Source organism: Manis javanica, chromosome 1, assembly GCF_040802235.1.
Source record: "Manis javanica isolate MJ-LG chromosome 1, MJ_LKY, whole genome shotgun sequence".
Taxonomy (NCBI): domain Eukaryota; kingdom Metazoa; phylum Chordata; class Mammalia; order Pholidota; family Manidae; genus Manis; species Manis javanica.
This window is the reverse complement of record NC_133156.1, coordinates 95555007-96075607: the sequence shown is the minus strand read 5'-3', so window position 1 is coordinate 96075607 and position 520601 is coordinate 95555007. Positions and strand designations below refer to the sequence as shown.

General features: G+C 40.0%; 2 protein-coding genes and 2 long non-coding RNA genes across 13 annotated transcripts; 2 read left to right on the top strand and 2 right to left on the bottom strand.

The window, feature by feature from the left end:
* Positions 1-57256: 57256 nt before the first annotated feature.
* ZNF366 (zinc finger protein 366) lies at positions 57257-370900 on the bottom strand. Of its 7 annotated transcripts, none has more exons than XM_037026116.2 (8): positions 370404-370900; positions 346930-347085; positions 340660-340925; positions 326613-326667; positions 77011-78356; positions 73712-73903; positions 64345-64519; positions 57257-61366 (listed from the first exon to the last, which is right to left on the bottom strand). In XM_037026116.2, the coding sequence occupies exons 4-8, from the start codon at positions 326665-326667 to the stop codon at positions 60834-60836; spliced, it is 2301 nt and encodes a 766-aa protein (XP_036882011.2). In that variant the 5' UTR covers positions 340660-340925; positions 346930-347085; positions 370404-370900; the 3' UTR covers positions 57257-60833. The 7 variants fall into 7 exon arrangements, with proteins under 7 accessions (XP_036882011.2, XP_036882012.2, XP_036882014.2 ...); XM_037026117.2 differs by having other exon boundaries at positions 370650-370900; XM_037026119.2 differs by lacking the exon at positions 346930-347085.
* Positions 162709-179449, top strand: LOC108392729 (uncharacterized). Its single transcript, XR_001852096.3, has 3 exons — positions 162709-163263; positions 171256-171322; positions 171984-179449. It is a non-coding gene; the product is annotated as an uncharacterized lncRNA (long non-coding RNA).
* Positions 370901-370922: 22 nt separating the features above from the next.
* Positions 370923-459391, top strand: TNPO1 (transportin 1). 4 transcript variants are annotated; one of them, XM_037026107.2, is made up of 26 exons: positions 370961-371064; positions 398609-398656; positions 401032-401145; positions 403803-403878; positions 407624-407773; positions 410659-410765; positions 412620-412753; positions 416625-416706; positions 419593-419715; positions 420919-421037; positions 432484-432544; positions 433079-433247; positions 436184-436336; positions 437035-437260; positions 439316-439487; positions 440165-440251; positions 441388-441495; positions 441632-441790; positions 441871-441958; positions 444304-444402; positions 444606-444701; positions 447486-447561; positions 448423-448522; positions 450647-450721; positions 451520-451662; positions 453803-459391. In XM_037026107.2, the coding sequence occupies exons 1-25, from the start codon at positions 371050-371052 to the stop codon at positions 451625-451627; spliced, it is 2745 nt and encodes a 914-aa protein (XP_036882002.1). In that variant the 5' UTR covers positions 370961-371049; the 3' UTR covers positions 451628-451662; positions 453803-459391. The 4 variants fall into 4 exon arrangements, with proteins under 4 accessions (XP_017505420.1, XP_036882002.1, XP_017505422.1 ...); XM_017649931.3 differs by lacking the exon at positions 398609-398656 and having other exon boundaries at positions 370923-371064; XM_017649933.3 differs by lacking the exons at positions 370961-371064; positions 398609-398656 and adding an exon at positions 400450-400894.
* A 40782-nt stretch (positions 459392-500173) lies between these two features.
* LOC118973862 (uncharacterized) lies at positions 500174-502339 on the bottom strand. Its single transcript, XR_005063384.2, has 3 exons — positions 502201-502339; positions 501231-501492; positions 500174-500491 (listed from the first exon to the last, which is right to left on the bottom strand). It is a non-coding gene; the product is annotated as an uncharacterized lncRNA (long non-coding RNA).
* Positions 502340-520601: the final 18262 nt, after the last annotated feature.

Sequence of the window (520601 nt, the reverse complement as noted above, 5' to 3'; positions counted from 1 at the left end):
ACTGATCTGGAGCCTCAGAAGCCACTGCCTTCATAACAATAATTTGCATATCAAATATATCAAAGTCCTAGAAAGTCTAGAGAATCCCATTTGAGTTGGAGTTTCTTACATCACCTCAGCAGCACTTCAGACCAAGGGCTGTGATGTACAGCTGTGCGAACTTTGCCCCAACTAAGGACATTGGCAGGGGGTTGAGCGGAGGCTAAAACCCAGGGCTACTGACACCTATTCCTAAATCACCCCAATCCACAGTGTGGACAAGAGGGAACCATGAAAATTCGCCCCGCCCCCTTCTGCTTGACGTTAAAAACCCAGAGCACATCATTCCCTCTCTTAAAACCACCACTGCACTGAGAATCAACTCCACATCCACATGTAGCAAGTCTGACCCCAGTGACCTCTCCAACCTCAGAGATCTTACTTGCCAACTTGCCTCTTTCCTACCTCACAGGCCTTCTCACTGTCTTCGAGGCTGCCAGCACGGCCTGCTTCCGGGCCTCTGGCTTGCCCCCTCGCTTCATTACGTGCCTGGTCAATGCCATCTCTGCAGAGAGGCCTTCCCTGACCACCTGGTCTAAACGCCACCTCCCCTTCTCTCTGTCCCTTATCCTACCTTTTTATTTAAAAAGCACTCATTATTTGAATTTTATATTGTTCATTATCTGTCTCCTCTCCAGAGCAGAGGTTGACAAACTACAGCCTGAGGGCCAAGTCACACCAGCTGCCTACTTTTATAAAGGAAGTTGTGTTTTATAAAGGAAGTTTATAACTTGTATAAAGAAGTTATATAAAAGATGCAGCCACTTTCACTCACTTACATATTGTCTTCAGCTGCTTTCATGGTGCAGTGATAGAGCTGAGTGGTTGCAAAAGAAACTGCATGGTCTGCAAAGCCAAAAATATTTATTATCTGGCCCTTTAAGAAAAAGTTTGCCAGCAGCTGCTCTAGAATGTAAACTCCGTGAGGACAGGCTGTGGGTCCGCAAGTAGGTACTTGATAAATATTTATTAATGATTAAACGCATGAATGAATGAGTATCCAAATGAATCTAGAAAGTGCTTTTCTTTGTTCAACAGGTATTGAGCACTGACTTATGCCAGGCATTGGACTCTGCGCAGACGATGCCACAATGGTGAGAGACCAACAGATTCGAAGGCACTGCGAAGAAGGTCCTGTTACAGGCAAGAGCCAGGTGTTAAGGGCATAAGGAAAGATCCCGACCAAGGCATCCAGAGTTGCTGATTTCCAAGGACATGTTCTCTGAGCGAAGAGAAGTGGGAAGGGTGCTGCAGGCTGAGAGGAAATACGTACTGGTTCCGAGACAGGCAACCACAGCTATGCAGAGGAGCAACAGTTTGCCTGGCATATGACAATTGTTTGAAGGCAGTTTGAACAATTTCTTCATGGGTTTTAATAATCATTCATCCTTCTGATTCATGGCTGTCATTGAAAATCTGGAGGAAAACAATGATTCTTCCCAAGAAGACTATCCCTTTACTGCTGTTATCTTTGGGCCAACCCAAAACACACCAAATATGTTTTTTGAAGGGATGTCTGAGATACATTAGATTTCTCAGCCTTGACATTTTGGACCAGTTAACTCTTTGTTGTGGGGCTGTCCATGCACTGTAGGATGTTTAGTAGCATCCCTGGTCCCTACCAACTAGATGCCAGCAGCATTACCCCAGTGTGACAACCAAAAATGTCCCCAGACATCACTAAATATCCCCTGTGAAGCAATATTACCCCCTGTTGATAACCATTGCATTAGACAGGGCTGGTAAAATACACTGGACTTGAAGATGAAATATGTTAATACCCTGGAGATGCTGGACAGTGGGAGCTTTGAAAGCCTGAGGCACTTGGGCCTCTGAGATAAAAATTGCCTGTTTCTTTTCATCTCAAGATGGTCACCCAACATGATTACAAGTAACCACAGCATTTGAAGAATAAGCCTCAGCTACTTCTTCACTTGGTTAACCAAGTGCCATTTCTTCTAGGTACTCATGGGGTCTGTGTTATACTCAAAAAGATCAAACTAAATATGTGCTAGGACAATGGAATCCTACTCAGCAATAACAGAATACAAGCTATTGACAAGTGCAGCATGGATAAATCTCAAAGGCATGATGCTGAGGGAAAAAAGAAAGTCTCAAAAGGTCACATACTGCCTGATTTCATTTATCTGACTTTCTGGAAAAGGCAAAACTATAGTGAGGACAAGTGGTATAGAGGGCATGTCAAAGTGTGGGCAAAGGGTCTGTTTGTTTCTATGCAGAAGATCAAGGCCTAGCTTGGATACCCAGAAAATGAACTAAGATATGATATGAGGAGGAACTTCTGGCATCAGCACTCTCTGGAGGACTTGTGCCAGGGGGATGATCATCAAAAGCCTCCACAGGGATCTGGGCGATGCTGTGGTTGTGGCTGCATCCAGCCCACCGTCTCCTGGACTTGCCATAGGAATGAGGAGGGAGATGTCTAGGCTTGCATGTGCATACAGTGAGACAACGAATTTGACCGGATCTGTACTGTTGGAACTCAACCAGGAGTTGGGAGGGGTGCAAGTTGGAGCACTCCAAAATCTTATGACTATAGACTATCTACGGTTAAAAGAACATATGGGATGTGAACAGATCCCAGAAATGGGCTGCTTTAATTTGTCTGATTTCTCTCAGACTGTTCAAGTACAGTTGGACAATATCCATCATATCATAGACAAATTTTCACAAATGCCTAGGGTGCCTAAATGGTTTTCTTGGCTTTACTGGAGATGGATGGTAATTATAGATTTGCTTTGTTTATGTCACCGTATTCCTATTATGTTAATATGTGTGTGCAAATTAGTTAGTAGTTTAAAACCTATACATACTTAAGGTACTCTACAAGAAGATATGTCAAAGAAATAATCAATCCTCCCATGTTTTCTTCCATATGCTACCTCTATAGCTTTTCTTCTTCCTTCCTAATTACAACCCTTAAATAGAATTCGTGCCTCATATCAAATTTACCGAGTATCATAATTCCTCCAGGTGGTAAAGATACCTCGAGACAAGTGCTGGGCATAGAAGCCACAGGGCATAAATCTGCAAAGAAGTAAAAAGCTAACCTTTTCAAACAATATGGCTTCTCTCTCACTTACCAATTTTACATTTCCCTGTATGGCCCCGGAAGATGACTGGTTAGCCAGAGACGGGTAAGATTCCTCAAGGGAGGAACAACCTAAGACAGGCACAGTCGCAGGGGGGCCATCAGGTGAGAAATCGGGGAACAACAGTGGTGAAGCTTAGAATCTCAGCCCCCCCCCCCCATTTTGAGAGAAAGCTTCTGCATCCGTGGATGTTTTATTGCCCTTGTCTAGCTCGGATTAGCACATAGTCTACAGGCACACACCTGATCATCTACAACTGCTCTCTTACAACACTAAACTGTTTTCTAACTTTATCTTGCATCTACCTACCACTTCAGCATTTTATTAAAAATAATAATAATAATAATAATAAAGGGAGAAATGTGGGATCCACATATAAATCAAGTATAAAAATCAAACGAATATTCATATTTGACCTGATTGTTTATAGTTCATAATGCGTGATCAAAACCGAAAGTTTCTGTGATGAATGCTCTTGTACTATTCACCATGTAAGAACTTACTCACTATGTAAGAATTCGTTCACCATGTAAGAACTTGTTCGTTATGCTTCAGAAGATTGGAGACTGACGAGAATTAGGCTTGAGATGGATTAATGATTGTGCATTGAGCATTGACCCCCCTATACAGAATTTTATTGTTGTTAACAACCATTTGATCAATAAATATGAGAGATGCCCTCTCAAAAAAAAAAAAAAACTGTAGTGAGGACAGATCAGTGGTTGCAAGGGTTGGGGTAGGGGAGAGTGTGCTAGAAATGGACAGCATGAGATGGGACAGTTAGGGATCCTGATTGTGGTGGTGGTTATAGGAACTTATTCATGCACTTGGACTCATAAAACTGCGTGCCAAAAAAAACTCAAGTTATCATGTGTTAATTTTTTTTACATCCCAAAAACATAGTTACTGAAGAATATGATGGCTTTTAATACTTGCATGTCTTCTTCTAACCACAACAAAGAATTTGAAGTCATATTTTAGAAAAGGTACTGGGCAACAAGGCCTTGACCACTTGCAACAGGAGCGCTTGAGGGAAGAGGAGAAAGTAGGTGTTCTGGGACCCTATGAAGAGCATCAGCTTCCTTGCTTCAATTCCTCTTTCACTTTCCACAGAACAAGGTGATCTTCACTTCCCAATCCAGGGTTGCCAAATTTCAACCCAGAACTGGTAAAGCCCCCGAAGGCAGAAGAGAGAAATGTTTTCAGAACTTGATATATATTGGATACCAGCATACCTTGAAGTGTACATAAGGTCATAACATTATATAGATGTGACACTCTTGTGTAGGTGGAAAAGGCTCATCGGAGTGATAAAAGAGAGCCTTCAAGAGTGTTGGGCTGGTTTTCCAAGGCTCCGGGCAAGAGAAAGAACAGACAGCATAATGAAATGAAAAAGAATTGATTCTAAAAGGGATCAATATCCTGTGTTATTATTAGTATGAATAATTTATGTGTGTATGAAATAATCAGTATTTTCGGGAGATTTTTTAATCACCTGAACTATCTAGTTCGTCTATGTTGACAGTGATGGGGTTCAGGGGGCAAGGGAGGCGGCAGTGGTGACCTTTATCTAGAATCCTACCCCACAAGCATCCAGTTCACTGTAAGACATTCGCATTCCTGCCTTTCTTGGTGAAACTGCAGGCTGTGGTTTACAAGTACATGAAAGGGCTGTTCACAGGAAAATGTTGCTCATTTGCTTATGCAATGGTAATAGCAAACCACAGGATTATCACATCAGAAAAGAATGTGCTCGACTTTTCAGAGAATGAAATGCTTGGCAACAGTGAGAAAACAGTGTCATCTGCCTGATCATCCTGAAAGAGCTGCACAAAGTACAGACGATGTCACAATAGCAAATATCACACTTCTCTCTGTGCTCCATCAGCCAACATTTTGGCAACAAGACTTCAGAAGGACAATTGAAGTATCTCTAAATTGTTTCAGAGATAGTCTATATACTAAACATCCTCAGGAGCTGTGGATTCTTTTCCCCTTGGCTAAATATAAACTGTGAAAATGAGGTAAAAATTACAGCCCCCCTGTATCTGCAGGGTGAGGGTAGAGAGGTGGCAGAGGTAAGAAATGTGTTGCAGAAGAACTAGCTCATGACTTCAGATCATGGAAGTAGAGCTCTGAACTTTTCACTGGCATTTTACATCTTTTCTCTTACTTGATCCATCACAACTACCCTCTCTCCCCCAAGAAGTAAGGAAAGATGAATTCATGCCCCTTTAACAGAAGCAAGAACCAAGGCATATGTACGTTAAGAATTTGCCAGAGGTCACATGGGGGTTAGAGAAAAAGCAAGGTGTAAAACCTGAGTTTCCTGATTCTAGACCCCATGGCTGCATTCAGTGTCATCTGGCTTCACCAAACATAAACCGAAAGCTAGATGAAGATGGATACCCTCCCTACTATCCTCAGGCCTGAAGGTAGTGATGCATTCACAGCTGAGGATGTGTTTGACCCTTTTAAGACTTATCTCAAGCATCAAGCCTCCAGGGAGGATTTGTTGACTCATTTCTACTCACAAAGAATTGATTAATCCCTTGACTGATCCCCATCATACCTTAAATACAGGGCTCTTGTGTCTGTAACTCTTTCACATGCCTTAGGGCCTGGGTCATGCTGTTCTTGGATTACAAGATCCTAACACAGTGCCTCTCATGGTAGGCACTCTATACTTGTGTACTGAATGAAAAGCATGGCATGAACTTAATTCCTTAGAGAATGCAAATCAAGGGCTAACCAGGCATGGAAAAACCTTGGGAAAGTCATTTACCTCTCAAAGCCTCAGTTTCCTAAAATAGGGATAAGAAAACAATAACCTTAAATGTAAAATGCTTGGCAAGGTGTCTATCTCACAGTAAGTGCTCAGTGGATAGAAGCTCTTTGCAGTAGTCAGCCTCCAAGAGGGCCCCCAACAATCACATCACCTATGCATGCCCTTGTGTGGTTCCCTCTCACTGAATAGGGTGGGCCAATAGGACACTGAAGAAATAACTGAATATGACTTATGAGACTAGGTCATAAAAATTACTGAGGCTTCCACTTGACTCTCTCTTGGACCACTTTCTCTAGGGGGATCTAGACACCATATCATGAAGACAGTTCAAGCGGCCCTGTGGAGAAGTGCTTGTGGTGAGGAACTGGGCTTCCTACCAATGGCCAACATCAAGTCACCAGCCATGAGAGTAAGCCAGCTTGGAAACTGATCCTCCAGTCCCTGGCAAGCCTTCAGATGATGCAGCTCTGGCCAGCACCTTAACGGCAACCTCACGAGAGAACCTAGCCAGAAATGTCAAGCCACTCCTGCTTCCTGACCTACAGAATTTGTGTGAGAAAATGCTTATTGTTGTTTCAAGCTGCTAAGTTTTGGGGTACTTTGTTACAGGGAAATAAGAAAACAATACACTATTATTGTAAATGGTTGTGTGAGTATCAATAAAGAGATACCTCCCTTATAAAAACAAAAGCAAAACTGAAGGAACAAAATAGCAGTGGACTCACAGACACCAAGAATGGAGTAGTGGTTACCAAAGGGAGGGATGCGGGAGGGTGGGTGGGGAGGGAGGAGGGGATTAAGGGGCACTATAATTCACAATCACAATATAGGTAGGTCACGGGGAAGGCAGTACAGCACCAAGAAGACAATGTCTCTATAGCATCTTACTATGCTGATGCACAGTGACTGCAATAGAGGGGGTGAGGACTTGATAATATGGGTGAATGTTGAAACCACTGTGTTGTTTATATGAAACCATCATACGATTGTATATCAATGATACTTCAATAAATTTTTTTTTAATTTTAAAAAATTAAAGAGATACCTCCCACGTGGTCAATTCTGGCTCTTGACCGATCTCAGTTCACAAAAGGTATAGGACGGCAGGGCTTGTTTGAACCAAATTAGGATTTCTCCTTCCCCCAAACTGGGGAGGCAACTAAGGTACGCATTCTCAGCAACTGACCTGGAGAAAGGGAGAGAGTCCTCTTGGTGCTCTTTGCCACATTAGACAACTTCAGAAAATATCACTGGACACTGATCACATAGTCTAATATTATTAAACTGTGTCAGGCATGTAGGTCATCTCTCCACATACTGGAACACTTCTGACCCCAAAGGCTGGTGTTGGATTCCCCCCTCTGTTGCCTACCCCCAGAGGTTTGCATTCCACCCTGACCAGCCCCTTGCTTGGGTTACCTTCCCAAGCCTTCCATACCACAAAAGTTTGATGAAAATGGTGACATTTTAAAAGTAGCCAATATTTGAATGAGTATTGAGAAAACCCTTGTTATATCAAAGCTCGGATGATGGGCATGGAAGAGTTTGGTTCTGAGCTCCCACACAATTGTGTTACTGCCACTCTAAACCCCCAGGTCCCCTGCCTTCCCCAGTGACCCCTGGGGTCTCCCTAGAGTATCTATTTGCCAGTGCTACTGGAAAGCTTGATTTCTCAACAAATGTTTTCATTCTTTACCACCATCCCCAGTACTCCTGCAGTTCCTGCTCTGCTCAGTTCCTCTCAGAACTAGAGTGTTTATACCCCAGCCCCGACCCTGAGCAAATATAATTCTTCAGATAACCTTGAATTGTCTGACCTCTGAACCACCATAGACTTTGAAGGCCCCTGAGGCAGCCTCTCTCTTTATATAGGATTTACTAGTGCCCTGGGTAGGAAGACACTACTCTTTGTTATGCTCAGAAGCATTCCTTAGCTGTGAAAAATGCATGTCCAAGATGGGGAATATGAGCTCTGGCCCCTCTTCACTTCTGCCTACTTGTACTCTCTTGCTGATGAGAGGTTGACACAGACACAGTCTTCTCTCTTTGTTGAAAATCCCAAAGTTCCTACTGTTTTCCAGGGAGCTTAAATACCTATTGTCATTAGTACACTGTAGCCAGGCTGCCCTGGATCCCAGAATTCCTGGAGATGCGAATATGTAGGTGGGAGCACCATGACTCCCCGGGACCAGAACTAGAACCAGCGGAACTGCGCACAAAGTTTGCCTTGACCATTCTGTTGGATAAACACTCTCACAATTCCCACCTAAAACTCTATTAACTCCTACGTCCATTCAACCAGCTCTGACAAGATCGAGAGGAGGGCATAATAACTCTACCTTCCAAAGCACTTTAAGCTGTTGGTTTAAGGATCACACAGCATCTGGCCTTCGTCCACGTCGTGACCTGATAGCCAGGACCTGTCTTCCCATCCACACAGTTCCTTGAACATGTGAGCTTTTTAAGAATCTATGGATGTTGTGTTGTCTGAAATATCTAATGGTCTAGGCTTTAAGCACTGGAGAGTGTGTGAGTTGACTTTAGTACTCAGCAGAGAAACCACTAGATAAAAAGTTCTTGGGGTCACTAAATGGAATTTGAAATTTTAACAACTCACCTCTGCTTCAGTGCTGACTGTTACTAAGACAGTACACAAATTCTCTGTCCCTACACTTAAGGTAAAATTATTCAGTGTTGGCTCCCAGCATGGCATATTACATACACATTGAGCGTAGCCAATTAAGGTTTTAGAAATACTTCATTGGGTGGGGGGAATCGCCAGTTTAATATTTGCACAGAGGACTTCTTCCCTGGTTGTAAGTTTATTTTATGACTTCAGCTATGTCAAGAAAGAGAGGCTCCAAGGTCAGCCTGGGGCAAAAGGAAAAAGCAGGTCAAACCTAGCACCATTTTTATCCACTGGGTTTCCACTGTGTTATTACTGACCTTCTGGGTTTAGGGGTAAACTCTCTCCTCTTCTGTCTTCTCACCAGTAAAACTGACAAACTAACTCAACTCCAAATTTAATACCTAATCTCTAGAGGCAGAAAGACATGTTTCACACCAACGTTATTTATGCTATTGACATGCCTGAATTACATAAATGACTTCAATAGCTGCAAAACACAGGGAGGAAAGTAAAATTTACCAGTTTTCACTCTTCCTAAGACAAATCCACAAGTAGCTTAGCCAAACTGCCTGCCACTTCTTACAAGCAATTTTATGGTAATTCTACTATGGAAAAGAAAAAGGAGAAATAGTAGGTAAAGTCCTAGGAACTTCTCCTTTAGCTCACTCATCTATCTTTTCTCACACTTGGAGTGACAGGAACAGAGAGTGAGGATGGAAATGGTATGACTGATACACATACAAAATCTCACCAGTGGTTAAGACTTTCAGGGGAAATTTAGACCACAGCCTCAGCTTCCCAGTGCTCACTACTCTTTGGGGTAGTTCTGTTTTTAAAAATCAAAAAAATGCAATATTTGGAAGCCTCAAAATTGATATATTACAAGAGATAAACACTTCTCCCCATCAAAGGTGCTGCTTTATAGCAGAACTCAGTTCCCAGAGGACTGACAATAAAATTGTGTGATTATCGCTAGACACCAATAGGAGTGTGCACAAAGCTTGCCTTGACCAGCTCCATTCTGCTGGATATACACTATTTCTCACAAGTGACAAGGACAAAAAGGACTTGAAAATGGGTCCCTCCTTGAGATGATGAGGCCAGCTGCGACACATTCCCTCAGATTACAGGCTCCCGCCACAGCGATGAATGCCTGAAGCACCTTGAGTCCTTTCCTCTCCTAGCCCTTCTGACACCTGTCTCCAGACTGATCCTTTTAATCTACACAGCTGCCTTGGTCACGTCATGCTTGCCGTTAGTGACTCCCCAAGGCCTCCAAAAATGTCAGTTATGCCCCAGGCTGGCCTTTATATTGCGCAAGAATCTGGCTGTGTCTGACCTATAATCTCCCTCTTCCCAACAGGAATCTGCCACTCCAGTCATTCTTAACATTGCTTTTTGTTGGCCTCCACACCTTTACCTCTGATGGTCTCCATTCCTTCACTTGGAATAACCTTTTTGTGTTTCAGTCACTGTCCTGGGTTGTGGGGATAAAATGGGGAACAAAATGAATATGGCCCATCCCTCATGAAGTTCACATTCTGATCTTACTACCAGGCCTAATTTTTCTATTTCAGAGAACCTGAACAGCATCTCCTGACCACACACTTTTTTGATAGTAAAAAAAGCTCGGAGCCTTGGAGTCAGGCAGAATGGGAGGAATCCTAGCTTTGCCACTTACTAGCTGTGTGTCAGTAGACAAGCCAATTAACTGCTCTGAGCCTCAGTCATCTTCAATGTTCTATTGCTGTTATAATTAAAGTACCTGATAGGTTGTGGGTGAGGATTAACTGAAATAATGTATGTAAGGTCTTAGTAGAGAACTTTGAAGTAGTAAGCACTTAATACATGGAAATAGGCCCTCAATAAATAAATGGGTAATATAAAACTTCTGTGATACTTTTCCCTCCCTAAATTTAAACTTCTTGAAGGCACCTTGACTACACTTCCTAAGGTCACAGTAGAAGCTCAAAAAATGTGTGTTAATTTAACTCATTAGTTATATGAGATTCACAATGAACCTTTACCTAATTAGCCTTATATTTTATCAGTGACAGTACTTATGCCAGTTTTGTTTCAAAACTATGGACGTTTGCAGCCAGTGTATCACCAATGTCTTATGATAGCTTGGTTTTCTGTATTCCAAAGCTAAAGCCCCATAATATAACAATAATTCTTATCTGAGACTTTGAATTCTCACAGATATACAAATCATGTTATTGTTGAAAACCAAAGATATTTAAACTCCAGTTGTTTTAATACTTTTATTTGTGTGCATACACACAAGAAATCATACTGATTATGCTTATGAATGGATGGAGGCATTGGCACAGAGACTTTTAAGAGAAGGTTAAAATATTTTCCTTACTATTTTTTAGTACAGATGTGCCAATGATCCTGGAATTCCTATTGTTTCAAATAAAATAATGAGGTCATTGTGGAAGATTTGATTCAGGACAGCTGAGTCACTCTTCTGTATCCTGTCCTAGCAAACTGCTCCCTGATCTTCACCCCATTATAAAAATTGGCTATAACACCCCTCAACTAATGGAAAGTGAACCCACACAACACCCTGTGTCAAAGTTAGCTGTTTTCTATATTCTACTTTTTTGATGTTGACTTAGAAGTTTTAAGTATAGATTTTAACCAGAAAAGAGTTGACAGATTAATCTTGACAAACTGTTCAGTAAAATAAAATCAATGATGTCAACAAGAACATTAAGGCAAGTTTGCTAGTATTGATTCACACTGATGATGTGAGAGGAGTTCATCATGTGGGCTCTCATAAAAAAAAAAATCTATGGCTCTTGTTAAAGATGGAGAGGCAGACTTTATTCAGAACCTTCCTAGTAGGTATGGGGACCACTTGGACACAACTTTGCAATGGGGAGAGAGACTTGGTTCATCTGCAATTACAACATGAGCAAGTGGGAATTTATAGCCAAGGAACCGAGCAGGAGAGAGGTTGGGAGGATGGTGGTCAAAGAATGGAAAATTACTTAGAGAAAACATCAGGGGTAAGGAGTTTTTTGGCTAAATCAAGCTAAGAGGATTCTTACTAAAGAGAGGCTAGGGTGATCAGATGTCCCCTAGGAGATGATGGAGGGTGGAGAACCTGACCGAGTACTGAGGGTGAGCAGAAATCAAGGGTGGGAGGTTCTAGTTGAATTGACTCAGCAGGTACTTGCTAAAACTGGGTTTTACTGGGAAGTGCAATGGGCCCAGGAAAAGGCTCGGAAGCCTGGCTGAAGTTTGGCCAAGTAAAGAACCTTTGTCAGCTCCTATAACCTGAGGGGCTTTGGTGGGATCCTGAGCTAAGCATTCACAGTGCAGCCTCCAATGGTCCATCCCCACAGGGAGCTGTCAGTCAACTGGGAGAGGGAAATACTAAACAAGTAATTACAGAGTACTTGAAGTATTAAAAGAACATGAAGCAGAAACTGTAAAGGAAAATAAGGAGGGTAAGTCAGTCAGGAGAGGCACTTAGAGGAGACTGAAGAAAGAGAAGGTGCTAGTCAAGGGAACCACCTGCAGGGATGAGCTCCCAGGCAGAGGAGAGCAGCTCAGATCACTGACACAGGATGGGCCGTGAGTGGTCTGGGCAGCGTGGGAAAGCCAGTGTGGCTGGAGCATAGGGAAGACCCCCGCACCAAGGGAGGGGGAGATGGCCGGGAACATGCAAAGTGGAGGGTTTGTGAACCAGATTGGTATTGGACCTGGCTTGCCTTTTAAACAATTGTTCTTCATAATGCGAAGAGAACTGGTACTGAGAGATGATAGGACTTCGGTAAGGCCAGTGGCAGTGGGGCTCTCGAGAAGAAAGGCCGTGCAGATCTGAAAATGCATGAAGATAACTCATAGTAAATGCTTTCTTAAACTAACACAAATTGAGTATTTTGATGTTGATGTTTCTCCAAAATACAGACATTATGGAAAAAATAATTTCCACATAAATGCATAGTTTTAACATGTAATTTTCATTCAATCTTCATGTCTGGGCAGAAGGAATACCTACACCAGCTGTAAGCATGAGTTTGGAGACTATGACTGATTCTCCTGCCAAGCAAACTCCTGTTCTCTGTGATTAGCAGAGGCTGAGTCATGTGGGCAACAGGCCTGTTTATATACCGCTCCCTTAAAATAGGCTGGATGGCAGAATGAGGAGAGCAGGAGGAAATCACCTCCCAACTTGTTCTTTCTAATTTCCTCCTAAGGGAATTGAGTGCAGGAGGGATCTATTATCAAAGATGTATGAGGTTGTCCTGGGAGGATGTAATGAACCAGCTATAAACAAATTTAGTTCATAGAAATTCCATTAATGGAAAGATTTGAGAGAAATGGCTTCATTTGGTGACATAAAGCAAGTAAAAACCCCACCATAGTAAATGTCATGTGACACTGAAATTGCATGGCAGCAAATATAGCAAGTTAGAAGTAAGTAACTTGGTAAAAGCACTCTGCAGAAGCTACAGTCTATGGGGCAGAATGGGGGCCTATACTCTTGAGTAATGAATTTATCAGATAAAACAGCGTTTTTTGATTTGAACCAAATAAGGGAAAGGAAAATTCAGTACCTCTGCTTCACCTCAGCCTTTAACCCGTCTCCTTTCTCAAGGCACCCAAATATGCACCTTGTGAAGGTGCCTGAGATGTTTGAAATGGGGAGAAGTCAGAAGATTTGAAGGTAGACTGTTGCTTGAGGGCTAAAGAAAAGCTGGGGTCAGCTGAGCATTCACTTTCTACAGGGTAAAGCAATCAAATAATTTAATTTTTTTTCTTTAGAATGAATGACATTTCATGAATGGGGAACAAAAGAAAATGCTTATTATAATGAAATTTATTTTGCAAGAATTTAAACATATCAATAAAGCTCTAATCCAGGATATAGAAGATGCTTCCCCCAAATTCAAAATTGCAATGAATTTCTGAAGAAATACTGTTAAAATTTCAAACAATTCAGAACCAAAGAAAGAAAAAAATGAAAATTCCATTCCTCACTTCTCTCACCTCCTCTTCTCCCCAAAACAGCCACTGTTATACATGTGGTCAATAACCTTTCAGATTTTTTCTAACCACATGCAAATTTATATGTAAGAGATAACATAGTACTAACCCGTAGCACTTAGCGAAGGTTTTAAAAAATTCTACTAGATCTTACTAGACATCTTCTTCTGCAAATTGCTTTTATTCTCTAGAACCCTGTACTTAAAGAGCCACCTCATCCTTTTTAATGAATGCATCATTATTTTATCAGTGTTCTATTGGTGAATATTAGGAAAGTTACTTTCAAATAACAAGTTTTCTATGTAATGTAGGATTCTTTCTTTGTAGGGGCAAAATATACCTATGCTTTGGTAGGATTTTTATCCAGATGCTTTTAAACCAACTATGGATATAAATGGAGAATTATTTGAAATTACAGAAAATTGAGGCCCTAAGACATTAAGGAGTCTGTCCAAGGCTGCTGGGCGCGGAGCCTTCTGTGGCTTCTCAGCCTGAGGTCTTCCCTTTTAAGCCAGTGAATGCCGCTGTCCCCTGGGGACTGGAAGGGCTCTGAGAGGGGGAAGAAGCTTTTAGTGGAGAAAATAATGCAAGGAAAGGAGGCAGGGAAGTGACGCAGCAGGCGCGGGAAGAAGGAAGGACAAAGGGAGTTGGTGGCCTTGCCGGACCCCCAAAGAGAAGAGGGAGGTGACGAGGGACTAGTCTTTGGAATGCAGGAGATCCTGGAGTCATTTTTTCAAAGGATATTTTGTTGCCAAAATAAAATTTAAGGGAGAAGCCAGAAAATATTCACATAGGAAGGACATTGTGAAACGTTGATTAAGTCCTGGCAGATGACTCAAAGAACACTGCCATGACTCAGATGGGAATAAAAAGGCATGATGCAAGTTGTCGGAGGAGAGTGATTTTTCATGTAGTTATTTGGAGGTTAGGCATGCCAAGGACAGAGGTTACAGAAATGATGTATGCTGCCTCCAGGCAAAATTGTAAAGAAGGTCCAGCACTGTCTAGGCCCCCACTTGCCCCTCCTCAACTTTCTTCTGACTGGGAGGGCATCGTCCACTCTCTAATGCCCTGAGCCACAGTGAGAGCTCCAGAATTTCTATAGTGAAGGGGCTTGGGGACAACAATTTCTGTAGAAGAAGGGGCTAGAGGCTGAATCTTGAAGTTGCATCTGTAGAGCAAGCATACCATTTTTTCTTAGAGAATGTTTTAAAGCAAGCCAAAAGCTAAGGTTCCAAAAGATGTTTTTATTCATACTCTGCTTAATATTAAGAGAAAGTTAATCACTCACCTCAAACACTATCTCCCTTACTTCATATGGGGTGTCTTGGGGGAATGGAGAAAGTGAAATCTTCCAAGGCCCACTTTTCCTTTGGCCTACATTCCTCTGTAATGTTAGCATGGTCCTTCTCATTGAACTGCTCTGAGGACAGGTTAGGACACACTTGGGGTGCAGTGTTACTTGATGGAGTGGTTCTTCTGGAGGAGACATTATTCTTCTCAGGCTGCTGATGTTTATCTCCCTCTGCCTGCTCCTGGGGGCAGGCCAAGTAGGAGACGAGGGATTTAGCTGGTGCTTTAAGGTTGGGGAAAAAGTACACTGTCATTGGTGAAACAAACAAAATACTGGATAGATTCTTGAATATGAAGAGATACAGAAATGAAGGTGTTTACTTCATTGTGAGTGAAATGTACTGTTTTAAATACATTGGGCCCTTTTTCCTGTGACCAAGCATGAGGACATAGGAGCTCTGGAGAAGTGTTCTGCATGAGCTGAAAATAAGGCCTGGCTTCAGGGAGTTTTATTTATTAGGGGATATTAAGATAGAAGTTTCAGCCTGGTCATTGATGTGCCAGTGCATTTCATTTCCTACTCCCTTTCCTAAGGGGTGGTGTACAGTCAGAGATGTCTGCAGGAAACAGAAATCACTCTAGATATTTTTATCAGAATGAGGTTTATTTCAAGGAATATGGTGCCTAGAAAATGTTGGAAGGCCTGGAGGAGTAAATTTCAGGCCAGGCCTACAGAGATGACTTGCAGAATAGGACCGCTGAATGGGTCCCCGGGGGGAGCTTCTACTCTGGCCACCATCCAGAGATGAGGAGTCAAGAGGCCAACACTGGGTCTCTAGAACCATTGATGTCAAGATCATACCACTGGAGCTGTGATCCAGAGATAAGAAAACCTCTGCCCTGACTGGTGCAACTGCTTCTTAACGTCCATGAGGATAATGGTTGGACACTGGATAATGGAAGCAGGAAAGTGCCACCTCCATCTCCATGGCTTTACACACAGTGGGAAGGTCCCTTGTCCCATACCCCTGTTTTATTCTATCTTCCAATTCTCGTTAAAGTACCATCAACTGGCAGAACCTATTTTGCATCCAAAACCTGACTGCGAGAGAATCTGAAAATGATTGTTTATAATATTGCAATGCAGGAAAGCACATGACAGAAGAGATTGGAATTGATGCTAAGGACCAAGTGACCAAATCTGTTATAGAAGGGAGGACTTGCAAGGGGGTAGCAGTGGAGTGATACCCTCTCCCAGTAAGTCAAGAGAGAAGAGCTTCAGGTACAATACTCAGAAAGTTGGAAATGTGTCCCCTGCAGTCTAAGAGAGGGGAGGGGGATGCATTCTGACCCCTGACGGGGGAATCCAAAATGAAATTCTGTGATCACAGGGCCAATGCGATTTAGGTGCTGTACCATGACTGGCCTGTTCTTCCAGAGTCTGGGGTTCGAGAGGAAGAAAGTCAATGTCTTTTCAGTGAACATAATGGCCCACACTTGAGAGAGAGCTGGTGTGGAGTTGACTTATATCTGTGCAGTGGGTTGTCTGAAGGGGAGAAGGAACTTCAGTGGGAAGAAGCTGGAGGTCAGCTCTGGAATTATTAGGGGTTATGAAAAGAGCCATAAGCAGGCAGCAGGAAGGGAGTGTAGCAACTACCTTGAGAAGATCTTCCAAGATTTGGGATTCCTAAACATTCCACTTAAGAGAAGGAATAGGGTTTACACTCTGCCAGGCCTGCGGAGAGTTTGAAGGCTCACACCAGCTCCAGACAAATACAAATGTTCCTGCTTCCTTAAATCTCCTGCCCCCAGAGATCAGAAACTAGGCATAAGAAAGGAAGGAGGAGGAGGTGAAAGTGAGTGCTGTGAAGTGAGTTATGTCCACCACAAATTCATATTTTGAAGCTTGAACTCCCAGTGTAGCTGAATTTGAGATAGGGACTTTAAGGAAATGACTAAGGTTAAATGAGGTCATAAGGGTGGAGCCCTGATCCGGTAGGATCAGTGCCCTTAAAAGAAGAGACTTGAGAGACATCTCTTTTCTCCCCATGAGGACAGTGAGAGGCGACTGTCTGTGGGACAGGAAGGCTGTGCTCACCAGGAACTGAACTGGCTAGTACCTTGATCCTGGACTTCTCAGCCTCCAGAACTCTGAGAAATTAATTTATGTTGTTTAAACCACCTTGTCTATAGTATTTTGTTATGGCAGCCTGAGCTAATAATGGGAGGAGCCAGCCACACCCCATTCCTGTCTGACTATAACCACGAAGCCGGAAGGAGGGTAGACTCTCAACTTTACAACAAGCTTAGAGGTTCAGTGATGATACAAAGCTGGATATTTTGCTTGCTGAATTGACATCATAACTTGTTTCCTTTCATTCCCAGAGAGTGAGCTGAAATGTCATGGAATTATTCCAGGTTCCTTTCAGGGACTAGAGAAGAACTAGCCCAAAAAGTGAATTTAAAGAGACAGTAGGGACAGAAGAGAAAGCTGCCTGGTGGGTACGTCCTAAGGATTGTTCTTGTTCAGCATATTGATTATAAATTAACCTCTGAAATCAACACATCATGTTTCATATTCAAGATAACCCACATATCCTTTAAGGGATGGAATGACTACAGATCCCTTAGAAATGACTGTACCTGGCCAGTTAGAACTGGATCAACTCACCATGGAAACAAAGACAATGACATCTGGAGAGCAAGCTGAGGTTGTGACATCTACCCAAGTCCAGCACAGTCAGTGGAACTCTTGGCCTAACAGCCTGAAATGTTTCTATTTCTCTGGTACACCCTCACCCACATCTTCCATGGTGGGTGAGAAGCATCTGCCTCTTTAAGTAGAGAGATGCTCCTTAGTATTGTTTAGCTGTCAATGTTCTGATTCCATCCTCATCTTTTGGGTGAATTGGCTCCCCATGTAACAACTTGAGAGAAAGAGAGAGTTAGAGACAGACAGACAGACATGATGGGGCTGGGGGAGGAAACTAAGACCATTTCATCTTTACTGTTACATTTCTCATTGTAAATAAATAGAATGGACATGTTGGTAATTCTGATTAGACTTGGACTTCCCATGCCTGGGGAGGAGAAGGGATTCACCACTTTGCTAATACAGGTCCTCTAGTCTTCTGGATGACTTGATACTTCATGGTAAGTTCATGGATTGACATTCTAGTTTGTGTATATCAATCCCTGTGAGTTTGGTTAATGTAGTCTGACCTTGAAAATGGAGTCCCTTCTCAGTTCCTGCCAAATATCGATTAAACAAGCAAGCAATGGACCGATAAGATTTCTAGTTTTAAGAGTGATACCTGAGTCCTGTTGTGAGTCTCTTGGCAACCACTAGCTGTACTTCTGGAGACATGCATTATCAGATACCTTTCTATTTCCAAAAGGACCAATGGCTTATATAAATATAGGGAGAATTCCAGTTTGTGAGCCCTCAAGGAATCCATATAGATCATGGCAATTAAGTTGAGGTTATTTAATGAATTAGAATCTAATTTCCTGTATTGTTCATGGCTATTTTGTTGCTGAAAATGTTTGCCAAGCAAAGAATCATACAACTTCTTACTTTAATATATTCAAGCGTATTTGGTATATGACAGGTAAACTGGTGTGCAGTACAGAGCCCAGTTATAATCCATATGGGAATAACAATTGTGGAAATCTTCTGACAGGGGAATGTAATTTCATTTCAGTTACTGAAAACCAAAACAGGGAGATTCTGTCCATTAGCCTCCACTACTAGTCTGTTTTCTTCAGCCATTCTGAACTTTTTCCCAAGCAGGATAATTCTCACTACTAAAATAGCACTGTTCTAAAGCAGAACACATGGTATTTGAATGGGGTGAGAACACATGGTAAATGTTCTTGACCTTCTACTAACATGAAACCAGAATAGGTTAATGCCCTCTTTGTAGGAAGATGCCTACTGATAGGTAACAGGAGACCCAGATTTTGATTAACAAATCTGACCTTAATAAAGACAAACTCTTTTTACCACTTGTCTTTAAATCTTTTAATTGACTGAACAAAGTGAAACTATTTTTTTAGGTTTGAGAGTCAGCATTTCAAATGTGTCTGTTTATTCAGGGTTAGATTTTGAAAACATTGACTAATGTCGAAATTTGGTATACATGTTAAAGGAAATCAGCATCTGGTTTGAGGTCTATTTGTAGTTTACGTTGCTTAGGTGTCAAGCAAAGGTAAATGGCACCAAGGAAAATGCAATATGGGGTCCTTTCCTATGTGACTTTAAAGTTTTCCCAGAACTGAATAAAGGCATCACCAAGGACACTGTGTTTGTTTAAAAGCCAGTAAAGCTAAAGATAAAAACTTAGCAAAGTTTCAACTTTGTAAATTGCAAAGAACAATTCTCTTATTACATACCTTAGAATTTACCCATTGTAAGTGTTCAATTATTTTTAGCCAGTTGGCAGTTGTGCAACCATCACCACACCCAGTTTTAGAACTTTCCATTGCCCCAGAAAGTTCCCGTATTCCCATGTGCAGTGAAGCTCCCCTCTATCCTCAGCCTCAGGCCCTAATCTAATTTCTGTCTCTATAGATTTCATATAACTGGAATATAATTTGTACTCTTTTGTACATCTGGCTTCTGTCAGTTGGCATAATGTTTGGCTATTATGAATAATACTTTGATGAGCATTCTGTACAAGTCTTTGTGTTGATGTTTGATTTTATTTCTCTTGGGTAGATACTCAGACTACAACTGCTAGGTTATATGGTAAGTTTGTGTTTGACTTTTTAAGAAACTACGAAACCATTTTCCAAAGTGGCTGTACCATTTTCTATCACCATCAGCAATATATGAAGATTGCCATTTCTCCATTTGCTTAGCAATACTTGTTATTGTCTGTTTTGATTTTAGCCATTCTAGCAAGTGTGAAAAGGTAACTCGTTTTAGTTTGCATTTTCCTAATGAGTAATGACATGAACACTTTTTCATATGCTTATTAAATGTTTTATATTATCTTTAGTGAAATATCTATGTAAGTCTTTTGCTCATTTTTGAATTGGGTTGTCTTATTGAGTTTTGAAAGTTCTTTATATATTCTTAATACAAATCTTTTATTAGATACATGAACTTGAAAATATTTACTCCCAGTCTTTGACTTGTTTTTTGTTTTCTTAGTGGGGTCTTTTGAAGCACAGAGTTTTTAATTTTGATGAAGTCCAATTTATGAGCATTTTTATTATGGATCATGATTTAGTGTGACCTCCTTTTTTTATTTTGGTTCTATCATAAACTGGCTCATGGGAACATATATTCTCTTCTGTCCCTTTTGCTAAATCCCTAAAGTGTCCAAGAGTATTCTACTGAAAGCAAAACAGCAATAAGGAAGAGCTTTCACATGGGCACAGCCTCTAACAGATTATTTTGAGAACAGAGAAAAAGGCTCTTGCATTGAATAAAGGGGAGAAATAACCTAAAACAGAACATGAGAGTTAGTGTTAGAGAAATGTTGTAGTAAACCTAGTACCAAATTAATGTGGACAAGAGGTGAGAAGTGGTTACAAAAATTAATGCTACTGGTTCTTTCCAGGGATTATGAAAGAAAAAAAGCAGAGGCCTTCTGGGGGACCTTGGCTCTAGGTGGGACATGGCAGGGGCACTACTGATGTTTTCCTTTCTATGGTTCTCTGATCTCTCTTCTGGAGATATGGGAGTGTAAAACAGAGGAGGGAAAACAGAGCACTCAACCAGGAATATATATAATATGTATAAACAGAAAATAATGATGTGGAAAACTTGTAGTCAGAAAACTGAGGCTTATCTCCCAGCTCTGCCCCCAACTAGTTATTCCACTTCAGGGGTTTATAGGGATCCAGTGTGTGTTTGTGTGTGTGTGTGTGTGTGTGTGTATGTGTGACCCAGAAAAGTTCTGGGGCAAAGCACATCTAGGTGTGGTAAGAATGTACTAGCATTAGGTCCCAGAAGCCTGGAGATTAAACCAATCATTCAAGGCAAAATTCAAAATTCTACATTCCTACTGTAAACCTGAACAGACACTAAGAATCCCAGTATCATCAGTAATCTGATTTAGGGAGTAGAATAGAGGAAAGGCTTTCTGGGAGAAAGAAACCATAGCTTTTACCTTAAGCTGTAAGAGATATAGGAGATTTTTAGACTAACTGAAAGATAACTGATACTGGAGAACCAATTGGAGAGGAAGAGATTAGTTGAAATCTAAGCACTGTCATTAACAAAGAAAAAGCAGGAAGAATTTTTCTCATCAGTCCAATGAAGGGATTGGCATAGATAACTTCTGAGACCATTTCTTGCTTATGATTCTGCCATAAGAAAAAGGTTTTCATAGAAAACTGTACTTGCCAGAAGAGATTTTAAGGTAGTTGATAAGATAGAGTTGCCCCAAAATTCCCTTAATAGGGATGATATTTTGAAAAAAGTAAGAAATCAGAAATAAAGAATTCCTACCTTAAGACACATGCCAGTACTTAAAAATTAACATGTGGGAAACACTGAGGACAAACCTAATTCTGTAGATGAAATTTCCTATATACAGGAAATCAGAAAATGTTGACATTTGGGAATGTGATGCTGAGGACAGGTAACTCTAAGGTCACAATGTCAGACACAGCACTTGCATTGGGAAAAGCCTGGAGATTGGTGAATACGTTGTGAGACTCAGAAAAGACTGAGAGATCATTTAAAGGGTCTGTATGTACACCTTGGCTTGAAGGACGACTATGACCCACATATGTCACAATCAATAGATGGTCACTGAAAAGAATATATCCCGAGACTGACAATTTCCCTAATTCTCTAGATCTGCAAATCTGGGTGCTAGTACCCAGCAGCTAGGACCCACCAGGCAGATTTATTTGTGGTATATACAGTGGCTATGAATGAATTTTAAAATAAATGCTTCAATACTTGAATATGATGTTCTATAAAAATATTACTACTGAATAGGAGTCATTGCACCTATGCCGAACATTTCCCATTCTTCCCTCCGTATCTTTTTCCACCCTTGTCTGCTTTCCTCTTAGCCCTGAAGGCTGCCCTATTTGGATTGCAAACGGGGCCTTTTGCCCTTTAGATCCTTGCCATGACCCTGCAAATACCATACCTTAGTGCTTAGTGTTAGGAATAAAACCTGATTAAACTGATCAACCTCAGGAGAATGGAGGTTTTGGGGTGGGGTGTGTGTGTGTGTGTGTGTGTGTGTGTGTGTCTATGTGCATGTGTGCACATACATGTGTTTAATTACAATAGCAACGTGCTAATTTTGAAAAATGTCTGAGTCTATCAAACTGTAGAGAGGAAAAATTTGAGGCACCTTTTCCTTTCAAATCAGAGGTTCCTAAAGGGCCATCAGAACAACTTACATCATTTCATTCATAATTATCTAAGCTCTCTTTCTGCTCAGCTTTCAACATGTGAGGCTCCCAGAACTTGGTCACATGCTCACAGCTGAAAAAAGTAAGAAAAAAGTAAGAAAACAGCTGAAACACCAGGAAAGGGGATTCTGACTTTGAACAACAGTATCTCCCAGAGGTTCACAGCCTCTCACTCTGCCTGTGCACCTCTTCCTTTCAATGAGTAACTATTTAATTATGAAAATCTTAATAGCCATAATCTTAGAGGCATTTCAGAAGCTTCAGGTGGAAATTCTTTTCCCTTCTGAAGACTGTTAGGCTATTTTTGAATAAAATAAACATTTTTTCATGACATTATTATAAAAACTTTAAGAAAAATAAGTAGAGTAAAATGTAGTGGTGCCCCATTCCTGCTTGTTTCCCCCAAATCACCACAGTCCCACACTCAGAGGCAACCGTAGCCTAAATTTATTTCTAAAAGAACTGACAAAGCAGAACACAATTTCTTCAGATGTCTTTATGATATTAAAAAGAGGCTGGAAAAGTGAATTAGCCTAGATCGTGCCCATTTTTAGACAGGCAGAAAGGGATAACATTGGCACAAAATTGATTTAAGGGGAGAGAGCAGCTTACAAAGTGAGAAGGAAAAGAAGGAGACAAGGTGGAAAACAGATTCTGAGAGAAAAGTGTAACCCATAGAGAGGAGTTCAATTTGCTGTGGGGAAATTAAGAAGAGATTCAGTTTTACCAAGTTTTAAGAATTGAAACTTCCAGAGAGAAGTAGAGATAGAGTGTGGTTCATACGCCATGGGAAATGGCTCCCTCAAGGGAATGAGAAGGGCTTCAGCAGGGTGTCGACAAGACAGCCTATGGCTGCCAGTGAAATGAAGATCAGAGTTGGGGACATTTGATTATAGATGCTCAGTTTGAAGCCCTCAGGCACAACCCATTTAGCCTAGAGGCAAAGGAATGGTGGGATGGACTAAAAAATGTGGGTAGTAAGAAAACATAAAGTGGACAAGAAAAAACATGTTGTGAGAAGAGGGACACCAATGGACACTGTTGTTTTTTAATAGTTGAAGATGATTATTGTAACTAGAGGGTATGGCTAAGAAAATAGAGGCCAACAAGGTTTACCAATCTGGGCACATGTGAAAACTTTCTGTTTTTTTTTTTTTGTTTATGGCTACGATTGTATGCAGAGTCCATTACGGATTTGTATCCAGCCTTCTTAGAATTTCTCTTTTTTTTCTTTCAAAAATAGCTACTGTGTTTTTGATCACTGTGTTGGGATCCAAACCCTAAAGGCATTTTGCATGAGAAAACTTTCAAAAATAAGATCCTGCACAGGCTTTCACAGGACTCTTTATGGACTTGAGCCCATTTAGGAAAGAGAGAAAAATCTTCTGTAAGAGGAAGTGGGAAGAAAAATGAGGAACTAGGCTGTAAGAAAGAGGTAGGCTAGGGATGTTTGTGTTCAGTAACGTTGTGTTATCAGTTTCTGAGCATGGTGTGAAAAAAGGTAATAGACGATGATTGACTAGGAAGTGGTAAAGTAGAGAGAAATGAATGAATTCTCCAAAATAAGGCTAAGCTATTTTAGTTCTTATTGTTGTTAGGTAGTTTTTTTTTTTAAGCCTAGGAATTGTGAAGATAGGAGATTTTATATCTAGGAAAACATAACACTTGTTTTGTTATTTATTTTTTTAAACTTCCTTTGCAACACGTTTCCCACTAGACTATGTTGATCATTAGGGTGAAATCTGGCTTTGAAAAGCCAGCCACTAGTATTGTCCCTAATTATCTCCCAGATGGATGCCCTACTGTGGTATCTGCAGACTAGAAGAGAGGACTTTACAGGAAGTATTTCTGCAGGTGGCCCGAAAGCCAGTAAGCAGCAGAGGGTATATCATAGACAGTGGCAGGTAATATAGTGGCAAAACTAGCTGCTTCCACCGCCAGTCCTGAGTAGCTGTTCAAACACAGAGTATCAGAGTGGTAAAACTTAACTGACCTACTACTCTTTGCAAATCACACACTTACTAACTGCATGGTAAAACAAAAGGCCTAGTTGGCATTTCAGTCTGTTAAACATCAAGAGCCCTTGTTTTGACTAGCATTCCTTTGACTGTAAGGAACAGTGGGGTCAGAGGCTAATGCAGGTAAAGACCCACATGCTGATGTCCAGGGGACTCTGATCCCCAGGCCTTGGGGAGGGTGAGAACCAAGACACCGGCTACATTCTCTCCTCTCCTGTCCTTCCCTCCTCTGCCCTCTTTTCCCCCTCTCCCCTCCCCTCTCCTCTCTTTTTCTTGGCAGCTGTCTTCTTTCCTCTACCTTCTCAGCTGGTCCACAGAGGCTTTATCCTTCCTTCCCCTTTGCATGTGCTGTGTCTTACCCTGGACTGTTCTCCCTTTTTCTTTGCCTGGCTGGACGCGGTCTGCTCCTTCGGAGTTGTCTCACATGCAGCCTTTCCCAGGGAGCTGCCCTTGTTCCCCAGAGGCTGGTCCAAGCGGCCCACCTATAAGCCTCCATTCGCCGGAGCTACTCTCCTATGGCATTTTAGGTCTTTTTGCTCTGTGTGGTGATTGCCTGGTGACTTGTGCCTTTCTCCTGCTGCACTGAGAGCCCCTTGAAGGCAGGCATCATTCCTCATTCCCCCAGAGCTTTACGCAGAGCCTGGGAACATCTGTGAATGGCATGCACAGGGGTTATGTAATGGTCCTCTGGCCAGGAGCTCAATGAGCACTTCCTGAAGGGATGAGTGAGTGAAGAGATGAATCTACTGCTCACACTTCTGGATTACGCACAGCACCTGGCCTTCCCATCTTTGTCTTCATCACTGCATATGTGTCCGATTGACCTGCATCTGGGGTTGCAAGTCCAGCATTTTATAGTGCAAATCAGTACAGGACCAGCACTAATTAAAACTGTACTGAAGACAATAGAGAAGGACCCTGGTTCACCTGTTGTCTGGGATTCCCTCACTGAGAATTCCAGGGGCACAGAAACAGCACAGCTACAGGGAAACGTGTGGCTTTGTCCGTTTCTGGGAGGCAAGGTCTGCTTTGGAATCGAATGGCTGAACTGGTTGGTACTCTTCTTGAAAATTTCCATTCCCAAAGGGAGAACTTCATAGTGTGCAAAAAAATAATGTCTTGGGATTTATGTTTCTGTGATCTGAAGAATATTCCCAGAGGCACCTTTGTGTTCATCCTCTCACCAAGCTCATCAGCTCTTGCCTAGGTTCTTTAGAGTGCTCAGATTGGTTTTAGGGGTTCTGGTTTGATTCATCATGATTTGTGAACAACACAAACTACCCCTGCTTACAATGCAAAAATGGCCTATTTTATAGTCACTGGTTCCTCCAGGAGTTCATCACTGCCCACTGCAATCTAGGCTCATGCCCATCTGCACAAGGAAGGTAGAAAGTGGGGTTCAAAGTGTTTCACAATCTAGTTCAGGTAGCCCTCTGAAGCCTCTTTTCCATAAACCCCGGAATCTACCTGCTGAGTTACAGGTGTCATGTTCCCAGTGGGGTCCATTGTGAATTCTTGGGATATCAACATCAAGAAAAATCATTCTCTGTATCTGATAGATAAACTCCTTTCCCTATGAGAAAGTAGGATTGCCCTTCCAAAGCTCATGGGGTAGTTTTTGGATTATACGATTTTGCTGCCACAGCCATGGATATTAGAATGTCCTTAAATATAAGACACCCATTTTCAGGTGCTAAACTCTGTACCTACTCAGGGGCTCATTTCTCTCTTGGTTAGTTTCAGTGCTCTTGTCCACAGTTATGTTTCTTCCTCAAGCATCCTTTATTTAGACGAAATAAGTACAAAAAAATCTCTTTGGTAGTTTGAGGGACATTCCTTACACGTGAGCACATGTTCTGTGATGAGGTTCTGTGATGGGAAGGCTAGAGAATCAGGTGAGTCTCCATTAAAAATGGCCACTTAAATGGTGAAATTTTATTACAGGTAATTGCAAGGAATTTTGCTTTTATTATAGAAAGCCATGTGATGTCTACTAAATGTTTAGTTTCATTAATTGCTGCTCCAGCTTTTGGTTTCTGGGAGAAGCTGAAAAGAGGTAGCTTAAAAGTAAATTAATTCCTTTTGCAGTATAAATAACCCAACTGGTAGTATGTTGGCCGATGGCCATGTCCACTTACAAAGATGCAAGCCAAGATTTGTACTTTCCTGGGTTAAGATTTTTCCAGAACCACATTTAGTGACAACTGCATCCTCCCCTTGCTAAGGCTCAAGCTACAGAAAGAGAATGGCAAAGGAAGAAGTTTGTCTGTCAGCAGTATCACTAAATATTCCATTCCAGAAAGCCAACTGGCACTTGATCAGCCATTCAGAGCTGCAAGGCTGCAGGACACCTGGATGAGGCGCTTCCTTCCTTACCTTAGCAGTACAGGGGCCGCATACTCAGACAATAGTAAATGTGAGGGTACCAGTCAGCCTCCCAATTTCCCTTTGCAAATCACACCTCAGGCATCAGGTGGTGCCAAGAATAATTTCTCTAGGCAAAAATATCTGCCCCACTTTTCAGTCTCTGATTGCCTAAAATAACCACCATTAAAGACTTTCACCTTTGTATTGAAGAACTGAGTGCACAAGGCAGATGTTTAGGAATGTATCATTGGGTTACTGTGGCAAATCACTTAACATTTTTGAGCCCCAGTTTCTCATCTCTAAAATCTGATAAATAACACCATCTTTCAGGTTGTCATGGGGATTAAATGAGACATTAGTTACTTTCAAACTTCGGTGCATCTGAGAATTATCTTTGATATTAAAAATGTAGATTTTCAGGCTTCCTTCAGGAGATAATGTACATTAATTTATTTATAAATGTAAAGAATACAAGTGTAATTGCTCTTATCATCCTGGGCATTCCTGGAAGACTTAACATTTTGAGTGGTAATCAGCCTGTTACACACCAGGAAAAGCAGTGGGGTTAAAGACAGTGTCATTTGTCAAATATCTAATACAGTCTCAGTTCATTACACACATTATATTATTTAATTATATGAGGTAGGTATTGGTATTCCCATTTTATAGATGAGGAAATCGAAGCTGAAAGAAGTGACGATTCTTCTTCATCACCAAATGACAGGGCCTGTGAACTTGCATACTTACTTCTAAAGCCCAAGCTCTTCCTACTACTCTAGAATTAATTCATCGGTAGATATGGATCCTTTCTAAGTGATCATAAGGAGAGACCAGGTTTTTTGAAGAGGAAAGATATTATAAATAAGAGGTTCTCAAAGTGTGGTTCTGCATCAGTAGCTTTAGCATCACCCTGGAAACCTATTGGAAATGCAAACTCTCGGGCTCCACATCAGACTTCCGGATCAGAAAGTCTGCAAGTGGGGCCCAGAGGTCTGAGCTTTAACAAGACCTGCTTGTGATGCTGATGCACGCTCGCATCTGACAGCCTCTGATACAGGCCTGAGGCAGAGTGTGAGCATGTGCCTGTGTGTGTCTACTTTGTGGGGAGGCCCCTGCAGGGGTGGAGGGAGGGGTGGCATGAGGCAGGAGGGGCATGAGAAGAAGGAGGAGGAGGAGAATTGCAGGTAAAGCAGGCGACCTCGAAGCGCTCACCTTCACTCCCCACCCTCCTCTGTTGGTCTCCGTCTCCCTGCGAGGGCCCAGGCAGGATGAGGCTGTAGTCCACACACTCCATGCCAAGGAATGAAATGGTGTCAGGAGAATCTTCTGTAAATTGAAGGATCTGCCAAACATCTGAGCTAATCATTCATTTTACTTAGATGACTGGAGATTTAGGACAAGTTCAACAAGAAAAGTTTCAACCAACTATCAGAATGATCTCAGAATGAATGGAAACAGAGAAGACGCATCAAAAAATGTTCTCCACTTCTTTTTGATTTTACTTTACCTCCTGTATTGCGCTATCCAAAAACTCACTCTCCTGGCCATCCTTGGAAATATCTCGCTCTCTCTCCAATTAAAAAATTTCCCCTCAAAAATTTCACTGAGATGTAAAAAAGAGTGAGTGGAAATCAATAACCAACTGGCAGGAAGCTTAAAAGAATCTGAAAAGAAATGTCCTTAAGAATGGAATGACTAAAATGCAGTGTTTGAACTAACTGTTCCAGGTCCCGAGTGTGGATGAACCATGGGTATACAAGACACTTTAGGTTACTAATGCGGCCAAATGGATCTTTTCATTTAATTTCTTAACATTTTAAAGATGTGGCCTTTGAACAAGCACATATATTCACATGATTCAAAATTTCAAAGATTCAAAAGGGCACACAATGAAGTCTCTTGCCTACCCAGCTTCTTCATGCACCCAGCAACTCCTGCCTTAGGACACCAGTATCATCAGTTTATCATAAGTCTTTCAAGGGATAATTTACTCATTTAAATTCTTTTTCATGAATTTCAGGATAATATAGTCTTCTGCATCTTTATAAAACATAATAATTTACCTTTCAAAGAACTAAAAATATGAGATCTTACATAAAAATATCAACCAGAATTATCAGTGTGCCTTCGAAAGGCATAATCTCAGAATAAAAGAGTGTTTCGCTGGAACTCACTCTTCTATGGGACAGTGCTTAAGCTTCATTATATCTGGTTCTGCCTCCAGTAGTGGTTTCTTGCTGTTCAAGGGAGGCAAGAGGATGAGCTCATGTCCGTGCTGAACACACTGGACTGAGCGGCCTCTGCAGAGGGGGCTGCCATGCGCTGGCATCAGGTCCTGACCTTCGCAGGTCCAGAAATGCCCTGTATTTCATCAGGAGTTGTTCCAGCTCAGAGGGATTTACAATGTATAAGAGAAGACTTTTTTATAAGAGGCACTTATACATATAACCTCAGTAGGCTTTATATGCGTAAGAGAAAACTCATAAATGCCCACTTTATATAAGACTCAAAAGAATCAAATGGACTCCTGTGGGCTGCTGAGTCCCGTCGCTCCTCTATGTCAGTCTACCTCAGAAACCCAATCACCGTCTCAAGGGCACTTGGTGAGGAAGTAGAGTCAGAACCTGAGGCATTGGGTGGTTGGCTTTTGTCATTAGGCTATTCACAACCTTTGGTTATTATCATGACCTATTGTCATTACCTAGGCTTATCATGTGCCAACAGTTCACTCCTGTCATCACATTGGATTCGTCCACAGTGCTGTGAGGTAAGTCGTATCCATATGCTACAGACAAAGAAACTAAGGCTAAGAATGGTTAAACAACTTGCCAAGGTCACACCAAACTCCAAGCCAGCCCTCTCCAGTCTCTTTCTGATCTTTGGGCAAACGCTGCAGCGAACATCCCCTCTTCTCACAGGCTGAAAAAACTGGGGTCACAACTCTCTTTGTTCCATCCCCGTCCTAATGGCACACCTTAGTTCCCCAGCCACCATTCAGACATTCCTCCTGCATCGTTGGCTCCTTGGGTGCTAGGGATGCAGGTATGAAGGGGTTCCCCCCTGGTGCCCTTGTTAGGAGTGAGAAAAGAGCTACCAATTAATATTTACAATGCAGGAGGCTTTCATAGATGCAGGTGTATCAGACCTGACTGGAGAGTATCAGGAAATGATTATAAAGGCTAACATTTATTGAGCACTTACCACTTGCCAGGAACTGCTCTCATCTTTTTTTTATACTTAATCATCTCAAGAACCCCCTGAGGAAGGGATTATTACTATGCCATCTTACTGATGAGAAAACAGCCTTGGAGAGGTTAGGTAACTGGCCCCAATGGCACACAGTTAGTGTGAGCCACCCATTACCATTATGTGTTTTTCTTAGTTGAGTTCAGAAGACAACATATCCAAGTTTTGTGGCACCGTGCCATGACTCTTAAAAGCTGTGTTGTTAGAGGCTTAGAACCTCCCCCCACCTGTTCTGAGAGAAATCTTCTGCATCCGTGGATGTTTTATTGCCCTTGTCTAGCTTGGATTAACACATAATCTACAGGCACACACCTGATCATCTACATTTGCTCTCTTATAACACTAAACTATGTTTTTTACCTTTATCTTGTATCTACCTACCACTTCAGCACTTTATTAAAAATAATAATAATAAAGTGAGAAATGTGGTATCCACATATAAATCAAGTATAAAAATCAAATGAATATTCATATTTGAACTGTTTATAGTTCATAATGCATGATCAAAACCAAAAGCTTCTGTGATGACTGCCCTTGTAATGTTCACCATGTAACTTATTCACTATGTAAGAATTTGTACTCCATGTAAGAACTTGTTCATTATGCTTCAGAAGATGGGAGACTGACTAAAATTAGGGTTGGGGTGGATTAATGATTGTGCATTGAGCATTAACCCCCCTATACAGAATTTTATTGTGGTTAACAACCATTTGATCAATAAATATGAGAGATCCCCTCACAAAAAAAAAAAATGTACACACTTCCAATTGTAAAATAAATAAGTAACCGGGATGTAATGTATAGCATAAGGAATATAGTCAAAATATTGTAACAACTTGGTATGGTGATAGCTGGTACCTAGAATTATCATGTATATAAATGTTGAATCACTGTGTTGTATACCTGAAACTAATGTAATACTGTGAGTCAACTACCCTTCAATAAAAAATACTTATCTAAAAAAAAAAAAGCTGTGTTGTTACAGCTAATGTTTGATGATGTGGTAGCTATGGTAGTGTCTCTGGAGAAAGAATAAAGTACAAAGGTACCACAGCAACTGCTTTAATTTTTTACCACGTGGTCAGAGAGATTTGTGGGGAGAAAAGTTGACTTGGTATAAACTAAGGTCATTTTCAAAACTGAAAACTCATTCCATTTAGGATGTCATGCTGTTGTGTCTTTTTGGGTGTGTATTCTCTTTTGTTTATGTGGTTATTTTTTCCTGTTCACAGTATTTGTCAAGTGTTTCTTTATCAAGAGAAACAATTCCTAAGTCCAAATATTCCTGTTTCATAGCTCAGGAACACAGGTCAGTGACAAGCTTCCATGGAACTGGATTAACTTTTCACACCCTGTGCTGCCACCCAGCCTTTCCACTGGAAAAAGCCCATTTTTCATTTAGCCAAAGACTGTATCCCCTGGTCAGCCAGCTTGCTCTCTGTGTAACTGTGTTCACAAGGGAAACTAGTGCCGATGATTCAACATAACCCATTCCTGCCACTAGAAAAATAAGCCAGACGAAGACTTCCTGGCTCTAATTTCCTGGTGTCATTTGCCCACAGAGCAGTGTCATCTCAGTGACCCTGAAAGAATCCCCCCAAGAGAGCAGATTCCCAGGAGTGCTTAAGCGTGCAAGAGGAACAAGCATTCCATTTGCCGATGGGTGGGGCCTGTGGGGAAAGGGCACTCAGGAGGCACTTCAGCAATGGCTTGGTCTGAAACGGAGGGTGGACTGGGAAGGGAAGACGGAAACGGCCTTTGCCGGGGGAGGCTGTGGGACCGGTTCTCAGAGAGCGACTGAGGGTAGAAGTTGGGAAGGAAGAGGGGAGACGAGCAACCTCTTGGGCAGCTGCTGCCCTCTCATTTCCCTTCTCAGGGAACTGGCCCCAGTCCTGTTGGGGGGTGGGGGCCCACTGCCATGGTGTCCGAGTTACAAAGCCCTATTATTTCTCAGGCAGAGCTGATGGGTCTGGGGGACCGCTGACCTAAATGGAGCCCATCAGATTTGTCTCTGAGGAACTTGCATGTCTGCCCTGAGAAGCACAAATAACAGGAGTCCACGCTGTTGAGGGAGGGGAGTGGCCTGGAATGGCTGCTAATGTTAATGACTGGATCTGCCTTGGCTCCAGCCCTCCTTCAGGCTGGTTGGTCAGCTTTTCCTGGGATTTCCTTATTTATTTACTTACTTACTTACTTACTTACTTACTTATGTTTAAGTTAGCTAGCATTGATTTCTGTAATTGGGGATCAGAAGAGCCTTATCTAAGACTGTCAGAAATCTGGCAAGCACCTCTTCAAGCTTCAGTGCTATCTTCCTAATTCTGACTAAAGGAAACCAGTTTCTTCTAAGGAAGACTGACAGGTTGATTAGCTGGAAATTAAGGCTCCATTGAAGTCTGACACTCCTTGAGAGTGGAAACCAAGAAAAGTGGACTCTCTATTTCTCTCTCTCTCTCTACCCACAAAATGGTCTAAATGACATCTCAGAGAACAAGATTAAGGTCCAGCTGCAATTGACTCGCGTCACGGTGGCTGAGAAGTCTGCTGCCTGATGACAACTAAGATTTCCAGAACATATTTCTGGCAGCTAAGCCAGACTTATTCTATCAGGATATTTAGAGCCCAGGAATATGCATTTTAAAGAAACTCTTTCATTAAGTTTTATTATTTTTAGATAGATTTTATGTATACATATATGTTCTATTGGGATATTTTAGTTCTTCTGAAACTTTTACTCATAATTGGCTTATCATATTAGTTTCCTAGGGCTATCTAAACAAATTGCCACAAATTAGGTGACTTAAAATGACAGAAATGTATTCTCTCACTGTTCTCAAGACTAGAAGACCAAAACCCATGTGTCGGCAGGCTCATGCTCCCAACGAGGACTCTTGGGAAGAATCCTTCCCGCCTCTCCTGGATTTGGTCAGTGGCCAGCCGTCCTTGGCACTCCTTGGCTTGCAGCCGTGCCACTCTGATCTCGGCCTCCATCATCATGTGGCCTTCTCACAGGGTGTCTGTATCCCTATTTTCCTCTCCTTATAAGGACACCATTCACTGGATTAGGAACCACTATAACCAGGTGTGACTGATCCTAACTCGATTACTTCTATGAAGAGCCTATTTCCAAATATGGTCTCATTCATAGGTACTGGGGGCTGGGACTTAAACATACCATCATGGGGGACACAATTCAACCCACAACCCTTCCTGTTGGACACTTAACATTATTTCTAATTTTTTTCCAAATAATAATGCTGCAGTAAACATTCTTTTATATAAATCTTTGATGTCACCTTCTCTGCTTATTTATCTATGATAGATTACTAGAAATGAGTGATGGAGAATCAATCAGAGTCGAATCAGGAAGACTTAAAACACTCCTAAGTGTTTGTAACAATTTGGAATTTATGCAAAAATATTAATTACGTGGGTTCTAGAAAGTGGCTGTGGAGCCACTCAGGGGAGGTGAGGCCACCCAGAGTTTAGGGTGAAGCTACCACCGACCCTGTGAGCACCCCTGATGGAATCTAGACCCATGACAGGCCTGTTGGGCAGCAGCTGGACCCCTGGCAGTGGCTTTCAAAGGTGCCCCCCAACACAGAGGAAGAGAAGGAGACCTGCCTTCTCCTTTCTTCCCATCCCCTAGATTCTTACTAGTACCTCCCACAGCCAGGTGACTAGAGAACCTGAAATACATGTCCCGCAGGAATCACCCACTTGCCATTCACAGCAAACCAGGGGCCAGCAGAGGAAGCAGCGGGAGGGCAGACGGAGCGAGCCTGGCACAGGTGTGGGGAATTGTAAGGGTTTCCTACGTGGCTAAATGCTTTCCAGAAACTATCTACCAATGTACACTCTCACAGTGAGGAATGAGGGCTTGTGTCCTGACACTTTCACTAGTACTGAGTATTTAAATTTCATAAATGACATTTTCCCCTAATTTCAAAGGCAATACATATTCATTACAAAAAATTTGGTATCTAGAAAAGCAAATAGAAAAATATTAAAATCCCAACTTTACCAGTCAGTGACAACCACTGTTAACTAGTGCCTCAGACACATCAGCAAGTGCTCAACAAATATTCTAGGAACTAAATGGGATTATGCATTAATTGCCCTATTACATGAAAAGTGAGAGTGCCATTCACAGGAATGTCCATTTTCTGAACATTTGCTCTGAATTCCTGAACTTACATCACTGTTAAAATATACAGCATGGTGCACCCCAAAACTCCAGCCAGGAACCCCACAGATTCTGCCTTCTTGATGCCTGACTTAGTTTTTCATCTTCCTAGAAGGCAAGCACTCAGAAGACCTTTTCTTCTCAGCTTCACAACCCCAAGTCCAGCCCAGTGTGAGGCACATGGTAAGAGTTCCATATAAATGTGTATGTGTGTATTTAATGTTGAGAGAATGACTACATGGGTATTCTCTTGGAAACTGACCACATCAGCAGAATCAGCATTATATAAATTCAAAAGTAAGGTAGGGAATAATTTTCTCACAGAAAAACATAATGAAATTACTGCCTCTGGCCATGTTCTCAGAAATGGAAGAGCCTCATCTCTGGCTCTGAAATATGCCACAGGTGCTAAAGCTAAATCTTTCTCTGGTTAGACAGCTTCCCTAGGTCTGTGTCTAAATGGATTTCAAATAAAGCAATCCCTGAACACACCCAGGATTCAGACCAAAAGACAATATCGCCTGAAGTAAATAAAAGCCTCTAGGACCTGCAGAAAGAGAGGAAGCAGTGGGCCTACATTCATTTACAGACAATGGAAGCAGAGGCAGCAGCTTGTCCCTGGCCTGAGTCCTTGGCTCACAAAATCAGAGGCTCAGGAAAATCAAAGGCAGAGACTGCTTTCAAGTTCCCACCACTGGACTCTGCTTTGTATTTAACTTCCCCAGTTACTAAAATGATGACAGAAAGGCCCTGTGGGATATGAAGCATTTTGCAACTTTGTTGAGTCCTTGAAATCATTTTGAGACACTTGTTTTCCAAGAGGCATGGTCCACCCGTGGCGCTTGGTATCATGTCGGAGTTCCACGGTTGTGAAGGCAAGCAGAGGAAGGATGCTTGCTAGTGTTAGGTCTAACCCAGGTGTTTCATAGGGGAACCAGGGGGACAAAGCTGGGCAACAGAAACTAGAAGAAAGGCACTGTGGTTGTAGAAGTGTAGCTGCCTCAAAGCAGGAGTAGAAGAGCAAGAGCCGTTTGAACCTCAGAAACCCTAGGCTCCTCTGGTCTGGGGATTTCATGGGATCAGGTTCACCTTCCTTAAATGGTCTAGGGCTAGCAGTGGCTCAGAAGTATTTTTTCCTTCCTTCCACTTTTAAGCTAAACTGTCGAGTGGGAAACACCAGAGATCAATTTCTGGGCCTCAGCCCCGACACATAGTTGGGGAGTTCTGGAACATTTCTAAGCCAGTTTCTCCTGTTTCATGCCCTCTTGTCACTCCAGCATCTCTGTAGTTGGCTGAGACTTCCAGAAGTAGCACCCTTACCCTTGCACTGCCTCATTCAAACATCACCGCATCCCACTGCCACAAAGATTTTTAAGAATCAAGAGAATGTAAGAGAATTCCTTTTGATAAAGATAAAATTAGATGAGGCAAGTCATTCTTCCCACAAATATTCACTGGGTACTTTTCCTGTGTTAGGTTGTGTTATTGGGGCTGGCAGTGCACTCAGGGGCATATGCTCTGCTGGAGAGAGACAGGCAGTAACAAAAACCTAGTATATTAGGTGGCAATAAGTACTGCGGGTAAACTAGAGCCAGGTAAGGGGAAACAGACGAGGTGGAAGTGGAATAAGGCCGTGGTATTTTAAATAGGGTGACCAGGCAAGGCCTCTGTGATACAGGACATTTGAGCAGAAACCAAAAGAAAGTAGAACAAGCCATTGGGTGTCTGAGGAAAGAACATCCTAGGCAGAGAAAATAGCAAGTACAAAGGGGAGGAGTCCAGAATGAATGCAGCTTGTTCAAGGAGAAGCAGGGACAGGGTGTCTGGGACACGTGAACACAGTGGGTTCTGCAAAAGTTCTGCCTGGAGATGGATGGCGTGGCTTGGAAGAGGTGGTAGTGGTAGAGGTGGTTGAGACATTGTCAGGTTTGTGATATGTTTTGAAGTTAGAGCTTTTAAGATTTGCAAATGGATATGAGAATAGAGGACTAATAAGTTGGTGGAAGCAAATTTTTGGGGTGTTTGTTTGAGATGTCTTTTAGGCAGTCAAGTGGAAATGTAGAACAAACAGTTGATTATAGAGGTCTGGCATTCAGAAGACACATTAATTTGGGTATTGCAGGCATATAAGTGGTATTTACAACCATGAAATACCAGATGAAAGCATCCAGATATGGAAAGTAGATACCGAGGAGGCCCCAGGACTGAGCTTGGGGCACAACATCAGGAGGTCAGGGAGACGGGAAGCCTTCAGCAGGGGAAATTGAAGGAGCTGCCAGTGAGGAGTGGAGAGAGGAGAGAGGTATCTGGGCACAAAATGAGGAAGGGTTTCAGGGGGCAGTTATCATGGGCTCTGGGCAATGCTGAGGAGAGAGTAGGAGGAGGCCAGAGGACGGGGCTGTGGGGAGGGGAGAGGGGACAGGACTGTGATGGCATTGGTGGGGTGTGGGGAGGAGACTCAGGAGAAGAGACAGGGAGGGATGGGGAAGCAGCAGGAAAAGATTTGCTACAAATGGGAACAGAAGGTGGGACAGAAGCTGAAAAGGCCAAAAGACACACATTTCTTTCTTCAGGGTGGGAAGTAAGAGTATGACTTGTTCTTTTATGTAGTGTTCATTAATTCATTTATTACACAAGGAAGACATGCTTATTGTAGATACGTTAGGAAATATGGAGAAGAAAATAGGAAGAATAAATTCACCGAAGAAGCCTCTCATCATACCAAGAAAATCTCTCATCTTTGTTAAAATTTTGGTGTGTAATTTTCTGGACTTTTTCCCATGCTAGCAAGCTCTTTAGTAATCTACTTTTTAAACTTAACAATATACTCTGAATATATTTTTATGTCAATGTACATTTATATCATCTTTACTGTCTTTATAGCACTTAATTTATTTGAATATACCTATATTTGCTTAGCCAATCTTTTATTATTAAATATTTAAATTACTTTCTTCCTTTAACTATTAAAAATAGATTTTTCCCTACATCTTTGTGTGCCTGTCCAATGATTTCCTTAAAACTGCTGTATCTATTCACATTTTAAAAAGATATGCAATATATGGAAGGCAATTCTAATGTTCTGCATTTATTTTCCAAGAGTATAAACAGTAGTGTGATATCATGCTCTCCATGGCCACTGAAGAACTGAAAATTAAAAGGCTCCAAGTTGTTTAATGCATAACTTAAGGTGAAACAAAAGGTCACAAAGTTTTAACAGTAGAAACCTTGAGAAAAGGAGAAACTGTGATGTATTGGCTTAAGGTTTTAAAAGTAAATATTTATACAAATAAAGATAAAAAAGTGTTTAAATCAGATATTTTGAAGACTCTGAGAAAATGAAACTTAGAGTTTGAGTAAATTTTTGTTTAAAATTGTCAGATATATTCTTACTCTGTATCTTGTCATTGTAGGATTTTGTCCTGGCTGCTTCATTTGCAAGAAGCTTTCCTATGAGATGCTAACTACCATCGTTAATGGTCATATAACCTTGTCCTGAGATTATGATGCTTGTTTTTTTTAATAGGAAATTCTGTTGACTCACATTTTCGTTAAAGAGAATTGAACTTGAGTTATTTAGCAACCTCTAACTTTTAACCCATTCATTATGACTTCACATAATTGATCTGGTTTTAATAAACCCACCCAGTGCAAAACTTGTTCTAATTCTCCTGGAAATAAGAAATTTTTCCACTTTTGTATCCATTAAGATGGATTCTTGACTTTTTTCCTGGTATTACAAAAGCTAACATGTTTTTTAAATGACATACCACTGACCAGAGAAGCATGATGTAGAAAAGTTTCACATGCTGGTTCTGCTAATTATTGATTATGAGATCTGCAACATGGAGAGAGTACATACTTCTGAGGGGTTCATCTGCATTTACTGTTTAAAAATATGTGGATGCCTGTGGGTTTCCCTGTCAGTAACTTCATAGGTACTCAATAAAGATTTATTGATTTATAACATATGTGAGTTGTACCAGACCACTTCTACTTCAAGAAATGACAACTGTCTTTGTTTTTCTAAAACAAATCTGGCCCCAACATCCCACCTGGGAGGATCAGTGTCTGATATCTATCGTTTTTTGTTTCCCCTTACCTTTGGGTTGCTCCTGGCCAGTGGCTCCTTATGGGTCTCCAAAGATATGTGTGTGTGTGTGTGTGTGTGCATGTGCACGTAAGGGATAGGAAGGACATCTGGTTATCAGTTCACACTGGTCACCCTCCACATCAGTGACTTTTGCTTCATCCTGTTTTTGTGGACTGGCCCCCCGTTTGTTGGTGAGACCATGCTAGACAGGTTTCAGCAGATCTCTGCCTTCACTAGACGTCTAGACAGAGAGACCCAGCTCTGCGCTGAAGGCTGGCAGAATCATTCAGCATCTGGCCTTTACAGGCATTACAAAGGGCCTGCAGGTCAGACTCTGCCCCAGAGAATGCACAGCCTGGCCTCTCTCCCAGGATCCTGGGACCAAGGACCCCAGAAAGGAACACACTGTTATCTTGGAAATACAAAAGCCTTTCTCCACACAGGGTGATCTCCAGGCTCTTGTTTCTTTTGGTTGTTTTCCTGGTGTCTGAAGATTTCCTTGTGCGTGTGTGTGTGTGTGTGTGTGTGTGTAAAACATCACGGAAGCATAAAAAAACAATGTTAGCTCCCCCTTTGAAAGTAAGAATTAAAGGTCTGATTGCCTCGCCTTAATGTGTGAGAAGGAGTAAAAACCCCTTTTTTTTTCTTTTTCAAAAACCTTTCTAAAAGTCTAGAAGAAAAAAAACAAACAAAAAAGCAATAATTAATATTACAGTAATTCATCTTTTTACATACTAATTTATTCCAGACTCAAAATCAGGTCACATCTGGATTCCAAAACTGAAATAAATGCGAGCCAAAAGAAAATACCAGGAGGGTGGTGGGGAGGGGAGCATTTATGTTAATAGGGACGGCATTCATCAGAGGAAGAGGCAGAGGCCTATTGCATGTCTAAATAGTCAAAGATCTAAACTCCTAGATTCTAAAAATTGGAAGGAATCATTGAGACTCCAACTTCCCTTCCAATTTATAAACCTGTTTCAGGATATCCCTTGCAAATAATGACCTTGCCTCAGGCTACACGTAAGGTAGAAAAGTGCCTACTTTTTTTGGAGGTAGTTCATTCCTTTGCTGGAGAGTTCGAACAATTTTTAAAGTTCTTCCTTATCTTAAAATCAAAAACATTCTACATTTTCTCCTTTAGCCTTAGTTTTGCTTTTCAGGAGTAATGTGGACCAGGGTAAGCACGGTTTTCAGATGTTTGAAGCCAGTTACTACACTCAGCCTCCCGGCTCCCTGAGTTCCCGGGGTTTCCACAGCTGGAATTGCTCACCCCTCACTGCAGGCCAGTCAGGGACCCAGATGAAAAGACCCTTGGATTCAAACTCTGTGTTTCCACAACAAGCAGTATGGCAGTTGTTCTCTTTCAAGTGTATACCTCAGCTCCAATGACTCCTAATAAGAGCAGCGCTAACTAACACTTAACATGTGCCAGAGTCGCTGTTCTGAGTGCTTTGCATATAGGTATATGTATACATATTGTGTGTCTGTGCACATGTGTGATTTAACCTTTACCACCACCCTATTAGGTAGGTACTATTTTTATCCCCATTTTACAGATGGAGAAATTGAGATCACACAGCCAATTACTGGCAAAGCTGGGATATAAACCCAGGCATGCTGGCTCTTGGTCCACATGCTTAATCACTAAGCCATTGGTTCTGGAACTTGAGCATGCACTAGAATCATGGAGGGTCTGTTCAGACACAGACTGCTGGGTGCCCCTGATTAACTTGGCAGGCCGGGGTTGGGCCTGGGAATTCGCATTGCTGACTAGTTCCTCAATGATGCTGGTGATGCCAGTCTGAGAACCAGGAGCTGGTGTTAACGGAGCCCTTCTCTTCATCCCTATTTTTTTTTTTTGAGAGGGCATCTCTCATATTTATTGATCAAATGGCTGTTAACAACAATAAAATTCTGTATAGGGGGGTCAATGCTCGATGCACAATCATTAATCCATCTCAAGCCTAATTCTCGTCAGTCTCCAATCTTCTGAAGCATAACGAACAAGTTCTTACATGGTGAACGAATTCTTACATAGTGAATAAGTTCTTACATGGTGAACAGTACAAGGGCATTCATCACAGAAACTTTCAGTTTTGATCACGCATTATGAACTATAAACAATCAGGTCAAATATGAATATTCGTTTGATTTTTATACTTGATTTATATGTGGATCCCACATTTCTCCCTTTATTATTATTATTATTTTTATTCTTAATAAAATGCTGAAGTGGTAGGTAGATGCAAGATAAAGTTAGAAAACAGTTTAGTGTTGTAAGAGAGCAATTGTAGATGATCAGGTGTGTGCCTGTAGACTATGTGCTAATCCGAGCTAGACAAGGGCAATAAAACATCCACGGATACAGAAGCTTTCTCTCAAAACAGGGGTGGGGGCTGAGATTCTAAGCTTCACCACTGTTGTTCCCCGATTTCTCACCTGATGGCCCCCCTGCGACTGTGCCTGTCTTAGGTTGTTCCTCCCTTGAGGAATCTTACCCGTCTCTGGCTAACCAGTCATCTTCCGGGGCCATACAGGGAAATGTAAAGTTGGTAAGTGAGAGAGAAGCCATATTGTTTGAAAAGGTTAGCTTTTTACTTCTTTGCAGATTTATGCCCTGTGGCTTCTATGCCCAGCACCTGGAGGAATTATGATGCTCGGTAAATTCGATATGATCATCCCTATTTTTGAGTGGTTTGTTTTTTGCCTGCTTGGTATCCCAAAACCTCAGGAACTGGACAGCTCCCATGAAGTACCAGAATAGGACTGGGTCCTCACTCTCTGCTCTCAGATACTCCTTATACTACTTGTCTTCCTGGACTTCTGCTTGCTGCCATCTGCAAGATGCTCCTGGTCTTAATCCACCTTCCTGGGGTTCCAAATGCTAGAAACCTCCCAGTCATAGCCACTCTATGGTGGGTCATTCTGTGTGAGTTATACCCTGTCCTGTCCCATTACTGACTGAGCCAGGGCTGTGACAGCTGCCATCCCTGAAGCCTTCTCTGACCTAGAACAATTAACCTAGGTCCCATGTTCTCAGATGACATGGTCTTCAAACCTGTCATTGTTCAGACGACCCTCCTCTGAACGTTCTCTAGGCCATCAATACCCAGGTTAGTATATGGACCTCAGAACTAGACACACTGCTTGCTGCATATGGGACCTGACCTCAGTTCATCAGAACCCCTAGTTCCCAAAACTTTCAAATATTTTTCAAACAAACTGTCCTCAGACCCATCTTTCCTCCATTTTATACCTATGTAAAGTTTTTTTTAACCTTGACATAGTACCTTATAGTTAATCATATTAACTTTCATCTGGTTTGTTTTTATACCATTCCATCCAGTGAAATTTTTTTCTTTTTGAAATAAGTCTCTTTATTATTTTCTCTTATGAGGAAAGTAATACTTTTCATTGCCAAAAAATGTCATCAGTCTAAATAAACAAAAAGAAGAACATTAAAAATTTCATCTTGCCACCCACCCAGAGTTAATCATCATAATCCTGTGGTACGTGTCTTTCCAGAACATTAGTAAACACCTTTCCAAATTATCTACAGATTTCTATACATGATGACCCATAGAGATCATTTTTAGGCTCATTCATGTAACCAATATATTTTCTACTCTTCATAACTCTGTCAGCTACAAAGTAGCTTCTGTTTTCTTATATAAGTTGTTGATAAAATACTGTATAGGAAGGGAAAGAACAGAATTCCATAGCATAGCCCAAGATCCCGCCCTCCGGAAGACCATTGATTCATCATTCAACATTCACTGGGTATACATTTCCAAACAGTTAGAAATCCAAATATTGGTATTCTTCCTTGGTCCAGTTTTTCCTCTTAGTCTGATAGACAGTGTGAGTGATGTCACCTGTGTCAGTGGTGACAATCACTATGACGTGATTTGGGATTTTTGTAATTCCCAAATAACATGGTTTCACGTTAAGTTGACTTTTTGTAGATTCCAAAACCCAACAATGCACTGCCCTACATCCTTTCAGAAACAAAGTAATCTATCCATTTCCAAATTTCAGGCATCTTTCCTTTCTTTTTGAGTTTCCAAAAATTACTCGCAGTAATTCTACAATTATTTGGTTAGTTCTCTCAGCACCTTGGGATAAAATTCATTCGAGTCTGAAGAATGAAGTCTTTTACAGAGGCTTCCCGTTCTCTCACTGTCTCGGTTCCTATCTTGAACTTCAATTACCTCTTAACCAGGTTTATTCCACACTCCCAGGTCTGAAGACCTTTCATTTTCCTGGAGAAGACGGAAGCACCATGAGAGCTGCGAGGTTCTGTTTCCCCGCTGTCACCGTCCCCTTGGGACCTCAAGACTCGGCACGTGGCCCTGGCCATTTGTGCTTTGCTCATATCCAACAAAAGACCATTTTGATGCCTCTAGATTTCTCCATAAGCTTTGATTATTTTTACTTCTGTGGCTTCAGCCTTCCAGCTATAATTTTCACTCACACACCCCAGCCTTTCTTTTCCCCTTAGTGATGTGCTGTTCTCTGATCTTGTGTGTGATCTTTCACAAAAAGACTTCACTGAAGTGGCCCATTATCTATCTACTCTTTTGCTTCCTTGCTTTCCTCGCTTTTCCTTCACACCAAGATCAGTTTTTAAAATCACATTTTCAGATTTAATCTTTCTGTAGAGCCTTAAGCCACTCACCCCTTTATGGGCTCTAGTTACGCCAACATACCTATCTGTTCTTTGAGCTTCTGCAATCTCAGAGCTTCGCTGTGCCCTCTGTCTGCCTCTGGGCTGCGACGAGGATGATATGGGGGGCTCAACAAAGAGTACGTGGATGTCATGTTCAATATGGTCCTTGGGTTAGTAGCAGCAGAAACAGACTATGGCTGATTTAAACAAAAATGAATTTGTTGGGAGGGTTATCAGGAAGGTCCCAGACTGCTGAGGAGATTCGGATTCAGAACCAGGCCCTAGGACAGATGGGACCAGGGTGGCCTCGGGAGCTGGCTCGGCAGGAATTATTCTCTCCTCGTGTCAGTCTACTGAAGATTGGAAGTCCCAGGAGAAAGACTGCACTGGACCAGCCCAGGAGTGTCTGACACTCATCCCTGGGCTAGGCAAGGCGGGAAACCCTGAGTGACATGCCCAGTGGGACTGCATGCAATGGCAGGGAGGTAGTCACTCTACAGGGAATTGGGGTGCAGTTACCTACAGTGGGCTGAGTAGAATGCTCAAGAACAGCAAACGTTCACCGGCTACTGTCTCCCAAGTCTCACCTCACTTCCACTTTGCCAACACATTCTACCTTTTTTCTCATAAGTAAACAGTGGTTGGTGTTGACTTTATTGATCCATCTGCTTCTGAACAAAAAATGTTGTTAGCAAGGGGCATTAAGAATTGATGAGATGCTCTGCTTTTAGCAGGGTGGCACTTCCCACAGGTATCTGAATGGTGGGCATTTCAGGAATACCAGTAATCTCTGTGCTAATTTTAATAATACCTCTAAGATTCTATTTATCTGGTGGCCTCAAATCTTTTAGAAAGGAGTATCAACAAGCAAATGCATTTACCTCATATTAAAATATTGAATTACCATAACAGTCATGTTTTGGGCTCATTATATAGACATCGGGAATCATAAACATTGTTCCTGCATCTTTCCCATTATTTCCTCCTGAAAATTATTAATTGTCCCTCAATAACATTAATAACCCCTCTTATAAAAGTGCTGGCCATGGACCTCCTGATTCTGTTTCATCTTTCTTTCATACCCTGCATAATATTTTATGTTATAGCTTTTCTTAGACATCCCATCATTTCAGGAATGTCCTTCATCCCAATGCTATATTATAAGTATTTCTTCAAGGCATCATAATCAGCCCTCAGCTTTTATCAGGAAGTCATGCCAGCCACGCAGCTACTGTTGCTCCTCACGACCATCTTCCCTTAAAGGCAGAAACTTCACTAAGATTCAGCCTTCAGCTGAGGTTTTTTTAACCTCATTAGGAATTTATGAGATCGACAAGAAGAAATTCAAAAAAATTAGTACAATGCCTATAACTCTTTAAATTCCTATCTAGAATCAGAGATGTAGTTTCTTCCAGTTTTACCATTTGCCCCCATGTGGTAGTTGACTACAGGCAGGCTCTCCTTTCCAAACATCCTCCAAACAGACAACCCAGCTCTAAACTGACCAGGACACCTTAGCTACGATCGTCTACTTTTCCCTTACTATACATAAGTTGCACAAAACACATCTCCCACTCAGAAGATCGTGGAGCATACACATGTTGGGTATAGATGTTGGAGGAGCAAGAGCAATTCTTAGAGTCACAGATGCAAAAACAAAGTCTTAGGAGGTGGTGACGATGGTCGGAAGGATGGGACTAAGGGAGTAACACAGTAATAGAAAAAAATTCCTTGAGAAGTTTTCCTTTAAATGAGTTTTCATATCATCCTGGAGATTTCCCCTGCCTAGCATATGAGAATGACAGTAGAACTGGGAGATTATTTTTTAAACTTCTGACTTCCAAGACTGTATTTAAAATGGTCCTAAATGTCGTAGGCAGGTGTCATCAACCCCAGAAAGGCTTGCACATTATTGGAGAAGTTGGTGGTTTCTTGAGAAATCTCAGCTGCCAATGAGAGCCCCATTAGGATTTTACCCCGGAATCTGTCATCAGGATTCCCTTTTAGTTTCAAAGATATACTAGCCTAGAAATCTGAAACTTGCCCGTGAGTCAGTTTCCATTTCTTTCAACTACCTCTAGTGAAGTCATGAACTCTCATTATGCCCAAGCAAGCTCTGGCCCTTCCTAGGCAAAGTGGTTTCCTGGGGCACTTAGATGTGGAGGAAGCTGAGGGTAAGACGTCATCTGTCTCAGCGAATGCGAAGAGTCAAATGGGGGAATAATGAGCATCTATTCTCCATGTCCAGGGTAGGTAGACATAATAAGAATTCAGACTGCAGCCACAGCCAGAAGGGCCAGTGACCTGGGTAGCCAAATTTCCTCCTTAGGAGATCTTTAGAACAGAAGAGACACTCTTGTTCTAATGTGGCTGAGTTGCCGCTCTAGCCCTCCCCTGTGCCCTCACTGCCTGGGCCGGGTACGCATGGCCAGTCATCTCAGCCAGACAATCCTGCACCAGTCAGCCTGACATGGAGGAAACCCTCCCAGCCGGCGTGCCACCTCACGGAAGACTGGGTGCCAGAGCAACTCCCCAGGTCAGCTGCTCCTGAACTCCTGACCTGTGGGCTAACAGTGCTTAATGTTGTTTTAAGCTCCTAAATTTGGGGTGATTCATTACACAGCAATAAATAACCACCACAACCTGTGGGACACAAGGGCAAGAGCTCGGTTTGGGCAGAGGTGGCAGCTGAGCTGTGATGGCCTCCGTGGACCCTGTGGGAGCTTCTGAAGCTGGCAGAACCCTTTAGACTCATATGTATTCTTCTTCTAAACTATAGCAATTTTCTTTTTCATCCTATTGGAAATCATTCCATGTCAGCACATACATAACTTCCTTCTTCTTTTCCACAACTATGCAGTATCCCACTGTGGGGGTAGGTGTGGTAGTTTATTTAGGTGATCCACTATTGGCGGGCATTTAAACTATGTTGCTATTTCAGAACATGCTTCAAGGTACATATGTGTGCAATGCTCTTCAGGCACAGGCGCAGGTAAAAGCACAGAACGAGCCCCAGGATTGGAACTGCTGATGCCCAGGCTTCTCACTCGCAGTCTAGCACTGCTCTCTAGGAGTTTCCTGGCCTTTTATGCTTCATCTGCCTACTCCTGGTTCTCACCTAAGTGCGGGAGCCTCTCTGCTGCAAACTGCCCGGACACCCCAGTGCACTCACCTTACATGAGCTCAGAGAAAATACCTGAAAACCTTGTGGGTGACTTACTAAATATACTAAAAAGAGAACTATCTCAACAAGTCCGCCACTGCATCCTGCACAGACTTTCAGGTAAATACAAAGTCCTCAGCACTGATTGTGATAAGACACCATGAGAGCCAAAACCAATAAAAGACTTGGCCTTTACTCTCCAGAAGCTGAAAGTCTACTCTACCCACTAGCTGGGACCCAGAACAGCTGGCTCCCATCAGCTGGCCTCCCCTGACACCGAGGCAGCTCCAGGCACCAGGGGAGAAGCTGCCCTGAGGGCCCTGAGGATGTAAATGCACTTTTTGGTGGTTTCTCCCTCCTTCCCACCTCTGTCCTCCTTGCCTCCTGCCCTGTTACCCTCCCTCCCTCCCTCCCTCCATCTCTCTCTTTCTCACACGCACACATTTTTAGGTTTAGAGAAAAATTACACCATTACAAACAGAAGGCATTGACTGAATGACTTGGGTTTCTCATTATCTTCACATAGTTCTTTAATGCAGAGTGGGTGTTGCCATTTGTTTTGATAAAATGCACACATGTATTTCTGTACATCTAGTATTTCAGTGGCTTTCAAACTATTTTGACCATGACGAACAGAAAGAAAAACATTTACATTGCAACCATTCAACTGCCCATTCATCTATATACACCTTTAAAAAAGTACCACCAAAAGTGCTCAGCCTTATTATGGACAATACTCTTGCATATTTTCTATTCTGGTCTATTCCATTTTGTAAAAAAGGTGGTCTCAACCCACTTGATTTCATGACCCATTAATGTAGCTTGAAAATACCACTGTCTATGCCACATCACAGGCCTGGGGTAAAATTCAGTATTCGCCTTGTGGAATAAAAACTTTAAAAGCCTGTGCTGGCTGCTTACTAAATTGTTCTTCCTTTAAAAGTTAGAAGTTATCCTCACTAAATGTACCGGAAACAATATAAATCTGAGACTTTCTCAGTAGTCGGCATTAATGTGCTGTAATTTGGGCCGTCGCTGGGACTCTCAGGAAGGGCACCTGGCTCTGTCAGTCTGCCTGATCGTCTGTCACAGTTGGGGAGGTAGTTTCCCTCCAGATGCCCTTAGATGCAGCTCACATGGAAAGAATGCAAATGCTCATCAGCCCTGGCCAAGAATCTGTCTCCGTGTAGCTGATTGCGTTACATGGCAGAGAGCGGAACGTGTCTCTGTGACTTGGGAGAGTGATTTGTTGTATGGGGAAATCGGGAATGGAGAGAAATGAGAAGGCAAAGAAAGGGGTGCAGGTATGGGAGAATTCTCCCTAACTTTATGCCACCACCCACAAAGCAGTACTAATGATGCCACATTTGTGGGCAGGGCTGTTCAGGAGGATGGGGGAGAGAAACCAGCATGGTTTGTAAGTCACCTGTGAGCTAGCAGGTACATCCCCTCGTGGTCACTGTAGTAAGTGTAATAGGAGCTAATGTGTATTGAGTAATTTTTTTTGCTTTAGCATTTATAAGCATTATCCCATTTAAGTCTCACAATTCTATAGGGCAGAGGCTATGTGATTCCCAATTTTGAAGATGAGAAGACCGAAGCTTAGAGAGAGAGAATCATTTCCTCTAGGCTAGGTTGCCAGTGTAAGTGAAGCCAGGACTAGAGCCCAGTCTTCCTGAGCCCAGAGCCTGTGCCTGTCCCCACTGCCCTGCACCATCTCTGTTCAGCAAATGGGAAACTAACCCAGAAAAATTAAGTAGTCTGTTCAAGGCTACACAGCTAACAGGTGGCAGAGCTGTGATTCATGAGAAGTCTGTCGTGACACCATGTTCTTTCATTAGAACCACTCAGCATTGCTGTATCTCAAGACCACAGTGATTTGGGATAATTTAAGGGAAATTGTGGTTCTTCCAGGAACACAGCTTGAATACAGTGGGGCAGAAGGATCCCAGAGCTGCTACTGAGACACAGCTACTCTACTGCTGATCGTCTACAAGCTTGCTGGGGGTGGAGGAGGAGGGCTGGATCTCAGAGAAATCATCCCGTGTCTTCAGACAAATAACAATAGTAATGCAAGCTTGTGAATGTTTCTGAGCCCCCTAAGGATCAGACCTAGAGGTGTGAGGACTTCAAAAAATGTTTGGTTCAATATAAAGACTTGACTCTTAAAATTCCTTCTTGGAATTTAAGGCCAAGAGAAATGTTTTAATTCATTGTTTAAATAAATAGAAACAAACTGCTGGAGAGCAGGAACCATGTTGCACAGCTCTCATAGTACTTAGCACCCAAGTCCTTCTCCACTGTTACCTTGTAAAGCCCCAGAAAAGGAATTTCTAGTGCTGGGGAAGACATTAAAAATTCGGGGGAAAGAGGTGGTGTATAGATTGGCCTCCTCTACCAATACCACTAAAGGTATGTAAGTAATCATTTTAATAGTTGTTTCTATTATACATAGTTAATTTACTTGAGTAGAATTCTAGAATCATTTCCTCACAGAACCTTATTCTGCTTATAATTTGGGAACTTTCCATATAATTGATGCATTTTTGTTGGGGTACTCAAATCAATGGCTTTTATATAATGGCCTCACAAGGTCATTTAGGACAGTGACTGTCTTCAGTGCTCATTCTGGCATCTCCAGAGCCTCCTAGTACAGCCCCTGTCACATAGCAGGTGCTCAGGAAACATTCACTGAATGAGTAAATGAAGTCACCGATTCCCCCCACCCACCCCTGTTTTACTTCAAATGAGAGCATAATGGTTAGTAATTACTACAGGCAAATTTTTAACTTTAAGAGTAATTATCAAGGTTTGGATGAATGAATATTATTCCATAGTTTTAGAGGCTAAGTATAAGCTTTGATCATGAAATGACTCATATTAGTACTAAATTAATGACATTAGTTCTTACTCTCTAAACAAACATACTTCTCATAGAGGTTCTTTTGGTTTTTTAGTGTTTTGGGGTTTTTACAGTTTAAAATTTGCACGCTTAGACAAGGAGCTAGACAGTTCCCAGCAATTTGAATCCTGGTTGGGTGCTTCCGTATGCATGCATATCACCACCGCCCCACCCACAACCAAATGAAGATGCCACTCTTCCCTACTATTCACAGAAGTGTCCCAGTTTTCCTGGGACTAAACCCAATCTTTTTGGTCCAAGTTTTATAAATAGGGCCAAGCAAGGGTACAGCCAGCTTGCTATGGCTATTAAGTCACCTGGCAATTCAGGGTCAAGGGAAAATAGGATAAGGGGCCAAAAATAAAATGGACTGGTAAAACAGAATAAAACAACTGGAATAAAGACTTCTTTTCAAAACTTAAGTGGAGTCCTTGTCCTTTGAAGGATAGGAGGTACAAAACAATGGCAGGACAACAGGAATAAAATTTACATAAATCCCTGGGGCTTTCAGTTTCTATTTACAAGGAAAAAGCTCCAGTCCATCTTTCATTTCCTATTTTTATATTCATGAACATAAATAAGGAGATTATAAAATGCAGTGTGAATCTCAGCATTAAGAGCTGAACAGATAAAGAATTTTAATATTTTAACTTGAAAATTATGATCACGATGAGATACCACTTCATACCCATTAGGATGACTGTTATCCAAAAAAATATAAAAAACTGAAAGTGTTGGATAGGATGTGGAGAAACTGGAACCTTTGTTTATTGCTGGCAGGAATGTAAAATGGTGTAGCCACTGTGGAAAACAGTTTGGCAGTTCCTCAAAAAGTTAAACATGGAATGACCATATGACCCAGCAGTTCCACTTTTAAATATATATCCAAAATAATTTAAGGTATGAACTCAGATATTTCTACACTGATGTTTATAGCAGCATTGTTCACAACAGCCCAAAGGTGGAAACATTGCAAGACAGATGAATGGATAAACAAAATGTGATATATATAATGGAATATTATTCAGTCTAAAAAAGGAATTAAATTTTGATACATGCTACAACATGGATAAATCCTGAAAATGTTATGCTAAGTAAATTAAGACAGCCACAAAGGGAAAATATTGGATGATTCCACTTGTATGAAGTTATCTAGAGGAGTCAAATTCATAGAGTCAGAAAGTAGACTTGCACCCTCCCCTGTAACAGGTCTTCCATAGCAGAGTCAGGGGAGATGGGGTCTGCTGATGTTTTCTGGCTGCTCAACTGGCCTAGAATAGCTTTCTTACACCAGGAACTGGGGTAGGTGGGAGCTGCCACTTGGCTTCCAAATCCGCTGGAATAGCTCTCCTACAACCCAGGGCTGTGGGAAGGAGGAGCTGCACTCATCAGCTGCCTCCACTCAGCTCTGATTGGGATGGGGAACCTGGCACCACTGCCTGGCTATCTGTAAGTCCGAGGAGAGGAAATCCCAGGGCAAAATACCTCTAAAAACCGAAATCAGTCAAAGGGAGAAGTAAAGTTTAAAACCCGTTTGTTGCTTACAAACCACAGTCCAGCACCGGCTCTCTCCCCCTGCTCCAGAAGAAGCAAGCAAGCAAGCCAGCCTCTCCCCCTTAACCTCTCAGGTTCAGACACACCCTCGGTTGCCCAGGTAATACCCACTGACATGGAGATGAACTTCTCTCCACCCCTGAGGATATGCAAATGCGCTAAAGCCAGGGGAGATGATCTGGAAATATTACAATTTTACCCACACCATCCATACAGGATGGGCCTTCTGCATGGAGCTGGGGACACAGGAGGTGTCAGTTGGCTGTCAAGCCCACTGGAATAATCTTCCATAACATGGATCTGGGTAGCTGGGATGGGTGCAACCATGCCCTCCACTGTTCCTACTGAGTTTCTATAGATTTTGTTGAATAAATATTTCTTAAATGGTTGTAAGCACTTAGGTCAACAACAGAGATTTTAAGTCATTGTCTTAGATAATTTTTACCAGTTTAATAGATGTCTCTCTGTGGATGAGGTTTCACTGTGATCCTCACACCAGCATTCTGGAAGCGCCCTCCTTCCCTGTAAAGTTTTAAATAACCATAACAGAAAGATGCATATTTTTGAACCACAGCATTTTGTAAAGGTCCCCTTGAAGGATCTTCCTGGTAGGTTCTTGTATCAATCTTACAGCCTCCTTACAGCATCCCAAGGAGAAGCAGAGATAGTGGCCACATACCATCTCACATCTGTCCCCAAATTTGCTGGAGATGGTGTGGTGGTGACCAAGCCCTTTGCTCAGATAGGTGAATATGAATAAGATGAAGCATTTGATTAGAGAAACCTGAGATCAAAAGTAAAGTGTCCCTGCAGGAAGGTAAGAAGATTAACAGCATGCAGGTGGCAGAGCTTTTGGAAAGACAAGCTCTTTGAAATCCACAAAATCACCTGTGTCTTCAGATAGGGGCTTAGTGTGCCTTCTGAGAGCATTAGACCTTGTGGGCCGTGCTGGCTTCACAGAGAGGCATCATTATCCTCATGAATGTTTATTGAATGTCTCCTGGGAGGCTGGCCATTGTAATGATCTGTTTCTAAGTCTCTGCATAACCTTGCTTTGGTTTTTGCTTTTTCTTCCTGTAAAGACTTCGTTATTGCTGGGGATTTAATATTTCTTTTAGTTTCAGTTGGTTTTTAAGGAGTGAGAAGAGGCAGTTGACTCAATGTTCTATATATACAGTCTTTCAAACACAGATGAAGATTTTAAATATTATTCTGACTCGGATAACCTGCCATTCTAAGTGCAGTGTTTTCTTTGCTAGATTTGTGACAGCTTGGAAGGGAAGCTGTCCTTCAACAATGGTAAATGACACAGCTATCATCTCTGCAAGTCCAGAATGATTAATAGATTTTACCTTATTTACTTCTTCATCTGACACTGGTTGGAGACCAGTTTCATTCTTACTCCTTTCTGGAAGAAGAAACGAAATTATTTTCCAGCACGCTTAATAGGATGAATCGCTAAAATGGAAGAAATGTCCTTGTAATTCGTTTAGATGTCTCTTAATGTCTCTTCCCATTTTCCTTCCAAAGACCGTTTGTTTATTAAGGTCAGCCCTGGGAAGAGACTCCCAGTGCAGATTTCAGACATCAGTTTAAAATGACTTTTCAGGTGTGATGCCAGAAACTTTAACAGCCCCCTTCACACTGACTCTGTGATCTCTGGTACGTCCTTCCCAGGCCCCTCCCTCTTCTAAATAGCAAGGATTTCTGGCTGGAATTATTGTTTGGGTCAAGTTCAGAGAGCGTTCTTGTGTTTCTTTCATGGGATACAGCTGAGGGGTGAGGGGGGCAGGTCAGCGGGGCGCGTCTTAGAGGGGAAGGGCGCCTGCGATCTTTGATTCAAAGACTGTGGCTCCCTCACTTTCTCTTACAAAGAAATAGTATTCATCCCATGCTTCCCACTGCAAATCACTCTGGCGCGGCGTGACACTGCAGCAGATACACCAGGACTTTTCCCACACCGCACTACAAACGCAGCCACCCTCTCTGGGGAGCCTAAGATACATTTTGGGGCTTCCACTTCCCCTCCATTTGTTTGAAGGATCAAGAGAACACAGTTCCATTTTCAACAAAAATTAAAAAGGAAAATCATGAAAAGAGCCAACCTTCCTCTTTTTTTTCTCTCTTTTAATATATTGTTGCATCCAGGGAAGAGGAAACAGTGAGCGCCACTGATACTGGGTCCCCTGGGACCCTGTAACGCTCACTCCCCGGCCATCCAATGAGCATATCTTCCTCCACTTGCAGAGCAAGTGTGCAGTGGGGCTGGAAGTCACTCTTGGCTCAGCAAAGCTTTGCAAAAAAATGAGACACAACAGTGCTTCAGGGATCCAGGCTATATTCACACCTGGGTTTTCACAGCGAAGACAGTTTTTAGCTTTAAGTCTTCAGAGATTTGGAGAAAGGAGATTTGAAAAACTATTAGCCATGTTCCTGTCAGCCTGCTAAGAACTGCGTGTCCCTTAAGGGCAGGGAAAACTCCTTCCACAGGTTTTTGTTTTGTACTTCTTTTTAAGGTACTATGTGTGGAGCCACGGGTCAAGTCACTTTAGATTTGAAATATGACATCTCATTTATTCTGCATTGTTGCAAATCATGTGTGCACTGGATAAAATTCTCCAGATAACTGGACTGTCATCCTATGAAAATGAATAGTTTAAAATGAAAATGTATTTAGGGTATGTTTAGTTAATAAATATGGTAGAGATGATTAACTGTTCTTTGACAGCAAGTTCATTATCATTTACATGAATTATTTTACTGGCTGGAGCAGAGATATCCTCAGGGCCTATGGAGATGAGAAGGACTCTGTAGCCTCCCTTACAGTCTGGGAATTCTATTCTTTTCCCATTGATTTTCTGATTTCTAACTGTGCTCTTGTCCTTACTTCTGCCATTTCTTCCCAGGATCGGTGTCTGAGCAGCTTAACGGTCTTCAGTCTCAGCTCCTTCATCGCCAATAGTAACCCGAAACCAAACCGACAGAAACCAGATGGGCTTATTCTACATACATGACTTGGTAAATATGTTCTCTTGCCAACAGAGTAGAGAGCATGGGCTTTACAATAGCTACAAAAATCTAATTCACCCCTTCTGTCTTTATATGAAGAGATAAACTCTATATCAAGTGGCATTTCTTTTTGTACTTCGAAAAATGCACATTTCTCTTATTATTACCATTTGCCTTCAGTAAAACAAGCCAATCTGACCTCTAAAACAGATTTCTTCTCCATTTATTACCTCTTGTTTGCCACCTCTGTAATCCCAGCCAGTATCATCTCTCACAGACTGTGCTAACTGCCCCCTGCTGGTCTCCCAGTGCCATCCTGGATTCCTTCCGATCCACCCTCTACACTATAGCCAGAATGAGTTTCAGAGCATGTAAATCTCATGACTTCATCCCATGTGCAGCGGCCTTCCATATCAGCTTCACTCTGTGCCACCTGCCCTCTCCCGTGGTGTCCTGTCGTCATTGTCTCTCCTCGGCCATGCTTGCTCATACACAGACCTTTGCAAGTGCTGTCTGCTCTGCCTGAAATGCTCTTCCCCTGGACTAGCTCCTTCTGTCCTTCAGTTCTCAGGTTACATGTCACTTCTTTAGAGAGGCATTCCTGACTGCTCTAATTAAAGTAGGTATGCACTATAATTCTCTAAGGTAAAGACATATGAGAGTGAACACCAAGTATGAAAATCTTTCTACCATATGTTAACACCCTCAGGTAGCATCCACCATGGAAGAGACATTAACTAATCAGGCAGATAATGAGCTGCAATTGACTTCAGCCTTGTCAATAACCACTCTCCAATGCGGGAACAAAAACACATGAATGAAGTAGCTACAGAGGTAGAGATGGAGGCTCAACAACCTGAAGTGCATTTACCAAGGCTGATGGAACTACCACCACTGAATATTCAGTATGCTAGCAACAGAGAATGATGCTGAGCTTCCACTATGGCACATCGCTCAAGAAGACCAATCAATCACGTGGTGCAAAGTTGACTATATTGAGTCTCTTCCATCTGGAAGAGCCAGTTGTTTCTTGCCACAGGAGTAGATGTAGCCCCTCTTCTCATAAGGGCACTAATACCATCATGGGATTATTTGCCCTTCCTGCCTGCTGGACCTCAGCAGCACTGCTGTGCAAGGGGTGGGGTTATGGACCGCTGTTATACTGGCACAGAATCACGTATAAAATCATATTAAACCATAGAGTTAACATTACAGTAAATGAGGTATAGATATGGGTCCCTGATGACAAGATCTGCTGGTCATATCACACACATACCACCCAGAAGCAGCCTGCTCCCTAGAGTGTTTCTTGGAAGAAATATTCCACAGGGTGGGGTGTCATCCTCCAGTATACACATCAGATTAAAGACTTTTATATGGCGTTGGTCCCCAACAAGAAAAATGCATGGGTCCAGGAACCAAGGTTAGAAGCAGGAGTGGCCCCACTTGTCATCACTCACTGACACACTGGAGGCTTTATACTTCTCATCCCAAAATATAACTTTGGGCTCTGTGGGGTTAGAAGTTCTCATTCTCACAAGGCACAGCTTTCCCTGGGGGTACAAAGAGTGAGCACCCCTGCACTGCCCGCCGCAGCCTCCATTCGGGCACTTCCTCCTCTTTGTCTCCTGCAGTCAGCAGACGAGGGCAGCAGCCACCAACTCGGCCGAGGCGACTGACCCGGCCCCAGGAGGGAGCAGGCTGTTGCTCCACAGTGGGTCAGAGAGGGCCCACATGGGACCTGGTGACACCCTTGGGTTTTTTCTGGTACATCCTTCCCACTTGCGACTAAATGAACAGGCAGAACAACCCCATTCTGAGAAGGGCGTGTGTCTTCATCCACTTGGGTTGCTCTAACAAAATGTCATTGACTGAGTAGCTTAAGTAACAAACATTTATTTCTCAGAGTTCTGGAGGTTGGGAAGTCCATGCTCAAGGTGCTGGCACCTTCCGTGTCTGCTGAGGGCCTGCTTCCTGGTTTCAGATGGCTGCCTTCTTGCCGTGTCCATGCACGGTGGAGAGAGAGTGAGCTCTGGTCAGCCCCTCTTCTCATAAGGGCACTAATCCCGTCATGGTGTCCCTCCCCATGACCTCATTTAAGCCTAGTCATCCCCCAAATACCTCACCTCTAAATACCAACACACATCCTACCATCCAAACACCACAGAGAAGGGCTTCAATACAGAATCTGGGGAGGACAACACAGACGTTCAGGCCACCACAACACAGCGTCCGAGGCCCGGACCCCATGGGAAGGATCTGGTCATGTTACTTGAAAAGCCTCTGAGAAGGGCAGGGGTGGTGTGTGATGGTGAGAGGGATCCAGACAGGCAGTGGAGAGAAATGAGTACCTGTTGTGTCTCCAAGCCTAATTGCAGCAGTGGGGACTGAAGTTCATCCTGCTCGTCTTCCTCCTCTAAGTTTTCCTTCTGGAAGAGAGGCCTGCTGGGACCCTGAAGGAACTGCCCCTTGAGCGAAGGTGAAGTGAACTGGAGTGATGCAAGGGGTGGCCCGTGGTGAGTGCAGAGATGAGTCCCCCAGCCTTTCTTCTGGAAAGGGGTTGTGCCCAGCTGTGGGGGTGCAGTCAGCAGGCAGCCTCCAGACACCGGCTCCTTCAGGGTCACACCTTCTTGGCATCATGCCTTCTCAGGGCAGCTCACTCCTGCAAAGGTGTGGACATCTCTGCCCAGTGTGGCAAAGCTCTGCTGGGCAGTCCTTGCCGCAGAGCTGCCTGCCATGCTGGGGGAGGCTTGGTCAGGTCTGCACCACACCTTCTCTTCCCTTCACTCAATATTCTTTCCTCCCCTTCCTCTCCCTGGCAATAGTCCCTAATAAACATCTTGCACTCAGCTTTGTCTCAGCATCTACTTCCAAAGAAATCAAGTTGGTATGGGCTATACACTTTGGAGGCAAAGAAGGAACTTGCTAACTAGGTAATTTGGAGCCAGTTATTTCACTTTCCTGAACTTCCATTTCCTCATGAGTAAAATGGAGACAACATTTGCCTCTCAGGGTGCGTTAGGCTTAAATGAAATTGAGTGAGTAAATCACCTGGCATGGTGCATGGCATACAACAGTGTGTTTAAAAGGGAAGCACCCTCAAAAATGGGCACTTTCCCATGCCATCATAGCTTTATAAGTTCTCTGTTGCGAAGGGAGAGCTGAGTGTTCAGTTTTGTGGCCAGTTTGTTGATGATAATAATAGCTAATTCTTACATAGCATAAACTGTGAACCAGGCACAATCTAAGCATCTTGCATAAATTAATTCATTTAAACCACCCAACAAACTGGTAAGAAAGATACTGTTTCTAATTCCATTTTACAGGTGGGGAAACTGAGGCACAGAGATGTTCACAAACTAGTCTTAGGTCCCAAAGGTTGGAAGTAGGAAATCTGGGCTTTGAACCCAAGAATCTGGCACCAGAATCGGTGCTCTTGCCCACTAGAGTACACCACCTCTTACTTAGTCTTTATCCTATAAAGAACTTGATACAGAATAAGGTAATCCTACTGCTAACCTCCCACTTCACCATGATACCCCTCCAGAACTAATTTTTCTAAATAGGAAAGAAGAAGAGAAACAAAGAAGATGTCACCTGTCCGCAGATGTGCTGAGACTCATGAATCCATCTGAAGCCTTGAGGGAGGGGAAGTCCAACAACATCCTTGTCTTTCTGGGACTGAGGCCCCGACCAAAGGGAACTGCCCTGGCAGAGGGCGTGAGGGCGAGGGAGACATTAACAATGATTTCTTTGCAGAACTTCAGGTATTTGCAAATAATTAACTCAGCTTTTTCATCATGTCTTTATTTGCTTAAATTAACAAAATATAGGTTACGTACTATTTTCAGGTAAACTGCTTTTTCACTAAAGCCAAAAAGCTGTCTTCACAACTTGGGTTGCTACACATGTGGAGTTTTAGTTTTTAAATAGCACACCAGAATTCTGTACAAAACCAACATTTGGTATAATGTTGTCCAAATATGTGAAGGATTTTAAATGTTAGCTCTGTTACATTTTGTTCCAGCAAAGCAAAGATCATGACTCAAAACATGATGTTAATATTTTATTAAATGCCTTCAGGGCTTAATAAATACAGTACGCACACTGGGCTTTCTCATGCAACTACTCATATACAAATATGCCAGTTACCCTTGCGGGGCTAGGGAAGGTCAGCCTCAGTCTAATGGCCAGTGGGGAGTTGAATTGTTAAAAAGAGAGGATGAAAGGAGAATGGGAAGGCAGCCAGAGGAGTAATCATAGGTCTGAATAAAAGGGATAGAAGAAAACTATGCCACTTGGCTGGTCGGTTGGCTGTTTCGAAGTGCCAGCGGTCAAAAGCCTGGAAAGCATTTGGTGGTGACCTATTTTGCGAGTGCCACAGTGAGATGAGTGTCATGCTGCCCTGGCTTCTGGCGCACTGGTGACCTTGGATGGTCTCCTTCCTTAATTCTGAGGACAGCCCCATGGGCTCTCCTCCAGGCTTGCATTCTGGTTAGTCAGCTCACTCAGTAAGGTTGGCCAACCCTTCTCTTAGCTCTGCACTGATGCACAGGGTGTCCCTATAGTGTATCTCCCAAACTGGGATGCTTTTGAGAGGTAAGGTGGCGCTATTAGTAATTACCCTGGGAAAACAGGCATAACCAGGGTTGTGCGGGGCAAACCAGGATGTCGGTCATGCAACAATATACATAACCAAGATTTTAGCCGTGGGTCTTAGAAGGTCAGTGGATATTAACCATCAGGTTAGATCTAATTAAGTTTCTCTTACCCAGTCAAGAACTAAAAACAGGTTTTAGAATACATCCCATAACAGTTTTTTGTTACTTTTCCTAGACCTTTTTTCCTCCCTCCACATGAAATTTTACTTGGAAGGCTAACATATAAAACAGAGAAAACTGTGCTGCTATGAGTAAAGTGGGCCAGAGGGCTGAGTTTCTCTTCTCCCTTAGCAGCTCTGAAGGGGCCTGTGGGGGACTTCTTGCTACTCAGTACAAGACTTGGAAACCACCATTCTAGACCATACTCTCTCCATCTCAACATTAACTTGTTCCTCAAACATTCCTACACTATTCACTGGGGTTGGAAAGACTAGAGCTTGCTCTTCTAGATTTCCTAGCTCCTACTCCAGCTAGGCATCCCCAGAGCAAACTGGAAACCTGCAGCCCTTCAGTAGGTCCTCAACACATGGCCGCAGAAAGAATGAATGTGCAGCGGGACCCTCAGAGCTGGAGGCTAACAGACTGCTCTGCTAGCCTACAGGGTGATTTCATCAGAGGCACTGCTGAGCCATCTTATTAATGAACGGAAGGCAAGCTGCCCCTTTGAGGACCTGGGACAGGTTCTTGGCCCACAGCTATGCTGATGACCACAGACACGCGCTCGTCCCTTCGCCATCCCTTTTGCAGGTGCTCTGACTTCAGGACACGGGGGACAGCAGGAAACCCAAGCAGCCGTTCTTGGCCCACAGCTATGCTGATGACCACAGACATGCACTCGTCCCTTCGCCATCCCTTTTGCAGGTGCTCTGACTTCAGGACACGGGGGACAGCAGGAAACCCAAGCAGCCTTGGCACTTTGTGGTGGTGGTGAGGTTCAAGGAAATCACGTTAGGCAGGGTGGCAGGAGAAACGCTGCAGGGATCAACAAAGCACGCGGGTGAATGAGAACGAGATGAGGCTCCTGGGGGAGCACTGCAGCCAAGAGAAAAAGTCAGCATCCAGCAGTCAGGGTTGGCCAGCTCTTCTAAACAAGTGCACTGTGAACTTCAGGAGAAGAAGCAAAATAATAAACAGTACCTAGCTCTACAAATAAGAGTAGAAACTACCAAACAAGAGGCAGTGTTTACATAAACACAGACACAGTACCAGAGGGTCACTGCTTACAGTCAGCCACACGTGTGCCACATTCTGTCCCTGCTGTCTGACGTGGCGCCCACACTAAGCAAAGCCTACCTGCTGGGCTCAGCCCTCATTCTAGTCAGTGTCACTCATCAGAATCATGATTCAAGCATCTAGGAAGACATCAGAGTCACTGTAGTCTAGCCATGTGTTTTTAAACATATTAGGTGACCATAAACATCACAGGCATTGTCTTCTAGTACAAAAAGTGTGTGTTTATACAGAGTGTGTGTGTGTGTGTGTATATATATGTGTGTGTGTGTCCCCTCATGAGGCTCTTATAGAGCAGGTTAAGAAAGCCTACATCAGCAGTATGATTTTGGGGTCTTCTGTTCTCCATCCTAATCAGTCTGAAACCCCTGGGGAGTCCTGGCACCCACTCTTTTAGCTTTGCCAGCTTTTCTCAGCCCTGGCCACACATACGGACCATCTGGGGCAGCTGGAAAACACCAGTGCTTGTACCCTACTCTAGACCAGTTAAGTCAGAGTCTCAGGGAGTGAGGACCCAACACTGGTATTTTTAAAAATGTTCCCCCAGATGATTCTAATGTGTAGGCAGCACTGAGAACAGCCCAGAATCTCCCTCACTAGTGATTAGCTGGTGGCTATTCTAAGACTCCAATTAAGTCCAAGCTTTGATTTCAGGGAGAACTCTCCCCACTCTCCCAGCTCCAGCACCGAAGAGAACCCACTGCTCACAGGGTGACAACTCTTCCTGCATGAGGCCCCAGAGCAAGGTCTCCAGAAGGGAGCCTGCTCAGGACACAAGAGCTTAGCCTGAAGACACTGAGCACCGGCCGGCCACCTGGAAACACGCTCCAAGGGCTGCCTCTCGTGAAGGTCACTGAAGCAGAACAGGAATCTAAGTATTGCTGTGTTTTCAAAATTATCCATATTCTCTTGAAATTTTATCTTATATCTGCAGCAACTGCTCGAGAACATCCGCTTCAAATAACTCACCCTCCTTTGTTAATTCTGGTGTTTCTGATTACTTAATAAAGGTGATTTTTATATATACAACTCATATTTTCATTTATCTGGAAAAATACTATACTTTCACACATTCCACTAAATAGTTGTTACTAAGGTAACATGTCAAGCACCATACTTTTGCAACTAGAAAAAGATTTACCATGTATTACATATTAGTCAAAGGGGAATAGAATTTCTAAAAGCACCTCAGCATCAGCTTACAATTAGCTGTCTCGAAGAATATGTACAGATTATTCTGGAGGTACATAAAATAACACTGAAGGAGACACTGCACATGTGTTAAAAACCAAGGGCCCAAGAAATAACCTGAGAAGTATTTACATTTCTGAAGACAGTCCCTGCTCATTAAGTCTGAGCCATTTGTACAGATCTGAGCCATTTGTTCGTCAGTCTGCAGTAAATGACAGCTCAGGCAGAAAGCTGTATTTCAACTGCCTAGCTCTCATTTTCCAAATGCAATTTTAAAACCATCCACTTAGATACCTAAAAGCACTGCTTGTTTTTCCATTTTCCTCTCCAGTAATTCTTTCAAACTCTCATCTCTGTGCTTGAAGTACAAGTCCTCAGAGCAGGGGGTGGGCCGCCGGGTGCTCTGCAGAGCCCTGAGGCCAAGACACTGGTCTCTGCAGGCAAACTCTCTCTGCAGGCCGCCCTCTGGCCCACGGCTGTCCTTGCTCTGTTCCTGGCGGCCCCCTTTCGGCAGGTCCTCCTCTTCGCCACAGGCTGCCCCCGGGACCCTGGGGGCCCTCTTGGGCTGGCTGGAGAGATCCTGGGGTGCGCACAGTGGCCTGCCCTGGGGGCCCTGGCCCGGGCTGTCCCGCTCCATCTCATAGCAGTTGTCCTCGTCCTCCTCTTCGTGGCAGGAGCTGCCCCTGGCGCTCTCCCCGTCCGACTGGAAGGCCGGCGCCTTCGCCCCGCGCTTCTGGGAAAGGTCAAAGGGCTCCTCCTGTTCCAGACTCCGCAGGGCCCCGGCCGTCTGCACCAGGGCAGTTCTACCTCTTCCAAACCCTGCGAGAGCAAAGCAGCGTTCAGGCTCCAGGAAAAACCGTGAGAAAGGGCCTCTGGGTGGTACCCAGCGCTGTTTTGTGTCGTTTGATTTAACATTTTCAAAACAGGTAATTCCCATCAAGGCTGTGGTGTGACCGACCTCTTCACAGGCCGCGTTTACGTGGGCATAACCCCTCAAGGTGAATTTGGCAACACGCACCAAAAGCTTAAAATAAGCATAGCTCTGACTTAGCTATTACACTACGGAAAGTGCAACTATGAAAACAGCCAGGCAGATGCACAAAAATGTATGTGTACGAATGCTCATCACCACTTCTTTTTTCAATAGTAAAAGTGTGAAAACAATTTAGTGGTTTGTAAAGAAATAATAGTACAGGTATATAATAAATTGTGTATAGAAGATATAGAGCTACTAATGATTATACTAATGATTCCCTGTGTATTTTAAGTAAAAAACATATATATTTATTATATCTATTCATAGCATAGACCCAGTTTTTCTATCATCTCTTTCATCTGTCTAGAAGGATGTATGTCAGAACTCAAAAATGAAGTGATTTTGACATTTTTCTTTTCACTTCTATTATATTCCTTATTTCATTATTTTCAGCGAGCATATATTTTACCATAAAGTAAAACAATTTTAGAAAGTATTTTCACCTTGAAAAACCAAAAATATTCCATTTGGATCCAAGTAGGCCACCCATAACCAGGCCCTCTAAGCATAGCTAGAGTAGGGAGCACACATAGGGGATATCCCAGGAGCCCCAGAGCTCCTGTGTCCAAACCCAAGTGTCCCTGCTCCCAGGCACAGCGATCCAGAGGTCTCCTTTGGGTTTCATCTGAGGTCTCTGCAGGGATGGATGTCCAGCCATTAACAGACACATGGTAGAGCTCCACCTGGCTTGATTTTGAAGGCCTCTGCCCATATGAGCCAATAGCTAGGCCCCGAGGAACAGGTGGGGACCACTAAGGGAGAGAATAGGAGAGAGAGGCCTGGGGGCGCTGCAGGAGAGCCAGGCCTCTGGGGTGGAGGCACACAAAGGAAGCTGATGTCCAACTTTGCCCACTTGATGATCCTGCCAGGCAATGACGGTGTCTATAGCCTTAATCTTATCGGGGCAGGAACGGTCTTTTTAATCTGGGTCATGATTTTTGAGCCATTTCAAAAACTAGAGTGAAAATATGCTAACACCTTTTGCAGATGAAAACATTTGAACTGTTGCAAGTCTGTTAAAAACCTCCAAAGCCCTCTCTGATATATTGTGATGCTCTTTATTTTTCCAAAAGAATGATAGAATAACTAGGTGCCTTTTAGGGTTTGAGCATCCATCCATACAGGGTGGGTTGTGGTGACCAGATTAGGCTCTCTGATGGAGGACTGTCTGATCACTGCCTTGTATGTTTCTAGCCCCAGTGACTGAGCAAACATCACCTATTCTGGAAATATCCACGCCTAGCTTGGGAAGTGGCTCAGACAACTGAGAATGCAAAGAATAACCCAGGAGAAAAGGAGTCTCAGGGGAAAAAAAATTGCTTCTTTTTATAACCAGAGTTTTTTCAGGGCATTTGTGCAAACTCCAGACCTGTTTTACGATGACCACCATTCCTCGTCACCTAGGAGTTACTGCAAACTCAATGGATGTTGTGAAAAATCTGAAAGTGACAATCATTCTGTTTCATGCTGTGTGTGTATGTGTATATCTTATTTGTGAATATGTGTGCCTATTTGTCCACCTCTTTTGTAAAGGGGTGGGAGGAGCAGAAACATAAATCACCCTGTGTTATTGCCTAGTGCAGGGAGCCTGGCTTGATTCAGAAATTCTTGAGTCGGCACTCCAGGTCAGCCTTCATACTTGCTGTATGACCTTGAGCAGATAACAGAACACCTCTAGGCACTGGTCTTCTCTTATATACATTGAGATAACAAGTCTACTTTGTGGAAGTATGGTGATGAGCAGCAATGTCTCTGAAGTGCTTAGCCTGAAGTGCTTAGCCCTGCGCTCAGATCATACTGATGTCAGACGTCAGCAGCCAGTCGGCATGGTTTTGTCAGGTTACATATATGCATGTCTTCTCTGCCCACCCACACACCTCCCACGGAGCAAAGATGGTCTCATCCCCCTGGAACGCTGCAGCACGTGGCAAGCTGCCCTGGAAGAGGTGCATTACTGCCTGGTTATCAAAGGACCGCTCCATCAGAAGCAACCTGCTGATTTCAGTAGATCTGGAAAATAAACTCTCCTACTAAGGGCCCTGGAACTGAGAAGGTGAGAGAGGTAAGAACTGTTCATCAGTTCACTTAGGACAGTGGGGAAGATAGAAACCCCTGCTCTGCCTATGGTCCCATCAGCCCTACAAAGCAGGAAAATGGTTCACAGATGTACCTGGTGGTGAGCAGGTAAACGAGACCAAGCTTGCTCCAGACACACTTCTGTTGACAGCAGAGCTTTGCAGACTTGTTTTTTACAAAGGAAAGAAAAATTTCATGCCTGTCCCTGACAGTGCAACACTTTGCATACAGTAAGGGCTTTAGGTTCAGGAAGGTCTGTGTCTAGATCCTGGCTCTGCCACTTTTCGGTTGAGCAACTTTGGGCAAATTAATATCTCAAAGTTTCAGTTCCCCCATCTGTAAAACAGGGATAATAGAAGTTCTGCCAGCCTGGAGTTGCTGTAAAGATTAAAGGAGGCGAGGCACCTGTTGCTGTGTCCAGAGCAAAGAACCACTAATGGGACTGACCGGCATCATTATGATGTTTGCATTTACTCTCTATAGTTCACTTGTACTTACTACCTTCAATATTAGCACTATATTTGTTATAATAACATTGTAAACCTGCTCCTGCTACTTTTCTGTGGTCTTAAACATAACACTCCCTTTTTCAACATTAAGAGCAACTCCTCCAAAGTGAAGACCCCTAAAACAAGTTGTGCTCCCTGGTCTCAGCAGCTTAGGAGCGCCCTGGAGGAGCAATTACCTTGAGAATGGAGGCCCCGCTCCATGACCCCGTGCTTGACTTTCATGTGGCGAGTCAGGTTCCCCTTCAGGGTGAATTTGCTGGGGCAGTAGAGGCACCTGAAGGGCTTGCTGTCGGAGTGTAGGTGCATGTGGCCCATTAGGTTGTGCATCCGGTTGAATTCCTTCCCACACAGCTGTTGGGAACAGTGACCAGGAGAACACAGGTTATTCATGGACAGGAGGCCCAGCCCAGGTGAACCCCCATCCAGGCCTGTGTGAGCACGGACATGCTGCTACTTTGAATCTTGGCATTTTAAGTTGCTGCCAAGGAAAATGACCCATAGAAGTCAGGAAGGGGCTGGACTCTGACCCAGAGCGGGGTGAGTAGGGATGGATTCATGAGATGTTGTTCTTGTTCTACAGGGATCTTAAAACTCAAAGCAAATATTGCAAAGCCATTAGAGTTTCTTTTGAATGCAACCTTCTGAAAAGGAGGAAAGCTGATCTGAAAAGTAATTGCTCAAAGTGTGCTTTCCTTTAATAATTAGGATATGATGACTTACTTCAACTTTATGGAACATTCCAAATATGGAAAGCACTGTCCTCAGTCTGCCATGGAATATCTCATGTAATTCCCACATCAGCCTTATGAGATGACCCCACTGAGGAATGATGGCCCCTGGCCCAGGCACAGAGACAGGGGGTGCTGGGGCTGGGCTCATGGACTCAGGCCATCGGACACCAGAGGACATGCAGTCCACCCCCATACCATCCAGTGTCCCTACCCCAACATAACATTTCTGTTAGGCGATATCAGGCAATGCTTTTATAATTTTTTTAAATGAAATAGTCACCACGATAAGTGTGGTTACCAATTGTCACCATGCAAAGAAACTACAATGATTATTGACTATCTTCCTTATGTTGTACTTTTCATCCCTGTGACTTACTTATAATGGGAAGTTTGTTCCTCCTTACTCTCTTTACCGACTTTGCTATGCCCTCGACCTGCCTCCCCTATGGCAACCCCTAGTTTGTTCTCTGTGTTTCTGAGTCTATTTCTGATGTTCTAATTTGCTAATTATTGAAATGGATTTCAAAGTTAGAAAGAACAAAGGCCCATCTAAAGGAAGGAGTGCGTCTTTCCTCTAGGTAGAGAATGCTGGAAATATCTCATGTGTACAAAAAGTAAACATGTTCCATTTACTTCTTGGTCATTTCTGCTTCCATCAAAGAGCAAATGTGTGATGGACCACGACAGTGGCTCTCCACTTTAGTTTGGAGGAGCAGAATTGCCATTTCCATGGGAATGTATGCAGACTCCGGAAGTGTGAAACAGAAGCAGCTGCCCTGGGCAGCTTTCCTTTCTTTGCTTGTCCCCAGGCCTTTGAGCGCAGGGTTTGGGATGCCAGCCTCTCCTTGGTAGTGCTGGGGGGAATGCAAAGAAGGGCTTGTGTTTGTGCTTGGGCCAGAGTGCTAATGGAGGAACGTTTTTCACTCCCCAACTACAGGGGCCCCTGGTGTGAGGACAGGGATAAGGAGTGAGAGATGCCATGGAGAGAGGACTTGGGGTTTAGGATCCCAAGGCTAGTTTTCCTTTCTCACTGAGAAATAGTGTCAGGGCCAGTGTTGGGGATTCTGGACTGAATTTTTATTAATGAAGGCAATGTTTTCTTCAGATGGCTATGGAGTTGAGTTGAGCTGGCCTTGGAAGAATGGGTAGACTTAACAAGTAGTGATCTTAAGACGTCAGCCTAAAAGAATGCTGGGTGGTACGAGGAAGCCTGTCTTGGATGACAAGTTTGTCACAGATAGTCATGCATGGATAATGAATGGGTCGTTCTGTATATTCAAATGATTCATACCTGGCGGTTTTAAGTACTTTTTTCCCCTTTTCCCTTCTTTACTAGCAAAAATGAATTCAGCATACTGGTGTCCACGCTCAGTATTCAGAGCACCCACACACCACACTTATTGGGAAAGCTGAGCCGAGAAGGGAAAGACTGAGAGAGTTAGTCTAATGTCAGTGTCCTCAGGAGAAGTCCTACATGTAGGATGGTACCTTTTTTTAAAAAATTCTCAATAGAGGCAACTTATTAAGAGGCATCAGCCTGTGGCTCAGTTTTGTACATGTCTGGAAGTTCTGGTAGGATTCTATTTATTAGCTTAGTTTATCCAGTTATCCATTCTGGATAAGGGGAAAAATGTTTTGAATCTAGAGATTCTACATTAGGTATTTTCAGTCATGGATCATTTCAGGAAAAGCATATTCATTTAGTCTGTGGATGGCTCCTGGTTATTTGGAGTGATACTGTAGCAGAAGATGTGGAAACAGTAAAAGCCATGGTGGCTAAACACAAGACGTGTAGCGGAGATGGGACCTGATGGCTGGAAGATCAATCAGGTTACTGCACTAGTCCAAGCCTGGATGGGCCTCAGGGTCCTATAACCCAGAGAGGATTAAAGGAAGAAATTATGCCTCTGTGGTTGGCTCTGAAGATGTGGCAGATTCCACATCTTAGTTATTATATTGTTGAGGTATTAGAACCTGGACTGGTCTGAAAGGTTTTCTAAAGGAGATGGAATTTTAGCCTAATCTTGAAGAATGAGTAGAGTGCCCTCTGTTTTGTCTTGACACAGAATAAAGTCTCTTCATTAAATATTTTCAGACACTTCATTCAATCTGAAACTATGAGCAGGTAGTTGTCATGGCTGTGAAAATGATCAGCTGCATGTCGCTGCCACAGCTGCAACACTGGGGTCAGAGCAGATCCTACAATTCACCTGCCCCAAGGTCCCACCTCCCCTCTGCCCACCTCCACCACGACACACACAGGTGTGCACACATCACAACGGCTCCTGCTGAGTATTTCCCAGATTCCTCCTCAGCCTTAGACAAGCCACCCTTTATGATCCTTCATCATACCTCAGTGTGTGGTTTTCTGACTCAGTTCATTCACTACTGAACATGCCAGGACATTTAGTGGTATATGGGGACATTAGGTTATTCAAATGATAGTGTCCCCTAAAGTCAAGGCCTAGGACCTTAGGGAAGGTCCACTGTGGTTAGCTGTATTACCTGATGTGTGACTGGTACAGGAGACTGATTTTTGTGCTTTTGGTAAAATTTAATTTTTATACACCAGAGTTTTACACACCAAAATTTAATTTTTATACACCAGAGTTATCATACACTAGGTCTATGGTAGCCTATTGGGCCAGCCAGTGCAGAGCTTTCCCAGGGCCAGTAGAGGTGTATCAACTCTGAAAGATGTGTGGGGCCTAAATGTAGCCCAGATCATCTTCAGAAATGCAAGGGCTACTTTCCTTTTCTTTGTGGCCAACTTCAGCATCAAGCACAGTATCAGTACTACACACATAGTAACACTGTAGTTATCTAAGTGTTTGGTAGGGGGATAAACAAACAAGTCAGGAAAATATCACTACCCCATGCAAAAATTCTAAAAAAAGCAGCCATCACCAACTCTCTCCCTTTCCACAGCTGCAGTGTGTATAACCCTATACGTACTAGTTTGTAAACCAAAATTCTCAGTGTTGAAGGATAGAGACAACTACTCAGGACCTGAGGTGTTTGGACACTGCTGACATCTCGGTGGTGGGCACCCTTGGCTTCTGCCTCTCAGCCTCTGGCCCTTCCGTGAAGCCCTCTGGTCCTTATCCAGAACACCTGGCCTCTTCATCTTTCTCAGAAGACTGTCCTCACATGACAGCACATAAGTTTATGGAGATATTCTGTGTCTGTGACATTCAGAGAGAGGCCTCTGGGTCACCATTAGGAAAGAGAAGCCTGAGAAAGAGCCTTGGGGCAATTAAAGATGGTGCCCTTGGGTGGGGTTTGAGATGTGAGCTCCAAGCCAACTAGTTGCAGTGCCTGCGGGGAGTCAAACTGGGGAGAAGAGGAAGGGTGGGAGGGAGCACCTAGTTTCTTCCGGGAAAAGCAGCCGCCTATGCCAAGGTCCCTTTAATCACAAGACAAGGCTAGGAGCCTATCCAAGTCAAGACCTGCAGAATCACCCCCTGCCAAGACCTGCAGAGATGAACACAGGGCAGGTGTGGGCGGAGAAAGCCGCTGGAGTGGTGAGGACTCCGATTGCATCTTGCAGGCGGTCATCTCAACCACTCTGCCACTCCTGAGCTTTCAGTTGCTCTAATGAGAGGTATTAGTGTATGTCTGACATTAAATCCCAGCTTTTCTATTGATACTCACTTTTATACCTCCTTTTTAAGAGGGAGATGGACCTTAACACTTACTAGAAAACAGGAACAAATGTTTTGAGCTTTCCTTTAACAGTGGGTTACATGGCAGAGCAGAAAGGTGACAGGGAGACCCCAGAGGAATAGAAACTTGGCTCCTTCCTCTCTTCTGTAAAATGTCAGTGATGATCATAGTTCCCTATGAAGGTAGTTGTAGGGATCAAATGAGATATTTCAAGGGTTTGGCAAACAGTAAGAGCTCAATAAATATTAGCTCTTATTACTATCATTATCATCTCCATAGTAGACTCCTTAACATTCCAGAAACAGAAAGATCTGAAGATGAGGGTGGTGTCATATTAAACCAAAGTATTTGGAGGGAATATTAAAGGAAATTCCAAGTGAGGAACCTTTGAGTAAATACCTACCAGGTTACTTGAGGCAAATAGAAATGGAAGCAGTTGGGCCTGACCCAGCACTGGGAAATGTGGATGGAAAAACATGATTCATCCTGGACTGCAGGCTTTGAGAGGCCCATTATCTGGCTCCCTGATCCTCAGCCAGCCCTTTGAACTGCTGGAAGATACCCTGTTTGCCCATCTTCATAGGAGTTCTAAATTCTGGCCTCCTGGTGCCCCTTCCCTCCGTGGTCCAGGGCCTGGAGGCACCTCAGGCAACTTCCTGTGAAGCCCAGTGATGATGCTGACAGCCAGAGCCGCTGAGAAGTCAGATGCCTGCAGAGACAGGGTAACGGCAGCGGGCAGCCACTGGGCTTGAGCCAGAGGGCCATAAAGCCAAGAAGAGGCATGCTACTTCATGCCAACCAGCCTGATCTGAGCCTGAGGACCGAGATGCACCAGGAAGCCTGTGTTTTCCTATTCTGAGAGGAAAGGTCAAAGGCTGCAGGCTGCAGCCAAGGAGAATGGCCCTGTTAAACTGCCCTTCCCTTGCATTCTCCTCTCTCTGCTCTTCTAATAAGAAGGGTGTTCCTTTCCTCAAAGGGAGAGAGAGGGAGGGAGGGAGAGAGAGACTGTAAACTGTCCAAAAGGACCGTGAGAAAACAGGAAGCTTTGAAAAGTACAAGAGAAAGCAAGATGAAATCTATTTGCAGGCGGGCCCCTGGGGACATGTGAGGCATTGTTAAGCAGGCAGTTCATACAGCTATATCCTTCCTTCTGCTAAGGAGGGCTTTGCTGCCAAAAGGCTGCTATCTGGTCACTGCCTTAACCCACTCAGTGCCAACCTGAGAGCCCTGATCCCAAGCACTGGGCCCCTAAAAGCTCCCCTGGTTTCTCCCATATGGGGCATTCAAGAGCTGGAGGGGAAAATGGAGCCAGTTTGGCAGTGGTGGTGGAACCCTTTGCAAGGAGACCTTGTCCTCTTCTATCAGCTCTGCCCTGGGCCTTCAGACCTCTGCTTCAGATCAGTCTGCAGACGACCTGGTGATTCATACCTTAGGCAGCTCCCGGCTTCACCCATCTCAAAGGAGAATTTGTCCCGGAAATTCTGGATGGCTGCTTTTCCTGGACAGGTTTCCCCAAGACAGCAGCTGGTTCTTTTCTATTATGGAGTGTGGCTGCTACAAGGATAGCATCCAAATCAACCCCTGTGTGCTTACGCAGAATCTGGGAAGCATATTTCTGAAACATGGCTTAAGTCTACAGGCACAGGTCTCTGGAGAAACTCCAGCTGGCTCCAAGAAGCAAGCAGTCCAGAGGTTGAGCCAATAGCAAAAGAACCCAGAAGGGCAATAATTTTTTAATAATAATAATAAGAAAAAAAAAAAAGAAACAGCATGGAAACCTTTCCTCTCCTCCAATTTTCCATCCTATTGTTAATGCTTAAGCCCACAGTGCACATTGCTGCTTACTGGGGACAGCTGTTTCCACTGAGCATGGGGCCTGAGAGAACCAGTTCATGTTGCAATAGGGGGAGGTATTTATGCCAGGAAGGATTTTGAGTGAAGAGAATCCCAAGAAATTAGAGTCTGTTGTTTAAAGTATGTCTTTTTTGTAAGTTTTTGGGTAAGGAAGACTGAGCTAGCTCTTGGGGATAGCTGGAACAAGGCCTGCTTCTTTTTTCCAGCCATGGCAATCATGTGAAAGGGATCACTCTTCCCTGTTGCCAACATAAAGCTTGGGTCTAGTTGTCTGGGCCTGTTCTCCAACATCACCGTGCAGCCAGCCAGCCACTCTTCTCTGATGGCTATGAATTAGACAGCAATGAGAAAATGGCCTTCCATTCCTCTCCCAACTCCCAGACCCCTGGCAACCTCTACCCAGGGCCAGTTCCAAGATTCCAGCAACAGAGATGGGAAGCGAAATTCCCAGGACACCATGTCAAGGTGTCCCTCCCACAGTGGGATCTGGAGCTAGTTTACAAACACACAGAGCCCCATTATGTAATCTGTAAATTCAGACATGCTCTGAAACTTTTGAAATGAAGAAGGGTGAGGGCCCAAACAGGACATCAAGCAGGGTGGCACTTTGCAGGGAGACAGGGACAAAGAGAAGAAGAACCTGGTAGTACACCTCTGGCACTTCCAGGAGACAGAGGGCTCTTCATCAAGGTGATGGACACCCTTACTTGTTTCAGGAATGTCTAAGAATGGAGAAGGGTCACCTATGTTTGACAAAATTACCTTTTAACATCCAATTCTTTTTGTTCTAATTATAGAAACACTCTCCTAGGCAGCCTCCTGACCTACAGTGTGGTCTACTGAGAGAAACTGCCCACCAGCAAGAAGTGGCCTTTGCAGATGACCAGTTGAATTCTTGTACCAGGCCCACTTCCCGTGGAGTATGAACTGTGCATCGGTTCAGAGCTGGCATTTCATGCTACAAGTCTCTCTCTTATGGGGTCCAGTGGTATAAGCAGTCATCCAGAAGCCTAACCCACCCTCAGGGAGAGGTCAAATCAAATTTCTGAATTGTAAAGTTGACTATCAGACACCCTTTGAACCATGTGTGGCACACTATCATTGTGAGGGGAGGGGCCAGTTGTTCATGAAGTGAAGCCTGAGGCACCCCGGAGGGCTGGCTCACCGCACTGCTGGGCCCACACTGCACTGCAGTCTCCCGGGCACTGGGAGCAGGGAGAACCCTGCATTCCTCAGATACCACCTGATCTAAGAAATCCTCCACACTCCTCTGAGGCCCTTGAAGGAGAGAGCAGAAGTGCCTCTGTGCCCCCAAATCACACACAGCCTGCAACCCCTTTTCCCAGATTGGCTCTGCCCCTGACATACCTCTCTGTTTCAAGCATTTTCTTCCTTGGTGATCTGCTACTGCTAGACCTGAATTGACAAGACAGAGGTGGGTTGAGTTGAATTGGTTGGGTTGGACAGGTGTGGATTTTTAGGGACTGCAAACTATGCAATTGCTCCCTTCAGACTAAACTGTCTGTGCTCCGCCACTTGTTGCTAAGTTAGACCATAGAGTTCAGGCTTGAAACCTGAGTATACTTGGCACAAGGAATGAAGAGTGGGAGAGACCTCCTGTCTGTACCTCCATTGCAAGAGACAGTACACTCCTGGCAGGCTGCTCTGCTCAAAGCAAATAGCCCAAGGGGCTCAGGGAATCAGGAAGGAAACCAAGTAAGTGCGTAGAGAGAGAGGGAGGAGGTAGCCTGCGGAGTCCCTAGGCCCACCCAGCCAGGGCAGGCCTCACGGTGGGCTGCTATGCAGCCAGCCACACAAGGCCCCAAGCTCAGAAGTGTCCTGAGCTTGGCATCATGCTCTGCTTTTACTCTGTTGAAATTAATAATGTTTAAATAAGGGGCCCCACATTTTCATTTTGTAGCAGGCCCTGTGATTAACATAGCCTGATCTGCATTCAGCTTCCTTCCCCTTCAGCTTCAATGACTCAAGATGGACATAAATTGACTTTGAAACCACTGGAAACTTGAAGGAAAGGAGGGGAAACACAAGCGGGTGGCAGGAAAGGGGCTGGAGGGAGAAGCCTCCTCCCCACCTCCGGAGAATGCCCACACAGGTCTAGGGAAGCTCTGGCTCTTGACCCCTTTCACCCCGTCCAGGACTGGCCAGCACAGGAAAGAAGTCAGCTTCACAGGGGTTCCTTCAAGTGGTGGGACATGCCGCAGAGGGATGAAAGCAGGAGACCCCTGGGAGCCAGAGAATCTAATCTGGAGCCTATCAGACATGTGGTAACAGAGAAGGAAAACTTGCATTTCAAACAGAAAGGTCCTCAGGGTGTCTGAGCACACTGATTCCCCTCCTCCCAGCCAGCCCTCTCCACGTGACCCGTGACTTTGACGTGTTGGAGATGATACTTGCTGGTACATTCCTTGAATTAAACTACCCAATCTTGAGCAAAATTTCTTTTCATCTGAGAAGTGGGGAAGGGAAACAATGTGGGGAGGGTGTAGGGAAGAGGGGCAACAGTGTGGGAAGCGTGAGCATTTCTCAGTAATACCAGTCAGTGCCTGGGCTTGACAAATCTCCAACTCACATATGATCTCAGCTGATAAAATAAATACCCAACCAAGTTGCTCCAACACAGAGATTTTAACGAACATACTTGACCCCCATGCTCCACGGTACAGGCATGAACAGGAAACACTTCAGGTGACTGTGCTCACAATTACTCCTCGGCCCAGACAAGCATTTCGGAGGCTGGGAAGGCTGGCTTTGGAATCTCTTTCACACTCCAGGGGAGATCTGCCTTCAAATTACACTGCTCAGCCCAAGGGTCAGGAGGACAGGAGAGGAAAAGGGAGGGAGGCGGAATTGGAAGCTTCTCTGATGCCTTTCTGTGCTCTACTCATTGGCTTGAAGAGGAAGAGGACTACACTCGGTTGCTCCTTTCTAGAATAGGAGCTCTGCATATCACTGACATCGTTTAACAACCTCATTCCCCAAATGGGCCTTCCACCCTCAGCTCTCCCCTTACTGGCTGCCTCCACCCACTGTGCACTGATCCCACCATGGGACAAACAGGTCAGATTCCTCAGGGACCAGCGGAGGGCTGGTGTGAGCACAGGTGTGGTGGAAAGAAGGAGAGGGCGGAAGATGGGTCTGGGGTTGGCCATGGACCTACTCTGAGCCTCTCTGATGAAACAGAGTAGAAAGTTCCCTGTGGACTCTTCTGCCAGCATTTGCACAACCCTCTGAGACCTCCCCTCCCTCGTTCCTACCAGGGCCCACTGCCCACCTTGCATCTGAAAGGCTTCACGTCAGAGTGGACGATCATGTGTGCCTTGAGGGTCTGTTTCTGCACAAAACTCTTATAGCAGAGGTGACACTGGTAGGCACGGATATTGGTGTGGATCAGCACGTGTCTCTTCATGTTGGCCAACAGAGTGAACTCCCGCCCGCAAATCCCACATTTGTGCTCCTTCACGCCCTGGAGAAAGGCAAGGTTCAAAAAAATCACAGTTAACAGGTAACATGCTTTCATGAGGATCACATGGATCCACAAAGAGTTTGGTGGCAGATGTTGAACTCCAAATGTTAAATTTGTTCAATTGCTATTTTCTTGAAAAGTATTGATTATATAATCTCTTCTTTTTTCTGAAACCATTAACTAGCCTGACTATTAAAGGAAAAGAAAGCTATTGCTGTCGTTGTTCCTGCTGCTGCTGTGGTTAAGTCTACAGTTACAGTTCTGGGGATTAATCGGATTTTGGGAAGAGCACTGTGGAATGATATGCAAAATGAGTCTATAATCTGGCTTTCACAATAATGAAAAAATAAAACCTCCTAGACTGATAAGATCATTTCCTGTATGACAACCAATATTCTCCTGAGTTCTCATTAATAGACTTGAAAGTCCCAGAAGAACGACTCATATCCACACTTCAATAAATTACAATTTGATAATCATCTCCTGAGATGGTCCCCTGGGTTCTCACAGGTCACAGTGACCCCTGTGTGATGTGGCTAGGGAGCCTCCTCTAAGTCCTACAGAGGAATTTGGCAGAGGATAGCTTTCTGAATTAGAGAACAGGACAGAAGGTCCTTGCTGTCTGTGAAAAAGTATATACATTGATGTCCTCAATCGAAGGCATTTCCAGAGACTCATAGCATGAGCAGAATATTAGCTAATCCTGACTAATGAGTGCTTCCCTGAAAAGGCCTTTGCATCTTGACGCAGAATGACTTTTGGGGAGGAATACTTAGAGAACCATGGCATTAAAACTAAGGTTTTTACACAATTAGAACAAGTTGCTTAGCTAACAACTGTGTCCTATAAAACCTACATTGCCTGGTATCTGTAGTGCCCTAAGGAGGGAGGATTCCAAGTTTAGCTCTGAGTCTCTCTGCCTATATTTCTATTTCTTTAATTTGGTACATGGTAAGAAAGTACCATTCCATTGTGGTGAGCCCATAGCACTAAAGGGTGAGTTCAGTTCTCTGCCCAGGCATTTACCAGCTGTGTAATCTTAGCCAAGTCTTGCCACCTTTCCTGGTGAAGGTTTCCTCATCTTGACATGAAGCAGTGGATCATGAGAATCCAGGGACTCTTTCCAGCTGGAATACTCTCTAGTTGATTGCAGATAAGTGTGGATTTAAGAAGAGATTTAAATTTTAATGCCCTCCTCAGAAGGGGAATTTATTAAATACGTTGCATATTTAAAGTGAGTTTAAAATTATGAAATTAATGAAAATATTTTCTTGGTAGGTTTTTAAAGTTACTTCAACATTTTTTCTTCTCCAGATTGTCTCCATATTTGGCTAATCCAGCTGTCCTGAGACCAAGGATAAGTATCTACGTATCACTGTTTTCAGAATTCTCTAAAGAGAATTCTAGATCCAAAGTAAAATTCACAAGACTCAAGTGAATGGGAGCTAGTCACCATTTGGGAACAAAGGAAGCTGCTGTGTCTCCAGTAGTATCATTGAAAACACAGAAGAGAGGCTGTGGGGTTGTTAGGGTGACCAAGGGAAGGGGCAGAGAAGGGGAAGTCCAGAGCTCAGGTGCTGGAATCAGAGATGCTGGGTCACTTCCCCATGCTTCAGTGTCTTCATCTGAAAATCTGGAGTAATGATGCCTGAAGGTAACTCTTAGTTTGCTGAAGATTCTCAAAGTGAGAAGGAAAGCACCTGGTACATAGCAAGTGTTCAGTCAATACAATTACCTCTCATTGTTTGCTGACACCTTTAACTAAAATGCATTTGGTTCCCTAATTCAGATTAAATATTTCAGGTACCAAGCTACTCTTCCCATTTTGCCTTCAAAATTCTTAACAGAATTTTTGTGTTCTAAAATGCATCTTCAATTCCTTTCTAGACACTTAGAAGATAGAAGCCCCTCAAATCAGCCAAGGTTCCCCTTTGTGGACAAATCTCAGTTTAGGCTCTTTGTTGATGGTTCCTGCACTTGGCAGGAGCCTCCTCCTCTCTGAATGGTATCTACAGGTGCCTTTGTATGCAGAGCCTACAAGGCAGCCACACACTTCCTCCCTGCCGTGGAGCCAGAAAGTGCCCTGTGTTTTGTCCTAACCATAATGGATCCCATTATGATAGAGCAGGAATGTTATCTTGGCTGGGCAAAGTCCTCCACTGACCTTTCAGAATTAAAGAATGTTTTAGAAACTTGGGCTTGCTGGGAGACTCTCTGGCCAAGAAAACCACTTGAGGTCAAGGGTGTGAGGGTAGAGGTCGGAGGGGCAAACTTGGAGCTCGAAGCAGACCCAAGTCAACTTATATGGGTAAGGTTTCAGGGATGCCACTGGGGCCTTGTTTTAGTTCATCCTGAACTACTCCAGGGCTTTGGCTGCAAACTAGGCGAAACTGAGACCCTTGGACCTATATTTCTCCTTGAACCCCTGAGCCCAGGGAAGATAAAACCAAACCAAACAGAGAAAAATGCTTTCTCATTCCTTCTTCAGTACAAACCACAGGGCCCTGCGCCCAGAGAGGTAAGGGCTCTGCTGGGGAAGCCCAGGCCCTGCTGCGTCTAGGCCAGCCTCTGCTCCCCCAGAGCCACCCATGAAGCTGACCTCACAGGTAAGGAACAGTACAACCCCAAAGGGAGCCACTGCTTCAGCGGCAGAAGACCAAGAGCATTCTCTAGAAGGCACTGATCAGTATATCCCAGGCATAGAGCTGATCTTGGGTAAATAGAGCCTGATGCCGAATTCATGCTAGTGCCCTGAAGTTTCCAGACACAGAATCTAGGGACTCTAGGAGGCTAGCCAGCCACAGTACAGGGACCATTGTTTCCTTCAACCTTCTTCACCCTCCCCTCCAAACTACATTACTTATTTCTAGGCCCACCTCAGACTCTAGAAGGCTAAATGGGAAAGGTCTTGATTGCTAATCTCACTCTCCCCCACTTCAAGGTGAGGAAGGATGTGGGGGCTCAGGTAGGGGAGTCCTCTTGCCAGGGTTACATGGCTGCTCCTGTCAAAGGAAGAGAGCAGCGCAGGTGTCTCGGCCCCCGGCCCCTGGGGCCTGCTCCTTTCCCCAAAGGCCCGGTGGTGCTGCTGGCCAGGACCCCCGCAGTACCTTGTGGGTGAGGGAGTGCTGCTTGAGGTGGTGGGGCTGCACGAACTCCATGCCACACTCGGAGCAGATGTAGGGCCGGATGTCCTTGTGCTTCATCATGTGGTTCTGCAGCTGGCTCGGGTACTGGAAGGTCTTGTCGCACTCGGAGCAGTTGTACTGGATGGGGCCCCGGTGCGTGGTGAGGTGCCTCTTCAGCTGGGCCAGCGTGGGGAAGTCGAGGCCACACTCCACACAGATGTTTTCCCGCCCGCTGGCGTGCTTGGCCTCATGGGCCTTGAGCTCGCTGGGGTAGGCAAAACCCCGGCCACACACGTGGCAGTTATGCGGCTTCACCTCACTGTGCTGCATCATGTGGCGCTTCAGGTGGCTGGTCTGCGTGAAGGCCTTGTGGCACACCTGGCATTTGTGGGGCCGCGTGCCCTGGTGGGTCAGCATGTGGGTGTGCAGATGGCTGAGCTGCTTGAAGAGCTTCCCGCAGCGGGTGCACGCATGCGGCTTGATGCCGCTGTGGCCCAGGATGTGGGTCACCAGGTTGTACTTGGAGGTGTAGGACTTCTCACAGGTGGGGCACTGCCAGCGCTTCTGTGCCCCACCCACATCCACGTAGTAGCTGTCGTCGATCTGCACGTTCACATCCACGCGCTCCACCTTCTGCTGCGTCTCCTCGCTCTCCTGTGGCTCCGCCTTGCGCGGCAGCAGCGGCTCAGCCGGGGGCTTGGGCAGGAAGGTGTGCCGGCCGAAGGGGAAGGGGGATGCCGAGGGCATGAAGAAGGGGAACATGAGGCCTGGGGACACTTTGGGGTAGTAGGGGTAGGGCGTGGTCAGGAATGGGGGTGGCGTCGGCTGGGGCCACATGACACTGGGCTTCACGGGCTCTTGCTTGACGGGCCTGCCCCCCAAGTGTTCCAGGGAGCGGTAGAACTGGAAGCCCACGTTGCACAGGTCGATCATCTGTGAGTCATACTTGGGCCGTGGGGGCTGCGGGAACAGCAGGGGGAGGTTCGGCGGGCGGTGGTTTTTGCTCTCCTCAGAGTGGAGGGCAAGAGGGGCTTCTTCTGCAGCGTGGTTATAGGGCATCTTGGTGGGCATGCTCTTCCGTTTCCGAGACCCTCCTCCTTCAAAGACCCCCGGGAATCCGCCTAGGTGTCCTGGAGGAGGTTCATACCGAAATTGGGAAAAAGGCCCCTGGAGAGCTTCTGGGAAGGGGTGTCTTTGGGGAGCTTTCCCTCGGGAAACCACTGGTTGCAGGCACTGGGGAAAGGAGGGGGTCCTCTTCACACCCAGATTGAAAAGCACATCCTCATTTTTGATCATCTTCATTTCCTTCTGCATCTTTGGGAATCTTCCTTTAAAGAGAAAGAAACTTATTGTTTTTTTTTTTTTAAATACTCCCCAAGAGTCTTAGCTAGATGTCAGTACAAATTTATGAAGAGCAGTGCTTATTAAATACTGACCCTCATTTATCCCAGGACTGTTCAAACTATCACTGTTTTTTCCCCTTGCAAACCCAGTTACTAACGTGGAAAGCACTGGCCTCCTCAGGGTGGGACCCTAGCCGGGAGCGGACTGGATTGGGAGGAAACCTGAGAACTCACTGGCCCACGGTCCCCACTGGAGATGAGGGTGTCAAGGCCCAGAGAGAGGAAATGACTGCTCAAGTCCCAGAGCTGCTCAGGGCAGGAGTCAGAACTAGGACGTGTTCTGCTGCAGCTTTGCAGCTGGAGAAGGAACTGCATCTGCTACTGCTGCCTGTAGTGTGTCATTCGGTGTCCTTTCTTCTCTAGGAAAACTGACTCCCCTGCCTCTCCCTGGCTTGTGGCTTTGCTGCTGGAGGAAGGGGATATCCAAGGTCACACAGGAAAACAGACTTCACTGCTTAACTCAGAGCTCAAATTTCCTGAGAATCCACACCAAGCAAAGTGTGTGGCAGGGGCTTATTAAATGGACGAGATCGATGTGATTAGGACAAGGACATAACCTCGTGTTACAGTTCTCTTGGCAGTTTATGCATTCTAATCTTGCACCTGAGGCAACCTCAGGTGAAAACTCCAAAACTGTGAGTTTCAAAAACCACACCTCGCATCTTCCCCTTTACGCAGGTGTCTGGGTAAACGTGGCCTTTGGTGGCTCCTGTGGTGGCTGACACTTCCCTGGCGAGTGAGTTTCTGAGTCCTGGTGACTATGTCAGGTCTGTGGGGTGGGGTCTAAACCAGGGTCTGTGCTCCTTTCAGGTCTCCTTGCCATTTTTCTGCCCTCCTCCCATGGATACTGGCAGAAGAACCAGTGGCTGACTCCACACTGCCAGCAAGGGCCCTTCCTGCTCAAGTCCTCTGAGCTCGAATGGGAGTGGTCCTCTTTGCTCAGCAGAGGCTTTCACAGAGCCAGTAGCCCTGCCCTGGTGTAAGGTCTGGCCTTGGGCCACTGGAGACAGGTCTAGGATAGAGTCCTCGACTAACTCCCGACCCAGGCCCCTGGGAATGGCTACATCCTGAGCAGTGTGGGGTGAGGGTCCCTGGAGTGACAAGGCCAACAGCTTCTAGGGATTTCCTGTAGTCCTTGGTGGGGGAGAAGCAGTTTTTACAAATACCTGGGTGTTCACAAATCACAGTTGTGTCTTTGTGAGAAGTTTGAGAAGTGTAGCACTAAAACAAAAATGGGTCTTTTTGTACTGGATTAGCAATTACACATGGAGATGATCCACCTGAGGAAAAAAAGGATATGTGTCCTTGTAATATGACTATTTGGGCTTCATTTAATATTGTTAAGTGGAATCATCAGAGACCTAAAAAATACTGTCCATTAATCTTTGCTTTGTGTTTTTCTGTGGTGGGAAGACAGCCCTGGCTTATCTTCTTTCCACAGGTTTGGGGCTTAGTAATTAAGAGTGAGAGCTTGTGTGTCCAGCAGAAGGGAGGCTCAGCCCTGTGTCTGCTCCTTCTTCTGCATCTTCCTAAAATTCTAACCAAAATGCTAGGCCTTATACCACAGCTGCCTCGATGATTAGGCACTTGTAGGAGGTGATAAGAGCCGCAAGAGAATGAAAGGGCTGGCTTTAAAAGTCTGGGAGCGGTGGGGGAGGCTATCAGAACAAGGCAAGAGCTGCTGCAGCTATTGAGGGGACCTGGACAGGCCGGAGCTGGCAGAGGCTCCCCGATGGCTTCTCATTTGACTAGATCTCTCTTGGCTGCCGTTCAGCAGGCCCTGATTCTGAGGGCACACACAGTTAGAGAGGGTGTGGCCCTGGTCCAAGAATTTGTTGCAGCTATAAAAACAATTGGCATTCTGACAAAGCGAATGGATCCTACTGAAATAGAGGAGAAAAAATGGCAGCTTCTTTCTCTGGAATTTCATTTGCCACCATTTGTTTTATAACCCCTTTGGAGACGCAATTCTATCCGCAAAAAGGCTGCTCAGACTGGAGAGAGCTCTTCCAGGCTGCAAGTGACTATGGTAAACCACAGCAAAACGCATTCAAGGGCAAACTGGTTCTGTCTGTTTTCTTCTGACTGGGTTTGCAGGGGTACTGATTCCTATTTCACATTGGAGAACTTGATTAGAGATAATGAAAAAGACATTTCAGAACGTGGGTCAGAACTTACTGAGTTTTTGTGTTATTTTCTTTGAAAATGGATGGCTAATGATGTCAGGAATCTTTATTTATACCATGGGTCGTGTCTTTACTGGAAGGCTACTTATTCAGAAATGAATATTATTGTCATTCTGAACCTGACAGGTTTATACACATTATTACTGCTTTTGGTTAAAATTTTGTTTTTGGTTCCAGCATAGTCTGCTAATTGACTCATTTTAATATATTAGGAGTTACATTTCTAATATAACACTAACTTCAAAAGCATATTTATTTTCAGTGTTTGCATTTTCATTTTGTTAGCATTGACCTAACAGAGCAAAGATAATGTTGCTATATTGTTGAAAAGAGATGATGTGTCTTCTTAACATAAATGGCAGAATTATGCCCCCCAATGCAGAAAATTTACATATGTATGTTTAATTTCCTTCCTATTTTAATATGATAAAATTTTTCCCCCAGTTTCTGATTTGTGCATATACACACACCACCCTGAAAATAGTAATCTGCCTGCTCTAGAATAAAATAATTAACTCAGGAGGTTTAAAAAAGTATTTGGATCCATCCATAGACATTTTTCCTGATCTTTAAAACAGCAGGTCCTTTCCATATGAAGATCGCAAGGAACATTGCCAGTCCCTGCAGTCCTTGTCTTCTGAGCATAGGGTGCTAAGGAGGAGCCCTAGGGGGTAAAAGAAAAATACTCAAAATATAAATCCATGTTGGGGGTGCTGTGTGATAAAGGGAAGAGCAGGGAAGGGATGTCTTCCTCAGGAGAAAATTTAACTTGAAATCAGTCAACTTAAAACTCTCAGTGGCCTCTGCAAAAGTATTAATAGACTCCTAGAAAACCTCAATGTGTGCCACCCACGTGCTCCCTTCTATTTCTAAAAATAGAGCCACAGGCATCCATGACAAATGTGGGATTCCTATGTGGGAGCCAAGAGAGGCTTGGGGCCGCAATCGTCTGCTGTGCGAAGGCAGGGCAGCGGGTGGGACAGCCACAGGCCCACCCCGGACAGTAATCTGGGGCTTCTCCCAGAAAACCAGCAGGTTGTAAGACAGTTCCCCAGCAGGACATATAAAACAACATGCAAAAAGAAAGACCTGGAATTGTAAAAGTAGAAGCTTTGGAATAGTTTCGAGCCTTGGTTTGGAGCATCGATTGGAAGCCTGAGATTCTGGTTTGAATTCTGGTTTTGTGTTAGCAGCTGTGGAGAATTAAGCAAATTAATTTGGGGGCTTGATTTTCTCACTCATGAAATGGGGATATCCCCATAGGGTTGTTGGAGAATTAAAATAGAGCATGTATGTGAAAGTGTATTAAACACTAGACACACAGTGCTCTTGAGCAAGAGTAAGAGTGAGAAAGAGTGGACAGGAAAGGACAGCTCAGGTGTGATCAGTGCACTGATGCTCACTGACACGGTCTGTTTTCCAAGCTGAAGCTCTTGGTCACCGCTGACTGGCTGACTGGCGTCTGGGCTTCTGCTTTGCAACTCAAAACCAAGACTTGCCCCCTGCGTTGGGAGTGTCACAGCAGTGAATGTGAGCTGCACTGAAAGAAGCCAGGGGGTAAGATAAGGGTGGATTCATTCATTCAGTATGGAGATCAACCTTCTAGGTTAAGAAAACTCCCCCATCCCTTTCTCCACAGCTCTCCTTCCTATGCTGGAGATAACTTTGAGCTTACATTAATAAAAGATAGCTCTGGGGAGTGAGGACACATGGAATTGGGTGGTCTCATGAGCTCATTCAGCCAGTCTACGGGAAGCTGAAGAATTGCCCCTCATCTAATATCAGAGGCCACCTTCTTAGACACAGGAGGACCTGTGTGTGGAACCCAAAGTTCCAGACCTGGGACCATGCTGGGTCAACACTGGCAAATGGACTCTTGCAATTCCTGCTATACTGTGATGGCAGGAACTGGGTCTGTTTTACTCATGGCTGTTTCCAGACCTCAGCAAGTTGCCTGACGCAAAGTAGATGCTCAATGAACTGCTGTTGGATGAGAGAAGAAATGGAAGGTTCTTCTTTAAAGTCTCCATGTGGAATTTTTAAATACGTAATTTTATCTTATGTTATTTAGACTGCAGGTGACTTTTTGAGACATCCCTAATCAGATCATGAACACTCACAAACTCTCAGGTAGTTATTGTGCCAGAACTCAATGCACACATTGTGTGAGTGCTGTTACCTGCCATCCTCAGTTTCCCAGGGTGCTGCTCCCTGAACTGACCCTTAGATTTGGGGGATGCCCTAAATCCTGGCTTCACTAATGCTAGGGAGCCATCTCCCAAAGGAGGTGTTTGGGAATTTAGTAGTAGCTCATTTTTTGTACTAATGTGGGGTGCCAGGTAGGGGGCTTAGAATCATCATACATTTTCATGGCTATGCTTGCAGAATGTTCACGGTTCCTGGCTCTCTCCCATGTACAGTCAATCACCAAAGCAAATGGTTTGTGGAGGAAAACACTGGATTGATCTTTTAGAGGAAGCTGGGGCTCAGGGTGTCTTCTTTAACAGGTATTATCCATACAAATTAGTTATGAGGAAATGGGGGATGAGCAGATTTTAAAAGCAAAAATAAAATCTCCTCTTTGAACCATATGGACTAATTAGAAAGGCAAGGCCTAACCAAGATGAAACTACATACAGTTTGGGAAAAAATGATATTCTAATAATGCCCTTTAATTGGGAATTTACCTACTGTACCAAAATATAAATATTCCCCAGATAAAATTACTGGTATTTTGTGGTTCTCATTTGATTCGAAGGTCATTCCGGTAAATGCTATTAAAAGAGTCACAGTGAGTCAGCATGCTAGGGGCAGATCTATTTATTTCAACTCCATAGCACTGATTTCTGTTCATCCCGAAATTCATGAAAGAATATTCTCTCATATTCTCTTCATTTCCAGTGTTGTTTACATTTTACTATTGGAGACACTGGCTTCCCTTTTCATTTGAGAAAGTGGCACTTTATGAATGTGCTCTACCCTGGAGCTCTGCTCTCAACAGAGATGGGAGCAGGGAAGAGGGGAGGAGAAGTTTAAGAACAAGGAGCAGTGCAGAGAGAAGTGAAGGGTGGGGAGTTGTGGGAAGGTTACAGGAAAGCAGGATGGGGATATCTGGACTGATGACTAACCTCTCTGGGTGCATACAAAGGGATCTTGTTACAAAGCCTCCTCCAAAGCTGGATTTTATTGGATCACCTGCTTCTTTGTGAATTTGTGGTGACACAAGGAGACTCTGAATCTTAGAATTAAATGTTTTAATGACTCAACATAATTGTCTTAACATTTATGTTGTTGTACTGCTGAATTTCATCTGCAGGTATTGGCAAGTAATAACTGATTCTTGCATTCCTGCGATTGGCAGGAATAGAAGGGTCTCTGTATGCATCTGACAGATAGAGCCACATATTCAAAGGAAATGAATGGTCTGCCCAGGTTAGTGGTACAGCCACGAAGAGGTAACCAGACGCCTGGGAGCCAGATTCCAGGGTACTTTTGGATGCCCTTGTGGCCCCTATTTTATTTATAAGCCCAAATTCCTCCTATTTTGTTATAAAAAGTAATCTGTCATCCCATGGCATGGGCTGAATTCCCTAGGTGGTCAGAAAATATTAATTGGTGATGGGACCTATTCACATGTGAAATAGTCAATTGAACTCACATAATTTATCTTTTTTTTAAGTTCTTAATGACACCCAGATATAATATAGTTAAAGTCAGGTTTAGTTTTCTATTGTTTAAATTGTTCATAGTGAGCATGCACAAATACCATCAAATATATATTTTTTAAGGAGCCCTTATTAAAACAACAACCAGTTCAGCTACTAACTTGCATAAGTTAAACGGATGTGAGTTTCATCTTGGCAAGTGCTTAATGCCTAAGTCTAGTTTCTGGAAAGCAGGAGTGAATTAATAGAATTACTTGAGCACAGGAACAGCTGCCAGGGTGTTGGGATTATCTCTGTCCTTGTGACCCATTTAAAGGAGGGAAATGAACTGGAGATATGACATAGCAATTCTCTTTCCCAACCCTCAGAATTAATGTTTCTCTTGTGGACGGAGCTCCAACTGGAATGTTCGAATTCTTCCCCTACTTAATTTTGGGGAAATGTCTTAGAATATTTGCCAGTTTTTTTGTTAGTTTTATGTTATACATCAGCTAAACTTGATACACCCACAGCTAGCTAAACAAAAATATGAAAGTTTCATCTTGCCCATCTCTGGGAATGGCAGTGTATTTGATCTGGTGGCTCTTAGAATTGGTAGTTAATGCCACAAAATATGACCCTCTGGCAAGCAAAAGTGGTAAGAATCAACACATAATAGATGAGTTCAGCCATCTGTAGAAGGCACGTATTTTAAAGTGTAACTCAAGGGGGTATGTGTTTGGGGGGAGAGTGAAGAACTGTTTTGTATCTTGATGATGATGGTGGTTACACAACTCTGTATTTGTGAAAACACATACCTCAAAGAGTGAATTCTACTGTATGTAAATTAAGAATAAGTTTTACTTCTACTACTTTAGTCTGACATCATCAAACTAAAATGCTTCTGTACATCAAAGGGAACCATCGACAAAATGAAAAGGCAAACTATGGGAGACTATATTCATGAATGATTTGTCAGATAAGGGGCTAACATCCAAAATATATAAAGAACTCATATGACTCAACAATAAAAATACAAATAACCTAGAGTGGTCACTATCCAAAAAGACAAGCAAACAGTGTTGGTGAGGATATACAGAAAAGGGAACCCTACTGGTGGGAATGTATGTTGGTGCACCACCATGGAAAGCAGCATGGAATTCCTTCAAAAAACTAAAAATAGAAATACCATATGTCCCAGTAATTCTACTTCTAGAAATTAACCCAAAGAAAACAAATATGATTTGAAAAGATAAATGCATTCCTGTGTTTATTGCCACATTATTTACAATAGCCAAGATATGGAAGCAACCAAAGTATCTATAAATAAATGAATGGATAAAGAAGAATTGGTACATATATAAAATGACATATTATTTGACCGTAAAAAAGAAAGAAATCTTGGTATTTGGGACAACATGGGTGGACCTACAGGGTATTATGCTAAATGAAATAAGCCAGGCAGAAAAAGACAAATACCATATGATTCACTTATAAGTGGAATCTAAAAACAAAACAAAACAAAATGAACAAAACAGCAGTAGAATTACAGACACTGAGAAATGACTGGTGGTTACCATGGGGGAGGGTTTGGGGTGGGTGGGTGAAATAGGTGAAGTGGATAAAGAGGCACAAAATCTCAATCATAATGTAAATTAGTCACAGGGATTTTTTTTTAAGTTTAAAAATATAAAAAATATATATTTTAAAAATACTAGTTTGCACATCATTACAAAAGGGTTGTTGAGGATATTTGGGAACTATCCAACAACAGTCAAGGCAACCAGAGTCCATACTCTAACCAATCCATATCTTTGAATGCATCCAATAATATGCATATGGTACATAAGGAGGGGAACTGGGTTATTAGAATTCAATGATTTTCATTCCTGCTTTATCCATAGGGGAGACTTTAAATATGGCAGATACCAGCTTTTTTTTTTTGTACATATCCTATTCAGGAACTATACTGTGGGACAGGGAAGATGCATTAAGTTATCCTTCAAGATTTTCTAATCTTTGGCCCTGATTGCCTGCTCAGTAAACAATCTTCTATAATTGTTCCAACATTCTTTGCAATGTAAAGTAGTCTACTTTCCGTGTAAAGATCATTTTGGTCATTAGAAAATATATTCCTACCCCTTGTAAATCAATAGAATGGAATTGACATTCAGGTCCATACATCACTCTTGTGAATGAATCTTTTCCCCTAAGGCTAATTAGCTGAGTGGTCTTACAAAATGGGCCTCATGAATCTCCAAACCTGCAGAACAAATGCTGAATCATGGCAACCCCAGCAGGCACTGCTATCCCATGAAGTCTACCTGAGCAGCCAGCTGCCTTCTTTGATACCTTTCATTGGCTATAGTAACCAGACTGTCTCAAGATTCTACAGGGCAGGAGATGAAGAGAACCTCAACTACTGGAGGCTTTATGGAGACTTAGAGGTGAAATTTTCCTTTCTACCAGAGCTGGAAGGAAATTCCTCATTTCTCTAAAGTCTGCTATATTTGTTTAATGTTTCAATCATTGACTGGGTCACCTTTCTGTGGGGGTGGGTATCTTCTATTCTGAACACAATCTAGTTAGAAAGTCAGAAACTTGCCTGGTGCTTTATATATTGTTGGGAATCAATAATTATTTGGGAATTTATTTGACAAATACCATGTTCTAGCTTGCCCTTACTCCCTGATCCCAAGCAGAATTTTGGTGTTCCCTGAAAGGGTAACTGGTTGGCATGGCCTTTCCCAGTCAATTCCAAGCTAACTTCACATCAATAAGCTACCAAGAACATCTCCAGTGAGGAAGATGTTTTAGCTAAAGCATAGCAAGGACCAGGGTTGTGTTCTTCATAAAGCATGGACAACATCAAACTAAAAAAGCTTCAGAAGCATTTGTTTTCATGTTTTGTTTCATGCTCCCTTACTTCCTGCTGGCTTGGGATCCTTGGTCAGTGTGTGCCATGTCCCTTTGACTTGAAAAGAATACTGTTTTGTCAGATAATATGAATGCGTGTGGGTGGACTCTGGAAATAGCTGAAGGGACAGTGATCTAGTGCCACTCAGCCTCTCAGGGAGTGTGTCACCATACAGCAGAACATGCCTATCGTCCTGCCCACAATATCCCAAGAGGGCAGGCCACCACCATTTCTCTCACTCCACAATTGCAAGTTGCCCCATGATCCTCCAGACGAATGCCCATTCGTTTTGTAGAAATGCCCACCCTAATGGACAGATGTAACTGTGACCTCACCCTTTCTTTTTATTTTTGTGGGAATAGAATTCCTGCTCTATTTCTGCTTTCTGATAAGTGATCACTCTTTATCCTGGGTACTGTCTTTCCTTTTACACTCTTCAGTTCAAGAACTTCTCAATGACTTGTTTCATGTTGATTTTTCTGTTGATTCTGCTCACTAAAATTATTCTTGAAAAAATATATACTTATAAAATATGTATACTTATCTCCTCTTGTACCCACAGTCAATCTCTGGAAGGAAACTCAAGAATCTACTTAATATCTGTTGCCTCTGGGAGGAAGACTGTGTAGCTGGGGGAAGAAGGCTTGGATGTCCAGAAACAATTACCAGCTTCAGAAAGGACCATTCCCTGGCAGGACCTATAGGAAGGTGCCTCAGCAGTTGTGCAGTGCCCTGGTGGAAAGAATACTTTTAATTATATACTCTTTCTACTTACACTTTCATACACTGTGACTGACTTAGCTATCCATATGCTTACATTATAAAGGTGAAAATTCATACTGGCTTCAAACAGCAAACATTCAGACAAAATTAGACTTGGGAGCTCCCTCTTCCCCAGCCATCACCCCAGCCTTCACTGTCAGTGCACTCTTAGAACAGAGGAAGACTTTGGTGGCTTAAAAGGTGGGCTGAGCTTTGGTTAGCTACATTTGGAAAGCCAGGTATGCATAAGTCAAAAAAATTGCATTCAACCTTGAAAGCTCAGATAAGAGAGGAATCTGATGTGAAGATTCAATGTAATTATAGAACCACACACTGCAAATATGACTAATTCAGTTTCTCTGTTCAACTGAGTTTTTCCTTGGCTCCTTCCCCAATGCTGAGGAGAAAATATGGGATGCTAAGAATGAGACCTGTGGATTTGGGGCAATGTCTGGTCCTCCCCCAGGGCCCTAAGGTAGTTAAGTTACCTAAAAGCTCCTTTCAGGCTAAAATAAAAGTCCCACCCTATTTATTGCCACTGCAGAATCATAAAATGTCAAAGCACAAAGCATATTCCAGCTCTCAGACAGAGTAAGCCCCTCCTTCCTGTGAGCTCCCATAGTCCGTACGCACACCCTTGATGCAGCTTTGTCCCCAAGTATTGGAGCAATCTGCCTCCCATGACACTGACCTCCATGAGGTCAGGACCAGCACCTCAGATACTCTGCATTTTCACTGCCTTATATAATCACTGGTACCTAAGTGATAAATTTTTGAAATAGCAATAATTTTCTAGTCTTCAAGTGATTTTATTCTCTCCTTTAACACCAACTAGTAGATAAAACTGCAAAAACATTCTGTAGAATTATTTTCTTGTATGCTGCCCTTTCTACTCCTTTTCTAACAAACAGGCAGAATGCTTTTTTGTTTAGGATTAGTCATCAAAAGAAACATAATTTGTTCTCATATCTGGTTTATCTTGCTTCTTAAGTACAAACGTATTCTAGAGTCTGTATTCTAATGGCCTGTTATGTGCTGTGTTTAGAGAACAGCTCTGAAAAGCAACGCTTACGTGCCCAAGGAGGAGCACACTGATACTAGAATGTGCTAACTTTGAACCTAACTCATCCTTTTTCTACAGAGCAGGTGCTTATTACATTAAAAGATAATACTTCAGGATTTGTTACTGGCCCAATATGTCTGATCCTTGGATTTTTATTTATCAATTTCTCTTTGTAGTAAGTTCCTCCCAGTCACCCCAAATGTTACCTTTATGTAGAGAAAGAAAAATGAACAGCCAAGAAATCAACCCACCGACCCCTCCCACCCTGACCATTGGCTGCTGGGGGACTGTTACAACGGCCTTGCACACTGTTCCTTGGAGACGACTGTTAGCTTTTCTCTTCTTTCTATTCCCAGATCTAGGACTCTAGTTCGCCACTTCACCTCTAGATCACTTTCAACAGCTTCCATCCACTTTTCTAGACCTTTTTTCTACTTCTTTCCAAATCCATGGAATACCAATTTTCCAAATCTTCTAAAAGAGTCATTGCTTTTTCTAAGACAACTCTGTTCAGGCACCTACCACAATAATGTGTAGAGCTTGCTAACCGCTGACCCAATATCCATTTCCCCTTCTTCCTTAAGAAACAGAATGCTGTTTCGGCTTGTGCTGACAGTGTGCCCAGCAAAACCATTAGCCTTTACAGCCATCCTTTCGTTAGGGGTTGCCTGTGCCACAGTTCTGGCCAGTGAGATGTAAGCAGAAGGCTGACAGGGATTCCCTAGAAAGCTTTTGCATCCCTAATGCAGCGGCCACCCACTTTATCCCTTCTGATCTTCTGTCTCCTTGGAGTGTGGGTATGAGGCTGGAGGTAGAAAAGCCATGTTGGAACTGCCAAGTATGGTAGCAGGGAGAGGGCAGGTGTCACCCAGAACTCTTCTACCTGCGAGGTGCTGGTCTTCTTGTTAATTGAGAAAAAGAATCCTTGACTTGGTTATGAAAAATATATTCAGAGCTCTGTGGCTTGTAGCTAAACATAATCCCCACCTGATACACAGAGCAAATCAAGTGTAAGCTTGTCTCCCTGACTTTCCAAGTCCTTTATGAGAGGTCCAACTCCATTCCCCCTCTCTCTGAAGTCCTCTCAACCCCAGTCAGACCAGGCTTTCATTTTCACATGAGGCAAACTAGTTCCTACCACTTTGCTTTTGTTAGACTGGTTGGCCATCCAGGAATTGTCTTTCCATTGATTCATCCCATTTTTTCCAGGCTGATCCTAAGTTCAGCTTTTTTACTGGAAGCCTTTCCTCCTGCTCTTATGCCCAACTTTCTCTCGCTTCTGTTAAATCTGACCGCACCGCCCTCCTGCGTCTGGGTTGGATACAGTATACTCCCTGTTTGGCACTCTGGTGGTTTCATGGTTAGGTTTCATTTTTCCCAACCTGCGCGTGAGCTCCCTTCAGCCTGCGATTCTGCTCTTCTGTCTCCCACTGCACCTCCCACGGCACTGACCACCATGAAGATGTTCAGTGCAAGTTGTTAGCTGGCTGGGATGCTCATCTATGCACTGCTGTATCTGCTTTTTAAACAGATTTGTCTGTGGCTTTAAGAGCACATGTCAATTTAGGTTGTATTTCCTTTTGGTAAGTTAACATTACTATTGATTGACAGTTCAGACTCCGTATGAATTAATTTGCCGCTGGAGAAAGTTGTAGCAGCGAACAGTATCACTGTGGGTTATTTGTTGCTGTGAGCATTATACTGAAGTCCCACTCTGTTGATGGAGCATTTGTTGGGATTGGAGATCAACCTCCAACCCCTTACATCTGGGGTTATGGCTTCAAGAGGATTTGAAATTAGGGCTCTTTGGTGTCCATTTCTCCCTGTCTCAGAAGTGCCACAAAGGCCAGTTACAAGGCTTGGCTTGGGCGAGAGGCCACAAATCTGCTCTCAGGCCCCTGCACTGAACTGAGACCGCAGGTCTTTTCAGAGGGCTGGGTTGCTCTTCTCCAGGCAAAGGAAGAAATGAGAGAGAAGAGGGGAAAAACACCACTGTTGATTAAACCTCTGGGGAGTTAATTACTCTTCTACGAAATGGCAATAATCACAGGAGTTGTATCTTGGACAGTTCTGTGTCCTTCCTTAGATACTTCAACTGTGAAAATCAAAAAGGATGTTGGTACAGAGAGGGAGAGGCCACATTCAGAAATGAGAGTTATTGCAACATATCAATTTTCTACACTTATTTTTCTTCAGTGAGATATCTCCACATTCATGTCCTCTGTGTCTCAAACATACACACATACACATGCATACATCCTAGAAGCGATGTAAAGCTATCTTTTATCCAAGTTGCTATATTCTTTCTGTGTGTGGTAGTAACAAACTAGGGGTGCAGCCAAAAACAGTATAGAAGTTCCTTGAGAAATTAAAAGTAGAACTACCTTATCATCCAGCAATCCCACTTGTGGGTATATATCCAAAGTAAATGAAACTGTTATCTCAAAGAGCTATGTTACTGCCATGTTCACTGTAGCGTTGTTTACAATAACCAAGATATAGAAACAACCTAAGCGTCCATCAGTGGACAAATAGATCAAGAAAATGTAGTATATTGATATATATACAATAAAATATTATTCAGCTTTTAAAAAGAAGGAATCCTGCCATTTCTGACAACATGGGTGGACTTTGAGGGCATTATGCTAAGTAAAATAAGCCAGATAGAGAAAGAGAAATACTGACTGCATGCTATCACTTAAAAAACAGTAGAATCTTTAAAAAAAAAGTTGACTTCATAGAAACAGAGAGTAGAAAACTGGTTGTCCTAGTTTGGGGGATAGGAGAAGTAGGGAGAAGTTGGTAAAAGGGTAAAAACTTTTAGTTTTAAGATGAATGAAGTCTGAAGATCTAATGTAAAACATGGTGACTATAGTTGATAACACTGTATTGTATAATTAAAATTTGCTAAGAGAGTAGAATTTAAATGCTCTTACCAAAAAAAAAAAAAAAGAAAGAAAAGAAGGGTAAATATGTGGGGTGATGGATGTTAATTAACTAGCTGGGTGGAAATCCTTTCACAGTATAATCAGGGTATCAAATCATCGTGATGTATACTTTAAATATCTTATAAGTTTATTTGTCAGTTATAGCTCAATAAAGCAGGAAAAAAAATAAAGGATTGTCTTCAAAGATATAGTTCTTTTAATATTTTAAATATCAGCCTAAGTCTGTCTTACTAAATAACCATCCCTAGTCTAGGAATTACAATGACTTTGTTTTTTGGTGTTTTAATCTCAGTTTTAAAAAAGTGTAATTAGCAAAACAAACATACAATAATTGTTTATTTTGCATTTTCCATGAGCTAGCCCTTAGGGCAAAGGCCCACAGGACCCATTTATAAATGCCTGTAAGTTGCTTTGGGCCCTCTAAGGAGGCACAGTCCTGCTTGGAGAGGACCCCTGGGAAAGTTTTAAGGGAAAGGACAGAGTCTGAGTTTACGAGGGGCAACCCCAGGCTGCCTGCATAGATTGATCTCTGATGTATTTATTACTCACTGCAAACAAGGTACGTGGGAGTGAGGACAGAAAGGGCTCTACTGCAAAGCGGCATAAGATGCAATGACTTTGCTCAGGAAACTTGCCACTTAGTTGAGGAAATGAGCTAGAGATCATACGATGACAGGTTCTCTGAGTTGGAGGGGACCTAAAATGTCTGAAACTATAAGCCACATTATAAGTCTCTCAACCATTTAGAGTCATGGTTTCCACCTTTATGAAAACAGGCTGATAATGCCTACCTTAGTAGTGTATTAAAAGAGAATGTATCTTACAGAGAGCCTGCAACATAATAAGTGTAGTTCAATCTCCTTTTAGTATTGTCATTATTACAAGTCAGCAGATTGTGATCAATATATGATGCTGATGATCGATATCACTCCAGAGTGAGTAGTCAATTAATAGTAGGTGAAAGGGAAGGAGGGAGGGGGCGTTCTGGAAGTAAACCGCTGCAGGTAAGGCATGCTCTGTGAGGCAGCTTCCAGTTACAGTGGCTGATCTGGGCTGTCCAAATAGGATCTCCCATGGTTCATCAGCATGTAGAAATGGCTCAGGGAACACAGTGGCACCAACTGTCCTGAATGAGGAGCAGGTTTCTGACCACGGTCCTGTCACTAGGCCTGAGTGCTAACAGAGCTGACAAGCAAAGAAGCAAAGTATGACGCCAAGAAATGATGCCCTGACCCCACTCTCTAAAGTTCATAATCTAAAGTTACAAATCTTCCCATCTCCAGTTCTCTCCTTCACAGCCCCCAGCTTTGTTTTCCTGGTGGCATGATCAGAAGGTATCTTGGCTATTCATTTATTCCCCATCTTGTCCCACTTGACTGTAAGCTCCATGAGACTAGTTACCTTGCCTATTCTATTCACTGTGGAGCCAACCTAGAAATGTGCCCTGCACATAGTAGGTCAGCACATTAAAATCACTTGGGAAGTTTTAAACATGAAACACCCCCATGCATAAAAATTTGCAATGCCTAGGCCCCACCCCAGACCTCAATTACTTCAGGATCTCAGGGGGTGTATTTTAAGAGTATTGGTGTATGTCAGGAGCTCTGTAGGTGATTCTCGTGGCCACCCAAGGTTAAGAGCTGTGTTATGGAGGCATTTGGTAAAGCCCTGTTGAATATGAATGAGAGAGCCTATACAAGAGGGAAGCAGGAGTGTGCGTGGGTGGTGGAGGAAGGATTCTGATGGAAGGACCCTGTGAAGTGCAGTCATCCCGCCCTTTGTACCACACGTGCAGGCTGCCAGGAAATGGGAAGGGGTGAGGAGAAGTTTCTTTCTTATGGCAAGGCTGAGGTGGTGCAGGGTATGGTCCCCATTTTGGGGTCCAGGGAATCCACAAATGGAAATACACTGGGCAGGTCATGCTGTATGAAGCATGAAGGAAAGGTAGAGTATAGCTTTAATATCCTGGAAGCCAAGCTCATGGTATTGCAACAGCTAATCTTAAGAAAACAAAATTGTGGCAGGAAAGGAGGACTATTTTAAGTGCTATTGATATCTACAGGGGGACCACCACGGCACCATCTGCCTGCACATGAGTCTGAGACTGGAGAACCTCCCCCATGCCGTTTCCTCCTCCAGGCCTCTACCCTACCCCACGGCCCTGCCACCACCTGGTAAGAAGCTGCCTGTGATTTGATCTCCCATAGGGATGGCTCTTCTGGGCTCCTGTAACCTGCAAAGCTTGACAATGAGGAAGAGGGCACGGTAACGTTTTCTCCCTGCATGACTGATACTTCTGAAAGGTTGAGCTGTGGGATTTTTTTTTTTCACTTCTCTCTTGGAAATCACCTCCATATGCTAATTAGACTGTAGGATAAGACTTCTTCTTTACATTGGGAAAGCATTCCCCACCATAGGAGTCCAGTGGGCTGCTATTTTTTCAGCTTCCTTAATGGCTTTCAATGCCATTAGTCAAGGTTGATTTTCTTAACAATTTTTTTAAAATTTTCTAACAAGTAATCTAAATGTAAAATCTTCCCTTGCACTTTGATTGACGGTTCACACCTTTTGGAATATCTAGCTCATATTTTTAGAAAGAAGCAGGTGGTACTCTTGACATTTAATTCAAACAAAATGCCTTATTCAATTCCTCCTCTCCCACATAGCATACACAGACTGTTGGAAAATATTCAACAACATTGATCCAAATGTTTACATTAAGTATGAAGGAAAGGTAGAGTACAGAGTATACTTTTAATATCCTGGAAGCTAAGCTAATGGCATTGAAATAGCTAATCTTAAGAAAACAAAATTGTGGTGGGAAAGGGTGACTGTTTTAGGTGCTATTGATATCTACAGGGGGGACCTTTGAAACTGGGGTTGAACAAACAGGTTTTTGTTCCTAGGTCAGCATGTACTTTCCCCAAAGGGCTTTGCTGTAAATCAGAGGTATTAGCAGTAATAATGATAGCTATCCTTAACTGAGGACTCATCATTTGCAAGGCTTTTACATGGACTACCTTGGCCAGACACCACTATTATTATCCCTGTTTTAGAGATAAGGAATTTGAGGCACAATGGGTACAAATGGTTTTTCTAAGGTTACATCACCTGGAAGTAGCTGCTTTTAGCCAAGGGCTGGCAAACTTTTACTGTAAAGGGTAGAGAGTATTTTTAGCTTTACTAGGCCTACAGTCTCTGTTGAACTACTCAACCCTGGTATTGTAACAAAAGCAGCCATAGTCACCATGTAAACAAATAGGAGTGGCTGTGTTCCAATAAAACTTTATTTACAAAAACAGGTAGTGGGCTGTTTTTGGCCTTGGAGCTATAGTTTACTAACTATTGCTCTTAGCCATGACACTAAGATATCTCTTGAGGTCTGTTGCTGAACTCTTATTTCAATAATCCTCTTTCAAAATCTTTTACATTTATATGAACTATTGCAAACACTCATCCAGCCTATTTATAAAATGGCCTTCGTGGCAAATAATTGAGGTTTTTTTTAATGATATTCCTCAATGCCCACAACACTCTAAATGTTTTGATGTGAAAGGGCTTTTGGATGAGGGAAATTTAAACCACACAAGGACCCTTTAGAGGAAAGCCTCCAAGTGCAGCTTAGCTTCAGGAGTTCGAAAGCTGGCACTGCAGAAGAGGAGTTTGGTTTAGGAGCATCTGCTCTGTGCCAGGCCCTGTGCAGGGGCTGTTCATGCTCTCACATTTCCTCAGGGTGTCTTTACATACCTCTCCTTCCATGCAAGTTTCAAGGTGGCACTCAAAAGCACTCAATACCAATAAGATAAAAGAATTGAAGAAAATGGAGCATTATATGATTTAAGCCCCACATCAGTTCTGCAAGACAGGTACCATTATTCCATGCTATAGATGAGAAATAGAAGCTTAGAAAGAAAGCCTCTACTTGTCTGCAATCAAAGAACAAATAAGTGGCTGAGCCAACATTTCATCCCAGATATGCCCAATTTCTTTGCCTGTACATCTTCTGTTAGGCCATGCTCCCCCTTTATAGTGGACTGTACACCTTGCTTTGCTTCATAACTCAAATACTGAGTTTTGAAATTCAATAAAATTTGAAATTCTATATACTTCTACTCAGTAAAACAGAGAATGGGAAACCTTGGTGTATCTTAGTTGTTTTACATAGTTGCTATAATAATGAAATAAGGTAGACAATGAGAAAGATCCTTGCAGAGGGTGAAATGCTCTGCAGATGTACAGTGGTAGCATCTGTCAGGAAACTGGTCATGGTCGCAGTGAGGCAGGCCCTTTTACCTCCTTTCCACAATGCTGGCCACTGAAAGGATTTCCCTGTAACCAGGGAACCCTGGCCACTGAATCATTCAGATTGCCCAAGTCTTTGGGAGGAATTAGCCCCCAAAAATCCCCTGAAATCAGCTCAAAGCTCAGGAACTTGGAAAAGGTTACAAAATAGTCATCCAATTCCTAGTCACATAAATGACTCTTACAAACACACATAAGTGTCACTGCCATCCCTTCCCACACCACCTCCCTCCCAAGAGACTCTCCTTCTTCTTCTATTCCTCCAGTTTCAGACTGGATTTCTTCTCCTTGGGATGAGTCTAAGCCTAACCTTTTCTCCCAGACCTAACCCTTGCCCAGTTATTTCAACAACGCAGTAGCGAACATTGTACCAGCTTCATTAAAAGCTTCAGAAGCTATGATTTCATGAGTGGAGACTAAAACTGAAGTGTGAAGGACATTGTCCAAATCAATGTAAAAGTGTGTAGAAATTGCTGTAACTAAACTGAGTAAGAACTATGTGACAAATTGGTGAGGTGGTGAGGAAAAGCCAATTAGGACACTGACAGGCCTGTTCTAAGTGAATGCTACAAGACTGAATCCAGAGGATTCTGGGTAAAGAATATTTCCTCGGAAAGGTTAGCAAGTTAGCAAAAGAAAGCTTTTAAGTGCTTTCCTGTAGCCTATTTTCTATTCCTTGGAGTTTTTTGACTTGGATTTAGTTGACCTCAATCTATCTATCTTTCTCTCCCTCCCCATTACCAGCAACAGGCTGATTCTGTTAGATTATTAACCTCCTCTGACTTTCTTATAAAAAGGGTACATTTGATAACACATTTAATGGGGCATTTGGGAAATGGCCTCTTCAAGTGTCTTCTTCATTTGTGCTGATTGAAGAAATGCTGGGGCTACCTTAAGATGGGGTTAATTCAAGTAAATGAACCATGGAGTGAATATACAAAAAACACCTTTCTACTAAGGGTCTCATCTGGTAAGAGGTAACTCATTTGGATCCATTTACTAATAACCAAATATGAACAAATTCAATCTAGAATTTAGGGAATTACCTATAATTTCTAAAACTTTTGAGTTTTGAGAGTAAATGGCTATTCTGTAGGGATTCGTGGGAAATTCAATGTGAGTGGAAGGTGTCCCTGCCTGAGAACATCTTTGGGAGAACCATGCAAGCCACATTTTAAGAGTGTCACTTGTTACATCTTATCTTAGAAGAAACAAGTCCTGGGCCAATTCACATCTTGTGAACTTCATGCAAAAAAGAATGTGTGGGATATTCAAGGAAGGAAGGAGCACCATATGTGGACACCCTAAAACTGACAGGTGCCTCAGCTTTCTGAGTGCTGTTTAGGCTGCTGGCAAATGACAAGCATAATATAGAGCCCAGACAGTATTGTGACTAGGAGAAGAGCAAGAAGAGAAGTCCTGAAAGTAGTTGAGATAGGCTGACTATTAATCAAAATGGGTCAAAAGACAAAATGAGGTAGCAACAGAATTGGATTAAGGTGGGCCACTCCAAACAATTTATTTTTAATGACCTTTAAAGAATATAAATTCATTATCATTGCAAAATTTAATACTGGTATGTTTAGAGAGGAAAATGAAAATAATCAATAATGCCACCACCAAAAGTAACTAATAATATTTTGTTTGTTTGTTCAGGTCTTTTACATATGAATATGTTTTCTTTCACAGCACCATGTATTATACATCCCTATGCAATGTACAAATAACACTGTAAGAGACAACTTTATGCATAAATCTTGGTTTCTATATATGAATCTCTATCATCTCCTTAGATTAGATTCTTTAGAAATAAAATTATTGAGTCAAAAAATACTAATTTCCAGTCTTAATAAATACTGCTAAATTGATTTCCAGAAGGGTCCCCCTCATTTATAAACTAATCATCTCTTTAAATGTATCTTTTTACCTTTTATGGATCCTTTCAATCACCTGAAATTAAATAAACTCCTTCACTTGGCCCAACATTTCTGTAACAGGAATAAAAAACAACTCCAGGTTTATGTAGAGGATTATTTTGTGATTTTTGTGGTAACTTACACTGAGATAATTCTCAAGTTTTTCAAAAACTTGCATACCCATGATTACATTTATCCCCTACAAAAACCCCATGAGATGAAGAGAATTAATTGTAGAACGTTTCAAGCATGAGAGAGGATTTCAGTCATCATCTTGTTCAGATTTTATTAATGTGTCCATCTGACAGAGGCACAGGGAGGATATGAGTCTTCAAGTTCTAGAACCCTTTAAAGTGTCTAGAATCTCAGTCATATATTACCATCCCACTGGATGACCTTGACTCTACACTGGTCCCTGTAAGAGTTTGTGTCATTCCTAATTTCCTCCTCCCCTTGCACTGTTTTATCAGTCCACTGCGAAGTACACCAATTAGTCTGTCCCTTTAACTGTAGTTCTGGACTCAGGCTCACCAGCAGACACAGAGCAATCTTGAAATGAGCACTTTATCTGTGATGTGTATGATGATGCCCTAGAAAAGAACCCCAAGAACATGTGGGTGGCAGTGAGCCAATGGAGTTGGGAGACTCAGGTCTGAACTTGGGTTGAAATTGATAAACCAAGGTGGTCAAGAGAAACATTAAGAACAGGTCTAGGGGCTCCAGGCTTAACATGCTTTTCTACCAGACTGTTCTGACCAGGAGGATTGCTGAAGGCCGGAGTACACTGAGACAGGACAGATTGTTTCCGCTGAATGAGTCTCAGGTGACCCAGGTAGCATAGGTACATTCTATCAACAGACAGGAGGAATCTCCCGGGAAAATTGTCAAGGCTCCTTCCTCCCCAAAGATGTGGACATTCTTTGCAGATTATCATGTGGATAATGAACTATGGGATTATAATATATTGCCTAGAAGTTAAAACAGCCCTCTGCTGATGCCTGAGGGTCCCCAATGGTCCACCATAGCCTCTGGTCAGCTGTTGCCTTGTTTTCCTCTAGGTGTCAAATTTATTTTATTTAGAAACACCTCAGTAGCATTTCTGTTCATTTGTGCGTGTGTATTTTAAATTCAGAGAAACCACTTCTTAAAATGCTTGACATTTAAGAAAATCTGGTGCTGTACTGCCACCACTGAAGCCAAGTATCACAAGTGTAGAAAGTAGCATGGTGCAGCATGCTGAGTGTGCCAGATTTTCCTTAAAATTAACATTTGTGCCATATGTTGGTACCCGAAACCCAATACTCCTTTGGCTGATGAAAATGCAAAAGGAAAACATTCTCAGGCTGAGTCCTGTTCTCTTTCTATGTAGATACTGTTTTATGTAGATATTAGCAATGATCTTCCTCTGAGGGTGAAAATGAGTGCCTGCTCTGTAATTCTTGATGAGAGGTCAAGTACCCAAAGCTGTGGAAGCTGGAAGATCCTGGCAAGATTGCTGGAAGCTACCTGACCTGCAAGCTGGCCCTGTGTTCTCAGTGTAACTTAGCTCTTCACCGGGCCTTGGGCAGGGACTTGGAGGTAGACTCCAGCCTCCTCATGCCCCATCATGATGTTTGTGAAGGTCAGGTGGACAGGTGGTGGGAGAAATCTCTCACCAAATTTAGAGAGAGCATTACGGCAGCAATTTAAGAAAATGTCCAGCTACCCAGTGGCCTACACTCATACATCCCTGCTGTGGGTCCCAGGTGCTGGCCTTCTGGCCTTTGAGGTCACATTCCCTCTGAGTTTCTTCCTCTGCTCCCGCCTATCCACATCACATGGAGCTTCCATGATACAAGGAAGCAGCACCAGTCGGCATGGCTTGGGGACGAGCATGTGCACTCTTCAGGGTTTGCAGGGTGCTTTATCAATAGGATTTGTCACTGTGTTCCCTGGGCCTCTGAGCTCTCTGTGATATGGCACAGCCTTTTGCTTATAAACATTGATCCTAAACATGTATACAGGGTAGGATAAGAGCAGAAAGTCACATTACCATAAAACCACCAGAGACTTAATCTCTGGTGGGAATTTATCCGGTGTCATGCCACTGCAGTATTACATAAGAATCATGTGTTCTCACTGCTCAAGCAGGCTCTTTCATCCACGCCGTGAAGCATACACGGTATTTAAGGGGAATGGTTGAAAATCCTTCCTGTGGTAGAACCAAAGAATGTCTGGAAATCTACCTTTCAAAAGAACTTTTTATTATAGAAAACTTCAAACTATGAAAGTAGAGAGAATAACATAATGAAGCCCCATGTCTCACACCAGGTTTCAATTATGAACAATCTTGTCTTATCTCCCACTCTCCTACTTCCCAATTAGGATGATTTTGAAGTAGATCCACAACACATATTACTTTATAAATATTTCTGGTGTAGCTCTTAAACATAAGAATATTTTTCTTAAAACGTAGCCACAATGCTGTATGTCATATAAAAAAAATCAAGCTTCCTTAATCTTTATATATCCAGCCAGTATTCACATTTTCCTAGCAACTCCAACTTTTTTACCTTGGAATAAAAGCCATTTTTGGAATTTTATCAGTTTACTATTGAACTAGCCAATTTTCCACCTTTCAGATGTCATAGAAGAGCTCAGAAGGTTGAAAGGAAAGCTCTCTTTAGTAGTTACGATAATAAAGGTGAAGAGAAGGAAAAACTCCTTGGATTTCCTTAACCTGGAGTCAGTGATTGTTAAGACACATTATCCAACTGCCCACCACACTTCCTTTTTGTAAACGGGGTACAGAAGACTAAACTGACTTCCCTGAATTCACACAGCTAATCAGTGACAAAGTATTCAAATTTTAAAATTTAAGAAGCCCTATTTAAGGTATTGCTTGTCTTTTAAAATTACTATAGACGGACCTGTCTTTCCAGTGCTTTATCCATGAATTTCAGATCTGTGCAGCTGCTTTGATGGCTTTGAGCTGTGCTGTCCAATTCAGCATGCATCAGTGATGCGGGATTCCACCAGTTCGTTGTACAACCCGGTCATGGAGCTAGAGAGGTCTGGGGGAAGTCATCTCTCTCACTCCTCTCTATCTGGTAAGGCTGGACACTATCTAAACCATCTCCAGTAAATCTTATCTTTAAAGCTTCATAGAAAAATTGCTTTTCTAACTTCCCCTGTAGTTTGGTCTGATACCAGTAGTGAGTTCTACAAGTAGATGACTCTTGCATACACTTGTACATGTACTTTAAATGAAGCACTAGGAATTATTCTTGAACTCTTCCTCACCATCAACGCTCACAACCAATCTAAAACCAAGTACTACTTTCCAGATACCTCTCCAATCTGCACACTTACCTCACCTGATGTCCGCGGCCAGTTCCCTGGTCCAGGCTGCCACAGCCTCCTCAGAGCTGCTGCGTTTGTGTCATGTCACGCTTACTCCACTTCGCTAGCCTATTTTCCATGAGGCAGCTGGAGAGAGCTTCTCAACAAACTCATAGGACCATGTCTTTTCCCAGCTTAGAGGCTCCAGTAGCTTCCCACTGATTTCAGGATAAAGTTCAAAATCTGAACATGGCCTACAAGCCCAGCAAAACATGACTGCCATCCTTTCCCCCAGCACCCTGTTCCTGGGCGCCCCGCACTTCACTCACCTTGGCCTCACCCACTCCATAGCCCCACCTTCCGAACCTCCTTACATTGCCATTTTCATCGTCTAGGACACTGTTCCCCTCTCTCTGCCTCTTTGTCTGGTTGACACATATTCAGATTCCAGCTCAAGGGTCCCTTCCTGATAAGGGCAGATATACCAATGTTGACAGTCAGCATACGTCAGAGTGATCATTTTACACTTATTTGTGTGATTATTCACTTAATGTCTCACTCCCTTTGCAGACTTGCTGCTCCATGAAGGCAGTGAGCTGCCCTTTCACATTCACTGCTGTATCCTGGCACAGGGTCTGGCCTGTAAGAAGCCCTCAGTTAATAGGAAGGACAAAGGAAGAAAGGTGAGGCAGTTGCACCAACAAGAATCCTGCCTCTTCTTGCTCTGATACCCTTAAGTGAAGATGGAATGCCCCTCCTCGCCATTCCTCCACAGTCCACTACATGCCCCTGGGGAGACCACCCGGGTGCCCCAGTGTGTGGATTAGTGGCCTCTGTTTTCATTGTCTATCCAGAATCCAGCCATTGCTCACCACCTCCACTGCCCCAGCCCAACCCTGGTCTGTGCCACAGCAATCTTCCTCCAGGAACTTAGGCTTTTAGTCCAAAATAGATGGAAAATTGCTTCCTAATAGCCTCCAAACTTCTAACTTCCACCATTAGCTCCCTTTGGCCTCTCAGTGCAACAGTCAAACTGATTCTATTAAAATGAAAGACAGATCTTGTAATTCCCATGTCTGAAACACTCCAGTGACCTCCTATTTTAAAGTAGGAGCCGAAGTCCACCCAGTGGCCTACAAGGCTCCCCATGATACAGTTACCACTCTGACCTCACACCCTACAACACCCTCCCTCGCTTACTCCACTTAACCCCACTGGCCTTTGGTTGTTCTCACATACACCAGGCATTCTCTCACCTCAGGGCCTTTGCACCTGCTGCCCTTTCTACCTGCAGGGCTCTTTCTCCAGATACCTATATGGCTCTTTTGTTGCTTCAAGTTTTTGCTCAGTATCACCTTTTTGAGAAGGCAGACTCTAACCCTGGCCTCCCAGCACTCCTTATTCTGTCTCCTTCCCTGCTTTATTTTTCTCCATAGCATCTAACACATAACTTGCTTACTGTATTCAATTTCCACTTCCCTTTACTAGAATGCAAACTCTACGAGCACACAGGTGCTTGTCTTTTGTTCCTGATACACCACCAGTGCTGAAAACAGAGTCTTCCAGGAAGTTGTTGCCCAATAAATGTTTGTTGAATGAAAAACTGAGGCTTGACTCTTGTCCCTGAAAAATAAGCAGGCTTAAAACCAGCCATCCAACATGAACATGCACAATTGGCCTATGTTGTCGGTGGGGCCAACTGTGCTCCACTGCAAACCTAGCTCAGGAGTCTTGGAGGCTTCCTAAGCCCAGATCAGCTGCCCAGTCTCCCAGCTCAGTTCTGGTAACTGTCTGTGAGGCCCAAGGAAACAGTCTAGTTCCAGAAAGCATCTAAATGGCTTCTCGCAGCATCCTCCTCACTGCCCCCTCCCTTTACTCCACCACACACAAATACACCACACAACCCTCTCTCTTTCCAAGGACACACTCAGGCTATTTCTAAAACTGAGATTCTGATCCAAAACAGTAGCCAACACACAGTGCATCTCTATGTGCACAGGAAAAGACAGGAGACCTCTGAACAATTTCCTGGCCTATATTTTTCCGTTCCAGTAAATGAGGCCTTCTTTAGATCAGGAATCTCTCCCTGAACCAAGCCAATGCCTAATGGCACATGCCATTTGTTACTGCCTGTGCTTGTTTCTTTGTATTTTTTATTTTCTATTTTGAGTGATCAAAATAGATCACTCAAACAAAACTGTTTAACCTGCTGGTTTCTGAGCCATAAAGCATGAGCTCAAGTGCTGTTCAGCCTAATGGAGTATAAAGTTCGCAAAACTCTTCGAAGGCAGAGAGTGTAATTCATGTATTCCATATTATTAAATATGAAATTAGCATTATATGTGCCTTAACTAGTAGTCAACAGTTGGTAGAGCTGGTTGTCAAGACTTTTATGCAGAAGGGAATGTCCCCATGCCCATGCCACCATGCCCCCAACCTGAAAGGAACCCTCGTCCCCCTGGGACCCACTTTCAGGTGATAAGCATATGGATGTTAATGGATGGGGTTAAGTTCCTCGGGGTGGTGAAGACCCTAGGATAAGTTAGTGTATCTTCCTACCCTATCAGTTTTATGGAGTAGTGAAAAAATTAAACATTTTAAATAAAAATATATATAGATATGTATGGAGCAGAATGCAAAAAAATGAGACAGGTTAAAGTCTGAAATACCACCTGTGGCAGACCACCTAGGATTTCTTTCCCAGATTTTTCTCTCCCACTAGGCATACTTGGATTAGGAAAGTCTGAGAATAGACATAACTTAGCATTTCCTCTGGGCTCCCAGGAAATGAAATATTGGGGTTGATTTTCTAAGGGCTGGTAGAGTCTGTCTTATTATTTCATTGTTCCTTTGAGCAAGAAATTTTTTTCTGGAGACTGTCCTGAAAGTAATGGAGGAAATCTGGGGCACCCTTCCCCCTGGACCTTGAACATCCATAAGGCAGCAGCTTTACCAAACTAAGGGCAGAGAGGCCCTTTCTCATTATTCAGCAAATAAAAGCAATAAGCAAGGAAACCTATCACACTTAAGACTATGATTAAAAGCAAAAATCTGGTATGTGTTCAAAGGTGAAACTTCTGTTACATAATGATTTCACACTGTATGTGTTGAAGATCTTTAAAGAAAACAGAAATGGGTAAAATAAAATAAAATCTGAGCCCCAGTAACTTTGATTTGGCTCTAACCTGTCTACACCCAGACGCACATTCTTACCATCTTAAGCCCCAAGAACACTTTGGCCCAGTAGAGCATTGGGAGAGAAGGTACAGCACATGTATATAGCATACTTGTAGAATATACCCACTACTGGAGAGCAATTAGTACAAGAGAAGAAGACAGAAAACCTGGCATTGAATCCCAGTCCTGCCACCATGCTGTTCCTATGCATCCACTTTCTCAGCTGTAGTAACATCTTATTCATGAACTATTTTTCTCTCTCTCCTTCTCATATATAGCTGGATTACATTCCCCTATTCCTTTTACACATAGGAATGGCTGTAAGACTTACTTTGGCCAACAAAATGTGAGCACAAGTGACGTGTGTCACTTCCTTGTGGAATCTTTGAGAGGTGGTTCATGACAGCACATGGTTTTCATTCCCTCTGCCGTAGCAGCCTGAAATGTGCCCAGTAATAGCTGTCAGCCTGGGACCTACAGTTAAGATGACCTAGGTGAAAGCTACAGTTCATCCACGTAATGGATATGTAATGGAAATGAGATTTAAATCCTTGCCTTCTTTCTTTCTTTTTTTTAAAAGTTTTTAAGTCACAGAAATTTGGAGACTTGTTTGTTATTAAAGCATAACCTAGTCTATCCTGACCAATACACCATTTCATGGATATGGTGAAAGATTAAAATGAGACACCTCATAGGTAATATGCATGCAAGCACCAACTAAATGTTAGTTCTTTCCTTCCTCACCAAATCTCTGTGCTTTATGATCCTTCCCAGTCCTTCCTTATCAGCCCTGAACTATGCTACTCTTCAGAGAGTTATTTTCAGTTAAAGAAGAAGGAATATGAACTTTGTGTTAAGACTTCCTAAAGCATTCCCTAATGCCCTTAAGAGAGAGAGAGAGAGAGAGAGAGGGAACGTGAGTGGGGCACAGCTGGGAATTCCCCTGATGGGACAAGAACATTCTCTCTGAAATTTACAAAAGAGAAAAGAGCTAAGGCTCCCAGGGAAACAGACCAGAAAGCAAAAGCAATGAACTCTGACAATGTCCAGCACGGAGCATTCTCCGCTGACTGGTGTCATGGAGCTCTCATGAGGCTGGGATCAGTCACAGGCACCCTGTGGGCATCCGGTCTAACTCTCCTTTAACAGGTTATCTGTCCAGGAGAGCAGTGGAGCCCATGATTTATTTAGTACCAGCTTTCCTGACATTTCAGCGAGAATGACGAAGGCGGTCAGACCTCAAGCTTCTAGCTCTTTCCTCACTGGACCCTGAGGAGGCCTCTCCCTCCCTCCAGCCTTTCCACACCGTAGTTCCCTGGTTCTGAGGGGAAGCCAGCAGGGCCACTGATGTTGCTCTGACCAAATCACTTGGAGTTAGTCACTTAACTCACTCTGGCCAGCAAACTAATACTTTTTAGGGTGTTTAAATTCACTTTGGAGGAAAAAGTTCCTACCTAGAATTACTCTAGGAATCCATGTCTTTGAGCCTTACTCAAAGGGTAAATCATAATTGACCAACTTAGAAGGCATTTATTAGGGCTGTGAGGCTCCCAATTGTTGAAAATTCTGTAAGAGGGGAAGGAAAGAGGACTGGAATACAGATGAGACAGAACTGTATAAGGCTTCCACCTTTGAAGTCACTTCCAGCAATGAGAGGCATACAGGACAGCTCTTTTTCAGGCTTACTTCCAGAGAAGAGACATGCAAAAAAAAAATGGGAAAGTGACAGAGAACAGTTATTTAAAAGATTTGAACCAAGCTTGTATGGAGGAACAGGTACTGTGCCGGGCATGGCGGGATAAGTTAGTCATGGCCCTGACCTTCTCAAAGGTAGCAGACACTATTGCTGTTTTATGAGGGTTCATTGCAGAATTTTAATATCTCTGCTCATCCCCAACCACTAGATGCCCATAGTGCATTCTGATAAACAAAGTCATTCAGATAGTCAAAAGGCACCCCACTATTTCCAAAAGCCTCCAACGGGGACTGGTCTGACCCCAGCTGAGAACTACTAAACTTGAGTATGATAGTTGCTGAAGGTGGTACAACAGAGAGCTCTCAAAAAAGCATAAGAGACCCCAGCGAAGGTCGGAGGAGCCAAAGAGAAGCCCACCCTGAGATCCCCTTCCTCTTGCTGAGATGTCACTTACTGTCTACATATTTCCCCGACGTATGGACTTGGATTTCCAAAGGAGGCAGGACCCAGTCTGAGGTGCTATGGAGTTTTCAGTAGACACTGGATTAAATTAGATTACTCAGAGAATGAGTAGAATCACTTGAAGAAAGAGGAAGAAGCTATAAAATGTGGGGATTGTGTTAGAAAGAACCCCTAGACATCCTTGATAGTCAATTTGTTGGCCCTGATAGATGCTAATAGAGCTGACCCACGGCCATGGAGAGGGCTTAGATGGGTAAAGGTGCATCATGTCAGAATTGTACAACCACCTCGGGGGTCTGGCACATACTATTGGCAGCTCAAAGCCCTCTTCCTCATTTTTAGGTTGCATGTGATTACTTGGAGGAAGAAGGAGGCTGATAAGAGAAAGGGAAACTAACATCGACTAAGCATCCAGCATGGCTAGGCAATATACTGAGTGCCAAAGAGTGTCATAGCACAGTGAAGCTGGGTGCTCTGTAAGAAGGAGCATAACTCGGGAGCGGACAGCCCAGGGTTTGAATTTTAGATCTTCCTCTTACCGTAACAAGTTAATTTCTGAGAAGATAGTCTCATAGGATAGGATGAACGCTGAGAAGCTAGACAAATGATAAAGTGCATCAGTAATTCTCGTTCCAAGTTCCTGGTTGTTCAATCTGGGACCCCTTCAACTGGAGCTTTTTTTGTTGTTATTAAGGTATCATTGATATACTATCTTTTGAAGGTTTCACAGGAACAACATTGTGGTCACTACATTCACCCATATTATCAAGTCCCCCCTCACACCCCACTGCAGTCAGTGTCCATCAGCGTAGTAAGATTGGAACCCTTCAGCTGGACCTTTTGAGGGAAAATCCCAGCAGTTGCTGTGGCCCTGAAAAGGAGCCTCAGAGAGCCCAGCTCTACTGTGCACTGGCCAAACTCCTGAGATTAGGAGAGGGGAGCTGTTCTTGGTCAAACACGGACAGGAACACACAGGAGAGTATGCAGAGGCAAGCAACCTGCTGGTGAAGAGCAGAGCCATCTGTGGGACAGCAGCCAGGAGCTGGCATGTGACAAGGAGGTGCACTGGGGTCTGGGGCCTTGATAGCCTATGTTTAAATACTGCAAAGAGCTGACCCTGAGTATTAGATTTGTTTTGTGTGATCCCGGGGAGGAAAAGGGCCAATGGATGGAAGTCATAGGGAAGCATTCATCTCCACTCAGTAACCATTAATTTCCTGGAAAATTGTGGGAGGCTCCACCTGGATCTTGTGCACTTCAGCGCCCCTAGCACCAGCTCAGAGCCTCACCACATGGCACAGCTGAGGGGCAGTAGCCACTAGGATCACTATTGGTTGGTCCTGGGAAAAGCAGCCAGTTCTGAGAAGCTGATCACCTCTTCACTGGCTCATCTGCCTGAGAATTTGTTTACAGAAACACCTATGTCAGCCAGTATTGAAACTCAGGGCAGCCCATCTTTTAAAGTCTAAAAATAGGCTCTTTTCTCCTACCTCAACACCTCACTTTGCAAACACTAAAAACAAACAAACAAACAAACAAACAAACAAAGCCTGTTTGTATTAGGCTCAAAGCTTTTTTATGTAATAAGCCTAAATAATTACCCATTGGATGATCTGGAAGTGAAATTTTAAGCTAGATAAACATTGAGCCAGCTATGAAAGTTCATTCTAACTTCCTTTGACCCTCTTAGAACTGTGTCCTCAGCATTTTGGTTTGTGGCAAGAAAGCATGCTCCTCTCCTCCTCTCGGGACAGTCTACTAGTCTTGTTTCCTCTTACAGGTTTTGATGAGGAATAAAGCCTGTACTTCACTTCAGTTTCAAGCCCAAACTCTTTCCACCAGATCCCTCAAAAGCATGCCTTGATGTCTCTAACACATAAAGCTGATAGACTTGTAAAGTCTTCCAGACCAGAAGATAAAGAATCATCATCTTGCTTGAGCTCACTGAAGCCCATACTCCCAAATGTAGCATTTGCATAAAAACAGCTGTCCTAACGCCTGCCTGTTACTAAGGAAATGGAGATGAGGAATTGCCTACCTAGAACTGTACTCTCTTCCTATCTTCATTTATTCACTATTCATTCCAAAAATGTCTATCAATTCTCAACTCTGTGGGAAGAACAGCGGCAAGTGGTGCCCAACAACAGTATTTGCTTAGCACTTCCTATGTCACAAGAATGTGTTAAACGCATCATGTGCATTAGCTCATGTGACTGTCCAGCATCCTATGGAGTAGGTCCTACTCTTTTCTTCATTTTGCCAGTGAAGAAACTAGGACATGAAAAGGTTAAGCAAAGTGACTGACATCACACAGATAATAAAGGAAGAAACTAAGGATTTTTTGTAAATAGTTGTGGAGTGAAGGAAGAAATTAAATAATAATGATGAATACTTCCAGACACTCTGGACTTCTATCAAATATACATACTTTAGCGGGCAGTTTAAGAGTGGGAAAGCTCGCTGCCACCAGAAGACCTGGATCATTGAAAGTGCCTTCCTGCTGTGTATTAGGGAACCCCAGCTTGAGTCTGCTGTGGGGATTCCACGCTTCTTGGCATGAGCACTCCCTTTGTAAAGTTAAAAATCTAACCCATTTTCCAAAATCTCAATAAGTTAGAAAAAATACAAAATAACCAAAAGTTATTTTGAATTCACTAACATCTTTAATTAATTACCATAATATAGTCTGATTTGAAAAGCTGCTGTATATATACTTTAAAAACATTATTTAGTCAGGACGCAAACATTAAGCATTTGACATCTAACTAGAGACTCCTTGACTTCTTGCAATAACTTCACAGACCCCTGGAGAGCCACAGAGCTGTATAACTTCAGCCAAATGGTTTCCCTTCTAGGGGCCTCAGTTTCTTCATCTCTGAAGTGGGGATATAAGAGTTTTTACAAAGGATCTCAGAGAGAATTAACATGAGACTAGCAGGAAAGTGGAGGGCTCTTGTTCTAGAGTACAAAAATGATTTAAAGTCCAGTCCTTGAAAAATATAGTCCCAACATAGCTAGGGAGACAGACATGCATGAAAGAATTAGCAAGCAGAACAACCCACTAAACTGTGCCTTCTGGAATCTAGTTCTAGAATGTGATACTGTGTAAGGCAGTGGGTGTATGCAGAAGGCATTCACTGTAACCTTACACACACAGGGAAAATTCAGTTCTCTTAAAAGCTATCAAATATGTTGTTGGGGACGGGCTGCCATCTATGGCTGAGACACTTGAAGTTTCAGGGATGCACAGGTCATCTAGGCTTAGTTGCAGGGATGTGCATACATCCCTTGCTGTTCTGCACTGAGATGGGAGTTGGGAAACGTGGGCATGGACACATGATGGTGATGGAAGATTTTTGGTTTGGTTTGGTTTGAAGCTACCCCTTCTTTGTAGTGAATGGCTACAAGGGAGAGGAAGTTATACACTGGCCCTAATATTAATGTTTAATAATATTTTGATCCAAATGTAATTTAAGGCACATTCATCATGCAAATTGAAACTTGCTGTTTAACTTAACTGACTCAACTCTCTGCATAATGTCACAACCTTGAAAGTTTACAGCCTGCTCTCATCACATACTCATGACATAACTGACTCCAGGGGATGGAATCTTGGAAGAAGTTTCCCTCATTGATACTGGCTTGGGAGCAGCAGGAATTACTCCCGTCTCTCCCTTTGGATTCTTGGGTTGAAGAAATAAGCCATTCTATCACGCCAGGAACCCCAGTCTGTGTTAATGAGTACACAGATTGGTAACTTAGAAGCCTCTTCTCCTCCCACTCCCAGGATCGCTGCAGGTCCCCTGAGCAGGGGGCGTTCAGATTAATAATTAAAAGGACTAACACATACTGAATATTACTGTGAGGCAGGCACTGTGCTATGCAATTACATAAATTATCACTCCTAATTCTCACAATAAACCTTAAGAGGGTGAGGCTGTTTTATAAATGTCATGCAGATGAAAAAATTAGAACTACCCAAGGTCACACTGCTGGCAAGAGGGTTGGGACTTGATCTCAAGAAGCTGCCACCTGGACGGGGTTGTAAGCATGCCTCTGTCTTGCCATTCCCCCAGCCCCTCGCCTTTCTGGGCTTCCTTCTCACTCTGGTTGATGTGCCAAGAGGATGGAGACCCAATAAATCGAGAGGCAACTGAGTGAGAAAGAACAAAGCCTTTGGTTGTGGCTTTGTATGTGGCAGTTGGTGGCAAGCTGGCGGGGAAAGGACAAGAGGAATGTGGACAGATGTGAGATGATCATCCTTAAGGAAATTCTCAGAGCATGGGACTTAAAATCAGCAACATCCATAGAGACCAGTCCATCCAACCCCATCATTTTATAGATGAGGAAAGAGAGGCCCAGAGAGCTGTCCACCATCACAGAGCTGGCTGTGGGTTGAAGGAATAAGCCATTCTATCACGCCAAGAACCCCAGTCTGTGTTAATGAGTACACAGTTAATCGAGATCCTCTCTCTCCATCTTCTCTCCTTTGCTCCTCTCTTTCATTGATTACTGATTATTAATTATTGATTGAGTATAAGAGGATATACAGCCAAAACTCTTCCATTACACCCCTGTCCCTGACCCCAGTCATCCCACTCTTCTGCCCAAAGGCAAATTCTACTAGCAGGACTATATACACTTCTAGAGATATCCTATGCATATAAAAACCATGCTGGTTTCTTTTTTACACAAAAACTGATAGCATTCTATACACTGGCAGAATCTTGGAGATTGCTCCATTATCAGAACATATAGAGCTGCCCCATTTTTTCTTTCAACTTTTTAACAGCTTTATGGAGGTATAATTTACATAATATAAAATTCATGCATTTTTAACTGTCAGTGTGAGGAATTTTAGAAAATTTATACAGTTGTGCAATCATTACTGAAGTCCAATTCTGGAATAATTGCATCACCCCTTAAAAGCTCCATCATGCTCATTTGCAGTCACTCCCAGCTTCTCCTTCCAGCCCCAGGCAACCACAGATCTACTTTCTGTCTCTACAGTTTTGTGCTTTACAGAATTTCATATAAATGGAATCATTCAATATTTATGTGTATCTGGCTTCTTAAATAACATTGTGTCTAGTTGCTTTCATTTAGCATGATGCTTTTGAGATTCATCCACATTGGTGCACATAATAGTAGCTCCTTTTTATTACTGAGGAGTATTCCATCAAGTAGATATACACCTTTTGTTTATCTACTCAACAGTTGATAGACCTTTGAATGGGTTCCAGTTTGGGGCTATTATGAATATTGCTTCTGGGAACATGTGTGTACAAGTCTTATGTGGACATTCAATTTCATTGGCGGGGTGGGGAAAGTTATCCAGAAGTAGAATTGCTGGGTTACCTGATAAATGTGTATTTAACTCTTTAAGAAACTACCAAACTGTTTTCCAAAGTGGCAATACCCTCTTACATATCCACCAGCAATGTATTAGAGTTCTAGTTTCTCCACATCCTTGCCAACATTTGGTTATTTCAGTCTTCACAGCTTTAGGTAATTTACTGGATGTGTAGTGGTATCTCATCATGGCTTTAGTTTGGGTTTTCCTAATATATTGATATTGGGTATCTTGTATATATGCTTATTTGCCATCTATTTATCTTCTTTGGTTAAGTATCTATTCAAAAATTTTTCCCAGTTTTTAATTGTGTTGTTTGTCTCATTACTGAGTTAGGAGTTCTTCATATATTCTGGAAACAAGTCCTTTATCAGATCTCTTTTGCAAATATTTTCTCCTAGTTTATGGCTTGTCTTTTCTTTTTTATAATGATGTCCCTTTTTTTCAAAGAGTAAAAGTTTTTAGTTTGATGAAGTTCAGTTTATCAGTTTTTTTCATTTATTGTTGGTGCATCTTGTCATAACTGAGAAATCATTGACTAACCGAAGATTACAAAATTTTCTATTTCCTTTTAGAAAGTTTATAATTCTAACTCCTACATTTAGATCTATGATCTACTCCAGGTTAATTTATGGGTATGATGTGAAGTAATAGCCTAAGTTCATGTTTTCTTTTGCATATAGATGTTCAATTGTTTCAGTGCTGTTTGTTCAAAGACTTTCCTTCCCTTGTTGCATTACCTTTGCACCTTTGTTAAAATCAGTTGAGCATATACCTAGGGTCCATTCCTGGATTCTATTCTGTTCCTTTGTTTTTTAGGGCTGCATAATATTCCAATGTATAGATGTACTGTACTTAACTAATTACCTATGGACATTATGCTATTTCTAATCTTTTTCTGTTTCAAATAATGTTGTGGCAAATACACTGCATTGTAAGTATGCTTTTTTGCATCTTCTAGCTGTAAAATAAATTCCAAGAGGAGTCAATTTTACATTTTGATAGACATTCACAAATTGCTCTCTGTAGTGAGGTTTTATAATTCACTATTACCCAGCAATGTATAGCAATACTATCCAAATCCCCAAGAACAAATATGCTAACAAATGTTTCATCTTTCGTTTCATCAAATAGATAAAAATGGTATCTCAGAGTTTTAATATGCATTTTCTTATTATGAATTAGGATAAGGATCTTTGTTTTTTTACACACTCAAGAGACAACTATATTTCATTTTGCGTGCAATGTCTTCATGTCATTTGCCCATTTTCTGGTCATTTTTAGTTATTCGTGATACAAATTACACATGTTGCTCCTGGTTTATCATTTGTCTTTTGACAATGCTTATTGAATTTTGTCCCTATAGAAGCTTTTTATTTAATGTTATAAAATGTATTGTAAGTGCTAAAGCTTCTGGGTAAAACTAGAAAGATTTCCTCACTATGAGATTCAAAAAAGTAAATCTCCCATATTTTTCTAGTATTTTTAAAAAATTTTTAACACTTTAAATCTTTGATCTATCTGTAATTTACTTAAGGAAACAAAGTGGGGATATAAGTTTATCCCAAATAGCTACCTGGTGGTCCCAACATCACTCATTACTTACCCAGCTTTCCCCTCTGATATACAGTGCTATTTTTGTCATATACTAAATTTCCAGATGCCTTTGGACTTATTGATGTGCAATAAACACATTCAACCCTCTATCCCCTGACTTCAGTTCAGCCTTCTCTCTTGCATTACTTACATTCTCAAAACCACACACAGGAAGTGAATGAAGCACTTTATGAATTGCTTGCAACAACGCCAGAGTCTTCTTTCACCTTCTACCCCACTGCCACTAGCTAACAAAATTCAAACTTTTTAACACCTGTAGGAAAAATATAATTAGGATAGCAAATCTGTTTGAAAGTACAGGGGACTGAGAAACAGATATTATATTCTTGAGTCAAATAAACAATTTGGCACTAATCCACAATTTCCTTCTAGAAGAGCCCATGATTTGGGGCAGGCTGTGTGTGTACACACATGTGTGTAAAGCACATGTGTCATGTACAGAGGAGATAGCACTTGGTTAAGTAAACCAATTTTACCTCCCCAAAAAATCCTTACTGGTTGAAGAACAAATAAATTGGGCACTTCATGTCCTAATCCTTCAGGGGAGCGATTTGCTCAAGGTTCAGTATCCTTTCCAACTTTGCATATTAAGTGTGATGCAGGAATTCCTCTCCTAGGAGGCTCCGACAGAGCACAAAGGAGCCAGTGAAAGCCATGGTAAAGAGTGGGATGTCTGAGCACGTAGCAATTGTGAAGACATGCCCAGTGGAATCATCTTCTTCAAAATGATGTAGCATTGGGCCGTACCACCTTTTCCAAAAACTGGGCTCTCTGCTCTTTCTCCAATGTCCCCTTTTGGACTTGGGGCCCAGGCTGCAGCCTCCAGGACATAAGAATCTTCCGTCCCTGGGACCTTGTAGAGCCAGAGACAGGTGACTGTGCTGAGATGTCGCTGGACTAGCAGGGGGGCCGTGGAGGATGTTGGGCAGATACTGACTTGCTTGCTGTATTACTGGATGTCACGCCCAGCTTTCTACTGAGTGTTGAGAAAGATGATGCTGGAGATAGTCCCTCCTTGCCCAGCTCTAAAATCCTGGTATCCTGATGGGAGGGGGGGACTCTGCTTATAGCTGGGAGTAACCTGGTAGAACTCTTTGCATGTTCCTTACCCTAAGAGTTCAAGTGCCAGTAGTTCAGGAACCCCATCTTGATGGTTTAAGTATAGTGCTCCTTAGCACCTTAAAAGTGTTCAGTGTATGCCCTGTTTTAGGATAATCTTGGAAGACCTCTCTTTGTATTTTTTTTAACTGAAAAAGTCTTCCATGGGTGGGGGTAAAGGAGGGTGTTTCCATCATGCTGTGAGAAAGAAAACTGCCTTAATTAGGCAAACAACAAGCAAAAAAGTGAGGGGTGTATTGGGGGTATTCCATAAAACAGGGTTAAAGACATGAAGTTCTTCAACTCCCTGCACTTCCATAGAAGAAGGCCAAAGGGCCTCCATTAAGGGGGAGCAGCCATCTCCATGCAGGCAGAGGCCTGGGTGAAGCAAACCAGAGGCTCTTCCGGTTCTCTCCCATGCTCTTTTCCTGCCCTGCTTCCTCCCCACCCCTGCAACAATAGCCCCCTCTTGATTTCTGTTCCCAGAGAGAACAGTGAGTCCCCTGCAAAGGAAACTCTTAAGGCTTCTCTCCACAGAGTTTTTTAACTGGGAAGAGTGGGGAGTGAGTGCGTCGGCATCTGCTCCTTGGCAGTTAATGCTAGAGACCCAGGCAGATGCAAGGCAGGTGGGGTTCCTTTGCTCCCATCCTTCAGGGTACCAAGGACCAAGCTGGTAGAGGACAGCTTCTTCCCAGAAGGGCACTGAGGTGCTCCTTTGCACACAGTTGCCTTCAAATATTTTTTCAAGCTGCTGAAAAAGCTGAACACCTTTTTGGGGTGATGTTCCCAAAATACTTGTCCCTGTCCCAGCTGGGCCTCCTCACCCAGAGCCAACAGCTTGTGGAATAAGCAGAGGGGCTCAAGGTCCCTTAGTATGGAGGTAACTTGCTGCAGGAGGCCATGAAAGTCATGCCCAGTGTTGCTCAGAGCTGAATAGACTTGAGACTTGTCCAGGAACACCACCGTCCAAGAGGGAGTTATGTTGTCTTGGACAAGGCCAAAGCTAACAGATGGCTTTGTAATACCTTGGAACAGGGACTGGCATTCCGAAATCACTCTATCCACAGCAGGTCCACAGGTCACAACCCTAAGGCAGTGCTGCTCAAACGTGAATGTGGACCTGAATCACAAGGAGATCGTGGTACACGCTGATTCTGATCCAGGAGCTCTGGGATGGAGCCTGAAATTCTGCTTTTCTAACTCCAGGTGGTGCCCTGCTGTGGGTCCTTGGACCACATTTGAGGAGCACTGCCTTCACGGTTACTTAAGGTAAAAAAGTTATTAGCTACGATGACACTTCCTCCTTAATAAGAAACCTGCAAACAAGCGATTTAGTGAGCAAACCACTTACATGCTCTAGTTTACCTGCTAAACAAGGTGGTTGCCTTTCTTCATCTCTAAAATGGGTGTGTGTGGGAGGGGGGAATATATCCCTGCTTGTTAGAATGGGAGGTTAAGTGAAATAACTACGGAAAGTTCTCAGGGGGCCCCACACCTAGTAACGACGCCCCGTGGGTGTTGCCCGCGGTAGTGACAGTGCTCTGTGGATATCTCATTGTCCCATTTCATAGCAGTGGGCATCATAGGAGGAGGGCCAAGTGGGGCCCCAACATGTCATGGGAAAGTAGGGGAATGGGTCAGAATGGTCTTTATGTCCTGGCAGTTGGCTTTAACGAGACCGACTTTGTTACTGTGAACAGAGAGAGCGTTTTCAGTTTTTACTATGAATAACAGAAACCTTGGACCCCAATGATGTTTTTACATTTATATTTACTTTAAATTTGCCAAATACATACAAAACGGCTTCAATCCAGTATTTGTTCATTTGGCTGTCTCCATCACCTAATTATATAAAGGAAAGGGTATTGTGCTCCATGAGGATATCACATTTCCCTCCCTGAATTCACCCCTTCATGTTTGTGTAAACTCAGCCCAAGTGGCATCCCTTTAACTTGGATTTACAGCCCTGACTATAAAAAAACCACAGAGCGCTGAGCATTTCCTACGAGGCTGAATCCTGGCTCACAGATCTCATAGTCAAGGAAAAACAAATGACCTCTCTCTCCTGCTCCAAAAACAATTTGCTCACCCATCATCTGTTGTGAAAACAAATGGAAAATAAAATGTAACCACAAGTCTTTTCTGTGTATCTGATAAATATTTATCTCTCATGAGCAAGTGAGTGGAGGACCTTGCCAAATGACATGTTAATATATATGTTGTATCCCCACTTCCATAATGGTGGAACAAGCCATAATTCCAATTTAGGTGAGGAATAAATATGTCAAGGTGGCAGTTTGGCATTGTCCAGACCTCAAAAAAGCTTGACTAACTTTTACTTATTAACTGCTGTACTTGGCTTTATATAAAGATAGTGTATTTCATTCTATAGTCCACTTATTTATTAAGTCATCTATTCAACAAATATTTATTGTGCATTTATTATATGCCATGTGCTATTTTAGGCACTGGGCTAACATCAGTGAGCAAGCCAAGCCCCTGTCCCCTTACATTCTAGTGAGCTTAAATATTATGCATAACTTCTGACAAAGACATGTTCTTATTGTATCTAAATATCATTGTTTCATCTAAATGTGTTTGGTATTTCAATGGTCAGAAGGCCAGCCATAGTTAGGCCAGCTGTTTCTGATCATGCACATCCAAATATTTGTTGTCTCTCTGTTCTTATCAAATGGACACCTGTGTCCCTTGCTGCTCTAGTTAATTAGCTGTATAAATGTAAGAGAAAAAAATTGAGTGATTTAAGTAGAAATGAAATCAGGGTAATCAGAACAACTTTTTCTGTGTTACAGATTAACCTGATTTGTGAGTGTTGGTTTTTCAACACCATTATCAGTCTTTTGCCATTAATTTGGGGACAAGAATCTAACTGCTAAAATAGGCTCAGCACAGACCACATTTTAAAAAGGTATAGAAATAAAAAAACAAATTTTTTTAATTTAATGAGATTGAATCTACTAATATTTTTTAAAGTGAATAGAAAAATTTACTATCTTTGTTTTCCTTGATTAAAGAAAGATTGCATGTTCACTGGAAAAAAATATATAAAATGCATATATCAAAAGTGCTTTTCCTACAGAATTACAATATTTTTAGATCTAAGTAATTGCTCTTTTTTATGATTTGTGGTTATAGAACACTGACCATTCTTATCAGGTGGCTTGACACGTTAGCACAGTCCTTATTCCATAATACTAATAGCTTCTAGAATAATAGTTGATATGTTCAAAACTAATTTTTAGAGAAAACATCCAATGCTGAATAGGAATTCCACTTAAAAGCATGGTTCTTAAAACATACATTTTGATTTTATGTCAATGCTCTCCTGAAGAAGAAAGAGCAGGACACTGACCATCCATTTCAGAGAATCACAGGGTGTCAGTACCAGAATCTCAGAGATCGTCTGGGGCAGTAGGCCAAGGAAAAGAGTATAAACAAGTCCCCTGGTGAATTTCAAAGCTCACATACACAGACCACCCTGAGAATCACTGATTTGGTCCATCCCCCATCATTTTACAGATGAGAAAATTGAGATCCAAGTTAAGTAAAGAAACTTGTTAAGTTGCACATTTAGGGAGGGAGAGATTGGACCAGAACAGGACAGAAGTGTTCTGAGTCCCACTCTGGTCTTTTTTCTACAGCACTAAACTTCATTAGAAGACACCTTGTGTACTTTAGTGTAAAACAACCCAGCCTCAGTTTGCTCTTCAAAGGCTAAGTTGCCTAAGCAGAGCCTCTTATCGTAACAAAGGAACCTCAAAGGTTTGGATTATTGGTGGTACATTTTTGGTTGTGGTGGTGATTGTGTTTTGCTTTTGCAAAGTGGAAAGGAAAGTTTGACTAAGACCTAAGTTAAAGTATAGTTATTACTTGATAAACTAACCAACATATAAATTTTTAAGTTTAGAGTGAGAGAAACATAGCAGTTGGATCAACCCCACCGAACACACACTCACACACTCACTACCGTGGTAATGGTGTTCAGTTTTTTGGTGTGAAGGGAGGTGGCTTGCTACTAAAATGTTTGAGGAGAGTTAAGCCCCATCGGTGGAGGAGAACATGTCACTCCAAGTCCTTTTCTGTCTCTGGCTGAGTCATGGAACTGCCACGATAGTCTCCAAAAAAGTGTCTGCAGCCCTCCACGGCCAGGGAAAAGGTCACCGACAACACAGAGCTCCAGAGCTTGGGGAAGTGGGTAAAAGGGAGAATGAAACTTCTACATAGGATTGCAGTCTTTTCAAATACTCATCTAAATTGAAAACTTACATACTTTCCCCTGCACTGAGCTCTCCTGAAAACAGCTAGCCTTTTAATGAGGCTAAATCTGGTGTTTCTGCCATTAGTAGAGATGAACATCAAAACATTAAACTTTACCTTCCTTTTTTTTTTGTAAGGATTTGGTGTTCTGGATATCATTACTCAATATGTGCCCGACTCTAAACCTATGAGGAATCATTTTGTTCTGATAAACCCTTGGTACAGTATTGATCAAGAACAATGATGTAAATCATAGGAAATGTATTCTGTTCTACATTCAAAATATACAGTACCTTTAAGTATTCATATGTGACTCTTAAAAAATTACAACTGACATTGACTCCTACTACTTGCAACACATTGTGTTGTGTTACATAAATAATCTTATTTAATCCTCACAACAGCTCTATTATGTTGACGCAATTTTACATTTGGGGAAACTGAGGCTTAGAGAGGTTAACTACCTGGCCCAAGGTACACACTCAGTAGATGACAAAGCTGGAATTCAAACCCAAATTTGTATAACAACAAAGCCTGCACCTTTGATGCTCTGCTTACTCTAATTTAATTCACATCCCAGCACGCAGATCATATCCTAACATAATTTAACATTTATATGACAAATATGTAATCTAATTATATATATTATATACAGTGTTGGTACAAATTAATTAATGAAATCTCCATGTGTAAAATTCTGGATCCTTCCAAGCTGGAGTTCCCCTAATGATATCACAAAAGAGTGTCTGATGACCCCAAAGAAGAATCGCACACTGGAAGTTTCCACAAATGCCAACTCATTACTTGGAATTGAGTGGAGATAGATTGGTAGCAACTAGATTAAACTAGTCAATGGCTTTTCTCTTTAGGTAACTGAAAAAATTTTCCCCCAGTACCCAACAAATATTCTCATAGCAATGACTTAACAACTTATACAGAAATATTGACTATATATTTTCCTTATAAAGAAAAGAACACACTCCGAGCTCCTTAATCTCAGGACACAGAGAAGCACGCTAGAAGTGGGGCTGTTTTCTGTACCATTGGCGTACCCACCTTTTGCCCTACTTGTCTTTAGTCATTGTGACTCTGCTGTCATATTTTTCATATTGTATTGCATCTGATGCTTTTATTCAGTAAGCCAAACTAAAGAGTGTTCTATGATGTTGTGTTAATTGGGGTACAAAGATTAAAGACATTATCAAGGAAAAATGAAACTGAAAGAAGGTCAAAATCTCAGCCCTGAGTTTTTTTTACTGGGGTCACAATTGCTGATAAAAGATACAAATGCCAACTCAGTCAGTCCTGGCTACCTTTAGACATGAAGATCTATGAATTAGAGTAGTTAGGGTGGATGGTAGGGGAACTGGAAACCACTTCCAATTGTTATTAGAACAATTCTGCATCCTCAAGCAGGCAGACGCTAATCCCATCTCTTGGACATTACTCATTTTATAGTGCTCCACAGGAGCACTATAAATTTTCTCATCTGAACAATGGAGGAGAAAAAAGAAGTCTGGCTAATGGAACAAAATCTACATAACAGTCCAGTTCTGTCATATTTTCTCACTCTTGTTAAGATGACGGCTCGGTTTTGAATAAAGATTAATTACTTGATTGTGGTTAATGAACAGTCTGGTCAAATTAATTTATAAATGAGAGACTAGCTATTTTTATCATACTCTTCATATCCCAGTTGACTTTGATCAGGAAATTTCATAGAAATGAGTATTAAAAAACTCTGTATGGTCTTTATCTTTCACCCACTCAACACCTCTCTGAATTAAGTGATTAATACTAGTAAGTATACACAGTCTTTCCGAGTGATCTTGCTGGCCTATTTTTGACAGTGTGATTTTGCTCCCTCGTGGCTTACCATGATGAGTTTTTGGTAACATTATCCTCTCTGACAAATTTAACTGAAGCAAGTTAGACTTTTAGAAACTAGTTGTCTATATAAGCTTGACTAGTTTGCTATGTTCTATTGGTGCTTGGAAAACCTTGGGTGAATGAATATTTCGCAATTGCCTCTATGGCTTAGTCCTTCACTCCTGCTGACACCAGTGATCAATCTTAATCCTCCTATGCTAGTCACAAGTTGTTTTCCACAACTAAAGCTATATGCCTCCAAATCTTTGCCTCCTTGTGTGTGGCAGACGATATCTTCCACTGAAAGTGAATAATAAAGGTACACTCAACCCACATGTGGAACCTGAATACATAAGCACCCCACACACACAGTACAATTCAAAGTGACATGCCCTTCTTTTTCTCCTCCTACCTTAGTGATTGCAGAATAACAATCATTAATTAACATTCCTCTTGGGGTGCTGAGTGGAAAGAAAAGAACAAGAGAAGGGCACCTCAATCTAGACAACAGGTAGCAAAAGCCCCAGAGCAAACCACAGTCCTTAGCAGACACCCTCATAAGACTCCCAGCACAGAGACTGAGGAAGAGTGAATTCTCCAGGGAGACACATCCCACACTCCAGGGGCTCCTGGGTAGCCTGACCACGTTATCTGTGCCAAACTTTAGATTCAACACAATGTCCTCCTTAGTCCCAGTGCAATTCTATTTCCAGTTCTGCCAGCCTCAGCTCTGCAAAGCATCAGTATTCTCTTTTAAAAAAAAAAAGAAAGAAAAGAAACTATAAGCTTAAATTCTGGGCCATCCATCTGTCATACCCTTTGATTAAGGATCACACCCAGGAAGGTAGTTTCTACTGAAGATGCCCACAGCTGTATCCATCCCAGGAACACTGAAATGGAAGGAGAAACAATTGCATGGGTGACTTACCAGCTCCTGAGTGTGAACGGCTGCAGCAGCCCCAGGACTTTACCTGATCCCTTGCTCTCTCTGTCTGTCTCTCTCTCTCTCTCCCTTTCTCTTGTATACAGATTGCAGGGAACTTAAAGAATTCGCAGGGACAGTGTTTCGAATGACTTAAGAAAGAGAACAGGAACAATACTTCGTTCTCTTTTTCTCAGATGAGTACCTTCGGGAAGAAGGAAGGAAGGGAGGGGAGAGGGAGGAAGTCAACAACCCTTTGCTTTCCTGAAAAAAAATAAGGAAACAGAAGATAGACATCTCATTTTCTCTTAAACAAAATGTTGGAAGGGGCAAAAAAAAAAAAAAAAAAACTTTGAAAAAAGGAATTCCTCAAATATGCTCTCTGCCCTGGGAGCTTTAAAGAGATGAAAAGCCTTACTGGCCTGGCCTGTCCAAACAAATGGTGTTCCAGAAAGACGGGCTCTCCTGAGCTTGCAGCCTCTGGTATCTGGTTTGCAGAACTGACACAGCCAAAAGGGAACAAATCATGTCATGTTTGAGCAAAGGAAAGTTCGGTCTGTTGTGCTCACTGAAGCAAACCTGCAGCCTGTGAGGCCAGCAAGCTGCCGGTCCACCAGGACCTTTGGCTCTTTCTCGGCTCTTTGAAACACCAGCATTGCTGCAATTTGTCAGCCCAGCTCTAGATCCTTAGAGTTTTTCCAGGATCAAATGGCAGATTTATGCACTGGACACGGAGCTGTATACAGTGGACCAAGTCAAACTGCCATCTTTGCTAATGGATGAAAAAGAAAGAAAAGCAACCTGCCGCACCGCTGTTGGACAGTTATCTCAAAACTGTTGCCCAGATTGTCCTGCCCTCAACATCTTTAATGCTTCTTGAATTTAGTCACGCACACCTAGAAATACTGGAAGGCAACTTCTGATTTTTTTTCAAGACACTGTGAAGCAGCATAGGTCTTAGATAAGTCAGCCACAGTTTTTGAAAAGGGAAGGGAAGGCTGAATACAAGGAGAAGGAAAATGGAGGGAATAGTCTTTCGCAAGTTAGGGGTGCTTAGGAGTTCATGGGGCAGGCACGAGCTCTGTTTAGCATTAGTTACACTTAGAAATAAACTTGGCTTAAAATTATTTAATTTCTGTGTGTCTTGTGCTGTTCATTCATCTGGTTAAGACCATTTTCACCACGAACAGGAACCAGCAGTTATGTGGACCTTTGTGGCAGCAAAAGAAAAACCAGCTTTAAGGTACTTCCTTATTTCACTCAATTGTGAAACAACAGGGTGGAGAGTAACACCTGATCATAAGGAGCTATTAAAGTGAATTCAGGGAAAGAACGATTCAGAATCGGTCTCTTTGTGAGACTTTTATTGGGTCCTGTGGTCTATAACACTATCCACTATGTCACCAGTTTTCTTGCCCCATGAATTACCTACCATCTATCTACCTATCGACATAGCTCGTATCAGAGAGAGAGAAAGATATTGCTATCCCGTAGGTTTCTAAGAGACAGGACAGAGTCTTAGCCTTTGCCTCCCCGTGGGACCAACCCCGGCACAACACAGGCTTCCCGGCATGGCTGACCCACACCCCCCACACACGCGGGTGCAGCAACTGACGCCCCCAGGGGTGTGCTCGGTTTGCCCAGGGACACACAGGCAGTGGCAAGAACCAAACGCTCCTCTGTCTGCTGGTTCAGCCCTGGTGCTCTTTGCCCTCTGCTGGCCTTCCTCTATATCCTGCCTGTGTAGGAATGGGAAGGAAAATGGAATGAAAACCTGGGGAAGCAAGAGAAGAGCGTGAGAGGGTGGAGGCGGGAAGGAGCAGGAACTGCGTCGTGTACAGGAGGAGCAGTGCCGGCAAACCTTTGGGTTCTCGGGACGTGAAGAAGCATTGGGCGGAGGCCCGCGATGGAGGGGGGAGCAGGTGGGTGAGGGAGGCTGAGGGGCGCACAGGGAAGGACGGGCCAGGGGGCGGGGGCCGCCGGCCGGGCAGTGAGGGCATGTGAGGGACAGAGCAGCTCAGGCTCCAGCGTCCTCGCAGGACCCAGCGGTCTCTGGTCACCTGGAGGCGCAGTGACAGCAGCCCGCAGCAGCCCTTGCCGTGCTTTTATTCCTGCTGCAGCCTCAGCACAAGGCCAGGGCCGCGCCCCAGGAGCCCAGTCGGGATCCAGAGGATTTCCCTTTTAAGTCTGCAGAATGTGGGGACTGTCACGTTGAGGCGCGTTGTTTTCTCCTGGCCAGCTGACCCGCCCACACACCGCCTGCACGGGGCCGTGGGCCACCCGAGCTGCGCAGCTTTGATGCAGCGGGGCGGCATCCAGGCGGGATCTGGTGGCGTCACCTCCGGAAAAACGGAAGGCCATTCCTAATGTTCCCAAATGCTGTCAAGGGTGCAGGCCTTGGATATGTCAGCCACCGTGTTGCAAAAGGGATCCTCAGCCCTGCCTGTGCCAAGCTGCCCCACCGAGCCCCACGTTCTGAGTCCACAGCACAGGCTTCTCGCTGTCTCCCTGCCTCCCTGCTCTGCCCCAGTGGGGAAATCATCCTGCGGTCCAGTAAAATCATCCCCTGGGGGTCCAGAAGCTGCCCTTCCTAAGTCCCTCCCCCTAGGCTTCCCAAGAGATTTCCAATCAGGTCACTCAAGCTGCTGCATGGTTCAGATTCTGACTGAAGTGAGGGGAATGGATGTGCACTGCAGACAACTGAGGAAACGCGTGTGTAGAAACGGAATGCGGCCATGCCTCTGACCCCTCAGGTGTGCCCCACATGCACTGATATTTCAGAGATCACTGGAGTAGAGAGAGGGCTACAAGACCCTGGGATGGATCAGGCGACAAGGAGAAAAACCAAGATATAAAGTTTGGTGAGACTAAAGCCACGACCCACGACTTAGAACCAACACCACAGAAATACGAGCTCCACTTAAACGGCTTCCCACCTCTGAGGCATCCCGGTTGGTACTTCTCCCAGCTTCTGGACATCCGGGACTCCAGGGCCATCAGCTCACCCCTGGACTAACTGGACCCCTGATCATAGAAGGTGGGGAACTGAAGGGTGGATTGAAATATAACATGTTGAGAACAATGCACAGAAGAATAAATATACAAACATCAATGAACTTTCACAAAATGCACACATCTGCGTAACAGAAACAGAACGCCCCTCTGGCCCTCCAGCCACTGCCTCTCCTCGGGGCTCACAGGATCCTGATTCCTCACACCTGATGTAGATGTGTGTTACCTAGTTTTGAATTTACATAACAAACGCCATCCCATGGTACTTTTTGTGCTGGGCTTCTCTGCCTCAGGATTATGTTCCTGAGACCTGCCCTCACTGCTGTCATGGGAGAGAAAGGCCCTCACTGTTACTGCTGACAGTGTCTGTGGTGCATGCACTCTCGTTCAGTGAGTACCACGGTTTATGTACCCACTTTCCTGGAGATGGATATTTGGGTTGTTTCTAGTTTGGGATGGTTCTGAATGGGCTGCCAGACACAAATATTCCTGTCCTGCTAGATTTCTTTTTAAAACTCTGAGGTAGGACTCACTTCTCTTCAGAAAGATTGCCTACGCCAGCGGTTCACAGCCTTTCCATTTGGTTTCTTATGGCACCTGCTTCCTCTCACATGGGATGCATGGCACAGACTTTTAAAAATTCAAGTGGGTGTGTTTTGAGGACATGGTGATGCCCTCAGAGGTCCTGGCAGAGTCCCTGAGGAGCTTCAGAAGGAGTTGGGCGCCAGGATTCTCACTTCCTGCTGCAGCCTGGAGGTGCTACTCGAGTTGTGCTCCCTCGACTCTCCATCTGCTTCCCAGAGCCTGTGGAAAGTGGGCCTGTCCTCCCTCCTCCGGCCTTCTCACAGACATGTGAGATTTCATTACATTAATGTGCAAAAAGAGATGGCGAGATCCTGGCCTGAAATTGCTTTCAAACTTTGTCTCTGATTTATTCTCTTTATCTTGCCAAGACTCAATATCCTCCAAGTCCCAGCTCTCAAAATGTGAGAACATTCATTTATTTCTCCCTTTGTAGTTTTTTGCTTTTTGTTTTTAGCATGCGAAGTTGATATGAAGGACTCACTTAAACAAGTTATTGAAGAGTTTGTTTTATGCTTCCAGTTTCTTCATTTGATAAGTGGGGATAATAATATACACCTATTTTTCCTCATTGTTAGAAGTAAAGAAGAATAGACTCCCTCTTTCATATATTTACCATATTCCAGGCACTGTGCTAAACACGCTACATGTTGTAACAATTATTTTATTGCCACAATGGCTCCATGAAATAGGAACTGTTATTGTCCTTTCCCTCCTCCCCTTTTTTTTAATAAATGAGGAAACTGAGCCATGGAAAAGTTATACTACTTCCCCAATACAACGCAATTAGTAAGGTTTCAAATCCAGACAATTCTGGCTCAGAACCCTAATTTTTAAACACCAAGCTAGCTTGACCTGCCCTCTAAAAAAATCGCTGCCTGCCACATAGTAAAAAACTTAATAAATGGTCCCTCGAATTGTAGAACAACATGTTTTATAACATAAAAGGTAAATGTGTTGCACAGAAGCTCATTCTATAACCTTTTACTGAGCATGTCTTAGGGACTGGAAGGCCCTGTGTTGGGTGTGGTTAACGTGCCTCTGGATTTTACTGCCTAGTCAAGGAGAGAGACACATTAAACAAATTATATTTGAATATATAAACAATTCCAATTGTGGCCAGTGTTCTGAAGAGGAAATCTGGTAGTTAGGAGAATTTACAGTGAAGTACCAATTTAGTCAGGAGAATTTTGCCAGGTACCTGACAAAAGATCTGGGAAGGTCTTCCTGAGAAAATGACACGGGAACACAGACCTGAAGAATGAGAAAGCATGCGCCAGGCCGATGTGAGGACGCAGCAGCTTATGCAAGGGGCAGCATAATAGGTCTGAGTTCAAATTCCAAACTTGATGCTAGGGTTGATCTCCCTAAAGATTTTACACAGGAGATGCACATGATCAGATTTGCATTACGGAAAGCCTATTTTGGTCATTGTGCAAAGAATGGACCATGGAGGGGTAAGAGTGGAAGCCGATGAACAGTGATGAAGTCACGTTTAATTTAGCCCTAATTAACCCCAGTAAGTAAGGGCTGCCTGGAGACACAGGCTGGTGTATCAGTGTCCAGAGAGGTCGTGGGACAATCAGGTTTGGGAGCTATGCTGATATGTTGGGTAAGAGTCTGTTGGAGAATGAGTATATGCAGTGCCTGACACACACTTTTATGAAAGATTAATACTTTTGGATGGCAACACCTTCTACCATGTCTCCACCCCCATTCCCAATTTCCAGAGCATGAAATCTGCCTTTGCTCCACCCCAGCCTCCTGGTCTGCTGGCCTAGCTGTCACTGCCTTGAAGTATACCTGCGTGCCTACATTTCTCAACATTCACCCAGCAGAGTTCCCTTTCCTCTAACACACACTCAGGGCTGTTACTGAAAAGCCAGTGGCATCTTCCAAGCTGGCCCAGCAGCTGTGAGTTTGAGAGATGGAGTAGAACTCAGTGCTCGAACTATTAGTGTTGGGGAACATGTACTCTTAAGCCTTCCATGTTAGAACCCAGGTTGACACTTTCCAAGGCAAGTCTGTTACATGTGGTAGGTTAGTAGTGTTATGATTTAGGTACAGCATATTATGGGGCATAAGGACTGGCTTGTGGACTTAATCACCAAGAAACATGTGATTTCTACAAGAAAATATCTTTTGAGCTTCTGAAGTAAATAAGCCTTAAGTTGAGGAATGGCAGGTGTATTAAAAAGCAACTGTGGGCTTATCATCAGGCCAGAGGTGAGCAAACATTCTCCTCCAGTGTTTACTTCCATAATTCAAGTGAGTCGTCTTTTCAGCCCTCCTCCTCAGTGGTTGTGAGTGCCTTCTGTCCTCCTTTGGGCTCTCTCCAAGCATCCTAAGATCATATGTGTCTCTGGCACACAAAGGACAAGAGATCACTTTCTTTATTTTTACACATGAAATTAAATATGATTAGATTCCCCCTCACTGATAAAGTTGGCCAGCAGTTCACTGCCATTATTTTTCATGGCTTTCACACCCTTTTCTTAGGTTGTACCAGACCCAGGACATTCACAGTTGTAGGAATATAGCACTGAACCTCGATCCACGTTGACTGATTCATGGCCCCCTCAGAGGCGGCTGGTTCTGCTTGTGGCTCTATGGCTCTACACCCTCAGTGCCAACTTCTTTCACAGGAACAACCATCAAATCTTCCAAAACCATGACAACTATTGCTTAGATCTCTACAGTTGCCATTGCCATCTCTACAGCCCTACAGAAGTGAGACCCAAGTTCATTGCTACTCTAAGAGGCCTCAAAACCTGTCTCATTTCCTAATCTTCTGGGATCCAGCTCATACCAGGGGTCAGGCTTTTCCCTTCTTCAAACCTGTTGCCATACCTTTTAGCCTCCTTGGACCTGGACAAGTGGTAAACTCAAGTATTAAATGAACCAAGCAGGTAACACAAATCAGTGCCCCATGTGGTAGGCAGCGTGGCAAATTGAAGAGTCCATGTTCCACCTAAAGTGGTTTGGACCATATGAGAACATAAGCCTAGTATGACAAGATCATCTTATTTTTACTAAATAAAAAACCATAATTTTTATGTGGAATCTCATGATGTAAAAATTTTATAACTGAAAACACTATTTTTAAAAGATATTAGGGATTTATTCATTTTGAGGAGTGTGATAATGTATGGTGGTTTTGCTTTTGAAATATATAGTGAACTTTTAACAGATGCAATATGATTCATTTTAATTCTACAAGAAAAAGTAAGTTTTACATGCATAGGGAAACTAATTCAATGGTTTTAAAATATGTCCACAAATTCTTTGATATTCCTGTCTTTGAAAGATGGAACTTAATTCCCCTTCTCTTGGGCTCTAATCACTTAGACTTTGTGATTTGTTCTTAAAAATAGATTTAAGGCAGATGTGATGGGGAGTGACTTTGAATACCAGGTCATAAAAGGCATTGAAGTTTCCGTCTCATTCACTTTCTCTCAGATTGCTTGTTCTGGGAGAAATGAGCTGCCATGTCATAAGGACACTTAGGTAGCCTGTGGAAAGGGCCACATGAAGAGGAACTGAGACCTCCTGTAGCAGCCCTGTGAGCACACCATCTTGGAAAGGGATCTTCCAGCCCAATCAAGCCTTCAGATGACTGCAGCCCCTGACACATTCTGATGGCAACCTTATGAGAAATCCTGAGCCAAACCCAGAGCTAAACTGTTCCTGACCTTCTGACCATAGAAATAGCAAGAAAATAAATGTTTTTCAAGCCACTAGGATTTGGGCATTTCAAGCCAAGGATAATTAATACAGAAGCACCAGGGAGGCTGCTAGTTTATGACTTCTGATCTTAACTTTTCAAATCAAAAATCCCAGGTAGGAGTATTTGCTGGTGATAATCACAGTTTGATTCAAACTCAGTAAGGCTGTTAGCTGCTACACCCAGCTCCATCCCACCACCAAACAAAGGGATCAACTTCAAAGGATTCATCTACATATCCTGTCCTACACGTACTAGTACCCAAGAGGAGAATATACCAGTGACCTTTGGTATAGACTCAATGGACTCTTAAGAGTTTAGCTCACCATTTATACCATTGATTTGTTTCTTTAACTCTCTCCCACGTTTGTCAGTGAGTGGAGATGACACTGTCTGAGGCAAGTTCTCTTTGCAGGTGTCTTTCCTTGATCGATTTTAAATTGCCAAGGGTTGGAAGATTAGCAGCTAATTTGCTTCATGTAGTGGCAAAATCCCCACTTAGTGTTGTGAGTGCTTGATGAGTACCAGGTGATGCTTTGAAAGCTAGATATTGGAAAGATTGTATTTTCTTTAGAAGAGAAAAAATTAACAGAATCCTTTCATCAAAAAACAGTATTACTTAGAAACAAATCCAGACAACAGAATGTAAGATTCATGGGAGCACAGACTTTGTTGGTTCATCACTGTGTGTCCAGGGTCTGGAAGTCACCTGGCACATGGAAGTTGCTCAATAAACATCTGTTGAAGGAATGAATGAGTGAAAGAATGAGACTAAAGAGAAGAAACTCTGTGGGAAGAGGAGGATGGAGACCATCCATTAAGCATTCTCCTCCTGCCCTTCCCACATTCCCTCTCAAATGTCATCATCGCTGAGGCACCTTTGAGGAGGCTAAGACTCCTTGAGAAACACAGTTTCAAATACAAGGACCAGAAAGAACCCCTTGGGACTAGACATGAGCAGACCTGCCCCCATCCTTCCACTCACTGGCCACAAGACCTGGTGGTAAGGGGCAAGTTACCAGAGGTGGTAAGGCTTCACTGCTCTTCTTCAGTCCTGATTGTTTCTGTGAAATGAGATGGAAACTTCCAGCCTTAATTCCAGAGGTGTCATGAGTCTGCCCGGGCTTTCCCTTCTTTTCATATTCACCCCAAAGGAGGTATATCATCACTTGTGAGGCGCTTTGAAGCTGACAAACCGGAGACCTCAGAGTGATGTGACCACAGGCGCACAGCTTGGCAGATGACCTGATATGACTGATGTTCCAAGCAGCTGTCAGTGAACAGAAGGCGGCCTGCACAAAGGAGCCAGTCAACAATAATGAGGGAGGTGAGAAGGGGGGGAAAAAAGAGAAGAAGAAGAAAGAAAGAGAAAACATGCAGGGCAGGGCTTGGGGTCGCCTGCGTTTCCTCTGGGCTCCCCTCCTCCCTGTCCTCCTCCACCCAGTCCTCAAAGAACCTCCTTTGCCTCTTCCAAAAGAAAAGTTAAAAGCTTTCTTTTGGAAAAAGAGTAGTTTGCTTAGACTGCTGCTGTTTACCTTTGGTAGAATAGCCATTGGTGGTGAGTTCAAACACAGGAAAAGGCCTCTGGTTACAGGAAGAGCTGCAGACAGGCCTGGAAGGCTCGCCACGAGGCTGCGCGGGGTTGCGCCCTTCCCGCCAGCGCCAGTGCGCAGCCCAGGGACCTGACACGGGGCCCTTGCCTCCTGCTATTTCTTGGGCTGTGCCTACTCCTCCTTTCCCTCGGGGATACTGATCCTAGGGCATAAAGACAGTGCAGGGTGGCAGGTGGGAGGGCAGGGCATGGGGAAACAGAAAGGAAGAGAAGCGTACATCACAAACACACCGTAACTTATCTCCATCTAGAATGGAAAACACGGTTACAAGTAGCACAGAACTCTGGGCTTCCTTTTTGGTGGGAGGAGGTGTTTATTTGTTTTCAATCATTCAAATCATCCTCCATGAACGAGGTCACATTTGCCAAAACAAGGTCACAACTCTGCCCAGAAAACTGATTTCTCTACAGCTATTTCCAGAACTCTGCAATTTATTTGCGAAAGGGCAGAGAAACAATCTAGCCTCTTCCATTTCAAAGCACTTGCTCATGAAACCCACCCATGCTGAAAAGGGTTAAACTAAATTAAATTGTGAGAGAAGGAAAAAAATCACAGTGAGGAAACAAATGCTGTCACATAATCAAAATCTTCTGATCATCCCTATTTTCCTCAATTCTCTCTCCACTAATTCCACTTCAAAAGCTCCCCTGGCTCTGAGAAGCCCAGGACCTCCTGGTCAGGCCATTCTCGGGTGTACCATGAGGACCTCACACTTTTTCCTTTCCCTGGTTTTGGAGGTATTGGTGTCAAGACTCTGTCTTCCAGAGAGCCCACAGCATCCCACCTCCTCCAGAGCCCTTGGTCAACCAAGGCGGAAGCAAAGGGCTGCTACTGTCCTCTCTAGCCGCCCACCTCCACACTACCTGGCATTCACTGTCAATGGGCTGCTCATGTACATGATGTGCCATGTAGTGAAAGCAGCAATTTCTCCTCCACTGAGAAATTCCCCTAGTGTACCAAGTTCACTAAACTTTGGCTGCAGTATTTTACTTGGTATGGAATGAGACTGTAACAAGATCCTTTGGTTCTTTTGAGACTTTTTTCTCCTTAACTTTGGTTATTAAACAGTTTGCCCCCAATACTCCCAGGTATGCATGCACACATGCACGTGCATGTTTAAACCTATGCTGCATGAGGTTTGCTCTCATTTCTAAATCTGTAAATTTAAGTCACTTTCCAAATTTGGAAATTTTTTCAGATATTCTTTGCTGCCCCATTTTCCTCTTTTCACTTTCACTGACTTCTATAGCATATATATAAGACCTTTTGATATTGTACACAGGTCTCTGAGGATATGTTCACTTTTTTTCAATCTCCCTTTTCTTTATTCATGTTGGATCACTTCTTGAACTATTTTGAAGTTCACTGAATTTTTTTTCTGTTCTATTTTACAGTTAAGCCCAATCAGTAAATTTTAAAAGATACTTTTAATTTTTAGCTCTAGGATTTTCATTTTGTTTTGTTTTGTTTTTTTAAATAGTTTTTAGAGTGATTTTCTTATCTACTACCACACTCATGGTGAAATATCCATATGAAGAATGGTGGGATACTTTTATCAGTCCTATTTTATTAGAGAAATCAAGGAATTGAGAGGTTAAACAGATTTATCAAGATTAGAGAGGTAATAATAAATAGATCCAGGATGTATAAAATATAGTATGAAAGACAGTGAGGGATAATGGAGAAAAGGTAAAAACAAGAGGAGATTAAGAAGTATGGGATGAAGGGGGAGTTTCCAGTTTCAAATAGGATATTTAGAGAAAGCCTGAATGAGAAGGTGCAGGTAAAGGAAACATCTGAAAGAGGCGAGGGGAGGGGAAGAGGCTTTCATTCAGTGGAAAGAGCACTTAGTAGGGTATCAATTCATGTGTGTATGTTATATATATGGATCACTGGATTTCCATTATCTTTTCATTAGTTGGTGAGGCACAAGTTTATCATACTTGATCCCAAAAGCTGGAGGTATTCATGACTTAAAATTGTCTTAGAGACTATTTAATGTCATGCCAGACTGGGTTCTTTGAAAGGAGTTGGTGAGTGCTACATAGCAATTTTGGTTCTGTAGGATATATTACATGTTTGGCGTATGTAAAGGACTTTATAGAAACTAATAAATTGATAAACGTAAAGCAGGAATAGGAGACGATAAAAAATTCCCTTTCCTACTTCAAGCTCTACTACAAAGCCATAGTAATCAAGACAATTTGGTACTGGCACAAGAACAGAGCCACAGACCAGTGGAACAGATTAGACTCCAGATATTAACCCAAACATATATGGTCAATTAATATTTGATAAAGGAGCCATGCACATACAATGGGGAAATGACAGTCTCTTCAACAGATTGTGCTGGCAAACCTGGACAGCGACATATAGGAGAATGAAACTGTCTAACCCCATACACAAAAGTAAATTCAAAATGGATCAAAGACCTGAATGTAAGTCACGAAACCATAAAACTCTTAGAAAAAAATATAGACAAAAACCTCTTAGACATAAACATGAGTGACCTCTTCTTGAACATATCTCCCCGGGCAAGGAAAACAACAGCAAAAATGAACAAGTGGGACTATATTAAGCTGAAAAGCTTCTGTACAGCAAAAGACACCAACAATAGAACAAAAAGGTACCCTACAGTATGGGAGAATATATTTGTAAATGACAGATCCAATAAAGGCTTGACGTCCAAAATATACAAAGAGCTCACCCACCTCAACAAACAAAAAACAAATAATCCAATTAAAAAATGGGCAGAGGAACTGAACAGACAGTTCTCCAAAAAAGAAATACAGATGGCCAACAGACACATGAAAAGATGCTCCACATCGCTAATTATCAGAGAAATGCAAATTAAAACCACAATGAGGTATCACCTCACACCAGTAAGGATGGCTACCATCCAAAAGACAAACAACAACAAATGTTGGCGAGGTTGTGGAGAAAGGGGAACCCTCCTACACTGCTGGTGGGAATGTAAATTAGTTCAACCATTGTGGAAAGCAGTATGGAGCTTCCTCAGAATGCTCAAAATAGACTTACCATTTGACCCAGGAATTCCACTCCTAGGAATTTACCCTAAGAATGCAGCACTCAAGTTTGGAAAAGACAGATGCACCCCTATGTTTATCGCAGCACTATTTACAACAGCCAAGAATTGGAAGCAACCTAAGTGTCCATCAGGAGATGAATGGATAAAGAAGATGTGGTACATATACACAATGGAATATTATTCAGCCATAAGAAGAAAACAAATCCTACCATTTGCAACAACATGGATGGAGCTAGAGGGTATTATGCTCAGTGAAATAAGACAAGTGGAGAAAGAGAAATACCAAATGATTTCACTCATCTGTGGAGTATAAGAACCAAGGAAAAACTGAAGGAACAAAACAGCAGCAGAATCACAGAACTCAAGAATGGACTAACAGGTACCAAAGGGAAAGGGACTGGGGAGGATGGGTGGGTAGGGAGGGATAAGGGGGGGAAAGAAGAAAGGGAGTATTATGATTAGTAAGCATAATGGGGGGGGAGAAAGGGGAGGACTGTACAGCACAGAGAAGACAAGTAGTGATTCTACAGCATCTTACTACGCTGATGGACAGTGACTGTGAAGGGGTATGTGGGGGGGACTTGGTGAAGGGGGGAGCCTAGTAAACAATGTTCTTCATGTAATTGTAGATTAATGATAAAAAAAAGAAAGAAAGAAAAGGGGGATTACTCCCTGACAGGATAAAACTAACTGAAAATCACTGATTAATTCATGCTTTAAATATCCCTAATTTTGATCATTTAAAGGGTGTCAGATGATGAGCTATGGAAGTACATTTTTTTGATAATATTCCTTACTCTTAAAAAAAAATTGAAAAAGGCAGTTCCTGTGTGGTGATCTCCAATAGGTTCTTCACAATGGTATAAAGGGCATATCAAAGTGTGGGCATACACACTTTGTTTATACAGAGGATCAAAGCCTAATTTGGCTACTCAGAAAACGAATTAAGATACAATATGAAGAAGAACTTCCAACATCAACATTCTCTGGAAGAGTCATTCCAGAAGATGATCATCAAAAAACTTCAACAAAGATCCTGGTGCTGTTGCAGTTGTAGCTGCATCCATCCCACCAGTTCCTGGACTTGCCATTGGAATGAAGAAGGAGATATCTAAGCTGGTCTGTGCATACAGTAAAACAACAAATTTGACTGGATCTATACTGTTGGAACTCAACCAAGAATTAGGAGAAGCACAAGTTGCAGCGCTCCAAAATCTTGCGACTATAGACTATCTACTGTTAAAAGAACATATGGGATGTGAACAGTTCCCAGAAATGGGTTGTTTTAATTTGTCTGATTTTTCTCAAAATATTCAAATTCAGTTAGACAATATCCATCATACACTGACAAGTTTTCACAAATGCCTAGGGTGCCTAAATGGTTTTCTTTGTTTCACTGGAGATGGCTGGTAATTGTAGGTCTGCTTTGGTTATGTAGCTGTATTCCTATTATGTTAATGTGTACATGCAATTTAATAAGTAATTTAAAACCTATACATGTTTATGTTACACTACAAGAAGAAATGTCAAAGAAATAATCAATCTTCCCATGTTTTCTTCCGTCTGCTACTTCTATAGCTTCTCTTCTTCCTTCATAATTACAACCTCTAAGTAGAATTCGTGTCTCATATCAAAATTACCAAGTATCATAATTCTTCCAAGTGGTAAAGATACATCAAGACAAATGCTGGGCATAGAAGCCACAGGGCATAAATCTGCAAAAAAGTAAAAAGCTAACCTTTTCAAACAATATTCTCTCTCACTTGCCAACTTTACATTTCCCTGTATGGCCCGGAAGATGACTGGTTAGCCAGAGACGGGTAAGATTCCTCAAGGGAGGAACAACCTAAGACAGGCGCAGTCTCAGGGGGGCCATCGGGTGAGAAATTGGGGATCAACAGAGGTGAGGCTTAGAACCTAACCCCCCTGTTTTGAGAGAAATCTTCTGCATCCGTGGATGTTTTGTTGCCCTTGTCTAGCTTGGATTAATACTTAGTCTATAGGCACACACCTGATCATCTACATTTGCCCTCTTACAGCACTAAACTATGTCTTCTACCTTTATCTTGCATCTACTTACCACTTCAGCATTTTATTAAAAATAATAATAATAATAAGGGAGAAATGTGGGATTCACATATAAATCAAGTATAAAAATCAAACAAATAATCATAATTGACCTGATTGTTTATGGTTCATAATGCGTGATCAAAACCGAAAGTTTCTGTGATGACTGCCCTTGCACTGTTCACCATATAAGAACTTATTCACTATGTAAGAACTTGTTCACCATGTAAAAACTTGTTCATTATGTTTCAGAAGATTGGAGACTGTTGAGAATTAGGCATGGGGTTGATTAATGATTGTGCATAGAGTCCCCTATACAGAATTTTATTGTTGTTAACAACCATATGATCAATAAATATGAGAGATGCCCTCTCAAAAAAAAAAATTCCCTTTCCTCTAGCAAAGATGAATTGTAACTTGTACCCCTGATGATTGATAACTACAACATTTGGATCAGTTCTCTCACTGAAGAAATGTAAAGGACTGGATGAAATATAAGAAACATCTTAAAAGCATCAAAAGGTTAACAAGGTTTGACTTGTTTAAAAGCCAAAATCTAGAGAAGGAGAACCCAGAGGACAAGACTAATCTTCAAACCTGATTTTTCCCTAAGAGCATTTGCCAATCCTAAAGAAACTGAGCTGCACTTCTGACAAATTCCTGGGCCCAGCAAGCAAAAGGAAAGACCTGCAACATACCTAAGCTGGGGATCTAATAAATCATCTCCACTTTAAACTGGGATCCCAAAGAGTTGGGACTTCAGGTAAGGTGAACCATGAGTAAACCAATCCCTGCAAAGACTTTCCTTCTGGCTTTAAGCCCTCTGGGTGGTCCAGAGAACCTCAAGACTTGGACTTGGTTGAGATGGATCCAGGCTGGTAGCACCTCAGTGTCTGATAGAGGCAAATGAAAATCTTCCTTGGAAGAAGACATTATCATGCTAACCCTTAAATTGTTCTTATAACTCATTTTCAAAACACAATGTCCAACACAGTCAAAAATCACCAGTCATACAGGAAAACACAACACACTGAGCAAGAACCAGCAGAAACAGCAGGCAGCTCAAATGGACCCTGAGGCACTGGAGATAATGTCTGTTGGAATTATTAGCTACAGACTATAAAACCACCTTGCTATGTTTGAAGAAGGGAGAGACTCTTGTTTGAACAACAGACTCAAAGGTAATATTTTAAGAGAATATTCTGAGAATATTAATGGAAGACATCAATCCATAGATTCCAGAAGCCTAAGATTCTACACCGTGTATCTACACAGCACCTCAGACATCTCATAGTAAAACCATAAGAAGCCAAAGAAAGTGAACAAACATATTGCTATTTATTAAAAGCAGCCATAGAGGAAAGTACATACTACCTTCAAAAACGTAAAGTTGACAGTTGACTTCCAAAAATCAATAACGGAAGTCAGAAGACAGTAAAATGATATTGTCAACATGATGAAAGAAAACAATTGCCTGCTTGGAATTCTATTCCTGTACAGAATTCTAGTCTATATATAGTAAGTATATATATATAGGTATATATATACTGGTATATATATCAGTAATAAAGATGAATAAAGACTTTTTTAAATGAGAATGTTAGGGAAATTCTAAAAGGTATATTCCAGGATGAAATAAAATGATCCACATGAAAAGTCTAATATGCAGGAAGAAATGTAGGGAAAAAAAAAAACAAAAGTAGAATTTAAAACCTACACAGAATTTAAAATTTTGACAATAACAAATGAGTTGGGATGTGGGCAAATGGGGTTAAAGTGTTCTTATGCTTCTTGAGTTGTACAGGCTAATAATAAAGATTGGTATACTTAATTAGATTTGGATTAGTTAACAATGCAAGGTTAAAAATAAAGCAGTAAATAGAAAAAAAATTTTTATAAGCTAACCACTGAAAGAAGAGATAATTAGTGTAATTTTTCCAAAATATAAAGGAGGGGGAAATAATGATAAACAAATCTTAGTCAATCCAAAAGAAGTCAGAAAACAAGAGAAGGAGATCATAGAAGAGGTAGGTTATAGAGAAATCATGAAATAAGTTCAAGCTCTAGTATATCAGTAATTGCAATTAAAAAATAGAAATACACCAGCCTTACTAGTGCCCAAGTGTGCATCAGTGGGCTGTAGGGAATACTGAAGTGCCCAGGGCCAGGGAGGAGGCCTGGATTCGGGTCTGCTTTAGTCAGCAGCTTACAATGGAATTCTGAGCAGTTCTCTGGATTTCAGCTCACCCAGGAAATGACGACATTAGGTTGGATAATGAGTGAGTTTCATTCAGCCATATACGTAAAGACTGCTCTCATTGACCTCTTTTCTTAGGTCTCAGGTCTTAAAATAGCCTCACGTCGCTAAGAGCTTGTCACATTCCTAGAAGGAAGGGACGCCCTCTGCTGAGATAAAATTGAATTTTCTTAAGCCCCTGTCAGCTCCCGGGGCAAGATATCAGATGACATATGAAAATGGCACATGGTAGAGGTAGAGAGGCCATAATTAAAGGTAGTATATAAACGCTCCTTTACATGACTGTTCATACTCGTCAGACTCTTCAACAATGATTTACTTGATTCAGTAAATTAAAAAATGCAACTCATTGGTCTCTAAAGAAGGCTGGGCAAAACTTACAAAGCTATTCATCCTCCCTCATGAAAAATTTAGATTTATCAATATTTGCTATACCTAATCACACTGGTGCCCACATTTTGTTCATATGTAAGATTCTCACAGGTCACAAACACAGTAGCTATGCTAAGGGAAAACAGAATTCCACACCATGAAATGGATAACCCTTCTACCATCATTCCTTCACGGGCTTTTGGTGTATTGCAACATAATACAGCTTGAATGTGGCCAACTAATAATTTGGATAATTGGCTTTAAAAGATTCCAGCCAAAATAATTACAAGTTGAATGGAATATTAATAGTGTAAGTTTAAGCAAAGAATAAGAAAAACTGCAAAGCTGACATTTTTCTTACTCCTTCAACCATTTCACAAAGTAAAAACAATGGTAATCTCTCAGATCTGCAAAAAAGCCAGCCAAAAAATACTAAACATTTTCAAGAAGACTTTTTGGAATACTGACATATACTCTATGCATATTAATGAAAACTCAAGTAATATTAGTTATCAGCTCATGATAGAACGGGGCCATAGTAATTAGCAGGAAACCTTAAAGTATGGTTTATTATGTTTTTTTCCATCTTTTTAGAATTTCTTTTTTGTATGTTTTATAGGGAATTTCAAGGTGGCTGATACATACTATTAGTAAACAGACAGATATTTTGGAGATACATGCTCATACTGGGAGGTGGAGGGGGGTGGCATTGCACAAAGAAATCTGGAGATCTCAGGCCTAGTTAAAAACCAGATCCTGGGGCTGACCTTGAGAGTGACATGAATCTTAGCGCTTCCCAGGAGCTGAGCAGCCTCAAGTCTTTGGACCTGAAGAGTTGAGCACTGTGGTGTAGTGGCTCTGAAGGCAGGGACTCCTGCTCCAGTCTGTGCCTCTCTAGGCAAGGGGAACATTTCTAGCCGTCACTAGGGGATCAGGCCATTTTTCGGTGCAGTTCCCTGGGTCTGTCCCAACGTCCTGCTTAGCTCAGGGAACATGGTCCATCATGATGCATGGAGCTCACTTGCCCCCATTTTCAAAGGAACTTTGACAGAAGTTACTTTCCCCATGCCACATGGCTTCAACTTTCCAAACATTTGTTACTGTTGATTTTAAAAAGAGATTTTTTCCTTTTTGTGTAATATAATGACTTATAATAAGAAAAATGTCTTCATCCACTGTTTTGGGCACAGAGCTCCTAAAACCCTTGGAATTTCCTAAGTGAGGAAAGGGAAAAGGTGCCCTCTGTTATGTTAACAGAGTGACTTCTGGCTGGCAACTAAGGCTAGGGCTTGGCTGCCAGTGGACCCAAGTCTGTGATCAGAGGGCTGGAACTTTCAGTCCTCGCATCCCCCCTGCACCACCTCCTGGGAGGGGAGAGGTGCTGGAGATTGTATCAGCCACCAGGAGTCAGTGCTTTCATCAGTTATGCCTGCCTCCATAACCCCCAGAAGGCTGGGAGATTTGGGGAGGGAGAGCCCAGGGAGAGGGCCTGGGAGCTCTGAGCCCTTTCCCGGTTCCTTGCGCTGAGCGCCTCTTCCACCTGACTGTCTGGAGTTAAATCCCTGTATCAGAAACCAGTAATCTCATGAGTAAACTGGTCTCCTGAGTTCTGTGAAATTAATGAAGCCTGGGGACGGGGAGTGCGGACCTCTGATCTATAGCAGTTTGGTCAGAGGTATAGATGACAACCTGCACTTGTGACTAACGTATGAAATGATCGGGGGCTGGTTGGTGGTGCGGGACTGAGCCCTTAACCTGTAGGGTCTGGGATCTGACACTAACGTAGGTAACTAGTGTCAGAATTAAGTTGAGTTGTAGGACAACCCTCTGGTGTCCTGAGGATTATTTGGCAGTGTGTCAAACCCCCTCAACCATCACCACTGTTAGAACTGGGCCCTGAGCCCTTCAGTATGACATGTAATTTGTGATGTTTTATAGGCCTTTATGTCACATTCCTGTGGCCTTGCAGCAGGGTAGGGAGAGCTTTCATGTGATCACTGTGCTGACTCGGCTCAGGTCTTGGGACATTTCATTTGAGAGGTTAACAGACAGGTTAGCTGAGCTTTGCATGCGCCACAGCAAGGCCTCTTACTAAAGCCAGGTCTCTTGATTAGGATATAGCACTCTCTCCTTTTCACCAAGGTGAGCTATGGGATTTTATTTGCTTTGCTTGTGTATTTTTGTAAAGTCATTTATTTATAAAGCCTGGAGATATAAATATTGTAACTTTCTCTTTTGTGTTTCAAGCTAAATCAGCTCAGCTGGGATAGCGGAATGTGTAGTGATCCTTGGACCAGTGCCCTTCCCTGAACTGTCAGAACATCAGGGGAGATTCATCCAAAATAGCCACTGCTCCAGTTATGGTCCAGGTTCTTCTCTGGCCAGCAGCTGTCTCAGTCCAGATTAGTCAGAGCCATTCGGTGTCTAATTACTTAGCCAGGGAGTGGCCCAACATGGGACATGTAACCCAAGTCTGACCAATTAGAAATGAGAGCAAGTGGGGAGGGGGAAGAGTGGGACTTCTGGGAAAGATTTCCTCAATCCTAGTAAGGCCGATAAAACAGGCAACCTCTCTTTTGTTTCCTCTGTACATTGTAAAGGTCTGCATGTGACCTTAGGGATTTCCACAGATACATAGTGACCCTGAGCTGAGCCAGATGACAGTAGAGTGGAAAAGTGAGACCATTAATATCCTATTAATGCCAATGAGCCAGTATATTAACAACTCTGGTGCTTCCCAGCCTCTGACTGTTTTCTCTGTGAGATAACATGTTTCTTTATTATTGACACCACTTTGAGTGGAGATTTCTGTTTACCTGTTCACTAAAGCATTCTAGTGAGAACACCTGCTTCCAAATGCTCCAGCAGCGAGAACGGTCATTTAGACCAGTGTTGTACAACAGGAATACATTGTGCAAGCCGCACATCTGGACCACATTATGTCAGCTAACATTTTTTAGTAGCCACATTAAGATAAAATTAATTTGGGTAATGTATTTTCGTGTGTGTGTCATATGCAAAATAGTATCATTTTGACATATATGCCAACATGAAAACTAAGATATTTTGCTATGTTTTTTTAATATGCAGTCTTTAAAATCCAGTGTGCATTTTGCACTTCTGGCACATATCTTTGTTCAGGCTAGCCACATTTCAAGGGTTCAAAAGCCTTGTGTGGCTAGTGACTGGCTATCAAAAGGGTTGGTCAACAGCCTGTGTTGGGGTTGCCCCTCACTGCTGCATTCAGGGTTGAAAATGGACCATGTGAGGCCCCCTGCTTGGGCTCCCAAAGTAAGCATTTTCCTCGAGGCCTGATGCCTGGAGAGCTGGGGATGTGTTCAGGCTTCAGCCATGTGCTAAGCTTTACTAGCTCTGCTCATAGGGACATCCAGGCCTGGTACTCAGCCCAGGTCACAGGCCAGACCCTCCTTGTGCCCAGCGGGTCATCCTAAGAGGGCCTTCCATGTCTTTTCCTGCTGATTTGTTCCAGTCAAGACCACACTGAACTTCAAAATAGAGATCTTATCTCTCTCTTCCCAGAAGGTGTCTTCCCTCTGTCCCTCCCTTTAAGAAGAATTTTTAAATTGTTTATTGATGAAGATGGCGGTGTGAGTAGAGCAGCAGAAATCTCCTCCCAAAACCACATTTATTTATGAAAATATAACAAAGACAACTCTTCCTAGAATAGAGACCAGAGGACACAGGACAACATGCAGACCACATCCACACCTGCGAGAACCCAGAACCTCACGAAGGGGGTAAGAGACAAGCCCTAGCTTGGCAGGACCTGAGGGCCCCTCCCCCCAGCTCCCGGCAGGAGGAGAGGAGTCAGCAGGGAGGGAGAGGGAGCCCAGGACTGCTAACCACCCAGCCCCAGCCATCCGCACCACAGCACAGACACAGTGCATGCGTGGGGTGCTGGAAACTAGGGAAACAGGACAGTAAGACCTGTGGGTGAGTCCCTGAGGCTGGTGCCCAGGGACAAAGAGAAGCGAGCAGTTTCTTTTTTTTTAAAATTATTTATTTATTTATTTATTTATTTATTTATTTATTTATTTATTTATTTATTTATTTATTTATTTTTGCGAGTGCTTTTTGGAAGTCTTAAAGGGACAGGGACCCCAAAACCGGACAGAAGAGTTCCGGGACACTTAATCCAGCAGCAAGGAATCTGGGGATCTCTGGGCACTCTAACCCCCTGGGCAGCAGGGAGCACGGAGGCCCCTCACGGAGATAAATAGACTCCTGGCCACTCCCCCTCCAATGCGGCTCCACCATATTGGGGCAGCAGCCCGAGGCAAGCCACACCCACAACAACAGCAGAGATAAACTCCATAACAGCCGGACAGGAATCAGAAGCCCTGTCTGCGCACAGCTCCCCAGCACAAGCCACTAGAGCTCGCTGTTCTCCCAGGAGAGGAAGGCCACAAACCAACAAGAAGGAAAGTTCTTCCAGCCATCACTCGTGCCAGCTCTGCAAACTATCTCTATCACCACGAAAAGGCAAAATTACAGGCAGACAAAGATCACAGAGTCAACACCTGAGGAGACAGATCTAACCAGTCTTCCTGAAAAAGAATTCAAAATAAAAATCATAAACATGCTGAGGGAGATGCAGAGAAATATACAAGAGCTAAGGGATGAAGTCCGGAGGGAGATTACAGACACCCAGAAAGAGATTATAGAAGTGAAACAAACTCTGGAAGGATTTATGAGCAAAATGGATAAGATGCAAGAGGCCATTGATGGAATAGAAACAAGAGAACACGAACGCATAGAAGCTGACATAGAGAGAGATAAAAGGATCTCCAGGAATGAAACAATATTAAGACAACTGTGTGACCAATCCAAAAGGAACAATATCCATATTATAGGGGTACCAGAAGAAGAAGAGAGAGAAAAAGGGATAGAAAGTGTCTTTGAAGAAATAATTGCTGCAAACTTCCCCAAACTGGGGGAGGAAATAATCGAACAGACCACGGAAATACACAGAACTCCCAACAGAAAGGACCCAAGGAGGACAACACCAAGACACATAATAATTAAAATGGCAAAGATCAAGGACAAGGAAAGAGTTTTAAAGGCAGCTAGAGAGAAAAAGGTCACCTATAAAGGAAAACCCATCAGGCTATCATCAGACTTCTTGAAAGAAACCTTACAGGCCAGAAGAGAATGGCATGATATATTTAATGCAATGAAACAGAAGGGCCTTGAACCAAGGATACTGTATCCAGCATGATTATCATTTAAATATGATGGAGAGATTAAACAATTTCCAGACAAGCAAAAGTTGAGGGAACATGTCTCCCACAAACCACCTCTACAGGGTATTTTAGAGGGACTGTTCTAGACGGAAGCACTCCTAAAACTAAACAGATATCACCAGAGAAAATAAAATCACAGCAAAGAAAGCAGACCAATCAAATACTAACTAAAGGCAAAAAAAATAAAATCAACTAGCCACTAAAAGCAGTTAAAGGAAACACAAAAGAGCACAGAATAAAATAACCAACATATAAAGAATGGAGGAGGAATAAGAAGGGAGAGCAGAAAAGAATCTCCAGACAGTGTATATAACAGCTCAACAAGCGAGCTAAGTTAGGCAGTAAGATACTAAAGAGGCTAACCTTGAACCTCTGGTAACCACGAAGCTAAAGCCTGCAATGGCAATAAGTACATATCTTTCAATAGTCACCCTAAATGTAAATGGACTGAATGCACCAATCAAAAGACACAGAGTATTAGAATGGATAAAAAAGTAAGACCCATCTATATGCTGCTTATAAGAAACTCACCTCAAACCCAAAGACAGGTACAGACTAAAAGTCAAGGGATGGAAAACATATTTCAGGCAAACAACAGAGGGAAGAAAGCAGGGGTTGCAGTACTAATATCAGACAAAATAGACTTCAAAACAAAGAAAGTAACAAGAGATAAAGAAGGACATTACATAATGATAAAGGGCTCAGTCCAACAAGAGGACATAACCATTCTAAATATATATGCACCCAACACAGGAGCACCAGCATATGTGAAACAAATACTAACAGAACTAAAGGGGGAAATAGACTGCAATGCATTCATTTTAGGAGACTTCAACACGCCACTCACCCCAAAGGATAGATCCACTGGGCAGAAAATAAGTAAGGACATGGAGGCACTGAACAACACAGTAGAAAAGATGGACCTAATAGACATCTATAGAACTCTACATCCAAAAGCAACAGGATATACATTCTTCTCAAGCGCACATGGAACATTCTCCAGAATAGACCACATACTAGCTCACAAAAAGAGCCTCAGTAAATTCCAAAATATTGAAATTCTACCAACCAACTTTTCAGACCACAAAGGTATAAAACTAGAAATAAATTCTACAAAGAAAACAAAAAGGCTCACAAACACATAGAAGCTTAACAACATGCTCCTAAATAATCAATAGATCAACAAACAAATTAAAATAGAGATCAAGGAATATATGGAAACAAATGACAACAACAACACAAAGCCCCAACTTCTGTGGGACGCAGCGAAAGCAGTCTTAAGAGGAAAGTATATAGCAATCCAGGCACACTTGAAGAAGGAAGAACAATCCCAAATGAATAGTCTAACATCACAATTATTGAAACTGGAAAAAGAAGAACATATGAGGCCTAAAGTCAGCAGAAGGAGGGACATAATAAAGATCTGAGAAGAAATAAACAAAATTGAGAAGAATAAAACAATAGCAAAAATCAATGAAACCAAGAGCTGGTTCTTTGAGAAAATAAACAAAATAGATAAGCCTCTAGCCAAAGTTATTAAGAGAAAAAGAGAATCAACACAAATCAACAGAACCATAAATGAGAATGGAAAAATGATGACAGACTCCACAGAAATACAAAGAAGTATTAAAGACTACTATGGAAACCTATATGCCAACAAGCTGGAAAACCTAGAAGAAATGGATGACTTCCTAGAAAAATTCAACCTTCCAAGGATGACCAAGGAAGAAACACAAAAGTTAAACAAACCAATTACGAGCAAAGAAATTGCAACGGTAATCAAAAAACTACCCAAGAACAAAACCCCGGGGCTGGATGGATTTACCTTGGAATTTTATCAGACACACAGAGAAGACATAATACCCATTCTCCTTAAAGTTTTTCAAAAAAATAGAAGAGGAGGGGATACTCCCAAACTCACTCTATGAAGCTAACATCACCCTAATACCAAAACCAGGCAAAGACCCCACCAAAAAAGAAAATTACAGACCAATATCCGTGATGAATGTAGATGCAAAAATACTCAATAAAATATTAGCAAACCAAATTAAAAAATATATCAAAAGGATCATACACCATGACCAAGTGGGATTCATCTCAGGGATGCAGGGATGGTACAACATTTGAAAATCCATCAACATCATCCACCACATCAACAAAAAGAAAGACAAAAAACACATGATCATCTCCATAGATGCTGAAAAAGCATTTGACAAAATTCAACATCCATTCATGATAAAAACTCTCAGCAAAATGGGAATAGAGGGCAAGTACCTCAACATAATAAAGGCCATATATGATAAACCCACAGCCAACATTATACTGAACAGCGAGAAGCTGAAAGCTTTTCCTCTGAGATCGGGAACAAGACAGAGATGCCCACTCCTCCCACTGTTATTTAACATAGGACTGGAGGTCCTAGCCATGGCAATCAGACAAAACAAAGAAATAGAAGGAATCCAGATTGGTAAAGAAGAAGTCAAACAGTCACTATTTGCAGATGACATGATATTGTACATAAAAAACCCTAAAGACTCCACTCCAAAACTACTAGAACTGATATCGGAATACAGCAAAGTTGCAGGACAAAATTAACACACAGAAATCTGTGGCTTTCCTATACACTAACAATGAACCAATAGAAAAAAAATCAGGAAAACAATTCCATTCACATTTGCATCAAAAAGAATAAAATACCTAGGAATAAGCCTAACCAAGGAAGTGAAAGACCTATACCCTGAAAACTACAAGTCACTCTTAAGAGAAGTTAAAGGGGACACTAGCAAATGGAAACTCATCCCATGCTCGTGGTTAGGAAGAATTAATATCATGAAAATGGCCATCCTGCCCAAAGCAATATACAGATTTGATGCAATCCCTATCAAATTACCAGCAACATTCTTCAATGAACTGGAACAAATAGTTCAAAAATTCATATGGAAACACCAAAGACCCCGAATAGCCAAAGCAATCCTGAGAAAGAAGAATAAAGTAGGGGGGATCTCACTCCCCAACTTCAAGCTCTACTACAAAGCCATAGTAATCAAGACAATTTGGTACTGGCACAAGAACAGAGCCACAGACCAGTGGAACAGATTAGAGACTCCAGACATTAACCCAAACATATATGGTCAATTAATATTTGATAAAGGAGCCATGCACATACAATGGGGAAATGACAGTCTCTTCAACAGATGGTGCTGGCAAAACTGGACAGCGACATATAGGAGAATGAAACTGTCTAACCCCATACACAAAAGTAAATTCAAAATGGATCAAAGACCTGAATGTAAGTCATGAAACCATAAAACTCTTAGAAAAAAACATAGGCAAAAACCTCTTAGACATAAACATGAGTGACCTCTTCTTGAACATATCTCCTCGGGCAAGGAAAACAACTGCAAAAATGAACAAGTGGGACTATATTAAGCTGAAAAGCTTCTGTACAGCAAAAGACACCATCAATAGAACAAAAAGGTACCCTACAGTATGGGAGAATATATTTGTAAATGACAGATCCGATAAAAGCTTGATGTCCAAAATATATAAAGAGCTCACCCACCTAAACAAACAAAAAACAAATAATCCAATTAAAAAATGGGCAGAGGAACTGAACAGACAGTTCTCCAAAAAAGAAATACAGATGGCCAACAGACACATGAAAAGATGCTCCACATCGCTAATTATCAGAGAAATGCAAATTAAAACCACAATGAGGTATCACCTCACACCAGTAAGGATGGCTACCATCCAAAAGACAAACAACAACAAATGTTGGCGAGGTTGTGGAGAAAGGGGAACCCTCCTACACTGCTGGTGGGAATGTAAATTAGTTCAACCATTGTGGAAAGCAGTATGGAGCTTCCTCAGAATGCTCAAAATAGACTTACCATTTGACCCAGGAATTCCACTCCTAGGAATTTACCCTAAGAATGCAGCACTCAAGTTTGGAAAAGACAGATGCACCCCTATGTTAATCGCAGCACCATTTACAATAGCCAAGAATTGGAAGTAACCTAAGTGTCCATCAGGAGATGAATGGATAAAGAAGATGTGGTATATATACACAACGGAATATTATTCAGCCATAAGAAGAAAACAAATCCTACCATTTGCAACAACATGGATGGAGCTAGAGGGTATTATACTCAGTGAAATAAGCCAAGCAGAGAAAGAGAAATACCAGATGATTTCACTCATCTGTGGAGTATAAGAACCAAGGAAAAACTGAAGGAACAAAACAGCAGCAGAATCACAGAACCCAAGAACGGACTAACAGGTTTGTTTGTGTTTATACAGAGGATCAAAGCCTAATTTGGCTACTCAGAAAAAGAATTAAGATACGATATGAAGAAGAACTTCCAACATCAACATTCTCTGGAAGAGTCATTCCAGAAGATGATCATCAAAAAACTTCAACAAAGATCCTGGTGCTGTTGCAGTTGTAGCTGCATCCATTCCACCGGTTCCTGGACTTGCCATTGGAATGAAGAAGGAGATATCTAAGCTGGACTGTGCATACAGTAAAACAACAAATTTGACTGGATCTATACTGTCGGAACTCAACCAAGAATTAGGAGAAGTGCTAGTTGCAGCGCTCCAAAATCTTGCGAGTATAGACTATCTACTGTTAAAAGATCATATGGGATGTGGACAGTTCCCAGGAATGGGTTGTTTTAATTTGTCTGATTTTTCTCAAAATATTCAAATTCAGTTAGACAATATCCATCATATCACTGATAAGTTTTCACAAATGCCTAGGGTGCCTAACTGGTTTTCTTGGTTTCACTGGAGATGGCTGGTAATTGTAGGTCTGCTTTGGTTATGTAGCTGTATTCCTATTATGTTAATGTGTGCACACAATTTAAGTAGTAATTTAAAACCTATACATGCTTATGTTACACTACAAGAAGATATGTCAAAGAAATAATCAATCTTCCCATGTTTTCTTCTGTCTGCTACTTCTATAGCTTCTCTTCTTCCTTCATAATTATAACCTCTAAGTAGAATTCGTGCCTCATATCGAAATTACCGAGTATCGTAATTCTTCCAAGTGGTAAAGATACATCAAGACAAATGGTGGGCATAGAAGCCACAGGGCATAAATCTGCAAAAAAGTAAAAAGCTAACCTTTTCAAACAATATTGCTTCTCTTTCACTTGCCAACTTTACTTTTCCCTGTGTGGCCCCAGAAGATGACTGGTTAGCCAGAGACGGGTAAGATTCCTCAAGGGAGGAACAACTAAGACAGGCACAGTCGCAGGGGGGCCATCAGGTGAGAAATTGGGGATCAACAGAGGTGATGCTTAGAACCTCACCCCCCCCCCCCCCGTTTTGAGAGAAATCTTCTGCATCCGTGGATGTTTTGTTGCCCTTGTCTAGCTTGGATTCATACTTAGTCTATAGTCACAGACCTGATCCATCTACATTTGCCCTATGACAGCACTAAATTACGTTTTCTACCTTTATCTTGCATCTACCTACCACTTCAGCATTTCATTAAAAAAATAATAATAAGGGAGAAATGTGGGATTCACATATAAATCAAATATAAAAATCAAACGAATAATCATAATTGACCTAATTGTTTATAGTTCATGATGCGTGATCAAAACTGAAATTTCTGTGATATGACTGCCCTTGCACTGTTCACCATGTAAGAACTTATTCACTATGTAAGAACTTGTTCACCATGTAAAAACTTGTACGTTATGCTTCAGAAGATTGGAGACTGTTGAGAATTAGGCTTGGGGTTGATTAATGATTGTGCATTGAGTCCCCTATACAGAATTTTATTGTTGTTAACAACCATATGATCAATAAATATGAGAGATGCCCTCTCAAAAAAAATTAAAATAAAACCCCCCCAAAAAATTGTTTATTGACCACTCATATATAAGGGTCACTGGGATAAGTAGTAAACTTTTTTTAGGCCATAAATGCCATTTTACCTTCCAGAGTGTTGAGAGTAGACACTTAAGTTCCAGGCAGACAAAGAAGCCAGTAGCTACTTTGAAAAGGAAAATTTTCTGGCTCAAGTTCCATCTAACCAGCTAACAAAACAAAACGAAACCTTTCGTGTTTTCTCTCAGTTAGAGATTTGGAGGAGTGAATAAACAGACATAGTAGGTGATTGGTGAAGTATAACATTATTATTTTTTTAATAGCTGAGAAGCCATTGCTTGTGGATCGAGCAAAGGCATGAATAGCAATGTGTGAACACCTGTCTTACATAAGGGGCATAACCGTGGCAGTAACAAAGTACTAGCAGGAAGGGCTGAAAGGCCTGCTGGAGGGGTGAACAAATTCCACATTTCTTTCTCCACAGGACATTTAGAATCAGGACTGGCCCTTTTGACTGAGTAAGCTGCAGGGGTTTTCTTGGACAATCTCAAGTTCAAGATAAGGAGGAGGTTTAGAGAGGGATGTAGGATTTCCTATGAAGTAGTTCTGGTTAGGTTGGTGGGGGCAGGGGTGGGTTTGGAGGGCTCAAGTGATTATTCTGAATACTAAGATTGAGTTATAACCCTGTTCGTACATATGACAGGTCATACCAATTACAGCAGATAAAAAACACCAGCTAGTATTAACAGTCTTGAGTTATTAGCATTAGTTTTTAATTGCAAAACCTTTTTCTTTTCTATGTGGAGTGTGTAAAATATCTATGAGCTAAAATGATGGTTCTCAAATTTTCCTGTTTTTAGAATCACCTGCAGAGCTTCTAAACATCCCAGTGCCCAGGTGTTTCTCATACCAGTTAAACCAGAATCTCTGGAGGAGGGACCCAGGGATCAGCGTTTTCTAAAGCTTCCCAGATGATGGCTCTGCAAAGCCATATTTGAGAATAAGTAGATTATGAAATTCATGGTGTCTGTTGTTAACAAAGACTTTAAAACATATTAATATATAAATAGGTGAAGTTGATGCTGTTGACTACTCAACAATTCTTTCCCTTCCTTATTCAAAGAGCTCCCATTTTGTTCAGCCTCCTCTGAGTAGCCATGTGCTTCAAAGAGTAAATCATGATTGGCCTTTCTTTGTGGTAGGTGTAAAAATATTGGGGGTTATACATTGGCAATGGAGATGACATCCCTCCATCTACTTGCTGAGGCCTGACCTTTGGAAAAATAAGTAATACTCTTGTAGCAGCAGCAGAGGAGAAAGTTGGGAGAAGGAAGTGTTACATCATCCCATGTAGGTAGAAAGGTGCCGGTATGGCATGCTGAACAGGTTCTTTCCAGCCTAATGAACTGGCAGGTAAGAGCCAGTCTGCAAAGTGGCATACAGGGTTCGGAGAAGAACATGTGCTCCTGGGGAGTGGCTCTATTAGCTCAGTTACCTTTGTCTTTTCTTTCTCCCTCTGATGTCTGTGATGGCTGGTACCATTCCTTGAGCAGGACAGTTGTTTTCAATTCCTGCCACTTAGAGTGAAATTGGATGCTTCTGCCAGCAGGGTGAATGAATTACCAGGCAGTGAAACTGTGCTCAGAGAGGTAAGGAGGCATTATGTTAAATCTTTTCTTTATATATTTCCTCAATCTTGACAAAGAGCCTATGCGGTAGATATTATTGTTATCTCCATTTTAGAGTTGGGCAAAGTGAAATTTATAGAGATTGAGTAGCGAGGCCTGGACAGGCTGATGACAATACCTAAACTCTTTTGCATTAAGCAAAGGAAGTTAAAATTGCCACTCTGCTGGGCTTCTTTAAGGCTGGTCATAAAATTGGGTGAGCATACTGCTCAAGAAAATATACTAAATTTTCTTTGAGCCTAACTCCAATTTTATACACAGCGCTGAGGTAGTAAGAGCTTTATGGAAGTAAATTGATTTGAAAAGGCTTTGGCTCTAGCCCTGTCTTCACAATATACAGCCTTAGAGCCATGGGAAATCTCTTATCCTTGGTTTCCTCAAGTGTGAAATAAAATGGAGATCTAATCTGTCTTCTCCTCTTCAAAAGTCTGCTCTGAGGATGAACATTCCATCTGAAAGTGCTTTGTAACTATGCAGCCCAGCATGGTTGCAACATCATTTGAATAAGCAAGAAGGTTGTGGTGGAGGTGCCATACTACCATGATCTCCTTCTTTGGATTCTCATTTAAGTTTAAAGACCCTCAGGTACTCTATTTACTTTCATAGAGTGCATGAACAAACTAGCCAGTATTTATTTATTATTACTGTGTGTCTAGTGCTGGACTATGATTATACAGAGAAGATGCCTTAAATTTTGCTTTCAGAGACTTACAGTCTGGCCAAAGAACAAAAGTAACAACTAGACTAGACATGAAGCAATTGATTATAATGAACAGCTGAACAGAGACTAGAAAGATCCATTGGGAAGTGTATCAGGGATAATGAAAACCTATAGATATAAACTTTTTTTTAAGTCTAAAAAAAATACCAAAGAGAGAGATAACTTGGTGATATTTCAGAAACTAGAGAGATAAGACAGGCAAAACTAGTATCAAGGAAATAAGCCTTTGATATGGTCTATAAGGAAATCCAATCACTTCAAACTGAAGTATAGCATCAGAAGAAACTTGCAATAGAAGAGAATCTTATGCAATAGAAGAGAAGTCAATGTGAGCTGGTTACAGTGTCTTCCTGGTCTCCAATTCTCGAATCTCAGCCTCTGGATATATGGACATGTAGACATCATATGAAAGTGATCATATCCTCAGAAGACAAGGATACTTTTCAGAAATTCAATATGCCTTATCTTCAGCAAGCATTGTTTTGAGTTCTGTGAATAAATATTGCAATTAAGCCAGTAGGATTGAAAAATTATTTCACTTGTATTCTTGCTTGTGTCTATTTTTTCCACATAGTCAAGCACCCATGAAGAAAGAGGTTAAATGAAAACACTTAATAATTCTCCTAAAACTAGGAATAATATAAAGAACAACTATTTAGATGTGCAATTTAGGCTGGTGTTTAATACCAGCTGGCAGAGTAAACCTCTCTGACATGGAACAATTTGCAGGAAAGAGGTAGGCAGGTGAAGAAGAGTCTTTAAATGAGTGGCTTCATTATTTTACCTGGCATCCTGAAAATTCTCAGACCACCAGAATTTATTCTCATAGACAAATGAAAATGCCAGCTTTTAAAGGCAACTAGGGAAATATTTACAAATTATTTAAGATTTTAAGTTTACTATACCAATAGCATGACTGATGCCACATATAGAAAATATAACATTCATCAATATATATAATTTTTCTTCCTTTCTTGTCTTCTGGTCATAGGTATACTTATGTATTTGTCTTAGTTTGGGATCCCCCAGAAACAGAGTCAGAGGCAAAGTCTGGAAAGAAAGAGGTTCATTTGGGAGGTGAATGGTGTCCTGGTAAGGGGGTAGGGAAGTGGGATAAGAAAGGAAGACAAGGAGGATGACAGAGGGTGCACTTTCAAGCCAACAACCCCTGGGGCAACCGAAGTTTAATCCCACTGAGGAAACTCTGGGATCCAGTATAAAGCACAATCCTCAGAGTTATCCCTCCTGAGGGGTGAGAGAGCTGGGATATTTATACTCCTGTCCATCACTGACACAACTTCCAAACAAATACAGAAGTAGGAGACTGCACTGGAGGCTTCGAGTGATGAAACAGGCAACTCCTAACACAGAAGTGGGCAAGCCTTCCCTAGGCCTAGTCTCTCTTGGCCTAGTTTTCCCTGAGCAGAAAGAAAAGAAGCAATACCCTCTACAGGAAAGGCAGAATTTAAAAAGTATAAAGGAAAAGAAAGTAAACCGCAGAGTCATAAAGGAGAAATTTTAAATAATAGTTTCCTATCAAATTCAGATGAAATATTAAACCTCTTCAGTATCAACTAAAATGGAAATTGATGTACTGGGGTCAGCCTCCATAAAGGGCTGAATTTCTCACCCCATCCCAGGCAGCCCATACCTCCTTGCCAACTTTATCTTTTAGTGCCTGGTGCCGCCTCTCCCATGAGACCTTTTTCCATCTGTTCTAGAATGGATTGCCTAATGGACCTCATTTAACAACCATCTATTTGCACTCAGCTGAACTTTATTTACTCATTAACTCAACATCTTCCTCACCTTGGTTATATACAGAATATGCTCTGGTCATTTCATGTCTGTGACTCTAACTTCTCTCAAATCAATAGGCTCTCCAAAGAGAGTGTTCATCTTATTCACTGGCATTCACAACACCACTAGCATGGTACCAGGAACAAAATGAATGAACACTAGATTAAATGTGGTGAAAGAAGACTACAGAGATGTGGTTTGGTGAGACCATGTGGACCAGTGGCTCTGCAGTATGGGGTACAATTCTGGCTCTGGCTCTATAGCTGCTGCATATTCTCTTCACATTTCTTCAGCTGTAAAAAGAGAATAAAATTTCTCTATAGAGATTTATGGTCAGGAACAAATAAATTAACATATCTAAAATGCCTAGCACACAGCAGGTACTAAGATGTATTTATTTTCTTCTGCTTCAAAATGGAAAGCAACATATTTCATATTCTGATAGAAAGTTAACCCATGGGTCATACTGCAGTCTTGAGTCCAGAATAAATTTGAGACTTTCATTTGGTGTGGATTTTGAGTATTCATACAGATATCCCCTTATACATTCATCCCTCACTCTCAAACAAAACTCCATCTCCATGTAAATTGTTCAGAAAGTGAGAAATATTTATTCTAATTGATCCTTGATGTTTGAGGGTAACCAAAACATGCTCACATCATATCAGGGTCTGGGTGCATATATAGGAAGAATTTGGGTTTGGTTAATCAGAAAACTGTCCCTTTGAGCACAGAGGTTAGTGGAAGCTAAGAGGAACCAAGTAGGAAGCAGGTTAAGTGGATTTGCAAAAATTCAGATTTAACCCAGTGCTCTTCCCTATGCAATTCTACTTGCAGTTCTGCCAGATTCCACTCTATAAATCTCTGATTTGCATTGTCTATTCCATCTTTCTGGATCTGTCATGTCTCTGCCTTAATCTAAGGACATAGACCATTCTCCCCACTAAGAAGATCCAGAAATTTTGTGGACATCTATGGCAGGAAAAAGTAAATAAATAAATAAACAGCCTTGAGTTAAGTTTCTATTTCACCAAATTTTGAAAAATAAAATGGGGTGTGGAGTTACACCTGATAGCAGGCCACTACTGAAGTGAGTCAGGACCAAGAAACATTCTGACCCAGCCTCTAGAGGGTGTGTGTGTGTGTGTGTGTGTGTGTGTGGTGTGTGTGTGTGTGTGTGTGTCACACACACACACACGCGGGTGCAGCAACTGACGCCCCCAGGGGTGTGCTCGGTTTGCCCAGGGACACACAGGCAGTGGCAAGAACCAAACGCTCCTCTGCCTGCTGGTTCAGCCCTGGTGCTCTTTGCCCTCTGCTGGCCTTCCTCTATATCCTGCCTGTGTAGGAATGGGAAGGAAAATGGAATGAAAACCTGGGGAAGCAAGAGAAGAGCGTGAGAGGGTGGAGGCGGGAAGGAGCAGGAACTGCGTCGTGTACAGGAGGAGCAGTGCCGGCAAACCTTTGGGTTCTCGGGACGTGAAGAAGCATTGGGCGGAGGCCCGCGATGGAGGGGGGAGCAGGTGGGTGAGGGAGGCTGAGGGGCGCACAGGGAAGGACGGGCCAGGGGGCGGGGGCCGCCGGCCGGGCAGTGAGGGCATGTGAGGGACAGAGCAGCTCAGGCTCCAGCGTCCTCGCAGGACCCAGCGGTCTCTGGTCACCTGGAGGCGCAGTGACAGCAGCCCGCAGCAGCCCTTGCCGTGCTTTTATTCCTGCTGCAGCCTCAGCACAAGGCCAGGGCCGCGCCCCAGGAGCCCAGTCGGGATCCAGAGGATTTCCCTTTTAAGTCTGCAGAATGTGGGGACTGTCACGTTGAGGCGCGTTGTTTTCTCCTGGCCAGCTGACCCGCCCACACACCGCCTGCACGGGGCCGTGGGCCACCCGAGCTGCGCAGCTTTGATGCAGCGGGGCGGCATCCAGGCGGGATCTGGTGGCGTCACCTCCGGAAAAACGGAAGGCCATTCCTAATGTTCCCAAATGCTGTCAAGGGTGCAGGCCTTGGATATGTCAGCCACCGTGTTGCAAAAGGGATCCTCAGCCCTGCCTGTGCCAAGCTGCCCCACCGAGCCCCACGTCCTGAGCCCACAGCACAGGCTTCTCGCTGTCTCCCTGCCTCCCTGCTCTGCCCCAGTGGGGAAATCATCCTGCGGTCCAGTAAAATCATCCCCTGGGGGTCCAGAAGCTGCCCTTCCTAAGTCCCTCCCCCTAGGCTTCCCAAGAGATTTCCAATCAGGTCACTCAAGCTGCTGCATGGTTCAGATTCTGACTGAAGTGAATGGATGTGCACTGCAGACAACTGAGGAAACGCGTGTGTAGAAACGGAATGCGGCCATGCCTCTGACCTAGCAGCTAAGCTCCAAACTGTGTGGGAATTAGAGTTTAAATAAGAGTCGGAGGTCTGAAAGCTTTTGTGACAGGGAGGGGAGAAGAAGGACCATGGATTGCAACTGAAGGGGTATAGTAACAGCAGAACTCTGAACATGCACCCCAAAATCCTAAACTCGCAAAATGGCTTCCCACCATCCGAGGCAACTGTATTCCTATTTCCTACTTCCGGTCCAGTTATCCAGATTAGCAAGGCTAATCCATTTAGCCCAGGACTAATTTAACACCAGACTACTGCTGTTTTTATTTTTAAATGTTATTTAAGTGTAACATACATACATAAAAATACACAAATCATAGCTTTGTACACAGCCAGATCCTTGGAGGGAACATGTTCAGCTCCCAGAAGACCCCTCATGTTCCTTTCAGCCACTACCTCCTCAGGTATAACCATGACCCTAACTGACTTCTAACCGTACTGGTTCATTTCGCCTGTCCCTGACTTGTGTAAGAAATAGAATCATACAGTACATACTTCTCTTATGTCATTGTTGTTACTCAGCCTTGTGAGACTGGACCATGTTGTGTGTAGTTGTAGTTCACTGACTCTTGTGCTTATTGTTGTAAAGTATTGTGTTGCTTGAATATGCAGTATATATACATCCATTCCACTGCAGAGGACATTTGGGTTGGTCTGGTTTATGACCACATGCATAGTGTTGCCATGAACATTCTAGTTCATGCCAGGTCATATTTTAAAAATTTGATGCAGAACTTTATCATTGCTCTGATCCTCTTTACCTGGAAGATAGTTCATTCCCAAGTTTCTCAGGATTTTTGGAGTTCTGATACCCTATTTTTATTTCATTAGGGTACCTACTTCCTACAAAAATGATGTATGGCATAGATTTTTTTTTTCAATAAAAATTAACCTGGTTTCAGGGCTTGGCAATGCTGTCAGCATTTACTCACCTCTGTGAGCTGCCCCTAGCAGCTTGTCCTGCACAAAACAAGTAATTACTACATTTGTTCAACTGCATTGAATTGTTTGAGAACAGCTCCCTATGCCCCCACACACCCTCCACAATTCCCACCTCTCTTCAGCTTCTCTGAACAAAATGCCATCACTCCCTTCATCATTCTTTACAGGAATAGTTCTCTATTCTATTGCTCTGATGTCCCCAAGGTAAAATACTTTTGGAAAACTCTATACCCATTCATGACTTTTTAACCTGGCATCTAAAACTTTTATCATGTTTAATTAAATACAAAGAGTAGAATATCTGCCATATTTTAAATTGTTTAATACTTTAAATATTTTTGGAAACTTTGAAGCTGAAAGCTTAGCTCATATAATTTATGGAAAATGCCCACCAAAGCACATAACTGGCAAAGCCGTCCTCATGGAAAATTAATTAGCAAAATCAGACTTTCATTCAGACATGATTTACCATTCCTTAATTTTTATCATTTCAAATAAACATATTAATATACATCCCTTGGCAAACAATACATCTAGATTTTAATTTAAGCTATATGGATTGATGGATGGATCGATGGATAGAGGCATGGCTGGAGGCACAGAAATTCACCATGACCTTCTCCCCTGGTGAAACCAAATGCCACATGTTCAACATTTCCTCCCAACACTTTCTTTGCTTCTCTGTCATGTGCTCTCTCAGGAGGGATGCATTTTGGGTTGTTTATTTGTTTGGTACCCAGAAGCCTTTTATACTCCTGGGAAATAATGTTCCCCAGTAAGATCCAGGATGGGAAAAGGTCTTTTTCAAGTGGGAGAAGGGAAAGAAGAGTTGGAAAGCTATGCTCTGAACAGTTTTTTCCACACTTTCTAAAATCATACACAGGAGAAAGTGCTATTTTAAAGATGTTGGGTCATTTTATTTTTTCATGCTATTAGCCCAATCTATGATCCTTAGTTCCACCTTTATGTCAGAGGTAAAAGACCCAGGGGAACCTAGAAACTAGACAAAGGATAGGTTTTCCCATCTCTCAAGACAATGGACTGTAAGAGATTTCCTGACAGAATATTTGCTTCCCTAGTATTTGGAAATTTTAAATTCTCCCTCTAAGTTACTCTATTTTGCACGTTTTTATTGTGTTCAGGTGTTTTCTAGATTTAGGGGAATCAGCACTGTCATGAGTTCTTAATTATCTAACAATATTTATTCTGTTCATTACCTGAGGTCAATTTTTAATTTGGGTTGACTTTTTCTTAAAATTTAGCACAACAAGCATCTTGGCTCATTTGCCCCCCAGAGCTCATCTGGTTTGAGCTCATGGACTGCAAACTAATTTTAAAATAAGCAGGGGACTCCAAAGGCAAGATTCTGCTGCCAAAAAAAAGAATAATAATAATAAAGCATTAAGAGCTAACTGATATTACTCTGACATCTGGCACCCTCTATTCTCCACAACAGCTGCAAACCTGAAAATTTCCCCAAAGGCCTCTGGGAGCGAGCACTCTGGGAAGGTTACAGAAGGCACAAGGTAACCATTTCTTCCCCAGATAACAGTGCCCACCCAGGAGAGCAGGACCTCTGAAGCTTATAAAAGCCAGCCATGCAGAATGTCAAAACCCCAAAGCCCAGGACAATTAAGTGGGAGAAAAAACAGAAGAAGCGGAAAAAAATGATGAAAAATGAAAAGCAAGTGGCAAAAAAGAGAAACCAGAGCAAAGGCTAGAAATAGGCTCCCCGCAAGAGTGATGAGAAGGGACTGAGGGAAACCCAGAAGACAGCCAAGGAAAAGTAGCAGCAGCACAAAGAGCAGAGCAGACTTGGCGCCCCTGCCCTGACACCCCAGACCTCCAAGGGCTGAAACCCAGTATTCAGTAAGGGTCTATTCTCTTTAAGGAGCAGGGATCCACTCGTGACCCCAGAGAAAAAGGAAGTTACTGAAAGAATCTGTGTGCATTGGAACACAGTTTAGAAAGCTACCAGGGAATAAGATGGCTCAAGCAATTGGCTAGTCGCTCCTCTTCCTAGATCATAGTGAGGTAGGAAAGGAACGGGACGGTGAAACAGACAAAGGCTGGAGCCCACTTCACCAGTCACATGTGGGAGCAGTGGACAGAGGCCTGAGATGGATAAGCAAGGTCTGGGAGGAACTGGCTGGAACTAGATCAAACCAAGAAGAGGTTTGATTTGATGAGAAATAAACCTCTAACTTCATTAAAATCTCATTTACGTAATACAAATCACAGTCATCAGCGCCAGGACAGTTTACAATCATCAGGACAACCCCTAGAAGAGACCTAATAAAGAGAAGCATCCCTCTTCTAGGAATTTCCCCAGAAAAATCTTAATTCTTCTGCCCCCTACTTTACTTCCCTTCAGACTTCTAATAAAAGAGTTAACAAACCCCGGAGGAGAAGGGATACTCTGCCTGTGGACTAGTCAGCTCCAGCCTGCTGTATAATCTATACCTTCTACTTAATAAATTAGCCTCAGGCTTTGGTATCTATCCTAGTGTAGCCAGAACACTCCCTTGCAACAGAGGCCCAAAGGCTTCCCACTTACCCCTGCAACAACAGGATCCCCAGAGACCCTGCTTCTCTGTTGGTGGGCTCCTTAATTCCTCCCCCCCCTCTCCCCGCAACTCTTTTCTGCTCTGCACACTACTGCTTCCTCATAGCTGAATGTATTTGCAGACCATCATGGAGTCTTCAGCCCCAACTTGCCAAGGAGCAGCCGTGCCTGTTCCTATATCTGTTTATACTAGGAGTACTTTCATTATAATTACATGATTTAATTAATTCATAGGTAAACTCAAAGCGTGTGAATAGAAGAAATGTTTCTACAAAACTAATTTGAATGCTTTGAAAAAACTCAAAGTTGAATCTCACAAACACAAAACACTATTAGATTAGGTGTGATAAAGATAACTGTAAAAGACTAGGGGGAGATATCCAAAAAATCTAGAAGTATTATGCACTCAGCTTATTTGAAAATTGTCTATAAGTTATCGATTCACTTGAAAGAAACCAAAACTGAAAATGGTAGATGATTCACCACGGGTGTAATTTATTTCAGAAAAACAATACAGAACTTCAATCAGCATTCCACGATTCCAAGCAAAAGTCTTAGCCTTACATGAAGAGATAGCAGGTAAATTTACATTTATATATATTTAAATGGATTCATGTGTTTACACTTAAATGTATCTGTACAAAGAATACTTTTCAGGTAGTGCCATTTTTTCATTCTTTTCCCCAGTAACTACCAAGCATCAGTGCTGTCAGATCAGGGAGGAGGGCTTCTGCTGCAATTTTTTTCCTTCGTGGCCCTGCCTGCTCAGTGGCTTGCTTAGCACTGAGTACATAACAGGCACCAATGAACCCTTGTTCCTTGACAGCTTCAAAGGAGGTAAATAGGTCAAGCAGTGATAACTTAATCCCTGCCCCAAATTATCTTCCTGGCCCAATACTCCTCATGCATTGAGTCAGCTCTAAGTAGTGAACTCAACCCAGTTTCAAAAAATAGTGATCTCTTACTTTGAATTTATTGTTGAAGAATTTGGCATGCTTTTAAATATCCCCCTAAACAGCAAGGAACCTGCTCAAAACACTGCCCTATCCTTGGAGGTGGGATAAGGAAGACAATGGGGGCAATGAAATAGAAATCATGCAATTTTTACCCTGCCACCTAGTGTAATGCATAAGAGCACAGCTCTAGTTTGAGGCTCCTTGGCCCTAAATTGCCATGAGACCTTGGCAACTACTTACCCTAAGTCCCAGTTTCCTCTTCTTAAAATGGGTTAAGAACTAAATGAAGTAATGGATGCATGGCAAGATAAGATTTCCTTTTCTCCTCATCCCCCCTTTTTTTCCTCTACCCACCCATCCATTATGGAGTGGGATTAAGGTGGTAATCACAGCAAAGAGAAGAAACATCACTCTAATAAGGCCTGGGATCATACTCAAAGTGGTTAGCAATAAGAAGCGTATATTACTATGTTTGCCACTCTGAAGAATTTGAAGGGCCCAATGCAGAAGCAGCCTGATTATCTTCTTCAGGATGCAATTTATTCATTCATTCACTGAGTACTATTTATGAGCCAGGCACTGTTTCAGGCACAGCAGTGAACAGAACAAGTTCTCCCTCTCATGGAGCTTACATGACTGTCTAGTTGAAGAAAAGCCAGAGACTAAGCGGTTACCTGTGAAATCTGTGCACAATGCCTGTCACCTTCTAACAGGGAATTCATATTAAGCATTCAATAAACACCAGCTATTTCCATTATTGTAATTATCAACCCAATCGAAAAATCTAATTTAGGATTATTAAAGTATGTCCCCTAACATCATGCCGCATAGAGCTGTTTCCTTCATTAAGCTGGACCTACTTCATGCTAACTTTCTCTGAAGCAGCCTCAGAACCCCTGTGTCCATCTGATTTTCCCCTCCTCCACCTTTCTACCTGTTTTCTAAAAATGACAATCATTTCCCCAGCTGTCTGGAGGTTAGGAATGGAAGCTGGGGAAGTCAGGGCTATAATGCTCTATCAAAATATGAATAATTGATGTTCCATCTCCTATGCGATTCTGAAAGATGTCCACCCTCTTCAAGGGTCTCCGGCTCTATGCAAATCTGTGAACACAAAGAAGTGCTGCCAAAGGGCTGCTGTGGGGCAGAGGCAGCTAATCTGCAGATGGGCAGCCCAATTCCTGCCAGGCAGATTTCCATTGTGGGGTCCTCCCACCTACCAAAGCCACTTATTTTAAATTGCAAATTACCATACTTTAATTCCCCCCTACCTTGATCTGTGTTTTAAAATCACCCTCTAACAGGTAATTCACTTATTTATTAGGTTTTCCTAATGAGAATGTAAATTCTTTAGGGCAAAAATGTTAGGTTTGTTCATTAGGTCACTGCCGGGCACACACGAAGCACGCAGTAAATATTTGCGGCAGGAAGGAATGAAAACTTCACAGGAAAAAGCGATCAGGCCTGGAAGGCTCTGATAACCCCTCTACTTGCCCTGACAGCGAGGGCTGCAATAGCAAGACCAGGCAAAACTTGAACCACTGACGGAGGGTCTATTTTTCATGCGACTGGAAAAAGCAGGGTTGGGGGGAGCTCCCGCCCTTCTCTCCGCCCCTGCAGAGGAGGCCCGAGCGCTACCAGGAGGGCAGTGGCGCTCCTCAGCTTTCTGGAATGTCGGCCCTGTGTTTCCTGCTTGTCTTGTTGACAGCCCTATTCCTGGGTTTATAACATTGTGTGTGCCTGTTCTTTCAACATCGCGGCTATTGTGAACAAATAAATTGAAGAAGATGAATGCATCTTTTTCTTTCTTGCAGCAAGAAAGCAGTTAGTGGGATCCGGTAAATAGGAAGCACGCATGCATAATAAAATGCGCTTTGAAAGCGCCACCTTCAGTTGCAAGCTCTCGTTCTTAGAGGACCGACGCAGAGCGCAGGGGGCGGGGCGCGAGCAGGTCTGCGGGCCTGGACCTGGGCGCCGGGCCGCGGCTGGCAGGGGTGAGCGGAGAGCAGGCGGCGCAGGAGGAAAGCACCGGCCCTCTAGGTGTCCCCCACACCCGGTCAACTGGAGAAGGCTGAGTGTTCAGGGTCTGAGGCAACAGCAGGCGGCGAAGGAAGTGGCTGGAGAGGACCCGGGGAGCCGACCACACGGAGGCCGGACGAGGGGGCCGCGAAGCCGCTGGGCGGGGTTGGCAGCCGAGCTCTGGGCCCTACGCCACTCCGCAGCCCATAAAGCGCGCAGGGTCACTCTGCAGCGCCGGCTTGGCGGCTTTAACCATTTTTGCTCCAGGACCAGGGTTTTTGAGCAGCGTGGGGGAAAGGGGGAGGGGGACGGGACTCCCCCCTTTTTCAGGCCGCTGCCTCTCCTCGCCCCAGCCCCTGCGCTGCCCATGAAGCCTGTTCTGACCAGCCAGCCGCTTGGTTAGCCCCCAGCCCGGAATTCTCGTCGTTTGTGTCCAGCCTACACCATCTTTCATCTCTTGGTATGCTGTCTCCCCAAATTGCAAAATCGTTAAGTTCCAATGCTCTTTTCTCTTAAGCTTCTTTTTTCTAATTACAGATTGCTTCTGTAGCTTCTATTGTGCTCTACCGAAAGCATTGACCCTCCCTAGCCACTAATTGTGTGACTTCACAAAAATCTGCCTAGACTTGTTTTCAGTCATGTGCAAAATAAGATTTCTAAGGGCCCTTCCAGCTTTTAAATGCAGGGACTTTCTCAGGAGAACTAAAGCTGGTTTACTGGGTAGAGCTGCTCTGGCTACAGGGGCTTGGAGTCTGAATGCATTGTTTCTGGAGGTCATGAGTGCGTGGCATCTGTGAGCAGTCATCAGGAAGGAGCCAAGAGTGACCCCTGCTTCCTGCCCTCCGGGACCCTCACTATCTGCCCCAGCTCTTCTAAAACCGGGTACTCAGGCCATACATATGACCACTCTGGCTGAAGTGTTGGGAAAATTTCTCCTCTTACAAGTCCAATGCTGAAAAGGAAGAAACTTTTCAGCTAGACTTTTTGCTAGGAAATCATAAACTCGGAAACACAAAACCATAGAAGCATCCAGTCAGAGCCCATGTTCTTTGGATAACTTTAATAAAAGCAGAACTTGGTTTGAAAATTTTAGGCAACCTTGAGCCCCAGGTCATATGCCTCAGGTGAACTGTAAGAAGAAAGATGACAGGCCCAAGATACTCAAAATTTGCTGCACAGCATATGCAGCCCCTTTCCAGAGTCTGTACTGAGGAAAAGACATGGGCTCTGAGATGATTCCCATGGGGATTTGACTTGAGTCCTGCCCTTTTTGGCTGTCTGGCCTCATATTAGCTTCTTAACTTCTGATTCTCACTTTCTTTTCTATTAAGCAAGAACAATACCTTCTTTCCCAATACTTGAATGAATATTAAATAAGGACAAATGGGTAGCATTCAGAGTGCTTCAGTGAAAACAGAGACTTACCCTGTTGACTTACACAACAGCAACTTCCTAAGAGATGCTGAGGGCCCACAATCCCTAGGAGAGCTGGAGAACTGGGCTTGGAGGTAAGGAAGCCAGGAAGACTTCCTAAATGACACCACTAGGTGCTTCCAGGAGGTCCTCCCGCTGCAGCAACTGGCACAGGCCAACACACCACCAGCCTAGGCCTGCGGTGCCTCAGGGCTTCTGCCCCTTCTGCTTCTGAGAGAGCAAGACTCCTCAGGACACCACCTCCGCTGCTGCATTGCCTTCCAAACCAGTCTCCTCTGTTATCATCCCTGAAGGTCTTCTTCTGGCCCTGGCAAGGCCCACCCACTTCAACCCATTTTCCTTCCTTTTGTGTAATTTATTTGAAGCACTCATCTGCCTGTTTTTAAGGCTGATTCTACCCTTGGGTAAAATTCAGCTTTTTAACTCTAAATAGGAAATAGGACAGTGTGACCTTGAAGGTAGTACCAGCTTTCCCAGCAGCTTCAACCACTTCACCTCCTCATAGCCCCAAGTTAGTGCCTTCTCCCTACTTATGCTAACTTTAGACCACCGGATACACTCCCATGTCTAGTCTGAGTCAAGCTCAGTTACCAGCTGAACCTGGATGTTCTTTCATTCAATATCCAAAAGCTTCCCAGGTTTCCACCAATGGTTCTCAGCTCATAGCTGCACCTTAGAATGAAGTGGGTGGGAGTCTGGCCCTTGGAGAGTCTGATCTAATTGGCCTTAAGCGAGTCCAGGTATAGGCATTTTTAACAGCTCCCCAGTTTATTTTTTCAGGGAACTCTCTTCTAAAATTCCATCATGGTTTTACTTACAAGACCAGAAGGTTTAGGCAAGGAGCAAAATTGAGAGCATAATGTCAAACGAGTGGAAGATGGTAATATACTTCCAATTTTCAATAACTATCTGTACATATTAACTTTTGAGTCAACAATTTTTTGCAAGTAGGGGCAATGAATTAGCCTTTTGGGTTTCAAATCTGGGTTTCAGAAATTTTGGCTTCTGGGTTTGAAAATCATGTGAACTCCTCCTAGGTCATTGTGTACCTATTCATATTGAATTTAAATAGAAAATAGACTGGGGACAGGATCTTTAAGGGAGGTGACTGCAGTGCCTGGTTGTCCTGTCTCTCTAAGATTAAGTGAAGAATGGCAGCTTCTATATTCTGTTTATTTCAAATGTTTGATTCATTCAGTAACATGAGTCATCTGATGACAAAGTGATCGAGGTCAAAATACTGGCAACCATGAGTATACCAAGGTGTTTATTGCTCACCTCAGCCTCCACACATCTCTTTTCAATTTCCCCATCTAGTCACCATTCTGAACTGTTAATTGTAGGGATAAGAAAGGAACAGAGGGAAGGAATCAACATGCCTTCACTGAGGGAATAGGTAAAATGGTATGGAACAATGGAAAAGTATAGAAATAACATGTCAACGTGACTCACAGGGTTCTCTTGAATCACCAGTGTTGCCAGGGCGTGGTGTGGATAACTACGAGAATGATGATAATTTAATGCCGCTGCCATTGTGGAAAACCATGAGGAGGCTTACCCCAAACTGCCACTCGATGCATAACCAGGCAGAAGTGCAAGGGCTGAGCAGCCCAGAACCCAGCCTGCCAGCAGTGGACACTTGTCATTCCTTTTTGGCCAATTTTGGTGCAAAGAAGGCACTCAAGAAATGGCATTATTATTATTACCACTACTACTGTTACTGTTATTATTGAAGGAATTCAGAGTCTGGCTGCTTAGCCGGACATTGGACATTGTGAATGCCCATGTGTGTGCTTTTCAAACCTTAGCAGAGAGCATTTAGAATCAACTAGACAGCAATCCAAAACTGCAAATTCCTGAGTTCCACCCCTTGGAATTCTAAATCAGTGTATGTAATGAGGCGAAGAAATCTCATTCTTGGATGGAAAGTTGGCATTTTCTTAAAGAACTCCAGAAAGAGAGAGAACTTCCACCCTTCCTTCCTAATGTACAAGCTGAAGTCCTCATGTGAAACTCCAGTAGTGTGGTTAAGGGAATGGTCTGGACCCCACAGCTGTGGGACCTTGGCTAGGTATATGGACCTTCTGTTCCTGTCTTTATGTGTAAAATTGGCATCACAATAGTTCTTCCCTCAGAGAGATGAAGCAAAGCTTAAAATAAACCTGTAGAACAATGTTTATTAGGCTTATATTAGGCCAACAAAGGTTAACTACTATCATATGAATCTACTTCCCACTCTTTGGCTCCTACTGATGGAATGATTTTTGAAAAATGGAGATTCTTCTAGTCCCAAACTTCACAAACAAGTACCCCTGGTTGGTATGTACCCTGAAAGAGGTAATACACTGAACCCACTTATGCCAGGTAATGTGCTGCAGGTCAGGACTGCTGAGGGTTGCAGACTCGCCTTACAGAGCCTTTGCCAGTGTTTCATACATGTGAACTCAGGAAGTTTCTCTTGAGAGCTGAGCTAACTCTTACATCCATGTATACGAGTGTGCAGAGAACAGCATGTGCACCCATCTCCCCCGCAGCTCTGAGCATCCACCTGTTCCTTCCACCAGCCCTCTCACCTGCCAGAGGCCACAGCACTTTCCTTGTCTGGCATCTGGTCTGCCCTCTTGCCATAGCTGCTCCCTTTACCACCTTTCAGGTGGCAGGTTACCTCTGCAAAGGGCTCTTCTCTGACTACATGCTCAAAAGAGGAGCCCCCCCAGGCCCCCAGCAGGTAGGTGGGCACACCATCACCCTGTCATTTTCCTCTGTCAGCCTTCATCTACTTCACAGCTCTTTCACAGACATTATTTTACATAAAACTCAGTTTCTGCTTTCCTGTTTCCAGGCTGTGCCCTCCACATGCACATGTGTTTATAGGTACCAGGAAAACAGGGATCACGTCTTGTTCCCTCCTTTGTCACCAGCATCTATCTCAGTGCTAGTTCTTAACACACAACAGCTTTCATTAAATATTGAACAAACAGCAAATGCATTTAACATCCTGAATCTAAAAGGCATTTCCTCTAAACTCTTCTATCTGAAAGGAAAGGCAAGGGAAAGGATCTGAATGAACAGTAAAGGCACAAAAACATTAGACACGTCCTCTGTAATTTCCCAGAATGTGGCCATTAGCGAGCTTCACACCAAGGCAGTAAAGGTCATAAATAAAGATTTCCCACCTTGAATGTGAAAGCCATCAGCTACACACAGCCTGGTAAAGTATTGAAGTCATTGGAAGGGATTATGAGTAAAATAAAGTACAGTACAATTTATTTTTTCAGAGAAAAAAGAAAACCTTTGATGAGATCAGATCAAAATCTCCTGATCTTTCTGAGAGGATAGAAATTGGGTCCTTTCTTCTTTTTACCATTTGTGCCATTTTGAATTTTAAACTGAAGTTGTTCCATAGCTTCTGATTGAACCACTATCTATTCCCTGTGTGCCCCCATCCCCACACCTCACCTATCAGAGCTGGAGGGGCTCTGAAAATAATCTTGTCCGATCCTTTTGTTGAAAATGAAAAGAAGACTAAGTCACACCATGAGAGGGTCTCAGGGCCCAGAAGGGGTCCCAGATCTCCTGATGCCCAGACTAGCCCTCCAGTCCTCCATGGCAAACTCAGCTCCCTCTGACTCACCAGGGCCCCATCCACTTCTCAGCCCCAGTACATTAGTTCAGGAGGTAGCTAGTCCTGTCTGCTCTGAAGACAAGAACCCCACAGATGTCAGCCAAGACCTTACATTGCTGGCAGCATTAAATGAGCTTTCCTTTCTCCAATCAACAAGTCCAGCCAGAATATTTCCAACCAGGGAAGCAGCCCATCCCTGAAGACAGCTCCTTTACTCCTTAATCAGTCCAGGTTTGCTCCATAAGCCTGACTGGAGTGGAAATAGGTATGCGCCTTGGAAGGCCCCCCCAGTGTGCATCCTAGTCCTCAGAAAGGCTTGCTTTACTGTCCCTGCAACTCAAGGCCAGAACATTCTCAGTCCCCTTTTGCCCTATCCCCAACTTCAGAGAGAAAAGAGGGGTTCCCAAATGTTTTGGTGAAGAAAACAACAGCTGAGAGTCCTGACAGGCCATAAGGAGACTGAGGAGAGATGGTGTCTTCATTCACAGCCAGGCTGGGGCACTGCTCTGAGGCTGCAAGATCCTGAAAGGGGTGGGGTGCGGGGGTGGGGGCGGAATAGCTGAGTCTGCGCTGCCTCTCCCTCCCTGCTGTCTACCTCTACGGCAGAGACCAAGGAGTGCCAAGAAATCCTTTGCTATGATCCTTTTCTCCCTGGAAACGCTATTCATTCAGCAGTAAATCCCATGGGCAGTTCATTTTATTTTCACGTGGTCCTGTATATTGCCTATTCCTAGTTTATTCTTGATTTTGTGTTGGCTGGTTTGGGATTTCTGGGAGGCAAGGAGGACTTGATGATTTTAGGACAAAGTGTCTCTTCTCTATTCAGTCTGTAAAATTGTTGTGGTCTGAACTCATTTTCCCTCATCACTCAACTCATCCACTCAGTACCAGGACTGGGTTACTTATTGATTTGGTTGTTACTGTTGTTTATGAGTTTTTCATTTGGTTTTGTGAAAGGGCTACTTTCCTTAAGATAAGGAGCCCACCTTTACCTTGATCTCTACAGCTGTCTATGCCTGAATTATATTTCCTGCAACATTAGTTTTCCAGGTACCTTCAGTGGCATCAACATCTTGATGTTCTCTCAATCTGTAAGCTACATTATCTTCATCTCTTTCCTCTTTTGTCTGCTTGGACACCCATTCTGCCTTAAAGTGGATCTCATAAGAACTTAATTTGGGTAATTTCCAGGTTTGTATTAGTCATAAATTTTAGAAATTATTGGCACAGATTTTAGTCAAGATGGTGTTGAAAGTTCAAAATATGAGGCTTTGTTTTGCTCCAAAGGCATTGCTGTTATAAATAAAATAGAAAAAGAAAGGAAATCAAAAGCATACCTTCAAAACAGGAAAAATATCTCTATGTACTATAATCAGAAGAGAAACAAAATTTGGACCATTAGGGTCTGAACCATAAGTGAGCAGAGGTGGTCAGGAGCTCTAGCTCCTGTGGGGCTATGGGAACCAAACTACCTCTGAGAAGGTGGAGATAGAAGCAAGGCTCCCTGCTAGTTACCCAGCTACAGCACCTGCTGAAGGGGCTGCTAGGAAGCTATGTTTTACACCATATCACCCTGCCCTTCTCCCTCCAAGACTGCTGACTGACTGGACCAGGGCTGGGCACCTTACCAAAGGCATCCAAGCTACAGGGCTCCTTGGCAGGGGCCTGAATGAGAAGTTTTACCAAATGAAAAGTAACTGGCCACATAGGATGCTTGTCCCAGTGCAACCAAATCAGGAAATACATGGTGAAGAAAACAATTTTCAGTGAGAACTAAGCTGAAAGATCCTGGGACAGACAGGCCTGGGAGGGCAAGGCCTCTGATGGGTCACCATCAAGCCAAAGTCATAAGGAAGCAGAATGTCTGCAACCACAAACGTGTAAGCTTTAGCGTGGAGGTGAGATGCCCCTGGATAGCTACAAGAGGAAATCACACCCACAGAGAAATTTGGAGTCATGTTAATGTAGAAGAGAAAAGCAGAATTCCACCAGTGGAGTGCTTTGGATTCTGAAGGCCTCTCTGATTTCAGCTTCCAGGAGCCCCAGCTGCACCATCACTTCTGCCCTGCCCACCTCAGGCTCCTGTTTGGCTCCTCCTCAGTAACTATGAAGTGGGTGCGGGGCTTGGACCTCTACTTCCTTGGTTTCACAGATACCTTTGTGACTGTCTCCCTGGCACCACTCCAATTACTTGATGTTATTTGAGTGACTCTATTTCTTACAATCAAGCCCAATTAAAACATGTATTAAGTCCTTTAATCCTCCTGACAATCCTAAAATGAAGAAATAATATTCTCTTTTGTAAAACTGAGGTTACAAGACATGAAGCAGCGGGATCCCTCAGCTCCTGGGCTGGCCATTTGCCTGTTTGCTCTCACATTTATTTCCCAGCTTCCTCTGCTTAGCTCTCCACACAAACTACATTTCCCAGGCTCCCTTGCCAACTGGCTTCTGGCTCACAAAGAGGATCACTGGCAGGAACTTGAAGAGCAGGGGAAAGGGAGAAGCCAGAATATTTTCCCTCTGTGCTTTAAGCAGCTTCTCTGGCAACAAATGCATCTTCATGTCCCAGATCTGATGAGCATGCCTTGCTTCTGCATTCCCAGCTCCCACCAGGCAGCCCCATCCTCACTGTGCTCCTTCAGGCCTAGGGGTGAAAGCAGCTTCCTACTTGCTAAGCTTCGGGGGTCTCACAGTCTTGTGTTTAGCTATTCATTTATTTCTTTCCATTTGTAATTCTCCATGTTCAATTTCTTTTATTAACTGGCATGGCCCTGTGTTCTCACATGGACCCTGACTCATACAGCAGTTACTGAGTGAGGGTTCCAAGTTCAATCTGTTTGATTCCAGAACTTACACTCTAAAAACCACATTATATTGACAGTTAAATCACGGAGATTTCTCTGAACTTCAACTACAATCTAGTGATGTTTCCCCCAGAACAAATGGATAGAGAGGGCTTTGTCTTCACTGTTCACAGTCATGAGTTAACATTACAAGGTCACCAACCCAAAGATCAAAATGGGGCCAAAAGAGTTCATTTCTAACGGCTGCCTCCGGCACCACAACCCTTTACCCTGTTCTGAGTCTACTCCCTGAGCCCTCAGGGCCAAAATAGTAGTAGTGGATTTGCTATGAGGTAAGGAATCCTCATGGCACTGAGAACATACCATTATGCAGGTTGAAATCCCATCGCTCAACAGGTTTGCCACTGTTTGAGAGCAATACTGTATCTTCGTAGTGTTCTTGGTTTCTTGCCCTTCCCCTGTGCTTCAACCCTTAGAGGTCTACCCTATCCTTTCCTGATGGTCCATCCCACTTGCACTAAAGGCCTAAGTATTTTGTTTGCTTATTCTGTCTCTTTTTCTTTCTGTCTCTTTGTGTCTCTGTCAGATTCCTGGATTTCTGACCATTAGACCTGCCAGGTCAGGAGGAGCCTGCTATGGTAAATCATGTATCAGTGAGTAGTCAGTCCTCTGTTGGGCAATGATTGAGATCCGTGTCACTCCTGACAAGCCACCATCACCTGTTTAATGTTGAGCTAAGGTCTAGCTTACTGTACTGTATTGCATCTGGGGGAGTCCAGAGGAAGGTGAATATTAGATTTCTCAGACCTAGATGCTCTGTTAGAGGGAGCAGAATGTTCAAATCATCATCTCTGAAAATCTAAAAAAAAAGAAGAAATCAAAGAAGCCTCAACGTTATGTTCTTTAAATAACCCAAAATTGCTTCCCTAATTGTGAATGCCTCCTGCACCTGGTCTCAATCCTTTAAATACTAAGTATAGTCCATTCATGGGTGAAGGTGGATAATTTCAGCATTCAATTAACAAGTGTATGATGGGAAATATGCTAAAGTCTTGGGGTTTGTACTACACAATATCCTATAACTACTGACGGGTGACAGTCTAGGTTTTATAGAGCACAATTGAACAATCTGCACAATCATTTGTAAAAATAATCAAGTCTTGTTATAAAAATGGTTGTTATCTTTGGCATCTCCCTTCTCACTCCCTCCAGCTACCACCTCCCACATCCCAGCTGTCTCCTAATTCTGTGACAGTTTTCGTTTCCTCCAAAAGCTCTAGTGGCTTCTCTGTTCTTTCCTTTTTTCTCTCTAAGGAAATCTCAGCATCACCAGAGACTAAAATGGATGTCCATATGTCACAGAGAATGAAATCTCTTCCCAATCCCTGTCTTCTGAGCTGACTTGAAGCCTCACAGCCGTTCTGCTGAGACAGAAGGAGGGACTGCATGACCCGAGGAAGGTTCCTCACCCCACTCACCCCCACCAGCAGGTAGCTGCCACTATTCAGGTCTCAGCAAAAGAGTGACATCCTTGGGAAAATATTCTCCAACACCCTCCACCCCTGGCCTTAATAGTAATTATCTCAGTTTGTAGCTATATCCTTATCTATATCATCTGGATAATGAATGTCTAACTCAAGTGTCTATAAGATCCATGAATATTTATGTCCCAAATTGTATTTCATGAAAGTAGTGGTGGGAGAGGTATGACTGTGGCAAATAAATTTGGAAAATGCTGTAGGACTTCTGGGAGCCTTTAAAAGGCTAATGTGTGTATAATCACCAGCATTTTACAAACCATATTAACTATGGGACCTTTCTTTATAACACTTGTTAACATTTGGAGGAACTAGTATCCTGTGGATTGTAGTTTGAGAAAGTCCAGTATAAAATGAAGTATAATTTCTGCCTTTCATAGCAGAGTGGTGATTGTCACTAGCACACAGATTGTGAATGACCATGGGAGCTGCCATGGAAAACCGTCACAAAACTTCAGAGTGAAATAATCACATAGAAAAAGATAGTTGGGGCAAAGGAGAGTTTGAGGAAAATACCCAAAACAAGGGAGGGGGTGATGAGAAAGAAAGCTGGCTCATATAGGGCTCAGAATGACTGAGTTCCAATTAAAGTAGAATCCACCCCAACTGGCTGAGTCCAGAGAGAACTGGTCAGGTTCTCCTCAGTGCTTGGCGCTGCTCAGTGAGAACAAACATGACACCCACTGCTGGTCCAAACCACAGGGAAGGAGTGGGACCTTGGCTTTTCTTGTGGGCTTTTGCATATAACCCATCGGCTTGGTCATGATAATGTGAAGTTCATAACTGGTGAATTTCAAGTTCCATGGGATTACACTTTTTCAGGAACATGTCAGTATAAAAAAATTATAGTTGATCATTTTAATTAATATAAAATATATTATTTTTTAGCTTTTGATAAAATCATTTAAATAATTTTTAAGTGAAAACACATCAGTACTACTGTGAGCTATTGCTATATGTGTGAGGTGGAGATAGATGTTTGTTAATATTCCAAAGGGCCGCCTCAGATCCCTTATGGAAATAGAGTTTGTTGACTTAGTAAATGAATGCAGAAACAATTATTCCAAGTTTTGTGTCTGGCATACTGTCTACAGATTATCTTTTGGAGTTAGTCCAGTGAGTAGGAATTTTCTTTTTGGGTTTGATTTCACAAGGCATGCAATCACATGTGAACAATGGGAACTCAGAGTGGAAAACCTTGTTTTAAAAATCAACTAACGTTAAGTTCCCCACTTCGGCCAGTCAACTGAGATAACAGTTTTTATGGTAAAGACTTAAAACAACATCAAGCATAATGCCCTTGTTTATGTAGCAAAAAGAAGTTAGTTGTTTGCGGATCTGAAGACTTTCAGACTTTTGCATTATTGCTGAAAGCAAACTCAATTCTGGATGATATGTCAACACAGGTCTATGGGGAAAGGCAAAAAAAGGAGGAGAACTTTGGAAAATGCTACACAGTGGGTTTTTGGCTTTCCTGGAAGTATCTTCTATGTCAACCCTGGAATTTATCTTCAGTTCAAAAGATTACTGTTAAAAGAGGCTTAATTCTAAACAATGGCTTCCTTTTTAAAAGGTTCTTGGCTTTTAACACTTAGATACAAAAGAAGAACTTGCATAGTTTGGACAAAGCGTTGGTCAGAAAAGACTGTTTTAAGCTTCTGTGTTCCTGAGCTCGGGCTATTTCACTAAGCTCTGAATTGAGGAAACTGAATACAGGGTGAGAAGATAGAAGAAGAGTCAGTGTGGAATAGGGTATGGAAGCTTCTGGCAGGGCAGGAGGGCTGACTGGATCTGCTGACTGAAGTAAGTGCACTCTGCTGTCTGCTTCTCCTCCATCTTCCCCATCTCACAGGATCCCCTTAGCAAGCAGTACCTTTTTGGTCCAGCCACTTCTACTTCATTGACTCAGCTCCTACCTGCTGTCTCCTTTAACCCCTTCAGACAGATGACCCAGCTTAAACTTCCCCAAGGGCCTTGAAAACATGAAGGTTCTTTACTTCCATTCCCAGGGGTGTTTGTATGTGTATGTGTGGTGGGGTTGCATTGCTTGGCTGTTGGCACAGGTGGTGGTGGAAGGACTTCTCAGACTTCAGACACAAGCTACTGGCCTTCTTCTCAGGGAAGGGTAAAGAGACACAGAGACTGGCAAAACTGCTGCATAACCCCTCACCCCGCTGCTGAGGAGTAAGAGCCCACGTTTGTTTGTTCCCCCATTTTTAACCAGACTGCCCTGTCCAGGCTCTTAGGAGCCTGCAAAGCTTGCCAGGAGCCCCACCCTGTTCTCCCATGCCTGCCCACCCTCTTGCTCACATTTTTTTGTACCTTCTCAGCTTGCACCCATGAGTGCCTCTGGCTGCTCGCTTTTCTGACTCTTGCCTGAGGATTCCAGCTCTAACACAGTTCCAGAAAGGTTTCTCAAACCCCAGGAACCACAGCTGCCTTGGGACATTCCAGCTCCTTCCAGGAAAACTAGACACCTTGCTAGATATAGTCCCCAGAGGTGTCTTTAGTCTGTGTCTTCTTCAGGGAAAGGACACCTCTCTCTTGCGGGTGGCATATGCATGAAATTTGATTTTAAGCCTTATTACCAGTTTCAGAGCATCCTGATAACTTACTATAGTCACCAAACCACTGCCTCCTAACCCACTGCTGGCTGCTTTGTAGTAAATCAAGCTTCTTTCTTCCTCCTCTGAAGCTCAGCCTGGTTATTCACCCCAAAAGGGGAAGCCGGGGTTGGGGTCATAGTGCCTGAACCCAGGCTGGAGTTCTCCCTCCCACTTTCTGTCTTTCTCACCCAAACCAGGAAACTACCACCAATTGTGGCAAAAATTGCTTCAGTGGTTTCCCATAAAAACGACCCTTTCCTAGTTGTCTTAAGCCTTTAGGTGTGGCCAGACCTGGTTCCTTCTATTCTTTATAGGCCCTGAGCAGAGGCAGCTTTGCTCTCACCATTTAAAGAAGCCACAAAGGCAATGTGTCACCAGGGAGAGCTTTGTCCTCCTGCTGTCACCGGAGGCCACACTGTGCACAAAAGGAAGAGGCCCAGTGAGTTAAGGATAGGAATGAGTCCTCCACAGTGGGTTCCTGGAGGTTATCTTGCTCTTCCACTTAACGGTAATCCTCAAACTATCTTAATAAATTTCCCAACATTTCAATTCATTTCATTTATCTTCTTAAGATAAGATGGAAAAAAGTTTTAAAATTACCACATGGCCCTTTGCATCAACTAGATAAATGGTGAGGTCCGTGAGAGGTTAATACCTTATAGCATAATCTTCCTCTGGAATCCCACCTGGACAACTGTGATGTGTTTAATACCAACAGGATGACTAGAGGTCTCCTGGAAGGAGTTCTCAACTAATTTCAGAATAGAGATGAAAGCCTGTGAACGATGCAAAGGCTTCTTTCTAATTAAATGATTCACTCAATGAATTTTGTTCAAATTTAGTTTCCCCATTTAGAACAAGTGCTATTCAACACCCCAAGGAGATGGCAATGTGGGTGATGAATGAGCCTTTGGTGGTCATCTGCTCACAGATGGTGTGACAGCCATCTACAGGATTATTAGAAGAGGACTTGAATCCTGTTCTGATCATGTTTTGGTCTCTGCTCCAGCCATTCTACAAAACCTTTATAGAGAATGAGCTCTGGACCACATCAGAGTGGTAGGAGGCTCTTGCTGCTTCCACTGTGGTCCAGGCAGCCCAAGCCCTCTCCCAGGATATTGAAACTGCCTTTTCAATGGACTCCTTCCTTCTGCCCTCACTTCCCACAGTCTATTTTCCACACAGCAGGCAGAGTGATCCTGTTAAAATATGAATCAGCTCACCGAATTCCTCTGCTCAAAAATCTCCACTAATTCCCCATCTTAACCAAAATAAAAGCCAAAGCCTCCATGGCCTGCAGGCCCTTTCTATATGCTCCCTGCCACACAGGGTTCTGAGCTCACACTCGCTCTCCTAGCCCCCTGCTCCCCTGGCTTGTTTCCTTACTTCCTACAGTCTTTTTTTAGAGTCAGCTTAGTGGGCCCTTCCCTGACTAGCTGTTTTAGAAGCACACCCATCCAATTTTCTCTATTTTTCTTCCCTGATGTATTTTCTCTGAAACACTTGTAACTATGTGACATTATACTTTGCACATTCATCTTATCTTATATTCCCACACCCCCAGACATACTAGAACATAAGCTCTAGAAAGACAACCAGTTTTGTTAGTTTTCTCCACTGCTTTATCTGCAGGGCCTAGTTGAGTGCCTGCCACATATTAGGCACTCATTTAACGCTTGTTGTATGACTGATGACTTGGGCATGAGTCAGCTACTTGGAAGCCATGTGCAAGATGGGTAAGCAGAGGAGAAGAGAATACACCTGCAGGTGGTAGGGAGGAAGCAGAGCCAAGAGAGACCACAAAATCCTGGGAAGACAGAAAGAGGAACCTTGATCCTCAACTTTGCAGCTCCCAATTCTGAACCCCAGAAGGCCTCTGACACGTAATTTGTTTCCTGTGTGTGTATTGTCTATGTATGTCCCTAACATTACCCACTTCATCTTTACAACAACATTCTTTAACTTGAACCAACTTGAAAGAGAGACTAGAAGGTGACAGTATTAGGAAAGGAACAGGCAAGTCAGATCCCCAAGGGCCTTACAGGTCATTGTAAATACTTCGGCTTTTACTCCATTTGAAATGGGAGGCCATTGGAGCATTTTTTTTATCAGAGGAATAGCGTGCTGATGTTCATTTAAAGGAGCTGCCTCTGACTACTGAATGGAGATAACTGTTACAGAGAGGTGGGTTAGTGCTCTCCAGAGAAACAGAACCTATAGGAAATAGGTTTATTGTAAAGAATTATCTCACACTATCACTGAGGCCAGCAATTCAAAATCCATATTGTAAGATGGCACCATCTCACACCCTTAGGACAGCTAATAACAAAAAGCCCAGAAAATAACAAGTGTTGGCAAAGTTTGAAACCCTTGTGCACTATTGATGGGGGTGTGAAATGGTCCAGCTACTGCAAAAACCGCATGGTGCTTCCTCAAACAATTAAAAATAGAATTACTGTGTAGGATCCAACAATTCCACTTCTGGGTATATACACAAAAGAATTGAAAGCAGAGTCTCAAAGAGATATTTGTACATCAGTTCTCAGAATAGTACTATTCAAAGTAGCTAAAACATGGAAGCAACCCAAGTGTCCATCAACAGGGGAATAGATAAGCAAAATGTGGTACATACATACCATGGGATATTACCCTTTAAAAGGAAAGAAATTCTAACATATGCTACAACGTGGATGAGCCTTGATATTATGCTAAGAGAAATAGCCAGAAACTAAAGAACAAACACTGTATGAGTCCATGTACAAGAGGTACTTAAAGTAGTCAGTCACAGAGATAGGAAGTGTAATGGTGGGGCTGGGGTCGGGGAGAGGGAAATGGGAAGTTATTGTTTAATAGGTACAGAGTGTCCATTTTACAAGATGGAAAGAGTTATGGAGATATTATGGTGATGACAGCTGCACATTATGAATGTATATAATGCCACTGAATGTACACTTAAAAATGACTAAGATAGTAAATTTTATATGTACTTTACTACAATTGAAAAAAAATTTTGAGGAAAAAAAAAGAGGTAATATCACTGTCTTGAGTCTAAAGCTGGGAATTCAGGCAGAATTTACATGTTGATGTTAAGAGCCAAAATTCCTTCTTGTTCAGGAAGTCTCAATCTTTGCTCTTAAGACCTTTGACTGTTTGGATAAGGCCCACCCACATTATGGAGGGTGGTCTGCTTTACTCAAAATTTACTAATTTAAATGCTAATCACATCTTAAAAGATACCTTCATGGCAATATCTAGACTAGTATTTGATCAAACAACTGGGCACCATAGCCTAGCCAAGTTGACACATCTTCCATCACAGGAGACTAGGGTAGAATCAGGGAGACTAGTAAGGGGACAATTAGGATAATCCAGATGGGCAATGGTGGTAGTTTGGACCAGAGTGATAAGCAGTGGAGGTGATGAGAGGTAAATTTTGGATGTACTTTGAAGGTTGAGCAGACAGAACTTGCTCATAAGTTGGGCATGAAGTGTGAGAGAAAATGAAGAGTCCAGGATGCATCCAAAGCTCTTGGCCTGAGCAACCAGAAGAACAGTGTTTCCAGCAACTAAAATAAGGAAGACTGCAGGGGAAACAGTTTGCAGGGAGAAGGAGTTAAAATCAGGAGTTCTTTTTCGAACCTTTTACGCTGAGATGCTCAACAAGTAAAGACACTGAGTACGCAGTTACATATATGTGTCTGGAACAGAGGAAAGGCCTAAATGGGAAAAAAAAGGTAGGAGTTTCAGCATATAGATGCAGTGTTAAAGCCAGGAGACCAGTGACTGACTGTTTTGGTGGAGTGATGGGGTCAACAGCTTGATTGGAGGGGCTTCAAGAGAGAATGAGAAGATGAGATGAGGAAGAGTCTGCAAACAATTCTGTCTTAAGAGTTTTTCTACAAAAAGAAGAACAATAGGGTAGTGGGATCCATGGGGTTTTTCTCTTAACTAAGATATATAAAGGCATATTTACATACTGGTAGAAGTGGCCCAGTAGAGAGGAACACGTCAAGGATTTTCATGAGTGTTTACTATGTGCCAGGAGCTGTGCTAAGTATTTTACAAGTGTCTCTCTTAGTTATCACAGCAAGCCTATGAGGTAGAGGCTGTTACTATCTCCACTTCACAGCTGAGAGATGAGGAGCAGAGTTAACTGGGTGAGGATCTGAACTCGAGCCTGTCTAATTCTGGGGCCATGAAGCACCTCCCTACACAGACTTTGCATTTCAGCTCCCCATTTGTAGATGCTGCTGAGGATATGAAGAGATTATCTCAGATATTCTGTTTAAAACTTTGGTGAATTTTATGGAGAAAACTCTGTATTATGATGGTGTTTGCTAAATTGAGGATTCTCAAAGGGAAGTGTCCCTGTCAGATGTTAAAAAGTGATGGTTCAGGGTTTCCAGAACACGGCCTGCTTTCTGTCCCTTCAACACCTTGCATGGATGGCTCTGACCTGCCCCCCGCCCCGCCATCCCTCTTCCTGGGTGAAGTCCAGCCAAGTGCCATCACCTATCTGAGGTTCTCTGGGGTCTGTCCCCAGATGCTCTGCCCATGTGACATGGTAATAAAACCTCTGTTTGGTCACCTTCAGGCAGGCATCTAGATCCCTTTGTGTCCCAGGGCCTGCTGCCTGGAAAGCTCTCAGGGCGTCTCTGTCAGGTGGTGAACTGATCTAGTTAGACAAGGCTGACAAGGCCCTGTTCTCATAGATCAGAGATTCTCAGTGAAGCGGGGCACGGCAGGAGACAGGGATCCCCTCCACGCCCGGGGACTGCTGATAATGTCTCCGGACATTTTTGTGTTATCACAACTGGGACAGGGGGGTGTTACTGGCGTCTAGTGGGCAGAGGCCAGGGATGCCATTAAACAGCCTACAACACACACAGAATCGTCCACCCTCAACAAAGAATTATCTGGCCCAAATGTCAACATAGCTGAGGCTGAGAAACTCTTTCATAGATTAAAACAGAAAATGAAGTCCTGCAATACATACCAAAAAGCGTTTTTCTCATTCTGATCATTCCTAGGCTAGGGGGAGCTGGGTGCTTATTTCATCAGGCCGTGGGCTCCTTTTCCAGCAGCTGCAGCCTAGACATTCTGCCCCCAAACCGAGGCAGTCCCCTAAATCAGAGAAACACTAGCCCATTACCCTTAGAATTATGTTACAACTCCCCAAATCCAGTGTTGAAAACAGCTCGGAACTTTTTAACTTTCCATCCTTCCAAATTCCCTCAGGGATTTTCAGAACCTTTAACAATAAATACATCAACACTAACTTCATACCCATTCCAAAACGTAATGGGGCCACCAGTGCTGATAATCCATGCCCCAATTTCCTTCAAACGCCAAAAACTGTATGCAAAAGCATTTCCCAACTAAAATGGGAAACAGAAAATATTTTTTGGATTCAGCTCCTGCTCCAGCAAATACACAGAAACATTGGATCTGTATTTTAACAATATTTGTCAAGTTCAAAAATAAAAAGAAAGCTCTAGGTGCCAGAAATGAAGAGGGGCCCCTTAATTGGGGTTTTGTGACCCACAGGAGTAAGCAAAGCTGACATCAGGTTTTTTTTAAATTTGAAGTTTGGGTGGTGTGGGAAAGGGGGACAAAAACAGAGGCCATAGGCTGTGTACAAGTGGGGAAATTGAACTGCTCTCTGGACAAAGCTGGGAGGTGAGGGTATCTTTGCCTGCAGTTCAAGGACATGTCTTGGAAACAAATGCCAATCCTTGTTTTTGGTAGAAAGTCATCCTTGAAAAATCAGAGCCCCCAGGCTACTCTGCGTGCAGCTGGTGGCCAGACTTTTGCACTACATACAGAGAAAGACAGAAACAGAGGCCCAGAGAAAGATACAGAGTTGAGAATTGGCCAACTCCTTAAGACCCCCATCAGAGGTAATCTCAAAACTGAGCTGAAGAGAGGTCTCTGCAACAGGTGTACAGGGGACAGACGAGCCAGAAGCAAATAAGGAAATGCAGTTTGCTCAGAGATAAATAACCAGTACAAAAATAGAAGAAATTATACCCAAAGAACTACAAATATTAATCTGAAAGTGATTTTAAAATAAATGTTTAGAAATGTTCATCAAAAGAGGAAAGAAATAAAACTTACTCAGCAAGATGAGGCATTTTACAGAAAAGAGCAGAGATCTGAAAGATAACCAAGTAGAAAGTCTAATAATGAAAAAAACATTTTAAAAAAGAGAACATCTTGATGAGGAGAGCAGCAGCTAAAATGAGTTTAAGAATCAACAAAACAATCAACTACCAAGTATTGATATAATTGGATGACTGAGGAGTAATCTTAGCTCACTGGAGTATAAATATTTAAAATTTCCAAATTTTTCTAATTACTCGTAAATAGGCACCCATTGACACCCTCCTTTCCTGTAGGGTAGCTGGTCCATAAATACCTCTTGGCAGCTGCTGTAGCACTCTTACCACTGCAGTTACTGGAACTGTCTCATTTTGATATTTAAGGCTCAGTCTTGTTTACTTTAAAACTCATTCCCATCTCATCTCTTCCCCTCCCCTCAGCTCTGGGGTGAGCATAAATGAAGTCTGCTCTCCACACTGTTTTCCCCTTTTTTCTGTTTTTGAACTTTGTCCTTCTGCACCCCTCACTCCGGGCCAAACTCTTGCCCACTTCCGGTGGCCTCTGCTGCTAGTTGTGCTTCTCACAGATGGCTCTCCGGGGTTTCGTAGGGTGGTGGTCAGCTTCACTCCGGCCCTCTGTGGTTGGTCCCCTTTCTCCAAGGGGCAGCTGCATCTCCCTTGAGAGCCGTGCGTGCACTGCGGTTCTGCGGCTGGACTGGGCATCCCTTCATGAACCCAGAGGCCACTCTGCAGCCCCACAGCTCCTGCCTCCCTCCTCTCGCCTCCCCAGGCACATTTGTGTGGACACAGGATTCACTTACTCATCCTTCCAGCTCCATAGATGAGGTGCAGGTTTGCCCTCTTTTCCTCCCAAGCACACAAGCTGGTCTTGAACTTGGTATCTGGAGCACTTAGCGCCTGTGGTGCTCGCCTGTGGTTAGCCACAGTTCTGGGAAACAAGAAAGACCCACCATCGTCCTGAGCTTCCACACTGTGCCATGTCCACAGTGGGCAGGAAATGGGGCTCAGGAGGTTAAATAACTTGCCCAGCTAGTCACCTGGGGAGTGGGGATCCAAATACAAATCTTTCTGACTCCAGTGCCAATACCTTCCACCATGTTTTGCTGTAAAAGACGCTATTCTAAGTCTAGAAAAGATTTGGAGGAAATTCAACAACTTCCCACCCTGGGAAAGTTACCACAAACTGCAGCAGGAGTAAAGCATTAGTGGGAAAAGTGAAGGGCTTGCAAGCCATTGCCCATTGAGAAGCCCGCACTTCACCCAGGAGTCCTCTGATCGGAGATTTAGGGCAGCAAGATGACTTCAAGGTGGAGGCACTGGGGTTCCTGGGGGAACAAGGACAGGAGAGGAGAGGAGAGGCTGTCTTCTGTGTTTTGAAGGGAAGCCCCAAAGGAGGGAAAGCAGGGAACCCTGTCCTCTTGCTGTCTTCGGAGCAGCAGGAGCCTCCTGATTTTCTTCCAGGTTGTCCACCTAGCACAGAGTACAGGCCTGGGAGGCAAGGAGGCAGGAGGCAGTGAGGACAGTAGCTCTGCCCAGGAGTAAATGCTGTGCCTTTGACTGGCATTTCCTTTAGGTTCTCGTCCAGGAAGTTGAGCATGGCACACTGGATACCCAAAGGGGAGAAATGACCATCTTCCCAATAGCCCGGAGCCCATGGCTAGCCCATTCATATCCATTAATTTTCAAATGAGGAAATCCAGGGTCAGAGAGTGAGTGTAACTTGCCCAAAGACACACAGAGTCAGGACTTAAAGCCAGGTTGCCAAGACGAGTGCTTCACCCACTTTCCTGGACTGGTTTCCTTCCTAGCTGTTCCCTCCTTCTTGTGTCCTTCTTGAATTTAATTTCTTAGCAAAGAAGATGGGGTAGGGGGGAAGGAACATAAGTGATACTAAAAGGAAATAATATATGTAGAAACACTTTGAACACTGTAAATCTACATAGATGTAAAGAAATATTACAAAGTGTGGGAATAGTTTATAACATTATACTTTCCCATGAAGGGTAGTAATTTTACTTCCCATCTTCCCTGAGAACTGAACATTAAGATAGGACAAATGTAACCTAGGCTGAACAGAGGAATGCTTACATTGGAACATGATTGCAGAGACTTCTGGCAAAGAAACTGGGGTAGGAGTCTCTCTAGGTGACATCTGAAAGCAAAATAGACCAAGAAAACAGATTATGGAAGAAATGCTAATCATTCAACCAGGAGCTATCAAAAATAGTTTTCCATGAGGGCAACTCTGATTTTTTTTAAAGTGATCTGGTTGGGGGGCTACCACCTACCCAGCCAAGAAGGAATCTCAGAGGAATAAATATATGAAAGTTTCAGGAAGAATTTATCTGCCACATGAGTGAGCTATTGGCCTAACTTGGGGTCATGCATGAAAGAAAGAAAATAGCATTAACCCAAAAGGAAAGCTCTGAGTCAGAGAAACCTGTGCTTCTCACTTTCCCCCAGAATCCTTAGCTGTCCAGAAAAGAGAAACAACACAATTCCATTTAAGGAGTGTCTTAGTGAGAAACTACACCAGTCATCATCTGGCAGTTGAGGGCCATCTACTGAAGGAAATGGGGCATGTTTAACAGACTCACAGGTGTGTTTGTTAAGTGATTATCTAAATGTGACCCCTAGTGTCCAACTTGTATGGCACTCACTGAGGAAAACCTAGGTTATCTGATGGGCTGGAAACCACAGAACCATGAAATGTTAGAACTGGAAGGCATTAGAGAGCATCCAATCCAGTTTCTTATTTTTTAAGTGAGTGATTAGGGCTCAGGAGTGATTAAGTAAGTCACTTAGGGTCACACACCAAAGCTGGTGCTATTTCCTATACTCTCAAGAATATTTCCCATAAAATGGCTTTATGTAGTTAACTATAAGACCTATCTGTGGAAGATGGAGGATCATGAACATTAAGTGTTTATTTCCTGTGGGCTGAAAGATAAACTGGATATTGATATTATTTACTTGCTCTGAAGCAGCACTAATTAGTAACTGAATCTTAAATTGTTCATGTTAAGAATTGTTTAAAAGATTCAAAACTCCTTATTTTCCCCATTACACACCGCACATTTAAGTGACAGATTATGCCATTTCTTCTCAGCCCAGAGTTCACAGTAATATTTGAAGGAAAGAAAGTACACCATGTAATGGAAAGGATTAGTTAGGGTGGAAATCAGATGGTCCAGGTCTCCTGAGACTTCCTGCTACGGCCATTTGTGTCAGCAGCTGTTATTTCCCATCCACTTTTGCCATCGAGCTTACAGCCTGCTGGGTGAAGCCAGGGGGCATCATGCCATGATGCATGCTGGTTCTCCAAAAACCCAGATGATAGAACCTCAGCTGGCTCCTCTCTAGAATTTAGGAGTACTGGGGTCACTCGCTCTCAATTTCCTTCCAACAGCTCTCCCCCTTCCAGTGTCCTCAAGTTCCCATCCCTTTTTGATCCCTTTAGTCTACAGAATGATCATGCTCCAAAGATTTCCATCTTTGATCAAAAACTATCAAAGTCACTCAGTGTAATGTAACAAAACTCCCCTTATCTTCACTCTAAAATGTCTCTTGATCTTCTACCTTTTGCAGAGAAAAAAAGGTTCCTTTTCTTTTCAAAGTGTAGTCCTGTTTGTGCTTGTGCCTCTTTCCTGAAACACTGCTCTGTCAATATCAATGTTCTCTTCTTAGTTCCATTTTCTCCTCTCTTTCTGACTCCTTTCTTGCTCAGAAAAACACCCAAGTTTCCCTTAAACTTAGAAGAGAATCTTCTGGCCAATTCCTCTCAAACTAAACCCCATCTTTACCCTTCATTTTACTGCTAAACTGATCTACTTTCACCTCCTCCTCAGTGCTTTATAATCTCAATTTTATTCCAATAGTTTTCTAAAAGCATTTTTCCAGAAATTAGAATATCTGAAGCTTAATCATTAGATTCAATTGCCTATTCTTAGTTTTCAGTCTTTCTTGAGCTTGATGCAAGGGTTTGAACACTCAGGAAATATTTACTAAACACCCATTTTGGCAAGGCCCTGGGCTGAGCCTTATGGGGAATATAGATGGGTGCTGTCTTGCCTGGAGCTTACAAACTAGTAGAGAAATGAACACAAAAACACATCAAGTGCGCGCTTTCCCTTATAGTTCCAGCTATTTGGTTATATAATTCAATGGTATTTTCACCATTATTTGTGTATGTGCCTAATCACCCAAGTTAGAGTACACTTCCTTGAGGAAAGGGACCTTTTTTCCCATCCCCAGTTGTGCCCTACATAGTACCTTGGCCCTGGTAAGTGTTTGTGGCAGTCAGCCTCTACAGTGACCCCGAAGGGCCTTACCTTCTAGTATTCATGCCCATGTGTGGCCTCCTCCCATACTGAATTGGGCTGACCTATGCCACCAATAGGATATTGGAAATGATGGCTTCTGACTTTGAAGGCTAGGTCCTAAAAGATATTTCAGCTTTGTCTTGCTCTCTCTTGGATCACACGCTCTAGGAGAAGCCTGTCATGAGAACAGTCAAGCACCCCTATGACAGGCCTCCTGCCAATAGCTGAGTGAAGCCATCTTGGAAATGGATCCTGTAGCCGTGGTCTAGCCTTCTGATGATGGCAGCCCTGACTGATATCTGGACTGTAATATGAGAGAACATGAGCCAGAGCCTCCTAGCTAAGCCATTACCAAGTTCCTAATCCACAGAAACTATGCAATAACACTTGTTTCTTAGATGTTAAGTTTCTGAGTAATTTGTTATACAGCAACAGATAGTTCATTCAGATTTGGGCATCTGTAAGTGCAGTAGAAATGCAACCTTAAAACATGGGAGTGGCTTTGGAACTGGGAAGCAGGCAGCTGTTGGAAAGACATAGAAGAAACTGTTTGAGAAGCCTGCAGAGCCCTGAAGGGTCTGACAGCAGAGTCTTAGAAGCCTTTGTTTGGGATGTAGGTGAGGCTTAAAGGAAAGCAAGGAAAAAGCTACTGGAAACTAGAGGAAAGTGATCCTTCTTATAAAGTGGCAAAATCTTCAGCAATAGAGTAAACAGTGGAAAATACACCTGATGAACTGGCTGCTCTATCATCAGATCTCCAGTTAGAGTGTTGAAGATGCCACCTGATTTCTTCTTGCCACTTACAGTAAAATGCAAGAGGAGAGAGGTAAGCTAAAGGAAGGACTGACAAACAAAAGAACTGGGGAAGTGTTGTATTTAAAGTCTCCCAGTTTGCCCTTCTAATAAACTCTTCTGAGGGTACACCCGGAAAAACATAGTCCAAAGATGACGCCAAGGAATTGCCTCTGAAATCCTTTGCTAAGACCTCAGAAAGAGCCAAGGCTGTGCTTGGAGAGCTATTCAGTCGAACAATAGAGCTTCTAAGAAGTTTAAGGATGTTGTCCCTCAGTTATCTCAGAGAAGCTCAAGCAGAGGAGAAATGTTCAAGAAAGAAGAGGAGCTTTTGAAGCAATTTTTGGATGTGGCTTTTCACTAATTTCCAATAGGACTGAAACCCACAAAGTGCATTGTCATAAAGAGGGCCAGCTGGGTTCAAAGGGGCAGAGATAATATGAGAGCAAAAGTGGCCTCCAGACTCCCAAACTTCTGCAGGAGGAAACCAGCTGAGAAGACTGCAGCTGCACACATGGATCACCTTTGACTGAATTTATCTTGGCTGTCATCACTCCATTTTCCAGAATTATATAGAAGGACCAAAGTATGGAAGGTGAAAGCGATATAGTTAGGAAAGCCCATCTTATTTTTACGCCATTTGAAGCATTCGTTGGAACAAGAAGGGTGTGAGAGCTAGATCCCAAGAGGGTGAACGTGGACCCATCATTCTAAGAAGCCTTTAAGGAAGATATAATCTGCTTCTCAAACAAGTCTACTGGAACTGATGGAAAGTTATCCCCTGAGAAGAGAATTGTCCCCAGATGGAGAGGTTGAAGGATCCAGTAAGAACAGCACTTCAGGACCTATATTTACAGATCTGGCCCTGAGTTCTCCAGAGAAGTTGTTGTCATTGTCTGAAAACTTTTAATGTAAAATTGTTCTCCTGAAGAACACAGACCGTTGCTGTTTCTCTTCTACTAAACCTGACAGCATGGCTGAGGAATTATCCTCTGAACTGAAAAATCCTAAAATTAGGCTTATATTTGACTGCAAACAAAAAGCCCTGCTGAACCTGGCTTAAGCCAACAGGAGTTCCCCTCTCCAGGCAGAGGCGTGCAGGAGTGGGCAACCAGGCGCCTTTCAGCTTTCCGTTCTGCCATCCTTCAGACGCAGCTGCTGCATGGCCAGTGGGCATCCTGGTCACGTGCTAGCAGGAAGAAGGGAGCAAAGGCAGAATGGGCAAGCCCATTAAGGGTCACATCTACCCCTTACGAGAGGCTCCCCCCGGCCCTGTAACCCGTGACTCCCACTCACATCTCTGTAGCCAGAGCTGGGTCACATGACCGTTCCTCTATGTAGAAGTCTAAAAAGGTGATGTTTTTTGTTTTCTTGCCTCTTTACAATAGGAGAGAGCTGGGAGAAGGGTGCTATGAGGCTGCCACCCCTGGGACTATAGAAATTCTTGGAAATTCTGCGAATCCATCCTTCTGTGTCCAAGATTAGTCCCCAAACACAATTCTCCACATTAGGGTAGGTAGTGAATATTGCAGTTCAGAAAAGCATCTCTTGCCCCTCTACCCATTCACAGCAAGACTTGTCTTTTAGAAAACAGATACCTGGGGAGTTACTACCTAGCAGATCAAACCTGTCCTCTTGGCAGCAAAGGTGATTATTTTTCTTAATCACCATTACTTTGCATCTTGGCTTGTGAATTGTCAGCGTCTTAATTTAGCTGAAGACTTTCCACAATCAGATTTATTTGATACCTAAGTGACTTAACATAGCTTTCACTGTGGAAGTGAATCAGAGGCCCAAAACCTCCTAATAAGCTCAATATGTTACAGTGAACACTACCCTGAGGAATGCTTTATGAAAATGATGACAAGGCACAGAGTTTGTAGCTTTCAGAATCAATAAGTTACCAACTAATGAATTAAGAAGGTCTTGAACTTATACTTCACTACAGGCTTCATGTAGCAGATGCACAAATGAGCATTGGTAAATGCAGCTGTTAGTAGAAAATTTCCATTAACCCAGCAGCTGGGTGTTATAAATAATGGCGAAAGAACATACACCATTCAATAACTTCAGCAATTTTGTTTTTGCCATCATTTCCTCAACTATCTCTTTGGGGATTAAACTTTTGCTTTGTTTTCATGTTTCTACCGGTCCTGACTTTTTTTGACATCAGCAGCAATCCCTAAGGTAGACCAAAATTCCCTGCTGAGCTCTCTTCATATACCAACTAAGGTTGAGTTCCAAACACACGGACCCATCCTTGTGTAATTCACAATCCAAGACCGAAAATACAAATGCAGAGCAACATTGGGCAGTCATGACACACCATTTAACAATGCAAGTAGCTGCCCCCTCTGACTATAAGCACCTTGCATGTGCCTGCTACCATCGCCACTAAGGATCTGTGTGCTATGCCCTGCACTAAGTAGGAACTTAGGGAATGTTTGCTGAATAAATGTTTCTATAGTGATGGACACTAAAAGGAAGGGAGGAAGGGTGACAACAGGCAGAAGACCTGACTTAGGGGAGGTGGGCAATATGTGCTTGTGCAAAGACTGGGACTTTTCTTTTTCTGCCAAATAAAGAACTACAGAAAACCTGGAATTAATAGGAGCAAGAGAGAACATTTGCCTTTAGGGTAGGGTGGGAAGATGAAGCCAGGCTTCTAGGGTCTCATCTGGAAGGCACAGAGGATCGAGACGGATATGGAAAACTCACCCGTGAACCTTAGGGGAAGCAGAGAGAGGATCTGAGGAGTTGGGAGGAGTCAAAACAAGCGAACTGCTCCAGGACTCTGAGCCTCAGTTCCCTCATCCCTAAAATAATAAAAGAATAAAAATAATACTTGCTCTGCCCATTTCAAGGAGGTGTTGTGAGGATTAAATGAGATGATGAGTGTGAAAGTGTTTTCAAAACTTGGAAACACTATGTTAATACAATAGGTCTTCTTAATGCTAATTCCGTCGCAGGAGAAAGTGAGCAGGTGCTCACCCTGATGGTGAGGTCACCTCAGGATTATGGCTCCTGGATATAAATAGCCCAGGGGACCTTTTAAAGGGTCACAGTAGGTGTCTCAGATGCCCTACAAATTTTAGGGCCCCAAACTTCCTGAAACGTTTTCGCATAAAATGTGTTTATCACCAGCAAGATGATATGAGGAATAAGGAGCCTGAGACTATGGAGCTAAGGGGCTAACCAGGCGCACACCGCTGTGTATGGCAGAGCCAGGGCTGGGACTGCAGCCTCCTGGCTCCTAGTCTAAAGCACTGGCTGCTTCAGAAAACTACTGCAGCAAGATCAAACCCTGCAGTACCAGGTCCCTTTGTTTCAAGCTCATACAAATTAATGAGCAAAAACAAGGAGAGATATCACTACCCTGGACTTGTAATACCTCACCTAAGAACAATTTTCACAAGGAAAGTAATGGGCACCATGTTTTATCTAAACTGGTTTCCTTCCTGCAAGCCAAGTGCATCTGTTTTCCAGGAAGAAAGCTGGGTGCTTATGGCCTCCCTGTGGAGTTCTGCATGGGAATATGACAGGATGGGAGCGTCACGAAGAGCCAGACACCCTGGGCTTCATAACCAAGAGCTAGACCTGTGTTAAATCACAGAGGGGTCCCATCTGTTTGAAAGGCTCTCTGCTTTGAGCCAGACTTCTTTATCTTGATGATATGTGATACACTGACTTAAAGTGTTATGCTAAAGAGTTTGTCTTAATTAGTTCAGACTGCTGTAACAAAAATACAATAGCTTGGTGGGTGAAACAACAGACATTTATTTCTCACATTTCTGGAAACTGGGAAGTCCAAGATCAAGTTGCTGACAGATCCGGTGTCTGTTGAGGGCCTGTCTTCTGGCTTCTAGATAAGTTAACTTCTCCTGTATCCTCACGTGGCTGAGAGAGAGAGAGAAAGAGAGAGATGATCTCTCTCTTTCTGTCTCTCCATACAAAGGCACCAATCCCATTGACCTAATCACCCCACCTCCAAGTACTATTACATTTGGGGTTAGGCTTCCACATGTGAATCTGGGGGAAACAGACATGCCATCCATTCCACAGTTGTGAGTGGTTTTTCTTCCTTACCTTGCCTGTTTGACCTGATGTTAACTCTGTCTGATTTATATCCCTCTAAGAAGTGTAAGCAATGGCCCATTTTTCGTTTCAATTACACAGACCATTTTCCTTCCCACTAAAATAAGAGTAGGATGAATATGCAATAAAATGAGTAATTTTGTGAAGTAAGTGTTCAAACTAATAAAGGTTCTTGCTTTATAGAACTGACCTCTTTCCCTCTTCACAGCATAAATAACTACCATTACCAAGGCAAATCTGTATTATAAACTTTTTTATTAGAGAATTACAAGTGCATAATTTATATGTGTACACAAAATTGTGTATTTTTATGAACCTGAGACCAACTTGGAAATATACTTCATACTGCTTTTGTAGTCTATACCACGCAATTAAGCACTTAATTATGCAATTATTCTTTTCACATAGTTTTGAAAGCCCTGAGAACTTGAGGATCATGTCCTCCACAAGATCTGACATAATCCTAATCCACAATCCTAGAAGGTGTTCCAGAAATATTTTTTAATTGATTGGTATCAACAGATAAAATATTAATCCTTAGGTATTAACAGATGGCTGGAGAGGTATGGTGGGTCCAGCTGCTGTAGCGCTGTGGATGCCATGGTGCAGAAGATGGCATCTGCAGCTTAGGAAGATGACAGATGGCCGTGCGGAGGATGAGGCTAGAAGGGTCTTCCTAGCTGGGTCTTCCACATCTACTCTGGTCAAGGACTTTAAGCTTAGACTAAATTATCTTGACATGCCCACTACTAACTACTGTCACTGCCATTAGTTAGAAGGGGAAAGAGGCAGAGATGATGGTAGCAGCAAGATCATCTGGAAGCTGTTGAGTGGTCCAGGTGGGAAAATGTCTAACTACTGGAATCCAGGGGACTTGAAAAAGATGAGACAGATACAAGAGGTATGTAATAAATAGAATCAGTGGGATCTCACTGGAGTGGAAGAGGGAATCTACGGTGATGCCTGGGTGTCAGGCTGAGTTAGTCGCATCATTGTCCAAAATAGGAAATGCAGCAGGATGGAGAAGTTGGGAATCGGAGGAGATAAATAATTTCATGTTGGACATTTTGAGTTTGGAGGCCAGCAGGAAATCTAGACAAAAATACCGAGTTAGAAGTTATAAATGTGTAAGCCACTCTCAAAGAGAAGAGATACATTTGGACTAGGAATTTAGACTCTGGGATTGTCAGCATGGATGGTAGTGGAAGACATGGATGGCAGTGCGAGGCAGTGAGTAGAGGAGGTTGTTCAGATTTAAGGCAGGCCCATGGAAAAACCTGAGGAAGAGCCACTAGAGGTGTGGGAGGAAACGAGGGTGCTGCCCTGAGGCCTTGTGGAAGTGGGAGCATAAGATGGTGGTTGTGGTCAATAAAACCAAAGGCCCAAAAAGCTGCAGAGAGAGGATTCTAAAGGGCAAGTGCTGACCAGGACTCAGAGAATATTAACGCCAGATGGAGAACAGTGTCTGGGATGTAGCCCTGGGGGAAGCTGTGCAATTTGAATCTAAAACCTCATTCTTGTACTATGAGCCTTCACCAGAGTCTCAAACTTCCTCTTTTTTTCTCTTTTTTATTCACACCTCCCATAATCTTCCAATTCAACCAGTCTCACTCTTGCATATAATATATCAGTTCCTGACATAAATTCCGTTGTTTTCTTGCTTTGGAATTAGGTCAATGGGGCAGTATTTGTTGGACAATAAATTGGGGCTATTTGACCAGAAGACAAAACTGGGTTTCTGCAGACACAGAAGAAACAGTAGAATGCAGTTTTATTTTCCAATCTTTCTGTAAATATTTAAATCTGATGTCATCTGCTGATGATAACTGATATGTGAGCAATTGTGAAGAAGATTAAAAGAACACACTTTACTGAGCCACAGCAGTTTTATGGCGCAAAGTCATAAAGGGGGCAGGATGAGGGTCACACTGCATCTGCACAGGTCTGGTTGTAGATGGGGCTGGAAACTGTACTCTGTGCATAGGAGGAATGGATGTTTAGCCTGGAAAGAGGGGATGGTAGAGGAACAAATAACTGAGCTCTACATGCGTTATCTTGGTTAATACCTACAGCACACCTAAGAGATAATATAATAACTAACACTAACATATCACTTACCAAGTGCTTTACAGCATCACCATGGATTGGGTATTATGGTTATCCCTGTTTTGCAGGTAAGGAACCTAAGACACAAGGAGGTTAAGGAAATGCATTCAAAGTCAAGTTTATAAATGGTGGAGCCTGAATTTAAATGTAGACAGTTGGAAATCAGAGTCCAGATCTTATGTAGAATGCTGTACAGCATTTTCATAGGCTGTTTACGTGTGAAGGAAATAAGGCACAGAACCATGAGCCCCTGAACGCAGTCATGAAGCTGGAATTTGGAGCCCCTGAAAACCAGTGAGCAATTAGGAGAGAAATTGTGGTTCAATATAAAAGACGTGTCTAACTGGCAAAGCCACATATCAATGAAATAGGCAGCCCAGTGGGCTATGAGTCACCTATGCCCAGAAACATCCAGGAAGAGAGGTGATAGTAATATCTCTTATCTATACCCCCTTTATAATGTCCAAGGTACTTTATAGGGAGTCTCCTTTTCTTGGTTTTGGATGTGATAACCTAGCTGGGTCTTCCACATCTACTCTAGTCAAGGACTTTAAGCTGAGACTAAATTATCTTGACATGCCCACTACTAACTACTGTCACTGACATTTGAGTTAGTTGCAAAAGATCCCAAATGGTTTTTGACAATTGGGCAGCATTTGCAGGATGATGTGCGTGTTTGTGCATGTGTGGTCCTCATTCATTGATTTGATCATCCAACTAACATTTCCTGAACATCTGTGAAGTGCCAGGCTCTGTCTAGGTACCAAGGATTCAAGAGGAGGAAGGCACAGACCCTGCAGGAGAGGCTGTTGATGCCCCACTCTTAGTCTGCCCATCCTGGAGGTCACCTGCTGACAGGTCGCATATCCAGACCCAGGCCTCCAGCCTCTTCGTGCCTTGGTGTGTCCTCTGACCTCGACTGGCTTGGCCCATTCACAGGGGCATCCCTCAACCCATGAGGGGAAGAAGTTAGTGGATAAATGCCCCGGCCTCCTTGCTCTTTGGTGGGACAATGCAAGGTGTACTTCCTACAGACTGTCCAAGTTTCCCCAACAGACCTGAGCCCCAGTTCTGGAATGCACAGTAGGAATGTTGCTAATGCTCCTGCTCTGATCTCTGCTCCACTCCTGTCTCACTCTTTACTCGCTTGCTGTGCTTCTTGGGATCATTTCCTAAATATACTACTTGCACTCAAATCTTTGTCTTAGGATCTGCTTTGGGGAACCTGTCTGTCCTCAAGGCACTTCCAACCTAGTAGCCTGGATATATGCGTTACTATTGAAACTGCAGGTTCACTTGAGTAAACTACACTGAGAAAATCAGAGGCACCGTCCTTAGAAAGGACAAATGCGTCATGTGGCCAGCCCTTTCGGTGCCTGCAGGTCAGAATTTAACCTGGAATCAAGTCATTCAGGGACACCTGCAGGGCAAAGCCAGCCACAGCACTCATACTGCAGAGTGAAGCTCTGGCACATGCAGGCGGAATTCCTAAGTGTTCTGCAGCACCATCATCCATCCATGCACCAGGAAAGAGAGGGAGAGCACAGAAGGAAAGGGGGACCATTACCACATGCCGTGTAAAGCCTGGCTGTAGCCACGACTGCCTTTGACTTCAGAGGAGCACACCCTCAGCCTCAGCGGACACTCTGCCCCTGGACACGGGGTCTTCACCGCAGGAGCTTTGGTTGGTGGTTTCTGGTGGAGTTGGGAAACTTGGAGAAGCCAGACTTCATGTCCTCACAAGGGCAGCATCAAGAGGAAGGGCAAATAGCCTCTGACAGGTAATGTCCTTTTGTGCCAGCATCCTTGAAACACAGACTTGAGCAGATTAGGATCATAGCCACAACCTTCTCTAAGGCCATCTAGTGCCCCCTTGTCAGACACGGTTTGTGCCAAGAGGATCACCGTGTGAGCTGCCGGGTCCGCTCCCCACTGAATCTCAGTTAAGTTTAATCATGTCTAGCAAACTACTGGAAAAGCTTCAGGCCAGTCCACATGGTAAGCTGAGTAGCATGAGTGCTTTTATTATAAGGAGAAAGCTTTGAGCTCTGCTCCCTGGGGGAAAGAAAGCTGACACAAGGTGTCTGTCCCTTCCCAGTCCCCAAGGGATGGGCCATTGAGGCCCGTGGAAAGGACTTCAGAAGAGGCAGGTGTTGCTCACATCCTGAAGCACTCGGTGGCTTGCAGATGCCCAAGCAGAGCTGCTCTGGGCCCCCATGTCAGCAGTGGGACACAGTTCAGGAAAGACGATCCTCTCCATTTTCCCCTAGAACACAGAGAAGGGCAGAGGACATGCAGGACCATGAGGCCGTCTCACGGGGTTTCAGGCTTGGGGGCCCATTGGCAGAGAGGCAAGCAGCCATGCCCTGTTTGTTCACTGACAATACTACAGCCTCCAGGCACCCCTCATATGAATGACGGTGCAAACCACGAGGCAGAGACTGGAAAAGAGACCTGCGAGAACTCTGGGAGCTCTGATAAAATACCCCCAGGGATCCCAGAAGTAGCTGGCAGACAGTTTTTACTGGAACAGAGAAATAATTTGGCCTCTTTCACATGGGGGTAGGAATTAAATTAACAATTTTAAAATCCCAAATCAAAGGTTGGGAAACCTGGCCAAAACTTGTATTACTATGTCCTGGAGAGGCTGAACCAGTCAAGTGCTGCTCAACAGCTCCTGGGAAGCCATAGGCAGGCCCACATGGTCTTCAAGTCCTAAGCCAAAGTCAGGTCCAGCATCAGTAGGATATGCTACCTCTGGACATGGACAATGAACTTCTGGCCAGTAAACCTAAATGTTTCCAAAAGCCAGTTGTTCAAAATTTGACTTTAAAAGTGTCCAGTTCATCATCAACTATAACTACAGACTTGTTTTGATTTTGTAACTTTATCCTTAGCTAATCTATGCATAGGTGCAAAAGCTAGCTATGTACTTAGGAATTTTGTTGCTTTGAATTAGGTTGCCACATTTAATAAATAAAATACAGGACATCCTGTTAAATTTGAATTTCAGATAAACAATGAATAATATTTAGTATAAAAAATCAGTATGCAACATTTGAGACATATTTGTACTAAAAATTATTCATTATTTATATAAAATTCAAGCTTAACTGGGAGTCCTATATATTCTCTGGCAACCCTACTCTGAATAGCTCTTTCCCTAGAGAGCAGAGCAACAAAACATTTGGATAAAGGAAAAGTTCTGTGATCCTCTCTCCTGCGGGGTAAAACTGAGGTGGCTGTTTGATTTATCTTTTAAAAATGTGTTCCCCATTTGCTTCCCAAAAGGACTGAAATGGCATAAAATAAAAGGCACAATCAGACCATTAAAACAGAAATAGAAAATCAAAAGGAAATAGGAAGGGATGGGGAAGTTTGAATTCCCAAAACCCAGACTGATGTGGTTGCTATCAATCTTTACATTTGCTTCTGAGCAGCGTGGAGCCAAAAGTAAACATTATCTGAGTCAAGGAGGCAGGTGATTAAGGCTTTCTTCTGGTCCTAAGTCTTAGAGGACTTCATCATGTAGGTCATTATACACAGGACAGCATGCTAACCAGTGGGGCCCGAAAGGATGGCGGGATTTGGAGCTCAGACACCTGGACACGGGCCTGAGGCTCGGCTCTGCCTCACACCACTGCTTCCACTCTCTCTCCTCGCTTATTCATTGACAGTGTGACTCACCCAACCAAATACATTACAAATGTAAGATACTGTTACTAGAGCTGGGACTATGGATATAACACCAGTAGGAATAATATGTTCTGCGAGGGTTTTATAGAAGGCACCTAAACATTCTTCAAATGATTGTTAGTACATTAACCCTTGATTTTAAAAGACTAGGACATGACATTAAAATGTGATTTAGCAAAGGCCTTTCTTGCAGGGTGGGTCATAAAACCAGAGTCATCTTGGCCAGCCACTTGCCTCTTGAACTTTGTGAAAGAGATGAAGCTCAGGGCTGGCTATGGGTGCTGAGGCCTTACAGGGGACATGCAGGACCACGTATACCTGGGACAGGTATACCAACTAGCCTTTCTTTACCATTGCTGATAATCTCCCAGCCTGGAGTCCAAGGGTAAATTGTCCTGGCCTAAAAGCAAACCAAGCAAATGGGAGTGCCTGTCCAAACCCAAAGCAGGGCTGCAGGCAGTAATTCTCTCAAGGAATTGGCAATGCTTGGCCAGAGTGATAACAGAAGGGAAGACGTGTCTGTGGATGCCACAGGATCCGCAGGCAGGCTATGGAAGGCAAATGCCTAGTCACTGAGAAATGGCTGCCAGCAGCCAATGGGCCTTCAGAGTGACTACTGGAGGGCTCCTTCTGCATCAGCTGCATTTGTATGGTGCCCTCTTCTCATTCAAAGGGGAGGGCCAAGAGCTCTCATCCTGCTCACAGAATTCCTAGAGAAAACATGCTTCATCTTAGAAATAATCTAATAATAATAACAGCAATCATTAGATGCTGTGCTGTTTTACAGGCCTGACCTCATTAAGTCCTTGTAAGAAGTTCTGTCTTTACTTCCATTTTACTATCAGAAAATAGGTTTGAAAATGATCCTTTCCACTAGGTGAGAAGGGGGAAAAAGACCCTCTAGGACTCTGGGAAGAAGATTGTTCAGTTTTCTGTTCTTATATGCAAGACTGGTTTACTTGAACTGGGAGAGGTTCAAGACCTGAGGGCCAATTATTCACAAATTTAAATAGTAGATCCAGTGATCTACTAGGAGAATAGCATTAAGCCAATCACAGGAGGAAAGCACAGGTGGCTGCTGTCCAGCCCAGTCTGCCGACAATCTAGTCCAGTCTACAGATGAACCAAGGCACAGCATACCTGCCCAGGAAAGGCACCCCCAAGGCCCAGGGTCACACCCAATTCTGACCAACAGCATTTCAGTGGTGAATCTGAATATCAAAGGCAGCCAGAGATGCCTGATAAGAGGACCTTGTTTTGCACTATGTGGTTCAGGGCCAAGCTGGCAGCCTGTTTTACTGGCACCTTTGAAGAAGTTCCCTGATACTTAAAGAAATACGCAGGCCTTTCAAGCCCTGGGGTTTCAGAGCGACTTCGCTCCATTGAGGACATTTCTTTGCCTTACTTTCTGCCAAAAATGATTGCTGTTACCCCTAGGCAAAGACACCAAGAGGAGGTGTGAGGGTAGACAGGGTAACCCGGTATGTAACCAGACAGCACTGGTCGGGGAGGTGAGGGTGGATGGCCACAGAGGTGGGGGTGCGGTGTGCTTCTCTCCTTGCTGAGAGCAAGAGCCACAGCTCTGCATGCAAGACAGGCTGGCCCTCCATGGGACCACAGAGTCACACTGCCAGGTTTCCGGTCACCTGAGGCTTTCTCAGTGGGTGCCTCTCGGGTGCCCCCTTTTTCTGAGCCAGTGGCCTGCACTAAGGGTAGCTCCTACTTTGCTTTGTGTACTTCTTGCATTTTTAAACAGCAGTTTCTCAGAACATATGCTCTCTTCCCTCCTTCCCAGTGGCCTTTCTGCACAAACAGCAGATTGCCTGCTTCTGTCATTTTAATCCAGGGAAGGAAATAAACATTCCAATCATGTTATTTTTCTCTTCTTTCTGCCTGCAGTTAGCTATGCCAGCCAACAGCCCTCCTCCTCAGCCTCTCCCCGCCCTAACACCCCACGCAGGTGATTTTCCCAGGCACTTCCTACTAAGCCTGCCTCCCTTTGACCAAAGGAGTTCTTTTTAAACAGGCACCTTGGGTTTTCTTAGACCTCTGCTTCCTTTGACCTCCTAGAAGTCAAATTACCATGGAGTCATTGGGAATGTCTTGATTTCTACTTCCCCTGGGTATGAAAGACCCAAGATCAGGGGGAAATCAATCTATGGAGGCCCCAAGCATCAGTAAGTACTCTGTGCCTCCTCCTCTCAAGGGCACTGCACCTCACAGCTCTGGGACATCACTCACACAGGGCTGTCTGTCTCTGACAGCTGCGCACTGTGATGCACAGATGTTGTGTGAAACAGACACCATGTTGAGCCATAAAGCAAACATAATGAAGGGCAACAAAATTCTGGGATTTTTTCTCATGAGGACTCCTTTAATGCTTGTTTTGAAATATCACATAGATTCGGCGCTCTTTGTTTGGTACACAAACTCATGAATAGCCCGCCCACTGAGTAATCCAGCACTGAGCCAATCCACCAGGAGGCTCCAGAGCTCTGAGCTTTGGCAGGTGCCCCCATGTACCAGAGAACTAGAATGGACATATTTAATCCTGAGAGAGAAAGAGTAAGGTGAGCATTAAGACTTGCTTCCTAGAAGAGTGAATCACCATAGTACAGTATCTGAAAGAATCACAAAAGACGTGAGGCCACCCAGGAACAGGCTAAAGTCAAATACCTCCCATCAGCCTTGCAGAGATGTTAAATGACATCAAACACAGTGGGAATGGAGATTCTCTGCCTCTTACAGGCTCTCAATTTACGTAATTTGCCCCAGGCCTGCCTTTGGAGCTGCTATGAAGAACAAGGGTCTGGCATGCTGCTTCCCAGCAGGTGGAAAGGTGGGCTATTGCGGGGTCCCATGCCAGAAGGCAGGTGTATCTGATGGAAACAGCAACCATGCCACAAGTAGGTTAAGCCGAGAGCATCTAACACAGCAACAGGCTGTGCCAGTTTCTTGGCTGGGGTCTCCAGGAGACCCAGAGACAAGGATTCAAGCACAAGTAGTTTCACTGGGAGGTGATCCCAGGACATATAAGTAAGAACTAGTAGGATGGGCAGGGGAAGGAAACCAGTCTAAAAGGTTCATTATCAAGTATATTCCCAGGATGAAACTAGAGCTCACTTTCTCGGGAGCCCAGGGAGCCAGAGGTAGAACATGCCTCAGGGTTATCCCCCCTCCCCCAGAGGAGCTGGGGTATTTATCTATCAACACTCCTTCTGAGTTGCAGCTGCTTCCAGGAACATTAATTCTCCAGCTTGCTCTAAACACAGGCTGAGCATGCTCCAATGGCCAGAACCAGACTTAGCCAGTGAGTCTCAGGTATTCTAGTAAACAGGCTTTCCCTTGTAAAGGTGAATAGCTAGAAGATAAGGATAGGGTACTACCATCTCTGACACCTGTCAGAGTGGAAGAGCTGAGAAGCCCAGCAAAAGACGTGAGGCCACCCAGGAATGCACAACACGCAGAAAGTGTCCACCACTTCTGGGCAAGAGTGACAAAGGTGGGAAGCCGTGTTCCCAGGATCTAGAGGTTGGGACCACATGGTAGTAGCTGGAACCAAGCAAAGAGGGATGGCCCTACAGGAGCAGCACGATGGAGAAAATACATCCATGCCAGAAACACTGCCCAGACCAGAAGCAGGGCACAAACACCTTGGCTTCTCTCTCCCTCCCTCCCTTCAGCCTCTCAACAGGGACCAAACGTAGCTGAAGCCAGCTGTGGATAAAATGAGAGTTCCTGTGGCCAGAATTCTCACCTGGCCCTGGTTGACTAGCTCACTGCACACCTGTGGGCAATACATGGCTGTTGACTCTATATAAAGAGCTCCGCCCAGTGCTCTGGGCACGACACGGTGGCAGGGCTGCAAGGCTGCAGGAGAGCAGAGGACAGAGGCTCAGAGGACGGCTGTGCGGGACGACTGTGCAGAGAGGCCCAGAGGACAGCTGTGAGGACAGAGGGGCCCAGAGGCAGAGACCGGCTCCCTCTGAGTGAATGGGATTTTAGTGACTGACCTGCCACCTGGAAAATAAAGTTGGGTATAACCCTTTCACAGCAAGAACGTTTTGCTGTCATTTTCTTTGGTCATATTGAATCCATAGCGAACTTGCCTGGGGCTGAAACCCATTGGCAAGACACCAGCTAACAGGGGAGCTGGAAAACAGAGGCTTCAGGGGTCAGTGGCCACCCTCCCCTACTCAAGCAACATGCCCTCCCCCCACAGCCCCAACACCCATTATGGGGAGCAAAGCAGGGGAAAGGCAAGAAATGGATCTGCAAGCAAACTGGCCAAGGATGGCACTGGAGGGTGTGAGTTAGATCTCCCCCACTATGTCCTCCCCACATGTACCCCTTACAGTAATAGGATGAAGAGGAGTTCTAGATGAGGACATATCAGTCCCTGTGTGATCTGGGGCTCCGTCCTAAGAGGACAATAAGGGTAGGACCCCACGTGTTCATTAGCCACATGATCCACATGGTTGACCCCCAAACTCCTACGAATGCGTGCAGCAGAGGACCATGGTGCAGTGTGGGGTCTACAGGAGGGGAGCCCTCACTGGCTGCAGGGATTCGGGAGGCCTCAGAAGTGCTGGGGGAGAGGTACCAGGACTGATGTGGTGGAGCTGCAAGGTCGTGAAAAGTCCATTCATGGTTTAGTAACATTTTCTAAACTATACCCTACTAAATAAATAGAATAACTAAATATTATGTACTCTTCTAGAAGATTCACAATGTGTGCTAGTATATTATAGGCTCTGAGAAGTCCTACAACATTTCTCAAAACTTGTGTCTAGAAATCCTTCTTATTTTTAATGTGGAGTGAAAAGTGCCTTTTACAATCCCAAGGGAAAATATTCCATAGCACAAAGTTTAAGAAACACTAAAAAATTTGCAAATAGAAGATTGTTGAAATCTCAAGGAGGGCATATTTATATAGTGTCTATATGTATACAGGGTCTTGAACCAAACAAAGCATGCTAAGCCACTAAATATCGTAACATCCACTGGTGTGCTGAAGCCAGCTTGCTGTGGCTCATGAATGCCTATGTTAAATTTCCCAGAATTTTAAGAGCTGGTTGCTAAACACAGCCATTATTTCAAATTAAATCATATGACCATATAATTAAATATGTTTTATTAAAAACAGAGGTAATAAATATTCAAAACTCATCACTATGCAATTATTTTACTATTATCTGTATTCTATGGGTGATTTAGGTCTATTGTGTCAGTTGAATGGAAACATTACTTAATGGTGTGCTGTGTGTTTCTCTTCCCAGCCCCATGCTCAGCGATGTTACATGGGTAGCTTGAAATCCGTCATTACAGGAGTTTTATACGATGGAAATCAGAAAAATGCTATAATTCATGGCTTGATTTGTTATCTTATTGCTTGTTGAGGCTTATGAAAAACAGAAAATGTTAATTATGTAAATTAAACTTAAAAGTTGTTCTGTAGCCATTGCTCTGTGAATCACACACACACCCACACTAAGGTGCTATTCTTCCAGTACTCAAACACTAAAATTCAGCTCAGCAAAGAACTCACTAACATCACTGATGAATTGATGAAGTTTTGACATGCACTGTGCCAAAGCTGAAAGAGGTTTCAATTTAACGGATATGATCTTTATAGAGTACAAAATGGCTTAACTATATATTACATATCAGAGTAATGATGATACAGTTATTGGGAAAAGAGAAGATTGGGGTGCAGCTCCATTTGTTGAAATATGGTTGAACTGCAACCACAGCATGGCTGCAGATACAAGGGTTTAGCAGAAATAATTTAAAGCATTCTGTGAGAATCAATTGGTTCTATGGAATTTACAGTAGAGTATTATGTATATAATTATTATTTATAAATTGTGTACTACATTTCCCTCATTTGTGGAGTATAACAATGAAGCAAAACTGAAGGAACAAAACAGCAGCAGACTCACAGACTCCAAGCAGGGACTAGTGGTTACCAAAGGGGAGGGGTGGGGGAGGATAGGTGGGGAGGGAGGGAGAAGGGGATTGAGGGGTATCATGATTGGTGCACATGGTGTGTGTAGGGTCACCGGGAAGACAGTGTAGCTCAGAGAAGACAAATAGGGACTCTGTGGCATCTTACTACACTGATGGACAGTGACTGCCATGCAGTATGGGGGTACTTGATAGTATGGGTAAATGTAGTAACCACACTGTTTTTTCATGTGAAACCTTCATAAGAGTGTATATCAATAATACATTAATAAAAAATTTTTTAATTGTGTGCTACACATCCTTCATATCAGTAAAATTTATAATAAACTTACCTAGATATTTTGTAAAATATTGTCTATGTAAGTGCATTTACTTAAAGGTGATTCAGCCCCACAGGTTTACTATATTAAGACCCTGAAGATGTCTTCTGATCCAGATATCTCTAAATGTAGAAAAGTATTGTCTCTCATCCAAAGAATCACCCTCAAGTGCTTCTTTCAGTTCAGTTCACCAAGTATTTGATGAGCGTCATGTGCTAGAGCAGTTTCATTAAAGCATAGGGTCTTAGAGCTTAAGAAATCTGTGAGACATTTGAGTTTAACTTGCTCACTTTTTTAATTAAGATAAGACTCACATAACTTAAAATTATCATTTTAACCATTTCAAAGTGTACAATTTAGTGGTTTTTTTTTTAGAATATTCACAATGTTATACAACCATCACTATCTAGTTCCAGAACATTTTTGTCATCCCGCAAAGAAATCCTGTATCAATTAAGCAGTCATTCCCCACTCCCCTTCCCCTAAGTGCTGTCAAACACTTCATCTACTTTCTATTGCTGTGAATTTGCCTGTTTCAGACGTTTCATGTAAATGGAGTCATACAATTTATAACCTCTGTCTCTGGCTTTTTTCACTAGCATGTTTTTAAGGCTCACCCATGTTGTAGCATGTACCCATTTTAGGACTGAATATATCCATAATATTACCACATTTTAAAATTCAGTTTTATTCGTTCATCAGTCAATAGACTTTGAGTTGTTCCCACTCTTTTTGGCTATTATGAATAATGTTGCTATGAGCCTTTATGTACAAGCTTTGTTTGAACAGGTTGTTAGTTCTCTTGGGGGTGGAATTGCTGGGTTATATGGCAACTCTGTATGTAACTTTTGAGGAACCAGCAGACTATTTTCCAGAGCAGCTGTGCCATTTTACAATCCCACCAGCAACGCCTCAATTTTAAAATGAGGATTCTATAGCCCAGGAAGGCTAAGTGACTTGCATGGTCACAACAGAACTTGAACTACAATCAAGCCTCCTGACATACGCTCCAAAGCTCCTTTACCAAGGGTCCCACTCAAGGGCCAATGCAAGATGCTCTTTCTATTGTGTAACTTAGGGCAGAAAAGTAGTCACAGTAGAAAAAAAATTCAGTATTGGTGAAAACAAAAAGGATGAGTTTTCAGATAAACTGAATTAACCAGAAAATTCAATTAATCAGAACCCGCACTTCATTTACTCCCCTACCGCCAACCCTGTCCTTTTCCTGCACTGACATTGCTCCTCGAAGTCCTGCTCTACCGAAGCGAACTCTTTCAGTAACACATCGGCCTTAGCACAGATACTTGGAGCAATAAGATCACTGTTTAAGCCCATTTTTAAGGCACTTTCCTGAGAGAGAAGCCTTGACTCTTTCCCCTTCTTTCTAGCCCCTGTTCCACTTCAGGCCCCTGTCATTTTCTCACCCAGGCTTGTCTGAAAGCAGCTTCTCAGGTCCCACCGCCTCCCGATCCTCCAGTCACCCTGGCACCTATGTCATGTCCCCAGCCGACCACCCAGCCGAAGACTAGTCACGTCATTCTCCCACTGTGAATGACTGATTTCTCAGAGTTCAAGCCCTTCCCAAGTTGGGGTCCACCTCCTTTACGGGTAATAGCCATACCCACTCACCCACTTTGTGCTCAGGTCAGACCATAAGAACTGCACATCTCTCAACACACCCAGCATCTTCATGCTTTTGAGATTTTTCCACACTATATTTAATCCAGGAGACAATGCTGAGAGCCAATTCAATCTATGTGCCAGTCCAGGCATTCAAATTAACACATTTCCTGCCTTCAAAGAATAAACTCACAGCTACCATCATAGGTGAAGCTCCTGTTAAGCAAATAGTTAACAACAGAATCTAACATATAAAATAATAGATTTGCAAAGTACAGAAGTAGAACACAGTAAGAAATTATTACTTCTCTCCAGGAATAGTTCATAAAAGGGTCTACAGAGGGTGTAATACCAGAAAAAGGCTTTGAAGGATGAAAAGGAGTTTGTCAAGTAAATGTGGAAGAAAAGCAGTCTAGGCAGAAGGAGCAGCTACTGAAAAGGCAGAGTGGCAAAGACAGAAAGACATGAGAGGCTGCATGGGCAGTTCTGGAGATCTGGGAGGAAGGACACAGGCTGGTGAATGGCAGAACTTGGGCCTAAAAATGTCTGGCAAAAAGTTTACCTGCCAACTAAGGACTTCGCACTTTACTTTAAGCAGTGGAAGGATAGTTTGCATTCAGCTAGATAATTCAGGGGTCATTTTAGGAAGTGATTTGAGGGCCCCAAAGAGGGAGTCAAGGAGATTCTTAAAGCAGTCCGAGTGAGAGACTATAAGGCCTAGCCTAAGGCTGTGGGGTATAGTAATGTAGCAGGGAGACTCCACCCTCTCCTTCACCTGGCAACCCACCACCTCCCAGTGCACGCGTTGCCTTTTGTGCCATCAACCACTGCCTTTTCTGTTCTCTAGCACTTCATACAGACCGGCTACCACAGCACTCCCCTTGTGGAATGAGTTCTCATTAACAGTCAGCTTCTACCCATCTCCAGACTGCAACTCCAGGAATGCAGCAGCCAGGATACATTGTATCCCCAGCATGTAGCACCCTCTCACTTCCTACAGTGCTTCTCGAACTTTCACAAAATGCAGATTTTAATTCAGTAGGTCTTGGGTGGAGGTGAGCATCTGTATTCCTCGCAAGCTCCCAGGTGCATGCCATAGACTACACATTGAGTCGCAAGGACTTAGCACACAGACTTACTAACTGGACAAGAGCTGCTCCAGAACATAGGCTTATAGCACACCCCTCCTCTGCTTCCTGGTCCTCAAAAATGGACTTCATGTCATGTGGCATTGCATCCCCAGTCAGGGGGAGAAAAAATCTAGTGAAAATTCTCTTTGACTAAATCCCTTATCTTCAATGGAAACGCACACCATTATTTTGTGAGAATGGTGAGCAAGTCCAGACCCTTGGGATAGACACTGAGCAACAGGCAAGGAACCAATCAGTCCTCAACATATTAATGAATGTCCTTGATAAGCAGAAGCTCCTTGAATAATTGATGAATGAGACTGTTCAGTGTTTGCTGCAATTCTGGCCAACACTGCTCATTATGTGGATGATTCACTCTGTTCTAAGGAACAAATTGTTCCAAGGTCTAACTCCACTTCCCTTGCCACTTTTTTAAAAATAAAAAGCAGGCACCTGTGGAATTAATATGCATGCAGTTGTGTCCAGAATAGAAATGAGAGAGAATTAATTCATGACCAAAGCCCATAATAGAGCAACCTCAGGGGACCCTGCCAGGGTGCTTAGCTTTAGGAGCAACTTCTTTCTTCAGACAGGAGAAAGAAAGAGCTATGTCAAATCTCTGCTGGTGATGAAGATTTCAAGAGCAAGATGAATGGAAATGAGACCATCTCCCCAATAAGGCTTGTTATTTGCTAGGTTTGGCAAAGGGGCCATTGGTATTCAAATTGTATGCCTAGATTTTAGACTGTGCATGTGGGAGCTAATTTAGTGTGTCCAGTTCCTGTTAGCCATGTGTTTCTAAGTGCTTAGGGTTGCCTTGTGAATTGGATCCAGAGGACAGTTTAATTTTGCTCTCCAAGTTTGATGGTTTAACAAGCACATGTCAAGCTGCTATGGCTTGCCTGTATCTTTTCTCTGCTCCCCTAGTTTGGAAATTTCTCTGTTTCATCTTCCCAATCTACCATTTTGATGAAAAGATACCCATTTGTTTTGTAAAATGAAGTAAACCCGGCAATTTCATTGGACACATTTCAGTAGTGATTTTTACATGTGCTTATCTGGTCCTGATGAAACCCTTAGTGAGAGAAGGAGAAAGCAGTAGCCTGGGACACAAGAGCATCTTCTTTATACATCCAGAGAGACTTCAAAATTGAGAGTCAGGTGGTCCTGCAAGTCCTCCTTGCATGCAGGCCCAAGTGTGAGCCCTGGAAAAATATCATCTATCTCTTTCTAGTCCTAAATCCTGCTCCAATTCACAAATGCTACTACGACTTGGCCCCGTCCCCAGAGTATGACCTGGATTGGGTTGAGCTGAAAAGCTGGACCTAGCCATAGCTCTCTGCTGACTGTCTCCAGCAAGGCTTTAGATTGACATGGGCCTTGGGCCCACCAGATGAGGGACTAGATATCCCTGCCAGAGTGAAACAAACCAGCCCGTGAGGATTGTTCAGAATCTAGATGAGCAGCTTCTCGTGGCGGGACCACCAGAAAAGAAAACAGCCTTCGCCCAGCATGATTCCAACCACATTCTTAGGATCTCAGGAGTCAGTGGCCCATTGAGGATGGAAGATCTTTACTTTAAAACCTTTGTTCCACTACTTCCCCATGAGATTTTCAATAGCTGGCTATATGTGAGAGCTGGAAATGTTGTGGAAAGGCAACGATTCTCAGTGTCCTCTCTTGTTCTTTGACTCCTTTGACATCTATTGCCTATTGTTGAAATTTGGCCTGGTGAGCAAACTTCTGCTGCTCTTGGTGATGCTCATTTGGAAGAAGCAGTGTATGGACAGCATTCATTGTTTTCTGGCTGATTCTAGAGCAACTGAGGATACTGGTCCAGATTCTCACTCCACCTGCTCTTCCTTCATTCCCACGTCCACTGCTGCTTTCAAGCCCAGGTTCTCCTTAATGACAAATGTCCTGCATACCACAGAGATGGCGCTGACAAGAAAGAGGTGGGAGCACGTGCTGGGTAAGGATGCCACACCAGGCATGCTGAGGGCTGCTCGCCCACAGTCCCCTCTTGGCTAGGACAGCAGCCAGGTCTGATGCTGCGGCTGGGGAGCCCTTCTTTGGCCAAAGACAGAGGAGCACTTCAAGGGACTCAGGAAAGTGCCCTGGATGCCAGTGTTGAGAGAGAACTTACAGGTGAGCAAATCACCACCTGCCTGATATGGGAATCCTGTCTTTACTGTCCTTCCCTAGTAGCCATGCAGGAGGCACTTAAATAGCCCATATTTAGCCTGGATATTCTGAGAAACAGATATCAAGAAAGGAATAAACATGCAAAGATTTTATTAGTGGAAATGCCTGAATGAAAGAAATAAGAAAAGATCGAGTGAAAGCTAGGAGAGCATCACCAAGAAGCAATTCTGACCCCAACTGATGGAAGAGAGAGTAACTGGGTGAAAGCATGTAGACTGCATGCAGTTAAGGAAGTGTCAGCAAAGCCTTCTGGGAGCCCTTGAGCGCAAAGTCAGCGGGCAAAGAAGTCCCATGTTTCTCTGGCATGGGTCCACTTCAGTATCCCCACCACCAGCAGGGAGCAGCCTAAGGGAGACAGGCCCTGGGTGCAGATGCCACAGTGGTGTTTGTCCCTCCCGCCTGGGTCTCCATGGGCTCAGCAGTCTCGTCTACCCTGTCTCAGCCTAGCACCCTTTCCAAACATGTAGGAAGGATAACCAGGCATCTGGGTTCAGCCAGACCACAGCAGAGTTGAGAGGTCAAGCCTGAAATGTAGGAAGCTGCAGGAACTCAAGCCTGACTCTCATGGGCACTTAGGATAGCATTTGACCAGTGCTCAAAGTCCACAGATCACAGGTATCAGGCTTGTCCTGGTTGAAAGGGGATGGCTGTGTGCTGGGTCTACAGTATTTCATTTTAACTCAGAAGTTTTTCTCTACTTATAATTAAAACCCAATCAATATGAGTGGTCAGAAATTCTTTCCTGAAATCCATTTCCAATTTTTACCTAACCCCAAGTGACTCATTTAAATAAATGCTGAGAGAATTTAGGGGGGTGAGTTCCCAATGGGAACAAATGATTTGAAATGCCCACAAATTCAAGATCCTCCTTTGTAAAGACAACAGCAGTTCTAGGGCAGTTGGAAATGACTTTTTTGGAAAACCTTGAGGAAATGGCTTAAAAACACCACAAAATGGTGAAATATCATAAAAACTCTTAGTGACAGTGGACAACCCTGGGGCCATCAGACTCTTCCATGATGGGGGCTCCTGCATCGAGCCTCTGGGGCCTCTGCCCTGACATTATAGGCTTTCATCCCTAGCCGCTGGCTCCTCATGACTTAATGATGAGTCTGGGATGTTGCCATGGAAAATATCCCCAGCTGGTGGACAAAAGTCAGACTGTTTTTAGGTTTGAGTCTGGCTGGTGCATACTATCTTGTGGCCAGGCTTAGCTGTAACCATATCCAGATATTTACAACACACACACACATGCACCAGGAAAAGAGAAATCAAATGGGCAGGAATTCCATGATTTTGTTCCCACTCATCTCATTTTGATAGTATGAGATCTGAAATTTAGAAATATTAAGACTCATGGGATCTCTTGCTTTCTCTTCCATCCTTTGTGCAGTGTGGCCAACATTACCACGAGCAACTAGAGGAAGGAAATAAGAAAGGTGTTTTTCTATTAGAGGAGTAAATAAGAAAGTAGGAAAACTATGTTTTAAAGTGCAGATTCTACTCCAATAATGGACCAAAGATCCATATGAGATAACATATAAGAGATTTATAGGAAAATACAATGATTTGTAAATAGTGTCTTCTACAACAAACAAAATAGATGAATTTCAGAAATATTAAGTTGAGCAAAATAAGCCTCAAAAGAACACTCTCTGTACTTTCATTTATAGGAAGCTTGAAACCAATTTATGGAAATAAATGTCAAGATTGTGGTTGTCTAGGACAGAGTGAGGGAGGGGTGAATTAGATGGAAAGGACTCTGAGGGAATCTTCTGGAGGGAGGAAGATGTTCTGTATCTTGATCTGGGTTGAATACATTCAGCAGTGGGCTGAGTCCAGCTCATGCTCCTGAGAGGGAAGTCTTAAATAATCAGGGTAGTTTTGTGAACCAGTTATTAAACCACTACTAGCTTGAAATCAGCTGTGGTAGGAGTACTGACACCATGAAAATCAACAAATGTTGCTAGCCAGCCTTTTCCCCCAGAGAACCAGCTTACCAGCACATCCCTGAATATGTTTGTCAAACTCCATCACAGTATACACTTAAGATTCATGAGGTTTCCTGTACATAAATTATGCCTCAATAAAGCACCAGTACCCAAAGGGGTAAGGGACAAAGTAGTGTCTTCAGTTAGTGGTCTATCCCAGTTGTTCATTCATGACTTTCATGCCCTCATGTGCCTTCTCAAGCCCTCATGTATTGTTTCTAAAATTAAGGCTCACCATGACCACAGCATATAGCTGGTTTGGCACTGGGTATTCTTGAAGCTGTTGAGCTTACTCAGTTCACATATAAGTATTTTTAATACAATATGTATCCCAATTTTTACCCCCAGTCTTAAAATACACTTACACACAACATTAATATAAAAAGTTTAATATGGAAAAATCTTAACACGCCAAACAGAGCAATTATTATATTGCTGAATATTAACTTAGTTCACAAAGTATTATTTTTGATTAGACAAATCCCATATAGCTTTTATGTGTTATTTTCACTATCTCCTGTGGGTTTTTTAAAAACCATAAAAGGGCACATTAGCTGTGTCAAACTCAAACAATACAAAAAGGTAAAAGAAGATAACTCTCCCCAGATCCTATCCTGAGTGCCACTCTATAAAGGTCACCATGGTTAACTGTTAGGATTTGGCTGTCCAATCTTTTCTATATCATATTATACACAAAGCAAAATATATAAGCATACATACACATGAACACTTTAAGCAAAAATGGCATGATGCATAATGTCACACAACTTGGTCTGTTTACTTAATATTCCATGGTCATCTGTACTCTTCAGGATAGAATAGGGCCACCTCATGCCTTTTAAAAGCTTCATAAGATATGGACCACCATTTACTTAACCAGTTTCCTATTACTAAAAATGTAGGCTTATTCCAAACTGTCATCATTACAAGATGCTACAACGAACATATTTGTATTAGGTTGAATCATTTGAAATTACTTTTTTGTATATCAAAACAGTTAATTGAGTAATTTCATATGGCTCGTGCTCTACATTTGTGTTTCTGTAAGATAACCTTCTTGAAGAGCAATTGTTGAGTCAAAGCATATATGCATGTTTTTAATTTTTTAGTTACTACTACACTGCCAACCTAAAAGGCTATGCCAATTTATACAATGCTTATTTCTCCATGCCTTTGACAATAATAAAAGTTTTTAATCCTTCAAATTTTTTCTAGAAAATTACACCTCAGTGTTTTGATTTGCTTTTCTTTATTATTGAGGAGGAAGATTGAATATCATTTAAATGCATATTGCTCCCATAGCATTTAAAATGTCACTTGATTCTCCTACAACTCTCCATACACACTCCTATTTTAAAGAAAAGAATCAAATCTGTTTCCAAAAGTAAAGAATGCCTATCATTAAAATACCATCTTTTAAGATGCTGGAATGGGTAATTTTTCTGTCTTCAAATTTCTATTTTTTTTGTTATTTATGGAACACACAAATATGTAATGTTTTGACCCAGAGTGAACTCCTCTGACCTCAGTCTTCTGTTTCCTGAGTTTGAATCACTTGGAAAATCCACCGGCTTTGGCTCTGAGGAGAAACAGACAGTAGGACCTCAGCGAGGCTGGCCAGCATGGCAGCTCGGTAGCCTGCTGGCCCGCAGGGAACCTCTCCAGCTCTGAAAGGCCTCCTGGCCGAGCTCCATCTTCTCCTAAGCAAGCATCATCTCTCTGCACTAGCACAGAGGCAGTGGCTAGCTTCTGATCAGGTGGACTAATTCACTGATTTAAGGTCGTTTGGCTTCTGCCATAGCAATTAGTATGCAAATTACTGGTATATTACCTGCCAAGGCATAAATTACATTGACAAACTTAATATTCACATATTCGACATACTAGTGTGGGTAATTTTTCTATTTTTCAGTAGTTGTAGACCAGGGCAATTCACCATCTTATTGAACCATTATACATTAAACCAACAGTTGAAAAATTAAGCCTCTCTCAAAGCATTTTGTTATGCATCTATTTCTTTCAGCAAGCAGTAAAGTGGAACATTAAATATGCAATGTGTCGAAGCGTACTAAATGGCTGGTGAACATATTTAAGCTTAAAAGACTTATTTTGTAACTTGAACAAAGAGATACAACAAAGGAAAATCTTTACCATGAAGCAGCCTATTGAATCTTCTTCACCATCATTAGAGCCAAACGTTTTCTAGTCCAGGTTCCCATAAGTGTGAAAATCATTATGAGTCCCCAATAGGTGGTTCAAGCTAATGCTGCTCACAACTGGGAAAAGGCTAGTCAACAGAATTGAAGCTCCATAAGTTGTCACCAAGGTGTTCAGCTATGGCATAGCATTTGAGTTTTGATCATTGACTCATTAAATTAGTTATATCCACCTTTTTTTTTCTCTTTTGAGTAAACAAGTTATTGAGTCTTAAGACTGGGAATGGGGTGAAGTGAGTCCAAGTGGGGGCAAACAGGTCAAGTCTAAGCAAACCAACACATGCCTTCCTTAGGTGATGCAAGAAACAAACGGAGCCCCCATTCTGTGCTGGGTCAGTGGGATGAATCCTGTCTCCAGGAGGATTTAAGGATTGTTAAAGAGTCAGAGTCCTTAGCTCTGCACCAGTGATGGAACAGCACGATAGCACCAAATTCCTTCCTCCAATTCCTCTCTGCACAACAAAATAAAACTACCTTTGCTTTAAGATTCTAACCTTGCTACCAAGGTGATCAAAGGACATATTTACTGATCATGAAGCAGAGATCTGTGAAAGTTTACTAGAGTTGTTTAACAGGACTATAGTGAGAAAGACCCACTCACAGATGTGTGGATAATTCTAAATTGTAAATAAATCATGTGGCTGATATCTATATTTGAAAAGGATTCGGTTTGCTCAGAGAATTTTTTCTTTCAAATCAAACAGAAATTTCCTCTGTGAAATGGTGTGATGATTAATCCTAAATATCAACTTGACTGGGAAATGGGGTGCCCAGGTAGCTAGTTAAACATCATTTCTGGGTGTGTCTGTGAGGTATTTTCAGAAGAGATAAGCGTCTGAATTGGTAGACTGAGTAAAGCAGCCAGCCCTCCCCAGTGTGGCTGGGCCCCATCCAATCCAGGAGGGCCTGACTAGAACAAAAAGAGGAGGGCAGAGGAGCTCACTCTGCCTTACCGCTTTCACTGGGACAAGGATTTGCACCCGCCCTCAGTGCTCCTACTTCTCAAGGTTCCAGACCCAGGCTGGCATCTCCATCATTGGCTCTCTAGCTCTCCGGCCTTCTAACTACACCACTGACTTAGCTGGGTCTCCAGCTTGCAGATGGAAATAAGGGGAACAGACCCTCCCGTGGGAGTAGAGAGAAGTAAGGATAATGATACAAGCAAAAGGAGTAAAATAGCAAAGTGTGTATCTCATAGTTCCTCCTCCTTTCCACAATCAATCAAAAACTACAGAGCATGGAAAGACACAAGAAGAATCGGCTTATGACAGCCAAAAATGTCTCTGTGCATGGATTGGAAACTGAGGGTGTTCAGGCTGCTACCACATCAAATCCTGTGAGCTGTGTCTGTGACCTGACTTGACCTAAAGGTGAGTAGTGGGGAACAATACTTTCCTAAGAAGAAAGAAGCATCTTTGCTACCTACATTGGCTGCCAAGATGTAGTCCCAGCCTAGTGTAACCTTGGGTCCTTGCCAAAAAGTTTAAACTTTTACTTTTCAAGGGAAAAAAATCCATGTCCTTGCACTCAGATTCCATTTCCTCAGGAGTTTACATGTGTTGCCAAGTGTCCTGGGGGTGACCTCAGGCCTCGCCAGTTCTAAGGTGAGTTGAGAGGTTGCTGCATTCCAGGATGGAACACAGGTCTCTCTGCTCACTCTCAGCTAGAGGCAGAATCCCAGCCTCACAAGGAGGTGGTTCCAGGCACTAGAAGTGACCCCAGGTGACAGTGACCAGACTGCTGGAAGGAGGCAATGATTCAACAGGCCCAAAGGGTTGATAATGTAATGGTTTTTTAAAAATAGGGGAAAAAAACCCTCCATTTCTCTACCTTTAAGTGTAAACTGAGCACAAATTTTAAAAGTTTAAAAGAAATAAATGGAATTTTTATATTGTAAAAATATATATGTATGAACAAATTTTCCTACTATTTTGTGGAAACAAATTAATTTCATCATCTAGGAGTTCCCTGCCCCTCAAGTGGATCCTGGCCCTCCTTATCCACTGTGTCATTGATGGCAGGGCAGGATGGTGAGAGGGATATTTTCACTTTCTCTATTTGGACCAGGAGTTGGGTTACAGTCACATGGTTCTAGAACAGTGGAACCAGCGGATTTATATTTTTAGAAGCAATTGGCAAAGTATATATGGAAAAGGGGTCAAAAGTGATAGGGGCAAAACATAGGCAACTTGTAGTCACTTTCTTTCCTTGTGTCATCTTACTTTGCAAGTGTTAACCTTGTAAGCATTTCTTGTCTACCTTTAGGCATGGGGGAAAAAGCAGGCAGTGATCAGGTGACTGGCTTGAGTCAAGCCAGCAAGTTACCACTGACAGTTGAGAAGTCAACCCTCCTAACTTCAAATCCATCCTTCTGCCTTGACCCATTGCCATTTACTCTTTAATCAACTGCACCTTGTTGATACTTATGGAAGCGAACCTTCAGAATCCAAAATATATTCCCAAGAGTAGCATAGTTATTCACTGAAAATTTTTCTGAGAGCAGAGTACATTTGTTTATCCTCCAAATAAATGATACTGGAACTTCCTATTTCCTTGTCTAATACTAATTATTAATTCTACCCCTATGTGAATGAAAGCAGCTTCCAGAAATGGAGAGAGATACAACCCAAGAGCCCCATTGATTTGGGACCAGAAACTTCATTAGAGAGGCCACATAGAGTCACAGTGAGGAAACTTTGCATATTTACCCAAGGGAGTAGACCTTCAAACCATTTATGATACACACATACATATACACATACACATATACATATATAGTAATATATAAGTAGATATAGAGAGATGAAATATATGTCTAAGAATAAGCAGCAGGAAGACAGCCTTGAATGTCAGGCCATTCACTGCCTTGAGACAAAGCTGTTCAAATTCTTCTGTCTTCCCCTCAACCTAACAACAACTAACTCTGTGGACTTGGCTAAGAGAGAAAGAATTATTCTTTCTCAATTCTTTGGAGGAGACACACCATTATAGCTTAGCTGGAGCTAGAAAGAAATAGATCATGAGTTAGGGAAACCAAAGAAATGGCAGCTCTTTCATTTCTTGGAGGAATTGGAAAGGGGGCAGAGAAGAAGTGAAAGAAGTCAGGGGGTAAACAGTAAGACCTGTTCCTGACTCCTCCTCTCTGAGCCTTGGCCAAGAGGCCATGTTAAATACACTGAAGGGAGTACCCAGGGCAAGGCTATTCCCTCGGTTCCCACGCTGGATTCTAGGAGTAGAGGTCAAAATGCATGTCACACAGAGAGTTGGATTGGCACTCATGAGCTGCCCCCAGGTCCTGCATGGGTTGAATACTGAATAGGAGCAAGCCATAAGGCCCACTGGGTGGAGCAGAGGCTGGAGCAGGGTACTGGGTGAAGAAGTCACAGAAACCCTAAGGGCTGACTCCTTGTGACGGCTGAAAGTAAGTTGAGTCATCAAGCGAGAGATGGGTTTCTCTTTCCTCAGAGCACATACAAGCCAAAGAATGGATCACAGGTCCACTGGTCATATATAGTAACTTTGGAGGCCCTGAGAGCACCCAGAAAGCCACAGCCAAAGGTACCCAGGTCATCACTTCAGAGGCCAATCAAGAATGAGCCAGTGCAGGGACCAGCATAAGGCCAGTCATCCCATCTTTGCACAAGGCCATCATGACATATAAATTCCCCTCCCACTTGGATGCCATCTTGGGGAAAGCAGCAAGAGAAAGTGAAAGTGACCTTCTGAGACTGATTGTTTTTATTAAAATGACACTATTTCCTAGAGAAACAGCTTAAATGATTGCATCAGACTCTAACTAGTGTAAGGGCTTGGTTGAAAAATCAAATTAGCTATTATTTTTTGAGCACTTAATTACAGAAAAATTAGCAAAGTGCTATTCTCCCATTAAACTGAGTTATACTATATGCTAAAGCAGGCAAAAGTTTGCAAATATCCAGTCCAGTGTGGTATGGGCACCTCCTAATCTGTTGTCTTCCTAGGATACTGGTAAAATGTCATACATCATTATTTTCATTTCACATTGGAAGGATGTGTGAAACTTGAAACATCAGTTTTAAAAGCAGATCCACAACTGAGAAATAATGATGTAGTATGCTTTACTGATTGGACAAACGCATGACAATAACTTAAAAGGAATAAAATGCAGATCATGGAGTGGAGGACCCTAAAAAAACACTTGACTATCATTTTACTTCTGTCTTCTTTGTAAAATAAAATTATACTCAACTTGAAAGGTTTGAATAAATAAAGTAACATGTCCTAAATGTGTTGAAATCTCCTTGCCAAGAAAAAATGCTTTCCAAGATATGAAAAGAACTTGTACATGAGGGTGTCCAACCACTCTCAATCATGTTTCTTTTGAAAAACAGGAGGACTAAACATGGTCCCATGTAGAACAAATGTCCAAAGAGGGAAAGGTCAATGATGTAAACCAAAAAGTGGTGATCTGATATCAGACCTAGACCAGTGTCTGTAATGAAGAGTCAGGGCTGGCCCATGCCCCTTTTGCACAGGAAATTGTGATTAGTTAAAACAACACTGGTACACAATGAATAAATCTTGCCCAACTGCCCGTTCTTGCTCTCTGTGGCAGTAATGCTAGACTCATTAGTAGCATGCCTTAGAAATTCTTCACTTGAATTTTGGCGAAGGATTTGGCAAGGTCTTCATAATGGGTGAGAGGGAAAAAATGTGAGCTGAATCACAGTACCACAGATTTGTAAGTTGATCAAAGTAGTGATTAATGTCAACAGGATAGAGGCTCTGGTATGGACTGTGAAGCTCTGTCCTTGGCCTGGTTCTATTTTTTGAAGCAATAGCTTACATGAGAGGAGTGGTAGCAGTTGATAAAATCCGTGGGCAGCATGAAGCTTTATGGGAATGGTAATATATTTGGAGACAAGACCAGGATCCAAAAACGTCTCAGCAGGCTAAAAAGATGGACAGGTCTAACGTGATTTATATGTAATGGTTCTGCTCTTCAGTGTTGGGTCCTTTGCATCTGGCTTCCAAGAAAGGTCAACAATAAACACATCATGCCAGGACAGAAGGCAGAAGAGCATCAAGTTCGAAAGTACCTGCTTTGGAGTCAGACCTCTTTGGGCAAGTCTCTACGTGTGTGAGCCTCAGCCTACCCATAGAATGGGCTAAGGATACTAGTCACTGGGTTGATACGAGGATTAAATGAGATGCAAAAAATGCAAAGCATTTTAGTACATTGCCTTGCCCATAATCAGCACTCAACAGATAATAACTATATATAGCTATACACACATAGTGGCTTAGCAGGAGCAAGTGTGAAAAAGACTTGCTTTAATTAACTCCAAGTCGCTAGTTCAACATGAGCCAATGATCTGATGTGATCCCCACCCCAAAATAACTGTTTCAACTTTGGCTGTCTTTAAAGAGTCATGGTAGGTTGAATATGTGAAGCAACAATTCTTGCCAGATTCCACATGGACAGACCACAATGTGAGTTGCATATTCTGCTCCCAATATTTTACCATTAGAAAATAACTTTGTAAACTGAAACCCATCCTGCTAGGAGAGTCTAGGACAACAGGAGCACTTAAAACCATTGCCTACAAAGAACTAGGCTTGTTTAGCCTGGAGAGAAGAATACTTAAGGGCATCATGACAGCTGTTTCAAATATTTTTAGGACAGTCACATGGGAGAGGAATTAGTGTTGCTCAGTGTGGAGCTGAACTGGTATAAAAAAAAACCTTCCTATATAGGAAATGCCAGGACTTTGGAAGAGGCACTAATTCACTGAAAATATAAACAAAAATAATGAAATAAGAAGTTTCACTCTACTTTGAAAAAAGTCTAGTTCAATCTTGAGCCATTTTTTGTTCATGAAACATTAACTATCTCTCTGAAGGAGCCCTTTCCAGAAATTTCAATCAGCCATTTGATTAGGTGCACATCATCACCATCCCATTTCCAGATGAAAATTAAATCACTTCAGTAATCTCCCCAGATCTGAAGGGAGGTTAGAATTCACTGCTCCATTTTTTTCACCTTTGTGTCTCTGCCTGCTGCAGTCGATGGGCTTTGATGCCCCTTACCCCAACTAGCCATCTCCTCGGAGTTATGAATATGGCAATGGTTTGGGATAACATTCTTCCCTACCACCCTATTTAAGCTGCATTTACTTTTATACACTTAATTTTTAAAATTCCACATCTAGAAGACTGTTATGAAAGCATTTTGGTGGAGCGGTATTCAGCTCGCTACCATGAAGCCCACAGAAATACATAATGACTGCAGCTTAAATGTGCATAGTTTCTTCAGCACCATCTCCAGTTCCCATTTGTGCATTCCCCAAGTAATCTCTCTGCTTTAAAATAGGCTATATTTCTTAGAAAAACAGAATCAAGTGATTTGTATTCTGGTCACAATATAGGGCTTTGATGGAACAGGCTCAGATTCCTCTCACCTGATCACTGCATCTAAATGAGAAAAAATGGAATCCCATTCACAATGCAAATATTACAGAAAACCAGATTCTGCTTTATAATAAAAACCAGAAGGCTGTTACTGTGACTCTGCCATTTCCAGGGACTATTAATTCACTGCAGAACCCCTGTCCTAAAATCAAAGTCTGGGCAGAATGACATTGTTTCTGCTAAGGAACCACTTTGTGTTGGTGGCATCATTTCCAAAGTTGTGGATGAAACTGACTGACAATAGCTGATTAATTTGGGTACTTTGTTCTGGTCACATATCTGTTTAGGAATAAAAATTAACCTCAGTAAGAGCCAGGCAGAAATTAAGTAATTAGGACAGTGACTGCCCTGGTGACATTTATTAGAAATGAGAAATGAGAGTGCTTTCTTGAGTTAACATTGTATTTCATAATCACTATGAACTTGAGGTAAGTCTAACACCATGACTGTTGATTCTGAATATTTAAAGTATTGTTTGAAGTTTCCCTCAGGATTTTTTTTTTCACATTCATCCACAAAATGTTATTTGGCAGCAAACTTCAAAGGATCCAACAGTGATTTTCTATTATATTTATTATTAGCTCCATAATCAGCCCACATATTAAAAAGAGCAAAGGCAGTAACTTGGATCCCTTGGGGATTGGCATCAAGTTTCAAAGTTACATTTGGCTCTTGTAGAGTAACAGATTTAGTGAAGATTTTATCCCAGTTCTGTTCTGTTTTGTTTCATTTTATTTTAATTCTCTACCAGTGGTTTCCCAAGTTTCAGACAGCATTGTTGCCTTCATTAAAAGATAAAAATCAAATCAAAATGCTTTAGGTGCTTTTCTTTAAAAAATATTTCATGATTCCACCAATCCATTTCTCTTTGTTATTTCCCTTGGGTTTTTCTTTTTCCTTTGGTTTTAGGGTTCATTTTAAGACATTATTATATCATTTCTAAAATGATATCAAATGACATTGTCATGAATTTTAGTGATGCTGGTTACTACTGATACAGTAAAACACAAAAAATATTTTGATAATTATAGGTAAATGATAGCATCCTGAAGTAAAAGTATCCTAAGGAAACAGGATCAGTGAGTTAATAGATAATACTCTCTTTTTTTCAAGGTTTCAAATAAGTTTCTAAGTATCATCTTCAACTTTAACTGGAGAAACCACTTTTCACCTCCAGTCCTCACACTTCAATGCTATAGTGTGCTATGAGTCAATTTCCCAAAGCAGGGCTGGGAATTTATTCCACAGAGAAGAGGATGTTGCTTGTACCAACAGCCACATCAGTCAAATGCCCTGGAATTGAAAACAACCGTAATGGCTTTTTTCACGGGAGAATGTTACGTTCTCTACAAATCAAGGCAGTATTGTCAGGGGAGAGAACACAGACACACTGATAGGAAACTGGGAGAGGATGGGGCTTGAGACTGGATGGAGAGGAAGCACTGATGCTGGCTCCCTACTCAGAATAGGACAGGTTCAGCTATTGGCATCTGCTTCTCTGTGGCCTCTAAGCAGAAAAAGGGCTTCAAGTAGCTAGTCTCTGATAGAGGCTCTTTCACAGCCTCCCAGGGATTTATAACTGAGCTGGAGTGGTTATCACTGGACCAGGCCCGGCCACCACTCTCAAACGTGGCCACATGGCAGCAGCCAAATTTCACAGGCTAGTTACAAAATTCATGCACTACAGTAATTATCCATGGGTTAGAGTGAGTTGAACATATTGAAAAATACAGACAGTGCCCAAGGCAAATGCTGAGAGAGGGCTCCAAGGTCAGGAGCACCTTCCTCCAAGGTGCCTGCCACTGACCATATTTTTTCAGGCAACTTGTGCAGATGTGCTGGGAACAGGAAGTGCAGCGGGCTGTCGGGTCCCATTGTACCCCCACCAGCCTCTTCATAATTTTGGAACAAAGCCTTAGCTCTTCATCTGATTTAATTCTTGGAATGTGATGTTCAATGTACACTAAGGCTGAAATGAGAACATTCTGAACATTCTCAGTTATAAAATGGTAGGGGCAAGGCCTTAGTCAGCAAAACATAGGCTAAATTTTTTCTCCTACTAAAATTGGAAGATATTGTAAAGTATGCTGACAACTTACAGCACTTTATAAGATATGGATTACATTTTCAAAGGATACATCTCCTGCTTTATTGTATCATTACAGACAATGACTTTATTTACTACTGACAACTGTAAGTTGAAAAAAGAGCAATATTCGGTTAAAAATGAGTTGCAGATTACTGTTTAGTCTGAAGCCACTGCTTTTCCAGTCATGAATCAAAGCCCAGCAGAACTACATGGAAATGCCAACCACCTCCCTGTCCTTCGCTATCTCATTTCGTTCATGTTGATAGTGAGGGTCAAGAGCTCTGATTACCATGAAAGTGAGAAGGAAGGAGGAGGTCAAGTGAAAGCTCCTCTGGTTCAAATAATTTATTGCCATATAGAAATAAACATTTAAAAAGACCATTAAGAGTTTAGAGTAACAAAAGTAGAGGTTTTTACCAATAGACCTCTAACTTTTGTTCCACAAAACAACTCAGACTTCTCCATACGATCCACAGAAAGAAGGATCCTTTGAATCTGAGTTCCATCTCCACTAATAAATAGGTCTAAAGGGAACACAGTGTCCCCTCACCACCACCTACCTCCACTGAGATCCAAAAGCTGATAGAAAACTACATAGTCTATAAATAAATTTACAGGTAAAAGCATTAAAAAATTGGTGAGTGCTTAATATTTGTGGTTCATTGAGTTGTCTGGATAAAAGGTACAATATAAAAGTGGAGATTTACTAATTATCACAAAATTCAGTTACTTTCTAAGTCTCTCTCTCTCTCAAAATATTCTTGGGAAACATTTTTAAGCCTTTTTTAGTCTTGAACTTCACAAGAAAACCTGAGGACCCTTTTTTCATAGAAACACAATAGGTTGTCTTCACACATGGCCTGTTGTTTAATTTCAGCTGCTTTAGCTTCCAAGGTTAGTGATGTAATTTCAGGGCAGTGGCAGTGGGAGGGTATTCGGTGCTTGAATCGACTGCTGAGCCTGAAAGCCATACTGGGTGAACTTGGCCTAACACTGCACTGTTAGACTCCAATAGTTCCCTTGCAGTGCAAGGGAAAACAGTTCTTTTTAACTGCATACAAAACCTGTGACTAGTTCCACAACTGCCACTGGAGAGCACAGTGATCTTTCCCTGTAGAGAGATTGTCCCTTTAATTCAAGAGGACTTTCATGTAAAATGCCTATTTTAAAAAGAAAGGAAAAAAAGAAAACTAAAGATTTCTTTCCCCCTACAAATCTCATCCAAAACCAAATCAAAACAAAACATTAAAATAGTTCTGAGGTTAAAACATTTTCTTCAAGTTCAGATGAGGCTTTGCTAGAAAGAGAGATGCAGAGAGCATATCTTAGACCATCGTGGGTCTTCCTAGGGACACAAAAACAATGCTGAATCCCCACTATGTGCCTTTGACACACCCCTTGCCTTAAGCCTTGACTCTTGCGGCCTTGTCACAGGCCCACCTATTTCTCTCCTAAGACTAGTGTGACACTCACCCCAGGACAAAGTATGAGATGTGATTTCTGTAGTTGCACATTTCCAGTCCACAGGGGAGTGCAAATTAACTGATGCACCCACCAATTTCCCTTCTTCCCCGACATGCACACATCCAATTTACTCCATTAGCAAACAAAGCAGGAAATTAAAATGGAAAGCTCAAACCCAAAAGTGAACAAAATGCTTGCCTGGTATTCACTTACACATACTCACAAGCACATAAACCAGCAAGGTGTGTCCAATCCTGGAAGCATTGTGCTATAGTTTGCAAAAAGCTTTCATGCCCATTCTAACAACTCTGAGGTAGAAGAGGTGCTGGTGGAGGGGGCAGTTAAAATTATCACCAGGTGAACTTAAGTCTCAGACAAGTAATGACGGTATTTTCTAGGGTCTCTAAGCTGCCAAATGACAGAGTCAGGACTTTCACTTGGGTCATCAAGCCCTGCTCCAATTCCCTTAAACCTGCAATTCACTCTGCCTCTGTTTCTAATTGTGACTTTCTCTATAACTTCTAATCCTTCTGGAGTTTTCTTCCTATAGAACTAGTAGACAGATTTAAAGGAAACCAGGCTCTAGAATCGGAGAACCCATGCCATAAAATGGTGTGAATTAGAAAAGATTTGCATTCCACTCCGTGGGCCCACCCCCATATCATGACCATGGAATTCCACCTCCTTTCCACATTTAGGTTAGCTGTTACCCCTTCTTGTAGGTCCCAAACTCCATTTCTTCATCAAACATAAAAATTGAAGCAATTCTGCTGGATGCTGAAGAACTTAAGGAAAGAATTTCCTGTGTATAGGCCAGCATGACTCTCCTCACAAGAGGAATTTTGAAGACGGATCAAATACTTAGGTACAAGAACAGGCTGAAAAGAGTTAAGTCCATTCTGAGGACAGAGAGCTCCATGCTGCCAGGCAATGGCGAATATGAGAGCAGAAATTTATTGCATGAGTTTCTGAATGTTAGGCTCAGCCAAGAGCCAGCATATATTTCTTTCTTCAGTTTTAAATGCCACACACAGAAAATTGCTAGTAAGGATGTGAGAGCCATGCCCCCCCTTCTTCAAGAGTTGCTCCTGGAGGCAACAGTTGATTTGTGGGAGCCACCCTGCCAGCAGGACTCTGTATGGATCCCCTCCACTGTGGAAGGCAGAGGATGGCCATCCCTTGGGCATTCATACAGTGCTTTTTTTTTCAAGCTGGCACTCTTACGGACAGATAAATAATTGGTAAGTCTTCTTAAGTACAGCTGAAATGAATGAAGCCAAATGACCACAATTGTGGAACCTTCTGGTAAGTAACACCTTGCTGTGAGGAATCTCCTGGCCTGGCTAGCATGACAGCCCTAGATGCCCAGCTCCAATATCAGTGCAGCCCAAGGACAATCACTTGAAAGCTTCCATGGGGCTCATTTGTCATATTTAAGCAGGCCAGCAATGTTCTGCTGCTGTGTGCTTTTGAAGGCAAAGGAATCCACAAAGGTCCCCTTAGAAGCTACATGCTTGCCTGTCACATAGGAGAACGATATTGAAATCAGACATAAAGTTCAGTTAATAAATAAAATAAATTCACATTTGTATAAGGCTGTTCATATTCCCAAGCATTTTTAGATTCGCTATAGAAATAACTAGAGCAAGTTTCAGCATTCTCGTTTGATAACTGAGGACACTGAGGTCTCAGGGAGGTTAAATAACATGATCACATGACTAGCTGGTGGCCAGGCCAGCATTAGAATCCTGTCGTCTGACTCCTGATCAGAGGTGCTTGCATGTGTGTGGCCTGTGTAATTGTTTCCTAACAATATTCAGCTTACATTTTCATTATCCTGCAATGGAATTTTTCTCATCTCTGTTTTCTCTCACCAACAGTATTGCCCCCAGACTCCCATGCATGAGGCATAGAGTGAAATAAAAGGTCACACTCCTGGAGTGGGGAGATGGGTGGGAATCAGATGCTGCCACATTTTCTTCTGGCTTCCTTCGGGGAACCCTGCTGCACCTCCTCTTCCATTTTACACTGGCAAGTCCTCAACATACCAAATGAATAGGCTTGGCCTTTTCTGAGCTTTCTCATTCTGTCCCCCAGAGTATGCTGGATGTTTTAAATGGATTGCATGGGAGTGAATGACTCACATGTGGGATGGTAATGAAATTTTGGGAATGAATACCTACAGAAAAGCAGAAAAACTGCAGGCCTTCCAGGACTCGAGGATGCTGAGAGCTTATCCCCTGATGCAAGAGAATTACAGGAACTCTCAATTTACATGCATTAATTAAGGGGGATGGGAAATAACATAAAATGTATGGTACAGTAGTTTTCTTTTTAAAGAGGCTCTGTTGCCCTCTCCTCTGTCTTCTACTCTCTGACTAGCCACACACACACACACACACACACACACACACACACACACACAGATGTGCACGCTCAGTAATTCTATTGCCAACACAAGATGAGCTCCTCTACCCTTCCCGGTAGCCCAAGGGGGATTAGTTTCATTATCGGCTTACTTTTTTTTTTAGCCCAAGGGGGATATTACTAGCCCAATGGGGATAAGTAGCATAACGACTAAGGTAACAATTTTTTAATAATAATTCTTCAGATCTGAAGAGTGTCTGTTTCCAGATTACAGACTCAAATCTTTGGCAAACATTATGCCATTCTGAAATCCTTTTGAGGGTTCTCAGGGAGTAAGAGACAGACATAGCCTCAGGAGCTGCAGCAAGGGGAATGCGGTGGGTGGGAAAGAGGTTGGAACCTGACTGTATCATGGAAAAGTACAAGCCTGGAAGTCAGGAGGGCTGGAGGCTGGCTCCATCTCTGCCACTAACCAGATGTCCCATCTTAGGGGAGTCCTCTGACCTCCCTGGGACTCTATGGATCATCTGGCTGCTGAAGAACTCACCAAGATTATTGTCCCACTCTAGCAAGTGTAACAAGTGTGGGTAAAATTGTAATATTTCCAGAATATCTCACCTGGCTTTAGTGCATCCTCATGGGTGGAGAGAAGTATGGCTTTAGTGTATCTGCATATTAATAGGCATTCCTCAGGGGTGGAGGTGATCATATCCATATCAATGGGTAATTACCTGGGCAACCTAGGGCTTATCTGAACCTGAGAGGCTAAGGGGAGGGTTGGTAGGCTTCTGCTGGGGCAGGAAAGAGAGACAGCCCCAGACTGCAGTTTGTAAGCAATAAACAGATTTTGAACTTTATTTCTCCCTTTGACTGATTTCAGTTTTAGAGGTATTTTGTCCTCTCCCTGGAGTTATACAAGACATTTGAACTGCACATTACAATTTACAAAGCCTTTGCATGCCTATTAACCCAATCTTCACCGCAACTCATCTTACAAGTTGAGGAAACTGGGACCTAGAGATGATAAGGGATTTGCTTGAAGGTCACAGACCTAACAGAGAGGAGAACCAGGTTTGAAACCAGATTTCTGACTCCAGAGACGTGTTCTCATCATAACTCAAGTCTGCCTCTGAAGAAAAAGCCCTGTGTGCTTTTATTTCCTACAGTAGAAAAGTGAGATTTTTTCAGTCATAGTTAAAAAAAGGAAAAGTTTTCAAGTTTACCAATCTAAATATTATAGTCTATCAAGAGCAGTAACTTCCCAAGAGCCAGACCATGAACTACGTCTGGAGAAAGGTAAGCCCCGACCTCCTTAGAAACTTAAGTCCCCTGGAGAAGACCCCAGTGCAGTGTGCACAGTCCATGTCCATACCCCATGCATTCAGCCTCGTGTAATGGGAACGTGAACCAAGGTGTATTTTGAACCCACAGAGCTCATCTGCACTTCACAGTGGTCATCTTAGAAAATTCTTATGTGGTTGAAAAAGAAACAGTATTTTCTAAACCAGTACTTCTCTACTTGGTCACATTCCTGGACCAACGGGATCAGCTCCCAGCACTGCTGTGCGCCCTCCCTCGAGGGCGGAAGCACTCCTTCCCGCAGCTGCCGGGGGTGTTGATTCTTGGGTGCTGCTGGCTCCCAGCTGAGCCCCCTTTCCAGCAACTGCCTGAATGGGAGACAGCTGCTGACCCAAGGCCACGCCCCAGCTCCCTGGGGCAGCCTGGTTAATCAGCGTGTGCAAGAGTATAAAAGCCTGGCCCCTTTGCCTTGAGGCTGCTCAGTAAGGCCATCTGGCTCTGGACCCCAGGACGGTGTCGGTTCTCAAAGCTACCGTGGTGGCTGCACTACAGCCCAGCTATTCCCTCAGCCTCATCCCGCTGCCCTCACTCCCTGGTCGGTTTCTTGGTTTGGGAGTATATTAGTCAAGGCTGCTTGTTTTGCTTTCAAGGTGAGCTGAGTTATTGACTTGATTAGGACTGGAGGAGGAAAGGCAGCATCTGCGTAAAGTTAAAGATAAACTGGGTTTTTTTGCAAGCTAAAGTAAATTTTACAATAGCTTTATTTAATTGATAGAAACAAGACATGGGCTATGCTGAGGTACTTTCTTATCTGGAGGATGTTCAAACATTCTAGGCCAGGTTATTCCTGGCTTTTTAGTTTTAACTAATCTTCATTGAAGAGTGCTTATATTCCTAGTTTGATATTTTACTTTAGAGAATTAATGTGACTCTGTCTTTGTTTAATTGTTTAAAATGGAGTTTTAGTAGGGGTCTTTTTCCAGAGGCCTTCACCCTGCTCTGACAGAGTCTGCTTCCCAGAAGCCTGACCTGCCTGCATAGCTTCCTTCCTCTCAATTTGGAGCCAACACACTCTAAAATCTCCATTTCATTTTCTTTGATTGTTAAGGGCAGCCATCCTGGCAGGGGCTCCAGAAGAGGACTCAAATATTGAGGGGGACAGAGTATAGTGGTTTGTGAATCCTGATCCACGTGTATGCATGAACTGGAATTTGCTAACCGCCTTTTGAGAGAAAGCCACATAAAGAGTAGGTGATTTGACTAAAGAAATAGCATATAGAGAAAATGGTGTGTGTCATGAATTAAGAGGAACTTACACCACATACTCAAGAACTTGAGACAGGGAAAAATAAAGCCCTGCTGACTCCTCCCCAAGGACCCACGCTCTCGTTCAGCCTGTGTCAGCTGCACTGTTCTGGGGCACACCTGCCGTCCCCCGTGCGCAAAACCGCCCTGATGACTTCACTGACAGTGTAGTTTCCACAGGAATTCTCTCCCCTCAATTTCAGGGCTTTTGTGTGTGTTGTTGTTCAATCAACTTACTATGACATGAATTTTGCCCCCAATAGAGAAAGTAAATTATTCAGTTACAAAATCTGAGTAAGTCTGCATAAAGCTGGCTCTGATCCTAGATCACCCGTCAAACCATCTTAAGCAGTTCCCACAATCAATAGCTCTTTGGGGACTTAATGTTCACAGACAACCAAATCATCCACATGATGGGCAACACAAATTCAAAGATGGTTGTTTTGCACAGGAAGTTACAAATGGATGATGTTGCCTGATCTTTTGATTCTCTGCATCTTTATAGGTTGGCAAGTGTAGGAAAAAAACTGGAAGAAGAAAAAAAAAAAGCCATGCCTGACTCTAATAATCAGGTCAGTTCTAATTTAATTGTAAGAATGTTAGGTACAAACTGTGACCTGTAATTTAGAGGAAGCTCTGGGATTGAAGTATAATTCTGCCCCAAAATTTGAGGGCCATGTGCATATTTTTTTCACATAGTCTGAAGAATTCAAACAGAATAGGATTTTCAGAGAAAACCCAATAAAGATTTGTCCAAAAAGCACCCACAATCCCTCTGGCCTTTCTATCCTGAGACCTGTGGCTGTCACCTGAAAATACATACAGTGGCACCACCAAAATGGGTGGGAAGGGAGTTTCACAAGTGGTTTCTGTAAATCAGGCTCTCCACCAACCTTGTCTTCTCTCTCTATGTGAACTCCTGATTCCGAGTCGCCCTAATGTGATACACAGCTACAGAGTGCCTGCCAACTGGGTAACAGTTTAATTTTTACTTTGGGATGACTGGACTCTTCCAGAGCATACATACTGATCACCGCACAGCAGTGAGATGAGAAGGGTGAGCGAACACAGGAAGGCCTAGCTGGGAGGAGCACATACAGTCAGCATCACCCAGCAGGGACATCTGGCCTGGCAGGAAACAGAAATGCACCCACCTGAAGATGATCCAAGGAGGGGCTCTTTACAGAAGGGCAGGCAGGACATAGGACAAGCATAAGGGGTAATACAGGACCCTAGGGCAAGGAGCTGAAGGAGACGGGAAGGAGCACTTATAGAACCCGAAATGAGGAGTTGTGGGAGAAGCATAATATAAGAAAAGAAGTGACCTTTAGTCCTTAGAAACAGCTAGACTGTGGTGACCCCATGAGGAAGAAGCAGGACATAAATACCCCAGTCTCCATCTCCTTCCTCTCTCACTGGTCAAGAGCAAATGGATCCCTTTTATATGGTCCGAGCTGGGCAGCCTCCTGGCCAGGGAGCAGGTAAAGAAATTCTGGAGGGGCAAAGAAGGATATGCTCCATTCAAAAAAGACAAGACACCCAGGACGCAATGCATCAAGATTTGAGCATGGGTATCTTTTTTTCTTTTCATTCCAATCTATGTTAAAAATTTAAAAAGCATGGGATAAAATCCATAAAAATCTTCTTAGAAACAGTTTTAAGAAGGTACATTTTAAGAAATAAGGACACATAACAAAGGGATAGTCAAGAAGTCTATGGGAAGAGATTGATATTGCTGTCATCTTCCTCTGCTATATCAACTACAGCAAAAATAAATCACCTGCTATACCAAATACAGCAAAAACTAAGGGCTATCACCTTCCAAAGAGATTTTGCTATATTTAAAGGCAAGTGTCCTAGTGACAGTGGGGCCAGAAAGGAAAGGTGAGGTCAGCCTGCATTTCAGGGAGTTGCTTTTCCCATGCTTCATAATGCTATGTCCAGAACTGCAGTTATCTGAAGGCAATTTGTCCATTTTCTGGAGATAAGAAGATGAGCGAATACTGCTTCACCACCTGTAAGACATTTTTCCAGAAGTCCTGGCTCTAGAATCACATAGGCCTACCTAGGTCTGTATCCTGGCTCTGCCACCTCACAGCTGTGTAACCTTGGGTCAAACTGTAAAACTCGGTAATGTTAACCTCCTTATTGACAACTGGGGGCACAATACCTCCCCCTAGCATTGCAGTGAGGATTAAAGAAAATAACATACCTGTATTAGTAAAAGTTGTTTCGTTGCAAATAATAGCATCTGATTCTAGCTAGCTTAAGCCAAAGAAAAAAAAAAGAGAGAGGAAAGAAAGGAAGAAGAAAAAGAAAGAGAAGTACTTATTGAACCAGGGATATCTCACTGTTAAAGGTAGAAGTGAAGATTTAAATAATCATATCAATATAGACTTTACCATAGTTCTTAATGATTTTGAACTTGGTAAGTCTCTGAGAGAGCACTCTAGGATGCTGGCAACAGTGTGTCCCTTCTTTCTGGAACACACGGATATGTGGCTCAGTTTCAGTGGCTACACTCTAGCTTTTTCACTCCCACTGCAAATTCCAGGAGAGAGAATCTCATGGCTGAGCTTGGATCTGGTCAGTCAACTGAGCTGACAAACCACGGTTGGAATAGGGAGAGGCCCAAATGGTCAGCAGGGGACTCAACACTGCAAGCCCACCTTTGCAGATCTGGAGGGCAGACATGGGGAAGGAGGGATCTGGATGAGCCATGCAGCCCCCACTACCTACAGGAAAGCCATAGCATATAGGACCCAACATATAGAAGTCCTCATGAGGTGTTAGCCATTATTATTTCAATGGTGTGACAGAGGAAGCATTTTCAAATTTAAGTTTCTCCTCTGAAGATTTTTGCAAACCATTAGTTGTTACTGTTAGTATCCACACATTTAAGATGTTGTATTGATTTATCCTATATCTCTCATTAGATTATAAATCCATGGAGAGAAGAGACTGTTACATTTTCTACAATCTCTCTATATCCTCACTATTTAATGCTTTGTGAACAGGGGCTGCCCAGTAAGTGTGGCCTGCTCTCTAAAACTCATGAATCTATACTGCTATCAGAGCTCCTGTAAGCAAATTGTACCCCCTTTGCCTTTCCTTAAAACCTAGGACACAAATCAGTGCCTGTTCAATGAACTGGAAGCTTATATTACTCAGAGAAAACCCCTCAATACTTCAATTTGAAGAAAAAAAAGTAATTTGTCATTTTCAGTACCTCCCAACATTGAAAAATTACTGAAAGTGACTTACAATAAATGTATGTCTGCTGCCAATTCTGATCACACAGTAGGAGCTGCCTGGCACTATGTTGAAAAGGTTTATCAGAAAGAGGTTGAGACAGAGAAAATGCCACCATCAATTATTAATCTCTGGCATGGACACAGGATTGAAAAGTGGTAACATGTATAATAAGTATTTGGCATTGCTGAGCCATATTCAGAAATTGAATAAATATGAAAATCAGGATTTACATAGAGAAAACTAAGACCAATTTGAAGCAGGGGTGAGATATATTATTGGAGCTATGTCCTCAATTTAAGATGATTTAAGGGTTGATATAAGGTAGATTATGCCAAGGCAAGATTTTTTATATGCATATTGCCTTATTATTAAACATTACCATCATCATTGTGATTATTTAGGTGATAATAGAGAAAGATGATTATCCAGATTACAGTTAAGTGAGTTGTTACTTACCCTTCCAAATCTAGCATTTAGGTAATGATTATGTATAGTTACATTGTGTATTAAGTTAGACTTAGGTTCAACTACACAAAACAGAAAACTCAAGAAAGTTTGAAAGGGTAGAGGCTTACTGTATTTTTATTCTCCCATAGAAGTCCCAAGACAAGCAACCCAAGGTTGGTATAGAGGCTCCATAGTCATCAATAATCTGGTGGTCTTCTGTCTTTGTGTTCTACCTTACTTAACAAAAGACTTCCAACCTCAAGCTGCCTCAATGCCCAAGATAGCTGCTGGAACTCCAGCCATCACTCCAACTATCATATCTACATTCTAGCCAGGAAGGAGAAAATGGCAAATGGACCTTTTATCCCACGGATGGAGTCAGCCCTATTTTAAATAGTTTTCCCAGAAGCTCCACTCAATGACTGAGTTACATCCCATTGACCACTTCAATCAGTAAGGGAATTTGGTAACTGTGGTCTTTCAGCAGAACACACTGCCATCTAGGAGGTAGGGAGAATAGATATTTGGTAGGCAACTAATGGTCTCTGATGCATTTTACCTATTAGAAACATGCTACCACTAAGTACTTAGTGATTCCACTAGACCATACACTCAATGGGAGCAGGGATCATGTCTATTTTGTTTGCTATAGTCTCCCATCAGCACTCCAAACACTGAATGAAATGTAAATACTGGCCCAAGATTACTCAATGAGTAAGTGGACAAATCGCAATTAGAATCCTGGTCTGCCCCAAAGCCCAAATTCCTTTCAAATTGCTCCAAGCTTTGAGGCCTGTAAAAAGAGGTAAACGGTAGAGCTAGGAGAGAAGGGAAGACCTGGATTGGAGGCTAAGTGACAGTGAATACCTTTCCACCAGAGCTTTCAAACAGATCCCAAGAGGAACGGTGTAAAGAGAGCAGGAAATGAAAGAGTCTGTAGACTAGTGCACAAATCCAGATTAGTGCTGATTGGCCTGAACCAAGAGATTGTCATGCGAACAGAGCAATGGGGATGAATTCGAGAGACAGCTTCCAGGATCCACAGGACATGGGCCATTCAGTTGTAGAGGGGTGGGAGATAGCAGGAATCACAGGCTTTAGTTTATGAAGCTATGCAGATTAGATGACATCCATAGTAACTAATAGGGGATGTGGCAAGCTTTTAAGTAGAGATGCAAAGAGTGTTTTTTCACAAAAAAACAACCAAAATGTAGCCAAGGAACCCAGTAAAATAATCTAACTCAGCCAAGAGACTGGAAGGATGAGCTTGTTTTTAATCTCTTCTAATTACCACATGTGTAATCTTCAATCTTTTCATAAAACTATTTCTATAACAGGCTGAGCAGCCAGAAAAAGAATTCATGAGAACAAACCAGCTAGGAACAAGCTCACTGTTCTCCAAGTTACCACTGAAGTGGGGCGGGAGGGTGGGAGCCAGCATTTGCAGCAGATCTATAACAGCTATTCCAGGTTGTGAATCTCCCTAGAACACATTCTCTTTGAAAATGAACCAATATTCACACTTCTCAACATGGCTTTTTAAACCCTGAGAACTTAAAAGTTTCTACTCCTCCCTTCTGGTCACAGTTATGAGGGTTTTGTTTTTTTTCCTTGAAGTGCCACAAAGCTGCAGAGAACGACTGTTTTTAGGATAGAACGTGCTGGTTCTCCACCTAATCCAGAAGAAATGCTAAATTAAAGACAGGCAAAGCATTTGCAAATATTAGAGGCCTGAATTGTTCCACAAAGTCTAGTGTCCTTACAGCAAAGCACTGGCTCCTACTTCTCTGGGATTATCTGAACAACTCCACATTTACCAGATTTTATTTTGCTAACCATTATTTGGCCTGCATTTTCTTTCTAATTATCACTTTATAGACATTTTGCAAGGTTCTTGAATCGGGAACAAATTTGATTTACCTACTGGAACATAACATCAACAGTTGATTAAATTTAGGGCAGAAATGCATGTGGAAATATTTAAAAGAAATTTCCATTGTCAATTTTTGAAAACAAAGAAAACTCGAAGTTTTAAATATAAAGAAGTACATAGTAAACTATGAAAGGATATTTAGGACCATAAATATGTAATTTATTTCCTTTATTACTATTCCCTCCTCTGCTCCTCCCAAAAAAATCTTGCTATTGAAATGTTTCAATAATATTTTATTGTCTTTCTCCAAAATCACATTACAACCTGATGGATTATTTTCATTAAAAAGTTATAAAGAATTGAGAAAAAAAATCCATTAATATTGGAAATAATAAAGTATACCAACCCAAATAAAATAATAAAGATATATAGAAAATGGAGAAAATACCCAGAATACCATAACCCACTTGCCTCTTGATGTTCTTAATTTGCATTATTCATAACCATTTTGAGAATACTGTTTGTATCTTCAATGAATTCATTACCAATTTGCTTTTAGTTTGTTTTAGTTCCCTTAGAATTTATGGGTCAAATACTCAAACATACCAATCCCCAGCTTCTTTCATTGCAATTTAAGATAGCCATTAATTAACCTTGTTTTCTCTAAAGAATCCTTAAAGACTTGAGGATATAATTGTCCCTACTTCATTAATTTCCTAATGAGCAAAGTATTGTTCTAAATAAATTGATATTTCTAGGCACATTTTTGTTTAATCAGTTCCAATTAGGTCTTGCATAACTCTCTCCGCCTATTCCCAATCCAACTCCCAGACATGAGAATTCAGGCAGAAATAGTCTTAGATGCCATTATTAATATTTGTCAGGTCATGTAATCCATGCACTTGAAAGCTTGAAGGAAACTGATAGGTTCGAAGATCTATTTGTATTCTGAGATCTATGAACTGACTCTCTTTGATGTTTTTCTGGGTGTCATTAAATATTTAATCCTATTCATTGCCTGGACCATATCATCTCATAAACTTGCCAAATGAATAACCCCTCATCTACCCAATGTGACATTCCATCCCACCTTTTTCAAAGGTGGATTTCTCAAAGAAAAATAGATACCATTTTAGAAAGTTTGGTCCAAAGTTCCCAGCACAGTTTTAAGCACTTCAAGGTTATATTCCAAATGTGACTAAATACCTTTTTTCCCCATGAAATTCTAGAAGCATCCAAAACTCCATTGCTGTTCTAACAAACTACCTACAGCATTCAGGTAGGGAGACAACTCTATATCATCAAAACTCCTAGGCTGATAGAAAATGACATTTAAGTCAATATCATTCTGAATAACTTATGTTCTCTTACTGTTTCTAGACTTATTTTCAAAACATAGTAGAAAGCTGTAACCCATTCTGAGTGCTCACTGGAGGCATAGATATGATTTTTAGAAAATACATCACTTAGACTAAAAACCAACTTTGTCGCAATGGTGCTATTCTAATTCAAACTACAAATCCTTCTCTAAAAATCCTCTCTGGCATCTGCAGGAAAAGAAAGTGCTCTCTGTGCAGGTTTAAAACTGGTTTCTGGGTATCTGCCAGCTCTATATTCCTGTAAACACCTACCAAAATCCCCAGCCTCTCCACAAAAGCTCCCATTTCTTGGTGGCAGTGAGGCCCAAGGTCATGGCCACCAATCCAGAAAGGCCAGTGTCATGCAGCCCATAATAATCCATAAGAAGAAAAAGTAGCATTGTACATGCTTATTTATCTTGTTTTTGCTCTCTGAGCATTTATCTTGATTCTGTAGCACATAACATATAAAGATGCTTTTTTTATTTGATTTTCTTTACACCGGGTTCTGCTGCTGATGACAGCAATTCTAATTCTTAGAAGACCCAAAATGTTATGTTACAAAGTTTCTCACATGGACAGGTATTTTATAAAGACTGAATTTGAATCTCTCCATTCTTTTTACCTGATAAATACCCACAAATAACCACCATTTCCTCACCACTCTCTGGCCCTCTAGCTGAATTTATTTCAGTCTCCTGTAATTCTCCAGCAGAACCGAACATACCTGACAGGAAGCACTGTGGCTCTGATGTAACGCAAGTGGGAAGTTGCTCATAGATTATTTCAATAATCTGAATGATCAAAGAACAGAAGAATATTACATACAGGCCCCACTCAAAGGATTTATTCATTTTGGTCAAGGAATCTTGATGGCCGTGTCTTGTACCTGGAACAGAGCTCAGGTTTCTGGAGTCTAACTTCATGAACTCAGATCTTAGCTCCACCACTTTCAAGAGTGGTATTTATCTTCTCTAACCTCGGGCCACTGACAATCACCCATCATCACCTGAACACACCTTGCGGGTCTTGGTTAGAATAAAATGAGAGAAGATAATGATGTGGGCAGGAAGGTGACAACAGTGGCGGGCAGAGACCTCTTACCCTTTGCTTCCCCTTTTCAGGCTCTGGCTCTGAGTGTCTCTCACCCTATTGTTTTCCTGCTGCTCACTTAATCCAGGGACTAATTGCAAAATGTGGAGCAGAGAACTGCTCTGTCACATGAGCATTTACTCCATGTGCAGTCAGTGGGTCATGCAGTGAACTCAAGTGACTTGGTAAGTCCCTTTTTATTTCATCCACGGCTTGAAGCCTCCTTATAAAATATAGGATTCCACACAGCCTAGGGTTCTTACTGGATGAGGCCTTCCAAGGCTCCATGTTGGAGTCTTAATCTATTTTTATGTTTCTATATCAAGGCCACTGACAATCATATTAACTCTCAAGACTTTACAGACAATCTATAATTCTGGCTTCCATTATTAAGGGCCTACTAAGCACCAGATCTCTGCCACTTACTTTCACAAAACTAAAAGATGAGCATTCTTTACTCTTCTTTTTAACTTCTGGGGGAACTGAGATTCAGGAACACAAGTATCTTGCCCAAAACTACAGCTAGGAATGGGCTAAATTGAGTTAGGTCTGAGTCCAAAGACTGTAATCTTTTCATTGTACCAGTGAAGGCAAAGAGACTTCAATTCATGTGCCCACTATGACGTACCAGTGGTGGGAGAGGGCTGTGTTAACAAGCATTTCAAAGCTGGGTCTGCCCTGCAGGGAAAGAGTGCTATTAATAATGAATAATGTCTGATGTGGGCTCTACTGGGGAGAAAGGCAAAGGGTACTAGATGCCAAGCTGCCTCTTGAATATCCTGAAACTTTAGCCACTTATTTTCTACACACCAGAAAGAAGGGGTTAACTTGCCTCCACGGAACACTACTTTATACCTTCTAGTGCTTTTCTGTCCCTTCTCATAGGAAAACATCCCTTTTCTTTGAAGCTTTTAACCCCCAAAAAATAGTCTTCCCTGCAATTCCTTTGTTTAGTGTAGATTTCCACCTCCTAGGTTGCAGGGTGATTATAGGCAGCTTGGTTTCACACATGTCTTCTCAATAAGGATAGCTTCCCTTCCCCTGCCAACTTTGCTGTCTAATATTCTGACATCAGAGCCCTACCTCAGTATGCACCAACAAGATTTATGGCCTGGACAAATTGTTTAATCTCTCTGCACGATAGAATTGCCTTCCTATCTTTTTTAAGTGTGTGTATCTGTGTCTGTCTTGTGTGAGAGAGAATGCGGATGAATATAGGAGGTGGACAGTGATTCTCAGGCCTATTTGCACATCAGAGTCACCTGAGCACCTTTATAAACATGACCATGCCTGGGCCCAGTCCAGATAAGATTCTAATATGCATCATCTGGTTTATGTTTTATCCAGGGTAGAGAACCACTGCACTACCACTAAATACAAATATTCATAGCATTGATTAATACAATTTATTAAATAAAACAGCTGGCTTTGGGTTCACTTTAATACGTCTTATAAGGGCTAGCTAGGCTCTTTAAATATTTACCTGGAAGTTTTTAGGAACAGGAATTTTAGACAGCTTTTAAACATATTGGCTTTCTTAGGAAACGTTTACATATTTATATTGCTGGATTTATTTGTCTTCCTCCTTTCTGATTTGGTTTATAATTTATTGTGTTTACCAATCAAGAGTTTCTCAAAGTGCAGTCTGTGGACCATTCATATCAGAATCATCTGTTGTTGTTCTTTAAGAAAAATGAAGATTTCCAGATAAGAACTGAGATGCAGCATTGTGTAAGTACACTGTCTTGCCAATGGGTTTCAGCCCCGGGCAAATTCACTATGGATTCAATGTGACCAAAGAAAATTACAGCAAACGTTCTTTGGGGTGAAAGGGTTTATTACCCGGCTTGTTCTCCGGCGGGAGGTCGAGCACTAGCGCCTCTGCCTCTGCCCAGAGCACTGGGCCGAGCTCTCTATATAGCGCAATAATAGCTTATTCCTGCAGGTGTGGAAGCGGTAGCCTAGCAACAGGCCAGTTACATCATCAGGTGGTTTAAGTTCAGTGAGGATCCCGGCCATAGGAACCCCAACCTCCCCACACGCCCTAAAGTGTAAGAGAAGGCTCCCCTCTGTTTAGACTGATTCATAGCACTATGGCACTTTATGATTGTGAAGCATACAAAGTAATGAACTGAAGCATTTGCATGTAGGCCTTAGATTCCTTTTATTTTTAAAGCATGCTCTTCCACTTTCCACTCACCAGTCTCTGCTAGGCAAACTACTCCTTAGTTGAGGAGAGCAGCTTAGTTTGTCTTTTTGTTTGATTTTGGGTGTTTCCTTCTTTTGAATCATTTCAGTTGGATCTACATAGATCTTGAGGTCAGGAACAAGGGCTGTTCTCTGCTGATCTTCTTTGTAAACAAGCTTAACCTCAAGGACTTCTTATCTGCTACAGAAGCCAATCCATCCAGGCATTGGATGGGGAAATAATGTTGCCCTGGAGTCTAAGTTTGAAAACAGAAATTTTATTCTCATGTGTAACTCTCCACTGACATACTCAGAGCTTAAGTCTGGTTCCTGGATACCTTGGTACTTATTTTTTCTTGGAAAAAATATCTGGTACCTGGTTCATAAAGCCCAGTTATCACCAGTGAGCCAATGGATATGAAATCTTTTTAATATTTTTAATGGGAAATATCCCATTTCATGTCCAAAGCAACTCTCTTATTGCATTAGCCCTTGAGTGACTTGTTTTGGCAAATCTAGAATTCAATTACAATGTTTTCTAACAGGTGCATTTCACTACAGAAGCTTTCAGAAAATGGGAATTCATGTATGGCTGATTAAAGAGATAACAAGACTTCGTTTCCATAAAGCATGTTTCCTTCAAGGACGGAAGTTTTCCTTCTTGAGCTTAATGATCATTCTAAGCTAGGGAGGGTTTAATGATGTCAAGGGCTGGCTTTCTCTAGAAGGTGACTAACCATCCCTCACTGAATGCATGAGGTCATTTCTTCCTGTTGCTAGCAAGTCCAGGGATGATTCTGAGTCACTTTTGCAATCTGGAATAAAATACGATAATTTTCTGAAAGTATTTCCACTTTCACTTTATATTATATGGAGCAAGGAGATTAGATCTTTAATGTCATGATCCACATGTACATCCAAACAGTGCCGTTGGCCACCAGATTCAGCCAATCAGAGCCCCTTGGTTTCAGTTCATGTGCACTCGAGACAAGTAGAATCTAGTTTAGGACAAAGTGAGCTCATTCTGGAAGGAGGGAAAGCCAGGCTTGACAATTCTGGTCCTAATCTGACTCTTACATTGTTATGATTCTTCAGCACAACCATGAAAGCTTGATCTACTTTAGAATTCAAATGTCAACTCTGAAATGCTATAAAGATAAGGATAATAAATAATAATAATAGTCATCCTTCCTAGAAAAAGTCAAGGAGAGCATCCATCATCTGTAATGCAAGCAAGAACGAACATTTGGCGGCGCTGTGTACCAGGCATTTGCAAGTGCTTCATATGCATTGTTTCATTTTGTCCCTATAGCAGGTCCCAGCATCGGTACTCTTTATTATCCCATCTTATAGAAGAAGAAGCTGAAGCACACAAGTATGCCACTGGTGCCCACAGTCAGAAGAACAGTTTAAACAGGTCTACTTGACTCCTGAGCCCACACTCTTGCCACACTATAGGTTAAGTGGCTTTTATACAAAAATAATAATATTGTAACAATTAATGTTGAGTGCTAGCTGTGTGCCGGGCAAGTTAGATGTACTTTTTTATTAGATGTAATAACTCACCTATCACATAACTATTATTATCACCATTTTGCAAATCAGGAAATTGAGGCTGAAAGAGATTAAGTAACTTGCCCAAAGTCTCACAACTAGAAAGTGGCAGAAATAGGTTTATAGGGAGGGCCTGTCCTCCCCGGTCTCATCTCCCAGTCTTTAATGCTTTTATGGCTACAGAATGACTGTCAAGAATAACAGAGTCATAGAGATACTGTGGTCCCGGCACAGAGAAAAGTCAAATGGTCAGTGATGTCCAGCCATCTCTCCTGACCCAGAGGAGGAGCAGGTTCTGACCTGGCCGAGAATGGGGGGAGGGTGGGGAGCATCTAGAGCCTGAGACCGTCCATGGGAGAGGAGCAGGGCTGACTGCACCAAAACTGCAGGGCAGGGAACCAGAGGAACAGGCAAAGGGTCACATGCAGGGTCGGATAGAACAAAGAAACATGGGGACAATGAACAGGCCTGAAGTGGCTGGGTAGAGAGAACAACAAGATCCAAAGCAAAAGAACTCAATGGGACAGCAAGATAGAATAGGCAGGTCTGGGAAGAGAGCCACAAGCGAGACCCTGGAGGCCTGGCAGAACGGAAACAGAGTCACATGAGATTTGGAGGGGAGGTGGTCAGAAAGCCCATGAGAGGAAGGGGAAGGACAAACCCCTGCAACAGACGTCAGACTCCTGATAAACTGAGTTACCCTCCCTGACTAAATAGAAATCATAATCATCATAGACTTTATGTGTAATCTCTTCCTTATAGAGCTACTTAAAGAAGTCCATCATCTTCCCTCGCAGAGCTTAGCAACATTCCCATTTGCCATTTTCCCAATTTACTTTGACTGTAACAGCCATCCACTGAATTCATTACAGGTTTTTGTTGCGAGAGTGTCTGGACTCTGGTTAGCTTCCTCAATAAAACATGTCTCACTTTGATCTCTCTCAGTCAATCTCTCTGGACACCCCACATAATCATCCTTTTATAAACAAAGCAGGCTTTGAAGCCACTAGGAGTCCTGCAAGGCTGAGAGAGATGAGAATGAGGTACAGGCTCCCTGGTGTAAACTGGAGACAGCAAATCTTTCATAACCTTCATTGTTTATCCTGATTATAAAAGTAGCAAGTGTTCAATATAGGAAATACACCAAAGCATCAAGAAAAAACCATTATCCAACAGAGATAAGCAAACATAACATCTGGTTTAGAGCATTTTGGTGTTTGTATATATATATTTTTTTCTTTACTTTTTAGCATTAAATTATGTTCAGTTTTGCTTGCTGTTTTTTATTTCACTTGACATAGATCAAAAGTGTTTTCCCATGATGAATCAATATTCACTGTGAGCATTTTTAGTGACTACATATTAACGCATTATATTGAATGTCTGGTACTGACATTTAAGGGTGCTCTGTGGTTACATACTCTGCTTTGTCCATTTCTCCCTATGCTTTCTGAAATGTAAAACACTGGTTCTGAGACCCAGAAGACCCTGCTAAATAAACACTGGAAAATATAAATTCTAGGTTGTGTCTTGAGTTCTGCCACCAATTCCCTAAGCAGCTGTGGCCACTACCACTTCTCTTGTGTCATATGCCACAGCTATCACATTGTACTGTCAAATTTAAACATACAGCAGTTGAGTAAATGAGAAGATTCTACCTGGCCAGCCATGGCACTGAATGGCAGAGAGCTGGTGTTTCCTGCAGAGAAATGATCATGATGGCATGTGCCAGGCATTGTGCTAAGTATAGTAGAGCATTTCATTTGATCCTCCCAACAGCCAGGTGAGGTAGGAACTGTTATTGTTCACATGTGGTGGAAGAGAAAACTGAGGCTCAAGGAGGCAGAAGCCTACCAAATAATAAGATGGGGTTCAGTCCAGCTTGAGCTCATGGTCCCTGTCAATGGGTGTTGCTTACTAGTGTAAAGCACTCTTTCCAAAAGACTCTGAGCTCATCCTGTGAGACAGCATTAGGCCAGCTGCATCTCAATGATAACACATCTGCACATTTTAGAAGCCAGTGGAAGATTGTACATGAGGCAAATTTTCTTAAATGTTCAAATCAAGTAGGAAGTACTGAAAACAGATGTGTGACACAGCAAAGAAAAATGCCTTTTCAGACACAACTCTGGAAAATTGAGATGACTTTAGGATCCAATTTTAAAAAGAGCCCCAGATCCCAACATTTCCGAGGGTCCTGGTCTTCATTATCTTTCCTGACTATTTGAATCATAAAAGCATGAACCTCTTTAACATCTCCCTCATCCTGCTCCTCCCCTGCACAGAGAAGTGGTATTTTGAGTTTTGTAACCAGCCCACAAACACAGATCTATTTTTGTGAATCCAGACACATCCCTCTACATTCTCTTCCCATTCCACCCTCTACTGTGTCAGTCCCTCCCTCCTGCCCCCGCCATACACAGAAGACCTCGCCCACCCTGCCTCCCAGCCTCCCGCTGCCTAATGACTCACATGTTCACAGAGCCACCAAGACAGACAAGAACCAATTGCAGAACAAGCCAGTTGCCACCCTTCAGTCTGAGCTCTCAAAGCCACCACTACCATCGAAGCTAAGCCTCTGCTGGGCCTCGTACTATCTCTGTTCAGCATTTGAGTGATTCTGCCATTATTCAGCAAAAGGATGAAAATGGGGAAGGGATGGAGGGCAGTGTTGGCCTGCTGGGACTAAAGCTATGCTGTCCACTTCAGCAGCCACTAGACCAATGTGGCTAGTGACAGTTGAAATGTGGCTTGTCCAAGTGGAAATGTAACTATAAAATATACACCAGATTTCAAAGACTTCATATGAAAAAAGGTAGAATATCTCAGTAACAATTTTTTAATCAAGGGTATGTTGACATGGTATGTCAGGTACAATGGGTTAAATAAAATATATTATTAAAATCAAGTTTTCTTTTTACCTTTGTACTCTAGCCACTAGAAATGTTAAATAGTATATATTGCCCCTATTACATTTATCTTACATTTCCACTGGGTTGTACTGGAGTTATGAGCATCTCTGCTGGTTCAGGTGAGCAAGACAGGGCTTGCATTTGCTGCCTGTGCCTTCGCAGCCACGGGGCCCATCACATCTCACCTCAGGCCAGCTCCTGTCTCAGTGGGCCAGTCCTTAGGTACACAGCTGGGTGTGTTTACACCCCCACCATTCAGTGGTTCTGGGGCACTGGTCTTTTTTTTTTTTTTTTGGTATCATTAATCTACAATTACATGAAGAACATTATGTTTACTAGGCTCCCCCCTTCACCAAGTCCCCCCCCACAAACCCCATTACAGTCACTGTTCATCAGCATAGTAAGATGCTGCAGAATCCCTACTCATCTTCTCTGTGTTGCACAGCCCTCCCCATGCCCCCCTCCGACATTATATACATGCTAATTGTAATGCCCCCTTTCTTTTTCCCTGCCCTTATCCCTCCCTTCCCACCCATCCTCCTCAGTCCCTTTCCCTTTGGTAACTGTTAGTCCATTCTTGGGTTCTGTGATTGTGCTGCTGTTTTGTTCCTTCAGTTTTTCTTTGTTCTTATACTCCACATATGAGTGAAATCATTTGGTACTTGTCTCTCTCCGCCTGGCTTATTTCACTGAGCATAATACCCTCTAGCTCCATCCATGTTGTTGCAAATGGTAGGATTTATTTTCTTCTTATGGCTGAATAACATTCCATTGTGTATATGTGCCACATCTTTATCCATTCATCTACTGATGGACACTTTGGTCCCTTAAGAGTCCAACCCCTCCTGCTCTCTGCTGAAGGTGAGGGGTTAGGAGGTGAAGGACACTACCTACTTTCAGAAACTTGGCTTTCACAGAAATGTAGGTTCATGGGCTCTACTCCAAACTTCCTGAGTCTTCAACTGTGAGCCCCAGAAATCTGTGTCTAACAGATCTTCAGGTGATTTGTATGCACATTAAAGCTTGAGTAATTTTGCTAGAATGTATTGTTTTGCCTGATCAGCATCCACTTACTCTTCTTCCAATGACAGATCACTCCCTATAGCCCTTCCCCTGCATTCCTTGCCCTTTCCTCTTCCTAAGACAGAAGGCAACATCCTAGGGAAGGATCTGCAGGGAAAAGTTGCCTTCCCCAAAGGCACTTGGGGGAAAGCCCATTATGTGATAGTTTCTGGTACCCCATACATGCACCCTTTGACCAAGTCTGTCGTCTTCTGATCTATAGGAGGAGCAGAGAAGATGGTAATATCCATGAAAATATGGCAGAGAACCCTTCTCTCTGGCCATACCCTGAAAAATCCCCAAAGAAGTCTGCCTCCAGGGCTTCAGCAGCAGCTTGAGAAATGCAATGGTCACTGAGCACACTGGTTAGAGCAGTGGTTAGGCACCAGCAACACTGGCTTTCACAGAAATGTAGGTTCATGGGCTCTACTCCAAACTTCCTGAGTCTTCAACTGTGAGCCCCAGAAATCTGTGTCTAACAGATCTTCAGGTGATTTGTATGCACATTAAAGCTTGAGTAATTTTGCTAGAATGTATTGTTTTGCCTGATCAGCATCCACTTACTCTTCTTCCAATGACAACCTCTGATCTGCCTTAGGAAACCACTCTTTCTCCCAGTCTCAGAATGTAGGGCTGGGACTACCCTGTTCCTTTAATTCCAAAAGGTACACGTGACTTAGGTTTGGCCAATCAAAGCCTTCAAGCATCTGGAATCTGTTGCCAGTGACCCCTGGGGTGGGCTGAGGGGATGGATATATTCGGGGTATCAATAACAGCTACTACAGCCTCCCTGTAAGACTTTGGATAAGCTTTCTTCTGCTAAAGATACATTTGAAGAAGTGTCTCGATGATCTCCAAGGTCTCTTCCAGCCCCATGACTCTATAGCCCAGTGCCTCACAAGCTCTCCCAGGGACATACCTCCAAGGGACAAGCAGGCATAGGAGGTAATGCTGTGTTCCTCTGAGGAAGGCAGTGTCCTCTTTAGGCTCCTGTCTGTCCAGTGGGGGAAGATTTACCTCAGCTCTAATCCTTATTGTTCATCCTGAAGTCCAGTCCTCAAAATACAGCTTCAAATAATACCAAGAACTAACTGATGCCCAGTCCCTGGGAGAGTGTGACTCCTGCGGCCTTGTGTGTTACTGACTTGGCCCTCACAAGCATCTCTTGCCATGCAGTGTTGGGGCATGGTGGGGTGGAGTTGGGGGAAGATACTTTCCAGTCAGGCCCTGGGCACAACTATCCTCTCTCTTTCTCTCTCACATTTTAGAACTTCAAGCAAGTCAGAGATTCTCAGTCTCAGTTTCTGTTACGTGTTCCTGTAGCTGTCATTTAGGGCTTGTGAAGATCAGGAAAGTCTGTGGAACACCACTGTACATAGAAGACGCTCAGGGATTGGCAACAGCTGTGCAGTTCTGAGGGTCTGGGCTCCATGTGGGAGGTTCTGTTTTACTGGGATAGGTGTGGACCTGGTCAAATACATGCCAGTCTGGAGAAGCCAGTCAAGGAGAAAACAGATTAACAAAGAAAAGTTCTTTAGGTTTGTAGATTCTAAGTTTCAGAGAACTATTACTTTGATGATCAGGAGAGGGTATTAGGTCAGTTCAAGGGACGGACTAAAAGGAGACTGAGAAAAAAATAAAACATAAAATTAAAAAATAAAATTTAAAAAAAGGAGACTGAGAATATGGATTCTCTCTGTGAAGAGGGAGTATTTCAGAAACTTAATCACAGGGAGATTCCAGGAAGAGTCATCTCCTAAACTGACCAAAGACAAATTTTCCATCTCCTGCATGCACTTGTTGCCTGCCTACACAGTATATGTCCTCACGATGGCCTTATTCCTGACTGGAGCTTGTGTTTATCATGCTTGAGACAACTAGCCTGAGACTGTGTTCTGAACTTCAGAGGAGGCCCTGCAGGGTGGAGGAAAGAAACTTCGGGTTATACTACTGGATTTGCTCTTTTTTAAGATGCCTGAGGCAAGCCATTTCATAAGTCTGACTGGATTAAAACTTCTATAAAATAACTTGCTTGAACCAGATGATCTCTCCAGGACCCCTTCCAACTCTAACAAGATTCTAAGTGCAGAACCTGAAAAGGGACTAGTCTACACTACCAAAACTGCAGCCACAAGGAGCCCCTGCCCTCCAGAGCTAGAGAACACAGCCTCGGGGTGCAGGCCCCTGGGGCCAGAACCACACCCTGTTCTCTCACAGGCCTGTTGCACTTAGCCCATAGGGGAATGCCAACCAGAAGCCTCCTTAGTGCACACTGCGGACAAAGAACACCAAGACCTCTCTGTGGGCTCCCTGCAAAAGATACTGAGTCCTAAACTGGCTTCCACGGCTTTCTGCTGCCCTACCCCCATCTCCCTGGAGTCAGCCACAGCCTGGCTCTGGCAGCTCAGAGCCTTAGAAGGGACTGACTGCCCTGCCAGAGAGATGTGGTATCCTCCCCTTATGCTGAGGGCCACCCTGCTTCCCCCAGGCTCAGGTCCCTTTAAGGCCACAGGGACCTCCTACAGCCCTCCCTTCTCTCCTAGAAGAGGGAAGGGTACATATGGTCTCTGTAAAGGACATCTGCTGTGCATCCAGACCTAAAGAGCAAGGCTGGAGCAAACCCCACGTCATCCAACGTCCCCTGAGAACCCAGATGGTGTGCAGTTGGGCTCTGGTGATAGGCTGAGCCTTTCTTTCCACAGCTAAGGGGATGGGATAGCTGAAGGTTGAAAAAATATCTTTCAAGACTCTTGACTCTTGTCTGGGGCCTCTGGAGCTGAGCTGGGTGTGGTTGGTTGTCTTGGCTTAGATCTAAGACTTCCTAGCCAGGCTTGACTCTTCAAGAGAACAAATTCTGAATAATGCCCAGCTGAATGCAGGACCTGAAGCAAGGATCAACAGTGGTTCCATTGAAGAGTTCATGAGGGGAATTAGATGTGGCAACTCCAGATGCCCTTCTAGCCCCACGAGGATTGTCAACTGCTGCCCTTCCCCTCCCATTTGAGGCTTAGAAATCGCCTTTGGAACTGATTAGTATGGCTGTGGGGTCCTCTCTTCCCTTGCCTGGGCTGTTAACACTGCCTTTATGGCTTTTTAAGCAACCATCTGTGAGTTTAAGGTGAAGTTTTACTTTTACCTTTTTTTTCTTTTCTGTACCTCCCCTTTTATTCCCCCTCTACTATGGCCATTGTACACAAGAAACAATGGTCTATACACCCAAAAGAACTGAAAGCAGGATCTCAGAGAGAGACTTGCACACCTGTGTTCAGTGTAATAACAACATTACTTAAAAGCCAAGAGGTAGAAGCAGCCCGTGTCCATGCACAGATGAATGGATGAACAACATGTGATGTGTACACACAAAGGAATATTATTCAGCCTTAAAAAGGGAAGGATGTTCTGACAAATTCTATGACATGGATGAACCTTGGGAACATTATGCAAGTGAAATTAGCCAGTCACGGAAAGATAAACATTGTATGATTCCACTTATATGAGATATCTAAAGTAATCAAATTCATAGAGACAGGAAGAATGGTGGTTACCAGGGGCTGGGAGTAGTGGGAATGAAGAATTGTTTAATGGGTATCGTGGCAGTTTTCCATGACGAAAGGATTTCTGGAGACTGGTTACACAACAGTGTGAATGTACTTAATACTATTGAACTATGCAGTTACATGTACTTTACCACAATTAACAGTGGCCATAGATAAGGTATGGGAAAGCAAGGCCTATGTGGATTCCATATGCATGTATCTCAACTATTCGGGCAGCAAGGCCATGACACTACAAGAGTTCTTGACTAAAGTGGGTTTCAAACTGAACCCTTGCAGAGAGGGAGGAACTGGTTCTACTCCACAGGCTGAGGCTACACTCAGTGTCAGTCAGAGAATTTAGCCTATTTCCCCTCAGGATGTACCTGGGTCACTGAAGCCTTCTCTGCCTAAGACACCTAAGCACACACCTGAGTGTCAACACTCAGCTCTGAGTGCCCAGTGGTACATTATACACTGCATGGAAGGATCAGAGACAACCCCTGATTCCACTCTGACTGGTTCAGACCTACAAGGAAACTCACCACCAAGGAAGCAGCAGATGGAACCTCAGCCTGACCTTTAAGGCCATGGTTTTTTTTTTCATGTCTAACTTTCTTCCCTACAGGCTCCCCAAGAAACAGCACAGCGATAGAGCAGTTCAAATGGCCATTATGGGACAGGCTGCGGAGGCTGGCCATCTGAATCTGACCTTGGCTCTGCCTTTTGTTCATTGCTTTGATATGAGAATGTTATTTAATCTTCCTAACATTCATCTTTAAAATAAGGATAATGATACAGGTGCTTGTTTGGTTTTAGGGAAGATTAAATGAGATTCAGCTTAGGAGCCCTTATCCCAGAGCCTATACACAGTAAGTACTTGATAAATGAGGACTGTTACTATTCTCTCTACCCAGCCAAATCCTACCCATGTTCCAAGAACCAGCTCAAACCCCTTTTCCTCAATAAAGTCCTCCAATAGCCCACCATGAATTAGAAGCCCACAGTGAGCCCTCCCATAACTCTGATAATTTGTGCCCTTCATCCCTGTGACAGCTCTTCAGGGATCGAGCCTCACCAGGCCCCTGCACATGGTCGGGTACTAGGGTTAAGTGCTGACATTCTTAGAGCTCCCAGATGCACAGGAATTATAAGCAATAGCTCATGGGTTGCACATAATAACTGGGAACAAAGGAACTCAAAACCTGGCCTTGTTCACTCTTACAACTGGATTAACCTTTTTCACATTCTGTAATTTGAGGTGTACCAGAAAAAACTGCCCCACCCCCACATCTCTCCATACCCATACAAGGGACTGTGTTCATCTGTCCATACTCCCTTTTCTTGTCATTGTAAATTCTTTGCTGACAGGCTCTCACACCCACCTTACCTGAGTGACTTTTTTAAATTTTTCTGAGACCATATTTTAAATTATCAATTTACAATGTTTTGGGACACAAATTCAGAAAGCAAGGGAGATGGATCCCAGAGAAAACTTGATCTACCTTATTATTAATCCACCTGTTCATTCTGCCTGTTTATACACTTATTCAGTAAACATTTCTTGAACACCCACCATGTGCAGGCACTGTCTGCCCCTGCAGGATGGCTCTTCTGGGAAGCCTTCTTCAAGACACTGAAAAGGAATTTTTCCAGTCTTTCAATGCTGCTTTGGCAGCCAGTGTATCAAGTATCTTGTCTGGTGATATGGGAATTATAAAGCCATTCAATTGAGCAACTTTAGTTCGAGGGCAGTAATTCTTTTTTATTTCTTATCCTGAGTACCTCATATGTTTCTGGGCATATGATAGGTTGGTAAGGTTCCATGGATGGATGGATGTTGTACATAGCATGAATCTTAGTCTGAGTCCCCAAAAGCAGATCTGACTACCAATTATTTGGGAACTGATCCAAGAAGTGTTGACAGGGGAGTAGAGAAGTGAGACACGTAAGAGCAGGAAGCCAGTAAATGGTGTGTTACTAAGCAGGTTACCATTCTGATAAGCATCTGGTCACCTGCCAGGCACTGGGCACTGAATGTCTCCCCTGCCTTCCTGCCCCACTTACCTGAGTCACCAAAACTGCCACCCCTCCATGTCTACAGCCTCCTAGAGCAGACACCACTTTAGCCTCAGCCCCATGGAAGGGAGATTTGGGTAGTCGTAAATTGAACCACCTCCTCAATTGCCAAGGCTGTCCTGGCTTAGCATGGAAACTTTTGCATCCCAAGAAATGGCTCAGACCCTGGCAAACAAGGGCAGTTGGCCATCCCAGCAGACTTCTGTTGTTTCTCATGGGCTATATGTATACAGACTTTCAGTGGAACCTGGGAAAGCGGGAAACAGGAAGGAACAAAGGTAGCTGGTACCTCACGTTGGATCCAACCCAACAATCAGTCAATGTGTTGAGTGCCAAACTGATGACAGGCACTACACCAGGTCCTTCCTGGACACAGGACAGTCACTGTTCCCGGGCTATCCCAGCATCCAGCAGAAGGCCTTCTTGTGGGTGAATGCATTAATCCTCACAACACCCCTATCGTTCTTCCACACACAGAGAAGAAACTGAGGCACAGAGAAATTAAGGAATGAGCCCAGAGTTAAACAGAGGGATGGTAGCAAAGGGACTCCTGGGTCTGTGTGCTCCCTTCTTCACTGCACTGCCCACAGAGGAGAGATGGAGGCTCTGTCTCCATCCAAGAAGCCAGCAGCCTGGGAGGCAGGACAAGACAAAGGTCAAAGCCCTCAAGGAATAATAATGATAATTCCTTGGCTGACATTCACCGGGCAGTTCCCGTGGGCCAGGTCTCTGCTCAGCCTCTACATAAAATATCTAACCCTCACTACCACGAGCATGGCACTATTATCTCCATTTTACGAGACTACGGTGGAGAGCAGTTAAGTCCGCAAAGTTGCTCAGGCCATGGACCTGAAATGCAAATACAGAATTTGATCCTGTGAGGGGGCCGGGCGGCCCTGTGCCGTGGCCGGGCATGCGTGCTGTTCCCCAAAAGCAGGCGAGATAAGAGCTGATGAAAGCACAAACTAAGTGCCCTAAACACTTAGCTGTTAGTGTTTCTTCTTTCTGTGTTAAGAAGTACAGGACTCCAGTCTTGAGTCCTGGTCTGGGCTCAGCTAGCAGCCCCAGAACTGGTGGTGGCCGCTATTGTTCTGCAAGCTGATGAACCAAAGCCTTTACAGTGCAGCACAGAATGCTCAATCCTGCCATAACAGTTTTTCCTTAAGGATAAACGTCACAGCATGGTGCTGTTCTAGGAAGCTTTCCACAGCCTCCCACAGCTTGCCCTTCAATTGTTACTGTTTGCTTCCTGCTCCAGAGGAGAGCTGAAAACACATTATCTACCTACATACCACAGCTGCCAGAGGAGGCCTTGTCAGGCCCTGCCCCATCACGGAGCTGCAGGTTGTCGTCACTGCATAAACAAAGGGCATTAGTAGTGTAGATGTATTCCAGAGGCGATTTGCTTGAAAGTCACTCAAGGTAGGGGAAGCCTGAGAGCACAGGCTGCGGGCGCCCCGTGGAGCTCCCGGAGGCAGTGAGTTCCAGGCGCTCTCACCTCCCACCACGGAACTGCAGGGCCCAGACAGCCTTCCGGGAGAGTCCCTGCTCCTCCCCAGCTTGCCCTCAGTGAAAGCTTAGCTGAGGCTCCCACACAGCGGACTCATCAGCCCGGGACTACCCTGGCGGTGACAGGTGGGCTTTTTCAGAGAATAGAATGAACCCTGCTGCTTCTCCCACAACGACAAGGAACAGGGAGCCCCAAAGCAGAGGGGAGTTACAGAGAGATAAAGCCACCCTCCTGAATGCTAAGGCTATGAAGGACCCTAACCTAGTGTGTACTGGAGCTAGTAAATCTGGTGGAAATCACTAGTAACTGCCCCAATCACGCCAGGAACACCAGGGATCATGTGTAATGATGATGAGGATTAAAAAACAATAATCACCATTATTTACCACAAGCTGGGTACTTATCTAATTATTTTACATATGCATTTAATATTTGTGAGAACCTTATGAGGTAAGTATTGTTTCATCTCCATTTTACAGATGTGGAAAATAAGGCACAGAGAAGTTAAGTTACTTACCCCAGATCACACAGCTAGAAAGTGGCAGAGCTGGGATTTGAACATAGGAGGTTGAGGAAAACTGTGGGAGCATGTCTATAGGGATACCTTGGGGGTGACTATTACAAAGATGTGAAGTGTTATGGGGTGTCTGTTGCAGAATATGAGTGTTGATTTTCCTTTCTTGTGGCAGAGCTGCCTTTCGGGCCCTGTACACAGATACCCACAAGCCCAAAGGAGAGAATTCTCCAGGTTCTAGCAGAAAGCTAGCACAAGAAAAGTGTGTCATCTCTGACATAAAAGTGTCTGACATAAAGTCACCTCTAAAAACTCCATGTCACCCTGCTTCACGAGCTGGATCAAACAGCTCTCCTTTCTCTTCCCGAACTAAAGTTTTCTGCATCTGTGTGAAAGGAATGAAAGCGCTCAAGTCACTCTCTCAGGCTGAACTTGAGGAGCCCTAACCTCAGGCCTCAAAAGGATCACACTTTCATCCCTTGGCCCTGGGCCTCCTCCTCGCTGGCCACCGCCTGCTCAGGCCCGAAAACAGCGCCCTGGAGTCGCCTCCACACTTCTTCAGAAACCAGCTTGTGGTTTCCGAGGTGGCCAGCCCACTGAGCAGGAGACCCAATCACCTGAAGAAAGGACCCCCAAATCAGAAGCAGCGTCAATGATAGATCTCTGAATTTACAAACCAGGTGACAGAATAATATGTAAGCTTATTATAGTATTTTGGGAGAGAAGAATAGCAGTAACCATAACAGGTAGTGTTTCTTGAGCACATACCATGATCCAAACACTGCACCACCTCTTTCATTAACCCTCAGGCAGCCCAGTGAAGTAGGGCCCCGATGGGCTAGGTGTAAACACCCTGAGGTTAAAAAGATGAAATGAATCACCCAAAGTGTAAGCAGTGGACCCAGGGATTAAACCCAGGTTGACTGACCACACACCCTGTTCCCACCACCATTCCACCTTCCAGCCTCCATGTACATCAGTGGGGGTCTTTGGGTCACAAGAGTCTGTTAGGGCCAGCTTGTTCTTACTTTCCTTTGTTTCCCAAATTTTACATTTTATATTTATATTTACATTTTATCATTTTTGCATGTTGGAGGGAAATGTTACTAAAAATAAAAAGTAGAGATATATTTTAAATAAGAAAAAAATACAAGCTCTGAAAACCATTGATTTCTTTATCTTACAACTAAATAACTAGTCTCTGGTGTCTACTCCCCTGCCCTACCTTCTGAGTTCATTACCAGCTACAGGAAGTCTCTCCTCTCCACCCATTCCTGATCCTCATTCCTCTGCTCCTCACACCCCTGTGGCCTTCTGCTGCTCTACCACCCTCGGGAAGCAGCCTCCCCATTCACACTGGAGAAGAAACCCACCCTTGCCCACTTTGAACAAGATCCCGGGCAAGTCCCCTAGCACACGAGTGATCAAAAGGGTGTTTGACAGAACAAGATTTTCCAGGCGGTCATCTTTTGAAAAGGGTTTTTCTGGACACTGGGCCAAATACTAGAAAATAACGTACAATTATCTTAAAAATGCCAACATCTCACCACGCCTAGCCCTGAGGAGACCTAGGAGAGCTGCCTTCTGAACTCTAAAGAAGAAGCAGTCCTTAAATTCCTCCACCATCCTTAGCATTATCGATCAACTCTGCTGTTCTGTGAGCAATAGCTAGATATACACAGGGAGTTACCAAGCTAGCCGGAGAAGCAAGACAGACATCAGGTAGGTAGAAAGAAGCACACTTCTTTTAGCACCCATATAGTACCCGTTACAGCACAGGTATCTCAAAATGTTTTACATTAATTTATTTGGTGCTGCATTGTGCAGTTAATGTCAGTTCTCTCATAGCCAGCCATTCTGCACAGTGAACAGCATGTTGTTATATGTTCTCAGTGTTGGGAGACAATTCTCCAAAGGTCTCGTTTCTGCATGTCTTACAAGTGAGGCACCCTTTGTTCCAGATCATCTTTTCAAGGATGTGTGTATACTGAAAAGTCTTGGAAGACAGAGCTAGTGTCTCCCTCCAGAATAAAGGGTAGGCTTGCTTACTGCCATCGTAAAAGACTGGGTTCCTTAAGTTCAGCATTCTCTGTAATGCAACACACTTCCTGCACAGGTGTCATCTGGCCCTTGAAGTATCACACTGTGAGGATTAGGGTTCAGGGAACTCCCCCAGTAGTGTCAATACTCTAGCTACTGATAGATCTTTGTCTCTAACCCAGGAGTCTCATAGCATCTACCAGCATCCACTAAACTGCGGCAGGCTAACTCACTACCCTGTAAGGGAGGTAACATTTCAGACACGTCATAGTTTGTAATGCTTAGCCAGTGGGTTCTAACAAGATACAGTCTACTCTTCTCAATCTGAGGGGAACTGGCCATTCCACTCACTCAGCAAAGGCCTCTCATCCTGCCCTGATTTTCTTTTCTTTTGGGTAGTTTTGATGAATAATGACTGAAAAAAGGATATATAAGTGATTGTGCTCAATTGGCTAAATTTAGATGAAGGGACTATCCCACCAAAGGCAAGAATAATGGTAGCTCAATTCTTTCGTAAACATTATTAGGAAATCAAGGGTACAGATCAACAGGAAGTAATTCTTTGGTGAAAAATTGAGTATTAAAGCACCACCATATTCAAGGAGAATTCATCAACATTTCCAGAAAGAACTGGAGAGAATAGGAAACAATGATCTATGTCTGCTGTGGAGAATACTTGCTCACTGGAGATGTGCCAGAAGACCAAATAGCACTGATTTCATTTAAAGCTTCTAGCCCTGGGAATGCATTTCCTAAATAAGATATGCCTTAATTCCATCATATGGCACAGGTAAGTACTACAGAATTTGTAAACTGGAGTCCACTGATTCTAGCCCTACAATAGGACAATAAAGCACATATAAAAGTGGCCATATTGAGGTTTTGTCCTAAAATACTGCTAGAAAAAAAAGCTAATCATAAGGTTTAGCCAAAAACATTTCACACAATTATTCCCTTGAATTTTGCTTCCAGCTATGGGAGGTCATGACCACATTACAAATAATAAGCTCTGAAAATATAGCATTCAAGGAAAGAATTTAGTAATCAAAATGCATGATAAAATTAATCTGACTCAAATTTTCCAGTACAAACAATCATTGTGCTATCTGGTAACACAGCATAAGTAAATCACATAAATGAATGTAATAGTATTACTTTGATACAAAAGTTAAGGGTTTGCAATTCTTTCCTTTACTCTAATTTTTAAAATCCTTTACTCTAACCTCATGCATCAAGCACAATGGGACTTTCATATTATAGTACCAAGCTTTTAATGACCAGGGAAAGGGAGCCCAAATGAAGTCCCTTCTCTTAGCTGCTTCCCTTTGGACTGGAGAGCTGGGAATGTACTTCTGAAGCACCCAGGATGCTCTCAAGGAGTGAGAGCTTTGAAAGGCGTTCAGTCCTGGGACTGAGAGGCAGTGAGACTCACACATATTCAGCCAGTTTAACAAGTAGAAGAACAGAAGTCAATATTGGGAATAGAGTGTTTGACATTTGCCCTTGAGGTTCTTACATGAACTCTCAGCAGAGGTAGATCTTTGAAAGACGTCCAAAATAGAAGAGGTGGGAGAATCCTAGTCCCTGGCTTGATCAGGACAAATTGTTTTCCCATTTATCATCTACAATGCAGTCAAATATTGCCTCTCTCTCTCTACTCTTCTAACCTTCCTCCTTTTTACACACTCACACTTTAATCCTTATTAAAATACAAGTCCTGAATATATCTCTGGCTCCAATCCCCATACACATACAAATTGGTGACTGTCAACACCAGCATGAGAAAGGTCAGTAAACACTTTTCAAGAGGACCTTCAATTTTACACTGTCCTTTCAGTTCCATGAGAAATCAGAAGCCCTACCTCACCAGACTGGAACAAACATGTATTCACACAATGACTTGCTAATAACTTGCTGTCAAATTCCCATTCTTTCTATTAAGGAGTTCCCTCTTGGCCTTGTCATATTTTTTTCTTAGTATCATTAATCTACAATTACATGAGGAACATTATGTTTACTAGGCTCCCCCCTTCACCGAGTCCCCCCAACAAACCCCATTACAGTCACTGTCCATCAGCATAGTAAGATGCTGTAAAGTCACTATTTGTCTTCTCTATGTTGCACAGCCCTCCCCGTGCCTCCCCCAACATTATACATGCTAATCTTAATGTCCCTTTTCTTTTTCCCTCCTCCCCTTATCTCTGCCTTCCCACTCATCCTCCCCAGTCCCTTTCCCTTTGGTAACTCTTGGTCTGTTCTTGGGTTCTATGATTCTGCTGCTGTTTTGTTCCTTCAGTTTTTTCTTTGTTCTTATACTACACCTATGAGTGAAATCATTGGTTCTTGTCTTTCTCCATCTGGCTTATTTCACTGAGCATAATACCCTCTAGCTCCATCCATGTTGTTGCAAATAGTAGGACTTGTTTTCTTCTTATGGCTGAATAATATTCCGTTGTGTATATGTACCACATCTTCTTCATCCATTCATCTGCCGATGGACACTTAGGTTGCTTCCATTTCTTGGCTATTGTAAGTAGTGCTGCAATAAACATAGGGGTGCATATGTCTTTTTCAAACTGGGCTGCTGCATTCTTGGGGTAAATTCCTAGAAGTGGAATTCCTGGGTCAAATGGTACTGCTATTTTGAGCTTTTTGAGGAACCTCCATACTGCTTTCCACAATGGTTGAACTAATTTACATTCCCACCAGCAGTGTAGGAGGGTTCCCCTTTCTCCGCAACCTCGCCAACATTTGTTGTTGTTTGTCTTTTGGATGGTGGTGATCCTTACTGGTGTGAGGTAATATCTCATTGTGGTTTTAATTTGCATTTCTCTGATGATTAGCGATGTGGAGCATCTTTTCATGTGTCTGTTGGCCATCTGAATTTCTTCTTTGGAGAACTGTCTGTTCAGCTCCTCTGCCCATTTTTTACTTGGGTTATTTGTTTTTTTTTGTTGAGGTGCGTGAGCTCTTTATATATTTTGGATGTCAACCCTTTATCGGATCTGTCATTTATGAATATATTCTCCCATACTGTAGATGCCTTTTTGTTCTATTGACGGTGTCCTTTGCTGTACAGAAGCTTTTCAGCTTGATATAGCCCCACTTACTTTTGTTTCCCTTGCCCGGGAGATATGTTTATGAAGAAGTCTCTCATGTTTCTATCCAAGAGATTTTTGCCTATATTTTTTCTAGGAGTTTTTTTTCTAGGAGTTTTATGATTTCATGACTTACATTCAGGTCTTTGATCCATTTTGAATTTACTTTTCTGTATGGGGTTAGACAATGATCCAGTTTCATTCTCTTACATGTAGCTGTCCAGTTTTGCCAACAACAGCTGTTGAAGAGGCTGTCATTTCCCCATTGTATGTCCATGGCTCCTTTATCAAATATTAATTGGCCATATATCTTTGGGTTAATGTCTGGAGTCTCTATTCTATTCCACTGGTCTGTGGCTCTGTTCTTCTGCCAGTACCAAACTGTCTTGATTACTGTGGCTTTGTAGTAGAGCTTGAAGTTGGGGAGCGAGATACCCCCCACTTCATTCTTCCTTCTCAGGATTGCTTTGGCTATTCAGGGTCTTTGATGGTTCCATATAAATTTTTGAACTATTTGTTCTAGTTCATTGAAGAATGCTGTTGATAATTTGATAGGGATTGCATTGAATCTGTAGATTGCTTTGGGCAGGATGGCCATTTTGACTATTAATTCTTCCTAGCCAAGAGCATGGGATGAGTTTCCATTTGTTAGTGTCTTCTTTAATTTCTCTCAAGAGTGTCTTGTAGTTTTCAGGGTATAGGTCTTTCACTTCCTTGGTTAGGTTTATTCCTAGGTATTTTATTCTTTTGATGCTATTGTGAATGGAATTGTTTTCCTGATTTCTTTTTCTATTAGTTCATTGTTAGTGTATAGGAAGGCCACAGATTTCTTTGTGTTAATTTTGTATCCTGCAACTTTGCTGAATTCCAATATTAGTTCTAGTAGTTTTGAAGTGGAGTCTTTAGGGTTTTTTATGTACAATATCATGTCATTTGCAAATAGTGACAGTTTGACTTCTTCTTTACCAATCTGGATTGCTTGTATTTCTTTGTTTTGTCTAATTGCCATGGCTAGGACCACCAGTACTATGTTGAATAACAGTGGGGAGAGTGAGCATCACTGTCTTCTTCCCAATCTTAGAGGAAAAGCTTTCTGCTTCTCACTGATCAGGATGATGTTGGCTGTGGGTTTGTCATATATGGCCTTTATTATGTTGAGGTACTTGCTCTCTATACCCATTTTGTTGAGAGTTTTTATCATGAATGGATGTTGAATGTTGTCGAATGCTTTTTCAGCATCTATGGAGGTGATCATGTGGTTTATGTCTTTCTTTTTGTTTATGTGGTGGATGATGTTAATGGATTTTCGAATGTTGTACCATCCTTGCATCCCTGAGATGAATCCTACTTGGTCATGGTGTATGATCCTCTTGATGTATTTTTGAATTCGGTTTGCTAATATTTTGTTGAGTATTTTTCCATCTATGTTCATCAGGGATATTGGTCTATAATTTTCTTTTTTGGTGGGGTCTTTGCCTGGTTTTGGTAATAGGGTGATGCTGGCTTCATATAATGAGTCTGGAAGTATTCCCTCCTCTTCTATTTTTTGGAAAACTTTAGGGAGAATGGGTATTATGTCTTCTCTGTATGTCTGATAAAATTCCAAAGTAAATCCATCTGGCCTGGGGGTTTTGCTCTTGGGTAGTTTTTTGATTACTGCTTCAATTTTGTTGCTGGTAATTGGTCTGTTTAGATTTTCTGTTTCTTTCTGGGTCAGTCTTGGAGTGTTGTATTTTTCTAGGAAGTTATCCATTTCTTCTAGGTTTTCCAGCTTGTTAGCATATAGGTTTTCATAGTATTTTCTAATAATTCTTTGTATTTCTGTGGGGTCCTTTGTGATTTTTCCTTTCTCATTTCTGATGCTGTTTATGTGTGCAGATTCTCTTTTTCCCTTAATAAGTCTGGTTAGGGGCTTATCTATTTTGTTTATTTTCTCAAAGAACCAGCTCTTGATTTCATTGATTTTTTCTATTATTTTATTCCCCTCAATTTTATTTATTTCTTCTCTGATCTTTATTATGTCCCTCCTTCTGCTGACTTTAGGCCTCATTTGTTCTTCTTTTTCCAATTTCAATAATTGTGACTTTAGACTATTCATTTGGGATTGTTCTTCCTTCTTTAAATATGCCTGGATTGCTACATACTTTCTTCTTACAACTGTCTTCGCTGCGTCCCACAGAAATTGGGGCTTTGTGTTATTGTTGTCATTTGTTTCCATATATTGCTTGATCTCTTTTTTAATTTGGTCATTGATCCATTGATTATTTAGGAGCATGTTGCTAAGCCTCCATGTGTTTGTGAACCTTTTTACTTTCTTTGTTCAATTTATTTCTAGTTTTATCCCTTTGTGGTCTGAGAAGTTGGTTGGTAGAATTTCAATCTTTTTTAATTTACTGAGGCTCTTTTTGTGGCCTAGTATGTAGTCTATTCTGGAAAATGTTCCATGTGCACTTGTGAAGAATGTATATCCTGCTGGTTTTGGATGTAGAGTTCTGTAGATGTCTGTTAGGTCCATCTGTTCTAGTGTGCTGTTCAGTGCCTCTGTGTCCTTACTTATTTTCTGTCTGGAGGATCTGTCCTTTGGAGTGAGTGGTGTGTTGAAGTCTCCTAAAATAAATGCATTGCATTCTATTTCCTCCTTTAATTCTGTTAGTATTTGTTTCACATATGTCGGTGCTCCTGTATTGGGTGCACATATATTTATAATGGTTATATCCTCTTGTTGGACTGACCCCTTTATCATTAAGTAATGTTCTTCTTTATCCCTTGTTACTCTCTTTGTTTTGAAATCTATTTTGTCTGATACTAGTACTGCAATACCTGCTTTTTTCTCCCTGTTGTTTGCATGAAATATCTTTTTCCATCCCTTGACTTTTAAACTGTGTATATCTTTGGGTTTGAGGTGCATCTCTTGTAAGCAGCATACAGATGGGTCTTGCTTTTTTATCCATTCTATTACTCTGTGTCTTTTGATTGGTGCATTCAGTCCATTTACATTTAGGGTAATTATTGAAATACATGTACTTATTGCCATTGCAGGCTTTAGATTCGTGGTTACCAAAGGTTCAAGGTTAGCCTCTTTACTATCTGTCTAACTTAACTCGCTTATTGAGCTATCATAAACGCAGTCTAATGATTCTTTATTTCTCTCCCTTCCTATTTCTCCTCCTCCATTCTTTCTATGTTAGGTGTTTTATTCTGTGCTCTTTTGTATTTCCTTTGACTGCTTTTGTGAGTAGTTGATTTTATTTTTTGCCTTTAGTATTTGGTTGGTCTGCTTTCTTTGCTGTGATTTTGTTTTCTCTGGTGATGTCTATTTAGCCTTAGGAGTGCTTCCATCTAGAGCAGTCCCTTTAAAATACCCTGCAGAGGTGGTTTGTGGGAGGCAAATTCCTTCAACTTTTGTTTGTCTGGGAATTGTTTAGTCCCTCCTTCATATTTAAATGATAATGGTGCTGGATACAGTATTCTTGGTTCAAGGCCCTTGTGTTTCATTGCATTAAATATACCATGCCATTCTCTTCTGATCTGTAAGTTTTCTGTCGAGAAGTCTGATGATAGCCTGATGGGTTTTCCTTTGTAGGTGACCTTTTTTCCCTCTCTGGCTGCCTTTAATACTCTGTCCTTGTCCTTGATCTTTGCCATTTTAATTATTATGTGCCTTGGTGTTGTCCTCCTTGAGTCCCTTGTGTTAGGAGTTCTGTGTGCTTCCTTCCCCCAGTTTGGGGAAGTTTTAGCCATTATTTCTTCAAATATGCTTTCTATCCCTTTTTCTCTCTCTTCTTCTTCTGGTACCCCTATAATGTGGATACTGTTCCATTTGGATTGGTCACACAGTTCTCTTAATATTCTTTCATTCCTGGAGATCCTTCTATCTCTCTCTGCGTCAGCTTCTCTGGGTTCCTGTTTTCTGATTTCTATTCCATTAATGCCCTCTTGCACCTCATCCAGTCTGCTCTTAAGTCCTTCCAGAGATTGTTTTATTTCTGTATTCTCCCTCCCAACTTGATCCTTTAGCTCTTGAATATTTCTCTGCAGCTCCATCAGCATGGTTATGACTTTTATTTTGAATTATTTTTCAGGAAGATTGGTTAAATCTATCTCCCCAGGCTCCTTCTCTGGGGGTGTCTGTGTGATTCTGGTCTGGATCAAATTCTTTCATTCATTTTTTCGTGGTGATAGAGGTAGTCGTGGGCAGTTTGCACATGTGTCAGCTGGAAGAACAAAGTCCCTTATTGCTTGTTGGTCGTCTTCCTTTCCTGTGAGAACGACGACCCCTCACAGCTTGTGCTGGACAGCTATGCATCATTGGGGCCTCTGAGTCTGGCCCGGGTGGCTGCGGAGGAGGTTCTGGGCGGTTGCTGTGGGTACAGCTGCTCTCCGGCTGCTGCCCTGCTATGGCAGGACTGCGCCAGAGGGGGAATGGATGGGAGGCTGTTTATCACCGTGAGGGGCCTCAGAGCTATGCTACCACCCAGAGGGTTAGGGTGCCCAGAGTTCCCCAGGATTCCCTGCTGCTGAGCTGAGTGTGCTGGGATGCTTCTGTCCAGCTGTGAGGCCCCTGTCCCTTTAAGACTTTCAAAAAGCATTCGCTTTTCTTTCATCCCAGGGGTGCCAGCTGCAGGGACCCACTTGCAGATTTTACTGTCCCATTTCCCTAATATCCAGCACACCACACACTGTGTGTCTGTGCTCCCAGTGCAGATGACTAGGGCTAGGTATTTAGCAGTCCTGGGCTCCCACTCCTTCCCCTCTCCAACTCTTTTCCTCCTGCTGGGGAGCTGGGGTGGTGGGGGCGCTTGGGTCCAGCCAGGCCGCGGCTTGCATCTTACCCACTTTGTGAAGCACTGGGTTCTTGCAGATGTAGATGTAACCTGGCTGTTGTGCTGTATCTTCTGGTCTCTCTTTTAGAAAAAGTTGTATTTGTTGTATTTTCAAAAATATATATGGTTTAGGGAGGAGATTTCCGCTGCCCTACTCACACCGCCACCTTGGCTCCTCTTGTCATATTTTTTTATAACAGCTTTGTTGAGATATAACTCACATGCCATACTTTTCACAAACTAAAGGTACAATTAAGTGTATTTTAGTATATTCAAAAAGTTGTGCAACCATCACTACAATTTTATAACATTTTCATCACCTTAAAAAGGAACTTATAAACAATTCCCAGACAAGCAAAAGTTGAGGGAATTTGCCTCACACAAACCACCTCTACAGGATATTTTAAAGGGACTGCTCTAGATGGAAGCACTCCTAAGGCTAAATAGATGTCACCAGAGAAAATAAAATCACAGCAAAGAAAGCAGACCAACCAAATACTAACTAAAGGCAAAAAATAAAATCAACTACTCACAAAAGCAGTCAAAGGAAACACAAAAGAGTACAGAATAAAACACCTAACATATAAAGAAAGGAGGAGGAGGAATAAGAAGGGAGAGATAATCATCACACTGTGTTTATAATAGCTTATAAGAGAGTTAAGTTAGACAGTTAGATAGTAAAGAAGCTAACCTTGAACCTTTGGTAACCAGGAATCTAAAGCCTGCAATGGCAATAAGTACATATCTTTCAATAATCACCCTAAATGTAAATGGACTGAATGCACCAATCAAAAGACACAGAGTAATAGAATGGATAAAAAAGCAAGACCCATCTGTATGCTGCTTAAAAGAGACTCACCTTAAACCCAAAGACATACACAGACTAAAAGCCAAGGGATGGAAAAAGATATTTCATGCAACAATAGGGAGAAAAAGGAACTTATAGCAGTCACTCCCAATTCTCCTCCAGCCCTCCACCCTTCTACCCCCACCCAAGCCCTTGCCAACCCCTAATCTTTCTGTCTCCATGGATTTGCCTGTTCTGGATATTCGCATAAATGGAATCATATAGTACATGGTGTTTTATGACCGGCTTCTTTCCCTCAGCATAATGTTTTCAGAGTCTTTCCACATTGTTGTGTATATCATTTCTTCATTCCTTTTTATTGATAAATAATATTCCACTACATGGACATATCACATTTTATTTAGCTTCTCATAAATTGATGGAAATTTGGGTTGTTTCCACTTTTGGGCTATCATGAACAATGCTGCTGCAAATATTCATGTACAAGTTTTTGTGTGAACATATATTTTCATTTCTCTTGGGTATATCGAGGAGTGAAATTGCTGGGTCATATGGTATGTGTCTATGTTTACCTTTTGAAGAACTGCTAGACTATCTTCCAAGCAGCTGTATTATTTTACATTCCACTGGCAATTTTTGAGGGCTCCAATTTCTCCACATCCTCACCAACACTCATTACTATTTGGTTCTTATTGTAGCTATTCAAAGGATATGAAGTAATATCTCAATGTGATTTTATTTTGCATTTCCTTGATGGCTATGATGCTGAACATCTTTGCCTATACTCATTCATGATTTTTATATCTTCTTTGGAGAAATGTCTATTAATATATTTTGTCCATTTTTAATCAGGTTGTTTTTTGTTATTGATTCATAAGAATTCTTTAAATATTCTAGATACAAACCCCTTATCAGATATATAATTTGCAAATATTTTCTCCCTTTCTATGGGTTGTCTTTTCACTTCCTTGATGGTGTGTCATTTGAAGCAGAAAAAAAAAACCTTTATTTTTGATAAGTCCAAATTATCTACTTTTTTCTATTTTTGCTTCAACTTCCAGTACCATGTCTAGAAAACCATTGTCTAATCCAAGGACATGAAGATTTATACATGTTTTCTTCTAAGAGTTTTACAGTTTAGCTCTTACCTTTTGGTTTGGATCCATTTTGATAAAATATTTGTATATTTAGTAAATTTTGAATGGAAGCAAATGCTCTAACTAGATTTTCAGGTAACCAGTTATCTCATGAAATTGAATCCTTTGATTTGAGAGAAGTTGTGAGGGTGGAACTTAGGCACCCTGTGACTACAGCACTTTCTCTTAAAATGATTACAGTGGGTGTCACTGGACCAGGCCCAGGATAACTGTTTTACCTCTATGAATTTGCCATTTCCCTGCAGTCTGACTAGCCATCAGCAAGCTCTACGTAAAGCTAGTGTCCAAGAAGGCCAGACCTAAGTCATAGAGAGCAGAAGTATGGCAAACTGGAAAAGAGCTCTTAACCTCAAAAATCCAGAAAAATCTATTTTTCCAGGTATAATTTTCAAATTGATAATATTCCACTGAATTAAGAAGTGTTACACAGACAAGTTTTCTGGGGCCCTTTGCTTACCCTGGGATAAGCAATTGGAACTGTCTTCAGTTAGTTTCATCATTAATCCATCTCTTTTAAACTTTACTCAGGATCAGAATCACCTGGTGTGCTTATTAAAAGCCTGTCTTCCTCTGTCCCAACCCAAAATGATAACTGTTTTTAACAAGTAGCCCAGGTGATTCTAATGTAGGCCGTTCTGGGACCTACTTTGGCAACACTGCACTGACAATCATCTAAGAACTCTGAATTATATGTAACTCTACCTCTAATGTGGCTTTCTCATGGCCATGGTGTCACCCAAGACTGGGGAAGAGGCTGGGGAAAGGAAGAGTAGAGAGACAGTACAAATGAGACAGGAAGAAAGAGCTTGGCAAAGAACTGCCTGGAAGGCTTTTGAAGATGCTCAGATGGAACAGACGGTGGAGAAAACTTGCTATACCTGAGTTTCGCCTGTATTATTATTTAGCAAATATATTTTTTCTTTATATCAATGCATCTAACATTACAACCTCCTTTAGCCTTGTCCTGAGAAACAATATCCAGGTTAGAGAGGTTTTTTTTCAAATGCACATTACAAAAAAATGTATAATTTTGGCTTTTAAAAAAAATGGTCATGTACTATTAAAGTCTTTAAAGAACAACCAGAGTTTGAAGCACATTCTCTAGGAAAACATCCCTTTACTCTAGAAAGCAAGGGTTATGTTCCTCCCCTTGGCAATTCCTTATGATGTCCATCCTCACTATAAGGCAGAGGAAGTTTTTAAAGAAAAATCTGTCTTCCAGGGTTAAGATTAACATCTTGTCCACCTTCTAAATAGGACATAGTTCATCAGAGGTTGAGGGTCATGAACAGTTTGAGCTCCAGATTATGCACACATGATTGCCCTTAAAATGCAAATTTGCTGCAAATTAAAACTTAATGCAATCTCCCCAGAGGGTACTAGAATTACTATCAGTACTACTCCGTATTTGAAGTTATCAAAATATATATAATATTATAAAATGCATACATTCAAAACATTTAAAGGAAGTTTCCTTGAAATGAAAAAAAGTGCGAATGTCATTTTTTTGCAGGTTTAAATTCTGTTGAAAACATGCAGAAGAATGTGTTCAGATGAATTTCAAATATGTCTTTATCAGTGGCTATTCCTCCTCCTCCAACATTCTTTTATAAAAGAGCCTTCAACAAAGCTGCCTGCATATGCAATAGTAGATTCATTTCCCAGTCTTCTAGGAACATAATGCAATCACAGTTTGCAAATGCTAATCTAGGGGAGACACTAGACTCAGTAAACAAAGATTTATGAGATTGTCTCATTAATATTTCTTGGTGACCAGGTATTGCAGAAAAGGGGCAAAATGAAATCCTCTATAGCATTTTGAATCTCCTACTCATAATGAGATATGTAAATGTTGCAAATCAGAGGAAATATAATAATGTTTTACATACTAATAGGAAAGTTCAGTCTCACTTATTATACATTTGGTTCAATTTGTTGCATGAGTCCTTTATTCACTCCAATCACCATTTTGCAGGACACAAAATGGAAGCATAATCTGATGCTCCTTTTCTTGGTTTAATGTTTTCACAGTGCCAATTGAGTAAACACCCACAGGGAACATGTATATGCTGCAGGAGGAGCAGAAATGTATTTTCATTAAAGCATTAGGCCCCTTTTTTGCAGCGTCTAAAGAAAAGGAAGTATCTCTATGTGCTAAAAATGTACTGAGTGTAAACCCCAGAAGAGAATGCTTTCTTTTCTTTTAAAGGATTTTGTTATGTCTTGCAACACATATGTGCGGGTGAACATGGTTTCAGAAAGCAAAATACACCACCAGGACCAAATTAGACTGATTACTTGGAGAATAATACAAATGCATGAAAGATACAGTTCTCCATACTTTTCTTGGTAGAACAATCATTACTATCCCAAGGGCATTGATGCTTTCTTTGAAATATGCTTACCCTGGATCCTTCAGGGTATATATACCTAAACAAATAAAATTTTCATGTCTAGGGGCTTTTTGCCATTTCTCACATCTTTCAGGAGAAGTACTAACTAGCACACCTAAAAAATAGCCAACTCAACTTAGATGGATGATTCAGAGGAATCAGAATGTAAAATGACATCATCATATGTATAATTACTTGTGTGGTGGAAAATTTGACTAAGAAATTATACTGGGCCATCTTTTCTCAGCAATAAGCTTGAGAGAATTTCTGAGTGGCATTAGTACTTCCCCTTCTAAAGATGGCAAGGGCTTCCCTTTTTTCAGGGCAGAGTACAGAGCCTTTGGATGTAGCCTACCATGTGTTATATCCTACATCTCAGGAGATGTAGAAATCAATCACCTGAGAGGGGAAGAGATTGAAGGAGCAGTGAGGAAGAATAGAGAGGTGATCCGTCTGGGAGGGCCAGGGACAAATGCTTCTTTTACATGGCATTTCCAAGATGGAGCAATCTTTGATGGAGAGCCTGAGTGGAGCCACATTCTGAACACCATGCACGCTGGCCTTGTGGGCCTCAGTCAAGACATTATTAGCCAAGCAAGACACAATTGACACTGCTGAGAAAGAGACTCAGGAGAGACTGTGACTGTCAGGGACTTTTTGATGGCAATTAGGAGCCTTCCAATATTAAAAGCTGTCAACAGGATCTTCTGCAAAGCAGGGTAAGTAGGTCCACTGGCTTGGATTACCCAGATTGCGTTTTTGTACCTTATTCATGGCAGGGCTATGGCTCTTGTCACTAACCGTAACCATTCCTAACCAATTAGATATCTCAAATACAACTAATATCTTAAATACAACTTAAATAAAATAAACTAGTCCATGTTCTTCTCACTACATGAAGTTCTTGTGATGGGTTTCTTCAGAAGAATGGAAAAAACTGCTCATTAAAAAATTATTTCTAATACCGTTTTTTCTTAACCAACTTCAAGGTGTTGATTCAGATTAATGTGCTCACACCTACACTATACTCCTGGAACTTAAATATTTCCAAGTAAGTTACCATAAATCCAGTATAACATTGTGGCTCCAAGAGGGTGGGTGCCAAGAGCAGAACAGTCTCCCACCTTCACGTGAACACTGCAGGCATGGACTGGGATCATTGTATGGCCAGTCAATGGACTGAAGCCCAGAGAGATTTCCCCAAGTTTCTGGGATTTCTTAAATTCCCCAATTTCATTATCCCTGAATTTTGCAGGAAGGGAGACAGGCTGCCCAAATATAATATCTGTATTCCTTGACCCAAATAATTCTGTGTCCACGCTAAAATTAATTTGATTCATTTTAAAAGGTGATATGACATTTCTTTGCCCAAATGTATGACCCAAATTCATATCTGTTACACTGGTTTAATGTCTAGTATGATCTGCCTCAACAGATTGTAAGCTTTTGAGGTCTAGGACTATATCTGTTTTGTTCACCACTGTATTCCACAACACATTGTCTATGCTCAATAAATATTTATGGAAAGAAGTGAAAAAGGGAGGAAGTAGATGAAGGGAAAGATGGGAGAGAGAGAATAGGAGAAAGGAAGGGAGAATGTCACAATAGCAATGCCTATAGAGATTATAGTTAATAGTTCTGTAACGTCTTTCTACGCTGACAGATAGTAACCACACTAGTTGGGGTGAGGATTTAATAATGTAGATAATGTTGAATCACTATGTTGTATACTTGAAACCAATATTGTATATCAACTATACTTCAATTTTAAAAATAATAAAATAAAATAGCAATGCCAAAACCAAGTCCCCACCACCAACACCAACACCACAGTGTGTCTTTTTGTCTGTTCTGAGGGTTCCAACCTCAGGGCTCCATATAGTCTTTCTCCAGTATGTCACAGACTCAGTGACATCTCCAAGACTAACTAGGCAAATCACCAAAATGGAGTAACTACATAAGAGTCCTGTCTTCTCAAGCTAAAATAAATGCCTGTGTTTAAATATACTCAGAAGGACAAATAGTATGCTAAGCCTAAATCATGAGCTGACAGCCACAGGTGCCAGGCTCATGAAGGAATCCATGCTTTGTATCAAATGTCCAGGCTGGAAGGGGGTGCAAGAGCTCTAGAGCAACACTGGCCCAAATAGATGAGGAAAACTGAGGTGCAGAGAGGCCACTAAGCCTCAACTGGCACAGCCAGGATAACAGCTGATGACTTTTAACATTTAATCTTATCACTTTGAACTAGTCCATGCTCTTCTCACTACATGAAGTTCTTGTGATGGGTTTCTTCAGAAGAATGGAAGAAGGAGGTTAGGAGAAAGAGATTGTAGGCATCTAGAGTGTCATATATAAAGGAATGTAAAAACTGACTGAAGAGCATATGGCAGAATGGAGGTCCTGAAATCCCCTGCTACATAACATCTAATGCTCAATAAAATATAAATAAATCTTAGATAGATGATAAATAAATAGATGATAGGTAGATAGATACCTTTAATTGAATGTCTGAGGCTACAAGAAGATGAGAATATTCTGCTGAAGCCCAGAACATGAGTCTAGGAAGGTAAGTGAGCTTGGAAGACACTGGTCTGTAGTCTGTGATCTGTAGCATGGGGGCCTGGGGTGTGGGGACCACAAACAAAGCCTTGGACCAGCACACAAAGTCTTGGGCATGTGGAGGGAGGTGACAATCTGAGATCCAGGAATGGATACACAATCAGGGAAAGAGAGAAATGGAGGGTGGCAGTGGGTGGGGGGAGCCGATGGGAACCGTAGGAAAAGTAAACAGTATCTGTCTCTACCGTGGCTCTAGAAGTTGGGAATAAAAAAGTCTCTCCTGGCAATATGTGCCTATTGGCTAGTCCCTAAGTGGATTTAAGGCACAAATGTACATTAATTCTATGGTCCTTAAAAACCTACAATACAAGCAGTGTGATTTCAAATGATCCTTTGTCTGTAGTGCCCACAGACACCTGATAAAAGCTGATACAGATCTTCGTTGGAGAAGTACACTGACAACCTACAATGCTAAGAACTCCAAGCAAAATTGTCATCACATGTATATACACAGAGTCATAAAGCACACAAGCTGCCATGGATTCAAATAACAAAATGGTACATAACAGAACCAGACCTGCAAACATTTGAGATATTTATATATCTCAGATATTATAGTGACAGAATTCAAGATAAGTATTTTAATTTGTTTAAAAAGATAAAAGAGAAAAACTGAAAAAATTAATAAGGAGCAACAAACCATCAAGATTTGAAATTAAACCAAATACAACTTTTAGAAATGAAAAATAAAACAACTGACATGTAAAACTCAATGGAAGAGATTTGTGGGAAGGGAGAAATGGATAGGTGGAGCACAGGGAATTTTTAGGGCATTGAAACTATTCTGTATGACACTATAAAGGTCGATAATGTCATTATACATTTGTCAAACCCATAGGATATACAACACAAAGAAGTGAGCCCTAATGTAAACTATGGACTTTGGTTGATAATGATGTGTCAGTGTTGGTTCATTGATTATTTAACAAATATATCACACTGATTTGGGATGTTGATGGTGTGTGTGGTGAGAGGGTACATGAGAACTCTGTATTTTCCATTCAGTTTTGCAGTAAACCTAAAACTTGACTCCAAGACCCTGGTGCCTGGGTCCCTAAATCATATAGAAAATTGTCCACCAAATAATTGCACTTAACAATGAATTGAGCAAAACTTTTTTGTGATTTGAGATTTTGAGATTTTGAGATTTGAGAGTTGTTTGGTACAACAATTAGCCTTTCTGACTAATAGAGCACCCTGGAATTCTGTACCCATACAAACCATCAATTAAATGGGCAAATAGGAAAAAAAAAATTTTCAAAACTTTACCTCCTCTACATCCTTTCTCCAAAAAGCAAATTGAGAATGTACCTTATCAAAATAAGGGAGTAAAACAAAGAAAGAAGTTGTAAAATCTAGGCAGCTAGAAATGTGGTACAGCAGTCAGCTGAAGAGAATCTTCAGACTGGTGGTAAAAAGAACAGGAGGACAGCTGGGCAGCAGGCTTAGAGAGCAACCAAAAAAGATCAGAGCAGATGGACAGAGGCTTCAGAAGGGGTCTTCAAGAAAATAATGGAAATAACAGATTACCTGAAGTCTTTGGTTATACTGAAAGGTTTGTGTGGCTCTACCAGAGAGTATGAAGTTACATCAGTGATAAAATGCAAAAACTGAGGCAATCAACTCCAGGGAAAACAAAAAGCTGAACAAGAAAGGAAATCTAATCATAATACACTTTGAGATTCAGCTGTTACAGTACTTATGTAGTCAAAACAATGTCTATCCTGAATACTGACCAACCCCCACATTATTATACATCTACATTGTGAGAATGGGAAAAGGGAAATTATCTGGGGATAGGGTGCAAGGGGACAGGAGGCAGGAATATGTAAGACAAGTAAATTCTTATCTCCAATAGTAGGAAGCCCATGGATAATGTTTAAAATTGAAAAATCAAAAAATAGCAGCATAAGTATATTATTTAGAAACACAGAGGTAAATTGCTCTCTCCCCCCAAAAAGAAAGTGAAATGGAAATGGTTGCTTATTGAGAGAGGAATCAGGGGCAGAAGGTAGGAGAAGGGCTACTTTTCTTTGTTATTAGCCATTTAGTATTATTTGAGTTTTAAATGCTACATATCAAAATCATTTTAAGAATTAAATTTTAAAAAATCAAATTTAAGATTTAGGAAAGAAAGGAAGGAAGGAAGGAGGAAATGGGGCAATTCATAAAGAATAGTCAATAATGATACAAAAAATTATTTACTTTCAAATCAAAGAAATAGAAATTAAAATAACTATGATATATTTTAGTCCAGAAAGCTAGAAAAGATTAATGATAATATCCAATGTTGGGTGTGGAAAAAACACCCCTCCTGCCATATAAACTTGGATAACCTTTCAGGAGGTCAATTTGGCTCCTGCATTCTGCCACTCTGCCAAGCCCATTCCAAAATGCACTACAGATACTGCTTATAAATCATGGCTCTCTTTCTAGCTGAGCTTAGAATAGAGCTTCAGGATCTTTCTCAATACAACCCTCAAGATAGCCACAACCAATCGATCAGAATTAACCTGTAAAATTAATCAAACCTATTTGTCATCCTGGGATAAAAATACAAAAATAGTACTGTCTTAGATAAAATTCTCTAGTGGAATGTGAGGCAAAAGCTTTCGTACTCATGCTTTGTTGGAGGTGCAGTTTTAGGGAGGGAAATATTAGTGAAGAAAAAAGGGACATGAGCCAAGGGAAGGAAGGAGAGCAAATGCATTGTAGTGTGTTAGTGAGCAATACAGTTGGTTGCTCAAACAAAACATCTCCAGAGAGGTGACAATGAACACTGCTCCTCAAAATAGTCCATTGCATGAAGAAAGTCTGAACAGTTTTTCCACTGGTCCTTTCCTATTTCCTCTCACTGGTCAAAGTCCACTGCACAGATCATTACCCCTCTCTCCCTTCCTAGGGAGTTACCTGGCATCTCCAGACAGCCACGGTAGGTGCCACCACCTCTATGGGTCCAATCCAGTCAAAGGGGAGGCACAGCATTTCTCCTCTCAGGCAGTGGAGACAGTGGTAGCAGGTGAGACTTGCCAAGGGCAGCTCCATCAGGGGAGCAAGGAAAGCAAGGCCAAACAGACTTGGGGGGCACATAAACTGGGCTTGATATAGGTATGATCCCATTTTTGCAAAATTTGTAAAAGTCTATGAATAACATAGATAGTTACATAGATAATTTCATAGGGAAGTCTAGACAAAAAACATTTACAGAGGTTACAGATAAGTGATTTTTTTTTTTGTTTATCTCGGTTTTCTAGGTTTTCTACGAAAAACTTATTTCCAGTATAAAATGAAAGGAAGATAAATGCTGGTAATTAGAAATTATATTTTAAAATATATTACTTAATAAAAAATTAAAACAAAATTAAAAAGGTGGTACTCATAAACAAAATTTAAAAGTAAAACTGACCTTTAAAAAACGTTTGTAATATATGAAAAAAGGTATCTATGCCCAAACATGTGTTGACCAATGAATACCAAATAGAAAAAGAGACAAATGGGATAAATAAGAAATCCATAAAATAAATATATACCTGTATGACAAAATTCTTACAATTAGAACCATAAAAGACCATTTTCAGCCCATCAAATTGACAAATATTTTCAAATGATAATACCCAGTATTGGAAAGGGTACAGAGGAAACTCTGCATGCACTGATGGTAGGCACATAAATTACATGCTTCTGGAGAATGATCTGGAATACATAGTGCTATGGACTGGATTTTGTCTCCCCTCAACCCCAATCCATTTGTTGGGGCCCTAACCCTCGATGTGACATGTGAGTATTTGGAGATAAAGCCTTTAAGCAGGTAATTAGGTTAAATGAGGGCATAAGGCTGGGGCCCTAAACTAATAGGATTAGTGTCCTTATAAGAAAAGGAAGAGGAGCATAGAGGAAGGGTCAGGTGAGGACACAGCAAGATGGTGGCTGTCTGCAAGCTAGGAAGAGACCAGAAACCCAACCCTGCCACCACCTTGATCTTGGACTTCAAGCCTCCAAAACTGTGAAAAATACACCTCTGTTGTTGAAGCCACCCCATCTGTAGTATTTGTGTATGACTAGGAAACTTCCTAATTGCTTATATGCCTTAGTTTCTCCATCTATAGAGAGGTAATAAACTACTTCACACTCTGGAGATTAATCAGATAATGAGGCCATTATAATTAATGGCTACTAAAAGTATAGCAGCAGAGTGAGTATTCTCCATCCAAAAAGTCAAAGGATTTCAGACCTGGGTCTGGCCTGCCTCAGCTGTGTGACCTTTGGCAAATCATTTCACCTCTCCTATCCTCAGGTTCCTCATCTCTAAGATGAGGGCTGTGACTAGCAGATCTGTAAGAATCCTGTGGCTCAAACCTCCAAGGAGGAAAATCTGCATCATATTGATAATGAGAAATACCATGGCTTTAAGCAGTATGAAAAGGGTAAGCAGTTATTCCCATCTCTTCTGAATAAGAGATTTTCACATGACAAAAATTCTCTAAGCAGTCGTCATTGCTCTTAAATTAATTTCTATTTTAATTAAGCCCAACAGCAACCTCAGTTACTTGAAAAATAGTAGCACTTACATAAGAGACTATTTATTTCACCCGCAGGCCATGCATGATGTCCCTTATCCTTTTTCAGACCCCTTTAGAAGGCTCTAAGACTCACAATTGCAGAACCACCCAGAGTGCAATTTGGGGACCACTAAAAAGAGGACAGACAGCTTCTCCAGGCTTCCCCAGGGAAGTGAAGGAGAAAAATATTTTCTTTCTGTGCCTGTCTCCAGTTTGAAACTGAGCCAAAAGGTTCAGAGTGCTGGTAGCCTTTGGGAAGACTTCTCTCCATTGGAGTGTCAAGCAAGTTTAGATATGTGGGTAGCCCCTGGGCATCCATGCGGACTGCCTGTGATGTGGATAATCTTCCCTGGAACCAAGAAGCATTCCCTCAGTAGAGCCAGAAGCATGAAAAAGTTAACAGATTGAGGGTTTCCTCTTTGGATAACCTATTCCATCAAAAAGAGACACTACGTTGATTCATGAAAAATCGTCCCTTGAACTGAAATATTGTTCATAATGATTGCTGAGTATGCAAGGCAACAGATTTTGTTACAGAAAACACGGGAACCTGGACTTAAAATATGTAGTTTCCAGTCATTGCCTCTTAGTCTCAGTTTCCTCATCTAAAAAAATGAGAGTGAAAATAATGCCGAACGCAGTTGTTGTTAATAAGATAATTAAAAGTTCTTGATAAACAAACTTCAAAGCATTATGTTAACGGTAATTATTATTACTAGTAGTATCATGAAATTTTTCAAGTTAAAAAATATTTGTTTCTCTCCATGGGTATCTGGCAGCCCAGTTAGAAAACCTTTTAACAGCATACAAAAATGACCAATTTAACCCCCAGCAAAACCCATGCCTGTCAGCCTATCAAAGGTGCCTTCTGTGCATAAGAATGATCTCTAGAACCCCCAAGGTTTAGTATAAAATCTCAACTGTCTGCTTGCCTCGAGCCATTTTAGATGAGCAATTCAAAATGCATCTCAGTAATCAGTTTGCTCTGATAGACAGGAATAACAAGGAGGAGGGTTTGATTTCCCCTGCTGGAGAGGGGAACATCCTCCGTTGCCTACCTTTCCACAGATCACATGTATCTAGCTCTTTGTTCTTACTTAGCAATATAGCTTGAGGCTTAAAATTTGTGTGGAAATTTACATGCTGGGGAAGATCATATAAGTTACTTTACAAAGAACTCCAAAAGGCAGAAATGAAACAAACTAGCACAGTTTGTAGGCAGTCTCTTCTAGAAGTTAGAGGCATAATTATATTTTTGGAAGGGAATAATTATTTTATATGCATATGTGGTAGTAAGTTCTTGACAGTGCAATCTTACTAAATGTATCATCAATCATTACTTTGGTCTTATCTTTTCTGTATTGAAAAGAGAACACTTCCAACCCAAATTATTAATTAATATCCAATTAAAATCTCAAAACATCTTGTTACCTGGAACTTGAGAGCTTTGGGCATGTCCTAGTGCTCAGAAGCATCACAATATGCTGACAGAACACAGAACTCAAGCTTAGTGACTGTATGTTATGTCCACTTGAGGAAGCCTGTGTCATTTCTCAGAGCCTCCATTTCTTATCTATAAAAATACAAGTAAATATACTCCCCAATACAATGAAATGAGAAATTAAGGGGTGAAAAGGTTGTAATCATTATATAAATGTCAGTGACCATTATTGCTTATTGGAAAGCTATTAGGATAAGAACTCCTTGCCCAATTAGCTTCAGTGGCCCCAACCCAATGATTGATACTGACATTATTGTCACTGCCCTCACTACCTCAGTACAGCATGAACACCCCCAGGAAAAAGATGCATGTATTCTGAAATAGTTATAGATGAAATTTTATGTCTGGGATTTGCTTCACAAATAAAAAAGCAAGTTGTAAAACAGTACAAGCTATATGCTTCCTTGGAGATAGATATGAATATGGAAGTAGATATGAATAGAGTCTTATATAGAAAACAACAGAGACATAGATGCAGAGAGGGATGTAGATAAAATGTCTAATAATACCAAAGTGATTATGTCTGGGTGTAGTAAGAGGAGGTTTTTCCCTTCTTTGTGTTTTATCTGTATTTTCCAAGTCTTCTATAATAAACATGTTTATTTCTACAATTATTAGATGTATTTTTTATGTTTATTTAGTTTTTTAAAAGATGCTAGAAAAAAATTTAAGTTGCAGTACTCGTGCTAAGAACGTGAAGCACTAACTCTATACTCTGTTGTAGAACTAACGAGACCTTCTGGTAATTTTAGGTTTACACATGCTAGTCCTTCCACTTGGATCATTCACCCAGCTCAACCATCAACTCTTCACATAACTGGTTCTTTCTCACCTTTACACGAATACCAAAATGCATCTCCTCATAAGTCTCCTAACTAGTCTATCAAGTGAAACTGGTTGGCTTCCTTCATAGTACCTAACCTAATTTTATTATTATTTATTATTTTGTTTGTTTCCTTGATTATTGGTTGTCTCACTTGCACAAGACTTGAAGTGCCAGGAAGCGGAAACTATGGCTGTTTTGTTCATCACTATACACCTAGTGTCTAGTGTAGAGACTGGCACATAGATTTGCATTGAATGAATGAATGCACCAGGATCCATGCAGGAAGGCAGATGTCTTTGCCCAGCTAGATCTAAGTGCGTCAGACTCTGAGGTGAGGGTAAGAGCTGAGTTAACAGGCATCAGAGAGCTGGCACACCCATAAACGTCTCCCAGATGTATGAGAAATGAGAACTGAAGTGGTCACGTTGCTGGGACTTCCACTGAAATTCAGAAAACTTCCATTTAAATTCAAACAACTCCTCAGGGCAATGATTACTTAAAAATTCTAGAGCTAAAACAGACCTTTAAAAATCAAACCCTCTCCTGCAGATGGAGAAAATGAGACCAGAGAAATCACACAGCCAGGGGCCTTGTCGCCACCTGCCAGGCCAGCAGCCTCTCACATGCCCCTCCCTGAACCCAATGGGACAACAATATAACCCAGGCACTCATAGATGGATAGCCTCAAATGTTCTTGGTTTCTGCTAACACAAGGAGTCTGACAGTAAATGAATAGACTTTCTTTCCAATACAATTTCTATAGTATTCCAATACCATTCCAATACCATTGCAATACCATTTATGTTATTTATTACATAAAATACAGATTCATACCTAGTTTGAAACTCGCATTCCTTTTATTGTAGAGCTATCTCAAATCCCAAACCAATATAAAACTCACTTCTTTTTGTGTTAATAATTATATTTAAATGAATATGCTACACGTATTAAATACACATAATAATAATTATGTTTATTGAGTGCTTACAATATATACCAGGCACTATTTTAAACACTTCATATGTTGTTATCATTCAATATTCACAACAACCCAATAGGAGAAAGGCTATTATGTCCATTTTAAATGCATAAACCAAGACAGACAGAGCTTTAAATAACTTGCCTAAGTAGCAAGCAGTGGAGTTGGAAGTGGACCCAGGCAATGTGGCTCCAGAAACCACATTCATGTCTGTACCTGTTTTGGGGGCTTTGTTTTGTTTTGTTCTTTGATTAAGTAAGACAGATGTTTATTTCTTTGTTGTGCATTATTACAGCACAGGGTATGTGATCCAGGTCTGCAGGGAAGAATCTTCTTTCCTCAACATGTGTGGCTTTTATCTCTAAATGCAATGCTCTCACTTGGCTAATTGGCACTTCCCAGTCAGTAGCAAGGTGGAAAGAGGAAAAGGAAGGCAAGCAGCTTCCCTCTTTCCTGGCAACTTTTAATTTTGAAAATTTTTAAATCTACAGAAAAAAAACAGAGTTTTCTTTAATGGAACAAGAACCTTTCACCCAGATTTATCAATTGTGGATGTTTTGCCACATTTGTTTTATCTCTGTTCATGTAACTAGGAAAATACTCAAAGTTGCACAAAGGAATATTTCTTACAATATAAAGGGAAAATCAACCAGCCAGTTGGAACCCTTACAAATGAAAATAGTTGACTCGATGAGATGAAATATTGTGGATGATTTTTTAATTCCCTTTATTATTTTAATGTTTGCCCCACAAACAAAAACACAAAGAGAGAATAGTTTTAAAAAGCTAAAAATAGCAAAGCTGCAATACAAATGCTGCCAGCCTAGCCTCTCCATTCAGTAGATAGAAGAAAGAAATTGGCACTTGGTTGGGTAGAAACAGAATGGACTTCAGAGTCAGGGTACAAACCCCAGCTCTACCATTTACTGAGCTTTGTGATAACTGGGTATCTTTGTGATAACTAGTTATTTAGCCTTCTTGAACCTCAGTTTTTCATATGTAAAATATGTGAAGACTTACTACAGTGATTCCATTGTAGAACCTAGAAGTCTGCCTTTTCAACAAATCCAGTGTAGGTGGTACACAGAGCATATTCTGAGAAACACTGAGTAGTAAGGGAGATAACTAAAGAGTTAGTGGAATGGGGGATGAGGTCCCAAGCCCTTTACATGGTTCCTCAGCTCTCCCTTCCCCCACCCCTGTTGCCTGTACCCTTCTCCTCTCATACACTGGAGGCTGCACAAAATTTTGCCTCTCAGACTCCAGTTTGGTCTTCTCCAAGTGAATTCCTCCTCAACCCTCTTCTCTGCTTTTATTGCACACCCAATCCACCCAAATATTCCCACCAACCTCCACCTTAAAGCTTCTGCTTCAGACAGACAGCGCCGTCTGCCTGGACACCATTATGGCCTATAACACCTCCTACTTGGGCTCACTCTCTGCCTTCTATTCAGAGCCCAGCTTAGGTACTCTTCTTCCAAGAAACCCTCTACTCCAGCTACCCTGAACTCACCCCCTCCTTAAACAGTTTAGCATTTAACCCTACCTTGCGTTAGTCTCCTTGTTTTAGCCTCCTTGTTCTATCCTGGGCATCTCTAAATGTGCTCTGAGCTCCTGGAGAATAAAAGCAATGTCTCTCCTTCCTCATATTCTTCATGATACTTAATCACATAGTAGGTGTGCAACCAGCCTCTGGTTGATTACTTAGCTGACTTATTGAGAAAGAGATGAAATTAAGGAAAGTAACTTTGTAAAGGTGAGCACCAGTAGGAGCTGATGAACCCACTCAGAGGCCCTTGAGGACAGCTGAACAAATCTTCAAGGGTGTTTTAAATAATGAGCTATAAGTGGCAAAATAAAAGTAGAGATCAAGATAAAATCTGAAATAAATGAAAGCAATGGGTAAACAGCTGCTGTCATATGCTCTGCTCTGTTTTTGATGACTTTCAATTAAAAATAGTCCTAATACGTTAAAAAAAAAACCTACTGAATTCCCTTTATTGTCCCCTTAATGTGTTACTAAGGAGTTATTGGTATCATTTCATGGCTCTGGCACAAATGCCTCTAGGATTTATTGCTGGGTTCACATCTCTGCTCTTTTATGGATTCCTTCCAAGAGGGGCTGGAATACGGGTCTCCTATTATATGTCCCTTGTGGCAGGTTGGCTAGAGCAAGCTGCATCAGCAAATGGCAATAAAGCTCACCAAGGCAACGATTCTTATTCACCAGTGTAGTTTGATTTAGAACAAAATGTTTCCAGATGGGTTCTGAGGTAACCCTTTTATTTCCATCTCCCAACAACATTAAAATTGGAAAATCAATTCAGCACCCAGGTTTTATATGTTCCTGAGTTTGGCCAGGGGTAGAAGGGATTGGTTAAAAAAAAAATACACACACTCACATATATATATATATATATATGCATAGATATGTATTATATATACTTCTTTTTTGACAAAAAGCTCATTTTGTGAATAAAAAACAATGGAAGAAGTTGCAGGAAGGTGGTAGGTATGTTTAATCAAGAGAAATTACAAATAAGTACTATTAGAAAAGACCTTATTTATTTAAGAGCTTAGAAACAACTTAAATCAGAAACTCAGTTTGTTATATCAACAGGCTGTCCATAAAAATCCTTTTACCAGGGTCAGTAGAGTCACCAGTGCGTTCATCAGCTCTGCTTCTCTAACCAGAGGCAGTCGTCAAATCTCATCAGCTCTCTCTGTCTCCAGGAAGAGGGAGATTATCTATGAGTTACTGTTATGGTGTGACAAACCATATGAGAGAGCTTTAAATCTGCTGGTGCTCTAGGCCCAGGAAGAACAGGAAAAATGTCCTTGGATATCAGCTCTAACAGAAAGAGAGTCTGCAGAAGGCAACTGGGTGTTTGTAGGCAGGTTGGGCTGTATGGCTGTCTTATTTTAAATTAGCCAATGGTTGCAGAATTCATACAGCAGAAATGCCCTGCCCTTTCTGGGAATTTCCTAATCTCACTTTCCATAGAAGACTGAAAAATGAATGTTGTGAAATTAACACAATTTTCATGACACTGTAATTAGATAACTTTCTCCCAAGAAAATCCAATTCCTGAATCTAAACAGATGTGGTGGGCTGTTCACTGTGCATCTGGCAATAAAAGCAGGCAACAGATACATTTCTAATTATGTGACAGAACAAGAAGGACCATGAAAATCACTAATCAGACTGCTTCTCTTCATTTTAATACCCTCAGGTAGGCTTCTTTTAATAAAAATCAACATGTCATTTGAGCAACATTTTATTTTTGCCTCATCCAGTTTGTATTTATCTAAATGACATGCAGTCTGTCATAGACTACCCCACCTTCCAGATGCTTAGCAAAAGTCTCAGTTCATTCAATAGTCCAACATGTCTCAAACTTAAATGCATTTACAAATCACCCAGGGACCTTGGTAAAATGCAGGTTCTAGCTCAAGGCTGAGATGGGGCCTCAGAATCTGCTTTCTAACAAGTTCCTAGGAGATGCTGATGCTGCTGGTCTGAGATTCACACATTTGGACACAGATCATCTTATTAATAATCTTTAAGAGTTCCAAATACTAACACAGTTACTTAATTTCATGTAATTCATTTTCTGAAAAATAAGAATGATTATGTTTAAAGATTTTAGACATAAAACTTTTTTGTGATAAACATAAAAAGCACAGTTGTAGTCTCCCAAAATGTTATCTCCATGGATAGACATCTTTTTAGAGCTCAAAGAGGTCTTTTAAGGTCGATGAGTATTGACTTCAGGAAGTGATCCAGAACGGAACACAAACAGATTCATTTAAAGCAAAGCTTAAATCCAATACTATTCCCCAGCTGCACTATTGATGGCTGCTTGGCTTTTTCTTTGCAGTAAGTGTACATAAACAAATCAAAATATGCTCTCCTTATTTTCAAAAACCTCTTCCTGAGAATAGGATTCAAGTTAATTTGCTCACCTATAGCATCTACTGTGCAAAGCTTATTTAAATATGACATACTTTAAGATTTTTGTTATTTAAACTAATTTCCTTGGAAATTGATTAACCTAATAGAGATTCAACTGTGGAGATAAATGTCAAAATATTCTAGTTCACCTTGAATGATAATAGGGCCCCATACTTAATAACTACTCTCTTCTGAGGAGCTTGTAAACACCTCATTTCATCCACCACCATCCACCACTAACCTTCACTGATTGTGGTAGGGAAATGGGCTCTCTTTATAGATCTGGATTTACAAGACTAATACCTAAAGGCTATTTAATTTTTCTGTAATGACTTAAGTATATACTAAGTAGAACATCTTTCCAAAACATGGTTAACTGATTCACAGACACTAGCATAATTTCTTATGCACAAATGAAATATTGTAATAAAACAGCTAAATATATTCATTCCACAGACATTGATTTATTATCTATAGTACTAATACTAATAACAATAACTAATACTTATAACAAACTAGTAATTATTTTAAGCACTTTATATATGTCATTATTCTTTATAATAATTTTATACAGTAGATACTAGTATTACCCCCACTTCACAATAAAGAAAGTGAAATACTGAGAGGCTAAATAATTTACCCAAGGTTATAAAGCTAGTAAGCAGCTGCTATGGACTGAATGTGTATGTCCCCCCAAAACACATATGTTGAAATCCTCACCTCCAAAGATGATGGTATTGGAAGGTGGAGCCTTTGGGAGGTGCTTAGGTCATGAGGGTGGACCTCATAAATGGCATTAGTTTTATAAAAGAGACCCCAGAGGACTCCCTTACCCCTTCCACCATGTAAGGAAGAAGGTACCAGCTGTGAACTGGGAAAAGGACTCTCTCCAGAACCTGACCATGCCTACACCTTGATCTTGGACTTTCAGGCCTTTAGAACTGAGAAATAAATTTTTGTTATATATAAGCCACGCAGTCTGTGATATTTTGTTAAAGCAGTCCAGACTCATGGTGGCCAAGCCAGGATTAAAACCCAAACAGCCTATCTTCTGTGTCCAAGCTCTGTTGTGTGCCAAATATCCTAGGTAATGATCACAACAAAGTGTTTATGGGAATAGCAAACATATTGCATTCCCAGCAACTCCACCCCACTACTGACCACCAGAAGTCATTTTATGTTTTATTCAGGACACTTTCTTCCAACTTTTTGTAATAAACTTGAGAGGGAAAATTTTAAAAATTAAGGAAGGAAAAGAAGTTTCACTCCCTCATTCACGTATACATTCAACAAATACCTACTGAATGTCTACTAAGTAGGGCATTTTATAAAAGAAGAATAGGTAACATAGATACAACCCAAATATTATGCCTTCAGTATTACTTACTTAATATTTTCATGGTTTGATTAACTTGTGTGTCAGGAAACTGATGACATGATTGTTTGTAATCTAGGATCTTAACACACAAACAAAACATTATGTACATGTCATTTTACAATACACGTTAGAAAACACACTGTGGGTAACTATTTTTAGTGCTGACATTGAAATTCTTTTTATCTGTGTGTGCATCAGTAAGCTATTGCTTCAGTAATGCTGTGTAACAAATAACCATACTATCTCAGTGACAGACAATAGGCATTTATTTAACGCACACCTCTGTGAGTTGGCTAGAGATCAGCTGATCTAGGCCAGATTCAGCTTGAATGGCTCTGCTTACTGTATCCCTCATCCTCTTCCTTCATCAGCAGATTAGGCTAGGCATGTTCTCCTCATGGAAATGTAAGAGGCACAAGAAAAGCAGAACCACATAAGACCTAGGTTCAGAACCAAACACTGTCACTTCTGTTCTAGTCTCTTCTGCTAAACACAACATCACAGGGCACAGAAAATACACTCTACCCATGGGGGTGAGAACTACAGATTCAAATAGAAAAGGATATGGACACTGGGAAGTCTGAAGAATTAAGGCCAAAGCTACAGTTTACCACAGTGGAGAAAAAACTTAATCTTGTTTTATTATCTCACAGTTAAGATTTCTGAACACAGATTCTTATATTAAATTAATGAATACAATAGCAGAATAATAATTGTTAACAATGCAAAAGAAGATTCAATAAGTCATCAAAATCAACCTCAGAAGGGTTATTATTTCAGAGTATTTTTATTGGAACAGCAGCAATACCAAACTTGTCTATTTTAAAGAATAACATTTCAATGATAAATGTCAATAAATGACTTTTACTATCATATGTTATACTTTTTAAGCTATTTTTAGCAAGTAACTTTTCAGATGCCTTTATTTATATTCTCTAATTGTTCTTAAAAGGAATTTTCCTGAAACATAACACTCCTTAAAATATTGATTCATAGATTTAAATTTCATCATTGTGTATATTCCAAGGGAAAAAATAATTGGAATTATGCTTTCTCATTCATGACTGTTTAAATTTTCAGTTTTCTGATGTTACATTTTAGTGTGTTTTTATGTTTTATTCAGGACTCAATGTTCCAGCAAATATCACAAACCCAAATCAATGGCTTATACACACATTAAATATGCCATTAACATGTTTGTTCCCTGAAAAATTCAATGAGAAGCTGTCAACAAACCTGCAGAGAAAGCTTTACTGCATTCAAAATAAATGATAAAAGAAACACCAGAAATAACTTTAAACCTTTAGGATGATGAAGAGAAGAAAAAGTAATCTGAGAATATCTAGCTCTCTGCTTGGCAAACAAAAATCATTACAATTTCATATACCTAGAGCTAACAACAAAACAAAGTTGATGCCATTTTCCAAAGCAATCACGAGGCTGTTCCTTTCATCTCTGTGACTTAGATGCTTTAATGTGATGTGACTAACACCTTAGAGCCCTGGTCTTTAATGTCCGCATCACCATGAGCAACCGTGAGATCCCGCAGAACAGCACTCTTAAAAAAAACAGCATTGAAACATCAGCAAATCTAGGCACAAAATAGAAGATAACATATTTCAGATAATAAAATTCTTTAATCATTTTTTTTGTTCTTTTATTTACTAAACAGAGAATGCTTACTAGCCAAGCTTTTGACAGGTAATAGATGTTCCACTGGTTGAAATTAATCTTGAAGATGAAGGAGAGAAGGCTGCATGTAGTTCAAGGTAGTAGAATGAGCGAGAGTTTCTTGGTACTTGGAACTAAAGAATGAAAGGATGGCCTGTGAGCTCTTTTCTGTAGAAGAATTTGGCAACACATTTGAAGCCAATGGTACACTAAGAAAAGTTTCAGATTAGAGGGGGATATGCTGTTGGTAGGAAGTCATGAAAGCTGACAGGAGAGGAATGGGCCAGAAGAATCTGAAAAGCAAACCAAATCCCAGGTCTCAGTCACTTGTATTTGTCTGAGATCATTTTTGAAGCTTTTTAATAATAATTCATATTCATAATGATGACTTCAGAATCACTCAGAAAGTATTATGTTCCTTTAGCTCTTTTAAGAAATCTGAGACAGAGGAAATTCCTTTTAGAAAGATTTTCATTAAAAATTGTTATATATTTTTAACTTTTTTGAGGTATAATTTACAATAGAAAGTGCAATAAAATATATATACTTAAAATGTACACTTTTGGGAGTTTTGATATACATACACATCTGTGAAACCATCACCACAATTAAGATAATGAAAATACTCATTACCTCTGAAAGATTACTGATGCCCCTTTGGAACACCCTCCTGCATCTTCCTGTTCCCACAACCAACCCCCTAGGCAACTACAGATCTGTTTTCTATCACTGTAGACTATTTGCATTTTCCACAGTTTTATACAAATGAAATAATGTACTATGTACTCTTTTTTGTTTGGCTTATTTCATTCAGCCTAATTATTTTGAAATTCATCAGTAGTCTATCAATACTTCATTCTTTTAAAATCCATATATGAATATACCACAATTTGTCTGTTCACCTATTGATATAGATATTTGAGTTGTTTCCAGTTTGGGGTCATTAAAAATGAAGATCTTAAGAACAATCGTGTATGTCTATGCATGGACATATGCTTTCAGTTCTCTTGGTTTAATACTTAGAACTGTAATGACTGGATCGTACAGTAGGTATATTTGACATCTTAAGATTTACAGTCAAACTGTTTTACAAAGTGAGTGAACAATTTTACATTTCTACCAGCAGTATAGGAGAGTTTCAGTTGTGCCACATCCATACAAACACGTAGCTGAGACAGTTCATTTTAACTTTAGACATTTGAAGTGTATAATATCATTTCAATGTAGTTTTAATTTGTATTTTCCTTATAACTAATGATGTTGAGCATATTATCTGTGTGCTTATTTGCCATCCAATCTTCTTTGGTGAAACATCTGTCCAGATCTTTTGCCCATTTTTAAGTGGAGTTGTTTGTTTTCTTTTAATTAAGTTTTCTTTAAGTTTGGAGAGCTCTTTATATATTCTTGATGCAAATCCTATATCACACATGATTTGCAAATATTTTCTCCTAATCTGTGGCTTGTCTCTTCATTCACTTAATATTGTCTTTTGAAGAATCTTAATTTTGATAGAGTCCAATTTAACTTATTCCCTTATGAATCATGTATCAATGTCATATCTAAAAAATATTTGCCTAATTAAAAGCCAGAAATATTTTTCTTCCATGTTTTCTTCTAAATTTTTTTTTTTAGTTTTACGTTTCACATTTGTGTCTGTGGTCCACTTTGATACAATTAATTGAGTTAATTTTTTGTATATGACATGAGTTGTTTTTTCCCCTCATATCCTATTGTATCAGCATCATTTGTTGAAATGAATATCCTTTCTCCATTGAAAAGTCGGTTACCTTGTCAAAAATCAGTTGACTGTATATGTATAGGTCAGTTTCTAGACTCTATTCTGTTCCATTAATCTATTTGTCCATTTTTATGCCAGTACTTGATTGTTGTAGTTATATAAGTCTTAAAGTTAGGTAAATCTTAAAAAAAAAAAAAAAAAGTTAGGTACATCTTAAAATTAGGTAGCATTAGCCTGAAACTTTGCTCCTTTGAAAGCTGTTTGGCTATTCTAGTCCCTTTACTTTTTCGTATGAGTTTTAGAACCAGCTTGTAAATTTCTATTTAAAACCTATCTGAATTTAGATTGGGATTGAGTCAAATTTATGAATCATTTTGTGGAGATCATAAGATTTTTTAAACATTGAGTTTTGTAATCCATGAAGACAGTATATCTCTCCATTTGTTTAAGTCTTCTTTAATCTCTCTTATCAATATTTTGTAGTTTTCAATGTATAGGCCTTGCCTATTTTTGTCATATTTATCCCTAAATATTTCATATTTTTGATGCTATTGTAAATGGTATTGTTTTCTAAATTCAATTTAATGTTGTTTATTGTTGGTATATTGAAATACAATTCTATTTGTATGTTGATCTTGTATGCTGCAACCTTGAAAACTCACTTATTAGTTCTAGTAGCCTTTTTGTAGAGTCCTAAGATTTTTTTCGTAAGACATAGATCTGTGAATAAAGACAATTTTCTTCTTTTCTAATCTTAGATGCTTTTTATCTTTTTCTTGCCTTATTGCACTGACTAGAATGTCCTGTTGAAAAGAGTATGATAATAACCTTGTTTTTGTTCCTGATCTTGGGAAAAAAGCGTTTTGTCTTTAAATACTATGTTAGCTATATGATGTTTGTAAGTGCCCTTAATCAGGCTGAGGAAGTTCCCCTTCTAGTCCTAGTTTGCTAAGTTTTCTTTCTTAAATCAGGAATGGATATTAGACTTTTTTGAATACTTTTTCAGTATCTTTTGAGATGATCATATGGTTGTTATTTGTAAATTTGTTAATAAAGTGAATTATAATGATTATATTAATTTTCAAATGTTAAACCAGACTTGCATTCCTGGAATAAACCTCACTTGTTCAATATATAATCTTTTTACATATTGTAGAGTTTGATTTGCTGAAATCCTGTTAAGAATTTACATCTATGTTCATGAAGGAAAATCATTTTGTCAAGAATTGAGCTGAGCTAGGGGGTGTTTAGCTGTCAGGTATCAAAGTAGTCAACTAAAAACAAGCCAAAATGAAAATAACAGTTAAGCCTATAGTCAATTACTATGATAGTAGAAACAAAAAGCTGAACAGGATAAAATGCTACCTCCCTTAGTGTTCCATTTATTCCCCTAGGAACATACCCATTGAGGTTTAGATATATTAGAACAAATGGAGGAATTGTCTCACTGCTGAGGGGGTCTCATGCAAAGGCTCCTGGCATTTTATGGACCCACAGAATAGGGCTGAAGGAGAGAGGGAAGGCCCCGGAGTGGAAAAGTTCTGAGTATTGAGTCAAGTGGAGAAAAATGTCTTCAAGTCCTCCCCTTCCTTCTCCCCAAACCAGTAAAAAGGGAAGTGTTGGCAGAGATGCCTGAAGAAGGCCTTGGCTAAAGTTCACCAGTAAAAAGGCCCCAAGTGGAGACACTTAGGATAAGAATACAGCTATGCATAAGAGCTTGACCAGCCAAGAAGCCCAAGTCCTTGACTGCAACTCCCTTCTGAGACTACAGAGCAAGTCTATGTGGAGATGGGAGCTTTTTCCCCAAGACATGCCTACTAGGTAAAGCCTTTGTAATTACCTACAGTCAGGCCTGAAAGATCACACACAGAATTTTGGCCAGACATCTTAGGTTTGTGATTTTTTTTTCTTGTAATATTTTTGGTCAGGTTTTGGTTTCAGACTAATGCTTACCTCATGGAATGAATTGGAAAGTATTCTCTCCTTTTCAATTTTCTATAAGAGTTTATGTAGAATTAGCATTGTTTCTTTCTTAAATGTTTGATAGACTTTGCTAGTGGAATTTCTGGGTCTGGATTTTTCTTTCTGGGAGATATTTACTACAAATTCAAATTTAATAGCTATAGGGATATTTAGGTTATTTCTTCTTGAATGCACTCTGGTAATTTGTGGCCTTCAAGGAATTTGTCCATTTCACCTTTATTAGCAAAAAGCTGTTCATGGTATTCCCTCATTATCATTCTACTGTTTCTATAATCTGTAGTGATGTCTCTTTCTCAGTCATGATCAGTCTGCCAGAAGGTTATCAGTTTTATTGAGCTCAGTGTTTCTGGCTTCATTCATTTTTCTCTATTATTCTTTTGTTTACTATGTTGTTGAATTGTTGAATTGAACCTGATTATTATTGTTTCCTTATTTTACCTATTTGGGTTACATTTACTCTTGTTTTACAAGTTTCATAAAGCCATTGATTTAGACCTTTCTTCTATTTCAACATAGTTAATGCTATAAATTTCCCTCTAAATCCTGCTTAAGATACATCCATTGAATTTTGATATGTTGGATTTTTATTTTCTTCAGTTCAAAATATCCTCTAATTTATTTTTAAATTTCTTCTTGGACTCATAGGTTAATTAGAATTATGTTTCTTTATTTCCAAAGGTTTAGAGATTTTACAGATATAATTCTGTAGACTTTTAATTTAAGTCACTTGTGGTCAGAGAACATAGTTTATGTGACTTGAATTGTTTTAAATATACAGTCTAAAATATGGTCTGTCTTGGTAAATGTTTTGTGTGCCCTTTAAAAAAATGTATTTTTCTGTTATTAAGTGGAGTGTTCTATGAATATCAATTAGGCCTAGTTGGTTCACAACGTTGCTCAAGTTATCTATATTTTTTACTGTATTTTGACATACTTATACTAGCAATTTTTGAAAGATGGCTGTTGTAACCTCCAATCATAACTGTATATTTATCTATTTTTTCTTTTTTCTCTCTGTGTTTGGATAGTTTCTATTGTTATGCCTTCAAATTCACTAATCTTTTCTTCTGTAATATCTAATCTGTCACTAATACAACTACTATGTTTTTCATCTTGTTATTTACACCTCTGGAATTTCAATTTGGGTCTTTTTTAAATCTTTCATGTTTATACTTAACATGTTCAATCTTTCCTTTAGCTTCTTGAATGTATAGTATATGGCTAATGCTGTTTTAATGTCCTTGTCTACTAATTCTACCATTTGCACCTTTTTTTTTTGTCAGTTTCTATTGATTTTTTTTTTACCTTATTTTATGTTGTGTTTCCGTTTCTTTACTGTTAATTTTTTTTTCTACCAAATGCCATATATGTACCATGTTGTTGAGCTTTGTTTTAGGATATGGTCAAGTTACTTGCAAACTTCAGGTCTTGCTTCCAAGCTTTATTAGGCAGACCAGAGCACCATTTAGAATAAAACCAATTGTGTTCGGCTGCTAACAGAATGCTTCTGAGTTTTTCGCCTGACGACCCATTAATTACGACATTTTCCACCCATGCTGGTGGGAACAGACACTATTCCCTGTGTTATGTGAGCCAGACATAGTGCTCCATCTAATCATTTTGAGTGGTTCTTCTTTTCATCACAGTTGGTTTTTACATATGCTTAAGCTGATCAGTACACAGCTGAATACCCCTGTGCAGATCCCTGGACTTCTGTGTGCATCTCAGACATCTCTGATACTCTATCCTGCAAACTCTTGACCATTTGGCCTACCTGGGCTTCCAGCTTCAGCTCTCTAAACTCAGAGAGATTGCTGAGCTCTGTTCTGAGTTTTCCTCCCTATACCACAGCCTAGAAACTTTCTCTAAACAGTAACTTGGGGCAATTGTAGGACTCATGTTGTTTGTTTATCATCTCTCAGAGATCACTGTATTTCATTATCTAAAGTCCAATATCTTGAGAACCATTGTTTCATTTATTTTTCCCTCTTTTCACTTATTTCAGACAAGAGGATGAAATAAGTGAAAATCATTACTACTCCATCATCAGAAGCAACGGCCCAAAAATTGTTCAATATTTTAATATCAGCAAAATTGGGATTATTTTGGTGCAAGGATATTTAAAAATAAACTTACATTACATGAAAGTCTACTTTTTCCTCAATGATGGCAGAAAAACCAGGTTTTAATATAAATTGTCATTCATCATGAAACTGTCTAGCTGTAAACACCAGGAAATAATGGACTCTGAACTAAGAGCTTTATAGATCTAAACACACATTTTCAAGGAGCAACAAGAGACCAATAAACAACTTATTTGAGGAGTCAATATTTTAGATGTTATCAGACTGTTGAACTCTGAATGTCTTCACCAGAGTAGTGCCTAGCAAAGACTAAAAAAGCCTCTGCATGTGGGTGCACACCCCTTTTGGGGAACCTTCCTCAGTTCAAGTTGCCCATTCAGCAAATATTTATTGAGCTCCTACTATTTTCCAGTTACTATTCAAGGCAATGGAGATACAGCAAGGAAAAAAACAAAGGTCTCAACATTCATGGAATTTAGTGGGTAAAAACAGATAATAAACCAACATAAAATGTTATATTGAGAAAAACTAAATCAGAACAAGTGTTTAGAGAACTTCAGGGTGTGATTTTTTAGATGGCGTGTTGGGAAGCCTCTCCAAGGAGTTTACATTGGATTTGAATGAGATGAGTAGAGAAGCATGCAAAACTCTAGAGAACTTTCTGGGGAAAGGGAACAAGTACAAATACCCTGAGACACAAATGAGGTTGGCTGATTTAAGGATTCTGATAGGAATCTAATCTAAATTCAGTAGTAACTAGATACCAGTTTTGTTTACCTATATTCATTGATTCATTCATTCATTCATTCATATTAAAAACTATATAATAACTACTCTGCTGTGTGTGTGCATGCAGAGATGAACTGCCTAAAAAATTACAAGTAAGATTTAATGGAAAAAGATCCAATATATAAATAACAAGAAATGGTAATAATAATGGGGGTAATGGGACTTCAAGTTTAAGGGCCTAAACAGTGTATTAATTCTAAGAGGTCTGACCCACTTGGCCATGTGTGACTAGCCCATGGGCCTAATTTAATGAAAGGCAAAGGAGTGTGCTAAGGGATGGGAGATTTGAGGGACAACATGATTTGTTTGAAGATGAGAAGTAGCTGTTGAAAGAGAAGAGCCATTATGAGAAGAGCAAAGGGCATATGCTAGTCAGAGCCCTTTGGCCCTGCCTCTCTGGGTTCATGCCCAAGTTCTTTAGAAGAGAAAGAACGAGATTTATTGCTAAAATCTCTGTAAGAAACTTGAGCACCAGGCCATGCTGCTTAGGGAATAGTTCATCCGAGGCACTTCTTCACTTGAGTGACTACTGGAGCACCTTGTAACAAGTAACAGAAGTGGGACAGGGATGAAGCAGCCAGAGCCACAACAGAGAGAGACCCACACCAGCCAAGGCCAAGACGTGGGGCCAGTATGTGGGAGAGCAGGAAATGCTATTGTAGCCAGTAGGGCTGTGCTTAATGAACACAAGGGGGCATCCCTGGGAACTCCTCTTATTTTTATCAAGGATTTATAAAAGTCCCCAAATTTTCCTGAGACAAATATGTGACTTTGAATTATATATACTTTGGTTATAATCTTACATCAGCCACTTACTAGCTACATTATCCTGGGCAAATTACTAAACCTCTCCTGACCTAATTTTTTTTCATCTGTTTAATAGGGAAAATAATATCTCTGTTAGGTCTTAGGATTGCTATAAGGTTTAAATAGCATGTAGTAAGTGCTTAAACAATGGTAGCTATGTTTTTAAAAGTTGGTGAGTAGAGATTAAATTAATACTGCTTAGAAACTGTTATTAGGATTCAATTCTACCCTCAAACTCCTGGGCCCTGGGAAGCATAACATTAAAACTAAGTACATGACTTTGGGCAATTTATTTAAGCTCCCTGAAATTCAGTTTCTTCATCTGTACAACAGAGTATTAGTGATATCTGTCCTTATTCCCTCCCAGGAGTGTTACAAGGTTCCCTTCCAGCAGTGGAAAGTACTTTATAAAGAGCTGTTCAAATATCACTGATGTCCAGCTGTCATCTCTCTCACCAGCTCTGCTTTATGTAGCCATTAGGACTGAGAAAACTCATTTTCAGGCCTGTAAGATACAGTTGTTCAGAGTCAATCCCTATATAGCTGAAAGGTTCTACAAGCCACCTTTTAGGGCTGCCCATATAGAAGCCCTGGAACAACCTTTCCCTAGCTCCTCACTGTTGCTGCTCAAGGCCAAGGTAAATATCTTTTTCCTACTGTTTTGCTGTATTTACTTCCTGTTGCCTGACTACCTGCCTCCAGCATCAATAATAGCCTTTGAGCCCTTGAGTATATTTATTTTCCATCTGCTTCTTCCTGCTAGCAACAGCATTAATGCACCCCTAAAGATCTGGGTCCTGGAAATTACAGCCCAGTAAAGCACTCAAAGCAGGAGAGGAGTAAGTTTCTTCCTTGGACCCTCGCACACTGAATGGTGTGATTCCAGCCCTCAGGACCCAGCAAAGCCTCATTTAAACCAGTTGGCTCCCTTACCTTACCCAGGTGCATACAGGCAAAAGGGACAATACTAATACCCTGAGAAGGAAATTAAATCCAACTAAAAGGTAAAAAGACTTGGACTTTAAGTAAAATTAAAATTTAGCATTTGTAGAAGAAGGAAAATTTGAAGAAGTAAAAAATGCAAAAAGGAGGAATGTTAAGGCTTTAGAAATTTGAAATATGAGAGAAGGGACAGCAAACCAAAAGAAATGTATGCTTATATAGTTAGAAGGAAACCCTGAAAGTTATATGTAGTTATTTGGAGGGCTAAAAAAACATATGAGAAGGAAAAAAGAGGATGATAGCATGACCAGAGGTGCTGAGATAGAATTTGTAATGGAATATGGATTTGGGGGTGGGGAAGGCAGACTCAGAAGAACTTCTTTCCAATCATTCCTGATATTAAAAGAAACAGCAGACAGCTGTTCTCCAAGGGAGGACAGGCTTAACTTTCAATAGGAGGGATTTAGGATAGATATTATAAAATATCCTGGGTGTAAGTATTGTGAGAAAAATGTGGAAACCTCATCTCAGAAGATATTAAGAAATAATAAAGATAGCCACTGTCTTTTACTAGTGGCTTTAGGGCAATGCTGGATACCTGAGCTTTCAAGGCTACATGCTTCTATATGCAACTATGATATTGTGTTAAGTTTTCTTCAATCCAATTCCTTCTTTATCATAGTATAATGATATAGAGAGATTTTCTTAGCGGTCTTTGTTATTTTCTGGGTTTACCTGTCCGGAGTCCACTTCTTAAATCTAGTCCATCTCTCTTACCAGCATCTCAAGTTCTCCTTAAAAATGTTTTCCATAGATCTTAAAGGGCAACAGCCTATCTTGGTCAGCACTGTGTATCTGTACTTGATAAACAGTCTGTGAACAACTTTCAACTCATGAGAAAAAAAACTCATAAAAAAAACACTGCAATAAAATAAAAAAAGGGTCAAGGAAACCTCAGCAACATCAAAGAAAACTGGATTGTTTCCTGCCTCTTTTACAGAAAGTTAGTTGATAAGAGCCCTTGACTTTCACCCACAAAAAGACCACAAAGCAGATAGCCCACTAATTCTGCCTGAGAATTTATGACTGCCAGTATTTAAGGGGGAAAACTGACATATCAGGGTTCTGGTTGTCTGACTCAGATTCAACTTTATTCCATTCTTGAATACCCCAATCCAGAGTAACTGAAGCCTTAAAAGATTCCTAGGGTCCTAGAGGGTATAAGTGCTGATGCAACAAAAATTGACAAAGACTAGCCCTCACCTCTGACCTGAGCTCTAGACCTTAGACCAAGCAGGGACACTTATCCAGATATCAGTCACATGTTATCTTAAAGATTTTGTCATAGCCTCATATCACATGTTCATATCCTTTACTGAATATTCCTACCCATTGTTTAATATTTCTCTTTACATTATCTTTAAGCAAATCACCCCTGGTTTTTTTTGCTTACACTGGTCTTAAGTAGTAACATCTGAGAAATTATGGCTTCATATACTGGTCACATTTTTTCCCAAAGATTTTTTTAGTTGAGGAAGAATCCCCAATGTTGATGATTAATTCAGAAGAACAAAATAGGAGCAAATTAAATTTTAGCAATTTGCTACTTCCTCAACTAAAAACTTAAACACACAATTTCACAAATAAAAATATGAATGTATGTGCTACCCAATATTTCCCCCAGTGGTAGGAAATTCTATCCATGGTTACATTTCAAGCTATAATCTGGCCATTTTCAATTATTTTCCACCAAGATATACATACATGCCATTTACATGGCCAGCATACTCCCATGTGAGTGTCTGAACTTCAAAGCAACTTCTAACAGAAAATCAGGAGTCCCGCTCCATTTTTTCGCATTTGAGGAAGTATATCAGAATGCAAGTGAGTGAACATGATTATAAGGATAACCAGAAAATCACTGATTTGAGGATAATAATACTTTCTTCACAGAGCTGTAGACGGGCCAATGAAACCATGAAACATTTAGCATGGTGCTTAGTTCATAGTAGGTACTCAGTAATTTGCTCCAATTTTGTTCTTCTGAATTAATCATCAACATTGGGGATTCTTCCTCAACTAAAAAAATTGGAGCATGACCTCATTACTGCTACACTATGTCCAAGGACCATTGCCACTATTCATACCAACAGGAGCTGTTCCAAGAAGATGGTAGCCAATTCCCACAGAGAGCATATTCTCCCAGTCTCCAAGCAATTATTTTTCTATTAATTCATGGGCATTATGAGTCCTTACTTATTTTCTATTTACATTTTAGCTGAGAAAAGTGAGATCTTTATATTATCCTTTTTAAAACTTTATCTTATTTCTACATACAGAATTACTTTGGCTCTGACATGCTAGTAGTTTCTAAAGAAACCAACCATCATATCATTAAGAAAAAAATGTTTGTGTTAGACATTCACGAGGGTTAAAATAGTTACTTCATTTTCTATGAACACATCTGTAATATAAGAAACAGGGAAAGATCAACACTAAAATTTTTATTGTAAATGTAGCTCCTGTGAGACACAAGCAAACTGTGGTCAAATCTAAAAATATTCATTATATTCCAGGAGAATATCTATTTATTCTTTTATTAACTCATTTATTCAATACATATTTATCAAACCAATTTTCTTTAAAAGGTACTGTGATAAAGAGCAATGGGAGAATACAGAAACATTTTTTTTATTAAAGTATGATTGATATACACTCTTATGAATGTTTCACATGAAAAACAATGTGGTTACTACATTCACCCATATCATCAAGTCCCCACCCATACCCCAATGCATTCACTGTCCATCAGTGGAGTAAGATGCCACAGATCCATTATGTCCCTTCTCTGTGCTACACTGTTCTCCCCATGATCCCTCACACCATGTGTACTAAACATAATACCCCTCAGTCCCCTATTCCCTCCCTCCCCACCTGCCCTCCCACACCCCTCCCCTTTGGTAACCACTAGTTCATTCTTGGAGTCACTGAGTCTGCTGCTATTTTGTTCCTTCAGTTTTGCTTCATTGTTATACTCCACAAATGAGGGAAATCATTTGGCATTTGTCTTTCTCCGCCTGGCTTATTTCACTGAGCATAATGTCCTCCAGCTCCATCCATGTTGTTGCAAATGGTAGGATTTGTTTCTTTCTTACGGCCAAATAGTATTGCATTGTGTATATGTACCACATCTTCTTGATCCATTCATCTACTGATGGGCACTTACGTTGCTTCCATATTTTGGCTATTGTAAAAAGTGCTGCGATGGGGATCAGAGCCAAGATGGCGGCGTGAGTAGAGCAGTGGAAATCTCCTCCCAAAACCACATATATTTTTGAAAATACAGCAAAGACAACTCTTCCTAAAAGAGCGACCAGAAGACACAGGACAACAGCCAGACTACATCCACACCTGCGAGAATCCAGCGCCTCACGAAGGGGCTTTTCTTCTTCCTTCCTAATTACAACCCTTCAGTAGAATTCGTGCCTCATATGGAAAATTACTGAGTATCATAATTCTTCCAAGTGGTAAAGATACCTCAAGACAAATGCTGGGCATAGAAGCCACAGGGCATAAATCTGCAAAGAAGTAAAAAGCTAACCTTTTCAAAGAATATTGCTTCTCTCTCACTTACCAACTTTACATTTCCCTGTATGGCCCCAGAAAATGGCTGGTTAGCCAGAGACGGGTAAGATTCTTCAAGGGAGGACCAACCTAAGACAGGCACAGTCGCAGGGGGACCATCAGGTGAGAAATTGGGGATCAACAGAGGTGAGGCTTAGAACCTCACCCCCCCTGTTTTGAGAGAAATCTTCTGCATCCATGGATGTTTTGTTGCCCTTGTCTAGCCTGGATTAATACTTAGTCTATAGGCACAGACCTGATCATCTACATCAGCACTAAATTATGTTTTCTACCTTTATCTTGCATCTACCTACCACTTCAGCATTTTATTAAAAAAAAATAAGAGAGAAATGTGGGATTCACATATAAATCAAGTATAAAAATCAAATGAATAATCATATCTGACTTGATTATTTATAGTTCATGATGTATGATCAAAACTGAAAGTTTCTGTGATGACTGCCCTTGCACTGTTCACCATGTAAGAACTTATTTACTATGTAAGAACTTGTTCACCATGTAAGAACTTGTTCGTTATGCTTCAGAAGATTGGAGACTATTGAGAATTAGGCTTGGGGTTGATTAATGATCGTGCATTGAATCCCCTATACAGAATTTTATTGTTGTTAACAGCCATTTGATCAATAAATATGAGAGATGTCCTCTAAAAAAAAAAAAGTGATGCGATGAACATAGGGGTGCATATGTCATTTTGAATCTGAGAAGTTGTATTCTTTGGGTAAATCCCAAGGAGTGGGATTCCTGGGTCAAATGGTATTTCTATTTTTAGTTTTTTGAGGAACCTCCATATTGCTTTCCACAATGTTTGAACTAATTCACGTTCCCACCAGCAGTGCAGGAGGGTTCCCATTTCTCCGCATCCCCGCCAGCATTTGTTGTTCTTAGTCTTTTTGCTGCTGGCCATCCTTACTGGTGTAAAGTGATATCTCAGTATGGTTTTAACGTGCATTTTCCTGATGATTAGTGATGTGGAGCATCTTTTCATGTGTCTGTTCGCCATCTGAATTTCTTCTTTGGAGAACTGTCTCTTCATATCCTCTGCCCATTTGTTAATTGGGTTATTTGCTTTTTGGGTGTTGAGGCATCTAAGTTCTTTACATATTTTGAATGTTAACCCCTTGTTGGATATGTCATTTACAAATATATTCTCCCATACTGTAGAATGCCTTTTTGTTCGGTTGATGGTGTCCTTTGCCATACAGAAACTTTTTAGTTTGATGTAGTCCCATGAGTTCATTTTTGCTTTTGTTTCCCTTGCTCAAGGAGATGCATTCAGGAAGAAGTTGCTCATTCTTATATTCAGGAGGTGTTTGCCTATGTTGTCTTCTAAGAGTTTTATGGTTTCATGACTTACATTCAAGTCAATTCATTTTGAGTTTACTTTTGTGTATGGGGCTAAACAATAATCCAGTTTCATTCTCTTGCATATAGCTGTCCAGTTTTGCCAACACCAGCTGTTGAAGAGGCTGTCATTTGCCTTTTGTATATCCATGGCTCCTTTATCATATATTAATTGACCATATATGGATGGGTTTATATCAGGGCTCTCTAGTCTGTTCCATTGGTCTATGGGTCTGTTCTTGTGCCAGTACCAAATTGTCTTGATTACTGTGGCTTTGTAGTAGAGCTTGAAGTTGGGGAGCATAATGCCCCCAGCTTTATTCTTCCTTCTCAAAATTGCTTTGTCTATTCGAGGTCTTTTGTGGTTCCATATGAATTTTAGAATGATTTTCTCTAGTTTGTTGAAGAATGCTGTTGGTATTTTGATAGGAATTGCATTGAATCTACAGATTGCTTTAGGCAGAATAGCCATTTTGACAATATTAATTCTTCCTATCCATGAGCATGGGATGAGTTTCCATTTATTGGTATCTTCTTTAATTTCTCTTAAAAGTGTCTTGTAGATGTCAGGGTATAGGTAGAAACATTCTTTTTTTATTAAGTCACTTAGACTCCAATAGGGAATACAATGCATGTGCAATATGAAGGAAAATTAGTTAAATATCTTAACATATAGCTTCTAACATTTTATCATAAAAAACCCTCAGAGCTTTGAGTTGCTCCCTCCTATTTCTGGGTTTGAACACCCTCTTGGAATCTTTATTGACTGCTCAAAAGTACATATGTTTAAATAATAGTGGGCCAGTTAAATTGTGTCTTGGCACAAAGCATCCTCAAAAATAAAGCCAGAAAAACTAAAGTCACATCTCAATGGATTGTGGCAGGTGGAAGATTGGACACCTGAAGGCCAGGATGCACAGTGGCCCCCCTTAGTGGTGGAATTACTAGACCATGGAGAGACCAACAATTACAGAAGGCATAGAGTGTTTTTGTGCTAGAAAGTCAGTAATAACCTCAGTTTATCATTAACCAATTCAAGAACCTTTATATTGAGAGCTCCACAAAAATGTTTATAAGTTTGTAAATGTTACTAAACAGAACTCTCTATGTCATAATATTTTCTCTAAATTTACTCTTGATATTGTCACATTGGGTTTTAATTTAAAGGAACATTTCGTGTAATAGTTATATCATGATGTGAGAAAATCAAGAGTCAGACAAGGGGAAAAAAAGAAAACTTTACACAGAGCCCAAGAGAAAACATTTAAATATCTGAATATAGTTATAACCAATTCTGCTTCTGAGTAGGTAAAAGAGAGTGAAGTAAATTCCAGTGACTTATAGTGATAATAACTATGTCCTTCAGAAGTAGCTCGGTGTAGCAGAAAACATGAGCTCTGAGGTTGGGCAGAACTATGTTCAAATTCCACTCCTATCACTGCTAACATATGATCTTGAGCAAATTCCTTCACCTCTATGAGCCTCAGTTTCCCCATGTGAGCACAAGGCTCTAAAAACCTACTTCATAGAGCAATTAGGAGAATAAAATGAGATTACATATATACAGCAGCTAGCACAGCAGGTATTCAAAAATATTTGTTCCCTTCAGTTCCCGGATTGTGAGATTGTGATGTGGGCCTACCAACTGCTCTTGGAGGGCACTGTTCATTCATTCTTTCAGAAACAACTTTTGAACACCAATGGGAATTAAGTATTGTGGTAGCACTAGGAATATGATGATGACTAAGACCTTAAGGAGTTCTCATTCCCTATATTTTAAGGGATTTTTGGACCCTGTGTTCCCTTAGGGAATTTCCTTAAACTGCAGAAAGCAACCTTGACTGATAAAGAGGATGCATATGAACATGAAGTACAGGTTAAACATCAGTAGCAGATCCAGAATTTGAGTTCAATCTCCATACTCTTGTTTTCACCCTGAAGTTCATTGAGAGCTTATTTAGATGAGAAAAAGTCAAGAAAGCCAAAGTCAAAGACCTATACCTTGAAAACTATAAGACACTCATGAGAGAAATTAAAGAAAACACCAGTAAATGGAAATACCTCCTGTGCTCATGGATAGGAAGAGTTAATATTGTCAAAAAAGCCATCTTGCCTAAAGCAATATACAGATTCAATGCAATGCCTATCAAAATACCAACAGCATTCTTCAATAAACTAGAGCAAATAGTTCTAAAATTCATATGGAACCACAAAAGACCCTGAATAGCAAATGCAATCCTGAGAAGGAAGAATAAAGCTAGGGGAATTATGCTCCCTGACTTCAAGCTCTACTGCAAAGCCACAGTAATCAAGACAATTTGGTACCGGTACAAGAACAACAGAACCATGGATCAATGGAACAGAACAGAGAGCCCAGATATAAACCCACACATAATGGTCAATTAGTATACAATAAAGGAGCCACGGATATCCAATGGGGAAATAACAGCCTCTTCAACAACTGGTGTTGGCAAAACTGGACAGCTACATGTAAGAGAATGAAACTGGATTGTCTAATTCTATACACAAAAGTAAACTCGAAATGGATCAAAGAACTGAATGTAAGTCATGAAACCATAAAACTCTTAGAAGAAAACATAGTCAAAACTCTCTTGAATATAAACATGAGCAACTTTTTCCAGAACGCATCTCCTCAGGCAAGGATAACAAAAGCAAAAATCATCAAATGGGACTACATCAAACTAAAGAGCTTCTGTACAGCAAAGGACAACTTCAGTAGAACAAAAAGACATCCTACAGTATGGGCGAATATATTTGTAAACAACATATTTGACAAGGGGTTAACATCCAACATATATAAAGAACACTTGTGCCTCAACACCCAAAAAGTAAATAACCTGATTAAAAAATGGGCAGAAGATATGAACAGACACTTTTCCAAAGAAGAAATTCAAATGGCCAACAGACACATGAAAAGATGCTCCACATTGCTAATTATCAGGGAAATGCAAATTAAAACCACAATGAGATATTACCTCACACCAGTTAGGATGGCCAACATCCAAAAGACAAGGAACAACAAATGCTGGTGAGGATGTGTAGAAAGGGGAATCCTCCTGCACTGCTGGTGGGAATGTAAATTAGTTCGACCATTGTGGAAAGCAGTATGGAGGTTCCTCAAAAAAACTAAAAATAGAAATACCATTTGATCCATGAATCCCACTCTTAGGAATTTACCCAGGAAACAAGATCTCAGATTCAAAAAGACATATGCACCCCTATGTTTATCACAGCACTATTTACAATAGCCAGAAATGTAAGCAACCTAAGTGTCCATCAGTTGATGAATGGACAAAGAAGATGTGGTACATATACACAATGGAATATTATTCAGCCATAAGAAGAAAACAAATTCTACCATTTGTGACAACATGGATGGAGCTAGAAGGTATTATGCTCGGTGAAATAAGCCAGGTGGAGAAAGACAAGTACCAAATGATTTCCCTCATTTGTGGAGTATAACAGTGAAGCAAAACTAAAGGAACAAAATAGCAGCAGACTCACAGAATTCAAGAAGGGACTAGAAGCTACCAAAGGAGAGGGGTGAGGGAAGGTGGGTTGGGAGGGCAGGAGAAGGGGATTGAGGGATATTATGATTGGTACACAGAGTGTGGGGGGTTAATGCGGAAGACAGTGTAGCACAGAGAAGACATGTAGTGACTGTGGCATCTTCCTATGCCGATGGACAGTGACTTCAGTGGGCTAAGGGGGGACTTAATAATATGGGTGAATGTAGTAACCACAATGTTTTTGATGTGAAACCTTCATAAGAGTGCAGATCAGTGATACCTTAATAGAAAGAAAAAGAAAAGAAAGTCAAAAGTCTAGGTGGGAGATTTGGGTTATTATAGGCAGTATAAGTAGTGGCAAGGGAGAGGCAGCAAGGCATAGGAAAGGCCCATCTAGGTAAATAGGTCAATTTTGGCTACTTCCACAATGGCGAGATAGCAGTACAAATAATGAGGTGGCAGGCTGAAAAAGAGAGCATTTGGGGAATAAATTAATGAATGTCTCCACTGACAGTGAGACATATAAGTCAATGTTCCCCAAAGTGTACTCTTCAGAATACTAGCTCCCCCAAAAATCCACTGAATCCAAGCTCCAAGAAAGGAGCCTAAGAATCTATTTTTCACAAGATTCTCAATAGAGTCTTACCATCAGTCGTGTATGAGTACACTAACTTGATTGATCATTCAGATTCCTTCAATATTTACTGTTGGATATTTCCATCCCCATAAAAACACCTACCCTTCAGGCTCTAGAATGAACCTCTTAGCATTTTCTGTTAGTGGATACTAGTTCTGTCATTGTTGTGCCCTCTGTGGCCAGGCGGTATCACTGCAGTCTTTCAATTCCTTGACAAAGCCTTGACTCCCTTCTTTTATGAGTACAACTTATTACTATATAATGGATAGCACTGTTCATATGTTTCTTTTTTACAGTAGCTGAGTCTTTTGTATTATTAAATATTTCAAATAAAAGGAAACTAATATAACAGATTCCCAGAATATTTTGCCATATTTGCATTAGATCTCTCTTTTTTAAATAAAATGTTACAGATACACCAAAAGCTGCATGCCAATCCCTCTTCCTCCCGTTCTCACTCTTTTCTTCCCTCCCCAGAGGTAACTATTACTAGGTAGTTGGAATCATTCCCATATATTTTTTCATGTTTATACTACATGTCTAAATCTATAAATACTATATGCTATTGTTTTATGCTTCAATTTTACAAAAATGATCATATCATACATATTATTTTGCAACTTTCTTAGTTTTGTCAGTTTTACACATGTAGACCCCAGTTCATTTGTCATAATTGCTTCAGATTATTCTACCATATGAAAAAACCATAATTTATTGAGCCATCTTCCTACTGAGGGACAGATTGTTTCCACTTTTTTCCTGCACAAACATTCCTCCACTGAACAACATCCATGCGCTTGTCTCCTTACCCATATTTGCATGAGTTTCTCTAGAGTAGAGACACCAAAATGGATGCTGTATTATAGGAGAGACGTATTTTAGATTTATCAAGTTATTACCAAAGTTGCTGTCCAAGTTGCCCCTAGCAATTTATATTCCCACAAGCAATGTTAAAAAAATAAATAATGACTATTTCCTCACATCCTCACCAACATGTAGTGTTATCAGGGTCACTGATCTTTGTCAATCAGTGGGCAGGAAATGATTTCTGTGGTTTTAATTTGCATTTCCCTGACTATTGCCAAGTTGAGCATCTTTTTATATGCTAACTATCTTTAGGGCATTTTTTTCTTCCGTGAATTGCCTGATCACATAATTTGCCCATTATCCAACAGGCTGTCATTTTAAAAACTGATTTACATGAGTTATTTACATATTCTGAATACTTACTCTAGATTAGTTAGGTACTTAACAAATATCTCCTCTCAGTCTGTGGTTTGTCATTTAATTTGTTTTGGTGTCTTTTATCATATATTTATCTTATGTCTAATATAGGCCAAAAGGTCAAACTTTTCCCCTATGATTTGTGCTTTTCATCTTAATCATAAACCTTTCCCTAATCTCAAGTTCCTAAAAAATACTCTTTTACTTGTACTGAAAGCACCTGAGTTTTTAAATCCTACTTATTTATGATTACAATTCTGGAGTTAGAGTAGTCCGTAATATGAAAGGTTTGAGCTATATAAAGGGGGAAAAATAATCACATTTCTCTTGACTCAGCCCCCCACAAATGTCGGGAAATATATGTTATACTGCACGGCCATGCTGGCTCCCAAGACCTCCACTATTCAAGTCTCTTTGAATTATTTTTCTAGATGCATGGTCACTAGAAAGAATTTGAGACAGTAAAAAAAACTTCCAGGAGGGAGTATATATTGTGGTGCACATCACAGATTCTTACAAGAATCGAAGACCTATGGAACTCCAGAAAGACTCTAACAAATATCACCAGGTCCACTGAGGCTATAGAAGTGGGCATATGCTTGATTTCAGCAGCATAATCAGGACAAGAAACTTAGTTCTAGACTCAGTTTTCCTATACTGAGTATGCACCTTTGAAGCAAGTGTCATAATTTCTCGGAGTTAAATTTCAACTGGAAAGCAAGTGGGCTACCCTGCTTATGTCAAAGGGATGTTAAGAAAATGGAAGGAGACAGTATCTAAAATTTCTTTCTGTTTTATGGGCTCGACTTTCTCAAGGTGATTAGATTCTCAACAGTGAAGGTAAATGTCATAAAGGCAAGACATTTCCTGAACCAGCTCTTTTGGAAGCACCATTCAGAGAACGATAGTGTTGTATCAGTGTCCTCAATTATATCACAACTTAACTCAGCTATACAGCTGGGAAACAGTAAACACTGCGAAGGTCTTCCATTCACCAGCGACACAATATTCTGTGAACTTAGACAGACAGACCCTCATTAGCAGAGGCCCTGTAACCACCCCCTACCCCACCCATGGGAAAATAATCCATTCTCACATGAGACAGGACCTGACCAAGCACTACAGGGCGCAGTATTATCCTTTTAATTATAAACTCCTAACACTTTGGAAAGGAAGAAATACTCTGCAGATATTAATCATGTATTATGACTTTAGGACACGATAGAATGAAGATATCACATCCATAGACGGCAGCTTCCAGAATACTCCAGAGCAAGCTAGCCTCACTACTTCTATCATTCCTCTGAGAGATTGGGAGTGACACAACCTTGCCCGGAGACAGTAGGGAGAGACTGTACTATATCAGAGGCTGGTCCTAAAACAAAACACAGCAACAAGAACATTGGAAACCAGCTTTGGCATGAATGTCTTCAGTCTGAGCTGTTCAAAGACTTGCATTCTTTTATTGGGCCCTAGAGAGACACTGGACTTAGGTATTTGGATTTTATTACATTTGAGAACACTGGGTAATTTTTTTTCTTTGAGTGTAACCAAGGTAAGACTTTATCAAATCACTTAAAATGGGTAACAATTTTATGTACTTCAAGAACGATAATTGGCAGCTCCTGGTTTCTAGGTTAGCTGTTTTGCAATGAACATAGTTTTTGTATTATGCTTATCAGCCTCTAAATTTGTGATGTTTAAGATATGTGTCTTTCTGGGTTCTAATTTCATGAGAAAACTGGCTTAAAAGGGCATCACAGCACAACTGAAGAAAAGATATGGTTTTAAACTTTATTAGGATTCTCTGAGTATAGATTCCCTTCCTTAAATTCTTTTTTCACGATTTAGGATCAATCATCCTTCCCCTCGAGGTAAAGGTGTGTGTTTTCTCTCTGGCCTATCTAGAATATAAAACTATGTGATGGCTGTCAGAATCTTCTTCCTTATTGAGGAAAGGAATGGTTCCTCCTTTATATATAACACAGTCTGCAGGATTTTATTGGATTTATTGAGCAAAGCAACTTCATGAGGGTGCTTAAAATAAGATTTTTCATCTAAATTCTAAAATCACAAAATCACATCTTCTCCATTACTCCAACTGGACTATTTTGATTAATGAATTTTCCTTTTTTTCCCTTCCTTAGTAATCTAAAACACAGGGCTTTGGCCAGACCACTGGAGATGGAGTTAGACGGAGTTAGAAGATACAGGTTCAAGTCTTGGTACTTCCACTTACTTGTTGGCAACGGCCAAATTTACAGCTGTGAGGTGGGAAGTCCTAGTGGTCCTCCCTACTGCCCTGAACTCTTTTTTTAAAATTTATTTTGGTATCATTAATGTACAATTACATGAGCAACATTATGGTTACTAGACTCCCCCCATTATCAACTCCCCACCCCATACCCAATTACAGTCACTGTCCATCAGTATAGTAAGATGCTATAGAATCACTACTTGTCTTCTCTGTGCTATACTGCCTTCCCCATTGCCCTGAACTCTTATGTAGATGAGATGAGATGCAGTGATCAAATAGATGTGGTATGTAGAGCAATATTCACATAAGGGATTACAAGAGAAGCCTGCTGTCTGAGTGTGAGGAACATGGAGCCTGCAGCCAGATGCTTGGGTTTGAATCCCAGCTATGTTACTAACCAGGTGGCTGATCTGAGGCAAGTTATGTAACTGCTCTTGTCTTAGTTTCCTCACCTGTGCTGAGGGGATGCTGATAATGACAATCCTATTTCATGTGAGAACTGAGTTAATACTCGGGCAGGATGTAGAAGACTGCACGATAAAGGCAAGCATTATGTTAGAGCCCCCTTCCCCTCCTGCCCCCAATAGTAATCAGTTATCAAATCTTACTAGTTCTCTCAAAGATGGCTCCTTTTTCCCATTCTCACTACCCCCAGTTCAGGCTTCTATTGTCCCACTCTTGGCTCACTAGACAATGACATTGCTGGACTCTGATCTTGTTTCTTCTTCAAATCCCTCCTGGCACCAAATCAATTCTCTCAAAACATCACTTTGAGCCAATCACTTCCATGCTTCACATACTCTGTGATTCTCAAATACTTACAGATAATCAATACCTAGACTAAAATTTAAGACATGTTATAAACTAAGCCCATCATACCTTTCCATCTCTCAGCACTCTCAGACAGAATCCCTTTACTCCAGCCAAACGGTTTCCCCTCATTCCTGCACATAACTCGTGCCTCCATGTTGTTACTCATTCCTTTCCTCCTGCTTGGGACATCTTCCCTGCTTAGCCAACTACTGAGAGGCAGTGTGTCTGGTGGGTAAGAGCTCCTGCTTGGACATTTAGCAGGCCTCCATTTACCTCCTGGCTCCACAACTTCCCAACCAGGTGGCCTTAGGCAACTTTTATTCCTACTCTATGTGCTTACCAAGAACACTTTTATGATGGATAGAGGAAAATCCATTTTATAACGATAATGTATTGATGGGGGGGAGGGTTAATTGCTTTTGGTTAATTGATGTTTTACTGTAATATGTGAGCCAGAACTCAAAACAAAATTTAAAATGTTCTTCTCTCTGTTGTCCTAATATATTTTCTGTTTTCTGTCAAAGAACATCAGACTCATCAGGAATTTCATCAGGAATTGACAACCTTCTCCTTACTTTCAAGGCTAAGTCCTTTATTAAATTCTTACTCTGCACAAAATAATCTGATTACTCTTTCCGGGGTCACTTGAGAACAATGACCCAGCTTTCAGATTAGCCAAAGCAGGACACAGGTGCAGTGGGGGAGAGAGGGCTCTGTAAAGGTGAGGTTAGGAGTGGCAACCTCAGGAACCCAACAAACCAAGGTAGAATAAAGTCAAAGAGAAATGCTGTAGGCCAGAGAATTGTCAACCAATCAAGAAAGGGTAACATGCAATGTTTGTTTGTTTTACTTCCCTCAAACATGAAAATAGAGTAAGACAGGTAAGACTCCATAGCAAAGTGGGCCCCAGCCTGGTTCATCCTCCTCCATTATCCCACCTCATTCTCTCAGATCTGTTCTTTGTCCAGCACTGAAAGAGCTCTTCGGCAAAGTTAGCCTCAATTTAAATGCACAAAAACAAGTTTAAATAAAAGTCTGCATCTCTTCATGTCTCTGTACCTGGAATCACAGAGAACATGGGTCACCCTAGGGAGCCACTCTTCCAGTCATCCATCCTCTCATCTGCTCCCCTCGTGGCACTCCTTCCTCCTCCTCTTGACTCCACTTCTTATTTTTCCCCCCTTCTTCCCCCTTTTCCTTAACTCCCATCCCAGTGTTTATAAAAAGCTCACCAACACCTTTAGATATTTTGCTCTATCTTTGCTCAACCAGTGACTTTCAACCCTGGCTGCACATTAAAAGAATTTAAAAGAAAATATGCTCACGCCTTGCCCTAGCAGAATCTTATTCTGTTAGTCTGGGGTCTGGTCCTGGAATGGTTGGTTGGTTGTTTGGTTGGTTGGTTGGTTGGTGGTTTTAAATTCCTTAGGTGGCTTCAATGTGCATCCAAGCTTGAGAACCACAACCTTAATAAACCTGGATTCTCCCCTGACAAACACACTTCCTTTGCCTCTTTCTGGAGATTACATATTCTCCCACACCTGAGTACCAGCAGACAAGGAAGGACAATCAGCTGCTGGCTCTTCTGGACCCTAGGTCTTCTGTTAGCATGTCTTTCCCTGGAGGTACTTGATTTACACACCCATGTTTCCTCTATCTCCACCACCCTTATCTACCTGAATAACTTCTATATCCATCAAGATTCACCAAAAACATCATCTCCTCCTGGAAGCCTGCCCTAGCAGGCTGGGTGATCTAAGTATCCTGTCTTCTTGTTGTGCCCTGTGGATGCTCTGTCATAACCTGTATGTGCCTCACTGTTCACAGCAGTCTATTATTTCCATGTCTGCCTGCCTCAATAAACTAAGCTTCTTAAAAGGAGGAATTGTATCTTTTTCATCTCAATGTCCCCACAATGTAACTTATGCAGTACCTGGCACATGGTTGGTATTCAATAAGTACTTGTGAAAGAACAAGCAGGAGAGAAGAGATAGAGAAGGGAATTTGAAAATGAGAGAAGGAAGAGAGAAAAATTTCTCTCCTCTACTGTCATCCTCTTGCCCTCTAAGGTTAAAATCTATTTTATTTAGCATATTTGGGGAAACACAATGTAGAGACACAGCATAGAAAGTAAAAATCCAAGACAACTCCCCATTATTAGAAAAAATAGGCAAATTACAAGAAAGTTTGCCCATATATAGAAAGCATTTAAAAAATATATTTCCGATCATCCACTAAGGACAGTATTATTCATCTCCAACTTCTATACCACTGGTGACTGGCTTTCCCTGATAATCTCATTCTGTTCATGATAGCTGTAGTGAGCAAAATAATGCCCCTCACAGATGCCCATTTGCCCATCCCTGGAGCCTGTGAATATGTTACTTTACATGGCAAAAGAGAATTTACAGATGTGATTAAGTTAAGGATATTGAGACGTAGAGATTATTCTGGATTATCCAGGTGGGCCCGATGTAATCACAATAGTCCTTATGAATTAAAGAATGAGGCAGGAGATTCAGTGTCAGAATGATACAGCTTGAGAAAGACTTGACCATCCCTTACTGGCTTTGAAGATGGAGGACAAGGCAAGAAAACAGACTCTCCCCTCCAGCCTTCAGTAGGAATACAGCCCAGCTAACACTTTGATTTTAGCCCAGTAAAATCCATTCAGACTTCTGACTACCAGTATTAAAAGATAGCAAATTTGAGTTGTTTCAAGCCTGTAAATTTGTAGTGGCTTGTTACAGCTGCAATGAGAAACTAATACAATGGCTGTAAAAAACTTCCCAGAATACAGTCATACCTGTTAATGAATGTTTTTGGTTTTGAATGGATGTCATAGTTATTGAAGAATAATCACCGAAAATCTTGATGATGACCATGAGTCATCACAAGATGTCCAATCATAAATGAAAGAATTAGCAGTTGTAACCCCAGTACTGTACATATGCAATCGTGGAGGATATACCACCCATGCCCCAAATCAACACAGTTGATTAAGCACAAAACAAGAGTCTGGAAAAATGCTTGAAATAGTTCTTAACTTTAGACTCCAGCTACACTTGAGCAGTTTGGAGACCCCGGACCTCTAGTACATTGGTCATCAGTCCTTTTGTTCTCTTACATCTCCTACTAAAGGACATTAGGCTTTGTTCTAAGCCTAGGGCACTGAGGGTGAGGGCAAGAGAGAAGGGGAGAGAGGATAGAGGGCTTCACAGTAACCCTTCTCAGGGTATAAGCAGATGCAAAATAATCACAGACTTCCGCACTGCTCAGATTGATCATCCAACAGGCATCACCTGCAGGCCATTATGCTAAAAGGTGTCTGTCCCCTGTTCTGGACAGTCTGCAGGAGGAGGAAGGGAGAAAGAAAAGAGAAACCAGGATATCTTTGGTAAAATCATACATACTTTAGAATGATTCATTAATTTTTTTTATTAAGGTATCATTGATATACAGTCTTATGAAGGCTTCACATGAGCAACATCATGTTTACTACATTCCCCCCTATTATCAAGTTGATTTGTTAAATTTTAAAAAGGAATTCAGGTTAACTCTAATGTAGCCACAATTTTACATTATCAGTATTTCTCATTTTCTGGATTTTCTGGTCAATCAGAATTTTAACATACAGGTTATTGTTTTGACTTTAGAGCCTTTTTATTTTAGCTACTATAATATATTGCACCCTTCCTTCTCCCCACCCAAGCACAGAACGACTGAGAGAGTTATAGGGATTAGAAAGATAAGAGATCAAAATGCCACCTTTATTGCTGACAAACTGGAGAATAGCCCTTAGGTGTGGGGGAACAGCAAACTTCCTAACATAGCACCTCTGAATTAAGCAGAATGACCTATTCAGCTATAGCCAGCTAGCAAAAATGATCCAGCCCCAGGAGCAGAGCCGCCCACAGCCAGACCCTGACAAAAGTCCAGAAGGGGCTGAGATAGTCATGCCTGTCATCTCCCCAGGGAGAAGCAAGTGAGGGGGAGAGAGAGGCCAAGAGTGTTAAATTAACAACCACTCTTCAACATAGATACTAAGGACCAGGAAAGGAACATTCTCCACCTGACAGCTTCTTATAAATGACAGCAAATAAAGCTATACTATAATTAAGCTAACTAAGTAATTACATCCAGTGAAATCTGAAAGCAAAATTAGTGAAAGTGACTAAAGATCTATCACCCCAAAGCATACACAGAAGCAGCAGCCTCCATCTCAGTGTGATACTGCGCCGTCTGTGGTGTGTTACTAGCAATAAAGTGCAGGCATCTACAAATGATGCCCATTGTCTTTAGAAACCAGAGCTTGTTAAAAGTTTCTCCTATAATAAGATTATTCTCACTTACCTTATTTCAGATTTACTTTCTTGAGTGGGAGAAAAAGGGGAGGAATTACAGACAGCATTCTAGAAATTACACATAGCCCAGTCTACCTTATTTGTGAAGCAGCTCCTAGTGAAGGACCTTTCATGGTAGCATTAATAGTTATGGCAATTGTGAATGACTGAAATGCCTGTGAGTTTGGATTTTTATAGTTGCTTCTATTTCTCTTTTTTATTCTACCTAGGATTCAATTTGATTAAGAAGGTAAACGGTGATATTTTTAAAGCATGAATATCAACATGACACATGAACAAAAGTAATACTACACACACTTTTAGTCAATAATGACAGAACTACAGTATCAAGTAAAAAGCAGACCATGTAATCTGTGAAATTGTCAAGAATTATATCATCAGTCCATATAATTTAGACAATAAAATAGGGGAGATTTGTTTTATTCTCCAATTGTACATAGTTGTTCCTAAAGAGCTGGGGATAGGAAAAATTTAGGATTCATCTTTTATAATAGTCACAATTTTTAAAAGCAGATTAGCTATACAGTTTTTTTATTATAGTCATTTTGAGATATTTAATGGCTTATTTAAGTGTTCATTTGCTTATAAAATGAATTTATGAATACTTCCATAAACAGAGATTCTCCCCATAAAAGGCTATGGTGCTTTTCCTTTACTTTTCTGCTGCCAACCTCCCCCAGTTTGTTGAGGTTTGTCCAATTCTGAAGACATTGTATATTAGCTTACAAATTGCTAAAAAATAAAGTAGGAAACATGGAATTCTTTCCTGCCATGAAGTGAACCTCAGTCCATTCACAACACTCTTTTCTTCTTAGGAAAACTTAAGTTGGCCAAAAACAAGATGTTCCCTTAATATACTAGTGACATTGCTAGGTCATTGTGATGTAGAAGAGTAACCTTCAATCAGAGAAGCCCCAGGAGTTGTGACTTGCCAACATACATATATGAGAGCTCCGTCACCCGCTTGGGCCCTTCTCCTCTCTACTCACAACTGATAAGGAGAACAACATCTACAATGGCCAGATCCATCACCAAAAAGAACAAGTGCTCCAGAAGACATCAAAGCCCAACAAGTTTCAGAAAAAAGTCTCATTCCAGCACCAATTCTGGCCATAGAAATTATTCACTCTACATAAACAGGATCCTAAAGAAAGTGGTTCCTCAGAATTGCATATCATCTCGCACCTTGGACACCATGAACACCCTGATCAACAACATCTTTGAGTACATTTCTGTGGAAGCCTGCAACCTGATGTGTTTCAGAAATTGTTGTACCCTCACTCCTGAAGATATCCAGAAGGCAGTGTACTTGCTTTTGCCTGGGAAACTAGCTCAGCATGCAGTGGCTTTTGGAAGCAAAGCTGTCCACAGATATGTCCACTCCTAAACTCCATGCACCAGCTTAATTAAATCTGGGAAAAGTAAGTCAAGCTTACTACCCAAATGATGAATATCGAATTTGCTCTTCTTTTTTTATAACATAGTGGTATTTCCTGGTATTTTCCCTCTCTCTCTCATCTCTAGAGAATTACTCTGTTGTTATTTTACCTTTTAACAAGTCAACTAGGTTTTCTGACACTTGCTCCCCACCCAAATCACACTCAGAACTCTTGTTTTTCCTATGAATGTGTGAATCTCATTATATAAATTCAATGCTTATTGTATCCTTAAAGTATTATTAACTGTACACAGGATAATTTAATCCAGCTATTTTGATGCCCCCACACCAGATCACAATGACTTTGAATGCATGAAGACAAACGTTTTAATCAGATGTATGCCAGCACTGATAAATTTTTACCAAAAAGATATCTCTGGAGCAAACTACATTCAACCAGTTTAGTTCCTTAATGAAGTCTCTACAGAGCATGTTAACTATTTCCTTTCAGTTTTAATTATTCTACCCTGAATTTCAACAGCTCCATTCATGTACATGTATATCTATATTTAATTTATCTTCACATTTAAATCTGATTGACTGAGATTTATTGTTCTACATTTATAATACACAAAGAACATCCAGGAAACTACCACTCAATTTATAAACTTTAAGAACTTTACAAATGTCACTGGAGATGTTTCCCAATCACATCTTCCTGTCCACTAACTTGAGTTTTGTTCCCTTCCCATTCCTTGCTTTTCTTCATACTTTTTGCATCTATTGACATGACAGGTTTAATTTTGCTTATTTTGTAACATAAGCACAATATTACTTGTACTGTTCTGTGCCTGCCTTTTTCTCGTTTCAAAAAGTTGTACTGTTGATACATATAGATAGCTCTAGTGCATTCTTTTCACTCCTATGCTATATAGTATTACATAACAAGAATATACCACAGTTTATTTATCCATCTTCTATTGATGGAGGTTTGAGTTGTTTTCATCTTTTTGTTATTATGACCAATGCTGCTGTAATAATGAGTTGTAACAACAGCAAAATATATATAGCATTGGCTATGTGCCCAGCATTTTACATAAATTAACTTATTTAATCCTTACCACAGCCTTGTGAGAATTAAACTTATTATCCCCTCCTATGAGGAAAATGGGGCATAGAGAAATAAGTAGCTTGTCTGAGGTCACACACCTGTGTAAGTTACAGAGCTGGGATTTCACCAGGTTAATTTGGTCCACTGTGGACACATGGTATATTGCTGTGAACATTCTTGTACATGTATCTTCATACAAAAATATAAGAATTTCTCTAGGTAAAATACCTAACAGTAGCCTTTGTGGGTCATTGATATGCCCAATTTTACTAGAAATTACCAAATTGTCTTCTAAAATGTTTGCACCAATTTACACTTGCAGTGGATGAGAGAGTAATTTAGATTCTTCTGGTTACAAGGAACATATAAGTGTCCTCAAGAAAATAGGGTTTCTGGAATGCCTTTATTGGGATTGGAACTGAGACTATTCTAGGCATCCCTCACTTAGGACACACTCTCTATTTCTCTTGGGGTTGCTCGTTTCTAAATGCTTCCTTCTCAGATTTTCAGGAAATAGACCTGATAGGTCTATTGGATTCCACTTACATGAAGTCCCATAATAAAATTTTGCCACAATTAAAAATGGTTTAAAAATAATTTTAAGTGGGTACTTTTATACACAGGCATTTATATAATTAAACTTGAAATCATCCTATTTGAGATAGGCCCAGCCAGAGGTTGCTGGCCCCGCTAAAAATTGGCTGATGGTGATTAGATGCTACATCTGCCACCCTGCTGTGGGCTGGCATCAGAAAAGTCTGAAAGGTCAACCAAGGATCAGCAACTTACAGCCCTTGGGTCATATCTGGAAGCAGCCCTTTTTTGTATGGCCCCCCACAAGCTCAGAAATACTTTTACATTTTTATAGATATATTTTAAGAAAGAAAAAAAAGAATATTCAACAAGCCTAGTGTAACCCAGAAAGCCTATAATATCTGGCTCTTCATAGAAAGAGTTTCCAAACCCTGGTCCACACAAAGCTACTCTTTTTGCAGGCTTTTGGATAAAGCAGGTTTCCTAAGACTGCTTGAGACACCCATATCTGTACAAAGTTCACAAAAGGAAAAGTTCATAGTTGGTATGTCAAATCATTGGAGTAAGGAGAGTGGTAAGATATATGTAACATAACACTTAAAATTTTAATCATATTTAACTGTAGAGTACAATCACATTAAGTACATCACACTGTTATACAACCATCACCACCATCCATCTCTAGAACTTTTTCATCTTCCCAAATTGAAACTCCATAAACATTAAACAATAGCTCCACATTTTCCCCTCCCTGCAACATCATCCTACATTCTGTCTCCATAAATTTACTCTAGGTACTTCATATAACTGGAATCCAACAGTATTTGTCCTTTTGTGACTGGCTTATTTACTTAGCACAAAATCTTCAAGATTCATTAATGTTGTAACACATGTCAAAATTTCCTTTTTTTTATGGTTGAATAATATCCATTGTGTGTATATAACATTTTGTTTCTCCATTCATCTGTTGGTGGCCACCTGAGTTGCTTCCACCTTTTATCTATTGAAATTAATGCTGCTATGAACATGGGCACACAAATATGTCTTCAAGTCTGTGCTTTCAATTCTTTAAGATTTATACCAAGAAGTGGAATTATGGATCATATGGAAATTCTATTTCTAATTTTTTAAGGAACTGCCATACTGTTTTCCACAGCAGCTGTTCCTTTTTACATTCCCATAAGCAAAGCACAAAGGTTCCAATTTCTCCATATCCTCCCCAACTCTGGTTATTTTGTAACCTAACAGATGTAAAGTGACTTTGATTTATATTTCCCTAAGTTACAGTGACTTTGAGCATCTTTTCATGTGCTTATTGTCCATTTGTATATTTAGAGAAATGTATACTCAGGTCCTCTACTGTTTTTTCATTGGTTTGCTTGTTGTCATTGTAGCTCTTTATACATTCTGAGTATTAATCCTTCTCAGATACATGATCTGCAAATATTTTTCTCCCATTTCATAGGTTGCCTCTTCACTCTGTTGATAGTATCCTTAGATACACAAAAGTTACAATTTTTATGAAGTCCAGTGTGTCTACTTTTTGTTTTGTTGTATCTTTTATGTCATATGACACTTTATATTTTCTATTGTTCCTTTATGAGAAAGTTATTTGCAATAACATTAATATTTTTTAAATTTTGGAGTCAATTCATAAAGTTAGTATAGCTTCTAAAAGTTAAAAATAGTCATACACAAGCTAACAAATTAAGAAAAAGTCAGAATTACCTCAACCCATAATTTTGACATCAATAGGGCCATTTTACCAACTGTTTTTTCAGTCTTAGATTCTAGTAAACTGAGACAGTTAAATGACAGTAAAACAAAAAATAGCCAACACTGGTTGTGGACCTCTAATATATATTTGGCCCTTCTAGTCAGAAATACACCCCCCAATTTTTAGCAGAATTCATGGCCACTCAGGACAAAAAACTACATTTTCAACCCTTCCTTTGACTAGTGTGTCCATGGGACCAAATTCTGATGAATAGGGAGATATATGCAACTTTCAGGAAGTGTCCTTAAATATCAGCAGGGTGTCCTTTTCCCTTTTCCTCTTTCTTGCTGGCTGGAATGAAGATGTGAAGACTAGAGCTAGAGCAGCCATCTTCACCTAGGAGTTGGAACGTGTATATTAAGGATGGTAGAGCAGAAAATGAAAGAGCTTTGTTCTCTCATGACTGAACTGCCAACCAGCCCAGGACTGCCTATGTTTACATAAGAGAGAAATAAATTTCTAACTTGTTTAAGGTGCTGTTATTTTGGGTTTCTATCATTCACAGTCAAATCTAATTCTAACATAGACATCTGGAAGATTATTGACTGCTAAACAATGCAGTTAGTCTCAAAATGATTATATACTTATTAAATAAAAACATATTAATCTAGAAATGGAAGATGATGAATGTCCTGTGCATTTACCAGAAGATGTTGCTGTAAAATGAAATTTCAAGCTATTTAAGAACCCTTTCTCAGAGATGTGTAATACAGATGGCAAGAGCACTCCTGTTATTAGTCTATTGGACATCTGATGTGATTTTGAAACATCACCTAAAATACAAAACCATGTGATTCAAAGGAGAGAGAGAATTTCCAACCAAGTCAACAATCTGACCAATGTGTGGACTGTATGGCAACCTGAAGCTAGTGGGAAACAGTACCTACCATAAGACATGTCTTACACAGAAAGAATAGTGCTGATTTTGTAACACAAATTACCCAAACATAAAATTCCTCTGAGTTTAGAAATCTTGTTTTGAGAATAAGTAATGTCATCTCATATAAATATATACTGTCACTTACTATAATTTAAAGACTTCCTATGCACACTGCTAATTTGTTCCTGCATGAACCAAATGTGTCAGAAAGTACTAGAGAATAGGAAAGTACTGTTAAGTATAATACCTTATGTGTAGTACTTATAGTTCATTTATGCATTCACAGAAATGCCTTCTCTGTGATAGATTTTGAGAAAACAAAGACAAGCTCCATCCCTTTAAAAGCTTAAAATCTTATGGAACTACAACTGAAAATAAATTATTGGAAACAGCTGACATATATTGAGTCTCAGCTCTGAGCTAGGTATTATTCTAAGTACTCCATGTAGGTCAACTTCATATAAAACCCAAAACAATCATAATAAAGAGGTACTATTGTCATTTTATAGTCAAGGAAACTGAGGCATTAAAAAAAAGCTAAGAAACTTGCCAAAAGTCACACAGATAGTAATATAAGAAATGTGATCACACCCACATACTCTGGCTCCAGAGCCCATAACTTAAGGTACAATGTATACTGCATCTCACATGGAGAAAGACATGTAGAAGATACTGTGGAACAGGGAACAGGCATATAACCCAGAATGGAAAGGTGTCTTACAAAAGGTGCCACCTGACATAGTTCCTGAAGGATGAGTAGGAAATGCACATCAGGTAGAAAGAATAATATTTGCAAAATCATAGACATTAGCAGTATAAATTTAAGATTATTGCAGATCTAATGGCCTCCAGGACACTGGAGGAGAGATGATAGAAATGAAGTCAGGGAGGGTGGTGAAAATCTGTAGACCAACTTAAAATTTGAACTTGATTCTAGTACCTATGGGATCTTCAAGCAGGAAAAAGACGTGATTTAATTTGTATTTAGATTATTGCAGCAGCACAAATGAGGAGGATGAATGAAAACTGGCCCAGCTTGTTTAGGAAGAATACTATCTTAGAGCTAAGATTGCATTTTAATCAAACAGACGGTGGCTAAGCCCACCTTGGAGGCAGGGCAGACAATCTTGATTGATATGCTTCCAGAGAGAAGCTGATATCCTGGAAAGTAATCAAAGCAGTATATTTCTTGTGTTAAGTTAAAAAAAAGAAACTTAATGTTTTAACAAAGATGAACATTTTGGGACAATTTGTCCAGTCCGCACCTGGCCCTGTGTCACATTCCTGAAAACTAAATAAATCTTAAACTGTTCAGGGCACCTCTTCTCCCTGAGGTCATCTGCACTTTTTCTCTCTTTAAGTAACTTTAAATAAAACTTTTACTCTACTTCATTACTGTGTCTCTGCCCTTCAATTCTTTGCTGCCGCGGGGACAAGAACCAAAGAAAATACACAACACCTCACCTAACAGAAATGAGGAAGAAAGAGATGTGGAAGATACTTAGCAGGCAGAATTCCCAGGAGATATGTGCAATGTTGCAGTAACAGAAAACTCGCCAACTAGGGATTCCCAGGGCCCTGGCCCAGAAGACTTAATGGATAGGGCCAAGAGATTGAGCACTTTCAAATAAAATATCTAGACAGGATAGAAGAGCACATTGTAAAGGATGCCATAGGCTGGGTATCCCCAGAGTGCTCAAAGTGCAGAGTATCTGGCAGGAGTCAAACAACCTTGGGCAAATGTTTAGCACTTGTTTAAAGTTTAGATAGAAAAGGACAACTTGAATGTTTTAAACTGAGATCAGTTTTTATCACAACCCTGTACTATGCCACATATCAGGTGCTGACAGATTTTCTTAGCTCTGACAGCTGATTTTTTTTGGAAGACATTTGGCAGTATGGGGAGAAACCAGCAGACTATGTAAATATATAGAGAGAAAGTAACAACCTGTAATATAAGTCAAGGTGGAAGACTAGTCAGTTATATTCAAGACAAAAAGAGTACTAAGAAATAAATGCACCACCACAACCTTTATCTTCCACCATTTGTGGTGCTTAGAGAAGAGTTACTCAGAGGCAAAAAGAGACCTGTTTTCATGAAAACTTTGTGATTGTCTGGACACAGGCTGTGCAACTTCAGGGCCTTGGCAATGAAGTGGAACACAAGAGTTAGATAAAGGGGTGTTGCCCTCCACCTTGCCTTGGGAGAATCCCAAAGTGGAGGCTGCAGATAGGGACTCCAAGAAGCTGGTGGGGAAGAGGGAGAACAAAGCAGTGTTTTGTGATGATTGTTCCCAATGGGCTGGTTCCTGGGCACATGTGAGGCCAGGCTCTCTTGGGAGACTCACAGAAATTTCTGTGGGTAATTTTGCAAGTAGAGTGAGTTACTAAGGTTTTAACTGAAAAAAACAAAGTTTTTTCTCTACTTCATGAGTCCTTCTAATGAGCATCTCTTTTGGTCCTAATTTCCTCCTGTGATTTCTTAATAGAGGCAGAAAAAATATATGACATCAAATTAATCTCTGCAGAGTTGCATGTTCACCCCAATCAAGTCAGCCTTTTAGAATATTATTATTAAAGAAAATATCTCTTATCCCAGTCTGATATATCTGCATTTGGGTTACTCGACAGTTAGAAGGCTTTAAGAAAAATAAACAGTACCACTTAATGTGGTGGTCAGTCTCTAAGATGGTTCCTTAATGCTTCTCTTCTTCTGGTATTTATGCTTTTGAATAGCCCCTTCCCACAATGTATCAGGTTGGTCTATGTCACCAGTAGAATACAACAGAAGTGACAGTGTATGACTTTCAAGGCTGTGACATCAAAATCACTGCCACCTCCTTGTTTTCTCTGAGTTACTCACTCTGGGAAAACCAGCTGTCCTGTCATGAGGACACGAAGGCAACCTATGGAAAAATCCAAGTGGTAAGGTATTCAGGTCTCCTGCTGACAGCCAGCATTAACTTGCCAGCTATATGAGTGAGCCACCCTGGAAGTGGATCTACCAGCCCCAGTCAAGCCTCCTGAAGACGGCAGCCCTGGCCAACATCTTAACTGCAAACTCATAAGCATCTCCAAGCCAGAATCACCCAGCTCAGTTGCACCTGAACACCTGACCTTCAGAAATGTCATGAAATAATAAATTAGTATTATGTTTGCAAATTTAGAGATAATTTGTTAAGCAGCAGTATTTACCTCACATAATTTATATCCATATGAACAAGAACAACTCACCAAAGTAATCCTCCCAAAACAAAGTAAATGCACCACCACAACCTTTATCTTCCACCATTAGTCAATAAAGCAAATTTGTGACACTTTTCAAATTCAGTCACTTTTTTTCCCCGCTTACAGACAATAATGTTCAGAAATATTAAGGTCTAACTCCAAAACAACATTATAGTACCATGTAGATATCTAGTTGGGCTGCAAAGTCTGCTAATTTCAAAAAGCAGGCAAAAATTAGTCTAGAGAGTATCTATGGATAAACAACATCATTACATTCAATTATCTTACTGAAGAGAGAAGGGGGAAAAAATTGGGCAGTAATTTGATTTTAGGAAAAGAGAACTATGATAAAAGGCTATTATTAAAGAATAACTGAATGGTGTATTTTCCAAAGCAAAATGCCTACAGCAACACGAATGACATTCTAAGTAAAATGCTGGCCTTTTCATAAGGTAAGGAGCTTGAATAAATCTCAGAGGACTAACTGCAATGTTTTAAGCAATCAAGATGTTTTAATTAACACATACAAAAAACAACCAGAACTAAAGACAACTACCCAAGTTTTGGATGATCTCTAAGATGAGATGGTGAATTGTCACTGTGCTTAGCTTTATATTGTGGTTCATGTTCATGTAATTGTCTCTTGGTCTAAATTGTAAGCTCCTAGAAAAAAGGGACCCAGTACCTAGCCTCAATTCACTGCCCATAGTTAGTGAGTTAATCTGGGTTCCCTAGAAAAAAATGAGCCCAAAGCAAGATTTTATTGGCAGGTACAATCCCAGGGCAGCAAGACAGAAAGAAAAGACAACTGAGTCAGAGGAGGGTGGGAAGAAAATGCAAGGTAATGCACTTACCATGATGGCTACTCTTCTATAATGAGTAATTGTTTGACTGGTGTTCCTACTTGGCCATCGAGGGCATGTCTGCACAGATTATATAGAAAAACTATGACTCAGATCAGTCTATTATAGGGAAAACTGAGAAGGAATTTATTTGGTAGCTCCATCCTGACTTCCCTTTCCCACTAATCAAAGTTTGTTCTATGAAGAGTTTATTCCCCTAAATACCCAGGCTATGGTGTCCCCTTCAGCAACCACTAGGGAAACTACATCCTGTGCCCTGTGGCATAGAACTTCAGAGATCTGGGATATTAGTTTCAGATAGCAGACATGCACAGACCTGCACAGAATCCTTCACCACAGTGGCTATGGCAAAATCATAAAAATCTGGAGCTTTAGGGCATCAGGTAAGGCTGAAAGAATGCATTCAATACAGCAAGTGTTGATAGATATCTGCAGCTAGAACCATCTTGCAGTTTGAATGACAAACAGGTATGCAGTATAGATACAAAGTCCAGTTTTACCCAACTTTATACATAAATCTAGCTTATTTAGTCAGCTTCAGCCTTTTTCATCCAACACCAGCAAAGCACCACTGTCTCAAACACAGGGCTAAGATATGAAGGATTTTTATTGTCAATGCTCTTTCAAGGCTGACGTTTTCAGGAACAATCATCAGGTTTTGTTCAAATTGCTCTTCTCAAGTATTCCCAGTCATTCAAGCTGGACTCAGAATCCCCAAAATGCAACTCTTTTATGGATAACAGCCGAAATTAATTCAATTGCTTCTATTTTATGCAAATTTTAAGTACATGAATTTGAAATATAGGTAAAGGCACACTTTGTGATTAAATTTGAATAGTTAAATTCATTAATTTTTAAAGAAATTGCCAATAATTGCATAATTTTAAAACTGGAGAACTATGCTTATACTATTGTCACTTACTGGGACTATTTTAGATCATAAACAAGAAAGCCCATTATCATTTTTCAGAATGAATTATGAATATTGTGAGATCTTTAAGAATATATACTCACTACTACAAAGCTACAGTAATCAAGACAATTTGGTAGTGGCACAAGAACAGAGCCACAGACCACTGGAACAGAATTGAGAGTCCAGATATTAACTCAAACATATACAGTCAATTAATATATGATAAAGGAGTCATGGACATACAATGGGGAAATGACAGTCTCTTCAATAGATGGTGCTGGCAAAACTGGACAGCTACATGTAAGAGAATGAAACTGGATCACTGTCTAACACCATACACAAAAGTAAACTCCAAATGGATGAAAGACCTGAATGTAAGTCATGAAACCATAAAACTCTTAGAAAAAACATAGGCAAAAATCTCATGGACATAAACATGAGTGACTTCTTCATGAACATATCTCCCCGGGCAAGGGAAACATAAGCAAAAATGAACAAATGGGACTATATCAAGCTGAAAAGCTTCTGCACAGCAAAGAACACCATCAATAGAACAAAAAGGCATCCTACAGTATGGAAGAATATATTCATAAATGACAGATCCGATAAAGGGTTGACATCCAAAATATATAAAGAGCTCACGCACCTCAACAAACAAAAAGCAAATAATCCAATTAGAAAATGGGCAGAGGAGCTAAACAGACAGTTCTCCAAAGAAGAAATTCAGATGGCCAACAGACACATGAAAAGATGCTCCACATCGCTAATCATCAGAGAAATGCAAATTAAAACCACAATGAGATATCACCTCACACCAGTAAGGATCGTCACCATCCAAAAGACAAACAACAACAAATGTTGGCGAGGTTGTGGAGAAAGGGGAACCCTCCTACACTGCTGGTGGGAATGTAAACTAGTTCAACCATTGTGGAAAGCAGTATGGAGATTCCTTAAAGTGCTCAAAATAGAAATACCATTAGACCCGGGAATTCCACTTCTAGGAATTTACCTTAAGAATGCAGTAGCCCAGTTTGAAAAAGACAGATGCACCCCTATGTTTATCGCAGCACTATTTACAATAGCCAAGAAATGGAAGCAACCTGAGTGTCCATCAGTAGATGAATGGATAGGGAAGATGTGGTACATGTACACAATGGAATATTATTCAGCCATAAGAGGTAAACAAATCCTGCCGTTTGCAACAACATGGATGAAGCTAGAGGGTATTATGCTCAGTGAAATAAGCCAGGTGGAGAAAGACAAGTATCAAATGATTTCACTCATATGTGGAGTATAAGAACAAAGCAAAAACTAAAGGAACAAAGCAGCTGCAGACTCACAGAACCCAAGAATGGACTAACAGTTACCAAAGGGAAAGGGACTGGGGAGGATGGGTGGGAAGGGAGGGATAAGGGCAGGGAAAAAAGAAAGAAGGCATTACTATTAGCATGTATAATGTGGGGGGTGGGCATGGGGAGGGATGTGCAACACAGAGAAGACAAGTAGTGATTCTACAGCATCTCACTACGCTGATGGACAGTGACTGTAATGGGGTTTTGGGGCGTACTTGGTGATGGGAGGAGTCTAGTAAACATAATGTTCCTCAGGTAATTACAGATTAATGATACCAAAAAAAATGAATATATACTCATAAAATGCATCCTGATATTCTTACTAGTATTGCTACCATTTTGTAGATGAGGAAACTGAGTCATCACATGACTGAATTTTGGGACTCAAAGACAAGTCTTTAGTCATCAAGTCCATGTCCTTTCCATTACATCATGCTGATGGTCCCATTCTTCCCAATTTTGTGTTATTATCAAATGTAATAAGCAAACTCTACCTTCTGGCATGGCATCAATAAAAGTATTGGCTGAGCCTACAGTGTCCTACCTAACATGTCTCTATAGGTTGACATAAAGCTATTAGTGGACATTCCTTTACAGTATGGTACAGCCACGCATCTCCTTAGCTACTTTTATCCCCAAGATAGTAATAATGAAAGAAAAAAATACAAAAATACTAATATTTATCATTTTTGAGCACTTGGTTACTGTCTTAGAGTCTTCACATACATTATTTCAATTAGCTCTCATAATAGCCCTGTACAGCAATACTAGTATTTTTCTCATTTTACAGATGAGAAAACTAAGACTCAGAGACACTAATTTGGCAAAAATTGCACAGCTAGCAAATGTATACTTAGTTCTGGATCCAGATTTTCTTCCATTGATCCAAATTCCTTATACTTGCAAAATACATTAGAGTCAACAAAACATGTTTATTTTTACATGTGCATTAGTTCTTTTAATCTTTATCAAAACTTATTTTATAATAAGAAAGTTGAGGCTTAAGTGGTTTAGATATCTTTTCCAAATTCTCATAGCTAGTAAGTGGCAAAGCCGGGAATTAAAGCTTGGTTGGAGTTCTCTCTATTCACTGCTTTTCACTGGAGAATATTAAAGACTTGGTTGAAATCAAGACTACCTGTGTTCAACTTAGTGTTTGCTAATCTATCATCATAGAAATACTATCTAAAAATTAATTTCCACAAATTCTATTAAATAAAAAATCATTTAAAACAATTGTTCCCACAAGTTCCTACCCTCTCAAATAATGAGAAACCTTTATGTTCATTAATGTAACTGTAATTTTATGCTGGGGTCTCATGAGGATTTCGGAGAAGAGAGGATGAGAGGAGAGGAAAATATAAGACCCTTACAGATACACTGAAAATAGGAGTATAGCAATAAGGGTTCTCAAAACAGCTGACATCTTAATAGGAAGCCTAAAAGATAATTGAAGGAGGGAAGATAGGACTAGGAAGCTAGAGATGAACAGAAACAAAACACCAAACAATGGAAGTACTTTAATACACTGATAAAAATACAGTTTTCTTGAAAAGTTTCCATTATTTCCTTAAAATATTTATTAGGATTTAGTTTAGCAGCATATAACAGAAAAATCCAATATGACTGTGGAAATAAGATGAAAATTTGTATATCTTTCATATAATGGCCATAAATTGGCAGTTCCAGGCTATTAAGATGTCTCCGCAGTGTCAGAGACTCAGCATCTTCCTTTGTTGTTGCTTTGCCATTTAAGGCTTCCATTCACAAAGTCACTTCATGGCTCAAGCTAGCTGCTGGAGCTCCAACCATTATATTCACATTTCAGGCAACAGGAAGAAGGAAAACAAAAAGAAACATCTCCTTCCCATCTTTTAATGAGATTTTCCAGAAATAGTTCACAATACTACCATTCAATATATCATTGAGCAGAATTCCATCATATAATCACACTCACACCTAGTTAAAAGGGAGACTAAGTCCTTTGGCTGAATATATTTTCCCCTATCTAATTTCAGCTTTATATTACTGAGGAAGAGAGAGAATGGATGTTGTGGTGTGCAACCAGCAGGTTCTGCCACAAATGGGTAAAGAATTAGTAATAATAATAATGGAATTCATTCAATCTACCTGCCTCCTCAAAGACACCCACATCAGGATATCCCAATGCCATAAATAAATCGGCACCATAGTACAATTTTCTATTCACAAAATTTTTAAAGTGAAATCAACTGAGATACTTTTGTAGCAAGAATAACGGAATAGATTGAATATGAAGCCAAAAATGAGAAAATTTGAGTTCTGTGTTACAGTAAAATCACAATATTCCTCTAATCTGGCAGTTGGCTTTGTCCTTAGGCTGTGGTGGCTGGAAGCATTTGATATGACCCTCTTCTACATTTAACATCATCTATTCTCACACTATTACACTGCAGATCGTTTACACTGAACTTGAAACAGTCCTCTTTTCTACTTGACTGTACTTATATTTCAAGCAAACACAGTTCAAATTTCAAGGGAAAATATAAAAAATGATATTTAACTTCTACATATTAAAAATACTGCACAGAAACTGAATGTTCACTTCTTTCTAAACTTGTATAGAAATAAGCAGTTGAAGTGAAGGAAATTTTGAAAAAATTAAGGTATATGACACATTCCTATGCAAAAGCAACTATTCTTCAAAACAGCAGCAGACTCACAAATTCCAAGAAGGGACTAGTAGTTACCAAAGGGGAGGGGTGGGGGAGGGTGGGTAGGGATGGAGGGAGAAGGGGATTGAGGGGTGTTACGATTAGTACACTTGGTGTGGGGGGGATCATGGGGAAGACAGTGTAGCACAGAGAAGACAAGTAGTGACTCTGTGGCATCTTACTACATTGACGAACAGTTACTGCAATGGGGTATGGGGGGGATGCGATAATATGGGTGAATGTAGTAACTACATTGTTTTTCATGTGAAACCTTCATAAGAGTGTATATCAATAATACCTTAATAAAAAAATTTTATAAAAAAAAGCAACTGTTCTTTTAGATGTGTCTTTATTTCCAATAATAATAATAATAATAATAATAATAATAATAGCAGCTAACACTTATTGAGTTATTATTATGTGCCAGGAACAGAGCTAAGCACATTATCTTATTCGTTTATAAACTGTAAGAAGAGCTTCAGTGTCTTTTCTTAAAATTTTGCTCATTAGGCTGTCATCCACTCACCCTTTCTATAAGTGTTTGTCAAACATTTATTATGATTCATTATGTACCTAGCCCTATGCTAAAATATAGGGATACAGAGATTCTAAATAAAAAAGATACTATCCTAAGGAAACACTCGGGGTTTTTTTAAGTGAGCAAAGACAGAAATAAAATGAGTACATTCTAATTCCTGTGTGCATGGGTTCTGGGGCAGACCACCAGGGTTCCAGGGCTAACTCCATGAATGCCTAGTGGTGGGGCTTCAGGCAAATTACATAGCTTCTCCAAGTATAAGTTTCCTCATCTGAAAAATGGGGATTCCAAATTACTGAATGAGATAAGTCATTTAAGCACTTAACTCACTGTTGGGCACAATGTAAGCACTCAATAAATGTAAGTTATTATTATTTAGTTGTGTAAATAATAGCAGCCAGGTGCTAAAGGAACACTAAGAAAGACTGAACCCAGACAACAGGCTGAGAAGGCTTTAAGAAGATACCCAAATTGAATGTTGAAGGCTGTACGACTCAGATATTTTCCCAAGTTCTCCAGCTTTTAGAGTTAAACCTCTCTTTCATGCCCATATAACCCTGACCCACATACTGTAAAAACAGAAAGTTACATCTTTCACTGGGTTCTCTCTCAAGGATAGCAGTGAAAAATTGAGGAATAATGACATGTTCCACAAATCCTCTGTTTCCCCCAGCCAGATTCTGGCCCCGGATTATTGCTCTACTTTGTGTGCAGTATCTCTGCTCACACCTAAACAGCTGTCCCAGTCTGTTTATGCTTTCCCAGTTTCACTTTGGCCTTAGGCATGGACATAGATGTCTCCACTGATGCCCTAAGGCCCATCTAAAAAGAAGCTGTCCCTGTAAGTAAGTTTTCAATGAAAGATTAGGGAAAACAGAAAAATACCAAGAACATAACCCACAATTATGACTAAAGATGGTTACTCTGGGCATCACAGCCCATACACAAGCTGACTACCTAGCTCCCACAGGTCTTTTCCTGATGTGGGTAGGAGCCAGCTGCTCCCCAACCACAGGAAGCTTCAACACTTCCATATCTTCGAAGCTAAATTCAAGTCCCTCTTTGACACCAAGGAAGAAGAAAAGCCTTTTCTCCCCAGTTTAAGGCCCTTCTCCTTCCAACCTCAGGATGGTAGGTACATAAGCACTCACTTGCTTCAGGTTGGTGCTGCTCTCATCTCAAAGATACACCTGGGACAATCATATGAGTTCTCTAACATTGCCCCAAATCAAGGTGATTACATCTTAACTCTGGTAGGCTTAGTCCATCTAGTGCTGCTTTAAGCTGTACTACATCCATGTAAGAGACTTCCCTTGGCCTTGAGATGAAAGAAAGTCCAGGCTTTCCTGACCTTACTGCCATAATTCTCCATCTTGTACTGCCACTGCTTGGACAAAAAAGAAACCTAACTTCATTGACACAATCATTTTCAGAATCAGAACAGTCTAAATCCAGATTTAGGGAAATCCTTTTTATAAACTTGCTAATATACACTACATTTACATTATTAAATAGAACATTCAATATCTTACTCTGAAGGTTTTGCATTTGGGGTTATTGCATTACTTTCTGGGCTTCCCTGAGAAAAATGGGTAGGTATTGGCTCTTACAAATACATTACTAAAAGGATTTATTCAAGTGATCCATCCTCAAACAAAGGGAAGTCATCCCATTTGGGGTTATTACATTACTTTCTGGGCTTCCCTGAGAAAAATGGGTAGGTATTGGCCCTTACAAATACATAACTAAAAGGATTTATTCAAGTGATCCATCCTCAAACAAAGGGAAGTCATCCCAAAGACAAATGTTTACCTGTCAAGTGTCTCATTTCCTCAGAGTTCTGCTCTCAACCAAATTATATGTTAGGTATACTTTTCTTTTCCATAAGTATATGCTTCAGTTGTTTAGAATGGAAATAGCCCAGAGTATTTTAAAAGCAATAAAGAACTGTCTTGTTAAAAGGCATTGCATTCTACTCCTGTTGAACACAGTAACACCCCTTGGCCAGAAACTCCTTCAGGGATGTTAGATACATGAGCTAAAACCCCTACCTGGAAACCAAGGAGAACCACTGTTTTGGATAGTCAAGAACCATTTGGCATTCAAATGTGTACCCCAAAAGATTTTTATTAATATTACTCAAGCAATAATTTAAGAGTTCAGTGATCCTTACATGCCTGGTATCATAGTACCTGGAGTACAATTCCAACTGTCTTCACTCGTCTATGCCCTAACATCTCTCCTCTGCTATAGATGGGCTAATTTGGGCAAGTTTAGATTTTTCCACCAATATGTCAAGCTTTCCTCTCTGTAATAGGCAGTTTGAAAAAAAATTGTTACTATTTAACTGAAATTCTAAAAATAATATTTCACCAGCTATTTCAGTGAGTTGTTAGAAAAATCAGCTGAGATAATAGGGTAATGAAGAGAACAATTTCTAGGAAACTGTAGACCATGCATAAATCATTGTCATTATTGCCTTGTTAAGGTGGGAAGAGGGTAGATACACTTTAATTATACAAATGGCATTTAATATATATATAGTCTGGGAGAGCTGGAAGGAAGAGGAACTAACTCATATATTGAAACCAACTTTGTTATCATTTATTCTTTCTTAAGCAACTTTCCTCACAGCCAACCTATGATTTAGATAGTTCTATTTTACTACAAAAGAAACTGAGGAAAGCAGAGGTAAACAACCTGTCCTATGGCCACACTACAATTAAGAGCCAAAGTGGCACTTAACCTCCAAAGAGAGGGCTCAGAAAGCAAAAAACTAGCAAGAATGGGATTGTCCAACCTGCATCTCATTTTTGCATGGTCTAGCCTTACTGGGGTTCCCTATTAAGTGAAGAATGTGATGGCTTTCCTTCTCCAGCCCTGCCAGTTCAGCCTCAGCTCCTGAAATCACCTGAGTAGGCTGGATCTAGGCTAGTCAACACTGAGAGGGAGGGCTGGCATATGGATGTGGTGAGCCATTGCAAGTCTGGCTGAGGGACTCGCTCAGCGCTGAGCATCCATACTGAGTTTTAGCTTTCCCCTGCTTACACTGTGCTTTCCAAGTTGTAATACTGCAATTCTGCTGCACTTACCTACCTGTTTCCCTGCTGGCTTAGAGGCATTGTCCTGAGTTTCAGCCCACTAATTTCCAGCAGGTGGTTGAATCTGTCCCTTGGATTCCAAGACAAGCAGATGTGCCACCTTGAACCCTTATCAGATTTTGAATATTGCCACCAACTGGAAATGCCTGTTATGCTGCTCATCCATCAGACAATCTCTTTGGGCAAGGACTCCTAACTATGTCAGTTCTGAATAACTTGCTTTGGCCTTTTGGATGTTACACCCTGAGTCCAGCTAACTCCTTTTGGTCCAGACCAACACTGCCCTTCCTTTATCCCCTCCCCAGGCTTATGAAGTCTCAATGTGTCTCATGGCCAAGACCATCTGAGTTAGGGCAGCGTGAAGCTTTGCCTCACCTTGAAGGCCCTATAAGAGTTCACCACACACTATAAGTGCCCAAGCTAAAAACAGGCCACCTGCTACCCAAGAGTATCACATTTATCAACACATAGCTTGATGGGAGAGACATAGATTAAGTTTGAGAAGGGGAAAGTATGAGGAGTTTTTTCCACTTACCAACTCTGTGATCTTTAACCAATGTCTTAGCTTCACTGTGCCTCACTTTCCTCATCTGTAAAATGGGGGTAGGGATACCCATGTCACAAGGTTTTTGTAAAAATTATCTGAGATGTTTGTCAAGAATCAGGAACAGAACATGGTATATGGTAGGCACTTAATGAATGCCATATATCATCCATTCTAAAATGCACACTTATTTCACACTTTAACATCTTTGAAATTTGGGAATTAATCTATTATTGTGTCACCACTTAATTGACATTTTTCCCCTTTCTTAATGGTACATTAAAATAGCAGCTCACCTTATAGCCAATGGCATCTTGGGTCCAATGAAATGCAGTACAGACGATCCCTGACTTGCAATGGTTCAACTTACAATTTTTTGACTTAAAATTTTTCCACTCACTAGTGGTACAAAGGTGATAGGCATTCAGTAGAAATCATATTTCAAATTTTTAATTTTGCTCTTTTCCCTGGGAAGCAGTGTGTAGTAGGATACTCTCTCTCTCTCTGCTGCAGTGGCAGTGAGCTACAGCTCTCTGGCAGCCACATGATCACAAGGGTAAACAATTGATACATTTAGAACCATTCTGTACCCATACAATAACTCTCTTTTCACTCTCAATACAGTATCAATAAATTGCATGTGATACTCAACACTTTATTATAAAATAGGCTTTGTGTTAGATGACTTTAGCCAACTGCAAGCTAATGTAAGTGTTCTGAGCACATTAGGGGTAAGCTAAGCTAAACTATGATATTCATAAGCTTGGTATATTAAATGCAGTTTTGACTTCGGATATTTTCAATTTATGATGGATTTGTTAGGATATAACCCCATCATAAGCCGAGGAAGATATATAATTTCTTTCTCTTACCACAGTATCCAGGAACATTTTATTTGCTCCCAAACCTGACAAGTCACATAGCAAAAATAAAAGCAGCCCTATAATAGATAACACCTTATAACTATTTAGAAAAATTGAGAACAATTTTTCCGATTTCACCCAACAATTCCACTTTCAGGGCTGTGAAAAGAGCAACTGAGATTTTTGTGAAACGACAGGATCTTTAAAGAGATCTTTTTTGCCTTTTTCACAAACAGGTCTTAATTTTTAAAAAAATTAATTGCCAGCTCTAGATAATGCAACTGTAAGAGAGAAAATATGTTCTCTGTGTCTAAAAATGTTTCCCTAAGACCAGACTGGTTGATTCTGTCAAATCATCAAACATTTCTAAACAGGTTGAATTGTTTGGGTCCACATTTTGACTTTAAAACTAATTCATATGAGCAAATGAGTCCCACAAACATACCTACATTCTCACTGGTCACCTGTCCCTTTCTTTCTGGGATGCCCTTTCTCCCTGCCTTGCCATTTGTTGAATTCTTCCCCAAAAGCCATCTAATAAAATAAGAAGCCACAGAACTTCAGAGCTGGACTGGAACATTCTCTGATACCCCCAATTCAAAACAAACTTTTCCTCTGCTGGGTTTCTATGACCTTCAGCCTTATTTCCCTTCTAGTACTTATTTGCCACAGTTGTATGTCTAGGAAATCTTTTTTCACCTCTCTTTATTGACTTTGAAAGTCCTAAAGGCAGGACCATGTCTTTTGCACATCTATATCCCCACAGCACCTTATAAAATATCTTAGCTGAAATGCATTAAACCCAAATGTATTTACATGCAAGTGCTTTTCACCAAATACAATGGATCTTTGTCAGTACTGTTATTCTATGAAGAACATACATGAAGAAAATATATGAAGAAAACCCATGTAATTACAAATAAATATGTATCCTGACTAAGAAATTGGACCTTCCCTAAAACTTGGTTGGTCTTGCCCCCATCAACATTCCAAGAAAATAGTAGACCCTCCATAAAAATTGAATGAAGGAATCTTTACCTCTTATTATCATCCTATTTTTTCCTAATATTCTCCCAGAATATTTTCCAAAAGCATTTTCCTTTGTTTATTCAAGCAAGAAACAGGAGAATTTCTTGAATCTCCAGGTCATAACCACTGCTGCTATGACCATCAGAAGCCCAACACCTACATCCAGCCCTCGCTTTACCTTCTTACTCCTAGATTCTACAGCTTCAGTTTGTAACAACTGTTTACATAATTTGCTAATGACCCTGGCCAGTTACACATATCTTTAAAAACACTATAATAACTAGAAAAAATAATGGAATAATAATCAACAAGTAAAAGTTTTTAAGATTATCTGTGGGAGAGGGAGAGAATACAGTGGAGGCAGGGGCAAAAATTATACTACTCCAAATAGATTTTATTTTGTATATTAGAATTTGAGGTCATGTAAATATTTTATGTAATTGTAAAACAACACTAAATTTTAAAATTCCTAAAAACAGAAACAAAATTTTTTAATGAGTTAAAAACCTACCTTAAGTGACTTTACAACACAATACTTTATACAATCATAGTAGGTTAGGCCCCAAAGACATAAAAGACCTATACAAATAATAATACAATTGTTTTCAGGTAACACATTGTTGACATATTGTTGATACTGTTATTTTGTTGGGTATATTTTGTGGGACAAGGCAAGTTATGTTGTTGTCCTTGGGAACTAATCAATTTCAGCATGGGAAGGAGATACAGGTGATGTAAGATTGGTAAAGTTAAAAAAAAAAACACCGTAATCCTGACTTTATTAGAAGTATCAGTATGAATTCACCATGTATTTTATCTCTAAAAAAAAACAAACTGTTTTTCCCTAGTTCTGTCCACCGAAAAAGTCTAGAAACCTTATTGCAGTTCTAAAATACCATTTTCACTAAAAAACACAGGCCTCCTCAGAGAAACAGCTGATTCCAGATCTGGTGCAGAAAATGTATACCAGTTGAAGCTGGCATGTCATATCATACCACAGGCAAGGAAGCTACTAAAGAGTAACATGATCTTATCCAAAGGACTCACAAACCAACATGAAGATACTCCCACTGGCCAAAGATGAGATAATTTGAGCAATAAGGATGGAAATGTATCAAATAAGTTTAAATCCGCAAATTCATAATGATATTTTTTTTAAATTCCTCATTGGTCATATTTGGAGAATGCTGGAGAAATAATTCATTATTTTGAAAACTTGTAAATACAAGTTACCAAAGGGAAAGGGACTGGGGAAGATGGGTGGGAAGGGAGGGATATCGGGGAAAAAGGGGTATTACAATTAGCATAAGTCTTAGCCTTTTTATGAATATCATACCTCAGACTACATTAATTATCTTTTATACAGAGAAGTTTCTCTTTTTAAGTAGTCCAGCTAATAAGAATGGTACAACTGACACGTACCCATTTTGTAAACCCTCATGAAATAATGAATCTGAGAAAACATTATTAATGGCAGCTGCCATTGCAAACAAAGGGACACTATTGCATCCGGATGGAAGAACCCATGAGCAACTATAACGGAGCCACATGCCAGCTAATCAGACATAATTCTCTCTAACCTGTATATTTAAATACCAAGTTACATAAATACAACAATAAGCAGAACATGTTAAACGAAACTGTAGGGATGCAAGCAGCAAAATCCAGACCACAGATAATTCTACAGGACAAAAAGACCCAGTTTCTTCAACAAATAAATTGCAAAGAAAAAAAGGAGAACTAGGTGATTATTCTTTAAAGGAGCCTTAAGAGGCATACCAACTAATAGCAGTGTGAGGACATTGTTTTAAATGTCCCTTTAAAAAATTTGAGGGAGAGAAATGTAAATAATTACTATTTTAAAATGTCAACAATTGCTCTTAAATTTTTAAGTGAAATAATCATACCTCATCTCCTTTTTTTGTATTATTAATATACAATTACATGAGCAACATTATGGTTATTAGACTCTCCCTATTATCAAGTCCTCACCACATACCCCATTACAGTCACTGTCCATCAGCATAGTAAGATGCTATAGAATCATTACTTGTCTTCTCTGTGTTATACTGCCTTCCCCATGTCCCCCCTACCCCACCCCACTACATTATGTATGCTAATTGTAATACCCCTTTTTCCCCGATATCCCTCCCTTCCCACCCATCTTCCCCAGTCCCTTTCCCTTTGGTAACTGTTAGTCCATTCTTGGGTTCTGTGAGTCTGCTGCTGTTTTGTTCCTTCAGTTTTTTCTTTGTTCTTTTGCTCCACAGATGAGTGAAATCATTTGATACTTATCTTTCTCCTCCTGTCTTATTTCACTGAGCATAATACCCTCTAGCTTCATCCATGTTGTTGCAAATGATAGGATCTGTTTTCTCCTCATGGCTAAATAATATTCCATTGTGTATATGTACCACATCTTCTTTATCCATTCATTTACTGATGGACACTTAGGTTGCTTCCATTTCTTGGCTATTGTAAATAGTGCTGCGATAAACATAGGGGTGTGTATGTCTTTTTCAAACTGGGCTCCTGCGTTCTTATAGTAAATTCCTAGAAGTGGAATTCCTGGGTCAAATGGTATTTCTATTTTGAGTTTTTTGAGGAAACTCCATACTGCTTTCCACAATGGTTGAACTAATTTACACTCCCACCAGCAGTGTAGGAGGGTTCCCCTTTCTCCACAACCTCACCAACATTTGTTGTTGTTTGTCTTTTGGATGGTGGCCATCCTAACTGGTGTGAGGTGATATCTCATTGTGGTTTTAATTTGCATTTTTCTGATGATTAGTGATGTGGAGCATCTTTTCATGCACCTGTTGGCCCTCTGAAGTTCTTCTTTGGAGAAGTGTCCATTTAGCTCCTCTGCCCATTTTTTAATTGGATTATTTGCTTTTTGTTTGTTGAGGTGCATGAGCTCTTTGTGTAATTTGGATGTCAACTCCTTATCAGATATGTAATTTATGAATATATTCTCCCATATTGCAGGATGTCTTTTGTTCTACAGATGGTGTCCTTTGCTGTACAGAAGCTTTTCAGCTTGATATAGTCCCACTTGTTCATTTTTGCTTATGTTTCCCTTGCCCAGGGAAATATGTTCATGAAGAAGTTGCTCATGTTTATGTCCAAGAGATTTTTTCCTATGTTTTTTTCTAAGAGTTTTATGGTTTCATGACTTACATTCAGGTCTTTGATCCATTTTGAGTTTTTTTGTGTGTATGGTGTTAGACAATAATCCAGTATCATTCTCTTACATGTAGCCATTCAGTTTTACCAACAACAGCTGTTTAAGAGGCTGTCATTTCCCCATTGTATATCCATGGCTCCTTTATGGTATATTAATTGACCATATATGCTTGCATTTACATCAGGGCTCTCTAGTCTGTTCCATTGGTCTATGGGTCTGTTCTTGTGCCAGTACCAAATTGTCTTGATTACTGTGGCTTTGTAGTTGAGCTTGAAGTCAGGGAGCATAATTCCCCCCACTTTATTCTTCCTTCTCAGGACTGCTTTGGCTATTCAGAGTCTTTTGTGGTTCCATATGGATTTTAGAACCATTTGCTCTTGTTCATTGAAGAATGCTGTTGGTATTTTGATAGGGATTGCATTGAATCTGTAGATTGCTTTAGGCAGGGTGGCCATTTTGACAATTTTAAATCTTCCCATCCATGAACATGGGATGTGTTTCCATTTATTGGTTTTTTCTTTAATTTCTCTCATGAGTGTCTTGTAGTTTTCAGAGTATAGGTCTTTCATTTCCTTGGTTAGGTTTATTCCTAGGCATTTTATTCTTTTTGATGCAATTGTGAATGGAATTGTTTTCCTGATTTCTCTTCCTGCTAGTTCATCATTAGTGTATAGGAATGCAACATATTTCTGTGTATTAATTTTGTATCCTGCAACATTGCTGAATTCAGATATTAGTTCTAGTAGTTTTGGAGTGGATTCTTTAGGGTGTTCTATGTACAATATCATGTCATCTGCAAACAGGGACAGTTTAACTTCTTCTTTACCAATCGGGATGCCTTTTATTTTTTTTGTGTTGTCTGATTGCTGTGGTGAGCACAATATCATGTCATCTGTAGCTTGGAGATGTATCATGTCATCTGTCACATGGAGATGATCGTGTGGTTTTTGCCCTTCTTTTTGTTGATGTGGTGGGTGATGTTGATGGATTTTCGAATGTTGCACCATGCTTGCTTCCCTGGAGTGAATCCCACTTGATCATGATGGATGATCTTTTTGATGTATTTTTGAATTCAGTTTGCTAATATTTTGTTGAGTATTTTTGCCATCTATATTCATCAGGGATATTGGTCTATAATTTTCTTTTTTTATGATGTCTTTGCCTGGTATTGGTATTAGAGTGATATTGGCCTCGTAGAATGAGTTTGGAAGTATTTCCTCCTTCTCTACTTTTTTGAAAAACTTTAAGGAGGATGGGTATTAAGTCTTCACTAAATGTTTGACAAAATTCAACAATGAAGACATCTGGTCAAGGGGTTTTGTTCTTAGGTAGTTTTTTGACTACCAATTCAATTTCTTTGCTGGTAATTGGTCTATTCAGATTTTCTGTTTCTTTCTGGGTCAGCCTTGGAAAGTTGTATTTTTCTAGAAAGTTGTCCATTTCTTCTAGGTTATCCAGCTTGTTAGCATGTTATTTTTCATAGTATTCTCTCATAATTCTTTTTATTTCTCTGGTGTCCGTAGTGATTTTTCCTTTCTCATTTCTAATTCTGTTTATGTGTGTAGACTCTCTTTTTTTCTTGATAAGTCTGGCTAGGGGTTTATCTATTTTGTTTATTTTCTCGAAGAACCAGCTCCTGCTTTCATTGATTCTTTCTATTGTTTTATTCTTCTCAATTTTATTTATTTATGCTCTAATCTTTATTACAACCCTCCTTCTATTGACTTTGGGCCTCATTTGTTCTTCTTTTCTAGTTTCATTAATTGTGAGTTTAGACTGTTCATTTGGGATTGTTCTTCTTTCCTGAGGTATGCCTGTATTGCAGTATATTTCCCTTTTAGCACAGCCTTCACTGCAACCCACAGATTTTGCAGTGTTGAATTATTGTCATTTGTCTCCATATATTGCTTGATCTCTGGTGTTTTTTTTTTGGTCATTGATCCATTGATTATTTAGGAGCATGTTATTAAGCCCTCATGTGTTTGTGGGCTTTTTCATTTTCTTTGTGTAATTTATTTCTAGTTTTATACCTTTGTGATCTGAGAAGCTGGTTGCTACAATTTCAATCTTTTTGAATTTACTGAGATTCTTTTCGTGGCCTAGTATATGATCTATTCTTGAAAATGTTCCATGTGCACTTGAGAAGAATGTATATCCTGTTGCTTTTGGATGGAGCACTCTGTAGATGTCTGTTAAGTCCATCTGTTCTAATACATTGTTCAGTGCCTCTGTCACTTATTTTCTGTCTGGTTGATCTATCCTTTGGAGTGAGTGGTGTGTTGAAGTCTCCTAAAATGAATGCATTGCATTCTATTTCCCACTTTAATCCTGTTAGTATTTGTTTCACATATGTAGGTGATCCTGCATTGGGTGCATAGATATTTATAACAGTTATATCCTCTTGTTGATCTGACCCCTTTATCATTATGTAATGTCCTTCTTTGTCTCTTTTGACATTCTTTGTTTTGAAGTCTATTTTGTCTGGTAAAAGTACTACAACTCCTGCTTTTTTTCTCCCTATTAGTTACATCAAATATCTTTTTCTATCCCTTTACTTTCAGCCTGTATATGTCTTTGGGTTCAAAGTGAGTCTCTTCTAGGCAGCATATAGATGGGTCTTGTTTTTTATTCATTCAGTGCCTCTACATCTTTTGATTGGTGCATTCAGACCATTTACATTTAGGGTGATTATTGATAGGTATGTATTTATTGCCATTGCAGGCTTTAGATTCATGGTTACCAAAGGTTCAAGTGTAATTCCCTTACTATCTAACAGTCTGATTTAACTCACTTCATATGCTATTACAAACACAATCTTTTTTTTCCCCCTCCTTTTCTTCCTCCTCCATTTTTGGTATGTTATGCATCATATTCTGTACTCTTTGTCTATCCCTTGGGTGACATCTATTTAGCCTTAGGAATACTTCCATCTATGGGAGTCCCTCCAAAATGCACTGTAGAGGTGGTTTGTGGGAGATAAATTCTCTCAGCTTTTACTTATCTGAAAATTGTTTAATCCCTCCTTCAAATTTAAATGATAACCTTGCCAGGTAGAGTATTCTTGGTTCAAGGCCCTTCTGCTTCGTTGCATTAAATATATCGGGCTTCTCCCTTCTAGCTTGTAAGGTTTCTGTTGAGAAATCTGATGATAGCCTGATGGGTTTTCCTTTGTATGTGATCTTTTTTCTCTCTATAGCTGCTTTTAAAAGTCTGTCTTTATCCTTGATCTTTGCCATTTTAATTATTATATGTCTTGATGTTGTCTTCTTTGGGTCCCTTGTGTTGGGAGATCTGTGCACCTCCATGGCCTGAGAGACTATCTCCTTCCCCAGATTGGGGAAGTTTTCAGCAATTCCCTCCTCAATGACACTTTCTATCCCTTTTTCTCTCTCTTCTTCTTCTGGTACTCCTATAATGTGAGTATTATTCTGTTTGGATTGGTCACACAGTTCTCTCAATATTCTTTCATTCTTAGAGATTCTTTTTTCTCTAGTGCCTCAGCTTCTTTGTATTCCTCCACTCTAATTTCTATTCCATTTACCGTCCCTTCTACTACATCTAATCTGCTTTTAAATTCCTCCATTGTATGTTTCATTTCAGATATGGCATTTCTTAATGATTGAATCTCCATCTTAAATCATTCCTGAGTTCTCGAACATTTTTCTGTACTTCCATAAGCATGTTTATAATTTTTATTTTGAACTCTCTTTCAGGAAGATTGGTGAGTTCAGTTTCATTTGGCCTTTTTTCTGGGGTTTGTGAGATTTTGGTCTGAACCATGTTCTTTTGATGTTTCATATTTCTGTGTGTTGACCACTAGTGCCCAGAAGCTCCAGTCTCTGGAGCTGCTCAGCCCCTAGAGTGAGGTTGCAGGTTGTAGGGGAGCAGAGCTGGTGCCTGGGGGTAGGGAAGATCTGTTTCCTGATTCCTGTCTGCCATGTCTGTCTCCAGTACCAGAGCCAGTGGACCGAGCACACAGGTGTAATCCTCTGTGCTTTGTGTCTCTAGTTGTTGTAGGCAGGGCCTCACTCTGACTGGCCTGATGCCAGCACAGTGACTGCAGGTTAGCGGCCAGTGCCATCAGGCCAGGAGGTAAGCTCAGCAGGCTGCATATCACAGTGGGGGGCCTCAGAGCTGAGTAGCCAGCCAGGGGGATGGAGTGCCTGAAGAAGCTCCTCAAAGTTCCCAACATGCAGGGCAGAGCATGCCCTGACAACCTTGTCCAGCTTTCTCTTCTTCCACACAGCAAGCTCCGTGTGAACCCTGCCCCTTCAGCAGCCCTCTCACTGCTAGGAAGCCTCTCAGACCACCTGCCTTTCCCTTGTACCAGAGCAGCCAGGTGTGGATCCCATCCTCCACAAATGGCCAGAATCTCTCTCTCAAGCACTCCACCTGTCCCAGATCCCCATCCTCCAGAGCACCACACAATGTAGATTTCTGCTCACAAAGCAGATCTCCAGGGCTAGGTGTTCAGCAGTCCCAAGCTTCCACCCCCCTCCCCACTCTGTTTCTCTTCATCCTGCCAGTGAGCTGGGGTGGCAGAAAGGCCTGGGTCCCACCAGATCAAGGTTTTCATATGTTACCCTGTTTGGTGAGGTCTACTCAGCTCATAACATCTGTATGCAGTCTGGTTCAGTCTTCTTTCCTGTTGCAGTTTTAGGGTTAGTTGTATTAACTATATTTTCGCACTACCTGTGGTTTTGGGAGGAGTTCTCTGTCTCACCTCTCATGTCACCATCTTGAATCCCCATTTCTACATCTGTTTTATTTCCATACCTCATCTCTTAAAGGTACATATTGAAATATTTACAGAGAAGATGATATGATGTCTGGGATGTGCTTTAAAATAATATAAAACTGAGGAAAGTGAATGGGGGTATAGACAAAACTCAGTTATGAAATTATTAAAGCTGGGTAATGAGTACATAAGGAGTACATAAGGAGGGGCTCATCATACTATACTCTCTACTTTTGTATATGTTTGAAAACTTCCATACAAAGTTCTTGAAAGAACATTTTAAAAGGTTTTTCAAATATATCACTATAAAAAGTACTACAACATATTCCACACCTACAGTGTATAAATTATGTAGACTCTCTAAGAAGTACTAGAGATGGCATGCATGCATATAAGTCAACTCCCATTTCTTCAAGGTAGTGAGATATTTTAAAGATAAAGGACAACATAGCCTAGTGAGGTTAACACAAATTCACTCATCTCTACTTTTTTATCCCAAGATGCACCTTGGATAGATTTAGCTCCAAACACACCAATCTTTGTACATTATCACTTCTGGAAGATTCTCAGTCACCAATACTAATTATGCTGTTGGACCATCTTGGAAACAATCATGTCCATTTCCATGGGTCACTGGGCACTGCTAAGGTTTTTCATTGGCATCTGTGGCCCTCTGTCTGGGCCCCTTGATTTTAGACTTAGTGATGCTAGCAAGTCTCAGCTACCAAGTTCCCTCACATATGAGGCTGCAAATATTTCTTATGTAAGTTTATAAAGAAGATAAACATCGCTAGCTCCTCTTCAGTACTTCGTTCAACTTTTCAAATCCTTAGGCACACAGAAGTATTATATTTACCTGACCAAGGTGACCAGACCAGAGCCTAGGCCCAAGATGGCGATAGCAATGCGAAAGCACCTGCAACAGTGGGCAGAGGCTGCAGCCGCGAGGGAGGAACAGGCTTCTGCATGGGCAACTTGAGGAGGCTGGCTTGCCCATCGGTCCCTGTAGTCTGACTGTGGCACATGCACAAACATTAACTCTGGCCAGTGGTGGGGACAGGAACTGCCAGAACACAGGCAGTAAACTTTGTCAGTAAATTAGTACAAAATAAAAGTTTACATAAGGATATGCAAGAAAGCATGTCAGTCATTATAATCCTTTAAAGAGTTTAAAAATCTCAGGTTTTAAAAACTGTGTCAACATTGCAAAACACATATCCACAGGCTTAGAAACAGAAAATAAATTTAAAGATCATGGCATTTGGTAGAAAAGTACTACTTTTATCTAAAGCTTCAGATGAACCAATAAAGGAAGAAATTTATTTTTAAATAATTTTTTTCCTTGTAGTTGAAGATGCATTGATAGAATGCATAAGCCAGCGTTTTGAATTATATAAATCAGGAAGTCACATTTGGTTTCTTGAACAACTTCCACAAGTTTAGGAAATGTCAGAGGAAATATTTAAATGCCATTGTATAAATTTACATTTAAAATTCACTTTTAACTTACACAAAATAGAATGAAGTATTTTTAGAAAAAACTTCCCATGAGAATCATCAGCACTTCACATACCAGAATTTTTACTTCCAAATAATTTCTCAGAAATTTATCCCAAATGTCACAGCCTATGAAATACTGTTAACAGTTCCAGTAACAATTGCATCAGCTGGAAGATTCTTGTTAAAATTTAAAATTATCAAAATTGTTTGCAATCTTTTATTTTCTAAGAGCAACTGATATCTCTCAATTGTATCGATTGAAAATAACATTGCTAAAAGTACATACCTTAATGATCTATTAAATTAATTTGCAGAAAAGGAAGCCACAAAATTATGATTAATCAAGATATCATTAATAAAATATTGTCATTTATATATTATATATATAATATGTATTATATAAAATTATGACACCAAAAATGTTTTGTACTTTGTAAGTTATATTATTATTCATATGTCACTATGGTCTCTATTATATTTCATAAATAACAAAATATTTTTAAGGAAAAAACTTTATTCATAACACTTATGATGGCACATTTTTCCTCATTGTAAATAAGGGCCCTGCATTTTCACTTTGGGCTGGGTCCCTCAAATTATGTAACTTGCACTGTTCATAGAAAAGTTTATGTTTCATCTGGTTAAGGAAACAGCTATATTTCTAGATGTAGTCATGGCCCTTTAGGCAATTTCTAAGCACTGTTACATGAGAGAAGGGAAAAGTTATAACTCTTCTAAATGTTCAACCAATTCTTGCAGGTGTAACATTACAGAAGGTTCTCATTGGGCAAGATGGGGCTTGGGAGGCCTTAAAGAACGAACAACAGTTCCATTATATAGATAGCAAAACTGAGGCACCAAACTGTGATTGTTTTGAGGTCACAAGTGATTTAGAGGCAGACTTGGGACTCAATCTCAAGTCCCTCAAGTTTACCTGGTACAATTTCTACCTCCAGTTCTTTCTGATTGTTATTGGTAAGGGTTCAGGAAATCAGAATGCACTCTAGGTATTTCACACAGAATAATATGAGTGATGACCACCAAGAAGGAAGATATATTCAAAGGGGCTGGAACAACAGGAGGAAACACAGCTATTGCCAGAACCACCTCCAGAAACAGAAAGGGCAGAGATACCCTGCCTTCTCCCTCCCTGCCTTTCATCTTTCCCTACAGATTCCCATTAGCCAAACTGAACTCAGTCTGTAGGAGTCATCCCCGTGTGATATTGAGCAGAGCAGTAGATTTGAAAGCAAATGAGCAAATGATTGGCACAATGAATAAGCCAGGACTAATAACTTCTCCAGGTTTGAGTGCTACCTACTGGTAGCCAGATATTACTGGGAGTCCTCAATAATTGAAATAATGCATGTAAAGACCCTGGCACAGTACACAGTATATAGTAAGTAGAGGTTAAAATCATCATCATCATTATCACTATTCAAACTATTAAACTGGAAAAGGTTGAAATAAATGATGAAAGAATCAGGAGAATTTGCCAAAGGATAATGAAATCACCATTCAACATATGAAGTAAAAAGACAAAAAAGAATTTACTGCTTACTCTAGCAAGGGTGGGATATGCTGATCAGGCACAGTCTCGCCAAGCAAAGCAAACTGTTGACCTTATAAAAGCTCTTTGTTTGGGGAAGAATAGAGTACCGGCCATTGACAGACTTTTAGGGGTGTAAATGGATTGACATCATCTGTAGTCCATGGTTACTCAGGTGAGACTGTTGTTGATAATTTGGCATTCATAGATGTGTGTACTGGAGTGGGTCTGCCCCTAATAGGCTAACTTTCATGAGGGGCTTACTGAAGCAAGTTATTCTTGATCAACTGAATGGGTTTAAAACTGGTTCTTGGGACCACTTGTTACCCTTGCTACAACAAATATCAGTCTATTCCTAAGTTTATGGGAACTTCTTTATTATCAGTCCTTCCTTTTAGTCCTCATTCAATCAGAGCTGCAAGACAGACCTTCAAGGATTGTGCAGATCTTCACCATTGTTGACTTTCTGTGAAAGTGAGGTTTCGTCAGTGGAGGTTTTATTTTCAAGTTACATTTCTATCAGCATGATTTTATTTTGTTTTTTTTTTTTGGTTTTTGTCTTTGAATCATTTGTTCAATCATCTGTCAGGACAGTGGTTCACAAAGCTTTTAAGACTCTAACAACAGTGACACAAATAAGTATAATTGGAAGGGACTAGAAGACATTTCAGAACCATGATCCCAAATTTCTCAGACCTGATCATGAAAACAAGACTCAAAAATTCCCTGTGTCTATTTTAGATAGCTAGGCTATCTTTTATTTTTAGCTTAGCTATAGATTACTCCAATTCACTTGTAGTGTTTAGGTACAAATATGATGTTAGCATTGGTTCAGAATTTTCCCTGGTAGGCCAAAATAAAATCCAAGACTATTCTATTATCTTGGTTTAAGGAATTTAAGCTGGTTTGTTGTGCCCCACAGTTTGGACTGTATAATTTACTGTGTCACCCAAAGTAATGAAACACATTTTTGATGAATGCCTTAGTTTAACTCTTATGGAGAAGATCATTATTTTCAGGATTCTCTCCCCATAAAACATTTTATACTTTTGTACTCTTTGAAAGGATATTTAGTCCATTTAGGATGTTGGGGAATTGTATTAGTTATCTATTGTTGTGTAACAAATATTTCAAACTTGGCAGCTTGAAAACAAGAATATTTAGTATCTCACATTGTTTCTGAGGGGCAGGAATTTGAAAGAAGCTTATCCAGGTGGTTCTGGTTCAGTATTTCTCTTGAGGTTGCAGTCAAGGTGGATGTCAACCAAAGCTACAGTTCTCCGAAGGCTTGAATAGGAATGTAGGATCTACTCCCAAGAAGGCCCATGCACATGGCTCTTGACTTCAGGTCTCAGTTTCTCACTGGCTGTTGGAAGGATGTCACAGTTTCTTGACACATGCACCATAGGGTTGCTCACAACATGGCATCTAACTTCCCCTGGAGTGAATGATATGAGAGAGAGCAAGACAGAAATCACAATGTCTTTTATAACCTAATGTTGGAAGTGCCAAATCCTCACGATTGCCATATTCTACTGGTCACACAGACAAGGTACAATGTACAAGGGCATGAAAACCAAGAGGTGAGAATCATTAAGGAGCCTCTTAGAAACTGGCTTCTACAGGAATTATGCCTTTGGAATCACCTAACTAATAATTCAACGGAATAATCAACCTAGGTCCTGGAGTGGCATTGAAGATCCTCATTCCTTTATGAAAAAAGGAGCAAAAACTATACATGAGATAATTCAACTTTGGAGGAGATGAAAATACAATGTCTCTGAGTATTGTGTGACAGTTATTGTTTGTAATTTGTAATTTCCTTGGTGCAAGGACATTTTCCTTCATTTATGTATTGTATGCAAAGAGTGTCATTATTGGTAAAGTTAGAGCAATGTACTCTTACATCATTTATTAAAGTGGCTGAAATAAAAATAGCTTGGAAGAGCTGAATTACAGAGTTATGATGACAATTGTCTAGACCAAGGGTCAATGAACTTTCTTTATAAAAAGCTAGATATTAAATATTTTTGGCTTTGTGAGCCATAAATTGTTTGTCACAATTAATCATCTCTGCTGCTGTGATGCAAAGGCAGCCATGCCAATATATTTTAAAATGCGGTGGCTGTATTCCAATAACATTTTATTTACAAACATAGGTGGCAGGCCAGCTTCGGTCTCAAGCCATACTTTACCAACCCTGGTCCAGATTTAAGCAAGTTACTATTAGTAGTAGTAAGGAGAATAGGACAGGCTAAGTCAGAAGTGGAATACTGTAAATCAGTAAAGGAGAAAAATATTACAATATGACAACCCCACTGTGATGGGTTGTTTCATGGAAAATTTTTGTAAATGTCAGTTGAAGAGTTCCTCTGGTGCTATAAGGCCTGTTTTTGCCAGATTTTATCCTCATGGATCTCAGAACAGATCATTCCCAGTGTTTCTTTTGTGAATTTGGGAGTCCATATTTTGTGTACCCACTATGGAATTCTTGAACTTCTACATGGATTTATTATTATTTTGTTGTTGTTTTATGAGGTCCTTGTGTAAAGACTTTAATCAGTCTATTTAGTGTGCTATTCTGTTAATATAATATATTTCAATAGTATTTCTAAAGTTATTTCTACAGTATCTACAGCATGGTGTACTAGCTTCTACAGAATCTCTTTAACTGTCTCTACTTTAATTACATCAATTATTTTATATATCCTGAAGGTCCCTAGCAATTAATGTATTGGCTGTTAACTTGGTGTTTATTTTTAAAGAGTACCTAAGTAAGATTTAAAACCTCTTTTTTCCACAGCAGTTTTAAAAAGTGAATTATTTTAAAAGAATATGAGCTATTAACATATGCATTTATTATTTAATTCTAGTCATTTGCAATGCTCTAAAAAGATCACAGTCATTTAAACATTTTGAACAATTTGCTGAGGAATTGGGCTTTACAGGACACAGTGGCCTTCTTATTGTAAAACAAGTCTGGTCTTTTTTATGTGTGTATAGTAAAATATGCATGACACATCATTTACCAACATAACTATATTTAAGGGTACAGTTGGGTAGTGTTAGTACATTCACATTGCTGTGAAACAGATCTCTGGAACTTATTCATTCTGCAAATCTAAAACTCTGTATGCATTAATCAATACTTTCTCTCTTCCCTCTCCCACCAGTCACAGTAAACACTTGCTTGCTATTTCTATGAATTTGACTACTTTAGATCTCATATAAGTGCAATCATACAGTATTTGACTTTTTGTGACTTGTTTATTTCATTTAACATAATGTCCTCAAGGTTCATCCATGTTGATCATGTGATACAATTTCCTTCCTTTTTAAGGCAGAATAATATTCCATTGTGTGTATATATATATATATATAAACGCATTTTGTTTATCCATTCATCCATCAATGGATACTCAGGTTGTTTCTACCTTTTGGCTTTTGCAAATAATGCTGTTATGAAATGGTTGTACAAATAAATCTTTGATCTCCTCCTTGCAATTCTTTTGGATATATATATACCCAGAAGTGGAATTGCTGGATAATATGATAATTCTATTTTTAATTTTTTGAGGAATGTCCACACTGTTTTCCTTAGCAGTTGTACCTTTATATTCAATAATCACCAATAATGCTCCCAGGGCTTCAATTTCTCCACATTCTCACCAACATCTGTTATTTTGTTGTTTTTTTGTAATACCTATCATAATGGTTGAAAGGTGATATCTCATTGTGTTTTTTATTTACATTTCTATATGATGATCATAATTAGTGATGTTGAGCATCTTTTCATATGCTTGTTGGCCATTTGCATATCATCTTTGGAGAAATGTTTATCCAAGTCCTTTGCCCATTTTTGAATTGCATTACTTGATTTTTTGTTGTTGTTGAGTTATAGGAGTGCTTTACATATTTTGGAGATCAGCTCCTTATCAGATATATGACTTACAAACATTTTCCCCCTTTTCACTCTGTGTTCTTTGGTACACAAAAGTCTTTGTTTGATACAGTCCCATTTGTCTATTTTTTCATTTGTTGCCTGTGCTTTTCCTAGGGTCAAATTCAAGAAACCATTGCCAAGTTCAATGTCATGAAGGTTTTCCCCCATGTTTTCTTCTAAGAGTTTTATAGTTGTACATCTTACATTGAAGTCATTAATCAATTTTGTGTTAATTTCTGTATATGGTGTAAGGTTAGGCTCCAACTGCACTCTTTCACATGTGAATATCTGGTTTTCCTAACACCATTTGTTGAAGAGACTATCCTTTCCCCACTGAGAAGTCTTGGCACCCTTGCTGAAGATCATTTGACCATATATATATGAGGATTTATTTCTGGAATCTCTATTCTAGTCCATTGGTCTATTTGCTGGTCTTCTTTTTTAGATATAAGACTCATCAATAAACAATATTGGCAGCATTTAGTATTATAGCGACAAAGAATATTAAGTCAACAGTTGGTACTGGAGGGTCCAAAAATTCTGTTGTGGCTGTGGAATTACAGAAACACTATCAGTAGATTCTCCTCTATTGGGTAAGAGTTAGTAGATTGGCTGAAATAAGAATGTTTCACCAGGGATGACAATATGAGAAGAAAGTATCAGTATTTTATAATTAACTGACTAGTATAAAAATGTTGAAAGTTTTTCATTAGCAATAAGCAGTTACTATGTATGGTACTACACATGATAACATCATACTTAAAGGTGATCACAGTACAAGATCTGAAAATATTTTAACTTCCTTAGTTTTGACCCATAATTGTTCTGACACAACTGAAGTTAAGCTTTGGCTACAGAATTAAGGGACTGGCTTTAATAGCCAATAGGTCTTAAGTGTGTGCCGGGTTAGTAAATTAAGAACTTTAAAGCATGGCCTAATTTTCTCATGGTCCTACAAAAAAAGAACAGTTTATATAATCCAGAAAGACTTCTAAGGGATCTTTTCTGATTAATGCCTGTATCCATGGAATCTTTTGCCCGCTGGGATTCTGAGCCCATAGTTATTTCTTCAATGATTTCTTGAATCATACATAGAATAGGTATATTATTATCCATATCAGCTACAATTTTATTGTGTGTGAGAAATTTTTGAGGATTTTAAAAGTAATCCTTGTGCAGCACTTTTTATCTGGCAGTTCCATTTGCAAAGTAAATCTCTACCAATTAAATCTGCAGTTGTTACAGAAAGAAAGGAATGTCCTTCTGATAATGATTCCAAAGTATCAATTATAAATTGGAACTTGGGAAAGAACTTAAGATTTTTAGAAATGTTCATTATTTCAATGTTTCCAGTAAACTAAGGCAAATAAAGCTTGTTTTTCCTCATGCCTTCCACAATTTACTATATACCGTTAGATTTGTCTTTCATTATCTTATTTCACCATCTGGCACAACCAGTCATTTTTGCTTTAAGACAAAATTCCTCTTTTTCTTTATTTAAAGTCTTTCTTGGTTTTCAAACAACTTTAAAATCTTACACTGAGGGATTGGATGTTCTATAGTAAAGAGATTAATGGTAGGTATAGTGGCTCCCATCGCAACAAGAAAGCTGTGTTAGTTCTTTCCAGAGTTTAGAATAAGGAAAGGAAAGCGTTTGGGCTTAATGTCACCCTTCAAGCAACATCAATGGACACATTTTGAATAACTGTCCTTCTGTTTCTCACCCAATCTGGAACATTGATTACTTCAATTGCCATGGTATTTGCAATTACTACAGGTATCCTTATATATAGTTTTTAGAGAACAGAGGCCTTTCAGTTATTTTTAACTAGAGAGCCAAACATTCTATTGAGTTTCAGCTTATTTATTTCCTAAAGCTCTGGAAATATCTAGCCCTTGAATATTTCTGGATTTCCAATTTTACATTTCAATTCCTTTTTTATTATTTAATTATTCAATTCCCTATTTCAGATTTGATCCCATTTACAACAAAAGAAGATATATTTTTCTACTTTAGCTGTGGGTGTACTCCAGCTTCTATGTTATTTCCTGAAGTCTGTTTTTCACCTTTGTTTAGTTTACAATTTGAACATTTTTACAATTTTTCCTTTAAATAATCATTTCTGAAATTGCCTCATTGTAGTCAATGTTTTATTTTTGTCATTCTCTTAATACAATTTTTAAAAACGTTTAAAAGATTTAAATATTTTCTTTCTTATCTTTCTGCTCATTAAGCATTTTTCCTATCTGAGACGCTAAGCATTAACTGAACAGATCTACAGTCGAGGAAATTAAGTATATAACAAAATATTAAATTCCATAATAAACTTATGCCTCTATTCTGGAAGTTTAGGAAAATCCTTAATTATGTTGCTTAACTTAGCTCTAGACAAGAATTTCAATTCAACCTCTGGTCTAGAAACTTTACAATATAATTGTTCTTTCCCTGAGAAAACCCTGAAAAAACAATAGCTCGTTTAAAAGATCAGGTAAAGCTAAATAGAAAAAAAGAGAAATGCAAAGCGAATAGGTTTCAGAAGAATACAAAGTCTTTGAGAGAGACCATCTTGAGTTGGAATTTTTTTGAGGCCTTAGCATTTCAGTTAAAGAAACTACGGATTATTTGATACTTCGTCTTCTGGTATTTTTAGAGTTCCTCTTAATGTTAATTTAAAGATTGGAATGTCAAACTTGATATTATTCTTTTAAGTCAAAAATTTTTTGCTACTTACAAGGAAAAGTGCAAAAGTTAGAATTACAGTACTTCTTAAAGGGAATAGAAGCTCTCCCAGGAGGAAGATGCAATTTTGCCACAGACAAACCCATAACACACAAGAAAGGCCACTAAAGTCAGTCTATAGGGTGGTCTTTTGAAAGGCGTTTGGTTTCCCCAACTAAGCAGAGACTAGGAAGGGGCCATACAGTCAACAACCTGATAATCCTTCACACTTCAGTACAGACAAAACAAAGTGAGCTTCTTTCACAAATTTGGACGCTAGAACAAAGTTTGACAAACCCTGTTTTCACAGATTGATTGCTGATCTAATGGACCTCCAACCATTAGCTGTCAAGGCTGGCTTACACTGAATTGAAAATTTATCAAGCTTATGCATCCATTTGTTCCCACAGAACACTCCCTCAAACATTCAAAAGAAAGAAAAAAAAACAGGACAAAGCAAAAACACATGAAACAAGACTGTACTTATAGACAAACAGCAAAAGTCAGGCAAGCAGCAGGAGAAATAAGCAGGTTAATGGCAAAAACGTTTCTCAAATGGCATACCTCCAAAACAAAAAGCCTAGTGACCTTGTACAAAGACCTATGTCTAATTATTTATAAAGTGGTGTACCTCTAAACCAAAAGGTCTAATTGCTCCATACAAAGATTAGGCCTAACCAAAGACCATTTGGTTGAAAATCCTAGAATAACAAAAATTAATTCAACAATATGAATTCAGTGAAACAGTCAGAGATCAGATTATTGTTGAGACTGACTCACTTGACAACATATCTGAAGAGTAAAGAGTTTCGGTACAAGGTGTCCAGTGAGTGCACCTGTTGGCTTCAGGGTCCTCTGTAATGCTACCAAACAATGGTCTTCAAAATGATCTTGGTGGAACCTCCAAAATAGTGCAATGAGACCATCACTCAACACCTGAAATAAAAGACAGCACTAGCTTATTGATTGTTACAGTAAGTGATGCTGGTCAGTTAGCAACTGACCAAACAGTAAGTGATGCTGGTCAGTTAGCAACTTTTCAAACCAAAAAAACGGCCAATCTTATCTAAGTTTTAGGGGAAGCATGAAGTTGAGAAATTGGACCTTCAGAGGCATAAGTGGGTTGACATATCTGTAGAAGCATAGTTGCTAAGGTGGAACTATTATTGATTAAGTACCACTCAGAGGCAGCAGCTGGAGTGAGTCTGTCCCTGACTGACTGACTTTCAGAAGTAAGAGGTTGACAGAGGAGTTGGCTTATAAAAGTGTGTTTACCAAAGCAAATTTTTTTCTGTCAGAACAAGTTTAAAACCTGCTATGGTAGCTACTTGTTGTATGACTTCAGAGAAATCATTCTCTTCTTACATTTGTAAGAACTTTTTTATTCTCAAGCTCAAAAATAAGATAGAGGAAGGAAGAAAAAGTAAGAGAAATATTGGAAGCTACTAATGGTATCCAAAATGGTACAATCTACCACCTTGGAGCAGGTGCCAGCCTTAGTTAGATGGCAAAGTCTTTGGTATGAGTGAGATTTCTGTTTATGATTTTATTTTATATGGTTGAGCCAATAGAAGAAGGAAAAGATGGATACTTCTAGAAGAAGAGTTACAGTTGAAATCTGTACATATTTAGATAACTTCAAAATTTCATTTGCTACTGGCATTAACATTTACTATATATAATATTCCTTTTTAGGAAATGTATTTGTAAAAATATATGCAATTTTGTTGAGAGGGTGTTCTTCATTCTGTTTTTCAGCCCCTTGGTTTTTCTTCTTATTTCATCATGATAGCAAGGTTCTTTTCAGAGAACTTCATAACTTCACCTTTTTTTTCATATTCAATATTGTAAGGCACTTCTACTTTTAATTTCTGACACCCTCTTCATTTCCAGGGCAACTGGTTATAATGTTATTTGTAATCACAGAGTGAGAACTTCACAGAACTAAACATTAGAGAAAATAACTCTAAATTTAGTTTTGAAAGAAAGGAGGAAGATAGTTACCAGTATGATTAACAGCTTGATTTCTGCATTCAGACAGATCTGGGTTTAAGTCCTATCTCCTCCATTTATGAATTGTGTGATTTGGCCCAAGTTACTCAACTTCTCTAAGCCTCTGTGTTCTCATCTGTGAAATGGTGATAATAAATAATGCCTACTTTATATGGCTTGAGAGGATTAAAAGCAATAAATTGTGTAGAGTGCTAGCATAGTTCCTGCACATAGTAGACATCTAGTAAATGGGATGCATTATTTTTGTAGTTAATAGAAAAAAAATAGGAAAAGAAATACTAAAATACATAATTTGTGTCCTTTTCTACTCTTGTTTCAATTTTGTTTCTGTATAAATAAAAATTATTTTAAATATTTTGAATCTCTTTATAATATTTACAACACAAAACTCTACTTAGATATTCACACTTTTTTAAAGTAAGATTTAATATATTTAATATTAACTATCTTAATATATTCATAGTAAGAAACAGCTTTAATTGGGTAAGGTTACAAGGGTGAGACCATGAGGTCAAAGAAAGCATCAGTTTGGCTCAAGTATCCAGGGAAGATGGTAATATATACTCCTAAAGAACTGTCCCTTCAGCCACCCTCAGGCCATTTAATTACTTAATAAATGGAGCCACAGGCTTCTGCAGCAAAAAATAATGAAATGCCCCATTGGCACAGGGCCGCCTGATCTTTATGAATGTCTCTAAGATACAAGGACATAGAGAAGGCTTGCAAAAGGACAACTAATACTTTTGTGAAGTTGGTGGTCATTGCATCCTGAGAAAGCAAAAGAAAAATTCTGAACAACTCTGGTTGAATAATTATCTATTAAATGAATGTACTATAATATATTTTCCATTTCCCTTTAGGAACACGTAGTTTTTCCTAATTACTGTCATTATAAATGATGATGCTACAAGCATCCTCTTAAAAGCATCACCATAGAGGTTTCTTTGTATATAGAACTTTTTTATTCCACTGAAGCAGCGTGGCACAGTGATTGAGTCCAGAACCAGGAGCTTCAAACCTCAGCTCTCCTGCTGTCCAGCCATGTGATCTTAAGCAATTTGTTTAATCTTGGCATCCCTCCTTATCTGTAAAATGACTATAATAAAAGTATCTACTTCATATGGCTGCTATGAAGATTAAATGAGTTAATATACATAAAGCACTTAGGAAAGTGCCTGGCACCAAATAAGCATTCTAGGTGGTAATTACTATTAACAATGAAGTTTTGTCATAGGATGAATCTTCAGTTGTAAAGAGCATTTATATCTTAATGGTCTCAATATTTAATATTTAATCACTTTCTAAAAATTCTATTTCATCAATTTATACTGACAGTAGCAGCGCCTAGGTACTTATTTTTCCATAGCCTTGTTCATAACTTTATGATTTTCCTTATACTTTTAAATTCATTAATTGTGAGGTGGTACCTTCTTGTTATTTTTAATGCAAATTTATTTAATTGCTGTTGAAGGTATTTTTTTAAGTTTTCTCTTACTTGAATACTGTGAGTGTCCTGCTGTTCTTTAGGGGTTTTGTTGTTAAGCTTTAGCTCTGACTAAAGACTGATGCACTTAAAATTTCAGTAGCTCATCTGTCATATGTAATACAAGTAATTCTTAACTTGCATTAAACTCAGTCCATTTTTTTAATCTTCCTTTATTGATTTTTGTTGATATTTAAAATGTTTATATAGTCATACATCCATCTTCTATTTTTTTAATTTCTGTTTCCTCGGCTATTTTTCTTCCTATTTTCTTACAGTTTGATTTGTTAGTATTTAACTTCCAGAAGTTTTCTCCTAAAAGGCAGAAATTCTGTTAGTCATCATTGTATCTACATGCCTAGCCAGTCCCAACACATAATGGGCAACCAGTAAATATTTGTGGAATGACTAAATAAGTGAAGGAACAAGTGAATGACTTCAGTAGTCCAGAGACCACACAAACTCAGAATTAGATAATAAGATCACATTTTCTTTAGTAGCCAAATTACAAAAACCATGACCCTGAATTCCACAAATTATAAGAACCCACAGTTCCTTAGATCTCCTTTGCTCAGACCTCTTACACATTCTACTAAATCACTTCTCTTGATAATTTATCACCACTGTTGGAGACCAGCAGATCATTCCTGCCAGCTGATAACTAGCTTCTCCGAATATCACTCTGTCCAGTTTCTCTCCCAGTATGGACACCCATTTCTCCCTTAATTCTCCACAGCTAAGACAAGAATAAAACAATTAACAAAATTATACTGCAGATTTGGGGATGAAATAACAAGAATACAATGTAGATTACAACCACTGCTAAATGGCATTATTTTTGAACATCCAGTGTGACAGTAGCCAGCTCACCCCCAGTCTCCATGCATAGCCACCACACTCTGGAATACTGGCCTAGATCCCCTATGGTGGGAGTGGGAGTGGGAATGTGTATGTGCTCATGCATGTGCACATGTGTGTACATGTACACAAAGAACACAGAAAGAGGGAGAGAAACGGATGATCAGAGAGATCTTTCCTCTCTAAATCCATGCCCTGTCCCATATGGCTGTTGTGAAGATTAAATAAGTTAAACGAATTAAAAGACTGACAGTGGGAACACCCACCCATGCAGAGTGTAATCTGGCTCTCATGGCTCCAACAAGGCAATAAACGTTAGCAGTGCATTTCCCAAGTCTGAGTTATTCTGTTTTAAATGACACTGTGAAAAGCACCAGGGGTCCAATCCAAGTATTATTATACCAAGTCCAGTCCTACTGATTCTTTTTCATGCACTTTATCTCCAGCATAAAGAGATCATGCGTACACAACCCTCTTGGCATGGTCCAGTGTGACAATCTCCTGTAAGCAATTAGTTGGACAAAACACACACCCACAACATCTATCTCTCTCTTTCTTCCACAAAAATAAACAGTACTTTGCAAGGAGAGTTCAGACTAAATCCACATTATGGGGTGCTATAGTCTGAATGTTTGCCTTCCCCCCAAATTCATATGTTGAAATCCTAATGCCCAATGTGATGCATAAGGAGGTGGGGCCTTTGGAAAGGTGCTTAAATCATGAAGGTGGAACCCTCATGAATGAGATTAGTGCCTTATAAAGGAGGCTCCAGAGGTATCTCTAGCCCTTTCCACCATGTGAAGATACAATGAGAAACTTGTCACCCAGAAGTGCTGGCACCCTGATCTCGGACTTTCAGCCTCCAGAACTGTGAGAAACAAACTTCATTGTTTATAAACTACCCAGTCTGGTATTTTATGAGCAACCCAAATGGACTAAGACACAGGGATATATTTTTCCTCTCTGGTTCCAAAAGGACATACACCAGCCAAAAAACCCAATTTGCTTTCCTAAATCAAACTTGTCAGCTTACTGGAGATTTCAATTTCCTCCAAAAGCAGCAATTGAATATTTACTCTACATTTATGTAATTAATGCTCCACCATTTATAAAATCAACTCTCAGCTTTAAATTCTTAGTTTTTCCCATTTTATGTCAAGAAAGAACAACGCTGTATCTCACTTTCAAGGTATTTAAGACTGGATTTTGAATTTTATCAAATACCACTTGGGGCTTTTATTGATATGACCATATAGTTCTATTATTGAAGTTATTGATATGTGGTTTTTAATGATAGTTCTCACTTTGATTGAATCATTCATTAATTGAACTTCCCTGATTCCCCAATTTTGAGTAGTCTCCCATCACTCTTTATCACATCTCATATTTTTTTCTTGTAATGGTAGTTAATCACTATCTGGATTTATCTTTTTCACTTGTTTACATGTTTATTGTTAGTCCTCTATGCATGGACCCCTTCCTGGTACTGCTGCTTTGAAACACTTACTGGTCAGATCATCACTGATACATTAAATTGCAATATACCCTGATCTAGTGTTAACAGTATTATCTTGGAGCTGATAGAATCCAAAGCTGCTTCCTAAGTCTTGGCTCTCCTGCAGATCTATTTTCAAGTTATCTCTGTGCAGAAGTGGATTTTCACCCAGGAGAGAGCTCTGTGTGGAACTGATATGTCTCAATTTCTGAGGTAAAGTTCTGACCTGCTGCTAATATCTGTTGCCACTGGACACAGGAAGACCAGGGATTTATAAATCCTTTCATTCAGAGACTGTACAAATAAAAACCCATCATCCTTAAATTTTTTTTTAGTAAAATATGAACTATTTCTAAGCAAATAGTATAATTAAGACATCAGCATTAGGTAGGAAGTAACACTTGGATTCCAGCCCAGATATTTTCACTTTTTTTACCATGTGACCTTGGTCAAGTTATTCATCCTCTTAGATACTTCCTCTGTAAAATGAGGGAACTGCATTAGGTTTATCAATGCCTTCCAATTGCAATTCAAAATGAATCATTTATTAAAGAAAATTTATAAAATTAATATTGATAAATTACTCTTTTTGCATCTAAGTAGTTAAAATAAACCATTAGGTACTGCTATCTTACTAGGGTATAATGATGGCTTAGTGAAATTTTTGCACTCGAACATCAAATCATCTCTTCCAATTAGAAGGCGTGAATCAAATGATTAGGAGATGTATTTCTGCAGTGGAAAACTGAGGTAGTGTCCTAGGCCTCTGCGTATTGTAAAACTGCTGCTCCCTCTCTCTCTTTCCCCCTCTCGCTTCAATGCAGCCACAGCAGGACAGTGCTAGTGCAATGTGGCCCTTTCTTCTGGCCACAGCTAATCACCTGTGATCCAAGTTTGGGCACACTTAGTCACGGCCAGTAAGTCCCATCCCCAAAAACTTGGGTCTTAGATAGGAAAGAAGATGGAGAGTTGATCCCTAATGCTTGAGGCCATAAAACGTAAACCATGGATATACCAGGCAGCCATGTTCCTCATGGGAAAGATGGTCTGCAGCAACAAGAGGCAAGTAGAGATCTGACATTTCTAGTCCATAGCATAGGTTGTATTTCTATTAGCATAGGTTGTTCAAATTTTTTTGATAAATACCCAGTAGTCTTTCAATAAGTCTTCTTTTTGCCTTAACTGGTCAATTTGGTTTCATTGCCTTCTCTCCTCACCCTTAAAAAAAAAACTAAAGTAATACAACTTCTATCTAAATACATTAAAATCATCAGATAATCTCTCTGCCTTAAACAAGGTATGATTATTTCACTTATAGTCCTGTCTGTGACTTCTATAATACTGCCTTGAGTTACCTGCTCATATTACTCCTTTCTTTTAAATTGAAAGATTTCCATTTTAACTTATTAGAAAAAGATGTAATTTCTTGAGCTAAAATTGACCTGTATGACTTAGAGATATTTTCACCTTGTTTCTTTTACTTCTGAGCCCTTCTCCTTCAGAGTCTATTGCACAGAATGCTATACTTTCCTGTAAAGGAAAATTCTATAGCCACAGATTAGTAAACTATATTTCTGTTGTACCTGTAAAGTGAGCCTTAATTTCATCTAATCAGGTCTTGAAATGAGAGGGAAAAAAACATAAAATGTGTAATATTTTATAAGAAATAATCCTTTGAACCAAAACAACTTATATACTAGAAACATGGTAAATCATCAAATAGCAATTTGAGCATCCTGCCTCCTCAGCAATCCAAATTCCAGTATTATTTCCATTTGTAACAATGTAATTATGCACTGCATATTTAGAACATATTTCTGAAGAAGGAACAAAAATTATTTGAGCAAAAATATTACTAATCAACATAGAAAAAATGGTTAATTAGAAAATGGGAAAGGTGACCAGGGATATAAATTAATAGCTTATCCACAACTATTATTGTAATTTTTCTTTATTTTCATTTTTCAGATGTCTTCTCAACTCATATGTTCTTCATAATAAAATTCCCTAATGATTTTTCTTTCTAATCTATGTGACTATGCATTACCTCAGAAAAATCTGATTCCAAGATTAGAAAGCTTTCCTTCTGTTTAGTCCTTAGGGACCATCAGATATGTTTTCTCCCACAGGCAATACAAGTCCTGAAAAGGAGAAAGAGCTTTCATGTCTTAAAATTCATTTCTCTGACTATACAATCATTACCAGAGTAGGCAAAGCAAATCCAAATTACCACTTCCACTAGAGAAGAGACAGATCTCATTTTAGAATGCTTTAAATCTCCCCTGACAGGAATGCTAAGAAAAGCATAACATACGGAATCACAAATTGGTCTTTTGACAAACTGCCAATCTAACGACTCCTAACAGAAGAACAACAGTGAATACTAAGGACAAAACAAAAGTAATAGCAAAGAAATGCAGTTGAAAATCAAACAAAAAGTGGAGGGGAAAGGGGAAAAAAGGAGCCAATCCAGCATACATGTAACTTCAGAGCCTCAAGGGAAAACTTTATAAGGAAATCTTTTATTGCTTTAAAATATATGAATAAATATCATTATAGTAGAAAGTCCCTGTGGTTTCGTGGAATACTTTGGATGCTTGGTTATTATGACCCCAGAATTTCTGGTGCAGAAATTTAAAGTTAGAAAAAGACTTTGCTATTTTGTCTCCAAGGATTATGTATTTTAAAAGGTGATATATATTTTAAATTGTACAAAGAAAACAAAAATGCTCACAAACACATGGAGGCTTAACAACATGCTCCTAAATAATCAATGTATCAATGACCAAATTAAAACAGAGATCAAGCAATATATGGAGACAAATGAAAACAACAGCACAATGCCCCAACTTCTGTGGGATGCACCTAAGGCACTTCTAAGAGGAAAGTATATAGCAATCCAGGCATATCTAATGAAGAATGAACAATCCCAAATGAATAATATAAATTCACAATAATTGAAACTGGAAAAGAACAAAAAATGAGACCCAAAGTCAGCAGAAGGAGGGACATAATAAAGATAAGAGAAGAAATAAATAAAATTGAGAAGAATAAAACAATAGAAAAAATTAATGAAATCAACAGCTGGTTCTTTTAGAAAATAAACAAAATAGATAAACCCCTAGCCACACTTATTAAGAAAAAAAGAGAATCTACACACATAAACAAAATCAGAAATGTGAAAGGAAAAATCATGACAGACCCCACAGAAATACAAAGAATTATTAGAAAATACTATGAGAAACTATATGCTAACAAACTGGATAACCTAGAAGAAATGGACACCTTTCTAGAAAAATACAACCTTCCAAGACTGACCCAGAAAGAAACAGAAAATATGAACAGACCAATTACCAGAAACAAAATTGAATTGGTAATCAAAAAACTACCTAAGAACAAAACCCCTAAACCAGATGGCTTCACTGCTGAATTTTATCAAACACCTAGTAAAGACCTAATACCCATCCTCCTTAAAGTTTTCCAAAAAGTAGAAGAAGAGGGAACTTCCAAACTCATTCTATGAGGTCAGCATCACTCTAATACAAAATGAGACAAAGACACCACAAAAAAAGAAAGTTACAGACCAATATCCCCAATGAACATAGATGCAAAAATACTCAACAAAATATTAGCAAACCGAATTCAAAAATATATCTAAAAGATCATCCACCATGATTGAGTGGGATTTATTCCAGGGATGCAAGGATGGTACAATATTAGAAAATCCATCAATATCATCTACCACATCAACAAAAAGAAGGATAAAAACCACATGATCATCTCCATAGATGCTGAAAAAGCATTCGACAAAATTCAACACCCATTCATGATAAAAACTCTCAACCAAATGGGTACAGAGGGCAAGTAACTCAACGTAATAAAGGCCATATACAACAAACCCACAGCCAACATCATACTTAACAATGAGAAACTGAAAGCTATTCCTTTAAAATCGGGAACAAGACAAGGATGCCCATTCTCCCACTTTTACTCAACATAGTACTGGAGGTCCTAGCCACAGCAATCAAACAACACAAAGAAATAAAAGCCACCCAAATTGGTAAGGAAGAAGCCAAACTGTCCTTGTTTGCAGATGACATGATATTGTACATAAAAAACCCTGAAGAATCCACTCCAAAACTACTAGAACTAATATCTGAATTCAGCAAAGTTGCAGGATACAAAATTAATACACAGAAATCTGTTCCATTCCTATACACTAACAATGAACTAGCAGAAAAAGAAATCAGGAAAACAATTCCACTCACAATTACATCAAAGAGAATAAAATGCCTAGGAATAAACCTAACAACAGAAGTGAAAGACCTAACTCTGAAAACTACAAGACACTCTCAAGAGAAACTTAAGAGGACACTAATAAATGGAAATTCATCTTATGTTCTTGGGTAGGAAGAATTAATATTGTCAAAATGGCCATCCTACCTAAAGCAATCTACAGATTCAATGCAATCCCTATCAAAATACCAACAGCATTCTTCAATGAACTAGAACAAATAGTTCTAAAAATCTTATGGAACCACAAAAGACCCTGAATAGTCAAAGTAATCCTGAGAAGGAAGAATATAGCAGGGGGGATCTCACTTTTCAACTTCAAGCTCTACTACAAAGCCACAGCAATCAAGACAATTAGGTATTGGCACAAGAACAGACCCAAAGACCAGTGGAACAGAATAGAGAGTCCAGATATTAACCCAAGCATATATGGTCAATTAATACACGATAAAGGAGTCATGGATATACAATGGGGAAATGACAGTCTCTTCAACAGCTGGTGTTGGCAAAACTGGACAGCTACATGTCAGAGAATGAAACTAGATTACTGTCTAACTTCATACACAAAAGTAAACTTGAAATGGATCAAAGACCTGAATATAAGTAATTAAACCATAAAACTCTTAGAAGAAAATATAGGCAAAACTCTCTTGATTATAAACATGAGCAACTTTTTCATGAACATATCTCCATGGGCAAGGGAAGCATAAGCAAAAATGAATAAGTGGGACTATGTCAAACTAAAAAGCTTCTGCACAGCAAAGGATACCATCTGTAGAACAAAAAGGCATCCTACAGTATGGGAGAATATATTCATAAATTACATATCCGATAAGGAGTTGACATCCAAATTACACAAAGAGCTCATGCACCACACCAAACAAAAAGCAAATAATCCAATTAAAAATGGGCAGAGGAGCTGAACAGACAGTTCTCCAAAGAAGAAATTTAGATGGCCTACAGGTACATGAAAAGATGCTTGCTCCACATCGCTGATCATCAGAGAAATGTAAATTAAAACCACAATGAGATATCACCTCACACCAGTTAGGATGGCCACCATCCAAAAGACAGACAACAAATGTTGGTGAGGTTGTGGAGAAAGGGAAACCCTCCTACACTGCTGGTGGGAGTGTAAATTAGTTCAACCATTGTGAAAAGCAGTATGGAGGTTCCTCAAAAAACTCAAAATAGAAATACTATTTGACCCAGAAATTCCACTTCTAGGAATTTACTATAAGAACGCAGGAGCCCAGTTTGAAAAAGACATACACACCCCTATGTTTATCGCAGCACTATTTACAATAGCCAAGAAATGGAAGCAACCTAAGTGTCCATCAGTAAATGAATGGATAAAGAAGATGTGGTACATATACAGAATGGAATATTATTCAGCCATAAGAAGAAAACAAATCCTACCATTTCCAACAACACAGATGGAGCTAGAGTGTATTATGTATGTTCAGGGAATTAAGCCAGGCGAAGACAGACAAGTATCAAATGATTTCACTCATCTGTGGAATATAAGAACAAAGAAAAATCTGAAGGAACAAAACAGCAGCAGACTCACAGAACCCAAGAATGGACTAACAGTTACCAAAAGGAAAGGGACTGGGGAGGATGGGTAGGAAGGGAGGGATAAGGGAAAAAAGGGACATTACAATTAGCACATAATGTAGGGGGGGCACAGGGAAGGCAGTATAACACAGAGAAGACAAATAGTGACTCTAGCATCTTACTATGCTGATGGACAGTGACTATAATGGGGTATGTGGTGGGGACTTGATAATGCAGGAAATCTAGTAATCACAATGTTGCTCCTGTGATTGTATATTAATTATACCAAAATTTTTTAAAAGTTGATATATATTTAATCTGTAGGTTTTGCTATAATAGTCTGTGTTTAAAAATATAAATACGGACAGAATGTCTTTGTTGTAAGAAAGCTGCTGATTCATTTAGAACTTAATTTTGTTAAGAATTTTATTACCTACAAACATGAAAAATCATGTCAGTTTACTTGGATCAATTTCATGTAATTATCCATGGGCCATAATAAAATCCTAATACTGACTCCTAAGATATCAGTAGAACTAAAATTAAATTTATTAAATATTTAATTCCCAGTTGCTAACCTACTGAGTCAGAATTATATACATTAAAATTATTTCTTACTCAACATTAAAACTGAAATCATGTCCAGTATATCATTTAACAGCTACTTTTTAAAAGTAGGACCAAAAATTCTGGTTTATCTTGTTTCACATATTTTTCTCTCTTCTTTTTTATGAAATCCCTTGAAAATGACAGTAAAGGAAATTTCTTAAAGGTATCAATCCACAAGCACAAAGGGAGCTGGAAAGATACTACAGCAGACAAGGAATGTTAACAAATTTATGAAGATAGAAAATAGAGCAGAGAAACCTGAAATGTAAGCGCCTAATACCAAACTGAAGCAATCTAATTCGGTCTATAGAGCGCAGGAAAGGCTCAGGAATCGGGGGTACTGAAAATGGCAGAGATGCAGAATGGGACTGCCAACAGAGAGCCAGTTGAAAAGCACAATGGAAGCCTTTCCTATGAAGCCAGATAACTACTCTTGTCTCACCTTAGGAGAATAGGTTTATTCTCTATAGTAACTGAACCAGAGAGGCTCCAGACTTGAGGACACAATATACAGCAGAGGGCAGGGAAGAGGTACCAAAATGAAAATAAAGGACTAATCAGTCAGGGATAATGAACAATGTAACCTCACACCTCTGGCCCTTTAACTCTTTCCAGGTCCCAGAATACCAGAGCCACTGTTACTCCTCCCAATCAACACATTAGAAAAGTTACAAAAACAAAAGTTGTGTCAATGCCCCATCATACCATGGAGATACCTACCTGTCCACAAACTGCTCTATCAACAACTGAGCTTTCAATCTGCTTTTCAGTGCCGCCTTCTTAAATATGTCTGAATGGAGAGTAAAGCCTCACCAGATAATTGAGGAAAGCTCCAAAACGAAAAGCAGAGACAAACAGGAAGAAGAACTTGGAGGGAGGGAAAAAATGCAAATACTGGAAGAAAACTTTTTTTTTAAACTCTGATTAATGTCCTCCAAGAGATAAGAGTAACCAAACCTTTTCCTCCTTTGCCCTCTGTAAGAGAGCTGGATTTGAGATCCCTTTAGGTACCATTCTCACTAAGTTTTGACAATATTTTTGCTACTTCTGCCCAACTCATCTTTATCATTAGTGGAGTGTAATACACTCAAAATATTTATCAAAAGATACATATTAAAAGAAAAAAGTTTGCATTCCTCCATTATAGTGTTAATAATGTTAGTAGAATTAGCATTATTTTCAATTAATCTGGCAAAAATTATTAGAAATTCCAAGCAATGACAATAATAGCTGGCATGTATTGAATGCTTACTTTGTGCTAAGCACTGACAAACCCTTTACAAGCAGGCTCTCTTAAGCCCCTCAACAACCCTGGTAGGTGGGTACTACTATTATTTTCATCACACGGATGAGAAAACAAAGGTCAACTGATATCTCCAAAATGGCAAAGACTTGATTTGAATCAAGATATGCCTGGCACTAAAGTTTTGCCTTTAACCTTGATGTTCACTACCTCTTAAAAAAGAAAAAAAGGAAATCAAAGTTGTATTGTAAAAGAAAAAAAAGTTGTATTGTGAGGGTTCAGAAGGAGGGGGATTTAATGTGACTTGACACGTGTGTTCCTCAAAATTTTATAAGTTGAAGATAAAATAAACTTAGAAATGTTACAAAGGGAGCAGAGCTCTTCTCAAAGGCAGTGCCTCACAAAGGGCCTTTTTGATAGGGTTTTGATAGGGATACCATGGTTCTAGGTTGGGGGTCCTTATTGCTGTTCCAAGAAAAGTTGCCCAGGGAGATCAGGGGCCACCTGGAAAGACTAAATCCAAAAGCAGACATGCCACTCCAGAGCAAATTCCCATTAACCAAATATAGGCAGACATATGCATAAGAACCAGAATGTTGGTCAATGTCCAAACATGACTAGAATGTTTTTTCTCCAGTAATCAAATTTACGTGGGAAGCTAAGTTACAATCATAAAGTTGTTCAGTGAGAAGGGCAACAAAGCCCCAGGGAGTTAGATTCCCTTAATGGCTAGTTTTACTGAGCTAATCATCCTTTCATCCATTCATTCATTTATCCATCATTCATTCATAACTATTTACTGAGTACCTACTTTATACCTGGCATCTTAATGCTGAAGATGTGATTGTTAGTGAGAGACAAATTTCCCATTCAAATGGAGTACACATTTTAGTGAGACTGACAGCCTCAAACAGAGTGTGATTTTAGATACAGATAAATGGAATGAATAAAATTAATCACAGTAAGCAAACAGAGGTTTAATAGGGTGGTCAAGGAATATCTAGCAGGACATTTGAGATCTGAAGAGATAATAGAGATAATGGTGTTAAGTCCTGGGGGACAGCAATCCAGCAGAGAAAACAGCAAGTGTTCATCTCCTAAAGTGGAGATGAACTCAGTATGTTTGAAGGACAGTATGGCTGGAGCCCAGTCAGCAAGTAGTGGAAAGATAGGAAATGAGGTCAGAAAATAGTCAAGGGACAGATCCTATAGAGTTTCATAGCTATAAGGATTTATTGTAGGAATTATTGGAGGCCTTTGAGGAGCTTTTGAAAAGAATGACAGAAACCATGTTTTGGGAGACCAGCCTTGGACTGGAGTGAGAGAGAAACCCGTATTTTGGTTTTTTGGTTTTTGCTTTTGTTTTTTGAGGGTGGACTTAGACCTATATGCTAAGCTAGGTATGTGACATGACAAGTGACAAAGTTCTGGCTAATCAGAAATGAAAGTGGTGTGTGCAACCTTCTCAAAGGGAGATTCATATTCTCCCCTCATCTTTTCTCCTTCCCAGTGGCTGGGATGTTGTTATAAATGGCTAAGATGAAACTTGGGAATTCACATTAGACCATGAGAAAGGAGCTTCAAATTAAGGCAAGATGGAATAGCCTACATCCCTGGTAACTATGAATTGTCCAGACCAGCTGTGAACTGCCTATATTCACATGAGAGATAAATTACTATCTTGTTATGAGTTTTGTGTCTCTTGCAGCTGAATCTAATCCTAACTAACACACTTTGTTCTTAGCTTGCTTGAGACTCTATAATGACTTTAAATTTTGGGCCAGGACATTGACTGGAGTCTTCCCAGCAACACTGATGGAACATATTGAGTCCTATTTATAGTTTATAATAGGGACTTCATAACTTGGCAGATTGCTCACTGTGGCTCCCAAACACCACTTGGTAAGCAGCCCTGTTCTATTCACTGAAGTCTGCATCTTTTATTCTGGTGGATCACTTGATCTGATGTCGTGTTTCTTTGATTCTTAAGTTATGTAGATGTATTCTTCCTCCAACCCTAAAAAGACTTTTGACCTTTAAGAAACCTTGCATTCTTTCTTAATGTTGGATCTACAACTCTTACAAAGATTAAAATCATACCTACTTTAATTCTGGGAAAGTTCTGGACTCAATGGAGAGGAGAGGTTGAAGATACAAAAGAGAAAAGGTTAGAGATCAAGCAGCGGGGATGGCTTTTACTAGAAAACATAGATAGGCTTTTTTCACTCATCCTCTGGATTCATCCAGGTTGCTGTGTTTATCAGTTGTGTGAGTTTGTGTGTGTACTTTGTTTCTTTTTATTGCTGAGTAGTACTCCATGGTAACCACTCAACCTCTGAAGAACATCTGGGTTGTTTCCAAATTGGGGCTATTACAAATAAAGCTGCTATAAATTCATGTACAGGTTTTGTGTGAAAATAAGTTTCCATTTCTCTGGGATAAATGCTCTTGATTTCTGGGTCAAATGGTAGTTGCATGTTTAGTTTTTTTAAGAAAGTGACAAACTGTTTTCTAGAGTGTCTGTACCATTTTATATTCCCACCAGCAGTATATGAGTGATTTAGTTTCTTTGAATCCTCACCAGATTTTGGTGGTGTTACTTTTATTTTGATTTCAGCCATTCAGGTAGGTGTGCTGTAATATGTTTTCACTTGTGGTTAAATTTGCATTTCTCTGATAGCTAATGATGTTGACTGGTTTTTGAATATCAAATCAGCCTTGTATCCTTGGAATAAACCCCACTTGGTCATGGTATATAATTATTTTTATATGTTGCTGAATTTTATTTCCTAACATTTTATTAAGAATTTTTTAGTCTATATAGACAGAGAACAGACTGGTGGTTACTAAAGGTGGGAGCTGGAGGGGGATGGGTGAACTAGGTGAAAGGGCAAAATTAGTGAGAATGATAATTGATCTGATTGATGGTTACATGAGTGTACACACATGTCAAAATTCACTGAGCTATTCACTAAGATTTGTGCATTTCATTATATGTACCGCAATATAAATTCTAAAAATAATAATGATTTTTGAGTCTATGCTGAATTTATGTTTGAGTCTATGAGAGAAATTGGTTTGTAATTTTCTTTTTTATACTATTTTCTTTTAGTTTTGGTATCAGGGTAACAGTAGCAACATTAAATAAAATTAGAAATGTTTTCACCTATTCTATTTTTCTGTAAGAAATTGTGTATAATTAATATTAATCCTTTAAATGTTGGGTTGAATTCTCCAATGAAACCATCTATGCCTGGAGATTTCTTTTGGGGAAGTCTTAAAATTACTAATTAAATTTTCTTCATAGTTATAGGGCTATTCAAAAGGTCTGTTTCATGTTGGGTGAGTTATGGTAATTTGTACTTTTCAAGGAACTGGTACATTTCATCTAAATTGTCAAACTTATACATGCACAATTATTCATAATATACCTTTATTATCCTTTTTGATGTCCTGTAGGGTCTGTAACAATATCCTGTTTCATTCCTTAGTTTGGTAATTTGTATCTTCTTTCTTCTTTCTTTTTCAGTCTTGCTAGAGGTTTATTAATTTTATTGATTTTTTTCCCCCGAGAAGCTTGTTTCATTGGTTTTCTCTGGTATTATTTTTCTGTTTTCATTTCAGCTTCTTATCAGTATTATTTCTTTTTTATTTCAACCTGTTTATGTTATTATATTTGAGATGAGTTTCTTGTAGACAGGATATACTTGGGTCCTGTTTTCTTTAAATCCACTTTGCCAATCAAAATACAATGATATTTTTAGACTGTTTATATTTAATGTAATTATTGATATTTTAGCATTTAAATCTCTCATTTTCTTTTTTATTTTCTGTCTGTTCTGTGTTTTATTTTTATTTTCCCTGCCTTTCTGTGGGTTATACATTTTTTTTTGAATTTCATATTGATTTATCTATGTTCTTTAATATATCTCTATATAGCTATTTTACTGGTTGCTCTAGGTATTACATTTCATATGTATGTGCATGTGTGTCTATATATACATAGCTATAGTTATGTATGTGTTATATATGTTATATGCATTATATATAATGTATGTATAACTTATCCCAGAATACTGATATTGTCATATACAGTTCAAGGAAGTATAGCAACCTTATCTTCTTCATGCCTCTTTATCTTTATGAGTGGAATTGCTGGATTACATGCTAACTCCACTTAATGTTATAATTATCTTAAGTATTTGTTCTACATATATTTAGAATCACATTAGACAATATTATAATTTTTGCATCAACCATCAAACATAATTTAGAAGACAGAAGAGAAATCTATTATATTTACTCAAATTTTTGCTTAACCTGTTCTTCTTCCTTCCCACCATTCCCATATTCTTTCTTTTATAATTTAGTTTTTATTTAGAGAATCCTTTTTTTTAAGAAAAGTCTGCTAGTGAAAAAATCTCTTAGTTTTCCTTCATCTGAGAATGTCATGATTTCTCCTTCATTCCTAAAGAATATTTTGGCTAGATATAGGATTCTGAGTTGATAGTTCTTTACTTTCAATACTTGGAAAACACAGTGTTGTTTCCTTTCGGTCTCCATGATTTCTGATATAAAACCCACTATCATTCAAATTGTTTTTCCCTTATAAGTAAGATGTCATTCCTTGATTCCTGCTTTCAAGGTTTTTTTCTTTGTTTTCAGTTTTCAGAAGTTGAACTATGTGTCTTGGCATGGATTTCTTTGGAGTAACCCTATTTAGATTTCATTTGTCTATTTTTAAAAAGTAACTGCTTTATTGAGATATAATTTATATACCATAAAATTTACCCTTTTTAAAAGGGGAACCCTCCTACACTGCTGGTGGGAATGCAAATTAGTTCAACCATTGTGGAAAGCAGTATGGAGATTCCTTAAAAAGCTCAAAATAGAAATACCATTTGACCCAGGAATTCCACTTCTAGGAATTTACCCTAAAAATGCAGCACTCCAGTTTGAAAAAGACAGATGCACCCCTATGTTTATCACAGCACTATTTACAATAGCCAAGAAATGGAAGCAACCTAAGTGTCCATCAGTAGATGAATGGATAAAGAAGATGTGGTACATATACACAATGGAATATTATTCAGCCACAAGAAGAAAACAAATCCTACCATTCGCAAGAACATGGATGGATCTAGAGGGTATTATGCTCAGTGAAATAATCCAGGCAGAAAAAGACAAGTACCAAATGATTTCACTCATATGTGGAGTATAAGAACAAAGAAAAACTGAAGGAACAAAACAGCAGCAGAATCACAGAACCCAAGAATGGACTAACAGTTACCAAAGGGAAAGGGACTGGGCAGGAGGGGTGGGAAGGGCAGGGAAAAAGAAAGGGGGACTTATGATTAGCATGTATAATGTGGGGGGTGCATAGGGAGGGATGTGCAACACAAAGAAGACAAGTAGTGATTCTACAGCATCTTACTAAGCTGATGGACAGTGACTGTAATGGGGTTTGTGGGGGGGAACTTGGTGAAGGGGGGAGTCTAGTAACCATAATGTTCTTCATGTAATTGTAGATTAATGATAATAAAATGAATTTAAAAATTTTACCCTTTTTAAAGTCTACCATAAGTGGTTTTTAAACTGTTCACAGGATTGTACAACCTACAACCACCACTACCTAATTTTAGATTGCTTTCATCACCTCACAAAGAAACTCTCTACCTGTGGTAGTCTCTATATCCCATCCTCCAATCCTTGGAAACCACTAATCTACTTTCTGTCTCTGTAGATTTGCTTATTCTGGATATTTATGTAAATATAATCACACAATATGTGGTCTTTTGTAACTGGTTTCTTTGACTTAGAAGAATGTTTTCAAGGTTCATTCACACTGCAGCATAGACTAGTATTTTATTCCTTTTTAGTTCCAATTAACATTCTATTGTATGGATATACTATCATTTTTCATTCATTCATCAATTGAGGGACATCTGAGTTATTTCCACTTATTGCCTATTATAAATAATGCTGCTGTGAACATTTGTGCACAAGTTCTGTGTATACATTTTCATTTCCATTAGGAGTGGAATTGCTGAATCACATGGTAACTGTGTTTGTTTGAAGAAATATCAAACTGTTTTCCAAAGCAGCTGCAGCACTTTACATCCCCACCAAAAATGTATAGGAGATCCAATTTCTCCATATCCTTGCCAATACTTATTATTATCTGTCTTTATTATAGCTATCCTAGTGGGTATGAAATGGTTTCTCATTGTTTTGATTTGCATTTCCCTAATAGTTAATGATATTGAGAATTTTTTATTAGCCATTTGTATATCTTCTTAAGAGAAATGTCTATACAGACCTTTTGCCCATTTTCTAGTTAATTTGTCTTTATTATTGAGATGTGAGTTATTTATTCTATATATAAGTCTCTTGTCAGATATGCAATTTATAAATACTTTCTTCCATCAGACATGTGATTTGCAAAAATTTTCTCCCATTCTGTGAGTAGTCTTTTTACTTTCTTTCTTGATGGAGTTCTTGGCAACACAAAAGTTTATAATTTTCATAAAGTCCAATTTATCTAGTCTTTCTTTTGTTGCTTATGTTTTTTTGAAACATACCTAAGAAGTCTTTTCTTAATTCAAGGTCACAAAGACTTACTTCCATGTTTTCTTCTGAGAACGTTTTAGTTTTTGTTCTTCTGTTTGGTTCTATGACTCATTTTGACTTAATTTTTGTGTATGGTATGAGGTAGGGACCCAAAGTTATTCTTTTGCATGTAGATACTCAGTTGTCAAAGCACTATTTGTTAAAAACTATCTTTCCCCCATTTATTATTTTGGAACTTTGTTAAAAACTTTCCTAACTTCTTAAATCTGTAGGTTTGTGTCTTTTGTTGAAGTTCAGAAGTTTTTAGTCATTATTTCTTGAGTATTTTTTAGCCCTGCCCTCTTTCTTTCTCCTTCCAGGACTTTGGTGACATGAATATTAAATTTTTTGTTATAGTCACTCAAAACATTGTTTTGATTTGCATTTCTTTAACAGCTAATGATATTGAGTACTTTTTCTTATTAGCCATTTGTGTGTCTTTTTAAGAGAAATGTGTGTGCAGACCTTTAGCCCATTTCTTAGTTAGCTTTTTTTCACCTATTTTCTTCCTATTGCTAAATTGGGTAATTTCTATTGTTCTATCCACAAGTTCACTGATTCTTTCTTCTGTCCCCTTCATTGTGTTGTTGAATTCATCCACTTAATTTTTTATTTTGATTGTGTTTTTAGTTGTAAAATTTCCATTTAGTTCTTCTTTATATTTTCTATTTCTCTGCTGAGACTTTAAATTTTCCCCTTTGTTTCAAGTGTTTTTGTTATAGCTTATTGAAGCATTTTTATGTCTGCTTTAAAATCTGTCAGATAATTCTAATATCTCTGTCATCTTTTTGTCATTCATTAACTACCTCTTTTTATATAGCTTGAGATCTTTTTGGTTCTTGATATGATGAGTGATATTTAACTGACACCTAGACATTTTGGGTATCATGTCAGGAGACTTTGGATCTTATTTAAATCTTCCACTTTTGGCTTTTTTCGACACAGCACTGAAAGAGAAAGAGGGGGTGTGGAGTAGACACGACCTCATTACTGTCAGATTGGGGAGAAGCCCAAGTTCCGCTTGGCCTCCACTAACCCCAAGATGGGAGGCTCCTTGTTACTGGCCAGTAAAGATGAAAGTCCTGGCTCTCTGCTTAACCTTCTCTGACACCAGAAAAGAAGAGGAGTTAAGGAACCTTGTTACAGCTTGTTGAGAGTGGAATCCCAGCCTCTCCACCAGGCCTTTGCTGGCATGGTGGAGGCTGTTGGGGAGGGCGGGGGTCACAGTTTTTTCCTGTATATTTTGGTATAATAGTTATTGTCTAAATGTTTTCTGTCTGCTATAGTGCCCCCTTCCTGGCTCTTCAGCTAAACAGAGCTGTATTTGTTAGGACTTTTTTGTTTACACCATTGGCATTTCTAGGTTGCTAGCTTCTTCAGTTTCAAGTCTGGGATAAATGAGGCAAAAAGAAAACTCAGGGAACTAACCATCATGTTGTTCCTTGGGTATCCAGTGCCCTAGCTGTACCTCCACCTCCACCTCTTCCCTCCACCTTTCAGAGTCACCTTACATTTATTTGATACCTAATATTCAGGGTTTTTAGTTGTACTTAGGTGAGGAATAGGGGAAAGTGGGTCTACTCCATCTTCCCTGAAGTAGAAGTCTAAGTAGACCCTTTTTATAAATAGAACCACATTTTAATCACTAGGAGATATTAATAGATAAAAGAACTTTGAAGTTAATCCTTCCCCAGTTAATAATTACTCCCTAATTTCTCCTTTCTTGTCCTTTCTGTATATTCTAACTATATATTAGGTTTGTTTTAAATGAGAAATGCCTATATCTACACATTTCTGGAAAATGACTATAACTATCCTCTTTCAAATTTTGAATTAAATTCTTCTAAGTAATTACTTTTAAAAATATTTTTTCCTTAATGCCAGTTGAAGAAGTTTCAATGAAAGGCAATTCCTTAAACTGTGTAGTGTTAAATAATATAATTAGAATTCTTCTCATATATTTCCAGAAGTATAGATGGAAACATTTCCCAGAAATATTCCATTTTAGAAGCTTGCTTGTATCTAAAAGATTATTTCACTTTCTTATTGAGTTTCCATATACTCACCAATGAAGATATTTATTTAACAATTTTTGGATACCCAGACCTACAATTTTCTGTCAGTCACCATTCCCCCTTCTCAAACAGCTGTTCTTTTATATGTATTAATATCTATAATACTATCTTTTATTTCCCTGTACCTGCCAGGCACTCTACGAATAAGCTTTTAACATACTTTATCTTATTTAATCCTACTTAAGAAAAGGGAAATGAAGCTCAGAAAGACTGGTAACGCCAGCATCTGCATACAGGCCCCCTGCTTCCGAGATTCACAATTGCTTTGACTATGCTACATCTGACAGAGTAAGCATCTTTTCCTTTCAAGGCGAAAGCTTATAGGTATGTTTTCTCCCTTGATGCTATTTTGCAATTTCTACCATTCTTTGATTCTTATCTTAGTCTATTTTTTCCACCTAAGAAAAAAATTCTAATACAGAATTTTAAAATATAAGGTATCTATAATAGTTTTTGAAGTTAAAATCTAAGTTTATTTAGTGTTTTTAATTTCAGCACATGTCATTTAAAAATTCTTCAAAGTTTAACCACATAGGCATTGCTATACTGTATTTGGGTATAAAGAGAAAATCTAATTGGGTAGCTACTATTTCATTGCAAACTGTGCAAAGAGAAAACAAATAACAGGAAAAGTAAAATAAAGTAAGCTGTGTTAATAAATCCTTATTAATGGTAAGATTTACTGTTTAAAATGTGTATTTTTTATTTAACCTAGAGGATAAAGACAAAAACACTACATGTCTACCATCTCTTCATTCAATGCAGAATTATTTTACATAAAAATTTTAACTCACTTTCATTTAAATGTTATAAAAGAATGGATGTTTAATTTGCCTAACCTCAATTTCACAACATTTGATAATCAGTATGCCTTTCTTTCAGATTTTGGCCAATAAATGCTCTTCCATACACTAAATGATACTTCACTTTTTTTCAGTTCTTTCCAGACTATCAATCAGGTGAATTCCTTACTAATTGCTTAGTCACTGGTTCTTTACATCTGTCACTATCTGCTAATACTTTAGATTTAGAAACTTTTCCTGTTATTTTTCTTCAGCAAAGTAGAATGCACATACCACACATCCCAATTTGTACAAATCAGTGCTCCCTATTCCACAATGGAACTTCTCAAATGCAGAAATAAGCCCTGCTTATTATTTGGATAAATATTCATATTCTGGATAAATTTCCCTTAACATATACTAGACTACCATTTAGGAAGGTTTACATTGTTTTTTTCTTAGTAATTTCTCCCTACTTGGGGGACCTCTTTTTGCTGTACACTACTGTATCCAGTTGCTATTTAATTAACATTAGAGAATGTTGAAAGCATAGTTATTAGTATTTTAGTTATTTAAAGTATTATTTGCTATGTTCAATTTCCTAATGATAAAAATGATCCTTTTATACTCAAAATTTAAGTTCCATAAACTAGTTGTTTTATAAGATGAATGTTGTTGCAAATGAAAATTAACAAGTTTATTAACAAATAAGATGTCTCAGTAAAAATAAAAAAACACTTTCTAGTATTGGCACTATAATTTTGTGTAGAATATGCCTAGAAGACAATAACCACTTCTTATTTCCAAAACGTAACATATACAGCACTTGCCAGTAGTATAGTCAAAATTGCTGGCAGTTTTACACATACTGATCACATAAGGAAGATAAGCATCATCACCTTAGGACATAATAATCGTTTAGTGATGCAAATTTAAAATACTTATACATAGAGAATTTATATATAAGAAAAAAGGGGGGAAGGGAACTTATGTTTATTTATTACCACTATTATAATTGAGTATAAAACGTTCTCCCTCTCCCATTTTGAATTATTTTCTGCTCAGAAATTAGAAGGCATTTTATTCTCATGACGGCTGGTTACTTAAAGGGGGCTTGTTATTTCTAAGAGCAAGAAACTACAGCTTTGCATGAATACACAGCTGTAGACGTAAACCTTGGTTTTATAAGTCACTTAATTTTACCTACAGAGCAGTACATATGCTAGATACAGCATACCTCAAAATCCTGTCATGCAATATTAGCAGGCAGCCGTCCGCCCGTATCTATCTACTGAAGCCATTTCTTCTTTTTACCAACGTCATCGGAATTCTATTATTGTGGGATATGCGGCATGTTCGGTGTCAAACAGGCTCCCTGGGCAGGGCTGTCACTTTGGAGGTTATCCTGGAGTACAGAAGTCTTGCTGGGATAGGGTCATCATGCTAGAAGGGTCTTGGACAGCCCCTAGGCAACCACACTTACAGGGCCATTTTGATCGAGGCCTCACGGAGCAAAGCAGCTTCGGCAGCGGCTCCTTTCGCGAGCCAGTGGCTGAGGCCAGGGTGCCGACCGCAGGGGCAGCGAGCTTGTGAGCCCCGCAGCGGGGAGAGGCCAAACGCTGCAGCGCGGGCTTAGAGGCTGCTGCCGCGCGCCGTCGGGCGCAGGTCCGCAGGCCTTGCCAGGCCCAGGCCGCGGTTGTCCCAGCCCCGCCGCCGTTGCCAAGGCGACCGCCGGCGAACGTTCCAGCGGCGGGCCCCGCCCCCCGGCCAATCGGACCGGCGCTCGCCGGAGCCCAGATTTTCTTTGTTCCGCAGCCATTTCAGGCCCCAGACCGGAGGCAACGCCGCTTCGGCAGAGGGCCCGAGTGCCGGAGGCCTCTGGGATGGTGTGGGATCGGGTAGGTGGCGTGAGGGTATGAGGGCCCGGGCTGGAGGGCGGGAGCGGAGTTAAGTTGTTTCGAAGCTGCCTTGATGGGCCGCAAGAGAGGCTCCGGACCCGCCGCCCTCCCGGTGCCGGCTCGGCCGCTTGGAGCCCGGCGGCGGCGCGGTTCAAAACCCAGCAGCTGCCGCCATGGGCGTCCTGCGGGACCCGGGCGGCGGGTAAGCGGTGGCTCCTCAGATGTTGCGGCTCAGGGCCTGGAGCTCGATAGGGACGGAGAGAAGGGGAGGGTCCGCTCCCCGGGGAGCTTTTGCCCCCGCACTGTAAACCTCGGCGTTTGCGCGCCCTGGGTGCCGCAGTCGCTGCCCCGTGACGGCTGCCTCCCGCACGTTCTGGGCTCTGCCGCGCGCTGGCCCGGATGGCCTTTGTCCCCGCCCGGCCCCCTCTACCCGGGCCTCCGGGACCCACACCTGCTCACTCGGCCCGCTGATCGCCGCCTCCAGACAGTTCTTTCCCCTTGGGGCCCTTTGGCCTCACGACACATTTACATGATGTTAATGTTTGTGTACGGCTTTTGCGTGGGTTTGTTTTTTGCACTTCTGCCCTTTTGTACCTCTCCCACGCGAACACGCTACTGCGAGCAGCTGCTGAGGAGCAGACCGGCAACCACAATCAACCTGTTTTCGGAATGGCTTTATTCCTTTAAAAATGGTCGCCTGTTATTTGTTTACTGATCTTAAGAATCAACTGGATTTTGCAAGGATTACTTAGAATTTAAGTCCGTTATCATAACAATCAGTAATCAGTTTGGGTCCATCGGCAGACATAAATGTAGGAATTTACAGTTGGAGGCTATCCACAAACTGATTTTGACAGTTGTATTAAGAAGCTTAATAACAATCCTGCTTTGGGATTGTGATGACTTCAATGATGAGTGCATAAATGGTACTTTTCTTTTTTTCCCTTAAGAAAAGGTGTTTTTAAAACACGTATCGTATGATAGGTACTTGGAAATGAAAGGTTGTAAAATGGCTGTCCAGAAGTAGCTAACAAGAATTCCTTTTGGATTTAAATTTACCTGTTATGTCAAAGCTTTCGTATTAGAATGGTAAATAAGTTAAACCTAGTGAAGCAGGGGAGGATTCATTTTTTTTGGGGGGGGGCACGAATCTGTTTTCCATTTTACGCTGCTTTTCACCTATTCTTAGAAAACTGCTCCTTAAGTTGAAAACTTGAGGCTGCAAAAGGGAAATATTCATTTGAAGGTGTAGATTTATTTTTTACTCTCCAGCATATGCAGTATATAAATGCATAACAATTTGGCAGTACAGTTTTTACTTCACTCAATTTAATGTGAGCCTAATGAGTTCTGGGTGCTCCATTTTTCTTTTCCTAAAAGGGGCACCTATCCAGGATCATCCTTGCTGTGGTTACATCTTAGTCCTATGTATTAAGGGAATTGTTAAATTCCTCCCACTGATATATCTATAAAATTTTTTAAGTAATTGAGCTTATCACCATTATAAATTGTGAGCAGGGTAAGATTTTGGCAAAAATACGTGATTCTGGTTATAAATATTTCCATTATCAGCACATGTTATTGTATTGTTTTATGTCTAATTTTTCTTCTTCGTATAATGTTAATCCTTTTGAAGGATGAAGTCAGTTTTTGTAAATACTGTAGAACTTCATTGAAATGTAAATGCACTATAGTTAGAAGAATTGCCTGCATTTACCTGTGCTGGATTCTGCAAATATTGTTTTTAAGAAAATAAATTTGGTTATAGAGGAAGCCAAACCAAGTGACATATGTAATAAAATTAATTTATCAAGTGTAAACTTGAAAAAGGAGCACAGCATTAGTGGGAGTTATTTTTACTCCCCATGGTATAATTTATGAACAATTCTTTTTAGGATTGATACTTAAATACATATTGGTGCCAAAAAGATCTTGTCCCCAAAAAAGAACAATTTGGTTTACAAATTGGGTGAGAAAGCTGAGAGAATCAAAGTGATTGATTAACTGATAGTTTTCAAAAACAGTGGAGAATAATGTCACCTTCAAAATGGGAGGATCAGAAATAGTGGAATTCCCCAAATGCTGGGGATCTTTCTTGGTCCCATTCACCTAGTAGATAGGTATCTGGTGAGTGTTGGCAGATGAGGGGTCTACTGGATTGCAGAAACCGGTGAACCTTACAGTGGAAAACAGATGTTTGCAAGGGTGGCTAGTGTAAATTTGTATTACATGGATGGGTGTTAGTGTAAGATAGTTTCTGGAAGCCACATTTGGCCCTCCAAGACCTCCTTACTAGCTTTCTTTGAAATACTGCCAGTAAGTGTAATAAGAATGTTTGAGTTCCCAAAACAGCAGCAGACACACAGACTCCAAGAAGGGACTAGCGGAAACCAAAGGGAGGGGTTGGGAAGGGTGGGTGGGAGCGAAGGAGGGGATTAAGGGGCAGTATAATTAACACACACAATATAGGTAGGTAACGGGGAAGGCAGTACACAGCATGGAGAAGACAAGTAATGACTCTATAGCATCTTACTATGCTGATGGACAGTGATTGCAATGGGGTGGGTGTGTGGGGGACACTTGATAATATGGGTGAATGTTGAAACCATAGTATTGCTCATGTGAAACCTTCATAAGATTGTGTATCAATGACAACTTATTTTAAAAAAAAAAGAATGTTAGAGTTCCGTAGTCTCAATGGTTAAATGAGATAATGGAACAAGAAATAGGAGTGCAGATTTGTCTTGGAATTTTCTGAAGTAGATGGAACCCATACAGGAATGGTGGCTACATCTTATTCCAAGTTGGTACCAAATGGCAGAGCAAATACATGAATTCACAACTGAAATAGTGCTGAAAGCTCATAACTGAAAGAAAACATATAAGACTTGAATTGACATGTCTTTTTAGGTTAAACTTTAAAAACAAAGCAGATCTTTTCAGTGTAGCAGTTAGGAACAGAAGCTCTAGAGACAGACTTGGATTCAAATCTTGGCAACTTCTATAATTACGTGTGTGACCTTGGTCAAGTTGCTTAGTATCTCTGTCTCAATTTTCTTAAAATGTTATAAGGATTAAATGAGTTAATACAGTAAATTCTTAGAACTGGGCCTGACATGTTTTAAACACTTCATAAATAATAACTGCTATTATTATATCATTGTCATGATTATTGGTATTACAGAAAACAACCATGAAGTGATAATCACTAATACCAGGACTATGAGATAACTACTGTACACCATTTGATGCATTTCCTTCCAATATTTTTTCTCAGTTTATTTGATGCTTACACAGTTGAGACTTTACTATAGGAATAATTTTGCATTCTGTGTTTTTCATCTAGCACCATAAACATTTTCTCATGCTATTGTTTTGTCAGCATCTTTTTAAGTAACCACATACTGTTTGTGTGAATTTCTAATAATTAAACTTTTTTCTTCTGGACAGTTATCAAGTTTCCAATTTTTGCAGTTTTAAGAAACACTACAGTGAACATCCTTATATATAAAATAATTTCTAGCTAGATTATTGCATAAGGTACATTTCCAAAGTAAAAAAAAGGGTCAGAGTATATGAATATCTAAAGCTCATGATCTGATGGCCAAATTGCTTTTACTTAAAGGAATTTGATAATGGACTTAAAATAAGTTAAGGACCACAGTATTTATTGCCTTTATTGCTTGAGATGGGAAGGAGGAGGGAGTGAATTAACATTTTTTCTCTGTAGAATACAAGGCATAATTTGTAGGCACTTAGGGTACATTGTTACTTGTGCCATGGGAGTTATTTTAACTGTTTTACTGATGGAAGAACTGAAGTAGAAATAGGTAAGTACTTTGCCCAAGAACTCAGGGTGTTTGAGACTGGATCTGAATTTAGATCTTCCTCATTGAAGAGCTTATGTTGTTTATTTGTAAAATTTTATGTAATATACATACTCAGAATCTTATGAATACATATACATTGAATGCAGAATCTTTTAATGAATCTTATAACTCACTATAACATAGTGAATCTACAAACTGTGTATCTTAGACCACATTATTAAGATAGTGAAGCTAGCTCCTTATTAGCACAGTAAAAAGTGAGTGGGTAAATTACAAAGTTAAACTGAACAGGGTGTAGCTATCCTCAAACTTTTAGAAAAGGAAAAATTTCCTTACCTGAATGAGATGTAATTCGCAATGAATATTTAATGCTGGTTTCTAACATGAATTGCAAGCATTTGTGGGTGAAGCACTCTTAATAATGACCTCAACAGGAATAGGGAAGAAAAAAACAAATCCATCCAATTAGGGGGTTAGGAGAAGTAACAAAAGACCATTAAATAACTAAATTGAACAATACACTTAGTAAAACCCCTAGCAAAATAAAGTCTTAATAGAGAAATAAGCAAAAAAATAACAGATATTTTCCAGATAGGGAGAATGAGACTACCCACAAGATACAGAAGATTAAATTTATACTGAAAATTAAAGCAAAAAACATTTTAGTTGTATTTTAAGTTAAATTTGAAGCACTCTGAAGCCATAAGTAAAATAATTATCAGTGGAGTCCCCTTAATCCTATGGCAGAAGTTACTGCCAGAGATGAAATGTTGAACCCAGAAAGGCCAATACTGCATTGCTTTTGTCTTTACTAAAGAAGAAATTAAGGAAGAGAACTATTAGATTTCAGCAAATCATGAATGTACTAAATGGCTGCAAATGAATGATTAGAAAAAGATGATATCCACCAAAACTGTAGAGAAACAAGTATAAACCATTGATCATTATACTGGCAAATTATGAAGGAGTTTGTAAGCCATTTATTCATTCACCAAACATTTACTAGTGCTGGGACTGTCCTTTGTCTTCAAGAGATTTTCATACTAGTGGAAAAAGAGGTATGTAAGCAAAACAGTGCTATCAAGTGTAGTTACAGCCTTTACGATAAAAATCTGTGGAGGTGCCCAGGAGGGTAATAACAGATTCCATGCCGAGAGTGGGAGAAATGGCTCAGGCATTTTGGAAGACTCTTGAGAAGCACTTCAGAGAGTACATCAGCAAAGATAAAGACCTACTGTGTTCTTGAAACTCAAAGTAATTTAGAGGCCCTGAAAGGTAAAGAACAGGAATCCACAAACTTTTCTGTAAAGGACCAGACAGTAAGTACTTTCTGCTTTGTGGGCCATGCCAACTTAACCATTGTAATGCAAAAGCAGTCACAGACAATACGGAAACTAATGGGTATGACCAGATTTGATTGATGGGCCTTGATTATCTCTAGGATATAATTGGGGGTTGTGAGATAGATTTTGACCTACTTAGCCTTGTATTGCCCTAGTATGGGCCATTGAAGATTTGAAACAAATTTACAGCGCTGATTTGTGTGAATCATTAAGAACAGAATAAAATAGAAAAATAGATCTTCTTAATAAGCACAATAAACCAGTAAGAAAAGAGAAGACAACAAAACTTTTTAAATGGACAAATTCACAAAAGAGGAAATACAGCTGGCCAACATGAAATAATGCTCTATCCTACCAATAGGGTCAAGTAGAACAATGAAATTTTTTTTTAGCCATCATATTGATGAAAATGAAAGTTTTCTAGTATATATTGACAAGGGAAACTCATACATTGACTAAATCAGCACAGCCATTTTAATTTTAAAGTAAAACATTTTTTACTTCATTTACCAACAATTTCCATTTGTTTGAGAAACGGGTATGTCAGGAGTCATATGTGTTCAAGGATTTCTTTGTCAGTAGCCACAGGAACTCCAGACCTCAAGGTTACCTTTCATATCTTGCTCTCTAGTTCATGTATTTGTCTCCTTTTTTATTTAAACCCCTTCCCAACTCATACTGTTCCATTGTGCCCATTGGGATTTATGGTCCACCATCTGCAAAGTCCAGTCTCAACCTGTTCTTAAACATTCCCTTCACTTTCTTGCTCTTGCGAATACCTGGCTTTCTTATACTGTGCAGTTGTGGCTGTATGTTTCCCTCCCATAGCTCTGAGCACTATTCCTAGAGGTGGGAAAGGTGTCTGCCATGCATCTCCTTGCTGTTTTCAGACCATCTCCGTCCCTTCTCCCAAAAAATCCTCATTTTGGGGTTAAGGCGTCAGATTATGTGATCCACTACCCCTCATGATTTCTATCCACTACTAATCTGCAGGTCATTCATCCTCGTTTCTCAGTTCTTTTAGCTCCAAGCTTATTGCCCCTTTCTCCAGTAACACTTCAGTCTTTATACTGAAATTGAAAAGAATATACATAACTGAACTTTCCATTATGCTGGCCTCATTTCCTAGACCTTTCCTCCAATGCTCTTCCAATCTATCCTCAGTCACTCCCATAAAAAAGGGCTTGTCCCTCTGCAGTCCCTCTGTGGTTACCATTAATGTGTTCTATTCTGTGATCTTCCTGTTTTTGTAGTTCCCCTCTAGTTAGTATCTCAGCCCCAACCATCTTTTGACCCCAGTGGAATCTCCAGTCCATTGCCCTATTATTGTTTCCCTGCCACTTACCGTGTTTGCACTCCCTTTCTTACTCAACTTAAATTCCATGGTTAATCATTTTAATCCCTCCCTTGGATCCACTCCCTTGCTCTTTGCTTGTTTGGTAGAACCAGAACCCATATTAAATCCAACTCTGCTTTCTTTGCACCTGTCCCTATGTAAATATATGTTTTCTTTTCTTCAAACTTCCAATATCTCTTTTCCTATCCCAACTTTCAGCTCGTGACCTTGCTTCATACTTTGCTAAGAAAATTGAAGCCATCAGAAATTCCACACTCCTGCCACCCTATGTACCTACAAGCATCTGCATCAATACATGCTATCCTGCTTATTACCTTAGATTAACTGTTCGTGTTCTTGTGTCTATTTTTGTACTATCCCATCCTCTCTCATCTACTCAAGGACAATGCTTCAGCATCTTTCCTTCCATATCAATTTTTTTTCTGTTTTGAATTACTCTATCAGGAAACAGACATGCTATTACTCTCCCATCCTTTAGGAAAAAAAGTTGATCTACTCTTTACCACCTGTTTCCCCATTTTTTTGGTGTCCTTTTATGGCATTCTTCCTTGAAAGAGTTGGCTATACTTAATATTGCCAAGTTTTCTCCTCCCATACTCTGTTAAACCCACTTCAGTCAGGCCTTTGTACCATTCCCACTGAAAGAGCTCCTCAGGTTCTCCATGTGGCCAAATGCCATATGCCATTGATTCTGTTCATTTTTCTTGCCCTATCAGCAACACCGGCCACAGCCATTTACTTCCCTATCCTTGAAACACTTTCTTCTTCGCTTTCCAGGATACGACACACCCCTGATTATCTACTAGCTCAGTGCTGACTCCTACTTCTCCTTTGCCTTTTTTCTCACAGATTTCTGAATGTTGGAAAGCCCTGGGGTTCAGTCCTGGTTTTTTGTTTTTGCATCTATACTCCATGGGTAATCTCATGCAGTCTCATGGCTTTAAATACCATCTAAATGCCAGCAATGCCCAAGTTTAGATCTTTAGCCTCTCTCTTTCTGATTCTGGTCTTATATGTTCAACTGCCTAGTCAGCATCTCTGCGTACATGTTTTTAACACATCAAACTTAGCATGTCCAAAACTAAACTCCTAAATTTCTCCAATGCCTGCTCTACCCACAGACTTCCCTGTTTGTCTGCCAGTGGCAACTCCATCCTCCCAGTAGCTCAGACCAGAATCATAGAGTTATTCTTGACTTTGCCTTTTCTTCAACTTTCCAAATCCGTTCTTTCAGGACAATCTGTTTTTTCTGTATTATCAAAATACAGCCAGAATCTTACCACACCTCACCCTCTCTACTACCAATACTCTGGTCCAAGCCACTACCATTATATTTCCTTGGATTAAAATAGGTTACTCTGGTCTCCCTATTCTACCCTTGCCCCTCCCAACAATCCTTTTTCAATATAGTGGCCACAGCCAGCCTTTTACAAAATTAAGACAGTTGCTGTCAGTGCTTTATTCAGAGCCTTGCAAAGGCTCCCCTTTCATTCAGAGAAAAGCTAGTCCTTACAATCACTACATAATCTTTCTTCTTACCTCCCTGACCTCATTTCCTACTACCACTTTTTCTTTTTCACTGGCCTCCTTGCTGTACCATAGAAGTATCAGTCATGTTCCTAGTTGAGGGCCTTTGCTTTAGCTAGTTTGGCTGTCTGGACTGTACTTCTTCCAAATATCTATTTGGGTCACTGGTCTTACTTCAAGGTCTTTGCTCAGATCTCACCTTCTCTAAACACCCTATTTCATACTGAATCCCCCTTATCCTGAATTCTTTTTTTTTGCATGGCACATACCACCTTCTAACACTATCGGGTCAGCAAGCTAGATCTTCAATGCCCTAGGCCTATTTTTGTACAGCCTAAGAGCTGAGAATGGTTTTTACATTTTTAAAGAGCTGTAAAACAAAAACAGTATACAACAGGTATGTGGTCTGCAAAGCCTAGAATATTATCTTGCCTACTGCAGGAAAAGTTTGCACTACATTCTGTTTATTTACCCTCCCAGAGGAATATAAATTCCAGGAGGGCACAGGTCTTTGTTTTATTATTGTTGAATCTGCAATAACTAAAACAGTGCCTAGAATATAGTAGACACTCAGTAAATATTTTTTAAATGAATGAATTGCTTGTAATGGTGCTAAATTATAAACAGGTTAAATGTTCATCAGTAGACTGTACTGCATTTAATAATGAAATAGAACTACAGTATAAGAAAAGCTAAGGCATATTTTTAATGAATATTTATAAAACAAATATTTTTTATTTCTACAGAAATTAAAGTACACAAAAAATAGATCTATAAGGATATGCATCAAACATATTACAGTACCTCTGGAAAGGAGATCAGGATTAGGAGAAATACTTAAAGGGAGCTTGAATTTCATCTGTATTGTTCCCTTTATATACAATGAGAAGCAGTCACATACTAATTTTTTGCTTAAAGATTTTTTTAATGAAGAGAAAGGGTAAAAAGGTACTAACTAAAGCAGTGAGAGGAAATAGAGAATAATGGGATGGAGAGAGAGGAAAGAGAACATTGCTTTTCTTAAATGTCATATTTCACCAGCAATCTGAATGAGAAGAACTTGCATGTAAAAATAAAGACTCTTAGGTGGGAACCAGTGTAACATCATCAGAGAACTGCAAGAAAACCAGTGTGGAACATAGTGGGAAAAAGGGGCCGAACTGCTAGAAGATTAGTTAAGAGAGAAAGGCAGAGTACAACTTTGTAAACTATGGTCAGGATGTGAAGCTTTATTTTAAGTGGAATGACAAACTATTGGAGCCTTTTAATGGAGGGAGGACATGATTTAATTGGAACTTTAACATGATCATTTTTGCTGCTTTGTCTCAGAGAATGGGCTGTAAATGAACAAAAGAGAAGGCAGGGAAACCTATTGTAGTAGACCATACTGAACAGGTATCTGAACTAGGGTAGACAGTGGAGGGGTCAGATTCAGAGTGTATTTTGAAGGTGTATTTTGAGAGTATATTTTTATAGCCCTGACTGACATTTTCGATGTGGGATATGAGGAAATCAAGCATGATCCCTTAGTATTTTGGCCTGAACAACTAGATGAACACAAGTAGCATTTAGTAATAACAGGCAACTGAAAGAGGAGCAGATTTTATGGGATAGGGAAGAGGACGAAGAGTTCAGTTTTAGCCAGCAAAGTTTGAGATGCCCATTTCACAAACCAGTGGAGATGTCTTATAAAACATGGATACTTGAGTCTGGAATTCAGAGTGCTATTTAATGACACAGACTGCATAAGGTAGAGAAAAGAAAAGGGCCTACGATATTTAGGAATGGGGCAGCCAGCAAGAAACTGGCAAAGAGCAGCCAGTGAAATCAAAGAACCAGGGAGATGTGATGCCACAGTCTAGGAGTTGAAAAAGTAGTTGTCTGTGTTCAGCACTGTGCAGAAATTAAAATGAGGCCAAGAAGAAATCACTGGGTTTGGCAACAAGGAAATCTCATTCTCAGCAGAGTAGAGTAAAGAAGGGGAGATGGTGACTGTATGCAACTTTCAGGATGTTTCTGTGAACAGAAATGTGTGGAGAAATTTAGTAGTGGCAAGTGAGAGAGTCAAAGCTGGTTTTTAAAGATACTATTGTAAAATAAATTTAAACTTAGAAAAAAGTTGTGAGAATCATTCAGAGAATCCCCATACATACTTTACCCAGATTCATCAGTTTTTTGCATTTTTGTCACATTCTTTCCCCCAATCCCTAAACACACATACACGCACACAATTATTTTTTGACCATTTTGAGAGTAGGTTGCATACATTTTGCCCCTTTAGCCCAGAATACTTTAATGTGTGTGTCTTAAGAGCAGGAATATTTTCTTTTGAAACCACATACATTTATCAAATTCAGGAAATTTAGCTTTTTACAGTCTGCTTACAGTTGTGTCACTTGTCCCAGTAACATCCTTTATAAAGTTTGCATCCTCTAGTGCAGGATCCAGTCCAGGGATTTATGTTACGTTTAGTTGTTGTCTTTTTAGACAGAGAGGTTTTGCTTTGTTTTAATGGAAGGTTGCCATTTTATCCTCATAACAACCTCATGAGATAGAGGTACTATTATATCATTGTATTTTTGTGACTATTAAGTGGCAGAGCAAGAATACAAAGTCAAGCAGAACTCCAGGGTTTATAACCTTAGACTCTATAGTACAGTGTCTCCTATGTAGTGCATGGAGAAATAAGAAACGTTTGGTTGAAGTGGACAAAAGGTAGAAATATATAAATCAGAGGCAATGATTCTTAAAAGGATCACTTTAAAATTCTAGATCTGGATTATAACTCTTTGTAATGATGGACCCTAGTTTTATATAGCACCCTGATAAACATTCAGACAGAAGGAAGAGCAAGAAAAGTGAAGACATCTAAAAATTTTACATGCAAAATTTACCAAACTTTGGCATAAATGATATGTTCTCAGGGTTGCTGATGCTGATTGTTTAAAAAGGTAAAATAAAATACTTGGATCAGTTTTTTTGTGGTAGCAGTTAATTGGCAGTATATGGACATGGTTGGTCCTAAAGAGTCCTGATCTGTGTTTCAAAAAGAGTTTGTTTCAGCACATAAATGCTGCTTGCCAACTTTTATTAGAAAATATTATGAGATTTAATTTAGGAAAAGAGCATTAAATAAATAGTGAATCATTGAAACCACAGGTGCTCCAGAACAGAAATTACAGTGGTCCATTGGATTTTTAGTTTGATAATGTTTTATACAGTTTTCTGTAACTTAGTTTTAAGGGGTTAATGGGCAAAGACTTCAGTTGGATAGAAACCTGAGTCATGATGAAAATTTTTCTGTAACATTTTCAACTAAAGGTTGTTTTTACTATTGAATATGACTTCCGTAAGTTACCTAAGCCTGGCAGAGTAGCCCAAGTATTTGCTGAAAGAATCAAGTGACATGTAACTCTCACTCAGGTAATTTAGTAGTGCCAGAACTATACTTGAGCAATTGAGTTTATACAAGTTTCCCTGAAAGTTTGGAGAATTTCAGTTAGCAGGTACAAAGAAAGAAGTAAGGCTGGCTTTTGTATGTGGAATATGACCAGGTTCGTTATTTACAGTCAACTAAATGTCTTACTTCCAGAATCTGAAAGGACCATGATCTTTAGTTGCTTTATAAATGAGGAAAAGAGAGTAAGTGATTTGTACAAGATTGCCCAGCCAGCTATTCTTCATGCAGAGAACTGACACAAGAGCCTGAGATCTCTGATACTCATTTTTTCCTGGTGTTATTTTAACTCTTCTCTGTACAGAAGATTTAAACACCTGTGGTTGGAAACAGTCTGTCCTAAAGCCTCATGAAGTTACACTGGGCTTGATAGCTCAGAAAGAGAAGTGGCTCCGAGTTCAAGTGTCTGTGTCACCTCCCAAATATCATTCTTCCTCTGACCTTACACTCCACACCCTGTCCCCCATAAGTCAGGGATAGAAAGAGTGGAAAAACTGTAAAAGTGGTTTTTGCTGAAATCTTGTTTTAGCATAGATAGTAAGCTTATAATCAAGAGAGTAGTATAGTAATTTAAGATTTAATGTAGAAATATGATTGGGATAGCTTAAGAGCCAGTAGAGAAATAAAAGTTCAAGGCATAAAAAGCAAAAGGCTCTGAGAAAAATCCCAGCTCTGTTTTGACCTTACATCCTATGGGCTAGAGACTTTTGTTTGGAATTGGTTGCTTATCAGGTGCACAGCAGGTAATTTTTTATTTGTGAAACAGAGTCTACACATTCACACTCCATTGAGATGCTAGTAGAGGTTAAATTGCTCAACAGCCAGGACAAAATTGTGATTTCAGATTTTAGATCATTTTCTGGTTTCTGGTCCTGGGAAATATAAACTCCTGTACAAACAAATACATATATAAACAAATGCTTTCTGAATCAAGTTCATCAAATACCTAGCCACGTAAAATTGCTGAATTTAGCAATATAAGAAATCTTAGGAAAAAAAAAAGAAAGAAATCTTAGGAATTTCCTAGTTTGTTCTTTTCATTCCAGACTTTTCTTATATAGTATTTGTAGTTTCCAGCTATAAAATCCTGCTTACACAAGTGCCTAATAAATATTTGCTTATTGATTTAATTTCTGGAGTTCCTTCCTTCTAGAATATGCATGCTATTCCTATAAAAATCTATAACAAGGAGTTGACTGGAAACTATATATTATAATCTATATAAATAATACAGATTAGTTGCTATATGAAATTTTTTCATTGAAAGAACATTTCATGTGTCTTAAAGATTGGCTTTCTGTGTCCCCAACCCCACTCCAGGAAGATTATTTAGGAAAAGTTTATTTCATAATAACTGAATTTATTTTTCTGAGTATTAGTGTAATGGAAATAGTGTGTGCTTTTTATGCAGTAGACTACTATATGTACCAATTATAAGTGTATATGGTCATAGATGGTATCTACCTCACACCAAATGGGCACACAGAACTATACCATTAGTTTCAAGTTAAGATAATTTATAAGCATGCATTTTCTTTCCTTCTCAGTTATTACATTCACTTACTTAGGCAGAATAATATACTACGAATCCATTGACTATTCTAACATAATTTTTTATCATAAACAGTTTTCATTTAGTATTTTCTTAAGGTCTTAAATTACTTAAATGATAATATAAATTTTTTTCTTAAAGAGTAAAATAGTATATGACACAAATGACTGTTCAGCAAAATGAAGAATACTAGAACTCAAACATTTTTCTGTTTAGTAAATGCTGTCTGACTGAAGTATTTGTGATATGTGCTCATTTCTACAGTTGAAATTTTCTTATACATGAGTTAATTTTTGTATGATTGAGAAAATCTACAACTTATTACTACAGAAGTCTCAAAAACTGTTGTAGAATTATAGACCCTCTTTTCTAAACTAAAATTCATTGTAATTTGTTTTTGGCTTTTACATTGTTGAGGAATTTTTTTTCTTCTAGTTCAACATGTGATTTAATTGAACTATTTTTTTTTCTTAAATAATATTTCTGGAATTATGCATCAGTGGTTTGAAAAATTAAGAAGTTGATGAGAGGTGCTTGAAATGTTTTTGGTATTAAAGAAAATTTTGGTGTGGCTTTTAATTTTATAGTAGTCTTACTGTTTCTGTATTGGTATTTCATTTAACATTTTAATGTCTTCATTTGTTACAACATTATTAAAAATTATTTCTGTGCATATAAAGTATTAAAACTGTAATCCAAAAAAATAGTCACAATTGTAGAACCTGTCATAATTCCCATTATCTAAGTAAAAGTAAAAACTTCTCTAATTTTTTAGAAGACCTGAGTAGGTTTCTGGGATTATGAAAAACTTTTCTGGTATAATCTGCTTTGTAAATATTGAATCAGTTTTTTTTCCCATTACCGTAGAGATTTGTTTTTCAATGTTCATATCATATCTGCTCGTTTTAATGGCATAATCTTGGAAAAAATTGCTGCAAGTACATTGTTGATAATTAAAATTTAACTCTTTAAGTACCATAACCTTTACATTTTCCAATAAAACCTTTCTACATCGTATTTCACACCTTCTTGCTATCTCAAAAAGTAAAAATACATATATAATTTAAGCTTTTTTATGATTCTGTCATTATTATGAATAGTAAGTATTATATTATAATATAGTAATATTCTTCGGAGTCTCTTGCCCTGCCCTGTTTATGACTGCAAACAATTATACTGCTGGAGGTTATCATTTATTTTTATTATAAAGGTAACATAACCACAATATTGAGGTTTTTTTAAAGAGAAGGAAAAAAGGCCCATAATCTTAACACCCTAATACACTGCTAGCTTTTCACCATTGTCTTTCAGCCTTTTTCATTTAATAATTCTGTTTAACTTACAAATATTTTTCTACTTACTTTTAATTGTTCTCTATATACACCTTTTTATAATTTGTTTCCCTTTCTAAAACATTTCCATGTCATTACAGAAATCTTTTTTAGTGGCTGCATATAACCAGCAGTTGAATGTTTTGTTGTTTTCCCATATGCTTATTGTTGTATTAGAAATAATATGAGATAGATTTTTGAGAATAATGCTTTCTTTTCTATATTTAGGATTCTTACGATATAGTCTCAGAAGTGTAATCATGAGGACAGGGCACAGAAATGAATATGGCTCTTGATACCAGTTGAGTTCATTTCCAATATTAGTGTACATTACCATCAGTAATTTGTTAGAGTTGATCCATTATATTTCAGCAGCATAAGTTATTTTTGCAAAATTTTCTTTGCTAGACTAAAAATTATGATTTCATTATTACATTTATTGAAAACTAGTAGGGTTCAGCATTTTCCCATATTTGTTTACTGTTATATTACCTCTTGTGAACTTTCTTTTGTGTGGTGTCTGTTGGTTCTAAATTAGTTTTCCAGACAAGTGAAGTTCTTAAGGTATTACTATCTTGTTAAATTGTCTAACTTTGTATTGCTATAATATGCCAGGAGCTCCCTTTCATATTTGTTCTAATAAAGCATATGTTTATGCACTATAACTGCCACTATTCCTACATCTCCCATTGGTATAAAGTGTTGATAAAGTGAATATTGGAGGGGTAAGTTTTCCCTTGATGGCAGTGCTCAGAACCAAAATAGCATAGTTGGAAAAGGCGGACGAAGGGAGAGGAGGGCTAGAAGTAGATGGGCAAGGACTTCTGTTTTCTGAAAAGGGAGTGCACATCTAAACAGGCATCTGGCTTTATTCTTGTGTGTTCTCCATTCTTTCTACTCAATTTATATTCTCCACCCATCTGAGTATATTCATTCCCAATACCTCTCAGAGACTTCCATGTCATCTCAAATTTGCCCTGGTGTTCAATCTAAGGAAGTTGATTTCCATAATAGTGAGCAGTTTTCATTGCACCAGCCTTACAGTTCCCAGAGAACTCCCTGAAAAGTTCAGTTCCTCCTGCTTAAAGTAAATACATTCTCAGAGTAGTTTGTTATATAATATATATAATCATGTGAATATATATTTAAGTAGTTATTTAATATTTCTATTCTGATTAAGCTTTTTGGCTCCAAGGAAGAGGACCTCCTTCAGATGTCTTAAGAGAAAGGGAGAGGTTTAGTTTAAGTCATTCATGGACATTGAAAGCCATGAAGCAGCACAGCAGCTCTCAGGGGTAGACTCTCCCTCCCGTGGACCATTATGCTCAGTGCTTCCTTGTTTCTCTCTCTGCTGCTCCATTCTCCTTTCTCTTGCTTAGAATTTCTGCCCCTTTATAATTTTGTCTTGCATGTGGAATCTGATAACGGCCATCTGCCAACCATATCATGATCTCTTGCCTTCTGCTTCAAGAACTGGTAAAAGATCCTAGTATTTCTTGATCATATTTCCAAGAAAGGAAATCCAATTGATTAGCTCATCATTTTGTGCTAGTATTCATCATTAGGAGGGTCAGCTGCCCAATCCTGGTTTAATCAATTGTGTTCAGGAAATGCAGTCACCAGGTATCAACTTTGCCATTAGACCAACACTTAGACACCGGCTGTGGGCTACCTGGTTCCCATCAGAAAGGGCTTCTGGTTACTGATAGCTATGAGAAAATCAGTACACTGCAAAAAAGGGGGGAAAGAACCTCATAATATAGAACTGGACATTCTATGTTTTTAAAAATGCAAATCAAATTCTTCCCCTTTATTAATTTGTAATACTGATTTCTGACCCTTGAGTTCCCCCCCTTTTTTTTTAAATGAGCAGATTGAATAGGTATCTAATGCTGTTTTCATTCTGAAGATGTTATTGCTATTCTCTAATTAAAGTTAAAGTTTAAATTGAAAAATTCCAATTTCATGGGATGAGGGGGATGGATAGTGAAAAACATCTAATCTTCAGTTGGCTGATAACTCAATATCCTTATTTGTAAGATGACAATAAGCTTTTTAACTCAAGATTCAGTTTTAAAGGTATATTCTTAGGAACTGAACACCTACTTAGTATGTGTAGTAGAAAGCATTATTATTCATGTCCATATAATCTCTGATTTCCTTAAAACCTCACGTTTCTAGGTTATATATTAATTAAATTTTTTATGTCTCAGTCTTGGTTGAGGTTCATTGTTTCTTTGTTACAATAACAGTAAAACAGACTTGAATATTCACAGAATATATGCTGTTGGTTTTTGTACTCAACTGTTAGTTGTATAATACCATCTGTCATTATTTCCTGCTGTTTTTTCCATTTATGGACTACCATTTGTGATATTTTTTCTTATCTCTTTGCACACCATGAGGATTACCTCTGTCAGCTACTTGGTTTTTCCCCTTGTACAATTTTTACAGACTGATTACATTCAGATCTAATTTAATATTCACCATTTGATTGCCGATTCTTAATCTTGTTCCTCTTATTCCTCCAAAATTTCTCTTTTGATTTTCTTTTTCTTTAGTATATCATCTCATTTAAGTGTCAAGTCAAACAGCCCATTTTGTTGCATATTCTTTGATCATACAAAAATAATTTAAGTAATGTTCCTCTTAATTCTGTCTGATGGTACAAACTGCTGTCAATAAATCTGGGCTTTAATGATAATTTTAGTTGGGGATGAAGTGCGAAGGGAGTGAGCATTAATACCTGCTTTTGTAGCATCTTACATTCTCATTTAATCTTCTCATCAACACTACTTCATAGATGGCTAAACTGTGACTCAGAAAGTTAAAATAACTGAGAGAACTAGGACATATATGTATGACTCCAGAACCCATGCTTCCTCTACCTTATCTTCCTGCTTACCAACAATAAATAGTGTATTTACAGTAGTAAACAGTATTTAGCTCAGGAATTAAAGTTGTAAAAATTGATTTTCTTTCGAAAGTTTTTTCTACTGTCTCTGTCTTCACAACTGAAATCTGAATGATATATATATACCCCTCTTATGTGTATAAGGATGAATAAAGGAGATTTGCTAAAAGCTAATGATAATTAGCTTGTTAGCCACTTACCATTTATCACCTATTTTATTTTCTAAACTGCTCTCGCCTTTTTCCAGTTGAGCCCTTGTCAGTTAACATACTGTGTTCCTTTTCCTATTTACACTTGAAAATGTGAAATACTGAATCAACATACTGTATTTCAGCAATCAATGACTTGGGACATGAATGACAAATTCCTAGGGCCCTCTCACTTCAGAACTTTAGGAGCAATCTAACTGTAATGAAACAATATACTTGTAGTTACCAAAACGATCTGTGATGGTTGCTCCATATGCTTATTTTTCAAAAATGATCAGTTTAGTTCCCTATCAACTGTGCAGGCCTGTCTCACTTTATAAACAGGTAGATTCTAAAATATTGAATAATTACCTTTTATTGATGTACGTTATAATTTCAGATGTGTTACATGTGAAAATATTTGGCTCTTCACATCATAGCCCTTTTTCTCATATCCTTAAATATAGTAAGCACAGGTAAAATCAGTAGCTTGCCTGGTGTTGATGTATTTAAATCATTCAATGCCAGTGTTTTACCAAGAGTATTATAGTCTTGCTAGGGCACCTACAGATTTGTCTCCATCTTGCATAAACCAAGTAAATAATAAAAGTGTAGAACAGTGTTACTTTAAGAAAAGCTGCTCTTTTAATTGCTTATACTTACATATTTTATAAACTGTGAATTAGAGAAGCAGCTGAGAATAGAAGAAACATTGGACCAGATCAGAAATAGGAAGACATATATTTATTCCGACCCAACTTTTTTTTTCTTAAGAAATAGTAGTAAAACTTTCTCACTTATTTTTAAATTTTTCCACCTTTCTTGAGATATAATTGACATGTAACAATGTATAAGTTTAAAATATACATCATAATGATATGACATGTATATACTGTGAATGATTACCACAGTAAGATTAATTAACACATCCATCACTTCACAAAGTTACTTTTTGTTAAACTTTTTTGTTGAGAACTTTTAAGATTTACTATTTTAGCAACTTCCAAATATATAGTACAGTATTGTTAACTGTATGTCACCATTCCATATATTACATTCCCGAACTTAATTCATTTTAACTGGAAATCTGTACCCTTTGACCACCTTCACCCATTTGCCCTCTCTTTACCCCCAGCAACCACAAGTGTGCTCTCTGTTTCTATGTGTTTGGGACTTTTCTAATTCTTCATGTAAATAAGGTCATACAATGTTTGACTTTGTCTTTCTTATTTCATTTAACATAATGCCCTCAAGTTTCATCCTTGTTGTTACAAAGTAGGATTTCCTTCTTTTTTATAGCTGAATAATATTCCATTATAGCTCTCTCTCATTTTCTTTATCCATTCATCTGTTGATGGATGTCTCCATTCCTGGCTGTTATAAATAATGCTGCAGTGAACATGAGGGTGCAGGTATCTCTTTGACATCAAGACTTTATTTCCTTCTGATATATACACAACAGTGGAATTGCCAGATCATATAGTAGTTCTATTTTTTAGTTTTTTGGGGAACCTCTGTCCTGTTTTCCATAGTGGCTGTACCAATTTATAGTTCCATCAGTCCATGAGGGTTCCCTTCTCTCCATATCTTCACCAGCATTTGCTGTTCTTTGTGATAATAGTCATTCTAACCGGTTTGAGGTGTTAGCTCATTGTGGCTTTGATTTGCATTTCCTAATGATTAGTGATGTTGAGTTGGCCATTTGAGTATCTTCTTTGGAAGATGTATTTAGGTCCTTTGCCTATTTTTAAGTCAGATAATTTAATTTTTTGCTGTTAAGTTGTATGAGTTTCTTACATATTTTGGATATTAACTTTTGTCAGATATGTGGTTTGCAAAATTCCTCCCATTCCATAGGTTGCCTTTTCATTTTATTGGTGGTTGTCTATACTGTGTAACAGCTTTTTAGTCTGATGCAGTTTCACTTGTTTATTTTTGCTTTTGTTTTCTTGTGTTTTGGTGTCATACACATAAAATCATTGCCAAGACCAATGTCAAAGAGGTTTTTGCCTGTTTTCTTCTAGAAGTTTCTTGGTTGCAGGCCTTATATTCAAGTTTTTAATCCATTGTGAGTTAATTTTTTTTAACAATATTATTTACCATATTCCCTGTGTTGTTTCAAGTTAATTTTTGAGTGTTGCAAGAGGGGATCAAGTTTCATTCTTTTGCAAGTCAATGCCCATTTCCCAGCACCATTTATTGAAGAGACTGTCATTTCCCTGTGTGGTGTTCTTGGCTCCCTTGACAAATACTAGTCAACTGTACATGCATGGATTTATTTCTGGGCTTTGATTTTATTCATTTGGTCTATGTGTCTGTTTTTATGCTGGTACTATACTGTTTTGATTGCTATAGCTTTGTGACATAATTTGAAATCAGGATGTCTAATGCTTCTAGCTTCGTTCTTTCTTAAGGTTTGAAGTCTATTTTGTCTGATATAAATGAAGCCACCAAGCTTTCTTTTGATTACCATTTTCTTGAAATATCTTTTTCCATACCTTCCCTCTCATTCTGTATGTGTCCTTAAAGCTACAGTAAGTCTCTTTTCGGTAGCATATTGTTGGATCTTGTTTTTTAATCTATTATACCACTCTTTGTCTTTTGAATGGAGAATTTAATCCACTTATGTTTAATTATTAATAGGTAGGGACTTAACTATTGCCATTTTGATAATTGTTTTGTGTTTTATAGATCCTTTGTTCCTTTCTTTCTGTCTTGCTGTCTTCCTTTGTGATTTGACAAATTTTTATACTGGTATGCTTTAACTCCTTTATCATAATCCTTTGTGAATTACTACAGATTTTGTCTTTGTGGTTACCATGAGGCTTACATAAAATATCTTCTATTTATAAACGTCCTTTTTTAAGCCAATAACAACTTCAAGAAAATACAGAAACTTTTACTTCCCCCATTGTAAGTTAGGTTATTGATGTTACAATTACTAATTAGTTGTAATTATGATGTTACAATTAATTATTGTTGTTAAAATCCAGTAACAAAGTATTGCGATAGTCATTATTTTAATACATTTTTTAACTTTTAAACTAGAATTGTAAGTGAATTACATACCACCATTATATTTACATTATTGGAGAATCTTTGTTTCATTATATATTTACCATTACCTATGAGTTTTACACATTTATATGTTTGTATATACAAAGACTTTTATATCAGCTTAAAGAATGCCCTTTATCATTTTGTAGTAGTAATGAAATCCCTCAGCTTTTGTTTTTGGGGAACATTTCTGAAGGACAGTTTTGCTAGGTATAGTATTCTTGGTTGACAGCTTGTTTTCTTTCAATATTGAGAATATAGCATCCCACTCTTTCCTGGACTACAAAGTTCCTGTTGAGGAATCTGTTTATAGTCTTATGGAGGTGCCCAAATATGTGATGAGTAACTTTTCCCTTGCTGCTTTCAAATTTCTCTCTCTGACTTTGGCTTTTGACAATATGATTGTAATGTCTTGGGTAGCTCTTTGTGGATTTAACCTATTGGGATTCTGTGGACCTCATGAATCTGTGTATTCATTTCTTTCCACAAATATGGGAAGTTTTCAGCTATCTAACTCAATTCTTAACAGTTATTAACCAAGTGACTTTAGCAGTTAATTAACATCACTGAAACTGTTTCAGAAACTCACAGTGTAGATTTGAAAATTAAATGAGTTAAGGTATGAAAGTGCTTTGAAAATCATTAAGCACAGTTTTTACTTGAAACCACTTGGCAATTATCAGTCAATGTTCTGAAATGGGATTTATAATCATGTTATAGTTGGAGAGGATTTTAATAGAGCTTTTTTTTTCTTAAATTGATGTCAGACATGAAAACTGCTAGAGTAAGGTTGACATATTCAGTGACAATAGTCAGTTGAATATAGCAATGGGAAAATCACTAGTAGCTTATTAATAAATCTATAATGCTAAAAGAACCAGGGACCTGATTTTTATTTTATATATTTTAATGTGTGGGCTTACTATTTAGGGAAGTTTCCTTTCAGTTTCATTAATGACTTAACTATTGCCATTTTAAGAAAGATGGGGTTTTCATTTGCAAGGTAAGTTGATTTGCTATATGAATTTAAATCAGATTTGGCCAATCAAGGACCATAATTATCAAATGTTTTACTTATAAGTTAACATTTAATTTATATAGCAGTTTATGTTGTTCCCCCATATCTTGACTTTTGCCAAGTTTCCATTTCTAAGAACTTACATGTAACTCCTTCCCCAGCCTCTGTCACTGATAAATTACAAAGTAAATTCTTTTGCACCAAGCACTGCAAATTATGATGTGACCCTGAGCAGTATGTTCTTATGTTTTGGTTTTCATCATTTTCCTAGTGATTAGTAATGTTCCATATTAATCAATACAGTCCGAATTCTGTTCCTCTTTCTCCTTTTTTCTGTCATTTCTTAGGCAGCTAGAACACTGCTGGTCATTAAAGTAAGGAACTAGTGAAAATTGCCAGGAACAGATTTATTGAGTTAATACATAGTGATCCTAAACTGGCAGTATATTAGAACTACCTAGGAGTTGTTTAAACCTACCTATACCCAAGTACCTAGCCCCCACCCATATATTGAATCAATGGTGGAATAGGGAATAGGCATCATATTTTTTTTAAGTACCCAGTGAATATAATGTACATTCATGGTTGTAAACCTTTGGTTTAAATAGCTAAACACACATGGAGAGTGAGGTCAATTGTGATAGTTAAATCTTTTCTAGAAATCATCAGAGAATTGGATTTTGGGTGATAAAATGATGTAACCTCAAGTTAAGCATATGGGAAACACTAGTCCTATCACACTCTCACTTTGATTAAAACTGAAAAGTTTAAACTCTGAAAAGCAAATTAAGTATCACACCTGAACTAAAGGAACTATACACTAATGAAGAGAATTTTTGATTCTTGGTGATCAAAGAATAGAGAAGTCTACCCAGGAGTTCTGTTAAGGTTTGTTCACATGTTTATGGAGGTGGCAGGTAGAATAATATGGCAGCATGGGGTATTGCACAGACTAGAGTTGAGTGCCTCTGGGCTTGAGTCCAATGTTTGTTTATTTCTGTCTCTGTAAACCTTGGACACGTTATTCAACTTCTCTTAAGCATGTTCCTTTTCTGTAAAATGGAGATAATAATAGTCCCTACTTGTGAAATTAAAGGATACCAAATACTTAAAACACTTAGTATAATAACTGGCACATAGAAGTGTTCCATAAATTATGAAGGGTTGCTGTTATTCGTAAACACAATCCAGACTTTAGAATCACAGAGATTTGGTTTTGAATGCCCTATCCACCACATACTGACTGGGCAATCTACTTAACCCCTCTGAACCTCAGTTAACATAAAATATGCTTAACATCTACCTCGTAGTACTGTTGTGAATATTACATGAGCTGAAGTACATAGGAGTATGTGGTAGTAGATTGGTGAATTTTCAAGCCAAGTGTTCCTTCTTACCACCTGCTTACTTTAATACTAGACTTTTAAAAAATGTTTGTAAACTTTAGCATTTGAGTCACATATTAGGCGTCTTCAGAAGTCTTCCTGAAATGGTAGTCTAAGATTACATTTATTTAAATTTTCCATAGTACTTACTTTCCATTTTCCTTTTTGTTGCTGTTAATCTTTCAGTCCTTAGATGACAATAACTAATAATGTCAGAGGATAGTAATTTTAATTTAGCATAATTCTTCCAAGTGGTGAACTAGATCAGTCATGCTAATCAATCAATCAAGGATGATTTAAGACCTATGTGCCTAGCACGATGTAATATCAGAGAGCCCAAATGCTGTGGTCCCTTCCTTTTAATCTAGTTGAGCTCATTTTAAGTAGCTTGGGCTGAACAGTTAGTTTTGCTTTTTCCTCTCTTCTTTGTTAATCATTAATTTCTGATTACTTTATAGAATTTCTTAAAGAACTTTCTAGTTCCACTGATAGCTATAATTTAACAATCCTGTTGACATTTTTAACTCTTTGGTATTAAAATACCTCGTTTTTAAAAAGTTATCAATAATCAGCTTTCCCTTTCTCTTCATACTCGAGCTTTGATTCAATTTCTCATGAAAGTTTTATTACATAACTTGGTTTAAAAAAATAGCAGGCTCTTTTTAGCCCTTTGGATATCTGGGTTTTTTTTCCTTCCTTGTTCATCATAACATCTTTCTGTGTAAAGACATTTACTTTGGAAATCTTCAGATTTGATTCACATTTAGCAAATGATTTGGCAAATTACTTGTATTTTGATTTATCTGTTTGTCAAAGATAATACTTGCCACCTACTTATAACAAAGTGATATTGTGAAGATTAGATTTAAAATGTTTTTAACTCAATTGCTTAATGCTATTGAAATATTTTTATATTTTCACACCATACATACTGATTTTTTAGATCCATTATAGTTTTTACAATAGTGAAATATGATTTACTTTTTTCTTTATCTCACTACAAAGATACCAAATATATGTTATTTCTTTAGTATGCAAATGATTTTATTTAGGAGTGGTTTTCCAGTTTACAGAAATTTATGTTTCTGTTAGAAAGATAGTATTTCAGGGACTTAGAGAGACTGGACTCTAGAGCCAGATTAGTTGGGTTTGAATCATGACTCTCATTCATTATTTAAGTAAACTTGGGCAAGTAACTTAACTTCTCTGTGCCTCAATTTACTTATCTCAAAATGCAATTAATATTCATATCAGAGTTCTAGGAATAAATTAATTAATGTGTACATGCTTAGGTTATTGCCTGGCACTCAAAAAATATTAGCAATGAAAATAATAGGTGTGTTTAAGTCTTTAATATTACCAGAATTTTGGTAGTAATTTGGTTCTCTATGAAACATGACTACCTTTCCCCTAACAAACTGGAAATCCATGTTAAATGCAGATGGGGTGGTTAGATCTTTCTGTGGGTGCTTCTATCCCTCCAGAAATTTCCCATATTGCAGCCTGATGAGTTTTTTTTAAACATTTTTATTATAAAAATATGCTTATTGTGAGAATTAACAGTGAATAGCAGATGGTGATTCTCTCCTGCCCCGTTTCTCCTGCTTCCTAGAAGAAGTACTCCTTTTCTGTATTTTTATTCAGTCATATCTTTTATCAGTTTATTAGCCCCTTCGCAAACTCTCTGTTAGCCTTAGGTAAGGTCCAAACCTCCTAACATGGACAATGAGGTCCTTCTAGCCCCTGCTTTTCCCTCTCACTTTCACTTTGTGGTCATTCCTATTAGATCTCAGATAAAACGTTACTTCCTCAAGGAAGTCCTTTACTGATCTCCTAACTGGATTAGGATCATGTCCTCATGGCCGCTTGCACCTTTCCTACCATAGTTGTTCTCCACCAAGGCAATGGCTGTTCTCTGCGGAGTGCTGAGTAGTTTGTAGGAAGGAGCTCTTGCCATGTAGTTGATGATCACTGTTAAGAAATGTCTTAAACCTTGAATGACTTGAATGTCCCACTAGATGGTCACATAGGTGAAAAAAATTTGTTTATAGCTGTCAGAGCCTGGAACCCAACACAATTTTACATATGTACACAGAATTTTTTGCAGGATTTGGATTTTAATTAACTATTGAGTTTTCCAGGAATAAAACAACTGTATTATTGAAGGAAGATTGTATCTTCTTTTGTTTGGAATTCTACCAAGTTGTTTACCATTTGGAGTAGTCATGTCACTGATACAATATTTATCACATGCATAGTGATTCATCATATAGGTGGAAACATCTGACTGTTCAGTAAATATTTGTTTGAATTTAATTGAAATTGGAAGGAAAAAAACTCAAACTGGATGGAGAAAAAACACTTCTCACTTTTTTGGCAGAATATATTCACTTGCCTCTCTAATCCTTTTGTATTTCATTTATTTCTTTCATAGCACATCTGTCTCTCCCACTAAAAAATGAGAACTTAGCAGGGGCAAGAAGGTATTTTACTTACTTTTTTATCTTCAGTGCTCTCTGAGCACATGGTAGATGCTCAACTTAATAGTCATTCAGTTGAATCAATGGCAACAATAGTATTTATTCAACAAATATTAATTGAATCAAACTCTGCTGGCAAAGAGAGCAAAAAGACACTGTCCCTGATCTCAAGCAATCACATGATAAATTGCTAAGGCAGACCTGGAAATAATTATAATACAGAGCAATAAAAAATCTTAGTATAAAGCAAACTGAAATGTAAAAAGCTAGAAAGTATAGATATGTAATGAAAAAAAAAAAACACTGATGTCTTGTGGGGAGGTCCAGGAATAATGTCACATAAGAGAAATAGTATCCAGTATCAATTATGGTGCCAAGGAAGACTCTCAATAAATATTTGGAAATCAAGTAGATGAGCATGGATAGCTCTAAAGAGTTAGAAGGAGTTTGTCAAATGGTCGGATTTTTAAGAGGGCATTCTAGACAGGAAATCCTCATTCAAGGATCAGAGATATGAGAGGCACAGTTGATATTGCTGGAGCATAAAGTAGGTTAAGTCCTAAGAGATAAAGTTGTTCCTGGAAGTGATGGACCAGGGCATGAAGAGTCTTGTTCATGAATAGAAGTTAGATTTAGATTTTATCTTGCAAAGGGTAAAAAATCATTGATGTAACAATTTAAACTACATTTCAAATCATAGTGTATGCCAGACAGGTACCTGTAATATTGTTACAGAGTTAGCATATTGTCATTTTATAGTTGGAAAATTGAGGCTCAGAGAAATTAACTTGCCCAGATTTTCATGGCTTCTAAGTGGAAAAAGGATTTAAACTTTAGGATAGTTGTTGAATCCAGGCCTCTTTTTGCATTTTAAACTATATTTTACAGCCCCTCCAACAGGAAAGATACTAGGTATTTCTACCTTTTTGTCAACCAGTCTGGTTTCTTTATCTCACATCATTCTTACCTCTAGCAAATACAAATTCTTAAATGTAAATATAAGTTTTAACAGTTTAGGATTCTTAAGTCGTAGTCTTGTGAAAGGCCCCAAATGGTAACTTCTAGTAACTTACGTCCTGTAGACTACTTTTTATTCCAGTGCCATCTCCTATCTAGATAGTTCAAATATCTGTCTTGGCTTATTGAAATGCTTTTTTTTGACTTGGGGGAGGGGGTTGATCACTGAATGTCATGGACCAATCAGCATGATTTGTGTACTCTAGAAGAGAAAATTTCAAACTACCTCTTTTTTGAAACACTTAGATATTAGTCTTCAACACACAAAAAGAATAGCAACTACTTTAAGAAAATTCAATATTAATCTTGATATTCTAGTTAATTAGTATAGATACCGTTTACTATTTAAATAAATGATTTCTCACTCATTTTGGTGTGCTTGGTGAGCTTCAAATACTTCAGACATGATCTAAGCAACTCTGATATATCTCTGGCTACCCTAGGATAAGATTCTTCCTAATTTTAATGGCTATTATAATGTGGTTAAGTTTTGGAGAAACACATGATGATGGTTGCACAATAGTTGAGAATATACTTGGTGCTACTGAACTGTACACTTAAAATGGTTAAAATGCTAAAGTTTATATTATATATATATTTTACCACGATAAAAAAAAAGTGGTATAGAAGTTCAAAGTGGCCTGGTATCTCTTACCAAGCAATTACCCATCAAAAACTTTTGAGAGTCTTTTGTTCCAGATAACTTGGTTTATCTCAGTTCTCCCTAGTCCATCATTATAGGCTGGTCAAATTAAATGTTATTAAAACTAAGCTGTTCAAAAAGAAAAATGATTCCATTAACTTATTTGATTGAGTGCAGGGATAAAGAATGAAGCATAGTAATGATATTGTAGGGCAGTCCATCTTTTTTAGATATGATGAAGTGCCTTTTGGACTTGGCTGCTATTGGTCCTGGTCTTAGTTTCTTGTTCAGAATGGCAGCTAAGGATTATTAAGTAGGCTGTCCTAATGTATCAACAGAAGGGATGTGCATGATAGCAGCTCCAACTGTATAAAGCTCAGATTTTAGTTTTCAACCCCCACTTCCATATTAGGGGAAGTTAAATTTTCACCCGTTATATTCACAGAAATTAAGAAGCCTGCTGGTGGAGATATGGGAAACATTTATATTGTTGGTGAGTGTGAATTGCATAACTTTTTGGAAAATAGTATGATAATGCTTAGAAATTTTTTAATTCACATACTTTTGGCTTACTAAGCCCACTAGGATGCCACTACTGTAGGCATGTGAGTAAAAGGATGTGAGTAAAAGAATGTTTTTTGCTGTGTTGTTAATAGTGGCAAAAAAGTAGAAGCAGCCTGGAAGCCAGTCAGAAAATGATTGAACTAATATGTTCTATCCATTCTAAAAACCAATGTGCATGTATTTAAAAGTGAGTTAAATCTATATGTATTGGCGTGGAATGACGGCCATGCTATATTATGTATTAAGAAGTTGTAATTAGTAGAGTGTAGTATGATCTTTAAAAAGAAAATACTAGAATTATATTTATCCTTGAGAACAGAAAAAGGTTATGAAGGGATTCATATCAAACTGTTAGAACTGATTCTCTTGAGAATGTAACCTTGGAGATTGAATTAGCTTTCCTTATACAGCCATGTTGTTTGATTTGTTATAATAATATATAGTTTTTGTAATTAAGTTAAGTAAAAAGGAAAAGAGAAGGGGGGAGATCCATAATGATAAAAATTATAATGGGGATTACTTTGGGGTGGGTTGATGACTCAGAAGGGTTTACAAGAGAAACCTTGGTACTGGTTATAATCTATATCTTAGCATGGCCATTGGTTGAACAGGTGTTCACTTTGTAAAAATTCATCTAGTTGAATGTTGATGTGTACAGATTTATGTATATGTTTTAGTAACTCAATGTTTATTAAAATAATGGTACAGTAATACAATGGAGTACTGTTGTTTTTTAAAATAATTTCAATAAATATTAATGATACTGTGAAGTTGGGCAAGAAACAGGACAATCCCATTATTATAAAGGATAATGTACATGTAGACACAGAATGAAGACTGGAATAAAAACAGTACAGAATTAATATTATGTCTAGATCATTATTTTTGTTTTGGGGGGAATTTTTGCTTAAGAACAGTTTTTCATGAGTCCTTCAGCAAGTCTGTAGAAGGTGATGAGCAAAGCCGGATTACAGGATATTAAGCAGAAAATACGCGTGAAGGAGAAAAGAGGAAGATTTGGAAAAAGAAAGAAAAACGATGTTAACTAGGAGGTGCAGTAAGGTCAGGTAGTTTTTTTAACCCCTACTAGGAAGGGGACTTGACAGGACTAATTTCAGCAGTCAAACCATCATGTAGTGCCTTTCCTTCTGCACTCTTATTTTGGTTTTTACAAATAATTCATGCTTGATACTTAAGTTTTGTTCTTGTCTAAGCATTTAGTTTTAATGAAACTGTGCCATTGATGTAATAGCTTAAATTGATTGTAGCAGATGCAACTCAAAGATTTAAGAAACCTATTGTATTCTTCCCCTCAAATTTCACTAATTAACTGTGGTAATTTGCTCATATCTTTCTGAGCCATACTTGCTACCAGGTTGGAGTGAAAATCAAATGAGAAAATGGATGTAAAAACACTTAAATTAACACTATCCAACTGTAAAATTACATTATTTTTCTTGTTTTTTCTTCAGCTCACAGCCCTTAGTTGTGAAATGCAGTTAATTCAGGTGGAATTTATTTTACTTCATAAGAATTCAAAAGTTGAAGTTTATGAAAGAATGCGTTTTTTTGTTTTGTTTTTTTATTTTTATTTTTGTATCTACAATTACATGAGGAACATTATGTTTAAGAGAATGCCTTTTTTAAATCAAGTTCTGCAAATGTAGATGCAACACAGCGTTTATCAAGGTGTGGGCTATGATTGAATTGCATCTTTAATATTCTAGACTAAATATTAGTATTTAGTGTTTTATATATCAAATTGAAATGTGAACATTTTTATTCTAAGTATTTTGACCTATCGGGAATTATCAGGCTTTTTTCCGTATTTCAATCATTTTTCATTATTCACCATGTTAATTTAATAGCCCGAATCAGATTTCTTCAAGTGTTTCGCAGAGGTTTTGATAGGATTTTGAATTACCCCTTAAAACAGTAATAATCTGGATGAGACTAGAGGTGGGTTGGGTTGGCGAAAACTGCGTGGCACTAGGACCCAGGGGGCTCCCTTGAGCGGAACTAGGGGCCAGATTGCAAATTCGCGGTGACTCAGTCTGGTCGGTTCCCTGCGCTCGGCGGCCGCGGCGGCAGCAGACGTAGGCGGCCGAGCTGCTAGGAACGTCTCCCCTGGGTTTCGCCGTTCGAGACTTCCTTCGGGGCACCCCAGGCAGGTCCGAGGCGTTTGGGGAGCGCAAGGGTCATTCTGGCGGGGAGAACGGGGTTGGTTGGCGCGGGAAGCCCTCGGGCCTGTGCACGGGGAGTAACATTTGCTCCGTCTCTTCCTGTGTCTGGCTTTATTTGCAGCAAACCAAGATGGAGTATGAGTGGAAACCTGACGAGCAAGGACTTCAGCAAATCCTGCAGCTGCTGAAGGAGTCCCAGTCCCCGGACACCACCATCCAGAGAACCGTGCAACAAGTATCCTTTCCGAGGCCTCGCCGCCGCCGCGCAGCTCGCCCCACGCGGGGCCCGCTCGCCGCGGCCGGATGGCTCCCGCCTCCCCTCCCCCTCCGCTCCCCGGATCCCTCCGCCCGCCGCGGGGAGAGGCCGCCCGCCGCCGCTGCTGCCCCTGCCCCGCACGCATGCCGCCCTCGTACCGGGCCCGGGGCGCTGCTATGGCCGGCTTCCGGCCGCCGCCCGCAACCGCGACATGTGCGCTCGCTGGGCCCTCATGTCGCCACCTGCCGCCGACCTGCCGAGGGGTGGGGAGCGGAGCGGCGGTCCCCGGCCCGCAGAATGCGGCTTGCGCGGTGGGGGCGGCGGGCACAACGAAGGGCCGGGTGGAGGGCGCTGTGTGCGCCGGCAAGCATCAGGCCAGACTTGGGGTGGAGCTGGCGCGGTGTTTGAACTGCGTCGCGTCGGGTCCTAGGTTCCTTCCAGGCCCTTGCACTAAAAGGTCTGCAGAACTAGAAGTTGGGGGTGGAGGGGGGGCGGTCTCAGGCGTTACCCAGGCCTGCTCGTGCAAACACCTGTTGCAAGCTCCCTGGCTCCCAAGTGAGATTTTCTTTTTAAATCTTTGGCTCAAAAGACTGTCTGGTCAATTATCCAAGTCTTTACCGAATTTGCTGGTGTAGCGGTTCCATCGCTGCATATTTTGTGACAGGAAGGTTAAAGAGAAACAGCAGAACCTCTACTTTGTGTGCTTTCTGTAGTGCCCTAAACTCTGGACAGATGGAGAGCTCTTGATCCAGTAAAGGAAACGTTCACTTACCCGCTCACAAACAACCCTTTATCCCTGTTGTAAGGCTAAAGAAGTTAATTCTTTAAAACTTCAGTCTGTTTTTGCAGAAAAGCCTCTTGATTTTTATTGTTAGGCAGCAAAATTACTTGATAAGAACTTGGTTAAGTAAGCACTTTCAGTGTAGTTTGGGCTTACTTAAATGTAAAACACTATAAAGTTGAAGTTAACAGTTACATGAGAAACTATGGGAGATAAGTTTTGAAGTACTGCATTGCTGTAATTTAAAACCTTCAATAGATGAGTAAGTATTTAGCTTCTTGGTTGATCAATACTGATCACTTAAAAATGGAGGAGATGATGATTTAGGTCTGCTTGGATTTTACTTTTAAGTCAAATTAATCCTTTGATTACTGCAAATAGGGAAGAATAGTTTCGGGGTGATTGGACTTGTATCTGAAACGTATGGCTCAGTCTTAACTTTGTGTTGTCGTAGCTCTGTAATTAATTGTAGGTATTATATGACACAATTAAAATTAGCCAAGCCCAAAACTGCACTGTAAATTCTTCTGTAGCACTATATGTCATAATTTTTTGTTTCAGTATGTATTTTGTTAAATAACTTCTTTATGCCCAGTACTGTGCTTCCACTAGCAATTAAACTTAATGTTTTATTCTAAGTGCCTAGAGCATAGTGTACCATCTGCCTAAGTAAGGAACAAATTAAGTTTCAGCAAGTAGAGGTGAACATTATTTTAAAATGCACACTGCCTCATATTTTCAAAGTGCCTGACAATGACCTTGTTTCTGTGTCTCCTTAGGAAAGAACATACTTAATAACTGGTTTTGCGTAGGCTTGAGCACTTTTTGAAAGACCGTTACAATAGTATCTATAGATAGCTCAAGCTGTCAGGAAATGTTTATGAAAAATTTATTAGCATATCAGCATGCTGTTAAGCTTGGCCGTTCACTAAATAAGCGACTGGGTTTTTCTTAGTCAAAGAAGGGAGTTACACCTTGGGATTTTTCTAGAGAATGTATTTTGCTAGTTAATTTACATTCTAAACATAACATTCGGGGCATTGTAGTATTGAAAACAGCATACCTGGTAACTAACGCAGTATGCCTAGATTTTGTATCGTGAATTTAATGAAAAAAATTAGGGTCCATGGAGTAAAAACATTTGACTGTGTCTAATAAAACACAATTATGGGTGTTCATTAAAAAGCATATTAGAGGCTAAGCGGGTGTGGAAAAGATACATGAAAGTATTATGTCACCTTTGCCTGCTAACAATAATGTGCAAATTATGTGTCACTGGAAATGTTAGATCTTGTCGGGGAGCAATTGTACAACTATGGCAGTGCAATACTTTATGTAATAAGATTTAATACGTTAATTTGTGTGTAAGTGGCATTTTATCTTAATTTTTTGAACTCTAAAATGAGTAATAAAAGGACTTTCATTTTTTTAAGTTAAAATGCCATTTTATAAAGTTAATTTCCCTAAATGTCTTTAAAAGCCTTGTTTTCATTTCTTTAGAATGCTTTTCATTATTTTATACTTAAATTCCTTTCTGGTTTAAAGTTGAATAAGTCAGAAATTTCTGTTTTGAATAAAATTTCTGTTATGTTGAGCATGCTGAATGTGAATTTAGCTTATGTTGTATTGATTATAACTGATACAGAATATCAAGTTCAATATTTCTATGAGGTTTAACACAACCAGTAATGAGTTCTTGAAATAGTGTTTTGATGGTTTTAATAAGAACTTTATTCTTACTAGAAAAAAAAATGCAAGGTTAAAAATATCTCAAAAAAGATTCTTTTAGATTAAAAATGTGTAATTTCTTCCCTAGATTACATTGAGAAGTTTCCTTAACTACTTTTTGTTCTAGAAACTGGAACAGCTCAATCAATATCCAGATTTTAACAACTACCTGATTTTTGTTCTTACAAAATTAAAATCTGAAGGTAAGTAGGGTTTGTGTTGATAACCACTGAAAAGTAAGTGGCTTTAAGACCTGTTAAAATAGACTGGGAATTATTTCAAAGTATTTCATTTTGTAGTGATCTCTTCCTTTTATAGATGTGCAGTGAACAAAGACTTGAGTTACTCTCATGTAAACACTTAGGGAGTAAATAGTAAACAGTTAGTAAATAAGCATTCCGTTATTTGGGTGTTTTTATAATCCCTCTCCATTAGGAATGGAAAGAGTCTTGCAAGGTCCTCTTTTGTGTTTTGCTTCAGTCCTTGTGTGTGAATATCAGAAAGATTGATTTAATAAAGAAATTGAATGCAGGATTTAGTAACTAACTGAATATATGTGTGTTCATAGAAAACAGTTGAAAGGTTACTTGTAACCAAAATGAAAAATTACTTATGCCATCATCCAGATATAATTTTTGTTACTGTTGATCAGTTAATTCTACATTCTTCTATGGGGGTATGCCATTTCCAAATTTAACAAAAAGTAAGATCGTAGACTTGTCTTTTAAAAACTTCTAAGAGTATACATGAAACTTGTCATTAACTATTCTTCCACAATTTTAAATTTAAATTATGACAGTTTAAAGCCTGAAAACTAGTTTGTTTGTTAAATGGTATGGTCATTTGATTGTTTCTAATACATGTAGTGTCTCATTAGGTTTTATTCATTCCATGATGGTTTTTTGAATGCCACTTCTTGCCAGACAGTTTGCAAGCTCAGGGGCAGTAAAAGTGAACAAAGGGAAATCTACCTGCCCTTGTGGAGCTTACATTATATAGTAAGAAGTGTTCTTCATAGAGTTATTTACATATTCCATTGTTGGAACTTTATCAGACATACAGAAAGCACTCAAATGTTTATTGAGTAACTGGCCTCTAAATGAAAGTACTATACCGTACTCTGTGATTACTGTTTTAGAAGCCCTAGTGCAATTAGTTAAAACACTATTTGGAGTTGGGAAATCTTCAGACTCTGACATTCCTTCTACCTCTGTTGCTTTTTCAGCTATAAACTGCTTATGGTAAGACCTACCAGACCATCTGTAAGGTGTTTCAGCTGCAAGCTCTAGAGAGAGGATTAATAGTCTTAATATGTAGTAAAATCTCACTAATCTTGTGTTTATTGAAGTTTTGATAATCTATACACAGTATAGCAATTTATTTTGAATTATTTTCAAATTTTCTAGTTTTAGGAATTCTAATTTGAGATTGGGAGATGTAATAGAAACTTTAAAACTTTCTAAATTTAGGTTTAAAAAAACTAGAAATTCTTCAGCATATCTTTAAATTCAGCAATTAACATTCTTAGTTTGAGATACTTAAGACACATTGTTAATGTAGAAATCTTGTTTTTCCACATAGTAGTGTGTAATCAAATCAATGTTATTTGTTCTTTGAAGAACTTAAATATTTGATAAATGAGTATTTCTTACTGTAATTGTATGCAAGAAATTATAATTTCTTACTGAAGTTGTTTCACTTGAAAATTTTAAGTTTAGTTTCACCAACCATCTGTTCTCTGTCATGACCTCATTCTAAATTCCAAGTGTTAAGATTGTTACTATACTCTTTCTTAAATCTTTCTTGGGATATAAGGATATGTCAAAAGTATTCTTAAAAGGAAACACTCTTGTAATTTAAATAGCAGGAGAGGTTGGATGTAACTGCCTCTGAAAAAGATCTATTAATAGCAAAAACATAAAATGTTAGAAAGGATTTTACTCCGGTTTTCGTGACCCTAACCAAAATGTATTTTTTCTATTCATTAGTCACTGTTTTTCAAAGTATATAGTAGGAGCTTTACATTTGTATTACACTTGATATTTCTTCTTGTGTTTACTCATTTATTTGGGATACAAGTTTGCTACCTGGTCTTCTATTTTAAAAATACTAGTATGGTGGCCATCCATATCAGAGAAAGAACATACATGAGATCTTAAAATGAAAATGCTTATTTAGTAATCTTTTCACCACTTCTCACATGAATTTGTTTACACTGAATTGTAAGTAAAAGATGTAGTAGAGACCTCAGAGATCAGCACATCTCATTCCCTTACTTTACAGGTGAGCAAATTGAGGCCCAGTGAAGTAAAATCTTTTTCTTTTTTTTAAGAGGAAATGGATAATTATTGAGTCTTTTAAATGGATTTTGGATAGAGGATATTTTTAATTATAGTAAATGTTTTAACAAATTGCATTTTTAATATTAAATCATTTTATGATTCATAAAACCATCTTACAATCTTTATTGTAAAAATGCTATACCATATTAACAAATATGCCATTTAAAATAAAACTACATGATTGAATTAAGAACTAAAGACAAATTTATTGTTTGAAATTAAGTATGTGACTATTATGGCAGTTTTAAACTTTGAAGAGAGTTCAGAAGTGTTGTCATTTCATGTTAAGTCATTCAGTGGAATGGGTTATAATTAAAACTGGGAAGTTGTTTTAGGTGGTGACATAAAAGCTCCTAGGCTATATTGCTGTGATGGCCTGAACAGTGGTTTATGGGCAAGGAAACTTCACCTTCTTATGTGTCCATGTGCTTCACCCGTGAGGAATTCAATGCCAATCAGACTTTGGGAGCATACTATTAACTAGAACAAGCTTGGGGTATTATATTTTTAATGAGGTATGTAAAACAATAGTGCTGATAGCATATTCTATTCAGCATACCACCAACTCCAGCCCTTTGAGGAGAGCTGTACATCAGGTGTAGGCTACATGTAGGTATACTCGTACATGTAGGTGTAGGCTGTGGAGCCAGACTTGGCTATTTTGACTTCCCCACTTAGTAGCCTTGTGTGACTTTGGCAAAGGCTTAGCAAAGGCTTCAGTTTCTTCTTTCGTAGATTGGGGATAATAATTCTTGACTCTTGAGGTTGAAAGGATTAAATGAAAACTACTTAGAAAGCACTTAGCACAGGGTTTTGTACCTATTAAACATTCAGAAGTTGTTAACTGTTACTAATATTATTGGTTGTGGTGCCAGTTGGTAGAGCACTAGTTATATTCTACTAATATTAAATTGCTTCTTTAAAAAACTGGTCAACTCCATCAATGGATTAAATTTTTTTTAAGTAATTCTATTTAAATACGGAAATTTTAATTGTCACCCTTTTTTAATTTTAGCTCAGAGGCAAGTGAAAAACATGATATAAATGAACGGCAGTTATTTGTATGTGAAAGTGATCCCATATATTCTTTGTACACTTAATTTTTTAATAGGATATTTTTAGTGACTAATAGTTCCAGATCTGTAATTGATGTTTATATCAGGTTCCAGTAAAGCTTCAGTATGTGGCTATATGTGAACTAAATTAACTCTGAAACTAAATCAGTGATTGTCAACCAAGTGCAGTTCTTCTCTACCCACCTCCCTCGCCAACATTTGACGTTATCTGGAAACATTTTTGATTGTCACAACTTGGAAAGGTGATGCTAGTATCTGGCTAGGGATGATGCTGAACATCTTAGAGCACAGAGAATCCCACCCCACAGGAAAGAACAATCTGGCCCAAAATGTCAGTGGTGCCAAAGTTGAGAAACCCTGAACTATAAATCATGGAGCTAAATCTTTTGATAATCATTTATGATACTTTTATTCCTGGTTATAGCAAAATTACTGGTATGTTGCCATCAGTTTTTTAATATAAACATTCTTAAGTTTTACAGTGCATTTTGAAAGGAAAACTACTTTAAAACTCATTATTTTTATTACAGATGAGCCCACAAGATCATTGAGTGGCCTCATTTTGAAGAATAACGTGAAAGCACATTTTCAGAACTTCCCAAATGGTGTAACAGACTTTATTAAGAGCGAATGTTTAAACAATATTGGTGATTCCTCTCCTCTGATTAGAGCCACTGTAGGTAAGTTACACTGTTAACAATCTTGCTTATCCTGTTTGTAACTGGGTTGTTGTTTGATATAACAGACCATATCCATAGGAATTTTTGTCATCCATCTCCTATTGAATTTTGATGGGTGGGGTGGAATTTTTCATTGCTGCTTTTAAATTCTTTTGAAATAATGATTACAGTGAAAGCTCTCTTATCCAGTGAAAACAGGGTTACTGTTGTTGCTTAATCAAAATTGGTTAAAATTGGGCACTAACAAGTGATGCTGAGTTAGAGCCACTGTCTTTTCTTTTTATCTGCCTTGTGTAATACATGGAGTGGAATTTACATTTTCACTCTTTAATATGAAAAACTTTGTAAAACAACCCAAGTGTAGGACCTTAGATTTTTACTATTTTCTCCCTTGTATTTAATATTTCCCTTGTCTACACCTAATTACAACAATCTTTTAGTCTTTTCAGAGTGTTCAAACTTGTTTTCAATGAAAGAGCGACTGCCAGTTAATGAAATACTGAATTAAAATGCTTAATTATATAATAACTGGTGTAAATAGGTTTGGCAGCAAACATAAAATAGGTTTGGTAACAAAAAATAGGTGTGGTAAGGACACACATCACCTGATGGAAGCAGAAAAACAAAGGTGTACTCGAGTTAAACATATAAGCTGGCAGCGTTCAATCTGCAACAGGTTTATGCAGCTAAATTTTGAAAGGACCTGGAAAGCTGCTGATGATCTAACAGGTTGTTTAAATGTAAGTTAGTTAAGAAGCTCCATGAGTTGGTCGTTTTCATTAAAAGCTCTTTACTTTTGTGTATTTTTTCTCTTGGTGGGTGTGAAAAATACCTAGTGTGTATCTCTTTGCAGAGGCTCTGACTTGCCTCCAAATATTCACATACTAAACACTAAACATTAACACTGATTTTAAATGGGATGGATAGAAGACATTTGTAATTTGAGAAAAGGGGCTCCCTGGGTTACTCTAATGTGCCCTCGTGCTACCAACTCTTGACACTGATGAAAGGGTGATGAGTATATGCCAACCTTTTTAAAGTTATTTAGTAGTACATGTTGGAAATCTTGCCAAGGAAGGACCACATTTCATTGACTGTGTGCTAATCCATCTGAATGTAAAATTGTTTCTCCTTTTAAAAAGAGGAAGTTGAGTTGGAATTCCATTATTTCCATGAACATCCTTGTATGTGTGCTTACACACTTGTGGGAAAGTTAATAGAATTAATTCATGCAAGTGTCATTACTGGGTCAGAGTATGTTTAAATGTTTAAAGTTAAGAGGTATTGCCAAGCTCATCACTTTTCACTGCCTTCATTGTGTACGGTGAGAATTAATAAATTTTTGCTTTTCATAGCTATGCTGAACATTAGGAGATTTTTAGGAAGTGGCTGAGATTATATGGAACTGATAAAGTTGAATTTGTCAGTCTCTATCAGTATTCTTTAATACTCTCAGCAGAAGTAATGAATGTTAGAGATCTGTTAGTGGCAAATTACAGCTTGTGCATAATTTTTATTACTGCTTCGTTTCTTTTGGCAAACCCAGAGCTTTCACTTTTAGTATTTTTATATTTTAACTTTAAGAAAAAATAATTGGCAAGAAGAAACAGATCTATTAGTCTTGCTTATTTTTTGTCCTATTAGAAAGCTATTTTAGCGAAAGGGTTGTATGTTAATGCTATCAATACATTGACCCTTATCATGTAATTTAAATTTTCTAGTGGACTCTAAATATTGGCCAATAGCTTTACTCTACATTTTTTAGCTCTGCCATTAGCAGCAACCTTCTCAAAAGTAACAGTGGAAAATTCAAAGAGGATTTGTACACATAAATAAAATTTGCTGTTTAGTAATAATTGTTGAATATTTACTATATGCTAGGCATTTTGTGTGCATATCTCACTGAATTTTCAAAATAAGTATCAAGAGAGCATTTTTTCTTTTCATTATTACAGATTAGTATTTTGAGGCTTAGAATATACATACAACTGGCCTACTGTCAGTTCATACTCTTATGGTACTAAAAGAAGATGTACAGCCACCAACCATATTATGTTTTTTTCTAATATTGTTTATTAAGGCACAAAAAAATACTACCACAAAACTTTGTGATAGATGTTTATGTATGTACATAATCCATTAACTGTCACAACTAAGCTGCACAGTACACTTGAAATAATCCAGTCTGTAAAAGTGTCATAATCATCAGTAATGTGCCACACAGTCTCCAGGATCACCTTGCCAGTGATTCATCCTTGATGCAGTAAGTGGGAACTAGTGTTAACTGTGTGGCCTGTCCACATGAGAGGGATTTTTGCAAGCAGGTTTGTTGTCAATTGATGACTTACCTACTTTCTCTCTCCCTATCATGGTACACAGCCACTAGGTTAAGTCAAGGAGCTGTTCTTAACTCCTTTAGGTATTTTTATTAGAATCTAATGAGACTCACTCCTCTCCCCCATAAGTACTGCTAACATTTTCATCTATTTTTCTTTCTACTCTTCTGTATGTAATCTGTATAAAATAGGGGTGATTTTAATTATTGGAAATATTCTTGGTATTACTGGAGAAGAGCAGTTTGTAGTCTTTTATAACAGATACTTGTTGGAAATTTTAAAAAGAAGGTGAAGGTGAAGTGTTGGCAAAAAGGATTAGAACCAGATCTGTTTTATGCTGTGGTTTTTCCACAGATGTGCTGTGGTGAAAGGGGGTCCTTGGTGAATGTTATTATTTACATGGTGAAAGGGGGTCCTTGGTGAATGTTATTTACAAGGCTGATTTGAGGCATTTAAATGTGCATGTGTGTGCAAGCATTCACATGCAGTTCACATGGCACTACCGAACATAACACAGTTGTTTCTTTAAAGTATGTGTTTTCTTTCAAGGTATTTTGATTACAACCATAGCCTCCAAGGGAGAATTGCAGAATTGGCCTGACCTCTTACCAAAACTCTGTAGCCTGTTGGATTCTGAAGATTACAACACTTGTGAGGTAAGGACATTTGCTTCATATATAATTTTTCTTTTCTATTTTCCTTATAACCTTTGGGAAAAATACTTCCTCTGAAACACAACTTGAAATCTTAAAAGACTAAAGTTACCTTTTGTATTACATTTTGTGATCATTTTTCTTAACTGTTTTCTATAAAGACTAAGTTATGAAACCTAAGTATTATATTTCCTACAAGAAAATACCTTGTTTTTATAATTTAAAACTATTTTTGAGTATGTACATATATAATAAACAGAGCTGTTGTCAGGCTTAATCAGTTGATATGGTATGTTTTGAAGACAGACTTAAATGTACCAAAATCCCAAACCATGAGTACTTTTCCAGCTTCTCTAAATTGTTTTTGTGCCTCTTTCTCTATGACATGTCTGAGGTATGTCTAGTCTGGTTTTAGTCATACATTAAGTATTATCTTGTTTGCTACTGATCAAGTAAGTAACAACCTTTCCATTTGGGAAGATGAAGTCTGTATGGATTTCTTCTGTGAGTTCTTAGTCTTGCTATTAATGAGTACTTTACCTCTCTTATTTATTAGGCTTCTAACTTGGGTAGAAATCTTTTAAATGCAGACCATTTTAGGTGTTCTGCCTCTCTACAGCAGTGACTAGTTTCTCTCAAGAAAGGAGGAAGGCTGGGGACTCCTCTTGTTCCCTCCTGGTGTGAGCCAGGAGCTCTGCCCTCTTGGTTCATCACTAAATAAAAGCCTCTGAGTTGCTCTCCTAAGAAAAAAAAAAGAGAAAGAAAGAAAGGCGCAAGGCTTGGAGGCAGGGCAAGCACAGGAATAACCTAACAAAAAAAAAATCAGGTGGTCTTTTGACTTGACAGTTTGTTGCCCAATCTGACTTGAACGGTGGCAGTCTTGGGAGAGGGAGTTAGCAAAGGAGTCTTTAAAGTCACTCTTCTCCTTCCCTAAAAGAAAAAAATCTTGCATTCTCATGTATACATTTTCCCAGAATGCCTTGGAAATACACTGATGAGACTACAGAAAAACTAAAGTAGTAATATTTCGCCATCAGGTAATAGTTGATTAAAATGTAAATAGTGCAATGGTTAATAACATAAAAACATCAAAATTTTAAACAAGCATTAAGAATAAAAAATTTTAACTGCAGGTATCATGAAATTGTAGAGTTACTACAAAAGTCATATTTTAAAGAAACAATATTCTTAAATTGACTGCTGTGAAGAAGCAGCACCAGGGTGCTGCTGATGGAATTACAAGAAGTAAAGTAGGTGCTTGAGGTAACTAACAGTTTACGTACAGTGTACCAAAGCTCCAGATTAGCCCCTTTGGTATAAAAATGTTTATAGGGAGTTTGCGATTTGAATTACTTGCTCTTTTAACTTATTCTGTCACCATTACCTAATGAATGGTTTACATATAGATAATTTCTGAGTGATATTAAGACATCTTTGTGCTTTAGAGAGAACTGGTGTAATGGTTAAATATATATAAATCAGAGTTTTGCGGTCAATTTCAACAAACTGGTATTTTTAAAAGATTCATGTTGACTTAAAATTGGCAAGACTGTTTCAGGAGAGGTTAGGTTTTTTAATTAGCTTATATTTACTACATTCCCTACCAACCCATATATCCTCTAAGTCATTTAAACCATAATGCTAAAATAAAAACTGTAGCTTTATACTTAAATAGACTCTAGATTAACTCAGTGGTTTTATACTTAAAAATTGATAATTACATTTACAGATATTTATGAAGTAGCATTTTTGTGGGCTGAGAACATTAGTCCATACAATTTAGTCAATATTCCCCAGTTTTGCTTTTGAAATGGCTTCATTTTTAATTAAGCCTAATAATATACATGTCTTTTACAGGGAGCATTTGGTGCCCTTCAGAAGATATGTGAAGATTCTGCTGAGATTTTAGATAGTGATGTTTTAGATCGTCCTCTCAACATCATGATTCCCAAATTTTTACAGTTCTTCAAGCATAGTAGTCCAAAAATAAGGTATCTGTATAGCCAGTATTTCTAAATTCTGGTATAAGCCTTACCACTCCTTTATTTTGCATTACATAATATTTTTGTGACTAGCAGAAGACACTGGATGTATCCCACAGGTGAACTTCAATAACTGAAATTTACTTGTTTAAAAACAAAAACCATGAGATGTTGACTTTCTGATGATATTTTCATTGAGTATGATAGATCTCTACCTTCTATGTGGTTAATTGCATTTGTAATGGTTAACAGTTATTCCTTTCAGGTCCTTCGAGTAAGGCTAAAAATCATTTCGTTTTGGTGGTTCTTTGTTGTAATGAATCTTGCCAAGTACCTTAATTTGCAACTGTAATAATAAAATTTCATCCACAATTACATCTAATATTAAGTAATTTTAGTTTAAGGGTTTTATATCTAATTATGAAAACATTTTAAGCCTGAGGGTGAAAAGGTTCTTGAGTACATTCTGAAATGGCATGTTAGGCCTAGTTTGCTATCCCTAAAGTTAACCTCTAGTCTCCTGTTCTCCTCTATATCCCTTGTTCCTTGAAAAGTGCCTACTATATAGTTGAATATCATTTTATTTAGGATATTAAATTAGCCTTTGATTAAGTTTATCATCAGTTTTCCTATCAAGCTATAATTGTCATTTTGCCTTTATTACACTGTTCAAGTATGTGAGACTATAACTTCGTCCAAAATCCCCCAGGCCACTGTACCCTCTTTTCTTTTTCTCCCCTCCAGTTAAAGGGGTTTCCCCTGCTTTTCAAACATTTGCATTTGGCCACTTCACTCTTCTGAAACTTCTACATTAATACCTGTTTTTGCTAACTGAAGGAAATGTAGATTTTTTACTTTTATGAAAAAAGCCAGTACTGTACTAATGTAGGTCTTTTGGAAAATGGGGGATAACTGTATATAATATTTTCTCTAACTTGTCCTTTGCTTGCCCTTCTGTGGAGAAGTCATTGTTCTTCCTGATTGTTAATTGCTTTATTTTTGTTGTTTCCAGTTGTCAGTGCTTAATGCTTTTATGTAGATAATCAAGCATCATACTACTGTGTAAAGAAGAAATTATGCCATTAGTAGAAGCAGTTAACTATTCAGGGCTATCCAACTGCATGAAATTTATTGCATAGGCATAACTCTTCAGATGCCCATTGGATTTTACTTGAGGATTCTTCAAGCTACATTCCAAAGGGTCATAGTTTCAACAGTGTGACAGGAGTAACCAGGAATCTTGTTTAAGTTCCGTTTAGTTCTTATTCTTTTACCTTGATTTAATTGTACTGACTTTTCATCTTAAGTGTTACTTAGTAGAGTGTTGTACTCAGAATGGAACCTTAGTAGATGCTTAGTTGTCATAGTGTGCAAAAAAATTATATTTTCAAAATAAAATGTTACTTTTCTTGGCATAATTAACTATATAGAGAAGTCCATGTTCCTTAGGAAGTCTGCCCCTTTTAACATTTCAACTAAAGTGATGGAAAAAGTATGGTGATTTGCATACGTTCAAGAAATTTACTCTTTTGTGACCAATTCTCAGCAATTAACAAAAGTCAAAAATATATATATTCCTGGTAAAAATTGGTACCACATTGCCGGATATAAAAATTTGTTCTGTAATTTTAATATATTTTAGTAGGTGGATATTTGTTTAAAACCTAAGTAGCTGAAGTTCAGCAATATGGAAATGTTTTCATTCAGAGAATGTTCATAACTACCTATTTGGGATTCTCTTGAACATACTGTTAAATTTTTCTTCATTTTAGTGTATATTTGACTATCTGCTGTGTATTCTAGCTATGCACTAAAAATATCTTCTATGTTTTATTCCATCTATATTTTATCCTATATTATTAACACCTTATTAATACAGGTTAACTGGTATTTATTGTGTACTGGTAAAAAAGTCTTTCCTTCTCAAAATAACTGTTGGGCTTTGAGAATATAGAGTGAAACAAAGAAATGTAGTTTTAGTCTTCACATGACTAAGCAATTCAAAAATCAGAACCATTTCATATTCGTAATTATATAAGAGTGCACAAAATTGGGTTATGATTCTTACCCCATGACATTCTCATAGTGGCCCACTTCCATTTAGGCTTCGTTACTATTTAGTCACTTTTAATAATACTCAAATCCACCACCCAAAACAAAATTGAAGACCTCGCCAACAACCTGCATCTAATCCCAACTTTATCCTTCCCTTGCATTTAAAAAAATAATTTTCTTGCATATATATGTAAAGCATGTGTGTATATCTTTTGTTTTTAACCTTATGAAAAGTATTATACTGAATTTAATTTTTGACTTTAAATGTAATATGTTGCTAAGGTTGATCCATAATATGTCACTATAGGTCATCTGTTTTGACTACAATTTACTGTTGCTTTGCATGACAGTTACACAATTATTCATGTAAAACACCACCCTCCACTCACCACCTCCTGTACATGGGCTTTGGATGGCTTCCAGGTTTTTGCTATTGGGGATAGTGCTCTTAAAAACATTTGTGTGTTTATCTCTTGTCTATTTGCAAGTTTTTCTTAAGGTGACATTATAAAATCTTGGGAAGGAATTTCTGGGACACAGCATATGTGAATGAATAACTCAAGGAAATAACACCAAACTGTTTTCCAAAATAGTTGCATCATGCATCCTCTATTAACAAAGCAGAAGATTCTCTATGCACACATAATCAGCATTTACTATTGTCATTACGTTATAATTTTTGCCTATCAAATAGATATAAAGTGATTTTTCACTATTGTCTTGACAGTTTGCTTCTCAGTCATTTCGAACATCTTTCATTTGTTTGTGTGGTGCCTTTTCCTGTTGTCTTCTTGTCTTTTTTCTATTGGGTTATCAAGAGGAAGCAAACAGGATGGACAGTAATATAATTTCATGATAAATACTATGGAAAAATAATGAGAATAATGGGTTAGTGATTCAGAGATATTCTATATAGAAGGTTCTCTGTAAAAGTAGCATTTGTGCAGAGACTTGAACAGAGTAAAACAGCTGGTTTTCAAAAGATAAAGGCAGAGAGCATTTAAGACAGAACAGCAACTACAAAGGCCCTGGAGTATGGAACAAACATTTTAGAAAGTGACAGAAGAAGAAAATTTGTAGCATAGTAGGAAATACAGTTAGGAGTTAGGGAGTAGCCACATTATAAAAGGATGTCTAGGCCTGTAGTCAGCAAGCTGTGACCCATTGGACCAAATACAGCTATGACTTGTGAGCTGGGGATGATCTTCTATTTCAAAAGGTAATTGAAGGAAAAAATTATGCTGTCAGAGGTCTTATGTGGCCTGCAAAGCTTAAAATATTTACCATTTGACCTTCTGTGGAAAAGGTAGATTATGTTTTATTGGCACAATCTGAACAAGAATGTAATGTTTATACTTGTGTGTCAGACAGGTTGTGTTGGGTTTTAGCCCAGTGGAAATTGGGAAACCAGGTAGAGCCTATTGGAATGATCCTAGTGGGAAGTCATGGTATGGCCTAGGGGAAGAGTGGAGGTAGTAAGAAGTGATTGGATTGTGGATACAGTTTTAAAGGTACTGCATTAAGAATTGCATGCCCATTATTTTTAAAACTGTAGGTAATAAACTCACACCGTGCCACCATACAACCTCCCTCTCTACACTGTTAAAAATGTGCATGGTTCTTTCATACACTTTTATCACTTCCATAAAACTTTCCATTGCTCTGCAACCTGCATTTCTCACTAAGTTATTCACATTCTTCTGTGTTAATATGCAGAGAAATTTGACTTGTGTTCTTTTTAAGATGTGTGTGGTGGGGGGTATATATACACTGTAATATTTTTATGGAGGAATGTTTTAAGTTCTTGTCAATCTTCTGTTTATAGGTCTCATGCTGTTGCATGTGTCAATCAGTTTATCATTAGTAGGACTCAAGCACTGATGTTGCACATTGATTCTTTTATTGAGGTAAGATTTGTCATTTTCCTTTCTCCCCCTTTGCTTTTGATAAGGTTAGAAAATGTACGTTACATGTAGTTTATTTTAAAACTATAGTAATGTGTAATTATAAACTCACTATTTAGGTATTTCTGGTAGTATTAAAATTTGATACAGTACAGACTGTGATTTTTGTGAACTGGAAAAAAAAATCCACTTAGCGTGTGTTTAACATCTTGATTATAAAATTTCTTTTCAACGTAATGTTCAAATTGTGTATGGAAATTAAATCTGCCAGTTGCTTTGCAATATTTGAAACATTGGTGATTTTGATTAAACTTGGTTTATTTGCTTTCATGGTAAAATTAGAGGTATCAGGGCAAGGGGAATGACTCTTAAATCTCAGCAAGAATTTCTAAAGTCACTTTTAACTTTGATAAAAGCAGACAACATAATTTTCTGGCCAGGGCCCTAAGCAGAATTCCTTTTCAGAACTTGGTCCACTTGGTATAACAACAGTGAAAAAATTGTTAAGGTTCTTTAAGCACTTCACTTTTGTTTTCACCAAATGAATTTAATTAAATAGTCCATTCCTTTTCAGCTGTTCTTAGGAAAAAATATTTTCTAAAGGCCATACTGCTGCTTTATGATAGGAAATTATAAGAAGAGGTGGGGAATCATGTCATCTTGATTTTTTTTTTTTTTTTTACTCATTTTTACTCATCACTTAAGTTGATGAACTTCTTTCTGAGCATCTGTTAACAATAAACTATGAGCAGTAGCATTAAGGATAGGCTTCTCTAGCCATTATAAAAGTTGAAACCAAAATGCGTGGTTTTTAAATAGGTTTTACTGAGTACCTGTTATTAATCAGGTACTGTACTTGGTGCTAGGAATACATAAATGTAATGCCTCAAGGTGTTTTTAGTCTAGTTTGGTATAGAGGGGAGCGGGTAATATTAGAGGTCTGGAGTAGGACTGCCTGGGTTCAGATCCCAGCTCTGCTGCTGTTAACCTTGGGCACCTTATTTAACGGATGTTTTCAGTTTCGTCATCTGTAAAATGAGCCTAATACTAGACTTACCTTGTTAGATTATTATAAAGATACTTGCTGTAAATAAATTGAACAGTGCTTGTACAGAGTTGGCTCTCCAGATGTTAGCTAAGACTATTTTTGTCAGAAGTGGTGGTAGTTTTGTTGTAATTATAATAGTTTTTTCTCTTAGTATTCTTTTTTCACAGCTTTTAATAAAGGGAGCAGGGTTGGACATACCATCATCTTATACAGAAATATAATTTAGATAGAAGAAATTCTCTGAAAATAGAAACTCTACAGGACCATACTCAGCAAGTGGAGCAAGAACATTTCCCAACATTTAAAAATATTTTCCATTAGTGTTAAATACCATATTAACACCACTTTGCTATTTGATGATCCTACAAGATTCAACCACATCTCCATCCTGTAAGAACAGTAAACCGGAGGAGGAGGAGGTACCTGACACATAGGCCCTTAGTAACTATTTGCTAAATAAATGGATTGATTAATTTCTTCAATTGTCAGTGTTTTCATCAGGAGCTGATGTCAATGTCTTCTAAATCTAACAATATTGATGAAAAGTATATTGGTTACTAATACATGGTTGTAACATATCTTGGCAAAACTGGGTATTCATACTTAAGACAACATCAAATTTAAGGGTCTATCTGACACATAAGCAGAGCCTGCTGAAAAAACAGTATTCTTCTCTCACCATGTAAAATATATCAGATTAAAAGAGGAACTACAGGGTTTTGAAAGCCTCAGATAGAGGACCCAGGACTAGGGGAAATAAAATGCTACAACAGTACTTCATACATTGTCACATTTGATACTAGAACTTCTCCGTGTAATCAAATTTCAGATTCTTCTATTTGTAGACATTTCTGTGATTTCCTGGGAAAATGAGGTAGGACATACTGGATTTCACTGATATTTTTAAAATTATTTTTTGCTGGTTTTCATGCATTTGTGTATGGAAACAAATTAAAGTAAAACTCAGGAGTGAGATGGCGAAGGCTTATTATGTTGTGTTCTCACATCCCCACTTGCATCCTGTTCAAGAGAGAACTTGTTTTTCTAATAGAGGCTTGTTGGTAGAGTGAAATGAGTGGACTTATTCATGATTCCATGAAAAACAAATTTAGGTCCCCCACTGGCTAGCAAGTTACTTAAAGTCTAAGCTTCCATTTCTTTATCTATAAAATTTATAACATCTTGGATTTGTGAAGATTAAACGGTATGGTCTGTTTTTCATTCAGACTTTTTTTTAACCTTGTAGGGAAACTTAAGAACAGCATAAGATCGATTGTTACATTTATTACTACTATTTCAATAGTTGACTTGGTGGTTTATTACTTTTTCGGTAGTTGACTTGGTGAATAGCAGCAGTTTAGGGTTATGTTGTTAGAAACTGAGTATATATTTCCAAATTATTGATACTTCTATAGAACTTGCACCTATTACCATCTTAGGAATCAGGGTTAGTAGGAATAATCTCTTGACAGACAAAGGGTAAATCAGATTGTATTTTAATGATCACCTCTACTTCTGGGTGAGCTGGACTAATGCCCCAAGGTCCTAAAGACATTGTTTTATTCTCACAAACTAAAAATTACCTCAAAACACAACTGATCAGACTCAGAAAGAATGGGTTTTATATTGTTTACCAAGATCATAATTTTTGGCAACTATCAACCTGTATTTGTCTTATTTCATAACTAATATTGTAGGCCAGTTAATTCAGTTTACTTACACTATGTCTTAGGGTTTTTTTCCCAAATGTTTCTAACTTCCAAATTAGTGGTTATTACTTGTAAACTTTTCTAATATATTGGGATACTTAACTAGAAAAAAATGTTTTTTGTGCAATATAGAATCTATTTGCATTGGCTGGTGATGAAGAACCAGAGGTACGGAAAAATGTATGCCGGGCACTTGTGATGTTGCTTGAAGTTCGAATGGATCGCCTGCTTCCTCACATGCATAATATAGTTGAGGTAATAATAGTTTAAAGTCGCTCTCTTCATCTTTCCCCCAGGAAAAATCTTGGGCACAAAATGTAGGAGAAACCACTATTTTCCAATTTACTCAATGTCTTTGTTGGGGGGGTGCTACAAAAAACAGTTAAGATTGTTTTCAAATTATTAATTTTTTTTCATGGAGATTGAAGATGTTACAGAGGGAGAAGTTAGAGGAGTAAATAACTTTAAGACAGGATGATTCAGAGATACCTAGATTTTTTGTGTTTACTAGATAAATGTGCTAGGTTACATAGTAAAGCTGTGATAGACCAAGTGGCTTTTTCTTGTCATTGGAATTTAAAAGTAAAGTTATGAGAGTTTATTTTCTACTTGTTATTGGTAAAATTCATCTGATCAACTGGTGACATGGTGTGGAACGTAATAGGGGTTGGCCTAGCACAACTGTTGTGTTTTCCATGTTCCATCATGTGAAATGTTTCAGGTAGGCAAAGGAGTTGTATGAAGGGGGATCATCAGATGACCCCAACCAATATCAGCCCCAGGTACTTTGGGGAATCATGTATATGTCTTTGATTATATTGAGGTTTTTGAAGAGGAAGAGGGTAGAAACTATGCCTTTGGGTAGATTTGGGGATCAGATGCTTCTCCAACTTAGAGTTGAAATTTGTTTGGTGTATTCACAGGACATGATAAACCAGTTTTGTTGGAAACTAAGAATTATAGGTGCACTAAGAAAAATGTCTCTACTTTCTAAATTTAAAAAAGTTAATTTTTGTACTTGTATAATACACATACATCTCTTTAAATATGTGAAAGTATACACTTAACCTCAAACACCTTGAGTAGTTACAGTATACAAAGATTCTTCCTTTTAAAGAAAAGTATAATGGAGTTTTTTATTTTGATATTTCTAAGAAAACTTTACATTTGATTATTAATACTCACATTCAAAATCTTGGTTTCATAAAGCAAAATACACCTGTAGAGAAGCTGATAAACAGTCCCATGTATTGGACACATTTCATATAGCATCATTCTAAAGCAACAGTTTGTAGGTTTGGCTGCATTTTAGAATTGAATAGGAAGCTTTTTGAATAGGAGAACCATGGCAAGTGCAAGGCCCCATAGCTGAGGACCATTAACTTGCTGGAAAAGGGTTAGTTTTTTTTTTTATTGTGTGATTGAAACTGATTAATATTAAGGCTCCTTTGTTTACAGTACATGCTGCAGAGGACCCAAGATCAAGATGAAAATGTGGCTTTAGAAGCCTGTGAATTTTGGCTCACTTTGGCTGAGCAACCAATATGCAAAGATGTACTTGTAAGGCATCTTCCTAAGTAAGTGCTCCTTCTTATGAGTGCTAGCCTTGCTCTTAAATGTAATAGATTGTTCATTTTTATATTTTTAGGTTTTACTTTTCTGCCATTAGGGAGTGAAGTTCTAAAGAAGTCAAACTTAATTTTACTGTTGTTACAACAAAAGAGATTTTTCAGTAAGCCATTACATTTTTTAATCACATAAGGGTGATTTATTCTAAATCACAATAAATTTTGGATAAATCATGGCACCATTCTCTTTTTTAGTAATCCTTGTAATTTGACTGGATTCTGGTGGGAGTGTTTTTACCCAAAAAGTAATTTCCCACTAGTTTATGCTATGAAAGTTTGGTTAACCTATTATTAACCCAATGAATACTGTTAAATCGGTCATTTTTCTTCTAATACACTTTTTCCAGTTGTTACTGAGATACAGTTGGCATAAAACACTGTATGAGTTTTAGGTGTACAACATAATTATATATTGAAATCAGTTACTTTTAAAAATAATGCTTACTTTCTTTTGAAAGTAAAGTAATATAGGCCTATGGAAAAAAATTGGTGCACAAAACGTAAAATCTGGATTTTCACCATCCTGAGTAATCACTATTAGTATCTTGAAAGTGTTGTCTCTTAATGTTTTTTTTCTGTATGAGTACTGTATACCAAGTGCCATTTGTCCCAGGTGTTTTGGGAAAAATTAAATTTAATAATATGCAAAGCACTTAAATGGCATGTAGCTATATAGTTACTAGTGCTTAAATTTTTGATTATTCTATTTTGTGGTTTGCTTTTTTAAGTTACTGTATGGTGTGTGCTTTCCTCCGTGTGATTAGTCTTTAATCTTTAAGTACTATTCCATCATGGTGTGCATACCATGTATATATGGGTGAATGCCATGTATTATATGACTGTTCTTCTGTTGAATATTTCAGTTGTGCCCCTTTTTTAATCATGCAAAATCCTAGAGTCAGCATCTTTGTCATAAGTGGTTATTTCTTATAAGCTGTAACAACAGATAGTGGTAATACGCAATTACAGGTAGGTGCTCTAATTCTGTCATCACACTGATACACTTTAAACATCTTTAAAGAAATTTAAGAACTTGGTAACAGGCTAAAAGATCAGCACTCCCCATTTTGCTGTGTTGATTAGTGCAAACATTAAACAGCCCAAGCCAGTCATAACTGGGTTTGATTTATATGTCTTCAAACCCACTAGTTTGGGAACTATTTTTATATAAAACAAGGCTGCATTTAGTTTTAGTCAAAATAATGCATTGTGAGGATGGGAGAATATCGACATGAATTTGTGCTGAGAAAAAACAAGTGTTTACTTAAGAATCAAAATTATATGTAATGAGATTTATTAATGTGGACTCACATAGAAATCACTTATGTGACAAGGGATGACAAACTTTATTTCTGGGTGGCATACTTTTTAAATAATACTGTACTCTTCATTATTCAACTTATTTTTCAATTTATAAAAAATTGATGCACAATATTTTTGTTTCAAGTAAATAGCATAATGATTTGATAGTTATCTATTTTATTAGATGCTCACCCCAAGTAGTGTACTGTCAATATAGAAAGATATTACAGAATTATTGACTGTATTCTCCATGCTGTACTTTTCATCCTTGTGACTATTTTATGATTGAGATTTTGTACATCTTTATCCCCTTCACCTGTTTCACCCACTCACCCCAACCCCTCCCCAACCAGTGCTCATTGCCTATGAGTCTACTACTATTTGTTCATTTTGTTTTGTTTTGTTTTGTTTTTACATTCCACAAATAAGTGAAATTGTATGGTATTGTCTTTTTCTGCCTGGCTTATTTCACTTGGCATATTTCCTTCTATGTCCATCCATGTTGTTGTAAGTGCAAGATTTCTTTCTGTTTAATGGCTGAATAATATCCCATTGTGTGTATGTACCACATCTTTTATCTATTCATCTCGTGATGGACACGTCCATATCTTGGCTGTTGTTAAGTAATGCAGCAGTAAACATAGGGGTGCACATATCTTTTCAAATAAGGGATTTTGTTTTCTTTGGGCAAATCCTAGAAGTGGAATTAACTGGATCATATGGTATTTCTATTTTTAATTTCTTGAGGAAACTCCAGACTTCTTTCCACAGTGACTCCTTCAGTTTACATTCCTACCAACAGTGTAGGAGGGTTCCCTTTTCTCCACATCCTTGCAAAGCTTGTTATTTTTTGTCTCTTGGATAGTGGCCATTCTGACTGGTGTGAGGTGATACCTCATTGTGGTTTTGATTTGCATTTTTCTGATGATTAATGATGTGGAACATCTTCTCATGTGCATATTGTCCCTCTGTATGTCCTCTTTAGAAAAACATTTATTTAGGTCCTTTGCCAATTTTTTTAATTGGGTTATTTGTTTTTTTGTGTGTTGAGTCATATGAGTTCCTTATATATTTTGGGTGTTAGCCCCTGATCAAATGTGTCATTTGTGAATATAGTCTTGCATACTATAGGTTGCCTTTTTGTTGTTTTGTGTTTTGTTTTGTTTTGTTTTGTTTTGTTTTGTTTTGTTTTGTTTTTGAGAGAGCATCTCTCATATTTATTGATCAAATGGTTGTTAACAACAATAAAATTCTGTATAGGGGGGTCAGTGCTCAATGTACAATCATTAATCCATCTCAAGCCTAATTCTCGTCAGTCTCCAATCTTCTGAAGCACAACGAACAAGTTCTTACATAGTGAACGAATTCTTACATAGTGAATAAATTCTTACATGGTGAACAGTACAAGGGCAGTCATCACAGAAACTTTCGGTTTTGATCACGCATTATGAACTATAAACAGTCAGGTCAAATATGAATATTCGTTTGATTTTTATACTTGATTTATATGTGAATCCCACATTTCTCCCTTATTATTGTTATTATTATTATTATTTTTTTAAATAAAATGCTGAAGTGGTAGGTAGATGCAAGATAAAGGTAGAAAACATAGTTTAGTGCTGTAAGAGGGCAAATGTAGATGATCAGGTGTGTGCCTATAGACTAAGTATTAATCCAAGCTAGACGAGGGCAACAAAACATCCACGGATGCAGAAGATTTCTCTCAAAACGGGGGGTGGAGTTCTAAGCCTCACCTCTGTTGATCCCCAATTTCTCACCTGATGGCCCCCCTGCAACTGTGCCTGTCTTAGGTTGTTCCTCCCTTGAGGAATCTTATCCGTCTCTGGCTAACCAGTCATCTTCTGGGGCCATACAGGGAAACGTAAAGTTGGTAAGTGAGAGAGAAGCAATATTGTTTGAAAACGTTAGCTTTTTTACTTCTTTGCAGATTTATGCCCTGTGGCTTCTATGCCCAGCATTTGTATTGAGGTATCTTTACCACTTGGAAGAATTATGTTACTCAGTAAATTCGATATGAGGCACAAATTCTATTTAAGGGTTGTAATTAGCAAGGAAGAAGAAAAGCTGTTAGTCCATTCTTGGGTTCTGTGATTCTGCTGCTGTTTTGTTCCTTCAGTTTTTCCTTTCTTTGTTCTTATACTCCACAGATGAGTGAAATCATTTGGTATTTCTCTTTCTCCACTTGTCTTATTTCACTGAGCATAATACCCTCTAGCTCCATCCATGTTGTTGCAAATGGTAGGATTTGTTTTCTTCTTACGGTTGAGTAATATTCCATTGTGTATATGTACCACATCTTCTTTATCCAATCATCTACTGATGGACACTTAGGTTGCTTCCAATTCTTGGCTATTGTAAATAGTGCTGCGATAAACATATGGGTGCATCTGTCTTTTTCAAACTTGAGTGCTGCGTTCTTAGGGTAAATTCCTAGGAGTGGAATTCCTGGGTCAAATGGTAAGTTTATATTGAGGAACCTCCATACTGCTTTCCACAATGGTTGAACTAATTTACATTCCCACCAGCAGTGTAGGAGGGTTCCCCTTTCTCCACAGCCTCACCAACATTTGTTGTTGTTTGTCTTTTGAATGGTAGCCATCCTTACTGGTGTCAGGTGATACCTCATTGTAGTTTTAATTTGCATTTCTCTGATAATTAGTGATGTGGAGCATCTTTTCATGTGTCTGTTGGCCATCTGTATTTCTTTTTTTGGAGAACTGTCTGTTCAGTTCCTCTGCACATTTTTTAATTGGATTGTTTGTTTTTTGTTTGTTGAGGTGGATGAGCTCTTTATATATTTTGGACGTCAAGCCTTTATCACATCTGTCATTTTCAAATATATTCTCCCATACTGTAGGGTTCCTTTTTGTTCTATTGATGGTGTCTTTTGCTGTACAGAAGCTTTTCAGCTTAATATAGTCCCACTTGTTCATCCTTGCTGTTGTTTTCCTTGCCCAGGGAAATATGTTCAAGAAGAGGTCACTCATGTTTATGTCTAAAAGGTTTTTACCTATGTTTTTTTCTAAGAGTTTTATGGTTTCGTGACTTACATTCAGGTCTTTGATCCATTTTGAATTTACTTTTGTGTATGGGGTTAGACAATGGTCCAGTTTCATTCTCCTACATGTAGCTGTCCAGTTTTGCCAGCACCATCTGTTGAAGAGACTGTCATTTCCCCATTGTATGTCCATAGCTCCTTTATCAAATATTAATTGACCATATATATTTGGGTTAATGTGTGAAGTCTCTAATCTGTTTCACTGGTCTGTGGCTCCGTTCTTGTGCCAGTACCAAATTGTCTTGATTACTATGGCTTTGTAGTAGAGCTTGAAATTGGGGAGTGAGATCCCCCCTACTTTATTGTTCTTCTCAGGATTGCTTTGGCTATTCAGGGTCTTTGGTGTTTCCATATGAATTTTTGAATTATTTGTTCCAGTTCATTGAAGAATGTTGCTGGTAATTTGATAGGGATTGCCTCAAATCTGTATATTGCTTTGGGCAGGATGGCCATTTTGACTATATTAGTTCTTCCTAGCCATGAGCATGGGATGAGTTTCCATTTGTTAGTGTTCCCTTTAATTTCTCTTAAGAGTGACTTGTAGTTTTCAGGGTATAGGTCTTTCACTTCTTTGGTTAGGTTTATTCCTAGGTATTTTATTCTTTTTGATGCTACTGTGAATGGAATTGTCTTCCTGATTTCTCTTTCTATTGGTTCATTGTTAGTGTATAGAAAAGCTACAGATTTCTGTGTGTTAATTTTGTATTCTGCAACTTTGCTGTATTCCTATATCAGTTCTAGTAGTTTTGGAGTGGAGTCTTTAGGGTTTTTTATGTACAATATCATGTCATCTGCAAATAGTGACAGTTTAACCTCTTCTTTACCAATCTGAATTCCTTGTATTTCTCTGTTTTGTCTGATTGCCGTAGCTATGACCTCCAGTACTATGTTAAATAACAGTGGGGAGAGTGGGCATCCCTGTCTAGTTCCCGATCTCAGAGGAAAAGCTTTCAGCTTCTCGCTGTTCAGTATAATGTTGGCTGTGGGTTTATCATATATGGCCCTTATTATGTTGAGGTACTTGCCCTCTATTCCCATTTTGCTGAGAGTTTTTATCATGAATGGATGTTGAATTTTGTCAAATGCTTTTTCAGCATCTATGGAGATGATCATGTGGTTTTGTCTTTCTTTTTGTTAATGTGGTGGATGATGTTGATGGATTTTCAAATGTTGTACCATCCTTATATCCATGGGATGATTCCCACTTAGTCATGGTGTCTGATCCTTTTGATATACTTTTGAATTTGGTTTGCTAATATTCTATTGAGTATTTTTGCATCTACATTCATCACGGATATTGATCTGTAATTTTCTTTTTTGGTGGAGTCTTTGCCTGGTTTTAGTATTAGGGTGATGTTGGCTTCATAGAATGAGTTTGGGAGTATTCCCTCCTCTTCTATTTTTTGGAAAACTTTAAGGAGAATGGGTATTATGTCTTCTCTGTGTGTCTGATAAAATTCTGAGGTAAATCCATCCGGCCCCGGGGGTTTTGTTCTTGGGTAGTTTTTTGATTACCGTTTCAATTTCTTTGCTCGTAATTGGTTTGTTTAACTTTTGTGTTTCTTCCTTGGTCAGTCTTGGAAGGTTGTATTTTTCTAGGAAGTTGTCCATTTCTTCTAGGTTTTCCAGCTTGTTGTCATATAGGTTTTCATAGTAGTCTTTAATAATTCTTTGTATTTCTGTGGAGTCTTGTCGTGATTTTTCCATTCTCATTTCTGATTATGTTGATTTGTGTTGATTCTCTTTTTCTCTTATTAAGTTTGGCTAGAGGCTTATCTATTTTGTTTATTTTCTCAAAGAACCAGCTCTTGGTTTCATTGATTTTTTTGCTATTGTTTTATTCTTCTCAATTTTGTTTATTTCTTCTCTGATCTTTTTTATGTCCCTCCTTCTGCTGACTTTATGCCTCATATGTTCTTCTTTTTCCAGTTTCGATAATTGTGATGTTAGACTATTCATTTGGGATTGTTCTTCCTTCTTCAAGTATGCCTGGATCGCTATATACTTTCCTCTTAAGACTGCTTTCGCTGCGTCCCACAGAAGTTGGGGCTTTGTGTTGTTGTCATTTGTTTCCATATATTCCTTGATCTCTATTTTAATTTGTTCGTTGATCAATTGATTATTTAGAAGCATGTTGTTAAGCCTCCATGTATTTGTGAGCCTTTTTGTTTTCTTTGTAGAATTTATTTCTAGTTTTATACCTTTGTGGTCTGAATAATTGGTTGGTAGAATTTCAATATTTTGGAATTTACTGAGGCTCTTTTTGTGGGCTAGTATGTGGTCTATTCTGAGAATGTTCCATGTGCACTTGAGAAGAATGTATATACTGTTGCTTTTGGATGTAGAGTTCTATAGATGTCTACTAGGTCCATCTGTTCTACTGTGTTGTTCAGTGCCTCCGTGTCCTTACTTATTTTCTGCCCGGTGGATCTATCCTTTGGGGTGAGTGGTATGTTGAAGTCTCCTAAAATGAATGCATTGCAGTCTATTTCCCCCTTTAGTTCTGTTAGTATTTGTTTCACATATGCTGGTGCTCCTGTGTTGGGTGCATATATATTTAGAATGGTTATATCCTCTTGTTGGACTGAGCCCTTTATCATTATGTAGTATCCTTCTTTATCTCTTGTTATTTTCTTTGTTTTGAAGTCTATTTTGTCTGATACTAGTACTGCAACCCCTGCTTTCTTCTTGCTGTTGTTTGCCTGAAATATGTTTTCCCATCCCTTGACTTAGTCTGTGCATGTCTTTGGGATTGAGGTGAGTTTCTTGTAAGCAGCATATAGATGGGTCTTGCTTTTTTATCCATTCTATTACTCTGTGTCTTTTGATTGGTACATTAAGTCCATTTACATTTAGGGTGACTATTGAGAGATATGTACTTATTGCCATTGCAGGCTTTAAATTCATGGTTACTAAAGGTTCAAGGTTAGCCTCTTTAGTATCTTACTGCCTAACTTAGCTCGCTTATTGAGCTGTTATATACACTGTCTGGAGATTCTTTCTTCTCTCCCTTCTTATTCCTCCTCCATTCTTCATATGTTGTGTGTTTTGTTCTGTGCTCTTTTTAGGAGTGCTCCCATCTAGAACAGTCCCTGTAGGATGCCCTATAGAGGTGGTTTGTGGGAAGCAAATTCCCTCAGCTTTTGCTTGTCTGGGAATTGTTTAATCCTGCCATCATATTTAAATGATAGTCGTGCTGGATACAGTATCCTTGGTTCAAGGCCCTTCTGTTTCATTGCATTAAATATATCATGCCATTCTCTTCTGGCCTGTAGGGTTTCTGTCGAGAAGTCTGATGTTAGCCTGATGAGTTTTCCTTTATAGGTGACCTTTTTCTCTCTAGCTGCCTTTAAAACTCTTTCCTTGTCCTTGATCCTTGCCATTTTAATTATTATGTGTCTTGGTGTTGTCCTCCTTGGATCCTTTCTGTTGGGGGTCCTGTGTATTTCCGTGGTCTGTTCGATTATTTCCTCCCCCAGTTTGGGGAAGTTTTTAGCAATTATTTCTTCAAAGACACTTTCTATCCCTTTTCCTCTCTCTTCTTCTGCTGGTACCCCTATAATACGGATATTGTTCCTTTTGGATTGGTCACACAGTTCTCTTAATATTGTTTCATTCCTGGAGATCCTTTTATCTCTCTCTATGTCAGCTTCTATGCGTTCCTGTTCTCTGGTTTCTATTCCATCAATGGCCTCTTGCATCTTATCCATTCTGCTTATAAATCCTTCCAGAGTTTGTTTCACTTCTGTAATCTCCTTCCTGGCATCTGTGATCTCCCTCTGGACTTCATCCCATTGCTCTTGCCTATTTCTCTGCATCTCCGTCAGCATGTTTATGATTTTTATTTTGAATTCTTTTTCAGTAAGACTGGTTAGGTCTGTCTCCTTCTCTGGTGTTGCCTCTGTGCTCTTGGTTTGCCTGTAATTTTGCCTTTTCATGGTGATAGAAATAGTTTGCAGAGCTGGCACGAGTGACGGCTGGAAGAACTTCCCTTCTTGTTGGTTTGTGGCCTTCCTCTCCTGGGAGAACAGCGACCTCTAGTGGCTTGTGCTGGGAAGCTGCACGCAGGCATGGCTTCTGCTTCCTTCCCGGCTGCTATGGAGTTTATCTCCACTGTAGCTCTGGGCGTGGCCTGGCTCAGGCTGCCCCTTCACGAGGCGCTGGGTTCTGGCAGCTGTGGATGTGGTCTGGATGTTGTCCTGTGTCCTCTGGTCTCTATTCTAGGAAGAGTTGTCTTTGTTATATTTTCATAGGTATATGTGGTTTTGGGAGGAGATTTCTGCTGCTCTACTCACCTCCATCTTCTCCCTCGGTTGCCTTTTTGTTTTGTCAGAGCTTTTTAATTTGATGTAGTCCCAGTTCTTTATTTTTGCTTTTATTTCCCTTGCCCAGGGAGACATGTTCAGAAAAAAAAATCATTCATGTTTATGTTCAAGAGATTTTTGCCTGTTCTCTTCTAAGTGTTTTATGGTTTTGTGTCTTATATTTAGTCTTCAATCCATTTTGAGTTTTGTATATGTTGTTAGTCCAGTTTCATTCTCTATTATGTAGCTCTCCATTGTTGAATATTTGATAACATATTTTGTCTGGTAGAGCAGGTCTTCACTTCTTTTCTCTTTTATCCCAAAATTATTTTGGCTTTCTCCCTCTTTGATTCTTGTACACTAAAATCTCCTGGGGCTATTGTGTGGATTAATCAGTGTAAAACAACTACCCCAATGCCCAGCAAATAAATATTTAAATACTCAGTAAACATTCATCGTTGGTGTTGACATCATTGCCTTCCTGTGACGTTTCATTAAAATTTCCTTCTTGTTTTCTGTAGCTACGTGAGGCTTCAGGAGAAAGCTTCTTAACGGTTAGTCAGACCTGTTCAAAATAATGGTCTGCCTTCGAATATGATTAGAATTTGTCAGACACATGCCATACTGCCACATGGTCACAGTTAACTTCCATATCTCACTTTCCTGCTCATTTTCTTACTCGTTCTACTTTATCAGTCCCTTATTTCCTGCACACTTACTTTTTAATCTTTCTCTATCCAGCAGAGACATCATGGTCCACTAATTGAACTGTAAGAGCCTCCAGCTACCCTACATCCCCCTGCTCTGGATTAATTGAACTGTGCTTGTTAAATCTGTTGGGAAAGGTTAAACTGCCAGGAGGATTGATGGTTCTAGAAATCTGGTCTTCAGCATCAAGTGGACCAGTCACGCTATCTGTCAATTTTTCTTGTTGCAGCTCAGCTTTTCTATACCAGAGTGACTATTTCAAAATGTCATCATTCTTCTGAAGTTTCTTAATTCATTTTGAACATTTCTGCTCTACAGGGAAAACAGGTCACCCTTCCTCCTCTTCATAACCAATCTTGTTTATGGTCTTGTATAGCATTTTTTTTCTCATCCTGAGAGACTCCATTCCATTGGATAAGTGTATTTTCTCTTTTGACTTTTCCCTCTCTGTTGCCTCTTTTTCCTTTAACTTTATAATTCGATACAGTTTCTTCCATCATAAAAACTTCAAAAAGATGAAGCTCACTATTTTCCCTTGTTTGTCTCACTTCATGTAACTCAGTATTTTAGTCTGACATCTGTCCTCCCCATTTTCCTGAGATGATTAACAAAGATCATAAGTGATTTAACTATTTGTGATCCAGATGGACCTGGTTCTACAAAATACTAGTAGCTTACAGAATATGGTTCTGTGCATTACAAGTTTTATCTAGTTACACTAGCTGCAATGTTAAAGTACTATTAAGCAGTTTTAGAATTTAGAAGGACTTGGAACATAAAAGTTTGGCTGGCTCACAGTTTTTTTTTACCCATCCAGGAACTTTTAAATCCCACTACTTCCTTTTCCCTATTAGTATTTCTTTAGTTAATGAGAGCTTAAATTACCTCAATGGTAGTGAAGTTGTACTCAAAATTGGTTTCATTCATGTTTATTTAATTGATATTAAAGCATGTAACTGAAGTAAGGCCTCAACAAAGGCTGAAGATGTTATGGTAAACAGTGAGAGCTTCTTGTATCTGGTGTAAAGAAAGGAAATTAACTTCGAAAACCCATTTAACTATACTTCAAAAATATTCCAGTGTACCTGGAATCTCATGCTTACAGAATTAACAGGTTCTTATTTAATGACTGTGTAATGCTTCAGATTGGTTTTGATAATCCTGATTTATTTTCTTACTGGAAATTTAAGTTCTGAATTTCCTAAGAAATTAAATTTCCTAACTTTTTATCAAAGGCTATAATAACCTTGTCCATAGAGCACTGTTTTTCATTTTGCGTTATCTTTTGGATAAATTCCTTTAGACTCAACTTTGTTTACATTTTAAACAGGCATCTCTTATTAAAAGGAATATGAATATTCAATGTAGGCTCATGGTGAAAATGTCATATAAAAAAATAAAGTAAAAGATAAATTTTGTACTTTTTTTAGCTACTTAACCCCCTCTCCAAAGATAGTTTCTTTCTGGATATGTACATCCTTCCTAGATAGTCTGTGTATGCAAGTAATAAAACATGGATGACCTCAAATGCAAATGTGCAATACGTGTTGCATACCGAGATTGTGTGTGTGTGTGTGTGTGTGTGTGTGTAATTTATTTTTGACCAAGCCCTAAATGATGGTCATTAAGATTGTTTCCAGTGTTTTGTTACTTCTTCTAGGAATATTGGTCTTTAAAAATTGGAAGGTTAATGTGTTTGAGAAAAATTATTAAGAGAAAATGTGCTTTTTTTTGGTTACGCTTTTTATTTCTAAGCACTGTTGGCAAGCTACCTTATCCCAACTAAGATTCCGTCAGTGGATCTCACACATGACTATGTAAAAGGCCTGAGATGTTTTAGGAGTGCTCATTTGATAAAGGCAGACATCACAGAATATGCTCTGAGACAACACTAAACAGTGATTGTCTCATTGGTAGTATTAGTATACATAACATTGTTAAGACTTCTTAATAATTTTATGAGACCTTTAGATCTTTGTTTCATGAATTAATTTCTTTGTAGGTTAATTCCTGTGTTAGTGAATGGCATGAAGTACTCAGATATAGATATTATCCTACTTAAGGTAAGGAGATTATTTTCTGATGAATAGGAAAGATTATTTTTATTGACTTAGTAATTGAATTTTACTAATAGAACGTTTATTTATAATAGATATTAGGTAAGTAGGTTTCCTATTATATATAATCTACAGAGTTCAAAGTTAGAGGTAAACAGAATGAATTTGGGTGATGATATAGCTTAATTGGAACTAGATAGTAACACTAGTAGGGTTAGCATTAATTTCCTGTTGATTGGAATTATTTGGAGTTTATTTTAAAGTATCTTAAATATGGTCTGAATTTGATTCGGTACTATAGATTATAGCAGCTGGTGGGAGACAGTACAGTATCATGCAGTTCAAAGTGACAGATACCTAACAGTTGTAATATGATAGTCTCTCCTCCCCTTCACAAGGAACAGGGGAGTGGTTCTTAATGAAGGGGCATACTCAGATTCTAGTGCATGAACCCGTCTCTGGGTATTCTCTTTTACTCCTGTACATATTATTAACTTATAATGAATATCACCAAAATTTTTCCCTTTAAAAATAAAACAGGGTGATGTTGAAGAAGATGAAACGATTCCTGATAGTGAACAGGATATAAGACCACGTTTTCATCGTTCAAGGACGGTGGCTCAGCAGCATGATGAAGATGGGATTGAAGAGGAAGGTGATGACAACGATGAAATTGATGATGATGAGACAATTTCTGACTGGAATCTAAGTAAGTCAGGGAAAAAGCACAGTCACCTGCTTTGGTAATTTAACTGAAATAATTCACATCCTATATAAGGCACCCAGTGAAGGGTACAATCCAGTGATTTTTGTACATTTGCAGAGTTGTGCAGCCATCATCACCTCAGTAAAATTGGAACATTCTCATCATCCCCAGAAAGAAGCGCTATATCCGTTAGCGGTCACTCTCCATTTTGTCTGTTCCTCCAGCCCTAAGCAGCTGCTAGTCTGTGTTCTGTCTCCGTGGATTTGCCTATCCTGGACATTTCCTGTAAACGGAACATAAAATATTTAGTCCTTTGGCTGATTTCTTTCACTTAACATGTTTTCAGCATTCATCTATGTTGTAGCATGTGTCAGTACTTTGTTCTTTTTTATTGTGGGAAATAATCCATTGTATGCATTTACCACACTTCTTTACCCATTCTTCAGTTGATGGACATTTTGTTGTTCCCCCTTCTGGCTATTGTATGAGTAATGATGTCATGGACATTTATGTGAAGTTTATGTATGGATGTATCTTTTTAATTCTCTTGGGTATATACCCAAGAATGGGATTATACTGGGTAATTTCCAAAGTGGCTCACCATTTACTTTCCTACCAGCGATGTCTTAGGGTTCCAGTTCTTCTACGTGCTTATCAATACTTACTGTTCTCTCTCTCTTTCTTATTATAGCTATTCTGTATGAAGTGCTATCTTGCAGTGGTTTTGTTTGGCATTTTCTTGATGGACCTGTTCATACATTTTATCATCATTATATATATTCTTTAACAAACTCCTTACCTCAAACTGCCATTGCTCAAACAGCTGTATATTTTGTTTGATACTTTAAAAAAGAACACTGTCCACAAGCTTTTCCTATTTTCCTAATATACTTTTTGGGATAATTTGCATGAGAAATGGCTTCTTATCAGGTATTTTAAAATAACATAAATTGCTTTGTCATATTCAAACTTACAAAATAGCTTTTTTAAATCTCTGTTAATTTCATCCTTAGCTGCAAATCTACATCATCTGTTGAGCTGGCGTTCTGGGCTACACTCAAATAACTTGGGGGAGGAACTTAGACTCCTGTATTTTGGTTCTGTTTATTTGCCAGTTTTTAATAAGGCTTCACTGCTAGAGTTCAGGTTTCTCAACCTCAGCATTTGGCGCCTCATAATTATTTGTTCTGGGACAGGCAGCTCTGACCTCTGTCCAGTACATGCCAGCAGCACCCCACACACACACAACATTTGTGACAACCAACAGTGTCTCCAGACATTGCCCATTGTCCCCTGGGAAACAGTGCCCCCAGATGAGAACCACCTCGGTAATTCAGAGTTTTGGGATTTCTGGTAACTGATGAAGCAGTTAAGGATATGATCATCAACCTGGTCTGTAATTCATTTGATTAAATATAATGTAATTCATTTGCTAATTCCTGCTGCCTATTTAGTTTCCTTACAACTAACAGTTCCTTAGAGTGCCTAATTTCCCCAACAAGAGAACAACCCCAAAGTCTTCATTTCTGTCACACATTACCACAATCCCTCCTTAATCCAGCAATGCCTAAAACCATGGCCAGGGCCAAGTCCTGTATATACTGTTTTTTCCTGTACATACATAACAATGACAAGGTTTAATTTATAAATTAGGCATAGTAAGAGATTAACAACAATAAGTAATAATAAAATAGAACAATTGTAATAACATACCATAATAAAAGTTCTTATAGTCAACTTTTTGTACACTTTTTGTAGCTGTGATATGATAAAATGTATACATAAGATGAAGTAAGGTGAATGACATAGGCATTGTGACATAGTGTTGGATACTGTTGACCTTCTAATGATACATTAAGAGGAGGATCATCTGTTTCCCAACTTTGGAAAGTGAAACTGTGGATAAGGGGAGACTACTGTACCTCCCAGTGTATCCCTGCTCTCAGGTTGGGGCAGGATAGATTAAGGTTATAATATAGAGAATATTACAAAAGTAATACTGTACACTGAATTGGGGAAAATGAAAGACAACACCTCTTCATATCTAACCCATCTTTATTTTATATCCTTCCAGAAATTTTTCCATGCACATACAGAAAAATCACTTGTATATCTTCTTTTTTGGAGGAGGCCAGCTTTCCAAAAGTGAAATCAGATTATATGTATTTGCTGGGTTTTTTCCACATGTGAATACATTATATGTCACCACATGAAGATTTCATTCTGTTTCATGGCAGTGTAATACTCATTTATGTGGATCTACCACACAATATAACTAAGACCCTAATTGATGAGTTAGGTAATACTTCTGGCCAGTTTAACAGCCTTTTTTGAAAAGGATGTTACCTTTTCTAAGAGTTTGTGATCAACTGTTCATTATGCCTCATTCGCATTGGGAAAAATTCAGATAATTATATTTTGTTTTCAATTTTTCTGTTTTCTTAACTTGTGTAAAATGAAGTCTGAATTGATATATAGTCCCATAGTTAATAGTTCCTTTGTGAAGAATGCTTTCCTGCATATTTTATGCTTCATGTGCTAGTGACTTTTGTTTCAATTTATTTGTTTAACCTCCAGCTAAGTCATTACGTATCTGACTGTGAATGATCTTTTTCTAGGTATGTTAAGTAGAAATAATAGACACATTTTGCTGTGGGATTTGTAACAGTGGGATCATATCCTAGAAGCATTAAATTGATTGGAACAGTAGTTTGCTAGTGCTTAGTTGTAAATCATTCTTGTTAACAGAGATTTTTACTCATGTGACAGGCTATCTCTTATTTAATTCTTTGAAACTCCAGAAGTATAAATAGAGTGTTGTACATACAACAGATACTCATTATAGACATATATGGATAGGTAGATATATAGATACAGATATAGATGTTAACTAAATGATAATAAAGGTTAATGTATTTTTGAATTAAATATTTCTTTAGGAAAATGTTCTGCTGCTGCCCTAGATGTTCTGGCAAATGTGTATCGTGATGAACTTTTGCCACATATTTTGCCCCTTTTGAAAGAATTACTTTTTCATCATGAATGGGTTGTTAAAGAATCAGGCATCTTGGTTTTAGGAGCAATTGCTGAAGGTAAGTCTAAGTCAGATGTAAACTGTGAAATCCTAATTAGGCACTAATGTGGTTAGGCTGATTCAAGGAATTCTTCATCTCTGAGCAAAGACTATTCACTCTTGAATTCACATACTTCTTTGCTCATTTGTGTTACTAATGGGGTAGGAGCCACATTAACCTCAAAAAGAATAATTGAATCCAAAAGTCATCTTAGAATCTAAGTTTTTACTTTGAACCAGTTAACTGTGATTAAGCAGCCATAGACTTCTGACTCCAGCCAGATGTTTTGCAAACGCTTCTGTTACAATAAAGAGAACAGAATAAGAGGACTCTGATGTCAGAAGCATCCCCATTGCTAGAAAACTGAATTCAATAGGTAATTAAGTCAAGAATGTCATCATCCTATAAAAAGGTTATTATTCTGTCTTAGCTGTAAATACCTATCTGTAAGAAACTGAAGTATTGTACAAGCAATTCTGAAGGCCATTGATTTGTGTAGAGTAAAATGAGCTTTCCCAGCCCTACTAGAAGAGCCCTACTAGGAGCAGTTAGCTCTTTCTTCAGGTTTGTTTTTTTTAACGATTATTACAGTATATTGCAGTAGAGATTATCTATTATTTATGGGTTCTTGTATCAGTTTACTATTTAACTGAAATAATTGTGTATTAACCAAATTTTAGCACTTTCTGAAAGATTTCTATTTTCCCCCCACCTAGGTTGCATGCAGGGTATGATTCCATACCTGCCTGAGCTCATTCCTCACCTTATTCAGTGCCTCTCTGATAAAAAGGCTCTTGTGCGTTCCATAACGTGCTGGACTCTTAGCCGCTATGCACACTGGGTAGTCAGCCAGCCCCCAGACACGTACCTGAAGCCATTAATGACAGAATTGCTAAAGCGAATCCTGGATAGCAACAAGAGAGTACAAGAAGCTGCCTGCAGGTGGGACCAATTCATAACAAAATGTTCATCCCTGGGGAAGAGAGCGGGTATTGCAGTTAGAAACTAATTTTCAACCTTGTGGTGGAATGTTGATATTAAACCATTAATGGGGGTTTTTGTTTTATGTAGTTTTCACCTGATGGTTTTGTAAATCTGAATGTGACTTCTAATTAGACATCAGTCTTCTCTATGCATTCAACTTTTTTTTTCTCAGTGCCTGTAATAATAGTAGAATTATCTTTCACCCCTGTTCCCACAGACACCTGAAGTGGTGATGGCACTGGTCATAGTCTTGAGGGAATAATTGAGTTTGAGCAGATTTACGTGATTAGTCTATAGGTCAACTACTGTAATTTCATAGAAAGTTCTACAGTGACCTGTCATCTATCACTCAGTGAATCTACTCCAGTAGCTGCTCTTGTCAGTTAGTTGAGTTTGGGGCTATGTTTGTTTTTATACCAGACCAACAGTTTCACTGCTACAGATATTCCAGGTTTCTAGAAGAAATCTTTATGTTCTAAAAAGGCCTGTCACGTAGGTTTATAGTTCTTAATTTTTCAAATAGAATTGCTTTTACCATTGACTTTTTTAATAGGAAGAAATAGCCATTGAAAGGAAAGATTTTAATGGAGTTGGACTTCACTAGATCTGAAGCAAAAATATTTGGGAGAGTTCTAATTCTTAATGATATGAATGAAAATTGAACATGGGGACTTTGGTGATTAATAGCACCAAATTTTGGGTGGGTGGAGAATATAGATTATGCTTGATATCCTGTAATTTATTAATTCAAGGGGTTTTGGTGGTTTTTTTTAGCCCTTTACTAATTGATAGGCATAAACTAAGTGCTGGGCTTGCAATCCCTGCCATCTTGAAATTTACAGGGTAGTAAGGATCACTAAACAACTGTATATTTCATGGCAAGTGCTGTGAAGGAAATAGATAAATAGTTCACAGTGCTAATGAACAAGGCTTTTGTTAACAAATTGGGTTAAACCTATCGTTTTAGGGAATTTCTGACTGGATAGGACAGAAGATAACACCTTAATTTTTAGAAACGGAATGAAATTAAGATGTACCTTAGAGACAAAACAAATTTAGGTCTAAATTGAAGTAATTTTCCTGGGACTCTGGACTTTTTTCCTTTCTTGTACATTTATCCTAACAGATAAGCCATACATAAGACAATTTTGCGATATCAAATGTACATTCTAATGTGTAGTGTAGGTCTTAGAGAAACATTCTTTTAACTTTATTGAGGAATAATTGCCAGCTATAATTGCATATATTTCAAGTATATACCTGATGATTTGGTAATATGATGTAGAACAGTTCCTAAGATAAATAATAATACATCTTTCACCTTACGTAATAACATAGTTAAGTCTTTTTGTGATAAGAGTACTTAGGATCTACTCTCAACCACTTGCAAGTAAACAATACCATATTATTAACTATAGTCAACATGCTGTACACTAGATTCTCAAAATTTATTGTAATTGAAAATTTTGTGCCCTTTGACCTACATCACCGTCCCACTGAGAAAAATTCATGAGGCCATGATACTGCTGGGGTTTTATATCCCTCAAACACACTAAATGTTAAGAAAAATGTTTCCTAAGTGTTAAAAAATGTTTCTATTATTTTGTGACACTTGATGTACATCTGAATGGTAAGGTGTAAATTAGAGTTTAACAGTTTTAATTGTGATTTTGTTAATCACTAGAACAATCACTAGAGTATAAGCTCCCTGAGAATTGGGGTATCACTCAGCAACTAAATAAATAGTAAACATCATGTAAATGTATTGAATGAATAAAGTAAGAACCACAAAGTTTTAGTTTTAGATTTTGCCATTGTAGTTATGCAAATCGTCATAGGGGACAGCCTCTTGAAGTGATAAGGATGGAAAAGAAACAATATAAATAAGCATCTGGTGTGGTGAGGTAAGAAACTAGGCATGTAAAGTACAAGAGGTAGAGATAAGTCTATAAACTGGATTTAGTTTCCTATTTTAAACAATTATTTTCTATACTCTCTTTTTTTAAATCATAGTGCCTTTGCTACCCTAGAAGAGGAGGCTTGTACGGAACTTGTTCCTTATCTTGCTTATATACTTGATACCTTGGTCTTCGCATTTAGTAAATACCAGCATAAGAACCTGCTCATTCTTTATGATGCCATAGGAACTTTAGCAGATTCAGTAGGACATCATTTAAACAAACCAGTAAGTATCTATGATTAATTATTGTAGGGAAAAAATGTAGCATAGTTATTGTCAATGTGTTAATATATATTTGGAAATTAAAATTTTTGGGAGATGTGAACTGTTTAAAATAGTGTTGGCTACCTTAAGGATGTAGATCTTAAAGAGGCAGAAAGTGTTTTTCTGAATGTCTTTAGAGTCTTCAGAATCTACGCTCCTTGTTTGTATTATTATATTTATTTACTTGGTTTTTATTTTATTTATTTTTTTATGGATTCTGCCCTTTGAATAAAGACACTTAAATGATTATGATACCTTTTTTACCAATCCCTCTGTAAGTTAACCTGTCATTTATAACATACTATATAGCAAGAGCTGTTCATAACAGTCCCCTGGATTTTAAAAAATCCATCATTAGAGGGATAATCTGTGATTGAGTGGTTTTGATATATCGGCATATTTGTGTACATTTTGTTTCAAAGAGAATATAAAATGACTTAAAAGTAGAACAAGGCCATATAAATTAAAAGGCAAAAAAAATGTTTTTAAGGTACTAAGTAGAGCAAAGAGAGTCTTAAATGCATTCTGTAATGATTTTACACAATTACTCTTAAATGGGTTTTAATTTTCATTGACTTAAAATAGACTTGTTTACATATGATAGTGGAGCTTTATGTGTTATTTATCATTGTAAATAGGAATATATTCAGATGCTAATGCCTCCACTGATCCAGAAATGGAACATGTTAAAGGATGAAGATAAAGATCTCTTTCCTTTACTTGAGGTATGCTAATCTGGTATCATTTAGTTCATCTAACAGTGTGTTCCATCAGAAACAACTGTCCAAATCTAAAATGGGTATATATGATAAGTAAAGCATTAATAAATTTGCATTCTGAACCATTTTCTGTTAAAATGCTGAGAAATATGTAACATCGTCAATTTAATTATAATAAATTTATACTAAGAAATACTGTTAAATAGAAAAGGCATAATGGACATGTAATGGGTTTGGTTTTTGGGTTTTAAGTATCAAAGGAATATGTATCTTTTTTAACCTGCTCTACTCAATTGTTAATAAATTATCTTGGAGATATTTCCGTATCAGCCTAGATAGGTATGTCTCTAACCCTGTTTTTTATAGATATGTAGTTATAATATGATAAATATAGTTTAAATTATTGTATATATATTGTACATTCAAAAATATACTCAGACATATATATGAAGTAATATTGGGGCTTGATGCTAATAAGCAGAGACTTTACTTTATACCTTTTCTGTTGTTTAAGGTTTCCATGTTATTTTATGCTAAGTACTCTTTTAAACCATAAAGAAATTTTGTATGATATTCAAATAACACACTGTAAAATGTGATGTCCTTAAACCTAGATGAATTAATATTGTGGAGCCAGTTCAATCATTGGCATTCTTGTTCCCCCTGACATTTTCAGAGGTCACCACTCCTGCCATGGATTGTCCCTAGCCAGAGAAGTAAAAACTTGCATGGGCCCAAAAAAACAAGAAGTGTCATTTAGCTAAAAATATTTACTTTCAGGCAGGGGCTCAGAATGTGCCCAGTAAAGACCACCCACATCATTCACCAAGATGGGAGGATAAACAAATGTGTTAATATTTGAGGGAAAAAATTGGAATATATAATATTTAATCTGTTCTTGAAGGGTGATGCTGATTATAGAAACTTCTTTACTTCTGAGGAAACCTCCCCTTACCAGTGACAAACTTAATAGCTATGACTGGCATCCAAAGGAGAGGTTTCAGAAGATAAACCTGCTACTACTGTAGATGGGTAGAGCAGGCTTTTAAGTGACTAGGATTGTATTGAATACACTTTCAAACATTTATCATAATCTTAAAAGTGTGCCCAGAAATTTTACACATGCACTCTGTTCTTTGTAGTGCCTGTCTTCAGTTGCCACAGCTCTGCAGTCTGGCTTCCTCCCATACTGTGAACCTGTGTATCAGCGTTGTGTAAACCTAGTACAGAAGACTCTTGCACAAGCCATGGTATTTAAAAATAAATTCTTTTATCTCTTTTCCCTTCTTGGCATCATAAAAATTTTCCAAAGAAAGGTGTAATATATACATACTTCTTCAGTAACTGATTCAAAGTAAGTTTTCAAAAAATTGTATCTAATTTCAGCTGAATAATGCTCAACCAGATCAATATGAGGCTCCAGATAAAGATTTTATGATAGTGGCTCTTGATTTACTCAGTGGCCTGGCTGAAGGACTTGGAGGCAACATTGAACAGCTAGTAGCCCGAAGTAACATTCTAACACTAATGTATCAGTGCATGCAGGTGAGACTTTTTAAATTAAAATGAATTAAAACCTTGTTCTCTGTGTCACATGGGAGTTAATTTCTTCTTTCTTCTTACAGGATAAAATGCCAGAAGTTCGACAGAGTTCCTTTGCTCTGTTAGGCGACCTGACAAAAGCTTGCTTTCAGCATGTTAAGCCCTGTATAGGTATGAATATTTTCTACTGCTATAATGTGGTTTTTAATATTTTTTCATCAGCTGTATTTTATTTTTGAACTGAAATTTCATGGAATCCCAACATTTATAAATGTACATTTTACTGGTTAAAAGTGCTCTCTGATTGAAATAGGCAGCATGAGAACCCCTGTTCATTATTCCCTTGAGTTCACCATCATTTCAGCAGTGTTAGGCAGTCAGGACTGGAGAAAAGTTGGAAAGTATTACTTTAAAGGATATGCCCACCTGTGAAGCCTTGATGTCTTGATGTCCTGTATGCTAGTTAATGGTTACTTTTTTAATGGCCTCTTTTTTTTTCTTTTTTGGTAGAGGTGTACCCAGAATTAGTCATAATGAGCATAATGAGGTTTTCTCAGGATAAATCATGCTTTTTCAGATAATCCTAGGAAACTTTTTAAACAGATTACTCTAGAAGTAAATAATTTGTTTCTGTTTTAATAGGATAGCATATTATTCCTCAAATAATATAGCCTGAATTGGTATCAGACCCATTAGTTTTTGGTTATTTTTCCTTCATTTCTGTATCCCATTATCTTAGTTAGATGACAGTTGTTCATAATACATGATTTAATAAACCTTGGTTTAAGACATTGACCTGAATGGTTTCTTCATTTGATAGTTGTGCTTTTACTAAAACTTTGTTTTTCCAGTGTTGAGATATGAATGACCTAACATTGTATAAGCTTCAGGTATACAGGATAATGATCAGATATATGTCTATGTTGTGAAATGATTACCACAGTAAGTTTAGTGAACATTACATACTTACAAAGGGTTTTTTTTTGTTCTGAGAACTTTTAAGATTGGCTCTTTTAGCAACTTGGAAATACACAATACAGTATTGCTTACTATAGTCGTCATGTTGTTCATTATATCACCAAAACTTCCTTATCTTATAACTTGAAGCTTGTACCTTTAGAACACCTTTATTCAATTCCTAGTTGTACTTTTGAATAATAACTATATTTCTGAATTTTGAATAACATTAATTATGATATATTATTTAAGCTTACCTATCCTAAATGAAAGTATGATGAATTCATTTCAAGGAAAGCCTGTTCTACAACTACTTACCGCCTCTTTAGTTTTTGTGAGTTTAAACTTGTATGAAAATATTTTATTTTTTTATTTTAAGACTTTATAAATTATGTGTAACTTCCTTAGGAGGTACATAGTGTCCAGTTGTCTTTTTTATGTTATAACCCATGATTATTTTCTAGATTAGTGTTTTTCAGATTTCAACCAGGCAATTTTGTGCACTGCACCCCCACTTCACCTTCCAAGGGAATATTTGGCAATGTCTAGAGGCATTTTGTTTAACAGTGGGGTGTGTTGCTGGTATCTAATGGGTAGAAGCGAAGGATATTGCTAAACAGCCTGCAGTGTACAAGACAGGCTCTCCCCACCCCTACCAGACTGAGGTGGCCTGAGTCACCCATGTTGCAGTTGAGGTTGAAAAACCCTAGCTTAGATCTACTAACTTTAGGGGTCTTTAAAAAAAATAACAATACTCTAATTCTTCATTTAATAATAAGAATACATATATAGAGACATTGCTAATATCAATAAACTACTACCCTAAGGTACAAATCTTATAGAGGCAGGATAGCTACTTGATCCTTCCTCTTCATTTACCAGTTTTCAAAATAATGAATTGATTCCCTGGATCTTCCACAGGTATCTGTATTCAGTGTTTCAGAATTTAGTGTTTGTTTGTGTTTGTGTTTTGAGTGTCACTGTGAAGTCATGGTGCTCAAATTGTCCTTCCGCCAGCAGTGAGAGCTTAAGCAAGTTGGTTTCTGAGTCCTTTCTGGTGTGCTAGAATACCCCAGGCTTGTTTTGTACATCTGCTGACCTTTGCCTGCAGTGAGCCACTCCTCCGAGAGCTCTCATTTCTTTTAAGTGGAAGATGATATTTATAGACCACAATCTTAGCACTAGGGTAAAAGTTTAAAAAGGCAAAAATCATTGATATAAAAAACTGTGTGCATGTGTGAAACAAGCTGGCTTTGAAGAAAGTTCTATTTTATCATGTTTTCCTCACTTCTAATTTTCTGTCTGATCACAAGAGAGATTGCTCTGACACTAATTCTTCTGAATGGTAGCTAAAATATACCAAAACTTACATTTCGTGGTCTACTCCATATGAAAGTTCAGTGGCCAGATATTGCCTCTTTCCACTTAAGAAAAATATTACCAGCACTGTTTCTTGCCTAGATTTCCTAGTAGATTTTATACCTAGTAGATTTCCTTTAAAGCACAACATATTACTATTGAAATGTTTACTACATGGTTTAAAAAAATTTTTTTTCTAGCTGATTTCATGCCAATATTGGGAACCAACCTAAATCCAGAGTTCATTTCAGTCTGCAATAATGCCACATGGGCAATTGGAGAAATCTCCATTCAAATGGGTAAGATTTTTTCCTTCCCTTTAAAAGTGTAAATTTTTAGATGTTTTAATGTATGTGTAATTGCCCCTCTTTTAATTTAAATGAGCTTTATATCTATCTGTATGAAACTTATGTCACAGTTATTAAAGGGAGCAGAATGTTCTACACTAATATTTTAACATTCAAATTTTTCTTTTCTGTTTTCTCTTTTGGGGATGCTCTAGGTATAGAGATGCAGCCTTATATTCCTATGGTGTTGCACCAGCTTGTAGAAATCATTAACAGACCCAACACACCAAAGACGTTGTTAGAGAATACAGGTACCATATGACTGAACTGTTAACGGTGAAGAGAAAATAACTTGCTTTTAATTTTAAATTAAGATGCGTAGAGAAACCAAAGCAAAGCTGGCTTTAGAAACACAGCTTGGGTAACGGCTGTTTTGAATTCCCAGAAATGAGTACTGTTCTAACTGCATTCCGTAACCAGTTTTCAGAAACTCTGAAAAAACACTTTTCTCTCATATTCTATATTCTAATACTCCCCAAAATGTATCCCAGCTAAAATAACTATCCAACAGTATGAATTTTACTTTTGCATTAATTCAGAGAGTAACTGGCAACGCAGAAGTAATGATTTTTTTCTTTCTTTCTTTTTTTTGGAAAAATATTGCCAAAAATGGATGGCAGTGTAGTGGCTAACTGGTTAACAGTGGCATATATATTTTGTATTTCTTGAGCAGTACAGTACCTTGGGATTTTTGTTCAGGAGGCTTGTTTCTCTTTTGCATTTATAGAGAGCATGTTTATATTAAAGAGTACCTTCCATACTATAGAACACATTTTTAGATGATTTCTTTCCACCCCCTGTCCGCAATTTTTGCTAATAATGATATGAGATACAAATTTTATTTTCAATCAGGCACATCCCTTTATATACTAAGATAATTCCACTAATATATATTCATAGTCACTGAGAGTTTTGCCAAAATACTGGACAAAGATTAAGGTTTTCTAAATAAAATTCATTTTCAGAGGCATTTTAGCTTTATATTTGTAATTACTAAAAGTTTATGATAATCATAATGTGATTAAAATTGATACGTTTATTGGTATGGAAGGAAATCTTTTAATTATGAAACAGTTATATGGCTGTTTGGCTGTATGGGTACTGTTTACATCATAAAGTGAATTAGATGTTCTTGCTGAAATGGACAAAAATCTGTGTGTAGGATGGTTATGAAATCTTGTCAGGTTTTTATCTGTTTAGAATACAGTACCTATACATGACATTCAGATTTGGAACACTTGCCATTATAAAATTACTATTAAACCTAAAGAAACCTCCTATTTATTTTTAAATGTGAATGCATAACTGCAAATAAATGTTGAGTCTAATGTATATTAAAGTTTCTTGTGGGATATCAGCTGGCGAATTTGTTAACAGTTCCTTTAACAAATTGGCTTTATTTTTGTAAGATTACGAGTCTATCCTAAGTAAATCAAAGGAGTTGATAATGCCCTTCAAGCTGATGGTTTGAATTGAGATGATTGAGAAACGAACTTGGGATTATTCTTATCACAAGTGACTGCAGAAAATGTTTCTCTTATACCTTACCCAAAAGTGGGGGGAATTTTATTAATTTAATGAAATCATTGTCAATGGCTAATGTTTATAGATTTTAGAAACTTATTATTACTATAATATTTCATAAAGCCAATTTTTTTTCTAATTGGTATATCCTACACTGAACTTTTTCAATGGACCATCATCTGCTTTATCGCATGTTTCATTGGATTGTTCATACTTGCCTGTTTAATGAGAATGTTGCATAGTTTGTGTCTTTTGGACATAGGTTTTCTTTCTCTTGCTTCATATGAATCTGCTGGATTTTAGTATTATCTGTGTAGTTTGCTTCAAGTAATCCTTAAACATTTTTATTTACCCCCCCACCCGTTTTTTATGAAAGGTTAACCTGTAAGTTTTTGAGAGAACACCATTAAAGCACTTCATGGTTTGTTTTCTGTTTGTATTTTTTTTTCCCGTGTGTATAAATGTATTTATATGTATGTACCTTTGAATTGCAGAATGCAGTTCTGAGTTGCACTTATTTTACATTGTAAATTTAAGGACTTCCTGAATTTTGATGGTGAATATATGTTTAATTCCCATTCAAATTTTTTAAAATAAAATAATTAGCATGTACTCAACATAATGTTTTATCATTTGTGCTATGCCTTTTATAGCAAACCCAGAATGTTTGTTTGTTCCTTTGGTCCACATATCACATCATTACTGTGGACTGTCTAAATTTCCTTAATGTCAAATATGGTTTGAAATTAGTGGACTGTTATCTGAGTTGTTATCATTATCATCGCTATCAAAGGTTTTTTGGGAAGAAATTTGACATAGAGCAATTTTCCAATCCGTTCTTTTCAGTGTGTACCATAGCACTTAAAATTTGACAGTTGACTTTGATATCAGGTAACAAATAGTCCACTGGTTTGTTTTGGAAATGTTACGAACACAACAAAACTTTACCAAAATTGGGATTAAATTCCTAGATAATTTTCAAAGAATGGAAATTACTTACTAAAAGAGATGTAGAGAAGTGAGGGATTTTAACTCTTCTGAGAAGTGTGTTCGAGTAGACAGTTCAGAAATGTAGTCATTCACATTTGCTAATATTTTTGGGGAGGAGATTTCATTATTAAATTCTGAAATTTCAAATGGTTTTGAATGACGAATCTCTAAATCCATCCATTTATCCGCTCATCTTTTATTAACAGAATGATACCTTGACACTTGATTGAGCGAGAAAAGCAATTCTTCATGGTTTTTGGTGTTCTCTCAATCTTAAAGTTTTTTTAATTCCTTTTGTTTTTCTTTTTCCAAGAGTATGCCATATATGTTGCTGCCCCTTGTTTTAGGGGGTGGTAATAAACAGCACTGGTGAAATCTTATGTTTATTATCATACACAAATTCTGTTGGTTTCTGTTTCTGAGTTATTTGTTGTTTTTTCTTTATTTTTTCTCCTTCCCCCTCATTTGCTCATGTCTTGGTTGGCGTTTGGTGGTGTATAACCGTGATTGCGTTACCTTAGCAATAACAATTGGTCGTCTTGGTTACGTTTGTCCTCAAGAGGTGGCCCCCATGCTACAGCAGTTTATAAGACCCTGGTGTGTATTATTCAATCTTTTTTTTTTAATTCATTTTTCTTCACTCTTTCTTTCTCTTTCTATCTCACTTTTAGATATATTTTCAGTTGGTTACAAAAATCACAATCCTTAATCATTGCCAACCATGTGACTAATCTTGTCCTATCAGGTTTGTGAGGTTTTTCAGTAGCATCGTCATGTATATTTATTTTATGTTGTGGCTAACGACTAATTGATGCATGGGATAAGATTGTCACATGCTTGCTGTGTTAAAAAGCTTGATTATACATAAAAAGCATTTAAATATCCACCAGTAAAATAAAGATGCATGCAAATTCTATAAATTTAGGTTTCTGCATTGTTTCTTTTTTTTAATTAATTTGAAAACTTGGATTGCATTAAGAAGTACATGTTTAAATTTGTTATGTATAAAATCTTATTTGCTTGTTAATGTAAAAGTTAAACATCTACACTATAAGTTGTATAATAATAGTTTATACTGTGACAGTATATTCTATGTTCTGTTTCTTTCAATTAATAATCTTTCAAGTCATTTTTAGTAGTGTTTAATGGAATACCAGTCATAAAAATTTATAGTTTACTCTTGGCTCAAGCTTATTAATAGTTTAAGTGGGAGAGTAAAATCCGTTGTCCCTTTCATAGTTATAACCTATTAATAAGAATGTGTGAATTTCAAGATTTCTACTATATTGAGATAAGATGGACCCAATATAGAAGTGTGAGGATCTCAAGCTTTATGAAAATTCTTTGATATAACCGTTATCTATACTGTGGTGCTTATTCCATTAAATACTGTCCATTAGTATTGTAATTGAACCTGCTTTTTACTTAAGTGCTAAACTCATTTCTGTAATTTAATAGGTGCACTTCTCTGAGAAACATAAGGGACAATGAGGAAAAGGATTCGGCATTTCGTGGGATTTGTACCATGATCAGTGTGAATCCCAGTGGAGTAATCCAAGTAAGAAGATTAGAGATACTAAAAACTATATAGTTTAAATGTGTATTTCTTAATATCTTGAAATGATAATGCCTGTTTTTTTATTTCCTAAATCCTCTTGTCATTAAATATAGTAAATAAATTGGGAAGATGAAGCTATATTCAGTAAAGCCAAAGCTTCTTTAACTCAACATTCTGAGCATTTATTTACTTTAACCTACGTTTTGCCAAGTTTGAGAATATCTACACATAAGAGAAGGAAGAAATAACAGGATACTTTTCTATTACTTAGAATCAAACTTAGAAACTCAGTAGTGAATAAAGTAGAATACTCAATCAGCCATTTAATTAAACTGCTGTAACTTTGAGAATTTATGATTTATCCATTCTTATTTTGTTCTTGTTTAATTCATACTGTATGTAGACACTTTCTGCACTTTAAGGATTTCTGGCAACAGTAGCAAACATGAGTCTGATCAAATTCTGGATCCAACTGCCAATTCGCAAGACACACAAAACATAGAGGAATATGTTGATTGACACTGTGTATGAGTTCAGCAAAATTCAGCCTGTGGAACTCTAGGTGAAATGCCCCAAGTTCCTCAACAGATGAATTGTAAAGAAAGAGAGTGAGAGGAGTATTCAAGAAAGTGACCTTTCACTTTCAAGAGATATAGGTAGTTTGGACATCTCATGGAGACCTTTGGTATTTCCTATCTTCTACTGATTACTGTGGTGGTTAGTAATTCAAGTTTAGAAATATTATGAATTTACAACTTACAAAATTCATATTTGCTATAGGTTATAGACATTGAAAATTTACAAGTTGGAACTGGAAAAAAAATTTTTAATTTAACTCACATTTATAACATAGTGATAATAGATTACTATTAAAATAAGCCAGTACTATTAGAGATGGTCTCTCATTGCACATTAACCCCCCAACATTTTGTTTTATTCAATACTTAAAGGAACTTTGTAATCACCTTAAATTTGTTTGAAAGTTATCTGATATGATGTTACCATTCTAAGAAGCATATTCCCACCAGAATTTTATTTACTATTTTTTTCTTTTTGAACTAACACTTAAGACAGTAAAAGTAACATGTGTATGTGATCATGAAATCATAACTAACTTAAGTGTTGGTAGAAATTTCTCCTTTTTCGTACTTTATTTGGATATTTTGAATTAGTTAAAAGAAAATGTTATGAGTCTTATTTTTTTTATGTTTAAGCTTTTTTAATCAAATTCTAGATGTGTGTATGTTTAAATTTGGAAGTATTTTGATATTTGGATGGTATAAGGAATCATAAATTGAATAAACCATGAACTTTCTGCACATGGCATTTTATTTGCTTAATTAAATAGTGTGTTTTATACACATTTAGTATTAGTAAATCATTAAATTAATGAGTTTAATAGTAAAATTTAAAAGTAGTTGACAAGTCAGAACATCAGCAATATCTTGAATGTTATATCTTGAACTCTTGTTTTAATATGATAGGATTGGAAAATACTTGAATGAAATATTTAAAGCATAAAATACTGCCATCTTGTAGTAGACATAACCTTATTATCTTTTAAGTAGCTGTCCAAACATTGCTTTTGTTTGGGCTGGGTTGAGTTAGGTGTTAAATTTGCAACTAGTAATTAGTTTTTCTTCTAAGTTTTGCTCATTTCATTAATCTAACTGAAGACCTGGGTATTGAAATTCAGGTCTGTTAGTTCCTATACCTAAAGCTTATTTGATATATATTGAAGTAGCTTCAAATTATTTCTAGGCCAGTCAGAACTGTGAGATTACTGAATTTATATAATTCTTTAATCTAATAAGTGAAGGTCTTTAAATCAGTGCTCATTTGATAACTTCAGCAAATGTTTACTGGGCTGGGATTTGGTTTTGTGATGTAAAATAAAATACAAAAGGGCATTAAATTCCAATATGAACTGAGTAAGCTAGAGGTTCCTTAATGCTAAAGTAATAGGGACAACCACTAAGTAATCACTTATAATTTCTTATGATCACAGTGGATTTTTTGAAATCTAGGTTTCTATCATGGTATGTGTTCTGATAGAATCCAAGTTTACACATATCTTGCTGTGTTCAGATATAATATCTAAAATGCATTTCTTGCTTTTTACAGGATTTTATATTTTTTTGTGATGCTGTTGCATCATGGATTAACCCAAAAGATGATCTCAGAGACATGTTCTGTAAGGTAACTAAAAAGTCTTTATGATACACCTCATGAGTTTTACAACCCTAGTTGGAAGGTTTGTTTTTGTTTCATATGAAACATTCTTCCAGTCAATATCAGTAAACTATACAGCCATAGTTCTTGATTTTAAAAAAGTTGGCTTGATCTTTTCTTAAGGTATAGCAGTGATTCTGTATCTAGAACATGCACTTTGAGAATGTTTTCTCAAACAGTACCACACCGATTCATGTGGTCCTGTTATCCTACCTATGCATAATAAGCACATATTTTCAAAGATGGCTCAGATTTGTATAATACATAAACCACTGAACGAAGTAAATCTAAGTAGTCTCCATAGGGATTAAATCTATAATAGTTCTTTTATTTAGTAGTGCCCCATTTTGATTAACTCTAGTCAGCATTCAACTGTAGCAAAACGTGAAACAAAATGCTATTAATTACATTTGAATCACCTAATGTTAAAATTTTTTTGTATATTTGCAATTTTTAAAAAGTATGGCAGAAATTTTTTCCTTTGGGTGAATCTATACTCCCTTGGTTTGTTTTCCATTAGTATTATGTGAAACTACTTGGAGTACTGCTGTTATTAGGATACTTTCTGAATTCTGAACTTCTCAAAGCAAAGTTTAGCATATTCTATGAGATTCTTTTATATAAGGCTTGGAATGGTGTAGAATCCAACAGTTTGAGAATTTCTACTTTTAAATTAATAAAATTTTAGAATAGTTTTGATTTCAGAAGCTATACAGATCTGAATTTTTCTCTTGTTATTGGTGATGATTTTTTTACTCTTTGCAGATCCTTCATGGATTTAAAAATCAAGTTGGGGATGAAAATTGGAGGCGTTTCTCTGACCAGTTTCCACTTCCCTTAAAAGAGCGTCTTGCAGCTTTTTATGGTGTTTAATCTCGTACAGTTAAGCTGCAGTCCCATAATTAGGGGTAAGTTGTAAGAAGTTTGGAACTGTTTCAGAATAAAGAAACTTGTGTAAAACTGTTAAATAGAATAAAAGCTAATTAGTTTCTACAGAGGTTAAATAAAACAGTCTCATGCTGTATTGGACTTTTAAAATTTCTTAAGTAGAAGCTAAAGAAATTTTTTTAGAGAACCAGCAAGCAAGGTAAAGAGCAGCACTCCACTTTGAATCCTGGGTAGGAAGAAATCCAAGTTGGTATGCTGGTCAGTCAGCATTGCTTCAACTATTTCTATTCTTAATTTTTGCCCTGTAAGAAAGAGATCAACAACATTCACTGTGACAGGGTAGAAATGGTTGGGTTTTGAAGCATGAATGTATAGTCTCTGGCTTACATGAAGGATTTTCTATGTTGTGAGCTTTAGGGAAACCCAAGTAGAATTGGAACTGGGTTTGTGTACAGTAGGTAAGAATATTTCATGTTCATTCGTTAACAGATATTTTATTGAGCGCCTGCTATGTGCCCACCACTGAGTTTTAAAATGGATAATAGATTCTGTTTTGATTTGGGTTAGTAGAGCGATAAGTCCACTTGGACTCTTGCCCCTGAGTTTTTCTGTACTTGTTGAGTTAAACTAACAATTCTGGTCTCTTAGCCTCAGTTCCTTCATTAAGTTATTTTGAATAATACATGTGATACCAGAACTTAATATATTGCCTAACACATTAAGTTGGCTCAGTAAGTGTTAGGAATATGGGCCGATACAGTGAACCAGGATACACTTTAGATTTTGCACATGAACTGGGACGTATTTGACTAGAGAGCCAGAGAGTGTTCTCAGTGTGTGTCCAGAAGATGTACACCAAATTTAATTATCTTTTTATGTTGGAGTTTTTGCCTGCTTGCTTGCTTATTTACTCTGAAGCTAAATTTTAAACTGGCAAGATTTCAACATCTAAGTTGTCTAACCTAGAAGGCAGTAGAAATGGACTTGCAGCCTCTGAAATGTCTCAGAGCCCTTTATATGTGTTGTCCCTCTGTGTTCTTGAGTCCTTAGAGCTGTTTTGTGTTTCCTAGCATTTTAGAAAAGTGCTTGATTCACTTTTTATGAAATCGTGAAAATGCAATAGATGAAAATGACTTAGCATCAAGAGCCAAAAGATTCAACATTGAACTTATGTCTTGAGCACTTTGAGATTTAATTACTTTCTGTGGTCTCTGTCGTAATCACCTCTTATGAATTAACTGTGGTTATCATGTCTAAGGCAAGGTATGAAATAATTGTTTCCTAATTAGGGATAAAAGAGGTATTCCTGCCTTTATTTGTATTCTTCCCTTTTTTCAGAGGCAGAGAAAAGGGGTTGCTTGCACTTAGGTGGGCTAATCATCCTCTGAATTCACAAATGTCAAACGTTTAGTACTGGTAGTTAGTAGAGTTTGTTGTGAGAGGACACTGTCAGGCGCAAGTAGTAATTTACCTTTATGTCTGAATGCCCCTCTCATCATTAAAAATGCTAGTGTTGAAAAAGGAAAATCAAGAGTCCTCAAAGTATAGGAAATGACTGAGTAAAATAGGGTCAGAAGTATTAATTAGGAACATGAAGAAAGTGGGTGTTAAAATTTATTTTTGGTATTTGCTGAATGTGGTAAACTTAGTGCCTCCTAAGCTAAAATATCAGACAAACAGAAAATAAGTCATACTCTTATTTTTTTGATGGATTGGATTGTTGTTTGCTGAATATGGGGAATACTGGCAAAAAGGATGATGTTATAAGGAACATGTCCTAAAGAAAGTGATTGTAATTTTGAAGAAAATAAGGCGGCTTGTTAGGTAAGAACTAACCAGTTCCCTTTGGGGTCCATTCTGCAAAAGGGGATTAAGAACCAGATGAATAGTGTTCCACAAGGCACATATCATCTCTGTAAACTGCACACTTCCCTGTGCATGTCCCATGTCCCCAGCTTGGTGTCATTTTTCATACCTGACGCAGGATGCAGTTGCGAGCCATAGAAGGAAGCAGTATACGTTTGTCATTGACAGGCACGATCTTAGGCAGTTTGTCCACGTTCTCATTACCTTTAGGTAGAGGTAGCATTGTTACTTGATTTTGTGTTCCACCAAAAGAAAAACAGTTGTTAAGGTGTAAACTTTTTTTTTTCCCCACAGGTCCTTCGGTCTTGGAGACTATGAGGGAGCCTCTGCACCCAGGGAAAATGTTACCCTTTACAGGGGGGAAGGGTAGACCAGTAGGGAATACAGTACAATCCCAACCCTACTGGGAGGGGCGGGAGGGAGGTGTTGCCGTCACTGTATTAAGTCGATGTTGGGAAATGTTTTAACATCTGGAGCCTTTGTGGGTGGAAATCTGTCTCCAATTACAACTCCGCACTGGAATGTGAAGAAGCAAAAAAAGAAAAAAAAACTTACCATGAAACAGTACATTCTGGAATATTTGGGGGATTGTACCAAAACAAGAACCTTATAAATGATGCATAGGGATAAGAAAGGAAAAATTCTATAGCGCACAATAAAGAAAACTTAAGAATGGGAGTTACAAACAGTAAAGAAGTTTTTTTTTTTAATTTAAAGGTTTTTATAAATTTCCCCACATGATGGGGACTTGTTTTTGCATGCTGATGAAGAACTACACAAATGAAGCAAATAGAGTTAAAATCAGCTTGCCTACCCATAATAGAAGCAGGTTCTTGGAAGTTACAATTTAAGGTACCCCAAAAAAGAAAGTCGGAAATAAAACAAAACCAATTTAAACAATGAAGCACCCTGTGAAATGCCAAATGAGTCACTCCTTTTACCTTTTTGGGTGGGCAGGGAGGGAGGAATAAGTGGGGTTGGGCATATCAAACTATGAAGATTGACAACTTGATTTTGCATCAGAACATTAATGTAGTGGATATAATTTGATGGTTGTACTTCATTAGATTTAATTTCTAGGCCAAGAATCTTTTTAAAGTGCAGTTTAAGGTTCAGGCATGCATTCTGGCTCATAGTGACTGAAAGTACTTTAAATTAGTGGGAAAGTAGCATGCTTGCATCACATAGAGTGAGATTGGTATTCATTTACCTCTGTTGCGCCAGTTGTGTTGCAGTTTACCAATTCAATATAGCCCTGCATTTAAAATTCCTTTTTAAGATTTGTGGATTTTATTTTTATTAAGAATATAGATATAAAGTACTGTAGTTTACAGCTAGGCCTTGAAATATCTTTTTAGGATCTGTTAGGAATAAGATTGATATTGTATTGTGTGTAACCTGCACAATGTGGAAAGCTGATATACCTGTGCAAAATCTTTGCCTCTGTGCTGTCAGTGTGATGTGCTTTCTGCATGGTTATATACTACTAGTGATTTTATCAAAACTTCTAAAACTTAAATTACATGGTAAAAGATCTGTAAGAGGCTGCATAAATGTTAGTTGGCACATAAAAACAATTGTAGAAGTTGAAGACATGATTGCTATATTTCAATGTTTATTCCCACTCAACATACTGCCTTCTAAGCTTTCTTTTTTTTGTTCAAAGCATGATCTTAAAGATATGTTTAAGTTAGTGGATGTAATGCAGGGTTCCTACACTGTATTGGCGCATGTTGGTGGCCCTCTGTGCCCTAGGTATATATGCACACAGGGTGCAAGTAAAAAGCTACAGAGTGAAAGTTGGTTTGGATCCTCTTCATTTCATTTGTTTAGCTTTTCTGTTATTTTTCTCTACTTACATGTATTCCTGTGAATAAATCCTTGTTAAGTTAACCCTTTACTTTTCCTTCCATGTGTATTTTCTTATATACTGTGAATGTGAAAACCTAACTGGTACACTTGATCTTGTGTCCATATGAAAGTGCAAGTCTTTATTAATTTGGATTGCCTGAACAGTGTATCCCATGATGAAGGAAAATGGAGAGATTTTTGTTTTTAACTCTGCTGGTCAGAGATGAAGCCACACCTTTCCATTTTTCAATGCTGCATATTTAATCTGCAACAAAAATGTTAAGCCATAACAACCTTTTTATATTTTAGTTTGTCACCTTTGCATTGCAGAATAAATACTGAATAACCATGTTTATAAGCAGTTGCTCCTCTTTGCATGGTTCTGTTCTTCTAAAGGTGTTGAATGATACAGCCATTGCACTGAAGTTTGAGCTGTATGCGTGTGAATTTATAAATACTGTTTCAAAAAATTTCAAATGCATGGTAGCATGCAGAAAGGTTTTTGTTACTGTGTGTGTGTGTGTGTATGTATTTTTTTTAACATGTTCTTTCACCTTCTTTACTCTACTTTGGCTTTGCAAATTTCAGTCTCTAGAGCCTGAAATTAAATCACATAATGTCCAAATTTTTTTTTTAATCTATAAGTTGGATCCAAAGGTATGTAGCATTTTGCTTTCTAGTACCATTGCTTCACTTAGAGCTCAAAATTTGCTTCTTAGTTAGTCTTTAAAAACCTATTTAGGGTAGCTATTTTATCCCTAAATTCTAGTGATATTCTACATTTTAAAAAATTATTTTTAGAACCTAATATGGGAGATAATTTAATATTCTGGAATACATAGTAAATATTTAAAATTGAAAGAAGTGGCAAAATTCTTCTCTAAAACACTTTAAAACAAACATAAAAAGCACCCTTCAGTAAAGTTATCTGGACCTATAACTGACAATTCTATATTGACTAAAAATCAGTAGTGTCACCTGTGATTAAAAATCATTTTCCAGTTAGGCAGATAGGTAACATAAGTAGGTGTTCATTTTTAGTCACTTGTTTTTAAATTAAAAGAAAATTTGATTTAGAAATAGAAAATAAGTCTGGCAACCTGAGGTTGGGTTGGGTTCCCCACGCGTACCCTGCCCTGCGATAAGGTTATTTCTTCCTAATTTAGTTTCAGATCCATAGTATAGCATAGGAATTTGCAGAAGCCATTTATCTTTTGAGGTAAGCTCTCATTTAGCATTTACTGTTCTGATAAAATTTAATACATCATGGGATATATATATATAAAGCAACTTCTTGTGGTATAGTCTTAATAGCTTTGAATGTTGATTGAATGTCTATGAAATTGTGAGTTTGTCTTTGTTACATTCCAGTGTTTCTGCCTCTTGGCATGCTTAAAGCACGGCTTACTTCATCTGCTCCTTACACACTAAAGTGCTGTTAGTGTGCTCAACTACAGAAATAGCCGCTGCTAAGTGATGTAGATTTTCTACTTGAATATTTTTATGTTGTAGGAACCTCAGGAGGTCAGTGTTTACTGTTTTATATATGCCTTCTTTTTCCTGTTTGAGCTTCTCTCTTTGAAGGATTCTAACAGAACAAAAGCTGCTGATCAACCTAAGTTGGAAACAGAAAGTGTTTATATATATAATTTAAACGCATGTTTGCCAGTTCGATATTATAGTCCATTAGTAAGTGAACTTAGTGCCACAGATATTCATTTATTCAGGAAAGGATTTTGCTTTTTGTATTGTCTAATCTCTTTAATAACTTAATACTGTAAAAAAAATCACTTTTATATTTTTTGGTTGGTTATTTACCAAATAATCAACATGTAAATAATCTTTAAGAGCCAGTTCTGATGCTTTACATTTTGCTACTTGATTTTGTGGCGCAAGTTAGATTTCAGAGTAGATTTTAAAACACTTAACCAAGCCATTACATCTTAAAAAAACAAGATTAGTAGCTTACATTTTGTAATTAACATATTGATAAACACTGTGATTTTTTTTTGTTAAGACTTTTTCATTGATCTGAATTGCTTAAATTGCATATATTGTAAAATAGGATCAGATATATATTTTAAAGTAATTTCAACTGACTTTCCTCTATTGAAATGCTTTGTCTACTCAGTTATAAAATATTCAGATACAAGTTTTATCTCAGGTGAATAGTCTTGTATCCTTCTTGCTTTAGTGACATATGCTTGTAAAGGGCCATCATACTTAACATTCTTTGTTTTTTAGTGTATTTCATGAAGAATCTTACCATCTTACCATTTAGTCTGATTTTCCAGCAGACTAGAGTGGTATAAGTCCCTGGTGGCAAACCTTTCACTGCAGGTTTACCTTGAAAGTGAGCTCAGTTTGGTCATTTCCTCCAAACCTTCAAGGTAGGAAAGTGGAAAATTTTCTGTCCTATTTACCCTGCATAGCTGAAATGCCAGAATTAAACTAATTATGTCTTAAACCCTTTAGTCTAAATTAAACTTAAATCCTTTGCCATAAAGAAAAAAGTGGGTTTTTTTGCTTCATATAATTTTTATTATTCATATTGAATGTATTAACAGATAATGGTGCAAAAAACATTCTTCCCTAGAGAAGAATGTGTCATGCATAACTGCAGTTTAAATATTTTCTTTGGTAGTACTTTAAAATACACACAGCTTTGCTTACTGAACTATTTTTCAAATAATACAAGGGGGAAAACACTAACTGTTGCTATTAGTGCTGTTACTGAAGTGTAGGCATTGACATCTTTAAGAAAACTGGTCTTGTTAAGGGCCTGGGACAGTCCAGATGAAAAAGCACATCAATAAAGAGCTGTGTAACAACAGCATCCAGTGATACCATGCAAGAACATTACCTGCTTAGTACATTTCATTACTTTTTAAATATGGAGATACTTCTAATGCCTCCTAAAATATTTCACATAAAATTTTGATTCACTTGTATACTTCGCAGGTCACTGTGACTAATTTTTCAGTCTTACTGTAGATCTTTTCCCCTATTGCTATTGTATGTAAAGGAGTCTTTATGCCTAATTATGCATAATTTAAAGGTATACATTTAAATTATAGCAACTGTTTATTGTGATTTGTATCCCAGAATGTATTGTTTTTTTAAAAAAATGTATGCATGATTTTGAAGAGAAGTTAAAACGGTGATTGTTTTTTTCACCTCTTGTACATTTTTAAACCAAACCAAATCTGTTTGCCAAGCATTATATTACTAGCTAGAAAAAATTATTTTCCCTTTCATCATTACAGTTTCTGTTTATCTGCCACAGAATCCCCTTATACTACGGCTTGGTATTATGCAGAGTTATTTTGCAAGTCTACCTTCCTAAAAGTCTAACATGGTTAGCCTGTAAGGCAGTGTTGGTCCCCTACTAATACCAGCCTCACAAAAGTGTCCCCCTCTGCTTTCCCTGTATTATGTCGTTGGATATATAACCAAATGAAGATTGGATGATTCTTAAGGAGATAATAATTAGACAATACTGTAGAATTAATTTTACTTAATAGATTATCATCTGTGAGAAGAGATTGTTAAATGTGGTTAATGACTTCATATTATAAAACAGTTTCACACTTAATATTCATGTTAACATTGGGTGCAATAATTTAGTAGTTTTTAGCTTTAGTTATAAATAACTGGATCTTTCTGCTGACAACTTAGGTTGTATGAGTTATGCTTAAAAGCTTTAAATCTGATGTTTCCTGTACCTGCCACACTATGTTAGAATATGTCCTTCAAATATATCCTCCTGCAACTTCTCAAACTGTACTAAATTGATACTTCTTGAAGTCTAACTCTGTGCTGACAGATTTTCATTTTAAATAGAATACGGTTTTAATTTTTGATAAGCTGCTGAATTTTAAAGAGAGTTTTTTGGGGCCACCAAATATTTTGGATCATGCAGAGAATATATATTGTACTGTAGTAATTTTGTATTTACATTTGTATGATGTGACATAATAGATGTGAATGTTAATCACTGCTTGACTATGTTAATAAAGTTGTTTAACTATAGATGTTTCACTCTGATTTTTAATGAAAGGAAATGAGCCTTCTTTCACTTACCCATTTTGGAACCAGATAGGTCTTGTGTTGCTTTTTGTTGCTTGGGGGTTTTTGGGTTTTTTTGTTTTCTTAGTGTACACATTAGTGCACTCTTGTTTGATAACTATTTTTTAAATTATCTTGTTACTTGGATAGTGTAGTAAACCTATTTTACCCACATTTTAATTTCCATTACTGATATGTTCCTAAACAGATTCTAGGTTCAGCTTTTGTTGGGGAAAGAGGGAAAGACTGCTCTGCAAAAAGGGAGTTAAAGTAAAAAGTGAAGTTGTGAGTAAACAGAAGGGTCAGTTGCAGGAATGTGTGGATGTGTGCACTATTAAGGCTTACTGTTTATCCTTCAAAAATTACACTTTGTAACTTAGATATTAATAATTATGAATGTAGTTCCTCTTCAGGTTATTTAGTCTTGTATTTGCATGCTACTAATTAAAAGTAAATGTATTAATACATTTCATGGGAAATACATCCATAACCATTGAGTAGTCTGTTCTCTGAGACTTAAGACAGGAAAGGGGCCTACAATTAGTTGAGTACAACCTGAAATTTTTCAAGGGAAATGAGGCTGAGGTTTCTTTCTTTTTGTTACCTGCACAGGAAAATATTTGAGATAACCATGTTGGAGAGAAAAAACTGAAAATTGGGTATCATGTTCTAAAACACATCTTCAAGAAAGAATATAAGAGTCCAGAATTTAGGCCTTAGATTGTGGGAGAAGGTAATCAAAACCAGCTAATCATTATTCAAGATTATGATTTGCTGTGATCTTAAACTGTGCCTGAACCTACAGATCTTTTCTCTTATAAGTCTTTTAACATTTAGTGAAACTAAAATGCAAACTTGAAGTCATGTTTTCACCTTATACCTGTTTTTTAATTGGCATGCATTTTTATCATGTAATGAGTTCATAATCAACCTGACTCCAACAATGTACATGTGATTCTTAGAAATGATTGTGGAAAAGTAGCAGTTGAACTACGTAACTCTTGAGTTTGGCCTTACTCAGTACTATGCAGTTGAAAGCAGAAACTGCTTATGTTATGACTGTCATTTTCTAACCCTTAATCTGAGAGTCTTGTGTTAACTCAATGTAAAAGAACGTCCTAAAACATCCATGCTGATCTCTGGGATTGTGTTCAACAGTTTAACAGTTTGCAGATTGATTTAGAAATTCAAAACAATTTCTTAACTAGTAACAGAAGTGATAATGGGAAAAATTGTTACCCTAAGAACCTTCAGGTTTTTCTGCCAGTCATTAATGTAATTCATTTCTATGCACAATATAGTGACCTTACTCTGACAATTACAGTGTTGTTTGTAAGTATTTGTTTTGAAGAACTTTGTTAAACCATTCAAGAAAGACATGAACAATTTTAAATGAATTTTAGTACAACTGTGCAATGATATGACTTAATATTTCTGTGCACATATATTTGAATAGAGAATTTCTGCAGTGTTTTTAGTACCCAGATTTACCTGTTGATAAATACACATTGATGTGATGGCTATACTGTATGTTTTGAACCATTTAGACAACATTTTAGTATGGACATTCAGAAATCTTCACATTTTTACTCTTAGAAATAAGGTTCTGATGAATGTCCCTGACCTTAGTTCGCACACATCTGTAGTGTCTTTGTGGAATTTCCATGTCAAAAGAAGATGGTTGTGGTACAGTTTCCTTCCAGAATAAGTAATAATTTTCATATCCAGCAGCAACTCTGGTGAGGGCTTTGTGTACTGTAAGTTGTGATTTAACTTTGTATTAAGGGAATTCTGTATACAGAATCTTCTTTTGTGTTGCATATTTAACAATTATGAGTGTTATGTCATAGGCACAGTTCCCTAGTCTCATGGAGCTTACACTGCAGTCACCATAGGAAGACAGATAAGTAACAATGACATGGTGGCAGGTGCCAGGGAGAACAGCAGAATGAAGGTATGGTGGAGGAGCCTTGCTATTTTGAATGGGGAAGGACTGGGGTGGGGGTCATTTGAGCAAGAACTTGGGAGTGAGTCTGTGGATGTCTGGGGTATTTCAGGTAAAGAGAGCAATAGGGACAAATGCTCTGAGATGCTATGTATTGCATGTAAATGAAAAGGGTATAGGTTGAGCATTGGTAGCAAAGAAAAATAGATCTGGGAGGTAATGGAAGGCTAGATGGCATAGGTCAGTTTTGTACTAAAGTGAAGGAATCATAGGTTTTATCTGGATATGGTTTAAAAGAGAAATCAAGATTTGCCAATATACTACAAATGAGTTGTAAAGGAGAAAATCAAGGATGGCTCCTAAGGCTTTTGATCTGACCTGAGCAGCTGGAGGGATGGAAATGTTGTTATCTGGAATAGGAAAACTGACTTTTGTTTTGAGCGTTCCCCTTGAAGAAGTAGAGTAGGCAGTTGAAGCATAGGGGGGATAACCTGTCTGTAGATGGAAAACTAAAGTATAAATGGTGCTTCAAACCATGAAACTGAATAAACATCATCTGAGGACTGTTGGGTGTACAACGAAAGATAAAAGGACTAAACCTGAAACATTCCAAACTAAAGTCTTAAGAATTAAGTAAAGGAAGCTAGAGGAGCATGGTGTCATGGTGTATAGAACAAGTCAGAAGACTGAATTCATGGAGGTCGTTGGCTTGGGCAGACACTTCATGGCTGTAACAAGAAACAGGATGAGTGCTGTCTTCCTCTCTCCAAGTGTTGAAGAGAGACCACAGGCTTCCTTTTTCCTCAAGCCCACATTAAGTAGCTTTTGTTTTCTAAAAATAATTGCTAGATCCAGGAGCCAAGATGGCAGCGTGAGTAGAGCAGTGGAAATCTCCCAAAACCATAAATATTTTTGATAATACAACAAATAGAACTATTCCTAAAAGAGAGACCAGAGGATACAGTACAACAGCCAGACTACATCTACATCTGTGAGAACTCAGCATCTCACGAAGGGGGTAAGATACAAGCTGCAGCCCGGTAGGACCCAAGCACTACCGCCACCCCAACTCCCTGGCAAGAAGAAAGGGCCAGAGCGGGGAGGGAGTGGGAGCCCAGGACTGCTAAATAGTCAGCTCTAGTAATCCACATCAGTAGTGCAGACACACATTGCATGGTGTGCTGGATATTAGGAAACAGAAAAGTAAATGTGAGCGGGTCCCTGCAGCCAGCACCCCTGGGACAAAAGAAAAGGGAGTTTTTTGAAAGTCTTAAAGGGACAGGGGCATCACAACTGGACAGAAGCATCCTGGCACACTCAGCCCAGCAGCTGGGAATCCCGGGGAAATTCAGCCACCCCAGCCACCTGGGAGGCAACGCAGCTCTGAGGCCCCTCACAACGATGAACAGCCTGCCAGTCATTCCCCCTCCAGCACGGCCCTGCCGCAGCAGCTGAGCAGCTGGAGAGCAGCCCTGTGTGCATACACAGCGGTGGAGCAGACGGACTGGCCGCGTGCCCACTCACAGTGGTGGAGCAGCCAGGGAGCGGCCGCCCCCACAGAACTGCCCAGAATCTGGTCCCAGCGCGCAGCCGCCCAGGCCAGACCCAGAGGCCACCGCCGACGTGCAGCTGCCTGACACAGGCAGAGGAAACCGGGGAAGGTGCAAAGGGGTGCCATTCTCACAGGAGAGCTCACCCAGCGTGCCTGCCACTCCCTGAAGGGCTCTGGGCTACCCTGATGGTAACCCTGCCCACAGCAGCTTAGGGGATTAATCCAGAGGCTGCACCAGGTGTGCAAATAACCAACACAGGCAGCAGAGAAGGGCAAGGTGACCAGCAAGCAGGAAGGGACTTTGTTCTCCCAGCTGACACATGCGCTACCTACCTACAACTATATCACCATGAAAAGGCAGAAGAATTTGGTCTGGTCCAGAATTACCCAGACAACCCCCAAGAGAGGGCCTGGGGAGATAGATTTAACCAATCTTCCTGAAAAAGAATTCAAAATAAAGGTTATAACCATGCTGATGGACCTGCAGAGAAATATTCAAGAGCTAAAGGATCAAGTTGGGAGGGAGAATACAGAAATAAAACAATCTCTGGAAGGACTTAGGAGCAGACTGGATGAGGTGCAAGAGGCCGTTAATGGAATAGAAATCAGAGAACAGGAACACAGAGAAGCTGACACAGAGAGAGAGAAAAGGATCTCCAGGAATGAAAGAATATTAAGAGAACTGTGTGACCAATCCAAATGGAACAATATTTGCATTATAGGAGTACCAGAGGAAGAAGAGAGAGAAAAGGGGATAGAAAGTGTATTTGAAAAAATAATTGCTGAAAACTTCCCCAAACTGGGGGAGGAAATAGTCTCTCAGACCATGGAAGCACACAGAACTCCCAACACAAGGGACCCAAGGAGGACAACACCAAGACATAAAATAATTAAAATGGCAAAGATCAAAGACAAGGAAAGAGTACTAAAGGCAGCTAGAGAGAGAAAAAAGGTCACCTACAAAGGAAACGCCATCAGGCTATCATCAGACTTCTCAACAGAAACCTTACAGGCCAGAAGAGAATGGCATGCTATATTTAATGGAATGAAACAGAATGGCCTTGAACCAAGAATACTGTATCCAGCACGACTATCACTTAAAGATGCAAGAGGGATTAAACAATTCCCAGACAAGCAAAAGTTGAGGGAATTTGCCTCCCACAAACCACCTCTACAGGATATTTTAAAGACACTGCTCTAGATGGAAGCACTCTTGAGGCTAAGTAGATGTCACCAGAGAAAATAAAATCACAACAAAGAAAGAGCAACCAAATACTAACTAAAGGCAAAAAATAAAATAAACTACTCACAAAAGCAGTCAAAGGAAACACAAAAGAGTACAGAATAAAACTCCTAACATACAAAGAATGGAGGAGGAAGAATAAAAAGGGAGAGAAATAAAAATCATCAGACTGTTTATAATAGCTTAATAAGAGAGTTAAATTAGATGGTTAGATAGTAAAGAAGCTACCCTTGAACCTTCGGTAACCACCAATCTAATGCCTGCAATGTCAATAAGTACATATTTTTCAATAATCACCCTAAATGACTGAATGCACCAATCAAAAGACACAGAGTAATAGAATCGATAAAAAAGCAAGACCCATGTATATGCAGCTTACAAGAGACTCACCTCAAACCCAAAGACATACACAGACTAAAAATGAAGGGATGGAAAAAGATACTTCATGCAAATGGAGAAAAAAGCAGGAGTTGCAGTACTTGTATCAGATAAAATAGACTTCAAAACAAAGAATGTCAAAAGAGACAAAGAAGGACATTACATAATGATAAAGGGGTCAGATCAACAAGAGGATATAACTGTTATAAGTATCTATGCACCCAATGCAGGATCACCTACATATGTGAAACAAATACTAGCAGGATTAAAGTGGGAAATAGAATGCAATGCATTCACTTTAGGAGACTTCAACACACCACTCACTCCAAAGGACATATCCACCAGACAGAAAATAAGTAAGGAAGGACACAGAGGCACTGAACAACACACTAGAACAGATGGACTTAACAGACATCTACAGAGCTCTACACCCAAAAGCAGCAGGATACACATTCTTCTCAAGTGCACATGGAACATTTTCCAGAATAGACCACATACTAGGCCACAAAAAGAGCCTCAGGAAATTCAAAAAGATTGAAATTCCACCAACCAACTTCTCAGACCACAAAGGCATTAAACTAGAAATAAATTGTACAAAGAAAACAAAAAGGCTCACAAGCACATGGAGGCTTAACAACAGGCTCCTAAATAATCAATGGATCAATGACCAAATTAAAACCGAGATCAAGCAATATATGGAGACAAATAACAACAGCACAAAGTGCCAAACTGTGGGACGCAGCGAAGGCAGTTCTAAGAGGAAAGTATATAGCAATACAGGCCTATTTAAAGAAGGAAGAACAATCCCAAATGAATAGTCAAAAGTCACAATTATTGAAACTGGAAAAAGAAGAACAAATGAAGCCCAAAGTCAGAATGAGGGACATAATAAAGATCAGAGAAGGAATAAAATTAAGAAGAATAAAATAGAAAAAATCAATGAAACCAAGAGCTGGTTCTTTGAGAAAATAAAGTAGATAAGCTTCTAGCCAGACTTATTAAGAGAAAAAGAGAATCTACACACATAAACAGAACCAGAAATGAGAAAGGAAAAATCACAACGGACCCCACAGAAATACAAAGAATTATTAGAGAATACTATAAAAATCTATATGCTAACAAACTGGATAACCAAGAAGAAATGGACCACTTCCTAAAAAAATATAACCTTCCAAAACTGACCAAGGAAGAAACAGAAAATCTTAACAGACCAATTACCAGCAAAGAAACTGAATTGGTAATCAAAGAACTACCCAAGAACAAAACCCCTCGGCCAGGTGGATTCACCACTGAATTTTATCAGACATATAAAGAAGACATAATACCCATTATCCTTAAAGTTTTCCAAAAATAGAAGAAGAGGGAATACTTCCAAACTCATTCTATGAAGCCAGCATCACTCTAATACTAAAACCAGGCAAAAACCCCACCAAAAAAGAAAACTGCAGACCAATATCCCTGATGAACATACATACAAAAATACTCAACAAAATATTAGCAAAAACAAATTCAAAAAGTACATCAAGAGGATCATACACCATGATCAAGTGGGATTCATCTCAGGGATGCAAGGATGGTACAACATTCGAAAATCCATCAACATCATCCACCACATCAACAAAAAGGACAAAATCCACATGATCATCTCCATAGACACTGAAAAAGCATTCAACAAAATTCAACATCCATTCATGATAAAAACACTCAACAAAATGGGAATAGAGGGCAAGTACCTCAACATAAGAAAGGCCATATATGACAAACCCACAGCCAACATCATCCTGAACAGCAAGAAGCTGAAAGCTTTTCCTCTAAGATCAGTAACAAGACAGGGATGCCCACTCTCCGCACAGCTATTCAACATAGTACTGGAGGTCCTAGCCACGGCAATCAGACAAAACAAAGAAATACAAGGCATCCACATTCATAAGGAAGAAGTCAAACTGTCACTTTGCAGATGACACGATATTGTACATAAAAAAACCCTAAAGACTCCACTCAAAAACTACTAGAACTAATATCAGAATTCAGCAAAGTTGCAGGATGCAAAATTAATACACAGAAATGTTGCTTTCCTATACACTAACAATGAACTAGCAGAAAGAGAAATCAGGAAAACAAGTCCATTCACAATTACATCAAAAAGAATAAAATACCGAGGAATAAACCTAACCAAGGAAGTGAAAGACCTATATCCTGAAAACTACAAGACACTCTTAAGAGAAATAAAAAAGGACACTAACAAATGGAAAATCATACCATGTTCTTGGCTAGGAAGAATTAATATTGTCAAAATGGCCATCCTGCCTAAAGCAATCTACAGATTCAATACAATGTGTATCAAAATACCAACAGCATTCTTCAACGAACTGGAACAATTAGTTTTAAAATTCATATGGAACCACAAAAGACCCCCAATAGCCAAAGCAATCCTGAGAAGGAAGAATAAAGTAGGGGACATCTTGCTTCCCAACTTTAAGCTCTACTACAAAGCCACAGTAATCAAGACAATTTGGTATTGGCACAAGAATAGACCCTCAGACCAGTGGAACAGAATATAGAGTCCATATATTAACCCAAACATATACGGTCAATTAATATATGATAGAGAAGCCATGGTCATACAATGGGGAAATGACAGTCTCTTCAACAGCTGGTGTTGACAAAACTGGACAGCTATATGAAAGAGAATGAAACTGGATCACTGTCTAACCCCATACACAAAAGTAAATTTGAAATGGATCAAAGACCTGAATGTAAGTCATGAAACCATAAAACTCTTAGAAAAAACATAGGCAAAAATCTCTTGGACATAAACATGAGCGACTTCTTCATGAACATACCTCCCTGGGCAAGGGAAACATAAGCAAAAATGAACAAGTGAGACTACATCAAACTGGAAAGCTTCTGTACAGCAAAGGACACCAACAAAAAGGGATCCTACAGTATGGGAGAATATATTCATAAGAGACAGATCTGATAAAGGGTTGACATCTGAAATACATAAAGAGCTCATGCACCTCAACAAACAAAAAGCAAATAATCCAATTAAAAAATGGGCAGAGGAGCTGAACAGATACTTTTCTCCAAAGAAGAAATTCAGATGGCCAACAGACACATGAAAAGATGCTCCACATCACTAATCAGAGAATTGCAAATTCAAACTACAATGAAATATCACCTCACACCAGTAAGGAACTCCACCATTCAAAATACAAAGAACAAATGTTGGCAAGGATGTGGAGAAGGGAACCCTTCTACACTCCTGGTGGGAATGTAAACTAGTTCATCCATTGTGGAAAGCAGTATGGAGGTTCCTCAAAAAACTCAAAATACAAATACCATTTGACCAAGGAATTCCACTCCTAGGAATTTACCCTAAGAACGCAGCAGCCCAGTTTGAAAAAGACAAATGTAGCCCTATGTTTGTCGCAGCACTATTCACAATAGCCAAGAAATGGAAGCAACCTAAGTGACCATCAGTAGATGAATGGATAAAGAAGATGTGGTACATATACACAATGGAATATTATTTAGCCATAAGAAGAAAACAAATCCTACCATTTGCAACAACATAGATGGAGCTAGAGGGTATTGTGCTCAGTGAAATAAGCCAAGTAGAGAAAGACAAGTACCAAGTGATTTCACTCATATATGGAGTGTAAGAACAGAGAAAAAACTGAAGGAGCAAAACAACAGCAGACTCATAGAACCCAAGAATGGACTAACAGTTACCAAAGGGAAAGGGACTGGGGAGGATGGGTGGGAAGGGAGGGATAAGGGTGGGGGAAAAAAGAAAGGGGACATTATGATTAGCATGTATAATGTGTGGGGGGACATGGGGAGGGTTGTACAACACAGAAGAGACAAGTAGTGATTCTACAGCATCTTACCATGCTGATGGACAGTGACTGTAATGGGGCTTGTTGGGGGGACTTGGTGGTGGGGGGAATCTAGTAAACATAATGTCCTCATGTAGAGTAATGATACAAAAAGAAAAAAAAACAATTGCTAAGGAAATGAAGCTTTTGAAGAGTAAGTAGACCAAAGTCACGTTAGATAGATTACTTCCCTAAATGATTACCAGCTTGTATCTAAAGTTTAAAACTTAACTAAAAAGATTAGCAACAGGTTTTTGCTTGTTACTGGACAAGATTATTTTTGAGTTCATGTGAAAAAGTGTAAGAGAAGCCAGAATACTGGGAAATGGTAATGAGGGTGGTACAATCCCAATCAGACTTTTTTAGTAATGGCTACAGGAACTAAAACCTCTGATTTGTGAATAGGCAAGTCCGAAGAACTAAGTCCAGAAACAGCTAAATACATGTGAAAACGGTATACGGCAAAGAAAGTTGGATTATTTGCCAAGCATTGGGAAAGCCATAGTAGACATATGCAAAAAAAAAAAAAAAAAAAAAAAAGGTGGATTCCTACCTCATACTGTATACTGAAAAATTCCAGATGGCTCTAAATTAGAAGTACTAATATGAAACCTTAAAGTTTTTTATATATATATATATATAAAATCTTAGTTTGGGAAGGGCATTTCTAAGTATGACACAAACCTCAAAAGTCTTGAAGGAAAAGATTGATTTAAAAAGCCGAAAAGCTCTGCATGACAAAGTAAAAAATTGGGGAACTTTGCAGCTCCTTTCCAATAGATGGCTAATTTTCTTATAAGGAGCACAAAGGAAGACAACCCAGTAAGGCAAAAGATTTAATAGTTCTGTAAGTCTGGGGAGAGGAAATCCCAGGGCAAAATACCTCTGAAACCGAAATCATTGTCAAAGGAAGAAATGAAGTTTAAAATCCATTTATTGCTTATAAACTGCAGTCCAGGGCCTTCCCTCTTTCCTGCTCCAGAAGAAGCCAAAACCGGCCCTCCCCCTCACCTCTCAGGTACAGATAAGCCCTCCTTGCCCAGATAATTACCCATTGCTATGGAGATGAACTTCTCTCCACCCCTGAGGAATGATGCAAATACACTAAAGCCATACTTCTTTCCACCCCTAAGCGCCTGTTGATATGCAGATGTACCAAAGCCAGGCGAGATATTCTGGAAATACTATAATTTTACCCACAACCACCAAGGGCAATTCTTATGTGAGATAAGGACACCTACCAATCAGATACCGTTTCTCCCACCACACCTTCAGAGGACCCCTGAGTACTTTCTTCCCCTTCAGCAGGCCACCGCTCAGGCCCTGACCTTCTGGGGTCACTAGCTGACCTCTAACTTTTGATCAAAACTAAGCTCCTGCTCTCCGGTCACTGGGACTCTTCCCTCTGTTGGAGACCTCAGTGGAGGCTCAGCTCCATTCCCTTTGATTTAGGGGCACAGCTGGCCCACAGGTACCTGATGACCAGGACCCCACCTGCCTTTCTCTAGTTGTGCATGTCTTCCTCTCAAGCATGCTCCCAGAGGGGCACCATCTCTCTTATCTGCACATGCCAGCTACCTGCCTTCTCTCCTCCAGGCCAGCTGAGCTCTTGGTCTTAAACCTAGTTGCTCCTGTGCCAAATTTGGCACCTGGCCTACAGGTACGTCTTTTTGGCCCATACGATTTCTTAAAAAGATGAGGTGATCGCGATAGAGTCACTTGGGAAAACAGTTTCTCAACAAGTTTTACACACAAAGCATCCAGCCACCCCCTCCTAAGTATTTACCCAAAAGAAATGAAAGAAGCATTCACACAATGACTTGTACTCAAATGTACATAGCAGTATTACCCATAATAGCCCACTGTAAACAACCAGAAAGGTCCATCAACTGGCGAATAAATCAACAGACTGTGGTCCACCTATACCATATGGGGCCTGGAGCATCCAAGGACTTCACCCCACCTCTTTCTTCTCCCTCCCTGCCTGTGGGTAAAATTGTCATATTTCCAGAATATCTTGCCTGGCTTTAGTACATCTGCATATCAACTGGTGCTCAGAGGTGGAAAGAAGTATGGCTTTAGTACATTTACATCATTCCTCAGGGGTGGAAAGAAGTTCATCTCTATGTCAGTTGGGTAATTACCTGGGCAAGGAGGGCTATTCTGTACCTGAGAGGTGACGGGAAAGGCCGTTTTGCTGCTGCTGGAGCAGGAAAGAGAAAGGGCCCCAGACTGCAGTTTGTAAGCAGTAAAAGGATTTTAAACTTTATTTCTCCCTTTGACAAATTTCAGTTTTAGAGGTATTTTGCCCCAGGATTTCCTCTCTCCCCAAACTTACAACACTCAATGCACAAAGGTCAGAAATGCTCAGTGACATATACTCTTACCTAAGGAATATGGAAATTAATCCATACATTGCTAGCAGGAGTGTTAAATTAGTACAATATGGATGGCAATTTAGAAATACCAAAAGTACATTTTGTATATATATCTTCTTGAACCTATAAATCATACTAAATACTTAACCTATACAATTGCCCATAAGTGAAAAGATGTTGCATACCTATTCACTAAATTCACAAAGATTGAAAATACCAGTCAGGATGCACAGTAGATGAAAATAATGCTTAAAATAATCTGATAATGCTGATTCAGTACAACTACTTTGGAAAACAGTTTGCCATTACCTAGTAAAGTTACAAAGCACTTCTATTCAATATATACCTTAGAGTAATTCCACATGTGTGCCAGAAAACACAAGAACCTTAATACCAGCATTGTAGTTGCAAAAAATAAAAAGGAAAAACCAAATGTCCCACAGGATGGATGCATTTTTAAAATAATGCTGAGCAAAAAAAGCCACAGTTACAGAATACCTACAGAGAAGCTGTTTATATAAAATTCAAAAACACAAAACTAAAATCAGGATGCTTATGTAAGTGTGTAATAATAAAGATGGTTACATCTTAGATGTGGGTGCTGTCAAGAGCCTGGGTGGTGAATACATTTCATTCTTTAGATGGTGCATAAGTATATATTCATGTATATTTCACACATAGCTTCTTAGCAATGGAGAAGACCTATGTGGTAACCATATACTGGCATAGTGACCTCCTTTTATTAGAAATATATATGTGTTTTCAGCAAGTTCATCTTTTACAGTAAAATCAGGCCTGAATAAAAAAAGGCAGGCAATTTTATGGTAACAAGATGTGTGTGGATAAAATTGTAATATTTCCAGAATCTGTCTCCTGGCTTTAGTGTATCTGCATACCATCAGGTGTTTCCATGGGGTGGAGAGTAGTCATCCATCTACATATCAGTAGGTAATTACAAAGGCATACAAGGGTTTATCTGGACTGGAGAGGTTGGGTGGAGCTCCCTTCTGCTGCAGCCTGGTCAAGAAAGAGACCAGATGCCTGCTTATAAGAAATAAACAGGTTTCTTAACTTTACTTCTCCCTTTGACTGATTGTGGGTTTAGAGGTATTTTACTCCAAGGTTCGCCCACCACCCCCGAATTACAATGTGTTAGCTCAAGGTCATTTCAATCTAATATACTAGGAACCAAAAACCCATGAAAGCTTTGTTGTTAAACTTCTGAGGTATTCAATACTTTCTACAAGGCCAGGATATACTTCTGTATCTACCTTTCTGGAATCTTTACCGATAAACTTAATCCAAGTATTTTATGTCCACTTCAGAATGTAAAAGGATACTTTTCCACTTTAAGATGTGTTCTTAACACATTTCCTTATCACAACTTATAAAATTTTACTCCTGTTCAAAGCCCCATTCTTTGTATGTAAAAAGGAAGAAATTGGTGGTTACTAAATTTAGTGACCTTTCTTCACACCAGGATTTTGCATGCATTTCTGTTTTTGTTAAACCTTGTCCTTTTGTTAGTTGTAGGCAGGCACATTTTAAGTTTATTAAACCAATTTTTTTGAGATCCTCTTAGCACTAACATAAAACTATACCCAACTATGTATGAATCAAAGTATTTCCACTAGATGGAGCCATTTACCTAGATTAACCCTGTAGTATTAATTACTGTAGTATTTTGCAGAAACATAGGCTGTATGTATATATAGATTTCCATCTCTCAAGCTCACCTCAATTAACATTTTTATGTGAAAATCACCTTGAAAACATTTTTTTACTTAGAGCAATTTTTAAATTTCAGTGTGATTCTCCCTTAAGACACGGGGAATCTTAGATGTTTCCTTAAATCCAAGTACAGAGTTCATGATCTAAGGAAAACATCTCAAACTTTAACTTGCATACGTTGTCACTTGACAATCTTGTTAAAATGCAGACCTTGGTTCAGTAAGTCTGGGTGGGTCCCACAGTTGTGCATTTTTAACAGGTTCCCGCTGATGCCGTGGTGCTTACTTATGGACGGAATTTGAGTTAGCAAGGACCTAGAGAGTTCTTGGGAGCCTGAAATTCCCTTAGGCTATCAAGGACTGAATTGTTAACACATAAACCACAAGAGGGCAGTGGCTTTGAGTATTTTATTTGCTCATATGTCTGCAGTTCCCTGAGCAATGCCTGAAACAAAAGTAGATGTTCGATATTCATTGAATGAATGAATGAGGACATTGTCATTGTCCAAGTGTTTTATGTATATTAAATCATTTAGTCTTGACAGCCTATGAAGTTAGCTGTCTCAGAGGGGAAAACTAAAGTCATATATAGTGGAATCAGGATTTGAACTCAGTCTGGCTCCAGAGCCCATGCTTTTAACAAAAGTGCCATACTGCCACTCATTTTTAGGTAAACTCTCACTGTCAAAAAGATGATACAGGCACTTACCATCCAAAGACCTATTGTAATAGATATATTAATGGTCACTTGTTCCTGACAAGCTGTGGAGTTTGCTCTGCCACAACATAGAGTCCCAGTGTTGGGAATCAAGATTTCACAATGTCAGTGTACAGAGCATTTCCCCACTTTCTGAGTTAGCTTATATATTGGAGATGGGAAAGAAATGAGACATTCAACTAGGAGTCACTCAGGGTTTATGAAGGAACAGGTGCCACCAGTCTTTACCCTATTTCCTAATTTGGCTAAGTCTTGTGGTTTCATCAAGGGAATTAATTGTCATGACCCTACATTAGAGATTATCGATAAGGACAGGAGCTCTGTAAGTGCCTCTCGGCATTTAGCCAAGTAGAGCCATTTACTCTGTTTTATCTCGCAAGTCTTGATGGGCCCGGGTTCTGTGCTGGCTACCTCTGACTTCCTGTGGGAATTGCTATTCCAGTAACATCATCATATTGTCAGAAGAAAGTCCTACTTCACATATTTTTTTAGCTCTAGCACTACCATTTGATCTCATTTGCAAACCTTGTAAAAAAAAAAAAAAAGAGACGGATACTTGAAATTTTTCTATCTACCAGAGAAGGAGTTGCTCATAATTTAAATTGTGGTGTAGTAGGTTGTATTAATGAAATTTATTTAATATTACTTGAACAAATTGCCTACAACAAATTCTATTTTATGTGCTTTCTGGTTGAAATGTAAATTCCTGTAGCTCTGTATTTAACATCGTTTTAATATCCCAGTAAAAATTAATTTAATAAATAGTTTAGGAAGACACAAAAATATCTCTGTAAGTTCCTATCTTCTTAGGAAACAAAAGACAGAGCCTGTGTAAATTCCAATTTGCATAAGACCTTTCTCCTCCTTTTACATACTTTTGTTCCCTGTTGTCCCACAGTCCCCAGAACATATGTTTTCCAACCTCCTCTCCCATTATGAATAACTAGCCTAGCCCAGTACTTTAAAGGACTTTAAAATTGTTTCCTCCCTATACTTTTTTGAGCCAAATCATGTTAAGTTTCTGTGTCATCTGGTCCTATCTTCGTCTCCCAGCTTACCTTCAACCTTTCTTTCGAAGTCCCTGCCATGCTGACCCCAATATGTTTCTAAACTGCTCAGCCCTCAGCTCTTTTACACCACCTCCTTCAGTAAGGTTATGTCATACACTTACACATACACGTAGAGTCACTTGTCTCTGCATTTCGTACTTTGATTCCGGCTCCCCTGACTTCCTGCTTAATTTTTAAAGTCTGCACACACATATATATTTTGACAAATGTAACAAATCATTTCTCTACTACTACAGATCATGCAGAGTAGTTCAATCACCCTAAAAATTCCCCATGCAGTCCCTTCGTAGTTACTGAAAGGAAAGGAGCGACACAGCAGCAATTCACCGGAGAATTCCGCTTTATTAGGGAAAGGTGCTGGGTTATATAGGAAGGGGCATGGGGTGATTGTGGTGTTACTTCTACGGGGCTGGTGGCTGTTGGCTAGTGCTGGGATTGGGAGGGGGGCGAGAGGTGATTGGGCTTCAGGTGGCGCCGGCGGGAACCAAGGACCCAGAAGAGAAGCCGGAAGTTTGCCATCTTACTGGTGGGGACCCTTCATTCCCCCCTTTCTCCTCTATGGGGTTGTGGACATTGCTTTCTCTCTGACTGCTTCCTGCTGAATAGGGGCGGAGAAGGGAGTGAGGGCTTGAGGATTGGGAGGAAAGGGTTGATAGGATTCCCCACAGTAAGGATGAGTAGATGTGGACTTCTTCAGGTTGGAAATCAATGAAGGTTCCCTGTAACCATAGGTCGAGGACCTGTTGATTCCAATGGTGCCAAGAGGATATGGGTGTCAGGAGCCAGGCGTCTGCGGCCATTGTTTCCAGGAACAGTTTCCAGTGGAGAGAGGGGTCTATCTCAGCGTGTGGTGAGGAGGTTACGTGAGGGTGAGGGATCTTCTGTGGCCAGGAGCTGGTAGTTCCTGAGTGAAAGCTGGTTGAAAGCTTGATTAGAGGTTTTTCCGACTTGGGATTTGATGAACTTTATTATACAGGGTAAGAAGAGACAGACGAGAAGAATGACTATTATGGGGCCTGCAATGGGCCAGACCCAGGTAAGGAGGTGGTTTATTAGTATTGAAGAGAATGGGTTGGAATTGGAAGCAGAGTGGACACTGGAGGCAAGGTCGGTGAGTTTGGTAATGCCAGTTTCTACAATGCCGGATTCGTTGATGTAATAGCAGCACTCTTCCCGGAGGAAGACGCAGGTGCCACCCTTCTCGGCTGTAAGCAGATCTAGGGCCCGCCGGTTTTGAAGGGTGACTTTAGCTAGCGAAGTGACCTGTCTTTAGAGAGAGGCTAGGGAATCAGCAGTGGATGTCAGGGCTCCCTCAAGTTTGGCGTTGAGATCTCTAACTGCCCATAGAGAGTGACCCAAGGCTCCTCCCGAAAACCCTGCCCCAATGGCTGAGGTGATCAAAGAGATACCGACCATGATGGGAAGGAAAGCAGCCCTTTTTGTGCGCGAGGGCAAGGGAGGTTGGAGCTCAAGAAATTCTGCCATGCTGTAAAGTGTAAACTGTGGGATTAGGGTGATGAGAATGCAGGGTGTATCAGAGTTGAGAGGCAGTGAGTTGAAAAGACTGCCATTACACCAAAAGAAGTGTCCCGATTGCGTAAAAGTCTTAGAGCCGGAGGTAGGGGTGTAGATAAAGAGGCAGTGAAGTGCCCTGGAGGGGGGTGGAGTTGGGCCTACACAGTGGTGGATGGTGAGCTTATCTGTGTATTCTGGTTCCCATAGAGGTATGTCTGCCAGGGGGCGGAGGGATTGTCCTTCTGCATGGAAGGAGTAGTTGGAAATATTAAGGGGCACGGATGCGCACAGGAAACAATTGGCGGTGTTGAAGGTGTGGTTGAGAAAGATGGTGGTGTCTTGAATGAGCTGTAACCAAGAGTAGGAGGAATAAGAAGATGAAGAGGCGCCATCAAGAGTTTGGATAATGACTTTTTCGGAATGTCTGATATCTGATGCAACTTGAGAGATCTGGGAGTGAGAGGGAACATACTCTCGAGAGATATGAAGGGTACCATGGGGGGTCGAGGACCCCCTGTAGTAAACTGAGGCTGTGACTCCGGTGGCCCATCGAGAGTCCCAGGGTTCTGGGATTGATAAGGAGAATGAGCCGTTGGGATATTTCATGAAACGGTTGGAGGAGTAATACTGTGGGTACTGGAAGTCACCCATGTAGTGAATGGCGCAAGACCAGTAGGGACATCCCCCGTAGGTGTCTTGCCATCGCTTGCAATAGGCTTGTCTTTGGTCATAGAGGAAGCAGAGGTAGGGAGAATAAAGGTAGCTTTAAGTGAACACTTCGGTGGAGGGAGGAAAGTGGAGGTACAAAGGCTCAGAGCAGCCTTTCAGAGGGCAGTCTGATGTGGCAATGAGGGCAGTAACTTTTGTTTGATGCTGTGTGTAAGTCTGTCTGACTTTGAATCGCCATACAAAGGAGGGTGGGGTGGCAGGGAAGACAATAGGAATGAGGAAAAAAAGCAAGAGAGCAGTAAAGGAGGAAAAAGTCATGATTCGGGTATGGATGGCAAAGGGGGTGAACGGGAGGTGCGGAGCTTCAAGGGATCAGAGGGATGAGGTGTGGTAGAGTAGACAGTGTCTTGGGCTGTATCTGAAGGACTCTGAATTGTGACTGATGGGTCTTGGGTGTCCAGAGAAGGTGGGTCCTGGGTATTTGGTTTCAACCTGGAGATATGAATCCAAGGGGTGACAGAGTTATCAGGCAGTGAGAGCTTGGTGGCCGAGGGGGTGGAGAGAATAACTGGGTGTGGACCTTCCCATTTCGGGGGAGAGAGGGCCGATCCTCTGGCGGCTTATAAAACACTAGTTGGCCAGGCTGTAAGACAGGAGGATTTTGGGAGACGGATGGATCAGGAAGGAGCCAATCCTGATATTTCCACAATTCAGTGTGGAGGAGAAAGAGTAGTGGAAGGGCCATATTGGGAGGAATTGGTCCTTTGTGGGAAGGGAGCCCTGGGGGTAGAATTGGGCGGCCGTACATGATCTCAAAGGGCGACAAGAAGGAAGGTTTCTTTGGGAGGGCTGGAATGCGGAGTAGAGCTAAGGGAAGTAAGCGAACCCAGTCAAGGTGTAGTTCTAGAGATAGTTTGGTCAGGATGTCGTTTAGAGTCCTATTGGCTCTTTCTACTTTTCCCAAAGCTTGTGGTCGATAAGAACAATGTAAACGCCAGGGGAGCGAGAGTGACTTGGAGAGGTTCTGGATAATTTGGGCAGTGAACTCAGGGCCGTTATCTGATTGGAGGGAAGTGGGCATCCTGAACCTAGGAAAGATCTGGGTGAGGAGGATAGAGGCAACCGCGGACGCTCGTTTGTTAGTGGTGGGGAAAGCTTCGACCCATCCTGAAAACGTATCTACTAACATGAGTAGGTATCTGGTACCCCGTACAGGGGGCATGTTATTGAAGTCTATTTGCCAATCTGCAGCGGGGACATTACCCCTTGCTTGATGAGCCGGGAAGGGTCGGGCCTTGAGGGGGGTATTAGGGTTAGTGCGTTGGCAGATGGTGCACTTGCAGGTGATTTGGTTAAGTAGGGTTTTGTCTTCAGGAGAGAGAGGAAAAAAAGATTGTAAAAAATGGATCAAGGATTGGGGGCTGGGATGGAACAGATCATCTAAGAGGTGGAAGAGAGACTCTTTGTCCTGGGAGCAGAGGGTGTCTTGTGATAAGGCTAAAACCGCAAGGGCAGACGGATTGTTGTCTGATGTGTCTTCTGATAGGGCAACTGACCGGGCTACTCTGTCGGCTTTGTTGTTACCTCTTGCAATGGGGGAGTCATCCTTTTGATGTGATTTGCAGTGGACTATGCCTAGTCGGTGTGGGAGTTGTGAAGCCTCTAGAAGTTTAGTAATTAAGGCTGAATTAGTTATGGAATTTCCTTTTTTGGTGAGGAGGCCTCATTCTTTCCATACTGCTGCGTGAGACAAGAGAATGTGGAATACGTACTTGGAGTCAGTGTACAATGTGAGAGACGTGTCCCGGGCCAGAGTGCAAGCTCTGGTGGCTGCAATGAGTTCAGCCTGCTGATTGGTTGTACCAGGGGGTAGGGCTCGTGCCTCAATGGCATCTTCGAGGGACACTACTGCATATCCTGCGTAGTGGGTGCCCTCATGTTTAAAGGAGGACCCATCAGTAAACCAGATGAGGTAGGAGTGTGAGAGGGCTCCTTTGGAGATCGTGGAGTGTCACGGAAGGAAGTTGTGAAGGGCTTCTAGGCAATCATGCAAGGGAGTATGAGGAGAGTAGGGTAGAGGAAGAAGAGTGGCTGGATTCAGGGGCTGGCAGGGGAGGAAAGAAATGTCTGGATTTTGGAGGAAAGAGGACAGTAAGGTCAGGAGTCTGGAGGGAGGGAGAGTCTGTAAACTTTTGTAGGTTAAGAGATCTTTTAGGTGATGTGGGGACAGAATGGTAAGGGGCGCTCCGAATGTTAGTTTATGAGCTTCTTTCTGCAAGAGCTGTCCAGTGGCTAATGCCCATAGGCAGGAGGCCCATCCCCGAACTGTGGGGTCTAATTGCTTGGAGAGATAAGCTACTGGGGCAAAGGATGGGCCATAATATTGGCCTAGGACTCCTAGAGCTTGACTGGACCTCTCATGAATGTATAATGAGAAGTGTTTCAACAAATCAGGGAGATGGAGAGCTGGAGCTTCCACAAGGGCTTGATGGAGCTTAATGAAGGAGTGTCGGGGTGAGGAGGATAATGGTTCTTCAGGGGGGCCCTTGCTGAGGTCGTATAGGGGTCTTGCCAACAGGGAGAAGTTAGGGATCCACGCTCTAAAATACCCAGCCAGGCCTAGAAAGGAAAGGATTTCTGTCTTGGTTTTGGGAACGGGCAGGTCAGAGAGGAGTTGTTTTCTGTCTAAGGTAATGGACTTTCTTTGTTGAGACAGAAGGAATCCAAAGTAAGTGACAGAAGGGGAAGAGATTTGAGCTTTGACGGGGGATACCCAGTAACCTCTGGAAGCTAGAAGGTTAAGTAGAGATGCAGTGTCAAGTTGAGACTGTTCCCATGAGGGACTGCAGAGTAGAAGATCATCTACATATTGTAATAAAGTGGACTCGGGGTGATCATGATGAAACTGTTTGAGGTCCTAAACTAGGACTTGTCCAAAAATATGGGGACTATCTCGGAAGCCTTGTGGCAAAACTGTCCAAGTAAGTTGTTCAGAATGTCTGGTGCATGGGTCCATCCAGGTGAAGGCGAAAAAATCTTGGGAGGAGGGGTCTAGAGGGATAGAAAAAAATGCGTCCTTGAGATCTAGGACTGAGAAGTGGGATGCCGAGGCAAGGATCTGCGATAAAAGGGTGTATGGATTTCGAACTAAGGGATGGATAGGGACAACGGCCATGTTGATAAGGAGAAGGTCTTGGACAAGGCAGAAAGATCCGTTGGTTTTTTTAACAGCTAATATGGGGGTATTAAATGGGGAGTGAGTGGGTCTGAGGTAATTTTTGTTCAAGAGATCTTGAATGATGGGTTGGAGGCCTATGAGGGCTGAAGTGGATAGGGGGTATTGGGCCTGACAGATATTCTGAGAGGGGTCATGTAATTTGATAGAGGCAGGGGGACATAGGGCCATGGAGGGGCTTGTAATGTCCCAAACTTTGGGATTTACAGGGTGTATGAGGGTGGAACCGGAGCTTTCATTGGGTAGAGGGGGGTTGTCGGCTATGAGGGCCATCAGAAAGGGAGTACTGGGGGCTGTGGGAGTGGATATAGTTATGGAAACGTGGAGGAGGGAAAGGATGTCTCGTTCTAGTAAAGGGATGGGACACTGGGCATAACCAGGAAGGAGTGGGAGAAAGGTATGGGATTGTCTAGGATTGTGCATAAAAGGGGGGGTGGGTTTAATGGGAAAATCTGTTTACCTCCTACCCCGACTATAGGAGTAATGGCTGGCGTGGTAGGGCCCCGGTATTCTCACAAGACTGAGAAGGTGGCTCCTGTATCTAGGAGGAAGGAGATGGGGCAACCATCTGTTAAAGTAACCCTGGGCTCCTGTTTAGTGATGGAAATGGTCAGGCGAGAAGCCCCCGGGCCCCGTCAATCTTCTTCTGCCAGCCCCACTACGGCGGACTTAGGATGGGGGTTGTTCGTCCAGCCTCCCCTTCGGGTGGTTGGGCAATCAGACCCCCAGTGGCCCTTTTTGTGGCATCTGGGGCACGGGGTGGTAGGAGATCTGGGGGAGGGGCATGCCCTTGACCAATGTCCCTCTTTTCCACACTTGAAACAAGCTCCTGGTGGGGGCTTGTTTGTAGAGGGGCGCCCAGGTTGTGGTTTTATCAGCTGGGCCAACATCTGGAAATTGGCCTGATCAGTCTTTTGTTTACGGCATTCTTTCTCCTCCTCCCGGTTATGGAAGACTTTAAAGGCCACTGTTAGTATCTCAGTCTGTGGGGTAATGGGGCCCTGTTCTAACTTTTTGAGTTTAGCTTTAATTTCGGGGTAGCTTTGAGCTAGGAAGTATGTCATAAGGACATGTCTTCCTTCAGGTGTTTCTGGGTCCAGGCTGGTATACTGTAATAGGGCTTGAGTGAGTCTGTCTAAGAACTCGGAGGGAGTTTCGTCTCTCTTTTGAATTATGTCTTGGAGCTTTTGAAAATTGACTACTTTACGAGCTGCCTTTTTCAGACCTGCTTATTAAGCAGGAGGCAAAAATATCTCGAGAGCGGAGACCCACGGTGGTGTTATAATCCCAGTGTGGTTCTTGTTCGGGGACAGCAGTGGGGCCAGGGGAATAGGTGGGGTCAGTCCTGTGGGTTTCGGTAGCATGCATTTGGGCGAAGTCTCAAACTCGTCTACGCTCTTCAGGGAGGAGAGTATTGGCCAGGAACATGAAAATGTCATGATGCTTGAGGCTGTAAGACTGGAGGGTCCATTGAAACTCCCTGATATATGTCGTGGGATCAGTGGAAAAGGAACCTAGGCGTTTCTCTAGTTGGGCTAAATCTCCTAAGGAGAAAGGGACGTGAACGCGCATGATGCCTTCGGATCCTGCTACTTCCCAGAGGGGGGCAATAATTTTGGGAGGCCCTTGGGACCGGGTCTGAGGGGGACTGAAGGGTTCTGGCTCAGTCTGTGTGGGGGAAACAGGTGATGGGGGCAAAGCCGCGATAATTTTGGGAGGCCCTCGGGGACCGAGTCTGAGGGGGCAAAGACGGAGGAGGCTCCTGGAACTTAGTTAGAGGGGGGCTGAAAGGCCCAGGCTTGATCTGCGGGAGGGGGGGAGGTGAGGGGGATGGAGGAGGAGGGGGGGAGTTGGGGGAGGAGATGGTGGTGGAGGGAGGGGAGGAGGGGGAAGGGAGAGGACAGGAGGCTTCCGCAGGGGTGGAGGCAGCAGCGGCGGTGGCGGTGGTAGAGGAAGGGGGAGGGGCTGTTGTAGGAGAAGAAGGGGAAGGGAGAGGATGGGAGGCTTCCGTGGGGAAAGAGGCAGCGGCGCCGGTGGAGGGTGGAGGGGTTGTAGGAGGGGGAGGGGCCGAAGGGGGAAGCCTGTATGGCGGAGGCTCGCCAGCCAGGTCAAAGGTAATCAAAGAGGGACTGGGAGTGTGGGGAGGGGAGGGAGACGGCTTGCAGGCTAGGAGAACTTGGGACAGGGAGCAGGTGGTGCAGAGGCTGGGATTTTGAGCAAGGAGGCGAAAAGCTTCAATATAGGGAATCTCCTTCCATTTGTTCAGGCGCTGGCAGTAGTTAAAAAGATCGTGAGTGATGTTAGGATCAAGAGCTCCCCCTGCGGGCCATTGGTTGTTATTGTCTAGGGGGTATGTCGGCCAATCTTGGGAGCAATGTTTACGGAGAAGTTTTGGTTTTATATCAGTCGTCAGGGAGAGGGTAGCCAGATGCTTAAGCAGGCATTCAAGAGGTGAACTTTCAAGGAGGGATGAGGAGGCTCCCATGGTTAAAGGACAGAGAAGAGACAAACAGGGGAAGACGAACGGAGATCCTCGGACTGGAAGCAGACCGCAAGGAGACAAAGGGCGTCCCCGATGATCCTTGGTGGTCTGCAGAAACTCATATACGAGTCAGAATTTCTTAGGAAGTGTGGGTCGTCACCCAGACTTCCCTAAGAAGGCAGTTTGCCAGAGTCACGAGGTACCTAGCACTAGGAATTTTCGGCAGACAGAACAGATTTCAGCGGACGGAACAGAAGGAGGAGGGGGGGGGAAAGAGAGCATTCTCAGCCGCAAAGGAGTCACCTCGTTTATGGCTGTTGGAGGGGGGCCTGAGGGTCCTCCGTAGCCGTGAAGGCCTGAGGCGGGGAGAGTTCCCTACTCGTCCCCGAGCGTCAGGGTCTTGCCGGATGATCACGGTCAATGGCTCTGCGATAGCTCGGGGAAGAGTGGCCCACCCCGGGGAAATTTTGCTTAAAAAGTTTCGGCACTGATGGAAGGGGCAGTGAGTGCATTTATGACTGTCGGAGGAGGGGCCTGAGGGTCCGCCGCAGCCGTAAAGGCTTGAGGCAGGGATTTATGGCCGTTGGAGGAGGGACCTGAGGGTCCACCGCAGCCGTGAAGGCCTGAGGTGGGGAGAGTTCCCTCCTCGTCCCCGAGCATCAGGGTCTTGCCAGACGATCACAGTCAATGGCACTGCGATAGCTCGGGGAAGAGTGGCCCACTCCAGGGGGAAAACTTACCTAAAGGTCAGAGAGGAGTGGTGAGTGTGATGAGCCAACGCCAGAAAAAGAGCACAAGGGCAAGCTGCTGCTGGTGTCGGGGGGAAGACGGGGCCCAGTTGGGGTGTCCCATCTCCTGGGTTTCGGCACCAATGAAAGGAAAGGAGCGACACACAGCAGCAATTCACCGGAGAATTCCGCTTTATTAGGAAAAGGTGCTGGGTTATATAGGAAGCGGCATAGGGTGATTGTGGTGTTACTTCTACGGGGCTGGTGGCTGTTGGCTAGGTGCTGGGATTGGAAGGGGGGCGAGAGGTGATTGGGCTTCAGGTGGTGCCGGTGGGAACCGAGGACCCTGAAGAGAAGCTGGAAGTTTGCCATCTTACTGGTGGGGACCCTTCAGTTACCTACTCTCCTTCAGGCACTCAAACCCTTGACAACCACTGATCTGTTTTCCATCCCTGTCATTTTGCCTTCTCAATAACGTCATATAAATGGAATCATACAATATGTAGCCTTTGAGTTTGGCTTCTTTTACTTAGCAAAATGCCCTTAAGATTCATCCATTTTGCATGAATCAATGGCTCGTTCCTTTTTATTGTTAATATCCGATTGTATGGATCCACTACAGCTTATTCTTTCACTTATTGAAGAACATCTTGTTTGCCAATTTTTAAAAATTATGCATAAAGACGCATTAAACTTTCATAAACATGTCTTTGTGTGAATGTAAGGTATTCATATGGATAAATATTAATGGGTAAATACTGTTTTAAGTATCTTAAGTTTTGGGGTAATTTGTTACAGAGAAACAGAAAACTCATACTCTTCACTGAACCATTTGGCAGTAAGTTTCAGATGCCCCTTTATTCATCAATCCTTCAGTATGTATATCGTAAAACATTCTCTTACATGACCACAGAAAATTAGATCAAAATTAGAAACGAATTTGCATGCTTATTCATTTGTATTCATTGTCCCAATAATCTCACTTAGAAGAAGATTTCCTATTCACTTAAGGTCAGGTGGCATGTCTCCTTTTTCCCATTAATCTGGAAAGACTCCTCAATCAGTCACTGTCTTCCATGACACTGACATTTTTGAAGAGGATAAACCAAGTATTTTATAAATATCCTACTATTTAGGTTCATCTACTGTTTCTCTGCTGTTGGATTCAGAGATATGCATTTTGACATACTGTTGTCTCAGGAGACACATTATGCCAATTTGTACTGTTACTAGTGATACTAACTTTGATCTTTTAGGGTGCTGCCTACCACATTGCTAAAATGTAAAGTAACTGTTTTTCCCTTGTAATTAATAAGTATATTGTGGGCTGACACTTTAGAACTAGGCAAATATCCTGATTCTCATTAAACTCACCCATTAATTTTAGCATCTGTTGATTATTCTTTCCTGAGTTAATTATTACTATGTGGATTGCCAAACTATGTCTTTTTGCATTTTTTTGTTGTTGGCATTGTATTAGAAGGAAGGGCTTTCCTTTTCCACTGTTTATTCATTTATATCAATATGAATAACACTATTTTTGAAATGTTGGCTTTATAGTATAAGTCAGAATAAAATTTGTCAATATTAAGCATGACTTTTCTTTTTTTCTCTCTTCTACCTCCTTCTTCCCCATCTCCTCCACTTCAGAGGCTTCAGTGGGCATTTATTTGCTTCAAATACAAGCTCAAAGTACTAAAGCAAACAAAAAATCCAATTGGTTTTCTAGAGAGATTTATTTTTTTAACTCTTAGTATCGACCATAGCTTGAAATCTTATATCCTAAAGATTACATTTTAGAAGTATCTACAACTGATAGATCTTGTGTTGATTAGCAGCAGAAAGGGAGAGAGGGAAAAGAAAATTGGTTACCATGTACAATTTATTAATAGCAAGGCAAGGAAGAGACCATGGTGGCTTTTCTGTAACTAGTTAGGTCACTAGTTGATTTGTATAACATCTTTCTTCCTCTACTTAGCCAGTACCTCAATTAGTTGGAGCTCCTTAGCTGGTGAGGTGAACAAAATCTTTTCTAAAACTACACTCGGGTGGTGGGTCACAGTTGGTGCTCATTCACATACGCTTTACAAAGCCAGCCGGCACTCAGCTGCTGGAAGGAAGGCTGGTAACCCACAGCTGCATTGTGAGGATTGCCCTTGGCCAGTAGGCACTGCCTCGCCCAGCAATTGCTGAGAAATGTGCCCCAGCAGAATAGAACCCGTGGGAGCAGCCCCACACACTATCATTCAGAGTGACTCACTTGGAGAATTTGTGCCTCCTGTCCCACAGTTTTATCTCTGTGGATCTAAAGATCGTGGATCACAGGAAGAGTCACAGTAAACTTAAAACCTACTTCTTTTCTCACTTTGACCTTTTCATGCCAGCAGACCAGCCAGCAAAAAAGGAACTTGCCTTCCTCTTAGGTAAGACTGGCCCTGATCATCATCAGGATTTAGGACTGCTGCTAAATCGTGGGAGCAGAAAAAAATAATTTTGGCATTCAAACAATCCTCTGGGGCTTCTTTTCTTATACTCAAATGTGTTTATTCCTACTCAGCAATTTAAAAGATAACTCCAAGTGGGTTCATGGATCCATAGAGCTTACTATTTGATCTATCAATTACCAGGGGGGTGGGTGGGAGGGTATTAAAATCTCTCACTATGATTGTGGATTTTCCTATTTTCCTTTACAGTTCTATCAATTGCTTTATATCTATTGAAGGTACATTATTAGATACATACCAGTTATGAGTTACAATTTCCAGGGAATTGAATTTGTATCATTATAATCAGTTTAAATTAATAATTGAATAGTTAAATAAATAATTATAATAAATGTATTAGTTACACTGGTTTTCTTTGGGTTTGTATCGTTTGATGTGTTTTTCTTTCTACATTTCCTTATGTGTATGACTTAAAAGCCATTAGGAAGCATAACTGGATTCGCTTTTTATTTTATTTTTTTTAATTAAGATACCAATATACAATCTTATGAAGGTATCACATGAACATTGTGTTTTCAACTTTCAGCCATATTGTCATGTACCACCTCCCACCACATTGCAGTCACTGTCTGTCAGAGTAGTAAGATGCGTAGAGTCATTACATCTTCTCCATGCTGTACTGCCTTCCCTGTGACCTACCTATATTGTGGATGCTAATCATAGTGCCCCTTGATACCCTTCTCCCTCCCTCTCTGCCCATCCTCCCCAACCCCTTATCTTTGGTAACCGCTAATCCTTTCTTACAGTTTCTGAGTCTGTTGATGTTTTGTTCCTTTAGTTTTTGCTTTGTTGTTATACTCCACAAATGAGTGAAATCATTTAGTACTTGTCTTTCTCTACCTGGCTTATTTCACTGACCATAATACCTTCAGGCTCCATCCATGTTGTTGCAAATGTTAGGATTTGTTTTCTTCTTATGGCTGAATAATATTCCATTGTGTATGTGTGCCACATCTTTATTCATTCATCTGATGGACACTTAGGTTGCTTCCATACCTTGGCTATTGTAATAAACATAGGGGTGCATATGTCTTTTTTGAATCAGGGATCTTATTTTCTTAGGGTAAATACCTAGGAGTGGAATTTCTGGGTCAAATAGCATTTCTATTTTTCGTTTTTGAGGAACCTCCATATTGTTTTCCACAATGGTTGAAGTAATTTACATTCTCACCAACTGTGTAGGAGGGTCCCCCTTTCTCCACATCCTCACGAGCATTTGTTGTTCCTAGTCTTTTGGATGTTGGTCATCCTAACCGGTGTGAGGCAATATCTCACTGTGGTTTGAATTTACATTTTCCTGATGGTTAGTGATGTATAGCATCTTTTCATGTGCCTGTCGGCCATCTGAATTTCTTCTTTGGAGAACTGTCTGTTCATATCCTCTGCCCATTTTTTAATCGAGTTATTTGCTTTTGGGGTGTTAAGGCTTGTGAGCTCTGTATATATTTTGGATGTTAACCCCTTATTAGATAAGTCATTTACAAATATATTCTCCCATACTGTAGGATGCCTTTTTGATATACTGATGGTGTCCTTTGCTGTACAGAAGCTTTTTAGTTTGATAAAGTCCCATGTGTTCATTTTTTGCTTTTGTTTTCCTTGTCCAAGGAGATATGCTCATGAAAAAGTTGCTTATGTTTATATTCAAGAGATTTTTGCCTATGTTTTCTTCTATGAGTTTTATGGTTTCATGAGTTATATTTAGGTCTTTGATCCATTTCGAGTTTACTTTTGTGTATGGAATTAGACAATCCAGTTTCATTCTCTTACATGTAGCTGTCCAGTTTTATCAACATCATATGTTGAAGAGGCTGTCATTTCCCCATTGTATATCCATGGCTTCTTTATCATATATTAATTGGCCATATATGTGTGGATTTATATCTGGGCTCTCTATTGTGTTCCATTGATCTATGCATGTGTTCTTGTGCCATTACCAAATTATTTTGATTACTGTGGGTTTGCTGTAGTACAGCTTGACGTTAGGGAGCATAATCCCCCCAGCTTTATTCTTCCTTCTCAGGATTGTTTTGGCTATTTGGAGTCTTTTGTGGCACTATATGAATTTTAGAACTATTTGTTCTAGTTTGTTAGAGAATGCTGTTGGTATTTTGATAGGGATTGCATTGAATCTGTAAATTGCTTCAGGCAGGATGGCCATTTGACAATATTAATTCTTCCTATCCATAAGCATGGGATCTATTTCCATTTATTGAAGTCTTCTTTAATTTCCCTCATGAGTGTCTTATTGTTTTCAGGGTATAAGTCTTTCACCTCCTTGGTTAGGTTTATTATTAAGTATTTCATTCTTTTTGATGCACTGTAAATGGAATTCTTTTCCTGATTTCTAGTTCTGCTAGTTCATTGTTAGTATATAGGAATGTCACAGATTTCTGTGTCTGAATTTTATATTCTGCAACTTTGCTGAGTTCAGATATTAGTTTTGCAGTTGATTCTTTAGGGTTTTTTGTGAACAATATCATGTCATCTGTGAACAGTGACAGTTTGACTTCTTCCTTACCAATCTGGGTGCCTTTTATTTCTTTGTGTTGTCTGATTGCCATGGCCAGGACCTCCAGTACTATGTTGAATAAAAGTGGTGAGAGTGGGCATCCTTATCTTCTTCTCAAGAAGAAGCTTTTAGCTTTTTTCAGTTAAGTATGATTGTTGGCTGTGGGTTTGTCATATATGGCCTTTATTATGTTGAGACACTTGCCCTCTATACCCATTTTGTTGAGAGTTTATCATGAATGGATGTTGAATTTTGTCAAATGCCTTTTCAGCATCTATTGAGATGATCATGTGATTTTTGTCTCTCTTTTTGTTGATGTGGTATGTGATATTGATTGATTTTCAGATATTGTACCATACTTGCATCCCTGGAATGAATTCCACTTGATTATGATGGATGATCCTTTTGATGTACTTTCAAATTCATATTGCTAATATTTTGTTGGATGTCTTTGTATCTATGTTCATTAGGGATATTGGTCTGTAATTTTCTTTTTTTGTGGTATCTTTGTTTTTGGTATTAGAGTGATGCTGGCCTCATAGAATGAGTTCAGAAATATTCCCTCCTCTTCTACTTTTTTGGAAAACTAAGGAGGATCAGTATTCAGTTTTCTCTAAATGTTTGATAAAATTCAGTGGTGAAACCATCTGGTCCAGGGATTTTGTTCTTGGGTAGGTTTTAATTACTGATTCAATTTCATTGCTGGTAATTGGTCTGTTTAGATTTTCTGTTTCTTCTTGAGTCAGTCTTGGATGGTTGTATTTTTCTAGAAAGTTGTCCATTTCTTCTAGGTTATCCAGTTTTGTTAGCATATACTTTTTCATAGTATTCTCTAATAATTCTTTGTATTTCTGTGGTGGCTGTAGTGATTTTTCCTTTCTCATTTCTGATTCTGTTTATGTATATAGACTCTCTTTTTTTCTTGATAAGTCTGGCTAGAGGTTTATCTATTTTGTTTATTTTCTCTAAGAACCAGCTCCTGGTTCCATTGATTCTTTCTATTGTTTTATTCTTCTCAATTTTATTTATTTCTGCTCTGATCTTTTTTATGTCCCTCCTACTGACTTTGGGCCTCATTTGTTCATCTTTTTCTAGTTTCATTAATTGTGAGTTTACACTGTTCATTTGGGATTGTTCTTTCTTGTGGTAAGGCTGATTGCAGTATACTTTCCTCTTTAGAGCTGCCTTCACTGCCTCCCACAGTTTAGTTGTTGCTTTCATATGTCTCTATATATTTCTTGATCTCTGTTTTTATTTGTTCATTTATCCATTGATTATTTAGGAGCATATTATTAAGCCACCATGTGTTTGTGGGCTTTTTTGTTTTCTTTATATAATTTACTTCTAGTTTCATACTTTTGTAGTCTGAGAAGCTGGTTGGCACAATTTCAATCCTTTTGAGTTTACTAAGGCTCTTTTTGTGGCCTAGTATATGATCTATTCTGGAAAATATTTCATGTACACTTGAGAAGAATGTGTATCCTGCTGCTTTTAGGTGGAGTGTTCTGCAGATGTCTGTTAGGTCCATCTATTCTAATGCATGTTTAGTGTCTCTGTGTCCTTATTTTCAGTCCTTTGGAGTGAGTGGTGTGTTGAGGTCTTCTAAAATGAATGCATTGCAACCTATTTCCCCCTTTAGTTCTGTTAGTATTGGTTTCACATATGTAGGTACTCCTGTGTTGGGTGCATAGATATTTATAATGGTTATATCCTCTTGTTGGACTGACCCCTTTATCATTATGTAATGTCTGTTTTTGTCTCTTGTTACTTTCTTTGTTTTGAAATCTATTTTGTCTAATACAAGTACTGCTACTCCTGCTTTTTTCCCCTATTATTTCCATAAAATATCTTTTTTCATCCCTTCACTATTTAGTCTGTGTATATCTTTGGGTTTAAAGTGAGTCTGTTATAGGCAGCATATAGATGGGTCTTGTTTTTTTATCCATTCTGTAACTCTGTCTTTTGATTCATGCCATCAGTTCATTTACATATATGGTAATTATCAGTAGATATGTACTTATTGCCATTGGAGGCTTTAGATTTGTGGTTACCAAAGGTTCAAGGGCAATTCCTTACTAATAGTCTGTCTTAACTCACTTATTATGCTACTTAAAACATGATATAGAAGTTCTTTTCTTCCCCCTTCTTTTTGCTCCTCCACTTTTTATGTATTAGTTGTCATATCCTGTACTCTTTGTGTATTCCTTGACTAACTTTGTGAGTAGTTGATTTAATTTTGCATTTGCTTTGTAACGAATTGGTCTGCTTCTTTACTGTGATTTTATTTTATCTGATGACAGCTATTTAGCCTTAGGAGCACTTCCATCTAGAGCAGTCCCTTTAAAACACACTATAGAGACAGTTTGTGGAAGGTAAATTCCCTCAACTTTTACTTATCTGTAAATTGTTTTATCCCTGCTTCAAATTTAAATGATAATCTTGCTGGGTAGAGTATTGTTGTTTGGAGGCCCTTCTGTTTCATTGCATTGAATATATCATGCCACTTGCTTCTGACCTGTAAGGTTTCTGCTGAGAAGTCTGATGATACCCTGATAGGCTTTCCTTTATAAGTTACCTTTTTAATTTTTCTGGCTGCTTTCAGTACTCTCACCTTGTTCTTGATCTTTGACATTTTAATTATATGTCTTGGGGTTGTCTTCCTAGGGTCTCTTGTGTTGGGAGAGCTTTGCACTTCCATGAACTGAGAGACTATTTCCTTCCCCAGATTGGGGAAGTTTTCAGTAATTATTTCCTCAAAGAGACTTTCTATCCCTTTATATTTCTTCTTCTTCTTCTGGTACCCCTATAATGCAAATATTGTTCCATTTGGGTGGGTCACACAGTTATATTATTCTTTTGTTCCTAGAGATCTTTTTATTCTCTCTCTGCCTCAGCATCTTTGTATTCCTGTTCTCTAATTTCTATTCCATTTACCCTGTCACCTACCTCATCTAATCTATTTTTAAATCCCTCCATTGTATGTTTCATTTCAGATACTGTTTTTTTTTTCAAAGTTTCTCTCTTTCTTGAGGTCCTCCCTGAGATCTTGAATATTTTTCTGTTGATCTGTGAACATGTTTATGACTTTTATTTTTAAATCTTTATCAAAAAGACTAGTGATTTCAGTTTCACTAAGCCCTCTTTCTAACATCTTTTCCTGTATTTTTTTTTTGGACAAAATTTTTTTTGCCATTTCATTTTTCTATTGATTTCTAGAGAATAATAACTTTGTGTAGGCAACACTCTCTAGTGCCCAGAAGCTCTACTCTCTAGAGCAGTGGAGCACCTGTAGCAATGGCGGGGGTCACAGGTAAGTGGAACCCATGCCTGCATGGAGGAAAGAGCTCTTTCCTGCCTTCCTGGGTGTAGGACCTGCCTCCATTGCCAGGTTTTGTGGACCAAGTGCATGGGGAGGAGCCTCTTTGCTGTGCTCCTGTAGCTGCTGTAGGCGGGCCACCCTCCAGTTGGCATGGCATGATGGCAGGGACAGCAGGTGTGTGGACTGCATGCCTGCTGGGAGGAAGGAGCAGTAGGCTACCGATTTGGGGGGCCTTGGGGCTGTGTTGCCAGCCAGGACAGTGGAGTGCCTGATGCTTTTGAAAGTTCCCAACCTTCTGGGCTGAGTGTCCCAGGACAATTTTGTCCACTTGCCCTTTCTCCTGAGCAGCATGCTCTGCGTAATCTTTGCCCCTTTAGTGCCCCTCTCGCTGTTGGGAAGTCTTTCAAAGTGCCCACCTTTCTTTTGTCCCAGGGAGGCCATTTGTGTGTACCTGCTCTTCACAAGTGGCTGAAATCTCAGTCTCTTCCAGTATTCCACCTGTCTTTGCTTTCCAACTCCACTAATCTCCAGAGCACCATGTAACATGGTCCCAGAGCAGATCACCAGGGCTGGGTGTTTATCAATCCGGGTCTTCTACACCCTCCCTCCCCTCTCCTTTTCTCTTCCTCCTGCCTGTGAGCTACAGTAGGGGGAGAGTTTGGGTCCCACTGGTTCATGTCCTTTTCTGTGAGATCTTCTCTTATTCCCAGTTATAGGCAGTCTGCTCTGGAGTCTTCACTTTTTCAGGATTAGTTTGTATTTGCTATATTTTCATGTTATATGTGGTTTGAGGAGGAGATTTAAGTCTCACTTCTCATGCCACCATCTTTTTTCTGAGTCTGGATTTGCTTTTTAAAATCCAGTCCATTTTTGTCTTTTAAATGGAGGAGTTTAATCCATTTATGTGTATTATAATTACTGTTATATATTGATTTATCTCTGCTTTCTATGCCACCTTTTTTCTTCTCCTTGACTGTTTTTGGATTGATTAAACTTTTCTCATCTTTCTTTAATCCATGTTTTTTCTTTTATTTTGAAAGTTATATCCTTTTATTCTTTTATTCTTTTATGCTGCTTTTAGCTATTTTGCCCTGACTACCTAAAATGTTATCCAATGACAAAATTTAGTAGTATTGTTCCTCATCATTTCTTTTTATATATCAAATCTTTTGTCTAAACTCATTTTTATATGCCTGAAGCACATACTTCAGAATTTCCTTTAGTGTATATTTGTAGTAAATTATTTTTACTTGTTTCAAAACAACCTCTTAATTTTGTTTTCCTTCTTGAAAGATATTTTGGCCTAATATTTAATTTTAAGTTAACATTTATTTTCTCAACACATTGAAGATATTCTACTTTCTTAAACTTTACCTTGTTGTGAAGTCAGTCTTCAGAATAATTGGGTTTTTTTGGGAAGCCAATCTGCCTTTTTAAGATTTTTTTCCCCTTTGGTGTATATTTCAATGTGATGAATCTGAGCATGGAAATCTTTTAAATTTATTCTACTTGGGACACATGGGACTTGTTAGGTCTGAAGATCAATGTCCATTAATAGTTTTTATCCATTCTCTTTTAAAATATCAATTCTCTCTAGTCTTTTAATCTCTTACCTACTTCTGAAACTATAATTAAATGTTTGTTAGACCTTATTCTATAATACATATCTTTTTTTAAAAATTTTATTTTGGTATCATTAATCTACAATTACATGAAGGACATTATGTTTACTAGGCTCCACCCTTCACCAAGTCCCCCCCACATACCCCTTCACAGTCACTGTCCATCAACATAGTAAGATGCTGTAGAATCACAACTTGTCTTCTCTGTGTTGCACAGCCCTCCCTGTGCCGCCCAACACGATATATGTTAATCGTAATGTCCCCTTTCTTTTTTTCCCCACCCTTATCCCTCCCTTCCCACCTGTCCTCCCCAGTCCCTTTCCCTTTGGTAACTGTTAGTCCATTCTTGGGTTCTGTGCTTCTGTTGCTGTTTTGCTCCTTCAGTTTTCTTTTGTTCTTATACTCCACATATGAGTGAAATCATTGGTACTTGTCTTTTTCCACCTGGCTTATTTCACTGGGCATAATACCCTCTAGCTCCATCCATGTTGTTGCAAATGCTAGGATCTGTTTTTTTCTAATAGCTGAGTAATATTCCATTGTGTATATGTACCACATCTTCTTTATCCATTCATCTACTGATGGACATTTAGGTTGCTTCCATATCTTGGCTATTGTAAATAGTGCACTGATAAACATAGGCGTGCATCTGTCTTTTTCAAACTGGAGTGCTGCATTCTTAGGGTAAATTCCTAGAAGTGGAATTCCTGGGTCAAATGGTATTTCTATTTTGAGCATTTTGAGGAACCTCCATACTGCTTTCCACAATGGTTGAACTAAGTTACATTCCCACCAGCAGTGTAGGAGGGTTCCCCTTTCTCCACAACCTCGCCAACATTTGTTGTTGTTTGTCTTTTGGATGGTAACCATCCTTACTGGTGTGAGATGGTATCTCATTGAGGTTTTAATTTGCATTTCTCTGATGACTAGCGATGTGGAGCATCTTTTCATGTGTCTGTTCGCCATCTGAATTTCTTCTTTAGAGAACTGTCTCTTCAGCTCCTCTGCCCATTTTTTAATTGGATTATTTGCTTTTTGTTTGTTGAGGTGTGTGAGATCTTTATATATTTTGGATGTCAATCGTTTATCGGATCTGTCATTTATGAATATGTTTTCCCATACTGTAGGATACCTTTTTGTTCTATTGATGGTGTCCTTTGCTGTACAGAAGCTTTTCAGCTTTATATAGTCCCATTTGTTCATTTTTGCTTTTGTTTCCCTTGCCCGGGGAGATATGTTCACGAAGAGGTCACTCATGTTTATGTCTAAGAGATTTTTGCCTATGTTTTTTTCTGAGTTTTATGGTTTCATGACTTACATTCAAGTCTTTGATCCATTTCGAATTTACTTTTGTGTATGGGGTTAGACAGTGATCCAGTTTCATTCTCTTACATGTAGCTGTCCAGTTTTGCCAGCACCATCTGTTGAAGAGACTGCCATTTCCCCATTGTATGTCCATGGCCCCTTTACCGAATATTAGTTGACCATATATGTTTGGGTTAATGTTTGGAGTCTTTATCCTGTTCCATTGGTCTGTGGCTCTGTTCTTGTGCCAGTACCAAATTGTCTTGATTACTGTGGCTTTGTAGTAGAGCTTGAAGTTGGGGAGTGAGATCCCCCCCACATTATTCTTCCTTCTCAGGATTGCTTTAGCTATTCGGGGTCTTTGGTGTTTCCATATGAATCTTTGAACTATTTGTTCCAGTTCATTGAAGAATGCTGTTGGTAATTTGATAGGAATTGCATCGAATCTATATATTGCTTTGGGCAGGATGGCCATTTTGACGATATTAATTCTTCCTAGCCAGGAGCATGGGATGAGTTTCCATTTGTTAGTGACCTCTTTAATTTCTCTTAGGAGTGTCTTATAGTTTTCAGGGTATAGGTCTTTCACTTCTTTGGTTAGGTTTATTCCTAGGTATTTTATTCTTTTTGATGCTACTGTGAATGGAATTGTCTTCCTGATTTCTCTTTCTATTAGTTTATTTCAGTGTATAGGAAAGCCACAGATTTCTGTGTGTTAATTTTGTATCCTTCAACTTTGCTGTATTCTGATATCAGCTCTAGTAGTTTTGGAGTAGAGTCTTTAGGGTTTTTTATGTACGATATCATGTCGTCTGCAAATACTGACAGTTTGACTTCTTCTTTACCAATCTGGATTCCTAGTATTTCTTTGTTTTGTCTAATTGCCATGGCTAGTACCTCCAGTACTATGTTGAATAACAGTGGGGAGAGTGGGCATCCCTGACTGGTCCCCGATCTCAGAGGAAATGCTTTTAGCCTCTCGCTGTTCAGTATGATGTTAGCTGTGGGTTTATCATATATGGCCTTTATTATGTTGAGGCACTTGCCCTCTATGCCCATTTTGTTGAGAGTTTTTATCATGAATGGATGTTGAATGTTGTCGAATGCTTTTTCAGCATCTATGGAGATGATCATGTGGTTTTTTTTCCTTCTTTTTGTTGATGTGGTGGATGATGTTGATGGATTTTCGAATGTTGTACCATCCTTGCATCCCTGGGATGAATCCCACTTGGTCATGGTGTATGATCCTCTTGATGTATTTTTGAATTCGGTTTGCTAATATTTTGTTGAGTATTTTTGCATCTTTGTTCATCAGGGATATTGGTCTGTAGTTTTCTTTTTTGGTGGGGTCTTTGCCTGGTTTTGGTATTAGGGTGATGTTGGCTTCATAGAATGAGTTTGGGATTATTCCCTCCTCTTCTATTTTTTGGAAAACTTTAAGGAGAATGGGTATTATGTTTTCTCTATATGTCTGATAAAATTCTGAGGTAAATCTATCTGGCCCGGGGGTTTTGTTCTTGGGTAGTTTTTTGATTACCGATTCAATTTCGTTGCTGGTAATTGGTCTGTTTAGATTTTCTGTTTCTTTCTGGGTCAGTCTTGGGAGGTTGTATTTTTCTAGGAAGTTGTCCAATTCTCCTAGGTTTTCCAGCTTGTTAGCATATAGGTTTTCATAGTACTCTCTAATAATTCTTTGTATTTCTGTGGGGTCCGTCGTGATTTTTCCTTTCTTGTTTCTGATTCTGTTGATGTGTGTTGACTCTCTTTTCCTCTTAATAAGTCTGGCTAGAGGCTTATCTATTTTGTTTATTTTATCGAAGAACCAGCTCTTGGTTTCATTGATTTTTGCTATTGTTTTATTCTTCTCAATTTTATTTATTTCTTCTCTGATCTTTATTATGTCCCTCCTTCTGCTGACCTTAGGCCTCATTTGTTCTTCTTTTTCCAATTTCGATAATTGTGACATTAGACCATTCATTTGTTATTGTTCTTCCTTCTTTAAATATGCCTGGATAGCTATATACTTTCCTCTTAGGACTGCTTTTGCTGTGTCCCACAGTAGTTAGGGCTTAGTGTTGTTGTTGTCATTTATTTCCATTTATTGCTGGATCTCCATTTTAATTTGGTCATTGATCCATTGATTATTTAGGAGCATGTTGTTAAGCCTCCATGTGTTTGTGAGCCTTTTTCCTTTCTTTGTACAATTTATTTCTAGTTTTATGCCTCTGTGGTCTGAAAAGTTGGTTGGTAGGATTTCAATATTTTGGAATTTACTGAGGCTCTTTTTGTGGCCTAGTATGTGGTCTATTCTGGAGAATGTCCCACGTGCACTTGAGAAGAATGTGTATCCTGTTGCTTTTGGATGTAGAGTTCTATAGATGTCTATTAGGTCTATCTGTTCTAGTGTGCTGTTCAGTGCCTCTGTGTCCTTACTTATTTTCTTTCTGGTGGATCTGTCCTTTGGAGTGAGTGGTGTGTTGAAGTCTCCTAGAATGAATGCATTGCATTCTATTTCCTCCTTTAATTCTGTTAGTATTTGTTTCACATATGTTGGTGCTCTTGTATTGGGTGCATATATATTTATAATGGTTATATCCTCTTGTTGGACTGAGCCCTTTATCATTATGTAATGTCCTTCTTTATCTTTTGTTACTTTCTTTATTTTGAAGTCTATTTTGTCTGATACTAGTATTGCAATACCTGCTTTTTTCTCTCTGTTGTTTGCATGAAATATCTTTTTCCATACCTTGACTTTAATTCTGTGCATGTCTTTGGGTTTGAGGTGAGTCTCTTATAAGCAGCATATGGATGAGTCTTGCTTTTTTATCCATTCTATTTCTCTGTGTGTTTTGATTGGTGCATTCAGTCCATTTACATTTAGGGTGATTATTGAAAGGTATGTACTTATTGCCATTGCAGACTTTAAGTTTGTGGTTACCAAAGGTTCAAGGTTAGCTTCTTTACTATCTTACTGTCTAACTTAACTGGCTTATTGAGGTATTATAAACACGGTCTGATGATTCTTTATTTCTCTCCCTTCTTATTCCTCCCCCTCCATTCTTCATATGTTGGGTGTTTTGTTCTGTGCTCTTTTTAGGAGTGCTCCCATCTAGAGCAGTCCCTGTAAGAGGCCCTGTAGAGGTGGTTTGTGGGAGGCAAATTCCCTCAACTTTGGCTTGTCTGGGAATTGTTTAATCCCTCCTTCATATTTAAATGATAATCGTGCTGGATACAGTATTCTTGGTTCGAGGCCCTTCTGTTTCATTTCATTAAGTATATCATGCCATTCTCTTCTGGCCTGTAAGGTTTCTGTTGAGAAGTCTGATAATAGCCTGATGGGTTTTCCTTTGTATGTGACCTTTTTTTTCTCTCTGGCTGCTTTTAATCCTCTGTCCTTGTCTTTGATCTTTGCCATTTTAATTATTATGTGTCTTGGTGTTGCCCTCCTTGGATCCCTTGTCATGGGAGTTCTGTGTACCTCTGTGGTCTGAGAGGCCATTTCCTCCCCTAGTTTTGGGAAGTTTTCAGCAATTATTTCTTCAAAGACACTTTCTATCCGTCTTTCTCTCTCTTCTTCTTCTGGTACCTCTATAAGGTGGATATTGTTCCCTTTCAATTGGGCACCCAGTTCTCTTAATATTATTTCATTCCTGGAGATCCTTTTATCTCTCTCTGCATCAGCTTCTATGCATTCCTGTTCTCTGTTTTCAAGCCCATTTAATGGTCTCTTGCATCTCATCCATTCTGCTTTGACGTCCTTCCAGAGATTGTTTTATTTCTGTATTCTCCCTCCTTAGTTCTTGCATATTTCTGTGCAAGTTCATCAGCATGGTTATGACTTTTGTTTTGAATTCATTTTCAGGAAGACTGGTTAAATCTATCTCCCCAGGTTCCTTCTCAGGGGAAGATGTAGAAGATGTCGAAGATGTCTGGGTTAGTCTTGTCTGGATCAAATTCTTTTGTCTTTTTGTGTTGATAGGTGCAGTGGTATGCTATTGACTTATCTGTCAGCTGGGAGAGTCAAGACTGTTTCCATTTGCTCCTGGCCTTTCTTTACTGGGACAACTGCGACCCCTAGCTGCTTGTGTTGGGCAGTTACATGTAGACTGGGTCTCTGTATCTTGCCCGGCAGGTATGGAGGAAGCTCCCTTGCTGTGGGTGTGGCCAGCCTCGTGCTGCTTCTCTGCTATGTCAGGGCCCTGGAGGGGTAATGGATGGGGGGCTGTTTGGCTGTTTACCTCTGTGAGGGGTCTCAGAGCTGTTGCCCAGAGGGTTAGTGCGCCTGGAGTTCTCTGGAATTTCCAGCTGCTGGACTGTGACCCGGGATGCTTCCTTCCAGCTGTGGGGTCCCTGTCCCTTTAAGACTTTCAAAAAGCACTCGCTTTCCTTTGTCCCAGGGACGCCAGCTGGAGGACCCGCTCACAGGTCTTACTGTCCTGCTTCCCTAGTTTCCAGCACCCCACGCATGCACTGTGTGTCTGCTCTCTGGTGTGGATGGCTAGGGCTGGATGTTTAGCAGTCCTGGGCTCCCTCTCCCTCCCGGCTCCAACTCCTCTCCTCCCGCCAGGAGCTGGTGTGAGGGGCCTCGGGTCCCACTGGGCTGCGGCTTGTATCTTACCTCTTTTCTCCAGGTGCTGAGTTCTCACAGGTGTGGATGTAGTCTGGCTGTTGTCCTGTGTCTTCTGGTCTCTCTTTTAGGGATAGTTGTATTTGTTGTATTTTCAAAAATATATATGTTTTTGGGAGGAGATTCCCACTGTCCCACTCGCACCATCTTTCACTTTTCTCTTTCTATAATACATATCATTTAATAACCCTTTATTATTTTCATCTCTTCCTCAGTGTCTTCAGAGATCTATTTTCCAATTTACTAATTCTGTCTTTAGTTCTGTCTAATCTGCCATTTAATCCTTCCACTGAATTTTAATTGTTAATTAGTATAGTATTGAATTAAAAATTCTAGTTGATCACTATGGTGGACATCTGACCCCAATATAATATTGTATGTCAACTTTATTCCAATTTTTTAAAATTCTACTTGATTCTTTCTCAAATCTGATCATTTTTCATAGTTTCTAATTCCTTGCTCATTATTTTCATCTCTTTTTTTTCTTTGAACATATTCAACATAGTTATTTATACTTTGTGTCTGATAATTTCAGTATCTGAATTTGTTAGGTGTCTAATCCTGGTATCTCTGGTATCTTTTTCACATGTGCCTGGTTTTCTTGTGTTTTGTGATTTTTAACTTTTCTCTCATATTTCTTGGAGTTTTATATGTGGAAATTCTTACATGTGTTGAAATTATTGTCCTCCAGAGAGGATTTTTGTTTGCCTCTGCTGCTTATTTGACATGTCAGTAACCCCAGGGCAACTGAAATAAGCTTTCTGCTTGAGGGTTTTGTTTTGTTTTGTTTTTTTAAGCAGCATGAATTCAGGCTACAAATTTATATAAATGCTAACTTGTGGTTATGAAATTTTAGCAGAGATTACCTTCTCCATCCAGTGTGAGGGCCAAAATTAGCAAGTTGCCTTGCTTTCCTTTTCTTTGCAAGTAGGCTTGTTTCTTGCTTGCCTTTACTTTGATAATATTGCCTTTTGGGTCACAAATTATGATAATCGTGATGTGTTAAATCAATAACAAAATGATGGAAAATATAACAAAAATTTTATGTGATAACTTGAAGAAAATTAAGTTAGGTTCCTATATCAAGCCTTAAACTAAAATATATTCTAACAAGATTAAAGATTTACAAGTAAAAGATGAAATCAGGGGAAGATTGTAAATATATTCTTTATATTCTTCCTCTCCTGAAGCAACTTGCTGGCAGAACTTGGGGAAATTTCATCAGGGTAAACACCACCTATGAGACTGAAGTTTTGGATTTTGTGAAGACAAGCAGGTAATACCCAGGAATGTATCTATTGCTGCATAACAAACCACTCCAAAACCAAGTGGCTTAGAACAATACTCTATTTTGCTCATGAATCTGCACTTTGGGCTGGGCTTAGAAAGGAAGTACATCTCTGCTCCACATTTCATTGGCTGGGGTGGCTTGCTGGGACTGGAGGGTCCACTTTCAAGATGTGTCATTCATACCAGTGGCAAGTTGGTTCTGGCTGTTGGCTGGGAGTTCATCTCAGGATATTTTCCTTGGGCCTCAGTTCCTGACGATATGGACCTTTCCATGGGTTATGGCTTCTTTACAGGATGATGGTTGGGGTTCTAGATGAGGTGTCCAGGAGAACCAGATGGACATTGATTTGCTTTTTATGACCTACCCTCAAAAGTGACATAGCATTATTTTCAGTGTAGATATAGGAAAAGTATCAAAGTCATAATATAAGAAGAACATGTGATATGGGAGATACTGTTTTGCTCATATCTGGAAAAAACATTCTGTAACAAGGAGATAGGCTTGCTGTAAATCCACCTCTTTAATATGACCTGGGACAGTCTGCAAAGCCCACAGCTGAGAAAGATGTGGGAGCTGCTGCTCCTTGATTGTTTTTTAGCAGTGCTTTGGGAGTGTTCCCTTAGAGGGAAAGACTCTACATACTTACCCACACACCTATCTGGAAATTACCACCAGTACTAACTCATCACAACTGTTACAAGACTTCTCAGGTTGAAATACTAGCTCCACCACTTACTGACTGTGAGATCTTTCTGTTTCTCAGTTTCTTCATCTGTAAAATGAGGATAATAATAATACCTACTCAGATTGTCATGAAGAGTAAAGGAGTTAACTCATGTAAAGGCTTAGAACAGTGCCTGTCAAATAGTTAACTGGAAGGGGATTCTGCCCCAGGGACAGCCGTATTATGTCTACTTGACCATTCTCCAGGGGGAAGTAAAAGTTGCTCCTGGCCAGAGAGGGTCTTCCAAGTGTTTGAGTTTAAGTAGCATTAACCAAAGACTCATTGAGGAGATGTGGGACTGACAACCATCAACTACCTTCTGAATAAATCTGAGTAGCCTTCTCATTTGGCCTATTCAGAGTAGAAAATGCTCACCTGGATCCTTCTGCTCTGGCCACCTTGGGAAGATATCTGTCACCCCATGTCACTCCACAAGCAGGGCACATGCTGGGCTGTTCTTCTCTGTCAGTGTGAATGGCCTTTATGAACAGAGCACTGTGTTCCCCTCTTGTTGCCTGTGTGGAGTGGTCAACAGCCTCAATCCAGTTTCCTTAGAAACCTCTTCACAGCCCTGGTTTGTCAAACCAACATTCAGGACAATGAGCTTACAGGAAAATGGTGGAGGAGGAGACAACCTCTGAGGTAAAAGAGAAAATGACTTTTAATGAAACAGGTTAAGGCATGAAGTAGGACTTCTGCTTTGGTTCTCCATCTCCAAATCCCACCAAAATGGCAAAGAATAGAAAAATAAATTCAAAGCAGCATAAGAAAACCAGAAAGGGTGCTTCCAGAACAACATTATAGTAAGAAATTTTTGAAAGGTATAAAAGAAATGAGAATCTATTGACAAAAAAATCGAGCAGAGTGGAAGAACCTAAAACCCATACTGGGAAGAGGGCACTCGAGTAGTTAATGGAAGAAAGAAATCAATTGAGCCTTATTGCTAAAACCCCACCAACTTGCCAACTGCGGAAGGTTCTCCTGCAGCAGCTGGTACTGCTGTATGGGCTCAGATGAGAGCCATTGGCATAGTTTCTAATGTAGTTGTTTATCACAGCAGAGCCAGAGCAGTGGAGGGCTGAAGCCAGGCTCTTGGGTGTCTCTGTGCATATCTCTTCCCAATTCAGGTTCAGTAATGTTATATTGCTAGCTTGAAATTGCCAGGGTAGGAGAATTTATACTATGGAAATCAGCAAAGGCTGCAAATCAAGGCTTCCTCCTCCACCCTAGGTCTGGTTGTTAAACATTTACCAGCATACCACTGCTCCAGAGTAAATTAAGATTACAGAAAAAGGACAATGCCCAGAGGGTCAGGGAAACCATGCCAAGAAGAGAAGTTACCTACATAGTCTGCCTGCCTACCCCTCCACAATCCCATGGAGCACATTCCTGTAATCAAAATAGGCATTCACTGCCAGGTAAACAGGAGGTCTCATTTGAAGTGAGGAAATGCATTCCAACTATGAATAAAGTTCAGTCTAGACTTGAACCTACAAATAGGAACAGAAAAGAAGGAATCAACATTTTGCAAAAACCAAGAACATGAAAGAGAGCACCAAATTCAACAGAACAAGCCCACAATAAAAAATATAGTTAATGGAACATATTAAAAATAGTTAATATCTTCAGAGTTACTTGAAAGCATATCTGTAACTCCAGGGGGAAAATTCTGGGGCAAAATACCTTTGAAACCAAAATCAGTCAGAGGGAGAAATAAAGTGGGAGAAACCCATTTATTTCTTACAAGCAGTCATCCTGCATCTCTCTCAACCTGGCTGCAGAAGAAGAGAGCTCCACCCAACCTCTCCAGTCCAGATAAGCCCTTGCTGGCCCATGTAATTACCTATTGATATGGAGATATGATATTTATGCCATGAATCAGAGAACATTCAGCTCCTGTGTCCACCAGCACCAGGACATGTTGTACATTCACAGGGGACCAATAAATTGCTAATTCCACATGTGGCTTCCGGTCCCCACCACATCCCCTGAGGTGGGGACTTGACCCTCCCCTCAGTCAAACCAGATGCCCAATCATCATCCTGTGGGGGTGAAAGCCCAGGCAGAGCCTGAGTACTGTCCCCAGGAAGTCTTACAGGGACACAGGTTTGATATGGGGCTTTGCCTTTGACTTCTGTGCCCAGGACCTCAGGAGCTGGAACTACTGCTCTGGCTTTAATTGGTGTCACAGTTCTAACAAGATCCTACTGGGCTGCTCATCAAGTTTTTCTTTCACTACCCCGGCCTTTATCAAATCAACTCACATCTTGGTCCTTGAGACTGAAGAGTCCTGACTAATGCTGTTTCATTTTGTAGGTGACTTTATTTTGTGAGAGACGGGTCACATCAGGGGGAGGTTGCAGGAGTTGCAGGGATTTGGCCAACACAGTTGCCAGGGCTGGCCAGATACTCCCAGCCAGTGGAAGGTGGACGGCTCGCCCACCAGGCCGTCGGGAGTGTCACTCCAACTGGAGGGAACTGGTCCAGGTGGTTGGTGAGCGAGTTGGTTGTGGTGAGGGCCAGGTCATATCTGGGCCTTCTCTGTGCGCACAGCCCATTCTGCTTTGTGCGCAGGGCCCGCTTTGCGCACGGCCAGTTCTGATCTGTGCACGGCCCACTCTGTGCACAGCCCACTCTGGGCCCGGCCGGGTCTGCGCACGGCCCGTTCTGCTCTGCGCACCACCCATTCTGCTCTGTGCACGGCCCGCTCTGCTCACAGCCCTGTCTACACACGGCCTGCTCTACACACGACCCCATTCCTATGTATAAAAGAAGAATGAACTTGTACTTTGGGGTCTCCGCCTGCGAGTGTGAGACCCCAGCATGCTGGCTACCCAATAAATGCTCTTGCTTTTGCATCCACGTGTCTCCCGGTTATTTGGAGGTCGATTGTATGGACCCAACATTTGGGGGCTCATCCAGGATCTCGCTCCCATAACCAGCGACTGTGTGGAGCGTGCGGGTAAGTGTGAGTGTGACTGCAGTGTTTGCCTGTTTATGTGCCGTGTGTCCTTGTATTTGTGCCGTTTATTGATGGAAACCTGATCTGGTGGTCCGGGGACTAGGTGGACGCATTATTTTTCCTGCACCTTGGTGAGCACGGAGACGTCCCTCGCTCACTTCTGTTTTTTGGACTTTATTTTTCAGTCTGGTGGGAGAAGAGAGGTCACTCCCTGACAGAGCCCTTTTACAGGAGAGGCCATCCTCCCACATCTGGTTTCTGTTTCTTTTTGGAGAGCATGACGGAGCCCTTTTATGGGAGAGGCCGTTCCTCTTCATCTGGTTTCTTTTTGGAAAAAGGCATCCTAACATTGTGTTCTCTGTTTGTATACTCATATTTGTCTGTCTTGTCTTCTTGTTTCTCTTTGGCATGGGCCATTCACACTCTACTCCTTCTACTCCTCTGTATATCTTCGTATCTCGCTTCAGTGACTTTTGAACCCAGGCTAAAAATCTTGGTCTTGCTGTCAAAAAGTGGTAAATTTTCTATCTTTTCCAGGAATGAATGGCCTAAGTTTGGAGTCAGGTGGCCTGAGGAGGGCACGTTTGACCTCCCCACCATTTTCAGGGTCAAGGACATTGTATATGGACGTCCTGGGCACCCCGACCAAGTTCTTTACATCACCACTTGGCAGACTCTAGTGGAAAGTTGACCTAAATGGCTGGCTCCCCTTCTTTCACCTTTAAAGGTGACCCTCGTGGCCACTGCCTCCTCTAAAGCTCCAAGCTCCTCTAAGGCACCCCGCAAGTTGAATCCCAATCCCTCGGTTCCTTCAGCCCCACCTCTTTATCCTGTCCTCCCCCCTTCAGACCCCTCTTCAGAAGATCCATCCTTTTCCACCCACCACCATATGGACAAACTCCTCTCCCCAATCCTCCTGAACCTTTACCTATGGAAGAGGAACCTGACCCAGAGGACCCACCCATTTTGATTAGTCCTCCCCATACTCGCTCTCAAGACCAAAGAGCTCCCGAGAACACCCCAGGCACCATGGCCCTACCTTTGCGGTCAGTGGGCCCACCGTGCCCCGATGGCCAACAGTTCTTAATTCTTTGGCCTTTCTCTACCAGTAATTTGTATAATTGGAAAATGCAGAACCCCCTCTTCTCTGAGAAACCCAGTAAACTTATACACTTGTTGGATTCGGTCCTTTTCACCCACCAGCCCACCTGGGATGACTGCCATCAGCTTTTACAGGTTCCCTTTACTACTGAAGAGAGAGAGTCCTGACTAAAGCTAGGAAACTAGTCCCAGGGGTTGATGGGAGACCAACCACAGATTTAGATATTATAAACATCAGATTCTCCTTGAGTAGGCCCGGCTGGGACTTCAATACGGACGAAAGTAAGGAGAGGCTCACTGTCTACTGCCAGATTCTGATGGGGTCTCCGGGCGGCGGCACACCATCCCACCAATTTGTCTAAAGTAAGTCAGGTGAAACAGGAGCCCACAGAACCTCCTGGAGCTTTCCTTGAGAGACTGCTGGAAGCCTACAGGACCTACACTCCCCTGGACCCAGAAGCTGCTGAAAACTGGTCCGTAGTAAGTTTGGCCTTTGTCAATCAATCAGCCCCAGACATCAGATGGAAGTTACAAAGATTAGAAGGTTTTGAGGGAAAAAGGCTAGCTGAATTTTTGGCAGTGGCTGAGAAAGTGTTCAATAACCGAGACACCCCAAAAGAGCGACAGACCTGCAGATTGGCTAAGATTTTGTTGGCTAATTTGTTAGAAGGTCCTGCCCGGAACCAAGAATTAAAAAGGCTGACTGAACAATGGGGCCCTCGAGATCCCAAAGCCTCCCCCAAGGGCCGGAACCCGCTGCAGAGAGATCAGTATGCCTACTGCAAAGAGAGAGGCCACTGGAAAAATGAATGCCCCAAGACAGAAGTCAGGGTACCCAAGGTCCTCCAGATAGAAGGCTTAGACAACTGAGGGGGATGGGGTTCGGCCCCCCCTCCCTGAGCCTTGGGTAACCCTGAATGTGGAGGGGAAGCCAGTGACTTTTATGGTCAACACTGGAACAGAACATTCAATCCTTGGGAACCCCATGGGGCCCCTTTCTCCCAAACAGTCCAGGGTACAGGGAGCCACAGGATCTAACCGATATTCATGGACTACCCGAAGACCCATAGACCTAAAATTGGGATGGGTATTCCACTCATTCATGGTTATCCCTGAGTGCCCCTACCCACTTCTGGGGAGAGATTTGCTATCCAAGGTGGGAGTCCACATCCACTTTCAGGGTGACTCAGTTTCTGAAAACGACCAGAGTGGAGCCCCCTTAATGATGAACATAGACTTTACACCAGCCCAAGAAGAGAAAAATACAACTATGAGCTCCTCGATAAGTGGCTAAAAGTGATCCCAGAAGTATGGGCCGAGACGGGAGGCATAGGATGGACAAAGTATCAGGCACTGATAGTGGTCCAACTAAAGGCCACTGCCACCCCTGTCCGTGTGTGGCAGTACCCGATCCCCCAAGAAGCAAAGCTTACCGCTAGCTGCCTCAAGTCAACTGCTGTTTGCTTTTGAATGGAGAGATCCAGGGGACAGATTGAATGGTCAACTAATGTGGACCAGGTTGCCTCAAGGATTCAAGAACTCACCGAACATCTTCGACGAGGCCCTCCACGGAGATCTGAAAGAAGTCACCTACTTGGGATACAAACTCAAAGGGGGACACCGATGGCTATTCCAGGCCAGAGAAGAGACTATTTTCCAGCTACCAAGGCCAGACTATAGATGGGCTGTCAGAGAGTTCTTGGGGACAGCAGGGTTCTGCTGCCTCTGGATTCCTGGCTTCGCTGAACTAGATAGATACCTTTTCCGGATGGGTAGAAGCCTTTCTAACCAAAAGATAAACTACTGCTGTAGTAGTTGCCAAGAAATTCCTAGAAGACATTATTCCATGGTATGGCTTCCTGCTTTTATTGAGTCAGACAACAGACCAGCTTTCGTCTCTCAGGTAACACAAGGGCTGAGCCATATATTGGGGACTAATTGGAAGCTATACTGTGCATATCATCCCCAAAGCTCAGGTCAAGTAGAAAGGATGAATTGGACCATTAAGGAGATTTTAACCAAACTAACCCTAGAAACTAGCAGTGACTGGGTGACTCTCCTCCCCTTCGTTCTGTTCAGGGTCAGGAACACTCCCTATAGATTGAGCATGACCCCGTTTGAAATCCTGTTTGGTAGGCCTCCCCCGATCCTTCCCAATTTGTGAGCTGGATCTGTTAACTGAGCAAAATGATAAAAACTTTCTTTCCTCTGTACAAGCTTTGTTTCAGGTCCAAGATGCCTTTTCAGTTGGTCCCCATGGCTAACAACTTTATTATCAGCAGTAGCAGGTCCCCTCTTACTTCTGATACTGGCTCTTACATGTGGCCCCTGCCTTATCAATGCCCTCCTCAAATTTGTACGGAAATGGATCTCCACCATCCAACTCATGGTCCTTAAATCTCAGTACAGGCCCTTGAGTAAGGAAGACCCTATTCCATTACTTCAAAGATTTGAAGTAGAATAAAACTCAAGGGGGGATGAAGAGTCCTGACTAATGCTGCTCCATTTTGTAGGTGACTTTATTTTGTGAGAGACAGGTCACATCAGGGGGAGGTTGCAGGAGTTGCAGGGATTTGGCCAACACAGTTGCCAGGGCTGGCCAGATACTCCCGGCCAGTGGAAGGTGGACGGCTCACCCACCCGGCAGTCAGGAGTGTCACGCCACCTGGAGGGAACCGGTCCAGGTGATTGGTGAGCGAGTTGGTTGTGGTGAGGGTCAGGTCATATCTGGGCCCACTCTGCGCACGGCCCGTTCTGCTCTGTGCGCATGGCCCACTCTGCGCACTGCCCCATTCCTATGTATAAAAGAAGAATGAACTTGTACTTTCGGGTCTCCGCCTGCTAGTGTGAGACCCCAGCATGCTGGCTACCCAATAAACGCTCTTGGTTTTGCATCCACGCATCATCTCCTGGTTATTTGGAGGTCGATTGCTCGGACCCAACAGAGACCTTCACAGGGCCCTTTGCACCTCTCCTTTCAGCTGTAACCTGTACTTCCTTCTGGGCTCTTATTGTTTCAACTTCCCCCAGATCTGCTAAAGTATGAGCAGCCTCCCTATGGGTTGCCCTGTGTGGGAGGCAAGAATAGTCACTAGGGACACAAAGAGAAATGGGGGAGCTGTATGGAGCACCAGATTGCTCATTCCTATGGTGAACAACTCCTCATCGGGGCCTTGGGTGTTCATATTATTGGTGATATTTTTCATGCCCAGCTCCTGTAACATCTGTTGGAGTTCTGCATACATTTTCCAGCTAGTGGCTAAGTATGGCAAATCACCCTGATCAGGCCAAACTGCCCTGAGGTGTGATGGGCACTTTGCAACCACTGCCAGAGGGAAGGGTGAGTTGTCAGGGAAGCCAGTCTACCCATTTCAGAACCTGACATAATAATGTTTTCAATCCCTGTATCCCAAAGACACAGAGGCCATTTAGGAAGAGGTTCTGACAGCTCCTGCTGAAAATGGATGCTCACATCCACCAGCTCATCCTGGGTATAGGTGTGGAGCATGCAGTGCTCCACAATCTGGGGAAGGAGTGGCTCCTCCCTTTGAAGAGTCCACCCTGCTTCTCCAAGCGATGCTGAACTGTGTCTCTCTCCTGATGAAGTCTCTCTCTCTCTCTCTCTCTTCGATAATCCTCTCTCTTTCCTCGATAACTTTCCACTATATCGAGGAAAAGAGATCCTACAATTCCAGCTGCTACATGGCCACTCAGGGCCTCTATGCAGTTTTCTATCTCATGGAGGACTAATTCCACAGCTTCTGGTGTCTCCACCCTTCCCCAGTTCTGGAAAAGGCTCCACCCCTCTAAGAGGTGCTTTTCCCTCAACCAATTCTTCACTAGGAGCTCTCTAATTGGAAGCCCCACAGATAGGGGGCTCCAGGGTGAAGCTGCACCCTCTACCGTTGCAGCCACTGGGACCTCCCTACCATCCACGGGGGGTTCCCAGCACCTCCCCACCATCTCTAGAGGCAGCCCACCAAAGGGCCGCACCCATGTAGACAGATTTCGGGTTCAGATGGTCCTGCTGACTATCACTGGATATAACTCCAGGGGGAAAATCCCAGGGCAAAATACCTTTGAAACCAAAATCAGTTAAAGGGAGAAATATAGTGGGAGAAACCTGTTTATTTCGTACAAGCAGTCATCCCATCTCTCTCAAGACGGCTGCAGAAGAGAGCTCCACTCAACCTCTCCAGTCCAGGTAAGCCCTCACTGGCTCATGTAATTACCTACCAATACGGAGATAGAGTACTTCTCCACCCCTTGGAAACACCTATTGATATGGAGATGCACTAAAGCTAGGTGAGAGATTCCAGAATCTCTGGAAATACTGCAATTTTACCCACAGTATCATATCCAAAAAAGAGACTGCTACGAAATAACCAGAATAAATGAAAAATTTAAAAATATAATCACTAAACCTAGTAGTTGGGCTGAATATGCAATTCATGAGTTGGAAATTTGAATTGGGAAATTCTTCCAAAATGGTATGCCAAAAAATAAGGAAGAAGCAAGGGAAAGAGAGAGAAAAAGAGGAGGGTGGGAGGGAGGGAGGGAAGGATGGAAGGAAGGAAGGAAGGAAGGAAGGAAGGAAGGAAGGAAGGAAGGAAGGAAGGAAGGAAGGAGAGAAAGAAAGAAGGAAAGAAGGAAAGAAAATGTCAAAAGACATAGAAGATAGATATAGCTGATATTGTAGGCATAGGACTGTGAGAATAGAAGGGAGGAAATTATCACAGAAATAAGAAAACATTTCCAGAGCTAAGGAGGTATTTGGACTGAAAGGACTATTAAATGCTAGGCAGAATTAATGCAAAATTATCTTCTGAAGGTATCTATGTATTAACACAACAAAGAAAAGTTAGTCTTTCCTGCCTTTCCTTTTGGAAACCACCCACAAATAACAAGAAGAATGGAAACAGTAATGTCAATTTTGTATCTGTTGAAATTAGAAGGCATCTGAAGCTAAAATAGGAAGAAGGGTCATCCAAAGTGGGAAAGGTCAAAAATGCAGGGAAGCATGGTGTCCAGAGGCACAGATCTGAAAAAAAGCCAGCAGAACCTATGACTCCATAATAAAGTGCGTAGCTTAAGATGAGAATCAATAATCTCTTTTTTGCAACAATGGAATAAGGTGCTGGTGGTGGGAACTTCTCTGGACTCATTTTGGTACTGAGAAAGAGCTGAAGAAGTAGATTTGAGCAAAAAATATCATAGACTAATCATATTTTTCAGGAAGCTGTCTGCTATTGAGGGAAGAGGGAGAGGAAGAAGGACTGCATTGTGACATCCCTTTGATGCTGACCTCAAGTAGGCTGCAGAGAAGCAAAACCTACAGGAACTGACTCACAGAGCCTGTGCTATGAGGAGAGTTTGTCCTGACCTCTCTCACACAAAACTCCAGTAAATAGCTAGTCTTCGGAGAGCTACCTTGTTTCAAGTTGAGTAATTAAATCAAAAAGGAAAGAAATGAGCTAGCACAGGGATACCAAAAGAGAGGAGAAAGAACGAGGTGGCAGAAACCAAGCAAAACAAATGGCAGGTGAAGAATTCTCATCATGGAACACATAAAAATTGAGACCAAGCAAATTGCTGTGAATTAAGCTTTAAAATTTTATCTCTATTAAATCCATCAGTATAAAACAACAGCACAAAACAAAGATGTAAGAGTTCATGGAAGAAAAGATAGAAACATGAAGACATGCTTATTTTCATGCTGATGAAACATGAAACACCAGAGCCCAGGCAAAAGTGGAAAGAAAATAAAAATTGCAGATGCAAACATGACACAGGAAGCAGCACAAAGGAAAATTAAGGCATTGCTGAAAACCTAGTGAGGCAGGTACGGAGCACAGGACTGAGAAAAAAAATGAACAAAATGAAAATTTAAAAAGGATAGTAAACGTCAGAGAGGAAAGCTATAATTTTGGATGACAAGGAAAGGAAAACGTATATAGGCATGATTGGTGTCTTTCAGTTTAAACACTGAAATAAGTGTTTCAAGGGGACATTTAAGAAATATTTAAGATATAAATCAAAAGGATATTCCAGAAATAAAGGACTTATACCAATTGATTGAAGAGACACAACGTATCATTGGCAAAATCTGCTTGCCAGATACCAAAATCAGTTGTCCCCTTCTTCCAAAGAGCTGGGCATATATGGCTAGAGACCCTGAATCACTGTGTGGTGAAGAGTTGTCCTATGATCTGCAACACCCATTGTAGACTGTTACCCTAGGGGGAAATAAACTATTTTGTCAGGACTATTTCATTTGATATCTATCATAACAGGTTGGCTTTTTGGCTAAGATCAAGTGCAAAGGTGATCACAGTTATCAGCTGCTTACATATATATGAGAAAATACACATATACATAGATTACATGTATAACATTTTTTGCATATATCTAAATATGTGTATATAGACATAAACATGGATATATACAAACACACGTTTTTCTTCTTCCTATGCAAATGGAAATATACCATACATTCTGTTCTGCACCTTCCTTTTTTCTACTATTAATATAGCTTGAATACTCTGCAGTCATGTGCTGGTAAATGTTTAACAGCCCCTATGTAGTTTATTCTCCACACAGCAACTAGGATGGTCCTCCTAAACATTAGGTCATATACCCCTCTGCTGGAAGCCCTCTGATTGCTTCTCAACACTCTTAGAACAACACACTTGAAGTTTTCCTGTGGCCTACAAGACTCATGGACCTGGCCCCCAACTTTTACTGCGTTTCCTACAACCCTTACCCACTTGTTCTGCTCAAGCCATACCAAGCTCACTGTTCTCTAGATGCTTTTCCTTCTGCCTAACATCACATGATTCTCTCCTTCACTTCATTCGCTTCCTCACATAGGCCTTCTTTGAACATTCTCTCTGAAATAGCACCCCCACTCCCCCCCACCAACAGTCCCTGGGCCTCTAAATAGTATAATAGCTTACATTTATTGAATTTACTATATGTCAGGAACTATTATAAGTGCTTCCATATTTTAAATAATCCTTACAACAACCCTGTGAAGTAGGTCCTATTATTATCCCCACTTTATATATGTAAAATTGAGTTACACAAATGGTTAAGTAACTTACCCAAGGTCAGAGTGCTCATAAGAGTCAGAGGCAAATCTTGCTGCTCTGATGGACAGTGACTGCACTGGGGTATGGGTGGGGACTTGATAATATGGGTAAATGTAGCAACCACACTGTTTTTTCATGTGAGACCTTCATGAGAATGTGTATCAATAATACCTTAATAAAAAATTAAAAAAAAAAAAAGAGAGCCAGGACTGAAACCCATGCAGTTTAATTCCAGAGCCATGTTCTATATAGTCTCCCATCTGTTATTTTTAAATACAATAGTATATGGGCCTTGCCCTGCTTTATTTTGTTAATACAGTATTTATTATTTTATCTATTAACATATGTCAGACATTATACTATCTATCTACTTGTTTGTTTTATTTCATTTTTGCCTATTATTCCTACTGGGCAATAAGATTTCTGAGGTCAGGATTTCCTTGTTTTCTTCACTACTGTGTATCACCCATCAAAAACAGTACCAAGACACAATACAACACAAAATTATTGAGTGAGTGAATGGGGATATATGCCTGTAGATATACATCCTCTTTCTTTTTCCCCCAGTGTGGGAACCTGTGAATAAACTGAAAAATAGGTGATGATGTGTAAGAAAGAACGGCAAATTCCCCAACCACCAACAAAAATACAGATGCCTGTGAAAAAAAAAAGAAAAACAAGAAAGATGCTACAAAGAACAGTAGTTTCCAATGACAAAATTAAAAATTACTTAATCTAAAGGATATATCAGTGAATATAGAGAAAAAATAAAAGAGATTATACAGAAAGTAATGGTTTAGCAACTTTCTTTTTTTGGAGGAGTTATATTTGCAGATAGTTTGAAAAAAAGAAGTGGTTTTAGCTGGCACGTGGGAAGTGGGAAGAAAAAAATAACATACATTTTCTGGACCTAAATGGAAAAAAACAAGAACTGGTGACAGTTTGTTCCTGAAACACTATTTTGAAAAGTATATCAAAGCAGATGTCATCCGGTGGAGTTGTAGGCTAGAAACAAAATTTTATTTTGTCACCTTAACATCTGGCCAGTTTGGCCCAGTCTAGTTGTCTGCCTGCAAACAGTTCATCAGAATTTAGTGGCCTTTTTGAGGGATTTGATAGAAAACACTCCAGTCATGTCTCCAGGCTAATTTAGTTGTCTGTTTTCTTCTCTTCTGCCTGTAAAAAGAGACTGGTTTTTAATACAATGACCAGATGTCCTGTTAAGGGTGGGACAGCTTTAGATTTTGATTAGAATCTGAGTTTTTGGACAATTATATTTCTTCCATGTTTCAGAAATGATAGAGAGGAGAGACAAGGCTTTTTTACTTATTTTATTTATTTTATTTTGGTATCATTAATCTATAATTACATGAGGAACATCATGTTTACTAGACTCCCCCCTTCACCAAGTCCCCCCACATACCCCATTAGTTACTGTCCATCAGCATAGTAAGATGCTGTAAAATCACTACTTGTCTTCTCTGTGTTGCACAGCCCTCCCTGTGCCTCCCCCATGACATTATACATGCTAATTGTAAGGCCCCCTTTCTTCTCCCCCACCCTTATCCCTCCCTTCCCACCCATCCTCCCTTTGGTAACTGTTATTCCTTTCTTGGGTTCTGTGATTCTGCAGCTGTTTTGTTCCTTTAGTTTTTCCTTTGTTCTTATATTCCACATATGAGTGACATCATTTGGTACTTGTCTCTTTCCACCTGGCTTATTTCACTGAGCATAATACCCTCTAGCTCCATCCATGTTGTTGCAAATGGTAGGATTTGTTTTCTTCTTTTGGCTGAATAATATTCCATTGTGTATATGTACCACATCTTCTTTATCCATTCATCTATTGATGGACACTTAGGTTGCTTCCATTTCTTGGCTATTGTAAATAGTGCTGTGATAAAAATAGGAGTGCATCTGTCTTTTTCAAACTGGGCTGCTGCATTCTTAGGGTAAATTCCTGGAAGTGGGATTCCTGGGTCAAATGGTATTTCTATTTTGAGCTTTTTGAGGAACCTCCATACTGCTTTCCACAATGGTTGAACTAACTTACATTCCCACCAGCAGTGTAGAAGGGTTCCCCTTTCTCCACAACCTCATCAACATTTGTTGTTGTTTGTCTTTTGGATGGTGGTGATTCTTACTGGTGTGAGGTGATATCTCATTGTGGTTTTAATTTGCATTTCTCTGATGACTAGCGATGTGGAGCATCTTTTCATGTGTCTGTTGGCCATCTGAATTTCTTCTTTGGAGAACTGTCTGTTCAGCTCCTCTGCCCATTTTTTAATTGGACTATTTGCTTTTTGTTTGTTGACGTGCGTGGGCTCTTTATATATTTTGGATGTCAACCCTTTATTGGATCTGCATTTATGAATATGTTCTCCCATACTGTAGGATACCTTTTTGTTCTATTGAGGTATCCTTTGCTGTACAGAAGCTTTTCAGCTTAATAATAGTTCCACTTGTTCATTTTTGCTTATGTTTCCCTTGCCTGGGGAGATATGTTCATGAAGAAGTCGCTCATGTTTATGTCCAAGAGATTTTTGTAGACAAAGCTTTTTTAAACAGTAAGATTTAAATTTGCTTGAAAGCTTTATTGGATCCTTATTAGTTAACATTTCTATCCATTTAGAGCACCTTGGTTGGAGAGACAGTAACCAAGGAAGGGACTTCTTTGTGGAAGGAATGTGACAACTGATGAACCCCAGACCATGAGTTTAAAAAACCAAACATACATAAAAATACTGGGTGGATAAGTTTAACCTTCACCCTTGACTGTTCATCTACTTTTGGCTTCTTCTGTTGCTTGAGGCCTTTCTTCTCTTCTTTCATAACACTTTGTTCCTGCCTCTGTTTATAAGTTAGCATCAGTTTACCACTTACTAGTGTTATGAACTTGGCAACTTATTTAATCTCCTGAAGCATATTTTCTTTTCTATAAAATTGGAATAATGACAGTAGTGACCTCACAGAGTTGATGTGAAGATTCAGTGAGATAATACATGGAAATGCTCTTCCCCATGCAAAAATAAAATTGCTTATGCAGTTACTGTTATTATTCCAATGAATTGATCAAGATCCTATTAGGCTTACTAGCTGGAAATCTAAAAACACCCTTGTGATGCTCCAGTTTAATTCTGGATCCCATGTCCTTTCCTCTATTCAAGGACACATTACTACAACTGTCTCCCTTCTCCCTTCTCTTTAGCTAATCCCCCCTGGCACTTAGCATGATTTATTGTATCCCATCTTAGAACTTCTCCCCTCTCATTCCTTGTTCCCTTCAATGTTCGCCTATTTCACTGCTCTCATTCACAGCAAAACTTCTTGAATGAGTTGTCTTCTTATTTTCTCTTTTCTTCCTCTTCCTTTTTTCCAACCCATTCTAATCAGACTTATATCTCTACCACTTCAAAGAATCAACATTTGCCAAGCCTCCCTCCATCCTGCTAAATCCATGGGTCATTTCTCAGTATTTGTCACCCAGTGATGAGTTCTTAAAACGTTGTCTTGGCTTTACTGTCATATCTTTTTCTGTCATTTCTCCTACTTTGCTACTCTTTATGAATCCCTGTTGCTGGCTCATCCATTTCTCCTGACCTGTAAGTGTAAAAATGCTCCAGAGATTTTTTTTCGAATCAAAAGTCTCTCTCACCTTATTCTATATGATCTCATCAGGTCTCTCTCTCTCTCTCTCTCTCTGTTGATGACCCTCAATTTTATGTCTTCAATGCAACCTCTAGCCTGAGCTGCAAAATTATGTCTAATTACCTGACATACATTTCCACTTGGATTTCCAGTAGGGTCCTCAAAGCTAACATGCTCAAAAAGAACCATGTATCCTCCTCCCTTTCTTCAAACCTGCTGCTCTCCGTATCTTTTCGACATGTGTAGCACCTTTAAACTAGATCATCTAGTTCTCCGAAGACCATCCTTGATTTCTTCCTTTCACACCCATGTCCAATCCATTAGCAATTTCTGTCAGCTTTACATTCAAAGTAGATTTTGTGCCTGATTACTTCTTACCACTTCCACTGCTGTCCCCAGCTCCTCCCTGCCACGATTTTACCTTGTCAGGACTATAACATCTACCTTTTAAGTGGTCTCCCAAATACTGACCCTCCTTTAATCCCTTTGCACAATGTGAACTTTTTAAACATAAACCAGATCATATTTCTGCTGCTCTAAAACCTTTCAATGGCTTTCTATACCACTTAGGACTATAAACCAACCTCTTCACCCCTGACTTGACTCTGCCTCCTTTCTGACCTCATTTTAGATCTTCTGTTTGATCACTGCACTCCAACTATACTGGTCTTCTTTCTGTTTAATTGAACAAATCAAGCTCATTGCTGACTCTGGGCCTTTGCACTGTTTGATTCTTCAGTGTGGATCTCTCTGCAGATGTTTGCATGGCTCTTTTCTTTGGTTCATTCAGGTCTCTGCTCAGATGTCACTGCCTCAGAGGGGCCACTCTAAGGAAAGAAGAACCCATTCCCCAGCATAATCTATCCCAACTATACTTCATAGCATGTGCCATTATCGAAAAGGATCTCACGTATGTATACCCTATGATCTGTCTTCCCAAAGACTAAGTACCATGGAATCAGCAAACTGGTCTCTTTTACTATTGTATTGCCAGTGTTTAGAAGGGAGCTTTGCTTAATATGGGAGTTCAATAACTATTTGTAACATAAATGGAGAAATGGTGCTCCTTCCTTTCCCTCAGTTGTCCAAGAATCTCAGAGATTATGCTTGTTACTGGTATACTGTGTTCCTGCTGAAATCTGGCACTACACAATGTGCAGAGGGTGCCTATCCACGGGAGGCTGAGATCTCTGCTCAGGCTTCAGTGAATCTTTAACAGAGACTAAAGCCACTCTATTCTTAGCTCAGCCAAAGTGCCTCTTTTTTTTGTGCTCCTATGGCTGTGTTCTTCCAATCCCCATGCACAGCTGCCTCCTAGAGGCTTAGGTGGTCCCCGAAGCACTGAGTTTCAGAAGTTGTTCTAGATTCTGCTACCCTATCGCCCCCAAACCACTGTGCTGATGGAAGGACCCCCACTGCTAATCCACAGAAATTTTCTGTCACTTTCCTTGTTAAAGAGGGAGAAGGAGTGGGCAGGGGGAGGGCAGGGAGAAGGAGAAGGAGGAAGGAAAAAGGAAAGAAAGGAGAAGAAAGAAGCACAAATTGAATTTGAGTTTATCCTCCTGAATAAGTGATTCATTCATTTATTCATTTAATAAACGTTTATTAGTTGCCAAGTATAAACTGTAAATTAGAGTGCCAACCAGGCACTCTTCTAGACACATTATTTTGTAATTGCCATCATCATCTCCACTTTATTCTTCATCATGAGTCTGTATTAGATTGTGAATTTGTTAAGAACAGAGACAGTCTTTCATTGTATTTAGTGCTCAATAATTGTCTATTGCCTAAGTAAGTGAAAAAGAGAAAAGAGATAATGAAAGTCTTGAGATTTGGCCCAGTTATGTTTATATTTAAATGAAAACAAAGAACAGCAATTGCTTTTTAGATTGTACTATGTTACTACATTCAAGTAAATTTTAAATGTTTAATAATTATCATAACCTCACCACCCTAGCACACATACATTTTTTCCATGTTTCTTTTGATTTTTATCCATTTATATGCATATTTTAAGTATTTGTTATGCTAGGACATTTTCTATGTCATCTTCTGTCTTTGCACTTTACATTAATAACAAACATTTTTGTATGTTTTTACATTATCATCATCTTTATGACTTTCTATAAGTTAGCAATTTCACTTTTCTCATTTTTGAAACTCTTGTGGGTTCCCCGAGGTCCCTAATACTGTGAACCTCTGAACAACCTGTCAGGGGTTTCTGTGCTTCTTTCATGGACAGCGTGTTTAGAAAGTCCCTTGGAAAGCACATTTTATTCTGGAGAAAGAGATAATGCCACGTCAAAGAGCAGGACGTCAAACCCAGGTGCACTCAGGAGAGAAGAAAGGTGTGCCTAGCAAGCCACTCAACTACGAAGAGTTGTGTAAGGGTGATAACTTAGCTCAATTCTGCAGTTTAACATGTTTCTACCTCCTGGACTTTGTGTAGCAGCCTGCTTGTTACCATCTGCTCAGCTTTTGCTTATCTTTCTGTTTTGCATAAAGCTTTTGCTTTCAATATGCTGCTACTGAGTAGAGAAAAACAAGAGAACACCAGGCTTCAGGAATCGGCCTGTTTCTCTTCTGCCTTTTAATGCAGCTTAGTTCTTTTGTCATTTGTTACTGTCAAATGTGAGATGAGTACAGAGAAGGACTATGACATCTGACACAGGATGCTGACCTTTGCAGAAATTTGCAGGAAATGGAGATTTATAGGAGCTTCTCCTCTGTCACTCTCATCTTGGAAATAAGTCGAAGTACATTTGCAGAATTATATTGAAAATAATTGGGAAAAATGTGTTTTACTTTATAGCCAATTCTTCTGGAATAGAACTAGTTTTAATGAAGTAATGAAGAAATGGCTTTTGTAACTAAATGTTGACTAATGTGATATGAGCTGTGAACCCAGGACGGGAAATGAGAGATCAAACTAAAGAATGGAAAGGGGGAAGTTCTCTGGGCACCTTGCCCTCAAATCTTAGAGACAAGCCATATTTTGTAAACCAGAGAATTTAGATTCAGGTTATTATGTGTTAATTTCTCCTCTCTTATTTGCTAAACTTATCAAGTTATGTTTTAGTAGTAATGTTACAGTTTGTGTTATAACATACATGTTTGGGCCAGAGTTTAATGGGGACCAGCATCATCCCTGGGAAGCCAATGTATTGTTAGCAGGTATAATTAGAGAAAGAAGATGAATCTGGTGATAGGGCACCCAAAAATTGAAAGCCAAATTGTTTAGGGACCCCTTTCCAATAGATCTCCTGTGAGAGCCCATCTTGAATATTATTATTTCAATTTAATTTTATTTTTGTTACACAAGGTAGTTATCCTTTAAGAAGTATAATTGAGCCCAGAAGAATTCTTTTGAAAATATTTAAAATAATGTGAGAAAATTAAATTAGGTAGAACTTAAATAATGACATTTTTATAAACTCTAAAATCTAGGTACCAATTAAGAGTATGAGTAAAAGACCAATCAAGAGTATGAATAAAAGAATAAAGGAGTTATTGCATATCCAAAGTCTCATCTACTTTGACATTTATATGATAGGCTTAATCATTTATCCATTTTCACTTAACATTTACTGAATGATATTAAGTGCCAGGTATTATAGGAAGTGAGGAGAATACTGTTATCTATGTCAGTTTTTAGTGATTTCAGAATGTGTTTGGATAAGCAAGAGCTAAATGTATGGGGCATAAATTCTTTAAGCATGAGAGTGAGCTACCCACTCAGGATCTTATCTGTGCTCTGCTAGTGCTGTATGTATATGTACGTGCACCCTTGGAAACCTCACTTGAGAGGACAGACTGTGGGTGATACCACCCACCTTTTTCTACCACTCCATTTTGTCTGAAATTTAGTCACCTTAATCACTCTTTACTATAAAGCCCCACAATTTAAACACCAGGCAATTACAGCATATGGTGTTTTAGCCCTAATGAACCTCTTTTATTACACAGAATATCTTCATGGCAGGCCTGCCTCTAATATTTATGGGACCAGGTAAGAATACAAATGGAGGCCAGTGCACCATGTGCAACTATTTGAACACTGTGCTTGTCAGTGTTGAAACCATAAATTGGAATACTAAGAAAAGGGAAATCTAAGCGTGATGCCACTTATTATGCAAAACAATACTTTGTTATGCAAGAATCTATTGCATTCAAGAGGAAGAATTCGACAAGTTAACTAATTTGTTTTCTCTGTTACCTAAGCACTTCTGCTAAAATTCTGCTTGGACTCCAGTCTCTGTCTGATATGGGCAGCTGTACCACCCACAAATTTTCACTGCATTTGGAGTCACACTTTTTGTTTTGAATACACAGGGCAAGAGATAGGAAGAAGTGTTTCCCAGGGGCCTGAGTAGTATTATTCATGAGAGAGGGTACCAATGGTCATGGGCCAATGTTCTGCATCAGATCAGGAGTGACAGAGGCACCTATGTGTTTTTGAATAAATAAATGTGTGGGTTTATGATATACACAGTCCTTTAAATGATACATATGATATATAAAGTCCAGGATAAGGGCCTCTCCTACCCAGGTCTAAATGAAGTAGTGCTTAGTGATGTAAGGAATTTAATATCAAGCCCATTTGTAGGACGATGTAGATGGCTTTATTTCTGCTGGAATTTCTTCAGCTTAGAGAATTGTAGCAAATACGTAAGTTTGACTTTCCCAAAAATTAGGTGTGGCAGTGTTAAGAAGACATTTTAAAGAAAGGAAATAGCAAACATATACAAAAAAGAGCAGAGCAGTGAGCCACCATGTTTCCATTTATCCAGCTTCAACAATTACCACCTCACCGTCAATCTTGTTTCATGTATACTTCTCTCATTCCCCTTCCCTCAGTGAAATTTTTTTTTTTGAGAGGACATCTCTCATATTTATTGATCACATGGTTGTTAACAATAAAATTCTGTATAGGGGAGTCAATGC

Bases quoted from the DNA above. Each gene is read 5' to 3' on its own strand.
- ZNF366 (XM_037026116.2), bottom strand. From the start codon at position 326,667: ATGAGGAAAGTGAGGCACAGTGAAGCTAAGACATTGGTTAAAGATCAC. The intron at 78,357-326,612 runs GTAAGTGGAAAA...TTCTCTTTAAAG, and splicing joins GGTTAAAGATCACAGAGTTG to GAAGATTCCCAAAGATGCAG. The intron at 64,520-73,711 runs GTGGGCAGTGGG...TGTTCCCAACAG, and splicing joins TGAAGCCTTTCAGATGCAAG to CTGTGTGGGAAGGAATTCAA.
- TNPO1 (XM_037026107.2), top strand. The intron at 437,261-439,315 runs GTGGGACCAATT...TTTAAATCATAG, and splicing joins GTACAAGAAGCTGCCTGCAG to TGCCTTTGCTACCCTAGAAG. The intron at 440,252-441,387 runs GTATGCTAATCT...TGTTCTTTGTAG, and splicing joins ATCTCTTTCCTTTACTTGAG to TGCCTGTCTTCAGTTGCCAC.